The sequence below is a fragment of the Erithacus rubecula genome (genome assembly GCF_903797595.1).
Source record: "Erithacus rubecula genome assembly, chromosome: 15".
NCBI classification, from domain to species: Eukaryota; Metazoa; Chordata; class Aves; order Passeriformes; family Muscicapidae; genus Erithacus; species Erithacus rubecula.
The window spans coordinates 14,332,718-14,852,087 of NC_136667.1; the positions used below are offsets into that span (position 1 = coordinate 14,332,718).

At 41.0% G+C, this 519,370-nt stretch overlaps 4 protein-coding genes and 2 long non-coding RNA genes across 21 annotated transcripts; 3 read left to right on the forward strand and 3 right to left on the reverse strand.

Annotated features, from left to right (window-relative positions):
• Positions 1 to 164,671: 164,671 nt before the first annotated feature.
• LOC306808307 lies at positions 164,672 to 167,987 on the reverse strand. 3 transcript variants are annotated; one of them, XR_013775963.1, is made up of 4 exons: positions 167,687 to 167,987; positions 166,368 to 166,497; positions 165,538 to 165,648; positions 164,672 to 165,288 (listed from the first exon to the last, which is right to left on the reverse strand). It is a non-coding gene; the product is annotated as an uncharacterized lncRNA (long non-coding RNA). The 3 variants fall into 3 exon arrangements; XR_013775962.1 differs by lacking the exon at positions 166,368 to 166,497; XR_013775964.1 differs by lacking the exon at positions 167,687 to 167,987 and having other exon boundaries at positions 166,368 to 166,675.
• Positions 167,988 to 173,043: 5,056 nt separating this feature from the next.
• Positions 173,044 to 184,174, reverse strand: LOC306808589 (UAP56-interacting factor-like). 4 transcript variants are annotated; one of them, XM_079319298.1, is made up of 9 exons: positions 183,980 to 184,174; positions 181,554 to 181,697; positions 177,656 to 177,798; positions 176,307 to 176,431; positions 175,392 to 175,473; positions 174,912 to 174,952; positions 174,755 to 174,829; positions 173,989 to 174,100; positions 173,044 to 173,232 (listed from the first exon to the last, which is right to left on the reverse strand). In XM_079319298.1, exons 1-9 carry the CDS (start codon positions 184,059 to 184,061, stop codon positions 173,137 to 173,139), a joined length of 900 nt encoding a protein of 299 aa, XP_079175424.1. In that variant the 5' UTR covers positions 184,062 to 184,174; the 3' UTR covers positions 173,044 to 173,136. The 4 variants fall into 4 exon arrangements, with proteins under 4 accessions (XP_079175424.1, XP_079175422.1, XP_079175423.1 ...); XM_079319296.1 differs by having other exon boundaries at positions 174,912 to 174,955; positions 183,980 to 184,171; XM_079319297.1 differs by having other exon boundaries at positions 175,392 to 175,476; positions 183,980 to 184,171.
• An 8,589-nt stretch (positions 184,175 to 192,763) lies between these two features.
• On the forward strand, positions 192,764 to 233,965 carry LRCH2 (leucine rich repeats and calponin homology domain containing 2). Of its 3 annotated transcripts, XM_079319276.1 has the most exons (21): positions 192,765 to 193,136; positions 206,278 to 206,422; positions 208,464 to 208,590; positions 209,386 to 209,491; positions 209,590 to 209,726; positions 209,948 to 210,081; positions 210,209 to 210,296; positions 210,587 to 210,698; positions 211,001 to 211,098; positions 211,245 to 211,312; positions 211,545 to 211,649; positions 217,070 to 217,138; positions 218,497 to 218,545; positions 219,760 to 219,876; positions 221,772 to 221,816; positions 222,216 to 222,266; positions 223,283 to 223,340; positions 224,116 to 224,228; positions 225,389 to 225,526; positions 225,825 to 225,902; positions 226,976 to 233,965. In XM_079319276.1, the coding sequence occupies exons 1-21, from the start codon at positions 192,851 to 192,853 to the stop codon at positions 227,093 to 227,095; spliced, it is 2,244 nt and encodes a 747-aa protein (XP_079175402.1). In that variant the 5' UTR covers positions 192,765 to 192,850; the 3' UTR covers positions 227,096 to 233,965. The 3 variants fall into 3 exon arrangements, 2 of the variants coding, with proteins under 2 accessions (XP_079175402.1, XP_079175403.1); XM_079319277.1 differs by lacking the exon at positions 217,070 to 217,138; XR_013776071.1 differs by lacking the exons at positions 225,389 to 225,526; positions 225,825 to 225,902; positions 226,976 to 233,965 and having other exon boundaries at positions 192,764 to 193,136; positions 222,216 to 222,342; positions 224,116 to 224,206.
• A 7,370-nt stretch (positions 233,966 to 241,335) lies between these two features.
• LOC306808593 lies at positions 241,336 to 249,468 on the forward strand. The gene is made up of 3 exons (XR_013776075.1): positions 241,336 to 241,513; positions 248,557 to 248,739; positions 249,342 to 249,468. It is a non-coding gene; the product is annotated as an uncharacterized lncRNA (long non-coding RNA).
• Positions 249,469 to 250,462: 994 nt separating this feature from the next.
• IL13RA2 (interleukin 13 receptor subunit alpha 2) lies at positions 250,463 to 262,767 on the forward strand. The gene is made up of 9 exons (XM_079319294.1): positions 250,463 to 250,593; positions 253,319 to 253,470; positions 255,504 to 255,657; positions 256,184 to 256,304; positions 258,035 to 258,219; positions 259,324 to 259,481; positions 260,682 to 260,826; positions 261,427 to 261,529; positions 262,422 to 262,767. Exons 1-9 carry the CDS (start codon positions 250,515 to 250,517, stop codon positions 262,456 to 262,458), a joined length of 1,134 nt encoding a protein of 377 aa, XP_079175420.1. The 5' UTR covers positions 250,463 to 250,514; the 3' UTR covers positions 262,459 to 262,767.
• A 10,235-nt stretch (positions 262,768 to 273,002) lies between these two features.
• HTR2C (5-hydroxytryptamine receptor 2C) lies at positions 273,003 to 486,214 on the reverse strand. Of its 9 annotated transcripts, none has more exons than XM_079319289.1 (5): positions 485,284 to 486,214; positions 345,897 to 346,275; positions 313,265 to 313,907; positions 287,431 to 287,631; positions 273,003 to 276,661 (listed from the first exon to the last, which is right to left on the reverse strand). In XM_079319289.1, exons 3-5 carry the CDS (start codon positions 313,647 to 313,649, stop codon positions 275,829 to 275,831), a joined length of 1,419 nt encoding a protein of 472 aa, XP_079175415.1. In that variant the 5' UTR covers positions 313,650 to 313,907; positions 345,897 to 346,275; positions 485,284 to 486,214; the 3' UTR covers positions 273,003 to 275,828. The 9 variants fall into 9 exon arrangements, with proteins under 9 accessions (XP_079175415.1, XP_079175412.1, XP_079175411.1 ...); XM_079319286.1 differs by lacking the exon at positions 485,284 to 486,214 and adding an exon at positions 432,803 to 432,942; XM_079319285.1 differs by lacking the exon at positions 485,284 to 486,214 and adding an exon at positions 353,243 to 353,513.
• Between the last annotated feature and the right edge of the window lie 33,156 nt (positions 486,215 to 519,370).

Below are 519,370 nucleotides of genomic sequence, written 5' to 3' on the forward strand. Positions count from 1 at the left end.
AGGAAGTGCCAGTAATACTGGTTTAGTCAAGTCAACATGATTTGCAACAGGAGAACAGGCATCCTGCTTTGCAGGAAAGCAAAAGGTATTTTCAAAGGACAACAGAGATACAAAAATGATGTGCACTAGAAATGAAAGACTGGCACATTCTGAAAGTGCTTGTTGTCAGTCAAATATCCCAATGTGCACAGCAAGGACTTGTGCTCTAGACTGAGGTTCAGGAGCTGTGGGTCTGAACAGAACAAAAGCCCTTCACTGCAAGGCTGCTCAGGTGGGTTTCTGGCTGGTTTACCTTGTCAGGCAAATTCTGCAGTTCTTACACAGCACAGCAGGATTTTAACCCATGGAGTTTTGATTTCTCAGCCAGCCATAGCAGTGACACTTCTGAAATGGTGTTTGTTCTTGTCAGATCTCTGTGAGGTTTAACTAATCTCTCTGTTAGGCTTCTTTATACAGCTTCACAAAGGGCATAGTACACAGGGCCCTTAATCTTCATATCACATATATTAACCCTCCTACAGGCTGGGAGAAGCAGGCACTGGCATGCCAAGGTGTCCTAGAGCTGTTGAGCAGCTACTGCTGTGTCAGAACTTCACACCTGGATTCTATGAAAGCATTTCAAGGTACACTGACAACAAGGTAAGAAAACCAGATCTGGTTCATGACAAGTGGAACATCCAGAATCATCCAACCCTTCTGATCTAGTTTCAAAATTCTGATTCTTAAAACATCCTTATATTATTTTTACTTTGAATAATGCCCTAATACAAAAGATCACACTCTGTGTGGTAAAAACAACCACTTAATTAATCAATTTTTCCTCACGAAGGTCAAAGATTTTCAGATATGTCAATGATATAAAAGCAAAAACATCAAAAGTTCTCCCTCTGCTTCTCATTTTCTGTGTTTAGGACATCAGTTCAAACCCACATGGAGGGACCACTGCACCAACACACATATTAAATAAAAATAATTCCAACCAAGTGGCACAAAATTAATTTCATAAGGTGAATTACCAATATTACAGCATCTTTCCAAGCATTGTTGGAAGAGCCCATAGGAATCTCATATCACTGTTTTCCAAATACAGGAGTGTCCCACTACCACACACTGATCATCCCATCTTGTTCTCAGAGGGAGCTGTGACCTGTGCCATGACAGGGATTCAGGAATTCCTACAAATTCTGTAGGAATCTTGTACCCAACATGCAATTTTTCAAGGAAGAACCAAAAGAAGGAAAAGTTATGGTAGAATCACATGTCATATATAGACCTTGGAGCAAATACATGCAAAAAACTGATCTTTAAGCCCAAAGTAAAACTCAAATATGAGACTATGAGAAGATTATGAAACAAATTTGGTTTAAGGGAATTCAAGAGTGGATTGATCTTCAACAAAATTTGTGCCTGCACCCAACATTCATCTTTTTGAAGGCCATAGAATTATCTTGAGTAAAAAAATAGATTTATGAAACCAGAATAGCTTTAGAGGTCATTTCACTGCCAGTGCAGATTTTGTTTGGAATACATGGGAATACCACGCTGACAGGATGAAGCCTAAAGCTTAATGCAGACATGCAGAGATTTGATTCAAATCCACTGCTTTCTGTAAAGGTGCTTCTAAGGACCTCAATGGGATTTGGACCAAGTCCTTTACTTAATCCTTATCTTGACTTGTTTTTTTCACAGCAGATAAAAGTGAAAGTCCATGAGTTTTTACAAGCTTAGAGCCCTGATGTTTCTCTCTTTTTGCCAAGGGCTTCTTGTTTAAAATATTGTTAAGGAGAAGAAAGGAAAAAAGAAATCTTTAATTGCTAATTATCTGAATATGTATTTCAGAAATTTTCACTTACAACTATGAATGCAAAAGGATTTATTTATGAAGCAAAACAACATGCAATATGCAACAGTAGTTCATCAAAGCTACCTAATGTTTCACTTTCATTAAAGTTGAATAATTTCTTACTAAGTAGAGTCACTGTATATCTAATTTTCATGTAATGATGGTGAATTCTCAGTATAAAAAAAAATAGATCTTGGAATCAGATAACTGCTAAGATCAAAGTTACTCCTAGTAGCTATTACACCATTAAAAAGAGGTAACACTGGGAATAAATAAACAAATAAGCTCATAATTTATTTTTAAAAAGCAGATGAGTTCGTTTTCCAAGACAAGCTTTCAGACAGAATTTCTAAGATCTGAGTAATTCTAGTAATTCCTGGTAGTAGACTGGCTGGACCTTACTTAACCACATGAGGGTCAAGCAAGAAAAGTGTTGCTTTTCAGAGGCTTTCCAATGCTCTCACTGAAGTAGCTTACAACAGCTTCTATATCCAAGCAAATGTTTTGAGGAGCAAGGAACAGTAAGCTGCAGTGCCTCTCAAACTGGCAGATTTTATATCCTTACAGTACTGAAAAGAGGGGCACAACTTTCTTCATGTGATGAAACTCAAACACAGGAGCAACCTCCTCCTTATAAATTGCATCTAAGGCACTTTTGCAAAGCTTCATGCTTATTCCAATACCATATTTTTACATATTTAAATACATGAAGTTGCATTTTCAAAAGATGGGTTATTTCCAATTTCTGCTCAGATTTCAGGGATGAAACACTTCATGACATCAGAACAAGTGAATTTATTCCATTAATGCTTCAATATTAATTTATTTCACATCTTCAGGCACACAGTGTTTAACATACTGATCCAACAGGATTTGTGCCAGCTCAGCAATTTGCAATCTGTAGCATTTTTGTTTATTTAGTGTGAAACATTCATCAGTTTATTTATTCCCTAGCAGAAGGAAGGACCACAAGTATTATATTATAATCCCTCTGGATCTGTTAAATTTGCATGTATTAGAAGGAAAAAGCTTTGGGATCCACAGCACCAGTAAATCCAAGAAGGACTAGTTTCTCATTTACAGCATAAAACAAGCCTGGCGACAAAAAGATCCACAAATGCATATTAATATTGTAACTTGCCTGCCTGACCAGAGACCTGCAGGGGTAGCTGTGCTGGTAACCAAACAGCAAGAGGCTGATTGTTACATCTGCTCTGCAAAAACATTTGACCAGGAAAACAAAAACCTCCAGCTGCAACAACAAAAATCCCAGAATTTTCTAATTGTTTGCACAAGAGCCTGCTGTGTTCAACATCAGGCATCGTAGTGGGGAAAGGCAGGTTGCACTGTCTTCAGGTGAGAAAAAGCAGTAATACATGATTTTAGAAAATCAGAAACAATACTGTGCATTAACATAAAATGAACTCAACGAGGCACCAAACTCATGTTCAAATGATCACTGTGCAGCAAGTTTCATAAAAATAAGATTTAAATCTGAAATGTCAGTGCTTTGAAAGGAATGCTATTGCCCATCTAAACCAACTTCATTACCTTTTTTGGATGTGAGCTTATGGAAAGGCACTTAAAGAGAATGAATTAATACACCAAATAAATTTGAAATTCATTTTTCTAACTTTATGTTTACACAAACCAAGGTGCACTTAGTTCAAGGCAAAACACTCTATAGAAACCAAATGGAAACAAAATTTAGCAACTTCCATCACAGAATTAAATAACTGACTCTGCAGCCAATGTAGTAATGACACCTATCCACAACAAATACCCTGTAAAATTTCTTGTAAGACTAATTTAAAAGTAAATGTTTGGTTGTTAGTAATAAATGTTCATGTAAAAGCAAATAAAAAAAGATACATGTATCCTTAGGTCACAATTCTTAGATCCTTTGCAATTTTATTTCAGAGTCCCAAAATTAATAGTTGTCGAAATTGCTGCTGGTGTTTTGAATATCCAACCCCATTTGTTAGAAAACAAAATGGAATTAACCTATTAAATCAGAAATGAGCAAATGCAGCTTGGGCACTTTTGTACTTTGCCCACATATTAGAGGGCATTTGGAATTGCCTTTCATTAAATTTTTTCATGTGACTATTTTCTATGCTGTCTCATGCATTTGCCCACAACTCCTCTCAATTATGTTCTGTGCTATAATACACTGCTGAAGGAACAAAGTCCAGGGATTAAAGACATTATTGCTTAGTTATCATACTGTAAAAACAGTTAAAACCCAAAGGAGAAATCCTCAGATATGTTTGAATGCTTTGCTAGAGCCATTACCTCACAAACATCAGATGTGCAGTGCTGCAAGTTTCAGGAGTCTAAAATAGCCTTTATGGACCTTTTACCAACCACTCAGTGCTAAAAATATCAGAGATGGCTGTGAAACCATAAGGAAATGGGTTTTGTTAATGAAAGCCTCTGTAGATGCAACACATATGAAAGAAAATTGCCTATTGAGAGAACTGTTCTTAGTGTCTCCTCCCTGGGCTGTTACAGCCCATGGCTTGTTCTTTACCAAATGTGGGATCTGATTTCCCAGTGTTGTGATGTGGAAGCAATAAGCTGAATTTAATGACAGAACAGAAAACTGCAGGGGCAGCATGTTTCCTTTCAGTAATTTTGTGCAGTTTTGAGGAGGAATATTTCACTCTTCCACAGCTATTCCCTTCTCTCTTTAAGAAATCTTATAAAACAATGTTGGAATTGGTACAGCAGCACCATCTGTACTGCCCATGGCATGGCTGTGAGACCATGCTGGGGCCAGATTCAGGCATCAGCTGGATCTTCCTGGTTCCACACATCCAGGAGCAGGTCTGGAGCAGCTGAAACACCATGGCAAGGTTTTGGAGGTGGTGAGTGTCACCCTACACTTGTGGGCCTCCTCAGCTGTGTGGACAGGCAGCACACAGGACCCTGGAAGCATCTCAGCCACCTGCAGGGACCCCTTTTCTCTCCTTCCAATGCCTGAGGTGTCATTCTGCACTGCTGCAGCCCCAGCAAGGCTCAGCAAATAGCAGGTCTCACAAGCACCATCACCTCTGCTACAGCCTCTAGAAAAAGCAAAATGGTTCAAAGGCTGCATTTCTGTCAGCTGAGCAGCAGGCATGGGACATAAGGAGCAGCCAGGTACACCCCCAGACCCGGAGCTCTGTTTACTATTAATAAACACACATCTTCTCTTAAAGCACAGAGAGCAGAGTCCTTTAATCTTTTCTAAAGACTTTGAAGCAGAATCTCTTGAAACCCATTTCTCCTGAACATTCTTTTACTGCACTTCATTTTTTATAAAACAATTTACTGTTGACTGGGAACTTGGAGCACAGTGGTTTATTACACTAATCCAGCTCCTCCACATCCTCAGTCCTCTGGTCAAAAAATATGCAAATGGTTTTTAAGTCTGGAATATATCTGCACAGCTAAAATACTTTTGCTGAAGCCATGAAAAACAGTGCAGTCATTTTTGTCTTGCCTTTAACATATCTGAAATACCATATCCAGTGTCAAGGACAAGCCATCAGATTTTCATGTAATTTGTAAATTGCTCACCATAACATCAAAAACAACATTTGAGCAAGAAGGGAATGCAGCAAATCATATATTGTCAGAAACACAAATGCAACCAGAAGATCAATGTTTCCACATTGTTTTCAAATAAAAAAAAAATGTTGAAAACATGACCCTTCTAATAGAAATACCAAGGGATGCAGCTTGCAGCATCTGTAAGGTTTTGATGGAGTTTTTAAGCAAATCTTGCTCTTAAATCCTCTTAGATTTAGATTCCTTGTAGAAGTATAGTCCTCTTTAAAATAGCAAGAATTTACTTTTAGAAACCATTATTCTAAGCAGTGCAATGTAAAACAAGTAAAGCATTTGAATACATGTCAAGTTGGGAAAATTATTTTTAAAGTACATTCTAGAGTGAAGCTGCATTCAGAGAAATGTATAGTTCACTTTTACAATTTTAATCACCCTGAAATAGATTCTAGGGTGTAATGCAAATAAACACTGTGTTGAAAATATATTCAGGCTGCACAGCCCTGCAAAACATTGGGATGATTTACTGATTAAAGATAATAATCTGTTGAATAACTGGGGCTTTTAACATATGGCTGCATTAATAACTAGACACATATACATATACAAAATCTTCAATGCATAAACAACGTGGTTGTGATGAATTTGAGATTTCTACAGTATTTAGGAGCAAAATAGAATATGGAGGGAAACATTTTTGGTGATCAAAAGCAGTGAAAACTGTCACTTTCATATTGTATAAATTATTTGCAAAGCACACATTCCATCTCCAGCTGATATATTTTTTCTTACTCTGCATTGGCTTTGTAATAACAATAACTGTCACCATAAATTACTAAGAACATTATTCAATTTCAAGTAGCCCCATTTGTTTTCATGTTTCCAGCAAAACTATGACAATAGAAATAGATTATTGTAATTGCTTCTTCAAGCAAGGACTACAGGTGGTTTTATTTTTCCATGACTAATAACTCCCATTTTCCTATTCATTCAACCACTGAGATGTTCAGACTGTGGGCAGGAGGAGCTGATATGGACCTTATTGTGGCAAGAAAAAACAGAAAAAATGATTGAGCCTTAAAATTATCATTACATTATACACTGTGGTGATGCTGATGACAGATTGCTAAAGCTACTGCAATTTACATCAAGAGTATCTTTCATAAATAATAAAAAAATGAATATATGCAGTTTTTTCTTTTACTTATTCTGAAACAAGGCAGAGTGAAAATCTTATCACCAAACTACACATCTTATTACAAACATGGATGTACTACCAATTGCACTCTGATATTTTATCTCCTTTTTGCCTTTATGCACAAATAAAGTTGTTATTCTAAACTGACCAATGCAATTGTCACATATGACCTATAAAGGGTCTGCCTGTTTTGCTGTTCCCACTTTGCTCCATATTTCATTTATTCAAATACTTATTAACATATCTGACTTATTTAAATATTTTAGTACCAACTTTAAATACTTTGGGGCCGTACTATCTACAAACACAAGATGACTGCACACAAACACTTGTCTGAATTAAAGCCACTCTGTAGCTGAAAGATTGCCTGCAAAGGGACTTCCAGTATTTTAGGAGAGGCTGGTGAAATCTGGTTGGATTTATCCAAAACTGCCATGCAACTGCCAAATCAGGGGTTAAAGAGATGATTAGAACAAATTGAAAAGACAGAAACTGGCAAATTGGGAACAGTGCTGGAATTCCTCAGTCATGTTAAAGAACAGCAAATTCTGTTGCCATGCACAGAACTCCATTCTGCACTTGAATCCTTCCCATAAGAAAAAACAGATTATTTCTACCTGTTGCATTTCTGAACTTTTACTACCTAGAGGTGAAATTAATTTGTGTTTGACAATGGCACGAGCAAAGGAAGGTCAGCCACCAGGACACAAAGTACAATTGCCATGCTGTTAAATTTTTCATAAGGTTCCCAAATTTCACGTGATCAGAATTTTTAACTGCAGGACAAGCTAATTTTAAATTATTAAAACATTTCCAGGTTTTGCAAGTGATTTCATTTGAACAAGAGCCCAAATTCACATTATACCAGGGTTTTAAAACATAAGGTTTATAAGTGATTGCAAATTTACATATTTAATACAATAGAGTATGAACTTAGAGGACAAATCTGAGGAACTGATTGACCTCATGGTAAACCATAAAGAGGAATAAAAAGTATAATTATTCATCCCACTCCTAGAAAAATCAGGTTCACTCTACCAAGGCTAGCAACACAAACCAGTTTATGATGAATTATGGTTTCAGAAACTTTTATTAAAAGCAGCCAGCTTACTGCAGAAATTTAGAAAGAATGAGTAATATGTTTTCCTTTAAGTTCTGTAGCTTTTTTCCTCCACTTAGTTCATTTTCACCTTAAAGGAAATTTCTCTTCATCAACTATCAGGAGAGATTCTCCTCCAAGGGAAGAAAACTTGTACAATTTGCCTCATTCTTACAGTTTTGAGAAAATTTTCCATAATCAAGGTGCTGGTTTGGGTTAGATCACCCTGTAGAAGCCTCTGTGCTTGACTGCAGTTTCTTTTCTAGTAACTTCAGAATTATGAATGTCAGGAGGGTGACCAAACTACTGTTTGGGTGCCCACATTTCTTTGCTTCTTTAGGGCTCCCTCAAAGATGCTGACAGTCTGTCCATGAGGGAGCAGCCTTTAAGGCATAAATCCATTCCTGGCCTGGGATTAGAGGAATGCAAAGTTGCTTAAAACTGCTTTCATAGACATCAGATTATGTAAACACCCTCAGCAGGAGCTGGGAGTGACACAATCAATACTTGACACAGTAGGTGCTTTTTAATGCAGCCTCCCTCCAACAGAGAATTTCTTATATTGAGGAATGATTACCTGTGAGTTCCTCCTGTAATAAAAGGGTCACAGGCTTCCTGCACCCTCCACCTTCCTAAGAGGCAGAAAGTTAAATACCCAGCTCTCTGCACAATTTCTCTGAAGTCTGATCCCAGCACTGCCGATGGAAAGAGATGCTGCAGTGCAGGCAGCACAGCCAATCCATTGCAGTGGCATTTAAAATCCTCTGCAGCAGCAGAGCTCCTCATCCATGCATCCTGCACTGTGTATCTGCTCTATTACACCTCAGCTTGCTTGAAGGAGGAAGGGGATTGTAGCATTCTAGAGAATTCTTAGAGTCCCTAATATTTCTAATGTAATATTTACAGCAACCTATACCAAAGGAAAGGCTACCTTTTCTCAGGAAGCCTCAAGTTAATTTTTCTCTTCTGTCTCCTCTCGGTCTGCTTCTAGCAAGATACACTGGGGAGAAACCAAATGACATGCTAATGATATTTTTTGTTAAGCTTTTAAATTCACAAGTACTTGCTGTGTCAGTTTGCCTAATGTGGATATAATTTAGAATAAAAATCAAGCTTTGATTCCATTTTAATAAGAAATTTTGTGTGGTTTCACAAAAAGGCTGAAATAAAATAGAGATCTTGTGGATGCCAATTCAGAAGTTTTACACATATATAAAAAACTTTTAAGTGGGTATTCCATTTCCTGCGATTTCTGAGATTCATTTCATCTCAGAACTCTATTGAAAGAGAAGCCACATCTTTCCAGCCTGTTTATTATGAGCATCATAAAAATTGTTGCTTCTGAGAAATGACAATTTGTTTAGCCACATCTGTGCTGGAGTCAGATAAAAAGTTACCAAAATGCTGCAGTTTCCAAGATCAGGACCATAGCCTCTGTAGGAAGGGATTTCTACCACAGAGGGTGTCTGATCTAAAGTAGTCACTGTGGCCTTTATTAGTATTAATGTCTACATTCCATGAGCCATCAGGGAACCTCAGATCTGAGAGTGAATGTCATCCTTTGTGCATGTTCCAGCAAAACTAATTTACATCTAGAATAGTCTGAGTGTAATCTGTATCTCATGAAAAATACTTCTTTTAAATAGAAGGCAAAATATTAGCTACACTGATTTTCTGATACATATAATTGTACCAAATGATACTCAAATCATTGTTAGTGTAATAGTTGGCCCTTTGATACAAAGGATTCTTTCACATCAGCAACACTGACTACTAACCTTAAAGTCACAGCTCTTCACCTGCTAGATAAGTAACAGAAACCATAAATAATGTAAACAGTGTTATTTTTAGCTTGGACTCCCTTACTGATTTATTAGGTGGAACGTGTATATATTGCAAAGTGTATGTTAAATAAATAGTGTATTTTCCAACCTGGATCCAGTTAAACCTGGAGTATAGGATACTCAGTCCACTACTGCAGCACAGTACTAAAAGTCTCAGAAGTAGCTGAGATCAGTGTGAATGCTGTGAGTTTTCCATACCAGCTCAACCTCCGGTTTCCCACAGCTGAGTGCCAAACCTCAGTATCCTTAAAGCAATTTTTTCACAGTGCAGTAACACAGAACTGTCTCGAGGTGATGCCTCCAAGGAGGGTCCTTGAATCCTTGGGCTCTTACAGCCTCATAATCCAACCTCCCAGATAGTCTGGGCTTTAGACCCTCATAATCCAACCTCACAGGTAGTCTGAGCTCTTCCCACTGAGCCTCTGCTCCTGCCCTGGGTGACTGTCACTCACCTGGCCAGCACCACAGGTATCCTTTGCTCTGCAAAGTGCAGCAGTTCCCAGGCCCTGCCTGGGGCTCTGGTCCTTTCCCTCACCCCAGAGCTCCATCAAGAACTCTCCTTTCAGCTGCTCACCTGCACCAGGTGAGTATTCCTCAACAGTGCTACTCAGAGAGATATTCTCTTTTTTCCATTTCCACCGTGCCTATCAGCTGAGTTACCAGCCTTAAGCAACTGCAAAATGTGAAACTGTTACTTTGATTTACAGTAAATCTTTCATCTGATATATTTGTGGCTGTCAGGTCAACTGCCTGTGAGATTTACTGTCAGTCCTCAAACAGACACAGTGATCTGTAAATCCACACAGTAATCCATAGGTATGTAGGATTTTATCATGGCAGCTTAGCCCTACACAGCCATTCTCTCACTCCACCACCAGTGAGATGGGGGACAGAATTAAAAAGGGTAAAAGGAGAAAAACTTGAGATAAAGACAGTTTAATAGGTAAAGCAAACACCTTTCACTTAAGCAAAGTAAAATAAGCAATTAATTCATTACTGCCCATGGGCAGGCAGGTGTTCAGCAGGGCTCCATCACATGTAAGAGTTTATTAGGGAGACAAATACCATTACTGCAAACATCCCCCCCCCCCTTCCTTCTATTTCCCCCACCCTTTATATGCTGAGCATGATGCCATGAGATCTGGGGTATTCCCTTGGTCACTTGGGGTCAGCTGTCCTGGCTATTGTCATCTCTCAACTTTTATGCCCCCAGCCTCCTCAATGACTGTGCACTGTGAGAGGCAGAAAGGCTTTTTCCCTGCACAAGCACTGCTCAGCAGTAAATGAAACATCCCTGTATTATCAACACTGTTTTCAACATAAACCCAAAACAGCCCCATACCAAAAGTTAACTCCATCCCAGACAAAACCATCACAGCCTTTTGTACTTCTGGCTACCCCCAGGAACACCTAATTAATGTGTGTAATTAATGTCATTGGAATGATATGCTTGCACATATTTGCAGGTTTGGGGCAGAATTATTACACCATGTAACAAGTGATAAAGCCCCACAGAAGCTCTAGCTGGGAGGATGCTCAGCAGCCTCTCTGCTGTGCAACACAAGTCTGTGGTTTTGTGCTGTTCTGATTTTGCACCAGCCCCAATTGAAACAGGATTTTTCTCAGGACCTAGCCCTGAAGCCTTACAGAGTCTTTTTCCTATAAACACATGCCCTGCCACAACTAACTTCCACCAGCTCCACTTGAGCAGAGCCAAGCTCATCTAGACCAGGCTCAACATGGGCACCTGGGCTCTGAGCTTAATCTGGGGAAAGATCAACACACTCAAAGACCATCCAAAACAGGAGTGATGATCATAAAGAGGGACTACCATGTGGGGAAGCTAGGAACTTCTCAAATCCTTGCAGATTTACTATAGGATATTGCACAGTTAATTTAGCTTCAGCAATGAAGAGAAGCCCTAAGGAGAAACAAAACAGCTCTACGATAGGTAAGCAAGGAAAAAAACAAACTGAGTAACATTATCTAGGTCTCTCTGACTCAAAGAAATTCTGCAATAATTGAAGATCAAGGCCATCAGCATTTACTTTCAGAGACAGGGTTGAATTTACACATTAATTATCATGAGAGACACTTCATAAAGTACTCAAGCATCCCTGGACAAAGGTAATTCTGGTCCCACAGGAACACTAGTGGTAATCCCATTGTGTTTTCTGGGAAATCAGAGGAGGCTATTTATCTAGCCTTTTCAGATCTACTTGAAAAACTCAGTATCTACTTGTAGCCTTTGCTTCCCAAAAGCCTTTGAAAAACAACTCTCATGCCTAATTCTCCACCCCTTTCATCATGCAGGCAGTCCTTACAGGTGGTGAAATCATGGATTTTTATACTCCTGTCAAGACACTGCATGAGTTATGTGCCACAGGTGAGCACAGATGAATGCAATACTCATTTTGGAGCTGGTTTATGCCAGTCTGATGTATGTGCCTTCTGTTGTTGCAACGTACTACAAGGATAATCTATTACAAATAAAAGTTAATGAATATTAGATATTCAGTCTGAACCTGTTGTCCACACATTTTATCTCTGGACAAAAATGACTCACACATAAAGAGTGTGTGCTGCTCACTCTGCCACAACTCCACAGCAGCATATTCTTTTTATAATGCAGTACAGAAAACAAACACATGCCCAGTAAAACTCCAGCTGGGAGGAATAATGAAGCATTTAGCAAACCAGACAAAGACCACACGGCTGCATTCCCTCAACACAGCAGAACCTATTGCTGGATATAATAATTAATAAGTTAATGATGGGCTTTTAACCATCCAACAGGTTTTTATGAAAGATATAAATTATAAATTAATTATCTTTTCAGGGGTTAAATCAGTCAAATACCTAAGAACTTTAAATACTTTTGGTATATGCCAAATTCACGGCAACCCTGAAGCAGCAGAACTTGTACACAACCCCAGTACTTCTGCTGGTACAGCTACTTGGAGAAACATGAGAGCTGACCTAACTCCAGACACCTCCCTGATGCTGACTAAAACAAGACACTGAAACTCCTGCATGTGGTCAGCAGACAGGAATACAAGGTAACTGGGGGAAAAAAAGAGAAACCAGGATTTCATTTCTCTTATAGCAACACACCAGTTTCTCCCTCCATGGTGCCTGAGGCATGACAAAGATAGGAGAAAACAGACTAAATTAACAATGGGCAGATCTTCAGGGTTTTCTGCAGAGCTTCTGGAATCCCTTCTCCTTCCCAAGTCCTGTCCTTCATGTGTTTGCACTCCTATTTGTGACAAGCACCACAAGAACTTTGGTTTTCAGTCCTTTGAGAAGGGACCCACAGGTTGCAAACACAAAGCAAAGCCATCTTTGTAAATTAATGGTGGTTCTAGTTAAGGCTGAGAAGGGACTTCCAGCATTTAAAGGGAAAACAAAAAAACCAAAAAAAAAAAAAAAAAAAAAACCAAAAAAAAAAAAAACAAAAAAAAAAAAAAAAAAAAAAAAAAAAAAAAAAAACCCCAAAAAAAAAGAAAAAAAAGAAAAAAAAAAGCCAAAAAAGCCAAAAAGCCAACAAGTTCAGTCATTAGCCCACAAGTTATTTTTTCCTCCAGATCTACTCTGACCACTGCAAAATGCTGGCAGGAAATAAAGTCACATGTGTTTGAGGGCTTGGTACTGAAGGAATTGAATAATCCTTCATGGACTGAAAGTAAAAATATACACTCTGTAAGAAGCCATGACAAGAAACTTGCTGGTTTGTGATGAACCTTGAGAGAAGCTGTGATCACTCACTGAAGTGTAAGTGACAGGAAAGGGAGAAAAAGGTCTCTTTAAGCTTAAGGGCAATCTTTGCACCAGAACAAAAGGCAAATGAGCTCACCACGAGTAACTGTGTGCTGGAAATCAGTTTCTAACAGAAATGAGGTCTGGAAGTGTCTTCAGACAGGAGAGTGGAGAAGAATTTAATTCATTTTAAATTCTGAATAGATTTATATAAAGCAGATGCCTATCAGACAGAACTTTTGGATATTGCTTCCATTCTTCTACAACTCCCCTGGGCAGAACTACACAAATAAATAGTTATTTTGAAAGAAAGAATTAAAATACAAACCAGAGCATGAGGCAGAATGTGCAGATACATATTTTCAAGAAAAGACAAACTTCTTCTCCCCACTCTGCCATTGTCCCACCTTCAAAATACTCTCGACTAGTTTTCCATCTGTGAAAAAAACTACATTGTGGAGGATCTAATTCAGAGTGGGATGGTGTACCATTAATGTGCTGAGAGTTCAAAACACACAGCCCTATCAGTCTGCTCTTAGATTTTAGTAGACAATGTTATGTGATAAAGAACACATGACAAATTACTCTATTTTCCACTGTGAGACAATACATAGCAGCTAGGATTTTCAGACTTCATTACATTATTATCTATTAATAGCCTATGAATACCACAAAGTATGACCAAGTCACTGCACAAACACCAGATGAAATGCAAATAATGTCAAATGCTTTGGGCATCTAAATCCTCATTTCTGTAACAGATTTTGAGACATTTTTCCAGCCAACTCATATTCTCCTACTGTAACTTGTCAGGTCTCCCAATTTTGTCTCACTCTGTCCCAACTGATACAATTCTCATTCCAATAAGAACTTCCTTTGCCACAATTTATTTAATTGCTATAAATTCTTTCCTTGACCACAGAACACACAGAAAATATTAACTTGGAAGTACCCTACTTGTAGAGACAGGGAGCACTTCCTGCTGGGCACGTTATTCTTATCCTCACATTGTGGGGAGTTGATCGGGGCTGGACTGCAGGTGCCCACTAAGCCATTCTATCATTCCTCATCTGGACAGCTGAGAGAAAAGCATGAGGAAAGGCTCAAGGGTGGAGATAAGGTCAGGGAGAGCAATCACCAACTACTGTCATGAGAATCAACTTGGAAAAAAATTAATTTAATTTATTATCAATCTAATTACAGTAGGATAATAAGAAATGAAAACAAATCTTAATACACCTCCCCCTCACCCCTCCCTTCTTCCCAGGCTATATTTCATTCCCAGTTTTCTCTCACTCCCCTTCCTTAGTGGCACAGGGGACAGGGAATGGGGACTGGGATCAGCTTGTCACACACTGTTTCTGCTGCTCCTTCCTCTGCAGCAGGGACTCCTCACACTCCTCACATTCCTCCTGTGGCTCAGTATGGGATCACTCTGAAGGGAGACAGCTTCTCCAAATTCTTTCCAGGGGCTGCAGCTCTTCACAAACCTCACTTACCAAGTGCTGCAGCCTGTAGGACACAGGCTGCCTCAGCAGGGGTGTCCCACAGGTCACAGGTCCTGCCAGGACCTGCTCCAGCCTGGGCTCCTCTCTGCATGGCCCTGCCAGGACTCTGCTCCAGCCTGGGCTCCTCTCTGCATGGTCCTGCCAGGACCCTGCTCCAGCCTGAGCTCCTCTCTGCATGGTCCTGCCAGGACCCTGCTCCGGTGTGGGGTCCCCAGAGGGGCACAGCCTCCTTTGGGCACATCCCTGCTCCTGTCCAGGCTGCAGCTGGATCTCTGCTCCCCATGGCCCCATGTGCTGCAGGGGCACAGCTGCCTCTCCCTGGCAGCACCAGGGGCTGAGCAGAACCTCTGCTCCAGCACCTGCAGCACCTCTGCCCCTCCTTCTGCCTGACCTGGCTGTCTGCAGGGCTCTTCCTCTCACATATTCTCTCTTCCCTCTGCTGTGCTGCAATTGCTTTTGTGCAGTGGCTGTTCCTCCTTCCTAAACACTTTTTCCCAGAGGAGCTGTGAGCACTGCTGGGCTCAGCCTTGGCCAGGGCAGGTCCATCCTGGAGCTGGCTGCCACTGGCTCTGTCAGACAAGGGATTATCTCTGGCACCTTCTCACAGAAGCCACCCCAAGTAGCTCCCCAAAGTTACCAAAATATGCCCCCACAAACCCAGTAACATACATCAAGTTTCAGTGCTGTTTTAAATTACTACAATTACTGCTACACTGATGCAGCAATTGCAATATTTGCTGCAGTGGTTCTCCAGGTCTGCAGAAATTGAGTCTGACTTCTGATACATGAAGTGTTTGATACTGCAACATCTGCCTGATCAGCATATAGTGTTTTTCAACAGGGAGCTCTCATAGAAGTTTGTAAACAACATTTATAAAATACAGATGCTGTTGGTTGCAGATGCATTGAAGGAAGCTTAATAGCAGCTTGGATAAGTGGTTGTGAACTTCCAAGATGATTTATCACCAGTAAAAAACAACCCATTTTGTAAAACTTATATCCTATTAAAGAAGCATTAAATGAAAAGCAGAGCTAGAGAAATTGTCTTCTCTATAGTTCTGTGGGTATTCTGTCTTTCTTTCTTTGTCATTACCAGCAATTCAAACTTGGGCAACAAAATAGCTTTTTTTGATGATGAATTTCGTGTTTATTTTGAAAAGCAGCATGGATGGGTGAATAAATTCTTTAAAAAACTCCAAGACTTGAATTCATGGCTATGCAGAGTTAAAAAAAAAAAAAAAAAAAAAAAAGAAAAAAAGCAGAAGATTATTCTTTTAAGTCAGGAGGAATGCATAGATTTGTATTCCCTTCTGCACAATTGACTTCAAAATGTCAAGGATAAATATCCTTCAAATGGTTCTATTAAAACTGTGATAACCATAGTAACTGTATGTCATTTGCGTATACATTGTTTTTCTTTTTTTTTTTTTTTCTTTTTTGGTGTGTATTCTTTGCAACAATGCTGCGAGGTGAGGTAAAGAAAAGCAAGCTCTACCTGATTAATGATTTGAATGTGGGTGCTGATAGCCTTCCTATGGCATGAAATTTTGTTTGCTAATTTAAAGATCTGTTTGTGGATATGAAACCTGAACAGGCCATTACAAAAATATACTACCACCTGCTGCACTCATCAGTATAGAGAGGCTGTTATCTACTGTTTATTACTCCTTTTCCCCAAGTAATTACTTGCATCAAAAGAGGGAAGAGTAAGGTCCCATCCAGCTCTGGATATTCCATGATTCTATGCTTAAATTAAGTCAAAGATAATTAAGAGATCCAGCTACACAGCCTCCAATTACTATCAATACTAATGGATTTTATACAGCTAAATCCCACAGATATTTGGCAAAAAGTAAAAATAAAAAATCTCAGTGCTTAAACCAATGCAAAGTATTGTGGCAATATTGTTAATTACTAAGCAGAGAACATAAGTATTTAAGTATTTTTCAACAATACCAGGCACAATCCAAGGAAAAAGGCAGCTTTTCTAGGGAGTGCTGAGGACAGGACAGCAGCACTGTGGGTTACAGAACCATTTGCACAATACAGAGTCTGGACACAGCCTAATAACCTGACCCCTAAAGGGGCTCTTACTTCAACACAGTCCAATAATCCCACTTCTGTCGTCTATGGTTACAACTATATCCATCATTTCTATTGTGATGTTTCATTCAGCTCTAAGTTAACTATAAATTCTTCATTGGGATAATATGGCAAAATATACCCCCATTTCCCACCTCTCTTCTCATAAGAAGCAGCTCATGGTGCTCAGTGAACCTGCCAGCTGCACAATAAAATTCTGTGGTACAGCCTTCACTTGGTGGTTCTTACTGAAAGTTAAAAAGCTACTGATGAATTTGAGATCAAGTTCTAAAGTTGTCCTTCCAGACTGCTGATATTACAATACAATCCACAACTTCCAATTCCTTTACTCTGTGTGGCTAAAAATGAGGCAGTAGTCCAGTGGCTTTTGGATTTGGAATGGCTTTCAGTCCAAGATGTCTCTGCCCTCCAGTACCTGAAGTTCTAGAAACAGAATTTCCATGTATGCAACCAAAAGAAAATAATTTGGATTAAATAGCATCAAAATTACCTTATATCAACAATAGGGGTTAACTTATATCTGGGGCTAAATTTACTCATATCCTATAGTTTCTGTGAACCTATATATTGTGAATGCAAGATGGGCAAAATGGCATCTTTGGAAATGAATTCTTGCTTCATTCACTTGCAGCATTTCCATCACAAGAAAAATAAATGAATTTTTAAAAAAAATTAAAACTCTCAGTAAAGAAACTCAACCTGGATCAAAATTATCTTCCTGAGCCTGTGTCATAAGATGGTGAGCTTATATATTTTTCTACATATTCTGTTTTAAGGCACCATACTGGGATGTTATGGAGAGTTAATGATTTCAGGGAAGGATTAAGGGAATGGTCAGGAAAATTCATAAGCTGCTTTGGCACTGTCAAAAGGAAAAATGGCAATATTATCTGCTCAAGGGCTTTCCTGATTCATGTGACAGATTATCCTCAAAGGCTGAACAATGCTTTGCTGACTCCCTTCTTGAGTTTGCAACGTAAAATCTCCCAATTTGCAAGCTTTGGGAAACACAGTCAGTTAAATCAACTAAAAGCTTTTATACATATATCAATTCCTTTCATTCTACTGCAAAGCACTTGCAAATGGTGCACCATCCTTATCTAGCATTTAGTACCACGACCAGAAATAGAGATGTTATGGATATTTTACTCCTTTAAACATTATTCTTGTGGCTAATAATGCACTTCTCTCATTTACTGTCATAAAAAAATGAAGAAAGAATGACCCAACATCTCCATTTTTTAACAGCATTATGTGAACAAATTTTCATTGATTCCTGAGAAGGGACAATTTTTGCAGTAAATGCTCATGAAATGTTATCCACTTAGAAGACAGAATTGATATCTGTCATTAAAAAAAAAAAAAGTTGCTTTTACTTTCAATATTGAAGTGGAAAAGTTTTCCCATAGAAATATTTTTGGTAAATATTTACACATTGGTCTCACCATGTTTCTGATTTTTTTTTCAGCACATTAATTATAAATTTTAACCAATATGAATTTATAGAGTTTATTAACATCTTATGGCTCTAAATTAATGAGATTTTATTATGTCATTGGATTAATCATTCCATTGACTACCAAAATTGCTGTCACTTAAAATGTGGTTTGTTGGTTGTGGGGTTTTTTTACCAATTTTAATTTCTCTGAGTGTCCCTTGATGTCAGCTCTTCTTTGAACTTCTGTTTTCAAAGGATAATTTTCACTGACTATGAGGTTGGTGTTTTTTCAGTTTTGCCATCCTCACTTGTCATATTCAGCTCAGAATATAATAATGTCCCTATAATAAATATCTCAAGCAACTGGACTCCTCTTTCAATAAAGTTTGTTTAGTGAGGAGGGGTTTTTTTAAGCTTCCTTCCCCTCTGATTTTCAGATTAATTTTACATAATGTATAAAGGCCAATCAATGCTCTGTGAACTTTTCAAGGAATCTTCTACCACTCATGCTCTAACAGCATATTTGCAGGCATAAAAATTAATCAAATTTCCCTGTAATTAATTCAAGCAAACAAATTTCATTTTTTCCTATTACCAAGCTCTCTCTTCCTAAAGGTTCTAGGGTAGACTGGCACTTAAACACACATCACCTATAGAGAGGAACCTGGACATTTTTCCTGAGATTGACTGCAAGAGAGACAGGAGGGGCTGCAGGTCAGGTGCAAAACAGTAATTTAATTCCTGTGCTTTTTTAAGAGTTTGAGGGGATGAGCTCCTTATCTGAAGAAAAGAAATGAAAATTGTTTAGTGGTTGTTGCACTCTGTGCCTTTCAGCAGTTTCCTGCAGAGGCTGCACAGCAAGAGGTCCTGGATTCTTATGCCATGATGGTTAGCACACAGTGTTGAGAATTTTTAGTTAGTTTAATGCTTTACCTAATTTTAAGTTCCTGAATGATCACAGGAATCTCTCTTTATGCATACAGATCCTCTGTGGGCAAATCAGCTTTATTCCACCTATTTGTGACTCGGACTGACAATTCTGAGCCTAATCCACAGAGAAAACTGTCAGAGGCATTATAAATTAACAAGTGCATAGTCTTCCAAGCATATCATCCTAAAGGAAGGGTCTGGAGTTTTCAAATCAATATGCACCTTTAGTTACCAAAAATATCATTTTCCTAACAATTCTGTAAATATATCAGGCCACAGTGATTGCAATTACAAAACTTTTTGTTGCCTGAATGGGTCACGTGTACACACATCCATACAAAGGTGGGAGTTGAAGCCTGGATCTCTGACAAGGCGAAAGGCTGCCCTAAGGATACATGAAATATCCTCTGTTTAACAGAAAATAAAGAGAAGGAAGACCTAGGAAAACAGAGATCCCTTCTTATTAAATAGAAAACTCTGTTACCACAGCAATGTCAATTAGTGGGAAATAAGAGAGCTCCTTTAATGTAAGCATTTTAGCTCAAATTACTTCAGTACATTCCAAAATCAGCTTTAAGAGACCTTGGGAAAATATAAAGGCAGGTGGGTAAAACAAACTGTAGCTGCAATTTGGTACTTAGTATTTTGATGCATTTACACCTGGGTAGCTTTTGGCAGCCTATTTTATTTTGCAGACTTTCTGAGTCCATCTTTGTAGGAGTGGGTTCTAATGAGTCAGGCCATTAGCAACAAATCTCAGCAGCAAGAACACGACAGCAGCAGCATTTGTACTCATTGCTCAAACCCTTCTGGGTGTTACACTTAGAAGCAACAAAGACAGACAAGGTCAGATCTAAACATAAACCCTTTTGTGAAATGTTATTTGTGCACAGTAAATTTCTCATTAATCTATTTCAAATGCCTACCATAATCACATATTAATGCACCATCTCATGTATGTTGTCCAACCATTTTCTCCTTTTGTGCTGCTACAAAGCTAAGAAAGTAACAGCAGTGAGAAAAATTTTAGATTCATACATAAATCTTATCCCCCAAAGGAAATCAAAATGTATTTTGTTGATATACTAACAATATTTATTAATACATCAGTAAACTTTACCAATATTTCATTAACTATTCAGTACCCCCAGTAGTGACTCATAAGAACAGCACAAGGTCTTCCTTTCCCCTCCTGTTCTTCATTTACTCTCACAAAAATGTTTTTGCAGTATAAATCTCACACTTCTGTTGAACCTTTGTTGCCTTGTTTACATTTTCTAAAAACCTATCCTGAATCCTCCAAAACTGAAATAATAACTTTGATAAAAGAATATTCATTTATTCCATTTCTATGAAAATCCAAAAACTTACCACAGGAAGGGATGAGGAGAAGATTACAGCAGAAAATTCTAAGACACATGATTCCACCCACAGATACTCTAAAGCAAAAAGCTTCTCCTGGGTAAGATGACCTGTCAAACACAAAGATGTGAACTGCAAGCAACTTTTCTCCTATTGCCAGAGGAGTTATTTTCAATTGCTAGTTCCTCTATTTAAATTCTCCATATTTTTTCACCAGCAATTCTTTACTATTTCACACCTTTTTCAAACTCACATCTACAGACTTAAATAAAAAAAAAAAAAATCCAAACCACGTAAAAAATCCTCCATCTAGCTAAATCAAGATTTTGCCCCTGGTTTTTTGTTATTAACTATTGGGTTTCACCATGCAATATGCTTCAAGGTGTTAGTATATTTAGGACAACCATGTTTTGAAAGTATTTTCTTTTTTGTTTTTTAATTATTAGGAAAAGTTATGTAGTTACTGACATTTTATATATTAGCAATGGGAAGCTGCCAGACAAGGAATTACTAACCAGGGTCTCTGGATATCCTCCAAAATTCACCTTCACAAATCTCTCAGATGTCCAGGATCCTCCCCCACTTCCAAGATCCTTCCTCCAGTCCAGACCTTCACCTTCTTTCCCAATCTCTAAGCACCTGAATGTTCCAACCATTTCAAAAGCAGAAGCGCAAGAGATCAGCTCCCCAGCTGCCCCTTTTGTGTCAGCTCCTCATTACCTGGAGGTTTCAGGACATGGCACTTTTGTTTAGCCCAGGTGTTATCCAAACCTACACGTGGCTTTCACCAACTGCAGCTTGCAAGTAGCATCTGCTTGAAATTTCAAAAGCTCAGTTTCAGACATTCACCCACACAACACAATTATGTGCCACACAGTTTATTTCCACCTACATCATTCCTGAGGGGAGGTTTCCTCCTTGGTTCTTTCTATTCAGATTTTTAGCAGAATGAACTTTATTTAGTCCCAAAAAAAGTGCATTTCAAGTTGTTTGGATTTGTGAAAACTTAGGTTTTAGTTCACAAACTTCAGACAATATTTTAGAGTTTATGCACTTCAGCCATTGGTACTTTTGTCTTCCCATTCCAGTGCTTGCTCTGGCACTGGCCATTTGGAAGACTCTTTCTAGCCTTGACAACCCTTTTATGAGTGACTGTTTAAATCAGTGTTTAGAAGAATAAAGCAAACTAATATAATATATGTCTGCTCTACCTTGACCAGTTGTTGCACTGTTTATTTTTCAAAGAATAGGAAGTGTCTATCCTTACTGAAGAGCCACACTCTCTTCTAAGAAGTCTCAGTGTAAACCCTCAGCTTACCCTGACTGCACTCACTGAGGATATTAGCTGTTAATATCAATTACACTTTGGTTTATTGTGTTAAACTTGTTTAGACCCAAACCCTTCCTCCTCTATATGTCTGTGGAAAGTACCAGCACTGCCACCCATTCCTAACAAGCCCCTGGGCACGTTCCTATCACTCTCTACTCCTCCGTGGACATTACAACTGCTCAACCTCACATTCTGTAGAGCTGATGAGGAGTCTAATAAATGCTCCTTTTCTTCTGAGGACCATTAAGGAAAACTGAACATTTAGCTTGTGTCTTTTTAATCTCATTTTCATGAGTTGGACTCCTAAGTTAAAGAAACATATTTGGATTTTTTTTTTTTCATCCATTCCGAGTGTTGTTTTAACTGAATTTCTACCTTGGAGTACCCAGGATATTGAAACATCAATCTTCCTCCACTTCTAAATTAAATAATAAAAAAATTGTCCTTCCTGAAATTCTGGAACAGGGAGCAGATTGAGCCTGCAAGTCATTCCTCTTCTAATGTCAGCTCAAGCTTTACCTTGAGTTTCCCAGGACCTCCTTCCTGCTGGCTATGTCATCTCTCCACTTTGCTGACAGATTAACACATGCTAAAAAATCATACTTCAGATTTTAACAGTTTCTGCAATTAATCTTGAATGAATTCTCATGGGCTTCCCTTCTCCCTCTTTGCCAGTCCCAATCACATTTGGGTTTGTTTTTTTTTTTTTTACTTTCTCACTTTTCTTTCTCTTCTTTCACTGCATTTCATCTGAGCTTCTTTTCATCCTCCTTCATTTACATTTCTCAGTCTCATTCAGATCTCAAAAACTCTTCATATGGAGTTCTCACAGATGTCACTTTTATCAAGCTGAAAAGTGGTGAAGGTGAGTGAATTTCCACTTATATTCTCTCTACAGTGAGAAATTTTGTTCTGAGTAAATAAAAAACAAGCTCCTTCTATAAATCGTTAAACCTAAGTGAATATTGTGACTTTATTGCTATAATGCAAACACCATACACATTAAGCATTTGTCAGAAAAAAAGTTAAGCTGGGAGGAAATTTACTTGGCTTAGTTTTCAATCTAATAGTCCATTATGGGTAAGTAGCAGGAGCTGCCAAAACTCAGAGGCTGCCCATGTATTTTGAAAATATTATGGTTTGGGAGGTGACCAGACAGTAATAGACTATTTATTTTAGCCAAGAAATCACTCTTGTTAATAAACAGCTACTTTCTGCCTCAAAAGAAAGAACCAAAAGGAACTGCCATGTTAAGGCAAAATCCCTATCCAAAACCAGACAAGTTTTGCCTACTTGTATCAAATTAATTGGTGAAAAATAAATTTAACTACAAATAAAAAGTAACACATGCACAAAGAGGATTTAATTTTAATTATTTTAATCGGGAAATTGTAAAATAGATGCATAGAGAGAAGGTTGGAAAGGCATGGGCAAGACTGAGGCATTGGTAGAAAGGCAGAAGGAGAGGTGGAAGGACTGGACTTTAGACAACCTGTGTAATTAGCTATCTAGGAAGACAGAATTATCTGTAAGGTATTTTTATTTCTCTGTTATTCATGATAAAACACTTTTTCTGACATGCTTAAGGCTAAGACCTTAAAATCAACAAGGATGTGCTTAACCAACAGAAGAGTTTCCACAGAGAAGAAAAATGTAAAGGAATTGAGGGTCACCACAATTGCAGATAACATAAATGAGCAGAAAGGAATCACTATCTACTCCCAAAAAGGTACATTGAAATATTGGGCAGGTGGTGAAAAAAGAGAAGGGGGAAATACTTCTGGAGAAAATGAGAGCTCAGAAAATCAGGTCTCCCCACATGTGCTGTGTCAGACTTGTCATGGCAAAAAGAAGCCCATTAAAAAATGTGGTGAGAAAGTCAGCAATGAGAATAAGAGTGAAAAACAAGATATTAAAAGAGAGAGCAATTAATCTCAGTAAGCAAGCACAGGAGCACAGGAGCTGTGGCCAAAGGCAGAGCTGCTGGGAAGCTCAATAAGGCAGAGCAAACCTGAGACATGGCAGAGATAACAAAGTCTGGTGCAAAGGCAGAAAGGGTACAGAATGTTTTATGGTTTTTTATTATTTAGCACCCAAACAAGGAGAAATTTCGGAGAGAAAACTTTGCAACTTTCATTAATACTGTTGCTTCAAGTGAAGCTGTCAGGTGTTGCACAAACCGTTTGCAAAACAGTGGAAACATGAACAGAATCCCTAAAGCAGATATTCCAATATAAGTCACTTTATCTGCCATCTGTTGGGAACTGCAACTGCCAGTTCATTTAGTTTCTTTACAAGCTGACCCTAAAATAACTCACTGTAAAATTGTAATACTTTTCTCACTTCCTGTAAGGAAAAGGCATCTTAACTTCTTTGAACTAAGGCATGAAATGGATTGTAAAATATCAAGATGGTCTTAATAAGTATGCACTAGCTCATTCAACTGATGTGCCATGAAGCTGAAGGAACCTTTAGTATTCCATTAATTTCACTGTAAAAAGCACTTCTATGAACAGAAATAAGTTCCCAGACAATGAAGGCATCTTCAAGCTCATTATATTTTTTATTGAAGTAGACAGAGGCTTGACAAAAAACTACACTGCTTGCAGCTATGAGGATGAATTCACTGGACATTCAATGCAGCATCACACTAGGTACAAATATATACACTATCTGAGCTTCCAGTGGATTATATCACAGCAATAACCACATGTCAGGATAAATTAACATGCAACATCTGCATATTCATGTTGTTTAGACAAAAGTAAAAGAACAGAAAATTAATTACTAGTTACATCTTAAAGCAAGAAAAGGAAAATGGAAAAATAAATAAAATTTCAAATTCCATGGATATGCTTTCTATCTCCAAAAGTAAAAAAAATCTTTTGTTTCTGCAAAGAAAAGATATGCAAAGAAAAGATTCTGCAAAGAGAAGATATGCAAGGCTGTATTCACTTGCTCAAGCAATATCAGTGAAGAGAGAACAGAATGGTGAGGGAAGAGCTCAACAATGAGTTTTCAGATCTATTTACAGTATGCACAACTATTATTTGAGAAAAGTCCAGCCAACAGAAACACATTTACAGATTAGAGAAATGAGTGGCATCAGCAGACTGCCCTGGTGCTGCAGAGGGGCACCTTCCCTGACATGAACTCTGATAACAAACTGTGCCTATTTCCCATGGGGTGTTCACCTGAAAACCTGAATTACTTTCAGGAGAAAAGAGACTATATTCTCATTTTACTAGAGAAGGATCTATCCCAGAGATTTGCTCAAGGTTAGGAAGAAGAATGAGGACCCTGCTCCATAATAAAACTTTCATTTTATCATAGAAGTTGGAATTTAAGAGGAATTACACATATTTAAGAAAAAATTGAGCTTCAGCAAAAGGCATTGGAAAATACTTCCATAAGCAAAGTGAAATATTAAATATATATACAGTAAATAAAGTAATTTCCAATAAAAATATTGACTGGGAATCACTGGGAAGCCAAAGAGAAATTCACTTGAATTAAGATAATGTCTCTGGCTGCTAACAGCAAATGTTTTGGTTCTGTTTGTGTCAGCATCCAGGGCAGGTCAGATACATTGCCAGAACCATCAGTTATCCTTAAATACAGTTATCCTGAAATAATCTAGAAAACAGAACATCCTGTCTGTATAGACACAGGCTGCCTGGACAGGTATAATTGTGCACAATTGTGCATTTTAGTTATGCATCTTCAGTGACTGGAGACAAACCAAAAGTTTGGAAAAGATGCCAGGTTGTCTATCTTGTGACACTGGTTTTGCAGTAAGATGTTTAAAGCAGTTACACTGGTACAAAGCCAGTGAACTCATGTGTGTGGCCCAGTACTTAAAAACAGAGATAAGGGCATTTTTCACAGACTTAGACTTCCTCTCCATAAAGTGATTTCAGTTTTAGAAACACATAACAATTCTGGTTGGAAGACAGGTCAGTAAATCTAGGAGGTCTTTCTTCCACCAAAAAAAAAGTTGGCTGCCCACTGAGCCTCTCTAGTTTTCCTCAGCTGGATTGGGAGCAAATACAATTAAAGGTTCATGGGTTGAGATAACAGGGAGAGATCACTCAGCAATCACCACCATGAGTAAAACTGGCTTCTTTGGGGAAAATTAGTTTATTACCAATCAAATCAGAGCAGGACAATAAATAAAACTAAATGTTAAAACACCTTCTCTCCATTCCTTCTTTCTCCCCAGGCCAAGTCTAAGGAAACTTAGAAGCAGGAAGCAGTAATGGATGTTCTGGAAACAGCAGCAGATTATCCCCATGTCTGTGAGTGTGTGGCACTTGAGGGGTCTCTACAATAGCCAACACTGCTCCTGCATCTGGAGGCTCTTAACAAAGTGCTCCTGCAGCAGCAGTAACACAACCCCTTCTGCAGTGTGCTCCACCTCCCACTTGGCAGAGAGATATAATTTTCTTTTCACATTCAAAAGGAAGAAAGCAACTTTGAACACTGACTCTCTCTCCAGCTGTGACATGGGCATAGAGCTCTTCCCAGCTACCAGAAACTCAAACATAAAGACAGCAGATGTGAAAGAAAATGGAGTTCTTAAACACAGAAGCCATAACCCCAGCTGAAAGAGAAATCAAGTCCCCAACTCCCCAATGACGTAAGATGATGTTCTCTGTGTACGAAGATTTTGGACAAAAATTCAAACAAACAAAAGTACAAATATTTGCCATTTGCTTCTACATAGTGGTAACAAAGATATAACCCATAATGGTACAGAATACCCAGATAATTTATATTATACCTATCATGTCATATCTTATCACATTATATTGTCTATTTTGTTCCTAGGCTGGATTCACTAACACTGAGTTATTGCTCTGATGCCCTGCAGCACAAGAGTTGAAATTGTCCCAGGATTAAAATTTGTCTAATGCTTTTCTTTTTATTATCCTAGACAAATTTGCTTCTCTGTAAACCTATTTAGTCTTGTCACTACCTATATGAAGTGTGTCAATATTATTTATAAAACTGATTTAAGTCAAAGATGATTTTCTGATGCCCTTAGGCTCATTACTTTCCACTATGACTGTTCCTGTAGAGTTGTTTTAACTTTCAGAATCTGCCATTATTATTTTGCCATTATTTCTTTCCAGGTATATTATTTTTTATTGTGACAAGACAAATCCTATGCTTCTCCACTCAGTTTCTTCTCCCACTTGAGTTTTATTTTTGAGAATTTCCTTTGTTCCTGTTTTATTCATTATGTTAGTTACCTTTATATTTGTTTACCTGCACTGGCTTTGAAAAGAAAAATTACTGTGAAAATCCCTGCACCACTTTTTTTTTTCTTTTCTTTATTTTCTTTTTTTTTTATCTCAGCCTGGTTTGTATTGTTCATTTTCGTCTTTTAGGGAGTGTTTGGATTATGTTTCAGTGGAAATGCTTTTCATGGGAAGTGTCTCCCTTTGAAAATGAACCAGCAAGCACAAATTCATATGTCTTTACTCCTTAGGAGCAGATGTTAAGGGAATGTAGGTTAAGCTTTAGATCCAAACTAGTCTCTGCAGGACTATAACTTGCTGAGATAAACAGAAAGAAGGAAAGGCAAACCAACAGGGGCATCCCAGATTTAACATCCCTTCTGTTCTGGCTGAGATACATTTGACTCTGTCACTTGCAGATATGCTTCCCTGCCACAGTAATCAAAACCAACATGAAATCTCTCTTAATCACTACAACATTGTCACTCTTATCTAAAGCTATAAACATGCAGTTCACCAGAGACTGAAAACTGTAAACATTCCAGACAAATGTGCATTGTCCAACACTGTGGTTTTTCTTCTGTGAAACATATTTATAAAAGTACATGTTTATAAGAACATTTGAGGAACTCATAGATATCACACAAAGACAAAAATGCTGAAAATCTTGCATAAATGTTTCATGAAGACTAACAAAATCTTTAGTTACCAAGAGAATGCTGACAATTTTTTCATTGTCTGTGAAAATGGCCCCAAAAATTAATGGATTTGTTCTTACCTGCAGTCACTACTCAGGTGACTCCTGCTTGGTATCTCAGCAGTTTATGGAGTATGTTGGACTGGGGTCACCAGCCAGACTTGAAAATCTCTTTCATTCACTTGCATTTGTTTTAGGCCAATAAGCTATGATCATCATCATAATTAATGTAGTATGGATTAATTAGTTGATTTAGGCACCTGAGTGGCAGTGCTTCCTTTGACTGTGGCAGGATATGCACAGCATATCTCACCTCCAGAGACTTTTTGTATTTAATACTCATCTTGGTTTCTGTAAATTTTGACATCACTTCCAAGCAAAACAATCTTACCGGAAAAAGTCATTTGAGAGAAGCACTTGAGAACAAAGAGCATAAGCCTCCTTTTCAAAAGCAACCTGAGAAGAAATATGCAGAAAAGGAGGGCACCAACCTGTGCATTCTGCACCATTTTCCAATAAGACTTTGCAACAAGACACCCCAAAGCATATCTGGTAAGAGGAGAGAAACTGAAGCCTCTCTTGCCAGCTCATTCCAGTGTTCAACTTCCCTCACCATAAAAGAACTATTTTCTCAGATTCACCAAGATTTTTAATGTGTTTCAGTCTGTGCCCATTGCCTCTTGCCCTGTCAGGGCACATCTGAGAGGAACCTGAGCCTTTCTTCCTTACAGCCTCCATGAAACTGATATCAACTTTGATAACATCTGCACTAAGACTTCTCCAGGCCAAACAACCCCAGGTCTCAGCCCTATGCTGAGATGCTCTATGACCAAAACTATTTACAATTATTAAAATAAATTATCATCCTAATCAAGCCTATCCTTAAATACTTGTGAAGTAAGGCACAAGGACTCCTTAAATACAAACTGCTTTTAGAGAGCAGGGTGTTCTCAAAGAGGAAGCAAATAATCCTTTACCCAAAAAATGCCATTATCCATAAGAAAATATAAATCACAATGACAAATGATAAATATCCAAATCTATTTCAAGGAAATTCCGCTTCTAAGATTACTTTGTGATTGTTTCCCTCAGATTCAAAAGAAATACATTTTCCTTTGAAATGCCCTCCAGAAAGGAATGAGATTTTAGGAAGCACCAGAATACAGCCTCACTCCAAACCTCACATCAAGAGAGGCCAGGAGGTTCCACAGCAGCTGCTGGGAAAATTTACTTCACAGGTGTACCCTGCATCCAAACAAAGAAGTTAAAGCAGATGAACCAGCATTTATGAAGATATTTTTCTAACATATGAAGTGACACTGTGTGGTACAGACCTTCCTACCCTTTGCTTACTGCACTATCCTTGCTCAAAAAAAGAAATACCAAAGTAAATATCCTCAGTGTATCCTTTGTGTGTCTCCAGAATTAGGTGTAAAAAGAGGTTTATGTAGCACTGACAGAATGGTTCTTATAAATAAAAGAACATGGCAGCATACTTAAATAATTTATCACCCATAACCAAATACAGATGTTTCCATTTACCATGACTTCTTTTTTTTTTTTTTAAATTATACAAAAGTAATTCCATTTTGAAAATACAATTGTATCTTGACAGGAATTTGTGTAGTACTGTATTTAATCTCAGGCATATGCTACCTAGTAATTCCTTTGTAAATTTATGGCAATTATTCCTTAGCAACTTCTTTAACATTTAGAGTTTTTTCTTGACACGTGCAAAATAAATGCCATGTACTTTCTGCAAAGCATAAACAGCCATGGAATTACTTTGCAAAAAGACTGCAATTATCATTTAATCATGCTTAATTATATGGGTAATGTACCTCAAGCAAGTGTTAGAGAAACTGAGAAACAGATACTTGGTTACAGTTACAAAAATGGTATTCAATCTAACAGAATATTGTCTGTCACATAGCAGACATAGCACTGCACTGCCACCATACCCAGAGGCATCTGACTGATTTTAATAATTAGAAAGTAACTTGAGCTTTCTGGCCTTTACTTCTTCACACTCCTAGCTAGGACAAGGCTTGTTGTTTAAAAATCTACAAGAAAATGAAAACATGGGAGCTGTGTCATAAAAATGCAGTTTTTATCTTCTATTGTTTATCTACATATAGGCTTTCTTTTTTTGCATTTTTTAAAATTATGTACTAAATTAATAAAAAATCCTCATAGAAATATGCCCATTACTCTCTTAGGACCTACCATCTTCTTAATGATGTCATCAGCACCAAGTATGCTGTATAAGACAAAGAAAGGTTGATGATAGATCTGTTTTTTCCTGCAAGGGTTTTACAAACCAGATCTGGGCTGCTTTTTTGGAATATCTTCTCCACAGCACTCAGCTCTCTTCCCTAAGGGAAGAGATCTGCAATCTGAGAATCAAGGCTTGCATTTCACAGCAGTCAGGGTATGAACAGAGTTGATTTATGTCAGGCCAGTGCTCTGGGCAGGTCTGGCTATGTTAAACAGGAGAGCAGATTCATTTTCAAAAGCTTGCTGAAAACACGGTCTGATGTGATTTATAGGGGTCTTACCAATCACTAAATCACTTATTTGACTTTGTAGAATAAACATTAGTACACTTTTCCTTTACTTGCTTTTTTCTTCTCATCTATAATGTGCTAGCAAAACCCTAGGGCTAAAACACTATCAATATTTGTAAAACACTTGCTACATAAAAAGCAATTCCTGCAGTTGTTACCTAAGAAATCATCTGTATATTTTGATACTAAAATTGAGGAGCATCCTGTAGGTTATAGAAGGTGGACAATCTTCTGTTTTAGTGTGGGCAAATGGTGATTTATGTAAAGATCTTTGGCCTACTTAATACTGCCCATTTCAGATGTAAGCTGAAGAGCAAATGCAAAAAAAAAAAAAAAAACTTTAGACATTTCTATTTTTAAAAAATCACCACATATTACTGAAAAGAAGATGAAAAGCTGTTATTTTTCCAGCTGTAAACTAATATGAACTACTTTAAGTTTCCTCTTTATGAAGCCTGAGGAGAGATGACCAATGGCCAAGGTTTACTTAAACTTTTTTTGCACAGTCCTCTGCACTAGATTTTATCCATCCATCCAAAGGCAGCCCTGCCTACAAAAGGGGTCAAGGATTCCCCCAGCAGGGCATTAGGCACAGCTCCAGTTCCTGTGTTTGCCAGCTACAACATTAAGTGAGAGAGAAAGTCAGATAAAACAGCAGGTGTCAAGTAAAAATTGCTTTCCAGGTCTAAGAATAGACAAGTTGATGGTTCCACTGAAGTAAATCAAAGTTTTTTCACTAACCTCAGCACAAGTTCTGTTATTTACATCTTGCTCAGCCCAGGACAGCAGCCCCTTTGGCCTCAATATCACCAAAATAAATGGCAGGGTAATGCAAAACTAATCACATGAGAAGATCAAACACACATTTTTAATTAAATGCTGTTTAGTGTCCTATGGTTCAAGAAATAGGTTTTTTTTCTAATGATTTATTTAAATTCTGTTTGATACTGTGCTTCATCTGCTTTTGTTTGCTTTTTTTGATCTTAGGCTATTATTTACCTCACAAACATTTCATGCCTGTCTAGCATCCTCCAGAGCTGTGAATTACGTCGCTTTATCTTCCTCAGAGGCATTCATTCCTTCTTTTTTATTGATGTTCTACCTCCTCAGGGTACCTGATCTTTGTCCCTTTATTGATGCCTCATTGCATGCCTTTTTCTCCATAGTCAAACAGGTTTCTTGAAGATGATGCAACACAAAGTCAAAGCAAAACATCTAAAGAACACAGGGACAGACACAGGGTAAAGCATTGGAGTGCAGCTAAAAGGATGCTGGCCCTGCTGAGACAGAGTGGCTTGGCAGCCTGATTAGTGTGTCAAGGGGAAACAATGAAAAGCAAAGAAGAATCTTGTGTTGAGATTGAGTAAAAACGTACAGGAAGAAGAAAGAAAACCCCTGGCAAAGAGAAAGCTGCAGCAGAACCAAATATACAGATTAAAGGAGATATTAATGCCAGGTACTTACATGCCAAAAAATATTGTTTAACATTGCAGTGGACCAAATTCTGTTTAGCTGAGGCAACTTATAGCAACACATTAAAATCCATCTTCTTGAGTGAAAAGACACCAGTCCTTTGGCAGGAGGAAGCCTTTTATTGATAGCAGTCATTGGCCCATACATTGGGGCATCACCACGTCCCAGCCTCCTGCCACTTCTCTCCTGCATGACCCTCTGACCTTGATCAGGTATGAGCTTTAATTGCCAAGTAAAGTCTTGTGGGAGTGTGGAAACCAGGCAAAGGTGAGGGCCTGGGCACAAACCAATCTGTCAGATCTTTTGTCAGTGCAAAGCCTTATGAAGCTGTGGAGGACAAGACTCTTCTCTGACTAAGAGTAAATGTAAATATAGTTTTGAAACTATCAGTTGGATAGTTAAGTCCTCACAGTCAGATCTTAAAATATTTCAGCAAGAGTGTATACACATTGTGATAATTGATAAAAGATTCAAGTTAATCATAAAAGCACTGGAGTTTGTATAAACCAGAATACTAAGGTCTGAAGTGAAGCATGCATGCTAGATAGAGGAAAATATATTAATAAATCATTCTGTTTTAAATCCCCCTGCTATGAATATTATATTTTCTAAATAAGATGTATCTACTACCAGTTTGCAAAATCAGACTTTCTGATAGTCTGATAGATTTTGCAAAATCAGACTTCCTGCCTTTGTTTAATCAATGTTGCCTACCTATAAAGACCAGACTTCCCAATTTTCACCGTTTTTTATCTACCAAGACCAGATGGTTATCTATGAGACTATCACCCAGAGTCTTTATTTGACCACCACTGCTTACCTAGCAAAATTATGGCAACAAAAAAAAAAAAAAATTATTGATGACAATGAGAGACCATACTCTAAGAAGAAGTTGCAAACCAAAGTTTGATGGAGTGTGGAGTGAGCAGTGACCCCTCAGATTCCCCAGTGCTGTTTGTTCCATCTATTTAAAATAAAGCAATCTAAATTTTGCTGAATATCGATACTTTTTGTTTCTCATTTATAACAACATGATTCAAACACAGAGAGTCAAGAGATTTCTCCATTCACTTCAATGGGTTTGGGACTCTCCCCACAAGACCTGCCAGGGAGGCTGCATCAAATTCCTTCATTTGCAGGGTCCAAGACTTCCTACAGAGGAGCCCATCACAAAGCAGGGCTGAATGATGCTGGAGAGATTACAGAGAGGAGAAGGATCCTCGTGAGCACAGGGAGGTGGGAGCAGCTGCTGCAGCTCCTCAGGGACCAGGGCATGGGGTGGGACACTAGAATTCTAATAGGTTAAGGACTGGTGGTCCAAGTTTGTGTCTTAGCTAGTTGGGAAGTTTCTATATAAGAGCATGCACTGGGGAGAGCTGGTGCTTTTTGCTATTGCTTTGCTTTGCTCTCTCACCACCATCATCAATACCCAAGAAGAAGACAGGAGCTGTGCAGTAACATCATCTTCCTGGGACCTTTACAAGAGCAGCTTCTGCTTCTATTTAGGACTTGACACCAAAACTTAGCACAGACTTTCATGTCTGTGACTGTCCCTTTGAGACTGATGTGCTTCTGCAATAAATAACCTTTTAGCAACTATCAGCTGCTTTGCTCGTTTAAGAAAATAACCCGACAAAGTTGGTGCTAAGAGCAGCGAGGTCTGAACCTCAAAGCTGGAGCTGGAGAGAGCCAGAGCACAGCCTGAGAGGGATGCAGGGCATCAGTGCCCCAGAGAGGATGAGCAGCCTGCACGTGTGCCCTGCCTGCAGGGACTCGTGGGACATCACCTTTGAGGAGGGGAGCCCCATGGCCAAACTTCACCTTTCCCCTGCAGAGCTGGAACACTGGCTTTTCTAATGACAAACTCTGTCTGTGAGAAATAATTATGGAACCAGAACCTGACCAAATTTATTCTTGAAAACAAATGATACTCATGAGAAACTGCTTGCTCTGTAACTTCTTTGGGGGAGTGCTTGTGTTGGGTTTTGTGTTACGTTTTGTGTTTGGTATCATTGGAGGTTTTGGGTTTTTTTGTTGTTGCTCTTGTTGATTTTTTTTACCATTAAAAATTCAGATTTTATGGACACTGAGAGGAATATTTTGTAAATATTCTCTGCTGTTTGCTTGTCCCGTGGAAATAGCTATCACCACAGAAATAATAAATTTAAATATATTTTGTCTTTTTTTTTTTTTTTTTTTAAGGCTTGGAAAATTTGCCTAGATTCTTAGTTTAACTAATGTTGACAATTTTTCTTTAAAAATGGCATTTTGGTGAAATGTTAAGTTGTCCGTAAGAATTAATATATATCATCTGGAATATCAATTATATTTTTTTACTTATATGTATGGAGTACATATAATGAATAATATAATATAATATAAGTAAACAGCATGGAGTGAACACAAATGAGTTTTCAGGACTGTGTAACACTATGTACTCAAAAACTGAACATGTTCTTTTTACAAACTTATGAATCTAGAGAACCTTGAAATGGCAGGTTAGTTTTCAGATCTCATTATCAGCTCTGAATTTTAACTTCTGTTTTATAACAGCTGCTTTACCTTGTGGCTGATAGTTCTCTCACAAAAATAATCTTCATGGTATTTTTTTTTACTTAATCTAGTATAATTAGGGATCAAAATCAGAACTGCCACAGTTCCCTGAGATGGATTAACCTAGTATAAATTAGTTCAGTGTCATCTCATGTTACCCATTGCAAGGTATACACAGAGACTTGAACTGGCAGAAGTTTGAAAACAGATCTTTTTTCCCTGAATTAATTTTTGCTTACAAATGTGAAAGTAAACAAATATGCACACAGTCCCAGAAAAAAAAAAAATTCCTCAGATTGGAAAAACAGGGATGCTTGAAAAAAATCATAGGATATTACATTTCTCACACAGGGAACTAGAAGTAGACTAAGGATTACATTATTAGTGTTTTACTGATACTGGGTGAATCAGGACACTGGGAAATAAATTGACATAATTAATCACATTTGAATATTGAATATTGACCAACTGTTTTTATTTTTCCACAACTGAAAATCTGGCAAAAAAAAAAAAAAACCTACATGATTTCTTAAAAGTCTAGATAATGCATGAATAAATTTGGCTGTCTTCATCTGAAATGACATATAATGAAGACAAGACAACAGAAATTGCATTACTGACATGCACACCTTGAGCTTCAGGTAGCCAGTCCAGTGCTGGTCACATCAGGAGCCCTCTGGATCTCCCCTTTAAAATCTGTGATTGAAGCCTGGGCTGAGATCTCAGTGTGTCAGGAGAGCAGCTGTGAGATGGACAGCAATCCACCAGCTCTAGAGACACATGGAGAAGTTAAAAATTACCAGCTCTGGCTCATTCTGAAATACTTTATGTTACACACAGTATGAATTCAGTGTTATCTCCTTTCCACCCTTCCCACCTGACCTCCTTCCATGCAGGATGCACCTTGGTTTCAGCCCACTTGAGGCCTGATCACCTATTCAGGACAATGTTCCTGAAATTAGGGGATTTCTGAAAGGACACACTGATTTTGTTGGAATAAATGATCTTAGGATGGTTAGAAGGCCTTAACACAAAAAATGAGATTCATTTGAGCCCATGACAGCACTAGAAGCTGAATGCTCTGGCTCCCTGTCAGACCAGATTTGGTTTTGGTTGGATTTGAAAATGTACAAGCTTCAGAAGCAATGGCTGAATCAACAGCCCCAGAACAAGGAGCTGATCACATCAAGTTTCTGTATGAATGTAAGAAATCCCAAACTGACTCCCACTAGTTTCCAGATCTTCAGCAGAATCTAAATCATTGTGATCCCTGAACTATTGTCAGGTTTTAGAGTTTTTAGGGTAAACTGCTGTAAAGCCAGGATTTGTTAGAGAGCCCTCCTGTGTTCAGCTGGGAGACATTGTGCCCACCAGGACTAAGTCCACCAGCTTCAGAAGTCAGGATTCTCAGTTGTGAGACAGAAAACAACCTGGCAATCTTTTAATCTTCATTTAACTTTGGTTTTGGAAGTTCACCAGAATAAAAACATTTAGAGGAGAAAAATAGAAAAAAAAAAAAAAAAGATCAATTCTGGCAACTTCTCTGCAACAATTTACACATGTGACACCTCCAGATCAACTCTATTTCCACATGCAAGGTCACGGCTTCCAGACATAAGGCAGAAGAGAAACCTGGACCTCAGCCAGTAAGTTTGAACTCTTAAATGATGTCACCATCATCTCATTAAGTCTTTTCACTTTCTTTTCCCACCCTTTCTCTGCCAGAGTTTCGAAAGACACTTCTACAGGGACCATACCAATATGATGAAATCTCATTCAAATGGACATTGCAGGTTTTTAAAGAGATATTAAACACTCTCATAATGCTATTAGTAGCCAATAACAAGCCAACAATGATGGTTTTTTGACCCTTGATGGAATAGAAGTCAAAACATGTTATGGTACAATATATATTTATTAGTCAATGAAACTGAATGGCTTTAAAAGGGAAGCATCAATAAAACTGGGGGAAAAATGTCATGGGATAAGCCTCATGACAGTACCATGGTAACACTTCTTGCTGTACTGCAGCTAGGATTAATTTGCAAGGGAAATAGCTTTCATATTCAGACCATTCAATCAAATATTAAGTTATATGGTCATTATAGGCAACTGGGGAATATAAATAATAGGAAAGGCTTATTGTGCCTCTTCTGGTATCCTTAGTTATTAAGCTAGTGCTTCAACAGCAACAATAAGCAATATGTATGTTTTGGTTCCTGGGTAACTTGTTGGAAATTAGGTTTCACAGTAGTGTTTGTGTATTAGTCTGATCAAATGCTGCATTATCTTCTATGCTTCTTGGTGGTATTTATGTGTTAAGCTTCCTTTTATTAAGTTTCTCACTGAAATATGATGTATTAAGTAAAGGCTCCCCATAGTAAATTATGTCAGTTTCTTGGTATTATCACTGCATTACCCTGCTCTGAATGATCTTATGTGCCTCATTAGCATAACATGAATCACAATAGGGAGTTTAATCTCCAGTCCTACACTTCTTTATGCACATCTTTTTCTCCCCATAACTTTTCATTACCACAGGCTGGGAGTTTAGGCTGATAACCAAACAGGAACAGGAAAAAAATCGTGTTCCAGGATGAATGAATGCAGCAGCCTAAGGGAACAGGGAACAGTATCCGAGTGTTCTCTCAATGATGGCAGAAAGTAAGAGGAATGGAATGAAATTTCAAGGCATAGATGTATCACTTTTACTAACCCTGAATACCTAATGAAAGGAGAAATGAGCCAACAATTTGCCACAGCATCCTAGAAGAAAAGAGTGCAAAGACCCAGATTCTCCCTATGGGTTCTGTGCATCTCAGTACGTCCCTCGAGCCAGGAACATACTTTGTGCCTCAGGGGAGGGAAGCAGGCATTTAGAGGCAGCTATCTGGATCCCATTCAGAAACCACTAGAATAGAGATTTTTCTCACTGTGTTCCCTTCTACTGACACTTTTTAAGGATATTTTTTCCTATTTGTTCCTCGATATGGTAATTAATTGGGACCCTGGGCACCTATGTATAAAGGTTTTCAAAAACACAACATTCTAATGTTTCCTAGGGACAGAGAAAAGTACACTGAAAGAGATTTTGTATAAAAATATACAGCTATATACTGCTCTGCTTCAACAGAAGCCTTTATTTTTATGTTTTAAAATAAGTTTCAAATGAATGGCTCAGCCCAAATTTGGAGTAATGAGCAGAATTGTTAAATAAATAATGACTTAATTATGGACAGCTTTCATCTCCAACCTTAAGACTTTAGATCTAGACTTATACACCCACACTTCATGAAAAGCAGTTCCAGAAACTACTTTGAGAATCACAATCTACCTGAACAAGAGGAGACAGGATTCCATGTGTAACCAAAACAAGAAAAAAACTAGGTTTTATTTACCCTAAATATGAAATATGTGTTTAATATTACTTACTTCATATAGCCATGTTTTTAAAATTAATTATACTAAATTTATGCTATTTTATTAGTGACTTGAGTGATTAGAACTGAAGATTTCTTCATGCCTGAGCATAAAGAACAGAACACAGGAGAATAGAGTTGACCTGCCGCTCTGTAAAAGCATCATGTTTCTTGAATGTATCCCTATTTCAGAAATGTTTGACATTTCCATACTGAATGTTAAATATGAAGATATTAATATTTTGTTTCTGATCTCATGAAGGGTTAGTCTAAATACATGAAAAAATTCTGAGTGTTTGATTTAAGTATGACTTCCTAAAAATTCATATATCAATCTTTAAAACAGAATCTTCTGCATGAGGTGACTACAACCAGTATTTTACAGGAAAATGAAACTTCTGGTACTTTTTTATCATGTTATTGTGATTGCTGTAGTCACAGCATTTGACTGTGAGTCTCTTTAGGGTGATAATGTTTCTGGCTATAAATGTTTTTTATTTATCTAAACACTAGCACTGGAAAGGGAGCTGAGCCAGCACAGAATCTTCTCTTACTGCCCCTGTGGGCACCAGCCTCTGCCTTCTGGATGTCAGGCAATCTCTCTGAAAGAACTCCATGGATTTATGTATTTAAATGCTAAATTTTCTGAAGCAGTATATTCCAGAGAGTTTCAGATTCAACAGAATAAAATCAAAAAGGGACCTGTCCTCTCTTACCCTTTCTAAAAAAAAAAAAAAAAAAAAAAAAAAAAAAAACCAAAAAAAAAAAAAAATTATTTAAGCTATACCACAAACCTGAAATGTGTAACCTGTTTCAACTGCAAATTTATTCAAGTTTACATATAGGTGTTTGCAGTTACCCACAAATACATTTCAGCAAGACCTCATATTCCCCTTTGAAATTTACAACTTTCTTGTCCTTTTAAAAAACAATTTCAAATATTGCTCTTGAAAATTGAAGTTTACACTTCTTTGCAGTCTACAGAGGTTCTGTTATTGTTTTATTAACACTTAGTGTCTCATCCATCTTCCAATCACATGAAAAAAGTCAGCACTGTGGATGAAGCCCTGTCAGAGCCAGAGGGATCTGTACCAGACCTGCTTCTGTCATTTATGTTTGGATTGGCTATCATATCAAAATCAGGCTTCTGTCAGGAGCACATGAAATACAGACACAATTTAAATTTACTTCATTGGAATAACAACCATTTTCAACAGAGCTGAGTTAATTTCAACACCTCAGAATCCATAGGTTAATTCTAATTTAAGTACATGTAAACAAAAGCTGGTATTATAACATTTGCTTATCATCTGTATATTACAGCAAGTCAGAAGGGAGAAAAAATACTGAAAAGGAGAAGAAGAAAGTTTTCAGGGAAGTGGCAGAAACATTTATCAAGTCAGTGACACACGAACCCTTGTTGGATGACTTTGCAGCAGCAGTTGGACACTGTGCTAAGCAGACATTGCCTGGAATTCATCCACTGTGGGAACTTGCAAAGCATGACTGAAAAAGATCACTTGGAATGTCTGAATGGATTTGGAATAACCTAAGCAGTATATCAGGTCAGTCTGAAGCAGAAATACAGAAGCATAAAGCCATGAAAATATCACAGGAGATGGAAGGGAAGAGAAGCAGAAATGTGTGTGCAATTTCACTGATTGCTTCCTCTGGGAATAAAGAAATTCAGGTAAGAGTCTACATGAGCAATGTCAGATAAGCTTTTTTTTTAAGTGGGAGGCAGATACTGATGCAGGAAAGAGACAGCAAAATCTATCATCATTCAGGAGCACTCAACACTTTTTCATTTCTACATGCTAGAACTTCTGCTATTGGCTTTTGCTCCTTGGAATTATTATTATTCATGACCCAAAACATCTCTCATATTTCATTTAAAAGAAAAAATATGGTATCTTCATATATAGAAGTACTTTTGTGCAGGACTTGTCCTAGTTCTGGATAAAGTCTTTGATGCATCTGCTGGCTTTCTTTCAATAATATTAGCAATTAAAGTCAAGAAAAATACATCTTTTCACCACTTACACTTAGTATTACACTGTATGTCCTGCAATATTAAAAAACACGCTCTTCTCTGAGGAATTAATTCAAAATTATATTATTAAACTGCCTTATTCCCAACAAACTTTCCATTCTTTCTTATTTTTTTTAACAGCTGTAGCAGTGCTATTAAGATGTCTAGAGCCAGAAAAAAAAGTCATAAAGAAAAACATTTATGTTACAAACAACTCATGACAAACGCTAATGCACTGATACAAGAAAATCTATGACAGTGTCACTCCAGGGAACAGTAGATCTTCAGTGGAACCACAGAGGTAGAGAGGCTACAAACAAACCACAGGAAAAGAAACTGGAACACCTGGAACTTTGTGTCAGTCAGCCATAACTTAAGTCAGGTTTAAATAAACAACCACAGTTAAGGCTTGACAGCTCTTGTGCAGCATCCAGGGGAGAGATGTGTTTATCTCCCCTTTATTCCTCAGTTCACACATGCAGTTAGGGCCATTCCTACTTGGATCAGCCACAGCTGGGTTTTGCCATGTACCTAAAACAAGACAAATTCCTGCTGTGGTATCACCCTTGTCTTATTCTTGCTCTGATAAGCCATAACCAAAAGAATCTACAGTTGTTGTTGACATCAGGTTAAAAGCAAATGCAAATGCTTTGCTCTTCTGGTCTTAAAAAGTTACTCCACTGTCTGACAAAATGCTAAATAGAATTATAAACCCATCATTAAAGGAAAGAGAAAGTTATAGGCTAATAAATTTAATTCTTTTTCATTTAAATGGAAAAATTGGCATATTGAAAAATCCTTCTGCCAATTCAAGTCAACAGAACATTTGCTTTACAAATTATCCTTTTGATAGCAAACATAAACGAGATGAGAGACTATAAATTGAAAAGATCAAACGTCATTAAGTTGTGCACTCAACAGGGCAGCACCAGGAAGAGCAGTATGTATAGATGCCTTCATTCCAACACATAAACCACTCAAATTACACAATGATATGGGAACAGTTTCCCTCTTTTGGCACCTGCTCATTTTATGCACATTTATCTCCAAGCATGAACTGATCTGCACCATTAGATCCCTCATTTATGCATTGAAAGTCCCCAAATTTGGTAAAACCAAACCCATTACATTAAAGAAAAAGAATCTTGAAGATCAAAACAGTGTTTGGGGCAGGGATGTGGAGGACATTGGGATACACAACAAGGGTGATTATCTTCTGCCTTCATTAAATGTACTGAATAGCCTCCAAATATTAATTGGCATATTGTGATAAATGCTTCCACTGTTTGTTACTGCAACAATTACTTGAAATGTCAGCTCCTCCTATGCTACTGCAAACAGGCCGGAATAATAAAGGAACAGGCCTTTAAAATGCAAATTTTCTTGAAAATTGTTGCAGGCAGGAGCATTTATTCATTTCCAGAACACTTTGATTGCATTTATTATTATTATTATTTTGCTGCTATTATACCTGAAATCCCATGTGCTACTGATGGCAGTATTTGACAGGTCTATTGCTTATTTTAATCTTAATAAGTCAGATATCAAGTTTATGTATATAAAAAATTCTTCTGTATTTATCAACTTCTCCATTTGGTCAAGCTCAGTCAGTACCTCATGGTTTATCTAAAAATTCAATAAATAGAATACATAAAATAATTTATTTTTGTCAAAGCTGCATCAGAACAGTAAAGTCTACTGGTAAGACAGCAGGTCAAAAACCAGTACATTAGGCTTTCTTAGTAATTTTTTGTTCACTTTACAGCCCTGAGCAAGTTGCTTAATGTCTCTGTCCCTCTCTGCACTCATCGTGTATAGAGGCATGATAATAACTTCACAGCAACTCATTTTCAGCACACTGAGAGGGCACAGAGGGAAGTCACTATTCAATGCAAATCTTTGTTGTTGTTTTGCCATAAAATTTGCAAAACAAAGTGTTTTATGATATTAGGAATGCTCGTGAGAACTGAAATTGCCAGTCAAGCCACCTCTGAAAGCTGAGTTCCTTCATCCAGTCCACAGCTCCACCCCAATCCTATTTCTTGGGAAGTGCCCTGACATTGCAACCCAATGTCAAAACAGTTCATTCCAACACGATGGCCAGAGGGAATTTTTTAAGAAAAGGCAGAACATCTGTCAGTTCTCAAAGGGCAGATCAGCCCTTTTGATCTGAGCCATTGCTTTAGGAGAAGTTGATGGATTTGGATGGACCATACAACATGAATAATTAATACATGATAATTATAGTGCACAAACTGCACAGGGACCACAGCCATTCAACTCCTGTCCCAATTCTGCTCCGACACAAATATTAATCAAGACATCTTAAGTGCAACTTGATGTAAAAAAATTAAATAGTCTCATGTGTTTTATCAACTATTAAGTCAGTATTAACAACCACTTCTGTAATTATATCATTGATTTAAATTAAAGCCTTTTATTTACATTCTTGTCTCACATGTGAAGCCTTTGTGAATTCAATGAACAAAGCAACTAAAACTAGATTCTCAGTATTGTTATCCTAAATACCTTTGGTGCTTAGGTATGGCCCATGATAAAAACAAAAGAAACCAGCTATGAACCTGCCTCTGGCACAGCGATTCAGGTCGGGCTCATCTCTAGAAACTGCAGAGCCAAAACAGGGATTTAATTTTAAATATAATCAGCCCAATTAAAGAAATCCTTATTTTTGTCTTAAATCAGTAAAACTCAATGTAGTATCAAAAACTCAAGATATTTACATTTCTTTTTTTACATAAAAGGCACAGCATAATCTCAAAGTACACATGTGAGGAACATGCAAAATTAAGGCAACCTGTAAAAATGCACACAACCTGTTTCATCATGCCTTACTAATGAGAAATGGGACAGGAGGCACAGACCTCTCAATCTGACATGAAATTAGCACTAACTCTAAACAGCAGGACCAACTTAAATCAAAGAATTTTAAAATTCTTCCAGTTGCAGCACATCTTTGTCTTATACCACAGATTAGTATGTTCAGAGACACAGGAGCATAATAAAGGTAAACTATGAAATCTTAATACTCCACTGCATTAAGAATTCCCACTAGAAATGTTGTACAGGATCCAATTCTGAATTAACATCAATAATTCAGTGAAGCAGATGTGCCATTCTCCAGAGGCCACTGCACAAATCTTATCTTGCAATGATATTTACAGACATCAGCTCACTTCAGACAGTGCAATCTCCTCTCTGCCAGCTGTGACAGCAGCAAGGCCCAGAGTTTATGGTTCCACGTGATGCAAGAAAGAATTTGAGAGTCCTGCAGTTTCCATGTGAATGGGAAGTGTGGGTTAAGTCAATCCAATAAAATGAGAATCATCCTTTCTGAACATAAAAAATTTAGAAACACTGCCTTTTAAACCTCCATTTTATTAACCTTTATCAGCTGCTGCAAAACCAGCACATGATGAGATTTTTGAACTTTGCTGTCAGTAGCTAAAGGGTAATGCTTGTAGTGATTGCTGTTTTGCACAATTATAATTCTCATATCCAAAAGGTCTTCTAATGGATTTATTCTCCAACGATTACTGGGACAATGAGCACAGTTTGGTGGCTGCATCTCAGGGCTGTGTGGAGAGGCTGGCTACAATCACTGCCATCCCCTCCTGCCTCCAGAACCACAATCGGGTCAGCACAGTGCTGCAGGTGAGAGGGCTGTTCCCTCCCTGAGCTGTGGCAGTGTCCCAGCTGCAGCAGTGGGACTGTCTGCTCCCAGCAGCACAGGCATGGCCCTGCAAAGAGCTGATCAAAACAAAGACTTTGTGAAGTAATTAAATTTGCAGTTCCACAGAGACAGCTGATCAGCACTGGGCTGAGAGAGACAAAGACATATCTGCAGCTTAACCCTTCCATGCTCTTGCAAAGCTTTGTACAATCTGTCCCTTGGGCTATAGGGTACCCCAGTGGTCCCAGAGGAACAATACTTCATTAGTGTCATTTCAGAGGGATGAGTTAAGAAACCTCAAAGTTTCAGCAGGTGTAGACTGCAGGATGCCAGTGGGGACAGACAATGAATAGAATTATTAAGGCAAAATGCACTAACCATAACTTGTAACTTCAAGGAGTTTGCCTGTATTGAGGCATTCCTCTGAAGTCTTGAGATAAGAGAAGCTCCAAGGAAGGCATCCGAAAGAGAAAGTTATCCCAACTAGGATTCCTCAAAACAGACCCAAGACTGAGAGTGTTGGGCTGATGTTTGGCAGATAAATAAAGGCGAGAAGCAGAAAGGTCAGATGAAGTCAGGCTCACTGCTTGTTAATAAAAGATTAAAAAAGAGAGAAACTGCCTGAACAGCTCCTTATGGTTAAGACCAGGCAACTGAATGCTATCACAGACCAAAGAGGCCCCAGATGCAGGGTCAGAGATCCTTAAATAAACCTTGACCTTCAGCAAGAAGACCTGAGAACAGCAGCTGAAAGAGAATTTTCACTGGCAGGTTGACCACTGAGAGTTCCCTCCTGCTGCACTGACCTGTTTGAGAGAGACTGGTAAAAAAACTCATTTCACAGAGCAGATTCAAGTTTTCTAGCAGGCAAAAAGCTCAGGATATTCTTTTTTTTTTTCCATATACTTTTCTTCCTCAGAGAAATTCTGTATGTGGTCCTCAGACAGGAGCAGCCCAGGAAATGTGTGCTCACCTGTCTGCTGTTAAGAAAATACTCCAAAGTAGGTGGTGAGCAACCAGCTGGGTAAGAAGTGTGAAAGCAGGAAGCAGACTGTGGCAGAGACTCTCAACAAAAGGATTAGAACAGCCACGACATAGTCCTGAACATTTTCAGTCTGTCCTCCTGCGAGCCTCAGCTCTAGGAAGCAGAGTGAGATGGTGCCACACCCATGTGTGACGCTAAGAAGCAATAAAAGAGCAGTACCAGCCAAGCAGAAGTGAATGCCAGTCCCATCTCCCAGCACAGCAAGCCATAGAGAGAAATCATTCATTAATATGGATCCTAAAAATACTGAATCAATCTCGCAGTCACAGCATTAAAAGATGCTTTTTCCTTGATGTTTTACAAAGTGGAGACTCTTTCTTTGCACTGTGTATGTATATATGGCATAAATATGGCAAATATGTAAAACAGGCATTCTCTCTAAGAGGTGCTGAGAGTGGATGAGCTGCAACTCAGCCCATTACACCTATTTACAAATTCCAAATGTGTGGAGCTTCTATTTTTCCCTGAACAAACCAGCTTTCAGAGTCAGACCTACACGTAGACACTTATATTGTCTATAGTGTTCTTGATAGGGGAACACTGGAATGAAATTATGACTATGCAATGGTATCTACTGCAAAACAAAATCAAATACAGGTCCAGCATAAGCATTCCACATTGGAGCACACCTGGAGAAGAAAATGGGGTATAAGAAATCTTGCACTTTGTTCCTTGGTTGATCATTTAAACAAAAGTTTCAGGCCTAATCACTTTTTTCTGCCTTTGGTTACGATAACTTAGCTTCCCACCAAAGGACAATATAAAATAGCAGAAGTCCTCCTTACTTCTGTTAAAATAAAAAAATAAACTCAGAAAAAACTTTGAGAGCAGTTTTAAAGGTAGTTGTTTTACAGACAGGGTGTGAGAGGGCTGTGCTACAGTTAATATTGTAGTTAATATTAGAGAGAACTGAAACTTGCATCAATACTCTGGAGCTCAATATTATCTTTCCAGTCAGCAAAAATGGACACAGATGACTTCATCAGAATTACAAAAATGTCTATCATCCAGGCTCTTGAATGTTAACTCTTTTGGTTCTTTGGAATAGCAAATTCCTGTTTGCTCTCAGGCTATTCCTACAGTCTCTCCAATGCTTTATTTTCCTTATTGAGAGAAAAGAAGTGATCATTTTAAAACACCCTTAGGAAATGTTTTCAAATCTATGCCAGTGAAAATTATCATTGTTACAATCGCAATTCTTGTTCCCTTTAAAATGTTAAATACCTGTGTAAAACTGCTCAGTGCAGACTTTTCCACCACAGTACATAACAGACAGAAATGTAATTCCTATAGAAGTATCTGGATGACATTTGTGCACCTGTCTGGGAATTTTTCATCGCACAAACTGAATTTAAAAAGACACACTGCAGCAGCAAATGATCATCACAAGCAAATGAAGGAGGATTATTGGATCAGTTACAAAGATCTAAGCAGAAAGGGGGAGAATTTTTGTCTACCTGCACTTGTGTAAGAGAAACTCACTGTAGCCAAGGCTCAGCTGACTGTGCTCTCATCTCACAGCACAGTTTTAGAAAGGAGGCAGCCCCAGCTGCTCCCCATGACCACCAGCACAAGAAAGGTTAGGGGACAAGACACCTGTGGTAAATCTGAATAAATTAACAACTGATCTCTTTGATTTTCTACCATATGATTTTAAAGGCTCTTCTGGATCTCCTATGACCCTTTCACAGATCTCCATGCAGGGAGCAAGTGCAGCAAGTCAATACAAAGTTCCAATCTGCTGTGTACAATTGTGATCTCCCACCCCACCATTCTCATCACAGCTCGTAATTACTGCACAAAATAGGGCTCAACATGACAGTGTCATTTACCTTCCTCTGACCTAAGTCATCACTGTCACACAGCTGAATCACTTTCCACCTTTAATTTCCTTTTTAGGAACACCATATCTAGAAATTGCATATCTTGAAGTGTTTGAGGGCTATTATGAATAGTTCCCACACCAAATCATTTATCTTTCAGTTCCAAAAGTGTGTTTCTGCATGAAAATCACTCACATCATTGATCTGTCTTTTGGAAGTTTATCACCTTTACTTTTGCCAGCCTACAACAACCCCTTCTTCAGTAAGAGAGCCACAAGTACATCTAAAATAACTAGAAAACTTAACAAGAAATGAGAGAGAGGGGAAAAAAAAAAGACATATTTTAAATCCTATACAATAGCAAGTGTTCTCAAGCTCTCTCTTCAGTAAGAGCTCCTGAGACTTAAGAGAACTCAAGGGGAGAAACTAAATTCATTAAAATGGGCTTTGGATTTGATCCAGAGTGGCTTCCTTGCTTTGCTACTTTATTACACATGACACAGCTGGTTTGGGCTTTGGTTTGGTTTTGGGTATTCCTCATATAATGAAATCTTGTGGGAAGTCTTAAAAAAATATTCTTTAAATTATTTTTGTCAAAGTCACCAGAAATAAAATGGATGTGTGTGAAACAGCAGTTGATCTCTTCAGAGGTGAAAAGCAGCCACTCTGTTCAATTAGCATCCACTTTGTAGCCACTTTCATTCCTCTGCCAAGATATGAGATTAACCATAACCAAAATGAGATTTATTATTCAGGTTCAGCCCTGAAAAGCCACATGTCATTCTCCTCTCTGTACAACACCACCCTGGGATTTAGCAGATCAGCCATTTTTGCCATAATGTGACTGCATTTGTTGCACTGGAAGAACTTCTGCTTTAGACAAGTAAAGCAGAGAACAGAATAATTTCCAGTCATGTTCTGTCAAACTGGTATCTGACTGCAAGGGCAAGTTACTGTGATTTAAAAAAAAATATATTAAAAAAAATTTAAAAAAAAAAAAAAGGAAGACAAAAGGAAACAGCTGCAGCATCATTTTATACAGAGGAGTTGATAGAAAGTTCCTATCAATTGTAACTTGAACATCTCTACCTGGCTGCAAATGAAAAAGAGTAATCTATTAAAAACAAATTTTTTATCAAGTTCCCTTACTATTAAAAAAAAAGAAAATAAATAGATTCAATCTTCCCCAAGTCATATGGGGACCTGAAACCACAGCAGAAGTTCAGTACCAGCATCTACACACCCAGTCAGACTTCAGATTGATAGATTTTCACTCATCCTCTCAAAAATGCCTGTCTAGTCCATGCAACCCTTGCTCATCAAAAGCTTTCTCATAGAAGAAGAATATCATGGGTAAAATTTAAAACTTACAGGACTGATGTATAATTGCTCTTTATAACCATCATACCTTTGCATTCTGGAGGGGCAATGGTTGTTTGGACCTGCTGAAGTTGTCTCAGATTAGTTGTCCTTGATGTAAAGTAGACTTGGAACACTACAGGTGAAAAGTGCTACAAAAAAATACATGCAAAAAAAAAAAAAATACATGCAAAAAAACCCAACACCCCCCCCCCAAAAAAAAAAAACAAAACAAATAAAGGACAAGCAAGGCCCATAGTCTCAGTCCCCAAATCTCTTCAGCAGTAAAATCAAGTAACAAAAATACTGGTTAACTGCAGTACCATTTTCTAACTTTAAAGTATAATGCATTCCCCTTCAAAATGCGTCATGAGAACTTGTTGATTTTTATGACAGTTTCAGTGGGAAAGTCTACATGAAATCTTGGCTCTTGTTTCATTTGGAAATGTCAAAATGCATTGTTTCAAAAAGGTTAAAGCAATTTTTCAGTTCAGTTTTTTCAGGGTGATTCATCTCATTTAGGCATTTGTACTATGTTCTAGTACACTAGAAATATTGCATGAACACTTTGATTGTAGTTAACTATAAATTATTTGGGTATTCTAACCACATATTTTACTATACTTGGATATTTTGACACTGTACATAATTTTTGAACATAAAGAGCATTTGACACTTGAAAAAAATTTAAATTCCGATAAATTTACTGAATTATTTCATTGAACATAGAGTGAAGGAAATTTGAGACATTTCAGACTGAACTTTACACTCTCCACTTCAAAACATTATTTTAATTGAATAACAATAAAAGAGAGCAAAACAACCCCAAGATAAACCCTCTGCATATAGAACAAGGAGCTTCAGAGTGAGCTTAAATGTTCCTTTTTCTACAAAAGAACAGACAGCAAAAACAAGAATAAAACATATTTGCAGAATTTCCTCCTTAATCTACACTTCCATTTAATCTGCACTGCTTTCTTGCTCCACATTTTTATCCCCATCTCAGAGTTAAGCAACCTCTGACCAGATTATTTATCTGAATTATTTTCATTCCTTGTGCAGAACATTGACAAGCAACATGCATAGAGGATGCAGGCAATGTCTGAATAATAAAACACACTGCTCATGTTTCCTTATTGCTCCACACAATTTGATCAGGTTTAGTCAGCTAATTACCTGGAGGCAGGGCAGAAGAAGCCACTTCTGAAGAATAAGTGGGAGCTGTGCTGAAACCTGAGGGGTCATGCATTAAGTACCAAAGAAAATGAGAAAATTACTGTAAGAAAAATGAGAAATTAATTATTTTGTGTGGTATGAGGGAATAGAAAGTATCAGTCAAAGCAGAAGGAAAAGGAGGAAGAATCAATAACTGCTTCTTAACGAATCTGTCCCTATTTATACCTGGCATTTGTGACTTGTTCTGTCATACATCTGCTTTTTCCCCATTTCCTTCTCCCTATTTCTGTTTGCCAGTCTCTCTGGAATGACTGTGAAAAGGATGAATTATATTACCCAGGTGTTAGTTTATTGGGTCTGTGGGCTTTTCTTAGTGGATGCTCCCCAAACCACCCCTATTTCTATTTTGTGGTGGAATACCTGGTGAGATTCATCAGACCCTTTCACTGCACCAGTTTTCAGCCTGGGCTCCCCCACAGACAGAGCAATCACTGCTTTTAATCCTCCCATTCCACTGGCCATGGAAACTTTTCCCTATGTCATGTAGAGAACAGAAGACTAATGCAGGCACATTATGTGGCCATAATATGGTCTGCCAAAGCTGAAAAGGCTCATTTCCTTGGGAATTGTGTTCTATCACTTGAGGCTGATGAGCACTGGAGCCACTGACATCAGTCAGACTGCTCAGGTGAAGAAGGCCTTATCACAGGAGAAAGGGTTTATAGGATGTGGGTTAATACTCTGAGCCTTACCCTCTGTTTGAACTCAAACACTCAAAGTGCAATTTGATTAAATTTCAATCCAAAACAAAGTTCTTTAAAAATGAAGGGTTTAAAGCATTCTATTTTTGCATGTTGTAATTAGATCCTTCTTAGATGTGCTTTCATTTCAATATTCTCTCAGGCTGAAAATCATGGTTTTTAAGCTTTGCTTTTATTTTAAGGCACAATAAAATAGTGGCTGAAAATGTAAAAAATATAAAAGGTTACAAATAACTAAACTATTAAGCAATATATCAGAGAATGTTTCCTGAAAATTCAGCTATTGTGAGAAATTGAGTAATGGAATTAAGACAAATACAGTTAAGAAAGATTTAGTTACATATTTGCAATAGGAAAAAAAAAAGAGAGTATCACAGCATAATAATGAAATATAAATTGAACTTCTGTCCATTAAGTTGTGAATATAACAGCAATTATAAAACTGGCAAGTGCTCTTGAAATATCTGTATCTGTGTTTCCAATTCAAGCTCTTCCCAGGACAGGGTAATTTCAGCTCCACAGCAGATCCATTCCCAGTGGTGACACCCAAGGACTGAGTCAGGGACCCAGGGGAATGAGAGGCTGGAGAGCAGCTGCAGAAAGGGGCCTGGGAGTCCTGGTCAGTGGAAAGTCACAGCAGTGTCCTGGCAGCCAGGAGGGACATCCCTGTCCCGGGGGACACGGGGGACAGCATCAGCAAGGGAGGGACTGTCCAGCTCTGCTCCCACTGGGCAGCCTCACCTCGAGTCCTGGGGCCACAATAAAATGATATAAAGCTGTTAGAGAGCATCTAAAGGAGGTTACAAAGGTAGTGAGGGATCTCGAGGAAACCATATGAGCAAAGGTGAGGTGACTTGGCTTATTCAGCCTGGAGGAGACTGAGGACAAACCTCACCACAGGCTGCAGCTTCCTCACAAGGGGAATCAGGCACTGATCTCTTCTCTGTGGTGGCAAGGACAGGACCCAAGGGAAAGGCTGAAGTTTTGTCAAGGTGGTTGGGCACTAGAACAAGCTCCCCAGGGAAGAGATCATGGCACAAGCCACTTCCTTTTAAATTAAAATTCCTTTTTAAATTATGTGCTAAACACAAATAAGAGCATTATGGTGCCAATAAGGTTTTATGTTAGCTTCAGGTAAGTTGATCTGTTCATGAAAGTCAGTTAAACTTGCAGTTTTAATAAGAAGTCCTAAGAAATCTAACAATTAGGAAATCTAACCTGCAACAGAGTCTGCCATACAACTATATTAAAAACCCAGATCCCAAACACTCATAGGAGCACATTCATAGATCATACTTCAATTCTTTACCTTCTGACATCCCCCATCTTTCTTATGCAGGGAGTAGAAGGAAGCAGCAGAAATGCCCTTACTTTTTTGCTCACCAGCACACTGCAAAAATACAGAATCAATATAATTTTTGAACTCATTGGCTCAGTAAAAAGACCAAGCATGCATATATAGACACATTAGAAGAGATAAAGGAATGGAATGTAGGAGGTCCTGATCCCAGTCTTGTTCAACCATCATAATGTGCAAAGGAAGAAGTACTGGTAAGGCAGTCAGAAAATTAGATTCAGGGTAGCTCAATTTTATACTGAAACTTTACATTCTGCCCTATATTAACCAAAAAAAAAATACGCTTGGACTCCTCAAGATCATGTTCAGTCTATTAGAAAGTGTCTATTTTTTTTATTATCCTAGAAAAATCCTGTTACATTTCCTAAAAAGGAGAAGGGGACCTGGCACAGAAGCTTTATTTTCTCTTGAGGATCAGGCAAACTCTACAAAGCAACTGGGTGTAGAAATACTTTTGACTGCTTTTATCTTATGTGCAGTGGGAACACATTAAAGGTAAGAAAAAAACTTCAAAGTCCTTCCCTTTTTTTTCTGCAATTTTGTGGTTTTCTATGTGTTACATTATAATGATCAGCAATCCAAAGGATATGAAGTGAAATCTACCAAAATTGGCAGAATGTCAAAATACACAAAGAGCCATGAGAAAAAGGTGATTCCTGTAGTAAGATTAGAATCATTTCATAGGTAACAAAGCCACGGAAGGTGGAGTGCAGTGAGTGGCTGCAGGAATCTGGGGTGCCCCAGAAGCACAGTGCTCAGCAGGGTGCATTCACTGCTCAGTTTCACACTTTCACACCTGCAGACCTGTTTGGAGCACAACAGCACTGGCATTGAAATGGCTCTGAAATGCTTTTGCTGTTATTTACCAGCACTGCAAAGTGAGAATTACTGCTTTTGCTCTTTGTTCTGCAGATATTTGCTTTTGTAAACCGATATTTGTTTTTCCATAAAGTGCAGCAGCTAGCATAAGATGTGTAGGCACTGCCTCTATTTTGCTACCATTACATAATGCTCAGCATAGTGACAGGCTGGCTCTGGATAACAAACTTACAAATAGACTTGGCTGGTTTTGCATCTCTGTTAAAACACTAAATATCTGTTCAAAGTAAATTGTTTCAAAGCAAAAGATGCATAGTGCTGCTGGTTTTACCAACAAAATTACATCCTGCTCAGTGAGGTAGAAGGCTCACAGGTAGAAAAATTTCAGTGATGGTTAATAGCTTCTCTTAAATAGTTATAGAGGTTCAAGTGTATGTTAAGGTTTGGGGATGCAGTAGAGACAGTGTGTCCAAGTATGAAGAGCACTAAACCATTCCACAGACAGGGTAAGCTGTAATCACAACAATAACCCAAGTTTTGTCACCTACAATGTAGAGAGTTCAGAAAACTCTTCAGATCAACTATTCTCAAATTAGATTGCTGCAGGCTTTATTTTTTTTTTCTGAGGAAAAGTCATACTGCCTAAAAAATAAAAGGTCATGTAAAAGGGAAAAAAAAAGCCTAAAACTGCCTTCAAAAATGTTAAATCCACTGGTTATGCAATGATTTTGGCTAAAATCAGGTCTTAGATTAGGGTTTCATTCTTCTATTTCCCTCCAAACAAATGTAATGGAACTATTTAAGTCAGCATTGAACTTAGAATAAGGTTTACATAATTTTGCTGTTTAAATAAGTGTCCAAATTCCCAACTCATATATAAATTATGTTGGCTTATGAGCACTCAAACCTTTCTGTCCATCTCTGATCTCCTTTTGACTTCAGATTTTTTTATCCATAAGCATAGTTTATTTTTTTCTGCTCATAGGTGTGCAAGCTCTCAAGAGAGATCTAAGGGTGTTGGCTTTCAGAGAACATACCCTTAACATTTTTTACTTTTGCTGTGTTAAAAGCCCTTTCTTACATTAAGTAATTCTATGGTTTCCTTCTCTCCATTTCTTATTTCCTATCTGTTACTTTCAGTTCAAAGCAGAGGTGGAGGGGACAGCAGTGTTGCCTGACAAAGCATTACACATTTCTGCTGGGAGGTACTTTGAAACCCATAGACTGTGGTTTAGCTCTTAGTGACACCAAAGTTGAAATAAATGTAATCAAACTCCCTGGAAAAAGTTGCAGAAGACACTTTAAAAACTACCAGATGACATCACATCCAAATTTGTGTTGTTTATTTTTGTTTTCCTATATTCAGAATCTTTACATTTGTAGGCACAAGTAATTTTCTCACTGCTGCTGACAAGGTTTGATGATAATCCTATGACCATGATAATTTTTGTGCCCATGTGTCCAGCAGACATATTATTCTGTCCTTTCTCATCTTATTTAGTTACTCCCCACCTCAAGTTATCTCCCACACAGCCCTCCCTGCACACTAATAAGAGCATTCTTATACTTTTAAAGACTCTTAATACTGCAATACAAGCAAATCTACATGACATATACACGATTTATTAATTTGTGAATGCACCAGTCACCTGGGGATAAGATGCCCTGCAAGTAAGCTTTTATTTCAAAAGGATGCTTTGCTTTATTTGAGGTCAGCCAATAAGTGCTTACACAGGAAAAGCTCTAATGGAAACAGCCTCAAAGACTCAATCTTCAGTTGATTAGTTATTCACTCTGCATCAAGTCACTGCTTGCACAAGGTCCAGCTTCCAACACACAAATACTTTTCTTTCAAGTTTTGTTTTGTTACAACTCAATTGATTTTTCAGTTGCTGCTCCTGGATCCCTGTGAGCTGGAGTGAATTTCAACAAGTAATTCTTACCAACACGATTCTTACACAACTACTGCCCTAGGGCAGTGTCAGAAAGAACTGACAGTTATTGTTATTAATATTATTATTATTATAACATTAAAAATAATCTGAAATAAGGGTCTCATGAACAGAGACTTCCTAATATTCTGAGAGCTCAGAGGAAATTCTTAAAGCATGTTCATACCCATTCCACTGACTCAGAATCACAGAATCACTGGGACATGAGACATTTGAGTCTATGCAGGGTCAAAATCTGCAGCTCTGCAATCTGAATCAGACCCACAAGGAGCTACAGTCCTATAAAGTTTTGTTTGAACAAGTGTTTTGGGGATAACTAACATCCCTGAAACACACACAACCTATCCAAAAATCAAAGCCTTTACCCACTCATGCTCTATTAAAAAATTCCTTTAGTTCATCCTTGTGCTTAGAATTGCAGAACTTTGTTTACTGAGTATCATTTGACAATCCATTTTCCTCCCTGGCCACACCACATTGTTAGACAAAACTCCTTAAAAAACATTATTTGTACATTAGTAGTTACTTCAATTAGTCTTCTTCTATAGGATAAAAACCATGCATTTGTAATTATCATGTATGCATGCAGAGAAGAGAAAAATTTATTTCCTCAAAAGTAGGCTGTACCTTTAATATTATTGAGGTTATATTTTAAAGAACTGATGCATGCATGAATCTAATTTCTTTGAAATTTTAATCAGAAAGGAAATAATTTGTATTTTTAATATTTGGAGTTTGAATCTGTCCAGAAAAAGCCACCCCTCACCCTTAAAAAACAAAACAATAACCCAAAGCAAACAAACAAACAAAAGAAAAACAAACAAAAGATTCCAAATTAATCAAGAAGAATCAGGTTCTTCTATAGAAATTGTTAAAAGAAATTACAGTTTTTCTTAAATTTGTTAAGTGAATTTTTGTCCCTAGTTCTGCAATCAGAGACAATTCCAGGCCAGTAAGGAATGGAACTCCTTACAGATTCAGTTTTTCTTCAGATTCTGCCTATTGGTAAGAGGGAGAATTAAAATCTGTGTTGGTCCTTGTGTCATTCTGATGCACATTCCCTCCATTTTTGGCTATGAGAAGGTTCCCCCCTCCTTGGGCATCCTGGGGAAATTTTTGAGTGTTGCCAAAGCACAACACCTGGCCTGAAACAAGGAGAGTTTCAGTGCTTGCCTTGGCTTCTCATTGCCTTCTCTGATTAACTTTCTAACCAGAGGAACCTCATGAAAACCAGGCTACACACAGCTCTGGCTCCCACAGGACCAAAGGATTTTGGCTCTTTCCACAGCTGGAATTAATTAAAAAATACAGCACTGTCCAACACAAGTAACAGGCTCCATTTCTGCTCCTGTATTGGATGCTACAGTCCCAGACAGCACAACCCCATCTCAGCACCTCTCCAAGGAGCTGGGATGCATTCTTTTCCTGGAACAGCCAGTATCTCTCTCCTACACAGCAGATCAACAGCTCCCAGGTGTACAAGTCCCCTTCCCTGCCTGACCTGGAGGAATCTTTGCAGTTTTATGGTGTTTATTTGGAGACCCAGACTCTTGTGGCTCTGCTCCATCTCTCTAAAGGCTCTTTATTTCTTCTCTTCCCCAGTTTGAAATGGCCTGGCAGATTCCTCACAAAACAGTGACTCATCAAAAGCTCTCTGTTGGCACATCATTTCTTCTCATTTTCATTGGACTCCCTTGATGGACTCCCACCCAAAATAAGGAGGGTTTTCTTATTGCTTCTACTGGCCCTGCTGGTATTGGATAGCACAGACTCACTGCTACACAGAATATTTTACAGAAGCAGGCAGGATTTCTGCCACAAGGAATTTCCAGTGTGTACATTCACTTATGTTAAATGTGCACAAAGCTTTCCAGCTTGTCTGCAGTTAGACAAGGTGAAGAGCTGGGAGGAGATTCAAGCTGAAGCCTCCTCCAACATTACACTGCACTTCCTCTTAGGAGTCATTATTTGTTTTTCATAAAGTAAATCAGTCAAACTTACCCAGTCTCTCTTAAAAAAACCCTAAAAATTAAATGTGCCATGAGAATAATTGTATTTGTAATTGTATGCTGTTAAAATACATATTTTGCCTCAGATTTCACAAGGATTTCTTAGTCTTTCTTATGGATTTCTGCACATTCAGAAATCTTATTTTCAAACTATTTCTTGCAACCAAGGTGACATTGTTCCCGAAGCTACACTCTACTGAACAACACACATCATGAAATATATGATGTGCTTAATGCCCTTTAATTCCAGAATACATCTCAAAACTACATAATTGCTACTAGCAATCAGGAAAAAGTCTATCCCTGCCAAGAAAAAGTCTATCTTAAAGTCCAAGTTAAGTTAATCTCTTGGGAGAGGAAAAAAAAAAAAAAACAACAAACTATTCAACCAAAAAAATCTCACAATGAGACAGTATTTTAAAAGGAAATCTTGTATATTCAAAGCCCCTTGCACAAAATCTATTGAAAAGACTTTTCTTTAGTCAGAAAATATTTGGTTCTATAAACAGAGGCTTACATTTGAGTAATGCAGTGTATGTGGGGATTTTATACATAGTAACTACAGTAACAGCAATGAAATGTCCTTTCTAATGTCTTTAGGGGAATAATAATAAGCAACAACTTATATTCCAAGAGAACTTAAGGGGTAAATATCCATATTTGATTCTAACTTGTATTGAAACAGTTTACCCACATGAAAGCACACAGAAATTATCCAATCTTCCAAACAGTTTAAAGATATTGCTTTTGTCACCACAACAAAGATCAGAACACCAGAGTGTCCACAGCAACATTAAATTAACTCAGTATTAACAGACCTGAGACAGCTCAAGGGAATAAATGCTCTGTTATTTAGACCAATATGTCTGACCATGTCCTTTTCTCCACATCCATCCTCCAGCCCTCCCAGCAGCAGAGAAAGGCTGTGAGATAATACAAAAGAATCCAGGCTCTGGAAAGCATAAGTTCTGATTTGTTTAATCATTACATTAGTCTAACTCTCCTGTAAGCTATGTCAATTCTTTCCACACCTGTGTACTCTACAGCACATGGTAGAAGGTCACCCACCCAGCCTATGGATTCCATTTCTCTATTTAATTCTCTTTTCTTTCCTCATCACATCTTTAACCCAATTTTGTTAGAGCTTGATCTCTCCACTCCTAGTGTTATTTGCTTTATTAATTATCAGCTAAAGCTGACAGCTTCTCAGAGCCCCAAAGCCAACAGACTGATCTCTGTGCACTGACCACACCTGCACCCCAAAAATTTGCAGTTTAAAGTCAAGTGAAAGCAGTAAGCAGATAGAAACAGAAAGGAAAATGTGTTTAAAGAAAATGTGTAACAGCCATTCTGTAAAACAGTAAAGTATCTACAAGCCACAATATATCCACAACTTGAGTTCTCTTCAACAAGGTTTTAGATGAAAACATGAGATAACCATTACTATTTCTTAGTTACATGAAAGATGTTGAAAATACTGCAACCCACTACACAAGATTCAGTGCTTAAGTGCAGGCATATAGGGTGAACACAGGGTTCACAAAGAAATCTTTCACCACCTTTCATCCCACCTCAACTTTTCCACCCAGGAAAAGAGAGAAAGAAAACTCTTTTACCTCATTACTTCTGCAATGTACTTCTAGTAAGAAAAAAAAAAAAAAAAAAAAAAAAAAAACTGGTAGTATATTATATATCTCTTTCTTTAGCTGTGCATGTAGAATAAATAATTAGGTAAAAAGCTCTAAGTGATTCTACAAACATGTGATATGCACTAATCTCAAATACAACTCCAGAGAGAAGCCTACATCTGCTCTTCTGTTTACCTGCTGCTTTCAGTGTGTTATACAGAGACAGGTTTTCCTGGGAACAAAAGCAAAAATGTTTTTCTAGTAACCAGGTCAGACTGATCTTGGCACCTGGCTGTTAAATCTTGATAGGCAGAGAAAGGCTGCTCTCTCTTTGCTAAGGAAAAGGACTGAGCCATGTAGGAGCCTTGTTAACATTTGATTTGAGCCTGCAGCATAATGCCAGTTACTGGCCATAGCCTCATGTGACATTTGACAGCCATCCATCATGCAAGTTGGAAAACACAATAATAAAAATCTAAAAATTCTGAAGTTATGTTTAAAATACAGTAGGACTTCCTTTGGAAGGAGAAGAAAAAACATGTAATACTTTTATTCTCATAGCTGTGCTACATCCCAGGTGCTAGCTCTATAAAGATTTGCTTTCTTGTGTGGGTTTTGCTGCTTTAAGTTAAAAAGGTCACAGTTTCAATTTACAAATTCATAACATACAACGGATTTGAGACTCGTGAATTTATAATGCAAGAAGTTAAAAGAGGGACGTTGACACTGATGTGTCAGAATGTCTCTGAGAAGTTGATCTTCACACAGCTGGTTCTGTTGCATCCCCTGTATTGACTTATGAATCTCATTTGCATTTCACCAGGGAGGATTCTGAGGCATTTCCTAGTAAGTGCAGTGAATCTGGGCGAGTTTTTTTATGTTGTTCTCCCTAATGTAATTCTAAAAGTGGCTGAAATCCTTTCAAGCCCTTCTGATTTGCATATGTATTGCATATGAGAACCTACCAGATCATTTTATCACAGTATAAAATACAGGTTTCCCTCCTGTACTCCAGTAAAACTGCTAGTAATTCCACAGAAACAAAAAGTAAGCACCATGAAACAGAACAGCTGACTTATATACTTCCTAGGCTACCCAGTGAATAGATTTGAAAGAAGAGGTAACAATAGTTCAAGGGTAATTTGGGGGAGTGCTTGTTTTTAGGAATTTATGATTCTTCAAGTATATTCACGTGAAAAGAAACTATTGAATATTCATATTTCAATGAGTTTACGGTGCTTTAATTGCCTTTTTTACCCTTTAACAACACCCACCTAATGTTCAAGGAATTAATATTGTCCATTATCACTAACGGAAACATGCAATATTTAAAATCTCATTTTCACACTAGAGATCTGACCTAGATACTAAAAAAAATTATTTCTTATGCCTCTGGGCAAATAGTTAACACATAATATCATATGATAAGCAAAAATATCTATTTCTTTTTTTATGCTTAGCCATGCACTTCTTACCCCACCTTCTGAGTCCGGCATTGGGTCAGACAGTTTTAGCAGAGGACAGAGGTGCTGTAACCAGATCCTTAGAGCTTTCCAAAAGGACCATATTGCAATTATACAGCATGATCTCCAAGGGAAAAAAAAACAAATAGCATTCTCTAAGTCACTTTTTTAATGCATTCAGACCTGTAAGAACTCCTTCAGAGACTTTCAGGGCATTTTCAGCACATCTCCATCAGGGAAGAATTAGGTTTTATTTGCAGTCTCACTGGCACAGTAATAAATGAAGACACACTTGTCCTATATGCCATACTGCAATAAATGCCTGCTTGTAATTAATTTCACACCAGTATAAGCAGAAGTGACACACCAGTGAATATGGTCCAGAAGCTCCAAAGTGGGCTTATTTTAAAGACACGAGTTTGATATTCTGCTGTCACAGCACTTTGATGCAGCACAGTTTTAGTCAGCAGTTCAAGTCAACCAATACCAGATATAATTATTTTATTACTATGGCCTTAGTTTGAAATACTTCTTACTTTAGCCACTTCTCATACTCTCACAGCTCGCCCTGAGGCTTGCCTGCATATAAGGTTTCTTTAAAGAGAAAAATACATCTAAGGGTTACAGTGGCTCCCACATGGCCACAGTTTAACAGCTCTGCTGAACCTCTCCAGCACAAGCAAGTGAAGAAACACAGGCAGTGCATGTACAAAGAGATTTCAAAAAGCACATTCAGTTGCCCCACATACTTATTTAACTATAAAAACATAATTTGCAGCAGATATTACAAAAGGTTTTCAGAGAAGACCACAATTATTAGTCACTGGTGAAGTCTTTCCAGACTTGTTAGGTTCTATTCCATGCCCAAGGCTGACAGACTGTGCTGGAAGTTTTCAGCTTTCTCTTTTCTTCCTTTCCAGTCTCATCTCCACAGCACTTTGCCTAAGGCTACCATCGTTCTCTTTGCTAATTCTTCATCTTAAATCTGGGGAGAAGAGGCAGTGGGGAAAATAAGGAAGAAAGCTTCAACTTTTATGAATTTATTTATATATATTTTTATATGTTGCTGATGAATAATTCCACAAAAGGCAGTGTTGGAGGCTGTTCAGGTTCAGACCCAGACCTTACAGAGGGTCTGGAGACCCTGATGCTTTCCCAGTCTCATTTTGCAAATCACATATGGGCACGCTCATGATCTCAGCAGGATACTTGGAATGCTGAGAAGGAGGAAATGCAGGGGAAAAGAGAGGGCACTGTAACAAGAGGACTGCAGCTGTTGCAGGAGCAGCAAGGGATTAGATGAAGTGTCCTTGGGCTTACGATGTCTGAAGTCAGACAGCAGCAGACCAGCTGCCCTTCCCAGGCAGAGCCTCTCTACCTTCACAAGAGACACAAGATACTCCCAGAGTATAGTTGTGTCCTCCCAGCACCTCAGCTCCTGCAGCCTGCCAGTTCCTGCAGAGGGCCAAACCTAAATTTGGCCATTTAAAAGAAAAAATACATCTTCTTGTAGCAGAAATGTTTAGATTATGTGGCCAGATGTTTCAAAAGCAAGGAGCAAAATACAACTGTAGTTCTTCCCCCATCCTGCTGAAGGCTCATGCAGGTAAAACTGCCCATTTCCTGCAACTAAAACAGAATTTCCAGTGAGAGCTGAGGACAAGCTGTGCTTCCTCAAGAGGAAGGCATATATAGCACAGGTCAGGTTTCTGATTCCTCCTCTTTTAGCTGTAATCCCAGAGCTGCATGTTTGTTTACCCAGTCAGTGTCAGAGAAATAAGAGAATTTGTCCCTCCTGACAGTCCAAGGAGCTGCTGGGGGAAACAGGCATCTCTGGGACAGCAGGCAGCCTGTTCATACTCAGCCCATCTGGCAGAGGAGCTGCTGTGCTGCCTCTGTCACCTTGAGCATCACTGAAGCAGCAGACTGGACTACCCCAATGGGGCTCTGCACTGAAGGAATCCTCAGAAGGCTTAGCAGGCATATGTTTGATCCACATTTTTCACAAAGTTGGCAAAAAAATTGTATTTTGATGTTGTGGAGGCTCTCTTCCTCTATAATGAGCAATCCAGGATGCCAGTCAGCCCCAGGAGAACTCTCTATCCTACAGGCAGGAGGCTGTAGCAGCACTAAACCAGAGATTTCCAACAGGCTTTTTGCAAATGTTTTGCATCTGTTTCTAAGAATAGCAAGGACAACTCTCTAAGTGAACAGCCCAACCAGAACACACCTAAATATGGTTGAAAAAGAAAGCACACCATTTATTATTTAGTAGTAAATTATTCTCTTACTCAGTCTCCTTACTCTATAGATGAGGATATCCTCTTCTTTAAGCAAGTCAGTCAGCTTCTTTGAAGAAGAAGGGTCAGCAGAATAAAATATTTTAATTCTAGATTTTTATGTAGTCAGCCTAAATTCTCCTTTATCTCTGCACCTTCTTTGTGAGAGGTGAAACAAGACACTTAGGGAACAGCATTTCAGGAGAAGCTCATTTATTTGTTTGTTTTGCTTTTTGTCAAGTCCCGTAAGTCATAACAAAATCCTGAATGAAACTACAAGGAGGATTTAGCTAGCTCAGCTTTTTAGCTCAGAAGCGCTTGATCTGCAGAGAAAGCTCAGAGAAGAAAGCAGGCAGGCAAACCCAGGGAAGTAAAATTTGGCTAATTGAGTTATGCTGGGTTTAGAGCCAAGCCAATGTTACCAGTTAATAGCAGTGTGATCCTGACAGAAGGACCTCACTGATCAAACACTCAGCTGTGGTTTCAAGGGGTGCTAAACTCCCCAGTAGTTTCCCTGTTCTACAAGGAACTCTCAGCTTTCAGCAGCTTTGAAGACTGGCTCACAGCACTGTCTAGAAAGATAGCTGGGAGGAAAGTACAAATCAAAAATCCCCCAGGAATGCTCACAGAGTTAATTGCCATGTTCTAGTCCAGTGGGAAGGGCCTATAAAAACAAAACCAAAAAAAATTTGGGACTCAGGAGGGGAAAGAACCTGAAGTGAAGGAGGATTGGGAGAGGGGATCAGTAAGTGCTATTCTTGCTAAATTTTGTTAAATCTGTTATAGAGGCACAAAACTCTCTCTCAAAACAAATATGTACCTGCTGTAGATTACTTTGCTATTTAGGCAGCAGCCTTAGTTAAAACACTGCAACTCTCTTGAAGCCTGTGGATGCAGCTGGCAGCTCAAGAGAAATTATGTCAAAAGCTTTTATCATCTGTGTGTAGCAGGTTTTACTCTGTTGTCCTGAAGTCTTTAAACTTCTCCTCCCAAGCCATGCACAGGTGCTGCAGCTCAGTTTTGGGAATGCAGAAATGCACTCAAACTTTCAGAATTCAGACTGTCTGGTCTGGAATAAATTCGATATCTCAAAGGACAGTCTCAAAACTCAGAATCACTTTTCAGACACCTTGAAAGGTTTGAAAGGTTAAAAAAATCAGCAGAACCATGTGAATAAACCATTTATTATATCAAGAAGAGAGAAGAAAAAGAGCCAAGCATGTAATGCAGTATGAATAAACACATCAACTGAAATATTAATTCCAGTCTCTTCACAACTTTAATTTCTGTGGAAAAGAACAATAAGATATAAGCAAATTAGGAAGTTTCAAGAAGAAAATGAATCACCAAGTGCCTCACTGAAATGCTAATTATTCTGTCACTTTACCAAATAAAACTGATTTGAAGGCACCTGGGCTGAGCATGCCTTCGTTATTTTTGTAGAAACAAACAAGCAGAGCAAGGAGCCATCACATTTTAGCCACAACCTTGCTGCGCCCATTTGGGAGAACACCTCAAGCATGCCAGCTGCCCTCTGATGCAAGTGATAAGCTGGCAAAAGCTTTTGAACCTTACAGGGGGTGAGTGAAATGGATGGACCACTACAAAACCAAGGGGAAAACTTGACATTTATATTAAAAAGGAAAAAGGAAGACCACTGGAGATCATCGTTTCTCTCCTTTGTAAAACAGGTGCAAGAGCACCAGAAGACATCAGTATTCTCCATATATGACATCAGCTAAACCAAGTATTTCACAGAAGGAAATGCATTAGCAGGAGATGTGTGGGTGGTCAATTTTTCAATAAAATGAAGTCTGAAAGAAATAAAACTGAAAAGCATTCTTTTAAGAAAAAAACAGAATAATGTAAAGGTACAATCCCCACACTATCACAAACATTGCAGTGCCTCTCCTGCCACACCTGAAAGTGTGAGCTGTTACATGAATTACTCTTCAATTACACACAATAGGGATTAGGAATCAGCATAAATAGGTATTTGTTCCAAGATACAGTTCACATTCAAGTCCTCTTCTGTGTATCTGTTATGTGCAGATAGACTTGAAACCAGAAAGACAAAATAGAGAAAATAAGAGGAACAAAATCTTAGAATTAATGCACTAGTTTTTTTGGTTGGTTTGGGGGTTTTTTTGGTCTTTTTTGTTTTGGGTTTTTTGGGGTTTTTTTTTTTTTTTTTTTGTCTTATCTTTTGTGAATATGAAGTCATGGCCAAAATTAGTTCACTCTTTGCAGTTCCAACTAATAATTTATTTCTGCCTTTACACAGATAGAGAAGTACTAAAAGTGACTAGGACTGAATATTACCATGCTGTTCACAAAGATTACCCACACTTAAAAAAGACTTGATACTAAATTGTCAGTTCAACTTGTCTGGATGGAGTTTAAGGTACAATCCAAGTAGCTGCACTGTCAGAAAATTTTACTTTAGACAGGACTGAACCCAGGTTGGGTTTTTCTGTTAGCTATTATCTTATTAGGAAGTAGAAAATCATTGAAATAATGGCTTAAGTCTAACTTAGGGACTACAGCTATCCTTGGTAGGTGAAAAACATAATCCTCATAAAGCCATTTTTTCTCCTCTTGATTTCACTGAAATCACTTCAGCTTCGTTAACAAGTTGCCACCAAATCAACATATTTAAGTGAAGGAAAGCAGAAGCAGTTTAGCAGAGAAATAACTCAGATATATAGCAGAGAAATCAGATTGGAAGAATATTTTTTTTAAAAAACCAACAGATATTTCTGTCATATTTCTAACAGTGTTAATATCCAGAGAACCACTTTTTTTTAGTAAAAAAAGCATACATGGAAACAGACAAGACTCAATCTGGCTATGGAAATAAAGAATGGAGTATTCACCCCTAGGCAGTTTCTCTAATCTAAGCATTTGAAAATGTATTTAAATCTGTGACTAGAGACTCCCATGAAACAGGAATCCATTGTTCCATGGCTAAAGATAAGGAAGTACAACTGAAAACCTGTTTTTACCATATCCTGCAGATCAGCTGAGCACCATTTCTAAAATGTGGGAATTCTTGAGTCATTTGGGCAGCATCAATTCCATCTGACACCATGGATCTGCATTCTAATTTTGGTGGGGTTTTAATTGGTTTAACTGGTTAATAAAATAAACCTCAATAGAAAATAGTATTTGTCTCAGTTTCATAATATTCTGCAACAAGCAGATAATTAAAGCCACTAAAACATCTAGTTTTCTTTTTCTTTCAGGCTTCCATTTCAGCTATTTCTCTCCTCCCTTGAGTCCTGGATTGCTTTTTCTGTATATTTTTATGTCAGCCAGCATAAACCTGCAATTATAAACTCAGGGCTAAGTTTCTAAGAACAGCAAAACTTCTTCAGAAGCATATCAAGTTTGATTTTATTTTCAGATGTCGCATTCATATGCCATTTTTTGGGCCTGTGGAATATGGAATTTTTTTTTTTTTTTCCATGTATTTACCTTATTTCAGAATATCAGTATTGAAACAGTATTTGCTACCAGGAAAAGCAGAACCCTTGTTCTACAACTATTGCAAAAGTGGGGACTCAAAAAACTCTTAACAGAAGAAAAAGTTCCTATTTTCTTGCTTCTTATAAGCTCTAGTTCATAAGCCAAGGAATCTTAAGTTTAACAGGAAAAAAAATCAGGAATAATAACTATGCAAGTTTGAAAAGACCAAACAAATAAAGAAAAACTATTTTTAAAAAATCACAGAACTGTTCTCACTAAGTTTTTTTTTAATGTTTTCAGTATCAATAAGGTAGTTTGCCACTGTTTTGTTAGAGAAAATGAAAATTATGGTAATACTCTACATTTGTCTCCAGAATGGAATCAAGAATGTCAAAATTTTTGGTAAATCGGTTAAGTCAGATCAGTTTTGAGCAAGTGATTGGCCTCCAGACATCTATCTGTAACAAATAATTCCACAATTCTGTGAGCAGAAAATTATGATAGCAAAACATAGGGATCAGATCAAATGCAGGCATCTAGCTATTCAGTAGGAAAAAGTATGATAAAAACTTAAAAGTGACTTCAAAATTCAATATATTTCACGTACTTCATGTCTTTTTAGCCTACTTTTATTGTCTAATATTTATTTGCTTCTTGATCTAATCCTTAAACAGCCTCAAGCAGATCAAATTTAATGGAGTGACAAACAAAAAATCATCCTAAAATTCAATATGTTTAAAGCACAACCTCATAATTGTCTGCTGCAGTACTGCAGTGCCAAGGCTGCAGCTGTTTGCACTGGATATCATCACTCCTAAGGCATTCCACAAGGGGAAAGATCTGCTTGAATTCCCCTTCTCACTAATGCCAGGGAAATGTCACACCCCAGTGACTTCTAAACAGGGGTTATGGTGTACACTCATCCACATTCACCTAACAATTCCCAAAATAAAGGCTGTGACAATTATATTATCTCGAATCTCTGTTACTGTTTGGTGAAGTGTGAACTATCAAAATGCAGAATTAAGCGTGATGTACATGACTCATCTCCACTCTGCCTCTCTCCCTGCAGAATAGTAAAATCCCTTGAGAGTTTTCTTATTTGATATATTCCCTCTTGATATGATAAATCACACCAGACCAAAGAAATGATGGGCATCATCTTGCTGCTGACTGAAGAACCTCATTTACAGTACCTTACATTTGTTTATTTTTTTGGAGATAGCTGAATTTAAGAAACCATTTCTTTCTCAACCTGTTCATTTCATGATAATACTTTGAGGCAATTGAACAAGATGCTTGAATTGAAAGTCTCTGATGGCATCACAAACTCAGAATATTGTCTGTTTAAGGGCAAGAGGCAAACCTGGATAATCTGATAGGCACACAAATTTAATATACTCACCTCCTACCCTGCTTTTGAAATTACAACAGGCAGAAGCTGAAAAGGCACCTAGTGATACTGCACAGGGCATGTCCTGCTGTCAGCTAGTTTGAAGATAAAAACAGCTAACCTTGCCACAGAAAACCTATAGAAGAATGAATATTTCCAGCTCCACATGAGAAATCCTGAAGTCCCTCAGAAAAATATGGGCTGAAAAAAATTTGCAGAAAACCAATACTGTGAATTCTCTATATCAATCATTCATTATCTACCTGAAGTACATAAAAGGGATTTATTTGAGTTTTCAGATGAGGAGGATCTGCTGCAGTTGGTGCTGATGGGATTGCATTCTTAGGTTCATGCAAACTGTGCTGCCTCTCAGAGCCCCAGCACTGCCCATCACTGAGTGATGCAGCTTCAGGTCACCTCATGTCACAGACACCTGCTCTGGAAGGTCACTCCCAGAGGAATGGAGATGCTCACCAGCAAGCTGGGGATGTAAAAAGCCTATTAGCACCAGCAGATCCAAAAATGGGGAATAAATGGTGCAAATCAGCTGGTTCCACAAAACACACACGTGCAAATATCTGTATCATACAAGCATGTCACTGAAAATGTGCTCCCAGAAGAGAACAGAATACTCTGAATTCTCACAGAGCATTTGCAAATGAAAGGTCCTTGAAAAATTATGCATTCCAAATTTATAATTTATTTAGAAGAGTGACTTAAAGGTTTTTGAATAAAAACTACCTTATTTTATATTAATTCCAGATTTCTCAGCTTCAAAGGCACAGGTGTGTGCCTATTTGTAACTTTCACAAGTATCACCATGAACACTTAGGTTTTTTTTGTTTTTATCTTCAAAGTAATTTTTAAACTTTACTAAATACTAAATGTCCTATGGCATTAAAATATACAAAAAATTAATTACGACTTTTTCCTTTTATAATCTGTGCAGAAAATGCTTGGCAAGGGGGCCAGTAGAGAAAGCAGAACTCTGCATGTATGGTTTTTGTTTCTTCTTCTCCAATTTACTGTTGAAAGGTAATCATAGTAAAGGCAGTAAATCGTGATACTAAAAGTATACTATTCACTTATTTGTACTTATTTTATTTTCCAGCAACTTAGAGACTTAATAATTATAACTATAGTAATTAATTATAGTAAACTAATAGCCTAATAATTTTAATTATAATTATTAGAATAATTCAGTATCTATTTACATTGCAACACATCCTTTGTTTCCAAGTTCTTTAATGTCACCTTTTAATGTCCCTAGAAGGACAAATCAGGCCAATTTGTTAAAATTGGAATTAAGAATTGGTTGCAAACAATCACTTTTGTCATGGAATACAAAGGCAGTTTCTCCAAATACATTTTTATGCTGAGACCTCAGTGGATTCCTTTCAAATTGCATGTATAGCCAGATTCCACCTCGTCTGCTAAGCTACAAACAACTATAAATTGAAATTACTGTGCCTGAGACTAGTTAGATGTGAACCTTTCACTTTCAGGTGCTGAACAAAGATACCATGAAAGGCAGGCAGCATTGCTCTTATCTTCATTACAGCTTTTAATTGATTGATTTGTCCTTGCTCTTCAAAAGCTGCTTTTCAATATTTTTCTACTGTAGAACACTTCTACAGCACATATAAAAAATGACAATTGCAGAATGCCTGAAAAATGAGCTCTCCCTAGGAGTTCTCTTTCATGTCTTGCTGAGATGGTTGAGGAGGAAAACAACCATGTCCTATTGGGAATAACTCTGTCTCTGTTAACCCAGCATGGGTAACCTCAAGTTCATTCAGACAGCAGTTGTTTTGCTCTGGCTGCATTGCATTTGGCATGTGAAAAGGCTTTTTAGGGTTTTTCCCTAAAAGGGTTTTTCAGGAGGGTGACCAATTTCAGTTCAGTGTGGTCTTCCTTGTTTTCGTCCATTTTTAACATAAAATACCTTAAATTTTACTATTTAGTAGGGAACAAATTTCCTGAGCACTGGACCTAAAGAAGCATCATTTCCAGTAGATTCAAGTCTCTTGATTAACTGCCTTTTTTAACTGAATTATGCTATTTTTTTCCTGACACTTTCTATAGCACTTTCATGGAAACATACAAGCTGCCAAGCTCAGCTATATAAATAAGGTCACAGCATCAAAAATTATTATGGAAAAAGCCTGAAAACATTCATAGTGTGTCTCTCTGTCAAGTATGTTTGAAATAGATCATGGAATCAAGCAGTCCAGGTACTGCTTCTATTCATGCCAGACTCCTGAATTTTTAAAGCTTGCCTTTCTTGACAGCACTATAAGGAACATCACATATTTTTGCCAAGATACAGTACCCAGCTCCAAGCCAATCACCTCAGAATAGTCTGAGTCCTTGGAAAGGCTGAGAAAAACAACTACACCCTTAGGGGATTGTTACCTTTCCTACCTGGAGGAAAGCTCTTCCCTGCAGCCTGGGACCCTGGGGATATTATCAGCCAGCCTGCAATTCCAAAGGGATTCCTGAAAGTTTTGCAGGCTTCTCTAATCTCCAGTGGCTGCCACAATGAACTCTCAGCTGAGTTCCCCTGTAAACTTGGCTCAGCCACCCTGTCCTGCCTTGGATTTCCCTTCAGGTGCTCTGACCTGTGCAGGTTTCACCAGCTCTTCCAGAGGGCTCCACCACAGACTCAGCAGCACACGGGCTGCTACTGAGCTTAGGAGTCCTGAGATGTCAGGATCTGCTTCTTGGAGAACTACAGCACCCCTGGCTGCTTGTGCCTTTCATAAACTTTGTGTATCCCTCCTCTCTGGCCCCTTGCACACTGCTCTATTTTTTATTGTCCTTCCTCAGATTCAGTTTGTTAAATTACACTGCCTAAATAAACACCAAGATCAAATCACAGAAATTCTGCTGTGCTTCATCAGGCATATTACACTCCATATTATCAGTTATCCACAATGCCATCCCTTCTCCCAGCATTGAACTCCAATCTGGTTTTCCTATCACTACGCTCTTAATTCCTTCAAATTCCCTTAGATCTATCTAGCCTAGCTTCCAACTTCAGTCCATCCATCCTCCCACTGCTGTTTGTGTTTTCCATCAACAGTTCTTCACTACTGTATTTCTCTCTACTTCAGAGCACTTACCACAGGGGATTTATCAAAATAAAATGATAGGTGTCAGCTTGAAATACTTCATATTGCTCTTCACAAACATCTAGGGACAGGACTACAAAAATCTTGTGAAATAGTTTCCTTTTCATATAGATCATAAAGCTTCAGTATAAAGTCTCATTTGCATTTGAAAAATTCTTTAATCCTGTACAGATTTCAAAATACTCTCAAAATTGTCAGAGGTAATTCAGTCTCTGGTTCTGATGCCTCCTGGGGGGCACAGAAATGTGTGAGATCCTCTAGGCACAGGCTCACCTCAACTGCCCAGTAACCAAATAGCATTCAATCCTACAGAAAATAACTATATACCCTTGTGAGTATTATTTTGTGTTCTATTACATGGCTTTTGTCTCAGCCTGTCCATGGATAGCTGTTGCTGGGAGGTGAATACGTGGCACAGATTGCAAATGTAATGTAATTATTTGTTTTGACATGGTTTTCTTTTGATGTAGACATTATTCTGGACTAAGCTTGGAAATGACCAGGTAAAAGGCTATCTTCCAGATATGCAGAAAGTTCAACAACTATTTTTAAGAATTCTTAACATTCTTTAAGAATACCCCTTTTCTGGCTCACAATGCCTCTGTAGTGCTTTTAAGTGAAAAGGGATATGAAATTTTATTTTCTCTGATTCTACTCTGAGAGAAATCTTTGTCAACAGAAATTAATTTTCAGTCTGATACACAAGCAGAGGGCTTCTCCCACACAAGGTATGCACAAAAAGTCTCAGTCAATCTCTCCCTTCTTTTACCCCAAGCAACTGCACAATGACCTGCGCTGTATTGTGTGTCTTCAAGATACTCAGTTTTTAAAACAAAAAAAAAAAAACAAATACACTTGGTTTGAAACATTTCCTGGCAGTCTGGTTACTCTATTCACCTGTCATTTTCTCTGTTCCTCTAGACCTATTTTTAGCAATGTTTTGTCAAGACTTTATTTCTTCCATATTGCATCAAGCTGCTCAGCTGCTTGAATAAACCTGTGAAGAGACATAATGTACCAATCCCATCCCCAGGATTTCTATTTCCCCACACATAATACCCTGTCTCTGCTCTTTCTGGAGACCCTGATTCCTCTCTTTTTGTTTTTTTTTAAGGCCATCTGACATATGCTCATATGTTAAATCTTGACACAACCCTCACTGATTTACAATAGGAGAGAGCACTGCTTCAGCTGAGCAACTTGCATGACCTTTTTTGTATTTCATGTCTATCTGATTGATAAGACCTGCCATAGTGACTGTTTGCTTCGTATTTGCTGTGCAGTTAATACATCTTACAGGAAAAAGTATCATTTTACTAATTGCTGATATCTGATTGTACTTAGGTTCAAATTCTTACTGATAAATTCATCTTCTCAACTACACAATCCCCGTATGAAACAGAGTCCTCTTTTCTTAAAATCAAAGAACAAAAGTTCAAGACAAAAATAAATGGTTTAGGAAAAGTTGAGTCAAGCATGCCTTATTTTCTAAACCAAACATTATCATGCTTCTCCAAGGAGGACACAGGAAATATAAACGCCTGTATTTCAATGCTATAAGCAAAGAAACTACTAAAAGCACCTCAATGCATTTAGAAGCAATTGCTCATGGAGCAGAATGAGCTTGTGCAGTGGCAAAAATTGGTGTGGGAGGAAAAAGAGCACTTCTTTAGCTATTCTGACAAAATCTCATTACAAAACAGAAAACTACAAGAGTATATAAGATGAAAAGATATTTTGGAAATTACAATAAGTGTTAGGGTGCAAGTTCAGACCACAATAGATAAGTACCTGCCACTCATAAAGTCCTGAGGCAAACATAGAAAATAGATAAACTGCATTGCAGAGAAGATTTGAATTTTCTTTAATGTTAATGTGTAATTAATCAACTTTGCTCTATGCTTCACCAGAATGATAGTACAACCACAACCATATATTTGACATATGAAAATATTTTGCTGAATGTATGATCCACTACCTATAGGAGGCAGATCAAAGAAAAATAAAGAATTCTCTTCTTTGGCTTTAACATGAAAGAGGCTCCCTAGAAAAGCATGAATTTTTATTTCATTTTAGCCATGCACACAAAAACATCCTAGAAAGTGCACTGAATGTCAGAGATGCTCTGATGCTCCAACAGTTCTGCTGGTGCTCAGCAAAAGCAGCAGAGTAGATCCCTTTGAGGTACTGCTCTGAAGAAAATAGAAAAAACCTAAAATCCACATGCAGAAAAGAGAAATAAGGCACTAATTTCATATCCTAATCCCTACAATAAAGCAGAGCCAAAGAATGAAAAAAAAAAAAAAAAAAAAAAAAAAGAGGAAAGAGGTAGCCCTGATTCTAAGTTTTATAATGTAATACAGGAATCACAAAATATTTGAATCACTGGACAAATGGAATTATAGTACTTAGTTTTCTGCCTTGCTCCTCTGGAGAGGAATTTTAGAATTAAAAAAATATAGGATTTCTCCGAATTTTTTTTTTGTGATTTAACAAATTTTGGGTGCCTGCATTCTCACCGAGTTATGTTTCAATAAGGAGAAGGAAAATGAGAAAATAAAACATTCCTGTTTCTGAAGTTATCACCAGATCTGAGATGTAGGGCAGATTAATATTATCGCCAACTATGAGTTCAGGAGAAATGACATTCTAGATGTCTGGACTTTAATTCTTTCTCATTTCACCAGCAGTTCCTTCATTAAATGCTTCCAGAAATTGAAATGACTACATCAGCAGTTTCCCAGTGTGTGCTCTCATTCCCTGTGGACGTTACTACTTCCAGCTTGTGACTGAAACACTCAAGCTTGAACAGGACTGGTTTACTTAACATCTTAGAAAAATTTCTCCCAAAGTATCATATCACCTTGCAAGGAATTAAGGGTTCAGATTGTTTTTAATAAGAAAGTGCTGTTATCCCATTTTCTGTGCAGGCAAAGTAAATCACCAGGTTTAAGTACCTTTTATCTTTTTCCCCCAAGGCCTAGCAATAAATAAAAACCAAGGTATTCTCATTTCCAGTTATACATCTTGTCTACTGGAATCTCCCTGCTTCATTGTGGGTTGCCTGCCCTCTTTTACTGGTGCAGAAGAAGCAAACTAAAAAAGCATCATTCTCACAACAGTCCAAAAATTACTTCTCATGTCACACCTGCCACACTTCAACATAGATCACAGAAGACACTGCCCTTGCTCCTGTGAGTCAGCTCTGAGCCAGTGCTCCTGCCCAGTGCAGGAGATCAGTGCTGTGCCTGTCCTCAACCCAGTGTGACATCCACCAGTGTCCTCACTGCTGATCATTCAACCCCCACATAATATTTTTTAATTAATTCCAGTTTCCTTGTCAAGTCCCATTTAGGTGATTACATTCAGTCTGCCTAACATGCACCCTGTGTTTCCAGGTTGTTTCTCACTTTTCTGTCCAAAGATTTATGCAGCTGTCTTGTGCAAAACAGTATTTAAGGTTTTTAAAAGTGGAAGTCATTGCAGGTCAGACACAGACTTATTGCATTAGCTTCTCCTTTCTGTAGATTTACTTAGAAATTAAGACCATACTGACATCATTATATTTTTTATAATATAAAAAATAAAGCATTCTAAGCTTTTAACACTACTCATCTTTTTAAAAGTCAACATGGTAAGTGATGCAATTTCCTGATAAAGTAATAAAGATTGAGTACCAACACAAGACCTGAAAGGGACATAATTTTCTGCTAGAGCCTTCAGCTGCAACACCTCAGCAAAAACTCTGATCAGGAAGAGTAGCAAGAAAAGTTTTACTGAATTTTAGATTAGTATTGACCAAAATGTGGTCCACTCAAAAAGTGTCCTGAGGATGAACTGTGAGATATTTTATCAGAGCAAGCCCAAGCCAGTGTTATCACTAACTGAAACCTGAAAAACTGTACATTATTAAAGTGTTTTCAAGGTTCAGGTCCACTAGTCAGTCATGACATGGCTGCATCCCCTGCTGTCACACAGACACAAAAGCTAAAACTACACACACGTAGTGACCAGCTGCTTATGCACAGCTTGGCCACTCATCTCAGAAGGAAATTCTTCAGTCATTGCCAGTCACAGATTCCAGAACTTCAGGAAGTTGAACAGCTGACTTTGCTCCCACAACTTCAGTCACTGTTTCTGCTGATACAAAATAAAATTGGTAATGAATTCTTTCACACTCCAGCTCTGCATTGGAGGGGATTTTGCTGCTCCAGGCTGCTTCCAACTCCTTGGGTGGCTCTCTACATGTTTCCTCAGGCTTGGTCAGCTTAGTCCAGCAGTTTTCTTTTGCTTCCTGCATTGTGTCCACCAGTTTTGCCTTCTTCGGATCAGCAGGCTGATTACAGATTAGGGAGATGATCAGGACTTTCCCTAAGGTCATCTCTTAGTAAAGTACATGAACTTGACTTCATGCTGCATCAAATTCCCATCAAAATCAGAGTTAAACACATACAAATGTGCTTGGGTTAACAAACACAAAAAAAAAGTGATATAGGAAAAAAGATCACAGTTCACTTGAAACACTTTTCTTAAACTAAAGGAGACTACATGGAAAAAGGGACAAGTATCTTCACACCTTCAGCAGACTTCCATCAAATTGTATTTGAATAATTTCTTTTTCTGGTAGCCACTGTAACACAGCTGTATCTTGCTTGACTACCAAATGAGTCTCTCCTACTGAAGTGCTGTACTGTGAATGTGCACAGGTGTGATTTGCTCCCTCATTCTGTTTCAGGAGAATCCAGAAATTTGGGAGTTGTCATGCTGACTGTGGTAAAGTCCTGTATCCTCTTAGGATCGATAGGTTTCACTGTGCAAAGGTGTGACACTTCCACCTTGCCCTCACAGCAAACTTTAGTCTAAGGAGTCATCTTTTCACTCTGACATCCTCTGGGTTTGCACACATTTTCCTCAACTGTTGGTATGAAACAAGGCATAGCAAAATACAGCATTCCCTGGTAAGTTTATTACTTACTGGTAGTGTAATGTTTACAGCAGTTAAATAAATTTATCTTCTGATGGTCCTGTAATCAACTTGTGAACAACACTGAGATACGTGTTCTGGCCATGACAAGAAAATATCTCCACATGCCTCTGTTCAGCATCCTCAGCATCACATTCCTTACAGCTTCTGCAGCCTTTCTCCTCCTCTTCAGCCAGAATAGACACCAGAAACTCCTACTAAAATTCAACGTGCTTGCAAGAATCTAGCTCAGCACCATAAAGCCAAATAGCCACAAGCCCACACTGACCACAGGGGAAAACAAGCCCAGAGCACCAAGGGAGATTTTTTAAAAATCCATGATATCCTGACAGTCTAGTTTACAATATTCTGAGCAGTGGTAAGAAAGCAGACTTCCTCACTAACACAGGCTGCCCTGTGGAACTGCAGTCAAATCTGCAATGTGCAAGACAAGATTTGTTTCCTGCTGCTACCCCCAGAGGGGGCAAACAGGTTCTTTTGCAAATGACTGTGAACAAAAACTGCAGGATGAAACACAGAGCTGTGAATCAGAGGGATGTGCTTCCAGTGAGCTGCTCAGTTTCTCACAAACAATACTGCCTGACAGAGAAATTAGGCATGACAGGAGCATACTCTTAAAAACAGCATGGATGCATTTTTTTTTCCATTAGACTTAAACAACTCATGACTGTTTAACCTATGGCTTAACTGCCCTAAAGCCATACTTCTGTCATATGAAGTGTTGCCTCATTTAAAAGACAACAACTTGTTTTCTCTGATAAACACAACTCATGAGGTTCCTATATCAACAAATTGCTAAAAACACTCCCTTTACTTCATTTTCTTTGACTGCTCTCAGACTCTACTGACAGCTGGTAAGAGAAAGCATGATTTGTTCCTTGACAAATTGTGAGTCCTTTCAAAGCTACATTTCACAAAAATCATTACCAGCACAAATTGCTTTCAAGTCAATTACTCAGCATTTATTTCCCTTCATGAGTATCCAAAGAAATACATTGTGTTTGGACAAAAGATGCTGCATGTCAAGATCAATTTGCTATCTACATGCTTTCACATCTATTCTCCTGTGACTCTCCTTTAATTTAAGCACTGAATTTCTCTTGACTGACTGAACCAATCCCCTAAGATGCTCATTTGCAGAGGGGACTGCAAACTTTGCAGTCTTTTATTTAACACTCTTTATACTGCTACAGGAAACAGATGTAGCTCACTTCAGTCATAAGTAATTAAAAATATTAATCTAGGCATAATGTGTCCTTTTATTTCCCCCATGAAAACATTGAGTGAACAGTTCTGTAGCTGTGCCATCATATGTGTGGTACCTTCACAAGGATGTTTTGCAGCTTGGCTTATCTTCAGAGGACTACTGCATTTAATAACAAAGATTTATAACACCGGTGTCAATACACAAGAACATGGCTGCTCTGATCATTCTTATTATAATATCTGCTACAACTTTCTGTAACAAACCCACTAAAGTGACTTTTTCTCATTCCTTTCACATCTGGCAATGGTCTTTTCCACAACCAAGAGCTGATTTCTTTAGTGCTATCCAGATTAATTTTTTCAAAAGAGTGTCTCTATTCCCCACCCCAGCAGACAAGTGGTCTATGAACCAGATTGCAATCTAAGCACTTGAAGAAGCAAATTAAGGGAGTTCCCCTCCTTGAAGCTATTCTTGTGGAATTCCAATTAGGAGCTATTTCCCTTCTCCCCACTGGCAGTTCTGTCTAGAAATTGCTCTTAGAGCTGTGTTGAGAAGCAGATACCATTCTTCACAACAGTGGCTAACAGGTGCCATGCTGGGGTATTTTACTCAGGAATATGCATCCTGATAGTCTGTCTAGAATTCCTGTAAAGAGCTGAAGACACAAACACAGTTCTCATGGATATACAAATATGCATTACTGGGATACCAAATTTCCTTTGGCCTCTGCATTCAGCATTGTGGTTTCTGCTTCTTGTACACCTTATCCTCCTCAAAGCAGAATAGCAAAGCAATGCCATTACTGTTGAGTCAGTGACTCTTCTGCAACACTATTGTCACATAACACCTCCTAGAGCAGGTCTATAATAAATATTATCCGTAACAAATATCACCTGCTTAGGAAAATGAGATTCCACAAGTAGGAAAGTACTCAAAAGACAAAATAAGAATAATAATTCAAATGTCAGTTCTTTCAATAATAAGATTAAAAAATACCTCTTGATTTATATACTTTTTTTTTTCAGTTTCTGGAAGCAGACACAAATGTTTTCAGGTAGTCTTCAAATGGTCAGCTTGATATAAGAATACTAGCCTAAAGAATATTTTTTCCTCTGTGGAAGTTCTAGCAATGTCCTAGATTCAGGAGTGACCCTGAGGGAAGCAAATGGGCATGGTGTTAGGACATAAACCTGTTATCAGTCATGGGGAATCCCTAATGACTGTGTTTTTGTCTTTAGCCATAGTAGACAAATATGAGGTATAACTGAAAATTACAATATTCCACCTACAAGTACCTAGGGAATCTAAGATACCTACAGGACTAAACAAAAATTTTAAAATTAATTTTAAAAAAAGAGAAGGAAAATAACAACAATTACAGGGTGAAGGGGCAGCTTCTTGGGCCTATTCTTCATATATACAATACATAAAATACAATCTATAAAATACAGAAAAGAGTGAGCTTTAATAAGAACCCTGAGAAAAAACTGAGGGCAGGGTTAGAAGGGCTGGAAGGTCATCAGGCTCCAGGCATGGCTCATTAGATCTTCAATAACTTGTTAGTGCCATCAGAGGTTGGAAATCCACATAAAATTGCTGCAAAGTTGTAAGGTTGGTTCATTAAAGAAAGTACAAGTTTGTGAGAAACACACAGGAAATCTGCTTTGCTGCTGCATTAGAGAATATTAGCCAATTTTAAAAAGACTATGTATGTGGCAATAACCTTATTTTCTGCTAGATCTGGCCATTCATACCTTCCTGGCTTATAAGAACTGTACTCAGAGGAAACTGCACTGTTCAGTGCTTCAGTTTAGTGATACAGCATTTCAATGACTCTTCAAAGCACTCTCAAAATTCAAGCTGAGTTTCTTCAGATTGCCTAGGGGAAGTCTCAGTGGTGCCCTTCATTGACAGGCATCCTGATACAAATGCTTGGTTTTGTGAAGTTTTGGTTACTGCAAGAAGTCTTGAGGTCATTACTGATATCTACTATTCACACACGCTGCTTGTCAAGTCAAATGAAAAGCAGTAGCTACAGAACATTCTGTGGCTACCACTGAATGTGTTTGCCAAAAATTGCTATTCCATCAGTCAGACTATCCTCTTCCACATAAGAATCCTGTCTCCCTCAGTGAATTTTCAAGTTCTTTTTGGAAGGCTTCCCTTTCTCAGCAATTAGTATTTCTAGATTAGCTTAAGGTCTTGGAAAATGAAATTTTATCTGCTCAAAAGCTTCACACTTACATAGCTCCTCAAGAAAGAAAAGTCAAATGTGTAAGCCCTTTAATGTGATTACTGTTTAGAACCTTTCCTTTATTTTTAAGTGTTGACATGATTCCCAGATAGTTTTAGGGAAAATTTTGTTGAAAAACTCTATTGTGTTGTATTTAAAATTCCTACCAAAATATTCCAAAGTTCAGTTGAGTTCAGTGAATTCAGTTTTTCCTTATATTGCAGTAGCTCATCAAGAGGCAATAAAAAATTTTGCAGAAAAGTGAACTGTGTTTTCATGTTTTGAAATTGCTGTGGATATTTTTCAGCTGCTGACAGCATCACAGCTTCCTCTGTTCTCACTGTGTGTCAGAGCTCTCTGCTCTGGTTGAGAAATAAAACAGTCAAAGCAGCTAAGTAAAACTTCAGCACAACCTGAGATGGCTTTGTAAATATTAATAGGCTGCTAAAGAACTGTTATCTAACGTGTCTCATACAGAATATCTGATCCTGTCTATCACATTGCATGAAAACAGGAATACAACATTACCCTCTGAGCAGAGCTTCCAAATTTTTATAATTGATATTTTCCAGCTGTTGATGGAGTATGTTCAGATTCTGTTATTTGAGGCAGTCTCTACACGTACAGATTTTGTTAGAGATTTCTGTGTTACAGAATTTAGTTAGATTTTTTTCATGGCCTTTTACTCTTCACAGTCAATAGCATTTTAGACAACTGCAGTATGAAATCTAATCATGTATCTATCCACCTTTGGTTTAGCACATTGAGTACTTAATAAGCTCATTGCCATCAAGCTCTTACCACTCATGATGTATTCTAGCTTTCTGAACATACAAATTTCATATACAATAAATAGAGAAAATTCAGACCATGATGAAACTATATTTTTTTGCAGTTATAGCAACTTTAATGGCTAAAGACAACTGGTGATACAGCTGAATGCACCATAAACCAAATAGCTCCCTTTTACAGTTAACCAAACAGTCCTTCCTCCCCCTGCAGTAACTGAAGAACAAATTATCAATAATAGGCAGATGGCCATTAGCATAATCCATAAAACCAGAAGACATTACAGTACTTTGTATCTATCAACACTGATTAGCAGCATAACGTTTAATTAGCCCCTATGAAGAGAACAGTGAGTAACAGGGTAGGGATATGACAAAGGAAATGGTTTTAATAATATACTGGATGTTTTTCAAAGTGAAATAATTTCCAGCTCATAGGCTCTTCAGCAAAGGGTGTTTTAGCAAGGATGGGTTCAGAATGTGCACATTGATCAAAACATGGAAAATTACAAGTTTTCACTGACATAAATTTATCTAAAGTATTAGAATCTGAGCAGAAATAATCTTGTCTGAGCTGATCTGATTCTAGGTTGCTAATAAAGAAGCAAATAGATCAAGAGAGAGAGCAATTTTGTGACTGCAGGAAGAACAGGTATTAAAGCCTGGTAGAGTTTAAAATGTTTCCTTGGATTATGTCCAGCCAGCCTTTGACAATTCCACTTTCACTGGCCTTCATTAAACCAAATATGAATCTATATCTAACTATATAAATACCAACTCAAAGTCTAAAGACAAGAAAGCATAACAGCTTAAGACTCAAATATATATTAAGTAATACAGAAAAAAACCCCAGTGCTTTAGTCTTAGCAGTCTCGTTTCAAGTCTCTTTTAGTGACAAAAAAATAATAAATAATATAGCTAAGTTACTTTTCAGGTGAGTGAACTGAATGACTATATAAACGTTGAAGGATACGTGTTAGATTGCACAATATTTTCAAGATATCTTGTATGTTTGAGGGGGAAATCTGAGCCTTTTAGCACAAAGCACACAGAGAAGGCAACGACTATCATTACATCTCCAAATTCAACAGGGAGGGTCTGTGAATGAGAGAAGATAGAAGAGCATAATTTTCTTATATATGTATGTTTTTGTGCATCTTATTTAGTATTTCAGTGTATTGCCATTCTTCCATTAGAATCACTTCCCCTCTGGATATCTGAATGAGCAAACAAGCACCAGCAGCATTGCTGCTGATAGCAGAGGTGAAACTGTACCACAGACACGGGGGCAGGCTGGACATGTGTGCTGGGGACAGAGGCTTGGCACCAAGTAAAACTGCAAGCTCCTGCACTGCAGTTGATGTCAGTCTGCTGCCATTAGCTGTCCTGAGGACACAGCTGCAGAAAAATGTGCAGTTATACCAATGGCTGGGGGTCTGAGGAGTTTTCTTTCCTCCTCTGTTGAAGATTGTTATTAGCTCAGTGGAGAATGGAAGTAGCTGAAGAGCTGGGGCAAAACTGGCACTCAGAGACGTGGGCAGAATAAGAGCCAAAAGGAAGTTCCTGGAGCTGACAGTAACATTGACACTGAAAAGGAAAACCAGAGTGGTGTATTCCACCCTTTCATTCAAAACAGAAAGCTCCTGGTGTAGGCAGGAGATCATGGGAGAACAAGAAAATTTCCATCAGGAAACATCCACCTCAAGAATCCCTTTTCTATTGAGCATGCAGGTGAAGGAGATAAGCACCTGTACAGAAAAGCAAAGACAGAAACCACAGACACATCAGGGGACTGGAGCAAGGCAGGTCAAAGAAGAAGAGAGATACATTGTCAGGGCAGTCTCTGTACCTGCAGATGTCTCTCTGAACAGCATCACCTTCATCTGCTTAAAGAGATCCCCACCTGTCACTGGAGCAAAAGCACCTGGGGACAAGGTGCAATCTACTCCAACAAAAACATTTGGGAGAGAAATATTGCTAAAGTAGTTCAAAGAACAAATAGGGTTTCACATCCCTACCCCTTTTTCACAACAAGAAGAGTCTTTGGACAACTAATTTCAATGTTCCAGATGAGAAGTACAGGAGGACTTCCTTTTCTCCCTACTTAAAAAGAGCTTAGGAAAATTGCAAGTCATTGTATTTTTCAGCTTCATAAAGCTGTTTCATTAACTGTGCCCATCTCAGATGAGTCTCAGCTAAGCCTAAATTAGCAGCTTTACCAGATTAAAAATTGTGCTTCTCAAATGATCTCCTACTTTTCTACCCCTAGAGACCTCAGTGCAAAAGGAAGGGAAATGTGGCCTAGACACTGTAAGATCTTTTCTACCTGTCAGGTTTTTTTATTAAAACATTCTCTTTCTAGTGTCCCATTGCAGAAATCCAGGAATGGATGCAATTCAAATCCACTTTTTGGTGCAAAGAAAATGGCCTTGACTGTGCTGTTTGGTATACAAGGGTACATTTTTATTGTTCTTTTCTTTAGCACTGTATCATTTGAATACAGAAATAGATATGTTTAATGGATTTACCTATTTCTGGTCATGTCTTGCCCTTTCTCAGTTCATCCTTTCACTTTCTATGGTGATAAGTGTGGGCATCTCTCATCCCTAATTCAACCACTTTTCTCATTTTGATAGAGCAAAGTATACAAAGTAATGTAGAGTATGCTATCTCATACATCAATATTTTACGTTATTTCATTGGTTGGCAAAGCCACAGCTTATACTCTCATTTTGCATATTAATATGCAAATATGTCTTCCAATTAGTCACAGCAAATTAACTACCCTTCTCCTAGGCAAGGACAGTTCCATTGATCTCACTGTAGCATTCCATCTTGTGAATCCTTAGCTGAAAGTTAAGGTCTAATTAAGAGGATCTCTTCTTGCAGCGAACCATTTGGATGGAAAGGTGCTCACCCACAGGGTGCTTAGAGAAATCCTACTTCAAAAGATTCATTTCAGAGAAAACACAAGTAAATAAGGACATAAACTTCATCTACAAATCAAATCCTACTTTAATTCAGATATCCCAGAATGTTTTGCTGTTGCTGCACACAAGGCATTGATTTCATACAACATTCAATCATGACTCCAAGATCAATATATAGCACAATAACTGCCCATTCCAAGCTCAGCATGATTGCAAAGACTGCAGTGCTCTGATGGGTATAGAAACATCACAAAAATTTACAGTTACTCTGGTCAGGAAGATAGCTCATTTATTGTCACTGGAAATCACTGGACCTCTTGGAATGGAACTGGCATAGTATTTTCAGGTGGTTTTAGTAACCAAAAAGCCTGGAATGAGAATGACTTTCAACCTTTTATAAGGTCACCAAGACCTCTTGATGATCACAAAGTGACAGGAACTGTGCTGAACTACTTGTCCTCTCAATCATCTATTCAATGATCTGAGAAATTTGAGTCTATGTCAATTATTTAATCATGTCTTAGTCAAATTAAGTAGCAGTACCAACTCTTCATGTTGTCATATGAATCAAATCACATCTTTTCCTTAAACATGAGAGAAATTAATTCAGTTATTTCTTTTGCTTTAAATGTGCAATTAGCAGAGACATTTTTCTGCTGCTTAAATGACAACTTCAGTCCTCACATTTGACACAAAAGTTGACATATTTTTCGACAGTAGAATTCACTAGAACATTTCAAGTGTTTTTCAGTGTGGTAATTGCAGATCTGATGGTGGTGCAAAATCAAATACAGGAATAGTAAATGTTGTACCTAAATAATCTGAGGGAAACAATGTCTCATGTCTCTCTGCCTGTGCACTTTCAAACTAGTGCACGTCAGTAAAGCACCTGCCTTATTAAAATCTATGCTTGAATATATAGGCAGACTTAGCTTTAGGTTTCCTGTGGAAATTATGCATATGATAACAAGAGTTACAATGCCCTAGAATACCCTCTGCTCTTGGCATGTCAAGCAGTTGTTTTTCTCAGGTAGATTACTTTAGATTTGCCTTACCAAGGCCAAGAGAGATAAAGTAACTCTAAGGAGCTGGAAAGCAACCTTAGCATATTTTGTATTCCCTGTGTCACCCAGAGCCTGCGTAGATTTTTAAACAGTGTGTAACTCAGAGCAGATGAATCAGCTTTAAGATGGCAAGAGTTTGTCTGAAAGCACAGCAAGAGCTGCCTGATCTGGCCTCTTTATTTCACCATAATTATTTTTTGAAGCTGCACTTTCAGAGGAGAAGGAGGAGTAACTTGACAGTGACCATAATACAAATGTCAAAATCCTTCTACTGCATGCTCAGGATTATTACTGGACTGCAGAAAAAGCAGGGAAAGAGCAAGAAGCAGTGCTTATCAACATTCTTATCAATTTATTAATATGTTCTCCATTTCTTGCCATTTACTGTCTTTCAGCTATCCCAAGAACCACAATGCTCTACAGGCAAAATCTCATTTTAGGGGATTTGTTGATGCCTCTGTGTTAACAAATACATATCTTTCATATGAGCAATTTTTAACAAATGAGACTGTCAATACTCTTGTGCTGCAAGTCCTTAAATTACAGTTGTGTCAATCCCAGGAACAGCTGAGAGTTTCCAGCTTTGCTAAAATACACAAACAAATGCACTCTCATCTCTTTTAACCCAGCTGTGAGAAAATTAAAGGAGAAAATGAAACCCTTTTCTTTGAGTAAAGACAAAAGATGTTACTTTTATTAAGGAGAGAATTAGAATTCACTCTTCATCTAGAGATGTCTCAGATACAGAAACTATTAATTGGGCAAACAGTTCAGTAAAACTGAAAACTTAAAGGGAAAGCTTTCTTATACCCATGTTCAGTTTCTTTTAGCAAACTTTTTTTTTATTTTTAACATTTCAATCTTAGCTGGCCATCAAAGAGAAAAAAACAATATGGAATAGGAACCTTTGGAACAAGAAATGATATAGCTATTTACCAAAAAGTTATGCAGAATTACTTTTTAAAAAGGCAGATTAAAACCTGAGAACAACAAAATTAGAATTTTAATATAGACTAGAAACATATCTTTAAACTCAATGAAAGCAGCCAAAATGCAGTGTTGTTACAAGTTCAGTAAAACAATAATTCCTAAGCTTGGTTCCAGGAATAACTAATTTCAACAGAAGATAAAAACTGCATGAATTGATAACATACAAATCTTTAGTAGTGCATTTAATCTAGTTAAGACAAATTTACACCAAAAAAATGCAAGAAAGTAGCAAGCTGTTCAGTAATGACTGAATAATTTGCTTTATTCAAACTTAGGATAGCACAAATATATCCTCTTATATTCCATTACCCATTTTCAAGTGTAATCTTCCTGACCAAAGACAGGTTCTGAAAGAATATTCAGGATTAAAAGTGAATTTTTAAAAGCACTGCATTTACAAAATAAAATTATCATTGCTATGGAAGTAATGTCACCCCTCAATTGCTGATGAAGTTCCTGTTTGCTCATTTACTGTTGCTAATAAGCAGTGTAGTTTAACCAGCAGGATGCATAGCTCAATCTTTAAAGTATTACAGCAAACCAAAAGCTATGTTTTCCACAAACAAAATATGCAGAGCATAGAAAATTTTGTGTTTGGAGTGTAAAGCTATGCATTCAAGTGTGACAGTAAAGATTTGCAATAAAATCCTGGGCCCATACAGCTTTATCAACATACACCTGATGATTGTACAGCTAAGGAACTGGCTGCCCTAGGGAACAGCAAAGGTTTTAGCAAGTGTACAAGTTGTTCATATATACAAGGGTTGGGATTACTGCTTCCCTCTGTTCTCACCATTGCTTCTGTGTTCTTGTTTACAGCATTTGCAGGCAGACAGAGACCCCAATTCATCAGCAGCACCATTCCTGGTTAGAACAGCCTGGCCACTGATTTCTCAAACCCTATGCAGAAAACTCTCTGATGGCTGTTTTGCAGATGTGTCAATACATCAATCTTAATACACATACACCAAAAAAAGCCCCAGCTCCATTTATCATGTCCATTATACTATAGGGGGCATACTATAATTTACTATATAAATTTATATGATTTTTTTGTAAGTGAACTGGGTATTTCTTATTTCATAGCACTAGGCAAACCTTAAAGTATTATTTATTTTTCAGATAATGATATTCCACTCAAGTTTCTGCTCATGGAATTGTATTCAGGTTTGATTTTTCAACACACCATGCAGTCGGAGATTGCTCTGTTGGTGGAATTCAGGAATAAAGTCTTAAAGATTTTCTTTTCCAACTTAACTGGAAAGAACATAACAATGTGATATTGTAGGCCACAAGGAAGAGTGACTCATGAGTCACCTACAGATTTGAAAACTTCTGCATATTACTAGGTAAACTGTGGATTTCCTTGATGGATAAATACAGGAACTGAACCCTCTATTTTATACAGAGAGAAGAAACCTGCCAGAAGAAAATACAAATAGATAATCATGAACCATTATAAAAATCCGTCTATAATTTAAAAATGTAATTGTAAAGGTTTTTAATGAAATCATTGTTATATACTTCTATCATGGCTATACTATATTTTCTAGTGTGGTTGAAGAAACCATTTTTCTAAGTTTTCTTCCATGTTCTGAAATAAACACATTTGCACTGTGATGTATCTTATTATGATAGCTGGCCACAAATGAGAATTTTGCAAGAACACAAGAAAGAAAGAACAAAAACTGAATAAAACTTGATTGGCATTTTGTCTGAGTTTAACTTAAATAAGGGGTTCTTCATACAGTTCTGTTTATCATAATTTAGCATAACAAGCAAAATTTGCTCTTCAGGGTAAACAAAGTTTATATTTAACATGGTGTTGTATCACTCACTGAAAAGGACAATTCCAGTCAAAAAAACTGGTTCACTAAGAGTTCATTTTATTCAACCATTACTTAGAGGCCACAGTTCTGAATGTTCAGTAAAGGTCTTCAGCTCAGAAGGTGCCAGAAACTAATTACCACTTAAAATACTGCCTAATAGCAAGAAAGCACGTTTTTCAAAACAGGCTATCACTAAAACAGTCACCAAACCTGGCAGATGGTCAAGTAAGAAGTGCAACTAGCAATGAAATGGGAAACCTTTCCACCTGGCTTCCAAAACAGAGCTGATTAGACACCAACTAGGTAGAATTTCCATCAGCAAGGTGTGCATGCTGTGGCCTATTAACAGTGAGCACCTACAGGTATTTTCATTGTCACAGGATACAGTTAATGAGACAGTAATGACACAAGGAAAGAAAACTAAATTTTTCAACACATCCAACATTTAACACAATGGCAGACATGCTTTATGGTACTGAAAAAAAGGTGAAAAAGGTGATGCCAAGAAACAGGACAACAGGCAGAAAATTATGCACAGGAAATTCCATGTAATATGAGAAAGAATTTATTTACTGAACAGTGAACTAGCACTGGAAGAGATTGAACTAGCACTGGCAGAGAGAGTGTGGACTCTCCTTCCCTGGAGATAGTCAAGAACCATCTGCACACAATCCTGTGCCCTGTGCTCTGGGATGACCCAGCTGGAGCAGGGAGATGGCACCAGGTGCTTGTGGTCCCTTCCCACATCAACCAGCCTGTGATTCCTCAGCACTTATAAATAGCCTGTACAGGAGTAGATGGACATCCCAAAATATGCTTAGTCTTGCAAGAATCCAGCCAGCTGATGTCTCTCCCATGGAGCCTGGCAAGGGACAAGAAAAATTTCCAATTGAATTTTGGCAGCTTAGCTCTTTGGTAACTTAAATGTTACTTTCACTGGCCCTCAGCCAGAGCTCACTGGAGTCAGTGGGAATCTTTCCATTTGCTTCAGTGCCCTTTGGATCAGGTCCATATTAGCTTTCAGATTTGTTCACATGTTTCAGATGTATCTGGCACTTGTTTTCAAGGGCACAGTGTGTGAACAATATCCTGTTTGCTGACTGCAATTTCACATAATTTACTTTACCATGACAATAATTACAAAAATCTTTCCCTTCTTGGTGTATTGCTTATACTTGTGTTAATCAAACAGCAAACTAATTTGAGTTACTCATGTAATAAATTACTTGCCAAAGAAAAAGTAGCTGAATTCTTCATACATTCTTTTACTGGAACATTTAATTGGGAATGGTTTGGTTTTTTGGACATGAAGATGTGAGCTGAAAAACAGTGATTTTATAGAACTATAACATCCATTTACACATGCAGAGATTACATTAAATAGCTGTAAAGAGCACATAATATTTACTGTAATGATTTACTGCAACTGACTGTAATACTTCAGGAATGATCTGTCTTCCCTGTGTAGACTGCAACTGGAAATAATTTCTAGAACAGTGTAAATGTTCTAAAAATATGCTGTCACTATTTTATCATTTTACCCATAAGATTCACCCATGAATTTGTTTAGTGCTATTACCATGTGTAAACACTTCTTTAAATAACTGACTTGGTAACAACTGACAATATTGGATGGAAGAACATAAGATGATTTTACCATGTCAAATATTCCAGTGATCAAGAAATTAATATACTAAGCTAAAGGATCAATAAGTAAAACCAAAGCCACATTTAATGAAAAGATACATCTGTGCAGGAGGAGAGTAAAGCCAAGTGAAGCTAATTTTGAGCACTCAGCTCCAGTCCCTGCACGGGCAGGCAGCAAGATGGGACAGTGGATCCCAGAGCTTCTCGTGAGCTCTGCCAGGAATTCTGGAGTTACAGCTCCTCACCAGGGAAGGTGCAGATGGCAGGTTAGCTCACTTGGACTGCACCCCAGCCCTCCAGCTGAGCAGGCTCGTTCTAGTTTGCTGGAGTGTGTAAAACAGAAACCTCTCTGAGTTCCTCAGAGAGAGATTAGAATGCAGGGATTGAATTTTAAAATTTTAGAAAAATTAAAGTATACTAAGCCATACAGATAAGAAGTGTAAGCTTTAGTTTTAAATATGTAGAAATAGATATGAAATAGAAACGTAAGTCTAAGTTTTAAGTAAGAATATGCTTTAAAGTGCCTTAAGAGAGTAAAAAGCACTAGAAAAAAGTGTATAGTTTAGGCTTCAGTAAAAGCTCAAAAAGTTAGATCCAGGAATAATGAAAACATAATAAACAGATTGCTTACACTTTTTAGATAGAACAGATAGAACCATTTGTGTGAACAGATAGAGCTGTATGCATACATTATGGGTAAGAATTAACACCACCCTCATATTATAGAGCTAGAATTCTAATAGGTTTAGAAGGAATGTTTTAGGTTCATGTTTTTAGCTCATTGGATGATTTATGAATAAAAAACCCTGTACCAGGGTGAGAAAAAAACATCCTCTATCCTCCATCATCATCACTACCACCATGGAAGAAGGGGAAGAACAAGAAGACAAGAATAGAAGAAAAAACACCAGGGAGCTGCTGCTCCTGCTTCTACTCAGGACTCAATGCCAAACAGCTTTAGCATGGACTTTAATATTCTGCACTCTTGCCTTTGAGACTGATGTGCTTCTGCAATAAACTTTGCAGCAACCAAAAACTGCTCTTTGAAGACCTAAACCCATGAAAATCTCGACACTGGTTCATTTGGTAAAGGAAGGACTCCTAAAAACAAGCTGTAAAGAGCTGAAAACCTTTAGCTGGAGAAGGGTGATAAGCCATAGAGGTGAGCTTCTATGAATCAAAGAAAAATATTTTCATAAAGAAGAGGGCGGGGGGAAACAGGCAAAAGGAAAAAAACAACCCTAAACAAACCCAGTTCCCACTTCAACTACCTGATCCAGCCCTTATACCACTCATGCCTGTAACAAGGTGGGGGTGTTTATTTTAATTCAAATTAGCTCATTAGCCCTTTTTTCAGACAGACTTTGTCCTACTTTATCATGTACATCAAAATACATTCCAGATTTAAGAGCATAATATGATACAGCGGTTGTGCCAAGATAGACAAGGACTGAAGATCAGGGAAGAGGTAAAATTACTTGTCCAGAGTAACTCAGTGGCAGAGCTGACAAAGGAAGGCCTGTTTTTCTAAGTCCAGCTCTAGTGCCCCTTTATAGACTGAATACAGCAGCAACACTATTATTGCAAATATCTCAGAATGCCATTTGGCTTAGACAAAGCTGAGAATAAGAATGTATTACATTGTAAGACACAGTAGACAAGATAGATACATTCACTTACCCGCTGTTCAATTATTTATACAAAGCATCAGAAGTGGGTCACAAAAAGCTTGATAGTTGCTAAATTGCACTTCCTCTCCCTGTTTATAAGTGGGAGCAATGTTGGCAAAACTTTCATGTTAAGTAAAGCATCTCTACTTCAGAAAAAAAATAGTATGATAAAAATATCTGTTCCAGAGTATAGAAAAAATCTACTAGACACTCCTGCCTCTCCATAATTCACTTTTAGCCTAACTGCCACTTCTCACAACACCGCTATTAGATCATTATCAAGTTAATAAACCTTTGGAGTATGTTTCTTTAATGGTTGTATGCAGTCAGCCACAAGAAATATGTCATGGTCTATATGCTGATATATCCAACCATTCTGAAGTATTGAGTTTCATGACTCCAACATAATCTGCTACATCTGAAAATATTTTCTATTTTGAAAGTAAATATGATGGTATTAATTTGAATTAAAGTCCAATTCAAGCTAAAATACTGGGAAGTAGGTTGTGCAGAACAAAACAACCATTTAGAAACAGGTTTTGGATCCTTTCCAAATGAAACATATAACCTTTAGCACTATGAACATAAACTTTCTAAGCAATAACTTCGTATTTTGGAGAAACCATTGAAATAATAATATTAAAATGGCATTGGCACATTCAGAAGCCACTATTCTCCATGCTGCTCACATTTCACTGAGGACTTTACTTGAATAAAAATCAGCTTTGCTTTTTTGATAGATACACCCAGTACTCTGCCATGTTTCTGAAAGCTCAGTTTGATGAAGTCAAACACCGAGGAATGAACTTAGAAACATACAGAGAAAGAATAACCCAAGAAGTACAGCCTGACAACCATAAACACCTCACAACACACAAGCAGGAAGGAAAAGTCAATTTTCTTTCACTGGAAGTTCTGTGGTTCCATCTTTTATACTGATTTGTACCAAGTTGCACATCTGGGATTTAAAATTGTTTTCTGCCTTTCAGAAATTTAGCTGTTTCTCAAAAACTAATTAATTTGGTTTGAGCAAAATAGAAATTTTCTAATAGAATTTAAGTCTTTGAAAGAAAATCACAAAATGCATAATATTGTAATAAGAGATATTTAGCTAGGTCTCACTATTCCAAGTTCTTTCTGATAAAATTCTAGCAACATAAAACTCAAAGTTTGAGACTGTTTAATCATCAGCTCTCAAGGGTGTAAAGAACGTTATCCATGATATTATTGAAATGTCTCCCTGGGTATTTTCCTAAAGTTCACACTTCTGACAACTTTACACAATATCATACCCCTATGGCAAAACAGAGACTGACAAAAAACCTGTAATTTCTTCAGTTAATAATGATTTCCGACCTTTATTTAAAATAAAAGATCTTATCAAGTATTGTTACACACCCATCAGGCCCCTGTTCCTGCTAAGCCACATGACATTGGAGAACAGCAAAGTTAAGAACTGTGACTGATCTTCATCAAGGAGTGCCCAGAGCTGGCAGCAGCTCAGCACTCAGACCACAGTTCAATTTACAGTTTTGGCAACTGTTTCCAGGACATTCTCCAAATTATTGCTACTGTCTTTGAGACAAAGTGCCTCTTAGCAAAGAGTCAGTGAACCTGGACACTGGATTCCTTACTCCCTGAACAAAAACAAATCACGAACCACTTTCAGAACACCACTAATGGTCACTGAAAAACAGTTTTTTCAAGGTAATGTTTTCACAAACTTCATTGACTGCACTAAAGGTGTCACTGTCTTGCATAATCCTTTTTGATGAAAAGCACAGGGAACTATTGCTGTCAGTTAGCAGCCACTTTAATGCTCAATATGGAACACAGCAACCTTACAGGAACTTGTAGCCAGTTACTTGCTGACATCTTCAAAATATGTGGGATACTGTCCTTGACATTAAATCATCTAAGGCTTTTTTTTTCCTATGGTGTACAATTTTCTAGCTGTCAGGGATGTCTCAAAAAAAGTTGTTAAAAGTATTCAGCAATAACCTTGTTGATAAACTCACCACTCAAAAGAGAGTTTTATAGCACAGTGTAGAAACTGGAATTTTCTTCTGTCTCTTGGCTTCAGTCTGTGGACAACTTGTAGCCCAATAAAATATATTGCACAAGTGTCTTTAAGAGGCTTCTTTTTTAGTATCAAGCATAAACTAATCTAAATTTCCAAATGGAAGAATTCCAGTAGCAGTGAAAATTCTTTAAATGACAAGTTTATGATCACACACACTGCTCTGGAAGTATAAAATTCCAAGCTCAGCCCATTCTTCAGCTATCTATAAATATTTCCTCCATGAGGGGTTAATAGTCCCCCAGTCTGCTGGCATAGCCAAGAATGATCCCTCAAGTTATTCTTCCAAATATACCTGAATTATAATCAAAGCAACCAAACAATTTAAAGTAACCTGGATCATTTTCATAGAATCAGATTCATGTCTCAGTTATAAATACATTTCTGCCTTCAGAGCTGAAGATGGGAGGCACAATAGCCAGCACTCTTTAGCACCATGATCCATCTGTGGAGGTTTGTGTAAATTTCCTGAAATAGTTCCTGGTCAGGACCTGGATTGCTTCCTTTGGACCTGACAAGAACCAGTCAGTGTCTGATTTTTAGTACTGTCACAATGAGAAAGTTTATGCACCTTTGTGAACACACATGTAAAGACAAAAAACCCTGGGAATCTCTTTTGCTTCCAGCCTCTCAGAAGGTAACACTGGCCTGGGCCTGGCCGGGCAGTGTCATAATTATGTCGAGACAGACACGACTGCCATACCCACCACTCTTTTATTAGAAAACTTTGCATACCTTCTTTCATAGTACTTCTTTCCAACAACTCTGACTCCTTTTCTTACAGGCAGCTCCACACAGCTCTGACTCCTTCTCCTCTCTGCATAACTGGCTAAACCCAACCTGTCCCTTTCCCGGCCGCCTTATCCTGACTGTCCCTCACACAACATCCACTTACCTTATTGTCCCCTGCACGATTGCATGTCCCTTATCTCCCCACAGCACAGCCAGCAGACTCCAGCCCAAACTGCAGCAGACTCTAAAGTTCCAACTCCAACTGTGACTCGTGGCCAGTTAAACCACCCTTTTATAACACCCAAATTCACGGGGCAGGCACAGATGCTTCCACCCCTGAGTGGCACAGTCAGTAATTGGTACAGGTGTCATTTATCTGCCTTCTGGGCTATCCTGCACTATCAACCGATCCTCCCACAGGCCAGGGGGGGGCTGTGATGCCGGGCTCCCATAGAAAATGGGAGGGGAGGCCCGTGTGGCTGCTAAGATCCTGGTCCCCCCAGCCGGGTGTGGCCAGGGAGCGCACAGCTCGATAGAACATTTAACCAACATGAGAACCCTGCCCTGCCCTGCCACCGGCCCAGGCCGAGCCAGGGGCTCCGGGGAGATTGCCTCAGCGCCAGACCTGCCCCCCATGGCACACACAGCCTGGGTAACACGGCCAGACCTGCCCCCATGGCACACACAGCCTGGGGAAACACGGCCAGACCTGCCCCCATGGCACACACAGCCTGGGGAAACACGGCCAGACCTGTCCCTATGGCACACACAGCCTGGGGAAACACGGCCAGACCTGCCCCTATGGCACACACAGCCTGGGGAAACACGGCCAGGCCTGCCCCCCATGGCACACACAGCCTGGGGAAACACGGCCAGACCTGCCCCCCATGGCACACACAGCCTGGGGAAACACGGCCAGACCTGCCCCCATGGCACACACAGCCTGGGGAAACACAGCCAGACCTGCCCCCAGAGCACACACAGCCTGGGGAAACACGGCCAGACCTGCCCCTATGGCACACACAGCCTGGGCAAACACGGCCAGACCTGCCCCCCATGGCGCACACAGCCTGGGGAAACACAGCCAGACCTGCCCCCCATGGCACACACAGCCTGGGTAACACGGCCAGACCTGCCCCCCATGGCACACACAGCCTGGGGAAACACGGCCAGACCTGCCCCCATGGCACACACAGCCTGGGGAAACACGGCCAGGCCTGTCCCCATGGCACACACAGCCTGGGGAAACACGGCCAGACCTGCCCCCCATGGCACACACAGCCTGGGGAAACACGGCCAGACCTGCCCCTATGGCACACACAGCCTGGGGAAACACGGCCAGACCTGCCCCTATGGCACACACAGCCTGGGGAAACACGGCCAGACCTGCCCCCATGGCACACACAGCCTGGGGAAACACGGCCAGACCTGCCCCCATGGCACACACAGCCTGGGGAAACACGGCCAGACCTGCCCCCATGGCACACACAGCCTGGGGAAACACGGCCAGACCTGCCCCCCATGGCACACACAGCCTGGGGAAACACGGCTTGGCCAGCCCAGCAAAGCCCCCGGTCCTTGGGGAGGGAATTCCACAGCTGGAATTGACTGCAGCAAACACCAGAAAACAGTCACACATCCAGAGCAGCCACCCCCTTCCTCACTGGGCCCCTGCTGGCCTGGCCCGGCTCCCAGCACCCTCCACCCCAACTGCTCCAGCCACTGCCCGGACGATGTATTGACTCTTTCACAGCCCAGATTGAGAGAGACTCTCAGACACTTTTTTCTCCTTCCTGAGTGAAAAAAAAAAAAGGACCAAGGTACGCACAGAAAGAGCATGGAAACACTAAAGTCAAACAAAAGGAAGAAGTCAGGCCCTGGATGGAAGGGATTGATGGAGATGCCTCACTCTAGGACAGAAATATCTCTTTTTTTTAGCTGTGGAGAAGAGACTCTTGTTTCCCTATAACTCTTAGAAATGCATTATGGAGTGGATGAAATGTTCTAACTGTAGACATGAGCAGAGGCATTTGTGCTAAAGTAAGCAGATGTTAAAGTGGCTGCGATCTTATGAGAAATTTGAACAAAAAAGGAGAGAATAAGATCCCTGCTTCCCCCGAGGGAAGAGTAGAAGAAAGACCTCTGTTTTCAAAGACAAAGAGAGCTTTTGTTTGAACTGTTATAATCCTTAAAGTGTGCCCCATAAGTTGATGTGGTCCTCAATAATTCTTGTGTGGGGACTGTTAGTTGAGGAAGGGATTTCTACACAGTGATCAGGTTTCCATTCTCCCAAGCAGCTGATCACTGTGACATCCAGGCCATGAGAGACCTGCTTCTGAAGAGAAAAATCTCCTCTTCCAAGCAAATTGGTGAAAACCTATTTTAGAGATGGTATACTGAGTTGTTTCTGTACGCTGTTAGTGTGAAAGAAAAGAAGTTGTGAGGGGAGAAGTGTTCTGAAAGTTTTATTCTGATTCTCATTGTTTTTTCTTATAATTTCTAGTAATAAAGATTTTTTCTTTGTACCCTTTAAAGTTGAAACTGTTTTGCCTTCCTCCTAATCCTATCTCACAGCAGGAAATGAGTACATAATTCTAGTGGGTGCACTGGTGATTTGGCCAATGCCAGATCCATGACATAAATTGGTGTATTGGCCAGCAAATCTCAGATTGTTGAACCAAAACCACCATACTATCCCAGGCAGTATTTGTAACAATCTCAGGCAACAGGAATGTAATTTTAGTTGCAAGTGCAAATGTTGCTGGACTGGAGCATCAGATATCCATGTAAGAAGTAAATAGAGTGAAAAGCACAGAGCAAACATCCGAAGTTTATGGACAGCTCTAGTCCCTATCAAGGCAAGCCAGTCCACATTAAGAATCAATTTTACTTTCTTGTTTTCAGATGTTAGGAGGCATTTGAAAACTGCATGTTTGACAGTTCAAATGTATGTATATAAGCTACTAAGAAAAAAACTGAGGGGAAAAATCATGACACATTAATCACAATGGTACATTAAATGCTTCCAAATTAATAGAAACTTCATGAAAATCTGGAGTTTTGAAACAAATTCTAGCAAGTTATATGTTATATCACAATAAAAGAAACCAACAGTCTAGAGATGGCACGAAAACTAAATGTAAAATTTCTTTAAAGTACATTATTAGGTAACCTGTCAGCAGCTGTGCAGAAGAATCTGATGATCACAATATGAGACAAATGTTCATGAAAGCCACAGCCATGTTCACCATGGAGATCTGGGAGTTACTCATAGTGAGGAGGCTATTTCAGCAGAACACACTGGAGGATTTGCCTCAAATAGGAATATTAATGTGAAGAGTTTTCAGAACAAGTGAACAGTAACAAATTGCCACAACCAGATGGTATTTACCCAGCAATCCAAACTAAGTTAACAGAAAATAAATATTCTGTAACTACAGGGTGTAGTTACCACTTAAATCTGCCTCTGTAGCAGAGGGCTTGAGAATGGCTAATGTGGTGCAGCATTAAAAAAACACCACAGAGGGACAGGCAACCTTAAAAATAAAAATCTTCCAATCAAATACATTTAAGCCTGGAAAGGTTCTGCTGCACGATGCTGAGGAAGTTAAATGCTCTTTTGACTTCAAGAACCCACTGAGAAAATTCATAGAGGAATAATCCATGGTTTCTAGCTACACTCTTTCTGGGTCAGTCAGACCTGAGGCAAACACAGCAGCTGGAAAAGTGGTGTGGGAGAGCATCAGTACATACTTATACTTCTGCTTTTCCTGTGTATCACAGCACTGACAGTGCCCAGGGTAATCCTGGGTTATTTGAACATTCTACAGGGTCTGTGAAAATCACCCTTATTTATTTTAGTGAGGTTTTTCTCTAAACAGAGAAACAATATGGCATTGAAAAATCCATAGTAATCTTTTTTAGAAAAAGCATTTTCCCTATATTTGCTAATGAGACCTCCAAGCCACTTCACACATGCACAGAAAATATCTAGACACGCCCAGAGGACTCTAAATTTATGGAAATTTGTGCTGTATGTCATGGCTAAAGAGTTTAACACTGTGAGCCCAAGATTGTTGTGCCTTCACCTGCCTTCCAACCCTCTTCCTGGAGCAGGAAAAAGGAGATTAAGGTACTTTTCCCATCAGATAGTCCATCCCCAGGGTCTCAGCCCCTGCTGTTGTGTGGTGATTTAACCCATAATCTGTGACCAGGGGCCAAAAGAGACCAGGGCTCTCTGCAAGGAGGGCAGCAGCTGAGGGAGGGGCAGAGACAGTAATGAAAGTATTTTAAACCTCATGTAGGGATTCACCAGAAGCTGTCTGGCAGATGATTTCACTGTCATTATTGATTGGCAATTTTGACATGTTTATCTATACATCAATTTTTCTTTCATAGAAGTTTCCAACAAGTAAATATATTTTCCTGTTGAATCACTTTTGTTCTTTAACAAGCATATTAATAACATACATTTACATCATAGAAAACTTTTTCAAATTTTTTGTGACAATGGGAATTTAAAAAATTGAAGTGCTACCCAGAAGTTTCCATTTTGAATTCTTTGGTGGGCTTGCAACTGCCACTCGCAGTTATTGCCTTCAGTTAACCTGTTCCCTTAGATTCTTATATTTTTTTTCATAATTATACTTCACAGGGGGGGAAAAAACAGTTTCTGCCTTGCTATTCTTTCAACTGGGAGAATCTGGACACCAACTGAAGTATAGTTATAGGGGATAAAAAAGTGCTCTGGCAATGGGGTTCCAAATTTTCCTCCTTTGACTCATTTGGAATGTGAAAAATAAACAACAGGCATGTTTGAGCAGAAAAACTCAGGATTTCTTAAAACTTCAGCTGCACAGTTTCTGTTGATTTTAACAAAACTGTGTAAACTCTCTTGGCAGCACAGCAAGTTTTGTATCTGCAATGCTAATGGAATGGAGATGATGGGAATTGTATCATACTGCATATGGAATGAAAGGGTGTTTGCTGTATTTGCATACACCCATATGCTATTATTTATCATTACAGTTGGCAATTTTGCCTAACTACAAATTGCTAAGGATTTCTATAATAAGAACAAAAATGTGGAGTTTCAAAATGAGCCAGTAAGATTTCAAACGTTGTGCAGAGCAGTGAGCAAACTGTATTTTTCTACACGTTCTTGACTGCTGCCACAGATCCTGCATTACATTTATCAAACCTTTATATAACCTGAAGTAACACTGAGAAACAGCAAATAACTTTTGAATAAATTCACTATCTGGCCTAAAACAAAAACAGTGGGGTTTTTTAACCATGTCTCTACTACTATTGAAAAAACATAGAAAAAAAAGAGCAAGCATAGAAAGTCTTGCACTGGTATGACACCATCCTTGTAATTCATTTGTTTCTTAACTTGTGCTTTATTAATTTTCAGAAAAACCTGGCAGGACAGAAGAATATCAAAGTCATACAAAGCTTTCAAGTAAATATGCAAGAATGCCACTGCATTGTTAAAATGACCCATATCTGTTTTCTTTAAATTAAATTACTTTCATATTCTGGTGTCTAATCTGTATATAGCCCCAGGGAAGTTCCCTAGGTGGCAGGTATAGGTGTTATTGATCTATTGTTAAAGGTGAGTTAAAGCCAAGTTAAATACAAGTAGATTCTTGAAAAGTAGTTGAGCCTTTGTTTTAGCTCATAACCTCTAGGGAAAAAAAAAGTCATAGTCCACAGGATGATAAAAATGACTAAAGTGAACAGCTTAAGGGGGAAAAGATGTATGTACAGCTGAAAAACTTGAGAACACCTTCAATTAAATCAATAAATCTCCCAACAGCATGGGAGAGAACAAAAGTGCTCTAGTGGTCAGGAGTTAATCTAGAAAATCTGCCACCTAATCATTATGAAGCTGCAGTCTGAGAAGCAAATGCTGGTTTAAGCTGCAAAAAAATCGTTATGTGTGCTTTGCCATTTCCCAGACCTTCAAAAAGATCACATTTTCACCAGAAGGTGCTGGGGAATGGGCAAGAATTAAAGCCCTATTTGCATACCAAAGCTTCTAAGAAAACAAGGCATCATCCAGACAACTGATGCTGCAGAGGGAAAAATAGACTCATGATTTGAGGGGGAAAGCTGAGTAACACATATTTTGGAATTTCAGAGAACCACAGTGATGTGATGGTATCTGTAAAAAGAGGAATGGCATGCAGATAGAAGACATTTCAGTAGCAAAAAATATGCATTTTTCACATGCAAGCAGCAAAATGAGTTTGCTTACATAGATGGATGCCAGCAGATGCCCAGCTAGGCTGTCACTGGGCAGTTGTACAACCATATTAATATTAACAGTTTGGACAAAATGAGAAGCCTTGCTGGGAGCTTCAGAGCATAAGAACCAAAATAACTAATGAGTGGGCAAAATTTACATAATAAAAATAAAGGGAAACTAGGCATTAGGACATATAAAGCACTTCATTAAGGTCAACAGCTAATCTTCCATTACACTGTGCACTTTTCTAAGGTAGTCTGTGTGTTCTTCTCTGCTATGTAAATATTATCATTTGCCTTCTGGATGTGATTCTGGCAAAAATGACACAATTGGTTAGGTACAAACCAAACAACAATCATACTGTTTGCTATGTGATCATTCTTTCTCTTTTGACAGGAATTCTGGAGTTGGGAATATGTCCACCTGGGTTAGCAGATGTGTGGCATACTACAAAATATCTGCTGTTCAGATCATTTTTCTTTCTACCACCAACTTTACATTCCCACAGGCTCCTTTCTACAATATAAATTCCCTGACTGATACTTTCAGATGCAGCCAAAAATGAAAAATCAAACTTACCTCTTGTGGGCTTTCACTTCCAGCTGCAGAACACATCCTGATCAGACAGCCTCTCCCTGCAAGGACTACAAACACACCTGTGTGGTTCAGACCTGCTGTGACAAACATGGCAAGCAGCAACCACAGCTCAGCCTGGCTGTCCACTACACCTTCTTTCTAAGACTCACAGAAAAAAGAAGTAAAGCTGCAAATCTCAATGCAGATGATTCTCAAGCTGTGGTAGTATTCCCACATATTGCAGTGGGGAAGAAGGAAGTATATTCCTTTCACTATATCAAAATTAAATTAGCAATGTTTCTTAAAAATGTTCTGAACTAAACCCAAAATTATTGCCATTGGAACAGCTGACTGACTTTACTGGAAACTATTTTAATTTACTCTTACCTCAGATCCATGCAACAAACGAAACATTTTGGGGAAGGGAAAAGGACCTTGTATTTTTGCTACAAATTTGTTTTGTGTGTCTTTGTTAAAATTGCAACAGTCAAAACAGCAGTCAAGAGCACTTTATTTTGCCCCCAGACATCATGTGGCACTTTTACTGTTATTGGGGAAGGCTTAATTTCATCTTAATGAAAGGATTAGATTTATCAGTTATGGTATGAATAACACAGAGGTTATCCTTGATAAGTGGACTTGTAATTGAAGGCAACGATGGGCAATAGTCACAAATATCAAAAATAACTTGAGAACATGTAAGAGATATGTTTTTTAACATTTGCATTTCAAAAAGGATTGTGAAGTATACATTCTATGCTATTTCGTTTTTATCTGATAGCTTTGTTCTTTGTAATTTAGAGAAATGCTGCATCAAACAAGAGTCAATTACAGCCATGCATTGTTATTGAGCAAAAACAAGTCTTAATAAGGTTTGTACCCTATTTTATCACTGTGTCATAGTAATAGAGAAACTATTTAGTATTATTTAAAATAATACCTTATTTTAATTACAACTAGATACAGCATTACTTCTCTAAGCCAATTATGCCACATAAGACTAAAAATAAATAATTCAGACAGTTTCACTTCAAAGAAATCCATGAGGGTCTTGTTTGGGAATACTTTGATCCTGTATGTTTTATACTTAGCAAAATTAGCTGAGGAGAAATATTCTCTCCCAGATGCAGTAAATAAATGTGAACAGCTGCAGCCCCACTAGCCTGTGCTCAACCTCACCTATCATTTTAATTTAAGCTCTGGAAGGCTTGGTGTCTGGACAGTGGGAACCATGAAGGAAGACTGTGAATGCAAGAGCCATTCACATGCTAGTGGAAAACAGAAAGCCACAACCAGCAAGAGGTATCTTTAGAACAGAACCCTAAAAATTTACTTTCATATTACTAATAAAAATAATGAAGAAAAATAAAAAGGTGGACCAAATAGTTAACTAATTAAAAAAAAAAGGGAAAGAGATGTGCAGTGTTATTTGCCTCCCACCATGAAAGGACATGACAGTAATAATCATTTCTCATGCTGAATTACAGGAGGCACAAGATTGAAATTAATGCCCAAGTAAAGCATGACTACTTTGTTAACAGCTCAGGAATGTGCATTTTGTCAGAACCTCATCAAATTCTGCTGGTCTTTGCATTTGAAACAAAGGCTACCCAAATAGGACCTCACTAATGCTGAGCACATTCTGGGAAGTGTAATTAGTTCAGCTGCAGAGAAGGAGAGTCAGAACAGGAATTTGCTGATGAACTTGCAGAGAACTGCAGTGAAAATACAGGAGGTGCTTCACTATCTCCTGTTCCACACACATGGATTACCAGACCTTTTTTGGAGTATCTCTGTCCAACAGGCCAGCCCAGAATGGTTTCTCCTAACCATCTGGTAAATGGGATTATTTTCTCATGGTATTGCTCCTGCTCCCACTTTTTTTGGGGTTTTTTTGGTGGGTTTGTTTTTTTTTTGTTTTTTTTTTTTTTTTTTTTTCATTTCTTGATTGCACTAAGCCTCTGTTTGAGATTTCAAAGCTATTTCTCTGGCAACTCTTACAAATGTCTCATTAATTCTTCCTCTCCAACTCTGCACCATGCACAATGACATTCTCATTTTGGATTTATTTTCTTTAAATCAATAAGGAAAGCTTAGAAGAAAAAATACTGAAATCTTTATCAACATACACCTCCACTTATGTACAGCAAGTGAACTCCTCCTAAAATTTCATCAAGAAGTTAAAGAACCCCATAAAAATAAAGAGGAAGCAGGAAAATTTTAATGATAAAACAACATCTTCCAGGATTTGCTAGAGAAAGCTACAGCCACTATCCTTTTGCAGATAATAAACAGAGTCTGTGCAACTGGAGAGGCAGGGTGTGGATTAATAACACCTTCTGCAACAGTAATAATGTGCCTGTATTACTTGTTTTTCAGAAGAGCAATTTTCTTCACACTAATAAATCTATGTGCAGAAATATGGTTTATGTCACAAATGTGCATTGCAGCAGTGGACTTTATCACTGAGGTGAGAAATACCTTTTATGTTTATTAATACACTGTTTTTGAAACATATCTTAAAAATGTAAGCAGTGCCATTACACATATTCAGTGAAGGCAAGATGCATTATTCATGATAGCTGTGATAAGCCACTTGTCCTATAATGCTTTATCCACACTGTGGCTCCTCAGTGTTGACTTTCAAAGGTAGAGAAGCACAGAAGCACTAACAGCTCCAGCAGAACTCTCATTTCCTGCAAGTGGGATGCTGAACAGGATCACTGCAGCAGAAAATTCCCAACCTGAGACAGCCCTGTGTCTTTTCTGAGAGGGGCAATGGCTCCTCTGCATAGGGAAGGGGCCTTGAGTGCCCAAAAATCACACAGACACCATAAGGTTTTGAGTACCAAATCTGCTACAGGTATTTCATGTATTTGAGAATTATGTAATTTGTAGTGTTAGGACTTGCAGAGAAGGCAAAAGAGGATTTTTAGGGTTTTTAGAATAATTTGTGCCTGGGAAATTTCCAACCACATTTCCCACTCAGAGGTGGAACTTGTCAGGTTGGTGTGCTCTTGTTTCCGGTTCAGCAATGAACATAATTAAAACCCTCTGAGTAAGATCATTTGATCTCGTAAGAATTAAATGATTACATAGGTCCTGTGGTGCATATCAGACACTCCACTATGGCTATGCATTTATTCCATGGAAATGATTTCTGAGGGCAGTGACAAGCAGCACTTAACTCCTACTGACTTCAAAATGAGATACTCATTTGAGAGGGCTTTGACCCAATTCATGCCTGTAAATGGAAATTTTATTCATTCCATTGAAATATCCTTTAATAGATCAGGATAGATCCCAAGTTACTCTTTTGCAATGGGCAGAGACAAGAACTCTCTAATTGATTTTAGTCAAATTTCTATGAAGTCAAATTGTGGTGGGTTTAGCTGGGGCAGAATTAATTTTCTTCATAATAGCTGGTACAGGGCTGTGTTTTGGATTGTGTTAAACAGAGTTGACAATTCAGAGATGATTTTGTTGTTTCTGAGCAGGGATTAGAGAGTCAAGCCCTTTCCTGCTCCTCACCCAACACACCAGCAAGGAGGCTGGGGGTGCCCAAGGAGCTGGGAGGGGACACAGCCAGGACAGGTGACCCCAACTGACCCAGAGGGAATCCCAGATCAAATGGCACCATGCTCAGCACATAAAGCTTGGGGAGAAAAAGTGACTTTGAAATGATGATATTTGTCTTCCCAAGTGACACTACAAGTAATAGAGCCCAGATTTCCTGGGGATGTCTGAGCACCCCCTGCACATGGGAAGTGGTGAATCAATTCCTTGTTTTGCATTGCTTGTGTGAATGGCTTTTGCTTTACCTGTTAAACTGCATTTATCTCAACCCTCAAGTTTTCCAGCTTTTGCCACAGGGGTGGCAGGAGGTAGAGTCGGGTGGAGGGGAAAATGGTGAGCATCCCTGTGGGGCTTAGTTGCCAGATGAAGTTAAATCATGACTAAAGTTCAGAAAGATTACATCATAGTGGAATTACATTGGCATAAACCCAGAAATGCATCAGCCCCACTTTGGATGTGTTTCCCTTCCCTGAGGCTGGCAGGACACTGAGTACCAACATGCAATTCATTTGCTACCAGGAACTACATGGTTTATCATATGCATTTCTATTTCACTGTTCAGAAACACCTCTAAGAGCTTTCCAAACACCTCTGTTTACTTCTTAACCATCCCTAATGTGGTCACAGTCCTTTAGTAGTTTATCTTTGATAATAGTATTTTTTGTGAATATTTCTGGTGGGAGGGCAGGAGAGTATGTACACAGGAAAACACCAGAATTATTATTCTAACAGAAATTTAATACTTCATGAATAAATGAACTTAATGGAAAAAATATTCTGAAGAGATCAAATCTTTACACAGTCTCTCCACATGGATTCAACTGACATACTATAGCAATTCATAGAACAAGTTGGGAGAAAAATATAAAGTCTGGAGCTTTTTAATGATTCACAGTAAAACAATCTGACTTCTGCAGATGTTGACTATGCAGCATAGCAGCACACAGTCTAATACAGAACCTTTTCAACAATAACCTTAAATTCCTGCTGGCATTAAATGGAAAAATCTAACAACTTTAAAGAGAAAAAGACAAGTGCCACACAAAAGCTCACTGACAACACTACAATAGCAAAGTTGAAGGCAAGAGAGTTGGAAATCCCAGTCTCTGAAACTGCATTATTTCTGACATCAGCTAACATTCTGTTAAAACATCACTATATATGCATATAAACTATGGAATTAAGCATAGGAAAAGTACCTAGAAAGACTTTTGGTAAGACAGAATGCTTTACTGCTCTTTTATTCTGTTGTCCAAACAATTGCTGTGATATTCTATGATTTATTTGAAATGTTCCTCTAACTTGCATTTTTGTCCATTTTTTAATTTTTTTTTTTTTTAACTTTAGATGAGGGGGAGAATATAAAATGTTTTATAAGGCTATGGAGTTTTTTTGTTTGAGGTGTTTTTTGTTGTTGTTTGTGTTTTATTGGGGGAGGTTGCATTTTTTTTTAAAAGCAACTCATTCATAAAGGACTATCAGTGAAATTTCTTTGATTTTCCTCAACAAAACATTTTACCAACAGAAAAGATGTTGCCAGCACATATTTTATTTTTTATCAATTTTTAGCTCAGATAATCTAGAGAACACTTTGCCCTTAGTTACTTCACCATTGAATTCAGCCAAAGGGTAAACTCCACAGAAAAGTGCAGATGTTATTAGAACAGTAAAGGGAATGAGATGAAAAGGAGAGAAATTTTAGAAGGAAAGCAAAAATCCTGAAAGGTATAAAAATAAAAAAGAAAGATGGAAAACTATCCATATTTACAACTTACCTAATCCATCATTAAAAAATTTATCCAGAATCTGAATATTCAACTCTAGCAGTATCATGGTTTACAGATCTTTTGCTCTCCACGAGAATCTGCCTTCATGTTCAAGAATCCTCCCTCACCAGCAAGTGCAGCAATACTGCCAGTCTTAGACAGAGGAGCTGCTGTCCAGTGAAAAAGCACAAGAATCCACAGACACCTTTAGGGAGCTCCAGATGCCATTTAGTTTCAGACAGAAAAACCTCCATTCAGAAATGGGCTGAGAAGGACTCTCGAAAGGTAACCACACAAGGCACCTTCTTGTTATTGCTGAAACAAAACATTTCCCCCCTGGTTTTCTCACTAAAACCTTCTGTATCAGCATATGCAAAGGCAAAAAACTTGCACTTTATAGTTTTTCTCCAGTGAGGCAGGAAATGAGCCATGCAACTTCATCATCCAGTGGTTGCATAAGGCCTGGATGGATGAGCAGTAAGGTAGAAATTTTGCTGTTCCTTATTCTACTTAGAGACACGGGAACTGTGCTGCCATCACTGAGCCATCATATCTGAAAGGGCTGGTCCCCAAAGGTGCACTCTGGCAATATTGCAAACTACTCATCCAGAGGAAAGAATTTCTTAGTCTGGAAGTGTCATTACAGATAAACTGTTCCTAAACAAGCAGGTATTCTGAGAGTAATGTGTATTTACCACCTGGCTTATGCATGCAAAATTTGGACCATATTGGGTTTGCTTCCTCTGTTTCTCATCAAATGAAAAATAATTACATAAAAGAATATTTGTCTCTGAGCATCTCCATAAATTAAAAAGAAAAATTCTCAAAGTAATTGAGGCTGGAAGCCATAATTGAATTGAAAACATTTCTACCAATCTGTGATTCTTTACAAGACAAGTGATATTATCTCTTCAACACTTACTGGATTCAGCACTCTGCCTCTCTAGTGCATTACTACATTGGGAAAAGCAGCTGGTGATAAACATGCAGCACTTCTTCAGTTTAATAATAAGTGTATAGAACCTAATGATTTTGTCAAGCTTTTAACATTTTATTACTGGCAATGTGTTTGCAGTACTCATGTAACACAGCAATAACAAAGAAAACAAAACTGTCTGTTGCTCCAAATGTTTACAGAGTGCAGATGTACAAGCTCTTTGCATATCTGGTAGAGGTAGGGCATAAATCAAGCTCTTCCCCTTGCACTCCACAAAGTTTATCTTAAAAGCAAGTAATGAACTGAATATACTGTGGGAAAGATCTTTTCCACTAGGAAAAAAAAGTTTTACTGCCACACCAGACTCTCTTCCAAAGGGACTTATGAGTTCTCCAAGCTAATGGCATATAATTAGGAGATTCTCAGAGATCTTTGAAGCCTCACTCCAGTTGAAAGACTGGTGCTCTACTGTAAATGCACTGTGAGACTCAGATGTCAATGCCTCAGTGTCCTCAGGACTCTACTTCAGTTCCTTTCTTTAGGTTCATGGTGATTTCTCCCTGAGTTCAGATGCTGAAGACTGCACAGTGACAGGAGGGACAGCTGCTGAAAAGACCAGACTTACAGTTATTCCTAAAGGTTCAGTCTCTTTCTACTACACCATTAATGTGTAATAAAAATATTCCCCAGGAATGCAAAGGCACTGCTGGACATTAACAGCTTCACCATACAAAGATGTAAAGTTAGCAGAAACTGACACAGTATTTTAAAGTTTTCTAACTTGTGTTTAAACTTTTTGAGGCATGGCATGCCCCTGTATTATCAAATGATAAGTTTCTAATCATCAGTAAATTCTCTGAAACATTCTAAATGGAGAGATTGACTTTAACCAGAACATCACTCCATGTGGCTCATCACTGCTCTCCAGGGGCAAGGCCCAGGGGATTCTGAATGAAGGCACTGCAGGAGCCAAAGGGCAGTGTCAGGTAGGTGCATGTCCTACTGTTCACATCTCTTTGATCAGCAAAGGTATTTAGCTCTCTTATCTACATTTTCTACACTTTTCTTCAATCTTATATCAGAGAGAAGGACAGACACTGCAAAATCCACCTTAAATTCAAACAAAATTTTTGATAAATATCCCAGTAATGAATGTTTTCAGAGAAAGGTAAGGAGCTTGTAACTGTGCAGAGAATGGCAGTGGTTTGAAATAATTGTAATAGAGTATATTAAAGAAATATTCAAACTTTTGATATTGTATTCATGGCAAAAGAACAGGGAAGCAAACTAGTGGTTCAGTTTCTACAGAACAACTCACATTAAAAAGCAAGTCGTTCTGCTAAAGAAAAACAAAATATTTTATTTATATCTTTTTCTCCTAAGCAAATTCACTTGAATCATTAATAATTCTGACATTTTGTGATTTTTACACTTCTATTACATCCTTTCAAAATGGAAATAGAATGAGTATGAACCTTGTCTAGTTCACAACCAAGCAGAAAACAAAAATGAATTTGGGCACAGCTACATAAACCTTTCATGAAAATGTTGACTAGTTGAGAGTTTCTATGAGTTAAGTTACAAATTATACCAAAAATAATTGTTTTCTGTTATAATATTAGGATTCTGTTGCTTCTAGCAGTGTCTTTTCTTTCTCTTGCTTAACTCACTCTGTTGTTACTGCTGGTGAGACACATAGAAAAGAACAATGACAAAAGGGAAAAAAAAGCATCTCCTTGCTTAAAGAGACACAGGTGGCATCAGAAATGGGAGATTTCTGACATCCACACCCTGTCTGATCCTGAGAAGTTTTTTACCAAAGGTGGTGGTGTGGGATTTTTTTCAAAATAGGCATCAACTTTCCTCAGCAGGCACTGGCTCCATAATTGGATAAACATGAATATTCACAGATTCTTGCAGGAACTTCTGATGGCAAACAAACTTAAGTGTTAAAATATGTGGTCTTGGGATTCTTTTTTCCTATGAGCATTTAGTCTGGCAAAAGGCCAGTCAGTGCAAGAGAATTCAGAGAGTGACAAAGATGCCTGAAATAGGCACACTTAACATTCACATGAATATTTATGGAAGTGTTTTGCACTATTGACTGCACTTGTTACTAAATATAATCAATTTATGTTAATTAATAATTGTATACTTTTTGTGGACTGTGGAAGGTCAAAATATTGTTTTGTTATTATTGTTAATTAATAGTTTTCTACAGCTGCAAAGAGTAGCTAACTTGATTTTTATTTTAAATATAAGTTCTGGCCAAACACAGGGAGCAAAATTTTCCATTCTTAGGTCAAATTAGGAAAGTAAGATTATAGAAAAATTACCTTGTTGAAAAGCATCCCATATATTTATACATCCATTTATAGCATGCTTATTCCCTCAGTTAACATGTAGGGATAAGAGCAAAGAACTAGGGAAAAAAAAGTTCAGTTTATTGAACTCAGAGTTTTTCAGTATATTTACATAAGGCATAAATATCTTTTTATCCTCAGAATTTGATTTCTGTAACACCAGTAAATGCAGATACTTACTGTTTAAAAGAAAACAAAACCTCAAAGAGAATACAGACTTATTTTGCCTTCAGTTAGAACATTCCTGCTGAACACTGGGTCAGGCCATTTTAAAATTCAAGAGTTTAATTTTTCATTTGAAATAGGCACTAAAAAAACTGTATTTTGAATAGAGAATTATTTTAACTTTAGTTCAAATTTCATTGCCCATCTTAATACCCCTACAGTCAAATTTTCTCCAGGACACTTCAGAGAATAAGTGATTATGTAGTGGAAGCTCAGGATTCAATAGTACTCCTTCACTTATCATATAAAATGTCTAATAAAATACTATTGCAGATTAACAAAATTGCAGAAGTTCATAACCATGTCCAGCCAACCCATATGTCAATAATGGACAACAAAGGATTCTTCTCAGTGTTTGCCTGTCAATGATCAGCAACATGATCCAGCAGCCTTTTAAAAGTAAAAGCTTCTGTTAAAGCCCATGCAAAAGCAGCTTGCTTTGTTCCATTTTTCATCATGCCCCAAAATTACTCAGCTTTACTCATTATTTCTCTTTCAAATATAAGGAGGGAGAGCCTGAAGAAGCAAACAATGTTTGAAAGAGTAGTAGAATGCCAGAGAACTGAATTTAGCTGCAGAACCTTGCCCCTTGCTTTTGCCACTGCAAAAAAATTATAATAAAACACTTCTAAGAGATTTTTCAGGTAAATAATTGCCCTGATATCCGTGAATGTTCTCTAATTGAAGTGCTGATGTGCTCCAGCACTTTACTGAAGGAAGATCTGAGCTACCATATGAAATGTATAGATTAAACTCCTTAAACATGAATTGTAAGAAAACACACATTTGTGAAAAGCAATTGACATTTTACACCATTAGTAACTTCAAATTAATTTTTAGAAATCTTCCAAGCATTAAATTATATATTATCTAATTATTGTCCTTTATTATTTGCATAAATGAATTTTCATTTTCCTGAATACAATTGCTAAGATACTCAAGGTCAGTGATGTGTTTTGTGTTCTCTCATAGAATAATAAATAATTGCTGCACAGCCTGCAGTGTCTTGGTCTTCAGCAAAAATCTAATGTTCAGAAGCACACACAAAATTATAATTCCTATTAACCACAAATTCCCCGGCTTCCTTCCCTTTTCTTTTGTGTTCATAACTACACACTGTGAAAGTGGAAATGTGCTAAGGAGCTGATTTTACCAATTTTTTTTGCTTGGAACTCTCTTATCCCTAAGGAGGGCAAACACAACCACCTGTAATATTTAAGTGCAAGTATTGTTCCAACACATTGCTTGAAAACAAAGAGGTTTACAGGCTGAGAAACAGGAAGAGAATAGGACATAAAGGGAAAAAAACCAAACCAAACCAAACCAAACCACACCCTGGAGCTGAACAGACACATCCCTGCAGCTCTGGGAGCAGTGGGTGCTCCAGGGGAGTTTTTTGACTCCCATTTCACTGCCATAAAATGTGAATAATGACTGAACATACATGATGGAGAAGCATTGCCTACCTCTTTCTGGTTTTGCCTATAACACCTACATATTTGAAATAGTTTCAGTTAACTTCTCTAAAAGCTAGCAAATTCCCCTGAAAAGTTGTTGTGAGGTCTGTATGTGTGGATCTTGCAGGATTAGGCTTTAAATTCCTAAGGAGAAATTGCAGAATAGGTTCTGTCACAGATGACACTATTCTGCAAACACTGGACACCCTGCTCAGCTCCACGTCCCTACAGCACCCACCACATGGAACTCTCCTGTTATCCAGGTATTTAAAAGACACAGGATTTTAGCCTGAAAAGCAATTTAAAACTAAAAGAACAACATTTTGATTTTCATTTCTCACTGTCCTTTGGTCCTTACAGAATTTTTCTGCTTCAATTTTGAAAGTCATTGTCTTTTCTTGCTGTAATTCTCTGCTGTGTTATACCTATTTAAATCCACTGAATTTCATGCTAAATGTGTGCTCTAAAATACTGCTTTCTTAACAGACATATATTTTACAGAATAAGTTAAGCATTAATCATGGCCTAATCTTTTAATTCACTTCAAAGTTCAAATTTAGTCTCCAAAATATAATCGTTTTATTGAACACCTACAATTTCTACATATCAACCAACAACATAAGGTGGGAATTATTTGAAAATATTCATTTTTCCCAGTGCAATTTTCAAATTACATTAGCACTACCCAAGAAGGATTAGCAGTATTATACATATACATTCAGAAAAGAGAAAATGCAATCTAATGACTGTATTACTTCAGGCTTCATTCATCAGCCATTTCTGGCTATCATCATGGAGATCATTACCTTGGCTTTTTTTGGCCAAGGACAAGAGTGCTAATTCTATGTCATTTGACAGGCAGTGTCTGAAAAATAGAAAGCAATAATATCTCCTGGTAGACCTGCTGATAAAATATCTGACATAATTACATTTTTAACTGGGGGGAATCAAAATGTCTGGCATTCTAGGTCAGGATGATAGAATTTCACAAATAAGAGGAGACGAAAAAATTTCAATCTTAAATCTGCCAGAGATGATCACATTCCACATAAATCTCACAAAGACATGAGAGCTGTGACTTCATTCACCAAGGTGACCAGATCCTGAGCAGCTGCATCCCACAGCAAAGCAGAGGATGGCAGCACACAGGGGATGGCAGCACACAGGGGATTTCCTGAGCTGGAGAGAAACAGAGGAGCACAGGGATCCACTCAGCCCATGGCCAAGAGTGCACACAGAAGGGAGGGGGCCATGCTGGGAGAAATGGGCTGAAAGCAGGAGGCTGCTGAGGATTTTACAAGTGACCTTGCAGCTGGAGATCACCCTGGATAAATGTGTGAACCACCAGTGATCCTCAAGCATGGACCGGTTCCAATGGTGCCTTTGTCTCCACTCTGTTCCTCTGCCCAGGTGTTCCTTCAGGAATCTGCTGGTTAGTGGGATAAAGGAAATAAATTACCAACATTCCAAGGATGTCTTGTCTCTAAACTTAAACAGCAAAATACTGTTTTACATACATTTCTACTCAGAAATATGTGGGTAGAGAACAGCATGGTATTTTTGCTAAACCAAGTTAGGTATGGGAAGTATCATGACTGTGCCCTGTCATTCATCGCCTGTCGCTTCCAGCATTTGTTGATCATGAGCTGCAATTACTGAAGGATTGCTGTGAGCTATTCATACCAGAAGGATGCTGTTAACTCCTGCTTCAGTCATCTAACCTCTGACTGCAGCAGCTTTGAGCCAGTACTTGGACATGAATGACACTGAGAAGGCCTGAGCTTTCTCTTTTTATGTGCATGTACATTAAAATGTCAATAGTGTAAACAAACTGCTTATTAAAAACCCAGGCACATCCATCACAGTAAGGTCATTACAAAGCAGCAGTCAAATATATTGACCTGATATCTGAGCTCTCCAATATTCAACTCATAAAGTATGAACTTGGGGACAGAAATATTAATGGGACCACAGGACAGTTTGATCTGCATGGGTCACAAGGAGGCTATTAAGGTTTTGCATACTCATCAGCCTTCATCCTCTGTGGATGTGGAATATTTGACTTTGAGTTTGCCTATAGACACACATCTGCAAAATCACAGCCTAAAATAACCTCTGGGAGCTGCAAGGCTTTTCTTGCACTGAGACTCAGGGCAGGAGCAGGAGCTCAGTAGACACTGAGCAGCAGTGGCTGTGATAAGCAAAGGTGCTGTGTGCAATCTGTAAACATGCTCTGGTGTCAACCTCTTTTGTAAACACAAATGACTTCTCATCCCTGTAAGCTTTAACATTCCACAGCTTACTGATCATAAAACTTTCTTTGGGTAGGTAATTTGTGCCCCACGAATATAGAAAAAGAATAGGACAACTTTTATAAATAAGCAGATGTTGTTCATTTTTAATTTCTCTCCTGCCAAGAACTGATTTACTGTAAATTCCCTCCATCTGGCAGGAAGCTAATCTGAATATGAATCAATCTATTCAAAAATAACTTCAAAAATTTCAGGCATTCATAACAGGGCTTTTCCTGTACAATACTCTTTACCAGTCATTCTACTCAGACAAGCAAGCTTTTCAAAGCAAATCAAGCTGAAATATTTTCAGAGAAATTTTCAACTTGGATTTTTTATTCATTCTATCACCACAGCATGAATTTCTTTTTATTTTTCTGCTGTCCATAAACAAATATTTTCAAAAAAGTATTCAAAAAATTTGGAGTAGGAGGGAAGTGATAATTGTCTATATTCAGTGCATATAAAAATAATGTGCAATAAAACTGTCTTGAAATCAAATTTTAAACACTAGTTTTACAGTTCTAGTCCTTATTTTTCAAATGCTCTCTTCCATCCCTGAAAGAGACAGTTAAGTAAATATATATACACCCTTTCTTCAACAAAAGCAGTTCAGGAATAGCATCCAACATCAAAATAATGCTATAACTAAGGTTTAGCTGCCAGCTTTGTATAAGAATAAGTTACACTTGTACAAAGTCAGCAGAAAAATCTTGTCCACAGAACCAGAGGATGTTGAATAGATGCCTGTCTAATGAGAAAATGGAGAAGTGAAATAGCAAAACACCCTCCCCTAATTATCTGTAAAAGCACTGTATCGTTTTTCTAGTCAGTAACTGCAGTTAATTAGAGAAACAAGAACATGTTTCTTGTTGGGAAGAAATTCAAATCAGGATAAAATACCTATACTTAGGAAAGCACTTAAATACATATATATTATAAATATGTGCTCAATATTCACTAAAGTTTTAATTCAACTTATATTTTTATTGAGGCTTTTAGCCTTCCATTCAGGAAAAAGCTAAAAGTGCCATCCATTCTGAATTGGGAAAAGCATGTGTTAAAATGTTAATAATTTAACTTCTTATACTTAAATCTGAGCAGCTGCTTAAACACAATGAAGTTCTAAAGCAATCAACATCAAATTCTGAGCTTGGGGGAATAATGGAGAATAGAAAAGAAAAGTGTTCCTGAGGACTGAGAAGTGCATCCATTCTAAACAGAAGAAGCAATATAAAAGAGAACTTGAAAAGAAAAAAGAAGAAAAGAAAGGACTTTGAGGCAAGAAGTTGCAGGACCCAAATGGGCAACAAAAAGGAAATGCTGATGAAATGAACAGCACTCCTAGATAGCTTCAGTATTGTGTGGGAGGAATCTGCTCACAGCAGGAATAAAGAGACACCTGAATGAAAGTGGATTGACTGAGGGATGGGAGCATGGGAGGTGATTGCCCTTCCATTATCCCAAGCCAGTGACAGGAGCTCACATCACAGGGCTGAGCAAAAGCAGCACAGCTGCACCTTCCAGTGTGGGGAACAGAGGGACAAGGTGATCACAGAGCTGGAAAGCATCACAGAATGTTTCTACAGATTTAAAGTTTGGAAATCAATCATTCAGAGGACTCAGAAAGGACAGGGGTTAAAATAATTAGGTACAGAAAATAACCTCCTTGTTATGAAGACAGAGCTGCAGCAGTGGGCACAGGGATGGTTTTGTACCTGCTCCTGTCCAGCAGAAGAAATTCTACAAGCAGCTGAAAGATTCTACAGGTAATTAGGATGCTCCTGCTTTGAAAGGCACTTGAATTGTGTCTGTTTTAAGGACAGCACTGGCCAAAATGTTTTGTTCAGCTGCTTTTTTGCTCCAACTCAAAAAAGTAATTTTTACACATTTGGGAGAATATTTACTTAGTGCATCAAGAAACCAAAAGAAAAAAGACCAGAGTGTTCAGTCTCCTAGTTAGAAGATTTAAACCATCAGGGCTATAAAATCCATCCTGTGACAATCTCTCCATGACTCTTGTTTTTCTCATGCATTTTGTGACACATCTCAAAGGCCTCTGCATTCATTACTCCAGACCACATTCTCACTTGATGAGATAGTTTATCATTCTCAACCTGAAGAGAGGCATTTTAACCAGAGTGCCCCTCCCTGTGACAATCTCCCACTACCCAAGAAATGCAGCAGGGCAGGGGAGGTGAAATCACACAGCACAGCTCTGGCAGCTGTGAGCACAACCAGCCCTGAACAGGAGTTTAAAGTTTTGTGCTGGAATTTCCAAGCTAATAATTGGATTAGAGATAGGAATATTTGTATTTTCTTTATGTACAGGACAGTTGGCACCCTGAGCTGCTCCTGATTTCCATGAGAAACAGTTTGTACTTCCTCACTCCACAGTTTAATCAGCTATTCACCTCATCCTTAAGAGTTTTCAAGTATTTTGTTAATTAAAATCTAAGAAGAACATGCTTGCAGAATCTAAAACAAAAAATCTACCTATGAAAAATGGCAAAATGGAATCCCCTCTCCCATTAGTAACTGTATGCAGTGAAAAGAAGTACACTACAAAATCTCTGATGAAGTACATAAAGAAGATATTTTCATTTAATATTTCATTGGTGTAATAAAGGGTTTACTACCAGTACTTTACAAATTACTGCATTTCACCTAGAGGTTTTATGTGTGCAAAATGGATTAATTACTTAATAGCTTTTTGTATAATTGAAGACATTATATAACTTTAGAGGAAAATTAAGGGGTAAACTAATCTAAATTGCAAACCATATCGCTCAAGAAACTCCTTAAAATACAGCATAAATTCTGATTGTTCAAATGAAAGCACTGTATAAAGCCATGACCTTAACAGCCAGATTGTGTGTTTCTTTCATTATTTCATTGGCCTTACATGATACTCTGAAAAAAAAATGAAAAATCTACTTGGATTATAATGAGAGTAGTCTAGGTTAGGTAGCATTTTTCCCCAAAAAAATTAAAATAAGGAAAGTGTGAACAAAAACCAATTATTGTAGTGTTGTCTAGTTATACTAAGTTTCCATAAGTAAAATACAAATAATATTTTAATATAAACTTTATAGCAAAAGGATACTGTTGCTTTACAAGTCATAATAGTAATTTGGTAAAGTTATCCTAGTAATATCCCTAAAATTTTAAGCTGAAGAACAATTTTCTCTGTGAAATAGGACTGATACATTCAATCTGCTCATATACTTACCCAATTTAAAGATTGCTCTAGTCAGTTAAAAATAATATCAGGATTCTAAACATCTAGATGCAGCTGTGGCCACACTGAACCACAAACATCATGAAGCAGATGTGGGTTATTTATTCTGGAATGCAATTCAGCACAGTTACACTTACATGGTATAGCCCCCATATGGCACCATTGCTTTTCCCTGTACATTTCCTCTGCATTTTCCAACAGACAGCTCAACTGGCTTATCCTTGCTCCACTCTTAGTCCTTGAACACCTTCAATTTTCCCAGCACTGCAAGACCTCTGAGTCCCTGCCAACAATTTATGAAACAGTGGAATGCTAAATACTTGCTGATTTTAATTAAGTTCCTCGCTAGCAAGAGGAGCACAAACGTGGTAATCAAGTTCAAATATGCCATGTTTGGAAAACACCCATCACTCCAAGGCAACACCTCTTCCCAAAACAACTAAAAGAAGAGTTTGGCTGTGATAGTCAACACCTTCAAAAAGCAACAGCAACATACCAGGGTGGTGGGAGAGGCAGCTTTGCTTCTGTTCCAGTGGCTGCTGTGTAACCTGAATTACACTGCCCACTCCATCCATTCATCCCCTTCAGCTGGCAGAGCTGTTGGTATTATCAGAGGCACTCTCAAACTGTAACTCTTCTCCAAGACACAAGCTACAATGTCAAGATAAGCATTTTCAGTTTTTAGTACATTCGCATTTATATTAAAAATAAAGCTATTGAAAAGACTGTGAAATAGGGAGCTTTAATTAGTGCTTCAAAATTTTCCTTCCAAGCAGTAAATTATACCAGCACTTGCAGCAGCTAACATATCAATTGCCCTGTTGCTTTGCTGAACAGGAAAACTTGCACAACTTACATCTTCAGTCACATCAGAGTTTGTTGAATAGCGTATCATTTATTTGGATTCACTGCAGGCTCCTTCCTTCCTATTTAAATGAAGAATTTCTGGTTATTTCTCCCTCATCATTTCACAGGGGGCACACACAGCCCTTTCATATTTTACATTGACTGAATTATGCTAAAAAATCTAAATACAATTTCTGTTTCACTACCACCCCTCAGGAGTTTGGAAGTTAATTTAAGGTGAGATATTCAAGGGATAGAGTGATGAGCAAGTGGAGTGAGAGGCAAAGCACGTTAAAGGAGCAGGCTGCTACACAGACCAGCTGTGCATACAATAGAATATCAGTATTTTTAAAGACAAATTTAAACTAGGAACTTCTTGAAGTAATAAAATAAAAGCCTTAAGTTCTGGCACTGTACAATCAATTGCAAAATGTTTAATCTCCTACATTATTAATGATAATTGTACAGTTCTGTGTGCTCTGGAAGAATCACTGTCATTCAGACAATGCAATTGATTCTCCTTACCCAGGAAGTCATTTCTGTATTCCTAACAATGCACTAAAAGAGCATCACATTTTTTTTATGCCTCTCAGTCTCCATAACTAACTCTTCACCCAGCCCACTAAAATACAGGGGAGGAATTTGGGTCTCATCAATACCTAAATAATAGATGGAGCTGATTTTGAGTAATATTGTTCTGAGCATCTCAACAGTCAGGAACATAAGTGTGCACCCAGGAAGAGATTCACGAGTCCAGAAGCCTTTTCTGAAGTACTCCCTTATAAATTCTTCTGTAAGCAAGAAAATGTCTATAGCTCTGGAGAAAAATCTTTCCACAGCCTTTCTATGGCCAGGCAGGACTAAAGTGGCACAGGAAGGAGATCACAGAGCATGGGTGTCTGTGACAGAAAGAAAACAAGATGCCACAACTTTTTCCTCATTAGTAAGATACAAATAGAACGAGGGGAAACACAAATATGTTTTCCTTTAAGAATAGCTCTAATAGCTGGAACTATGGTTTATACATGTAGCAGTATGAGTTGCAAGAACTACTGTGACAAATCTATGAAATTCCTGATAGCTTTGCAAACAGACCTGCAAACATGACAGGTTTTCTTCAGCTTCATTATAAATTCATCTTTTAATGAGACTGGGTTTCTAGTGAAGTGGGCATAAGACACATCTAGAGTAGGAAAGTTAAAGATCAGGTTATTTAAATACTTATAGTCTTAATTTTGGATTTCATTAGCTAAGCAAGTCTTTTTGTGAAAACAAAAATAAATGCTGCACCACCAGGGAATGTAATACACTGGCCTTTTGTTTTGACAAATGGACAATTTCATAGCTAGAGATATTTTAAACATTGTTTTATCCTCTTGCAGAACTGCCACTGAAAGGCCTAAAGGAACATTTTACATAATTGAGAAAAAAAGGCAAAGTGAAAAGTGGATGCTCATGGAAAAGTGAAAGAACAAAAATAAAAAGCACTTCTTAACAATCAAGGCAAAGAAATCTTTCCATTTCAGTAATCTTCTGTGTTATTTTCAATAATGTTTGGTAAGCATATATCAGACCCAAGCCTAATTATAGGCTAAGTTCCTAAGTTCCAATTATCAGCATCATAAGTAACAAAATTTAGGAGGAAATGCTCTCTTATAGTGCCCAGAAACTACTAGTGGTGTCATTTATCTCTAGCTGTTTGGTAACTTTTCTATCTGGCTTTACTGAGGAAAACTCTTTGCATATATAATGGCACATTACCCATCAGAGCACCTCACATTTCACCATAGCTGTAGCACCAGTACTCCAATTAAAAATAAGTGGAATATCTTACAAATTGACTGTTTTCTTTGCAATCATGCCAAACCTGCTTTGCAATGCATTTAAACAGACTGCATTGCAGTTGCTCTTGAAAATACAAATGCTTCCAAATACAAACTATCACTGAAAAACATGCAAATAGGAAAAAAATATGATAAAAATAAAGACACAAAGAAAACAAGAATTTCTCTTGCAAATACATGAAGAGACAGGAAGTATTTTACATACAAACAGGATAACTTTACCTTGGACTGACTTTAAAAGATATAAGCAGACCAGTGAAAGTATAAGGGGAAAAACATACCTTAATTAGATTTAGCCTTCATGGAGGGTGACTGAATTTAGCCAAAGTCATGGAGAGCACACCATGAATATTCTTAATCCAAAATTACCTTTTCTTTCCTCATATGCATCCATAATATAGATTAAATCCTCTCAGGATTAAAATACCCTTCAGGCCTAAAGAACCAAATGTCACTTCAGGTGATTTCCCTAACCTGGGTGAGCTCCAGAAGTTTCTCCTTGCACAGAATTCTGGCTGTGTTTCTAAAGTGCTGCCTTTTTCTCAGAGAGGTCAGACAATGTGAACCAGTCATATTCAGAAAACTGAAAAAGTATTTTCTGTGTATCTACCTGTTATTTCTTCTATGCAATTGGTGTGTATATTCATTCCTATTGTGACTTTAATCCACCAGCATACAGCCCAGGTGAAATCTTGAACAGAATTCAAACAAAAATATTAGCATTATGTCCCAAACACTACTAAAAATATTACAGTTTCACAGCTCCAGGATGTCTGAGCAAGTCTGTTTTGATGGGGGCAGAAATCAAAAGCAAATTAATACTGAAATCTAAAATTGTTCACTATATGCAGGTATTTTAATTGGAAATATGTTTCATGAATAACAAGTGGTTTTCTTCCCCATCATAGATTGTCCAATCCTAGCATGGGAAGAGGATCTTATCACTTATAAGATCCTTAAATCTTCCAAATGAAGCAGTGCCCAATAACGTGTTTCCAGTCTGTCTGAAACATGGGTTAGAATAAAGAAATGCACATTTTTCAGAATTGCATTGAAACAGATTATCTAATGCTGAGTTTAGAGAGAAATTGCAGGCACAGATCTCAGGAGAATTAAGAAAATGACTGGACAGTGGAAGAGCAAAACTAATATTGAGCAACTTTACATATGTCTAGATCTAGCTGAAGATTTAATTTAAAGGTAGAGTTATTTCTCAAGTGAGGCAGAATTATGAACACTTTATTGTTTTGCTACATAAACCACCTCTGTGACTTTAATATTCATTGCTGAAATGCAGCATCAGTTAAGTGGCCCTTGGAGATAAAGAAACATATATCTGTCCCTTTCCCACCAGAGAGAGGACAGAACACACAGATAAAACAGGTAAATTTAATCACTAATAGGAACAGAGAAGGCTGTGGCTCCTCACCCAGGTAAAGGCTTTCAGGAGAAACATACAACCTCACAGAGACCATGGGATGAGCCAGGAAGGACAAATATCTCAACACTCTGTACACCATTGGCCTTGGGACCACTGCACATGGACATAAACTGCCCAAGAGATGCTTTAAGTTGCTAAAACCCATGAAATTGCCTCTGCTAAAAGAATGGATGAGCAACATCCTTTTTCTTCATGCAGATCCCAGAATGAGGGTACAAGGCCCAGGTGTATTCAGAGCAGCAGGCAAACCTGCTCCACACAGGGAAGAAAATCTGCACTGATCTTCCTGTGCCAGGCACACTGGGTTTACTGCCAGACTCTGCTGGCAGGAGAGGAGCAGATATTCTGGTAGCCTGGCAGGAACATAAAGCTCTGCCCATAGCACAGAAAATTGAGTAGCTTTGTAGGAAAGACACTGTTACATAGCTAATACCAGAAATGTGCTCCATGCAGACAGCTGGCATTGTTAATTTATACCCTTTTATGAGCTCTAGGAAAACAGGGTACCAGGGTGAATTCAGCAGTGAAATGGCTGCCATCCAGGCAATTTTCATGCTCACATTTCCATATAAACTCTTGTGCTTTGGCCACATCTTTTTTTTTTTTTTTTTTTTTTTTTTTTTTTTTTTTTTTTTTTTTTTTTTTTTTTAATCATTTTGATGTCATTTCTTCTAGAGCTCTATATTCCACACCAACTCAGGTTTGCTCCCTTGCCTGGCAGGGTGCTCAAGATGCAGGGATCTCTCTGCACAGATCATGCTAGGTATATTTCATGACTGTGAGGATACACAAGCTGGGTCAGCTCAGCCAACTCTACCATGAGCCTCATTGCAGAACTGGAGGCAGAACTGCCACACATGGGGTGTGCTGGACACACTGCACTGCTGCTGGGACCTGAGCCAGTGCCTCTGCAGGAAACTGGACATTGCTCCCTGGACCTGGCAAATATCCCAGGGCTATTTTAGGGATGAATCTGAGCAGGCACACAGTATAGAAATCCCCAAACTGATGGTGTGTCTATCACCATCAGAAAAGCTGTGCTCAATCTTGATGCTTGCTCCTACCAGCATTACCATAGGTGAGTTACGTGGCTGAAAAAACTCCTCAAAGTCAGAGAAACTCCCAGATAAAGTGACAAATTCTGGCCAGGCAGGTATGGTGGGTACAGTGTGCAACTAAATGTATAAAACTTCATGAACCTGGAAGTCTCCCTGATTTCAGACCCATTTTATTGAAATAAATTCTAGTTGTTGCAACACTTCTACACACAGCAAAACAGAACACGGGGTTTTGCTTTAAAGCCAGCACATAAAAGACTTGTAGATAAGAATGAAGATTTTTTTGCATAGATCCTCACTCATTTTAAAAGTGAATAGCTTGCATCAAAAGATAGTGAATGAATTAAGACTTTCCACTTCTTCACCATTCCTCTGCAAAGTTTATAAAAGTAGTTTGCTGCAGCCCACCCTTTGGTGCTTTGTGTACTTGCTTTATGACCTTGGCCTGCACAGTTGTTATACATGAATACTACTCTAATATTTTTCTCAACTAGTGCTGTTCCTAGTATTATTGCTGTAGGCTGCTTTTTTGGCTGGGTTTAGGGACAAATATAGTGATAGGTGAAATGATTCTCCACATTGACTTTACCATGGAAAGGATTATCTGTAGCAATTAATTTTTTCTTCCAATAATGCACAGATGTCCCAATGAGACAGGAAAAGTAGGTCAACTCATTATCCCAGCTGCACTGACTCAGCAGCACTCTAACCATTTTCCTAGAACTAAACCAGGCAGTGCACAGAGAAACACATACAAATTAGAGTAGAAATATCAACACTGCATAGGTCAGCAAAAGCATATGGTGTTTAATCTAAACACATGCATATTCAGAAATACTGGGATATTCAAGCTACATATAAAAACTCAGAGCACAGAACAGCTTTGAAATCCTTGCTTCCCTTTCTATACCCAAATCTCAGAGTCCACGAGCAGCTCTGTACTGACAGCTCTGGGCACCAAAGGATCCCAGCTGCAGGCAGTGGCAAATGCCTGATTTGGGAATACCACCTGTCTGGATCAGAAGGTATTTCAGTCTCCCTCATTAACCCACCAGTTCCTCAGCTGAAGCTGACAACAGAATACTGCAGGGGAGGCCTTTGAGATAACAGACAATGGCAAATGTAATCATTCAAATTGCCTTCGGCTGGATTTCACACAGATGTGAAAAATGGCCCAATGGAAAGGCACTAAAGAACAATGAAATTTGAAACCTCTAGAAACTCTTCTCTTATTGTCCTGATGACTCTCTAAATTATTTTCTATGGAGTGCTATATTGCCTCTTAAATTCCTCAATTTAAAACTGATTTTATTGTGGGGCTATCACTACTCACAATCTGAAAGGAAAGCTGCTACAGAGCCATAGAATCTTGGCATTCTTAGGGTTGGAAAAGACCTCTATGATCATCCAGTCCAACCACTAGCCCAGCAGCACTGTGTTCCCCACTAAACCATATCCCCAATGCCACATCCATGCAGCTTTTGAACACCTCCAGCCACAGTGATTCTACCACTGCCCTGGGCAGCTTGTTCCCATGACTGACCATCTTTCCAGAGAAGAAATTTTTCTTAAATTCCAATCTAAACCTCCCCTGTGTTAAGGAAATTTCTCTGTCCAAGTATCCAGGATCCACAGCAGCACTTGCTGAGCTGGGACTGAGGCCACCCTACACTCACACTAGGTTTCCTTTACAGCTTAAGATCTGGGTTGTTACAGCAGAGTCTCAGTCATCCAGAGCCTTAAAATGATTTAACCTTGGTGCAACAACTAAATAATAAAATAACAGCTCAAGCTGATCGTTCCAAGGAGGAATCCTAAATAGGAACCCCTGGGTTTTTATCTGCCCCCAGTCCAAGCACCAGGAGCATCACAGTCCCTTGAGCCACAGCTGCTCTTTGTTATCTTAAGGGAGGCAATTCCCAGCCTCTCCTCTGGAGCTCCCTTTCACCTCCTAAAATATAAAAATGTGGTTCTGGAAGGAATTCAAGTTTTGAATTTGAACTATTGTGATATGGTTACAAAGCTCTAGCATCAGGTATGTTGGAGCACTGGGATAGATTTTGGGAAGCATATGGCCCAGTTCTTAATGTTGAACTCTGAGTTACCTAAGCTTTCCAAAGGAGCTCAAAGCATAAGTACTAAATTCTTAAATTAGTGTAGAAGTCACACCTGAATTCCCAAAGGAATCTAATAATATGTTGTATAGACTACCAAATAACAGAAAAAGTAGCTACTGAGATGGGGGGAAAGTTTGATTGATATGGTGTCTCTGAATTGTGGGGGTGCTCCACTCTGCTCTGAAATTCCAGATGTAATTTCACTGTCTCAAATAAAAAAGAATGAGAAGCTGTAACTTTTCATTGCTACATAACCACATCACCCCTCAGAGCTGTTAAAAAAGACATTGTGTACTTCTAGCACTTTTAATTTCCATTTGTTACTTTTTACTTCTCCATTTCAGGACCTTTTAACTACACTGACTCACTTTGAGTTTCAGTGTGTGTTGATGAGCACACTACTGTAAAATTGTTTTGAAGACCAAGGAGCAGTTTTTCTTGTACAAATACCATTAACCACTGAATGCAAGAGATAAAAAAGTTGTTATTGAAAAAGCCACAGTGTAACAAATTAGCCCAGTGAGGGTAGCTGTGTGGTTTCAGTCAACAAGACCAAGACATAACATTTAGTAACCATATTGCTCATCTGAATAATGTATGATGACTTTTCAATCACACAGATGTTCTGATTTTCTTTAACACCTCTTCTTGAAAAGAAAATATTAGATTGGATAAACTGTGGAATGCACTGATACAGAAACTCCAGTATAGTTTATTCTTCCCTTTGATGTAGATTGCCTGGCACACAGCTGCTAATGATGTGTACTCACACAAAGCAATGTGGATGATATCTGCTGAGCACACAGCATCACACTGAGCAGCTGCTCACACTTTGGGAGTCCCAAGGAAAAAAAGCAGAGGCAGGGAAGCAGCTTGGAGGGTTTTCAGTAGGTATGAACTGACCTGCCCTAAGTAGCATAAAACCTCATAATCATCCCTGCATCTTTGAATCAGGATGTCAGGGGAAAGAGAGGCATCCTACAGCTCCTGGCATCAGCAGAATCAAGAAGAAATTGAACAAGACAACTCAGGATTTTCTGAGTTTCTGCAAAGAAACAGCAACTCACAAAGGATTGAACTATGAGTATTCACTGCAACAGAGAAAAAGAGTAGGGTCACAGCTGGGATCTACATCAATACACTGGACCAGTATTTTCCTGTTGGTTGAAGTCTGCCAGACCCTGAAATGTGGTTTACAGGAACAATCTGGGAGGAGTGCTTGATGAGCTGGTGACCTTGCGAAGCTGCAGCTAGAGGCTGACAAGAATCTCATGCTGAAACAAAGACAAATGCAATGTCCTGTGCTGGGGATGGAAAAATCCATCAGTACAGGCTGGGGGCAAACAGCTTTTGAGCAGTTATACAGAATCACAGAAGGTTTGAAGGGACCAGCCTCCACTTGTGGCTCCAATACCCCACCATGGGCAAGGACACCATTCACTAGACCAGGTTCTTCAAAGCCCCATTCAACCTGGTCTTAAACACTGCCAGGAATAGGGAGTCCACAACCTTTATGAGCAATATCTTCCAGTGCCTCACCACCTTTAGAGGAAAAAATTTTGTCCTAACATCTGATCTAAATCCTTCCTCCATCAGCTTAAGGCCATCTCCCTCCCATCCTTGTCAAAAGTCCCTCTCCAGCTCTGTTGTAGCCCCTTCAGGTCCTGGAAGGTGCTCTAAGACCTCCCCAGATCCTTCTCTTCTCCACACTGACACTCATCCTGTCTCACCACAGAGGGGCTTCAGCCCTCCAAGCATCTGAGTGGCTCCTCTGGATTCATTCCAGCAGGTTAATTTCCTGTATTCAGGTGTCCCAGACCTGGACATAAACTTCAGGGGCTCTAAAAAGTAACTATGTGATAGCTAAGAACTAAACATCCATAACATTCCATAAATAAACATATTTTAAGTAAAGCAAAACTGAACTTTTGAAGGGTCAAATTGTGGTACACTCATTGGTTTCAGCTACAGAAAATGGTTTGGATTCAAACTTTCCGCTTGGAAAGTTGCCTCTGTAAAAATGGCAGGGAAAAAAAAAACAATCTGTTCATACATTATAGGTGGCCTGTGAGCAGTGGATGCAGTACAAAGTAGGTCTGTTGCTTTGGAGAATTGTAATCCCACAAAGAATTCAGGAAAATGAAAGACTCTCTCTCTTTTTATGCTTGGGGAAAATAAGGGCCAGCAACACAAAGTGCAGTAACTTTACCAGGTGCTATTAGTGAAAATTCCCCACATCAAAAGAGAATTCCAGTTTCAAGCAAATTTCAGGCATGCTTTACCTAAGCACTCAGCCCACAGAAGCTCACCTTATTACAGGTTTTTATAAAAGCTCATGGGAACTTCAGGAATCATCTTCAGTGGGTTCTTTATCATTTTCCCTCTAGGGATATATCAGGATTAAAATGTTCAAAGCTGCTTTTTATATACCACTATACAAGGCATCTGCAAAATTGAACTTTGGGCAAATAATTCTTAAAAACAGCCACTCAGAAATAAACACTTGATTTTCTTTATCAATATCATATTTTAGTAGTTTGTGGTACAGAGCTTGCTGTTAAGTAGGGAAAAAAAAAGTGTTTCCTATTCTACTTTTATAGGAAGTCTAGTAAATAAAATTATTTTCCATGTTCTAGCTGGATGGGGTTTTTTTTGTAATAGGATTAACCACATATTAACACCAACAAAGAATTTCCAAGTTATTTATAGATTGACTGTATTCCCAGGAAAAAAGGGAATGCAAGAATTGCAGTATTAGATTGGCACATTTGGCAGGACTCTCTTCCTCCCAAGAGCCAGATGGTTGAAAGGAAAGTGCAAGAAGTTCTGCTGTGGGAGACAGGTCAAAGCTGCAAGTGAGGACTGAGATGAATGAGCAGCTCTGGGGTGTGAAAGTCAATCACCTCCTGCTTGTGCAGAACTGGGACTATGGATACTGACCTGAATCACAGCAAAAGAACTCAAGAAATCATTTTCCTGTGTTCTTAATGTCCATTATATGCATTTATTACATCTGAGTGTGCAGTTGTGATGGGGGGTTGAAAATTTATGTTAAAAAATTTTTCAGTGTCAGATAAACTAGAAGAGAAAATTATAATAAAATGAAAGTATGAAAAGAACACTCCAGTAGTTTGGAGGAGGGTTAATGTTTTGCTTTCCTTTTCTTCATGTTCTAATTACATCCTTCTCTGCTTTAAACATTGGTTAGCTCTACTGAATTTTTGATAATTTAATAATTTGTAGAGGCCTAAAAAATGTACATCAAAATATATTCTTCCTGGATTTAGTATTCTCCACAAAATAAAAATTAACATTTTGATATTTAAATATTCTTAACATTTTTTAAAATAAGGCTACCACTCTGGCCAATTTTTAAAAGCCACAAAGATGCCAAGTTTATGACTAAACTTTTAAAAATGGAAATATTTTCCCAAGAGCAGAACCTATCAGCTGAAGCAGCTATTTCAAATGCCAGTGTTGTACAAAGATTTATAATAAATATTAAGCCCCTGAAACAGAAGTTTATGGTGGAGGAGATGAAGAAACTCGGATTATTTTGTGACTGGTAAGAAAAATAAGAGTGAGAATAAATGTTCAGAAGCCTTAAAGCAGTTGCAGTGCCTTGTCTGAGCCAAGAACCCCAAGAAGAACAGCACAACCAGTCCAGGATGTGTCACCCATGCAGCCCCACCAGCAAAGGCAGCAAAAGGATCCAGCAGAATGATGGTTTCTCCTTTGCCCCACCATGCTGAACATCTGAGTAAACAGTTAATTAGTGATGCAATGAGCTCCCAGTCAAACAGACAAAAAGTCCAGCTCTGTGCACTGTGTCTGTAGGGATCCTTCTTTGCTATTTGGTAGGAAAGGAAGCTCCCCTTTGTGAATGCCAAAGGAACAATTCCACCTCTCTGAAGTTGTGCAGCACTGTAAAATTGCAGAATTCATGGCAAGTCCCTCCCATTGACATGCCAGTCCTGCTGTGCCTTTCAGATGTTTTATGTATCCTATTAACCAAGTCTTAGATGTTATTTATAAGGGATATGTGAGTATGAAATATTCATTTTTAACCTGAAAACATTTAAAATATGCAAGCATATATTCAATTTAGAATTTCAATTTTATGCTGATTTGCATAATTTATTGAAAGAGAAAGCTTAGTTTATTACAAAGCTTCAGGATAAATTTCTTGCCTACGGGTTGCTAAGTATATCCAGACCAGGTATGTGACCATTCAGAGCATGAAGTGAATGCTTGAGGTTATTTAATTTAAACTAAAGGACTACATGTCACCTTCTGACATCCTTCAATATTTAGATATGTGTCTTACCTGGCATTCAAATGCACCCATGTAAATTTCTTTACCTCTTTTCTTTTTTAAAAACAGTTCATATCAATTTCAAATCATAGAAATCCTTAATACCATTTTTCCCAACAAAAAGTTTTCAGGGACTGTTTCCCATGGCTGTTTCTGGGCTCCCCTTGGGCAGACTCACATTTATGGACAGTTCCACACACAGTCAGGCAGCTGCAGCCCTGCCATCCCAGTGTCACCAGAACATTAATGGACTTTAATTTCTGTGAACCACGACTCAAGGCAAGATGCTGACAGTGTCAAACTCACAATCACACATAACATTTGCCTATTTGCAGATGACACTGCCTTCTGTTACTGCAGGCGTGTCAGATCAGGAGCAAAACTGCATTTTTGTGCAGGCAGTGCATCACAAATACATTTGTAAAACTATTCTCAGCAGAACCAGTATGTTTACCCACTTGCACACCTATAATATGTTTTCTAAATTTGAAATGATGCTTCAACAATCCATTTGTACAAAGTCATATTTGCAAATAAATCCAAAGGTGCTCACTTCAGATTTCCCACAATCTTCACATTTTAACAGATATGATCCAGCACTTCTGGGAGAAAGTAGAGACCAAAGAAAAATATACAATGTCTAAAAATCAAATTAATTGTATTCCCAGGATGTATGCGGTCTTGTCTTCCAATATTCAGTACCCACATAGAAAAAACATTTCATCTTTATTCCAGTGAATCAAAATTAAAACAAGTGGTAGGTTTTAAGCTCAATTAAGGTATGACTGAGAAAAAAAATTGTCACCAAAAAAAAAAAAAAAAAAAAAAAAAAAGAAAAAATCTACCCTGCCTATGTAAATGTACCAAGCAACAGAACACTTTCTTACCTGGAAGTGCATGACTTTATCACTTTGCAATTTGAAACTATTATGCTGACAAATACAACCCAGTAGGGATCAGGCACCACTTGGAGATTAACATTTTTGAAACCTATATCTATCATAAAATAAAAAATCCACACTACCAAATACAGTGGAACAGATGGATCCTGATCAGGGACCAGGAGAGGCTGAATGCAGCAAGTACTGAAGATTGATACCTACTTACAAAGAAGCAATCTGGGCACAGTGAACAGCAGGTTGCTACAGACATTTGGCATATTTATTGAAGCATTAAGGGAGTTCCACAATTCCATTTACATATATACAGGACTATGTAAAAAACAGTATATTAGGCTTCCCACACACATAGAAATCTTGAGTTATAATCACTAGGCTACACATAAAACTTAGTGAAACCTGCTTAATGTGGGATAATCCATTGTCAGCACTGCAATTTAACAGTACTTCCATTTTCAAAATGCCAATGATATTTACAGCTCAAAATGCCTGGCCCAGTTTTTTTCCCAATAGCAAAATCAATTACAGTCTCCCATAAAGTTGGAGAGAAGCAAAATCAGGCACTGTTGTATCTATTAAAGCAAAGGTACAAAACTTCACCATAAATATTCCCAATTTAATTGCCCTTGTGCAGCACAAATAGCTGAGAGGCAAAACATCTCTGCTGCTTCTTTAGAAACTCTAATGTGTAACATGAAAACACATAATTGAAGAAAGTCTTGAGGTAAATTTGAAAAGTCAAGTAATAGTTGTTAGCAGAAAACCAGGGAAAAAAGCTTGTATTCATCATCAAGTGCATTGAAAAGATAAATTACAGTAGCCCTGCAGCCCACCCCCAAGGACACACATTTGCCCTTCTAATGCCAATGGTGTTTAAAAGAATTTATCTCACCAAATTGAGAAGCTGCTGTATCATTTTACTTCATCAACTCTTAGCTCTGAACTAATGTTTTTGGTCACAGCCTGACCTCGACTTTGCCTTTCTTCTTTATTCTGAGGATAATCTACTGTTCTAACTTGTAAGCAGAAAGGTTTGCTCAGGCTTTACTTCCTTTACTTTGACTTTTTTAATCTAGTTTGCTGTTGTACATACTAGGCTAAAACACCTGCCATGAGTCATGTTCTCTTTCTGTGGGAGGAGAACACTACACAAATTTAAGGTTTGAGCAGTAAGAAAAAAAAAATAAAAAGAAAACAAATATTGGAATAGTTATGCAACCTTTGAGAATCATTTGGATTTAGTGATTGTTTCCTGTGCTATAAAACTGCACTCTTTAACCAATCATTTCATCAGCAATGAAACACAAAAACTGATACATTCAGCTGAATTTTTAGCAACTGAACATGTGTCATCACCTAGGAAGCATGCAGAATTCACAGTCAATAAACCAGCTATCTCTAGAGCAAAGTAATCTCTGTTAGTCCTTCTGTGGCATCTTTGAGGTTGATTTTCCTCTTAAAAATGCAGATCACATTCCCTTGAGATACTCATCTTTTCCCGTGATGCACTTGAGTGACAGAACAACAAGCTTAGTGCAAAGAAATGCCACTGGGGTTGACAAGCAAATTCCATCAGTATGCAGCATTTGCACAGTACAGTTCAGTACCAGCAGTTCACACAGTCCGTTGCTTTGGAACAGAATTATAATTAAGCCTTAAATCTTCTGTTTTCTGATTAATTCTCATCACACAGGTCTCATACATTTTCCTGTGTGAGTCTGAAAATACGCTTGTCACTAAAGAAAACAGCATATAATGGTCAACCAGCTTTGAGATGTTGTGTGTAAGATGCCCAGGTACCATGTATCCAGGACAGGAATATCTAGCAATTTCCTCCTTAATTATGAGGTTGAAAAACGTTGTCAGAACATTGATGTTTTTCTGAAGTAACATTTCCCTCCTCTGACATGAAAACAATATAAGCGTGATAAGTGTCAGTTCAGTTTAGAAACATTCTCTGTGTTTTATGAAAAAGTATTTTCTAAACATTTGCAAGTTCACAGCAAACATAATGCAAATCCGAGAGCTGTATGGACCTACAAGCTTCTGAGGAATTACCTCAGAAAAGAAAAATCAGAGGCAAAATGCCAGCAAGATCCCTTTGAGGCTGCCACATTCAAGGACAGTGCCATTCTCTCACACCATTGCAGCATCTTATCTAGCTCAGAGCAACACCATTATATTGCCCTTTTCCCCTCTGAGCAGCCAAGCCAGGAGATCACTTGGAAGAATTTTTCCCAAGTAGTCCCAGGCAAGGGCAGATGTATGGGCTGAACATGGAGAAGGATCCAAATCTTTCTCCTCAGACTTCTTCCCTGTCTGTATGGGAAATAATCTCCTGTCTCTCCTTCATGTCAGCAAAATAATTAACATTTTTTAAAGACTCCACAGCAGGCTGGGAGGAAAATCACCATATAAATCAGAACCCTTTACTGAACTCACTGTTTCTCCAACTCCAAAACATAAGTTCAGAATAACATGAGTATATTATGAGTTAAAAGTCTCATGTTGCTTTACAACACAAGATACATTACAGCACTAACTCTGATCTGCAGCAATTAATTTGAGAGTTTTTTTCAGTGACATATACAGATCTTCCAAATGTGTGTGCATATTTTGCATAAAATGTAAATTACACTTACTGCATACCAAGTAAATATATGAGACCTGATATTTGAAAAGAAATAAACACTTTGGTAACCCTCTTTTATGTTAAAAAAAAAAATCTGATTTAACACATATTTACTTTTCATGAATTATTCTCTCAATTGTTATATTAAGATAATATATTAACAGTATCATAGTGGTTTGGGTTGGAAGGAATTTTTAAAGCCTATAGTTCAAAACCTCTTCAGTTCAGTCTCTTTGCCACAGACAGGAACATCTTTCATTATTTCAGGTTGCTCAAAGCCCCTTTAACCTGGTCTTGAACATTTCCAATGATGGGGCTGCTGTAGCTTCTTTGAGCAACCTGTGCCTATGTCTTCCCACCTTCAACATATATAAATTTCATCCAAATCAATCTACCCTCTTTCACCCCATTTTCCTGTCAGGCCCTGGTAAAATGCTTTTTTTTCTTACAAGCCCCTTTTCTAAAATAAAAGGCCACAATAAGGTTTCCCCAAAGCCCTCTCTTCTTCAGATTGAACAGAAAAAACTGCATGGCCAAGGGGATTATGTTTACTCTGAGATCCAGTTTATAAAGAATGACTGGTACCAGCTGAAAATTACCAACTAGGGAATAAAATAGGAAAAGGTCCCAGATACAATCAGTGGTCAGGATATACAGCAGATCCTACAATGAGAAAACCTGATTTAGCAGGGTCTGTAGGGGTAGATCCTGGACAAGCAATTCAGCAATACTAATCTGCAGATGCTGAATCCTAGAGGCTCCTGGGGGTTTTGGTACAGATGATGGTGAAAAGGGAATGTCACACAAAGGAAAGGGATGAGGGTATCAAAGTGGACAATAACTTCAATGACAGGTACAAAGTAATAATAAAACACCACTAAAACATTGACCAAAAAAACACTGCAATAAAAACAATTTTCAATTTGGGAAGACAGTTCTCAGTAAGTGAGAACTGGAAACAAGCTGTCCCAGGATACTGGCAGCTATTTAAAGAAACATTTTTAAAGGCCAAGTACAAACAATTCAATTACAGAGTAAGAGACCATCTTGGCTATGCTGTAAACTCTTCTCTGATCCTTGTACAAGAAAGCATTCTGGAGATGAAAATAAGATCAGATTATTAAAGAATTCAAAGCTTTTTTCTAGTTCCCCATATGAACTTGTAGGGAGAAATACAGTCAGTAAAATTAAATAAAATTACAAGAAGAAGTAATTCAAACACATTGTGCCCTATGAAAATGTGATAGTTACTTATTCAGTCCTGCACTCAAGATGTGATCAAAGGGAATATAAGTCTAAACACTTTGCCCATCAGCATCTCAATCAAAACTGAGTCAAAATATCATTTTATTTTGATCAGCATTTTTAGAAAAGCATTATTGAAAGGAAAAAAAAAAAAGAGAGAGAGAGAGAGAGAGAAGAAAACATAATAATAGTGAAATATAAGTTTTTTTCCCTCCAAAATGAGTAGGGAAGGCATTGCTGCGGAGCGCAGAGCGGCTCTGCAGCTGGCGGAGGCTGTGCCGGGATCGCTGCCGCTGCCCGGCCGCGCCCGTCGCGGGATCCTCGGGGCATCTCCAGCCTCCGCCGAGCTGCCAGTGCCCCCCTGCGGCAACGGACTGGCAACCAGCAAAAATATGTTAAAACCACCTGCTTTCTTTTTAAATCGACCGGCTACACCGCCGGCATTTCGAACTCGGCATCACTCCGGGGCAGTGAGACCGAACTGACAGCGCAGTGATGCCTGAAATAGGCGGTGTAAGGGTTAGGGTTAAAAACATCACTTCCCTGACTCCCTGCATCCACAGCTGCAACCGTGGGGGTTTAAGTGATTTTCTTAGACAACCACTAAGGATAAAGTTCTCTTGGAGATTTTCCTCTTTAATAAGCAAGAAGAGAAGCAAGCAGTATAAAAATACCTTGTGACCATGAGTGCCGCCTGCCCGAGGCACACGGAAGGTGTTTCCTGGCTGACACTGGCTGATCTCCTGTGCTGCCTTACCTGTGACAGCCCCAGCCTCAGGTACCCTGATGAACAAGTTTTAGCTACCCCCAGATCTTTGTTTCCTGCACGGGATTGCTGCCAAATTCTCCACCTCTATGAGAACTCCTGTAAATGGTTTTAACTCACTCTCACAGTCTCACAGCACATATTTTAGATGTTCTGGACTTTTTTAAAGCATAGGAAATTAAGCTGTTACACAGTGGATTATTCGATCAACCCAAAATGAACTAAATATGGCATGTTTGAAATTGTCCCTCTTTACCCCCTGCACAATTCTTTACTCTTAGCTCTGAGTGTCTAGGTTTGATTTATGTTTCAGCCATGTGTTGACATTTTGTGAACAGGTCACTGGCAAGTTAAACAGCTTGGTTGGGCCCAGGCTGAACAGTTAGGCAGGACAACTTACATCTATATCCTCATTATGCAAATGACATATGCAGATAATTGCATGTTTCATCTTATTGTTTTGATGTCTTGGAGCAGATGGCAGAAAATGAACCACACTGGAAGCAACCAAGTGAAATTTTTGCAAACCATTACTTTCAGTGACTTCCTGCCATTGCTCACATTAGGTGTTGACATTCAGTCTGTCCTCCCTCTATCAGATGCCCGTGCTGCCAGGCTGCTCTTATCACCAGCCAGCAGAAACTCCACTCTGGCCTCAATAAACTGCCAGTTCTATTTGCAGCCAGATTTTAAAGAAGCAACTCAAAGCCCCATAATTCATGGAAACAGATGAGTTTCTCTTCCTAAATCAAGATGCACAAAACTGCTGTTCCTAAAGAATGCATTAAACCCACATCTCTTTGTTTGTCAGTGCAGGAGACTGTGCTGTAATAAGCTCTGTCTCTAAAACTTATAACAGACAAATAATGATAGCAATCTTTAAATAAAGTAAGTGTGCAATAACATTTCTGTTGGTCCTTTCATTTTGAGGGATTTTCTGCTGAATCTGGTTTGCTATTATGATTACTATTGTTCAAATACTGTATGCTTTATTTTTACACCATACAAAGATCTTTGTGAGAATATAAAGTTTTCAGCTTAAAGAGTTTCAGACCTACATTGCATCCTAAGGTTTGGGGATGTGGCTCCTAAAAATGCATTGCTTTTAAAGAATCTCCAACAAATCTGATCAGTTCATATGCAGAGCTCTGTTTATTTTATTCCATAAGGAAATGCATTTAGAGAAGAATATGTATTTAGAGAATAATTTGCACCAGCCATATTCCACCAACACTTAGTAGGCCAATTCCCATTTAATAGTCCCAGCTACAAGCCAGCCATGTGAATATCAAGTTGTTCTCCAAAGGATGTTATTTTACATGCAGAAAACCAAACTAGTAACACCACCTTACTATTGTTTGTGGACTTTCTGAAGTTGACACACTGCTAACAGGTTTCATTTGAATTTTCATTTATCTCCCTGACACCTAATGTCTTAGAATATGAAATATTTACTTTGCTGCCTCTAGTTTCAACGCTTAGTTATCTCCCCACTAGAAAAACCAGGCAACATTTCAGCCTATATCTCTGAAATAGGTTTCATTACTTTTTGTTCACCCAAGGAGTGCATTTGTCAACTTCTTAAAAACACATAAATAAAATTTTACAATCACTACGTGGGTAAACTTGGCAAAAAAAGATTGCAGATTTTTTTCTCTTGCTTGAATGCTAATTTTCCTGTCTGTACCTTCACAAAGGCACATATACTTATAAAGGTCATTGCCTTAAAAGGCATATTTGTTAACATAAAATATAAATCTTGAATGAACAAAACAGGTGCCATTCCACAGCTAAAGGGTTGATCACAGTCCACATTACCTCACTGGGATCTATGAACAAGACAACAAGGTAGAAGCTGCTGCAAACTATTTCTATGGCCAGAGTTACCAAACAAGAGCATGCTGAAGCAGTGGGTCACTCTAAACTTCATTATATTTCCTTAAAGCAAGAAAAGTACAAGGTGAGTTGCACAGGGTTAGGATTCAGAGAGAGCATCATAAATTACCTACTACCTTGGCACAGCTTACCACAGAATCACAAAATTCACGTATTTTAAAACCAATTCTGGCTGCATTAGGTAAAACAGCTGCTGGGAGTGGCAGGTTTGTCATCCTGGCACTGGGAAGGCTGTGCAGGTACTTATAAACTCTCTGTTTAAGCTTCTCAGCCTGTCATTGCATAAAGGAGAAGACAAATGTACACAGAAAAATACTTCCAGGAAGATACAGACTTCTTCATGAGCATGTCATGTGTTTTTAATAAAATGCCAAGTTTAATGCTAATGGCTGTTAATCAGAGCCTTCTTCAACATAATTTAAATATATTTCATTTCCTAATTTAAAGTTTGGTACTACACAGTCTTTTAGACTCAGAACCCATGTTCATCTTGGTATGAAATATTCATTCTGTTAACAGCATTAATAGCAAATTTCAGGGCTCCCTTGAAATATTATTAAGCTTGGGAAAGAGGCAGGATCTGATAGAAAGAGGCAGTTTCCCCTTGGAGCCTGGGAAGGCATCAGGTGAGTAAAAACTACACTTAATAGTCCTGACACAAGCAGAAATCAAGAGGCAGCACAACTAAGATTGCCCAAAGTCTGGTTTAGCATCTCATAAATGCATATGGAACAACAAGGAGGTGACAGGGATGCTTCAGGAAACAAAACTTTTTCCAGACAGATGTGAAATCCCTGCCTTGAAATCAACCGAGTCAGAAACACTCACTGAAATGTTTGTCTATATATTAGCAAATTTAATCCAAACACTTAAAATCTCTCCATGAAACCTCCATTCTGGAGTTCTCACAAGGACTGCCAACACACTTCCTGCACTTCATGCTGCACATTATGGAGGAGGAAAACAAAAAGAAATAATGCTGCTGGAAAAAAAACAGAGAGGGGATTTGTTGTTGTTTTGATTTTTCTCACAATACCAATGCCAGACAAGCTGCACTTATAACCTGACACAGTAGGAGTAATTGAAGAAGATTATGGGATTCAAAAGGTGATGCTGAAGTCAGGTATCAGTCAAGTCTATTTCCTGTAGCAGTGCAAGAAGGCTACTTGAAACAACAGAGACAAGGTTTTATTAAAAACACCTCCCTGAAACACTAAAATAAGCTAAAGAGCCATGGCTTAAAACACAAACTGATCTGCTATCTTTTAATTTTTTCTATATTCTCATAGCTCATGAAACAGTTCCACAGTTTGGGGTTTTTTTTATCATTGTATCCAAGTTTGGTTTTTTTTAAATCATTGTATCCAACTTTTTAGCTTTCCAGCAAAATACCAACATGTAGAACTTTTAGTCAAATAAAAAAAAAAAAAAGCAGCATATGACAAGCAGGGCAACTGCTTTGTGTGGTGCATTTAAATCTAGAGGAGCACCTGAGTACCCAGGCAGGTGGTTCCTTTTCTAGAGAAATCCTTAAGGGGTATGTTCATGCTGTTGTTCAGACATACACATAACACACACAGTTTTTTTAACCTGAAATTTGGTATATTTAATATTTAAATTTATTTTTCAGCAAGTCCTGTCCAAAGAGCATGTTACTATTCAAAACAATACTGTAGCCTGAATTTCATCTTTAGCCCTACCAACAAAGGACTCTTACCATGACCTGCAGGTGCATACACACATTGTACCACAGAGAGCACCTGAAAACATATTTGCCTAAAAACTCAGGTTCTCCTTGTGCCACAGGTTTCATGCTTGATGCCTGGTTGCTTAAATTAAAAGTTTTGTTTCTAATAGATGTGTGTAGTCATAGTTATTTTCTCAGTCACAGGCAAAGGAATGCCACAATTAAAGAAATGCACAATTTCTGCAGAATAATATGGCAAATACTAGTACAAGTTAACACTTAGAAAGTTCCTTCCTGACTTGTCAAAAAACCCAAACAAAACAGAACAAACTGCAAAATAAAGCAGCCACGAGGAAGAGAATGCTCTTTGTCTGTAATTAAAAGGCAGAAAACAAGGAGAATTCTGCAGGGAAAAGGTTTTCAATGCCATTTGATGTAGTCACAGCACTTCCACCCCCAGCCTGTGACTCAAAAGTACCACAGTGTATCAGCAGAATCAGTCTGGCTGTAAGGAAGCCATCCCTCTACAGTCTGCATAACCTGTTATGTCAAAACCTTATAGAAAATAATTTCTCCATATTGTTTCCTTTCACAGATATGATTACAAAATAATTAGCAGCAACCATTCTTAGACTAACAATATTTAGATGATGTTAAAATAAACACAGACGTGCCTAATGCTGGTGTTGGATTTATTTATCCACATCATTTCACTGGTAAATAAGATTAATTGGTTTACATCACTTATACACTCCTATGAGACATTTCTGGAAACAGCTCGGAACAGCAGCAAATCCCAGTGTCTCCATGTCCTCAGAACCAGCCATCAGCCACATCAAAGTGCTTCAACAGCCAGGCTTTTTCCCCAGCAGTGATCAGATAATTAATCATTTCACCAAGGAGCCTCACAATCACCCTCAGCCACAGCTGCTCCCAGCCAGCCCTCAGCTCATTTTCTGGGACTGATCCTTCCCTCCATTCAGGGCAGCTGTGAGCCCTCTGCTCACACCCCCAGCTGCCTCCACTCTTCCTCAGCTTCCCAGGCTCCTCACCTCATCCAGCCCAGGAGCACAAAACCGACAGCAAAACATCTAATAAAAAATTATAGTACAACAATTATCAGAATAAATAGTAAAGTAGTGTTGTTGTTATTATCGGAGATGTGGCTTGGTTGGGGAGTGAGGGATAATATTCTAAGGTTTAATTGTGTTCTACTCAGGTGATTTTCTGAAATACTGAGATTAAGAACACCTCTTTCAGAAGCAGCTCTGATAGCATTGCTATTACCCCTGGATAACCTGTTGCTTTCACTCACTTTAAAGTTAGAGGCCAAAATCAGATCATTAAGTAATCTTCTGAAGGCTTTTAAATATTGTATTTTTGGATTTTGGAATATGTGTACCTCTACATTTTCTGGAATCTGTGTATGCTTTTGAAACAGCTACATTTAATATTGCAATAAATAGTGTACCTTAGGCTATTTCATTTGTCATTCCTACTTAGACCTTAGAAAATACTGTATAAAATAATTGCCCATAAAATGCATAGACACAGACTGGTTGTGCTAAATTTCTATTTGTTTGCATTTGGTGACTATTTGAAGTATTGAGCTTCATTAGTACAAATGCTTTGGAAAGTGAATTTTCAGCTTATAAAAGCAACCATTTGCAAAAGCAGAACTTAAATTTATAAATGTAAACATTTATCCTGGAAGCATTTCTGTGTATAATTGGCTTAAACCAACAATGTACATTGTCTGACTCATAAAATGAAGCAAGAAACCTACATTTTCAAAAGGTCCTTGGCAACAGATGGAGCTTCAAACTGATGTTTGTACAGGAAATGCAACTATTACAGACAGAAATAAACCTGCTTCTGCATTTGTGACAATTAAGATAGAAGCCACATTTCAAAGTGTTCCTGGTGTGTGATTCACTCACATTCCTCTGTTAGCTTAACCTTGAGGGGTTTTTATTGTGTTCTAGGGAAATTATTCCTGTGCTCTCTACAAACACGTTAGGGCTTGGAAATGTTGCTGCTCCTGCTTCATCTCTGAACTCTTCACTGACATTTCCATTTAAAGAGAATCTGTAACATATTCAGGAGCACATTCACACTTATTTTACACAGAGCCAAAACAGCAGAGTTTCCACATTAATATGAGAACCACAGCCTTTGTACTTGCTGTGAGTTTCTCTTTTTGAAGCCAGTAAAAATTGAAATTTAGAAAGCAGTCTCACGCACTGTGCCTTGAATAAAGTTAAACTGTATTTTTAAACTAATTCATTAAAGTGTCTCTATTTTATGTTCTATTCACTTTGACCCTCCACCCACATTTTAATTCCAAGACAAGCCTTCTGTGCATTGCATTATACATCACATAGGCAGGAGGTTTTCCATCTTAAACAGCTTCATGCAGCTGCTGCTTTTACTTTACAAACCAGGGCAAACATGTAGGAGAATGATTTGCTCTTTTAATTTAAAGAGGAATTGCTCTTTTAATTCCTACTCAGCTAATATCAACTTTAGTTAAGGGGCAGCATTTTGGCATATGGATTAGATCCCTTTGTAGAGTCCCATTACAGTCACTCCATGAAACAGGGTAAATTTGAGTTTGGCAGGCTGCTGGCACATTCACTGCAATTTTTTTTTTTCCTGTCAAAAAATGTTTCCAGTAACAGAACAGATACCACCTCTGAAATATTTTGGCTTCAGCTGAAACACATATTCCAACAGCCTTTCCTTTTTCTTTAATGTGTCCCAATCAGTTCTAGTCTTAAGTGTTTATGAAATGATTGGTTTATTTCATTGTGCAACTAATTTAATGGATTGCTTTAAATTTGTTTAGTAAAAAACCTTTTCAGCACCATGCAGCAAAAACACAAGACAGGTTTATAAAGACAGATTCTGTTCTTGTGTTCTTCAGTAAATCCCCACAACTGTTACTGAGGACAAATATCCCCATCAGTTAGAATTCTTGTAACAGCAATATCATTGATGCATAGGAATAATTCTGAAATGTGTCTTCTTTACATCAAACAGAAACAGTGTAGTATTCTGCTATTATGATATCAGTGATTAACATTTTAGAAGTTACAATACAGGATATGAGTTGTGAGTCTTAATTTGTTCCTACCCAGTTGTAGGGGTTTGTACAAATTTCCTGAATTAGCTCTCTGCCAGGACCTGGGCAGCCAAGGACCAATCTGTGTCTCATATTTAATACTGACACATTGTTACACCACTGAGAAAGTTTATGCATCTTTGTTGAAACACACCTGTGTTATAAATTACTTACCACAATCAGCTAGGTCAGTCAATAAGGCAATTTATGCTTTGCCTTTCTCCTAATCATATCTCACAGCAGGAAATGAGTAAATAATTCTAGTGGGTGCACTGGTGATTTGGCCAATGCCAGATCCACGACATAAACTGGTGTATTGACCAGGAAATCTCAGATTGTTGAACCAAAACCACTACACTAAATTGGTGTTTCTGCCTGGTTGAACCAAAACTGTAACACCAGCCTATAGCTGGAATGAACTCTGTGAAATATCCTGTATTAATTTATTGCTACTGTTTAAGCAGCAGGTGAGTTACAGCTGAACATTACCAGAAAATTACTGATCTAATCTGAGATGCTGTGTAAATTCCAATCACTCATGATGAGTAATAATGAATAAAGGATGAAACAGAGTTTGTGAGATTTTCAGCAGTAACAAAACTGTCCTGTCTTAAAAAGGAGGAAAAAAACTTGGTTTGTTTTGGCAAAGGACATAGTAATTCTTTAAGGGTAGAGGGGAATGTAAGAGAATTTAGAGAAAAATGCTGGCCCAAAATTTGATAAGTGTGAACTGCCTAGAAATTAGAAGTCTGCACATCAGAACTGAGATTGACTGCAGGGCAGTGTTCCACCTGTTCTAAAGAAGGCTTGCTTAAAGTGTTGCTGCCTGTGACTGTCTATGACACAGCAAAACATCATTCAACTGAATACAGAATCACATTTGAAATCCTAGCAGCGTTTCACAGTGAGTGTTGACACAATATTTATGAGTAGGGTATTTGAAACAGACCAAGGCAAGTTCTGGCTCCTCTGAATGAATTGCTGAACACTACTTGACCCTCTTGTACTCCCATTAATATACTGCTTGTTCTAATAGGGAAATGTTGGAAAGGCTGCAACTGGTACAACAAACTAATTAAAAGTAACAGCAGATGAGCTGAAATCTGTCCTGTTCATGGACCAGAATGTCACAGGTTGCTCGGTGCTGACAGGAACTGCAGCAGAAATGGTGTTTTTCCTGTCTGGGGAAAAGGGCAGCACAACTGGGATGAGTGTGATTGCAATGGCTCAGGGTTACATTGTTAATTTAACTCCTGGATCCCTTTGCCTGCGATAACACAGTCCCTTTATGGAACCTGGAAGTTCCCTTTCCACTCACAGAGTTGCCCACATTTCTAATTTAGCCACCTTATGATGAGCTTTGTGTTGTTCTGAGAAGAGCAGTAATGTGATGTGCCTAAAGCTGTGCTGCTTTATTTAATTGGTTATTATGAGGCTGCTTATGAAAAAAACTGGAGGCACTTTCTTCTAAAAAGCCCTGCTTTACAAGAGAAATGCCTTTCCACACAGAACAGTGTGCAGAGCAGCAGCAAGGTCACTTAGAACAAGTCCAGGTGGCCTTTTCTCTCCTGCTGTTAAATCTTGGGTGAAATGTATGCTGTCAGCCCCTGAGATTAATAGTCCATTTGCTGTTCAGTATATTTGAGAAACTCCTACTATTAATGCAATTTGGGAAGAACTTAAAAGTTCTCAAGGCCTTTTTAGAGTCTGTATGTGTGCTGGTAAGGTTCTTTCTAACATCTTATAAAAGGCAACATAACATGGCAAATTTATCCCCGTATAATTGCGCTCAGAAATATCTGACTGGCATATTTCTCATTCAATAATTATCCCTTATAGCTCTATCTGCTCTCACTTTACTTGCTTTAATTAAAAATAATTATCTGGAGATCAGAGATGTATTAAGTCTTGCTTTGGAATTTCTAATATATTCCCATTATTCTGGATGAGTCATATATTATTTTCTTCATTAAGCAGAAACATGATTTTTTGTCACTAGTAGTTTTAAAGCAGTGTATACCTTGCCTTTGGGTGTTCTGGTAGAGATTGTACAACTGTAAGATCAGCAAAATTTCTCATGTCTCCTTCTAATGGAACAATGTCTAGATCAGTTAGTAGAGTTATTACTTCAAGCAGTAGGCATGGATACTAAAATCAAAACTATTTACATCCCCTTGTTAAGTTGGTGTAACAGGCAATTGCATTATACTTCAAAAACTGTACCTTAGACTCCTGATCACTGTGAACACAAGGTAATATTTTAGTTGCTATTTTAGTGAATTCCTTTAGCTTTGTAATAAATGCATTATTCTAAGGTGGGCTGTAAGATTAAAATCTCATTAACTACATTTCTGTATGTGCTTATATTTTTCAGTAACCTATATACAGCAGGTAACAAGGGGAGCTTGGATTTTCTTTACATGTAACCTGAATACATTCCTGCATTCATCTGACACCTGTGGTTTGCTGAGTTCTCTCACCAGTTGCCTCATTAGTCTGGGGTGGATCCCCTGAGTGTCCAACTGGGAGAGCACATCAATAACCACCCAATGACAGGGGCTTCACTCACCTCCCCATCCCCACGTTCCATCTCTGGGGGCTGGGTATCCTCAGGACAACATTAAACACTGAGGCAAGGAATGCATTAATGAATTTTGTTCCTCCCTTGAACTGCCTTCCCTTGCCTAACCCTTCCTTGGTTTCCTCCCCTGTCCCTTCCCTGCATTCCCCTCTCATTGCTTTCCTGCACCTGCTTGCCTTGCCTAGCCTATCCTTCTCAACAACGCCTCCCTTCTTTTGTTTTCTGCTTCCCTTGTCTACCTATTATTTATCCCAGCCCCACAATAATTCCAGCTCCACTCCACAAACTTTATTTCACTGCCAGCTCCGCTGTTTCAGCTCCAGCTCTGCATTTTCCAACACTGTCAGATGAAGCTATTCCAGGTTGTCAGGACAGGATTCTCAGTTTGACTCCAGAAGTTCTGTTGGTTCCATTGCTACAGTTGAAATCTCAGCTCCAGACTCACTATCCCAATCCCACAATCTCTATCCCAGTCCCACAGTGATTCCAGCTCCAGTCCACAAGCTTTATTTCAACATCAACTCTGTGACATTTCAGGTCCAGCCCCATTTGTTAACCCAGCCCTACAATTCCAGTTTCAGAGTCTATCCTAGCACAATTTCAGCTCCAGCCCTTCTGCCCATATTCCTGCCCCACACTCACTACTCAAGTCCCACAGTTCTTATCCCAGTGCCACAGTGATCTCAGCTCCAGCCCCCCAAGTTTTATTTCACTACTAGCTCTGCTGTTTCCACTCCAGATCTGCATCTTCCCAACACTGCCAGTCCAAGCTGCTCCAGGTTCTCAGGGCAAGATCTTCATTTTGGCTCCAGCTCCATGATGTTTCAGCTCCATCCCTACATCCCAGATCCAGACACTATCCCAATTCTATGGAGATTTCAGCTTCAGCCCTTCTGCCCCTATTCCCACACCACAGTCATTATCCCAGTCTCACAGTCACTATCCCACAGTGATTTCAGCTCCAGCCCTTCTGTCCCTAATTCTGCCCCACAGTCACTATCCAAGTTCCAAAGTTGCTATCCCAGCCCCAGCAATTCCAGCTTCACTCCCACAAGTTTTATTTTAATTCCAGCTCTGCCATTTCAGCACCAGCTCTGCATTATCCCTCCACTGCCAGTTGAAGCTGCACCAGGTTCAGGGCAGGATCCTCATGTTGGCTCCAGCAGCACTGGGATGCTTCAGCTCCATCCCTACAGCAGCTATGCCAGATCCAGTCACCATCCCAGTCCCCACAAGCTTTATTTCAATGCCAGCTCTGCTGTTTTAGCTCCAGCACCACATTGTCCAACACTGTCAGGTAAGCTACTCCTGGCTGCCATAGCAGGTTTTTCATTATGCCTCCACCTCTGCTGTTACAGCTCCAGCTCCACATTTGCTCTCCCAGCCTCAGCTCCAGTCTTTATCCCAGCACCAGTGATTCCAGCTCCAGCCCCTCTGTCCATATTGCTGCCCCACAGTTACTATCCCAGTCCCACAGTCCCAGCCCCCCACTGATTTCAGCTCCAGCCCCACAAGCTTTATTTCACTGCCAGTTCAGCTGTTTCAGCTGAGAATATTCCCACCACTGGAAGGAAAGCTGTGCCTGGTTCTCAGGGCAGGATCTTCATTATGTCTCCAGCCCCACAGCTGCCCTCTCAGCTCTACAGAATTTCAACTCCAGCCCCACAACCCTATCCCAACCCTTGAGTGATTTCACATTCAGCAGCAGTCCTTATCCCAGCTCTACAGCGATTTCAGCCTCAGCCCCACCAGCTTTACTTTACTGCCAGCTCTGATGTTCCAGCTTCAGCTCCACATCTTCCCACCAGCACCACCAGGTGAAAAGGTGCCTGGCTGCCAGTGAATGATCTTCTTTATGGTTCCAGACCAGCAACATTGCAGTTCCCACCCCACCATCTTTACCCCAGCCCTATGCTCCCTATCCCAGTCCTACAATAGTTTTGTCCCCAGCCCTACCATCTTCATTTTTCTGCCAGCTCTGCTACCTGAGCTCCAGCTCCTCAGCTTCCTGCTACAAGCTGCTCCTGGCTCTCACTGCACCTCAGGGCTGTAGACAAGACCATAAATCAGCCACTGTCATCACTTAAACATCTCTACAAGCTGTTACACCATCCCCAAGGGGGCCCCTGCTTTGATGGCAAATGAGACAAAGCCCCAACACACCCTGGGCTTCATCCTTGCACCTTGCCACAGTCCCTGCGGCACCAGCTCCTGGCTCTCAACCCAGAAGGGACCCTGGGCTGGTTCTGAACAGATCTGCACTCCTGGCATGTGCTCAGTGCCACTCTGGGGGCTGGAGACCCCAAAGCACCTCCTGCAGCTCCTTCCCCGTGGGATTCATTTCAGCTCCACATCACTTTAGGGCTGTCCCAGCCCCAGGGGCTGCATGTTGGCAAACACAACTGGTGTTTCAGCCTTACCACCTTTATTTAATAGGCACTGTGTATCAAGTAACAGAAAAAAAAAGTACTAAAAACACAGTAATGCCATAGTATAACACATTAATAGAATAATAACTAGAACACTAAAATAATATGATAGGATGGTAGAAGTAGAAAATAGTAATAATAAAATGAAACAGGTTTCTTGCCCTTATTTTTGATACTACTTTAACCTCCCGGCCCTCTCAGTCAGTGAGCCCCCTCCCCACGGCAGGGGCCGGTTCCCCCGTCACCCCCGAATGCCCCGCACCAGACTCAGGCGCCGCCGCAAGGCGCAGCAAGCGGGTCACGGTCACTCCGGGGGCCGCCTCGGGCCAGACCAGGCCAGGCAGCACCACCGCTCCGGGACAGCGCCCGCCCGAGGCTCCGGCTCTGCCTCACCAGCGCTCGCAGATTCCAGAGCGGCACCACCACACACCAGCACAACCCCACAGCCGCACTAATAGCGGTGCCTACCCGCGCATGCATTTATAGCCCACGGCACGCCCCGCCCCGCCGGCTCAGCCAATCGCAGCCCGAGGCCGAGCCGGCCCCGCCAATCGCGGCCCGCCGCTCCCGTCTCCCGTGTCCCCTCAGGCCCCGCTCGGCCCCGCGCGCTCCTTCCCCGCAGCGCTCCGGGCCCGCCCGGCCCTTCCCTTTTAGCTAAAATCTCTGCTTTATGGAAAGAGAGGTTTGTGCAGTGCTGGGAAAAGCAATATAATTCCAGAAATATGCGGCTAATTTTCAGCTTTGTTGCCCTACTGTTTCATGTAATGGAAGAAATTTTGAGAAGTATATTGACATTAAATAGTCAGTCTCTGAATTTATGCTTAAAAGATTTGCTTATGCTTGAGAGCTCAGACTGTAGCCTAGAGCCACATTTCTTGTGCAGCCTTTGTACAACCTTCCATTATTCTGCTTACGAAAAAATTTATTCAAGAATAAAGTGTCATGGCAACAGCAATATTGTAGATTATTTCCAATTAATTAATCGCAAATTTCTCTTGTTTATTCACTGTACTGTGATAGCAGTTATCATTCCCACTTCTGCAACTCACGTCTTTCAAAAATTTGCAAAATTCCCATTCTTCAAATCTACTTTTCACATTCCATTTGTGTTTTCTGGGGTAAAGTCAATTGAGAAGAATTTTAGTTGACAGTTTGGGTTGTTTTTTTTTTAGTAAAATCTAAACTTACATTACTGGTTAATGAGAATATTTGTAGTAGAGAAGAAGAAATATTAACAAGAAGGCATTTGAGCATAGATTTTAAAATAGATCAATTTCCTCCTCTGTTTGAGGCAATGAGAAGAATTGATTTTAAATAAGGATATTTAAGATGGGAAGTTTTTCACCAGAAGACACAGCATGTAGTTGGAACAATAATTGTAATATTTGCCTTAAAATCCAATTATAAAACTAATCCAAACATCAGCATTTTATTTTGTTACTTTCATTAGGAACTTAGTTCATTTTACTGAAATATTTATTTTTTTTAAAAATCTATTATGACTTGTTCATTTCCACATTGAGTTTTTATATTTATTTGCATAATATCACCAATTCTAGCAATATATATAACACTCCAATATGATAAAATTGGATATTAAAGAAAAATACAGCACTTTTATAAAGCATTAATTCAGTTTTGTTGTGGGTAGACCTCATTAAAGTCTGTGATAGTGGCATGCTAATGTTTGCAAAATGCCATGTATCAGCTGTAGGAATCTCTGGATCCTTGTTAATATAAGTAGTTCTACTTTCCCAAAAAAAAAACCCTCTTGAATTCAGTGAATTTTTTATTTGAATAACTAATTCTGCATCGAATAACTCGTGCACATTGCTGGTAGTTTACTTAGCTGCTCATTCTTTTCTTAAGAATATGCAGTCTAAAAAGATTAAAATCCCTGGATTTTTTTCCAAAGTTATATTGATGGTTTACCTTTTGAAAAACAGAAATTACATTGCAGCACATTCAAAAAAAAAAACCCTATAGTTCTGGAAATACTTTTCTTTTAAATGCAGTCTGCTGAAGTGTAATTTTAAAACCCCGTGGAGTTGGAACTTGCAATTTCACTAACAGCTGTAATTTTAATTGTAATTTGCAGACAGTCTGAGGTAAGAAACACATCTCAGTCTTTTAAAGTCTAAGGGACTTCAAGACAATGAAAGCAGTTCAACAGCCACAATATTATTGAAAAAATAATTTGGACACAGCAGATTCTTCCAGTGGCAGCCCAAGAGCCAAGGAGCATCCTACAAGTCTGGACCAAATAAAGCCAGTATGAGGGGCTGCTCTGTTCAGTGCAGCCAAGAAACAGCAAGAAGGATGATTTTGGTAGAAGAGGGTAGAACTAAAATCACTCCAGGTGTGGACTGTCTGAAATGAAAACCAGCATTGTAAAGATTTTGTGTTCTAGTCTGTCCACCGCTCCTAATTTAAAAAAACAATAATCAAAAAAACCTCAACCAACTAAAAAACAAAACACAGAAAACCCACATACTTTATTGCCTTTAATTTGTTACTCAACTTTTTTAATGGATTTGGAAAGCCATGGAATTGGCTTTCTCAAATAAGTAGCTGGGAGCTCTGCACATTAATGGATACACATGTACATCCCCTTGGGTAACTGATATAAGGAAACAGTGTAAGCAACAAAATTAGCTGGGGAGCAGGTTGGCACAAATATTCTGCAATGCTGCAAATATTCAGAGTAAAATTCTTTTTTTTTTTTTTCCCCAATATATTAGCCAGACTAAAAATTAGTTTTCTTTTTCCTGGGCTAGGTGAGCTGCTTAAAAGTTCTTTAGCTGTGGGAGAGGCTTTGGAATTGGGAATGTGGCCATATCCAACTATGCCAGAAAGAGAGTTCCACCTTTTGAATTAGTAAAGTCTTGGAATATTCACCCTGAAAATCAAGAACCCACATTTTTTCCACAGCAAACTTTGAGTTGGCTTCAAGTTGGTAATTGGAATAATTTTGACTGTTCTGGCCCTCAACCTTCTCTTCTGTCCATGTGCTTTGTCTGATTGCTCAGTCCTAGTCAGAGAGTTTGAGCATTTTAGTGCTCCTGGTTTGCTCAGTACTCAGTGTTGAGCCAGTGAGGCTTCATGGGGCCCTTCAAACTATTCTGTAAATGAAGAGTAAGAGCAACAGAGTCTGTTAATAGTATGATTTTGCTTCCTTCCCTCTGAGCTGAGCAGGACAGAAAAGTTTATCACTCAGGTTTTGATGTATTTACTGTCTTACACAAATGGCCATTAGTGTTGATCAGAGGCACTTTTTTCTGGTTTTGTTCGATTTCTTTTTAAAATGTTGTCATTTACCAAGAGATAAGTAGTCTGTGAATGTAAATCCATACTTTTTTTACAGTTCTTACATAAACAACTAAGGCTTCTCAAATCACTGCAGGTCATTAAAATTTAATGCTAAAGTTCAGTGATCAATGTATCCATTTAGTAAACACCACTTTGTACAAGCTTTTAGCCCTCACCTTGTACTAGCATTCAGGTGGGATCATTACTGAAGTATTCTAAATATATATTTTAAATGAAGCTTTTAAAAGCTTCCTCTTGCTTTTAAGTTTATACCCTTCAAATTAATAAAACATCTTGCCTTATGTGATGTCATGTTTTGCGATGTTTGTTTATAAAATGTTTTTCTTTCCTTATATTTTTATCTTTTGATGCAGTTAAAAATAAGAATTGTTAAAGCTGCTTCTAAAACGGAAAGCTTTCTTTTGTTTGGTCACAGTACAAAGGGGAGACTTATGAAGAACAACTCAAATCCTTATATTGCTTACATATTCTTAAAATTTCAGTCTAATTAAGCTTATTTTTTGCACAGCAGTGTTTCCATTAGTTCTGTGTCTTGCTCCAGCTAGACCAATCTACCTTTATACCCTGCTGTGATACCCAGGGCCTTGTTAAACCTTGCTACATATGCAGTCTTCAGCTTTCCTCATAAAGAGATTATCAGGGTTTTCCAGCCTGATGGATAGGTAGTCTGAGATAGGTAGATATTTTCTTCAATAGAGAATTATAGCATAATATTGGGGATGGAAATAATACATAACTGTCCATTTAAGTCTATCTTATTCCTTTTTATTTCTTTTTTCTTTTTTAATTTAAGCTGAAATAATATTTTTTCTCTAGGGTCAGCTTTTAAAAGGGATTTTATGAGCAAGTCATTCCACCTTACTGGATTCTGCAGAACTGAGATATCTCTTCATTGCAGATTTGTTACTAAGAATGTACTTATTTCAGAATTTGCTCACCCATAGTTTTGACACTACTAAATCAAATGCTGTTCCAGAATCCTCCTGTGAACTTAAAACAAGTAACCATTACCTAGACAAGCAGTGATTTGTTTTCTCACTTGTCCATGCATCTAAAAAACTAGTTTTACCTGTAATGCTTACAGCTATCCCTTTATCATTACCTGTCTTGATCTGGATGGAGATCTCAATTTGAACCTTAATAGGGGAGATTAAATAGAAGAAATTAAACCCCAAAACCAGCCTTGGCAGACACATAACTGAAGGTGCATATCAAATTTTATGTGTATTAACACCACTGCACAAGAGTGTATGTAAACATAATAAACATTCAGGGTTAAATGTTTCAGCTCCTCATCATGTCTCCAGTTCTGACCATAAGAAATGGGTAGAATTTGGCAATTTGTCTTCAAAGTATAATCACTCAATCATATTCACCATATTTGATAATGAATGTTAAACTGAAGGTGAAAATTAGAAGCAAATACTCAACATTTGGTCTTGAATTACTGTGATTTATCTCCTGTTTTAAACTGACTTTTTTCCTTTTTAATTAAAAAAATCAAACTAGGTGTCACCATTTGAAAAAGCCAATAGGAATGTGGGTTTTAGCACTGGGATGAAATGACCCTTTTCTTCTACTCAGCCATGTTCCTCTGTTTACAATGAGTTAAGCCTTTTTTTAGCCTGTCTCACAAACTTGCAGATGCACTTGCAGTTCTAATCCCTTATGAGAAATAAGCTGCTCAGATCCATCTGAGTTCCAATAATAGATGTTTTCAGACAGCAGGCTTGGGAAGTCAGTTTGGCTAATTATGGCTATCTGGTCTGTCTACAAGAGAGAATAATCACTATTTCTTGCTACACCTGAATGCTACATGGTCAAGACTGTTTCTCAGCCAAAAGGATAAAAACAAAGTGCAGTTTTGTCATCCTCTACATGAACTATGTACTGATGTCATGGAGATACAGAAAAACAGCTTAACACAAATAACAAACTTGGACAGACTCTAACTCACAACCAAATTCTATGGCCAAAACTGACAAAAAGGATGCATCCACAGTGATGCTCCAGTGAACTCCCAGGTTCCTGGTTCGCTGTGCCCAGGATACAGTTACTGCATGGAGAGGATCTACAGCCCAAAGCTCCTCTCACACACACATGGACACCTCCCACTGAGAGCAGCCAGCACATCAGGCTGTTCAGCCAAAGGGCCAGAGAATCTCTCAGGGGTGTCTGTCAGAAAAACAATAATCACCCACCAGAGGCACAGAGGGGGGTGAGGGCCCTCGCTCCAGGCAGTCCCTGTGGCTGCTCCCCCACTCCCCAGGGGACATTTCCCTTTACAGCCCCACTGCTCCAGGGAAAATCACACTACTGGTGCTCCTACACAGCTGACTCTGGGCAGTGTTACCTTCCCCTGGGCAGAACAATCTGCTGCTTGGCTTCCATCAGATTCTCTGCTCAGAAGGTTAAGCTCTGTCCAAGGTTAAGGCATCTCAGCCCTGGTGGTTGGACTCAGGCTGTTATAAGCTACATGATTCATCCTATCATGTGTTACTACCATGCTCTGTGGAGAAGATGTGCCAAGAATTTGCATGCTGGCTGTTCACAGCCAGTGCACAGTGAGCTTTAGGAGTCCCTCTGCCATCTTGCATCCTACAGGACCATGCACTACACAGCAACTGAGACTGAGCATCCTCTTGGGGTATGTCTTGCTAAGTCACTGCAAAATGATCTGTCATGTTAGTAACACTTGCTTTAATCTGTGCCCAGACTGCTGCAGGCATTTGTTTATTCTTTCTTCTTCTCCATCTGATTTTTGTTTTAAAGTCTGCTTCTACTGAGATCACATATTCTCTCAGTTGGGTTTTGTTTAGCAGCTCAAAATAGCAGGGCCAGCAATGCCTGGAGTTACCTGAGAGCAAGATGTTTCCTTCTAAGCTTTAGAAATAAGCAGTACCTGTATTCTATCCATTCACTTTCTTACACTGTTTTCTAGATCAAAATCTCTGCGTCTAAAGGTCACTGAATTACTTGATGTGTGAATGTGCAGTTGTTTCACTTTGCTGCTGTTCTTACTAAAAAGAACACTCTTTCTTTGCCTGAATTTTAGAATCCACATTACAGCCTTTTCAACGTGACCAGAACTGGATTCCCTCAGGTACAGCTTCACAGAGGCTGGGCTGGAATCCCTCATCCAGTTCACCTAGTGCAGCTGTATTCCATCAGTGGGAAGTGCATGAGGAATCTCATTCCCCTGTCTGGTTTTGTTATTATTACCTGTCTTGGTTTGAAAAGACAGGGGTCTGCTAAGGAAGGCAGGAGCCTGTCCTGAAATGGAAAATCTAAATCCCCTCCCTCCAAATTATTATAACTTTGATATTAAGGGGCTCTCAGGGAAAGATATGGAAATGTGTGTAACAGTGCTTTACCAGGAAAAATTAAAATTAAAATACAGCATTAAAAAAAACCAACCCAAAAAACCCCAAAACACTGACAGAGTCAGAATCCAATCTGGCACCCTGTCAGTCAATCAGTGTGTTGGGACCAGTTCCATTCAATGGTGGCTGCATCCTCCTGCAGTAACAAATGTGGTTCTGATGAAGCAGTGCTCCTGGAGAAGGTGCAGTTTTCCTGTGAAGGTCCAGGGATGATGTAGAAAAATCCAGTTTTCCTGTGGAATCCAGTGGAAAAAAGGCAGCTTTGGTGTTGCAAATCTGTTTTTTATCTAGGTAGGAAATGCTTGTCTCCTCCCCCTGGGTGGGGCATCTCACAATGGGATGGTGTAATTTTATCAGTCATGCACTGGGACTCAATTACCCATTAACAGAAGATATCTCTCTGGACAGAGGATGGGTTGAGGAAGTGCCCCACCTGGTTTTAACAGATGGCCCATTAACAGAGGATATTCTCCACCCCACCCCTCCCTGAAGTTATGAGGGATGGGTCATGGAGGAGATGAGTAACAGTGCTCTGCCTGGTTGTAACAGATGATGATAGGATACATTCTGCTGGTTCCATCTTGCATTGTAACCTAACACATTACCCATCTCCCTGGGTCTTGCATCACAGATAGAACCTTGCACTTACAGAAAAAGAGGAATTTATCTTTTTCTAGAGTAACTGATGTACAGCCCACACCTCAAAGAATCAGTTTTGTACAAAACAACCTCATTCTGAGGTATTTCATGCCAGAGGCTACTTCGTGCTTCTAAATAAGTGCCTGAAGAGCTGTTTAGCTGCACTTCTGGGGGAAGCAACAAGGAGAGGGAGAACTCAAGGGAGATGTGACATCTTGTAAAAATTCTATTTTTACACATCATTCTCTGATCAGAACATTGTTGCACCATCAGAGCACACCCTCATGTTCCTGTGAAGGCTCCTGTGTGATAGGTATGAACACGCTGAGACATTAACATTGGAAGTTAGCATTAGGATAGTTTTCAATGAAAAACAATATTTTTTCTATCATTATGTAAAATAACTCTAGCAAGTAATAATTTGGATTTTGTTGGATATACTGTTACTCTTGAAGTAGCCAAAGAGACTTTGTGGTACAAATGTTTTCTTCCGAGTCCTGTGTTGCTTTTAGGGCTGGTATGAAAACTGCCACTCATGATCTGTACAATAACATTTATCATCAGCTCCAAATAAGTTTTGGCTGATTTTCTGGTTCATCTATCAAGAATATATTAGTGTAATCAGAGCAGGGGGCTTAATATAGTAGAAGTTTTCCAAGATGGATATAGGACTGTCTATAAAATAAAAGTGTAAGTACAAATGAATAGAAATGTTCAAAACTTGATGAATTTTATCAGTTCTCTTATATTCAGTATCCAGCTCCATAAGAACTGTCCTGAAAACACTGCTCCATGAGCTGCTTATCCCTGGGTGGTTTTCAGCATTTTCCCTCAAACTTTTTAATAGTATTTTATAGACTTGGGAACCTGTTAGTAGTTAGTTTGATTTGGGCTTACCTCTGTTTTCATTGAATTAATACCTAAAAAAGTGAAGATCCTGTACACACTTCAAGCAGCAACCCATAAAGGAAATGGAAGGAAAATTCAAACAGTTTTATGCAGCTTATTATATCTGATAGTCCTTGGAGGGGACTGAATACCTAATAGTAGACTGAATCACTTTGTAAACTACATTCAAGAAACTTTAAAATGATGAAATAAATCTCATTCTCTCAGAGTTGATGGTTTGTTTTTCCTTCTTGCCCTTGCAGAGGATGCAAGTCATTTGCTAAGTACAGCAATAGAGTTATTCTGCAGATTACTTTGCCCAAAACAAACAAGCTTTGTTCCAGCCTTTCAAGTCTGGAGTCTGGTAGGGTGGGTGTGCATGACAGATTCTTGATAAATAAATGCATAATAAAATGTGGCTAGACTTTATTTTTTCCCCAATGTATTGTAATATCAAAAAGAGCTTGGCAGATACTTTACCTTTTCTGTGGCAGGTATGCACATAATTATTCCTCATCCTTGCAAATGTGAACAAAAAAAGCAAAAACAAAAACAAAACCACTTTGTTGCTGGCCAGGATTAAAATTGAAGCTTGCCTTTTGGTGGTGACATGAAGAAAGGAATTAACTTTTGTGATATGAATTCCATTGCCTAGCTGTTCTACACATTTCATTCACTGGAATTCTTCAACTGTTTTGAAAATAAAATGCAGGGAGGCAGGATTGTTTTGAAGCTTCCATAGCTCTCATTACTTTCTAGTGACCTTTCACTGAAGAACTGTATCCCACTCTTTTTCTTACTTCTGTTTCTGTAATGGGGACTGTCAAACACAGTTTTATTTAGAATTGTGCATAACTAAAATTTAAATATGTATTTCAAGAACTGAACAGATTGTTAAAAACAGGAAAGTGTGAGATGGGAATTTCAAAGCCACTGGGTAAATTGGAGTTGAAATTATTGGGTGAGGAAGTTACCCAAAAAAGAAAGGCAGGAGGACAGAAAGGAGAAATGATGATAGGGGAAGTGGTCAAATAATGGAGAGGAAAAAATCACAGCAGAGCCTCTACTGACACAACTGCTGCATGAATGGGTAAATCTTTAGTGAGCAGCAGCCTTGAGCAGGGTTAAGAATCAGGTGTAAATTAGCAGGAAAATATCTTGTGGTCTCTATGACTTGCTGCACTATTAGTTCAATTCAGGTTACTTCACTTTTCTTTGTCCTTCATTTTATAATTCCCCATTTTACTCCCAGTTTCTCTTTAACCAGATGCTTTTCTTTCTGATCTTGCTTTACCCCAACACTTTCACTGACTCACCTAGAATCCCCTTGTCTGTACTGTTTTGGTTTGGTTTTTTAACTCTAAAAAAAGCCTGGTGCTATTTTCCCAATGATTTCACTTCGATATTTCAGGGGGCTTTTCTTTCTTTCTATTGCAGAAATAATTATCTTTCTTCCAGTAATAGTGAGAATAATTTGACTTTGTATAAATCAAAGCAGGCCTATAATATAATAGAGTAATCCAGAAAAGGCTGTTAGCAAATATGAAAATCCAGAGTTTAAACTGTAAGTAGTTTTTTATGGTCAATAGTGAAACCCTTAACTTTTCATAAATGAAAGCCATCCTCTCTAATGCAAGTGTCCTTTTCATAAGCAAATTACTACTGATATGCAGTTAATCTATTAAATGTTTTGCTTTAGTTCAGAGACTTCATCTTTTATAGCAAATTATTTTTCTAAGAGACCAAAGATACTTAATTAGCTGCCCAAAATATGAGGCAATTATTAATTAGATACATCTTTTTTTTCCTTACCAATAAATAATCTAATGCACGTTTGGTTGCAGCAGTCTCAGCTATGCAGTAAAATCTTCTAGCCTTGATTTCAGAAATTAGTTTTCTGTACAGAAAAGCATTCCTGGGAACTACTGAGCAATTGAGACCTCTGCTGGAAGCCTTAAAATTACTTCTGAGAGATGGCAACCACTGGAAATCATCATTGCTGTTACTTTAGTCACTACTCTGCAGCATGCTGGGCACCGTTCAGATGGATTAAGAGATTGCACCTAGTCTGAGGAGTTTAGAGGATAAATAGAAAAGGAACATACAACATAAATAGACAATAAAAATCAAATCAAAGAGGTCATCAGTGGCAGTGGCTCTTAAAATGCATGTGCTTCCTTTGAAATAATATAAGATACTAATGAATATTCACCATGCTTATGGACGTGGCTGTAAGTATCCTGATAAGCCAAATACTCCAAATTCTTACTTTGAAACAATCATCATTATTTTTAAATACAACAGTAAAACAGGGCTAATTTTTTGTTTAAGAAGAAATTCAGTAAAATCTGGAAAAAAAATATGACATTCACACATGTATGACAGAGGGAGCCTTTAGTGGAAGTACAAAGAATCGTATATTCATTGATCTGGAATTGCCTCAAGCCACCATTCATGATTCTAGCCCAGAATAAATCTCAAGGTGCTCATAACCCCAGTGCTTTAAGTGATGCAATGCTGTGCATCAGCATGAAATGTACAATAAAACACAAATTCCATTTGTATTCTTTGAAAGAGACGTTTACATTTGAAATTTTATAGTGAAGAATGAACTGATTGTGGAGTTTTGAAAAATGCAAATGGATTTATGGCTTTTCTTAGAGTGGAGCATTTACCATCCTGAACATATGGTTCATAAAGGCTTCAGCAACTGTTTACTGTGGTTAAAAACAGGGTTGTGGGAATTGTAAAAAGCAATGCAGTGGGATTGGAGCTCTTTGATGTCAGAAGGCCCTGAAGCCAAGGATGTCTTGCTCTTCCTCATGCATCCCTGCCTTCTGTGATGATCTGTACAATATGATTATCATTTAAAAAATATCTTTATATTGTGATTGTGTCAAAATACAGGCACATCCATAAGAACCTCTTAGGTCCAAGTGTCATGTAGTGAAAAATTGATGCATGAGACTTGGTGAGGATTAAGATTAGTGTAGTACAAAGAGTAGCCCATTTACAGGATGGTCAAACCTGAAGGAGCCAGTTTGCCATCCCAGTTAAACCTCTAGGCATTCTTTGGATAAATGGGAAAACTTCCATTGCTTTTGGTCAAGTGATGAGTTTAGCCATAAATATATATTATATATATATATATATAATATAGCTCTTGAAGAGAAGGGGAAAAGATTCAGGGAATAGCTGAGAGATACTATTTTCATCCAGAATAGGGAAAGAGCACTATGAACCCTCTGCCTATTCCTTATCCTTTCTAACAAAGCAACTGGGAAGGGTGTTGTCATTTCTTAAAATTTCCAGAGAGGAGGAATATTCAGACAAGACTTGAAAGACTATTTACTGAGGACAGAAACAAACTTGGAATGTTTCTCTTTTCCTCAAGAGAATAAGTCTTCAGGCAGACCTTTTGATGAACTTAAATATAACTGAAATATAAATCACATACCAAATTAACCACATTCTTTATTTCCTATGGATTTTAACTTTTTATATGTCCCTATTTATTTCAATATGTCTGTTTAATCTTTCTTGGCTTTTGCAGGGACCTTCAAGGTGCTTTTCTGTCATAGCTTAGTTATCAGGTTTCAAAAATATGCTTTGAATTATTCCAGACCCTTTCAGTGCAGGTGCAGAGCTAATATAAATCAGGTGATGAAACTGTGAATCAAGAGGAATTTTAGTTGGTATTCTTGTTTTTTTCTTCGAGATTCTAGATTATTATTTTGTTTTTCAAATACTCTTAGATTTTCCTGGAGGGCTGCACTGGGGAATATCCTTGAAGTCCTGGTGGAACAGCTGGAGCAGAATTCAGAGGAAAATAAGGGTTTTTTTCTTTATATTTTCTTTGCTTTTAAACCAAGGAAAGTGTTTCATGCATTAGTGTCTTACAAGGAGGAAGAAAGGAGTTTTATACCTTTTGAGATTGCAGTGAAGAACCAGCAACTAATTTAAAAAATGCATAGCAAAAAGAACAATGTAATTTCAAAGCACATGTTAAGGTAAAATACTGATCCTTTTGAAATTGCATAAGCATTCTGCTAGGGAATGAACAGAGAGGATATTACTCCTCATTTCCTCATTGCCAAACAAACAAATAGAACAACATTGGCCCAGTATGATGAGATACCTGAAATGGAAGACTGATCATGTCAGGCTCCCTTTGGAATTATTAGGGAGAAAAAAACCAATTCTGACAGTCTTTGGAGAAGCTCCTCTGTCACTGAGCCTAATGTGACTTCATACCCACCCAGAGACCATTTAACAGGCATGATTGAATTAGAGGGAATCTGACTCAAAGACCCTAGACAGAGGATTTCCTGGAGATTTCAAGGCAGGACAGTGCCTATATTTTATTGGGACTGTGAATAATTAAAATGCTTGAAAATGTTTCTGTCATATTTCTGATAACTGTAGGGTGCAGAGTCCAAAAGGGGTCATAGGTTAGATTTTGCCACAAGCTGTAAAAGTAAGACTGCAGATGAGCAACTGAAAATATGATTATTCTTTAAAGATGCACTCTCACATTGTGAACAGCTGCAGTCATTTCTATCTGAGAAACTGCAAAATCTGTATAAAGTCTTTGTGAAGACCTAAATATTCAAAGTATATACTGTGCACTTAGGTATCATTCTGAAATGGGGGGAGTGAAATATTCATAATTGAGAAAGCTTTGCCAAATATGAAAGGATGAGAAATTATGGCTGTCAATAACACAACTGGTATTTAAATCCTTAGCAGGTGAGAATGCAAGGTGGAAGGAAATGCATTTCTCAGCTTGTGGGGGCCTTGCTTGAAGCTGAGTGTTGTAGGCAGTAAGTACAGACTTACCTCAGTAATATTTTATACATGATACTGCTATCCCTAGTTCCCATAACCTCTTGATTACATTAGTATTCTAAGTCCTCTGCACTTCCTTTGTGAAGGAGGTCCTAACTTTGGCAACTGCACTTTACCAGCTCTGAAACTAATGAAAAGGGAGTGCAAGTGGAAAACCTTTCGTTTGTTGTGTTTCTGCTGCTGAAGAGCCAGCAGAGGGAGCTTAAGTAACAAACCCACTTCCCAGGGCTTATTAATAATGCAAAGGTACATAAACAAATAAAAAAAAAAGCCTGCCATGATAGCCTATTCCCTGTAGAAAATTGGGAAAAAAAGAAAATCAGTAGCTCTTGAATGGAAAATGGTAAAATCGGTAGGGAAAGGAAACTTTCCCAGTAAACAAGAATGCACTAAAATTAACATTAAAAAAAAAAATCAGTGTTTTAAAATCTATAAATCTGTCAGATTTACAGAGAATACATGGTATTGCTATGTTCTTAAACTTTTATCCATATCCCAGAAATTTATTGTGACTCTTGTTTACTTTTGCTTTTCTATGATGCTTGGAGTTTTAAAAAGCAATATCTTGACTTTTTCCTTTGCCATTATCTTACAAGTGCTGTGACTTTAGAAAAAATAGTTGGGATAGATTTGCATTGTGCTTTCTAACACAGTAGAATAATGTCCAAGAAATTCCCAAGTTCTTTTATCTCTTTACCTATCTCAGCAGGACAATCAAGTTGGTAGGAAGTAAGTGATAAACAAACAGGAAAATAATCTTTTTTTTCTAGGAGCTACATAAGATACCTCAGCTGGCTTTTTGAACTTAGGCAAGCTCCAGGATGTTGTGTCAGAGCAGTGACAGGGAACTCTAGTTCCTGCTCAGCTGAGGAGCTTGGGGCACTTTGTCAGAATTTCATGAGCACCTTATTTCAAGTGTATAAATTTTGCCTATGCTGGCATCTTTGAGGAACATAATTTTGGGAAATTATATAAAAGTCTGGAGAAGATGTTAAGAAGAATCACAAGTGTGTTTTCAGGTGGTTTTTATTTCCTTGTTTTGAAGGGAAATATGTATATTTTGGTGTTTAGTATTTATGTCACTATTAGTTATAGAAGGGTTTGGATTTTAATGAAATTATATCAAAAATTTCCTAAGAATTGGTGGCTGGAAAGATTGGTTAGTATTGAATAAGAATTTTCTAATAACAACTTTGCTGTTAGAACCCAATATTGATTGTGTAGCTTGTGGCAGAGCTGTCCACAGGGCACAGTGTAAAATTATATCCTCTCACTTAAATTCTTTCACTTGTGGCATATTAGAGAACAGCTGCTGAAACAAGTGTCAGTGATCTATAGACTTGCTGAATGTACAGTTGATTTCCAGCTACACACACATTTATTTCACATTGCCATTTCTTAGTGCCAAATTTGGTGGTGCTCTCCTTGAAAATTCAAGACTTCAAGTTATGCACACTGCTCTGATTTGCTTTTCCTCTCCATAAATAAAACTGGTTTATGGCTTTGACAACAGGAAAGCAGACCCCTTAATAAAAAATGTTTGAGTTCCTTTCTTCTTCTTGTGGGTCAATACAGCACTTGGCTGCCAGCCTCTTTGCAGCCAAGCAATCAATCCCCTTCAGAAAAGACCTAGACCAATTTCACACTTGCTGTGTACTTCATAATTGGCCCAGTTCATTCCAGTGTCAAAATTATTTATTTTGCCATGATGATAATCTCTTTTCAGTAGTCCTAAAGTGTCACCTTGTGGCTTGTACTGGTTATGATTTTATATCTTCCAGAGAAAACATACCTAAGCATCAAATACAGAAAATCTGTATGTTCCTCTCCAGGTATTGATAAAATTAATTTGGGGAGTCAAGATTATTTTATTTTAACTGAGATTGCATTATTGGGGTTTACTTTTGAAATGATTGGTGATAGGTAAGAGCAAAAATCTACTAAGTAGTTTGTAATCTACTTGGAAGCTACTGATTGATTTTTCTACGGTTAAATGCATTCAAATTACTTTAGGATGCATAAAAAACCAAAATTTAACAAATGATTAGATATTTAAAATGCTGATTGCTGAGTAATGAACCAAATTTTCACACTAAAATGAAACAAACAGAAATGTTTATTTTGAGTGGAATATGTATGTGTTCCCTGACTGTTGTGCTGGTGGGTAGGGTCAGAGACAGAGACACAGACACCAACTTTGCCATGATGGAAAACTGCAAAGAATCACAAAAGGATAAGCTAAGCAATGCACCTAACCATGAACAAAGAATTACAGAGGGATAAGCTAAGCAAGGCTAATCATTGCTGAGAAAGAATGCCTGCAGGGATTAAGAAAGACACACCACCAGTTACCCCCATGAAGGTACATCATCCAAGTCTAAGAGACATCAGCTGTGGGGTGAAGCTGTCACAGCCAAGGACTGGAGAACCACTCCAGTAACAGGAATTCCTGCAGTGCCTCCACTTTTGCAGGCCACGAGGCTCCTCCAATTTGCTGTGACAGTAGTCCAGCTTTTACATGACTAAACAAACAAGTTGACTTAATTTCTAATTTCATTTTCCTGCCAGCTTTCTCCCAAAGCCTGGCCAGGGCTCAAGGAGGATCCAAGGGAGTTGTTTTTGATCGTACACCCCCATATGTGGCATTATCCTGTTTCTAGATCTAGGAAGGTGAACACATTTTGCCAGTAAATGAACAGATGTAACAGTACTTTGTCAATGAGCAACTGTATCTATATAACATTTAGTTGGAAGGTTCATCTAGAGGTCAGCTTTGGCTTGGGCCTGGGTACCTCACTGATCCAGAGCACACAGGATCTACATTCATTTGCACAAAGGGCAGTGGAATCAATGCATAGACAAAATGATCTTTCTGAGATGAGAGTTGCAAATGAAAAATATTCCTGTTGTTTCAAGCTCATTTGTGTGTAGTATTTTATACTGCATAATATGTCTTTAAAATAGATTTTTAAGTTACAAGTTGTGAACGAGCTAGCACAAATATCCACTCTAATGATAACTTCCAATGCTTTTGAGTACTGCTAAGGTAAATTAGATATTGATTTCTGACAAAATGGAAGATTTGTCTCATTGCTGAATTTTGAACCTTACATATTAAATAAGAACTTTAGAGCTGATACTAAAACTTATTGTTCTGTTTAATATATCCAGAGTCCTAAACTGAAAGATGCCACTGCACACATGCTCAGTCTAAAAACAAATAAACAAAAACAACAACAGCAAACTGTTTTGCCAGTCAGCTCAGCTCTGCTGGAACCTTGAGTGATGAGTGTGAAGTGTTTCCTTTTTGCCAAATCCTTTTCTTGGGGTGTCAGGTTATTTCTGCTAGGAGCAGTGAATTAATGACAGCTGTGACTGGCACTGTCTGTGTTCACACACACAGGTGGATTCTTCAGTGGCTGACATTGTTCATTTGCTGCCTGGCTGTGGCTGAGAGCAGCATATTGAGTTCATTATTACTGGATATCTGTTAGCTGCAAATCTCATGTGTTAAACCAGGCTTGCTGATAGAGATATTTCAGAACCAAGAACTTGAAGAAAACAATTACTGACAGTTCAGCACGAACAATTTAAAAATTAAATTTGTAGCAAAAAATGTATCTTCACCCTTTAGTATTTAACTTCTCTTTCAACATTAAAGTTATAAACCCTGTGTCAGAATATGTGATGAGATTCTCCTGAAAGTCACTAGCAATGGTATAACAATACTAAAATTATTTATGTCAAGCTACATAAATGAGCTAGACCTTGGGTTCAAAGAGATGATGAGGTTTTATGTAAATTAAAACAGATTTTTACTGGCCACTAATCAAGTGTTTACCTGTTTCCATTAAAACTACATTGAGTTTAATCAGTATGCCTTCTAATACATACATTTTCCCTAAATAAGGAGCATATTTGTCATGAATATTTAAATTGGATTTTAAGTCCATGAAAGTTTAATTTAAATAAGTGAGGTGGTTTTCTCAGGGTTAAAAGTTAGCATACTCAGATCCTATTCAAAAGTTGTAAACAAATTTTCAAATTAATGGTCTCCAAAGACTTCTTAGCATTGGGATTAAATATTTTTGATTGCAAAAGGCTTAAATGTAACTACAGTTAATGGAATGCTTTCTGTACATAAAGGTTTTGTTTCTTGTAACTAAAGAGAACTATTACTGAATAATTTAGAAATGGGCAGATTACAGAGTATGTTAAATATAAAACATGTAGATATAACTGCACCTTATTCAAATCTCTGGGGGAATAAAGGCCTGTGTGTGTTGATTTCTATGAATATATTGTGTGTACACAAACAGAAGTGAAGCCTTTCATACTGTAAAGAGAAAACAGAGTACAAGGAAGCAGGGAGTTGAAAAATAATGAACAAGTAAATAATTTTATGTTCTCTAGCAATTTAGAGCCTCTCCTAATTTGTCCTGTCCTTTCACAGGAACCAAGACAGATCACCAGCAGCTCAACTCCCTGCGGGTAGTTGATGCTTGATGACATTTGAAGTTAAGCCCTTAATAAAACCTTGGTTCTGTTGACATTGATTTGACACTTATCATGGACTGGAATAAAGGCTGACAGACACCCCTGTTATTCCAAAAACAGAGCTGCATTTTCTTTGACCTTCAAGGTTTATCTGAGCTGAGCCAGCAGCAATGGAGCTGCAGTGCAGGTGCAGTATTGCTCATGGTGCTCTTGAGACAAGCCCAAAGTCCCTGTGAGAGGGGCTGCCACAGCCTGGTTATCACTGCTCCTCACTGTCACAGGGGCTGGCAGGGCTGTTCAGTCACTGAGTTAAGTGTTGCTGAAAGATGAAGGGCTGGATATAAATGATGTAAATGTTTGTGAATGGATGCACTGTACTGTGATACTGGCTGTCACTCAGATTCACACAGTGTAGAAAATGTTTTTCCTTGCTGGAGGAGCTTGGTCTCAGCACTTGGAGGGGATTTCTGTTGTATGGAATGAATCCTAACAGACAAGCCAAACTGCAAAGATATTACCTGAGGAGAAATAGCAAATATAGGCAGGGGATAAATGTTAACAGAGGTCATTCACACTACATGCAAGTGAGATCTGGAAAGCCATGGAAATGAAGGCAGAATTCCCTGAGGCTTTAATATAACCAGGGTTTTGCTCTTGATTCCTAAGCTGGACACTTGCTATTTCCAAGTTTTTACATGTATTCTCCCCTGCCTTGCCTTTCAGCAGTTTTGGTTTGATAAACAGCCTTGACATTGTTAAACTAACTTCAAGTGTTTTGATCAAGACTTGGCTTAACAAGGTGTAGAATGTAGCCCCCTTTGTGTTGAAATGTTAGCTCTATAAGATGTGTAATAATTGCTTTTATTCAGTAATTATATTAGCTCACATTTTGATAGGTAATTTCTCTCTAAAAGAATTTTACCTGTGAGTAATCATTGGCCAAAACTGATTTCCTCCACTGGCAAGAATGATGGTGGAAGAATCAGACAGGGAATAGCAATGGAGAGGTAGGAATGTTCTTGTGTTCCTACTCTTGAATACAATCAAGTTGGTTTCCAACTTTTGACTTGTGTGTCTCCCACAAAAAGAAACAAACATAGGTTCATTACTTTTTACTTTAACAAGTAGCTCCCAAAATACTTAGCATATATTTAAGAAAAAGAATCTCAATTTTTGTCACAACTGTCTCAATTTTTATTTTCATCTTTTAAAACAAACAAACCAGAAGCTACTGTAGAATATAGCCCTTGTGTGTCAGTGAACTCTAGCAAATTAAAAGGCAGAAAGAAGGAATAGATTCAAAACTATCTTTAATCTTGAGAAAAAGAACATTAGATTTCATTAAATGCTTCTTGTAAACGTTCCTTCCCCATCCTGGTGATGGTAGTTTGGTTTTTCCTGGTGACTGCCTCGCTGGAGCTGAGAGGTGCCCAATGCAGTCGTAACTTGCCATCTCGTGGCATGTTTGTGCATTACCACGGTTGAAATTCTTCCAATCAGTTAAGGATTTTTACATCCAAGAAAGTGTAAATCAGCGAGTGTAGGCTCACATAAAGGCAACTAACGTAGCCTCTCATTAGATAGTTAAAAACCTAATGGAGGCAGGTATCCATTGTTGATTTATCAGTCACGGCATCTTTAATTAGGCTCAAATGATGCATAAATTAGGCACGGATGAGCCTGGTGGGTCCCCCCCAGTTCAGTGGCCCCGCGTGGCTGGTGCTGCCCCCGGGGCTCAGCCGTGGGGAACGGACACACAGACTGACAGACACACAGACTGAGAACGGACACACGGACTGACACACACACAGACTGAGAACGGACACACGGACTGACAGACACACAGACTGAGAACGGACACACGGACTGACAGACACACAGACTGAGAACGGACACACGGACTGACAGACACACAGACTGAGAAGGGACACACGGACTGACAGACACACAGACTGAGAACGGACACACGGACTGACAGACACACAGACTGAGAAGGGACACACGGACTGACAGACACACAGACTGAGAAGGGACACACGGACTGACACACACACAGACTGAGAAGGGACACACGGACTGACACACACACAGACTGAGAAGGGACACACGGACTGACAGACACACAGACTGAGAACGGACACACGGACTGACAGACACACAGACTGAGAACGGACACACGGACTGACAGACACACAGACTGAGAAGGGACACACGGACTGACACACACACAGACTGAGAACGGACACACGGACTGACACACACACAGACTGAGAACGGACACACGGACTGACAGACACACAGACTGAGAACGGACACACGGACTGACACACACACAGACTGAGAAGGGACACACGGACTGACACACACACAGACTGAGAAGGGACACACGGACTGACACACACACAGACTGAGAAGGGACACACGGACTGACAGACACACAGACTGAGAACGGACACACGGACTGACAGACACACAGACTGAGAACGGACACACGGACTGACAGACACACAGACTGAGAAGGGACACACGGACTAACAACAGGCCCATGGACAAATGCACTAACAGACATATGGACTAAAAGACAAATAGACTAACGGACAAACGCAGTAACAGACACACGGGCAAACAGTGGACAGATGGACAAATGGACACACGGACTAACAGACAAACGGCCCTGGCACTCTGGCAGCTCCACGGTGACGGCAGCAGCCCCCCCGTCTGTGTGCCAGGGTCCGTGTGCCACCGCCGCTCCCCCCCCGCCGCGGTCCCGCCTCCGCCGGGCTCTGGCCGCTCTGACAGACACGTCTCGCCCGCTGGGAAGGCGAAGGCGGCCCTGCAGCAGCGGAACGGGGGGTTCCCCACTGGGGAGCAGCGGCTGCGGCAGCACCTGCTCCCCGCGCAGTGTCAGGGACGAGGAGGGCAGAGGACGAGGCGGGCAGTGAGCTCAGACCGATGCTTCTCTTGGCTCACAGGTGGCCACCAAATGTGTGTCCTGGGGTCGCATCTCCCTGCCAACAGCTTCCAGCACCCACCGTGCCGGGATGGGTCCGGGCTGCTGGGAGCCAGCACGTGGGGCCAGCAGAGCCCGGGGCTCAGCACCGCGCAAAGGACGCTGTGGTTTGCAGGGACAAAGCGACCCGAGCTCCTCCCCTGCCCTTGTCTGACCTGCCTTATGCTTCAAGTTTTTGGCCGAACTGGGAGGGGATAAAGACATGCGTTTTCTCAGCCACAGGCTGCTTTTCCCTTAGATGGAACAGCTGGGTCTTCCCCGGGCCCTTTCTGCCCTCTTCCAGCACCACGGGCATTTTCCACCACCAAAAGTTTGTAAACAAGAGTCAAATGAACTCGAGAAGGCTACAAGGGCCTCCTTCCAGCCTGGCTCTGCACATGCTGAAGCTGCTCTGTCCCTGGCTGGGCCCACTCTCCTCTCACATTGCTCTGGTCAGCTGAATCACAGGGTGAGATAAGGAAGGGATACTTCAAAGGAGCTGAGGTTTAACAGAGTTTTTATTCAAAAAACAAGTGCAAAGATGTAATTGTCCTAGCTAGCATAAAAACTGATGTATAACAAACTGGCTGTGCTAACTAGCATAACAATCTAGTTGTCCTAGTTAGCATAAAAATCTAGCTGTCATAGGACAGTTAGTTAACAAACTGTCTTAGCTAGCATAACAAACTAGTTGCCCTAGCTGGCATAAAAACTAGTTGTCCTAACTAATTAGCTTTCTTAGCTAGCATAAAAAACTAGCTGTCCTACCATATCAAACTAATTATCCTAACTAGCATAACAAAAAGCTGTCTTCCAGTGCTTCATCTGCCACTCCCTCAACTGCATTGCTGCAGTGATCAGAGGTGTCAGGCTGGAGACAGGCTTGGCTAAGGATAAAAACAGATGCTGCCCTAAGAATAAAAACTAAAGAAATTAAGCATTACTTTTCAAGCTCCTTACAGGCTCTGTTGCAATAGGACAAGGGAGAGTGGTTTTAAACTCAGGGGAGGGTCAGCAGATTCAGATATAAAGAAAGACATAAGGAAAATTTTTTTACAAGGAGAGTGCCCAGATATGTGGAAGGTGCCCCACTCCTGCAATCATTCAAGGTCAGGTCAGGCAGGGTTGTGAGCAACCTGATCTGCTTGAACATGGCCCTGCTCATTGTGGGGCACCTGGTCCAGATGACCTCAAAAGGCCCCTGCCAAACCAAAGCAGTCTTAAGATTCTGCTTGCTCTCCATTTGAAAAGCACCAAGACTTCACATTACAGGACAGAGGCAATTTGCAACTGGCCACTTAAAGATAGTCTTAGATTTCAGGCAGTGGCTTTTATTTATTCACCTGAAGCTTTAGATTCTAATGTACTTCCCTCTGGAAGGGACATACACAAAGCCCCTCTTGACACTCTGCTCCTCTGCAGAGCTCCCTGCACACTGCAGCTGCTCTCAGCTGGCAGCAGGGTCTGGGCACTCCCACCACCAGTTCTGGGGAAATGGCTGTCACTGGGAAGCAGCCCCACACTCACATCCCAGGAACACTCACCAAGGATAACCTAACCAAGGATACCTGCCCTTGACAGTGGTCAGACCACTTGATAGTGCTGTCCATTCCCAGAAGGATGGTGGAGCTTTTCAGATCTCTGTGAATCAGCTGGTTCAAATGAAGGAAATCCAGGGCTTGCAGATACTGATAGAGAACAAGAAACATGAGAGTAAAAATTAACAATCTGAATACACTATGGAAGAGTACTAGAAGAGAGCAGAAGTGCAGGGATACTAACAGATGGTTCCTTTAACATTCATGTTCATATGCCCTCTCTCTTCACCAGGGCATAAAAACAACACAGAACAAAGCTCTGAATATGAAGTCACTCCTTTGGAAGGACCATCATGTCCAAGCCATAGGCAGCACAAGCAGCCCTTCATGAGCCCTTACCTCACAGATGATGGCTGCCATCCCTCCTTCAGCCAGATGTGTCTAACAACATCCAGTGTTCTTCCATCCATGTACTCAATCACCAACCAGAGATCTTCAGCAACAAAGTAGCTGAAAGAAGACAGTGGTATGGAGATGAATGTGCACAGCTAAATTACCTCATGGAAAAGACTCCAGGAGTGTTTTGCTTCCAGATCACTTGTAAGTGAACAGAGAGTAATATGAAGAGACAGTCCTGTATGCTACACTATCCTTGGAATCTACAGAGTCTAAATGAGAAGGAGACATCTGTGAGAAAGAGATGCCTTGCATAGAAAGCACGTGAAAAATGCACTTTAGGAACACCCAAGATCAGTCTGGAACCACAACACTTGCCACCAGCTGGTTCACCACCTTAACTCAGCAATTCCACCAGTAACTCCACAACTCTCAGAGTTATCCATGGGAGGAGGCCATGCACCACCTAGTACTAACGTGGTCAACTGTCTGGGAAACCTAGACTGAACCTTCAGAAACAGGCAAGGCAATTGAAAAATGGGCAAAATAGGTGTTTCTGGAAATAAGAACATCTTCCTGGCATCTCCACAGCAAGGGAAAATACTAGGGGCTTCAGCCAAGGGAAATAATTTCTACCATGCTTTATCAGCACTTCTCACAAAGCATGCAAAATAGGGTCAACTTCAACAAAAAAACTAAACCAAAGCAACAGAACAACAGGGACATAGTGAACTCAGAGGTTGTTGTTTTAGAAGATGTGGCCAAGTCAGGCTTTTTCTAAACAATCTACAAACTACATCTGATTAATTCAGGACCAGAGCACAGGACAATACCTGAAGCACTCACAGGTCCAAACAGCTGACAATGTTGGGATGCACCTTGTCCCTGAGGACCAGGATTTCATTCAGAGCTCATTCCCACTTCTGCTGTTGTCACATGCCAATGTGGGGAACAGTAGGAATTCTTTTAAAAATAGACAGTTGGGAACAGAATTAAGCCAAATGAGACAAACATTGTATCTGAGAACTGTTTATTGGTAACAAAAATGAGAAGAAAATGGAGGTGCCCAGACGAAAGAGGGCTAGAAGAGACAGAAAAGAAGGAAGGAAAATGGAAAAGGACTGAGGGAGAAGGAAGACCAAGTGAGGTGTTGCCAGGCCCAGTCTCCCTAGAGAGAGGCTTTCCCCATCTTCTCCCAGCTCCCTCCTGGACATCCACATGTGCAACCCTTCCCCCCACGTGCCTCTGACAACCATTGTTGAGGCACAGCAAAACTGAATTTGCTTCTCACAGCTGTTCACCATTTATTTTCTTTATGGCCACCTAAAAGGACATTGAAGACTATTAACTGGAGAAGGCTGTGGCATGAGACCACAACAAACATGCAGCCAGTCTTTTTGGAGTGATGGAACCAGGCTGTGCCAAACTGCCTTGGGGTGGCACACCAGAGCTCAGTCAGTGACACTACCCCCTCAGGGGCTGCTTACAGGATACACGGCCAGAAACATTTGGCCTTGGAAACTCTGGAGAAATGGTCTCTCATCCACAAAGTTCATTCTCTGCATCTACATTCTCAAATGGCCTTAGTTTATCACCACTATTACTAATATTCACACACATTTTGCAAGCAGAAACCAATTCTGGTCCTGTGAAAGTAGAGCAAAACAGCTGGGAAGGGGTTAGGTCATTTTTTCAAGTGCCACTGCTGTTGTTTGGGATTGCATAACAGAGCAAACATGCAGCATATATCACTAATATGATCACTGCTATGGGCTGTCACTGACACCAGACCTAAACACAACTGTAGGGTTTAGGAGAGAGTTTTGCTCTTGATTTCTCATTTATCTCTCCCTATGAATTTGCAGCAGGAGGACTAAAACCCAAAACTGGCCCAAGCAAGATCTCTCCTTATTTAGGTCTTGTAGTATCTTTTGAAGATGAAATGCAGGATGGAAAAAATGGTAAACAGTGTTACTCTCCTAACCTGGGACTAAGATAAATTTGGCCTCAATAACGTTAATCTCCAACAGCTGATGCATTACCATTTTTAGAGATTTTGACCACGTCATCATGTCCTAATCTGAAAGATATCACTGCCCTCCAGCAAAACACCTGGCCCTGGCTTGTGTAGAAGTCACTGACTTGAACTTACCCTTCGCCAACTGGCTCAGCTTCAGGGTGTTTCTTGGCAGGCACCGCATGCTCACAGTGTTCCCTGAAAGACACAACAGGAAAGGCAGTCACTCCAAGATGGAGATCCCTCCTTCCACAGAGCCAAAATGCAGCCCCACTCTCTGGGGCTCTAAGCCCCTTGTACCCAGGTGGGCAAGAGCAATTAACTACTCTGTGACATTCAGCTGCAGAGGAACACTGAGTGCAGCTGATGCACAGACACACACACCACACCCTGCTCTGCCAGACAAGACAGAGAGCAGATGTACTCAGCTGCATCAGGCACCCCCACTGCCCCCACACAGCGGGCTCCCCGCCCCTCACCAACAGCGGCCGCTCCCGTGTCACCCCCTCGGCTGCCCCCTCAGCCCTCCCCTGCCCCCGCGGGGACCCTCCCGCTGCATCCCCGCACCAGGGCCCCGCACCCGCCACCGCCCGGCCCCGGCCGCCACCACGGCGGGTCCGCGCCCCCCGCCCTCAGCGCCGGGCCCGCAGCGGCCCCGCAGGACGCCCGCAGCCCCCGCCCGGCACCGCCAGGGCCCCTCACCTGCTTGCGTCGTGTCGCTCAGGTCGCAGCCGCTGCCGGGGAAGTCGCGCAGCTTCCTCCCGCTCAGGCACAGGATGCCCGAGCTGCCCGCCTCCTCCAGGGCCCGTTCCAGGCTGCGCACCGTGTGCGACTGCGGCAGAGCTGCCGCGCCCCAGTGCGGCCCCGACGAGAAGGAGAGAGTGAGGTGCGCGGGGATGCCGAGCCCCGCCGCTCCGCTGCCGGGCGCCGGCCCGCTCCCGCTGCCCGCGCCGTTGTTGCCGCCGCCGCCCCCCTGCCCGGCCGCCATCTTGACCGGCCCCTCCACAACAACGGCCGGGGCCGCTGCGCAGGCGCCGCGGGACCCGCAGGGGGCGCCCCGCGATGGGGCGGGGCTTCGCCTTGTGCCTCGGCCGCGCCAACCAATCAGCGGCGGAGAGGGGGCGGGGCTTCGCGGGGAGGCGCGCGGCTGTGTGCCCGGGGCTCGTTTGCCGCTAGGGGGCGCTGCCGGGGATGAGGGAGCGGGATCGGGATCGGGATCGGGATCGGGATCGGGATCGGGATCGGGATCGGGATCGGGATCGGGATCGGGATGCTCTTGGCAACGGGGGCATCCCGGCAGGGATGGTCCCGCAACCGGGACAGCGCGGCCCTGCTGAGAGGCTTCGGAGCCGAAGGAACACGGGGAACATCGACTCCCGCTCAGCTCTGCCCGCTGCCCTCGGGCTCCTCTCGCTCTCCCGCTGCCCTCGGGCTCCTCTCGCTCTCCCCGCTGCCCTCGGGCTCCTCTCGCTCTCCCCGTTGCCCTCGGGCTCCTCTCTCTCTCCCCGCTGCCCTCAGGCTCCTCTCGCTCTCCCCGCTGCCCTCGGGCTCCTCTCGCTCTCCCGCTGCCCTCGGGCTCCTCTCGCTCTCCCCGTTGCCCTCGGGCTCCTCTCGCTCTCCCCGTTGCCCTCGGGCTCCTCTCGCTCTCCCCGCTGCCCTCGGGCTCCGCTCCCCCTCCGCTCGCCCCTGCCCCGGCCCTGCTCCGCACCGGCCGCTCCTCAGGCCCGGAGCTCTCCTGCCCGGGAGCATCGGAGCCTCCGTGGCCTCTGCTCGCAAACCCGGCCAGCGGCAGAGCCGGACACGGGCTGCAATCCCCGCGGGTGGCAGCGAGAAAAATCACCCGGCAATCGTCCGTGGAACAACAACGGGAACACGAGCCAGCGGCTCACCCTGAAATGACTGATGGAACACTCGCAAAAACCCCACAAAACCAATGCCCCTGGCTCAGAATGGGACAGGGCACTGAGGACACAGAAATCACAAGCCCATTGCAAGGTCCAGGGCCCAGTTACCTCAACAAAATGCTACAGAACTGCTGGGATACTGGATGCATGGATGGATGGATGGATGGATGGATGGATGGATGGATGGATGGATGGATGGATGGATGGATGGATGGATGGATGGATGGATGGATAATTGCCTCCCCTGCCATGTAATCAGGCCTTGTTAGGTGATGCATACTTATCTCCCAAAAATTGCTCTGGAGCTGTGATCAGAAAATGCTAAAGAAAGCCCCATGGACCCACATTTTTATGCAATTGCTGTGTGTTTGATAAGCAGAATCTGCTTTGAAGCCTTAAACCTCCTGAAGACCCTTGTATTGTTGAATTGGTTTGGATTGGTGTTTTGTTTATTTTTGCATGCATATGTCATGCCTAATTCGGGGATCCAAGGGAAATTCCCTCTACAGGGGGTATGGAAGAGCCTGGCCTTCAGCCAGCAACACATCACTGACACACAGCTGAGCCATTATTGATCACAAAGGGACCAGACCTGAAATATCATGTGGGTGATGTCTGGGTGAAATTCAGTAGAGCCAATGAGCCAGGATCAGAGTGAAGGGTTCAGTCCTGCTCTGCAGCACCGTGTGGATTTGGGAATCCCCCTGTCCTGGCACACAGATTGCCTTTCCAGCAAAGAGCTCTGGGTGCAAAATGCAGCTGTGGGGAGAAAAGGGGTCCCATTGTCACCTGCAAATAGTGTGGCTGTCTGCTTCCTCTGGCCTTAGATGGGGGTACTTGTGGGGGCTGTGGGATGCAAGCTTGCAGATGAATATCTGTGTCAGTCTGGCTGGGCCTGAGCTTCTGCTCTTGCCCTGAAAAAGCCAATCATTCCCTGGATTCACAACAAGACAATACTTTATAAACACTGCTGGCTGCTGCCCTCGGTTGAGGTTCCAGCCAGAGAGGGTGGAGGGTGAATAAACTCAGACTGGTGTTGGGCCAAGTGTGTAGGATGATTTTGCTGCACGGAGCAGGAGGCACGGTGGCTCTGCTGCTGGCAAGAGTGAAGCAGAGCAGGGCCCCTTTAGAATCACAAATAGCAAGGAACAAGCAGTACTGGAAGAGTCTCCACCAAGTGCTGTGAAATACAGTGATACAAGTTGTTAAGACACAGGTCAGTGCTACAGTGCAGTGACCAAGCAGGACCACAGACCTATGCTGGTGTCCCCCCTGTGCTGTGATGTGCTGTGGTGACTCTATTCTAACCCTGTGCAATTGCTTCTACAGTTTCAAACTTCTCAGACACCATCAGAAATGTTACTCTGGAGGTGGTGTTTCCTGGCCTTAAACAGAGTAGAAGTTTTCCAGGTCACAGAGCTGCCCCTTCACAGTGGCCCCAGCCTGTGTGCAGCCACCCTGGCTGGGAGTTTGGCTGAAGCCAGCTGCTGCCACTCCCCAGGCAGCAGGTGGGAAACTGCTGGGCCACCTGTACAGCCCAGGACAGAGCACAGGAGCTGTCAGACCCTTGGTGAGCACAGGCCACGTGTGCCCCTGGCGATGGCTCAGGAAGCAGCTGAACTGTGTCACACAATACCCTCCCCAAAGGACAGGCAAGCCCCATGCAGCAATTCCCCCCGTGCACAACAGCAGGGATAATTCTGTTAGAGACAATCATTCTGTGGCTTAGTACTGTGATGCAAAAGGGGCTTTGTGCCTGTGGGGCTGAGCTCACACTGTTCCCTCTCCCAGTATGTTTTTAGCATGATGGTTACGTATTTTGGCTACTTGTGAATTCAGTGCTAAGTCTGTTTTATCTCCTGCTACATAAAAAGTCACCCATTACTGCAAGGGAATCAAGCTAGGAAAAAAACCCAGTTTTTATCACCTAAGCCCTCAATATTAATTTAGGGATCAGGATTAAAAAATATTGTAAGGTACAGACTGCTAAAAACCATTTCTTTGGAGAGTAGAATCCGGGTGTGATCTGAACAGCAGGAGGATGTTTCCCACTTGGCTGTTCTTCCAGGACTGCATGGCTCCATCCCTTTCCAACCTGGTTGAAGAAGTGCTCAGGTTTTCCTAGTGAGTCTGTCATCTTCTGTCCATATTTATAGTCAGGAAGCAATTGAAATCAGGGATACTGCCATTTGTGACAGTGTTTCTTGTTCAACTTTTCAACTCCCATGACATACAGACAATCTGAATGAAGGCGTGATGTCTCCTCCAGAGTTCACTAACCTGGGCATTGGGGTGCATTTGTTTAATTTTGAACATACTCAGAGCCAGGACTACTCTGATAATTTTCCCAATAACATTCAAGGTGTAAGAGATCACAGCAAAGATTTTACCAAATACCTATTGAATACACACTGCTTTGGAGCCAGCTTTTAAAGCAGTAAACTGCCGGCAGGTGGGCACCAATGGGGACTATTTTTTTCCAAAGCACCAGCCCATGCAGTGTCAAACTGAGAAGCTGAACTTGCACTAAAGAGATGTTGAAGGAAAGGAAATAAACACAGGTGACATTTGACAAGTTAAGTTTTTTATTCAGTGCACTGGACTCATACATCACTGCTTCGTCAACAACATTTCACACATTCCTATAAAACCAATTCCAAGTCCAGTCTCTTGTTGAAGATGCTCGGTGTAAAATGTAAAGCAGTCTATCAAATATTTCCTGTTAAAAGTACAGCTTAGAGCCCAGTAACAGGCTGTGTCCAGCATGTTCAGTGATGGGTTCCAGCAGTGGATGGAGAATGGAGCAGTTACTCAGAGGTGATGCAGGGCTTCATTAACAAATGTCTAAACCCAGCTCATTAACATCTCAGCCAATGTTTATCAGAGTGTTGCTGCTGGTTTGATTATGCTGCTGCTTTGAGCATGGGTGGAACTGCAACTACAAAAACCCTAATGCAGAACTACTCAGCACTGGAAAACGTGATCTGGGCTGGGGCAGCCTGTCTGTGCTCCGAGCTGAGGACAGTGACTCCAGCAGCACAGCACGGCACGTCTCACCCCATCCCTGCAGCAATAGTCAGAACAGCACAGCAATCCACAGAGAAATGCAAGGTGCTCAGGCCTGACTGTCAGGGCAAAGCAACAGATTTTCAGGGTGGAGGGGTCTTACACTGCACACCTCTGGGCAGGGATGCCTGCAAGCACAAGCTGGGCAATCAGGTGGATGCTGGGGATTGTGGGTAGCTAGAGCACCCCCACTTCCCTCTGTCTCCCATGTGGGCAGGCACAGCATCCTCAAACCCTGCCTCACCCACCAGACATGCAGGGAAGGCTCTGTGGTATACCCTCCCAGTATCAGCCATCACCCTGGTCTGCACTGGGTGCCCTGGCAGGGGGACAGGACTGGTGCCAGCCCTACAGCTTCCCAGCAGAGCTCTCCCAGAAAATCCATCTCTGCCCATCCCCTCCACCACCCTGCCCATATCCCACCTGTCCTTGTGCTCTGGCCCAAACTCTCATCCTGCTTCATCCCTGCCCTCAATCACTCATTCACTCAGTGTGTAAGGAAGGAGACAGCACATTGCCAAATCAGCTATCTCAAAGGGAATCTAGCAACTTTTATTGAGCCCTTGTCATGGAGCCTGGACTGTCACAGGCAGTCCCTGTGACGAGCACGGGGTCCTAGGGCATGGTGACCGTCCGTCCGGCGCTCCTGGCCGCTGTAAAGCGCCTCTTATTCCTCAGACCAGAGAACCTCTCATCCAGCGTCAGGCTGGTCTGCAGGGGAAAGCGAGAGCCAGTCAGTCCCTTGTCTCGTGGCAAAGCACAGCCAAACTTGTAGCGGGGTATTTATTAGAGCCCATCAGTCAGGCTGATGTTTCACAGCTGGTTAGTCAATTAAACCACTCAGCACACAGAGACAGGGAGCTCGACAAACTGTGTGCAGCTGCAAAACCTCCAAGCAGCTCCCAGCCCCAAGACACAGGGAATCCTCGGCAAGAACAGGAGCAAGCAGATGGCATTTGAGCACAAGGCATCAGGTAAAACCAAACCGTCCAGACAAGAAACGCCGGCAATGAAGAAAGTAGAGCAGGATTTCTCAGCTGCCCCAGGGCTCCTGGACCAAACTTCAGTGTAAAATGTGACACCAAGAAGGGCACCAAAGCAAAGAGCGAGCAAAGCCCAGAAGTGCCACGTGTCTCTGAGGAATGGGAAGCACTGACAGTGAAACAGTCCCCTCGGGCCAGGACTACTCATCAGCAGGATCTCCCTGCTCCAAGCAAGCACATGGACAGGCCAAGACAGGCCATCAGGGTGGGGAAAACAGGGCTGAGTCTGTAGTTGCTGAACAGTCTTCTCAAGTGCCTTCCGAATTGTGAGCAACCTGGCCAACAGAGCTACGGGACTTTCCTCACAGGTTGTGTTAGACAAACCCAGCTGGCAGCCCCAGAAACCTGAGTGTGACGTTAAGAGCTCAGTGGCAGGGCTGCTGCAGGGAGCCAGGTGCCTCCTGTCCCGTCGACAATCCTCTACCTGGTTGGCCATGGCGCGGAAGTTGAATCTCAGCAGCACCCCCTTGGGCTGGGGCTTGGTCACCCGTGCTGGGGGTCTCTGGCTTCGCAGGAATGGGCGCTTGGATCCAGGCCTGGGGAAAGCACAGGGCTGCAGTCACTCAGGACGCTAAGGCAGCTCACTTCCCATCCTCTGCAAACCAGCTGGGAGTAAAGGACACACCCACACACTCCACACATCCCATGACTCCCAGCAAAGTCGAAAGCCAGCCAGGAGAGCAGCTGTGCAGCCAGAGTTCCAGCACTGGGGACTGTCACATCCAGGCTATTGAGAGGTGCTCTCTGCACCCAGAACATGCACAGGGCCCTCACTCACCCTTCTCTCTGCCCCCAGCTGGGTGCTGGGTCCTGCAGCTGCCCCTTTTCAGCCTCTGAGCTCCTCTTACACAGTGAGCACAAGGTGTCCCTTAGGGGCACACTGTTTCCCCAACACCCCACAACCAGCACAACCAGCCTGCCACCTCTTCCCACAATGGTGCTTCCATTTCTCCTCACTCTGCATAACAAATGAGGGCACCATAATTACAGATTACCATGTAATTACAGATAAATACAGGAGATTTTTATCTCCTTCTGATATGCTGGGAAAGGAACCAGACATCATTTGCTAACCATTTTGGGTCTGAACCATTCAGTGCACATTCATTAGAGAAGCTGCAATACTGCTAAAGGGATTTGCAATGGCTTTTGTAGGGCTCCCACCCTAACAAATCACCTCATTTACTTACACGCTGCTCTGGCCCGCCTGGGGATTAAGCACTGAAACTGTCAGGATTGCTCCAGGGCTGGGTTTCACTTGCCACCTGCCGAGACAGGGAGATTCATCCAGCTTCAATCCTGAAACAGCACCGTCCTATTTGCATTGTGCCTTTGTTCACCAATTACCTTCTCATCCTTGGCGGTTTCCCTTCTCCTTGAAATTCCATCTGCTGAAAAATATATTTAAAAACAATTGCTTTAAAGAATTAACATTCAAAAACTGTGATTCCTTTCCCAGGATTTTGTTTGGTGCATCTGATGAGCTCCTTCCTTGCGAGTTGTCAAGGAACGTGCTAATTTGGGGTTTCCTACTGGCATAGTGATGTGTATGGGGTGGCTTTACCTTGCCCTGCTTGTGCTACTCTATAAACTGTATGGTTTATTTTTATCACCCTCCCAGCATTGACTTTCCAGATGCCAGAATACCAAGCTGCATTAAAAATTGCCTGCAAATACTTTCCTACCAATACATGCAACATCCAGGTCATCCACCTCTCTCCCACAAAGCTTATAACTTACAACAAAGCTACAACTGGGCAAAGGCTGGTAAAATGAGAAGGTTTGTCCCTACCAGCAGAGTGCAGAGGAAATGTGTCAAATACTGACCCCTCTCTGGAAGCGGGCTTTGGAGAGCCACGGCTGCATCCGCTTCTGCTGGAACGCTGGTCCCCTGTTCAGCAGGAAAGGCCTGCTGCCAAAGGAGAGAGGAAGAGCTAAGGATGATACCAGGTCTCTCTAATGTTTAATGCCAAAATACCTAACCCAAGCTGATCTTAAAAAGCGATGTAGGAAGCAAATGAGGCTGTGTGCTACCGAGTTCAGCCCAACAGGCTTTTCTTCCAGCAAACAATTTCAGAGGAACTGCATTTTCTGCTCAAATGAGGCAATAATTTGTGTGTTCTGAGCCTTGCTCATTAAAAACAAAAAACATGGGAGGAAGATCGTAGAAAAAAATCAGGTCAGAAAGGACCTCTCGATGTTATTCAGTCCCTGCTCTGCTTAGAGCAGAGAAAGGATTGCAAGGAGCTTCCTTTTGAGCTTAGAGAACATAATGACCTCGATGAGACAGTCACCAAGACAGTGCCCAGCACCTGGCACACTGCCTTCCTCCCAGCTCCTGGGACACAGTCTGCTCCTGCAGCCCCTCACTGGGACAGACTCCCTGTCTCTGCCCATCCCTTATGGCTGGAATCCCTATTTCCTGCCTGTATGAAAATAAATGCTATTTCACCCTTCAAAAGTGTTTCCCATAGCAACAAAGTTTAATAAAAATATGAAAGTCACATTTTCTGTGCTTCCTGAAATAAAATGATAGATTAATACCAGCATAATTAGATATAACCATGAGATTGTTTGCTTTCCAGGTGCCTTCCTAACATACCCAGAGATATTTTTCTGGTGCTGCACAAGCACATGGCTGTAGCCACGCTCAGTTGGCACATGCAGAGAGAAGAATCCCATGAGCTGCACAGGTAAAAACCACTGAAAACCAAAATTACCCAGAGTTACCATAGATTTTACCTTCTCCCTGGGGTACGGATGCTGCCAGCATCTGCTCTGAATCTCCTGGGGCCTGGAGATGGCTGTGGCTGCTCCTCCTGCTGCCCACTGCTGCTTTTGGCAAAAGCATTACTCTTCTTGTTGCCCTGAAAGAGCAGTGAGACCTCAGCAGTTGTCACCTGCAGCACAATCTTGGTACAAGGAGACGGGGTGGGGGCAAAGGACAGCACACGTGGTCCTGCTCTGCTGTCAACAATCAGTCAGGGGCTGTGCCTCACTTCCTGGACATGGAACTACAAGTGCCAGGGAGAATATTTTGTTCTTCTAAAAAAGAAACACTCCATACAGAGCAAACCTCATAGAAGCTGTGCATTATATCCCTGCTAAGGTTTCCTTTCTTGTCTGGACAGGAACATTGCCTGGACCACACCCTGATGCATGAAACACACCACAAGACCCCTCAGCAGTGTCTGTCCTGCAGTTTCAACACAAACTGCCCCAGGCTCCAGCCTGTTTATTTCTGTGGGACAACTACCATCACTGTTAGTACCTACTAACTGAGGTGTTATTTCCGTATTTTCCCCCTTGGTTTATTCCTGCAAAGTGGAAGCTACTGTAGAATTCTGCCTCCTAGCAACTGCTTATTACTTTCTGTAAATACCAGTCACGCTCAGTATCTGAGTGTGTTTCTTTTCAGGAATAACCTCAGTCCTTGCACATGCATGCTCAGTTTAGGGCTTTCTTATTTACACCCCTACAACACATACACTAAATGTGCCATCGTGTTCAGCACTTGCTTTTTAAAAAGCTTACTGAACATCTATGACCTCTTAACTGGGTGGATTTTCATCAGTGCAGGAAAACCCAGCTGCCTCTCACACTGTCTGCCACAGTACTGGGAATCAGTGTCTCTGGTGGAGAGTATGTCTCTGAGCCAGAGTCACCTGACAAGTCACCAAGTCTGTCCTTTGAATTCACAGGAACAGGGAAAATGCTCTGGGTGGAGAACAAATAACAAAGAATCTCAGCACACCTCCTCTAAATGATAACAGTAAGATGAAATGCCATGGAATTAATTTTTATGGAAATATTTTTAAACCTTTTAAGACCAATTTTTAAAAATTCCTTTTTTTGCAAAACCCATGGATCAGTAAAATTATGCTAAGTCAGAAGCTTTATAAAATCAAGTGGAAAATCGCTATTCCATATGCATGTATGTCTGTACTCACCTACGCATACAAATGCTGTGCACAGGCATTAAAAGATGGTGTTTTTTATGTAGATTGTTCTTTGGGGTGACCCAGGATCATAAAACCAAGCAGATTTCTACATGGCATTTGGGAAAAGCCACAGCTCCCTTACTGCCCTACCTCCTGAGCCGATGCCTGGCGATTCAAAGGGCTCACTCCATCGAATGCAGCAGCTGCTCTTCTCTTGCGACCAGGCAAAGTGTTCCTGAACTGTCTCCGATTGAATTGTTGCTGTCCAAACCCTCTTCTGAAACGATTAGGTCCTAAAAACAGAGACCTCTCACTTTAGCAAGCTTCAAAATTCGATTTATGACTACAGTTCTGTAAATAAGGTTAATTTAACAAGGTTAAATTAATGTGTTACAGGAATATCCACACAAGTAGTGGTGCAAAAGTCAAGCTCATTCACATTAAATAATTAATTTTTCCAATGTCTCTGTAGCATTCTTATTGTATATAGGACTGCCATACACATTATTTGATGTGAAAGAACACAGAAGAGAAAAGCCTTTCACAATTCTGATTCCTCATAAAGGCAGGAACACCCACATCAGGAGACCTGTCAATCTATTGTCAGAGCTCACACTGCTTGAAATGAATTAACTATGAAACAGAAAAAGCCTTTAGATACAAATATACATGACTTGAGCATCCCCAAGCCAACTCCACAGCAGCCTGAAATAGCTGTGAGGGCCCACATGATAGTATAATTTTTTTATATATATATACACATATACTTTTCCTTTAGCTTGACACACCATTACTTCTCATATTGGAGGGGACACCTCCTGCTGCTGTGTATGTATCTCCATGATACACAGACACTCTGTCCATCTTGTATTTAAGCTTTTCCCCTAAGTCTGCTGATGATTTTGAAAAGTGCTGAAGTGCTGAGTGAGAGGAAAGCCCTGTCAGACTGAGGCACAGTGCTTCCAAACCTAATTACTCCACATAATAAAATTCTGTAACCATAATGAGACAGCAAGCTTCTGAGTCACTGTGTGAGCTGACACAGGCACAACAACAACAATCACAAACTCACAGCTGGAACGCCAAGACGGAATTTATTTCTGTTACCTCACAAACTAGCAGAGTCCTGAAGCAACACTTAAACAGAACCACTTGGGCACAGTCACCAGCACCATTAAGTTTGGACCAGTGCTGGAAAATCACCAATTCTGAAAAACACCAATTGTGTGCTGCCTTTCACACCAGTTTATCAAGAGTCTGCCTGCAGAGTCACCACCATGCTGTGTTCTGATCTCTGTACCAAGGCAGGGACCTCAAGCATGTCCAGAAGGGTGCCCCCAAGTCTACCAAACACCTCCATTATCTATAACCAGATGATCTACTTCTCAATGCACACAGAAGGTAAACAGGAGTAGGCATGTGTTTTCCTTCACTGCTACTTCAGACTCTGCTATCTGCAGCTGCAAGGTCACTTATGCACACAGCCCCTGTGTTTTAGCAGTGAGATGTGCCCACACCTTGGGGGTGTACAAATGAGGCACAGAGCTGTGCATGGCAGAGGGCAGTGAGAGCACATTCCAGCCCTACATCTCACAGCAGAACCTCACTGACACAAACCACAGAGCAGTGAGGTGCGTGTATTGATCTGACACCATCAACTGCTACCTGACAGCAACTGATACTGACTTGGAGCAACTGCACATGAAGTGTTCTGAGGCAGCAGTGGAATTGCTGTGAAGAGCCACCACTGCCAGTGAATGAAATCTCCAGCCTCAGGTGTAACACCAGCCAGCACCAGCCTGAGCTGCTTACACTGGAACATGCTTGAAGATGATTTGAGCTGCTCTGGCTCTAAAACAAAAGGGCACCAGGACAGGTCCTTGGGAAGGAGATCCCAAACATAGGGCAAAAAAAACTGGAGTGCTTAGTGCCCCATGGCCAGAGGTGCTGGCTGGGAACGTGCACAAAACCACAACACAGTTCACAGGTTCTGGGGCTAGCTGTTATTTCCTTTGCAGACAATGACTTCTCATTGCAGAAGTGCAGGTGTGTGAATGTTCTTCTCATGACAAACATTCAATTTTGGTAAATTGTTTCTTGTTGATCAGATATGGACTTGCTGTAGTCAATGACCCTTTGATTTTTTCTCCCACTTCTATTCCCCCAGTCTGGTTTTGCTCTGTCTTGTTTCTCTTTAACACCCACCCTAGGCCTGTCCCTATCTCTTGCCTATTTACTGGGCTGCTCTCCTGCTGGCCACCAAGCCTTGCTGCACAGCTCTCCTACACCCTGGAGAGGACAAGAGACTGAGCTCAGCTCTCTTTCCTGGATACTCCATCAGAGCAGTGGGAAGGACTGCTGCAAAAGGCAGCCCTGACTAGAAAATCGTGCCCCTGTCAGTCTGTTCCTATTAGAGAGCCTGTGCTCAGCAGTGCACTCAGGCACAGCTCACCCAACACAAATAACACATGACAGAGCCATCAGCCTCCAAGGGGGACCCAGTGCTCCAGCTGGGGACCAAGGCCTTGCTCTGTCATCTGTGTCCTGAAGTGGGACACATGGGAGGCTTCATGTCTGCAGAAGGCCTGGCAGATATTTAATAATGTAAGAACATTTCAATAAAACCCCACAGCGTCAGGAGCTGGGGAAGAACCCCCCCACACACATTCCATATTTGGGGTTGTGCTCAGAGCCTGGTTCTGAGCACACCTGGGATGGCCAAAAGGCATTTCTGCTCAGCCAGTCCAGTCTGGGCACAAGTTCCCATGTCTGACAGACTCTTTTTTTTCCAAGGAGATTTGAAATTCAAATTTCACATCATTAAAAATCATCTTTCCCCCACTAGGGAGAAGGTTTAAGCCGTATTCCAAGAGGGATTAACAGCACTTTGCCTGCTGGTTTAATCAGCATAATACCCTTCCCCCTCCTCTGTCATTACAGTGCTGGGCTCCTCAGATCATTTTGATAATAGTTATCACATCTCAGCCCAGAAGGGACTGCATTTCAGCAGGGACCAAAGTGAACTGAGCCCCTGATGAATTATGGGCTAAATTCCCAGTCATGCTGGGCTTCCCCAAACTGCTACTGAAAATCAGCACCACACAGCATGGCAGGTCTCTGCACTTGGCAAGGCTGAATTCAGGCTCACTGAAAACCTTTGAAATACTAAACCTAGCAGAAATAATTCCATAAATTAATAGAAAAGTTCTCCCATCTAAAGAATAGGGAAAAATATTTTATTGGATTTGCCTCTAGTTGCAGTAATTGCTTGAGTGCAGGAGAATATCAAAGCCTGTGGGTTTTGACAGAAAAATCAATTTGCTAAGGGAATTTATCATCATTATGTTTTGAACTGGAACAGTCCTCAGTAAGGCAGTGTGTGGTGGACACCAAGAACATAAAGATGGGAGGCAGAGCAGAGACAAGCAGGATTGCTCCCAGTCCTGATGTGTGATTGGCACTCCAATATAAGACTGCAAAGATATTTCTGCAATTTATCACTAAAATCTTCAGGGAGTGACTTAGCAGTAATTTAAAAAAAAGTGTATAGAGATGGCATTTCATGCAGCAGATAACTTTGGTTTGTAGGTAAAACCCAGTGGAACAAAACAAAGGTGTGATCACTCAGTATTATAAAAAAACCTCAGCATAAAAATAGCATGCTTGGCAAAAGTAACAATTTAGCTTCAATAACTGAGCTATCAAATACAGTTACTGAGGGGTAATTTGGATAATTTAAGTCTGCTCTGGGAAAATGAGGATTAGGAAGACGGATAATTAAAATATGCAAAGCCAAGGGGAATAGAGAATAGATATTAAGTCACTTTAAATTAGTAATTCATGAGAGAGTGGAAGGAAGAGAAATGGATGAATTATGCTCTGAAAAGGCCCTGATATTCCATTGTTACAGGGAGAAAAGCTAATCAGAGACTGAGTGCATCACACAGAAATTGGATAGGAAAAGGATTTAAGAGCTGGATTTTGCTAAAAAAAAAAAAAAAGCATTTTTCAGCCTGGCCAGCCTCTGCTGCCTCGAGTGCCCATCTACCTTGCAAATTCCTCTGCTTCCAGGCGCCGTACCGGGGCCGCCCATGGCCGGGGGCTGAGCTCCTGCTCTTGACCTGCTGCCTTCTGCTGTCGCCCGCGGCGCTGGCATCTGTCTGCTCCTTCCTGTGGAGCTTTATGATGTCATCTACAATGAAATGAGGAGAAATCCATGGAAACTGCACTTTCCACCAACAGCGATTCCCTCTTTGGGTGCTCGGAATTGTCCGCAGTAAACACGGAGCTTGCTGTTCTGTGAGCTATGCTGGACAGACAATGAAAGATTAAGCTTAGCTTAGAAAGTATAGGATCAATTTACTAGGCTCCTGTGGGCTGGAGATTAGAGTGCAGCAAATGATTTGCAAATGTGCCACCATCCAGCACGTCCCACGGGCAGGACAGAGATGTCAGACCCCGTCCTGATCCTGCAGGATTCCCACAAGCCTAAGGGAAGATGTTTGTGCAGGGGCACCAGCAGCTCAGTGCTGGCAGAGAACGTTTTTGAGAAGGTCTGACTTGAGTGGCTGTAGGAAAGGTGGCCAAAGAGGGGAGGATGTAACAGCTGTTGAGCTACTTGGCTCATGCACAAAGTACTGTCAGATACAGAGCTCTATCAAGAAACAAGCTCAGGCCCTTCCATTCTCAATCAGCTGGTCTGAAATCAACGGGATCTTCTTAATTCAAGCTGTTCTGATGACAAAGAATGGCAAAGGGATGTCTCTTCATTAATTCCTATTTTCCAAAATTTTCTTCCTTTAACCTCAAATCTTCCAGAAAATCCTTTGCAAATAATAAAGGTGCATCTGTGAAGCTACAGGCAGAATGTTTTAACTTGAACAAATTAGTAAGAAATGAAGTGTCCAAAACAGGCCCTTTCCCAGGCAGTGGCTGCTCTAGCTCCTTAACGTGTCACTGGAGTCAAAGGAGAAAAGTACCATCAGCTTTCAGTGGGTGCTTCCCAGGAATTACCATACCTCCAGCACTGGCTCCTTGTCATTTCCTATCAAGAAACTCCTGTGTCCAAATGAATAAAAAGCCCAAGGAAAATAAATGAGAGCAGATGTAATAGGCTGCTTTTGTGATTTCTCTTTCAAGTCTGCCAAGAAAATAATAGGCTGGGAGATGCTGGACCATGTACTTGGGATGAATTTGCTAATAGCCTCTGCTAAATGTGCCTTTGGGACATGTGTGATTTGGAGCACAGGATGCTTTGAAGAGTTTTGAAAGCATCTCTGCATGCTCTTCAGGGAGGTGACCACACTCATCCAAGGGTTGGCTGCCCACAGCATGAGGAAATGAAAGGGGCTGAATGCTCAGGTCCCTGATTTGTCACCTTTCAGTGTCTTTTTTGTTTGGGTATGAGTTGTTACCCTGCCTTTTGTGCCCATAAACATGATAGATTAACAGAGCAATGTAATGGACTACTACACAAGGCTGCAAGGGGATCCTGAGAGGTCATTTATGGTACATCTATGCCCTCGAGGCAGAATTAGATCCACCAGGGCAGCTTTAAGGCAACTCCTGCAGTTTGTTGGGTTTTTTTTTTTGTGACTGCTAATTCATGTAAGGCACAAATGTATCTGAAAGCACAGAAAAAACACATGATGGAAAAAGTTCTTCACCAGGGGCGTCTTGTTTTCCCATTCTCTCTTCTACCCTGAGTAAGGTGTATTCTGGATGGAATATGGAGCTGGAGCACAGGAGATCTGACAGAGCAGCACGAAGGGAGAGCAAAAGCAAAGGGAGCATCACATATCAGCAAATATTAAAAGGACGTACAACACTAATGGGAGGAAAAAAAAAATCTAAAATGAGGGATCCACCGTTGTTATAGCCCCTCACAGACACAATAAAATAAGGGTGCATAAACTGAGGGATCAGTTTGAGTTTGCACTGGAAAATATTTGCTGTTCCTGACAAATGGCTCTTCACTGGGAAGAAATGGCACAAGGTATTAGTTAGGAAGCTGACCAGCAATAAAAGGTGCTGGTGGACGTTCACAGTAGAGGCGCCAGCACGATAATCCACCAAGATGTTTTGTCCGTGCGTCAGAATGCAGGCGCGGGGAGTTCATGACAGGGCGGTTGTTGGTTGTTTATGCACAGTCCACGTTCCCCGTGCCAAAGGAATGGCGAGCATCGCTGCAAGCTGCTATAAATAGCAGCACGGCGAGGCCATGGCTCCCCTTCCCGTGTCACAGGGGCTGCTCTCCGTGAGCCCCCCGGGCCCTTCTGCCCTGAGCTCCGCGCTGCTGCCGGCCCAGCGCCGGGCCGGGCCCCGCACACACCCGGACAGGGCACCGGCTCGGCGGGGCAGCGCACGGCCCGGCCCGGCCCGCACACAGCCAGCCCGGCTCCCCGCCCGCACCGAGCCCCCGGGGCCCGGCCCGGCCCGGCCCGGCCCCGCCGCCCGGCAGCGCCCCGCACCTACCCAGGGACATGTCGATCTCCTCGGCCCCCGGCTGCGGCCCCGCCGCGGGGCCCGGCGCGGGCTGCGGCTCCGCCGCCGCCATGGGCCCGGCGCTGTGCGCTCACTGCGCCTGCCCGGAATGTGCCGGCCCCGCAGCGGCCGCCGCCCGCCCCGGCTCTCCCTGCCCCGGCCCCCGCCCCGGCTGTCCCTGCCCCGGCCCTCCCTGCCCCGGCTGTCCCCGCCCCGGCTGTCCCTGCCCCGTCCCTCCCTGCCCCGGCTGTCCCCGCCCCGGCTGTCCCTGCCCCGGCTCTCCCGGCTGTCCCTGCCCCGTCCCTCCCCGCCCCGGCTGTCCCTGCCCCGGCCCTCCCGGCCCCCGCCCCGGCTGTCCCCGCCCCGGCTGTCCCTGCCCCGGCCCCCGCCCCGGCTGTCCCTGCCCCGGCTCTCCCGGCCCCCGCCCCGGCTGTCCCTGCCCCGGCTGTCCCTGCCCCGGCTGTCCCTGCCCCGGCTGTCCCTGCGTCGCCTGCAGCCATCGCTGCTCCCCCGCCTGCGCTCAGCCCTGCCCGGCGCTCCTGTCCCTCAGCACCTCCTCTCTGTCTCTCTCTGCCTTAAGCACCGTGCCTCAGACTCTGAGTTGACACTCTTCTCTCTCCGAATCCTCCTCCTCCGCGGTTAAGATGCATCTTAATAACCCGGCAGTCAATTCTGAGGCATGTGAAGCACGGAATGACCTTTCTTCGTTCTGAAGACCAGAAAAACAAGGCAAGTCTATAAACAGAGATCCTCGTGGTTCGTGTTCGTGCCGGAGGTCTGTTCTCGTATTTATGAACACTTGGAGGAGGAAGCGCCCATTTGGGACTGGTCTTGGGGCAACATCCCCAAATCACTCACAGAACTCAGATCCTTCAGGGGATCTTTCAGTCTCTGACACATTGGTTATGGCAAAGCTATCCTACAGTTTGAATACAAAATGTGAGCTAAACCATCTTCCTCTACTTTTAAAGACAGGTGAAAAAATAAAAAAGAGGTAGGAGAAACAACATCTTCCAAAGGGCTGCCATACATCAAGTGAAGAGCTTACTTTTCTCAGAGGTTTCCATATGATAAATGCTGTGAAATGAACTTCCTCACCACTTACATAATAGGGGCTGCATAAATAATGAACAATGTCTGCATGTTTTGCGTTTTCAAACAGTTTCTTTTTTCCACCTTGCACTTCAAATGGGAGAGAAATTTCTACACGCAGATCAACCAGGGCAAGAATTTCCTCCTGGTATGTGTACAGCTCTTAGAAAGATCAAGTGCTTCTGAAAGTGTTGGTTTAGGGAGTTGTTCTTTCACCAAAAAAAAACAAAAAAAAAAAAAAAAAAAAAAAAAAAACAAACAAAAAAAAAACCTATAAAATTGTACTGAGTGAGCAACAAATAACCTTTGCTGCATTTTGCAGTGATGCTGCAGAATGGCCATGGAAGCAGATTGATGTGAGATGTGAGGAACTGGGGTCATGATACCTTGTTTGCAATGTTCTGTGGCACACGAGGTGTGCTGGGGCTTTGCTGTTCACTGGGACCTGGCTCTAATGCTGCCCTAATCCTAGAGCTTTCCTCCAAAGAGAATCCTTGAGATTTCCCAGCAATTTGGCCAGAGTATCCACAGAAGTTGTGGCTGCTGGGGAAGGGCTGGAAGTATCCATATAAGCCCAGATTTTAGTAATACATACTAAATACATATTGGGAGAGGAGGTTTACAGCAGTATCATTTTCTAGCACCTAAGGAGGGTGCCAGAGCAGGGCTCTGGGCAGTGTCCTGCAAAGCATCAGCTGTCCAGTGGCATAAGGAAAAGGTTGTAGCAGGGCCTGAAGTTTCTTTGGGTACAGACCAGCTGTGAGCTGAATGACCCAGGTTTCCACACCGGGCAGAAGCTGGAGTTGGTCACTCTATGAGGTCAGTGAAAGCTCTCCTGGCTTTCTGTATAATCTTGCACACTTTTATCTTCAAAAACTTGGAAGCAACAGCTGAGAGATTTCCAGCAGTGTTTCTGTTTGATCACATTTAGTGAAACAAACATTTGAGACCAAAGAAGACAAAAGCAGAGTTTAGAAATGGCAATTTCTAAAATATTCAAAGGACATTTTTTTCATGGAACTACAATACAGCTTTTGCAGCAAATTCCACTTCACCAGCTGAGAGGCTTAATTAGCTGCTTTCCTTCAAGTGCATAGCATTAAGGGCAATGATAAAACCTTTCCAAGCTGTATTTCTTCATCTGGGAAGTATGAGCTGATATGAGCCCTTATCTCTCAACTGCCAGTCTGTGACCTCTTAACATCTTGGCAAGTGTCCCATTTGCTTAGTCTGTCTAGGCACTGCCATCATCTCAGTCCTGAGTAATTTCTCACATCAACAGTGTAGGTGACACATTCTGGAGTTGGTGAAAAGGCCTGAAGAGCCAGAACCTCCTCTAAAGCACAGTGTCCCTGCACTGGAGAGGACTGCAGGTGTCTGGCAGACAGACTTGACCCTTCATCCTAAAAAAAGGAATGTCAGGAATGTGACTTTCACAACTAAAAAGTGAGATTAATAAACGAACAATGAAAAAAGAAACAAGAAAGGGCAGAGCGGGGGAAAGTATTTATGCTGTGCTTTCCTCTAGAAGTGTTTTGTGTTGACTCACTGATACTGTGGCAACAAAAGCACCAAGCTGAGCCCTCAAAGAGCACTGGAGCACCTCTGCCAAGGGCACCAGGCATTCCTCCTCCTTGTTAGGCACAACAGGACCAGCTTGTTCCAAAAGAGCAAGTGTTACCTTGGGCACTGCACCTTTCGGTTTATCAGATGATCTTGTCATATAATGAAACCCCAAGGAACCCTAGAAGGCTTTTAAATAAAAATAAACTCAGTGGGAGAAAGGAACACATGCCAGCAGTCAAACACTTGTATCATCTGAAATGTTTTCTTGGTCTCTAAGTAGATTTTAATGAATCTTCTGCATGTTAAATTACTTGTCATGATTTATTGTTGTAACTAATCTTACACTGTCATCTTAAAATTAACACTGGTCACTTTGTCTTCTATTCCCTGGGGTACTTCATATCACAGTTATTTAATACAAAATTGCAAAATACGTGACTGCTCACTTTCAGTGAAATGGACCCAAAACTACATGACTCAATTGGTAATAAATGTTTTAGTCTTTTTTTTGGGAACCAAGCCTGGGTATCTAGCTGTAGGAATATATGTCAAGGAAAAGCTTGGAATCTGCATTTTTTATCTGAGGGTATGGAGGCTTTTCCAGAATTGCTCAAAGCATAAAAAATCACTTATTTCAATGAGCCAAAACTCTGATCACTTTTGTGACACTGTATTTTGCCCACAAGGGGGATGTTTAGACCTTTTAACTTATGAGAACCCCAGGACCATCATTCTCACCTCTTCATGAGGAACACTGGTAGCAGCACAGCTACAATAGCTTGCTCCAAAATTGGTGAACCACCACTAGAAAAAGCTTATATTTTATTGTTAGATGCTGAATATGGCCTTTCAACCATATGTTGCCACTTAAAATCATCGTCTTAGAAGATGGAAGAAAAAACCCCCACTTCTTTAGGCTCTTTGAAGAAAATTCTAGTTGCACCAATATTTCTTTATTCTAGCCATTTCCAGAATGAATTACTTTGATGATGATAATTCAGTTTTTATGCAGAAGGTTGCTGTGTATTTCTCAGCCACTGTATGCTGAGGTACACACATCACTGAGCTCCGCTCAGGGAAAACAAAATCAACCATGGATAATGACAAAACCCTTGCTTTGCTTCTTACAAATTTAGCAGATACAGTCTACATAGAGCAAAACTGAGTTTTTTAGAGAGGAGCTGTTGGCTTTTTCTGCCTCTTTCTCTCTCTTACTGTGTATTAAAATTATCATCTCAGCCTGGCACATGCAAAAACACTGCTACAACACCGATAGGCTGTACCTCTGGAATATGCAGTGTCCCACTGTCATCCCATAAAAAACGTACAGGGTGACAGGGGGCTGAAAGCTTCAGTGCAATCTGCAACCAGCCAAGCCACATTCCAGTAAAGGGAGATCCACAGGTACTCCACCCGTGGCTGTGCTGCTTGTTGTCATGTAGGAGTAGTTTCCCTTCATGCTGCTTTTAGGGGTCTCTCAATGTTAAAGTAAACCTTCATTGAAAGGGCTACACTTCTAATCTCTCCAAGAAACAAGCAAGGCAAGTACGCTACTGCACAGCAAACAAGTTATTCAAAATAGAATAAAAGGACAAATCCTATTTGAAATCACACCAGAATGATCAGCAAAGGACAAAAGCCTCTGCAGCAGCACGAGAAGGTATTTCCAGTGCATGTAGCTGGAATAGGTGAGGATTGAAATGACACCTTTAAGGAGAGATGCTTCCCTCCCACTGCCTTCAGAACTGTTTCCTCATGCTCAATGAAGCATTGCTAGCTGTGCAATGAATCAGATGCTCCCAATGGGAAAGGTATTGGGAATATTCTCATTAATGGATCTGCTCTCTTATTGTGGTCTGTACAAAAAGACGTAAAGAACAGATGTTGCTCGCCAAGGCAGCTAGGCAGAATCCTGCTTGCTTCCTTTCTATTCAAGCATCAGATGCTGGAGTATTCTGAGCTATTTCTAGCTCTTTAAAATGGTGTTTCAGATAAATGACTGCCCTTTAGCAGAGATAAAGTGGCATTTGCCTTTTGATCTAAGAAGGAATACATGTATAATTTGCTTGCTTCACTTTCAAAACGGGCCAGATTTAGTATGAATCTTGAATCCAGGTATTTGGAGATTATTTTAACTGTCTGCAGGAAGCTGTGCACATCTGCAGGTCTCAAAGAAGAAAAGCAATATCCATGACACATAGAGCATGTGCTGATAAGCAAAGTAAACACAAAGGATTTGAAGAGGTATCAAGGAGATGGCACCAGGATCACGGGAGTGTTGAAGGAACAGTGACTGCATTTCCTCAGTGTCTCACCTATGGAGGGGTACTGAGTGTACTTACAAAGAAGCACATTAAGAACAGTAGGAAAGCTCTTGTTTAATTGCTTAAAGCAAAAGGATGTCTCTAAAGGATGCTAAAAAGGTCAGTGGTGACATTTCAGGAGGATTTAATTTCTCTAAGCAAATGACAAAGCCCTGCTCTGCGTTCACCTCAAGTACTTAACTCAGGAACACTGAAAGCTTCAGGGGTGTCCTGTTGACAATCCCTGTTGCTTGGCCAGAGGTGCCCAGAGCTTGTGAGGCCTGGCAGCACTGTGGAGGTGTCGAGGGAGCATCACTGCACAGTGCCCTGGGCAGCACCTGGCCTTTGTCACTGTGCTTTGATGTCCTCACCACAGACCTGCTCTGCCCCGGGACACAGCCGGCAGCACACGCTGCAGAGTGACAAAGGTGACGAAGGACTCCTCTCTTGCTGTCCCTGCTGTCATAATCAATTTCACACCAAGGTTACAGATAATCCCGTTGGCTCTCTGCAGAAAGCAGTGCCCTGGGGAGCTCCGGGTGTGAGCGATGATGCTGAGCAGGGCTGAGAGGAGGTGCAGCAGCAGAGCAGCAGCACGGGCACACAGCTCGCACTCCCCTGTTCTGAGCACAGCTTGGGCCAGCTGTGCCAAGGGCTGCAGCACTGCAAGAGCTCTGACTAAACACTTCTTGCATTCCAACTTGAAAGTTAGATCAAAGCCTGATCTAGATCTCATTGCTTGAGGCATTAACATGAAATTTGTTGAAATTATATTTTTATGAGTTTTCATCTCATCTGGAGCAGATGTGGGTAACCACAAAGACTTTCAAAGTGGAAGCTCTTCATGGAAGTGTGGGATTTTCAGAAATTTTCAAACTCCTGAAACTTGATTCTGTCTGGCATGGCTGCAAAATATGCTTCTCTTGTGCAGTCTCCTGACAACATCTGAGCATTTCCACCTCTTCCTGTACTCAACTTCCATAATAAATGAGAAAATGCAATAATCTCTGTTTTATAGGAGAAATTGAGGGATGGCACAGCAAGCCATAGGGCTTACTGCTCGTTGTGCCAGGAAGGTTGGTTTGGGGAGCCTTCTGCCACTAGACTAGTAACCCGGGTTTTTCTTGTGAGATGACAAAGATAGGAGGGCATGGAGAAAAAGAATTGTTGAAAGGCTGTGAAAGCCTTTATAAATAAAAGTAATTATACTTTAGCATTCCAGACATCTGTTCTGGTTCTGCAGCTACTGGAGGTGATAAATGACCCCCACAGGTAAATCTGCTCTACCAAAGGAAGTGCAATCAGCTTTCAAGCTTTTGCCTGAGTAAGCAGCAATTTGCTCAAGACAGTTTGCAGATTGGGAATTTTTGGTTAGGAAAAGCCCCAGACATAGCTTGCAGCCTACTGTATGGGAAACTTCAGTTCCTTTGAAGATATGAGAGTGTGTCTGAGCCAACTGAGCAAGCTTGGCTTGCTTTTTGTAGGAGCACCTGCAGGTACAGTGAGTATTTGGTTAAAGGGCCACGGATATGTGAGAACTCTGGTGGCAAAAAGTGTTCTAACCCTTTGGCAATTTGTCAAGCCTATTTCATACAAAGAGAGCTTAAACTCTTTATCTGACTTGGGCTCTAAACAGTGAAAGGCTGAGTGATGAGGCTGAAAGGGAGGACAAGCAATCTGCATCTCTGGACTGGCCCTGTGCTGAGCCACACACTTTGGAAACTCAGAGCAACTGTCTCTTAACGTTTAGTAGAATTTGTGTGCTGGAGCTGGTCCTGGCTCCTGCTCTGCTTCACTCTTGCCAGCTGCAGAGCCACCGTGCCTCCTGCTCCGTGCAGCAAAATCATCCTACACACTTGGCCCAACACCAGTCTGAGTTTATTCACCCTCCACCCTCTCTGGCTGGAACCTCAACCGAGGGCAGCAGCCAGCAGTGTTTATAAAGTATTGTCTTGTTGTGAATCCAGGGAATGATTGGCTTTTTCAGGGCAAGAGCAGAAGCTCAGGCCCAGCCAGACTGACACAGATATTCATCTGCAAGCTTGCATCCCACAGCCCCCACAAGTACCCCCAGCTAAGGCCAGAGGAAGCAGACAGCCACACTATTTGCAGGTGACAATGGGACCCCTTTTCTCCCCACAGCTGCATTTTGCACCCAGAGCTCTTTGCTGGAAAGGCAATCTGTGTGCCAGGACAGGGGGATTCCCAAATCCACACGGTGCTGCAGAGCAGGACTGAACCCTTCACTCTGATCCTGGCTCATTGGCTCTACTGAATTTCACCCAGACATCACCCACATGATATTTCAGGTCTGGTCCCTTTGTGATCAATAATGGCTCAGCTGTGTGTCAGTGATGTCTTGCTGGCTGAAGGCCAGGCTCTTCCATACCCCCTGTAGAGGGAATTTCCCTTGGATCCCCAAATTAGGCATGACATATGCATGCAAAAATAAACAAAACACCAATCCAAACCAATTCAACAATACAAGGGTCTTCAGGAGGTTTAAGGCTTCAAAGCAGATTCTGCTTATCAAACACACAGCAATTGCATAAAACTGTGGGTCCATGGGGCTTTCTTTAGCATTTCCTGATCACAGCTCCAGAGCAATTTTTGGGAGATAAATATGCATCACCTAACAAGGCCTGATTACATGGCAGGGGAGGCAATTATCCATCCATCCATGCATCCATGCATCCAGTATCCCAGCAGTTCTGTAGCATTTTGTTGAGGTAACTGGACCCTGGACCTTGCAAGGGGCTTGTGATTTCTGTGTCCTCAGTGCCCTGTCCCATTCTGAGCCAGGGGCATTGGTTCTGTGGGGTTTTTGCGAGTGTTCCATCAGTCATTTCAGGGTGAGCCGCTGGCTCGTGTTCCCTTTGTTGTTCCACGGACGATTGCCGGGTGATTTTTCTCGCTGCCACCCGCGGGGATTGCAGCCCGTGTCCGGCTCTGCCGCTGGCCGGGTTTGCGAGCAGAGGCCACGGAGGCTCCGATGCTCCCGGGCAGGAGAGCTCCGGGCCTGAGGAGCGGCCGGTGCTGAGCAGGGCCGGGGCAGGGGCGAGCGGAGGGGGAGCGGAGCCCGAGGGCAGCGGGGAGAGCGAGAGGAGCCCGAGGGCAGCGGGAGAGCGAGAGGAGCCCGAGGGCAGCGGGAGAGCGAGAGGAGCCTGAGGGCAGCGGGGAGAGCGAGAGGAGCCCGAGGGCAGCGGGGAGAGCGAGAGGAACCCGAGGGCAGCGGGGAGAGCGAGAGGAGCCCGAGGGCAACGGGGAGAGCGAGAGGAGCCCGAGGGCAGCGGGGAGAGCGAGAGGAGCCCGAGGGCAGCGGGAGAGCGAGAGGAGCCCGAGGGCAGCGGGAGAGCGAGAGGAGCCTGAGGGCAGCGGGGAGAGCGAGGGGAGCCCGAGGGCAGCGGGGAGAGCGAGAGGAACCCGAGGGCAGCGGGGAGAGCGAGAGGAGCCCGAGGGCAGCGGGGAGAGCGAGAGGAGCCCGAGGGCAGCGGGGAGAGCGAGAGGAGCCCGAGGGCAGCGGGCAGAGCTGAGCGGGAGTCGATGTTCCCCGTGTTCCTTCGGCTCCGAAGCCTCTCAGCAGGGCCGCGCTGTCCCGGTTGCGGGACCATCCCTGCCGGGATGCCCCCGTTGCCAAGAGGATCCCGATCCCGACCCCGATCCCGATCCCGATCCCGATCCCGATCCCGATCCCTCAGCCCCGGCAGCGCCCCCTAGCGGCACACGAGCCCCGGGCACACAGCCGCGCGCCTCCTCGCGAAGCCCCGCCCCCTCACCGCCGCTGATTGGTTGGCGCGGCCGAGGCACAAGGCGAAGCCCCGCCCCATCGCGGGGCGCCCCCTGCGGGTCCCGCGGCGCCTGCGCAGCGGCCCCGGCCGTTGTTGTGGAGGGGCCGGTCAAGATGGCGGCCGGGCAGGGGGGCGGCGGCGGCAACAACGGCGCGGGCAGCGGGAGCGGGCCGGCGCCCGGCAGCGGAGCGGCGGGGCTCGGCATCCCCGCGCACCTCACTCTCTCCTTCTCGTCGGGGCCGCACTGGGGCGCGGCAGCTCTGCCGCAGTCGCACACGGTGCGCAGCCTGGAACGGGCCCTGGAGGAGGCGGGCAGCTCGGGCATCCTGTGCCTGAGCGGGAGGAAGCTGCGCGACTTCCCCGGCAGCGGCTGCGACCTGAGCGACACGACGCAAGCAGGTGAGGGGCCCTGGCGGTGCCGGGCGGGGGCTGCGGGCGTCCTGCGGGGCCGCTGCGGGCCCGGCGCTGAGGGCGGGGGCGCGGACCCGCCGTGGTGGCGGCCGGGGCCGGGCGGTGGCGGGTGCGGGGCCCTGGTGCGGGGATGCAGCGGGAGGGTCCCCGCGGGGGCAGGGGAGGGCTGAGGGGGCAGCCGAGGGGGTGACACGGGAGCGGCCGCTGTTGGTGAGGGGCGGGGAGCCCGCTGTGTGGGGGCAGTGGGGGCCAGTGGGGAGGCTCCGCGTTTGGGTCTGTCCGTGCGGACACCGGGACGGGGTCTGGAGGCTGTGGGGCTGCGGTGTCGGGGCTGCCCCGCTGGGCTCAATGGGGCCGGTTCTGCCGTGTGAGTGTGGGGCGAGTCGTGCAGGTGCGGGCTGTGAGCGGGGCACGCTGAGCCCGCTGTGTGCGAGCGGAGCGGGGCAGCCGCAGGTGCCCGGGGAGGTGGAGGGGAGCGGCTCCGTGTGAGCGTGTGCGAAAGCAGCGGGGTGTGTGTGAGTGTGGAAGGGCGCAGGGCTCGGGGTGTGTGTGTGTCTGTGGGTGCACAGGGCAGAGGGGCTCCCTTCACTGCCCGGCCGGGCGTGTCCGAGCTCTCCGCGGTGCTCGGTGTTCCGGCGGTGGAATCGCTTCCCCCGGGCTGCTGGGAGCGGAGCCGGCGCGCTCGGTGTGCCTGGGCTGCCGGCTCCGGGGCCGTGCCGGGAGAACCGCTCCATGCGCGGCGGGGGAAAGGTGCTGCGCTCTGTGTGCCTGCAGGGAAGAGAGGCGGTCTCAGGGAATCGGGCATTTGTCCTCTGTGTCCGTCTGTACGTGCCTTAAGGATGGGGAATTGCAGCTGGTGTGCCCGCAGCGGGGTGTGCAGGCTGATGGGAGCGCTTGAGTTCGCACTCTGGGGAATGAGAGCTCCGTGTTGTGGCTGGGCTGCACCTTCCAGGGTGTCGGATCCCTTGCAATAAAAGCTCTATCATCTGGGGTATCGCGGTCCCGGCTCGGCAGGAAGATGGTTCCAAGTGCGGGTGCGAGGGATGTGTGAGCATCCAGCAGTGAGTGGAGAGCTTGGTGTATTGGTTAATGCTTGGGTATCGTGAGTGTGGGCCTGGATTTACCCAGGCTTCTAGGTGCAGTGAACATGGAGGCACTTTTCTGTACGGCTCCTAGAAAACAAAGCTACGTTTACTACGGAGGTTCCCTCATATTGTGGCTCATCTCCATTTCCCTGTGGCTTTTTTTGCTGCTGGGGTAGTTGCTGAAAATGGATAATTTTAAATAATGTGCTCGACGAAAATATTGCTGAGAGGCCCAGGATCTTTTGTTCACAAATAGTAGTGGCTTTTGAAAATGTTGTTTGAGTGAATTAATGCTGTGGGGGGGGGTTTGTTTTGTTTCGTTTTGGGGATTTTCTTTCTCTGTTATGAATAGTTTGCATATTGTTTGGAATAGGAGACTGTCCATGGTGGTGCCTGGAAATAAAAAGAGATTCCATGAAATAATGGGAGCTGGAGTTTTCCTGGTAGTAGCATCAAAATGTATTTAGCAATCGTCAGTCACTGCTTTCTGTAGATATTCAATAACCAAAGCACTCAGAAAGAAGCATTGTAGGCAGATAGGCAGTCTATTATTAAAATTACTTTCTGTATCTTGAAGCTGGTCCATCAAGAATCTGTACTTTTTGTTTGCTTCTAATTATTGCTGTGCTTTTTGGTAGGTTTTTTGGTCCATTTATTATGCATGTCAGAGCTGTCTGCAATGATCTTTGGTTTTTTTTTTCTGTTTTAGGATGTAGTAAAACCTAGTCATTCCCATCAGAATTGAATTGTTATTGTGAATGGTGGTGTGAAAATGTTGTAAGGGCTGTCTCTTGCAGAAAAAGCTTTATTCCTTGCTGCTCTCAAATCCTTTACTGAAATAGTTCATCTGAGTCTATGCAACTACCATCTCGGGAGAATCCTGATGTAATGTAGTCCTGGTTTATGAATGAATCCTGATGAAATACAGATTTTAGATGTCTTTCAAAAGATGCTTGTGAACAAAAGACCTGTAGTCTGTATTTTGTCTTGATCTGTAGAAATTTCTGTCAAGTGTGTAAGCAGTGTTGTGCTGGTGAATCATGGACATCCTTGGCAGTGTCAGTGTGGCCTGGAGCTCAGTGGGGAATTGGCAGCTGCCTCAGAGGCAACAGTCCCGCAGTTATTGGTATTTCTGTAACAGTTATCCCTGTTTCACATGCAGATATCCCCGTGAACAATTCCAGGCTGAGGCACAGGAGATGGGGGCTTGGGTCACAAATCTGTGCAGAGTTTCACTTTTTGTTTTAAATCAGTGACTCTGAAATTCAATTCTGTGGTACTTGAAACAAATATTTAAAAAACCACAGCTTCTGGCCAGTGTGGATATAAACAATTTCTTTCCTGTATCACCAACCCTTAGGCAGTAAGATCTGCAGTGTTACTGTAAACCCAGAATATTCTATCTTTATATCAGTGAATTCAGCAAGAGCTATGTTGAAGCACAACTTCTGTTGATTTATCAAAAATAGCTTGGGATTTTATTTTGCATCTAACTTACATAATGCCTTGCCAATACTTAATTTGCAAATACCACGGCATAGTTTTTTTTTAATTTTAAAGTATGTATTTCTCAAGCATAGTGACTATTTCTGCCTGTTTATCTCTTTTTGTTTGTTTTTAACTGTGAATTGTCCTTGCAGCACTTTGGCCAGGAAATCCTTATTTTACTATTTATCTGGAAAATATCCTTATTTTATTATTTATGGCTGCCCAAACAGATCTTATGTTGCTTTTAAAGAACTTTTGAAGACAAAATAAAACCATAGTTATTGAGAAATCAAGAGATACCTTGAATATTCTAGTAATTTTATGTGTGATTTTGCTTCTGTATGAGCAGCATTAGGCCCCCTGGCAGTTAAGTAATTGAGTCTATCACATCAGTGTAATCACAGTCTGCTTAGCTGAAGAGTTGTGTGTTTGCTGTTTTATTTTTTTAAGGATAGTTCAGTCTGACAGTATAGCACAGGAACCTAAGCCAACCTGTGCCTTTAGCAATTTGCCCACTTTTTAGTGAGCATGTTTTAAAAATGAATTTAATAAATACGAAAGGTGTGTGAGCAACAGCTCCAGTGGTGCCATCAGGCTTATTTGTTTATGGTTTTGTCACAACAGTTTCAAATTTTTTAATTCTGAGGGAACTCCCAGGCAGTTTTAAGTAGGTGAATGATTGCCTGTAAATAGATGAATGTTGAAATTTCTCCTTTCTCACCCCTGCTTCCTCTTCATAGCATGGAGGAGTAATATCAGTGTATTCCAGTATGACTTGAGAGTGAGCCCTCCTGTCGTGGCCGGTACCAGTCTTGGCATGGTGTTGTTACAGAGATTGTTGTCACTGTTACTTGCATGTCTGTCACTTTTTTTACATCCGATTTATGCCCCTTCTAAGGCATATTGTCATTCACGTGATTACAGATTAAGCCCCCAAGGCTTAATATTGAGTGTGAAATGCATAAGAATTTTAATTTATAATGCAGTTCTGCCTCTACAGTATGCACTTCTAAACCAATTATACTTTCCTTTCTGAATAAAATTATTTCTGGTGGAGCCAATGTTGAGTAAATTGAGGATGGCAGTAACTGAAGAGCAAAAACAAATCCAGTATTCAGCTAAAAAAATTTAGCATTCATATATGATATATATCCTAAATCTCAATTACATTCTGGAAATCAAGCACACTGCTAAATGTGGTTCTTCAGCAGCATTTCCTTCAGATTTGAAGGAAAAGAGGAACTCAGGTTCTATGGTTTTTGGGGGAGAGGGGCCAGTGTTTGTGCTCTGAAATACATCTGATGCAAAATCTGGAAGTGACGCAGTTTGTACACAATTAGGGAAGTTTTAGCAGTGTTCTCACAGTCTGTCTGCTATTTGGGCAAAGCAGAAATGAGCTGGGTGTGCTTGAGGCTTTCTTGCTGAAGGGCTCTGTGAAGGAACTTGTTAAGGATACTTGGTGTGATGGGCAAGTTCAGTTCAATGACTTGAAGTTAAAGGAAATTATTATACTATTTGTCTGTCTGAAAGGGTACCACTTATATCTTAGTATTTTAAAAATCCAATAAATTTAGTGTTACAACCTTATCTGAAATACTGACCTACAAAAATCATGCATTGTGTAATTTTTTGAAATTTTTTGACTTTTTACCATCTTCATCCATCAAAATTAGGTTTACCATTGCATTGTAATTGTATTTGCAATATCCAGCATCTAACATCTAGAGTATTTCTGTGTTTGCTCAACTCAGGAACTTCTTTTGATATGTGTTTCTACTTGCTACTGATTATTTGCAGAGGAGGCAAATAATTTAGATTGTGAATTGTATTGCAAAACCTTGTGCAATAAAGAAAAATGGAGTAGCTTTTGCTCTTTGAGATACTCTTTTGGGTAAAGTGTGTTTTCCCATTTAAGTTGTGCTGCTTGGTTGGAGCTGATTCAAAAGTACATACTCATATTCTCAGCCAGGCTGGCATTTAATGCTGAAATCTGTCCTTAGCAAAAAGGTAACTAAATCAGGGCTGAAGGCTGGAGTTCCTGAAGGCTGGAATTCCTAAATGTGAATTTATTTGATACATTTTGTGTTAAAAGAGTGGAATGGCAATGGAAGGAGACTACTGAGTTCTCTGCTTTTCTGTGGCTGTCCAACAGTCTGATCTTGTTCGTTCTTCCAGTCTGGGATTGTTTGTCACTTGCTCGGAGAATGTGCTGACCGGTCTAGAGGAGGTCACGCACTTCAGGTGGAAATAAAAAATTAACTCTTATTCTCTGGTATAGAACTAAAATATTTTTGTTGCTTGTCAGACATGATTATCACAAATGTGTTTCCAAGTGTCAAAGTATGACTTCTGAAGTGAGGTTGTGTAGTTAAAAGGCTTGAAGGAGCCCTGAGCCAGCTCTGTGGCAGCTGAGCAGCAGGTGTAAGTGCAGCGGCAGCAAATCCCCGACCATCTGGGTATTAAACCAAGCACTGCTGCCACTTGTCACTTGAGCACCGTCCCCGTAGGTGAAAGCAGGGTGTCATCATGAGAATTTCTTCTGTTGAAGACTGACCTAGAACTAAAAGGTTTCTGAGAGTGCTTCAAGCTGGTACATGCAGTAATGAGAGATACTATAGAATCATTTTTTAAGCTAATAGAAGAGGCTGTGGCCATTCTTAAATGCTGCTGTGAGGTCTGGCATGAGTAGGACAGAGTCAGCAGGAAGCACCAGCCAGTAAGGAAGATGCTGAAGTTGCTACAGCAGGGTCCTTCAGGTCTCAGGAGAACATGCTGAATTGTTGCTAGACCCTGTTCACTCAGTGCTCATGGGCTGCTGGTTTACCCAGTTTCTTCAGGTTTTTTCCTGCTTTCATTTTAATGCAGTTGCCTTGTTCCCCAGTGTTCTTTGTCTTCCAGCAGTTTAGCTTGCTTAAAAAGTGTTACTGCTTAGCTTATCCAGTGACAAGCCATTTTATCTGCCCAAAAGATAAGTCATGTAGTAAACACTGATTACTGCAGGTTGATTGTAGCTTGTCTCGTGTCTATTTAGATTGTAAGCTCGTCAGGACAAAGGCTTGGATGTGTGTTACCGAGCATACAGAGGCTGGTGTAAGTCTTGGGAATTTTGTGTATATTTGAGGTATTCCTTAACAAACCCAGGCTTTGCTTCATTGCCAGATGAGGATTACTTTCCCTTATATTACTTGTCTGTGAAACAAAAATTTGCAATTAAAAATTTTTGAAGCCAAAAAAGAAATTTTCAGAATTAAACCAGTAAGTGATGGAGAGTTGAAGTGGGAGATGCATTGTCTGTAATATGTCAGCTTAAGAAGTCTTGCTGACTTGTCAAGAAAATGCATTTCAATTTTTCTGGTAGTAAAGCATTTTAATAATTATACTCCAGACTAAATACAGAAGTGCCCAAAACAAAAAAGGCTTCCTGTGGGATTTTCTGCTTACCAGTTCAAACTCTGAAAGATTTGCAGAGCCAAGGCACCTTCAGTAATGAAGAGGAGATAATCCTTGACATGAAGTAATGGATTATGTCCTTTTGACATGGTATGGAATTTACACCTTCATGTGCCAGGCTGAGGAGTGATCCTGGTGGTGTGTTCTTTATTTTCTATTTAAATCATGCTGTGCTGAAATAGCTGAACACACTCCAGAGTTGGAGCACTGTGTTATGTTGGAAATGTCTATATCTTTCTAATGTTGGAATATGATGAAGGATTCCTTGACTTAATCTGTTGAGTTCATCCTCATGTTGCAAAATGTGGAATATGTAAAATTTTCTTGAGAAAGGATGTTCTTCACTCTCTGTGTACTTTCAAGCCTGCTTGGCAAGGAGGGAAATTTAATCTGTGAAATAGCAACTAACAGGTAAGCCCTAAGTGATGTCCAGGTGTTAAAAAAAAAAAAGAAACAAAACACAAAAAAAACCCCCAACAAATTACTGTCTTAAAAATTGTCTTGTGAAGATTTAGAGCTTGTCTGGCTTCAGTGAACTCAGATGTGGGGGGTGGTTAACAAGGCTTGGGAAGAAGGATTAACACTGATAGTGGGCACAGGGAGTGCAGAATTTATGGGCCACAAAGACAGTTGGCAGAACTCCTGAGATAAGAGTGAAGCCTGTAAAGCCATCTCAGCATCTCTGCTGAATCACTTCTGAGAGGATAAAAGAGAATTCTGGCAGGAGGAGATCACAACTGGTGGAGCACCAACCCAGGAAACCCACTGACCCAAGGAAGAGAGACTGAGCGCATGGATTAATTAGAGGGAGAAGCAGGAGAGGTCGTTAGCTGATATAAGATGGAATATTGATTATTAAGAGAACTGTGTAACTTGTAGCAAATGAACACTAATTCCTTTCTTTGGTAAAAGGTATCAATAGTAAGAAGTTTTGATAATTGGTGTGCTTGACTTTCAGAATACCCCATAGCACCCAGGCTTGCACAAGTCTGAAAAAAATAATCAGTACCTCTCTCAAGTGTGTAATTATTGGCTCGTTGCAACTCAAGTAACAAATCTCATTTGTATGGACAACACTGGTATTGCTGTGCAGCAGATCAGCACCAGCATGACCCCCTGTTGTTCCAGCCTTTAGATCAGAGCTTCTGGCCTAGTTTTCTACTAGTAGAGATTTCAAGAAAAACCTCAAATACTTGAACCAACATGTGATGAGCAGAGGCAGCTTACATGAAAAACAAGAATTGCTTGAATCAAACTGCCAATCTAGACACGTTCAGTGTAGGTGCACCAAGTGTAGACTGGGAGACTAGGCTTAGTGAGAGTGGGCTGGAATAGTGGGTTCCTTAAGGCTGCTTTGATTTCAGAGCCAGTGTGCTGGATCTCAGTTTTTTTCTCCCTGGTAGCAGAAGTGTGAGAGACAACCATTGGTCTATTCCAGTTACAGAAACATTTATTTCATGTGGAAGAGCTATAGTTCAGTCTGACAGAATGTTTTATTGAAGTCGCTAAAGTAGTATAAGTGTATTTTTAAAAAGGATTTTATTTTTCTTCAGAAGTGCTAAGAAGTATGAAAACCCAAGAACTCAGAACCTGTCAAATGGAATTTCTGGCTGCCTGTGCAACCCTTGATGAGAAACCTCAATTATGTGGTTGTGTAGTTTCTTTGTTTCTCCTTTTAATTGCAGATCAAGTCTGTTACTAAACTTAGGAGTGGGGATCACCATAAAGCAGGTATTTCCTATATCTTCAGTTGTTGGATTTAGAATCCAAATACCACATTGATATCTGTTTGTAATACCTTTTCACAAAACCAGAAGCTATTCCATGCTCTTAAAAGCCCAGTTGAAAAAACGTAAAAACTGCTTGTAGCCACCTCTAGTCCTGAGAGTGTTTTTTATTTTAAACGGAAGGCAGACTGCTTCTATTTGACTTGAGTATACACAATAGATAAAAATCAAGTTAAATATTACTACATAAGCTTTTAAGAACAGACTTCAAATGTACATAGCCTCCATTGACAATTTGTGGTCAGTTTAGTTTCCTGAGAGCTAAAGGGTTTTGTCAGGTATTCTCAGCTTCCTGACTGTGCATGAGAGCTGATGGGTGCTCAGTTTTTTCTGTGTTGTCCTTCTCTGTTGCTCTTCATGTTGGAGAGCAAATGTTAATTTGTATGTGAAATTTGCAGTTACGTGGATTTATGGTGCTGTAGTTATTGAACATTCTCTGACAATAAGTTCAACATTGTTTGTCTCCTTTGCAACTGAAATGGTTGCTGTTTATATCAGTATGAGAAATCATTCTACATCTGGATGTATTTTAATTGTTCAGTACTTCATTTTGCAACATAAGTAAGTCTGAAGAATTCTGATATTTATTATTTAATTATCCAGGTTTGTTTTTCCTTTGAAGGGAATATTTTTAAACATTTTTTGTTTTTGTTTAACAACACAACTCATGCTTTAAGATTGGAACTGCAAAACTGCAAGTAGATTTTAGAGTTTGAGGGACATCCCATTTGAGGTGAGCTTGGGAAGCTTTTGAGTTCCTTCCTCCTGAGGCTCCTCAAATTTGCTGAGAAACTAATCAGGGCAGGAAGAGATGTGTCTGACTAACCACAGAAATTGCACTTAGCATGGACAAACCAATTTCATTGTTCATGTAGCATAACTTTCTTCAGTCGGTGGTTTATGGACATTGACAGCTTGTGCCTCCTGGAGATACCATGTGTAGTGTTTGAGCTACTTTTTTCTTCTCCAGAATCATCTTGCATCTGACAGACAAATGAGTTTTACGCATGTTCTGCGTTGTGATCTCAGATTTGTGTTTAGATCGATTAAAAGAGTATCTTTGGGATCAGGTCTGAACACTTGTTTTAAGGCATCTGTTGTCTTCTGTAGGACTAATTTTAGAACTACTACTGTTCTTATTCTCTGGCTGGCTTAGGCTAAAGCATCACTAGAAAAGCTGGCTAGGAAAATTTATCAGTGGTGAGTTAGGAGAGCAGGTCTGGGTTATGTGGGGTTTTTAGGATTTAGTTTCTTAATACCATTTTGGAGCAAACAAAAGCCTAACGCCAATATCCTGGATGAGCAATGTATTTTTATGAAAAATATAATACCAAGATGAGGTTCAGTGTAAATTTCTTAGCTGAGCCTTGTATTTCAAGTTCAACATGTAGTGTATGTAATATGTGAATATAAAATTATTGTATTGGTTTACATAAAAGGCCAGTCTGTTGTGTCATCATGTTCCTGATGGTAAGCAGTGTTGCTTAGGGAAAAGTGCAAAATCAAGGCAAACATGATGTTAATACTACTAAAATACCTGGCTGCACAGTGCTGTAATCTGACAGTTTGAGCTTTTTGTTTTTCCTCTTAATCATGGTTTAAATTTATACAAGATAACTTCTCACTTCTTACAGCTTCCTTTCCAGACTGCTTTCCTAAAATTCTTTCCGTTTGATCTTTCTCTATATTATTTTTTTACATCATGGTCTTAAAGGAAATAAAGACTTTACTTTTTCTGTCAAAAAAACTAAAAGGCAACTGACTTCTTCATATTTTTCTAGTTCCTCTCTCAAATTTAACCTTAGCAATTGTATACTTCTCACTTTCATTGTTCCTGCAGATGTGGTGTATTGAAAAGCCCTGTGATTTGTGAGCAGGCATGGATAATGTCTTCTGTTTAGTCCTCACATAACACTCCCACTGAGAGTTTTCCAGTCTGAACTGGTTAAAGAAAGGATTCCTATATTCTCACTTCTAGAGGAGTTGTCAACCTAAATCATCTGTGGTTCTGCATTTAGCAGCTTTTCTTGCTTCTCCAGTCTATTAACCATTACAAAGCCATTCTCAAGTGCAAGCAGCCTGCTTTCATTTCAAGTGAGATAGAAGCTGTCTTGTTTATGGAGGAGCACTGTGTTCCTTTTTTCAGACTGTATTTTCTTGGTCAACTGTTGTATCATTGGTCTTCAAAAAGTACCTAAATTATGCAAGTTTCACATCTACATTTTATTTACCGGAATAGGCAATACTGTCTCATAAACTTCTTGCTTGTTATAAAAATGTTTTGGAGTAGAAATCATTCTTTAGTTTGGATAAAAAATAGTTTGCTTGATTTTAAAAAGCTGCAAGTACATTCGGTATGAGAAAATTATGGAAAACTATAGATGCTCTGATCTTTCTCTATATAAAAGTCGGAACCAATCCCTGGAGCTGCTCTAATGCTGTTTTGCAATGATGGAATGGAAAATTGCTTGGAATAGAAGTTTTGCTATCTCCTACCTCTTTATATATCTTTTTTATTTTACTGTTGAAAGATAGTGGGTGTCATTTCCTATTCTAACAGGATTTCTGGCTTTCATAATAAAAAGGTGTAATCCTTGCCCTGCAGTGTCTTCACAGGCATTGTCTCCAGAGAACTGTTTTCTACAGTAATACACAAATAAAGTGACCTTGGTATGTATTTTGATGTGCAGCTATATGAGTTCTGTATGAGGGCACACTGAAGGGCTCCAGCCAGACTGTGCTGATGTGATTTGTGCCAGGCCAGGCTGGAAACCACAGCTGCTTTATGTTCCCTGTGGAGTTTTACACCTTTGGTCCACTCGTCCAGGGCAGAGGGTTGGTGCATCCTCTGCTTGTTGTCTGGCTTGCCTCTAGATTTTATTTCTGCAGAAAAAATACCACAGCTGGTTTTTAAACCTTAAACTTTCCAAGATGCGTGGCTGAGATGTGGCTGGAAGCAAATACAGCAGCAAAATTTTCATGGTGTCCTTGAGCCTTCTCCTTCAGGTCTAACCTACAGTGCTGTTCCTGGGACCAGTGGCTGTAGGGTGGGATTTTGTCATTTGTTTTGTTGACTTGATCTTTATACCAGCCTTCAGTCATCTTTTCAGCTGCTGATAAAACCAGATCAGGAAGAGGTTTAAAGCTGGGGGTCTTTCTCAGAATGGAGTTGTGTCCAAGCATGTGATAGAGGTTGTAGAACTGGGCCAGCAATGAAACTGTGGACATCTCTTTTGCATGCAGGTGTTGCACTGCTGAACATTAGAACAAGAGAGCATTTGTCTAAGAAGGGTTTTGCAGAGAACTTTCATCTGAAAGCTGTCATTTTTCTGTAATACTTTGAAAACTGATGTAGTGGGAAATAGAAAATTAACTTTACTGGTTGGGAAAACTTTCTCAAGCATGCTAATTTTTTTAATAAGCTTTTTAGGTTTTGCTGAGATGTTCACTTTTAGTTAACTTTATTCCATTTTTCTCACAGTTCATTAGGAATGCCATTCCTTCAACCTGGGAATGTATTTTTCTGCCTCTTGCAGGTAGTTTGCAGAATTCTGCATCAGCAGTGGATACCCTGATTAATAGGAAGAGTTTGTGATACTTGAACTTGAGAATATTTTTTTTGTTTGTTTGTTTGTTTTAGAAATAATGGAATAGCAGCCAGATAGCACACAAAATTTCACATATTCTAGACTTCAAGAAGTAAAGTTAAAGGTACTGCCAAAAATAACTCCACAGGAAGATGGTGTTTCATTGTACCAGTCAGTTTTGTTTGCTGGTCACCTGCAGAGCACTGTGGAGGCCATTCCCTCTGCTCAGCACCCTGGTGTCCTGCATTCAGTGGTTGTGTGGCAGCATCCAGGGTGTTCTCTGCCCAGCTTTCCTGCATCCTCCTGTCCTGCAGCTCATGCTGGTGTGAGCAGGGATCTGCCACAGGTGGGCCTTTATTCAAGCTGGGTGTCTGCCAGGTGAGGGCCTGGCTCCATCCCATTCCAGCAGCTGGGTGCTGGTGTGCACTTCCTGAAGGCACATTCTGTGCTGTTTGCAGGATGGTGATGAAGAAGCTAAGCAATATTGATTCCACTGTTGGCCCTGAGAAATGCTGCTTGTAGCTGGTTTGCCAGTTAAGCTTCAGGTTGTTGAGCTCTCTTTGAATCTGACAATGACTTGGAACTAATTTTCCAACCCTTTTCTAGACTTTTTGCAGAACTGTTTGTTCCAGTGATAATATGATGGGAGCTAAGCAGAAACAGTTATTCCATGTGAGTGTTAAAAACTGAGAACTAAAGCCTGAAATAGCAAGGGATCTGTATTACTTCTCTGTTAAAAGAGTTTGTTCAGCATTTCTGAGAAACCACATCCTTTTCAAATGTCTTGGGGTTGGCAGCCAGAGTTCCTTTCAGAAGACTATGCAGTTGTTCTCAAGTAAATATCTCTTTCTTTGAAGGTATTTTGGTGGACTTTTGATGGCACAGGTTTTGGTAGTTTAGCTGGTAATTTCCAGAATTCTCAGGTCACATTTCATTTGTATTTTCTGGTTCCTTTCCATGTTTCATATAGTCAGAGGTGCTGTGCATTTTGGTAATGCTCCATTTTGTCATAACTCCTGCATGCAGATTTGCATAATGCAGTCATGCATTGTCACAATAACTCTAGCTCAAAATTTGTGTTTCCATGGTCAAAGATATTTCCTATTTCTGCTTTAGGCCAGGCTAAATTACATCTTGACTTTTATAGATAAATACCTGCAGCATTGCTTTTTGCAACTTTATCCTCTTTTTAGTTAAGTTACAAATGTGTAGCTGGAGAATGGAGTTACTGTGTAAAGGTGTTTTGGGAATTTGGCTTTAGCATTTAGCATTGCAGATCCATTGTACAGTGTCATTGGATTCTATTGTAGCCATCAAACAGGAGAAATAGCTTTGGGGTTGTACCTTGATTTACTGTTGTGCCTAGAGTTGGAGGGGAAGAAACCCAAGAATTGCACAGAACAAAGACTTGATAGAGGAGGGACAATCATAATTGATATTCAGTGTCATTGTAATTGTAACTATGTAGTAGGAAATGTATTTTTGAATTCCTGTCACTCTTCTACTTTCTCTTGTAATTGCATATTGAACAATAATCTTTAGTATTTTAAGACATTTTTGTGTATTAATTATATGCAGTAGCATCTGGTAAAACTGAATTATTTTGCACTTCTTGCAACACCTAAATTTTTAGGAGCATGACAAGAATAACAGTGGGTACTTTTATCTTCTCTTACTGCAGCAAAAGTCTTGCCTAAAAAAGGAATTTTTTTTTTCTTCTATTTGCTTCTAGATCTTTCAAAGAACAGATTTACTGAAATTCCTCCTGATGTCTGGCTGTTTGCACCTCTGGAAACTTTAAATTTGTATCACAATTGCATCAAATCCATTCCAGAATCTATTAAAAACCTACAAATGCTTACCTACCTTAACATTAGGTGAGTACTGGTGGTTGATTTTTGGTCTTTATATAACTTATCTCCTTAGAGGGTTGGTGTTTGGCTTCATCAGGTTATTGTGTTTGCAGAGTTTTCTTTGTTATGTAGACAGACAATGCTCAGAAACTACAGCTATAAAAATTTGCTGCTATCAAGAGGCTAAATTACTGTGGCCAGAAAGTCCTGCTTATTTTGCACATTACTACATCACTACTTTACTGCTCTTTTTAAACTTGGAAAACATATGGTTGGATTTTCTCACTAGAACAGAAGATGGATATGAGCTGTGGAAGGAGAGGGAATCTAGAAAACTCTCCTGACCCTGTTTTTCACAATACTCCTTGTTTGTGATATTGGCTGCATCAAATCCAAAACAGTTTTCTCAGTTGAGAGCTATTTAAATCCCCAAAACCTACTGTGTCTCAAAATTGGCAAATATCAGTTCTTATAGTGCTAAATCATAAGTGTTGTGCTCTGTCACAATTTTAAAGAGGATTAATGAGATAAAAAACTGCAGTATTTTCTGAAAGAAATACAGCCTTTCTTCAGCAGCCCATTTCCCTTTTGATGGTGTAGCTCTTCCTTCAAGAGTCAGCTCTCCTGATGATGCTTTTCCAAACTCTGCTTTGTCCTCATTTCTGTGCATCTGTCCATGGGCTGATCTTGCAGGGCAGGAGTGTGTGGGCTGTAGCATTGGAGAACAGGCTAAAATCCTTCCCTCCTAGCCCAGGTGCTTTGTTACAAGAGAAAACTACATACTCACATTCTAACTGGGGCTTCAGATGGTGGAAGAAACATATTGTGCATATCATAGTAGAGCAGGCAGCTCCTTAAACCCAAAACCTGAAAAAACAGAGGAAATCTATGTAAGCAACATGAGCGACTGCTTTATTGCCACATTTTTATAGTCAGTTCAAAATAAGTTTATTTGCATATTATATTTTTGCTTCTCATGTCTTCAACCAGAAAAGCCTGGCTTATCTGCCTGAAATGCAGCATAAAAAGAGACTTAATTTATTTATATAGGCATGCATTATCTGTATTATTTGTTTAGAATTTAATGGAAAGAATATATAGCTTTTTTTACAGGTACTGTTAGAAATTTTCATTTTATGATGTAATGTTGCATTGCTACAAACTATAATAATGGAGAAAGCATTAAAAAGAACCCAAATTTTTTAGGTTATGAAAACAATATTCTGAATGCATATCAATTAAGCACTAAAACTTCTGGTATTTTTCTTAATATAGTATGAACCCAAGTGTCAGCACTTAGAAGTGATGTTTTTTTGTCAAAAATGGAGCTAGCTCTGCCTAAATCCATAGCAATTACTGATTTTTGTTTTTTTACTTTTATAAATGAAAGGTATTGCTTTTATATCACATCTGAACAAGATGTTTTCCAATGACTTTTTAAAATATACCTTATTGGAAACATTTTATGCGGTTCTGGCAGTGGAAGTCCATCAACATCCAAAGTCCATTACGTGGGTAATTTTTTCAATATTGATTTAAATCCAGTAACAGTGTATTTCATGTCTACAAAGCAGGTATACATGGATGCACCTGGAAAATTATGTACACAGAAGAAATACATTTTAATTAAGGCTTACTTTCTAGCCTATTGCTCAGCAAAACAGTTAAATGTTCAGGGCTTTTTGTGATGGCTCAGGAGGGACACAAAAACATTGCATGAGAAGCAATGGCCCTACATAAAGTTCTGGCTTGGCAGACTCTCAGATCAGGTGGTGCTTCTGGAGGTTCTTCTATCAGCAGGATCAAGCAAATGAAAACAAAATAAACATTATTTCTTTTAACAGATTTCTCTGTACATTTTGGTATTAGATGCTATCCTGTGAAATGGGAATCTTAAATTCACGTACCCGAAAACAGTCTGTATGTACAAGGAATTTGTGACAGACATGGTAGACAAAATTGTCAGAGGTGGAGAAAGTCATCTGGGATGGGAGAAAATTTGTACAACATTCATAAAAAAGATATTATAACCCAGCCATGCTTGTCCCTTTTTCTTGCTTTCAAGTCGAAATCTTTTGTCAACATTGCCAAAATACCTGTTTGATCTTCCTCTGAAAGTTCTGGTTGTCAGTAATAACAAGCTGGTCTCCATTCCAGAAGAAATTGGAAAGTTGAGAGATCTAATGGAGTTGGTAAGTTCAACTATGAATCTTTGTAGTAAGTACACTTGCAAGCACTATATAAATTCAGTATAGTAAATCAGTAGTACTCTTTAAAATATAGAATATGGAATTTAAATTATGTTTCTGTGTTTTATTGATATTTTTGGTTTATTTTTCAAGATTGTCAAACCCACAACACATGCTTGATGATGATTAAGGACATAGTAGAGAGAGTTTCATTCCAGTACCTGTCATATACCTGTTTAGAATATAAGTAGGCTAGAAAAACTCTATGTGATTGTTCAATCACTCTAGTCTACATAAATGAATTTTAAATTAGTGTCAGAAATAGCTGTAGTCTCTGTTCACTTGATGCAGCTTTGTCACCCTCTAGTGCTTGTATCCAAAAAGCTGGTGAGCTTGCTATTGCTGTCTGTACATTACTGTTTATTGCTGTCTTTTTTAGTTTTATGGGTTGCTTCAAGGTTTATTAAGGAAAAAGAATTTTTAGAAGAGGAGCAGCATGCCAGTCAATTGCTAGCAATAGCACAAGAAGTTTTTGACAGATCTGGGAGATACACCAGGAACTCCTGATTCCTAGGCTACAGTATTCATTGATTTAACTTCTTGAATTGAATTTCTGGAATCACTAAATACTCGAAAAACCAGCAAGATATGTTATGGTATATCTTCTCCATGGAAAAACCAAAATAGTTGAATTTCTTTTCTTTTAATAGTATGCTTTATGATAGTTTTGATCACAGTGTTCCTCTGTATAATTTCATTTAAGATGTTCAGTTGATTTATTAATTATATCTTTCCTAGGATATTAGCTGTAATGAACTTCAAGTTCTTCCCCAGCAAATAGGAAAATTGCAGTCACTTAGAGAATTGAACATAAGAAGAAATAATCTCCATATGTTGCCAGATGGTGAGCTACTCATCTTATTTCCATTGATGTAGGCAAATTAGGTAAAGTGTTAAGAAGATAACTGATTCTTTATTTGTTTGCTTTTTTCCTGAATGCAGAATTAGGAGACCTTCCCTTGGTAAAGCTGGATTTTTCTTGTAATAAAATTACGGAAATTCCCATTTGTTACAGAAAGTTACGTCACTTACAAGTTATAGTTTTGGATAACAATCCAATGCAGATACCACCAGCACAGGTTAGTATTAAAGCACACAAGGTCAGAAATTTGCATTAGGATCTTACAGGAAGCTGTTCTGAGTTATACCAAGTTTTCTTTTCTTTTAGCTGTGTTTGCATATTTCTCTTTTTGGCATGTTCTGGCTGTAAATTCAGTGCAGCAGGTATTTCTTGGGGTATATTCTCAGCAGACATTGCTGTGTAATTAAGACCTCTTTTTGTTCCTGTGTTTCCCTACAGATATGCTTAAAGGGCAAAGTACATATATTTAAATTCCTCAGTATTCAGGCGTGTCTCAGAATAGATAAAAAACCGGATTCTTTAGATCTGCCATCATTAGGTAAACGAATCCCCTCCCAGCCACTCACAGACAGGTGAGTAGTGGGGTTTTTGAGGATAGAGAATGGATTCTGCAAAGGATGTTCATTTTCTTATGGAAGGTGAAACTACTGTTTCTTTCATTCTTGTGCGGGTTTTTTTTTTGTGTTTTTCTTAATATAGCATGGAGGACTTCTATCCCAATAAAAACCATGGACCAGACTCTGGCATTGGAAGTGATAATGGGGATAAAAGGTTGTCCACTACAGAAGTGAGTATTTTTTCACTGTTGAATTTGTAATTTCTGATTTTTTAGAACTTTTTCCTTTGTATTTTTTGTAATTTGAGAAATACCTCAGTAAGTTGCATTTAATATTCTTTCAGGATGTGTACAGTTGAGTTTAAACCCTTAGACTGCCATATCAGACACAAATTATTTTTGTATTTCTTTAACTTTTCTGGTTAAGGTTGATTCTAATTAGTATGATATGGGAATATAAGAAATCATATAGAAATACTATTTCCATATCAGTTCTGTAGTAAATATGAGTTTCTTTGCAGCCATCTGATGATGATACAATCAGCCTTCACTCCCAGGTATCAGAGTCAACAAGGGAACAGACATTAAGGAATGACAATCACGTAATGGGAAATAAACTCGATCCACAGAAAGGTAGTACCAGTTGTGCATTTGTCATTTTCAGATACTTTGCTTAGGTAATCTAATGTAAGAAAATAGTACAAAATTACAGGATCATGTGTTGGTGTTGCATTTTCATCAGTTCAGAAAACAATGTTGTAATCACAAGCAGAAAAGGCTTGAGAGAAAGGAAAAAAAAGATTATTTCTTAAGAAGGCACAATTTTATGTTATCTTTATTTGGCATTTTACATAAGTACTTTTTTCTCTCAGGAATAACATTTGGTCAAGAGAGCTGTTTTAATATCTTTCCTGTTCTTCATAAATCCTCCCTAGACCAGGAGGCGTTTGACTACATTGATCCCCACACAGAGGAGGGAGCTCTTCCTGAGCAGGGAGATGCACAGATTGGACCCCTGCTCTCCTATGTCAAGGTACTAGAGACTGGCAAAAGAGAAACTGTTCAGTGGCCTTGTGGTTTTGGTTTTTTTTTTTTTTTTTCCTTTTTTTTTTCACCCCTTAATTCAACTCTAACCTTTTTTTTCTTTTTTTTTTTTTTTTTTTTTCAATTTTCTTGAAGGAACGGGGAAAACATCCTGAAAAATCCCAGAAAATAGAACAAAATGAGGACTGGGGAGATGAAAAAAGGTAAAATCATCTTCATCATTTTTGAGTAGGTTTTACTAATAGTGGCAGGGGTCATAATGGGGTTTTTTTAAGCCCCTTGCATATGGAGGAAAGAATTCTCATAATGATCAGAGTGTTCCTCTTGGACAGAGAATAAGCTTATAGGATGCACTGCTTAGTTACTGCCATAGTGAGCCATTTCTGTGTCTTGCTTCACTGAAGTCAGGCAGATCACTAATGTTTAATTTTTCAGACTTCAGAAAGAACAACTGCTGGCTGAAGATGATGATGAACTCAAAGAAGTGACTGACTTGAGAAAAATAGCAGCTCAGTTGTTGCAGCAAGAACAAAAACACAGGTATAACAATATTAGTTAAAATAACTTCTGTTACAATTAATTTATTCTTTAACTTCTCTTATATCCAAAAGCTTTTGACACCTTATTTTGAGAACAGTTTTGTCCAGCTGCCAAAGAGTGAAGTGACAGACTCTGTCAAGATATGTGTACTGTATTTCTTGTGTGAATTACACAACCTCCCTACAGTTTGTTTGTGACTGGTTATTTTTATTGCAATACAAGCCAATTTAGGTGACACTTCTTCTGTCAATATCTTCTGGACTGAAAGGGAAATTTGTTTGAACATTATCCTGTCAAATGACAATATCTGTGTATAAAAATAAATAATTTCAACCACCTGACTTTCTCTGCTTCATTGTGGGCATCTCAACAGAGCAATTCTTGAAAAGGAGCCATCAAACAAGCAGCAGATTAAAGGAATAAAACAAATTAGCAACTATGTCAAATGAGGAACAGGAAGGAATAGCTGGAGTCACATGGAAATGGCCAGACTGGCATAGGAACAGTTTATGTACTGTTGCTTTGCCAAGCAGGCAAATGCTGCAAAGTCCTTGGAGAGTAAGCTCCTCTGAGAGGTGAAAGTTATATTTAATAGTAGTTCATTAACTAAAATAGTCCATAACATTCAGTATCCCACAGTAATGGATGTAAGTTCATACCAACTTAAATACTATTTTCTTTTCTTTCAAGTTCCTGTGTAATTATGAGACTCTGCTGCTTTGCTTTTAAGATGGTTGAAATACACATGAAGCCCTCAAAGAAACTGAGATCCCAATACTATGAATTGCAGGGTCTTAAAAGTCACTAGCAAATTATATTAGGTAAATATAGTAACAGTAGTGTGCATATGTGAAAGATAAAATAGGTTTTGCTTAGAAATCCAAGCCCTGCTTTCAAGAATTGGGTGTTGTTCACGGGGAGGGGAAAAATAAGATGAAATCTTAGTGCTAGTGTGTTCTCAGTACCTGCAAATAAGGCCAAGAATGCCTAATTTTCTCCTATTAAGGAAGAGAGAATGAGGGTGTTTTTCTTATATTGCATTTTTTATGGTGGTTATTTGTGTTGCATGAGGCTGTTGTTTGATTATTTATTTCCCAGTTGCTAATAATTTGCAATGCCAAGCCACTCCTCTTCTGAAGTACTGCAGCTTGAATTTTACCTGTCATATGTTGTTGTGCCTTAATGTGGTGGTCTTGCTAATTGTTCTGCTTTGTCTTGACTTATGCAGATGTGCAATCTTAATAGTTTTACTTCTTAGTTTAGCATTTATATTTTAAAGTTTGCATATGTATTTTTAGGTACATGAGCTCAAAATGCCCTCTAATGGAAAATTTAGCCCTGATTTTGAGCCCATGAGGTTTTCCAACAAGCAATAAGAATATTATTTAGTATTTAGTGAAGATATTTCTATGCTTATTTGTGGAAAATATGGTCAATCAGTGAACAGAATCCTCAGGAAAGTTAAGCATCACAAAATAATTCCTTACTAATCACGTTTCTGTTTGTTCAGTGTATGTTCTTGTAATATTATGCAGTCTTCTTTCCTTTTGCTTGCTATGCTAATGACTTCCCTGTCCTCTCCCATCAACCTATCCTGCTTCCTCCTTCCGTCTCTGGCTTTGGTGTGCATGAAATGTGAATACAGACGAAGGCCACTAAGCTATAGAACTTCATTCAGTGAAAAACTCTTCCAGAGGACCAGGGCAGCAGGACGTGCATCAAGGTATAAAGAGTTAAAATGTGGACAAAAGAAATGCTCTTGGCCATTTCTTGAACAAAAACTGAGTTTAAAGGGATTGGCTGAGTTAGCCTAAGATGGTTTGTTATTACAAACAGTTTGCAATATATTCTTTGTTCTTTAGGATAAAATATTATTAGGCAATTCTCTAAAGGATACTTTGAGTCCAAACCTAGAAGCTTTTATTTTTCTTTAAGTATACAATCTCAGATAGAGTACCTCAGGCAAAGTGGTGCTTTTAGTTTTTTGGGGTTTTGTTTATTTGGTGTTTTTGTGTTGTTTGCTTGATACTTTGGTTTTAAAGTGATAATTTTCAAGTTAACATGACTAGAGATAATTTGTTTTGCATTTGACCCATGGTGGAAGTATTTGTAATATGCAAACCTCACCAGTAACATAAAACTGGAGTGTAATGTAGACTATACTCAAACATGTAGGTATTGAATGAAGTGATTTCAGACCTTGTTGCCTTATAAATTGAAGCTCTGTAACTTAGTCTATATACTCCTTGTCTTTTTCAAAAGACAGTAGGGTAATTTAGATTAAATAATTTTCATTGGTTCCTAATGAGCCTGTTTGAATCTGCATCAAAATTAAGTCTGGGTTCTTACCTGGCAGCAGTAATTTCCTAAAACTGTCTAAATCCAGAAGAGCACAGCTTCAATCACTAAGCAGAGCCAGATGTGAAGTCAGGGGGCTGCTCTGGAATGAGTTGAAAATAAATAATCTTTGTCTCACTGCAAAGGATTTCTAGTATCTTTTTAGACTTCAGAGATTCAAGGTGTAGTACTTGCTTGCCTAAACTTGAAGATAGTGAACCTTAAATAACACTGCCATTGTTCACTTCATTTGTGTCTGTTAATCATTGCTATGTTTGTACAAAATCTGAAAGTATAAGTGGCTGAGAAGAGATTCCACTCTTTAAATCCTGAAACTTGAGAAAATATTTTCCAGTATCATTGTTGATCGTGCCATTGACTTTTTCTGTCACCTGTTCAAGCACTCTGGAGTTGTAGTAGTTGCTATAATTTTTTTAAAATAGTTTTTTATCAAAATCTGGGCATCCTCTTTTGGACCTAATAAAGACTAATTAAGGTTTGATTTTTATATTGACACATTATTATATTAATAAAGAAGTTTATGGTTTTGTGAAACACACATTAAAAAATTAAAAATGTAGCTAACACCAAATCCACAACATAATTAGTACATTAACAAAAAAACTCAAATTAGCAAACAAATCCTCTACTTGAGTAGATGCTGTGCTTGCATAATATAGAAGTAGAATATATAAATATGTGGTGTTGAGTAGTGTAGATTTTTAAAACCTGTGTGAGTTTTAGAACCCTTTCAGAGGATTAGTTTGTGTGCTACCTCTGTAACAGCAGAATTGGTGTGATTTGTAGGAATTGTAAGTGTGAAATTAATGGCAGTTCTAGCACAGGTGTCCTATGCAAGTTCTTAGTTCATATATCAGATTATCAGTATTTGGCCCAATAATTGACCTGTGCAATAAAAGGTTTGGATTTAATGAGTGGTAGAATAAATGGCAACAGTTGCTGAACTTGTTGGTTTATCAACACCACATTTGAGTGTAACTTCTGAACTTGAATTATTTCTATTTTCATCTTGCATACGCTGCTTTGCATTGTATTTCCTGGAAGACAGTAATTAACATACCTGCAGTGATTCCCCCTGACCCCCTTCCAGCTGAATATATTATTTTGCCAATTGTCTGCAATTTAGTAAATTTGGATTAATTTTCTTCACTATTTTCTTTAGTTAAAAGCTTTCAAATTCATTATTCCACAGGAAATTAAGATGTCTGTAACAGGGCTTGCAACATGTCAGATACTGAACTTGCTGTTACTTCCCCATCAATATTCTTCAGTTTTTAAACAGGAACTTTCAAAAATTACTGTTGTTTTGTTTTGGTTTTTTTTTTTTTGTAGAAAGTATAAGAACATACTTTGTTTAAATAATTTCAGTTCATTATGAACTCAGTCATTAATTATATACATGTTACACAGAAATGGTGAAAAGTAGCTGAAAAATGTATGTATATATATGTTAGAATTAGCTTGAATAGTTTTTCCTTGCATTTCATATAAAAAGTTTAAAAAAAGAATAGCTTGTGTTATATACAATCATTGCATTTACACTACAGTGTCCATTTTGGTGCAAGTGTTGCATCAAACTTATTCTAATTTTTTTTTTTTTTTTTTTTTGCTTGTAATTGTTGCTTGATACAAAGTCTCACTGAATTTCTCATTGCTTTCAGTTGTAGACAAAGCTGGTTTAAATAGGGGTTTTCTGTAAAGCATAACTTTAAAATAGCATGCTTATATTCTGGATTGATGACCCGGGCTCTGATTATTTTTTTTATTACACTTTTTTCAAGGTGTAGTATAAGTTAATTCTGGAATACCCCCTCAAAATTTAGTTTCTGAACACAAAATATATGAAGCAGATGCTGCAGACTGAGTGTAGCAGACATTTACAAGCTTAACTTTTACAGGCTTTAACTTTTACAGACATTTGCAGGTTTACAGGCTTAACTTCTCATAATCCCATAAAGCTGAGGGTCACACAATGAGAGGTTTATACTGCAAATGAGATTTCTGAGCTCAAAGTTACCACAGTAATCAGAGAAGTTTGATTGAAAAATCATCAATCATTTAAAGTTAATGGCTGTGCTGCACTACATAATGGTAAAAAAAATATAAAATGGGGCCTACTGGTTTACTTTCTTCCACTGAATAGTTGGTTGTGTTTTGATTCTTAGTACATTCTAGCTCTCAATGTAATTCTGTATAAATACATTTCCATTGTACTTCATGCATTAAGTCAGTGTTGAAGTGTAATATTGCTACTTTCAAGAGTTCAGAATTTGTCACTTAAGTTCAAGGTGGTGTTTATTGGAAGCACTCAGTTTTAAGTGTAACTGATAGTTTTGTTATTTTAACACTTAAAACATCCATAGTAATTTGTATCATTTTCCTGTGCACACACACACACACACACACACACACATGCAGTATGTGTTTGCTCCGGATGAAAACATCAAACTTTTTAAGTTTACTCTTTCCTGGCTCTTTACCCTTTAGAAAAATGGAATTTCCGTTACATTTTCCATTAAATTTTCCATTTAATTCTTAGCCTATGTTTCTCAATTTTCCATCTTACCTTTTTGCCTGCATTTCCTTTGTACTTGCAATGTTTCTTCCTCAGTCACCTTCTCATCTGCCCCTCCTGACTGACTTTTTGTGCTCAGTCTGTCTCTGTACTTTCTGGTCTGCTTTTGGTTGACTATCTTTCATGTTCTAATTTTAGAGAACAGTGGGGCCTTTTGTGTTGAGAGCAGCATGACTTTTTACAAAAGTGTGAGATCAGTTGAAATTGTATCTATTTAGGCAGAAAAATAAGAGGAGACTTCATTTTGGTTTGAATTATCACCAATTTTGCTTCCTAAAAATACAGAACTTGAAATATGTCAAGAACTGGAAATTATAGTCTTAATTTAAATAGAAGCAGTAATGGGCTTGGATTTCATGTGTGTACACATATATTTTAGTATTATGGAAAATGCCACTTAACAAAACTTTTCTTTATTTACAGAAAATGTGATGCAGTGAAAGTAACATTCTAAGAAAATTGTTTTAAATACTTTTTTTTTTCCTAGGCTTCTTAATCATTCAGTTTCAGTAAACACAAGGAACAGGCCAAAGCAACCAATGGAATCTGAAAAATGGTATTGATATACTTAAATGTATAACAGCTTTCAATCTTTTATTAGTTTAATTTTTGTTTGTTTGTGACTGCCATCTTCTGTCATAATGCTTTTGGCTCATGATGAAATTCAAGCTACAAAAGTAATCTATTCTTGAGCTGCTTTCCTTCAGATTAAAACTAAAAATCTGTTTTTCTGTGCATTTAGAAAAGTTGATGTCATCCAGAAACAAATTTGTAGGTCTGATTATAGCAGCAGTTAATTTATGTTTTGGACCTCCAATTCCAGTGTGGAAGGTTGTACCTCCCATAGGTGATGGTGCTGTGGAGATGCTTTATCCTGTGTTACACAAGGTGGCACTGGAGCTGTGCTTAGGCATCTGATACTTCCTCCTTGGCACTCCTTTTGTGCTCTTAAGAGCTGTTGGAAAAGCATTGCTGGGAGTTCAGCCTACAGCATGCACCTTGTATTGTTTGTGGAGGGTGTGTTACTGAGGAATCCACTGTCTGCACCAGCTCTACTTAGGATTTTTCTTTGAATTAAGAAACAAAAAGAAGCACAACACCCACACACAAAACAAAGTGGGGGGGGGGAGAAGAAAACAAGCAAAAACCAAACAAGCCAGAAACCATCAATGATCAAAACTACCTAAAGCCTTGTCTTTAGGGAAATGGGGAATGTCTAGACCCAAGTTTGGGGAGAAAAAAACTATAACTGCTGGTGGTGCTGGATAGCAGTGGGGTGGGAAGGGCTCTCTGCAGTTCAGCTATACCTCAGGGGAGCATCTTAACCCAGAACAGCTCCTTCAGTGTGACATATCCTATTTTGGCTGTCTCCTCTCTTAGTGGTACCTGTGGTTTTGCAGAGCTGGCTGCACATGTGTCCTGTGGTTGTGTGACTCATGCTGCAGCTGTTACTTGGAACCTTCCAGGCCTTGCTTGCTTACCACAGGTTCTCTATGAGTTGCTGCCACCTATTCAAGTGCACCTCTGTTAGGCTTCTTTATTATAGGGTGATCCAGGAAGAATTAAATTTGACTTTTGCTTTTTTGTTAATGAAACAGACTGTTCTGAGACTTAAAACCAAAACAAACTAAAAAAATAAAAAGAAGCTTTATCCGAATAAAGTACTTTAGTGTGGAAGACCCATTGACAAGTTATGTTAAAGGAGAGTGAAATATGAATTCAGATTTTAGTTAAGTTGTCATTCTTTTAAGCCACATTGTGACATCTTATACAGAGGGCCAAAAAATATTGTAGTGCTGTGGAAAAGCCACTTTTTAAGGGTTCACTTTTTTTTTTTTAATATTTTCAAGTAACTTGCTTTAAAGTACACAGAGAAGTAGTGTGTTTCATGATGTCTTTTATCTTACTTTTTAGTGTCTCAACAAATGAAGTGAATTCCTCAGTGTCTCCATACAGCTGGCAGGTAATTATTCAAATGTAAATATGGTGGCTTTATGTTTGAGTGATTTTGTTATTGTTGTTTCCTTGATTTTGTCTCTGTGGCAGGAAAATTGTATGCATTTGTATGGTTGCTTATACACATAGTTCTTGAAGGTGTCTTAATTATGGTGGAAAATAAAAACCCTTTGGAGATCTTATGCCTCCATTTGACTTGTTTGTAATGGAGGCCTTTTGTTTTAAAAGCAAGTGGTACCAGCTTTAAAGTCTTGAAACTAATGAGGCATAAATTTTACTTCCTTGTATATCTTATTTACTTCCTAGTATATCTTTCCATATAAAGGTATTTGTATGGAACAATAACATATTATTATACAATAATAATACCACATATTACATAATATATATAATTTCTATTATGTACATCATGATATACCATAGTGTAGAGTTTGGTTTTAAGCTGCAACTGCTAGATGGGTTGAAGTATGTAGACCTTTCATTTCCCTTACCTCAATGAAAAGCTTGCATGATATGACAAAATTACAGTTAAACTGTAGAGAGTACCTTATTACTTCAATCTGTTAATTATCTACAATTGCTTTAAGTGCCCTCATTCTTGTAAGAAGAAACAGAAATATTGTGGTACCCTCAGGAAACAGTGATTCAGATTGTCTACTTTCAGTTTTCATCAAGTAGGCAGTCATATATATTTATTATTATTTGAGAATCAGTCTACTTTAGCTGTCTTCTCAGTATGTATTGCTTAAAACAATAGTTTGAAAGAGAGATTTCTCTTCCAGCTTGTTGGGGTGTTTAATCTTTCAGATAGGAACAGCCAATGAAAACTCAAACTGTCTTGTTGTAGCCATCCTTTCTCTGTGTGATGAGTATTCACAGTGAGAAATTAGATTTGCTAGTGGCTAACCACACTTGAAACTGTAGTATTTCTGGCAGTCTTTGGTGGTTTCTTAACCTACCTAAAAAATTAGTCTCAATGCTGAAAAGTGCTATCTTCTGAAGAATTATTTAATAGATTCTTTTTCTTCTGTGAAATATATTTTAGAATTTGAAAAGAAATAATGATTTCTGTCAGAATCACCATAAAGACTGTTAAACTTTCAGGTGGTCAAAAAGCTAGATTGAGGCAGGCAAACACCTAGGAATTGTAGTTCATAGTATTTTGTGCTGATACATGAGGTATTTTTATATTTTACATGAATGTATTTCTGACTGTTACAGCCACTGGAAAACCAGAAGGATTCAGTGGATGAGCAGCATTGGCCAGAAACACAGCCAGTAATTTGGCAGAATGAAGAAAGAAGGAGAAGTAAACAAATTAGAAAAGAGTATTTCAAGGTAATGGAGGGAGTGAGGGAGGGTGACACTTTTTTCTTTATTTTTTTTTTTTTTTAAATAAGAGTAGAAGAAACTGTGAAACTAAGTAAAGGTAAATCCTCAAAGGTTGTGATGCTTTTAAATTTGCATGTAGTATATAATATATATATATATTTAGGATAATTTGAGCATACAGGAAAATCAAGAGGAAAAAAGTTGATCAAAGATTTTGTTTATCCTTTAAATAAAATAAAGTAATTCATTGTTGTTTTCTGGCAAAACAAAAAACTATTCTTGTCATAGGTCCTTCACCATCTATTTAGAGGAAGTTTTGTTTAGCTATTTATGTACTTACTTTCAGTGCAAAGAAAATATACTGCCTTTTATTTTGCAGCATGTTTCTAGGAATGATTTCTGCCTTTTGGGTCTAATGGCATTAGTTTGCTTTTCAGAAGGAAAATTTTCCATGTTCTCTTGCTGCTGTAGTGAGCACCCTCAGTCAGCAGGTGCCAGTGTCTGCTTTCTGCAGAACAGAGGGGGAGTTCTAGCAGCATTGGGTAACATTTGTTTTGGGCTATGTAGAGAAATAGCAGAGTTCTGAGCAGTGCTAGGCTGACTTAAAATTGAATTTTTAACTTATGAAATTAGTTTCTTGGGTCTTTGCCATCAAACATCTTTGTGAAATGCCAAGGAACTTCAAAGAAATTGAATTCTTGGCAAAGCAGAGCATGCCATACAGTTCAGATACATTGTTGTAATTAGAGATTATGGAGTTGTATCCTCTTTCCAGAGTTTTCATCCTAAAATTAATTTTATGCTGTAGCATTGGAGGAGAAAGAGGGGAAACTTCTAAGTAAAACAGAATTCAGTGTTTGCCTGGTTAAAGAGCTGTGCCACTAATATAGAAGTAGCTCCTCAAATGGACCAGTCAGTTGTGAGCTCTGTGATGGAGGCAGATGCCTGAAATCACCTTACATACAGCTCTAGATGGGTCTCCTGAGTGAATTGAACAGCCTGTACCAGCAAAACAGTTTCATAGTTTCATTTGCAAAACCAAGGCAATAATCCACTGGAACAGAGCCTGTCTGCCATGGCAAACTGGGGAAAAGAAAAGGTGTCAGTTGTTGTGAGATACCAGTGGCAGTAGAGTTGTTTCTTAGCCTGCCTTAGTAAGGAGGAGTACCCTGGCCACATACACCCCACAAATTTGGACTTTTGTAGTGAGGATCTTTTAAATTCTATCTGCATGGGGCTTTTCCTACTTTCTAGTACACTTGATTGGTAGACAATGAAATATTTTTTTTTTTTTCTAAATACCACTTTTGTAATTTTTTTCCTTCAATTACTCCTTAATTTCCTCCAATTTAGCATAATCAGGGAATTAGGACAATGGTGAAGGCAATTCACAAATCAGACAGACCTGTGGGAAAGGCATTGTCTTAAATACATAAAAGGGTGTAATCAGACTTTGAAGTTTTAAATGCAACCTTAATCTTTTTTAATTAATTTTTTACAGTGTCCAGTCAGTCTCCTTAAGTATAAGCAATCTTAGTCACATAAAATGTATTACAAAAGCAGCTTTCACAGGTTGCATAATTTTTTCTAAGAAGTAATGTTTCATGTTAGCAGTTAAGATCTTTTCACTTGGATCAGCTGTCACATGCAGAGTTCACATTATAAAAGTGTTTAGTTTTAAAATGCACTTACCTCTTCAACTATGAAGGTCTTGCCTCACCTAGAAATGTTGTGTTCTTTTCTGGTTTGTTTATTTTTTGCTCCTTTGTTTTTGTAACATGGCTTTTTTTCTCAGCAACTTCATCAGTAATGAGTATCATCTGAGTGAAAGCAAGCTAACTTTTAGTTCAAATGAAAAAACATGCTTTCATTTTAAAATAATAATTGTGTATGTTTTGCAGTATAAGTCTTCCAGAAAGAGTTCAAGTGGAAATGAAAATGATGAGGTAAGATGCAGTAATTGTGCAAAATATTAAAAAATAAATTTATTCTCTTGTCATTTTTAAACAAATTAACTTTGCATTCCAAAGCCATAGCAGAAATAACTATTATATTCCTTTATTTGAAGAAAATGATCATGATTGCCTGCTGGGGAACAGTAGGACATTTGCTTGCTTTGGTAATAGCAAAATTAATTCACCTATCAAGCAGAGGTGATGTAAAACTAATATTTGATGCAAACAGTGAAGAGTGGTTCCTTGCCCTTACATATTTTGAAATTTTGATGCTGACAGTTTGTAGCATACTTAACAAATGTTACATGTCTCATGTGCTTCATAAATTCATGGTTCTTGTTAAATCATCATTTTCATTTTTATAATTTCATCTCTTTGATTTCTTTTTAGCAAGACAGTGATAATACTAATGTGTCCCCACAGTCTCCTGTGTCGTCTGAGGTACAAGTTTGTGGGTTTGTTTTTCATTCAACAAACATTTCTTTGTGTTCATTGCTGTCATCAGGTTTTCATGCAGGTACAAAACTGTTAGTTTCCTTTGAAATTACGATTAGAAGTATTTAATTATCATAAAAATTCAAAAAGAGATATTGCAACTTGTTTTACCTTTGCAACTCTGATCTCCCCTTCTTTTTGGCTGATATGAGAAGAGGTGCATTGCTTTGCCTCCATTGTCTTTTCTGATGAAAATACTAATGAAACAAATGCCAGATTTGCTATATTTGATAGGCCTTCCTAAGGAAGACTGTTCTTCAGGGCACATTGTCACTGTGAGGATTTGAAGTTTATGGTTTAGTACTTTATACATCACCAGGAACCCAAAGGTTCTCAAGGAACTCAAACTTCTCAAGGAAGTGTCCTCCTTTTCAATCCTGGGTGCCACCTTTGTGGTGCAGCCTTCATTCAGGGGTGGCAGTGCATGGAATCTCACTGTGAGAGCACTGCACTGCTTAGCTCAAAATAAAGCAAATATTGTTAACATTTCCACCTCATGTCAGTAAGGAGCCTGAAAGAGCAGAATTAAAACATCTCCCAGAATGCACTGAATGAAACAAGGGTATCTCATGTACATACCAAGATATTGAGTGTATTCCTTTTTTCAGATGATGAGAAATGAGAAAAACCTTCATAGTTGGAAGTAGATATTTCTTAAGAAATATTTTGATTCTAAACATTATGAGAATATTTGCATCTGCTTACAGTTGGCTTAAACTCTGTTCATAGAATGATTTGCAGTAGTTGGAAATATTTTGCAATAGATTTTAGATAATCTGGTGCTGCTTTTCTTTCTCATTATGACAGTTTTATCTGTATGTGGTATTGTCCTCTTCAAAGGACTTTTACAGTTAAGCAGAAGGACTCTCTTTAGGCAAGAATAATTTAAACAGTATCTTGATGGGAACAAAAGTTATTTCTTTTAATGAGTGGAAGAAAACTGACTTCATCTCTTTTAACAGGATTATGAAAGGACAGATAGTAACACTCATGGTCCATTTGGTCTCAAACCAAGGTCAGGTAAGCTGCTGCTCCCTAACACTGTGTTTATTTCCAAGGCTGCAAGAGGCAGTAAGCATAGCAGATGTCACAGTACAGCAGTTCACTCAATTTACTTATCACTGCATAGTACTGGGAAAGGCACAGCCAGCTGCTTTGGCAAACAAATAATTGGAACCTCCTCAACTTGAAGTGATATGTTTGGGGATTTTTTGGGGGGAGTTGTTTTTTTTTAAAGTTTTTCCCCCCCACTCCTTTATTTTCTGTGTACTTAGTCACTGTCAAAGAACGAGGATTAAAATTGTTCTTGAGTTTTGATGCCTTAAAGGCTTGATTGGTAGACAATGAAATTTTTTTTTTTTTTTTAAGTACCATTTTTGTAATTTTTTCCTTCAATTCCTCCTTAATTTCCTCCAATTTAGCATAATCAGGGAAATGGGACATTAAAAATAAAACACAGTGGACATATTAAAAATAAAACACAGTGCTAATACTTTGAAAGCTAGATTGAGATTCCTGAAGAAATGCAGATGGAATTCCATGTCCCATACTGATACTTCAATATTGAAGTCAGTTCAGTCTCCATATTTTCTAATTATCCATTTACACTTAATAAAGTAAGATGATGTCTGCATTTTGTTTGAAGATATTTCATAGGCAGCATCTTTTCTAGCAGGATGCTTAAATATATTTGTTCTTAAAAATGCCTTTCTGTTTTTATCCTCAGTTAGAGATCTTTAGTTTGTGAATGTTTTCAATCTGAGTTCTGCTGACTGACTTCCCTCATGTTTGATAGCTTTCAGCCGTGCCTCACGCCAGGACTATGGTGCAGTGGATCCTGGGTTTACTATGAGGAGGAAAATGGAACATTTAAGGGAAGAAAGGGAGCAAATCAGACAGCTCCGCAGTGTAGGTACCACCATCCACTGGCTGGGTGCAGTGCCTTTGGTCTGCTCTGTACCACTATTGAAACCTTCATTTTCAAATTGATGCAAATTGTTGCACTTGTACAAGGGTATCCCTGTACAACTGTATTTCTTCCTAAGGAATTTCATGTAGCAGGCTACACCAGTACTTGTTTGGGTACAAACATTTTGGTTTGGGTCAAACCAAAATAGCAACTGGGAATTAGTTGGGGTTGTTTTCTTTCTAAAAAAACAAAGTGAAATGATTTTTTTTTTTTTTCTGAGGTTTTAAATTTTCTTAGGGAGACAATAAATCTGTTTGTGTTTTGCTAGAGTTTGACATGAGATCTGAAGAAAAATTATTATTGTTTTGTAAATGGCCAAATGCTTTTTGAGTGTAGAAATTTTTTACAAATTTCATAGTTCTGAATGGGATCTACATTTCAGATTTCCAGTAAGTTTTTTTGCTGTAGTTCTGTTGTCAAGGCATTTAGCATGAGCTAAGTCATAGCTGCTCTGCTTTTCAGTGTAGTGCTGATTTGTGGTGTGACTTCTGTGAAGGATGTTTGTATTGTCTGATTCACTTCCTGAGCTGTAAAATCTTGTTATTGGGGTGGGAAAAATAATTGTTTGCCTTCTCTGTTTTGCAACAGAAGAATGGGGCCTTGGCCAGCTTAACTTACATCTGTAAAAATGAAGTAGCCTTTCCCACAGTTGTGTTTCCTTTTTTTCTTTTCCTCTTTCTCATAAATCCTTTGTGGTTTCAAATCTCAGATTCTGCCCACTAAGCACTGATGACATATTCAGCATAACACTTATGTCCTTGAGTTGTGTGCTTTCCTGTTATGAGCACTGAGTTTGTTGTATGGGCTTGAGAGCTGTGTATTCTGGTCATTGTTGGCAGAATGTCTTTCTCAATGTATGTTGTTGTCATTTAGGAAAACCCCACAAAATAACATAAAACAACAGAATAATACAAACAGGAACACAAGGCCTGTAAGGAGAAAAGGATGTTCATACTGACTAAAGTGTAAATTTATTCTGCTTATTTCACTTTAGTATTAAAATGTTCCTTTTAAACATCTCCATGCTTTAAAATACCCTGGATTGAAAATGAAAAATTGCCTAATGTTGAGAGTAACTCATTTATGGCCTTTTTCCTAGAATCTTGAATCCAGGTTGAAGGTAATTTTGCCAGATGACATTGGAGCAGCGTTGATGGATGGGGTGGTTCTTTGCCATTTAGCCAATCACATAAGGCCGCGTTCTGTCGCCAGCATTCATGTCCCATCGCCAGCAGTGGTGAGGCATAAATAATTTATCTCTTCTTTGGGTACATCTTACATGAAAGCAAGCCTTTGAATTTCAGTTATAAAACATTGTGACTCATGTTTACCACATTAATTTGCTACATTACTCATTTCAGTTTTTCTGGAAGAAGCATTAACTGAGGCTCAGAAGTTTAGTTTAAGAGCTATTTTTCTCTTACTGAGTCTTCATAGAATGTGTCTTGTGTTTTAGTAACTGTAAATGAATTTGCATCAGAAATATACACTCCTTCATGAATGTCTGATGAAAATCTACTACCCTGTCTTCACAGCCTAAACTCAGCATGGCAAAGTGCCGAAGAAATGTTGAAAACTTTCTTGATGCTTGCAAAAAATTGGGCGTTCCACAGGTACACTAATTGTTTATTGATTTATTAATAAACACAGAAAACATCAGCAAATGTTTGGGGGGTTAGGGGAACTTTATTTAGGGAGCAATAGTCATTACAACACTGACCAGAGAATTTACTAATTCCAGACTTATGGGGTGAATTTGAGGAAGTTATGGGTTTCTAGTCAGTTTTTAATAGTAAAAATAACACTGACATCATTGTAAAATATGTTGTCATCTAAACAAAGAAATGGACTTGAGAGGGTGAAGTTTTGTTACTGGAAAGTCTTGAGTTTAGCAGCTCACTTGGCAGGAGTTCAGTCTGCCTAGGAAATGTCCTGCACTTACAGAAGTCTGTAGGCTGAATGATTGGCTGTAGTTGCAGCCCATTTACTTGTGCTTCTGTTCCCCAAGTTTATCCTCTTACCTCCTTTTATGTGGGGGAAAAAAACTAAAATTCAATCATTCCTGTGTGTTATGAGACAAAAAAATTTCCTTGATCTTCAGTGCAAGAATAAAATCAGTTCATAGATTTAGAAGCTGGTTTACTGCTCTGCCATAGTTTCTGTCTCATGTGGAGCCACAGGTCATTCAGAAATTAGAGGTGCTGAGATTTGCCTCATTAATTGCTTGTAACACCAGCTGGCTGTTGGGAAGATTGCCAACTTGTGCTGAATTTTGAGAGTGAATGATGATTTTCTTGGAGAATGGTTCATTATTGAGTCTATCAGGACTTCTAAGTTATCCCAAGGGAAAGATTGGAAATAAGTCTGCAAAACAGGGGAAGGGGGAAGAAGGCCACTGAGCCAACAGCATCCACCAGCTTGTTTTCTTACTCTGCTTATGAAAAGAAAGTCCTTTACTTTATGAATTTAGCAGTCTTTTATGTATCTTCTGGTACTGGCGTAGTTTAACACTTTAAACAGATTGTAATTATAGCAGGTTTCTGCCCATGCTGTTGTAGAGAGCCACATGTGACTTTTATGGCCAAAGGTGTTTTCTCTGACATGTGCATGACTTCAGAAAATGTCTCTGTTACTCACCCAGGGACAAAGGCATGGAACTAGTTAAATGTCCTGTGTTCTTTTTCAGGAGAGACTTTGCTTGCCTCATCACATTCTGGAGGAAAGGGGTCTGGTGAAGGTTGGCCTCACAGTTCAAGCTCTGCTTGAGTTGCCTGCGTTGAAAGTATCTCAGCTTTCTTCCATGTGACACAGCTTCTTGGCAGCTAGACAACTTCCCATTTGCTCTGTTGATATGGATTTCTCTGAGGCACTTCAGCCTCCTACACGGGAACACCTAAGCCATCAAAAACTAAAACCTGTCCAGATGCTGTAGAGAGCCTTACTTTGGAGCTGTGTGTGAAAACCTTTGAGTCAGTTCACAGTTAAAAGAACATAACTTTTTTTTTTTTCTTTTGGATGTACAAAGAGAACATGGTAGCATCAGGTTCTCTTTCTGGTCAAGTTAAAAGCTGCCATTTAACACCTCAGTGTTAGAGTTAAATGCTGAATTTCTTTTTTTACATTGAAAATGTTGTTTGAATTACTTTTGAAAGTACAAAGCACACCCCCTGTCACTTTAATTTTTCGAGTCAATCATTTAATTTAAAGATAAGACAAAAATGTAGCGATGGTATGATGGTAAAAATGTGAGCAACTGATCACTTGTAATCCCCTTTCACTCTCTGAAAGTTTAATATTTGCGTTTTGTTTTTTGCACTCCTGATTGTAACTTACGCACTTCTAGCATTGCCAGTATTGAGTCTGAGAGTCTGGTGATTACACAGAACAGGATACAATGAGAAAAGGACACAGTTTGAGTTTTTCCTGTCTTCTAGGTTGGTGCCAAATATTTTTTTTCAGTTGTACTGTAGATTGTTTACCTGTGAAGTGCCTGTGTAATTGATAACTCTTAATAGTCTTAAACAATTTTGAAATTTCTTTGTTTAAAATAGATAAAATGGAAATTTTTTAATATTTTAATAGTTTTTTTTGTAAAATCAGTATGTGAAGATTTAAGTAATACTTCACATTTTTGATGTTGGGTGTTTTAAGTTTGTTGCACAATTTAATTGCTTATTTGTTGTCTAATAATTAGAAAATACTGTAAATACTTTTTATTTATGATATTTAATTTGATAATACCTAATTACTTATGCTTTAATGTATTGTTGGACAAATACCAAGTTGTCTACTTTTCTTTGTTTGAGACAAGCAAATACACATGATGATTAAGACATGAGGACTAGGAATTCATACAGACTAATTTAGGACATTTTGATAAAACTGCCAAAATCTCAGGTTTACGCTGTGATGTTCAGGATTTCGTGCAATTGCTCCTGATCTCACATTACATTTTTACAACAGGTATATCCATAATTTAGCTGGGAAGCATCAGTGTTTATCTTCTTAGTGTTTGCAGGGTTTATTGTGTAATTTACATGTGGCATTAGCACACAGGTCAGTTTGTACACACGTCTCTGTGCTCAGACATTAGATCAATTGATAAATGTGAAAACAGCATTTCCACTATGGTGTTTTTTTTTGAAACTTCTGAGTTTATGTATTTGTTTGCTTCTGCACAAATTCTTGCTGTTTTGAGAACATTTTGAAACCATACACAGTCAAGTTCTTCTCTAAACATGTTACGAATAATTTCATAATTTTGATTGTAGATCTGTGTGCATTGGTTTGTTCTTCATTAATAGGTAGCTCAATTCAAAAAGTGTTTTGACTGCCACAGATTTCCTATTTCAGGCCAAGTTCTTTTCAGTTGAGAGATATATTTGCTAAGCATTTGATAAGATTTGATTCTGTTCTTTCCAATTCATCAAGACCCCGTGTAAGATAATTCATAAAAGAGTGAGGGAGGAGTATTGTCTCTTCTTTCTACTGTAGTTCTTATAGGCAATAGCTACAAGAAAAATAACCTTTTTCTTATGATAAGTTTAAAAATGCTGCTTATTTTTAAATCCACTGAAACAAGTTAGTGTACTTGTTATAGTTAAAATCCATTATTGTTCATATAGTGTTGTCTTAAAACACAGCTTATGGAGAGGCTGGTGTATAAATTAATTTGCCAAGTCCTAGATATAAATCTTGGGTTAGATAAATATGTGTTTAAGGAAACTGGATTGTTCTGACATTTGAAATAGCATATTTCAAATCTATCTCTAATTGGTTCTTCTATCTCTTCTTAATGATTATTTTAACAACTTCAGTCTTGATTTTTATTGAAGGCACTATCTGAAAAGTCATGCAAAAACAAATGAAAAATTTGTAATTCACTAAGCAAAATGCTTGCCTGCTACATTTAAAAAAAACCAGCCACTCAAAGAGTAAGTCCTTATCTTTCATTTTACTTTTGTTGCTATTACCAGAGCAAAATTCTAGTTCAGTGTTAGCCATGAAAGTGCTAACTATAAATTGTCACTTTTATTTTACCTCAAAACTGATCTCCACTACTATTTCATTGTCATATTTAAAAACATTTTCATTTTCTGATCTCAAGGTAGCATTTTTCCTTCTTTAGCTAATTTTATTAAGCTACATCACAATGTAAACATTAGGAATTCCCTTGATGGAGCATGGCAGCTGCTGACTGCTTAGGGGTTTTTCAAACTCCTTAGGAAGTTGAAAACTGGATATGAAACTTCGGTACTCATTTTAAATTGAAAACAATGAAAAACCTTTTTTTTTTTTTTCTTCTTCCCCACAGACTTCTTAGCAGCAGTCTTGCTTTGCCATTCCTTGGAAACTGTTATGGCTGCCTTCTTGCTTATTGGGAAGAATAATTGTGATTCTTCCAAGGCTTCCCTTTTAGCATGGCAAAGGTTAAAGCCTTCAAGTACCCTTAGGAGCAGTCTGAGAAAAGATCCACTGTGCTTGGATGAATCTTTTTCTCATCTCTAACTGCTTTTACAAGTAATAATAATAATCTAAAGTCTTGCTAACATTGGATTGTGCCCATTGTGATTTCTTTAAGAGCAATTTCAAAAATTATGCTAAAAAGATTTGAATTTTTTGTTTCATTTAGGTAGACTATGGAAATAGTTGTGTCTTCTCTCTACAAAAATTTGCATGCTCTACTCCTTTCTACCTTTCCTTTTGATTCCCAGCATCTTACTTATTTTTGTTCATTCTCAGCTCTAGTGCATTCATGTTGTTGGTTACTCTGGACCACTTTTCTCTTTCCTCTTTAATTTTTTAAGAAATTGTTCCAGTGGCACCTGTGAACTATTGTGATTGCAGAATCCCTGTTCCAAACATTTCCAGTCTTTGAGATGCCCATTTTCCATTTGATGCCATTACTTAGTATTTGACACAGCTGATGGGGTAGTTAAAAACAGAGGCCTGCTCAGTTCCTCTTGCACTTGTTCCATTTTCACTTAGGACATGAAGAAAAGTCAACATTAAAAGCTTTAGGAGGGTGCATTAGTTTTCCTAATAAACTTTGCAATAATGTGGCACAAACTGTAAATTGCAGAGTGAATCAGCATAGTAACAGGGCTTCTGGCCTTGTGTATTTTTTCTGTGTTTTATGTCACTGGATGTAGTATGTCACACGTGACTGATCTTTCACTTGAGCAATAATGTCCCAGATATGGTGAGGTCATAAAGCAGTGACAGTAAAATAATTGTGAAGTGTGTCTTCCCAGAAAGTATCTCAGAAATGCTTTACATCTGTTCTCCAGCACTGCTAATCCAGTGTGCTCACTGGGGCACTGCTGGGAATCAGAAACCATCCAGACCCCTGCATCTGGAGGCCTTCCAAACTCTAACCAAGAACTAGGAGCATAAAATAGGGAGGAATGGATTTGAAACAACTGACATGAATCATAAGTAGGTTTGATTTTCTTTTTTTTTTTTAATCCTAGCATTTACTTAAGTCAAAGCAAGCTTTATTCTTTACTTCAGCAGATTCTTGCCTTTTTGATTTGTGGAACACCTGAACTGCAGACTATAGCAAACGTGGCTTAAACTTGCCTGATACTAGCAAACTTTAGTGTCAGATTCTTGATTAGAATAGTGACCTCTGGTAAGTCAAATGAAGTTGTAAAATGTTATGTGGATTCATTTAATAAAAATTTTCTGATAAGCCAAACATTATTTAGATGGTAGGAAAAATTACATTGAAGTGAGTTAGGAGGTGTGTGCATCAATAAAGTTGTAGGTGAGGACAACTGTTAGGTTTTTTCTGCACTGAAATCTTTATTTCAAATATCATATTTAGTGGTAGTCTCCTCAGATTTTGACATAAATCTGTAGCCAAATCCAAACAAAAATGAAGACATCTTTAGTTTTCACTAAAATGGAACTTTCATGTGTCTGATGGTACTGAAGAGAAGGATGAAGGTTGGGCACTTATTCCTTTTGCTGATTCCTTTACTGTTTATTTGAAATGCTGATTCTGCTGATTTCCACTGAAAGCAACCTGTGGGAGTTTTTAGCACTTCTGCAGATAGGAGATGTGGTTTGGTATTGGCAAATCAAATGCCACTAAAGGCTAATGTCTTGGTTTCTGTTAAAGGACCTCTACTTGACAAGCAAAAGCAAACACACACCAACATGCACAAACTGGGAATTCAAAAATGTCATTAAGACCAGCAGTGGGAAAAGCAAAGTAGAGTTGTCCAAGCAGAAAAGTGCTCTGAGTTGATTTCACTTCACCAGGAAAAGCCTTCACTCCTAGTACAGGACATGCTTTGTAGCTGAGGTGTAAGGATCCTTGAGCACATGGAGCTTTCAGCAGAGCTTAGAACAACAAGGAATTTGCCACCTTTGTGTTCCAGAGCCCCTTTGGTTTGGACAGCTGTGCCCCAGTGCTGCAGGAAGCGTGGCTGATGGTGCAGGAGCACTGCCTGTGCCAGTGTGATCCCCTGCCCTTGTGCCAGTGAGCCTGTGCAGGACAGCTGTGACAGAAACACCTCCTTGCACTCAGAGAGATGCTGCAACCTGACCAAAAACAAGTGGTAATTGGAGACTAATCAATAATAGGTATTCACCAATATTTCACTTCCACCAGCAGTGGGTGATGGAGTGAGGCAGAGGAGGCTTTTGCTCTGGGAACCTCAGACCTTTTCTGACTGAAAATTGTACTGTGGCTCTGAACCAGTTAATGTGGCCCTGGTGCACTTTGTAAGGGAATGCACAGAGTATTGCTGAGTTTGTTCCATATGCAGCACATTGGGTCATGTGTAATTAATTTACAGACAGAGGGAAAGATGAACTGTCTGTTCTTAATGAGCAGTGTTATGGTACAGGTTTGCTTTGTAAAATAAGAAGATAAATTTCTCTTTTCCTGAAGAAAAATTCTACTGATCTTCACTGCTTAAATAGAGAATATACATGATTAATTTAATTTTAGTTTAGACTTGCCATTGCCCAGGAGCAGTTATGGCTCCTGTGTTCGTTACATAATGAAATGCCCTTTACTTTATTTGTCTTTAGGTATTTCACATAGTACAGTTTTGGCAACATATTATCTTAATTATGATTATATGAAGTGTTTGTTTCCTCTTTGGGTTTGACCATTATTTTTTCAGCATGAGAGGCAAAGGGCAGCAAAATTGCTGCAAGCTACTTGGTCAGTTTCTCGGGAAGGATCACCAGTTATCATAAAATGACATCTAATCAATCATTTTTAGTTCAAATTATATTTAGCAAATTGCATTTTCAAAAAAATAATTTTTAGAGTGTTTTTTAGATTTTAGAATCCTAATCTTAAGCAAAACCAAAAAAAAAATTTACATGGCTCTAGTATCTTAGGAAATTCTAAAGGAGAAGAATAGCTCAGACTGACAGCAAATTTAATTGTTTTAGAAAAATTTTCATTTTGGCAGTGTTAAATTTGTAGTTGAACTTGATCCATTTAAAGTCTTTTCTAGTCTAAATAAGTCTATGATTGCAAGGCTTCAATTAGACCAGAGTTTCTCTCCCAAGTTTCGTAATCCAGTGACTCCGTGTGGTCAGTCATTTAAAGTCAATTCTTGGCACTAAGGAGAGTTTCCTCACTTCATTCAAAGTTATGTGAAATAAGGCAAACGTAACTTTTTCCATCATAGTTTTATGAAACCAGGTTGTAAAACAGAGAATATTTGGAAATTCCACAAGGATATGTTTTTGCTTTGTTTCATTTTAAAATGAGTGAACCAATGAAATATTTCCAGAATGACTGTATTTGTGTAGGGTTGGTTGTGCCATAGCTGGCACGGGAACTTGCAGTAACTGTTCAGTGTTAATGCATGTTCTGGAGCTGTGCAGGACTGTGCTCTTCACATGCAGCTGTTGATGCAGTTGTGTTTGTTTACTGAAGAGATGTGATGCCTGAAGCATTCCTGCAGCCCTGGGAGTTCCTTGGCTGTGGCACAGCAAGGCAAGGCTGAGATTCCCAGGAGGAGCACACACAGTGTAGTGAAAAAGGGTGGGTTGGTGGAATACATTGGGAGTAATGTGAATACTTTTTACTATTATGGAATGTCTAGAACAATGAAAATGTGATTGTTTTACAATTCAGTTGGTATTCAATTATTTTATTTTGTAACTTGTAGTTATAAAACTCAGAAGATGCAATGTAACCAAATGGTCAACTTGTAAATGTGTGCAGGATGTGGCAAAAGTAGTTCTGAGGGCACAGCAGGAGAGTGATCATTAAAAATAGATGCTCAAATTGTATATATACTTAAAAATTTTTGATAGTGCATTTCAATTGATTTTGCATTTCATGTTCTTGTAAAGTGCATCTTTCATACTTTCGAAGATTGTCTACTTGTACTATACTGTATTAAGCCTTTTTTCAGGATTTCCATTATTGCTGGAGCTTCCAACATACATGTTCTTCTGAAAAATGTTCTGACTGTTTTGGGTTTCTTTTTCCTTTTTTTTTTTTTTTTTTTTTGTAAATAGTGTTTTGTATTAAATTTGCATGGATAAAACCACATTTCCAAAACCAGTGTACATACGCTGTGTATAAAATACAAACTGTTTCATAATTTTCATGTAGTCGAGTTATTAAATTTTATTTCATTTGAGTTTATATATTTGTAGTAAACAATGAGAATTTGTTGTATGTTCTTGCAAATGTCTGTGTTGTCATTTTGAGAGATAAGCGACCTGCCTCACTGTGTCAGGAAATACATGCTCTGACAAACAAAGGAATAGGACACATCCACATATGAAGTGTGTTGGGGTTTCAGTTTTGACCACCAGTGGTGAGAATATATGAGGATCAAGATGTCCTCACTTGTAGCAATCTTTATACATTTACACACTTTACTGTGTAAATTTTCACTTTACTGTGGAAATCACCCAGTGTCTTCTTGCATTTTAGACTTGGAACAATGTAGATTTTTGAGTCTTGGTAATGTTAACCTTAAACCAGCACAGAGATTGCTCCCCAGCAGAGGTGATCTGCTTCCCTTCTGTTCCCTGGGCTGGCTCTGGCAATAGTACAGATAATCTGTGTCATTTGCAGTTATCAGTTGCTTGATCCAGCAGTAGAGAAACACAACTGTCAGGTTTTGGAGCTGTAGTTAAGTTGGGTTATTCAAATGTAGGTTAGCAGAGTCTTTTATGACCAGATTTATTTTACCTTAATTTCTTTTAGATTATTTAAAGATGTAGACAATTTTAGTTTTAGACCTGAATATTTGAAAATCAGTACCCTCTTCTGAGAGATGTTTTGCCCTGTGAGACCTTGTTGTGCACCTGCACACACCCAGCTGCTCTTTGTTTTCTGATGAGTCACACTTGGGGACTGTAAAGCAGAAATTGAGGAACAGCATTCTAAAGAAAGGGAACACCATTCCTTGACAAAAACATCTCAGCAGCTGGACCTTTTGTTTTGCAGTTACCAATGAGGAATTTATAGCTGAAATATTCTGTGAGTCTGTTCAGTTTTCAGCTCTGAAGAAAACCTTCCTGTTAAGAAAAGACTTTTTTGGATGTCAAGAGCAGTGATGGCACGTTCAGAAGCCTCTGTTCCAAGGTGAACTTCATGGAGCCAGGTGGGAGTCAGTCTCTTCTCCAGATAACAAGTGACAAGACAAGAAGAAAAGACCTCTGGCTGTGCCAGGGGAGGGTTAGATGGAATATTAGGAAAAATATCTGAAAGGGTGGTCAAGCATTGACTGCCCTGGGCAGTGGTGTAGTCATCATACCTGGAAGTGGGCAAAAGCTGTGTGAATGTGGTACTGGAAAAGGGTTTAATGGTGAGCTCAGTGGTGCTGTGCTAATGGTTGAACTCAGTCTCAGGAGTCTTTTCCAACCTTAACGGTTATACGATTTTAAGTTGAAAATTAACTCTGTCCCTGTTCAAACCAAGACAATGACATATTACTATTTTTATCTTCCATGAAACTGCCAAACTCTTCATCTTCAGTAATCCAAAGATGTTTGTTGCTTTCTCTCCTAATGCATTTTCAGATATTTTTCTTCACAGTTAGTGGAGGCTGAAATATTTTTGCAGCTTGAGTGAGAAATACTGATCTCTTCAGTGAACAAGTTAATTTTTGTTAATGAGAATATGATATTCCAGATAGGTATAAATTCATGAGCTGATGCTGTCTTATCCATTTCATCCACTCCCTTTTGATCTCCAAAATCTCCAGCTCTCAGAAAGTGAAGGCAGCAAAGCAACAGCCAACACTGAATTTCCTAGCAGAAGCTTCCAAGTGCATGAACTTCTGAAGAATACTTAATAAGACAAACCATCCCACACTCCCTGTATTCTCCAGGCCCTAAGTAACAGAAGCAAAAGAAAGCAGGATTATCTCTGAAAACTCTCAGGGGTATAATTTAGAAATAGATAAGTAGTACTGAATTCAGTTCCAAAGAATGTTTATGTGAAAGCTCTTCTCCACAAACCATTGGGTGATGTGTCTAGCTTGCACTTTTCTCTGTGTACTGAAATAGTAAGTGCATTCTGTTCTTTCTCCAGTAAGGACAGTGATCATTTTGTAATTTTTGGCTCAAGCAACATAAACTTCTATTTCCCAGGAATAATAGTTGGGTTTTCTTGTTGTGGGTTTTTTTCTGGTGAAATGATAGGGAAGTTCCCAAAGTTTTCTTCCTCCTATATATGCAAACAGGATTACAAAAAGAAGTAGCAGATAGATTCCCCCAGTCAATGAACCATGATTTATTACTAGTGTTATTGCCCTTCAGTGAGCAGTGCCATGCTGCTCTGATAATCAGGTTTTGTGTATTGCCTGTGTATGGCATCACTGAGCCTTACTTGTGTATTTGGACCTTTGAAATTCCCATTCCCAGTTTTTACTTTTGCTGCTGGCTTAGAAACAGCTTTTGCACACAGACTGCTTCTGATGTCTGCTCTTTTTGATAACATGCTAGGTATGTTTTTGATAACTTGCTTGGTATGTTTGATAACATTTTATTCAAAGTGCTTTCATTGCAAATTCAGGAGTTTGATGCATAAAACTGAAATGACAAACATTTTGGAAAAATACTTGATCCTTTCAGGATTTATGTGCCTGCAAAATTGGGTACTTTTTTTTTTGTTGGTTTTTTTTGTTTTTTTGTTTTTTTGGGTTTTTTTTTGTTTGTTTGGTTCAATTATTTGGCCTTGCAGATATCAACAAATTTCATGGAGTTCTGTTTTGACTGAAAGCAAACTCAGAATTGCTATAAAGTACTTAGAAGGCATCTATAAAACAGATCTTATCACTTCTGTTCCCACAGGTACAGATGGGGAAATAAACCTTACCACCATCTGGCTTTTCTCACTTGGACTTTCACATAAACCAAGAAATCCTTATGCACAGAAGGATAAATTTAGTTTCTGTAAATACAAATTTTAAAAAGTAAATTTATTTAAAATTTAGTTTTTTAAAAAACCATAACAAATTCATGTCTAAATTGACAGTTTACTCAACAGTGGTAGAAACATGAGTTATTTTTCACTTTCTGACAGATTGCATCTGCTTGACAACATTACAACTTGAATTAATCCTGTGTTCCTTTGTGAGTGCATATCGAGCTCTGCCTGCAGACAGTGAAGCCCCTTTATTTTGGCCAGAGAACTGCTCCTGCACTCTGATCTCCAGATCTACAGAGCATTTCTGCTCTTTGCCACTTTTGCAGTTTGTTTATACAAATAAACACTTGATGCCACTGAAGCTGTTACCCTTCCAAGCTCCTTAACACGAAAAATCCAAGCAAAGGATGTGGCAGTTAAAAATGCACATCTGGCTGGTGCTCAGGGCTGCCTGAAGGAGTTTCAGCTCTCTATTAGCTTCCAGCACGGCCACTGAGCCCTGGCATCCCTCCACCCCCTCACCAAATCACCTACCTCCCCTACTCAAACCTGTGGGTTTTAAACAGGGCTAAAACATGCTCTGCTTAGATTTTAAACCAGCTGCCCACCTGTTGGTGTGTTTGACCCATCTCTGCCAGGAGGGTGGAATAGACAGTCTCGTGCAGTCCCTTCCAGCCTCAGCTCTGATTTCAGTGTCCTGTCCTTCCTTCTGGCTCTGGGCTCCCCAGGGTGGTGCCTCAGGCAGTCCTTGTTGGTCAGCAGTTTTACACAGCTGTAGATGCTGGTTTGTGACAAATGCCACCATTTTTTTAGCAAAACAGCTGGGGAGCACACAGGTACTCCTGTCAGCTGGCACAACAGAGACTGGGATGTTTCTTTACAAGGAAGAGCATCACATGTTCTGTTATTTTCAAAATTAACAGCTGGATTGATGTGAAATGTATCTCAATTGCTGGTTAATTTGTCAGGAATGCTGTGATTCTGATGGACTAAAGGAGGAATCCAAAGGCATTTTTACCCTGCCCCACACTACACCCTTTAGTTGGGTTCACAGTTTTGAGTGGACAGTTCCTGCACTCTGGTGCCATGAAAAGCAGCCACAAAAAGTGCTACTTCCAACCAGAAATTTTTTAGACAGTGTAGGAGACAAACTGCAAGTCAAAATAAGGCATTTAAAATCATGCTGTTAAAAGTGATTAAGGCTGAGTTTATTTACTTGCCTCTAACCCAGCAGGAAGAAGACATTAGTTAACTTGTGTCTGTAAACTGTTGTGTCCCTTCTCACAGGGGATATATTTCTGACCTCTGATGAATTTTTGCTGTGCCAGACATTCACAGAAATAAAATCTACAAGTACAGGAATATTTGTTTCATGCTTGATATTCCCAGACTGGGGAATAGGAAACCAATGAGGACACGCTGTGGACTGGAAGATAAGTCAAGGCTGTGGTTCATTAGCTTCAACTGGAGCAATGTTCCCTTTTGTTCTGGGACAAGCAGTGTCTCTCCTCTCCCTTGTCCTCTCCTTTCCTCAGCAGCCTCACAGCCAGCACAGCATCCCCAGTGCTCACCCTGGGCCCAGGGCAGGGCAGGGTGGGCACCAGGCTGAGCTGGCAGTTCTTGCCCCAGCAGGTCCAACTCTCTTTTGCAATCACAGCCTGTGGAATTAAAGGTGAAGCCCTGGAGCAGCAAAGCCATAACCCATTCAATGGCTGAATGTCTGTGGGGACTTTCCCTGCTTATCCTTTTCCTGACATTATATGGGTTTAATTAATTACATTTTGGTTTGTAATGAGCCATATTATTTGTTTTGGGCTGAGCCAATGCATGGAGCAAGGGAGCTCAGGCCTTCAGGGATTTAGTGTACTGTAGGACTCCACACAGAAAGCATCACATCTGTTCCCATGGCATCTTCCCAGGGGCTCTGCAGAGACAGGTGGTGCAGGATGGGAGATGCTTCACAAGAAGGCAACTCATCAAGTTTCAGGGCTGGTAGTTGGATTTAAAAAGTCACTGTTCTGTCACCTTGTGGGGAATTAAGGAGAGCACAACTCAATTTTAGAAAAGTGCAGATTGCTGCACACACAGGGTTAAGGAATGTTTTTCACAGAGCAGACAAAACTACTGAGATCTTTTCATTAAAATAAATATTTTTCTTTGCTCTATTATGACAAATCTTCCCCTGTCAGCTAAAATCCATCTGTAAGTGGCAGTTGATTAATACATTGGTGAAGGATTTATTGGTATATTTCTTAAAGCCTGTTGAAATATTTGTTTTTTCTGTTGTAAATCTTTTGAGTAGTGTCACTGAAATCCACAAAGTCATCCTTAATGCAGGGCAAACCCCAAGAACAGAACATAACTCCAGTGAAAGTCAGAATAGGGAACAACTAGGAAATAACAGGATGATCTTTGGATTTAATCCTGCACACCCACAAGAGCCTGTACCTGTGGGACCTCTGTATTTCTCAAGCATTACATGTCAGATATTAGGTGTTAGCCAATATTTTTGTTTGTAAAAGCAGTCTTTAAGCTGTTTGAGCCCTGCCTTCAAGGTGAAACTGGAGGACTCTTTCTTTCTTACCAGCAGCTGATCTGCAGTTAAACCATCCCAGCTTGAGTTTGTTTTGTAAGTATTGATTCACAGCAGAGATGTAAAATCCTTAAATTCCTTTAGCCCAAGATAAAGTGCAGTGGTTAGGTGCAAATGCTGCTTGGTGAACTTTTCCAAAAGAAAAACCCAACACAGCCTCTATTGAAAAGGATCCTCAGGACACTCACATGGAAATGGCCCTCTCAGGGCTCTGGCTTTGGAGTTTTGCTGTGCTTTTGTAGAGGTTTGAACAGTCAGGTCTGGTCACATTGACTCAAGGTTCTATCAGTACTATAAATTGTCGGTAAATTATCTGGCAAAAACATCTGGCCCCAACATTCCAGGAACAGCTCTGGCCAGAGCTGGTCTCTCCCACTACCCAAGTTTAGCTTGCCTTTCCAAGCACAGCTGAGTGGGATTAGCCAGACCACCCCTCAAGAGAGTCTGGGTGTTCCACCCTCAACCCCCTGCACACCACAGCCCTGGAGCAGCTGCTGGACCAAGGCATGCTGCCAGCAGTGCCTTCCAGAGGGCAGAGCTGCACAGCAGCTCATCCATCCTCCCTGGATTGCTTCTCTGCTTCCCTTTTCACTGTTCCCTGATGTGTGCATGCTCCTGTGCAGTGCTACTGTACAGGGGATCTCAGTGCTACCAGAAGTGGCTGGTGTACCCTTTTCCCCTAATCCTATTTCCTGCTGCAGAATAAACCTTTGTAAGAGCATCCACAAACCTGGTGAGATCAAACCTCTTCCTGATTTCACTGCCAGTGAGTGCTGGGAAGACCACCCAGCTGTGCCTTGGAGAGCACATTCTGCAGCACAATGACTTATAGCTGGAGAGCCAGCATCTTCCTCAGGATGTGAAGTCTGAGCTCTTAATGAATCAGCTGGATCCCACCAGTGCCACACCTTCCTGAAACTGCTTGAGGCAGTTTTTTCCATCTGCTGAGTTGCTGTCTGAAATCTGCAGTTGTCTGGTCAGGACCTTGGTCAAAGCATATCCCACAGGAAATAACAATGGAGCAGGATTTTTTGATGAAGGAGCCCCATCCAACTTGAAGGGACTCAGTGGAAAGCAAGAGCAAAATTTCTGATTTGATAAAAAATATTTTACTTTCTGACACTTGAATTTATTTTTTGGGGGGTTTTTCCCCATAAATGAAGTCCAGCAGTCATCTGCCTGTGGACACATGTGCCCAGCTGAGATGCTGATGTTAGCCCTGGATGTGCAGAGCTGCAGAAGGCACATTGTAGGAGATGGGAGCTGGGACACCTGTGACCTCTGAGACCAGCCAGGATTGCCAAGGTTTTCCATCTGCTGGACACAGAGCCCAGAGCCCAGCTGCAGGAGCCCCTCCCTGCTGGGGCCTGCCTGTGGCACTGTCCCTGTGCTCTCCTGTGGTGTCCCACAGCCAGGCAGGGCTCTTCAGGTGACATCAGCAAGGTTTTCCCATTCAAATTGCATCCTGTTCAGAGGATGGATTGTTCTTTACAAACAAACTGTGGGTCTGCTGGCAGATAAAACCAGCACTGAGAGAGAAAAGAAACAATGGGAAGGATTCCACTGATTGATGAATGAAAAAAGATATTTGCCTTTACAAACAAGCTGTAGGTTTGCTGATACATGAAATTGGATGCTGAAAGATGAAAGAAACAATGGGGGAAAACCATGAATTCTATAAGAATTAAAAATTCAAAGGAAGGGTTATACATTAGAGAGGAATTTCAGGTATCAGGTGTTCTGGGAAGTGTGTACCTCTCAAGTACCTCAGCCAGTGGGGAAAGAGAGAGGGAAATGCAGCCAGGAAATGGGGATAAAAGGAGGCTGTGTCCTCCAAAAATTTGAGACATACCAGAGGAATTCCCCATGGCCTCTCCCTTTATTCAAATAAAGTAAAAGGGCTCCTCTGTCTTCTTTTTACTTGCTGTTGTTTGTGGCTTAATTTTCCTAACACAGTGACAGGAAAGTCCCTCAAACATCATGTTGAGGGGCTGTTTTTTACAACACACACGTGCAGTGGGCTGTGCTGCCTGGGAGGGTGACTCGGTGCCTGCCCTATTTCTTCATGTGCATCCTACACACAGAACACTTCCAGGCTGCCTGGTCAGATGAGCTGATCAAAGCTCACTCTCTAGAAACAGGAACATAGGCAGGACTTTTTTTTTTTTTTTTTTCAGTCTTCCAGTTTTCTTCTTTTAAGAGCTAATAAGTATTTTGCCTAATAAGTTACCTGACTTAAAGGAAAATCCCAAAGTGTGATGGTGAGTTATAATTACTTTTTACCATGATTTAATTTTTTATGTGTCTGTTTGAAACTCTCTGTCCAGTTGTAGTGCAGAATATAGATTTATGCATATCCTAGTTTGTTTTAAAGTGTTTTCCAGCACCTCCATGTTTTTAAGTGGCACCAATGTTTGTGTTCTTGAAATAATTTTGGTTGCATCTGCTCAGAGCACAGGGTGATATTTGAATTGTAGATTTTCAGACAGTTGTGTATGTATGTGTGTGTTTACACCATTGTTGCACCAATATGTGTCTCATCCCTTTCAAGCCATATTCTGGCTATTGTGAAATCCCTCCAGTGATTATTCCCTAAGTATCTTCCCAGATTTTTTCTTTTATGGGAAGATTTAAGCAGCTTTTCATATAATTAACCATCTTTAGGCTTGTCCTAATCCAGCATTGGCTTGCTGATAAGAGCTGTCAGCAGATACCATGAAAGGACTGTCTGTCCTGGCCAAGCAGTTATTCTGGGCTATCATTTCTCTCCTGGGGGAGGTGTCAAAGATCTGCCTCTGAAAAGAACAGATCCAATCAGCATTTTTTGACTGTTCTTTTTCTTTTCTTTTCTTTTCTTTTCTTTTCTTTTCTTTTCTTTTCTTTTCTTTTCTTTTCTTTTCTTTTCTTTTCTTTTCTTTTCTTTTCTTTTCTTTTCTTTTCTTTTCTTTTCTTTTCTTTTCCTTTTTCATTTTCATTTTCTTTTTTTTTCTTTTTTCTTCTTTTTTTCTTCTTTTTTTTCTTTTCTCTTTTTCTTTCTCTTTTTCTTTCTTTTTCTCTTTAGAATTTCTTCTCAGTTTGTCCAGTATCAGGCCAAACCGTACTTCTAACATCTCACAAAGCAGCTTTCAACACCAGTCAGTTGTTGATGTGAGCAATAAAGGCTTGGGCTGCTGTTTGTACTGGTGATCCCTGGGACTGGGAAGACACAGCAGAGGAGCCCAGCACTGCTGCCCCCTCAGACTCCAGGAAAACCACCTGTCCCAGGAAAAATCCTGATTTTTGTTGCCAGGGTTGCAGCTCAGGATTCGAGGGCCAGTCTGTGAGGATGAGCCTTTCTCCTGCATGTGCTGCCAGGGCTCCCTGGCTGACCCTTCTCCCAGCCAGCTCCTGGGGTGCCTGGCTGTCCCGTGTCCCTGAGGATGTCCTTTTCCTGCATGTGGCCCCAGCTGTGCCTGTGGGGGTTGGTATCTGCTCAGCCCCTGGCAGATCCTACCCTGCCCATGGCACCAGCAGTGCTCCATCCCCACTGGAGACAAAGACAGGAAGCCAAAATGAAGAGATTGGGAATTGCCAGCTCCCCTGGCAGCCCAGGCCAGGGTCTTCAACTGTACAGAATATCTGTTTTTTCACTTGCTAGTCCCAATGCATGGTGATTGCACCAGAACACTTCTGCCAACATCTCCATAAACTCTCTGGTTTCAGATGGAGTTTGAAAGAGAAGGAAAAGAAAATTTATTTTGCTTACCCCAAGGGCTTGGAGGCTTGTGGGGGACAAACCAGTTTTAAAAGACAAGGCAGAGAAGAAACCAGGAGACTGTTCTCACTTTAAGATGGCCTGAATGGAGCATCAGCTCCCTTTGCTGCTTGTGCCAAGGTCAGCTGAGCCCTGCCTGCCAGGATCCCTGCTGTGCCCATCACATTGCCTTCCCCATCCACACTCTTGGGCAGCCTGCAGCACTGCCCTGCTGCCAGCCTTGTTCTCATAGTTACTGGGACAGCCCTTCATGGGAAATGTTTCTGCCTTAATAACCACTCAACCTGATTTCTGCATGTCTGTCTAATTCTGGAGCAATCTGAAAACAAGATTGGAAGTGCTCAATATGAAAGTATTTACTTTTGGGGGAAAATGCTGCTGGGATAAAATTGGTGCATGGGAGGGCAGGTGGCCAGTGGAGATGGTGATTTTCTGCCAGCAGGATGTGCTGGGAGGAGGCTGGGCTGAGACCTGGGCATTCATCACAGGGAAAAGGCTGAGCATGGTCATGGCAGGAGAGTCCCAGAGTGCTGCCAGCCCCTCCCAGGGTTTAGCACTGGAGAGACTGAACCGCTGGCTGTCATCTCTGATGTCACTCTGGTGACAAAACTGCTCTCATGGAAAGGCACCAGGCTCTTGGCACAGTGCTGCACTCAGATTTTCAGCAGCAGGATGGCAGCCAGCCTGGGAGATTGCTCAGTGCAGCTCAGACTGGGTTCAGCATTGACCAGGATTTAAGAATTTTGCCTTTCTGGGTAAACTGAGTCTTGAAGCTGGGCTCAAAGCCGTGTGGTGGGAAGATTTTAGTCTTTCCTAAGGCACCCTCTGGACCAGGTGAGGGACCAGTTGTATTCACCTGCCCCCTCAGCCAGCTGGTGGATTTGGTGGCAGGAAGAAGCTGGAGGTGTTTTCTAACTCCTGATGACCTACACAGTCAGAGCGTGGCTGGCTCCTGCTCAACCTGCAGGGTAGGAGAAGAGGTGGGTGAAAGATTTATCTTTGGATGTCTTCATTTTCTCTGCTCCAGCAGGGCTCAGTCTATTGGATACAGGTGTTATTTGTGCCTGCTCTTGCCTGAAGAGCAGAAAGTGTTCCTGGAGCAGCCCTGGGCTGCTGCCCTCCGAGCAGCTCCGAGTCTGCAGGCAGGGGAACAGGAGCACCAGGGGAAATGGCACCTTTCTTGGAACAGGGATACACAGATCTTCCCTGTAAGCCCCACATCCCCTGGCAGAGCCCCTGCAGCCAGGCAGGAGCCTTGGCAGGACCCCATTGCCCCAGTGCTGAGGTGCTGGGACTGGCCAGGTGTGCCAAGAGCAGCCACATGGCAGAGCTGTCTGCACAAACAGGTACAGGGGCTCTTTGTCTCCCCCACTCCTTCTGGGAGCTGTGGCAGAGCCTTTCTGTTCTGGAGATATTTTTTACCTTCTTTCACATGTCCCTCTGGATGTATTCATGGCCTGTTGCAGTTGTTGCTCTGCTAGCTTTGTGTCTTCAGTTCTTTCTTTGATGCCCTGGTGCATTTAGTGGCAGAGTTTGGGCCCTGGCATTCCAGGCTGTGCTCCTATTCCCCTTGCAGCATCTCCCCAGCCTACCCTGCCCATCCCCAGCCCCTGGAGCCCTTTTTTCCTGCAGGCTGATTCCTAGGCACTGCTGCACACTTTGGTCAGTGCTGTCTAATTCCTCAGCCTGCTTTGTAATTCTTTTCTACAGAAGTTTTATGTGCACTGCTGTTTCAGGGCAGAGTCACCAAGTTCTTTATTAAACCTGACACTGTGCCATGACATGAACTAGATTTTTCTCATGGTCTCTGCTAAACCTAAGCCCAGCTGCATCAGAGGCAGAGTCAGAGCAAGTCCTTGTGCAGGCAAAGGGTACGTGCAGGCTGTGGAAGGAATTGCTCCAGGAGCAAAAGATGACTCAGTGAGAAGACAGGAGCCAGCAGGTTGTGGATACTTCAGTCAGGGTGTGCTCCCAAGGTAGCAGAACAGAACACGGAATCCATTTAATCAGGAATTGCAGGAAACTGATGATGGATTTGGGTAAGGAGTTCCCCAAGTGGCTGCCACAGAGTCATCTGAAAGGGAGTGTGAGACATTTGACTTTGGCTGGGTCTTTCTGGGAGCAACACTGATTACAGAAAACAAAGATTTCAGTGGAGTCAGCTCCATGACAGCTGCCTTGATGGCTCACATGATACAGGCACGATCAAACAGCTGCTTCCCTTCATAAGATGCCATCTAAGCCAGGATAGTAGCCATCAGCAAAGAAATATGGAAAACTGAGGACTCCACTCTCAGAAAAACAAATATTGACACTGGGCATTGCTAGAGAGTCTGGATTCTTTCCATCATTTCCTGAAATCCCTTAACAGCCATAAGTGTTTAATTTATGAATGCAAAGAAGGGATTTTTCTTGCAGCACTTGGTCTGTCTCCAGTTCCTGTGCTCCTTGTCCTAGCATTTGTCCTTGTGGTGATGTCCCCTCTCCAGTGGAATCCATAACACTGTGCTGGAGGCCACAGGTCTGCTTGCAATGACTGAGCCCTTCATCCTGGTGCCTTGGAAAGAGCTTGTTTAATGCAAGTTCTGTAAAAGAGACTGATTTCCCTGAAACACAAGGCAGTTAAGAGGCTTTTATAAATCATCCATTTTCCATGCCACTGGCAATTTCAAAACTATCCTTCTGGACCAAATGAAACATGCTGTTTTATACCAAATGGTCTGTTCATAGCTGGAGCCTTTCTGTTTTTATTTAGGTGATTAGGAAGCTGCTTCTAAACATGGAGGTTGCAAAGTAGAAAGCTTTTATTTTGAGCTATTGCTGCCCAATATTTTAACCTAGGTTTACAATGGATTGCTTGACAGAACCAATTTAGCACAAATGGGATGAATATATGAAATATATTTCAACCAAAAAGGATTTGTCCCATTTTTCATATTTAGCTCCATTAATGATCTTTGCCAACATCTTTGCCAGTTGCAATAAAGTATTTCAGCAATGATGCTGATGTTCTTTTATTTCCTCAAACAGAAGCAGATTTTTACAGAAGGGCTTTTTAATTTCTGCATGCAACTGCATATCTGCCATAGTCCAAAACCCTAGCTCGGGATTCTCAGCTTTTTGAAATCTTTTCCTCAGCCTGGTGGCAGCTTTACAGGCTTGCATTCCCTCAGCTGTAGTGCATTTATTGAACAGCTGTGAGTCTCTGGGAGCTGACCAGGCTGCAGGAGGAGAGGGAGCCCCTGTGAGGTGTTCCTGAGTACACAGTGACTCCAGGAGTCAGTCACCCTGCTGACAAATCCTAAAAAATCTTATTCATGAGCAAACCAGAGGAGTCAGCTTCCAAATACTGTTGCAACAGGGAAGGCAGACAATGAAAAGGGAAGCAATCCCTGTGGCTTTCTCATTGCTGGGCTCAGGGGAGTCTGGCTGCTGATAGCAGCGGCCTCCAAGGAAAGGGGGATGCAGGGAGGGGCTGAGCCCCTCCAGCAGTGAAACCACCAGGCTTGGCTCCTTGCACAGAGCTTTGGCAGGGCTTGCTGGTGAGCCAGAGCTGGTCTGGTTTCATTTATGTCTTCTTCCATGAGTTTGTCATTATCACCTTATGATGGATTCTTTTTTTTTTTTTTTTCACTTAATCCCATTTACAGAACAGCTGATCAGATCAAATTGCCTGCCTGTCCCTGCCCTGACCTCGGGGCCCTGAGGCTCTGGTCCAGCACACACAGGGATTGTCCCTGCCTGTCCTGGGAAATGCTCACAGCCACATCCAGCGAGGTTGGTACCAACCAAGCTCTGTGCAGAGCTGTGCCCTGGGCCACTCTGTCTGTCCCACCCGTGGGCAGTGTCTCCCCTTGGATTTGCTGGAATGGGGAATGGATCCCTCCAGGAGCAGCCTGGCTGCTGCACCAACACTGGAGGAGCAGAGCAGGAAGAGCAGGTGCCAGCACAATGGCACAGGACAGGAAGGGAAAAGCACCTGTAGCTCACCAAGGGAGTTGTTTTTGAGCAGGATGTGGCTGGAGCAGCTGGACCAGCAGGAGCTGCTCAGCACAGACCTGCACTCTCTGCTCCTTCCCGGGAGCTCCAGTGCTGCTGCTTGTGTGCTGGAGCCCTATTGTTGTGAATCCCAACTATGCATTTTTTTTCCAACCCAATTTTCTCAAGAATTGACCCAGCATTCAGGAACTGGCATTCACTCTGCTGGCAAATGTTTCTTATTTGTTCCAAACAGTGTGTCCAGTGTGACCATTTCTGCTTAAATAGCTTACACAATGGGAATACATGAATGTTAAATTTTAATCTTGCATAACTCTGAAAGCAGGGCCATACATTTACCAGCAGTAAGGGACTTTTCCCCCCCATCCTTTGCAGGAAGTAAGAAGGAAAAGTCAGCAGTGTGCAATTTCAATGAAGGGACAACTCACCCATAACCGTTCCCCCAAAATCCACAGGGCTCCCAAGGCGACAGTGTCAGCACTGCACATTTCTGCATGTCTACCCACACACACATAGAGAAATGGAGAGGACACCTGGCAGCTGGAAAGGGACCTGATCCTGTCTTTGCTGCACCAAAACATTCCCATTGATGACAACTGGGAAGTGACAACACATTCATCCGGGCAGCAAATCAAACAGTGATACTGAAAGTCTTGTACAGGTGCTTGGAGGACACTTTTCTTGCTAACAAGGAGCACCCCTTCAGTTCCTGATGCCATTTCCCATGCTGTTTGTATGCCTGAACTCTTTCTCAATACACCTAAACTTGGCCATGGGAAGAGTCAGCCTGAAGCCACAGCCCATTGCTTGTCAGGGCATGTGCACCACAGCTCTGCTGTTCCCAAAACATCCCCACTGTCCCTCCTGGAGGGCACTTAGTGCAGCCCAGCTCCTTCAGCTCACATGAGGCAACACGGCCTTGACTGACTCATCTGTGTCTGGCCATGACCTTGAACAATCCTTAGCACATCAGCAAGAGCCTTCAGATGCTTTTTCAGCAAGGTGTGTTTGGCAATAGTTTCTCACCTGGGGTGAGCCAGGTGTGCTGTGGAGCACCTGCTCCTTGCAGAGCTCTCCAGGCTGGGGCAAGGGAGGGCTTGCAGGAGAGGAGGGATGAAGCAAATGGTGACAGGCACAGCTGTACAAATCTCATGGCAGAATGCCTGGCCCCAGCAGAGGAGTGAGGAGAGGGACAATTCACTGCATTTCCTGCAGAGCCCCAGCAGCCAGGAGAGGCTGGATTTGTCCCAGAGCCAGAAGCTGATGGGAAGGCTCTGCGGTGGGTCACGCTGGGGGTGGTCCCGGGGACCCCCTGGTGGAGCTGAGGCAACGTGGGGGCTGCAGGGAGCTGTGGGGCTGTGGCTGCCAGCTGCTGGGACAGCTGTGTGTCACCACCTCCAGCACACAGCCTGCACTGATCCTGCCATTTGGTTTTCATCTTAATGAATCACTTCAATATTTCAAACATACCTTTGACCCGCTCGAGCACATAACAGCGACAATTAACACCAGCACCTCATAAATCCCAGCAATGCTCCCTCTGGTGCTTAGCAGAGCCTCTGACCGTGTGGCCAGTGCCATTACATCCCAATACAACATCTGATCCCTGGGGAGAACAGAGAGGAGTCTTTAAAATACCAGGATTTCTGTGAAATGCAGAGCTTTGAGCCATGAAGCTGCTGAGGAGCCCCACACTCCAGAGATAGATGAGCTCCCCTGCAGTTAGAGGTTCAGGTAAGAGCACTTTGATGGCTTTAAACCTCTCTGTGAAAGCATTTGCCTATTTTTACTTGCCTTGTGAAATCATATGAATATATTCAAATATGCTGGAAATGAAAAGAAGCTTTCTGTGCTAACATGCACACACAGCCCTTGGATGCTGCTGCTCACCAGCTCCAAGTTAGAGCAGCTGCTTCTCCAGCTCTGTAGAGCAGCTTTCCTTGTCACTGCATCCTCAGACCTTCCTGAAGCACAGATTCACTGCCTACAGCCAGGTTTGTACCGACATTGGTTTTTTCCTGTGTCTAATAGGTTAAAGAAGTAATTCTCATAATTTCTTCTGCCTACATGTTCTCGCTTCACAGTGAAACAGAAAAATTACTGGTATTGCTGTAATAATAATACTTATGAAATAACTATACTTATGATAACTTATGATATTATGATAACATCACTTATGTGATGGATTTATGTGATCTAATAGTTAAATTATGTGATGGACTGGGGAGATTTGATAGAAATTTAAATTGAAAATTTGCTGTTGAAGTTGTTGTATATTTTTAGTTGCTGCTGTGTGTTGCCAGCTTGAATTTCTGATTCATTTTAAACATATACAGATACCATGGCCAGCACCACCTGCCTCATCCTCCTCTGGCTCCCCTGAGCCACTTTCAGTGATGGGGGCTTTTTGTTGGCTCCAGTCCTCAGATTCCTATAGATCCCTCTGACCTGAACTTCTGTCATTCAGCAGAGCCTCAGTTTCACATTGCTGCATGGTAGATGAGGGTGCTGAGGAGGAAGCTGTGTCAGTCTGACCTGGGATTTCACCTGCTTAAGCCAGGCTTGTGTGGGCAATATAAACTGAGTTTGTTTTCCGAATAGATCTCAGTGATAAATTGTGTGCTTACACTGAGGTTGCCAAGTTCTTACTCAAGTGGAGTTCCAGCAGTGGCCTCAAGGTTCCAGGAAGATTAATGCCTATATCTATAACTATTTATATACCTAGGTCTGTGTCTATATCTAATCTATATCTCTGTCTTGTCCTCCCTCTCAATCTAATTTATACCCACACCTGTATCTATATGAAAAAAATGAAACTCTTTCAGAATCCATGTGCTTTCTGGCAGAGGGAAGCATGCTGAGCTGGGGTGCCTGTGGGCAGCAATTTCTACCCACCTTTAGCCTGAAATCTGAAGGAAGGAGTAGTCCCCTTCCTGGAAACTTTATCCTCTCCCTCTCAGTCCCCGTCCTCCCTCCAGCAGATTTCCACAGGAATAGGAATTTGTCCCCTTCAAATATTGCCATGACACTAAGAACTCTCACAAGCATCCCTATCATTCCTACTAAGACTTTCCAAGAAGCAGCAAAGGTAAAAGGTGGGGATAGTTGCATGATGTGTCTGTTTATTGGATAAGGCAAGGCTCAGGCATTCTGTTTTCATTTTTTAAAATTAAAGTATCATTTGTCCAAGGCACTTCCTGTGGCAGTGGGTTGAATCACTTTCCAGAGAAGACGTGAGACAGAGGGCTGGTGATTGAATACTGACACACTTCTGGCAAGTGTGCTTAGCTGGCCACAAACTATCAGAATGAAGCCACGTTTGGCCAAGAGAAATCCTCTGGGAAATGATTAATCGGCTTTGGTAAACAAGTGAAGCCATGCTGAGCCTGCAGAGGGAATGCCAGGGCCCCAGGGAAGTGCTGAAGCCTTTGAACTGTGCTGTGTCTCCACAGCCCCATCCCAGCTGCTGCAGGACTGCTCTCCTGACCTGCCTGTCCCTGGAACCCCCGATGGCTCCCTGGAGGCTCCCCCTGCTCCCCGTGGCTCTGCTCTGGGGCTGGGTGCTGGCCTCCTCCTCCCCCAGCACAGGTAAAGCACAAAGTGCTGCTGTGTCACTGCTTGGTGCTCACTTGTCCTTCTTCTCAGTATGTGCCTTGCTGTGTGAGTGGCTGGTTTATAAACTTGTAATCCACCCTCTAAATATGTTATGTGTTTAGTGGCTGTGTTTCTGAGTGAATTTGTGAGGAGAAGAGACTGCCTTTGGTGCACAGCAAATATATCTGAGAGAGAGTTATCAGACATAAACACTGCTATAAATGCTCCTGAGCATGGTCCCAGACAGACAGATTGTGCTAGGTGTGAGAAACACAAGGCTTATTTGTGCTTGGAGAGCAATGCTTCTGAGAGAATGCTGCTCTGCAAGCTCTCATCCATGGCCATGGCACTGCAAGCACCCTTTGCATCAAACCCTCGAGCACCTCTTGCTGCACTGCACCTGCTGCTCCTCTGGCACTGGCACTGAGCACTGATGGTTAGCAGCCCTGGCCTCCCCTGATGGAAGCAGTGCCTGCTGCAGAGGTGACAGCATGCCCAGGAGCCCACTGAGAGCTGCCTGTCCAGCCAGCACTCACAGAAAGCTGCCAGCACCCCCCTGCTGCCCCTGAGCAGAGCGTGCTGCCCTTGAAATGCACCCCAGAAAATGTAAGTATCCCCTGCACCTCTCTGAGCAGCACAGGGAAATGCAGACACAGGGAGGAGATGTATGGGGGGACACCTGGCAGGCTGCTGGTTTTCCACTGGCAAAATAGATGGAAAATTGCAAAGCCCAGCTGCTGCTGGCAGCACCTCCGAGGGTGTGGTGGGGCAGAGGGGGTGGGGGCAGCTGGGGACAGGCTGGGGTTTGTGACCAAAGCAGTGATGGTGGTGGCAGTGTACCCAGCAGCCAGGAGGGGTGGCTGTGAGAGCTGTGCCTGTCTCACAGCCAGCTCAGCATTATTGACTCACCACCACAAACATCAGGGGGAGATGCTCTTTGTTCAGTTTTTTTTCCCAAGAAACATCCAGGAGCAGCTTTCCTTCAAGAGTGTATGATGAATAGAGCATTTCTCATGTTCTGTATGAGTGATGTGAGTGAGACTTGGTAATGTATTATTGTGAAAATGAGAAAATGCAACAGGCAGTGCTGACATTTAAAAAACAATCAAATCCCAGAATGCAAGAAACATAACAAAGAGAAGCTCTTCTGTTCCCTCTGAAATCCAGTCAAAATTTATTTTGCAAGAATTGCTGTTTACAATTACAATTGTTTTGAAAAAATACTGCTGTTTTGCTCAAGCTCACAATGTAAATAAATTTTAGAGCATTCTCCTATCTAGTCAGAAATTCCAATTCTGACCAATCTTGACAGCTTACCATGACAAAGGCTAGCAGCTTTTTGCATCCTTGTTTGCACTGCTGTGAGGCTCAGCATTTATACACTCAGGAGGAGCTCCCAAGCACTTGGTCAAGTATCATCCTAAATACATCTCCTACTTCACCATCCAATGTAGTAACAAATCTCCCATGGAGCTTCATGTACTGGGAAAAGTGGGATTTTCAAACTGCTGCCTGGAGTGTGTTTCATTTGGGAAAATTTCTTGAGAAGAAACAAATCCTCCAGTAATGTACCCTGCAAATTTTCCAGGCAGCACATTAAAGCTGGATTTATGTCACCATCTTCCACTGAAAAATATCCTTTTGGTTCTGCTTTCACAATGGATTCATTAAAATAATAAAAGAAAAAAATTGTGTAAATCCTGATGAAGACATGAAAAAGGTGTTAGAAAAACCAGTGATTTGGAGGCCAGATTCAAAGGGAGAATGGTGGTAATGCTGGACTGATGCTGCCAGGAGAGGGGCTCCAAATACCTGTCAAATAAAGTGTACCATGCAATGAATATGAAGAAACCAAAAGAATAATATCACCTCTAGATAGTGGGGAAAAATTACCTTAGAGGTTAACAAAAACTTGCTTTGTTTCAGGTAATAAAACTGAGCAGCCAAACAGTTCTTGTCATGTGAATGACAACTCCATATAGAGCTGGATCTTTAGAGCATGTCTTACTATGGAATTCATCCATACTTCCTTATTTATTGACATATAGTTGCACCTTAAAACATCTTTATAAAACCCGATTAACTGTGAAGGCACATTTTTGTACAGCTGATAGATGTCCAAAATAAGAATTATTCTAATTCTCAGCTTTTTTCCTTTTTTTTTTTTCCCTGTATGTTTGGGGTTTTTTCCCCCAATAATCTTTAATATACGTGAAAGGAATATTTAAAGCAATGTGGGTGATTTGTATCTATTATGGTAAAGGAATAAAAATCCCCCTGACAGCATGCTTTGATCTGTCATCCTGTGTTGGTGTATGTGCTGAACATGTTTGCAGAGATAAGGGTCCTGAAGGCTCGTAAATATCAGGGGTTGAAGGTAAGCAAATATAGGACATGACAGGTCATCCCAGGGCAGCAATTTTGCTTAAAACATCTTGAAAAAGAGTGTCAAAAAGTGGCATTCTGTGTGCCTTTTCAAAGATCCTTGAGTGCTTTCTCTGAGCACCAGGAAACTGGTTTTTGGGGGTTGGGCAGGAGCAGATCTTATTGAGAAGAGGGTTTTAAACAGCCAGGGCTGCAGCCAGCAGCATTTCCCTCCACATCCAGCAGCTGCATTTCAACAAACCAGATCAACATGCCAACAAGTTCCATGGCTGCTTTGGGTTTGCTTTCCTCACTTTGACTCTCTGTTTTACCCTCTGCTTTGTTTTGAATGCAGTTGCTCCCCCAGGAGACCTCCAGATCACTGACCCTGGGCTCCTGGGCTCTCTTGATGTGCAGTGGAAGCCTCCACCCCACGTACAAACCTTCAACGAGTGCTCAGTGAAATACAAGTTGGAGTATCGCAGCTCTGGGGACAGAGACTGGAAGGTAGGGGAAGGCAGGAATTGATCCTCCCACACCAGGGCTATTGTTCTGCCTCTACATCCTGCACAGGTGTATGTTTGCATTTCAAGGAGTGGAACTAAAGCCATTCCAGTTTTCCATGGAAAACCAGGGGTTTTCAGTGGTTTGAATGGGAATGTGTTTTGAAATGTAGCAGCAGCAGCAGCAGCAGCAGCCAGGGAAGGGGTTCCATCTGTCACAGGGCTGAGTGTTTGCTGCCCAAAATAATTCAATAACATTCCTCTCTGCAAAACAAAAAATATTTTCACTTTTCTGAAGAATCTTTGCAGGGCTTGAACTGAAACAACAGATACTTAGGGTTGCAGAGTGGTGGACAAATAAAAGTTATGTTTCATTAATTATTCTAATGCTCTAAAATCCCCTCTATCCAGAAGTGTGTTCCTAATTACCATTTGCTTCTCTCTTTTAGATGTGGCTTACTCTAACTCAGCTCTTTGATAAAAGTCACCTCTCATTGATGTGTAGCAGGCACAGCACAGGAAAGGATGTTGGAATGTATTTTGTGAGTGCTTAGAAGATGAAAGCTACTGCAGGGTTAGGAAGGTAAATGGAATGGGGAGAGGAGAAACCCAGCAGTGGGAGCTGTTTGGTTGGCACAAAGTACTGAGGAACACATAAAAATATGTTGAGCATCTCACTCAACAACCTAAAATACAGATTGAAATCCTGAAAGAAAAAGGGAATTTTTGCACAATCCTAAGGTAGGAGAGCTAGAGGTCTTGGCAGCTCAAGAGACCAGGGAGAGAGAAGGAGAAATCAATCAGTCTGGCAGTGCTGTGGAGCCCACAGCTGGGGCAGGAGGAGGAAGGAAGGCTGAGGCAGCAAAGCCAAGGCTGCCAGGCTGTGCTCAGCCCCACAGAAATGGGGTCAGGCCAAGTCTGCAGAGGGGAAAACTCCAGTGTCAGCTAAAGATTGCAATTGCAAGGGCATGGAAAGGGGTTCTGATGTTGGTCATGATGCATCTCACTCCTAGCTGTGCAGATTCTTCCAGGATGATTTTAACTGCAATCTCAAAGAAAAACATATGCAGTTTCAAAAAAAAAAAAACCAAAAAACAAAAAAACAAAACCTAAAAAAACCCAACAGAATTCCTGAAATCATGAGTAATAAAAGTTTCTTATATGAGGCAGATCTACAGACTAGAGCAAAATCATCTCTGGCACCTTGCCAAAACCTCAGTTAAGGTAATGAAGAACAGTCAGACTGAAGAAAGTCCACTAGACATCAGCAGAAGCAAAAATCATTTATATCAGTTAGAAATACATGGCTCAACACAGCTCTCACACTGGGGAGTGCTGAGGACAGCCTGGCTGTGGCTGGGCCATTGCTGCTCCCACTGCTGCACATTTTATGGCACAGATGCATTTTATGGAATGTTACCTCTGTCCTACGTGGACTAATGCAACACTTTGTCTCATAATTTGTTGTAAACCTGGTCAACTTCATTATCCTTGCATAAAGTGAAGGAAGGGGAAAAAAATAGAAAAACCTCCAAAGGGGTTGCTCAGAAAGTCCCACAAAAGGCAAAGCTGGGTGGTTCAAGTGGAGGGTGAGATTGTCCTTCACTGCCTGGCTGCTGGTCCACCCTTTCAGGGGTGGTTGTGCTTCCCACAGGAACAGCCTTACAAGACTCAATGTTCCTTCTGTTTCTGATTATTTCACACCATAAGCAAATGTTTTTTATGTGGATTTGGGGTGGTATCCTCCTCAGGTTGTCTGCAGTGCTCCTTGCTGCTGGGGATCCCATTAATCAGCCTGCTCTGCCTTGTCCTTGCTGTGTCCTGTGGGGTGAAGGGACTCACAGCCAGCAGGGCTGGGCACAGCAGGCAGAAATTAATGCTGGAGGAGCACTGGGCAAGTGAGGCAGGACAGAAATATCAAGAGACTGTAAAGCACACAAATGAGACTATTTGCAGCTGGAGCAATAGCAAGGGTACCTAATTCTGCAACCCACTTAGTGACAGAAGAGGTGCTTAAAAACTCTGTCTTTCAACCAGGTTATTTTTACTAGGAAGCTAAAATTCAGAGTTGGATTTGACCTCAGCAGGACTGCTGAAGTGAGGGTGCAGACCCTGCTGGAAGGAAAGTGCACGGGTGACGTGGAGGTGCAGAGTGACTGGATTTATGCAACCTTCCAGGTTGCACCACAAGGTTAGGAGCAGCCTGTGGCACCTGGTACAGTTCTGTGCTTTGCATGAGCCTGTTGCATGAGTCAGTGCTGGCTTGAGGGTTCCTGGATGATGAATTCTTGCAGGGCTTGCTGATGTTTAAGACAGAAGAACAGCTCTGCTACCAAAGGCTGTGGTTGTGGTTACTGCATCCCTGGGGCTTGTTTCCCTCTGCCCATGCCAAAGCTCTGCTCAGCTGCCCTGCAAGAGCTCCAATGATGAATGGAAAGGTCACTTAAGCATTTTTCTGCTCTAAGATGGACTGGCTTTTATGAGAAACAGAGCACTTGGCAGTAAAACTAATGATGCTGACTGGCCACCTTTTCCTTTATTTCCTTTCTTTTCCTTTACTTTCTTTTCCTTTCTTTTCCTTTCTTTTTTCCTTTATTTTCTTTTCATTTTCTGTCTTTCAACTGCAGCACATGGTTGTTCAAAGGCATAAAACCGTATTTTTGCTGCATCTGACTGGTACATTGGTAAATAGTGGTTATTTCCTTCTCATTTGACAGGAAAACTTGAATCAGAGGTCCAGAATTTCCACTGCATCTATCATGACTGGGAATACCTGAAGTGCACCTGGCAGCCAGGACTCCTCACACCTCGTGGTGTACATTATGAGCTATATTATTGGTATGTAACAACAAAATAGGAAAACATTCAGGCAGCAGTCAAGTGAACTACTCAGAGTACAATATGCTTTTATAGCTGGCAGTGCTATTGCCCAATTCACCCAGAATAAGCCAAAATAATGTCCCAAGCAACACATGGCTTCTGGCAAGAAAACACCTAATCCTTTCTTACTTTCTTAGAATCAGGTCTTTGTTGATCTTTGCCAGGAAATATCTTCTCACTTCCTCCTTTCCTTTTATTCATCCCTGGGAGGTGTTTTCTGCATGTTGTCCACCACAAAGACTTGTGCTTTCTCTTTGCTGAACACACCTGGATGGTTCTGGCTGCACATTTCCCAGGATCACAGTGCATATATCTCAACTGGACAGGATTTAGCACCAGGCTACCAAGCTCAGTGAGCCCTAGACACAGAATGGAGTTTCTCAGCAACTTAGAGTTCTAGTGTTCAAATATATTTTCATAGCCTCAGCACATCTCATGCAAGCAAACATGCTGCCACAGGGTAATAATAATACATGTTTCTCAGCTGTTTCTTTTAAACTGGTGCCTGAATTCTGGTCTGCAGAAAAAATGTAGCTAAAATTAGTGGTTTGGGACAAAGTAAATACTGTATTTGTGCTTAAGCTCCTATGATAATATGGAAAGGATGACTTAGGCTGGGCTTTGTGTCACTGGGCTGTGTGGAGAAAAGCATAGCTGCATTTTAAAGAGGTTCCATTAAGTTCTTGGAAATAGTCTTCAAAGCAGAACCACCAGTTCAAAACCATTTTGCTCACTGCAAGGATCTGCTTGAAGGAAACCATGAAAATGCATGATTCATGCCTAAAGGGGAAAAAACACTAAAAAAACCCCAACCTTGATTCAATTGCCTGCAATAAAACCAGGCATTTGGATCTGGATCCCATTTTATCATAAGACTGGGTGGACACCATGGCATCCTTTGATCCCTGTGAGCAAATTTTTATAGTACTAGAACATGAATTTTTTCCCCCAAACATAATGTGCTGTGGAGGGAGACTTTAATTAGATCTGGATTACAGGGACCAAATTCAGCCCTGCCCTGAGGGCACAAAGCAGCAGGAGTTATAAAAGGTAACACAAAACATCAGTGTTTCCAGGATGCAACAGGCAGCTGTGCTTTGGGGAGTGGCTCCAAAGGCAGAAGGGACAGGGCTGTGGTTGCACATTAACAAAGAGCAAACCCCTTCTTGGCTCCCACCCTGAGTTTCCATGTGCCATGGGGATCCATAGGAACTCCCTGCAGCCAGCCAGAGCAGCTCAGCAGCACTTAGTACATTCATGGCATATCACCTTCCTAAAAACACTTCATTTTGGCTTGGGAGGGGAGCTTTCTGCAGCTCCAGAGTCTGTGGCTGATGGTGCAGGAAGGGCCCAGGGGAGCAGGACTGTCCCCATGAGTAGAGGCAGATCCTTGCCCAGCTCCAGTCACACAGTGGCACCTCTTGTGCTCCAGGAATGACCTTGGGGAGAGCCTGGCACAGTCTAGAAATCAACCTGAGAAGCTGTCTGTGCATGTTAATTTGGGTTTTTTCTCTTCTCCACACTTTTGCCATAGTAGGAGTCCAGGTGACTGATCCCCAGCACTGTGCTTTGGACAAAGGCTGGGATATGGGCAATACCTGAGCCTTAGGTCCAATCTTATTTAAAAATGTCTTACTAAGTAGTAACTTGCTTTGGTGACTGTTTTCTGTTTCCCCACACACTGCTAGGTATGAGGGGCTGGACCACACGGTGCAGTGTGATCGCTACATCCAGGAGCACGGGATCAACGTGGGCTGTGTGCTGCAGAACCTGAGCCGGGCGGAGTACCGGGATCTCAGCGTCTGTGTCAATGGCTCGGCAGCGGCCACTCTGCTGCGGCCGCTGTACAGCACCCTCCGCCTTCACAACCTCGGTACTGGGGGCAGGGCAGCGGCAGGGGGTCCTCACGGCCACACACCCCAGGCCATTGCCTTAGGGCTCCAATTCCATGCGTGCTTTTGTGGGTGGGTGGGTGGAATGTGTGCATTCCCCCCACGGAAGGGGCCGTGGCGTGTGCCAAGCAGTGCTTCAGTTTCCAGGAGTGTTTGCAGGCAAGCACCACCCTGGAGTGCCAGTGTGTGCCTCCAAGTGCTGCATTTGGCAGCTGGACAGCTCGGGACATGAATGGCCTGCTGGGCATGTGGCAGAGCAGCTATGGGGGTTTGGGCTCTAGCAGCACCAGTCACAGAGATATCTTCATTTGCTCCTGCTGCAATTGAAACGACTGCTGCACTCCTTGCAAGCACAGGAGAGATTTTTGGGCTTTGCTGTTTAAACCAAGCTAAGGTCTGGGGTGATGGGGTCTGTCAGAGCAGAGATGGATTCAAACCCATGAGAGACAGAGAAGGGGAGCAAAGCACGGCATGATGTGCAAACATTACCTGTACTCGGTGTTTATTATGGGCACTCACCGCGCTGGTGCAATTGCCTGCATGCCACAAGGAGAAATAGACAATCCCCAGCTAAGCCACTGGGCTAATGAGCAGGATTCTTAATTCAACAAGTGCTGCCACGTGCTTCGTGTGCGGCTCTGGGCATGGGACACAAACCGAGCCTTTCGGGATGCAGAGAGTGCGGGGCCGGCTCTGGGCATGGGACACAAACCGAGCCTTTTCAGGGATGCAAAGTGCGGGGCCGGCAGAGCTGTGCAGTCACCGCTGGCCCGGGCACGGCGCTCACACCCCGAGCTTCAAACCCTGCACCGCAGCCCCGAGGACGGACCCGCTTATAGCCTGACCTGCGTGTCAGGTTATAATAAATAAATAAAGAAATGAATGAATGAATAAATAAATAAATAAATAAGCCATCCTCCGGGCGCGGGGACGTCCTGCTGCTCCAGCATCGCGGCTGAAAGCCAGGAGCGCTCAGAAATCCCATCCGCGGGGAAAGGGGCAGAGGCTGATGATTATCAGAAGCCTTCGCACCAGGAGATGTCCGTGTGCACTCTTGACCTTCTGTGTTTCTTTTCTCCCCCCAGCAAAGCCCTCAGCCCCGGAGCAGCTGGCGCTTTCCCTGTCTGCGGCCGGGGAGCTCCTGGTGGCCTGGAGCCCCCCGGGCGGGCGAGTGCCGCAGCACTGCCTGGAGTACGAGGTGCAGGTGGCAGAAGATGCGGGGGAAGCCGCGGCTGCCTGGGCGGTAAGGACAGCACCGGGTGCCCCGGGGAGGGGAAGGAGCCGGGATGGGGGCACGGGCTGCAGCAGGGTGTGAGTAATCCTGGGGCAGGGGGTGAGTTATCCTAGGGCAGGCTGCAGCAGGGTGTGAGTTATCCCGGGGCAGGGTGTGAGTTATCCTAGGGCAGGCTGCAGCAGGGTGTGGGTTATCCCAGGCACAGGGTGTGAGTTATCCTAGGGCAGGCTGCAGCAGGGTGTGGGTTATCCCAGGCACAGGGTGTGGGTTATCCCGGGGCAGACTGTAGCAGGGTGTGGGTTATCCCGGGGCAGAATGTGAGTTATCCCGGGGCAGGCTGCAGCAGGATGTAGGTTATCCAGGTTATCCCAGGCACAGGGTGTGGGTTATCCCAGGCACAGAGTGTGAGTTATCCCGGGGCAGGCTGCAGCAGGATGTGGGTTATCCAGGTTATCCCAGAGCACAGGGTTATCCCATGCACAGGGTGTGGGTTATCCCAGCACAGGCTGTCAGTTACCCTGGCCCAGGCTGTGCACTGCCAGCAGACATCCCTGGCCAGCTTCTGCACCGCACATGTTCCTCCTTAACCCCCTGACCTCCAGCTGCAGCTGTGCTTTAGCAGCAACAGATCCCAGCAGGAGGCTCCAAGTGAGCATTGCCTCAGATCTCCTGCCTGTTGTCTCAGAAACCTGCCATCGAGGAAATTTAAAGGTTGTTATGGTTTGTTTCCCTGAATAGGCTGGCATAATTTGGGCCAGTGAAACTATGATTCTAATCTCTCAAAAGGAGTGGCTTGGGACAGAACACATCATTTATGCATGGTGCTTTTTTCCTTCTGTATTATCCAGGTGCAGTTTGAAGGCAAAACTTAAAAGGACTAATTAATCATAGAGGATATTTCTTTTTAAATTGCCATATTCCCCTCGAGTCTTCTTAGGTAATTAAAAGAAAGATTCCAACAATTAACAGTCATAAATGGCAACATACATGATGACACTTCCAGAAAGTATTTTCAGTAGATTTGTCTTCATAGTCATATTATTTGCATTAGCTTGTACAAAAGTATTGTGAAATCATTTAAAACTGCCAAAAGATAATCTGAAGGTTTACAGAGCCTGGACAGCGTTCAGGAACATCAGGCCACACCAGACACATCCTGGTGGTGGCACATAATTCCTTGATATTTCTTCTTTCTGTTTTATTTCTCAGTTTGTGTCGACCCAAATGGAAACTGCTTTAACGATTTCCAGAGCAAATCAAAGCCACGTTTCATGTGTTCGTGTCAGGGGGAGAACAAACATTTTTTGTGCTGACCAGGGCTTTTGGAGTGAATGGACACAGAGTTGTTTCTCTGGTATGGAACTCAAAGTAAATGGTGTTTCTTTATATCCTTTATAAAACTTGTTTGGGTGCAAGTGTTGATGGCTGCCTGGGGATCTGCTGGTGTCCAGCACTGGAGGGGGGTGCTGGCTTAGTTACACCTTCAACCTGCTCCAGCACAGCCATTCCTGCAGCCTTTCATCTCCAGTGCACCCAGCAGGCAAGGCCCAATATTTTATATTAGTGCTTCTGCAGCAGCAGCTTTCCCTGCTGCATGGGGACAGCTGGGATGGAGGAGTGACTGCTGAGCAAGGGAGGGCATGGGGTACTTGCAGTGTGTCCACAGGGCATCCTCCTGGCTGTCCTGCACCACAGATCAGCTCCTTGGAACCCTGTAGGCTCTCTTGGGCTGGGGAGAGGCACAGATCAGGGACTGCTTCTATGTGCTGGAGATACCCATCCCTGGAGGAGGATGTGACTCCACCCAATAACATACACCTTAACAAACAAATAAATAAATAAATACAAACGTGCAGGGTAATGTGGGCAAGATGAATTTGCATCTGAGCCCAAGCTTTGTAGGAGGTAATATAACCCATTTTAACATGTTATTTCCTGTCATTTATCTTTGCAGTGTCCAGAAAAGAGGACAAGCAGCTATTTATCCTCATTCCAGTCATCCTCAGTTTGTCAATTAGCCTCATAATATTTATGTTGATTGGCCAGTGCAAGAAAAGGTAAGCACCAAGGTAGCCTGTCCAACCAATGTACTTTTTTGTTGGTATCTGTAACTATTTATACCTACAATTGTAAATGAAACATAACATTAAATGTCTAAGGGCCAAACATTAATAGATGCTCTAAGACTGGACACCAAACAAGAGTTCATTTTCAGTAAACAACCTTCCTGAGTGTGTCTCTTTCTGATATGAAATGCCCCTACAGCAATCTATAAACTCACTGCAGAGACTCAAATACTGCTCATAAGAGCTCAGATAGCTTATGTTAAAGGCAGCAGTTCCTTGCATGCACAGCAGCATAAATAAAGCTATTATCATTCCCCAAACCACTCAAGAGCAGAGATTTGTCCTAGCTGTGTTAAAGCAATGCCATTTTAATGGGCTAAATCCTCATTCTTTTGGCACTTGCATCCCAGCTGTTTACATTCATGTCAGTGATGGCACGAGGGGAAAGCAGACGAGTGGGTGAATTTGTCTGTTTTTACTGAAGATAATTTATTCAGGTCTGAGGGTCACTTGGAGAAAACTGATCCTCCAGTCCTGATGGCTATGTAGCATAAGCAAGCAGGAAGCTTTTCTAATATGCCTTTTAAGGCATCACTGAGGGAGAAGTGGCTCTAGAAATACCCTTGTGTGGCCCCCAGAGATGAACTGACACCTATTTGGCAGTCAAATGCATGGAGTCCCAAACTCCTTCATCTTTGCTTTGCATCCACCTTCCAAAGGTTTTGGTTTGTGAAATTTGAACGAAGTGTAGATGCTAGTGAGAAATGTGTGGAAAGCAAATGCTTCCTGCATTGCCACTGGGATGTGTCAATGTCTGACAGGGATGCTGGAGCATGTCCTCAGCTCTCTTGGTGTTTGGAATAACAGCCTGTGTCCCTTTCAGATCCCCAGCAGGAAAGCAGATACCTGTGGGACACTAACTCTGCCTGTGCCTGCTGTACTTCTTGTGTTTGGTGGGCTGCTCGTGGAACACCATCCCAAGGACAGCCCAGGAGCCCTGAGCTTTCTGCAGCCCAGATGGGTCTTCCCTGCCTGCTGCCACTTGGGAAGGCAGCTGTTGCAATCCCAGCCCTTAAAGGGCCCAGGAGAACTGGAGGGGCTTAAAATGACTGCAGGAAATCTGGAAGAGATCTAAACTGACTCTGAAGCAAGGTGTTTCTGATAACAGGACAAGAGAGAAAAAAGAGGCAGTGGAAACTGCCATGAATAAACATAACACATTCTGTGGGCTTGTTTGGTTTTTTTTCTTTTATAAGGACTCCAGAAATCTGTCAGCAGGACTCACACACAATGCCACACATATGCAAACATCTGCATCCAGCCCCACCTTGCTCTCAGCAGCTCTTCCCTGTTCCCAAATACTCAGCCTGCTGAGAGCATCTAAATGCTGAACAGGAGCTACCTGAGCTATTTATTTTATTATTTTATATGCCTTATTATGCTGATATGTCTGCTGAAAAGCTCAGGTGGAGAGGCTTTGAGAGAAACTTTTGCTATAAGGAGGCTTGACCACAGCTACTGCTAAGGACAGATGATTCAGAGGAGAAATGATGGTCACTGCAGCAAATATGGGAATTTCTCTGGGAAGTGGACATTGGCACCAGAATTCAATGAAGCACACCTGATATTTCTCAAGGCCATGCAGTCAGGTGAGGAAATTGCAGACTGATTTTCTAGGAATCATTCCCTACGGTGATGATAGAAAAAAAATTTTAAAAGCATCACTGGATGAGATATCCTTTTCCAAGCCCATTCTGGCTTTTTTTTTTGCTTGAAGAACTAACCAAGGCAAACACAGGAGTTTAATGTGGTTTCATTTCATTGGAACAACCCTGAAAATGTATTTTCTTGAAGGAACATTTATTCAAAGTGGGAATTTCTAATGAACAGTGGAAGCTTAAAGAGAAAACCAAGTTTGTGTCAATCAGCTATGTAAAGAGCCATACCAATCCAATCAGAAACAAAACAACTGCTGTCTTACACATGCAACTGCAAAATTATTCATTCATTATCAGCTGCTTCCACTGCTAAACGGGCAACAGCCCAATGTAATTCGGGGAACAACCCAAGAAAGAAAGAACCAGGGGAAAAATGGTCAATGCACAGACTGAAGCAGAAATGAAGTTTCATGGCTGCTGTAATTCTGCTGAGACGTGACCTCTGCCTCTACTGTCTCCTGAGCAGCCACCATGGGATGGCTTTACTTTGAAGAACACCCGTGAGCATGCACTGGGCATGGATTTTCAGAGCTGCCATCAGGCCTCTGATGTTCTGTGAGACTCTTAAACAGTTAAAATGTCTGCTAAAAACACATGAGTGCATTGTGAATGTCCACAAGGGAAAAAGTAGGGCCAAGCCCAGCCTGTTGCCCTGGGTACATCTGGTGTAATCTCACCTACTTTACCAGGTAGGAATGCTGGGCACATTTGGATTGGGACAAATACTGCAACAGCCCCAACCTGCTGGATGGGTTTAAACTGAGCTAAAGCCTCTAGTCTAATTTTACCTGAAAAAAAGGAAGAAGAGTTAAAGTGCATGGATGCAAGTAGGAGAGAGCAAAGGAAAAGCAGTTGTACCTCCACAGCTAGAACTCACCCCAAAAAAGATCAGAGCTATTTCAGTAACCACAAAATATAAAAGTTAGGCTGAAGCCTGCCTAGAAACCTGCCTAGTAACAGAGTGATAAATTAAGTACATCTACTTATGGTATCTGTATGCTGCAGCTTTATAGGAGCATTTAGGTGAGGAAAGCTGGGCTTGGCCCCAGTGCAGGGTTCTCTGCTCCCCAAACTCATCCCTGCAGAGGGTCCTCACTGCAGCAGCAGCAGCAAAACACCTCCCACCTGCTTTCCCACAGTACCACATCTGCAGCATTTGCATAATTCAGCCTAATAGATGGCCACTCGCCTTGCTAACATCCTGAACCTCACTAGGTTTTCATTAGGTTTTTTTATCTTGTGTTTATAGAATTACACAAATATATTTCTTTCACACAGTAGTCTTGTTAGAGTGGTTTAATTCATTTGCATGTAGTCCATTATTAATATTTTTTAGTAAAGCACTTTTAAAATCCCTCCTTTGGCAAGCTCTGCTCTTATTGTTTCCAGCTCATGTCTGGTTTCCCAACTAAGCTCCACATGTTTGGTGAGACATGTCTTTGTCTTTGCATACCCATGAGTTTAGAATCTTCTTTCTGTCTTTGACTGATAAAGTCTTAGAGCCATTTGTTGAAGAATAAAAGCGACTTTTCCTACACAGCTTTTTCTCCCTAGAGAATGTCAGTACTTGTCACACATACAAAAGCATGATCCTGTGCATGCTGCAGGGAAATGCAAAATCCATTTAGACTGTCATATTCTACCTGCTTTTGGGAAGTAGCAAAACAGGGAAGATTAACACCAAGGTCTCTGAACTCAAAAATGGTCCTTCTTCTGTCACTGAAGTGTATTTTCAAGCTGCCAGTAAGAGAATAATTTGAAAATCAGTTTACATTCTGTTTCCTCATATCCATCCTCATATTTTTTAATTTTCTGGCCTCTCAATACAAGTGTTTCAACCACTATAACTTGCCAATGTCTGTAAGACACAAAGCAAGGCTGGCATCTTGGAACACAGGAATTTCCACCTGAACGTGAGGAGGAACTTCTTTACTGTGAGGGTGACAGAGCACTGGAACAGGATGCCCAGAGAGGCTGTGGAGCCTCCTCTGGAGATACTCAAAAGTTGTCTGGACACAATCCTGACTGAGTGTTTGGAGACCCTGCTTGAGAGGGGTTTGAACAAGATGAGCTCCAGTGTTCCCTTCCAGACTTACCCATTCTGGGATCTCTCAGGAACTCTTCACTCCTCCTGCGCTTGAGGAAATGAAAAGGTGGGTGTTGTATCTCACTGGCTGAGGCATCTCTGCTGAAATTTTCCATCTTGTTCAGGAGCTAGAAATCCCATGGCCACTGGGTGTCAGCATCTGTGCTTGGATGCAGAGGACATGGAAAGCAGGTGCAGCATCGGCGCCGCCAGAATTTGGTATTTAGTGCATGAAAATTAAATAGAGGGGATAATGTCTCTGTGACCATAGGAAAGAGGAGTCGTGTTTTTTTCTGTACTGTGAAGCAGAGAGGTGTCACAGCTTTGCTCCATCATTCAGCTCTGGTGTGACTGAGGGGTAACATCACCTTGTGCCTCGTGGCACCACGGCCCAGTGACCACATCTGTGTCCCCAGGGCATGTGCCAGCCAGAACCAGCCCCTGCCACTGCCCTCCCCCGTGCTCGTGCCACCGGGCACCCACAGAAAGGTGCCATCAGCCCACACTGGGGGTTTGGCTGTGCCCTGCTGTGTCCCTGCCTCACTCTGGCCCCAGCTCCTGCACCCCTGAGCCCTGCAGATCTCAGCACCCATCCCTGAGCCCTGCAGCTCCAGGCAGTGTCTGGATCTTGGAAGGACAGCACAGCCCTTCGGGCTGCAGCATCTGGATGTCAAGGCTTTGGGACTGCAGCAGCTCATGATAAAATCTGAAATCTAAAGAGCTTCACAGGCCATGGCAGGTTTGCAACTCACAGCCTTGTGTGGCATTTGTACATTTGAGAACATTGTCAACCTCTTTTACTTCTATGTAGAAGCTAAATTTTCTCAGAAGGGTCTCTGATTTTCACAACTTCAAGGCAAGCAAATACAGCTGATGCATGTACTTGACAGAACAATTTGAGGCAACATATTGTAGCTGAGCTGTCTGAACAGCTGAAATGGCTCTGCAAACTGTCTGTGTCAAGATACCCTTCCCAGAGTACAGAGAGATAAAACAACCAGCTGAAAAATGACAGACAACACCAGGCTTAGCCCAAAATCAAGGATTCATGCCCCTGCCATCCTGGGCTGCTTGCCTCCTATGTGGATCTGCATCCAGACACAACACGGGACTGTTACATTCAGGAAATAAAATGCCATTTCAGTAAGTCTTACACCATCAGACATATTAAAGAAAAAAAAAAGTGGGGGGGAAACTAATTTAAAAATATTAAACATGGCTTCAATATTTCTTTTCTTGATAGGTCTGCCCAGGAAACAATCTCTGTGTTTCAGGGGTCTCAGTCTAGGGACAGCTGAGGTGGTTCTTCCTTAGGCTAGGAGGCTGGATGGGCATGGTGGCAGCACTGCTGTGGTGCATGCCCTCATCTCTGGTGGCAAGGACAGCCTGCACAGCACCTCTGACTTCTCTGAGATGACAAATGAGGTTGCACTGCCTTGCCTTTGATGGAAGATGTGAAAGGTTCCTGCAGCTGCAGTGAGGGGATTTGAGCCAAGGCCATCAGCCATCATCCACAAACGATGGGTTTTGTTTCCTTGCTTGGCAAGGTGTGAATGGAGGTGACAGAGCCATGTCACACCTTTGGTGTGCCTGGATGTCCCACCTGCCAAAGCACCTTGAAAGAGCTAATTTCATTTGGGAAAAAAAGTACTTAATATCAGGGGTTTTTTTACAAACCAGGGAACAACTTCCTTTAGCATTGTCCAGATATTGTGACTTAAAAACAAGCAAAGAGTGGCAGAATTCTCTGCACTCGTGCATAGCAAGCAAACATGCAGAGCCTGATCTCCCCAGGGATTAGAGCCTCCTTCCAAAGCTGCACCTGGCCGTGTCACCCACCCCAAGCGCCCTCCCTGCCTGGCCATGGCACACAAGGAACACCAAACTGATGCCAACAGTCTGTTAAACCACCCAGAGCAACAGCTGTCCTGCAGGAGACACAAACTTCAGCAGCACACACAGGTGTGAAGCTGCTCTAATTTTAATAAATGCATCCGGGCAGTGGGCTAACACGTAGGTGAGTGTAACATGACAAGGCTACAGAACATTTACACAGGAGAAGGAAACAGAAACAGCAGACACAGGATCCCATCCTGTCTCTAGGTACCCAAACATTCTTTGTACCATCTCAGTGTCTTTCTGCAGCCTGAAAGAGTCATTGTGCCACCAAGAGGTCCCCACCTGATGCATGAAGAGATCAGTCCTTGCCTTTTATCTGATGATGTTCCAGCTCTTTACTGTTGAAATGGAAATATGTCCCAACCTTTGGGACTCTCAAATTGATCTTGGCTTGTAGCTTCCCAGAACTTTGTGCCTGTGAAGCCAATTTGTTTAGAAACACACTGAGAAAACAATAAGCTTGTTGCCTGCCAGGTTCAGCAAAGTTCACTTTTAACTACAGAGAGCTTAAAAGGCCAACAGTACCATTTACTTAACTGAAAAAAAGAGCACCAAGTTCCTGGCTACAGCAACAAAGAAGAGTGTTTTTAAAAAGTCAGGCAGTGCAAACACAAAGCAGGCTCAGCCCTGAAAGCTTCTCACCACAGTTTGCTCCACCACAGCAGCTGAAGCCAGCCCAAAAGGACATTACCTCAGTGCTGCTGCTCTCCTGAGCACAGACCATCCAGTAACACTGAGTGTCCGTGAAAATGCTGTTGTATAAAACCAAACACGTGACAAGCAGCCGGGCTTGGGCTAGCCAAGCTGGTTGATTCTGGATGCTTCTGAGAATGCAAGTGGAATATTGCTTCAGAGGATTTGGGGCTGGCCCAGGGCTGGGAACACTGAGCCTCTGCCATGCTGACCTCACGCTGGCCTGCGTGTGGGACATGCTCTGACTTGGCATGGCTCCTCCTGCCTTCCTCCAAACTTGGAGCATTTTCCATGCCTTTGCTAGCACTTGGAAGGACCATAGCCCCAAAATAGTGTTCTGTCCTCACGCTGTTTTGTTCCTCCCACACTCTGGGATGTGCAGATGGCGGGCCTGGCCCTGGGCATGGCCCAACCAGAGCAGGACAAATGGGCCGACCTGGGCCCTCCTGCTGTGCTATGGGATAAATTCCTGTGGGAATGCAAGAGCTGAGCCCTCAATGAGCATTTCAGCTGCTGCTACTGCTGCCTCACAAGGAAATGCAGTCCCAGACCAGGAATAACCCACTTGTTGGAAGCTTCTAATTCCTACTTTATTTCTACCCTTTCTGCATATCAATGCCTTCCTCTAGCCTAAAGAGCTCATCTCTCTCCTTAGTCAGAACAAGCACTCCCTGATATCCTGGTGGAGAGCTTTTTTCACCCATCTTTGGCTGCCAGGAGGAAAAGCCAAGGTTTCTGCTGTCTTCTCATGAGAGTCCCTGCCAGGTCTTGTGTCCCCACCTCAACATGGCCCCATCCATTCCCTAAAACAAAAGTGTCACCTACCTACAGAACACCAGGGAACCATGTCCATTTACCCTGTCCTGCAAAGGAAATGCACCAGTCCTGGCCATGCTCTGTTGCCTCACTGTGTTCATCCCTGAACTCTGCCAAACACCATCTCTTGTTGGGAAGGAGAAGGGTTTCACAGGAAAGCCTCACAGATATGTATGTATAACAAAAAAGATCTTTGAATGTAGAATTTGAAGAAAGTATAGAAATGATAGCAAGCTTTGATGTAGAAGAAAAGAATTACTGAGTAAGTTTTACTGGATAACTAAGAAAGCAAAGAGCAAATGAGTTGGAAGGGGCTTTTATGACTTAGAGCAAAGGATAAATCCACCTCAAACAAAAGATGTTTTTACCGAGCAAAAAAAAATTTTCCCAGACAAACAAAAATGTCATGTTGCAAGTAAAGATCTCAGAATTTTCCACTGCAAGAAAACTGAAAAACAACTTCTAGCTTAAATTGTAACGTACTAACCTTTAGTGACTGAAAAATAGTAACATGAATATGGTAATGTTAGTAAGTATAATAATCTATAAGTAATAGTAAAAGTGTTAATTAGTTGTCATGTTTTAAAATGCCCTGTAATAAAAAATATATAATGCATTGTAACCAGAACTAAAATAAGCTTTCAAATGAACCTGACCCGTAAATTTCATCATTTAAATACAATAAACAGCATTTTAAAGAGCCCCCTAAAGTTCCCCATCCCCCATTTTAAGCTCCTACAATCACTGTTGCAGGATCCAGGAGTCTTCTCTTCAGTCACCTAGAAGAAGTACAAGAGAGAACTAATGCTCACTTGAGGAGTGTCTCACCCCTGCTCCAGCCTTGTGGCTGTGCTGCAAAAAGAAAAGGTGAGGAGTACTTAGCTGAGGGGCCAGACCTTGCCATGGCTTCAGGGGATCTTCTCTGGAGACATTGTGGGACATGAGCTGTAGGGGAGGAACCCCCAGCCCAGCTGAGATCTCTGCTGGGCTATTGCACTCACCTTTGCTTTGAGCAGTGCCATGATCTTTGGGAAGTGCAGGCTCCATGGGAGAGGCACTGAAATCTTCCTCCCCCAGTGCCACCAAGAGCTGCTCTAGCTGCCAGGCAGGGAAAAGCACCCTGATTAAAATTTAAGTGTCTTTGATAAGCATCCATCACTGGCACCCACTCACCTGTCCTTCTGCAGGAGGAGACAACATCAGCAGCAGCACACACAGATGGAAAGCTGCTCTAAATTTTAACAAATGTAACCAGGCAGTGGTCTAGCAAGCACTAGTTTACAGAATTTTTTTGGGGCGTGTATCAGAAATTTAGATCACTCAAAATGTCACAATTAGATCCTATTAAAAATATGTGTTGGATAATCTAGCTGTATTGTAATTAACCATTAATTTATCCAATTTATCTAATTTAAGCACAGGAAAATTCAGAACAGTGGATTTAGCATGCCCCTGTGTAGTGCTGCAATGATTCATTTTTCAAGTCACCTTAGTGTTGGTACCCTCTAGAGCCACAAAGCAGCTACCATTGTCCCAGGAAACTGCTGGGGAAATTGTATTTATCTGCTAGGAGATCCTTTGGTTTTGGGGAAGCAGAGCATAACAGAACATTAATGAGATATGTAATATGGAAGAAGGATTGCTCCAGTGTCTCGATTTTCCACAATAATTTGTCACCCACTGCCTGCTGTGAGCAGTCTGTGTAATTCTCTTGTCACCACCCCAGAGCCACCAGAGTTATTTGGCTTTGTGTCCACAAGACACCCACTTGCCAGGCTCCTCCACAGACCCTTGGAGCTGTGGCCCAGGAAGGGCTCGTGCAAAAGCTTCTGAGTGAATCCCATGGAAGTGTGCTGGGATGCTGTGCTGGGTCCTGAGACAAGCATCCTCTTGGAGGGACCACGAGAGATCTGCCTGGAGTAAAAGCCCTGCTGCTGCCACACTCCCTCCACATGTACCCACACACCCTCCTGCTGTCAGCAAAACCTGGGATTTAGGTCTGTCTTAAGCAAAATTTTTGTGTGTAGTTCATTAACTTGACTGTTCATTAAAGACATTCTGGTGTAGTCCTTTAATCAGCAAATGTGCCTTCTTGCATTGATTGTCTGTCTTGTATAGATATAAAATCTCTCACCTGAAACCTCTCCATCTCCATGGTGTTATGGGGCTGCAGCATCCCTGCACAGCTGAGAGGGAATGGCACATCACATGGATGTTTTCTGTCAGCTTCAGAGCACAGGTTTCAGTGTGTGTAAGAGCAAACAAGCAGAAGACCTGAGACTTACAGAAAAATGAGGGAGAGATAAAACAGATAATAATTTCATAGTTAAAAATGAAAAAAACCAAAGAATTTTTTCTGGATGCATGCACCCCCACAAACGACATTATCACTGGAAGAGCCCCCATCTGACAATAACACCAGCAATTTTATTTGATCTCCCCATCACAAGTTTCCTCCCTAGCTTTTCAGATACTCCAATTTTTTTTGAAGGAAGAATAAAGTGTGATGACATCTGTGGCTCTCTGGGGTCTCTGGGGTGTGTGTGTTCATGTGCACAGATGTGTGCACACATCTGTCTCTGTCCTTCTGCTTTACCTGCACAAAGGCTTGGCTCTCCTTTGTGTGTGCCTTTTCCTAGGAAAAAAACTCTGACGCCTTTTCTGCCCCTGAAACGGAGACAAAGCCAAGTGCAGTTCTTGGCATGCAGCTATCCTAATGATACCGTGACACAGGGAGGAGAGCCATCCAAGAGACATCTGCTCCTTTATCACATGACAGGCTCTGCTTTTGGAATGCACAATTTGTCTGCCACGGTTCAGACACCCTTCAGCAGCTCAAAGTTAAACGGTATTTCTGAAGGGCTGATTGCGGTTTGCTTTTCTTCCTTAAAAGATGATTCTTCTTTGGAATCTGCGTCTCCCCAGGGCTCTCATGGCTCCAACACCTTGGATGCTGACTGGGAAGAGCACAGGAACCCTCCACACCAGTGAGAAAACTCTTCTCAAGGCTCTCCAGAAGAAAGGCTCTAAGGATTGACATGAGTGTCTCTGCAGAGAAAACAGCAAGAAGCACACTATTCACAGTGCTTACTCACACATCTAACATTTACATCTTTAAATTATCACTCAGGTGAAAACTATTGCAGACTCACAGTTATTCAGACAATAAAGAGCCATGCTAAGGTGGGATGCCTTGAGGCTGCTCAGCATTGGCTCTGAGCTGTGTCACTTCCCAAATGCCATATCCTCTGGGTAGCTGCTCTTATCTTCATCAAGCACAGGATGGGGGGAACTGATCTTCCCTCAAAGCACAGCTTGTGAGGCACCACGGGTCCCCAAAGCCACCCCAGCTGATCCCATGGATGCTGCACCCCAAACCTGGCTGTGTGGGCCAGCATGGAACAGATGCAGTCTGGAAACCAGGCTGCCCAGCCCCAGGGGTTTGTGCCTGACCACCACGGCCAGCCTTGCTCCTGGCCTCGGGCAGGGAAGACTGCAAGCCCCTACAGCTCAGGAAGATGCCACCTCTGACCAGATTCCCCAGTTGGGGAATGGGGTGGTCTGTGTGCTGGGGCAGAGCCTCTGCGTGTGTGCTGTCCCATGGGCAGCCTGCCTGCACAGCTCCATCTGGTTTGGGAAGCAAAGCAGCCAGCACATCTCAGCCTCCAACCATTTCCAAGGAATTATCTACCCTTCTTCAGTCCAAATCAAAGCAAAACACTACCACACACACTATTTGTAAAACAAAACCATACCTGAGCTGGGATTTGAGGACTCACACAAAGCTTGCAGCAGGTATTCCCACAAGACAGCCCAGGCAGGGCTTCTGGAGGCACCACCACAGTTCATGGTTACATCTCAGGAAAAGCAAAGGAGCTGTGGGGACAACCTGCTTTGGTTAAGTTTCAGAGAACTAAATTGGTTCTTCAAATTCACATGGCCTAAAAATTGTAAATTTTAACAGTTGTTCCTGGAGGGATCAATTTGAAGAGAGAGAAATGTCCATCACTGCTTTCACATTTAACAAGTTTTGGGGTTGGGAGTGTTGGGACATCTGCTGACACTAATCCCTGGGATTAGGCAGCTGTGGGCCATACTTCAAGTTGAGGCCTTTATCCTCATTTTTTGTTGTTGGTTTGTTTTTTTTGGCCAGGACACATTTTAACTAGGGACAGATGAAAGAAAGAGAGGGCATGTTCACTTATTTATTTTCTGACAGACCATGAAAAAAAAAATAAATAATGAAAAATGATTAAACCAACAAACTTTCTTTAATAAATTAATAGCAGCATCACAAAACCCTGATGTGAATGACCCAAAGAAAGTTGGGTACATGACAGTATTTAACCATTCAGAGAAATGTTCTCCCCTGCTGGCTGGGAGGAACACAGGTGCTGTAAGGCAGTCCCCTTGGCTCTTCATCCAAACGAGAGATGGACATCAGAACAGGTCCAGCTGAGGTTGGCATATTTACAGTTCTGGCGCTGAATTTGTTTTTTTAAAAACACTTATAAAAATTCTGAAAATTCTCTGTTCAATTCTCATTATTTACATCCAAATATAGCAGGTTCCCTTTTTGCCCCTACAACAGAACTGGCAAGGGTGAGACATGAAGGCTCCTATGAAAGACAATGCCTGTGTGAACACTTACACTGAGCTCGAGGATGCTGTGGAAAATGAGCTATTCACAAGACTTACCCATGTGCTAGAAGCTACTTAATTCAACTTATTGCTAAATGCTTTCAAAGTCTGTGGTTGGTTCTTAAAGATATACATATGTGTGTATATATATAAGTACAAACTCACATGCAGATGTATATATACACACACACACATATATACATGTTTGAAAGAGATGTGCTAAAAATTCACCCAAAAGGGAAAAAAATTAAAATGTACTGTGATTTTTCTGTACTGTTTGAGATAATAAAATCTGATTCAGGGTAAAGGGCACTCACTGAAGGTGCAAGTTTGTGTCTGTGGCCAGTGATTTTCCTACTGATTACCTGATCTTTCTGGAGAGGCAAGTGGATTCCCAAGGATCCAAGGCCATGGTGGTATCTGCAGGCTGGCACACGGAGCAGCTCAACTGCACTCTGCACTGGGACACCTCACCTGCCTGCAGGGAAGTACTATGGACTTATCCCAGGAGGGGATGAGGGAGGAAAGATTATCAACTTCAGTGCATCAGTCTGGGATCAACCCAGCAGCAGACACAGCCCAAATGTGTTTTAGTTGTGGTCTCAGCAAGTCTGTAGCTGCACAGAGTGGTGCAACAGCACAACACCACCTCAAGCACTGGCAGAATTTTCCAGTTCTTCTACAAGTTAATTTTAATGGAATAAACACAGCAAGCTGAGTGTACAAGCAAATCATGTAAATAAAATGTGATTTATCCATACCTAGTGCAAGCTCCTCTGTTCTGACAATTATCTTAGCCAGAGGCTGTCAGTGATGCTAAATGCATCCATGTTAGATGGGCACTGGAGCATCTGTATAGTAGTTAATGAAGATATAAAAACCTTATGGGTGATATCTGGCTTTAGACAATACTCCACATAAGGAAATCTGCATGAGAGGCATCACCCCAGAGGCACAGTGCCAGAAAGACACAGTGCCTTGGAGGGTTTGTGTACACAGGAATGCAGAGGAAAATTAATTCAAATTATACATGGTGTGTATTAAAAGCAGATTACTTAAAATGCATTCAATCCCAATGTGGATGCTTTCATTAAAGATGTAAGTGGTGTTAATATGATATACTCTAATTTACTTTAGGAGTAAAATGGAATAAATCAAATTTAAAAGTTATTCCAGATTAATACTCCATGCAGACTAGCTCCTTGCTGTCCCTGGTCACCATTTGCTTTAAACCATGTCTGCAGCAAATGATTCCAATCACATGCTCTGTTCAGCTCTGCCCACCCCTCCTGAGACAGGAGCAGGGACCCTCATGCCTCTCTCCAGCATTCCCAGGGAATTCCCCAGGGAGGCACGTCCTGCTCCTCACAGCTCGACTCTGGCCAGCACCACACACACAGAACCTTCTGCTCTGCCCCCAGAGCACCATGCTGGAAAATAAAAACAAATGCTAAACCAGCTAAAGAGTAACTAGATGTGAGGAGTGAGAAGAGCAGAGATTTGGGCTCTTCCAAAGCCAGAGTGCTCCTCCTCAGGAAAACCAAAGCCCCTGATCCTCCAGCAATCTGTGGGGCAGGGCTGGCCACCCTGAGCACAGCTGGCTCCATCCCAGAGCTCAGGGGTGTCTGCAGGAACAAAGGAGGGCTTTCCATGAATCCTAGGCATTCCATTTACTGAATGTTGGAAATGGATCACTGGGGATCACTATTTCTCACGCTTCTTCTCCTAGTCTGAAAGTGACCCCAGCCAGGACTGCAGAACTGCATTCCCTACCTTTCTTAGGGGAGCCAGAACCTCCTGAGGAATGGAAAGAAAACAGCAGGAATGGAGAAGGAGCCAGAATCTAACAAAGGTCCCTTGAAGTGCAAGATTGACCCAGCATGGCAGAATCCAGTACACATAACAGGACATGTCTGGCCAGGTGCCTGCATGGCCACTACACTGTCGTGATGTCTCTCTGCCAGGCTTCTGTGAAGTCTTTACACGGCACAAATAGGGGTGAGGATTTAAAGTATATATTTACTGTCAACTTGAAAAAGAAAGTTATACTGACCAAGTCTAATAGCATGTATTTGATATATAACTATTAACGTGCCATTCTGGACTCCAGCAAATTCCACCTGAGATAAATATTCAGCATTTTTGTTCATGCACTGGAAGAAGAATTCAAACATTTTGTCCATGACATATGCAAAATAACTAATAGTTCTGATCTAGTATTAACAGTAAATATAGAACCTTAAACTTCACTGCAGTATATTAATATATATTATTTTAAGTACTGGACCGGAAAGACAACTCTTTTTTCTCTTAAAAAAAAAAAAAAAAGGAAGCTTTGTTCAGAATGCAATATTTACATCGTCCTTTGACCGACACATTTTTACACAATATATTTTGGCTACAGATACACCGTAGCAAAGGTCTGTGATAGTCACTTTTACACACAGCTCACTCGTTCACTTACAACATTACAGCTGTTTATGGAGAGCTCTGAAGTCCCTGGCTGCATCTCAAGGCCCTCCTCAGCTTCATCTAGTTCCATGCTATTGAATTCATTGCCGTTTCTATAACTAGTTAAAGTCAGGTCTTTCCCATATAAAGCTGTTGAAGCCACATTCAGACACTGGTTCTGCCTCAGTGCTGATTTTTTACCGGGCTTGTACTGGCAGCGGATGTAATTGGAGAAAGCCCTGCGGTAGGTTTTGTTGAAGAGAGTGTACACCAGGGGATTCACCCCCGAGCACACGTAGCCCACCCAAACAAACACGTCCAGCAGCTCACTCAACAGGTCTTTATCGCAGGCTTCCTTGCAGAGCACAGACATGACATTAGTGATGAAAAACGGGCACCACATGATGAGGAACAAGAAGAAGACGATGCCCAGGACCTTGGAGGCTCTGCGCTCGTTGTTGATGGACTGCATGGTTCCTTTCCGGAACAGCACCGCCTCCTTGTTCACAGGGGAGTTCAAGTGGGATGCCCCCTCGTGATTGTGCAGCATCGAAATGTTCTCTGTGTTGTTCTCCTTCTTGAGGCAGTTCACGCTGCTCCTCCTCTGCTTGGGCACCTCTCCACACATGAACACCGTGGCCTGTCTCTGCAGCACCTGGACAGTCAGGCAATACGTGATCACCATGATGATGAGAGGGATGAAGAAAGCCATGAAGGACCCAATGAGGACGAAGTTCTCGTCGTTGAGGACGCAGGTCCCGTTTACAAACACCCGGGAGTCATCCTGCAAACCAATGACCGGAATAGGCATAGATATCCCTGGAAAAATGGAACCAGACAGGAGATGGTTACCTGGGCAGACCGGGCTCCCAAGAGGCAGCAGAGACGATGCAGGTCCTGCATGCATTCAGCACACTGCCTAAAGCTGCTTGGAAGAGAAGTTACTGCTTCCAGGTGAGAGGGGAAATATTCACCAACACTCCTGGGAGCACAGCTCCAGGATATTCCTCCTCCAGGAACAGCAGCAGCTTTGCTGTGTCCACAGCTCACCCAGTGAATGCAGCCTAACTCCTGTTTCTCTAGCATTAATTACAATTTGGGGGTGTAGGAAAGGCAGTCACCACTCTGCTGTGTTCCAACTGACCACTCTATACCTGCCAGTTTGAGTGAGAGGGATTGAGATCACTGAGATAAGGTAGAAAAGAGCAAATTTAAAAGAGAAAAATTACTAAAAATTGAAAGTATTACAGTTATGAAGATTCAAAAGCAAGATTCTTGCAGTAATTAAAATAATCCTGACAGAAAAATAGCCACTTTGCCATGGCATCACAGACTCATGGAAGCAAAGTTCTGGATCTCATGGCCATTGTAGACAATCCCAGTGCAAACAGAAAGTGGCCTCTGCAATATGTCACTCAAATATTTTTCACACACACTAAGATCCAAACTTCATCTCTTGATCTGTGAAGCTCAGTCCCACATCAGGACAGACCCAAAACTTTTATGAAGCAGCAACATATTTTGGAATACCATAACCTGCATGTACAGGAAAACACCTGGTGGGTCAGATTTGTTATAGTATCATGGTTCATCTAGTCCTGTCTCGTATTTTTGGCAAGTACCAGAAATTTAGGGTCATGGTACAAGATGGGTACAAAATGGGACAGCTGTAAGCATTATACCTTAGAAAATTCCAAAGCAAGAATTTGCATCCAGACCTCATTTTTAATATAACCTTTGAGAGATCTATCTTCATAATGAATCTTATGAATCCTTGATCTCATTTCTAACTCCACAATACTCAGTAGCATTCAGTTCCTCAACCTATCTGTTTTTCATCTGAACAAAGTGTTTCTTGCTCATTTAAATTTGCTGCCTGATAATTTTCTTAGGCTCTCCTCAGTTCACCTACTGTGGGAAACAGTGAATAATCACAATCTGGTCACCTTCTCCACCTTCTTAGTGATTTTATAGACCTGTTATCATCTGTCTGTCTGACATCTCTTTTGGAGCTGAAGAATGCCATTCTGTTCACTCCCTCTCCTTATGTCAAACTCATTTGATGCCTTTGATTATCCTTCTTTATTTCTAGTTCCTTTCTGCCCTTTTAAATAAACAAAGACCTCCTGCACATCCAAGCAGCTAGAGAGCAATAGAATGAATTCTGTGCTCTTCTCTGGGCACCTGGCACTCATGGAGCATCACTCAGACACATCTGTGGCTGGCCATGCCCTCCTTGAGCTCCTCCACCCAAGAAACAACAAACACAGAGGCCACCGTGTGCCTGAATTGCTTTTTTTGAGTTGTTGTGAACATCACAGGTCGTAAAGCTAATCCTGTGGGACTTTGAATTTCTAAACAGGAAAAATTACATGCTAAAGAGATTAACAAGGGCATCTTTCCCACTCCAGCTAAGTGTTTCAAGATTCTGGGGAATTCATCTGCAATTTGTCATTACCAGAAAATTACCATTTGGCAGTAATCAAGTGACGAAATTTCTTCTGAAAATTAACAATTATAAATGCCTTCTGTGACTGCAGCATGTGTTTTCTCAGCTCAAGTACTAGTTCCAGGATTTGCTCTTCCTTCCCTCTCCATGTCAATGCTCATTAGTTCACCTTTGGCAAGGCAACTGCCTCCTTTCTGATATCTTACCTTTTATCTTGCTTGTGCCAATTCCCTGCCATTGCAATAAACTTCACCTCATCATTAAAGACATCATCCTAATGCCTTGGCTCCATCAAATCACAGACATTTGGGAAATGGTGGAAGACTGAGCACTCTTTACACGAAGAAGAAATCTGAATTAGGTCAATGGCATTACACCTGGACTGTATTTGCATGTATTTTATGCTTTAGTGCCCTCTGTAACACATACCCTTTGAAACAAAACTCCAAAATGAATCAAAGTTCACTCATGAAGTCATCATCCTTTAAGTTGGTGTTATTGCTTTAGCCAAGGGAAATGAGGTTTTGGAATATCTTCACACATAAACTGACATTTATGTGACACATGTAAAGTACATTTGGGAAGAATAACCTAGTTCTGTAATGTGATGGATATACAAATCAAGAGCAGTGATGGCAGCCTAAAACTCTGCATGAGCATGAGATAGCTCAGCACCAATGACAGGGAATGAGGGGGTAGCTGCTGTCTTGGAAAAGTTGCCCTCACCTCTCACATAACAAAGTGAGATTTCAAACTGAGAATGCACAGAAGAAAGACAGCACTAAGTTTTTATTTGCACTTTCTTCCAGTCTGGGAAAATCCCATCATTAAGAGCAGTAGGAAGATGCCCTCAGACAAGCTGGCAGCAGCTTTGATTCAGCTGCCAGCTGGATTCAGCAGGGCTCAGGGGGTGGCACTACCCTCATCTCAAATGCCTTCCTTCACCCCACACCTCTCCTTTGAAACTCACTCTTTAATACATGATTTATCACCAATCCACTGCACAATTGAGTCACAATTGAAAAGGAACTAATTCTGCACATACCTTGGGCAACAGGGACTGACTCACAGTGAGACGTGTGAGAGGTCTCAGACACCTCAGAGGGGCTTCCTTCATGGGGGATTACTGCAAAATCACTGCTGCCACAATCCCAAATGCACTGATGCCTGCTGCAGAGACAGATACAGCCTGGTCCTTCCTGCAGGGATGCCTTGATCACCCCTAAGCATTCCCAAAGCTCCTGGATCTGGATGGACATAGATGCCTGCCTGCCTGAGTTCTGCTGTTTGAACCAGCACAGGGAAGGCATTCAGCTCCACTTGACTCAAGCAGTCCACAGCACTAACAATGCAGTTTTAACTGTCCATAATTTAAGAACTGAGGTGAGTTGGTCAGAGAATATCAAACTCCCCACAGCAGTGCAAGGAGGCTGAGTGTCAAACCAGGCCAGGGGTTCTGAAGCTGACTGCTGTCCACAGCCTTTCATCAGAGCAGCTCCCTGAGCCCCAGCACAGCATTTCCTGAGCTTCTCCCTGACACACTCTTCATCAACAAACATCAGGCTGACTTAGTGAGCTGAAGTCTCCAGCCTCAGAGGCTTTTTCCAGTTGTGTCAAATAACCCTTTCTATCTAAGGTGGCAGAAAATTCCCCAAAAGAGGCAGTGCTGCTCCAAAAACTTGCAAGGTTGAAGTGTTGCATATCACAGTGCTCTTCAGAGCGAGCTTGGTCCTCTGGTTTGAAATCTGAGCAGAGCCTGGCACAGCTGGTTTTGCCCCAGCAGGAAGAGACAACCAGCCACTACCAGTGAGTTACTGCCAGACTCAGCACTGGCAGCTCTGGGCACCCTTCTGCCAGGCAGCAGCTTGAGCAGGACAGCCCTTCACACCACAGCACAGAAGGTAAATATGATTTTTTTTCCTCCTCTAGCCTCCTTTAACTTCTGTTTGACAAGCAGCAGGAAACCATGGAGAGAGGGATCCTCTGGATTACAAATCCAATTACAAGTGTTGTCCTAACTGCTGCCTGTCAGCTTTAAAGATGTCCTTAAGCCAGCAGCAATATTCACTAAATGGAGCTGAGATGATAATGTGGACACAGAGCAACAGATGCTCTTCACAGATTCTAAATTAATAAAACAAAACCCAAATGACTACAAATACAGATTAATAAAATATTTACTAGAGAAAAAGTTGGCTAAAAAGTCCAAATTGACATTCACAGATACTTAGATTTAAATAAAAAACAATATCTTTTTTGTGTTCAATACCTTGTTTTCTTCAGTGAAAACCCAGGACACTGACAGAGATTAGAGAGATTACTGAATAGCTGTGTCTTTGATGGTTATTTCCACTAACAAAGGGACTAATTTCCACTCTTCTAGGAGAACACATTTTCTTCAAGGACAACTACCTGAACTAAAGAAAACAGAGGCTTGCATATGGGTTTACTCTGTTTTTCCACATGTGGAGTTCTCAGGGCTGAATACAAAGGGGGTCACATTTTGCTGCAGCTGCCTGATCTTGGGAAGGCCAGGGATCACCTCTCCTGGTGTCAGCACTGAATTCAGTCTGCTGTGTCCATGGGAAGAGCTCTGCTGCTGCAGGTGCTTTGGACCTCACTGCCACTCTCCTGACACTTGAAGACAATTGAAAAGAAAAAGGCAAAGAGAAAGCTGTGTGCCAAACAAGCCTGTGGTGCCAAAAATACACCATTGTAAAAGCAAGAACACTGCTGAACACTACCTGTTCAAATCCATATCTTCAACCTCATATTTAAACAAACATAAGCAAAAATAAACCTCATATTTAAACTAAAACAAATCTGTTTGGTTTCTTAACTGAAATGTCTCGAAGTTCCTGCACATTTCTCTAATTCAGAGAGTGAGAAGCAAACTCCAACAGCCAGCAGCCTCCTGACTTGCAGTGTGCAAGAAAAGGCACTGGGTTCAGAAACCAAAGCTCTTCAGAGAAAAATTGAACAATGTTGCTTCTGAAGTGTTCAAAATCACTAAAGTTCCATATTGACCCCATATTTCAGCAGACTAACTGCAGTGCCTTTCACATACTAACATTGCAACAATGCCCCTTCAGGGCTGGATTAAGTCTAGTTTTATCTGACCATTCCAATAAAACAACTGTGCCAGCCTTGTATTGGTTTAAAGCCACAGATAAAAGGAGGATGAACTTTGAAGGGTCCCCCTGCCCACAGCAAGCACAACTGAACAGATGAGAGACATCACTGACAGTGCCTGGACAAGCTGCTGACCCTTACTCAGACCTTGGGAGAGCACTGAGCAACCTGAACTCAGATGGAACACCAGTAAACAACAGTATAAGTCTGAAGAAATAATTTATTTTCCCACCTGCGCTTCTATTTTGCTAAATTACTGCTGTTGGTTTGGCCAGCGTTTTCAGTTGTGCATTTGGTGGGGCTCCTGCTCACACCAGAGCTGCTGCCAGGGCTGGGCTTCCCCAGGCAGTGCAGCAGAGATGGCTGGGCTGATCTCAGGAGCAGAACAAACATCAGCACCTCCCTTGCTCATGGGAACTCATCTGGTTGGATGGTCAGTCTAATTTCTGTCAAAATTCTTCACACACAGTCACCATCTGCTGCTGTCCCAGGCAAAACCTTTCACTGACATCTAATGACAAGATCAAACCAATCCAAGCACCCTGAAATCACCTGAAATACCAGGGGAGTTTCCTTGCTGTGAATTCAGCTCATTATCAGCCAACATGCTCTTCCTCACCTTGATAACTCTTGATATTGTGCTAGGGACATCAATGACCCTCTTGGGAATCATGGAACAAACACTCCATCAAAAAAATGTCTTTAGATAAAATAACTTTATAGACAACTCAAACAAGTGGGAAACAGGCAGATGACGCCTTAGTGTTTTGATCTAGGTCATAAAGCAAATATTTCTGTCTCACCACCAGCTCTGAAAAAGTTTTATGAGCAGAAGTCAGCTCTACTGCTCCAGCAGAGGCAACTTGCAGCCCAGCTTGCAATGCTAATGCCACCTCTGCCCTCTGGTGAGGCAAAAAAATGTTATCAGATCACCACCACCACAGCACCTCTGCGTACAGTCCAATCAACTGTGACCCTCATGCTCACAAGAGAAGAATTTTAGTCAAACACACACTGTCAGACATTTAGTGTCAAATATAAAAAGGCAAAAAAATAATTCAAAATTAATTAATTAATACAGTATATTTTAAATCTCCCAAATCTGGAGAGATATCAAGCTCCCTTAGGCTTTACCAGTATGCGACCACATTTCTCAGCAATATGTATTGTTCCTATCCTTCTGCCAAGGCAGTGCTGGTAGTCGGGAATCTGAATGATTTTCTGGGTGCCTGTCTAACCTTTTGGCAGTAACAGTTGTTTTAGCACTGCTTCTTTTTGTCCAAGTGATGAGCCACAGAGCCAGCATGCTTAGTGGGAAAGGCTGGAGCAAAATCCCAGGAACACATTTTGACCTTCCATGTGCTGTCTTCTTCATTAGCAGTGTTTTTGCCTTTTCCCCATGACACATATCCAAAGGTTTGTGTGCTAACCTGAAGCCTGCAAAGAAATTTGGTCTTATCCAGAGCATAATCTCCCAGGAGCAGCTACAGCCCAGCCCAGAACTAAGGGCTCCAGGAGCAAACACATCTCACCAGCACATGAGCCATGGAAATGCCTTGCTGAGAAAGCCCCTGATCCCAGAGACACACTGATGGGCAGAAATGCAAACCAGAATCCTAAATGTGAAACTCTGACAGGAGGCTATGAGAGCTATTCCAGGTCCTCTTTGTCTCCATTCACAACCTGCCCTCAGCATATCCCCCTGCCCTAGAACACAATTCCTTTTGGATCAGTGGTGCCACTCCAGGCACATTGCTCAGACTGAGGAGCGTCTCCAGGGAGAGAGGGAAAGGCTTAGCTGGTACCTGGAGACTCTTGAAGGGCATAATTAGAACAGCTTGCAAGAATGAGACTGCTTGAGTGAGAGACAAACACCCAGGGCAGAAACAAATAGATGTTAGATGTAAGTTCACTTAGTCTGAGATGAGTGTTTACTGCTCCTGGCAGCACACATTTATACTTTTCATACTCTTTCCTATTTCTACAAATAGATCTCAATAAAATAACCAAGTATTATGAAAGTTAAATGGGGATTTAAGTTTAATTTTTAAACCTGAATTGTTTATTGTATACATAGACCTCAGGTTCATAGCTGAAATTGAAATGATATTATCATTAGTGAGTCAGAGAAAGAATGAAAATGTTTTCAAACACACACACACACAGACACAGACACACAATTTATGGCATCTGCCTATGGCACTGACACACAGAGCAAAATTTAAGGGGTGGCCTTATTTCAGTCACTTATGAACTAAACTGAATTTACACTGCTTCTGAGGACGTTAAACTGTGAGCTGGAAAATTGGTAGCATGTGTGATTTCAGCACTCTTTAGTAAATGACCAAACCTTGAGCACGCTGGGAAGTGGAGGAAAAGCCCTTCCAGGCACATATTTGGGTCAAAAGGAACTTTAGAAATAAAATGTTTCAGTTATTTTCATATCAGAAGCAGTGTGTGTGTGTGTACCTCCACATCAGTGAAGTGCTTTCATTCAGATTTTCAAAGGGATATTTTGCTTATTTTAATATTAGCCAGTGATCACTTTCTCCTGTATGCCCCAGTGTGCACCCAGGGTTTGACTGGTTTCTGAGCACTGCCTGGTGACCTCCACTCACTGCCAGGGTGGCCCAAGGGCACCTTCCTCACAGCAGGGCAGAGGGAGTCTGGGGAGATGCTCAAGTCCCCAAATCACTGGTGTAAACTTTGAAACTACACAAAGTCTGAAATCTTGAACCAATACCAAGATTCTGCCAGCAGGCTCACACCTAAATTTGATTTTCATTTGCAATTGTGAAGATATTTCTGTTGCTTGTGTTTGTATTTCCAGCCTCAGCACAGTGCTATCCATCACAAAACTAATTTTTACAAGCCCAGCCCTTCACAGCAGCCACTTTTTCTCTAACTGAAGAGTCTTGCTCAAGTTTTGCTTGCTAAAGCACAGGACAACTGTCTGTGATGTACTTTAATCTGGGACAAAGAGGACTTTGGAAAAGACCTATTCACAAAGAAATTGTCAAGAGACAGGAGGAGTCTGTTATGCTCCCCTACTTTAAAAACTAATCATAGGTGTAGGCTTGTGCAACTTGACAAATTTGTAGCTCAATGGGCACAGAATCTCTTTTATATTTTGCTGTCAGCATTAACATTTCAGAAAAATGGAATGAAAAAGCTACTGAATCATGATAAATTACATGCTTTTTACTTCTTATTCTGAATTCTGATTCAGAGACTCAGGACTCTTTGCATGGAATACAAAGAGATGAAGTCTCTTCATCTGAAGCAGGATTTAGGAAATGCAAACTGACCAGCCTGCACTTAAGGTTTGCTTTGAATTTGATACTTAATCACAAACAGAAATGCACAAGTTATTTTGTGATACTTAACACCAAAGTAAGGATGAATTCATTTAACCTATTTCATCCTCTTGAAATTGGCACAGGATTTCACCAGGCCTTCCCAAGTGCCAGGTAAGGCAGTTAAGAGCTGGAAAACAGCAACAATACACTTTGAGTGATTCTCTTTCATTCCACGCTCAGTTTATTCCTGTGCTGGCCACATTTCTAAATTCATTTATGAAATACAAATAGTTATGCTGAAACGAGCTAGATATGTACCAAGAGTACTTTCCTTTCTCCATTTAACATAACATACTGCAGAAAGCCTGAGTAAAAGGGTAAGCCCTAATATATGCACTGGGGAGGATGGAAATCCAGCAGCATTTCAGTGCCCTGAACAGACTGTCTGGGGAGTATTGATCCTGCCTGTATCTTCAAAAAAAAAGGAATGCAAGCAAAGACTCTCCTGGGCCAGCAGTAGCTACATCAAAGAGAGCAAACAGATCATAAACAAAGTCCCAACATACTGCACAGGATCCCAGCTGTGATCCCAACACAGGAGGGCACACAGGTACAGCTGCACCCCGTGTCCCTTCCAGCCTGGGGAGGGAAGTGCTGCCCAGGACAGTCCCCCAGAGCACTGTGCACTGCACACAGCCCACAGAGCAACTGCTCACAGCTTCTTCCTGAAGAGTTTGGGATGCTAGGGAGCAGCTGCAACACCCATTGCTTTATTAATATTAATAATATTTATTAATATTGCCTTCTTAATAAGGCTGACAAACCATGTGCCTTGTGGAAAGTACTGCTCCATCTCCTTTCCAAGCTGTCTTGTAAGCTTCATTTCACCTATCCTATCATAAATGCAGTGTGGTCAAACATGTCCTGGGGAAGCTGGGTAGGGCTGAGGTGTTTGCCCTGTAAGGCAGCACAGTCACCTCACCTATTCTGGCTCAGGTACCTTTTCCCTTGGGGTACAGCAGAGGTCACAATGTGCCCATTTTCCATCATCATGAGCCCAATCCTCACCAAACTGCTCCATGAAGAGACAGGCTTGTGCCTTTACACCTGTTGGGTCAGGCACCAGAATTTCCTACCATTCTGCTGAATCAGTGAACCATGCATGAAGAACTTTGGACCCAGAATCCAAACCACAGCTTGGTCCTCAAGGCACTAGTGCAGAGAGCCACCTTCACCACTAGCCAAATTTCTAAGGATATATCTGCAACTTCTAAGGCAGCACAGGCAGAAATCTGCAAGTTAGCTCCAAAAATGGAAGCAGAATAGTTTTATTGCACAGGTTTTGCAATGTGATTGATACATCTCAGCTGGGGGGGAGTGTCTATCATTCTTCCTCTGCATTCCAGTGCAATGTGGAGCACAAATTTTGTGCTGATTCTGAGCTGCCTGTGCAAATTGAGCCCATGTGAACTTGTCCTCATGTGACTGCTTATGTACTGAACTCAGCAGCTTTCTTTCCCATGTCAAACAGAGAGCTAAAAATAATAGCAACAATAATTTTAAAAAATCTTGAATGAATTGATTAAACCCAGTCCAATTTCACTGTGTATTGTATTACCTATGGAAAATGTAGCAGGCCTGTGACACAAGAAAATTTGCTTCTAATAGATATTCTTATTATATTCATGAGGAGAGGAAGTATATTTTCCCTAATTTATCTTTTTTTGTGTTTTCCCATAGCCTTTTTCCAAGGTAAGCTTCTTCAGATTCAGTCCCTGCAGCACCCAGACATCCAGAATTATATTCCACTTCTAAAGCAGGCAAAAACTCAAGAAAAATTCAAATACCTGGAACATGCTTTTCCTTGCAGTACAGCACTGAAAGCAAAAACCACTTTATAAAATAGAAATTAAACATTAAATCTCTGTAAGACTGCATTTTAATCAAGCACAAAAGGCAATACAACAGATGGAAGTGGACATACAATTCTGCCCCTGCCTCAAATGTCTCTTTTTAAAGCACATTTAAAGAGTGCTAAAAAAAAAAAGAAAATTCTTCACATAATTCTCACTATTCCATAGTCACCTTGCTATCATTTTGTGGTTTCCCCCCTATTTTACTGCTGCTTTATTTATTGTATTTTATCACAGTAATGCAAACATGTTTTCTATTTTGCCCACTCCTCATTTACTAAGACTTCAAACTCGTTAGCTCAGTCCTAGCAGCAATCCAGCTGTGGCAGAATGGTGCAGGCTATAAAGCCAGAGCAGGAGCAGTAAATACCTCACTGAGAGCCTGTGATAAAACTGTGCTGCTCCACTTAAACCAGCAGCAGGACTTGGGAGAGTTGAGCTGCAGTGACCATGGGCAGCCTTGTGGTTTGTGCTGGGCTCTGCTGCTGCTCTCTGCTTTGTTTACACAGCATTTCTACAGCACCACGTGTCCTGTTACTGCTTATAGGCATATTGACAGGGACACAGCAGCAGTGCTCTGCCGTGGAGAGGGGTGGTGCTCTGAAAAATGACTGCTCACCCTGGTCTCCAACCAGTGCAAGGAAAGGCTTCCATTTCCAGTCATCCCGCTCAGCCATGCGGGCCAGGTAAATTAATCTGAGTATCCTCTTAAAGAAATAAAACACCCTAAATGGAAATTGGAGCAACACTATTATTCATTCAGACACAGTCAAGAGCGTGAGGCACGTTGCTTACCTATGGATATGGTCCAAACTGCAGCAATTTTCATAATGGCCTTGGTGCGGGAATTGAAGCGGCTGTGCTCAATGGGATTGCGAATTGCTACGTACCGGTCAAGAGAGATGGCACAGAGATGCATGATAGATGCAGTTGAAAAGAGCACATCTAGGGAAATCCATATAGGGCACAACTGCTTAGGCAAAGGCCAAGCATAATCTGAAACATAGAGAGAAAAGAAATGAAAGGAAAAAGAGGAAAGGAAATAATTTGGGAAGCTAGGCCACCATTTCTGAGGAACCGTTGGGATATTTGAGCTCTGTGACACCAGTAAGGGGCACGTGCATGAGAAGTGGATAGGAAACCTCCCATGAGAATTCTCTGGGGGCAGTTCCTGGCTCTGGACACTCCACAAACCCATAGCCAGTTCCCAACATCTGGTTTCTGTGACCAGTAACTAAAGGGCAGTGCCTGCATGTGACCATTTCAGCCCTGTTTCCCACTCCTAACCTTTCTTCTGTATCTTTACAAAATGAAATATTATATAACTTTATAACTTGTTCATCACATTGTTTTCCCAGATTGCAAAGCATTTTGTGACATTAACTCAGATCCTTTCTAAAACTCCCTTGACATGTCCATCTCAGTTTCTGTCTGCTGAGGAGAAAAGCAGCAGACAGTTTTTGTGCACAGTCTAACACATAGCTAAATAACACTACTTCACCTTTTCTCCCCAGGCAGCCTGCCTTGATATCAAAGGAATACTTGCCTCCTTACAGAGCTGCTGGGATTGAGTGGCTGAAATTCAAAGACTGTTTGAGGATAGACAGAGTGGGGTGTTATTCTTTACAGAAAATATGTTAGCAAACAGAACACACTCAACAGCCACATCTGACAGCAGCTCATTTGGGTGTCTGCACTTATTAAACTGTTTACTCAGTGCTGAAGAACAGCTTGAGAATAAAAGTGACCCAGAAAGATGCTCAAGGGCCATTGATACTTAAATCAAAGCTCAGAGGAAAATGATTTGTGAATGGTACCCCCACATCAGTGTCCAGAACGGATTGTGTGAGATCAATAGCACATCCTGCCAAACTCTGGGCTTCTTATCAAAACAAATCAAGAGTATCTACAGCAGCTGAAAATGTGAGAGACTTCATAATAGTTGAATAATGAGATATTCTTGTGTCTTCATGCAGAACATGGATATCTAAAGCAATCTTGAAGTTTACCCCAAAGATCAGAATCATCACTCTGCAGAATCAATGTTATATTAAGAATGGTGCAGCTCCATCCTACTGATCTCAAATGGAAAGGATGAAACATTAGTTTCAGAAATCATCATTTGAAACAAATTACCCAGCCAAGAGAGACCCAGGATATCTTCATGCAGAAACCTGAGATTAACTGAAGCAGAGTAAATTATTATGAAATGTCCCAGAGAAGCCCAGGAACCTTTCACAAAGAGCACAGCAGAACGAGATGGACACATTAGTTCATTTTACCAGTGGGAAACGAGCAGATGAAGTGCTAAGTACTCACCAAAGCCACACAGCCAGACCTCAGCCCTGGGGAGAGATAAGCCACTCATTTCAGGGAGTTTGTACCACATCTATTAAATGGACTGAAATCCACAGCAGCAAGCATTTAAGAGGTCCCTGTCAAAGGGAACTGAGTAAAGCACTTTGTGGCTGGAGCATCTTTACTTTAAGAGACACCTCTGCTGTACAAATCAACCGAGCTTGATTAAATATGACTCAGCCCCTTTGTAACACTACGATCAAATTCTGCCTCCTGCTCACCTTCACACTTTGAAATAGCTGAGGACATCATTGCCATCAATCTGAAATTGAGCTCAGAGCTGCAGCTAACCATACCTTGATGTTTAATTACGCCTCAGTGAATGCTCTGGGACAGAACAAGTCAGAAATCCTACAAGTGGTAGCTGTACCCCCTGTACAGCCCCAGTACTGTGCTGTGCCCCTGTACTGCCCACCCACGCTAAAGCACATTCAGCACACTTTCTCCCTCACCACTTCTCCTCTGAGTGGCCAGAGCCAGCTTTGTGCTGCAGGCTGAGATGCACCAAGAGCACAAAGGCTGTGAGCAGTCCCTGGGTGCAGCATGACCATGACTGTGCAGCAGCCTCTGCAGAGGGAACAGTGACACTGATGGCTACTCCCCACATCAGGCAGATGGCCAGGAAACCTCCAGTGTCTCCAGAAAAAGACAGGCAGCCTCCAGGCTTCCTGTGTGTGGGAGCCTCTCCAGCCTGATCCGTGGTGCTGCAGTGGGTACAGCCTGATGCCTGACATTTGCCAGACCTGGAAGAGGTTTCTACAGCAACCACCTTTTCAGCATTATTGAATGAGGAATAACCTCTCTTACTTCTTCCTTCAAGCTAACCAAACACTTCAGTGACTGATTCCCCCTGGAACAACTTCTGCTATTGAACTAGCACAGCATCACAACTAAAAACCTACCAGCAGCAAAAGGAGAGGAGAATCACCTGCTGCCAGCCCTGGCACTGCAGGAACCACAGACACCAACAGACCCAACCATGCTGCCCAGAACTACTGCCCAGGCAAGTCAGGATGTTCTGGAAGACAAAGGTGAGATGAGAGTTCTCCTAATGCCAATCCTGTTAGTCTTTCCTGTCCCAGAGCACTGCATTGCACTTCTAGCTGAATAGCCTGTTGTGCAAGTAGACATTTTACTTTCTCAGGAAGTTCCCTAAAATGATCTGCAATAACAAAATGTCACTCTGGAAATTTGTAGAATGGCAGCTTGTAACACATTCTGTAGCTCAATAAGAAGGGCATAATATATATTCTATCTCAAAATGTAATTATTTTTAAGTAGGCATGGTGAGTGCCTTTGAAAAACACCTACACAGCCTACAAAGCCAGTAATTTGTAAAAAAAGAAAAACAGCTTTATTCTAATTCTGTTTTGAATAAATGTACAAAACATAGGAAATGTGCCCTGTGACTGTGCCAAGATGCAAACAAGGATTTTAAAAAAAAATCTGTTAATGGTGTTACACCTTTATAACAATTTTATCCTCAGGAACACTCTAATTACAGAGGGTAACATTTCTCTAATTTGTTCTTTTTTCTCTTTTTTCGTTTACAAAGAGTAGCAATTACCCTATATTTAGAAGAGCAGATGACTGAGTGAAATGAATTCTTGGACCCCAGCACCTCTAAGATGTAGTAATTGCATTTCCAATGGAAAACATTCATCTCAGTCCTAATTTGGCTCCAAGAATGAAACAGTGCTAAACACCTGCATAAGCAAAAAACCAAATTTTTTGTGAGAAACACTGATTTTTGTACCTTGAATTAATCAGAACCCCTAAAATCATACATTTGATGATGGCAGGTAGATCAGATAGGAGAGTGCTGAAGGGAATTAGATGAATGCAGCAGATCAGAACAAAAGTATTTCTTTACCTAGCATGTAATCAAACCATGGATTTTTTTTTTCCTTCAGATATTTTGTGGGTGGTAGAAATTTACAGTGGCCAAATTTACAGAGAAAAGTGTACAGAAGACAATTGCAGTGATATTTGAGATCAGTGCTAGCTTCTGGTTCCAGTCAGAATAAAACCAACACGTAAAAAATCCTTGCAGGAAGGAAACTTCTGCAGAATTTTGCTTCAGCCTCTAGGACTGAATGGCATCTCATGGCATCTGTGGTTGATGTGGTTCCTCAGAGGCCACATGGGACAAACACTCATATTTAACCAGGAGTCATGGTCCCCAGGTGGGATTTCATCTCCTGCCTCAGGATGAAGAAGCAAACCACAATTCCTGTGTGTCACTGAACAGCTGAGATGAGCACAAACTGTTGGCAGAAAAGGAAAGAAACTCAAAGGCCTTTTGGCAAAGTCACAGACCATCTCTGTGTGTAGTTAATTTGCTGTCAGATAAGAGTTCCTTACATTTTTTGTGTTTTTCATCAAGAAAGATGGCAGCTATGAAACTGAGTCACTTTTGTCAGATTCTTTATGTGTATGGATAAAAAATGTTGCTTAGCACTGTTGTGGGCATTGTACTGTTCAGTGCATGAGAACCAGAATTACCAGCTACTGTAGAAGGAGGTGATGGAATAATCCAAAACAGAGCAAATGGAAGCAAAATTAAGTATGTCAAATAGTAAAATAGAATTACTCCAGATTGTAGGAGAATGGTTGTTAAAAAAAAAAAAGAAATCTGTTTCGTGTTCATATTCACTACTTCTACAGTGCAATCTACTCCAGGATATCTCCTGGGAAACTCTGGTATAACTCCTAGGACAAATCTGGAATAACAGCAACAAAATACCTTCTTACACAACAATAAAGTGAAGAATTATGAAAATTCATCTCTGTATCTTCAAGAATTTTTCATGAGAAAGTCACAGCAATTGGCATCAGTCATTCATTTTCCAGCCATGAAGAGGAATTTGGAAAAGGCTTCAGGACATATTTGTTGTGTTTAGCCAGTGCCTTGTATCTATTAGGATGGATAAAAGTTGATAAAAACCATCCTTCAAAATGACAGGAAGAAAAAAGATATATTTTATCTCATTATGGCATTTGACATATATATACATATATGCACACTATATATATTATTTCTAGAAAAGAAACAGAGCTAACAGGTACAAAATAAGTACTAAAGATGCCTATGTGTTCCAAAGCCTCTTAACATTTTCATGGGTTGGCTAAAAACTTAAATATGTGTAATATTTCTCATTTTAGGCTTCTGATATTTACTGTATTTACAATTCACTTTTAACTACTTTAATGAATTGAATGAATAAAAAGTAGGAGTTTTAATAAATCCTGGTACAAAGCACAATTTCCCAGCAGTTAAAATGGCAACACTGTGTGTGCTTGAAGCACATTTTGATCAATCTGTGGATCAGTTTCAGGCCACACCCTGACCCAGTGCCCTGTGTAGTGCTCTGACTCATGGAAAGATCAGCAGCAAAGATTCAGGAGATACCTCAGATAATTCCCTGGGAATTCCAAAAGGAGCAGAGTGCCCTGTGCAATTGCAGTGCTCACTTGGGTTTCCTTGCTGTGGCCAAGAGCAGCAGCAGACAATGCAAACATCAACCCAGAACATACCCCAGATCTGCCACCTTCTGGTGGGCTTTGCTGCTTTTGAAGATTCTTTCACACATTCCAGGGAAACCCACTGTTGTGGTTTGTAGAATAAAGCCTAACCCCCACTGCACCATTGATGCAAATGAAGAGTTTTGTACAAACCAGAATTTCCAATGTTCACTTTAAAGTTTCATATCTGCCACAGGCTTTGCAAAAATAGAAAGCAATTACATACAGTTTTAACATTATTGCATTGCATTATTCCCAAGGGAATGAAGGAATTGAAATTATTCTCTTCTCTCTCTTTTATCTAGGAAGCAAAGCATTTCTAAGTCTGAAATGCCACATCAGGAAGTGTAAAGCTACGTTATCTCTTCTCTGCTGGTTTGTTTTCCTCAGATTTACATAGACAAATGACTCAGAGACATCCATATCACTCTGAGAGTCACACACCCCAGGGTGCTGAAAATCTCCATCGTGCCCAAGTACAGAATGTCTTATTTGATCCCCCACAGTCACCAGTGTTTACCAGCATGTCCACAGAGGGGCTCAGGGACAGGCAGCTGATCTTGAGGGCAGCACTGCCAATCCTTTTGATTTTATCATCAATAGAGTGGAATTTAATGTTTTTTCCAATATATTGAACTGCTGGGCACCCAGTTACATCAGAAATTATGCTTACCTTTAAGTTTCTAGTCTGCATTTTTCTAGAGGGAAAAAAGGCTGTCCTAAGGCTATCTGGATGCCTTAAATAGCACATGTTCTACCTCAGCCAAGCACAGGGACATAATCTACACACAGAACGATGGTGACTTAGGAGGAGGACTGTGCTCTTCAGTGCTTCAATTCAAAAAGGCTTGAGCATCCCAAGAGGTGCTGAGCAGAGGATGTGATGGCCAAGGGGATGAAGGAGGCCACCAAGCAAGAAAAGCAGGTGGCCCTGTGCTGGCATCCTACACTGGAACATCTGTGAGTACAAGACCTGCTTTGCCACAGTGCAACACCACACTAGAAGGGTTTATTTGGATCTGTGCCACTGACCACATCCAGCTGGGCTGTGACACTGTTCCTGAGCTTCAGTTTCCTCTGAGCTTTTTGTTTTTCAACTCCTGAAGCTGCCAGAATGGCACAAGTGGCCCTTGGGCAGGGAGCAGCAGGGAATGGGCATGGACCAGCGTGGTCTCCTTTGGAAACCCCCCACCACTGAGGGGAACTCCAGAGAAGCTGAATGTGTCTCCAAAGATATTTTGGTTCTTGTCTCACAAGTTATAGCAATTAATTGATGTGACTGTATTTTATTGCAAATTAAACAATTGCACTCACTCTGCTGTTATAAGAATTTTAACTAACTGTTAGATTTTCCTTTCTATCCAGTATTGCAATGACTTCCAGTCTTGACAGAACATATAAGAAGGAAGGAAAATTAAAGCTAGAACAGATATAATTATCTGAGCTAGGGAACAGTTGCTTGAATACCATTTAAGTAGTATTTTAAATTCAAAGAGCCAGCTTTCCACACATTATACTTAAAACAAATCTGTTAATAAAATGGGATGTTTGCTAAGAAGAAAACCTAGTGAAAGTTGTTTACATCCCAATGTCAGAATCTCTTCTCTTATGGAAACATAAATTATTCTGGTGTGATTTGTCATTCCATAGATCCATGTGTTATATTGATTTTTTCATTTATTGGCAGAGAGTAAAATTATGCTTGAAGCCAGAGGATAAATTTCTAGGCTCAATGCTGTTCTCTGCTTGCAGTTTAAGCATCTGTAGTTGCATCTGGAATTTTTGCATTGAGTGATAGGGACAGTTAATGGAGCAATGATACAATTAATTGAATTGTTTCAGCAAGTTCATATAAAGGATTCCTTCCAGCATTTTAACTCCAAGAGAGCTATATGTTCTTCATAATAATTTATCTAAATGAAACGACTGCCTAATAAAATATTCATAGCAGTAAACATTTTCTATTTAGTAATGTTCTGTATGTCAGCACAGCATCAGGACAGCATCCTCTCCTTCAATTTCCTTCATGCAGGCCAGAGATCAGCTTCACCTGTTATTTAAACAACTAATAAAGCAACAGTTGAACGAACACCACACTGGAAAGTAAGCCCACAAGCAAACACAGAGATCACACAAATACCTTCTGAACATGAGAATGCAAATATTTTCAAATAATCTGTCTTGTAACAAAGTGCACGAACACGTGTCAGCAACAGGTGGCTTTTCCTCAGTTTTGATGAAATTGAGAAAGGTCCATTATCACAAGAAATATCTGCCAAAGCCAGATCATTTGAGGAAACTAAAATTCAGAACTGCAAATGAATGTGGCATTATTCAATTACAGCTGACTGGGGAGAAGAAGCCATCTGCTTGAACTCTGAGTTCCTAATGCCAAATCAAGTCTAGACTCTGCCTCGATCCTAGGACTGGCTCTAGGGCTAGTGAGAGGACACAAAATCATAAAGAGGAGTTTTTTTAGGTATTTGGTTTTATTTCAGCATAACTGAGTGGCAATTCAGATGTCTGACAGCTCTGCTGACAGCTGCCTAGGAGCCTACATGGGATTAATCCTCTTTCTCAGCTCGGGCTCCCTCCTGACAATGCAGCTGGACAAATTGGTCTCCAAATCGTGGTAAAATACCTGATATCAGCAAGAGATAAAGTATTCTTGAGATGTAAAGGGTTCCTTATTCAGAGAACAGATCTGTCATCTTTAACTAGCCAACAGTTTTACTAAATCTTCCAGGAAGATGACAAGATGATAAGAATTTACATACTCACTGTAAACCATGCTCTGCAAACCAGCAGTGTTGGCTTTGAGCATACAGATGCAGATGTTTGGTCTGCTGTATCTGGCATGTCCACCCAGTATTTTTTCCCTATGGCTTGGGATATAGAGCATGAAGTGAGGTCTGCTGTTTGAAAAGTCAGTGATTTTGCCTCCCTCTTCCTGCAGGCTGCTTGATGTGCCCAGGATGTGATTCTTTTTGGCCCCTATTCAGTGCAGCCCTGCACTTGTACCAGTCCTGTGCCAAAGCAGAGTGTAACCCACACTCAAGAGCTTCAGGGAATGTAGGGATATTGGAGTTCAGTGAATGAGCTTTCTCATTAGTGGATTAATGCTCTGGATGCACTTCCTGACAGTGTGAGACACAGTTTGTTGTCTGATGAGGTCAAAAGCCATTACAAGCAGTTGGTGAGACTGATACTGGCAAGAAACTACTTCAGCCAAAGGAGAGAAGCCATATTTTGGTCATGCTAACAGATATTTCCAAGGATCAGCAAAACACATTCTACATTTAGCTTCCTCCAAGGCGATGGGCATCTCTGTTTCTACGTGATTATACAGGCAGGAATGCCAGTGTGAGAGTGCTCCACAGCAGCCACTGCCAAAAGCAATTATTTAGAGGGTGCTGAGAAGCCTGGAAATTCTGGTCCTCATCCTTAGTGCCATCTACTGGCCTGCTGTCATTGCATACCTTGGGTGCACACCTCCAGCTTGCAAAGCATTTCTGCTCCTGTGCCCAGACCTCTCCTGACTGAGAACACACACTTTTCATTACAGTGGAAATGTCAGAGTTCAGAACACTGGAAGCAGCACCTTCAGGGGCTCTCTCAAGGGAGTAATTTGTTAATGAGCATGGACACTGCTGAAGGCTCGTGGAAAAATTCAGCCTGGATTTTTCCCAAGCTGTTGTCTTTCACAGCTTCAGACCAGACCCTTCCCAGTGTGGGGATCTTTCTCTGAGACAAAACAAAGGAAGGAAGAACAACACAGATAAACATCTGGTGTTGACCACTGAGTGTCTCATGGTATTTTACAGAAAGCATGTTTTCAGAGAGGTGTTGCCTTCTTTGACCGATGAGTCTTTTCTACTTTGTTTTTCATGATCTATCCTATATATATGCCATGGCTTTTCAATAAATCATCCCTTCTTGCTGCTTGGAAGAGGAGTTGTGTGTCACTGCATTATTTGCTGTTCCTGATCATCAAATGAGCACTGTTCCATGTGCAGCAACCCCAAGAAAGTGTGGGAGCATGTGAGCAAGTGTCACTGATCTAGGTGTTTGTTGATCACCATTTACCAGCTCAGCACAGAAACCTGTGCTTGTGCAGCCTGCCCCAATTAAAAGGCAGCACAATGATGGACCACAGTCACTCCCTGAAACAGGAGGGGAGGACAATTCATCCTGTGTGTAAACAAGAGACAGACATTTAAATAAAGAACTGTACAGCAACCTAGAAAATGCATATATTGCTGATTAGTTCTTTACTCTGTAGGAATAATGTGGTGAACCATGCAAGTGTGTAAAATACACCCAGTTTGCACCCAAAATGCAGTTATCCACCGGGATTCTTCATGTGTGGAGTGAGCCAGACAAAAACTTAAGGAGTTTTGCTGATAACTGTCTTTTAACTGAAGAATAAGATGTAGAAATGAGAGGAAGAAAACAAGTGCCACTAAAATAGATTGAGTTATTTAACTACTTGATCTCTTCTCAAACCCTGAACAATACTTGAAAAATATTATTTCATTGGCCTTTATCTTCCAGCACAATGTTTCAAAGTCTGAAGTTAATGTCAGTTACCTAACAGTCCTTCTCCACTTCTTCCCTGTTTTCCCAGAATTCTTAGATGTTTTCTCATTTTGCCCCGCTATGGAAACCCTGGAGGCTCCTTTCACAGGACTGGAAAATAATTTTCCAAGAGAAGACTAGGTCTGAAAGCTTTATTGGCTGACAAGCCTGCCAGGGAGCTCATTTCATTCAGCAGCACAGGAGGCTTTCCTAGACAGCTCAGACCCCCAGAGGACATGGGGGTGTGAGCAGAGAGCCCCTGCTGCAACCCACCCCACTTCTGTGGCAGCAAAAAATACCAACATTAAAGGCTTGTGTTTAATCCAATGTAGGGATTGTGGGCAGAATCATGGTCTGGGGATGTCCCTGCATCAAGCCTTGGAGGGAAGAAGGCCTGCAGCTTTCACCTTGTGTGAGCATTTCCCTTTGCACCTGCCAAGGCCAGCAGGGTAAATCCATCTCCAGCTCAGGAGCAGCCAGATGAGATGAGGTGCTACAGATGAGAGAGGGCTCAGCTGCTGGCCCTCCTGCAGGATTTCCCATTCAGACTAGCTGGGAATCAGCCTCCCACCTGGATATGATGCTCAGAGAAAGCTGGCTTGTCCCCTTGCTGTGAACAGGGCAGGTCATCCTGTCACAATCACCTGAGCATCCAAAGCACCCCAGGGAAAGCAGGGGTCTGGGAAGGCTGGCTGGGAATGGGGCTGCAGTGCTCATCCTGGCTAGAACAGGGCTCCTGCAACCCTGCCCACTGCACACCCTCCAAGAAGAGTTGTTACACCCCAACCAACCTAATGAAACGTGATTTTAAATCATCCCTTTACTCCAAGCAACAGATTGGTAATTTGATGTCACAACCCAACTTGTAAAACCACATAATATGATGTTAAGGATTTCCAGTATTGTAAGCATTTTGTGCACATCCTGATAATAATTAAAATTGCTCACTTCTCTGAATCCACTATAAAAGACTTGAAGTTGGAATGTGATTTAACCTGAGATTATGGTGTTTTCCTAGTGCAGTGCTTACAGTCTATAAAATGCCCAATTGTCAAACTGTAGGATGAGGATATGTAAGAGTCAACTCAGCATGTTTTTTTACAGATCCAAAGGACTGGAAAACTAACACAAGTACCTCCATCCTCACATCCTGAAATTCAGGTGACTTTTCTCAGCCAACATAACAATGTTTTGGCATGTAAACCCTATTCCTGGTAGGTAACACCAGAGAAAGTGAAACTTAGCATGTGACCACCCTCTGGGTACAGTTGCACTCCTCTGAGTTTTGCAGAAATTGTAGGCCTATTGTAAGTTCCATTAACATGAAGTAGAAGTTTAATTTAACATGGATAAATGAAGCGTGGGCGTACTGATATATTAGGAAGAAAACTATTACCCAGAAAATTATAGTGGTCTCATGAGGTAGTAAGGGAAACTAAAGAAATTTTATTTAGTTAAGTTATACCATTGGGGGTTTTGATAGGCTTGTTTTTGCTTTGTAATCAAGTGCAACATTATTTTATTATCGTGGTTATACTATTATTACAGTGTAATCTTGCACTTGATTACAAATCAAACCCAGTGATAACTACAATAATAAAATTATGTGTTAACATAGTAATCTAGCAAACATAATAAAATAGGTGCTGTTCATCAGGCACAGCATCACCAGCCCGTCAAGGGAGGGGATTGTCCCACTCTGCTCTCACTGGGGTGGCCTCACCTTGAGTGCTGGGGACAGTTTTGGGTGCCACAAGAAGAGGAGACTGAGGACAGACCCCACTGAGGTCTGCAGCTTCCCCATGGGGGGAGGAGGGGGCAGACACTGATCTCTTCTCTGGTGACCAGTGAAGGACCCAAGGAATGGCCTGAAGCCAGGTCAGGGCAGGGTTAGGTTGGATATTAGGAGAAAATTCTTCTTCCATAGGGTGGCTGGGCATTGGAAGGGGCTGCCCAGGGAGGTGAACACAGCCCCAATCCTGAGAGAGCTCAAGGAGCATTTGGACAATACTCTCAGGCATGTAGGGGGATTTTTGGGGTTTCCCATGCAAGGCCAGGAGTTGGACACAATCATCCTTGAGGGCCCTTTCCAACTCATACGTTATTCTAGATTCTAAAATTCTAATTGCTGTCTAAAGTTTCACAAATGCAAATGAATAATATGAGTGCTGTGCATAATTAGTTATTCCCGAGGTGCAAGAGGCACCTATCCCAAAATGGACTAGAAAATCTTGAATAAATCATTATGGAAAGGAGATAAACTAAGGTGTCAAAGGTATATTTAAAGGACTTCATCTTAAAAGTTGTTTTTCCTGTATTCATGCTTGTGAACATCCACTTGCTGTGTTCTGTCAATCAATTAATCTTGTTCTGCTGCTGGGCATCTTGGATGGACACAGCCAGCTAGATTTGAACAAGAAAGTTGATTCATTGCTCTTGGCTTCTCCTGTGTTAAAATGCAACCTCCCTTTCTGCTGATTTCAAACTGACTGATCAGAAGAAATCAACAAAACTCCAACCGAAAAATTCAAAATTTTACCCAACAAATCCAAAATTTAAATAGAGGAGTGAGGAGTTATTCCCATTCAGAACAAATGCACAGGCAGGAGGGCAGAGCTCTGCTGCCTCCCAGAACCAGCCATCAATATTCATGGGTGTCAGACAGGCATTTACAGTCTCCTGCATCCCAGTGGGTGCCAAATAGGTATGGTAAAAGCCTGTCACAATTTCCATATCTCAGCAACACCAAGACCTTCCCATACAGCTGCTGCCTCTGATTGAGGACAGAAATAGACATTTAGAAAAACAAGCAAACCACCCAAATCTTACCAAAAATAAACACATTGAAAAACAAATTATACATCAGAAGGTGGAGAGATATTGGTCAGAACAGCAACTGGTCTGTCCTGATAACTGCAGCTCTGCTGGAGAGCTGAGGCTCCCACCAATATGACAGCAGGAATGGGAATCAAACCACCCAAAAAAACAACCATGAATCAACAGAGCCTTATCAACCACCCTGCCTTGCCCATCAAATCTCACACCCAAGAGCTGCTAGAGGAACACTTCATGTTTGTATATTACTCATTGAACTTTCTAGTCCTGGACCTTTTTCATCTAGGAAGCAAGACAACATCTTGGATGAGAGATTCACTCACTGAACCCACTGCTGTCACTGGGCTTATCAGGCTGCCGGCAGGAGTAGCAAACTTTTCCAACAAGAAAACTTGTTACAACCAGAAAACACAGAGTCTGGAAAAATGGAGTATGTCTTTGAAACTAATGCATAAAACCAAATTTTTGATGTAGCACGTATTTTTAATCACAGCCTAGGCTCCATGACAGGCTCATGCACAAATTCCCCTCATGTAATTAGCATCTTCAATGACAATTTTGGCAGAATAGCCAGTAAGGATCTATTCAGTTCCTCTTGTAAATTGTCCATTCATGAAAAGATTGTATTTTGTCAATGAGGCAGTGTGAAAATAGTGCAAGGCAGAGCAATTGGCATGTGGTCCCCCTTCCATCTATGTAATTTTCATTTAATTTCCATGCAAGCAGATGAATCACATACAGCCTGTTTCCCAGTATGTGCTGATAAAACACAAAGTGGGAACTTGCTGCTAATCTTACTGTTAGGCCTCAAGGAAGTGAACTCACTTATGAGGGTATTTTAATGAATAATAGACAACTCTAGAACCAGAATTTCAAGGAAGATGTCATATGAATTGGATAGATACAGTAAAATAATAATTTGCTGAGTAGAATTTAATGATATCAATTCAACTGATGGATGGGAAAGGAAGTAGAATGAAAAAGTTGAGTTAATTCTGAGTTAATTGACCCAACCATGGAAACATGCATAATTTAAACTAATATATTACACTGGGATATTTGTCTTACAGCATATTCAAGGGAGTGGTAGAGATTTCACTCACTTCTCTGTATTTCTTTGCATGTTGTGTAAAGCAGCTGTCTATAAATGTATTTGCCTTCCCAATGCAGTGATTTTACCCATATTTTTTAACACAAAGGCTGAGGTGGCCCACAACATCCATCCCTTCTAAAAATACAGCACTCTATTGATCAGGTCTTGGCATTTCACCAGCATTCAGGTTAAGCCCTTAAAGCAAAAAATTATGATATTATTGTATTGATCACATAAAGGTACCAAACACTAAAAAAAAAATCTTACTTCTTTTCACACAGTGCTTCCCATAACATAATACAGTAAAAGCACCAAATGTGTTAGGATGTACACAAATACACCAAACAGCAAAATGCAGATGAGGCATCCACCTGCATCAAACAGCAAATTCCCTGAGTGATGAGAGGAAATGGCCTCAGGTTGTGCTGTAGGAAGTTTAGATTGCATATTACCAAAAAATTCTTCATTGAAAGGGTAGTCAAACATTGCAAAAGGCTGCCCAGGGAAGTGATGGAGTCACTGTCCCTGTCAGAGTTCAGAAGGTACAAGGATGTGGTGCTCAGTGACATGGTCTGGTGGTGTCTCTGACAGCATCAGATTCATGGTTTGATTCGATGATCCCTGAGGTCTTCCCCAGCCTGAATGATTCCATGAACACAGAACACAGACTGAACAAGGATGAAAGAGCTTTTCCATGTTAAATCCAGGCAGAGAACAGAAATACAGCTGACCAGCCTTGGAGTTCTGGGTTTCCCTTCAGTCCTCTGCTATCTGCAGCTGCAGCCAGGGAAATGAAGCCATGTGTTAATCTTTACAGCAAACTGCAATAGGAACATTCCTGGAAATTGTGGCAGCTCCTTGACAAGTGTGGAGAAACACATTCTACTGACTATTTCCTCAGCCCAATTTCACTCTGCTGAGGTTAGCAAGAGAGAGCAAGTTCTCAGCATGAGATAATACGTGCCAGATATTTGGTGCATGGAAGTGTAGCTGGATTTAGCTGCAGTCACCTTCTAGGAAGGAAAAAAAGGAACTTGTGGGTAAGACAAAACATAAGTAAAAGCAATAACTGGTATGGGGTGTTCAGGATGGACAGAGTGGCTGAGGCCATTGAGATGCACTCCTCTGTCAGCTCACCCATGGACACAGCTGTGTCTTAAATGCTGGGTCACACATATGATGCTTCTAAGTGGAGAATATTTTATTTCTCACTTAACTAATGTTAGGGTAAAGATTAAGAGGAGTTGCTGTTTTTTCAGTCAGGTGCAGGCTGCTCCCTTGCTCACCAGGCTCTGTGCTGTGGCTGGGGAGGCAGTGAACATTTTAACTGGGTTTTTCTCCAGATGAGGAACAGACAGGAACATAATGAGGAACATAAATCTGTATGGACAATGACACAGACTAAAATTAACTCAGTCTTGGTAAAGTGCTTGCAATTCTAGTTAAATCCTTTCTCTTGGTTTTATAATTTTAAGAATGGGGATGAAACAAACCCAAGGAGGACTCTGGGTGTCTGTGTCTCACATGGCTCCAGTACCTGGAGCTGGTGATGTTCTTCCTTTCAGATGAGGCTGAATCATAACCTCTCTTCATTTTATTTGGTATCTCTATGATCTGCCTGGTGCCTTTATGAAGCACCAAATTTACTGCTGGAACAGTTTATCATCATCAGAGGGTCTTTCTTCTTACACATAACAATTCTGGTTTTCCCATTATCTTGTATCAATTTCTGGTTTGCTACAAAGCATGTGAGTTTGTATTTCTTTTCAACTAAACTCATAAAAGTTAATTACAATAAGGCAATGCACTTACAAAACTCCTACTGGATCCAACAGGCTATTGTCATAAAAAGTAAATAAAGGTTCATGCATTTTAAAGCACATTTAGCTTCACTGATCTTGAAGCAAATTGGGCATGAGAATATTGCACTGACAGCATTAAAACTGCTGCTGTATATAAATTGACATCAGTAAAACAGAGATCTATAAAGCAGAAATGTAACTTACACACTACAGATTTGGGGGGCTTTACATTCCTTTAAAATTTAAAACATGTTGCATCTTCCAAAAATTTTGAGAAAAGAATGAAATAAAAAACATAATTGGATCTAAAACTTTATTTGCATTAAATAAAAACATTTAAATGAGTGCCATTCAAAATTATTCTAATGAGTCATTCTTGCACAGAAAATATTTATTTTGGTTGGGCAATTCTCAATTTCACCAAGCAAACAAGACAGACCCATCCAATTTGATGTGTAAAATATGAAAAACAGCTCCCTGATTGGATGAACATATGAGCTGTGGGTAAACTGGAAAAACATAAGGCCATGTGTTCAATTCTAGTTGAATATAATAGGATTTACTCCACTGGAATCATCTAAAGCATTTTAACATTTCCCTTCACCTTTCAGGAACAGGCAGGTCCTGAGTGGACTCTGCCAGTTTCTTCTCCATATTTGTGGAAGCAGCATCCAAGGACACATCCTGAGATGCCTGCGTGGCTTGTGCTTACCTAGAATTGCTTCCATGGTGTGTTTTGTCATCTCCAGTTGAGCTGTGAGCTGGCAGTGCTAAAAACATCTCACCTCACTTCAGCAAGGGCACACTGGGGCTGCCACTGCCACAGCTCCTGGCTCTGTTTGAGAGCCCAGCCTCACAGTGATGGGCACAGCTGCCCCTGGGATGGATTCTCCAGCCCTGGCAGAGCCACAAGAGAGGAAATTCTGGTAACAGGTTGCACTGGGTAAATCTCAAAAGGGAAAGCAGCTCAGTTTATCAGCTTTTGAAGGAAAGTTTCAAAGCACATTTCCCTCAGAAAGTATGAAGGTGAGTGGAGGCTCTGTTTTTTCACACGGCAGTGTTAGGATTTTCTATTTAAAAACTGCTTCTTGCAAGAAAGTTAAGGGGTTTGATTTCATAATAAGTCACTCAGAGATTTGTCCTGGCTTTCTGTTGCTCCACACTGAAACCCACAGATTTTGTCCTCAACAACCCAAAAGAAGGCAGCTGGAAGGAAAGAGGCTCTGGAAAATGGAAGATATGACTGCAGCAGCTCAGTGTCTCAATGATACTTGGTAGCAAACAACAGGATACAAGAAGTCAGAAAGTTCTTTTCAGTCCTGCATTCCTGTGGGATCAGGAAACTCCCCTTGCGATCTTTGTGATTTCACTCATTTGAGTTATGAAGCTCAGCACAATGTTTTCCTAAGGTGAGTTTGCTTCCTTTGTCTTTTAAATATTTTTGGTTTTTAATCAAAACAAATGAAATTCACAAAAACCCTCAGCAGTCTCAGCCAAGCCAGAAGAGAGGAGTTCACTCATTTTGCAGTAGGAAAAGCAAAGCACAAGTACCTTAGGGAGAGCCAGCCCCACCAAGCCAATGCAAAGGCAATCACAAGAAACTTTTCATGCCAAACCACATTAAACAAATGGATGCCCACAGCAACACACTTTAGAATCAGGCCCTGCACAGGTCAGGAGCACAGTTCAGCACTGAGCTGAATGTTCCACACTGTGCAACTCTGGGTCACCTTACCTGGGCAAATGCCAGCTCACTTCTCTCACCTGTAAATTCCATACAGCTCTAACAGGAGACTGGCTCATGCTTTGGATGGTGGTGCTGAAACCTAATGAACAGCAGTGGCATGAAAGGAGCTGCATTGCAGTGGCAGAAGAGATTTCCTCAGACTCAGGGGAGAGCAGCAAAACATCTCAGACCCATCTCAGCTGAAGGATGCTGCTGCAGTCATGCCAAGAGCTGCAGTCATGACCGGCCAGGAAGAGAGTAAAGAGGCTGGAGGAGACAGAAAATTGCCCTGGCAGAAGTCCTAGCCTCTCTGCATGTCCTGTCAATGCTCCCACTGACTTCAGCACAGTCAGAATGTCCCCTCATGGATTTTGTAGGAAGCCATTCCCCAGGTCCTCCTATGCTTACTGTTATTTACCTTTAGCCTGCTGCCACTGAACAAAACAAAGGAGCAATACATCTAAAAAATAAAACCTAAGGTGCTCTGTAGCATTCCTGGTTTTCATTTTTCCACATGTAAAGGGAAAAAAGGTAAGTACTGGATGTGTCACTTTAAATCTCAGAAACAAGGTCTCATGCTTTCATGCAGGTTGGAATAACTGGTTTTGTTCAGGCCTTCCTGCAAGAACTTCTGTCTGCACAAAAGCCTGTCAGACCCCTGGGGCAAACAGTGAATCTCTGCAGTATCCCTTGGCAATCTGGGCCACAAGCACATTTTCCTGGAAAAGGGCAGGATTAGCTCCCAGTGTGGCAGTGCTGCCACGTGCCCAGGCTGTGGCTCACACACACCTGCCCTGTCCCAGGCTGGGATGCTGGCACAGACCCCCCATTCCCTGATGGGCACCCTGCTCTGGAGGGCACACCTGGGAGCTTTGGGATCCTCTGCACCTGTCTGGAGGGCAGCTGTTCATCTAAATCTAACAATCTGACTCACAGGGTGTGCAATGTATAAATTTTATTGCAGCCAACAGAGAGCAGCCACAGAACCTCCTCCACGACCTTCCTGAGGATGGAAACTGCCAGAACAGAGGCTGCTGGAAGGGTTTGTGCTCTGCTGGACTGAGCAGCCTGAGCTCCATGGGCAGCAGCCTCATCCTTGGCAGATCACAGGCTCAAAGCCCCATTAACCCACAGCAGGAAAAGGGGCTGGTTGCTTAACAGCAAGGGGTTTGGAGGAGCAAAAAAAGCATGTTTACAAATGTGGAATGTTTATTGTTCTCTCATGTTTTCTCCTCATGGTGGCGGGTTGATAAGATCCTCTTGTCAAAAGGAACAAATACAGAGAGGACAGTGAAGAATATCTCTGCCTATTCCAAGAATCCAGCCAAAGTCAGAGCTGGATGATATACAGGTGGCACAGGGTGAAGAAATAACAAGAAAGAGGCAGGTGGTAAAAAAATTAAATAGCAACTGTTCTGCCTTTTTATCTGACAGCAGAATTTGGTCTTCAGAGTCCTATAAACTAATGCTCCAAAATGTGGATAATAGCTGAGCTCAAATGAGTCACAAGGACCTGGCACAAAACTGCCAGGCCCTACCCACAGCAGTAAGCAAGGTGCCATTGAAACTCTGTCTGAAGCTGGCACTGATTTATTCTGGTGACAATTATCTTTGCACCACAAACCCTCTGCTGCATCATCCAGAGCTCAGCAGCAGAGGAAGCAAGATCAAACACCCCTAAGGCAAGGGGTCCTCTGCTTTCCTCCTGGAAATAAGAAAAGGCTTGCCACATGCAAACGACCCTGAGCAATGGGCAGGAAGTTGTAGGGACAGCTCCTGTGTGAGATGGGACACCCTGTGCAAGAAGTGAGTTATATTAAAAATACATATTTTTGAGACAGAAATTCTAGTTTATGGCTTAAAATACAGTCTGAAACACCCAGATGATCGTTGTGCTACTAGCTAAATTTTAAATTTTTAGCAACAGGTCACCATAAAGCTGGCAGAATGGGGACTTAGGCTCCACATGCTGCCAAGTACCTCACCAGCAATGGAATAACCCCATCCCTCTCCCAGCTTCCCAGGAGAAGTGCTGCAGACATGGATACACTTCCACAGTCTCAGTCAAAAGTGCAATTAGACAAAAGCACTCTGAACAGTTTGTTTGCCATGACATGCTCCTCAGGATGCCTCCAGAGCAGTGGCCAGAGAGAGCCCCTTATTTCCCACAGGACATCAGGTGGTGCATGGCAGAGCAGAGCCCAGGCTGCAGGAGCTGCAGCAGAGCAGCAGGGACACTGAGCAAAGCAGATAATGAGCAATAACAGCACCCACTTCCAGGAGGAAAGTGCAGAGCAGAACACCTTGTGGAATGTGACCTGCTGTCCACAGCTGGGCAGGACAGGACATAGCAAAGCTTTGCTGAGAGGCCAGGAGGGACATGTGCAGTTTCTACAGCCAGTTATTAACCCCAGGTCACTCAGCTAACACACAGCAGGGCAGGTAAGAATCCCAAAATATCCCAGAGGCCAGGAGATAATTGCAGCTGGCTGCACCCAGGAACTGCAGCTCCAAACACTTGCTCTGACTTTGGCTCCTACACCCTGGACACAGCAAAGAGCCTGGCCTGGGTCATGGTTTGGGGTGGCTTTCCTCTCAAACCATGCTGCCAGACAAACCTGGGGAACTGCTGACACAGGTCCTTGCTGTCCTGGTGGGGCACAGGGCTCTGAGGAGGCCATTCAGGGGGCACTTGGCAGGCACTGCCAGCTCCTCTCAGATTCTGGCTGTCACATCCTGCTTACCATCAAAACACTGCAAATTTACCAGTAGCACATAGGTCTGCTAAGGGAAGGACAGACTTGTCCTCAGAGAGAGGAAAGAGCATCCATACCATCCATACAGAAGACTTCCCATGGAATTTTTTAGGAGGAATTTACAATGCAAGCCAAGGTTTTGCTAAAATCTGAATTTTTATGGGCTGGTTCTTATTATATTAAAAGTGACAAGCTTTCTAAATCTGTCTGTAGAGGTGCAGCATAAGGAGAAAAAACAGCTCAGCTGCCAATAAGTACATGACCATCTGGCCAAAGAAGTGATGGCAGGTCAAGTGCTGAACACTGTTATAATTTAATCCACCAGAAGACAGACAGATCTAACACCTGCAGGTGTTAGAAATGAGGAAAAACTGCTTTCCAGAAGATCCAAGTGCACTCTGTAACTTTTCTTGCTCTACCCAAATTTAGATTGAGACACTGTTCAAAAGACAAATACAAATCCATTTAATACTTTAAAATAATTAAAATAAACCTCCAAATTGACAACAGTCTGTTTGCAGACAGCAGAGACTTCTCTGACTTGCTTTTCTGAATTTATTTATGGATTTTTATGGAAATTATTTATGGATTGCCCCATTGCTTGCAAGTCCTGTAACCAAAATCCATTCCCAAAAGGAGGAATTCAGCAGAAAGCAAGCCAAGATATAAGCTTGAGCAGAAAAATTCCCAATGTCCCCTTCCCAGAGCAGATCCTCATCATCAGTGCTGTGTGAAAGGTGTGTATGAGGAAGTCACTTCAGCTAAATGAGCATTCCCAGACAAGAGGAACAATCAGTACAAATGTTACTGGTGACATTTTATTCATTGGAAATAAGAACTGCCTTAAGGACTGTGTCTGTATCGTGGGGTACCTGTGCCCACATAAGCAGCTGAACTGCATCCATGGTTTTACAGCATTTCCTCTCCATTCCTGGCCAGCCCTCAACACACCATCAGGGCTAACAAGCTGATTTTGGGGTTCTTAGCATAACTGCCTTAAAACTACAACATGCCTCTAGAAGAGTGTCTGGAAGATTTTTTTCTATGAATTTAATTCATAGAAAAAGGAAAGACATGGGAAGGAATAGAAAGCATTCATGTTTGTTAATTTCATATGAAGTATTTATCCCAGTGGAGAATATTGAACTATACACACCCTGCCTGTTGAGAAATAGGGATGGGGCTGCTGCATGGATGAACAAGTGAAATTTCATCAGTTAGGAAAGAAAAAAATCTATAAAGTCCAAGTGAATCCATCTTATATTAGTGCCATTCCACAGATATCAAATTCTATTTCTCGTCTCCCATAACAGAAGCATATAAAATCTTGAGGAGATTTTCAGACAAGACATCACTAAAAACACACATCAAAATAATGAGAAAGAATAACAAAAGGCTACAATAAGTTAAATTGCTATGACAATTTTTAAAAAGTCTAGGGAGAAGATTACTTTAAATGGAGCACCGTGGTCTTTCCTTCAAAGTGCTTTGCATTCCTCAGATAATGGCACTTTCCTCACTCATCTGGCTTCCAGTCTTTATTGTCCAACATTAAAATATAGCAAAAAAAAAAAAAATTAAAAATTAAAACAAACCAGACATAAAGTATGGATAATCTCAGACAAAATCAGAAATGAAATTAGTAGGAAATTTATGTGTGTAGAGCAAATCCAGCTTTCAATATGACAATTAAAAATTCTGACTCAAATGTTTTTGAAGAGAGTGATGCAAATGCAAGTTTAATAGATTTAATCACTGCTGCGAAAGGGTGTGGAAGGAGCATCACTCCTTCCTCTTTACAAGTATCATTACCCTCTCCAGTCCTGAGCTCTTGTTCCCATTTCAGCTCCTCAGCCTTTGACTCTCACCTGCCCAGAAGGAACCAGTTTTCCACCAATGCAAGCCAAAGCTGTGTGGGCTCCTAATGCTGTTTCCAAATGTGATCAAGCAGAGAATCATCATAGGGTACCACATTTTCACTGGCTCTGAAAAATCCTGCAAGTTAACATTTAGCTGCCTCAAGATATTTTACAACCATTTTACATCTCATGTTCAATGAGATACAGAGAGGATCTCTTTAGTATTCCTCCCCTCCTCTCACTCTAAGCACAATTTAAACCTTGCTAGCAGACAAGAAGCAGTTCTATGGATTCAGGGCACATCACACAGAGCTTTCTTTCCCAACAGCAACACAGATACGTCACAACTTAATCCCATTTGTCACATCAGGTAAAAAGGCAGTTGTTCATGTGGAGAAAATTCAGTAGCAGGACTATTTCAAATAAAGTTTCCTATGTATCTAATAATCTGGAAAGAGGGCAAATAATGATGCAGTAGGTTTTCAGATTTCACAGAATTATTTATGTTACCTGAGGTTACAAGAAAGCTTAGGGGCTTGGAAAGAGAATAAATGCTGCTGGGTGAGCACACAGGGTGGCAGTCTATGGATCCTACTGATGCCAAAAGATAAACTAACACTTCCTGTTGGATATAAATTTAACTGCACACACCCTAGGTACAAGGTGTCATTGGAGAGAAAAAAAGTAATCCCATGTCTGAATTTATGACAGAGATAGCGGAAGCAGTGTAGGAGTTTCCATTCACTCTCACCCTAGTAGAAGAATAAAATGTAGTGGTTAATACACACAAACAGAAACATTGTGAATTTAAAAACTAACAGGAATAACTAATAATTTTGAAAGTAATGCAACTGTCAGCTGGAACTTGGTGTAGTCAGGATGCATTTAAGGCCATGACTTGATATGGTCTTTAAATGCCTGATCATTTCTAGATGCCTGAATGTCACATCAAAGTGCTGAAGTGCACTGCTTCCCCCTCTGCAGGGAAACCAGCATCAAAGTCTGCCCAAGTGCTCAGCACATCTCTGTCACCACAATAACGATGGTAGTTATCAATAATAACAATAATGTGGGTGTAAATCTGCTCTGGCAGCTGGGGCTGGTGAAAACTGCATCCCACACCAGCCCCCAACAGCACAAAGGTTAGAGAGAGCCTGCACTGGGAGGCACAGAGGGCTCTGCTGGCTGCTCCTTGGCCACACTCTGGCAACTGGCTGGCAGCTGTGAGCCTCCTGCAAGAACCAGGAAAGCTTAATATGCTCTGCAACCTCCACTCACATCAGCTGCTGAGATTCTTGCATTCCTTCACCAGCCCTCTCTTGCTCATGAACACACAGCACGATGTAAACCCACTGCTGCTTGTCCCTAAAGTGCTCAGAGGTGGGGATACAACCTCCACTTGTGTAGGATACCTGATGCTCTATCAGTATTTTTACAAAAATACCAGTGTTTTTAATTATTCAGGCATTTCTCCATTGAGATGAAACACTGTGTACATTTCCCATTTACTCTCCCCAACACATGCTTATTAATTAGCATACTAATTTGCTTAGTTCTTTAGTAACTGCATGCCAGGGAAAATGTTCTCAGTTGTCAAATGTAACTCATAGATTACTGTAAGACACTTAAGGAATAATTGATAAATATATCTGAGCCCTGATTAATTGGTGAAAAATCCATCATGCTGCATCCTGCTGTCCCTTCCATTATAATAACACTCTTGAATTAACCTACAACTTGATTTTTCCTTCTTTTAATTAAGAAAACCACCAAAAGCCAGAAGTATTTGTGGAGGGAGTCTATTCAATTTTCTGGTTATACTTGAAGTGAAATCTACTTCATTTACCTTATTAGCCCAAAAGTAAGGAAAGGAGCCTACTCTGAAATGAGTTACTTTGTCAACTAGAATTCACCTTTGGGGCTGGGAGAGCTGATGTGGAAACTAGAAAGTAATTTCTTCACTCTTCTATCTGTCATACGTGTTTTTTAAAGTTCCTTTCTGATTACATAAATTAAAAATTACTTCTACAAATCTGGAAGAGATGTGCATACACTTCCCAGAGCAGCACATGGCAGCCTTTGAAACAGCCCAGTGTAAGATTATGTGGACTGTATAGAATAAACAAGGTAAAATACAGAGTAAAAATGACTGAACACTCACAATGATGTTTCCAAGCAGTAACACTCTCCCTGCTCAGTCCATGGCCACGCACCCCTGTTACTCTCACAAGAATTCTGCTAATGTAAGAACATTTTCCCTCTCCTTACTTCCACAACTTGTAGCTTAAATACTATTAAAAATAATTTCACTGTGGTCCTAGAGAGATCAATCCATAAGATCCTCTGAGGGTTGTTTTCCCCCGAATGGAACTTTTCCTCCCCTCACCATGCCTGCTCTGGTCCAGCACCCAGCACTGCCCCAGCAGCTCCTCAATTCTCAAACTATTTCCACAAATCTTCCATGGGTGTCCTGAAATTAAGATTTTGCCAAAAAATCTACATAGTACTGTTTGTCTGTGAAGAAATGTTCTGGCTATCAACAGCCAATACTGGTTCTTGGCAAAAAAAGGGGGATAATTACAATGCCTCTTCAAATCAGTGATATTTCCTTGCTGCTAGAAGGGTGGCATGCTTTACACCTTTAAACTACCTTAAGTAATCATTTTCTTGGCAGAACAGAAAATCCATTTCTATTAGTTTCCAAAGACCTTGAAAGTATGGATGTAGGAAGACCACTCCCATAAATTCACCTTTTTAGAGTCACTGGCTAACACAGAATTTATGCAAGTGCAGGTCAGTCACATAATTCAGTATTTATATACTCCCCTTCAAGCTCCAGGGAGCTGGAGTAAAATGCTAAAAATAAAATACACATGTTGTAATACACACAAGATTTAGAGATGGAACTATCCTGACAGCTCAAAATAAAAGATCTTTGTGCCTAAGTTCTCTGTAGCTAGGCCTGTACCTAAATCACATATTGATTTAACTCACTGTAGACAAGTTATATAAGCTTTGGAATGATGTATGCTTGATCAATGTGTTTTAGAAATTAATCTCTGCCAGACTTACTCATTTAGGCAAGTGAAGAAGTCAGATAAATACATCTACATTTTATTTTATAGGACAGTAAACCAATTTCTAATCAAATTTGTAAGTAAACAGCATTATTTGTTTCCAAGAAATATCAATATTAAAATACCTTTCTAAGAAAATCTGAAAACAGACTTCAAAAATTAGTAAGTTTTATCTATGAAACACACAGATTATAGAATTGATACATGGGTACACAACCACAAGGATCAGAGATACAGAGGAGAGCAAAATACCCCTTTGAAATATCCAGGGATGGAGGCTCCTAGCACTCTGAACAAAGGGATTTTGAGTCTCAGCCAGATGAAAGTTAGATGCATTTGATATTTTACTTCTTTGAAGTGCTAACAGTGATTCCACACTTGAGTGCAGGAGTGATGCCCCACTCCACTGCAAACACACTGACCCTAATACGGGGAGCAATGAATGTTCACACCTATACAGGCAAGCCCCTGGGTGCTTTAAAACAGAGCATATTCCCAGAGATGGGAAACTGAGGCACAGAAAGGGAAAATGACCCCCTGCAAGGCACAAGTCCAGCTGAGATACAAATTCCAGGAGAAGGCTTTTATCTGAATGACAAATCTACTAGTGCAAACCTCCTTTCTTATCCACATTTTTGCTCAAATCCCACTGATTGCAGCAGTGGGAGCTCAAGGACAGATCCTGACCCTCCTTAGAGCTGGGTAGGTCATGAACAATGAACACTAAGCTTTTCCATGAGCTTTTGTGTCCTAGCTCAGCTTTGGGGCAATCCAACCAGAAGGTAAAAGCTGGCTTGCTGTCCCAGATGCTGATAAGAGCCCCCAGTCTGACATTATTGCCAGGTCATTCCGGCAGCATGAACACAAACTCTGCTCCCAGCAGAGAATAAACCTCAGCACAGACCCATGACCAAGCACACATTGATGCTCCCCAAGCTACCAGCACAGGGAAAATCGGGCACAGCAGGCACAGGGACTCCCTGAAAAGCAAATATTCAAACTAGGAGGGAAGGCACTTACCGTACAGGATTGCAATGAGCGACACGGGCATGACCAGGATACCCACCAGCATGTCTGCCACTGCCAGCGACATCAGGAAGAAGTTTGTGGCATTCTGCAACTTCTTCTCCAGGGACACAGCCATAATTACCAGTATGTTCCCCCCAATGGTCAGCAGGATGACTACCAAGATGAGGAGGGCTGGCCAATTCTTCTCCCTCACGGACATCCGAGAGGCTTCGCCCTTCTCAGAGGTGTTGAGAGGATCGGATGTAGGCAGACTCTGGTTCAGAGTCAAATTGCTGCTTAAGGACCAAGCCATCAGACCACCATGCAAACTAAAATCCAGTGTAACAGACACTGTTGTTAAGCTGAGTAATATTCCAGTGCTACTTAAAGTGCTCATTGTCTGGGGCTGGTTGCTCTGTCTCTTATCCGTGCCTCAGAGACGATCCCTTTTCCAAATTCCAGGTCCAAGGCAGGTGCCGAACATCACAACACCTGAGCCAGAAAATAATTTGATCTTCCATAGTGAAGCAGATCTTACAGGAGTTAGCATGGAGCTCTTCTGGTTTCCTTGGGTATGGTAGATGATGACCACTGACCACCAACCTCAAGGGAAAGGAGACTTTGCAACCTCCAGCGGGTTTCTGAGTTCACCATTCTGAAAAAAACAAAAAGGAAAAAGGAAAAGTAAAGGAAAAGGATATTCTTCACTAAAACCACAGTATGCACAACACCTTCTTTACTCCCCATGCAGTTGATATCCTTATTCTTCCCCCCTTCTGCTGGCTAGGACATTCTCCAGACTGCAATAAATTTATCTGAAGGGTACAGACTATGCCTAAAATCATGGGGGAGAGAGGCAGAGAATCACATCAGTGTGCTCTGGCTGGTTAAAAGCTGATTATCACTAATTAAATGTTTTGTGAAACCTGCAAAAGCAAGTCTGAAGAGCAAAATATGTTTCAATTGATATCCACTTCAGTGTGCTGCTGTGTAAAATAGTAATTGCACAAAATTCCAACCAATCCAGACAGCACAGCCAAGCACAGAGTAATCCATCACCTTAAATGGAAGGGTTTGGATATATTTTACATATTCTGAGGTAAAATGAAGGTGTTGTAAAAACTCTCAGATCTTAATGATCAATTCTCCTACAATAACAAATATTGTAGTTTGGTTTCTATTGGAAAATGAATGGTGGATAAGATGCAATATCTATTAGGTAACATTGTATGGTGAACAAACAGACAACAAAGAGTGAAGAGAAAAGAAAGGACAAATTTCATAAAAGCTGAGCACTTATTTCTACTTTTCATCTGGTTTTGTGCCACTGCTTCCTGCTGATCATGAGCACCTGGCCAGGCCAGTAAGCCTTATCCCAGCAGTCTGCTTCTCAGAACTCTGTCCCAGCACCCTCATCCCATACACAGAGGGGAGACAGATTTCCTCACAGCATCTCACATGATTTCTGCTACTTCAAAAGTAGCTGACAGTGAGGGTGAGTCTGATTATGAACCCTGACTGCCCATGAAACATAGGCTAGAGAACATCACACTTCTGCTCCTGAAGTCCTTTAGCTCATGCACTGAGCTAATTTGGTAAATTAAATGTATTCTTGACTTCAGGCATGTGCCTGCACCCACTAAAGCTAAGGGCATGTATTCCCAGTCCTGGTTAAATCATATCCTTGGCAACTCAATAATTTTGACTGCCAATGCTGCACAACTGATGAAAAACAGCAGCTTTGCTTTGCACTTCCTCTGAATTGGAGTTAAGCTCTTAACAACCGCACAGGGCTGAAAGCAGAGAGGGAAAGCACTTAGTCAAGCAGTGGTAGGGAAGTGGACCAGTAAGCAGAATAAAATCAATGGCAAGTAACTTCTTTCGAGCATATCCTCAAGTCTTTGTGCAGCACACAGGAAAAGAGCTGTTCTATCACTCTTAAATAAATAACAAAATAAAAGCCAGATTTTAGCTGTTGAATACACTGTGGCTCACATCTGACACAGCAATTTGCTATCCAGGTATCAAAAGCTAGATGTAATTAATAAGATTACATTTGATTTCATCTAAATAGGAAGTGCTCAGAATCCTATAATAAAATGTTTAACATTCATGGAGCTAATGGGCTTTGTGCACAAAAATATTTCTTAAATGAGCAGCTCATACAATGAACCCAGATTTGCTTCTGCATTGTAGTTAATTACTCCCATAGGGTCTCTAAACCTCATATTTAGGAAGAAGTTTTGCACTATGGGCACAGAAAATAATTTTGCAGCTGCACATGCAGATGAATGAACAAGTGGTCACTGGACCGTTAATTTTTTCCAACTTAGCTGGTCTCAAAAACAAAAAAAAAAGTCTCTAGAAAGTTTCTAAATACTTCAGATTTAATTTTACAAAACACAGCTTTTAATTCAATGCTGTGATGACTTTTTTTTCCAAATCACCTTTCCACAGTGAAGGAGACACCATGCAGCCAAAGGATCATAGACAGGACATGACTTAACTCTAGATCATGAAAACAAAGAAACAATCCCCAAAAACACCACACCACACCAAACAACTCCAAGATAAGGCTTCTGAACTAAAAGTGTCTATTTTTACAACTGCTTAAGTCTGTTTACTGAAATGTGAGCAGTCATTCTCTCTTGCATTTTGCATATTCAGTTTGAAAAATCATGTGGGAATTTGACTACAGGAATGTTCAACTGGGCTCCACCTTCAGAATTAACTCTTCTATTGCTTTGCTAATACTCATGTTATTATTTTACACAGATCCTGGCTTGAAGTCATCAGTTTTCCTTTTCACTGCATCCCTCAGTCTCCTCAAGGTAAATCTTTATGACTAATTCCTTCAGCTACAGTCTTCTAAGCACACCACTGTACCAGAAACATAATTCACAATTTATTCATGGATTCTGCATTTATTTAAGAACCATCTCCATAATTTTAAATTGAAACATGGGCCCATCACAGATTTCTTTTTTCCAAAAGCTAACATCAAAGTACACATACTGAATTTTGTGGTCAATCATCGATTCCAGTTCAATCTACTACTGACAGTCCTTAAAATTATAATTTAAACATTCAGCAAACCAAGTTCTTTTCTATGCCACTCCTACTTTTTGATAAAGTAAAGTAGCAATTTCTTTTGGCACATTCTTTACCTTCAGTCTTTAAGTCCAGCTTAAAATAAACTGAATGTAGAAAACCATTTTTGTCTACCAAGAAACATATGAATTATTTAAAGCAGAGGTTGGTATGCTGGAGTTTTTGGATATTCCAGAAAGGTAAATTGGAAGGAAACAGAAGCTACAGTGGTTAATAAGTCTGTACTGGGGCACTGGGGGGGGGGGGGGGTCACATGCCTTTGGGAGTATTTACCACCATTACACTTGCTAAAGGGGAAAAAAACCAAACCTTTCTTGGAACAAACACAATTAATTTTTTCCTTTGTATTAAATGCATTCATCTTTACTTGTTTCACTCTTCAAAGCTCAGAGCATTTTTTCCTGGAGAGAGACAGCTGCCTGCTGAGAACCTGAGATGTTCCCCAGCCCCAGCCAGGATTCTGCCTCTCCTGGGCAGACTGCAGAGCTCCTGAGCTCTGAGGATCATTGAGGAACCTCTGGGACTCGCACCCTGGATGTTAACAACGTGCATTTGGAATTGGGTGAGATGACTTTCATCACAAGAAAAACAAGAAGCATCCAATGGCTACAAAGGCCATATGCAAGAGAGATTTTTGTCCTCCCAAACTCTTGGCAGTGTCCAGTTCTCCAAGTCACATTCACATCTCCCCAATAACCAGATGAAAGCCAACAAGCTCCTAAAGAACAAACATTTTTAAATACAAAGCTTTTCCTTCAGCCTTGACTTTGATGGTAGACCTACATTAGGGAAAAATTAAATCTGAAGTCAACTAAACTGAACTGCAAGTATTGCAATTTTTGACAGGAAAACAGTTGCAGATAGTTCACAAGTATCTGAGCCAGATAGTCAGATGACATAAATTTTTATAGCTCCATGAAGCCCTTTTCAAAATGGCAAATAATTTAAAATTATATAATAGAACATGCAATTTATGTTCAAGAAGGAAGATTTAAGGCTTCATTTTTCAGTGTAAACCCTGCATTTCTTGCTATTTGGATCTTTACTATATTTTTTTAATCCATTGCCAAATTAATTTTCACTTTTTTTTGGAACAGAAGGTTGCTTTAAAACACAGATTTTCATGGCAAACTTGCAAAGGCCACTTTCCTTTTAGTGATTCCATAAAGTCATGTTATTATATTAAGAGAATTCTATATTTTGGGCAGTTGGAACTCATCTTTCTCCTTTTTCTAGCAGCACTAGGAAACATCCCTATTTCTGTGCAGTTCTATTTTTAAGCAGCATGTGAGAATGCTGCAAGTCCAATGGAGATGACCAGGGGGAGGAAGCACAAAAAGCTTTGAACAGGGATGTATTTGCTGCCTACATCTACCTGCTGGTGCTTACAGAGGAAACAGGGAGACTCTTCCAAAAGCTGGGCAGCAAAGCAAGAAGCACTTGTGACAGTGACAGAAAAGTCAAACCCCAATGTTTATTCTGTAGATACCCACTGCAAAGTTAACTGCAGTTGCAGTCCAGAGAAGTGGTTATGCCTAATTTGTCTGTTTTCCTGAGCTACTCTTGAACTTGGGAATAAATTATTAGCACTTTGTTTAGAGATTTTCTTTCCAAGGAAGAATTTGATACTTCCTCTTCTATTTTGCAAGAAATTCAGGATTTTTTCCCAGCAGGTATTGGACATAAATCACTGAAAAAAACCACTTATTAAAACCTTAGGGAAACCTCCCAAAACACAGCTTTACACCAGTCTTTTTTTTTTTTTTAATTCAGACACATAAAATAACTATTTAATTACTTGTAAACTAAAAAAAAAAAAAAAAAAAAAAAAAAAAAAGGAAAAAATAGTATTTCATTTTTTCACAGCAAGAGAAAAATGGATTTTCTCAGATACAAGCTCAAGCAATGATATTTTGTAGGGTCATAATAATGAATCACTACCATTCTGTCCAAAAGCAAATAGCATCAATTTCCCTCTCTGTATCTTCCCTCATACTGAGTCAGAAAGGCATTAATTTATTTTCCAGACATTTCAAGGCAATACAAACACACAGAGAGATCTTAATCTGCCTTCTGGCAGTAAGACCTGCATCCTTTTTATTTTCCCTTTGTGGAAGGGCACCTGGGAACCTCACAAGAAGATGTAGAAACTCTGCCACTCTCTGCAATGATAAACTTACTCAGACATGCAGAAATACTACAAGAGAATATCTGAATCTCATCACACACTGTCCTAACTTCTTGGAATGATTATACCCTAGTTGTTCATATTTTCTATGGGTAGATATCATTCCAACCTGCCTCTCTGTTTTTTGTTTTTATTTTTTTTTAATACACAAGTCCCCAGTGACTGAAATTCAAAGCACATATTAACTCTCTGCAGTTAGTGCATTTATCATGGCACTCCTGACCCTGCTTTCCTCTTCCTTCAATAAATCACATTATTCATCAATCTGGATCATGCAAAGTCCTATTGAATGCAATCAAACCCACATTCCTGAACTGGAAATTTCACTATTTGCACAGCTGTGCTCCTCAAAGTCCTTACTGAGCTTGACCAGCCCCATACTCTGAATTGGCTATAACCTGAATTTGAGCCCTGCCTCTAATTTCTGAGGACCAGCAGGAACACAAGGGACATTTATCTTCTGCCAAACTTTTATACCCTAAATGCAACAGCACTGTGGGTGTTTGTTCCCTGGCACATGGAGGTTTGAGAGTCCACAGGATTTCCAAGGCAGCTCTTGTGGTTGTAAGGACCTGGCTTCTGCCTGCACTGCAGTGACATTCCCTCTGTCCCTTTTTAATTCAGCTGCACAATGAGTTAAACACCAAGTGTGACATTGGTGGAAAAATCTTGTATACTTTTTTACACTTAATTTTTCAGGGTTCTTGTAGTAAACTGTTAAATTTTTTTTTACTCTTTCTAAACTTTCTTTCTCTCTAGAACACCAATTTTTCTTCTTCTCTCAAATGTTTTGCATGGCAGCTCTTTGTTTACATCATTAAAGTCTTGAAGTGAGCACTTAGCCAAAATTAAACATAATAAACCAAAGCAACAAAAACACTTGCTTAACTTTCTTTAGCTAACTTTTTTGCACATTTTAAAGCCAGGCCTATTTGAAAATGAGAAGACTCCACAATTTTCAGTAGTTTTTAATGCACAGTGCTCCATCCTGTGTGTGGTTAAATAATTTCATAACTCTAAGTGCAACCACAGCAAAACACAGCTAAATACATGTCTTGAAATAAAAAATAATCAATTTTATTTCTATTCAATTCATGGTTTAGGGGAAATACCACACCAGTATCAATGAGCCTGGCACTCTTCAGTGGTGGTGCAGAGCTTGCAGGAGCAGCAGAGGCAGCACAGTGTGGACAGGAGAAGGGGAGCACTGAGAGCTGAGTCTGAGCACACACAGCTCACACACCCTGCTGACTCACTCATTGCTCAACAACTCACATTTCTTAATCAAACAAGGAATCTCTTGATGTTTCTCTCTGAGTCTTCTCTTCATTCCAGCTCCCTGTGCCTTCTGAAACCACGCCACGGGATCCCTGGTTTTCCAGAGAAGACACCAATTTCTGCTGCAGTGACGTGCACCTCATCCCACACAGGATCCAGGGGGAAATCTCCCCTTTTCTTTGTGAGAGGAATGATGGATTTGTCTCTACAAACAAGCTGTGGGTCTGCTGGTAGATAAAACTAGCACCAAGAGATAAAAGAAACAATGGGAAGGATTTCACTGATTAATGAATGAAAAAAAAATATATATATTATATATATTTGCTTTGCAAACAAGCTGTAGGTTGCTGCTAAATGAAATTGGATATTAAAAGATGAGAAGCAATGGGGAAGAATCACGAATTCTGTAAGAATTAAAAATTAAAAGGGAAGGTTATACATTAGAGGGGTATCAGGTGTTCTGGGGAATCTGTGCCTCTCCAGTACCTCAGCCCAAGGGGAAAGAGAGGGAAATGCAGATGGGAAATTGGGATAAAAGGAGGCTGTGTCCTCCAAAAATTCCAGAGAGCCCAGGGGAATGCACCATGGCCTCTCCCTTTATTCAAATAAAGTTAAAAGGACTTGTCTGTCTCCTTTTTGGACATAAACCTCTGGTGTTTGTGGATTAATTTTCCTGACATTTGCCTGTGGGTGCCCAGTCTGAGCCCTGGTGCCCTTGCACAGCCTGTAACATCACCAGCATGAGGCTGCTCACTGTGCAGTTCACACAGCTGAAACAGCTTCTCCCCCAAATCTGTTTCCCCTGTGAGCACCTCAACCTGCAGAACTCTCTAATCCAAGGCTCAGGGAGCTGTTTTTCAATAGAGATCTCCTCCCTACTGTGGTGGTAACACTTCTAATATAGGTTACATATTTATAGGTTAATATAGGTCTCCTGTTGTCATTGGTGTCCAACTGTCTTTACAAGAATAAATTACTGCATCAAATAAGCCAAATACAAGTAAAATAAAGCTCAAAATGTAATAAAAAGTGTGCCTAATGAACTGACAAATGGCTCAGGGCTTTTACTGTAATGGCTTAATTAAATATGTGTTTTCACATACCTATGCAGTGTCAGAGAAACATTGAAACATTCATAAATTAATTGACTTATCTTTATATCATGCATAGCAACAGCTGATACAATAATTACATAGAAAATGTAGCTACTCAAAGGGGGTTTTCCTTTCAATTTCCTTTTTGTTTTCTCTGTTGGAAAACTGACCCATATGGATCCAAAAGGGGATGGCTGACAGTATAAATTCAAAAAGCCAACATTTTTCTGTTGTAAGCATTTTATAACTGGATATTTTGTTAAATCTTTACTAAGGGAAACCCCAATGATAAAAGTAGGTAGAAAATAAAACTCTTAAAAACTGTATTATAAAAAAAAACAGGAAAAGGACAAAGAAGATAAGACTGAAACAGTTAAAGCAACTGCTCTAGGTGATGCCTTCATTTAAAGTTAGAAAATGATCTACACAATTATAAACCTCTTAGTTTGACCTTAACCAGGCATAAATTCAGAACAGATTTAAAGGGAAAATTTGAGACACAAAGATGGGTGGAAAGTGATGTGAAAGGCAACATGAGTTTCCCAGATGTGCATTGTAAGGCTTGACTTTGTTTCTCGGGGTTTTGTTATCTGTTCTGTAACACCTCATCCTTTAGGAAAATAAAATTTAAAAAAAAAATAAAAAAAAGAAAAAAAAAGAAAAAGACAGTGTCTCTAACTCACACTTCATCAAACCATTTGATATGGTGTCACCAGGGAAGTTATAGTGTAAACTCCAGAGAATGAGATGAACTGAGCAAGTGTGAAGCTGCCACAGTATTGGCTGCAAAGGAGATGAAAATGGATTAGATGCAAAAAACAACCCTGGTTTGGAAGAAAGGATTCTGTTGAGGTTGGCAAGGTTTGATCTTGATGGTAAAATGGGGGGTTTTGTTTGTTTGTTTGTTTGTTTGTTTGTTTGTCTTTCTGATGTTGCCTAAGCAAAACATTTACTTTGGGAATTAAACACATTGATAATTCTAAACCAGGATTCAACACTCACATCAGTAAAGGCTGGAATGCAACACAGGAAAATCAGAATGACTGAGGACTGAAAGAATCAAATTATCATGAAATATGATAACACAAGCCATGAACAACTGAAATAACTTGGCTGTAAACTATGAGTTAAGATAATTACTTCAGCATCTGAAACATATGTAGGCACAAGTGGGACATGAAAGAGACAAATATAATCCAAGCTATAGGATATAGGAAACAAGGGATTTCTGTACACTCTATCACTCCAAAAACAAACAAATACCTGCCCCTACCCCCATCACACATTTCATGCCATAAGAGGCCACTTTATTCTGGATGCCTTATTTCAGATTAATTCTGCATTGTGATGCTTCTCTCAGACCAAACTAGGGGACATATCTGAGCTGTTACACTATAGTAAATCCCAAGTATTTTCAATTAAATGACAATGCCCAGGGGGCCAGACAGAGCTCCGTATAGTCACTCTTGATTTGCACTAGAAAACAGGCCAATTGTGTTGAAACATCTTCAATGTGATTAGAAGGAGGCTCTTTATTTAGGGAAATAATTTAATTTTCAAAGCATTTGACAATTTTAATAGACATCATCTATGAATAAGTCAGGGTGCGTAATATGCCTGGAGCAGGAAGAAAAAGGCTCATTAGCTTTGAGAGAATAGACAGATGGGCAGTGTTGGGGTGGTGCTCTGACAGCTCCCAAATTATGTAAGCAGGGGAGTGAGGAGGGGGCATGTGCACAGAGCATTTCCATGGGAGCAAATTGCACTGACACAAACTGTCATCTCTGACATCAATACATGAGTCAGGGAAAATGGAATGAAGGAGACCAAACACAATGGAAAGTACTTCATTTTCCAGCACAACATGGAAGGCAAAGGAGGTCTGTAAAAGCTGATGTAATTTGGATTAAACTGCTTCTCTTTATGAGTGTACCCAGAGAATAAGGACTTTGTACAATCTGGATTCTATCCCAGCTGAGGTGTGCTGAACCTGCAGCAGAGGGAACAGTCCTGAGGTGCTGAAAAGAGCAGGCAGGTGCTTGGCTGCATTTAAAAAAATGGTAAAGGCCACTGAGAAGAACATGGAAATAGGAGAGAAGCTGAAAACAAAATCAGCAACGTAACAATGGAGAAAATACGAAGGCTAAAAGCTAACAAAGAAATGTAAAAGACAACCTGTAGTCTCAGTGACAGTCTAAGAAGGAAAACTTGCATTTAGAAATTCAAACAGGATGCAAAGCAGCCAATTCCTTTCTAAAAGGAGTATTTGCCCTACATTTACCTAAAATGTGGGTGAAATCTCTCAAGTGCATCAGCAGTGTTTTCCAGACAGGCTGTGGATGCTGCTGTGAGTGGTCAGAGACCCAAATGGAGCTGTCCCCATGTAAACAGGGGTGTCAGGGGACCAGGCTCTCCTTCCAGGGCCCACACCAGCATGATATATCAAAGGGAGGGCACCAAATACACTTTTATTCAACCCTACTGAGGAAAAATAATGAAACTATCATAGAAATTCATATATGAATCAGGTAGTGTCTGCATTTTAATGGCTGAAACAAAGACAGCTGAACTATAATGGTGTCGATTTTCTCTTGCAAGTGATTATTAAATTGCTTCCACTTTGTCAGCAATGTAATATCTCTGTGAACAGCTCAGATTTAAGGAAGTGACAAACCACCAATTGTCAAGTGGAGAAAAACAACACACATCCACATACCCTGAAAGTATCTTTGAAAGAGAAACACTTCTGTTCCTCTGGTAGCAACAAGCCTTTAACACAAGGGAAATACTCCATCAGAAACAAAAGGGCAAGTCCATCATTCCTGGCTTCTGATCTCCAACAACTTTAGTATCACAAACCAAAATAATTTGGGTGCTGGCACTATTGATTATAAGTGAATGAGAGTTTTGCTGTGTGCAGGGAGTCCAGCAAAAGTGTGTTTGGAGGCAACATCAGAAGTCTTTGAGCAAGGAGCGTGTCCCTTTCTTGCCAAAGGTCAAACACTGGAACAGTTTGAGACAGAAATTGCTTTAGTTCATAACTACAACTACAGCACACAGCAAGGACTGCTCAGAGAGACAGCAAATGAGGTTGGGGAGCCAGGGAATCAGCAGCAGAGAAATCTCTCTGGAGACTGAGCCCATTAATTACTTCTCTGTTCAGTGCAGGGATGAGGAGAACACCTCCACAGCCAGGCTGTGTCTGGGAACCAGCTCTGCTGGGCTGCATCAGAGGATGCACACACACCTTGTGACAAACAGACACAACTCCTCTGCAGGCTGGATTCATTAATTATGCTGACCTGTTGATCATTAATTATGCTGACCTGTTGACCCAGTAGCAAACAGGAAAGCCAAGAAGCAAAAGCCCAAATTCCTGATTCCTGTATTACTACAATTTTTTTTCCCATTTTGCACATAACAGATAAAGGGGGGTCTTGTGCCCTGTATCAGCCAACTTGGAGCAGCTGCAGAAATAGAGCCTGGGTATATTTGTGCAATAAGACAAACACCTCTTGAGTTCTGGAACAGTAAATTGTATCTTACATTTTCATTTTCCAAAACTACTACCAATACAAACAAATGATCATGGGAATATCTAAAGGCAAGTAACAATATTTTAAGCAACTTTACACTAGGTAGTGTAACCATTACATTCTCTGATAAATAGTAGTAGTCTAAAATTGAAACAATTATGTTACTTCCATGAATTAACGGGCAATAAAATACTTCCCTGTGCAGGTGACGTAACAAATACTATAATGTAATTTAAAAATTACACTGGCAAAGTATTTTATGTTGCTATGTCGTGGTCATCACACTGCTCTTCTTTTATTTCTGCCACTATTGCTCTGATATCAGAGAACCCTAAAAAGTATTATCAGGGACAACCCTCAACCCCAATAACAGTATCTCACTCAAGCACTTTATTCTGCAAGCCTGAGCTGTCAGAAAACCAAGGATTCAGTACAAATACTGGCACAAAACAGGATGATGTTCTGTGATGGGAAACCCCTTTGGGCAAGAACATCATCAAGTGTGGATAGCAGAAACTGCTGGTGGTGATGTGCTACTGCACAACACTTCACAAGAGCTTCAAAGAAAGCAAGAAGATCTGGAAAAACAGACAGCTGAAAATTATTCCAGAGCAGTACCAATGGTGGGAGAACCCACCATGGCATGAGAAAGGAGGACTGGATGAAGACACACATATTCACCAAAGTGGGGAGCATCACATAAGCTGTTACAAACCTCAGGGGTGGATCAGGCAACCAGCAGTCACTAAACAGTGGGTAGAAATATCAGTTTACAGCTTCTGAGCAAAACTGAGTCTTTCAAACCTAGCTGCAGTCTCAGTGTGGTGTGAGATCTGTTGAGATGGAAAATGTTAGAAACCAAGTATCTCTGAAACACTGGAGAAAGTCACCTATGCACAGCTGAAGGAAACCAAGAAATCCTCTTGCAGCAGTTCAATCAAAAATAAGCATGGGACACAAGAGGATCCTGTTTGAGCTGATGGCAAGCACAAATTAAGATGTGTTACCTTAAACCTCTCTCATTACTGCCAAGTTGTGAGACTTTACATTTGCTAAAGACCAAGGGATGATGCAAGTATTATTAGCATTATTATTACCATTGCATACACTGACCTAAGGCACAGAAATTTCACCAAATGCAGGGACCTGAGCCCAACCTGCAGACAACTCTGTCCTGGGCAGAGCAGAACTCTGAAAATAAAGAAACATTAACTTAATCCTGCTTTCACTTCCCCAGCAAAACTGTGTGGGAGGACAGACATTGTTCAAGCACAGAACCAAGGATGAAAGCCAAAAAATCCAACTACCAAAACCTAGAGATTGTAACTTCATTGAGAATTCATAAGGCATAACAATACAAAACAAAAGTTTTTCTCTTTGATGCTTCTATAGCATTAAACTCATTTAGAAAACTGAAGCAGATTATACTTTGTGCTTTCCAGATAAAAGCACAATTGTAGTCATTTGGATGCAGAAGGGCTCAATTCTGCCAAAAATATAGTCCTGGTGCTGCAGAGCAGAAGCCCTGAAACAGGAGAGGCAGCTCTGGGTGAGAGCACAGGGCTCATTCAGAGCCCAGGGGCTGCTCCAGCCCCAGGAACAGCAGAGAGGGATCTGCTGTGGAGGGGACAGCACCACCCTGCCCAGCAGCCCCTGGACACCCAGGACAGCTGGAGGGCAGGCTAGAAAAAGCTGGAAAAACAAGGCTTAGTTCTTGAGAACTAGAGCTATTTTGTTGGCCTACTTGTTAAATTAATACACTTCTTTAAAAACATATGAATAAAGACCAAGGAAATGCAAGAGCTTATATCAAAGCCAAATGCTCCATTCTGCTTGCCCCCAGGATAGATAGTCCCTCACAGATCTGAGTCTTAACACATTACAGGAAAAACACAGGTTTTTTTTTTTACAGGAATGACTGAAATACAGGACAAGGCTAAGTTTCAATAATAAATTTATTTTTTAAAAATTATAAAGAATTCTTGTAAACAACTTGAAATACTTCTTTCTCCTACTAGCTACTATTTAACACCAAATGAATTCATTTTACTTCCTTTCTTTTAAGCTTCAAAAGCACAGACCAACTATGAGAAGTAATGGCAGTGTGACTTATTTCATTCCTGCTTTCATATTACTCTGGGAAAAATGAAACTTGTCCACTACTGCAAACTGCCATAGGTTTTCTTTGCAAGTCTTTCAGTGTCTTGTGTCTTGGGTTTTTAAAGTCCAGTCCTTTGAGACAGAAGGTCTCAGGGCTGCAGACAAAACAAGAAAAATACACATCTTAAAGGCTTGAGAAACAGAAAGAAAAAAAAAAATAAAAGGAAGGTGCACTATCTTCTGAATTGTCTGATCTTGGGCACTTGACTCATGTTTCTAAAAGGTATCTGAAGGCCAGTGACTTTGCACTCAACAACTTCAAGGAGAAATTTTTTAAAAGCTCCACATCTAGAACACCTTTTTCTTTTTATATATATTTACAGAGCATAACAGAAACTTTATATGAGCCACAGAGTCCATAGAGCCTGAGTACAATCACAGGTTATGCCTCCTAAAAGGGGAGTGTGTTTGACTTTCACCAGCCTTTTGCCTACAGATGTGTCAGCATCAGCTGAACATGTTTCCTGACTGAGATCACCTCAGATTAGAACCATTTTGGAGAGTAAATTAATCTCTGCTGTCAGCATCACAGCAGAACTTGAAGAAGCCAAAATAAAAGTTAGAGACACAGAGGAAAAAAAGGCAAACACCCCCACCCCCAGTCCTAACCTGTCCCTTAGGACCACCAATGCTGCCCTGCCAAATACCAGCACTGCAATATTTTACCCCAAGAGACACCTCCCTGATCACATTTTACCAGTGGTGAACTCCTGATTGCATGATTATTTTTCTGACATTCTTTGTGAAGTCAGAAAATAGGATGCCCTCAATGATACAAACTGTACACAAAGAATACATGAGCAAAGTTATAATCCTAAACAATTCTGGACAAGACAAGGACTTGAAAGAATTGAAAGAATTTAATAAATATTTTCTTAAATAAATATTATTTAGAAAAATCTCTTTATCAATAAAGTTAAAAAGAAGCAAATTTGCTGTGGTACACTTCACACAGAGTCATCAAAAGCAAAGCTACACATACCCCTGTGTGCCTGGTGTGCTGATTTTTATGAGATTTAGCCTGAGTTTTGAGTAACAACTGCTGTGCACTTAACCATCTTCCTCTCTTCCTGCCATGCTCCAGCATGCCTCAATTGCAGAGATGATACAAACAAACCATCAGGGAATTCCTGAATTATTCCATTCCTCCTGCCAGGATATCCATTATTTTATGAGTTGGTTTGTTGGTTGGGGTTTTTTCCCCTTTGGCATTTTTGAGGTTTTTTTACAGAATTTTTTACAGAATACCAAGCTCTGCACTGTTTTTTTGTGATCTAAGAATAGAGCCTGCCTGCCCTACCAGAACACTTTGCCATGTCAAACTAAGATTTCTTCACAATTTATCACCATCCAGCTCAGGCTGGAAGGTAGTAAGTTTTCTGTACATATATGTAAGTGTATTTGCACATATATATATAATCCATGCATGATTTTGATCTGAACCCACTTATCATTAATAAATAACTCAGTAATAATTTATTTTTCTAAAAAAAAATCTTATGGACAAAAGAAGAAAAAAAAGGAATGAGAATGAGAGTAGACTTCTGAGTTTCAGGCATTTTCTTTATCATCATCTCTGCCTCATCTGATCCCTGTTATTTGTGCAAGGACATTTCCACTTGGAAGAGGGTTTGGGAAGAATTCAAGGCTGACCACAATTTTCCTATGTGGCTTTAAAAAAGTAACTTCCACCCTTCCTTTTTCCAGTGACAGCTGTATCCTGGGGTAACACCAGGTTCTTTCCAAAACAAATGTGGCACAGCTGCTATCATTTATCTTCACAGCTCATAGCTTAGAGTTACAGACAGAAAATACACTTAACAAGGAAATATTTCCACTGTGTGCTCCTGCATGCTAGGAAAGTTTCCTCAGTTGCAGGGAGGAAATTGCCTGAAAAGGTTGGAGCAGCACTACAAGTGACTAAACCCACATTATGTTTCTCTACAAAATTTGGAGGGCTATACATAGTTTTGGTGAGTTCCCCAGCTTCTGCAGCAGGAAGAGTTTATTTTTGCCCCAGGCAGAGAAAAAGCCTTCTGTAAGTGCAAATAAACCAACTGAGAGTTGCAAGAAGGTTTGGCTCGGCCTTTTAAAGAAATTACCTCATAAAATCCCTGCAGTATATGTCCCAGGTTCAGAAGATTTCATAAAACAAGAGTCAGAAAAGGAGCAGCTCTTGCACATAACTTTCCTCTGGGCCCTGGCACAGGCTCTTTTAGGGGTGCCAGCACCACTCCAGCATCTCACTCACAGATTTTCTCACCACATTTGCTTGCAAATGCTAAGACGCAAAGAAGGAAATAATTATTACTCTAGCTGCTTGGGAATAGTTCCACAAATTTATTTCTAGTTGAGATTTCTAGTTGAGATTTCTAGTTGAGATTTCTAGTTTACATAAGCCTTCAAACATTTTTACACATTCTGAGATTTAACTGACGGGAAAAAAAGATGGACTCCTGAAAAACAGCTGTGGGCTAGAATAGCTGTTTCCATCTAGCACTGGTTGAGTTATTAGGCTAGCAGTGAAAGAGAGAGAGACACCATGTTACTCTCAGGATCCAACAGCTTCTTCTATCACACTAAGATAAAAACGTGTGAACATCAACCACATGGAACACAAGTTCTTTGTTTTTCTTCCCCTAATGAACTCTGCAAAGAACGCAACATAATTATGCCTCCAAAAGAAACTACTATGCTATCAGAGATACTAAAAAAGCTCTGTTCTTTGGCTGGCTCCCATCTCTGTAAATGCTGTCACAACAGACTCCAAACTGTCACTTCAGCAACTGCCCCTCACGGGAAAAACATATTTCTTCTAATTAGGCAGAATTCTAACTCCGCATCTGAAGAGTATAATTTGATCTTTTCTCTAGAAACTCATTAACCACTTGAGTTCAATTATTAACATTTGCATTAATAACTCACTGAATTAACTACCCATTGTGTGTGTGCAGCTCCTGCTTTGGCTGGATGATGCTCTGAGGACATTCCACTGGGGAGGTGGTGTGGGCCATTGTCCTAGGTTACAATGTAAAGATGTGCCCAAAAGTCTGTATTCTATCACCATCTGCTGAAACCAGGTGGAGCAGTGATCCTTATCTCTGGGTGAGATATCGTCTGCTAATGGGCCAGCTGCTAAAAACCAGATGGGGCAATGTTCTTTTTCTTTCCCCCCCTACCCTTCCTCCAGGAGATATCTCCTGTTAATGGCCAGTGAGTCCCAGTGCATGACTGATAAAATTCCATCATCCCACTGGGAGATGCTCCACCCAGGGTGAGGAGCCAAATATTTCCTACCTAGATAAAATCTGAGATTTGGAACACCAAGGCAGCCCTTACCCACTGGTTTCCAGAGGCCAGGAGCTACCAAACCTTTCTACAGGATCACTGCTTCTACAAGACCACTTCATCTGGACTGCAACAACCACCCTGACTAGCAGGGTGTGAGGTTGTATTCTGACTCTGTCAGTGGTTTTTCTTTTGCATTATTGCATGGGGGTTTTTTTCTCTTTTTTGTTTTTTTCCCTATTAAATTGTACTTCCAACCTGGAGTCTCTCACTGGTCTTGATTTTAAACCATTACAGCCACGTCTACCCCAGAAACTCCTCTGAATGTTGCAGAGATGTAGTTCCAGTGTCTGCCAACAGCTCACTGGATGGCTTTAGGCAGGTTATCCTCTTTTCCTTTCTACATCTCTTTAAGACAATCAAGCCATGAGTAAGAGACTTCTCTTCATTCTTTTTCTTCACTCTCTCTAGGATGAACAAAGTGCCCAATACAAGGATACCAAGGTAATAATTGCAATAATAACTTCTGACAGGGTGGAAGGTATCAGCACTCAGCTCCTGATGCTGGGTCTGGTAACATGAAGCTCCCAATATGAGAAAAAATAAATAAAAAACGTCATGCCTAGGTAGTGTTTAATGCCACAATTATTCACGCTGGGTCACCTGCAGAGCCCGGAGCATCTAGAAACCTGCTGAAAGCCCTAGGGGTTCTAAGATAAACCCAAACTACACTGATTCCTTGATGGAGGCCTTTCATAGTAATAGGAACCCATGATTTATTCACTAAGGTTTTCAAGCAGTGTTGTAAACACTGAACACACAGACACAGGCTTGCACCTGCCTCAGTTATAGAATGAGATGACTTCCAAATCCAGGGCACAGTGGGGTGATGCACAGCACAGTCTTTCAAATGCAGAAATGTGTCTTCAGAAAGCTATTTTCTCATGAAAGCTCCATGATTTGAATTTAGAAGGGGAAGGGGCAAAGGGGAAAAGGGGAGCACAATAAGCACACACACACACTAACAACTTCTACTTTTGATTTAAATCACGTGAGTATATACATTCATCACTTTTCTCAAAAGTAAAAGATTCTTCCACACCACAGGTCTGCCAGGTTATTTCCCACAACATTTATGGGTGAGTACCTCCATGTCAAGGATTTCCTGAATCCTTTTAAATTCTCCAGCTGGTATTTGCTACAGTGTTTTGGATATGCAGTAAAGTGTGAACATGCACAGGAAGCTTAAGGGCTCCAGCACTAGCTCTTTGCTATTTCTCTGACTTTTTTTGCTTTACAGTAAAGTTACTTTTTGTTATGAGATTTGACACACTTAAGCAGCCTTAAAAAAACCAAAAAAAACCCAAACAAAACCAACAAACAATCAGTGCTATAAAGGGGCTAGCTGGAAAAATAAACCTTTCCAAATTCTCAGTACCATAAGATACTTTCAGATGAATAAAGGCATAAACTTATGCAAGAGCTTCTACATAAACTGTAATATCGGTCTGCATGAGACTGGTGCTTTTGTTATTTCTGCAGTTGGTAAATTCAGGCAGAACAATTTCTGAAGTCCTTTGGCTTTTACAAACAGGTGTGATTGACAGCCTCTAAATGCTCTGCTTTTCATAACAACCATGATTGACAGCCCTTTGGTGCATAGCCCAATCAACCTAACAGTGTTATTGTTCTCTAATAATTACCTGATAATTTTTTTTTCAATGTGTTTCTGTTAGTTATGGTTCAACTAAGTCCTCTGAACTTCCCTAAAGTTTATGTAACTTGCACAGATTTGGGGCTGCCTTTCTGGGAGCCTCATTCTGTGATGGCACTGGGATTACACACACTGGCTCCCAAGGTGCACAGGCTGTCACTCTGCCTGTAAGCGATGCTTTCCCTGGCAAACAGAACGCACCAGAGCCCCAAAAATGTGACAATCCGTGTGTCATTTCGGAATACATCACTCACAAAGTTTTTGTACAATGAGAAATGTTTCTTAACTTAATAGTCCCTGGAGCATAAAGAACACAGCTCAGTTTGCATTCATGCAGGGCCAGAGCCTCGCGTGGGATGCGAGCTCCGTTCAGAACAGTTTACTATCTCCAAGCTGCTGAGATGGCAACGTGCATAACCTCTGCTTAAAGCAAGAGCTGAGATTCTTCTGCTACACAGAACATCCTCAAGAACACTCAGCCAGGGAAGCTGACTTGCGTGAGTCACATGAAGGAAATCATGACCTGGTAAGGTCCCTTTTCTGGTATCTACAAAATAAATTTTTGAAATTGGAAAATGGGGGTTTTTTTGATCTCTCTCTTGATTTTCATATAGGGTGGGAGCAGAAAGGAAGCAGCAAAATTAAAACCTACGTTGATTCAGATTTCTGAACCCTTGGGAATATTTTTTATTGATTATGTTGAAAAACATGATAAAGGCCACCTACATTGCAAGAAGGGCAAAAGAAAGATTTCTGTCTTTGGGCTGTTGAAAGTATATTATTCCTCTTAAAAGGACCAATTAAAAAAAGGAAAAGCCTTAAAGGAGGAAGTAGGCCCAGTCTGAGTTTTGCCAAACATTTCCAGTTTTTCAACAAGGGTACTGAAAAAGCAGATAGAAGGAGAGAGCTGGGACTTTGCTTCTCAAAACCACAAGTGTGAAACTTGAGCACAGCTTTGCATTTTGTCTGTTGGGTCACCTTTTCAAGAGCTAGTCTAAAGTCTGGCCTGCATACCAAGCTACACTGTGCATCACCAAACAGCCCAGGGCATGGATTTGTGCATATAATGCTGTAATATAGAGGGTTTGTGCATATTTACTGCAAGTGGAAACAAGTACACAATGCACAGACTGTGCCCCCAAATGGGCTAATTCTGCTCATAAACATTTGTTCACAGAGATTGAGGGGCTACACTGGAGCAAATTGAATAGACAGACCATTACTATTTGTTAATTTACTTTTCAGTACTTCTGAATTTTACCCACATATTTACAGAACTGGCCATTTCCATAATATATTACCCATGACCACAATCTCTAATTATCTACAGGGCTCATTTCTTTATGGAGTATTTTTTCCACCCTGTAAACATACTGGGCATTTTCTTAAAGTTGGGTTTGGGTGGGCAAATCATGTAGAGAACAATAGTGAGGTGATGAATCATTGCAATGACAGCACTGTCTCACTACAGGCTGAGGAAACTACTCATTGCATACTAGGTACAAAGCAGAGGACAAAAATCAGCCATCTGTAGCTTATGCCAACATCATAAGGAAGAGCTAAAAGCTGCTTCCCACAGATCTTAAGTCAATGGCATCTCTGACATCTCTTTTCAAGGATTTTCAGGATGCATTACTGAGTTCTCACCTCAGCACCCTGCAATCCCTCGCCTCCAGCTTGGGCTCAGAGACTCCAGTGCACTCATCTCAGCTTGTCCAAAGTCTGTTTTGGCAATTAAAGCTCAGTTCTTCCACATGCACACAACCTCTGCTTGCTCACCAAAATGCAGCTCAGAGAACAGAACAGTCACTGTGCAGATAAAACCTTTTAGGGGTGCTGAGAGGGTGGGGAGGACCATGTGAAATACCTGGGCACCTACCCCACTGCCAGGAATGAGAGTAAAGTTTCCAAAAAGATGAGAGCAACATCCTTCTCTACTGTCTAAGGCACAGCAATGTGTGGGAGAGAGGCACTGTAGAAACAGAAGAGGTGCTGGTTTGCAGGGAGTGTCTTGCAGATCCAACACTTTTAAAAAATTATTATTGCAATGGGATTTCATCCCGTGTTTTTGTAGCACAAACTGACCCCTGCCAGGCACACAATGTCATGGATCCTGTCATTCTGCACTTCACAGATCAAGCTGTAGTGGGCTGGCCCTGGCTGGGTGCCAAACTCCCTCCAGAGCATCTCTCTCTCTCTCCCTGGACAGGGGAAAGAAAATAAAACAAATGGTTCATGAGTTAAGGACAGAGAGAGCTCTTAGCCTTGAGGTAATTCTGCTGCACATAAAAATTGAGAGGAAGGAAGTACTTCATACATTTTCAGGATTAAAAATGAGGATCAGAAGCCACATCACCAGCTGATCCTTCACAACCAGCTGCCCACGAACAAGCTGAAGAAAACCCTGCTTGTAGAAGAAGTGTGGCAGCATCTAACAACAGCTCACACCAAGCAGCTACACAACCACAGCGTGGGTTGTGCTTGAGATACCAAAGTAAAAGAAATTAATGCTGGTATGAAGTTTCTTTCCGGCAGTGGGTGGGACAAGCTTTTCCTTCAGTTTTTGCTGTATTTCAATTAATTTGCCTCATCTTGCTTTCACGAGTTCTATAATACAATCCCCAAAATCCCAGATGAAAATCCAGAGAATAATCAATAAATGTATTTTTTCTTATTCAGTACAAGCTACTGATTCATCTAAGCTTATTCAGTATTTTTTCAGTCTTCAGAGGAGTTTTGATGACCCCCACTTTCATTCTATAACAACAGAAATTTTTCCCTAGCACTGTTTTACTGTAGGAAAAAAATTGAATACTGTCATCTAAGGCCATCTTAAATCTTGAATAAGTTATTTTACCCTCTCTAATTATTACTTATCAACAGATACACTTCCAGCATCCTCTTCCCATTCATATTTTCCTACATTCACAATCTAAAACCAGATGCTAATGAATCAGCGTTTATCTGATTTCCAATTTCACTAATTATTTATGAGATCAGCTAAATCAGTTTCATTTAGAATTACGGACTTAGTTGCTCAAGGCAGAATTTTCTCACAATTAAGAATTTTAAGCTGCCTAAAAGTAAATAATACAATAAAATTTAACCTCTGTTCACAGTCCAAATACATTATTAATAAGTGATTTTAAACTGGCAAGAACATACTTAATTCTAGAAGCATCTTTTAAATCCAAAATGAATTAAACAATAATGGAAAAATAAAAATGCATTATTGAGTATAAAAGACCCTGAAAAATCACATAAATGCATTTTTATATTCCAGAAATAACACTGAAACCAGCCTGGTTTTGTATCTTCAAAAATGCTGCGAAATATGAACATATTCATCCTGCCAATAAATTAGACAAAATTTAAAATAATGAAAGATGCACAGACCTTCAACTCCAGAGATGAGAATGTCACAGCTTTGGCATTGGAGCCCAGCAGGTGACATTGCACCACAGGTCACACCAGCTCCAGGAAGGGCTCTGCCCCGCTGCTGATTGCACAAGCTTTCTTAATTAGATCCTGAGAACTTGTTTAAAAACTTTTAAAAAGCAAGTTTGGATCATTGAAAGTAAATTATTTTCTTCTCTGACAAATAATAACCTCTGCTGTCCACAGGTGCAGTCCCAGCCTTGAAGCACTAGTTTCCCAAACTGCTCCTGCTGCATTTGTCACCTGCCCTTAACTTTTCCTCTCTTCCACACATGCAGACCAAATAACCTGAAACCACATCTTTGAAGTTGCACCTTCCTTGAAGCACAGCTTCCTAAGCCAGGAGGTTCTGGGGGCAGTGATGGGGAGTGAAGCTCCTTGGCACGAGCAGGAGCTGCTGGTTCCAGAGTCCCCAGCCCTGCATCCCTCACATCCCATCACCATTTCCTCCCGAGGCAAAAATCACACCACTTGCTCTTCACAGATTAGCACTTGACTGTTCAATCCATATTTGTCTGCATCAGTTCACCAAGGAAAGCCAAGTACTTAGGGTTTTTCAGTCACCCTAAATCCCATCATTACTGACAACAAAACCACATTGCTGAGGTTTTTTTGGACTGTTTCTCTAGCCCGAGGATTTTGGCTAGAAAAATTTTCAGCAAAGTGAAAGAGAATAGAGCAATGATATTACTTTTGTCCCATTTCCAGGCAGAGTGGCAGAGAGCCAGTTCTCAGAATTTTTCTCAGAAGCCAATTGATTCATGTTTGTCTCAAGTCCCAGTATCCTTGTGAGAAGCTGTCAGAGGGCAGCCAAAATTGCTTCACCTACAGATAAAAGGCCACTCTCTTTCAATCATACGTAAAACCAGGGAAGTGCCAAAGATCAAACAGCTTTGCCCAAAATTCAGATTGCACCCAGAAGTTCACCAACCATTAGTCACTGCTGTAAATCAGCATGACTAATCAGCTCAGCTCCACATCTTAATGACACTGATGGATTTTCACCAGCCCCAGGACCTATCCAACAGGGCCAGGGCTACTCTGGTGAACTGCACAGTGGGTGCAGGGTCATGGTGAAGAAGCCTCCCCACAAAATCCTCAGCAAGTCTTGCTTTAAGCCAGGCTTTGAAGGTGTCCTGTGACTAACACAGCCAATTTTCTACTTTCATACCTGGCCAGTGGCAGGAGCCATGCAATCTGTCAAAATGGGTGGGAAAGAAAGAGCAAAATGGAGAACACCACAACCTGGGTTTCTTTTGGCTTTGCATCTTAGAAATTGACTTGTGTTAGATACAGAAAGAAATAGGACTACATTTTAGACATGTTCTTTGTTTAAGTGAATAAATTCACCTGACTACATTTCAAAGTATCTTTATAACACCAATATATGGGTATATTCACAGGAAAACTACAGAAAGCTAATTCAGCAGGATTCCTTCATTACAAGTTCTTACACAACTTCTCTATTATCTCAGGCTCTTGAACAGCTTTTCAGACACACATATAAACATACTTATGTCCAATTTACAAGCAGATAAATCAAGACCTGATATCTTGGAAATAAACCTGGGAGAAGCAATGGAGCAGACACAATTCCCCCAGATGGGTTCAACCCTGGATTCTCACCAGAAACCCTGGACTGCACACTCGAGGTCCTCAAGCTTTTAGTTCAGCCATGAGAGAAAAACACATCCTTCTATCAAACTGGAACTCTTTGATAACCACTCTGCTTGTCAGACCAGAAACAGTAACAGAAAGACACAGGGAGATGTAAAATTGAGACAGTCATGACTATTTAACAGGACTTTCATGCTTCGGTGCTGTTCCATCAGACACCCAAGGGAAAACATGATCTTGGTGGTTTTGGACTGGCTACTCATCACGCCTGAAATTCAACACTTTGGAATGAGCTGTATTAGATCACTAGCCCTGGGGTTTGTTTTTTCCCACTTTTTTTTCGTCTTTATTTTATTGTTTTTTCTCAGTTGGGAAATATCCCAGCTAATTAATAAGTGGAAATAGTCACTAATGGATTCAGTGAAGGCAAAAACTAATGCAAGAGAAGTGCTGGGAGCCATGAGTGAAGGCAAAGCAGGACCCTTTTAAAAGCAGCTAAATGCTCAGCAGTTAATTGAGCAGAGGAGCTCAAGCCATGTTATTCAACTACAATGTAACTTGAATATCTCTGCTGTCCTATGCAATACTCTACAGCTGCCTGGCACAGTCTAAGCTAGATGCCTGAATTTCAGCATTCACTGTGAATGTCTGAAAACAGTCTGATGGCTCATGGACCACTTCTGTTGTGAATTCAAAGTAATTGTAATGTCTGAGAGTTTCTTCAATGTCCATAACTGAATTAAAATTAAAAGCAACAACCAAGAGACATGAGCCTAAGTATCTCTGCCTGAGGCAGAAGAACTGATATATTAACTGAAGGATAAGGTGGAACAAATTGTACCTCAGGAGATGCATTTGCTCCAAAACACATTAAGAATGTCAACAATTTGGCTTGGATGTTCACAGCATGGAACACCAAAAAAAAAAAAAAAAAAAAGAACAAGTCATTATTGTGCCATAGTATGCAATAAAACCAGGCTTCAACACAGACAGCCATGCTCTAGAGAGAAAAAATACATGGCCAGCAAATCAAAGAAAAAGGTTCCCAGGTTGGAATTATAAGGGATTAAATTTTGTAGTTTATTTGATGTGAAATACTACAATTTGATCCCAAGATTTCTTGTGGCATGTGAAATCACTGTTTAACCCTGCTGCCCTTAATCTATGATCACTGCTCTTCATTTCTGCATCACCCCTGCAGACACACAGCACTTGTGGATCAATCCTGGCCTCCTGCACACCTGCCCATCCCAGGGAGTCCTTCCACCAGCCAAGGCAGAGCTGCCTGCAGAGCTCCACATGAACTGGATGAGGAACAGAACAAGAGCTCTGCTGTAAGGGCAGTCCTGTGCTTTGGCAATCAAATATTGTACTACAAACTGGGACTTTGCTCTGTCTTTTCATTAACAAACATCTATAGTAAATAATTATTGAGTGTTCCACGACTTGCTTGTTCTACTTATATCAACATTAAAGAAAGAAAATTCTAGGCCTAGACAAAAATGCAGTGCATTTTCTACACAGGAGAATAAAATTTGCTGCTTGGTCACAAAAAGACAGAGTGGCTAGTGTTGGAAGGGACCTCTAGAGACCATCTGGTCCACCCCCCTTGCTCAGGCTGGCTCACATAGGACAGGGTGCACAGGAGGGCATCCAGGCAGGTTTGAATCTCCCAGAAGGAGAATCCACCATCTCTCTGAGCAGTCTGCTCCAGAGCTCTGTCACTCTCACAGTACAGAGCTTTTCCCTTCTATTCTGATGGATGTTCCTGTGTTCCAGATTGTGCCCTTTGCCTTTGCCCTGTCACTGGACACTGAAAGGAGCCTGATTTGGTTCTTGCACACAGAGCCTAATGAAGTCAATGGAAAATGGATGGTTGCTGCTGAGGGACAGAGTTTACCACAGATGAGAACAGAAACAACTTTGGATATTTAAATGACACCTTTTTGCCATTGTATCTAACCTATTATGTTAAAAAATCCACCAAGAATTGGTAAATTTTCTTTTTACCTGCAGAAGATGATAATTTGGGAGATAAGTGGAGTGTTTTCTGTAGAGGTTTTAAAGAACCTAAAAAAACTCATTGAAGCCAAACTAAATCAGTGCCATCAACTATAAAAATAATTTCTTCCCCTCCTTCAAGCCAAATAGTTTGTTAAGAAGAAAAAGTCCAAATTCTCAGTCTAAAAGTATCAAATACTGCTTGGGACCACAAGCTGAAGTTCAAGCAGCACTGGAAATTTGCTGTGACCAGTGCCCTGTGGAACCACTGAGTCTGTTCTCTACATGGTTTGATTCCCTTACTGTGAGCTGGAAGCAGAACAATCTGGTGGGTGTGATGTTTTTCACTTCTCTACAGTTCCACTCCTTGGAAGACTACCTTTGCTTTTACCTACTCCTTTAGTGACCTTGGAATATAGAGATAGAGATCATACAAGCAGAATCCTGAAAGGAGTATAGCTTTTATTATCTTACTATTGGGAAGCTGATTAAAAGTACATATCCTTTCACAGACTACTCTGTCCATTAGCACTTTCAGCTCTCTTAAAAAGGTCACTGAGCAGGATTTTAAACACAGCCTTAAGTATTAAGCACTCTTTACTTTCAGTACAGGAGTTGCCATGGCAAATGTTGTAAGAAGTTGTCAGTCCCTAGCTCAGGACTCCTATCTTAATTCCTACTACAACACAGCAATGGCAACAAGGATTTTGATAAGAAAACCTTGCTGGCAAAGAATTGTGGTGGGTGATGGATAGTTACTGCTATTTTGTCTGCACAATTTCAAACAAATCTCTGCTCTGTGATGGTCCCTGAGGCACTGGCCAGGCCACAGTGACAATATGCTTGACCATGTTTGTGGCCATCAGCATTTCTCTGCTGAGTGGCAGTACAGAGCCAAATTCACTGTGTGAAAATCACTGCAGATATCACCTCATACTCTACATTGCCAACCCAAGAATATTTTACAAGGTCTGAAGATAGGGCCTTTACTACTTTCCCATTATAATAGCAAGCTGCTTTCTAATGTAATTCTCTTGAAGCTATCAGCTGCTTTGGCATCAAGTAGGATCTCCCAATGTCTCCTCCTACCATGGAGAATGGCAAGGCATGAACCCTGAAGACAATCAGAGTCTCTTAAACCCAGGAAGAGGTTAGACAGGGAGAGCATGCTCTCAGCCTCTCTAGGCTGTTCAAAGTACCAGTTATAAAACCAGTGTATTTAAGAATAGGTTTCAGCAGTCATCTCCATAAGCACCCCAGTCCTTTTGTGTGGTCACACACCTTCTTTAATACAGTAGTTTTTATTCCATACCTGGTTTGAGCAGGAACAGATCTGCTAGAACACCAGGGCACTGTGGTGTTTGAGGAAGAGAGCAGATTGCCAATGGACAGAAATAACTCACAGGAGCAGAAGCTTTTTCTTTTTTGGATGACATTAATACATTGCTGCTTTTAGGGAAGAATCCCCCACAAGTTTACAGAGCACTGTGAGTCAGCCCCATCCCTCTGGATAAATCCGGGCGAGGGTCGGCTGCTCAGCTTGGATCAGCCCAGGGAAGGGAGGGAGTCCTGCTTGCTGACAGCTGTTATGCAGGGCACATAACCCATCTTCTGCAGTCATTTGTGGGTGTCAGGAGAAGCTAAGAATAAACCAGGAAAAGCCTCTGGAAAGGTCTGCTAAGCAGTGAGCTGAAAGAAACCTCTCTCAAGGTACAGCGAGCACACCCTGCTTCAGCTCAAACCAGCCTCAGGTGACCTCTGCTATCTGACCACAGGTGAGAATCACACACTGCACTTGAAATTACTGATTTACTTGCCCATGAAGTGCTTAAATCAGCACAGAAAAGTAGACATTAGAAAAAATACTTACATTCCTGTCCATATGGGATATGTTAGAGCTGCTAAGCTTAAGAAAATAGGTAGGTGCCCCCTCCTGCTCATTAAAGGGAGTTGTGAAGCAAATTGCAGCATTTAAGATGCTGCTTACCCACAACCCAGATAAATTAGAATTTTTTTCTTTCTTTTTCTTTTTTTAACAGCTTGTCTCAAACGAGCTACAATAATAAGTATCTCCAGCAGAGAAAGCAGGTCAGCACTGACTGCCATTCAGAAAGAGAGATGCTCAATTAAAAGAAATAAGCCAATTAAGAGGCAATTGGGCATTCCTAGTCCAGAAGATAGTAGGGAGAAAACAAAGGAGATAAGGAACAAAACTGTCTGAGAGAACCCAGTCTCCCCAGCAGAGGCTGGGGCAAATCTGGTGTTGTAGATGAGATACATTTCATGTCCTTGCCTGCAAAATGAGGAAGCCTGCCATGATCAGACCCTAGAAATGAAAAAAAAAAATCAAAAAGCCAAGCAACTACACTGCATTTTTGTCAGCTTTAAGCTTCTTGTTTTCCTTGTTAACAAGACCAAGAAATTTCTTTGCCAGAAAAAGCTCTAAAAATTTTGTAAACTTACAAAAGTTTGTGAAAGACAGGATTACTGATTAACTCCTGATTGATGCTGAAGTTTAAGGGCAGTCTAGCAGCTAAATTAATACTTAAATTGTACATGCAGGATTCAAAACTAACTCTCTTGAGACATGCAAAGCAAGCTTGCTCTCAAGGTCTTCAGAATAAGTATAATAGTCCTGGGTTTGGTCCCATGCACTCTAACAAAACTGCAGCCATATAAAACCATGGAGAACAAGGTTAGAAGGAAGCCCAAGTAATAAAAGGTCATGTCACATGAAAAGCTGACCTCCACTTCGTTGCAACTTGAATTTTTGCAAAAAGGAAAAAGTGCAATGCCTTTAGAAAGAGAGTGTAAGATTTAACCTAAGTCACATCCACTCTCAAATTAAAGGTCAATAATGATAAATGTACCTTGTTATATTGCCCAAAAGCCTGAATATACTGGATCTGTTGAAGTGTCAAATACCAGCTAGAATCAAGAACTGCAGAAGATAAATTTGGATGAAAATTTTTCCTGGAATGTACCAGATAAGGTTCCTTGCAATATCATAAAAAACATACGGAGAAGACACCTTTAATTCAACCAGCATTAAAAATTTTCAATTAATTCCAAAGGAGAAACAAAACAAACAAAAAAAAAAAAAAAATCACGTTTTTGCTCAGCATAAAAATCAGTTGTCTTTAATGGAGCAGAAGGATGAACACTTTTCTCTCTTTTTAAGAAAATAAGTTCTGTAAAATTGGGTGTACTACCAGTCAACCTTCTCGATGCTCTGAATGATTTGGTCAAATAACAGCAAAGTCACTGCCCTGCTCAGACAAGGTACACAGCCTGATTAGGCTTGGCTTCAGAGGAAATCAGGAACAGGACATGGGCTGTTGCATCATAGGCATGTTTGGAATTTAAGGAAATCACCTTTTAATTTGAATTTCAGAAATTATCATCCTACATCTGTATTTTAATCCACAAATGGTTCCTAATTGAACAATATGTTGATTAAGTCATCGAACAAAACACTGGGAGCAGCAAGGCACCTGCTGTTTCTGAGAGCAACTGTGCCAAGTGCAAAAGCTGACAAGTTTTGAGTTAACATCTAGCTACCTGACCATGTTGTCCTTTCAGCAGCAAGAGGACAGAGGCACAGCTCACTTGGTCAGAACCTGGTGCTAAAAGCACCAAGGGCAGGGTTTGATCCCTGCATGGCCATTCACTGAAGGGCTGGACTCCAGGGTCCTTGTATGTCCCTTCCAAATCAGGATATTCTGTGACTCAAATGTGGAGTCAGCAGGAATGTTGCTACCCAAAGTGCACAGAAGAAAAGGAACCTCTGCCTTTCAATTAATTATTTAAATTACTTGATGCAACCCTTATGTTCACAATCTGCAGCTACACTGAGAAACATAAGCAATCCAAAACCTCTAAGGACCTTAATCATAACAGAATATGCAGGGGAAACTTGTTGACAACCGCAGCAGTAATTTAAATCTGCTGGCACTTTTGGAAACAAATAGCTCTGCATAAAATCCAGCTGGAGCTGGCTTCCCCTTCTCTTGGACTCTGAACACTGACAGCACCCACCAGGTGAGCAGCAGAGCAGGCAGTGAATCCTGTGGATGATCATGTGGAGCACATGGGTGTTTTCTCTCCTGAGAAAAGCACAAAGCAATTCTTCTGCAGCTGTCACTGAGAAATGCTTCCCCCAGAAACAGCCTGTGTGGTTCTTCACAGTGTTTTTACTGCTGGACAGCAACCATGGATTTTTGTGGAAATATAGTTACCCTGTCCAAAAGAACAATTCTTCACTGTTAAAATCCGCAAGCAATAATGAGTTGGTGATGATAAAGCTTTTCTGTCTCCCCACCAGAAAGTTATTTTATCATTAATTTTTGGTCAAATCCCAACAAACATTCCCACCCATCAGAGTGCTGCAGCAGTCTGAGACTTCACAGGTCTCCAGTCATCAGTGAGAGATACCTGGAATCCTGACCTTGTGTCCAGACCTTGCCTTTCTGCTGAAGTGCTGCTCAAAACACCCTTCAAGATCCATAACTACTGATTTTATAGTATGTAAACTTCAAAACACTTCTCTGAATTTTAAGGGACGATGATAGTACAACAAAAATCAAGAGGCTGAAAGAGAAGACGATGCAAAGGAGATAAACCATTTTGCTTTATTTTTTTAGATTAAGTGTACAGAGAATTTATGAAGCTACTGAAAATCTTCTAGATGAGCATTTAGAGCACATCAATTTAGAATTATTTTCTTTCTATTCCCTCCTCCCTAACATTTCTCAAAAACAATGCTGAAAATAATGCCAGCAATGGAATTGAGCCTGTGAAAGGCACCATAAAGGCTTCTGTGCCTCAAGGCATATCACTTCTGCTCCTCCTTTTATTTTTCCATGTATTTAATTGAACCTGGCAGTAACCTTTACCACATGAAACCAAGATGGCAAAACAGTAGATTTGATCTGTGTGCTGAGTCTGGCCTGCCTGGTTGTGAACTGCTGGGGGAAGTTGTGCTTGGAGATCCCCTGGGTTTGAAATAGGACAGCCCATGTTACCTGTCCCCCTGCTCCCACTTGGTGGGAGGTTCTGCCCCACATCTTTTCCATGTAGCAGCCCACAGCAAAAAAAGTCAGGATAGCAAACCTCTGCAGAAATTTTCCCTAAATGACATACAACTGTTGATAGGGAACAGTGAGCCTCTCACTAGCACAAGTACAGAAACCCAGTCCTTTACCCTAATCCTTATGCTTACAAAATATTGTAAACCATGGCCAATCAAAACTAAAGCAAAACTAAAAACCATACAGCCAAAACCTTGCATGAACATAATATCTACAGACCAGCCTCCACTTTATTTTATGCTGTGTTTCACCCCAAACTTTATGCTTGCCAGAAAGATTTTTCAAAATGGAAAGCAGTATCTTTGGTGTTTGGCTGACATCCAGCACTGCAGGACATCCTTCCTGGTTTGTAGGTACAGAAACAACACTGCTAAATGTGTTCAGGACCACAAGTATCTTCTCATTTGAAGAGAGAATAAGGAAAAACTCTAAGATAAGGGCCTGAAGTCTGAGATTAGATAAAAGTTCTAGGACTTTCCACACATATCTAATTATCAGAACACAGTGTACAAGACAGTGATAACCTTCTGTGTCTGGGTGAGAATGCCGTGAATTGGCACACCTGGAGGGCAGGGTAGGAGACCAGTGCCATTCTGTTGGCACTGGTGTGTTCCCAGAGACCCCTGAAGCCTGGGATGCAATGGTTTTGAAATCAAAACCAGTGAGAGACTCCAAGTGAGAAGTACAGTTTAATAGGAAAAAAAAGAGAAAAAATAAAAACATGCAGTAATACAAAAGAAAAACTACTGACAGAGTCAGAATACAACCTGACACCCCCCTAGTTAGGATGGTGGTAGCAGCCCAGATGAAGTGGTCTTCTCAAAGCAGTGATCCTGGCAGCTCCTGGCCTCTGGAAACCAGCGGGTAAGGGCTGCCTTAGTGTTCTAAATCTCAGATTTTTATCTAGGTAGGAAATGTTTGGCTCCTCCCCCTGGTGGAGCATCTTCCAATGGGATGATGTAATTTTATCAGTGATGCAGTGGGACTCAGTGGCCATTAACAGAAGATATCTCCCTGGAGGAAGGGTGGGTCGTGGAAAAGATCAAGAACATTGTCCTATCTGGTTTTTAACAGCTGGCCCATGAGCAGAGGATATCTCCCACAGAGATAAGAATCACTGCCCCACCTGGTTTCAGCAGAGGGTGGTAGAATACACACTTTGGGGCACATCTTTACATTGTACCCTAGGACATGGGGTGTGCTGTGGATTCTGTGGGCTGGCAGGCAGGGGGTGCAGGCAAGTGCACCCTTAAGTGGCCCCTTTTTTTTCCCCTTTGTATGAGAGAGCAGAGCCCAGGGCCCTTCCCTGCTCCTGGGGGAGGATGGACAGAGCTGGGGAGGCAGCAGGGTCTTCCTCAGTTCCCAATGGCTTCACCTGCACTGCTCAGCAGCTCAATGTCCAGCTCTGCAGCACCAATCTCAAATTGCAAAGCATTTCTAATGCACAGGATCATAGAAGTTGATGCAAAGTCAACTCAGTCCTGAAGTTGCAGAGAAGAAATTCTGGCAATAATGGAAGGACATAATCAGCATTATTGTCATAAAATGTCTGTAGTTACTACACTGGCAATTTTTCCAAATGGGTTGGCTTAGAGACTGGCCTCTTTCACTGATTACTAAATTATTTTCTTTACAAAGGTCTAAGTGGCTCTGCTTTCCAGATGAATAGCCTGAAGCCACTTGGTTCAGAGCTTCACTCCCCTGAGATTCATCTTGGACAGTAAAGAAATGAGACAGATGAACACTAAACTACTCTGTGTACAAACTCAGCAGTGGCTTGGCTGATGAGAACACTTTGTGTAAAGTACCACTGAATTTAAAATAAAGACAGAGGTGTATTGAAGCTCGTTAAAAGTTAGAAGTCAGAAGCAGTGTTTGATAACAAAGCATTTTAAACCAACTAAAGCTTCCTGAAGAGAATTTTGGCTTCACCACATCTCACTTCATCTGGGAGAGCTGCCTTGCCAGGCAAATTAAGAGCACTGTGCTGGAAATGGCACTTTCCCAACTCAGGCACTGCCAGAATTCTGGAGTGCCCTGTCCCCCTTTGCCTGCCCCCAAGGAGCAGCAGTTTCTTTATTGGAATATGCAGTTATACATTTGCCCAGCACTTGTTGAGCATCACTTACTTTTTTCTTGAAACAGAGCACCTGTGCTGAGGGAGGGGAGCTCTCTGCAGCCACTTGCACATCTGGTGGGTGGGGATGCAGCTCTGCTGGCAGGGACAGGAGCAGGGACAGGATCTCACCCAGAGCCACGGAGTCGCGGATTTCCACCAGCCCTTGCTGGCATGGAACAGGATCTGGGCAGCACAGCAGGAAACTGGGAAGTTCAGCCCCTCTGGCAGCTGCTCCAAAGGAGATTTGAGGCCTGATGAGCTGGGCAGCTTTGCTGTGCCTGTGGCTCAGCAGGAATTCAGTGAGTTCTTCCCAAAGCACTCTGAACCTGTGGATGGCTCTGGGCTGAACTGCTCACTGGGGAGGAGACTCAAACACGCCAGGGAGACCTCTGGGGAAGAGAGATGGAGAGAAAAAGATGAATGAAAAACAATGTTTATCCTTGAAATTTAAATGTCTGTGGCTTTTCGAGAGTATGTTTGAAATGTCCCAATTAAATTAGTTCATTAGAAAATATCCTATTAATTGGACAGCTTGGTCAGCTGTGGCTTACTCAGAATTTGTTCTGTTTTAGTGTTTTATCATTAAACATAGTTCTGAGTAATTCAAACCTCACAACACCAAGGAAAAATTGCCCCTAATTAACATCTTCAAGAGCAAGCTGTTTTCATCCCACAAACACCAGCAAGAGCTCATACCACTCTCCTCTACCCCACTTGTTTATTTAGTCAGGTCTGAATTTCTTCTCTGGCTTCCACTGATGCAAACTTGCACTGGTTTGAACAGCTCCTCTGCAAACACCACAAACCAGCTGCATACAGGAAGGTTTAATCTGTCACTAGAGCTGTTCAGCAATCAGATCCCTAAGCATTAGCTTTGTTAATTAAAGCAGCGCATCTGAAAAATTAGCAGAAGGGAATACATTGGCATATTTCTATGCAGCAGGGAGAATTTATACCTTCAGCAGTCACCAGTGGACTGAAAAAAGCCAGTATAGCATGACATATGGTGTTGCAGCATCCTTGGGCTAGAAAGGCAAGTGATATGAGTCATTAAAAAACCAGAAACATTCAAAAGGTCATTAAAAAGCTACTAAACCTCACCAAATCAAATAAATACATTAATCAATTAAGACCTCTAGGAAGCATCCTAATTGAATTTTGCTGTAGTAGTGTCACATGGCCGTGGAAACTGCACTTCAGCAATCCAACCAAAAATTGGCATGTTCCCATCCCCACTTATTCTCCCTGATTAGTGAAAAATCAGAAGGAAATAAGAAAACAAGCTGGAGGGATTCAGGAAAAATAAATATTAGCATTTAAATTTTATTGTGTTCTTCTCATTCATGAATCTTAAACTCATTTGTCCAAGACAGTGGATGAAATTCTTCTGCAAGAGTGAAGTGTGGCCATGAACCACTACACATATCACAGGCAAGGGGAGTCATCCAACACGGGAGCCCAGGTCAGTGAAAAGCCTGAAACTCTGAGGAGCAGAGAATCTCTTACTCCAAAACATCTCTACTGCACAGGCCAAGAAAACATATGTCAAAAGTCCCCAGGACAGCCTCACACAGACCCCAGAGCCTGGAGCAGCACCAGGAATCCTCCATGCAGAGGCTGTGCAGGAATCCAAGAAACTCAAAATCTCTTCTCACAAGCCTCCTGTGATATCTAGCACAGCACACAAGTGCTAAATGAGAGGGGGAAGGAGCAGGAGAAGCAGCAGCACAAGGAAGGGCATGAGCATCAGTGTCTGCCCCACCAAACCAGCCCCAAAGAGGGTCAGCAGAGGAACAAGAGCTTAGGGGAGGCACTGCCATCTGTAAGCATGGAAAACGGGAAAATTACTGATGTAACTGATCTCAGCTAACCCACAGACCTACAGTCATACACACACCAAATATCAGCCTGTCAGTGCTCTTCAAAGGGGAGAGGAAGTAAAGCAGGAGGCACAGAAGATTTGCACAACATGTTTGTGTATAAGGGGATCCTGTGATGAACCATCCAGTGCAGGTTCTTGGCTCTGCATCACTGCCTGTGTTCAAGTACACAAAATTTCTGTCTATAAAAAATCCTTGTTGCAACAGAAGTGGTAACTCTGGTAACTCTGCTTTACCCAATATGATGCAATTTATAGTGCACAAAAATGACAAACCCCAGTGAAGACTTTGCCATGCTACAGTCTGAGCCCAAGGCACTCAGATTGGTGACCCTCTCAGCAGGTGACAGTCACTGAGATGAGCCCATGAGCAGAGGACAGACTGCAGCAGCTGCTCTGAGACTTGGAAGAGTGAGAAACCCCCAGCCTTACACACTGCACAATGCCTCCTCCTTTATCTTGTGTAAAATGACCTCTCAGGAAAGCAATTTCCAAAGTGACTAGTGTTGCTGGTGACACAGAGCTAGGGGAAATAGAGAATTTACAGTGATTAGAATAGATCAGATTTATGGGCTAACAGGACAGGCGATGCGTGAAGCAGGGAATGAAATGTAATGAGGCCAAGAAAAAATTAAACACATGCTCTATTCCAACCTAAACAGCAGTGTACAATGAGACAGGAAACACAATCTAAAACAATTCACATAATGTTTCATAGCAATATAAAGAAAAAGCAGGAAAGATCTTGCAGCTCTTAGAGACTTCACAATACAGAGAGCAAACCAAGGGAAGACTGTAAGGCTGGTTGAAACATCCCTATGAAATGCACAAAGAGCCTTTCAATCTCAGGAGCATTTTTTGCCACACTGAAAAATGTGAGACACTGCCAAACAGGCTTCCAGAAGGTTCAGACTCAGTCCTGAAAGATTTCATAGATACTGTGATATTTAGGCAACATGAGCATTTTTGCAAAATTAAACCTACAAGTTACATTAAATCATCCTAAAGCTTGCAGGATCTGACATGTGGCAGATAAATGCAACAGAGAAGCTGTTTCTCAAAATGAAAGCAAGGAATAAAAGTGGCTTAGAGGAGAGAAGGAATGAGAAGCCAAGGGTTTGAACTGGTCTTTGAAAAAGTCTTGGACTGGTATTAGGACTGAGCCACATTGGAGAAAATACTGTGCCAAAGGATGTTCTGGACTACCAAATACTGCTGGGGGGAATATTTTAATGCAAATAACTTATTCACAGATAGGGATACACTTAAAACTGTGAAAATTTTCTTTGTGCAAGATTTCAATTTCTGCTCGGATAACATTTACCTACATGCTTAACTTTATGTGTGTTGACTAGTTAAATCAACTGGGATATTCATGGCCTCCAATTTAACAAGTTAAGCACTATAAAAAGCAAGGGGATTAGCAGGTTGGTATGTTTTTATCTGTCTTTGGTTCCCTGCATATTTTTTGCAGTTGTACTTGGGGCAGCAGGAAGAAGTGCAACTCTCACAAAGCAAAGAAAAAATGCAAGATTTTAAAATACTATCAGATGCAACAAAATTTTTCTTTACTGGAGACCAATCAATTTTAAAGGTCTTCTGTACATAGTTTATTAAAGCATTTCCTCCAACACAGCAATTTCTTAGCTGTATTCCTGACTAGCTTCTTGATTGGGCTCAGAAGTAAAATTATCATTCAGATATTAGCAGTTCTGCTGTTCAAAGTCAAATCTATTTTGAAAGCTTAAACAAAGTCAATAAATATTTAAATTAAATGTAATCTGCAATTGCTTAGTGATTTTAATTAAGAATTAAGTTGCTGTTCCCTTGAAAAATGTGTTTAAAGCCAGTGCAATAGGAGAATAATGTTAGGGCATTTAAGACCCTGTACCATTATTAATACATTTTTCACTCCATTGCAAGCTGAGTTTAGCATTGTAGTCGATTCTGCTACTACTCAGAATTATCTTTAAAAAAATACAAAGAATTTGAAAACTTAACTAAATTTTTAACTGCTGTGACAGAGGCACAGAAGAGTGTTTTACCAATTTTTTTATCCATTTTTATTTCTATTTTGAGTTTAGTTCCTTCAGGATTCCCTCCCTGAGCCCATTGGGTGTGACAAAGGAGACTCATGGAGATTTATATGGCTTTAGGAAGAAAAGTCACTGTGCTGCCTTCACACAATTCCTTCCAAACAAGAGTGTTACAATCCTATTTAAGACAAAGAATTATTCCTTGCATGAGAGTTACAAAAGCTGAATCCCATCCATGGGCTCCCCTCATACTAAATAAATCCAAGACCACAGGGCATCCCGCCCACCCCAGAGCACATCCCCAGCACAGGGAACCTCTACAAGCTACAAATCTCACAGTCAGTTGCAAGTTTTTTCTCTTGTAGTCCACAAACAAGTAAAAATATTTGGTTTTTTATTTGTTCCAATCTCTGAAAGTATGCCTGCATAGACTGTTGTTGAATTTTTACCACAACATGGACACTGTATTGGACAAATTTTTCTTTGGTTTAAGGGACAGAGTGAGAGGTGGGGGGACAGTCTGTGTCTGCCCCTTACCCCAGAACTGGGAACCAAGATATTAACAAAAGAAAACCCAAAAAAACCCCAAACAAATAAACAAACAAACAAAAAACAAAAAACAAAAACCAACCAAACCAACCCCCCCCTCCCAAAAAACAAAACAAAACAAAACAAAACAACTCAACCAAACCACAAAAAAAACCCCCAAACAACCAAACAAACTCAGAAGAAAAGAAACATTTAAACCCAGTTTTGGTAATTTTGAATGCTACTAACAAAAGCAAGAGAAAATTTATATTTTGCAGAGAATGGCTTCCAGTTTCCCTTTGAATGGCTCTGTGGCATGTAAAAAGATGATAAGATAACTCTATGTCTCTGGAGGCTTGATTTCAAAAGTCTCTAATTCAGAACCAACAGCCACTTTCTGACCTTGAAATAAAAACCCCACTACAAAACCCCCACTCAGCACCCCACAGAAGAGCAACACACAGAGAGAAAGAGGGCAGAAGATCAACTCTCATTTTCATTTTTTGATGAGAAAGAGCACGGTTTCAACACAAAACTGCATTTTCTCCAGTGGACACCAAACAACTCAGAGCAGTACAGTCCAAGAGAGGGTCTTCAAAACTGCCATCCAACTTTAATCTGTTCTCCCAATCCAGCTGGTGACATCCAAAGCCCCAAGGCATGAGCACTTTGCTCTTTTCCTGCTAAAGAGTCAGCATAGACAATATAGGATATATAAGTATTTTAGAACACTCTTGGGAAAGAAAATGAAACAGAGCAAATCCCAGCTAGAAAAAAAATAGCAATAATATTTTCCACCACAGCAGAATTTTCATTTCATAGAAGTTTGGCACTGGGTGCCTAGGAGCAGAGGTAGGGTACAACAAACACCTAAAACCACAGAAATTCTTCATGGCTTCAGCTTTGCCCTCTTATTCTGTTTCCTGCAGTCCTTTGCACAGAGAATGAGACATATGCCAGTGTCACCTTTTGCTCTGTCCCTCAGACACCTCTCTTCTGGCTTAATTTCCAATTAACATTCCTGTTTTATATCCAGTATATCACTCATAATAATTTTAGTGCAGTCAAACAGTTCCTCCCCAAATGAGAGGAAGGTTAATGACATTTCCTGTTACTGTCACTATATGCTTTGCATAACAAAGGGAGTGGATTTTAAATAACAGAGGCAACCTCTCCTGCAATGCCTCAGAGCAGAAGATGTCCCTTCTTCACCACTGACCTTCAGCTGGACTGCCCAGGTTTAACACCGCCTGGAGGTGCTTTCTGCCCTGACACTTTTGTACCCTGAGGCCAACAGAGAAGGGGCCCAAATATCTCAAACCTAATCCCTGCCTGTGACAGAGCAAAAAATGTGTCTTGAAAATGGAGCCAAATGCACCAGAAACAAAGGTGCTGGCATTGATGCTCTGCTGGGATGTCCTCTCCCTTCTAGACCAGATACTCATGAACACACCAGCCAGCCCTGGGACTGGGTGGGCACAGGGAAGGGGCTGGAGCCAGGAAAGGTGACAGCAGTGTCACCCTGCATCACCTCCAAAACAATGCACGTGAAACCCACGTGTTCAAAGAGCAGGAAACACAATGGGAACACAATGCAAACCAGAGGGATAATGTAAGTAGGAGTCTGACCATGGTAGCATGGTCCTTTTTTGTTTTGGTTTGGTTTTTTGCATTTCTTATTGTTTCGATAATTAATTTTACCTCCAACTTATGTCAAACTTCTTTGGAATCAAAGTTGGAATTCAATTCACAATTAAGAAAAAACAGTATTTTAATAGGTGCAGTGGCTGCAAAAGAAAGCATTGAGTTTGCATTTAAAAAGGAGTCAGCACATGAAGAAAATTATCTGCATAATTAGTGACTTGAGGCAATTGTGGCTAATCACATTATGATCAAAAGATTAGAAAATACCTCAACTTATGTTTACCTAAGAAAGGATTGATGATAGCTGCTGTTTTTATGAACTACAGTAGTTTGCAATTATAATTCATGTGTTTGGCCAGAGAATTTCCTTTATTTACATGTTAATAGGAAACGTCTTAGGTTTAAATATTTGGTTTAAGTGAACTTGAGATATTATGATGATGGGTTTAAATCTTAATATAGAAATTATGCAATGTCGTTTTCATTCTGAAGGGGTATACTTCAAACATTTATATTTTAAATAGACATACAAGGTTCAAGTGAAAGTGATAAACCCAACCCAAACAAGCCTTCCCCCTCCCCCAGGACTTCACATTCCCTGGAGATGGAATTGATTTGAATGATATCATCAACAAGAAAGGGCAGCTTCAAAACTTAATTCCCATCAGAAGCAAAGCAGATGGGGCAGGAAATGTAGTCCAGCACCCCCACATAACCAGTTCACAGGAGCAAAGGGGTCTTATCCAAAATAGGAGACAGTGCCAGGGCTGAGCAGGATGTCAGGTACATCATCTCAGCTCATCACAAGGCTCAGACACCTACTCCTTCAGTCTCTGTTTTTCACTGGATCCCAGTGACCCCCTTGCCAAACTGGGAACACTCTCTGAGTGCTGTTTGTGATGGTGAATGTATCACATCAGTTTTACTCAGCATCACAAACAGGAGCCATGCTTGTCCCAAGATGCTCAGAAGATCCATCACCACACCAGGTTGTCTTTCCACCCAGGAGAGCCCAGCCCCTGCTCAGGGCTGAGCTGGCCAAGCACCCCACACCCCCTTTGGGAGGCTCCCCCTGTGCCCAGCTCAGCCCAGACCTCAGTGCCACAGCCATGGGGCAGGCAGCTGCAGGTCTGCAAAGCCTGGCTTAAGCTCTGGCTTTACTTCAAACAGGAATCAATTCAGGGAAGCCCTAAATGATCCCTTTTGCCTTTAGGAACACTTACAGCACAAATCACTGTGTTTTGTCTTGGTGCCAGGCTTTGTACTTACTTTGTGTTACTGTGAACAGCTGCCAAAAGGGAAGGGAGAGGAGCTGGGGTCCATTAGCCAGACTCAGTTTTTCATGATCTTCCCAGAAGTTGCTGCCCATGCTGCTCTGATGCATCTGTGCACTTCTCATCCAAGTCACTGAAAGCCCACACTGCAGCCCTGGGGTATCTGCAGCTTTTCATCCTGGGTGACAGCAGCACAGGCAGCAAAAAGAGAGCTGATCCTCCACTGGGAAGAATGAATTCTGTCAACTCACTGTCTCTAAGGAATGACAGGGACTGGCCAAGCTGCAGACATCATGCAAGGTGCTGGTTCTGAATATATGCAAAGTGAAGGAAGTGGCATTTCTATCAGCAGGAAACATTTGGGTCGAAGTTAAGACAACTGTTTAGGAATGACCAAGTGCTCTTACCCAAGAGGTCACAGTAAGTGAATTTTGTCACCTAAAATTTAATGAGCCATTCCTACCAAAAGGGCTGTGCTTTTTTCTGTCCCTTCAGGGGCACTCACAAAAATAATCTGCTTAGTGCTCACAAGGAAGTGAAGAAACACACACCAGGGCCTCTGTTACAGCCACTGCCTTCACAAAAAGCCTGTTTAATGTTTAACAGCTGTGAGGTCATGCTTTGCACTGTCAGCTTTAAGACCTAGCCTACCTAGGATGGGAAAAGTGCAGCTTATTTAAATTAGTTATTTGTCTTTCAAAAAAGACTCAGGGAAGGTTCTTTAAGAACACCAAGCAATAACAATTAATAATATCTGAGTCACTGGGCTGGCTTAGTTTTAGACATCAAGGGGTTCTCTGTGGATTTTCCCATTTATTAGTATTTTAAATTTTTTAGATTAGAACATTATTTTTATAACTGAAGCTGGGAAATAAATATCTTTAAGAGGGTTTTTCCCTTTTAATGCAGGGTTACAAAGTGATTTACAGAGAAAATTATGAAGACTTAATATTTGAGTTTCCTCTGGAACAGAATGTTCCTGCAAGGTCAGTATCATGGAATAGTATTTAAAACTCATGGAAATACATGTCTTGTGGGGCAGCCAAAATGCTGCAGTCCCTAATGATCTGTGCCACAGGACTAAGAGCCAAGCAGCTGCAATTGCCAGCAAAGTTTTGATCACCTATTTGGGAATTAAAAGCCCTCCTAAACTGATTATAGCCAAGATTTGCAGGGACAGCACAAAGGGCATCTCTTTACCTGACATGAGTCATTACTTCCCATATGATTTGCTTTCTATGTTTTAAGATTCCCCAAACACTTTTGCATTAATTGCATTAATGCAAGTAAGCGATAAATGCAATAAGAACAAAAAAAAAAAACCAACACAGGACTCAATTACTTTTCCCAGTCATTTTCTAATGAATAATTTTACATGCAGACAGAGCCCATTCTGTAGAACAGGCCCCTCAAAGAAGGGTTTTAACAACCACAACCCAGCTCTATAAAAAGTGAGCACACCAGTCCCCATGCCTGCATTCAGCCAAAAATACCATATTTATTTAAAGGTTTGCATCATTTCAGAAGGCTGCACAATGTCTTACAGATAAGCAGTACTGCAGAGGAAACAAAGGCAGGGAAAGGGCAGGCACTGGGGACAAGGACTGACTCCACAAGACATCCATCATGGCATAACAAGCACTGCATTCTTGGCAGGTTTATCACTGCAAAAAAAAAAAGGAATTAAGAGCAGCCTGAAGAGCCACAGCACATGGGAGCTGCCTGATGCTCGAATTTCACATCTGGATTTACTGATGTTATAAATGCCCACATCATGAGTCTCACAAAACTCATATCCTGTAATCAAACAGCCAAGTGAAAATTTAAATGTTTGTAATATTGGAGGCAGGACAAGGGGATTATTCCCCATGGCTGAGAACCAATAACTGACAATAGTGTGATGCTAAATGAGTAAAACTTACAGACATAGTTAAAAAATCATGAAATCCCTCAATGCAAAGGTGCTGAGTCAAGTTTTTTTGAGTGTGTGCCAAGACTGCACTGCTCAGAAAACAGATGAACTCTTCAGAAAAGATCTATCATAACTCTTCTGAAAATAATTTTCATTTCAATTCACTTGACAAACTTCCCAGTAGGGAGAGTTGGGAATCACACATCCAGTGCCACACTGTGGAGCTGTATACCTGATGCCTGATCCAAATCCCTAATGGACATCAATTATTATATAAGATGAATTAAACATGAAGATTATTTATTTCCATAGCACATTTTAAGTATGTACTTGTATGTGATGAAAATTTTATTGTTTATGCTTGGGAAATAAAAGAGGCAGGATGCCTAGTGTTAAAACGAATTTTCTAATTGAACTTTAATGAGCCTTGTCAAACCTCTTGATGCAGCTTTCTTGCTTCTAAGGATCACTTGGTCCTTATCTAAAGAATGAGCCTGCAAGAGCATTTAAAGGCAGCCAGGCTGTGCATGTGGCACCTTAGCTTTAACCTGAGGCAAAATATTGTTCTTTTAAAAATTAGCCAAATTAAATTAACTAATGGAATTATTTTACATTATTTTTGATAATGTATGGAATTTATTTACATTATTTCATTTATGAGGGAAAGCACTAAGGAAAAAGAAGAAATGAAAAAAAAAAAAAAACCCAACCAAAACTCTGCTGGTTGCAAATTCCACATTTCAGAAGTAAGTTTTCCCTAAAGTTTCCCCTTGAAAACAAGAAAATTGTTTTGTCTTTTCAAAAGAGATCACATTTTGATCACTTTGCTATGACCAAGGTCATGACAAATGCCTTAAAAACAACAGTACATTTATGCTGTTCACACTGCCAGGAACCTGTTACCTAATTTTGTAATTTTCTTTTAAAATGCGAATATGACCATAGCAAAGAAACATTTTGTGTGATTCAAGTAGAAAGCAGCTCTGGATAATGTGAATCACAGTGGACAGTGTGGCTGTGCTGCTCAGGATCTCTCTGGGCTCCAGCAGGTCCCTAAGCACCACAGAGGGGCTCCCAAAATAGACCAAATTTTTAACAATAAAACATACTAGGCTTCCAAATTTCACAGACCTCTTGGAAACATTTTCTTTCTCTCCATGTCAACCTTTTCCTCTTACACAGAGCTCTTCCTTTTGCCTCAATGAGGCTTTTACAGCCACTGCATCTGGTACTGGAGATCTGAAATGCCAGATCCAGCTACAACAGGGCAATGAATTATTCCTGCCAGTCCATATCACAGACTCAGGAACTCAGATTGCTGCCACTGGCAGTAGTGCTAAAATTCATGAATATAGTTTATGAGTAACCCTTAGTTCAATTTAATTACCTTACACCAAAAGAACTAGCAAAAACCATGGCTTCCATCCAGAAAACAGAGTATTATCCATCAAAGCCTAGGAGCACTCCTAATCTGAGGTTGGGCAACCATTTACTCTCATGCATTTGTGGTATCAAAGGCTTCTGTCACTGAAAAGACATTTTCAATTATGATGTATTCCTATTCTTTTAAAAGAGGCACCCCAAAGAAATATAAAATCCTCATTTAATTACATCCCTACCCTTACACGCCCATTGCTGCTTTGTAAGACTAATAAGTCCCTAAATATTAAATAGGAATATCATTCCAAAGGAAAAATAATGTCAAAGATAAAACTTTGTTCCTGAAGAAAACTAGAACTTCACTTAGTATTTTAAAGACTTCATTAACAAAACCTTCTGTGGGTATCTACAAATGTTAAATTAAGATCAAGACCTTAAACAGTTTGTCAAACAGATGAGCACATCAAAGTATTCCAAAAAGGAAGAACCTGAGACTTGAAAAGCTGTCAAGAGAGCAGAAGTGAGAAGAAATAAAGGCTAATGAAGTAACTGCAATGCCTGAAGAAATGTCTGGAATAGGTTTTCCTCAACATTATCATTTTAGAGCACTAAAAATGAGGTTGAATTCATTTTATGAGGCCGAATTAATTTAATCACATTCAATACTTTATTACATAGAGATGCATATATCTATAAAGACCCATTCCCTCCTTTCTTAATCTCTTTATAACTGAGAGATCTCTTTGCTGTTATTTCGAATTTATTTGTCATGTTGGGAAATAGAGGAGAAAATATTGCATCCATTCCTGTACAGCTGATGGAAGATGCCACAGTCCTGGTGCAATCCCTGGGCCAGAGATAGGGGAAAATAGTTCATTTACTGTGGGTAATTCAATTTATGTCAATAAATCTTTACAAAGATCCAGAACAAATAAACCAAACTTTTCTTCATCTATAACCTAAAGCTCAAAGGAAACCCACAACACCCTCATGGTGCAAGATCTTCAGGACTGAAGGCTCCAATTTGGGGAAAAAAGCACCTGTTCTGACTTTCAGCATGATACAACTCTGTATGTGCACCTCATACCCAGCAAAGGTAGGTGTAGGGAAAAGTTCATTTATTGGCTATATGCTGATGATAGTAAAGAACTTTTTGTTAGAAGGAAGCCAAGTTAACAACTGACCCCAACTCTAAAACTGCAGAGCTGTTTAGTCATCTTTGTATCTCCTCTATGAGCTCATAAACAAATGGGTATAAACTGTTAAACCACTTCTCTTAAGTTTTCAAAATAATATTTTTTGTACACATCATGATTTTTAAAGAAAGTCCATTTTTATCTTGTGTATTACACACTAAGTCTGCATGCTAATTATTTCAGAGCCACAAGGCTTGCATCCTACATGGAAAGAGCTAAATCTTCTGTGAGAGTTGAGATTAATCCTTCTGACGTGGAAAAATCTGTTCTCAATCCTGTCTCTTTGTATTCATTGCTGTGTTGTCCCCCAGCACAGCCTGAATTTTAAACATATTTGCTATGAGGCTACTGGAAGATAATGTTTCAGTTGCCTATTTTATTGAGTGCAACACTTCCCAAAATATGATGTCTTTTGATGGATGATTATTTGAAAGCCCTGCCTGTAAGATAAAAGCTAACTCAACAAAACAATGAATTTACTTCCATTTGGGAATGCTGCTGGAGATGCACCTGCAAGGGCTCATTTGTAGAGACACGTGTGTGACTGCAGCAGGGGAATGGCCACAGGCAGACCAGGGGCTCCTCTCAGCAAAAATGGAGCAGAGCTGGGCTGCAAACCCAAAAGGAATCCTCAGGGACACCACCACAATTTCCCTGCTGGATTTATCAGTCTGTGACCCCAGGAAGGAAAGTCCCTGCACCCCAGAAGAGAGACATGTCCCAAATCCAGTTCTTCATGTTCTGGAGCTTCTCCCTTGTGAGAACAGAGAATGTGGTGCTCACTTTTTAAGCTCATTTGATATGGGACAAGAAATACTGTGCAGGATGAAGACAATTCCTTTGCCACCAATGTAATTCATCATCACAGAGCCATGCACAGCAGCTGCACAGTCACTTCCCCACTCCCATCTCCCACTACAAGGTGTTCACAAAGACACCCACACCTGTTTTCAGGGGCATATTGATAGATAAGATGCCCCTGACATTATCTTCCCTCCAGAGGAAGGAAGCAGGGAAGGGCTCCCAATTACCATAAAGTGTATTTTTTATCTTAATGTTTAGCAAAGCATAAAGCAAACACACACTATCAGAAGCAAAAATACAACCACAGACCAGTGCTGATGCCTCTTGGAAATTATGTGATAAGATGCCTGCAAGCTCATTATAGCCCAGCTTCCAAAATAAATTAGAAATTTTCAAAGCCAGAAAGATCAATAATCAAGGAATTTTTAAAATGTCATTTATTGAGGAAAATAGCATTATAAAACAATCTGTGCTGCTGCTACAAACTGACTTTAGCCACAGAATTTATTAATCACTGATAAATGTCAATCACAATTTTCTTCCCCTTCTTTGTTTGTTCCCCAAACAAAGAAAATATTTTTGAGTTCATCCTAGGCCCCATAGCTGGCTCACTAATGTTCTGCTTAGTGCTAGGATAAAAAGAATAATGGGATCCAAAATACAGCACTGTTCCTAAATCTTAAAAGGAAAGTCAGTGAGTGCAAACCTGAGTAATTACTTGTGCTCAGAAGAAAATTACTCAGGCAGTTCCTCAGTTTAAAGCACTTGGAGGAAAAAAAAAAAAAGTTATGCTTGTGATTGTTTTTATAATTGAGCTGTTTTTGAGTGCATGACTAAATAAACAACTTCTTCTAACAAGAAAACAGGACCATGTTGCATGCATGCAACTACTACTTATTGCTTTCAACAGTATTTTACTGTATTTTGGTCAATATTTCAATTTTTATTTTAGAATTATATCTTTCACTAGAGGTACCAGAAAGCTTTTCAGCTACTAGTTTGCAGAGTTTCATTGAGGTTAACAATTAAAAAAAATCTCTCCCACAGTACCTCCAGGAAAGAAACTTCTTAGTAAGAAGCCCCAGATAGCAGTAAGTAAATTATTTGTTAAAAATTACACAATATTGCCATTGGTGAGAAACAGTAGGTGAGTAAAACTTCTGGAGAAGAGACACAGGAATGTCACCTTGTCTTTTTATTGAAGTTGGAATTCTACCAATAGACATATTGAATATTGCCTTTGGGGACAAGTCCCCGTGGCTGGGTAAGAGCTGTGATCACTTCCCCCAGGAATTTAAGTGTTTTCATGGGCTGATTATCCCCACCTCAGGGAAGGACAATTCCAACAGAGCACAGATTTGAGATGGATCAGGGTATCCTGGCTGTGGGTCACAGTGTCTGTGACATTAAACCAGTTTCCAGGTATTTCTCCACGACTGACTTACCTAGAGGATCAGCAGGTTTATTTGGAAAATAAAATGTTGCAGATGGGGGCATTTCTGCATCATCTGCAGGAGCTCAGCATTTCTTTACACACACAACTAATAATGACATGTCCAGAGCCACAGCTGGAGGTATTTGGTGTTACTTCACAAGCAAGGGCCATCTCCAGCTGCACAGTTCTGCTGCCTGCTCTCATGGGAGAAAATTCTCTCATTTTTTCCTTTCAGCCTTTCTGCTTCACTCCTTTGGTCATTTTTCTCTTTTCCCAGCCTCACCCAGCAAGATGAATCAGACACCCTACTAGATGCATCTTACAATGCCACAAAGACAGCCCAAAATGTTTGAGCTCAGTTTGCCTATCTCAGGACAGGCCAATCTCAGCTATCCCAGAACCACTAAAACAACCCTGACCCCAAAAACCTCTTGGGTGCTACTACAGGGCTCATGTTAAATGCTCTGTGACCTCTGAGGAAATCCATCCAGCTTCTCTGGTTTGAGGGATGGTTCAAACTGCAGACATGCAAGAATCACCAAGAGTTTGTGATCAAAGAGCCCCAAAACCTGTTTATAGCATAGACAGCCACTGCAGAAAAACTGAGTGATAGCACCCACATATTTACAGTTTAAGGGAGAAAGAGATCTTCCCTGCAAACCAGAGCCAGGGGGAATTCTGCAGAACATGTCAAGCTCCACTGATGGAGATGGGTCAGGCACAGATGAAGTAAGTGATAAAGCAAATAGCTACAAAATGGATGTGAAGGACCCATACACCCACATATGAAATATCACCCTGCAAATGAGGCATTTTATTATCTCCCAGAATGCTCAAGGAAGTCTACATGGAAACACAAATTATTTTAAACCACAACAACCAAAAGAGCTCTCACAAAAGCGAAAATATTCATGATTTTAAGCAAATCTACTCCAGTACTTGTGAACAGTGAAAAATTAAATAAGTTCCAAAGTCACATTGCATGTGAACCAGGACATTCAGACACCTTAACAAAATCTGCTCTTTAGTGCTCTGCATTACCTTTTGTCTCTGCTGTGAATTTGACAGGCTGGCACATGAATGCCCCCCTTGATCTCAGATTTTGTCAGATTCCTACCTCCTTATTGCTATTTGTCCTACTACTAGAGTTTCTTTCACCAGCACACTGCCAACTACACTCAACAGCTCCCAAAACAAAGGACTTCTGAGTTACAGGTGAGGAGAGAAAATGTCCTTTTGCAATCAGAGTCTTTCTCTGAAATCTCTGCAAGTTATTCTGTTGATTTCTATGGCACCAAAGCAAACATCAGATCCTGAGATCTTCTTACTGTTCTTGGAGAGATGACAGCAGTCTGTTATCTATTTTTGTTTTCTATTTATTCATATTTTTCAAAGTTAAGGGTTGTGTTTTAACACAGGTACATTGCCACTAGGAAGTCTCTGTTATGAATGACTTAATATTTATATTTTCTCAGACCTGGTATGCAGAAATCAGTCATTAGCTATTCCTCCTCAGTGCATTTATAATATTCTGAATTCATAATGGTTGATAGTACCCTAACTTCTACATAAACAGGCAGTTTTTAAATTTTCTACTGATGTAACATGAGTCATGCCAAATTTTTTGCTATACCTACTTCAGGTCAGGGTTCCAGAGCACCAGTGTGGTGAGACCAAGAGCATTGCATGTGAAGAGTACAGTGCTCCCAGAGCATCCTGCTGGCAGCTCTGCACTGCCCTGGAGGGCTCAGGCCTCTTACAGCTGCCTGCACTGCACTCTGAAGCTGCTTTTAGTACTGCTGCATTATAGAGCATCAAACAAACACATCATAGCAAGTCCTAGACCCAAACCCAATGATTTTTTCAGCTGACCACCCAAACTATCAAATTGATTTTCAGTGCATCTGAGGCTCAGGAAGATGGGCACCAGCTAGGGGTTTACATGAGGAAAGAGCAGGAGGGTTTCATCCACCCCTCAGCACTGCCCAGGGAGATCAGACTCCATGGTTTGTGACCCATTTCCTACTGCACAGGAAATTCAGATCATGGGCTGTGCCAAAAGACCTTTTGGACCCAACACAGAGTCCTACAAGCTCCAGTCTTCCAAAACTTCTGTCTAATCCTTCCATGGGCTCTCCTGCAAAGGAATCTGAACCAGCCAACATTAACATATCTGCATTCTCAAAATCTTCTGCCAGCAATGGAAATTTACTTCAGAGTCACAGGGGAGGAAACAAGAGCCCAGAAAAAAATTAAATATCCAGCTCAGTATTGCACTAGCCTCAGAGAGTGGGACAAACTGCAAAGGAGATGCAGCTTCAGCTGAACCAAGGTGCCAAACAACCTAACAAAGACAGGGTCTGTAGATAATGAAACTACCACCTAATTGAAAAGTTTTCCATGAGTCAGCTGTTAAGGTCCACCAAATCCCATCAAGTTGGGTGCCACATTACCAGATGATTTTTTGATTATCAGGTCTACAAGAATTTATGTTTTAGGGTATTACAAGAAAGATTTTAAGGTCAGGTCTGCAATGCTTCAATTAAGCAAAAAGCTCACAGAAATGTTCTTCAATAATACTTGCTAGGATGCACAGTTCCAGAAAGTTACAACTCTTTGGACAAAATGCAGTGCAAGTTACAAAGGGAACATTCTTCAAGCCCTTCCAAACCTTTACAAACTATGTAATGATGCACCCTTATAAGGGTAATAGTAAAGATTCTTTTCTGTTAGGAAAATGTCCCAAACTCTTGTTTAAAAATGTATGTTTATAAAAATACATGTCTACTGTAAGGAAAGTATTAAAAATACATTTTGTTTCGATGGTTAGGAAAAGAGGATAAAGGAAGCCCCAGGTTTCCCTCTTACTTGTGAATGGCTTTTGGTGCCCAAGTGTGTCATCTAAAACCTGTTGTTCTCCTTCACATCTACCCAGTCCCTGAGTACCAACCTCATTCTTCAGGTGAAAAATCTTGATTAAAAAACATCTTCTACCCAGAAAGAAAATTAAAAAGGCCAGTGCCAGGACTAGAAAGGAGGAAATAGAAGTCCTTCTCTCTGGGCTATAACCTTGGTTTTGTCCCCATGGCAGTGGGAGCCCTCAGTAAATCATCTTCCAGTCAAGCAATTCATGATCACTTGGTGCCCTACACAGGCCTTGACCAGGTCAGCAGCTCTGTTCACCAGGGTACAGCCCTGAGGCACTAAAATGACTCTTACTTGGGCAGCTTCCCATATAAATGTGCTACTTAATAATCAAATCCTGCCCAAGTTATTTTGATGTTAGTGTAAAATCCCATTCAGTGACTTTCACAATTGGGGAAGGGAAGATTCTTTAATAAGACAATATAAAAATGAAAACAGGAAGTATGAGATTCTCTAGCCTTGGCCATAATCCAAAATTCAGCTGATCAGGCCTTGAGAGAGTTCAGCTAGTCCTGCTCTGCTTTCAGCATGGGGCTGTACCAGAGATCTGCAGAGATCCTGGCTGGTGTAAGCTGCTTCATGAGTGTCTATGGCTCCAAGAGCTTGGACTTTATTGATTCTGGGTGTAAATCCAAGTATGCTCTAAACTTGCTTGGGGTAGAGCAAAGCAGAACTTTCCTACCTATAATCCATGCAGAGTCTTCCTCTCCTCTCTGCAAAGCAGCTCCTGTGCCAGCCCATCCAGTCTGGCTGCACCACCTGCTTCCTACCCCAGAGCACAGAAGCTGGAGAGTTAAGACGACCACCTATCCCTAGTTTATGAATTATCAGAGCCTTCAGTGAGAGAAAAATAAAATTACATCACTTCAAACTTTATTTTTTCCAAAGTTGTAAAGAAAGAAAAAAAACATCATTGACAGAGAATAACAACAAAAAAATTTCTCCTCCAGTCCTAAAGCAGCTAGCTCATTTCCCTCTCTCTCTGTGGGTAAGTGAAAGCTCTGCCACTGAGGTAGAATAGATTTCTTTGTGCAGGTGCCAGTGCTCTCAGCCCAAGCCTGGAGGCTTAGCAGAGCTCCCTCCTCCCCGTGGCTGGCACTGCAGCACCTGCCCTGGCTCAGCACACAGCAGCCTGCTTGCCCTCCTGCACATATATTTACATATTGCTGGCTGGTTAACTCAATCTCTCCTTCAAATCACCTGTTTCTGCTGCAGCCTCCCAAAGACAACAGGTAAAATCTATGGATCATGTACAAAATATGAAGTGTATAATCACCTCATTAGGTTCTTCATTATATTTTGCCAGAAGTGTGACACAAAGCTAGATGATGATCTGGTGATGCTGACAAGTGAAGACTCTGTGTGGCAGCACCTCCCTTTCCCAGCCTTGGCTCTACAGATTCTTCCTGGGAACCCTTCCCAAATGCACTGAAGCCACAGCAGCCCAGCATCCTGAAGCTCACCAGGGCTGAGCATTGGCAGCTGTTTGGCCTGAGTTTGGCCTGCAGGGGAGTGAAAAAATAGTTAAAGTTACATTTAAAAAACAGCAACATTACCAGAGGCTAAGGGCTCATATACCATTACCATAGCTCAGGTGATCTGTAAAACTAATCATGAACCTGAAACCTTATCTATTTACATTGCAGTGATGATACCCATCTATCCAAAGTCCCCTGGAATCAATGCAAACTCACTCTGCATTCAGTGCCTTATGTTTCCTGCTACAGCCACATTATTTACTTTGATTAATGATCACTTTGTGTACTATTAGCTGAGCAAGCAAAGAGTGATGCTGAGCATCTGAAATAAGACCAGGGAGATATTAAAGCCCTATAGCACAATCAAATGGCCTTGCAGCTCCCTGCCCTCTCCTTTCCAGATCCTTTTTAACCAGCTATGAAGTACATGATTTATTTCCTAAGAACTGTCCAAAATATCCCATTTTACTATTGATTGAAATAAAAATATTTAGAGCTCTACTGAGTTGTTATGAATAGCCTTCTCTAGATTTTCACTTTCTCCCAGGTTAGAAAGTTAGCAGCACTGGAGCAGTTAGCCAAAATGAACATTTAGTTTACTGAACAGAGTACTGTAGGTAAATTGTCTATTGTTTGGGGAGCCTCAAAAGCAAATAGGGAACTAAATGTTCCCATGGTACCAAAAAGAAACAGCCTAAAAATAATAATAATAATAAAGAAAAAGCAGAAATTTTAATACTACCTACATATATTTAGTTTCATTCACAGATATAATAGTTTGGTCTGATGATTCATGAAACCTTCATGGTCAGTGCCCTGTGGTCATTGCAATAACTTGGTAGAGTCTTAAACACTCAGTGAAGATTCTCAATGAACTTGTTTGTCTCCTCTCAGTTTATTTAAATATCATATGCAGTGATTATTCCCTTCTTCCCCTATGCAAAAAACTACCAGGAAGCATCTTTATGTAGAAGAGTTTTCATCAGAAAGTTTGTTAGCAAAAAGTGTTTAAGAATATGTCTCCTCAAAATCAGCAGATCAGATAAATGCAATGGATATTTATGAAATATGTCAGAGAAATCATCAATCAGGGTTTTCTTTCTAGAGGAAAAAATAATCATGCAATGAAAATTTTGTCTTTATTCAGAACCAGGAGTGCACTTGCAGCTGTCCTTGGTCCCAGTCTTTTTCCATCCCTGCACACACTGGATGACTTTGCCCAATGAAACTTTCTCGTGGCATGGAGCTTTAGGCAAATTCCCCAATTATTTCTTACTAAAGCATTTACAGATAAAAGAGGTTAAACTGCCCTTTTGCTACCAAGGGAAGGAGAGGCCTTGTAGGGTTCAAGATTTTCAACCTCTATCAAGAAAACCTGCCAAAATCATGCTGCAGATCACAGCAGCTTCCTGGCTCCTGCTATTGGCACCATATGAAGTGCTGAGAGAAAAAAAAAAACAAACAAAACAAAATAAAGCAAACAACACAAACACATGAACAAAACTACTTGGAAAAGTTTTAGCAGTTCTCTGAAACCCAGGAACTTGGCTGTGTGTGACTCAAGATCTGATCTGGTCTCTCTCATTAACCACAGGGGTGGGTTTTACAGGTCTCCAGCAGCTCTCCCTGTCACCTCTGGCTCCCTTTCCCTTTTCCCTTTTTCCTTTCCCCTTTTCCCTGCACTCTCAGAACTCTGCAGACACAGTCACAGAACAGAGAGAGCCAGGAGTGGTCCAGACACTGATGCAGAACCCACCTGCACTGATGCATCACTGGCTACAATGCAGAGACAAGGTGCTCATTTATCACTCCCAATATTTTGCTGCAGTTTCAGGTCCCTTAAAGGTCGGGGTCACAAGCAAATGCTTTCCAAAGCCACCTTTGAGAGGAAAACACAGAGGCTGCAGCTTTGATTTACAGCTACTTTGAATCAGTTCTAAAAGTTTCTCTATAAAAAACCCCAACAATTTCGTATTTTGGAGATGGATCTCAGCTTTTAAGGTATCAGGATGATTTGAAGGACTACCAAAATGCAGAGACTACAGACAAGTACTTTGTTCAGAACTGCTAAACCTGGCTCACAGTTTGGACAAGAATAACCCTATTTTAGAAACTGCCAGAATATATGGATCAGAAATCTTTCAGTTTTTAGAAACCTAGCATTTTGTTAAGGTGAAGAACTCTCAATGTTCTATTTTAAGTTTCAAGAAAAGCAAGCTCTGGAATTCTTCATAAATATCATCCTTTGATTCACAAGGGAAGTATTCTCCTTTTATCTCCTTGTAATTCAGAAAAAGGAAGGCATTTAGAATATTTTCCTCCAAAATAGCATTCCCCTGGTTATCTAGATCAGAGGTCTGCCTACAAAAGTGATAATGAAACTGCAGAACTATTTCAGTAGAAGTTCAGCTCCAATAAATTACGTGACTACTTTAAATAGATGTTATGCATCAAACTAAAGTTCTCTATCTTATTTTAGCATAACACCATATTCCTAGAATATTTTATCTCCTACTTATATATTAAACTTGCAGTTTAAATCAATATACAAAGGAAAACTATTGCAGGACTTACTCTTGTACAAAGCAAAATGCAGAAGATGAAGTTCCTAGAAAGCCAAATGCTGATAAGAAAGCTAAGAAGAGGGGACATTTTGCTGAATTATTTTGAAATCTGGGTTTGACTTTTTTGCTTTTCATCCCTTGAGTACCCTCACATGTAAATTGTTCTGAGTGCTCTTCCCATCCTGAGGCAAAATTTTGGCCCTTGGGAAGAGGATGTGTGCTGGTTTCTCCAGTTCTTCACCTTGCAAACATGAGCAGATTTCAAGGGGAGGTATTGCTGGGTCTCCTTCTTTTCCAAGAACATATTACAAGGAATTCTAGATATGAGGAGCAAATCCTCATGCATGAGATCAAAGCTGAACAATTGCCTTTGAAGCACATTTTGAAAATTGTCTGAAAGGTCAGAGTGGCAGGGCAGTGCAAGCTGTGAAAGAGCAAACCACAAGTCAGGCATGAACAGGGCAGAGCTGAACACCAAATTTCCAAATGCAAAACCAGAAAACACAAAGCCAAAAAAACATTCAATGAAATGTGAAAGAGAGTGTTTCTCAGTGAGCTTCACAAATCAGCAGGCAGCAGGGAGGTGATATTCACATCCAGAGCATATGGGGGTGGCAGGGGGTGGCTTTGTTTTGAGAATTGTCATATTTCTTCTGGCAGCGGTCACACTGCACAGGGCTCAGAGCTCTGATGCTTCTCTTTGCCATAAAGGCTTCAGCACTGCCTCCTGCCTTCCCTCCTCACAGAACAGCCCTGTGGAACCTGCTACCACCTTTCCTGAACCTCTTCTACACCACATATTCATGATCTGTGCACGCTTCTCAAAACTTCATGGAAATATGCTAAAAACAGTAGCTTAAGGCATGCATTGAGGGCTTTTAAAAATAATTTATTCAAAGCTAATCACCAGAGAAAATCTAAGGTCAAAGAGGTTTAAGTAGCAATTAGCAATGAATATTTTGTTACTGAATTTAGATTTTTTTTTCCTGCTGGCAAAATATGTAGGAGTAGAATAAAAAGGTGTCATATTCAGCATTACTTACTGATTTCTATGCAAAATATTTGATAGGATGGTACTTTCAAACCTCAGGTGAAAATATGCAGCATACAAACTTTTGAGATGCATTCCTGTCATGATTTTGTTACCAATGAAATGCAATACCAATCAGCACAATATAAGATTCCTTCCCAGCTATAATTAAATATATGCTGAGTTCACATTCACAATACATGAATATTGGAAATTAAGTTGATTTAACATAAATGTGCCTGCTACAAAAAATACATATCTCCAGGCAGCAAATTTTAAAATTGTTTTTCCTTTAATATTCCAAAAGAAATGGCAGTACTTTAGACTTGTATTGTCAATATACATATCAAAAGCTTGTGCTTGCTGAGTGCTTGAGAGTAGTAGTTTTCAAAACAGACAGATTATAATTACCAGACTGCTGATTTGCTTCATCTAGCAAAAGTCAGTGGGAAAAGACACTGTTCTGCTTCCAGAGTTTGCCCCTGGAGAACATGGGCAGTGCAGTTTCAGCTTCTGGAGGCTCTGGCAGGGCTCCCCCAGTGCCTCAGATGGGGAAACACAGACACCCCTTTGCCATGGCTCCTGCACAGGCAGCAGCCAAAGAAATCCTGTGTGTGTGAACTGGAGAGCCACAGCTTTACCCAGCTCATGGTGTCTGTGGTGGGGTTCAGACAATCTTAAAAGTGACCAGGGAGGAGACAGGTGGAGGAGCTCCTCATGGCATTAAACAACTTGTGCTCCACATATCCCATCTTTCCTCTGCTGACATCCTCTAAACTGGCAAAGTCAGTGCATAGAACTTACTCAAGGTCTGTGAATTGGGCTTCCTTGAACAAGTTTCCTAAGCAATTCCAACTCTTGGAAGTTTTTTAAAAATAGGGTTCAATCTGATTCAGACCAAAACCCAGGAAAAAGAAATCAAACAGGGGAACAAATGAATCCCCCCAAAACCCAATTAAAAAACCCCTACAACCCACATTACTGTTATTTACCCTACTTCATGCTTATGCTTAAATTGAGTATCTAAGAAATTCATATTCGACCCACATTTAAACAACACCAGTATTTTTAAAATATCTTCCCTGCACAGGCAATAATGTTCAGTTGTTTGAAAGGCACTTGGATCTCAAAGTGCATTTGCTGGTTCTGTTCAGACTCACTTTATTTAGCTTTGTGCACAGCACTGGGCCTCTCCCCAGATGCAAGAGCGTGTGACCACTATTCCTGTTCTCTGTCACCACCCTGTGAGCTCCAAGCAGGAGCACACATCCCCTTGACAGGAGTTATCATTCTGAGCTGACCTGGAAATGCCCCTCATGATGCTTTATGGCTACATGAAAACAAACATTCTGAGCACATAAACCCACAACTGTCCTTCTCTCAAAGCAGCAGAATTGCATGGATTCTGGCTCAGAGCTCTGCTCCAGGATGTTGGCCTTCAATTGCACTGGCAAAACTAACATTATGTATGTTATATACATGTGTACATGCTCATTCTGAAAAAGCTTTTTTTCAAGCCCTATAATTATCATACTTTTGATAAGGTATCAGAAAAAGTCATCAGAGCCTCTATGTCCTCTGACAGCACAGAATCCAATTTCCCTCCTAAAACATCACTTTACTTTTGTTTTATTCCTTGTCATAGTGCTGGTCATTAAAAAACTTCTGAACATTGGCTCAGAGAAACTCTCTAAAATACATTTATTTTGTCACAAAAGGAGGTTATTAAAAAAAAAACCTAAAACAAACAAACAAACAAACAAAAAATTAACCCAACAACGAAACCAAAAAAAAAAAAAAAAGAAAAAAAGAAAACAAACAAAACCCCCTCCCCCCTTCTCATCCTCTTCCCAAGCAGTAACTGTACCAAAACTTCAGACCTTCAAAGTTTTCAAATTTGCCCAGGGCATTTCTGACTTCCCTTACCCCAGTGTTGTGACATGGATGGCACATGTGGACCTGGTCATGGGAGGCATCCTGCTGCAGACTGCCCATCCTGAAGAATAAAACACTTCAACTTTCTCCATCCAGACCTCTAGAAACTTCTGCACTAGTTCTAGCTAGCTTCACCATCACACCTTGGCTGTTGCAAACAATTTAATTTGATGTGTTCTGACATTGCTTTGTGCTTTTTTCTGCTCTGACTTGCTACAAAGGATTTAAAAGGGTGTCTGATAAAGCATTAATACAGTCATCTGTTTTTATGCAAAGAGAAACAGCAAACTTCCTTTTTCATGCACTGGAATTAAAGTCAACGTGATCATAAGAATATGTTAACATAGTAAAATCTCTGATGAATAATTCAGGCTCTTAGGAGTGAAACACTGAAGGAGACAGTTTCAGATGACTGTGTTGACAGGCTCTGATGTCCAATATGTTCAGTGCAATAGAGAATGAGTTGGAAAGCCCATGAATGTAATTTTTCTAGTTCATTTACTTCTCAGTAATAATAAAGGGCATCATGTTTTCATTTGAATTCCATACTGGAGAGACTGGAACACTCATGCTAGAAATGAAAAGTGCATCACAATGACGTCAATACCCAGATGCAGGAATGAGTCAGTTGTGTGCTTCTAACTGAGACAGCATTGAGAGGAGTTAAGAGAAAATATCCCAATATGACCACAATATTTACAAAAGGAAGTCACATGTGAGTTAATACCATGTGATTTTTCTCCTCTGCTGGCAAGTTCAGGTTGGTTTGGGATGTTTTCTCTAATGCCTTTAAGGTACATGCTGGGCTCTGGCCAGGCTGCCCATTCATCTGTAAACTCCAGTAAATAACTCCTGAATTCGTTTACATGCAGCCTTTTATCCCTCCCAGGCTAAGATTGCACAAAGTCAAAACAGCTTGCCTGGACCTCAAAGATTTGAAGTGTTGGCCCACTGACTGATTTTACAAAGAGAGACCAAGGGGAATGCAGTACAAACATGAACAGCAAAGCATTCAAGTTAAGCTTTTTTGTGCCAAACAAACCATTAAAAGTTTTCCTTCCTCCCACAAGATGCTCAGTAGTCAAGCTCATGGAATCACAAGCATCATTTTAAATAATTTATAATTTATATAATCATGCACAGGTCTATTGAGCACAATTAACCTCTACTGCTAAATCTCTCAGGAAAAAAAACCCCAACAAACCTTTCACTATCGCACTTCTAATTAGTAAATAGCAGATTTCTCTAATTGCTAGAGAAACAAAGCTCACCCGTCACAGCAACAACCCTGCAGGTCGACAGCACAAGGGAAAACAGGCAGAACAACAGCACTGCACAGACCTGAAAGAGCTGTTTTCACCAAGTGGACACATCACACATCCCTTCATCACCTGCCTCAAAGCTGTTCCTTAGATGGGGACATCTCACAAGCTGCTGAAAGCTCAGACCTGTCAGCTCCCTTCTTTTCTCCAAGTTTCCTGGCCTTTCCCTGCAGTACACAAGCAAAGCAAGGCAGAGCTATAAAACAAAGGGTGTTGCCCAACTGCCTCCAGTGCCCATCAGTGGCTGGAGAGAACAAACCTGTTCCCTCTGCAGATCCAGTCAGAGATTTCCACTGGGCTGCCCAGGGCTCGAGGACCATCATATTGGGATGGTGTCACCCATCACAGCAAATAACCCTTTTTGGGGAGCAAACCAAGCTCCTTGACCCCTTCTTAACACTGTGAACTTCTCCCAGTCAATTCACACTCATTTTGGTAACTTCTGACACTCTGTATATAAACTCTGAGGCTGAGCCAGGGCTGGCTGGTAACATGAGAGCTGGTTTGCAAAGTTCCAGCTCTCCTTTGGCTCCAAGTCAAATGCATACAGAAAACGTTTCACAAATCCCAAAGCTGAAGCACAGAGCAGTGGTTATAGATCGGTGTGAGATGGAAGTCCCAACAGACTAGATTTTTAAAGGCATTTTCCCAATCAATGCAATATTAAGAAGTAGATATTTGTACCTGCAAGCCCTGGGAGGATCTGAAGGTCAGGCTTGGCAACTGTCCATATCAGTACCCCATGAGAAATATTCTTAACTTAGCCTCTCATACTTAGAGCTGTCTCTCCAATACTGCAAAATTGAACTGCATCACAGCTGTAGGATAAAACTAATTAATGTTTTGACCATAAAGCCATAACTCTGACTAAGATATAAGATTTAAAATTACCTTTTGTATGATTTCAACAGGAGCTTATTATCAAAATGTCAGGTGCAATCAATAACATTACCTTTTGGTATATCCCAGTGTACATGATTTATTTGCACTGATGCTCCATAATTACAACTAATACAAAACGACTCATCAAATTCACAATCTGACACTAGCTCATCACAGATAACAAATCTATATGCAACTTCCACCCTGTTGGCTATTTAACATATTTTTTAAAGCAGTTCCATGACCCTTAAACAAGCCAGTGAATCATGGTCCTTGATGCAGATTCTTATTTGTGTGTGTATATACAGAGAACTGACCGATGCTTTCTGCCCATTAAAATGCTTTGCAAACTTGAAAACTTCTTGTCAGGTGAAACACTTGAATATTTGGCAAGTGACAGCAAATAAGCCAGCTTCTACTTCCTTTCAGTGTGGTTTATTTTATTGGATTGCAGTTATTAGGAGCTGGGGGAGGGAGGTGGGCAGGAGAGGGGGATTAGGTTTCGTTGTTCAGCCGACAATGTAACTTACTCATCTTGGCACGTACTGCAAAACCTATTTTTACTCAGCCCATCACTCCACTCTCCCCAAGATGTGCCTGCACCCACACACCACTTGTGCACTGTACCAGTCACACTCCTTATGCAATGGTTTTGGGTTGGGTGCCAGAGCAGGAGGAAGGGGAGCAGGACTGAAGGAAGGAACCAGCTGGAGGCTGGAGAAGCAGGTTGGGAGGCTCCCAGCATGAGAAGTCCTCAACAAAGGCAAGGATGAAAAGAATGAGCATGGCCAACACAACCTTGAAAGCACAGATCAAAACCAGGCAGTCTGGTTTTGATTTACAGCATGAAAGTCGTTTTCACATCATTCAAAATGGCCAGTGGAGTTTAAAATTTTTAAAATTTTTTTCTCCTTTTTATAAATACCTCTGTGACAATAACATACCATGGTATTAGCAATATATTGCTATACTTATATGCTTTGGAATCACCAATTTGTGCTCCCTACACATAAAAATAAAGTTTAAAATTAAAGGGAATCTCTCTTTTTTCCTATAATTTAAAAGCTATAATTATAAAGCAGATATTTCAAACTTCAGTCAGTCACATGTCTTGCTCCCTCACATTATCTAAAAAAGGATCCGTTTAGAAGAGAAATGGAAACTGAAGTCAAACCAGTCAAATGAGAGGTTTTGGTAAAATTATATGCTGCTATTTGCTCATGTGAAAATCCTAATAAGAAGTTAAAACTAGCTTAACAAATCATTTTCCATGATGAAACTATGTTATTGAGTATATGTATATATTTCATATAACCCCTTAAAATTTATTTTTCCTTTCTTGCACATCGATTAACAACACAATTACATCTGTCTTTAGAAATTTGCATCAATTGCATTCTAGAGATCTTAAACAGTTCATACACTAACTACAAAATAATAAAATTACCTGTTTTGTCCTGATGCATTACTGATATAAGAAACAAGGGTGAGGGGGAAACCTGTACACCAATATAGAAAAATACAGAAATATGTTAACCAACCAACTTAGATATCTTAATAAAGGACAGAGAGCAGTAGAACAGATAAAACTCAGGACTTCAAAGGGAGTAGGATGACTCTTATCCCTGTTCCCTTGCTGGCTGCTCAGCAGCTCAACACCAACTTCTGCACAAGCCCATTGCAGGACTTACAAAGGATTTATACAGAGCAGATGAGATGCATAATCATGTTGTCCACAATTACTTTGCAAATTACTTCTAACCAGATTCAGCACTGAATAAACTTCAGAGGAAGGTCAGTTAAACATGCTGAAATATTGCTATTAAATGATATAGTAATTGAGATGACAAGCACAACAGACAAGCTTTCAAGATTCCCCACAAGGAAACCAGCAGGCTTTGCTGTGCTATCTAGGGAGACAAATACATACAAATAGCTAATAATAGTAAACCAGAGTCATTGACTAATTCAAAAGATATAGTGGTTTTCCTTCCTACAGAGATTAAAATTATACAACAAAAATAAGATACTAACAGGCTAATTCCATCATCATCATTATTATTAGCCTGTACAGTTTATGCAAATGTTAACAAGGGTTGTCAAGACAGTTCCATGATAAAGCATATGCAGCAGACAGATTGGTTCAGTTTAGCATCTGAATTTACATTTGAGCTAAACAGAACAGTTTAAATATTAATTTAATTTGAATTAAAATATACAAAAGAATTTTCATAAGCTGACTTTTTCCCCCTACAGATCTACACAGTTATTTCAGCAGATTTCTTTCTAAAAAGACACGAGATGGGTGATAGGAAAGTGAAAGTCTGGCAAAGAAAATCTTTCTTTTCATGCTTCCCCAGGGTCATGGACAGACTGTGAGCATGGCAGGACTCTAGAAACAACCCACAGCCCAGTGGGGGCCTGCAGACTACAAAAATATCTTATTTTCATAGTTCTTTACTTAACAACTATAAATTGAAATAATGTCTGAGGGTTTTTTTCAGCCCTGTGAAGCAGCACCAATATCCTCTAGGTCTTTTTTCTATTTCTGAAGAAATCACAATATCTTCTATGAAGTCTAGGCACAATTTTCACAATGTAAGCTCTAATTAGACACCAATATTGTTTCTGGAACAGGCATCTGTTGCCAACAAAGCAACACTGTGCATTTGGAACAATTTAATATATTCTTTGAATAGGACTTAGTTTTAGATAAATAAAAACTTAAGTTCAATTCTACAGATACAAACTTAAGTCCAGTGCTATGGATATAGAAAATCTCTCTGCCTCAGACAAACAGAAATGCTGAAATGTTTTGTCATTTCATTAGAACTCCCTTGGAATAATACTAGTTTTCCCTCCATACACAAAGCACATTGCAGAATAAGATTGGAAGGCAGGCAGTGAAAATGACAAAATACTACCTCAAAATGAAATCAATGACTTCAGCACTGATGGTTATGATGACTTGGAAAGACATCATTCAGTCAGCCAGAAGAAAAGATTGATTGGAAGAAAAAAAAGTCTATTAACTGTGGCAATACTCAAAATGGAAACACAGCCATAAATGCAATGAATTTTCATGGCACCTTAGGAAATCAACAGATATCTGCTCAGGTTGTGCTTCAGGACCTGTGAATTCCAGTGGCACATTCCCAAAGGGCTCCTCTGCAGCAGCACAATGCTACAGCCACGTGCAATTGCTGCTGCACTGAAGTTTCTCTTTTCCATAAGGTGACTACAGCTGTTTTCCTACCATTCATTGCAAGGCTTCATAGTGTGAATGACATCACAGCATTAAATCTTTTTTCTTACTCTAACTGCATAAAGGAATAAAATTGGGATTATGCATGCTGGCACACACACACTGCATCTACAGGTCATAAAAGCAACAAATCCAGTAAATTGCTGTCACTGTTTTTGCCAAGCAAAAACGAAACACATCATCACCTCCATAAAAAACAAACCTACTAAGTCTTGAAAGTCAGTGTTGTATTTATATAAAAAGTGATCTAAGTATTAATCTTCACAGACAGAATGAACTTGAGAAAAAGGATTATGAATTTAAATTCTTATGCTACTGATACTTAGCAGAAGTTTAAAAGTATTCTGTACATTTGCTTAATGTTTTTACACTATTGCAAAAGAAATGTTGTACTACAGCTCATTACTGTATCCTGAGCTCAAACTTTCACACAGCTGCCCCATTCCAAATATTAATTTGTTTGGCTGGCATTTTAGTAACAACAGGAGCAAGGAAAAAAAGTGCAAATAAACAAGAAATGTCCTACTGTGCATTTCAGAGGGAATAAGGGAAAAGTGATCTTAAACAAGAATTGTGATCTGTTGGAAACAAGGATTATTCATACATGGATGTCCAGTGGGGAGCTGGGACCATATTGTAGGCATGGAGACCCAGGCAAGGAGTGAGAATTGAACTGAACTGAAAATAGCAGCAGAGAAATCAAAATCAATGGGGAGATGGGAAGAAAAAATACCAAAACAGAAAACAATCCATACACAGCACACAGGATAAGAAGAAAGACTGGGAAAGCATCATTTAGGAGGGCACCAGGAGCACAGAGAAACCCTTCTTAGGGTAAGGAAAACCTGGCACTGAAGTTTGGTTATGGTTCCATGGAGACACCTACAGTGATTTTATAATGAATAATTCAGATGGGAAAGAAGAAGACAGTTAAAAAACAAAACCAAATCACCAAACTCAAGGTGTTGATCTGGAAAAAGGACATCCTAAATGTCTGTCCCCACCACTCAGTCAGGACAGTTCAATTTGGTGACTACAAAGGCACAGACATTGTAAGACAAGAAGAGAGGTTCTGAATTTGAGCTTTTTTCCTCCAGAATGCAAAGTTTTCCTGTGACGACAGATGCTTGCTAAGATTATTGTTTTTTAGCTGCACTAATCTTCTCTGAGATTTGCATTCACATTGTTATTTGTGGAAGAAAGAAAAATGACATCTTTAAGAATAGAAAAACAAAACAAATTCATGGAATTTATTATCATGGTCTATTAACATCGATATCTCAAGAGCAAAGCAAGAAGAAGGCCTAAGGGAGGCACTTCACCATTTGAATTTTCAGGCTCAGTTTCCATTTGCAGGAGTTTGTTTGGAAAAGCTTTTTGGAAAAAAAATTCAGAATGAGACAGAGAGGAAGATTTGCTCATTAGCAATTCCTGCTGAAGCTGCATAAACCATAGATTTATAATGGCAATGTTTTCTGCTTCCACACATATGACAAATATATAGCTTGTAATTATAAAAATGAGATATAACTAATCACACAGTTGAGTTTTAGATAATGAGATGGTATCTTGGAAAGCATAATTACAGGATCAAGGGTGAATTTGAGGCCATTTCAGTGCCACTGCTTTTCTAATGTCTCCCAGATTTCCATTCATCGATATAATAAAAACATTTGAGTTAAGACCCACTAAAAATTCAAGTTGAGCTTTCTTCACATTTCTACAAATCTTTCTCCATAGGCCTGACTAAGGAACAAGGGTGCAGTGCCAGTAAGAGAAGTGAGTAGCCAAAAGGGCAGTGCCTGCCAAGGTGGAGAATTGACAGAGCAAAACCAAGGGAAAGCAAGGGGATGAGACCTGCAACACAGCACTACCAAATCCACCTCATTTTCCAGCCCTACTGAGGGGCACTGGCACAGGAGCCCAAAGATGTTCATCTGAGGGCAGGGCTGAAATCTTGCCATATTCAACAGCTAAAATAACTTTAGTGGTGCAAGTCCAAAATGCTCATTAATTGTTGCTGAAAAACAAGGGCAGCAAAGGCCAACCCTTGTTGAAAGCTTATGGCAAGCTTGAATGATGACTGCACAGTAAAGAGGAACAACTGCAAAACAGAAACTGAGATTACAAAGCATCTTCCTGGCTGCCTCTATAAACTCTAAACTCTCAGTGACGTTGGTCTGGGGGAAGTCCATCAGGACCACTCTGCACTCTGCATTGCACCATTCCTACAAAGGCAGGTCTATTATTTTTCATAAGTAAAAATTATTTTTCCTCTTGGCTGGTGGGATGACTGCATATGGCAATTTATCTTCATCTGTAGAAACACCTCCTGACACTGCTTCATGACGTGTCCTTTAAATGATGGTACTTTCCACTCTTCCATTATCTCTTTCAGTGCACATCAGTGCTGCTCCACAGGGCTCTCCTCCTGCTGTTCTTACTCAGGCAGGACTCCAGCAATGCCTCCAGGAGTCCCATATGAGCACACTCACTGCACACAGGAGACATTTTATTCCTTTATTATTGAAAAACTGAGATGGAAACAGTCTTCCCTTTCCCACTTTAATGCATTGCATTCAAAAGCCACAAATATAATTAAGTGTTGGCTTCAAAGGCCTTCCTTTTAGTTCCAGCCTCTCTCACACTGTTTCTCTGGTACAGTGGAGGATTATTTTATTAATTTTCTATATCAGGGACATTTTTACTACAAGGAACTGGACTAAATCATCACCTAAGTAAAGCAGAGAGCCTAGTCACAAAGCTGAGCTGCCCAGGGCAAGGGGTCTCTGTGCACAGTACTGAGCAAGGGAGCCCTGCTGGGAGGGAAATGGGTCTGAAAGCAAACCTGGGCTTCAGACAGAGGGAGCCACTTGCCCAGGACAAGGCAGAACACGCCAGGACTGTGCAAAGGGCACAGTGTTTTTCAGGTGTGTGAATATGAGTAGATGAAGCTACTAATGATACCCAATTAGCTATTCCCTCTTGGAGCACCCAGCCTGGCTCACTGCCAGTTTATTCCTTTCTGTCATTTTGCATTCTGCTCTCTCTCCTTACACAGACCCACTTTAACTCATAAGCTGGCTAAAGACAAGTGGGACAAGTTTCAGGAACTACAGCTTTAATGCTTGTGCCAAGCTCTCCTCCCCAGTTTCCTCTTTGTAGTTTGAACAAATAGTTTCCAAATAGTCAAATAGTTTTGGTTTTATTTCATAAACATTCAATAAAAGTTTAATTAACTGATGAAAAGGAACAGGAGTGGGAGACTTATGAAATAGAAATATTTTCTGTGAAGCACAGCTTCTATTTGAAGAGCCTTATAAAAACAGTCACTTCCTAGAATCAAGATTTCTGCAGAACAGCTCCTTTGTGACCCATTGAGAGAGCACAAATCTAGAAAATATATTATAGTCCTCTTGCATGTGGTTCATTTCCCTGAGTTTTCAAGCATAAATTAATCCATAAGGGGCAAAAAGCAACCAACCTCACTAAAAAAATCTAGAGCTACTTTTGACAGATTATTTTCTGTATTACTGACATTTACATAAAGTTTTGGAACAGCACAGAAGGTTTGCTGAAGGAAAACAAAGGAATAACCTGTCTGCATTTTCCCTGCAGTTTGTCAATTTTATCACTTTGACTACACCATATTCTAAACCAGTCTCAGCATCATCAGCAACTTTTGGAGTACATCTCATTTTTTTGCAGGAGGCCTTTTGAACTCATGGAAAAGTATCCACTGTTAACTGCACAGTCCCAACTATGACTCACTATCATTTCTAGAGATGCATTTTTTGACATCATCACAACAGTGATGTTGTACCTATAAAATAGATTAATGGCTGGATATGCTGATTAACATCCCAGTGTGAGTCCTTACACAAAAATAAACAGTCCAGAGGAGCTGGAACATCTACAAAACTGGAACCAACACTGTTTTTGCTTATTCATATTTAACCCATTCAACCCAATCTTTTATTGCACAACATTTTTTGCCCATATTTAGCCATTATAGCTGTTACTATCATTTTGTGTTCTTGCCATATCAATGCTAAACATGTCCTTTAACTCTTGTTCTCCATTGTGTCTGTTGAGAGAACCATCTCACAGACCAGAGTCACTTAATCCCAGTGTTCAGGCTTTCCTCTGGCATCACCATCCACTCAGTTGATGTGTGATTTAATTTCTTGTCTCACTCAGTCTTTATTTCCTAACAATCTCAAGCACCTTCCAAGCAGTTCCCTATTCTTTAAAGATTATTATTTTGACTAGTCTAGGAGCAGATCCCACCACAGATTCCATATGCTAACCTTGAGTATTCATGATACACACATGTATATAATAAATATATTTATATTATATGGACATATTTACTAATAGACATATATGTATATATGTATATATTAACCTGCCTATTTCCACAAATGTGCCTACACTTCTACAACAATTACCCCCAGAAATTCTGAAGTACCATCCTTGGAAGAGGTCTGTGAGACATCAGTCTCAGAAACAGGTGACATCACACAACTTGATAGATCACTTAGGGAGCAAATGATTCATTTTGTCTGAAATTTGCCCCTTCATCAAGAAAAAATCCACTGCAGAAGAATGAGTAGTCACATCAGTCAGGAAAGTCTCAGCTTCCCTGCAAAGACCTGCAAGTTTACAGAAACTTTTCAATATCAGACATATGCAAACAGGAACTGAAAGAACACTGAAAGCTCTTAAGAATTCTCCACAGTTAAATGACACCAGTCACGAGTGCTACAGGAGAGAAGGATGAATAAGAAGGGGCACTTCTGTGTTTTAAAGTGAAGTCAGCTGGCACACAGCACATTACAAGATCAGTGTGTTTGGAAATCTGAAAGGCCAGCCCTGGAAATCATAAAAGAGCACTGCAGAGCAGACAGCCTGTGAGTCAGGGGAAAGGTAAACAACTGCTGTGTGCATTTGGGGAACTCCATAGTGAGGGACAGCTGTTCTAGGGGCTGGGAAATTAGATGTCTCCCTAAAAGATGTCACAGCCAGAGCACAAGGGAAAGGGAGATACCACAGCACAAGGAATGCTGTGAGACTTGCAACCTGGAGCAATTGAGCTCCCACAGTTCCTTTCTGAAGGAGTTACCAAAGGTCTGAACCTTCCTTTGGATTTTGGAAAAACAGTTCCCGTGTTCAGGATGGGAGCACAGATCCAGACACAGCTGCCTGATGTGTCCACAGAGAGAAGGGGCACAGCTGGGCTATGTCTTCTGTCATGAGTAATCCCCCACAAAGGAAAAGGATGATGGAGATCCTTAAGATATTTTTCCAGTTAGAGATGGGGAGCACATCACACACAATCTGGTGGCAGCTGTGCTCCATAACCTGATAACCAACTCTTGCTCTGACTTCTGAGGATGAAACCCACAGCAGCAAGGAAGAGCATCTTTAAAAACAGGAGTGGAAGCCTCCAGCACAACAAACAGGGAATCATTTCTTTAAATGCATTGCATTTGTTACAGCCTAAACATGCCAGAGGCACAACAAACCTCTCCCCAGCTGGAGACAGATGAGCCCCAGGGATGTCTCTGCCAGGAGCAGAAATCCAGCAGTGTAGAGGTGCTGGGCAAATTCCAGCAGTGTGCAGGTTCCAGGGTAGCAGAGGATAGAGAAAAGTAAGAGCAGATAAATAAGGTAGATAAGTTAGCCAATGCTTAGATCCAAGAATCAAGCCCAAATTTCCTCCAGTTTGATGAAAGCTCATTAAAAATACTCCTGAATTTCCCTTCCAGCCAATACACATTATTAAAAACAGTATTCTGAGAGCTACCCCCAACACAGAGCTGAGCTGTGGGGAATGGAGACCTGGAGGAGGATTCATCACCTGTAACTTCCAGCTCAGCCTAAAAGAGGACCCAGCCCATTCATAAACACTCAGAACAGCAGCTGGGCCCAGCACATGGATTATGTTGAAGGGTGAGAACCATTGATGGGAGTAAAAGAACAGGCCAAACCAACCTTTCAAGTATATTATCAGTCACTAAAGTGCTGCCCAGCACAGACACCAGCTACAGCAGGTGGCTGCCATCACTTCAGTTTGATTTGAAAACTAACACCCTGCCAGAAATTATCCAGAATTTCACTTCAATGGCTTGAATTAAAACAACAAAATAGCCCAAGCACCTACAAAACCAAAACACTGTGACCAATCCCACTGGCCCCAGAGGACTCCTCACCATTTCTGTCCTCTCAGCAGAGTTTATCCCTGACCAGAAAACTGAGAATTAACATACTTGCATACCACTATGCAGGAAAGACAGGAGCTGAGGAAAAATCTGCATGGTCCAATGCATCCCAAGCTGCAGGCACTGCTGATGGCTGCAGTTTAACAGAGTATTTAACAGAATATTTAAATATTCTCCTCTTTCTCCCATGCACTGGACTCCTGCTCCAGCCCTCAGCTCAACCCAACTGTGCCAACACAGCCCTCACCAGAGCCACACTGCAAATCAGGTATGGTCCAGCCTGCAAATAACTTCCAGTTTCCTAATCCCAGCCAAACTCAAACCCCTCAGCAGCACTAACAGGATAAACACACCTCTCATCTGAGGAATCAACACATCATGGCTCTTGGGGGGAGCTTATCCAAGGATTTATGTGAGATTTGAACTGACTGGAAGATCATTGGTTATTTTTAATTCTAGTACTTATAATGGGTTTTTTTTCAATTTTAGTACAGATATTATTTTATTTGTTATTTGATGTTGGACTTGAAACAAAATATAGGTTTGGAAACCCAATGAATCCATGCTACAAAATCCATTTTCAGCTGTGCTGCACTGCTAGAATTGCCAAGGTCCCTTCTTCTGTCACACACTGAGAACTATTCATTCCCCACACAATCATTCAATTTCCACTTTGATTTTATTATACTCAGATATGATGCAACCGGTATTTAACAATGCATTACCATTTTCAAGGGCAAATATTTTTCTGTAATCCCAGCTATGTCATTATTCTCTTTCTATTACACATACTTTAAATGTCAAAATCCATCTCCTAGAACTAATCAAATATAAAACAAACCCAGCAGGAGAAAGTGAGATTGAAAGGGGTATTCCAGATGAAATAAAACCTTACATGTCCTTTTTAAAAAAGGCACTTTGCCTATTATTTAATTGATTTTTTCAGGTTTTGAAAAGTGTCCCAGGGACAACATTTGGAAGACCAGGTTTATGCCTGTCACAGCTGTGTTGAAATTACCCCCAATTTGGGGCAGTACATGCTACATTCCTAAACAGTGAAGAAGAATTAACCTGGGTGTTAGAAAAGAGATGGGGAAGAAAGAAATTGTCACCATCTCTGATATTAGCTTTTCACTCCAAACAGGCCATCAGGAAAAGTAAAAGTACAAAGAAAATGTTAATGCATGGAATAACTATTTTATGAAAAGACAAATGTCAACATCAGATGTTTAAGCTGGAGAGTTACATTTTCATAAATTCCTTTCTCTATGCAGTTTGCCAGAAGTACTTTACTCTCCCAATAGTGTTTTACTGGTGGTATAATTGGAGGCCTGACACTGGGATTGTATTAATCTTACATAATGCACAAATAATTGAGTATCTTTAAATGTGGCTGTTAAATTTTATATGGTGCTGCAATACACAACTAATTTTACATTTATAGAAAAAAATAATCTTTTTGGGCTTTGGTTTGTTTTCCTTACAAGAAGTCCTAAAGTAAAGCCTCTCCTCATGTTGATATAATTATCTTTCAAGTGCTCAGTGATTTAAATTGCTTCTTCTGTTTGGAAGTTTTAAAACTGTAAACAAGTTCAATGCATAACTTTTTCAGGACTTTTAATCAGTTCAGAAAATATTTCCCACTGGGACATGGCTCAGCTTCTGACAAAGGTGGACCAACACCACAGTTCCTTTCCTGGCTTAGCACAGACAGTGTCTGGACTGGATAAAATGAGCAATCTCCTCTGGGATTCCAAAATTTTCATAAAATTCAACACAGTGAAATGTTCATCTCTTTTTAGGATCTAGATCCTTCAGTAAGTATGGAAACACATGGAGACTTAAGATACCTGGAGTCAACTTCTAGGCTACAGCTGGAATTTCTTCCACTCCCAACTTGATCTGCCAATTTACATTTCCAGTGAGGTCCTGTTCATTGGTATCCAAATGTTGATTAACACCAGCCAGTATGTTTCTGCCCAATTTATCTCTTCTTTGTTCAGATAAGAAATTTGATATGTACTTGTTAAGGTCTTCATACTTAAACTATTTTGAACATTCATTGACAAAAAGTAGATTTATTTTTGTAGGACATCACTGACAAGACTACAGCTGTCTTGTTTGCAGAATGGCATTTTATCCTGTGTTCACTACCAAGTTTAACACTGACTTGCTTTTCTGGAGCAGCATTGGTGTCATGTTTGGGTGCTCTCACACAGGTGGGCAAGAAAATGATACCCTCTGTAGTGTTAATTAAATCTACAGCAGCCCTGTAAATATCTGTTCCTCATCTTAACATGCAGGTGGAGATGAGTTGAAAAAGCTGACAATGACTTCAAGTGGCTGTTTCCTTTTTCCCTATTCTGAGGCAGGATAAAAAGAATGTATTATCTGCCTTTACTATATGTCATCCAACTGGGCTTTAACTCACAGTGAATTAATCAGTGAAGCACATTCCATGACTTCCACAAGCAACCAGCTCTAATGTTTCACAGTCCCTGTAGTTTGAGAGTATTTCCTAAGTCAAAATTCATTATTCACTTTTCTTTTTTTTCGGCAACAGCTGGAAAATAATTCAGGAAAATTTTCTTCAAAACAAATCTTTATATATTGCAAAGTCACAGGAGCCCTTTCTAGTCTAAAAACCCTCAGTTCACTCAGCCTGTCTTCACCAGTTACAAATCGTCTCTCTCTTTCCACCCTTTGAACCCTTCTATTTTTCTGCAGATTCCCAAAAGATGAAGCATGTGTCAAAAGATGAAGAATCTACCTCTTTAGGATAACACCCAAACCTTTGTCATCATCACTCCAAGCCTTTTAATGACAACACAAGGCAGTTTATTTACATCTGCATACCATTCACAGTGCCAATGGACCTAAAAACAAAGGGGTTTTCTCTCTAATCAGTAAAGTCTCTGCTTAGGGGAGCCCCATGCTGGGCAGTCAATACTTTTGCCATTGGCAGATTCCCCACTGTGAGCTCCTGCTGCATTCACAGCTCCTTTTAATACACACGAAATTTCCATGGCACTCCAAACCTTGTGTGCTATAATAGAGATCTTTATACATGTTCCCCTAAGGTGCAGTGAATCCAATTATATCACTGCACCTTCTTCCTCAATAAATTTTAAGGTACAGATTTGTAAGACCATCTACAGTACCACAAAATAATTATATATATATATATATATATATATATATATATATATATATATATACCAGAGCTCTGTTAAAAGTAGTCTTCCTCTTCAACCTGCAGACATAGCCTCAAGTGCCCATTTGCCACAGCTGTTTCCAAATGCTGTTTCCACACATTCCTCAACTGAATGAAGTTAAAGAATTTTAGGCAAAAATAAAAAGGTGTCCCATACTTTACATTTTTTAAATACAACTTCAGTAAATGAAGAAGTGTTGGCTGACAAACAGCTTCATTTGCTTCCCTGGAAAAGGTGTTTTCACGGTATAAAATCCTAGCACCAATTATACAGAGATCCAGGTGAAACAATGGTTCCCTTTTCACATAATATAAAGCTTCATTTGCTGGTTTACACACAAAATTTGCACATAGTATCCAAAGGAATGGGAAGCCCTGGTAAAAAGCACACATTCCCAGGATAGAGAAAGATGAACCTGTGTCACTTTAAAACAAGTTAGACTTATTTTTCAGCTGCAAATCAGGCAATTTCAGGGGGGGAAAAAAGTAACTGACATGCTAAACAAATTAATAGCAACAGTTTGCACACTTGGGAAGATGTCTTTTTATCTGAGGTTTCAACAAGTGAGTTTTGTGAAGCTCTTATTTATGGAAAGAGAATATTTTTTAAACAAGAAAATTAGGCAGGGTCACCTGGCTTTCACACCAGGGATTCCACAATCTGGAATTGAACAGCACACTTGAGCATTTCTCAGATTACATTTGGCAGCTATGAAATATACACAGATCGCACCACCCATGCATGTACAGCAAAATCACACCTGAAAACATGCCAGGGACAAAGCAGAAGCACAGGACAAGGCAAAGGAAGAAGGCAGCCAACAAGGACTAGAAAAATAAGCAAGCTGAACATAGTGGTGTTCAGAGCTACCTGTCCTTAGTCGACACTAGGTAACTTCTATTTGTAATCATCTTCTCCCTCTTAAACCTGTACTTAAAACATCGTGCCAAGTTTTGACACCTGCAGAAAAAACACTGAAATTTCAGTGAAAATTGGTCTGTCCTCCAAGTCATCTCAGTTTTCAGCCAGCTCTCCTCCAAGCACACCTCCTGGATTTAGAAAAGGCCAAATTTCTGCAGAGCAGTTTTGGAGCTTCTCAGGGACCCAGCACTGCTCATGCTGCAGAGATTTAGGTCCCCTCATTGCTCACCAAGGGTGCAATATATGCTCAGAGTTATCAGTGCAAGAGAGAAAATTATAGAGAAACTGATGAGAGACTTGTTGATGAACATAAATAAAAGAAAAGGCTCTTAATCTGCCAACTCTGTCTCTTAGAACAAGGCGAAGTAAAAGGTGGCATGTCGAAAAATATAATTACTTACCTTCCAGCTGAAATAAATTATAAGCTCTTAAGCTTAGCTGACAGTTCTGAGGCCTGTGGAGCAGGAAGTAAATGAAAAGTAGCTGCTCTGCTAGCTAGATAGTTTTTAGATCCCACCTCATTTTTTTCTACCCTTCTTAAAGTTACAAAAGGGACTAGATGGTCTTGAAAATCATAACAACATAAAGTACAGGGAGCCCAGCAAGAAGAGTGCTCTGACACATTTTTACATCTCTTTTGGACCTATTATTCCTTCAACTGAAGCATGTGATTAATAATTTGGGGAGATGATTGGATTGAAATGCTCTTCCTTCTCTGCAGCCCTGAGTCAGTACCCAGACATCAGAGTAAAGTCAGTTACACCCTGGCTGAGGGCAGCTCATCATCCTCAGCCTCATCCATGGGCAGTGGGCAGAGAAAAGCCAACTTTCACTCAGAGCTGTAAAGAACGTCTCAGGGAGCCTAAAAGGAGCTTTACCTTCCAAATTGAGCAAATAAGCAAAGGATAATTATTGTACCTGAACCCCAGCAGCATGCAAGAAAAAACAACCCAGTGGGGCTCATGGATTTATGGTGCCTGAGGAACCATGGTCATAATGTATATCCTGGCAATGAAAATACCTATTTCTTGTTTCACTGAGTTGTGTTTTGAATTGCCATTTGTACTTTAATTTCTGCAAATTCCTTGATGTGTCAGCTATTCCCCAATGGGACTGAAAAGCAGAAGAGAGGAAATCAAATGGTGTTGAGATGCAAAAATGAAATGGTTGAAGAACAGACATAAACCTGGGGAAATGAATTACAAAAGTGTCATCAAAAATATCATGGAGGATAGTCACATACTCTTTTGCTAAAGGACTAGTACTGAATCAAGAGAAGGAAAAAGCAGCTTTCAACATTTCACATGAGGTGGAAGCTAATCAAAATGCAGCCATGAAGATGGTATTTCTTTCAAATGAGTTTCCCTTCAGCTTGTCAAAATGGTGATAATTTTTAACAGATTGTATTTTGCAGTTTGAGTACTACTGGGTTTTGCTTTGCTCTTTGGTGCTCTTTAAGTGTAGGTATTAGATTAGGCATCCTTCTTCTCCTAAGACTTAAAATGCATTAGAAGTATTAACAAAAACTTTTGAAAAGCCTAAAATTAGTGCACATAGCAAAACTTCTAAATAAAGAGTATGAGTGAATATTTCAACATTTAATATATAAAAACACAAATTAGGTTCATCATTCCAATAGATGCCTAGGCTTGGAACCACAAGATCTGTAATGGTCTGAAAGCAAAACCAATGAGACACTTTAAGTCAGAAATACAATTTAATCAGAAAAAAGAGAAAAATGAAATACATGCAACAGTACAAAAGAAGAACCATTGACAGAATCAGAATACAATCTGACACCCCACTCATCAGGGTGGTGGTAGCAATCCAGATGAAGTGATCTTGTTGAAGTAGTGATCCTGTACAAAGGTCTGGTAGCTCTTGTCCTCTGGAAACCAGTGGGTAAGGGCTGCCTTGGTGTTCCAAATCTCAGTTTTTATCTAGGTAAGAAATGTTTGGCTCGTCCCCCCCTGGCTGGAGCATCTCCCAGTGGGATGATGTAATTTTATCAGTCATGCAGTGGGACTCAATGGCCATTAACAGGAGATATCTCCTGGAGGCAGGGTGGGTAGTGGAAAAGATAAAGATGACTGCCTCACTTGGTTTTTAACAGCTGGCCCATTAGCAGAGGATATCTCCCACAGAAATAAGAATCACTGTCCCACCTGGTTTCAGCAGATGGTGATAGAATACAGACTTTTGGGCACATCTTTACACTGTAACCTAGAACAAGGTCACAGACCCCTTTCTCTTCCACATGCTATGAGTTAAAGACATCAGTGTTCATTATCTGCTGAGTAAAACTTCAAGGAGCTGTTTAGAAAAAAAAAAAAATGTGGGTCTGAGCTCGATCTCACACAAGACCACCAAAGACAGAAGCCCAGCATCCATCTGAACTCCTGAAGGGGAGCCCCAGGGGACTGAGAAGAAGTCAGAAAATAATAAAAAGTCAGGGAATATGCACTGTTTGTGTAACCTGTGAAGAGTAGGAGTATAAAAGTCATGTTATGGGAAACAATGCCAAGCCTTGTCTTAGAGTAAATCCAACTTCTTTTTTTTTTTTTTAATTCTCTTCATTGGAACAGAGTCAGTGTATTATATCAGATTATAACTTCTCCAGGAATCAGGTAAGTGAAATAAGGGACAGGTGAAGTTGTGTACCTGCTTTGTGCTTAGCCAGCTCAGACTGAGGCTCCAGGGTTTGCTCATAAGCACCCACATCCTGCTGTTAAAAGAGGACCTGAGGGAATGGCCTGAAGTTGTGTCAGAGGAGGTTTAGATTGGATATGAGGAACAATTCTTCCCCCAGAGGGTGGCTGGGCACTGGAACAGCATCCCCAGGGCAGTGGTCACAGCACCAGCCTGACAGAGTTCAGGAATTTGGACAATGCTCTCAGGCACACGGTGGGATTCCTGGGGCTGTCCCACGCCTTTGATGATCCCTATGGGTTCCTTCCAGTTCAGGATATTATATTCTATTCTACTCTATTCTCTTCCAACATTGTATTTTCCAAAGTATGTACTTTGAAAAGGAGGATAATAATACAGGGTTACCACTCATTAGCAGCCATCTCTGAGGACATAAAAGAAATAAAAAGCAATGACCTATGGAGAGGAGAGAGAGATATTATCAGAGTTGTCACCAAATGGTCTGACTGACAGGAAGGTGACTTCCAGTGCAAGTTCAGGTCCATCTTTAGGACCAAAAGAGATTACAGCTGAATCTGAACACCCATAAAAATGACTCGTTGCTATGGCTATGAAAAGGAAAGAGCTCGCTTTCCTCAAAAGCATACTCGAACAAGAGGACAAGCTACCATGATTACAAGCAATACAGAAATACAAAGGTTTAGATTTTAAAAATGCTTTTTAGTGTCTAAATCAGACACCTTTCTCCATCTCACCCTGCACCAGTAAAATCAGCAGTTTTGGGCTCCTCTAAAGAGGAGAAATAGGAGAGCTACAACATGTATTTTTTGACAGAGCTCATCATCTCTTGTCTGCCATTCTCCATTAGCTAATTTCAAAGCAATTTACAAAAAAGAAGGTCCACATCAACAACATACTGATGGCTCAGAGAAGGAAGGGTCTTGTCTGTCATGAGGATGTAAAACAAGGGGAAATTCAAGAATGCAGGGCTGCCTACTTTAGTATTTTTTTCCTTGTGTGTGCCTGGCAAATCTTAGTTAGGATTTTTAGTTTTAATGCACAAATTCGGCCTGTCTCTTCTGGGATTTGCTTTCAGCTGCAATCCTTAATTTCATGAGATGATTGTAGAGGTATACACGGATTAGAAGTTATCATAGTATTTTCCAAATATTCCAAGCTGTTTGTATGAGGAGAAAATCAAGCCACAGCAGTTTTTCACACAAAGAGAAGCCACAGCAGTTTAGTGCTTATGTACAGTCCCAGGTATCTATGGAAACAGCAAATTCTATCCATTGCCACAGCACTCACACTTGTTCCTTCCTTTCCTTTTATGTGATACACTGGCTGGGACTGAAGAGTCCCATGAGAGCATCCAGTCAATACCTCTCCCAAATGACAATTAAAATGGAGTATCCTATCATGCAGCATATTTTCCTGAGCTCAGTATTGAGGCAGGGAACACTTGCCCTTATGCCTCCTGAAAGGATTTCCAAATGTTAGAATGCATTCTGGTAAGTAGCTCATTTTTTACTGACTTTTATTCCATATATAGTTTTTACCTCCTCTAACCTGACTTTTCCTCTCTGTTGAAGGGACATCCCTTGGCTCTGCCTTTATCTGAGTACACCCACACCTACCAACACCAGAAATACCTTTGTCCCAGAGTAATCACAACTCCTCTTAACCCCGATACCTCCCCTAGTACTTTTCTAATATTGAATGAAATTGCTATTCCAGATCCTTGCTATCACAGACAGCAGTGGATTCTGCCTTTTTCTTCCAGGACTCAGCACTGACACATTATTATAGTTGTCATTTCTGCTGCTTCATCATGTCACACAGTCATGCCTATTTGTCAGTCCTTTATTACCCTTACATTTCCCAGAGCTTTACTAGCCTTCCCCCTCTCAGCTCTGATTTATTTATCTTGGATTACAAGCCCTAAATTCATTAGCTTGTCCTTTCATGGATTGAATCTCAGAGGAGTTTTTTGGCTGCACTTGGAATGTCTCTAGATACCTTTGAATTTTTTTTCCTTGGCATTTAGAGAGTCATCTAATTTACTATAATCTGTCACTTTTGATGCAGCACTGTTTGTTCACTCTTTTAGATCAAGGGACATATCAGCATCAGGGAAAAAAAAAAAAGAGATTATGTTATTGGAACTTCCTTCAAATCACCTTACAAGTGAACAGAACATCCTCTTTTCCACACAGCTCAAGTTGCTGAAGCATTTTATGGATATTAATCCAGAGGAGGCCACAGCCAGTGCTAGCTACAGGTATGCTCACAGACTCCACAGCAGTTGACCAGAAATCCTCCCAGAGAATTCAGACATATGATTTTGCATTTGATTACCCTGATCCAGAAAATTACTAACAGAAAAACACAGTAAAAAAAAAGAGTGTAAACTCGGGATTGAAAACGGCAACTCCATATTGAATATATTTCAATTTCAGTTATCAAAGCATGGTCCTGCAATTCACAAGAGGGAATTTTCTTAAACATACAGGAGCAGAAATAAGTCATTAACTCTGTACATATCAGTGAAGTTTAGAATTCTTTAGGAATAATTGAGGAATTCTTCAGGGCTTGCCATTTCACCAGTTATGAGTTACTGCAGTGGGATGCACACCCTACAAGATGCTGTTCAAAGTGCAGTAGTTCTTATGTGCTGTGCATTTTGAAATTACTCTCCAGGAGATGGCAAAAAACACATATTTTCAGAGATAACTGAAGAAATTCCAAGACAAAAATATCTTGCAACTCTAAACAATATATAAATTAAAACCTAAGCCAAGAAGGCGTCCAAGATAATTGACAGAACAGAACAATTCTTTCTGAATATTAGAATGACAAGATAATAAATTATTTTCAGTGATAGACCGAGGCAGGAGCAAACACACACAAAAATCTTAAAGTAATCTAGGATAATTGACAGTGGCTCAAAAATACTTTAAAAATGTTCATTGTTCACCTGGTCAGAATGGTGATTACCAGATTACGAAACTGCATCCAAATGTTGCCAAGCTGCAAGTTCAGATCCCCCAAACTACTGCAGAAACCAGATTTGTGCAAACTAAATGCAAAGGAATTTTCATGTTCTTTCCTCAAAACTGGAGAAGAGACTAAACACAAAATCTCACAACTGGTGACAAGCCAGGCAAGAGCTAAACACCTCTGCCAGCAGACAAGGTATCAGGAATAGCAGAGTGCATGGTTCACCTTCCATCTTTTACAAGAGCAGCTGTCAAAAAGCCATTTCCCCCAGATTTTCTACATAATATTTTGGATTTCAGTTCTGTTGAATAGCAAACTATTCTTTTAATCATAATCCCAACTGACAGGCACTACACAGTACTGATGTGGACTTCATTTCTCCTCATTACTGGCCACCTTAAAATCCTTACCCTTTCCTCAGTATTATTTATGCAGCCTGTTACTTTCCCACCAATCAGAGCAGAGACACAATTCTTCAAAAGCCTGTTTAACTAATAGGTTAAAATGTTATTTACTGACTGCTTGTACCAAGCCTGGCAGTCTGTAAACCAGAGCAGACACAGCTCTTAGCCCACTTTGCCTAAGCGTGCTTGACACCGACAATAAGGAGCAAAATAGCATTTCAGTAAAAATAGACATGAGAATGCAACTGCCATGGCTTTCATGAGTTTGGAGAGTCCAAGCTGTCAAGTGCCAGTAGGGTGCAAGGCAATAAACATCTAGAAAAATCAAGCTTCTGCCTACCCAGTTCATTTGCTGCTCAAGTACTTCCCCTGCAGCACACTGTGTAAGTGGGACATTAAGTCAGGGGAAAAAAAGAAGAGACATGACAAAGAGCAGGCAGAAGAACAGCAAAGAGAACAAGTTGTTATTTCACTACAGATTTTTTTTATTCAGCTTTTCTTCCAAGGAAGTCTAAAAGTAACATTTATCTCTGTAAAGTCACACTGCTGTTCTGTGAAGATATTCCTAAAACCCAGCAGTGTTGCAGAATTTGGCAAAAACAACATAAAAAAAACAACAAAACAAAAACAAAAAGTCCTCACCAATATGGCCTTGCTCTCATTTTGTGTTTAACAGTGTTCTGTTACCCACCAATTCAACCTAACCCACATGATCTATGTATTAAAAAAATTCATAAAATTCAGAATTAGATGGTTCTATAATAAATAGTGGGTACCAGCCATATCACAGTCTGATCCATCTTTTCTGGAATGGTATACACCACCTCCATGAACAGCTCTTTTAAATAGATATATAGATATATCTACCTCACCTAGAATAAGACTTCCTTACATACTGAAGGAAAAACAATGACAGTGTTTCTTCATTCAGTTTTAGCCAAGAGTTTGAAACCCTTGGCTGGGACTTTAACTAAATGTACCCTTTCTGAAAGTGAAGTGCAGAGAGGCAGGGGTAAAGCTGCACAGGAACACCCAGGCACAGTTTTTGGCTGACAAGGTACTGAGGTATTGCCCAGTGCTGGCAAACTGGTGGAAGCAGCTTGGAGAGCTGCAAGAGTTTCAGTCCTTGAATTAAAAATCAGAAAAAGTGCATGTAAAGCCACAAGACTGCATATTCTGCATTTCAGATCAGCCAGAAAAGCAAATTCTTATGAGGTCTCACCTCCTCATTTACCCAACATGAACTCTGCACTCAACTCTAAACATTGGATACAGTGCACAGGCATTAAACACTAAAGAGAACACATAGCAAACTCTGGAAAATCTGTGGTCTTCTAAATTAATATATGCCATTTATTGAACCATTTGAAAACTTGGTTCAAAGGACACAGACATGGTGGAAAATTCCTACACAGCTTGCCTTCCAAAAGCATGTTCCCTTCTATGATTTCTGATAACCTAATGTGCCTGGCAAAGATCATTCCCAGGCACAGCACTCACACACCATATTTATTGTGCCCAGAAACACAAGTCATTCTCAGTCATGGAGAGCATTTAATTCCAGAGCCATTCCAGGGCCATTTCAGGGTCAGGAAGGAATTTCTGGAGAATGACCAACCTGGCTAAGGAGGCAGGATTGAAAAAGAACATAATTTTGTCTCTATCTAAGGAAGACACGAATGAGAACAAAAATTTTCCATTGTTGCAAGATTAATATGTTAGACATCAAAACTAATTAATCAAATTAAAAGCTTTTTAGTCCTGCTAAGGGCCAACCTGTGAATGGAAGTATCTGGCTGCAGGTAAGAGTGCCTCAAATAAAGTGAGTGAAGTCTTGAATATCCAGAGATCAGATCTGTCCTTGAGGAATTCTCCAGGGATAGATGTTAAGGGAGCACTGGATACATACTGGCATAATAAATACATATTTATATATGGGAGGCAAAATATATCTCACATATTTAAATAAAATACATATACACATATGGATGGATGGAGATATATTTTAAAAATCTACAGAAGTTTTTGATTGAATATTTTAGTTCAATATCAATTTCAATATCATCCTTTACCTGTAGTGGAGCCAAACACAAAACATTTAAACCAAGTGGTGTTTAACTATTCAGCTCTTATATTCCCCCAGTGGCAGCAGTACATAACAGATTTTTTGTGATTACAGACTTAATAAATCATATTTTATATCAGTGCTACATTGCAAACCCTCATTGGATTTATTGATTTGTTCTTTTTTCCTTAGGTCAAGTTAAAACTTTCTTGTGCAGATAAATATAGATTCAGAGCCAAAAAATGACCTGAAGCACATACAATTTGAGGTTCTTTTCTCCATACTGCGTTGTAGGTTATGCTACCACATGGCCAAAATTGAGAAGCCAAAATCCATCTTCAGAGATAATTAAAAAAATTCAACTGTGAAATGAAACTATCAGCATGCCACCTTTTAACTAACAAGATTACAGCTACAAAAGCTGTGAGCTTATGCAGGCCTCACCAGTGTAAGTCCCTGTGGAACTGAAAGCTTTATAAAGGATTTCAATACAAACCCACAATATCTGAGCCTGCCTAAAATACACAGAAGCAAGTTATTTTATTTTATTGAGGCATCATAGCAGGAGACACCACCAGATGGTCCAGCATGAGGAAAAATAAAGTCTTGTGGGAACAAGGACTTTAAAGATTGCCATTGCATCTGCAGCACACCCCTGTAACCTCATTTTGTCCCTTATTCCTTGCTCTCAGTGGGCTCAGTGATACAGTGAAATAAAAAGCAGAAAACAGGGTTTTTCCATATCCCACTTGGTCCAAACAGAACTTACTCAGCTCTTGTACACAAAAAGCATTATGGAAATAAATGTTAAAGCAGTGCTGAATCACTTTATCAATTACCACTGGTGCCTTAGCCAGGCTTCTCACCTTACTCATGGGAATCCAAACACTTTACTTCTGCACAAGGGCTCACTGGATCCATCCCAAAATTCTGAAAATTGAATTTTCATCTTTGATTTTAAAAAGTAAAATCTAATTCTTCTACCCAGTGGATACATTAGAAGGAAGATTTCTATTAATAACAATCTTTAGCTTGCAAAGCACTTTTTTAATGATAGAGATTCTGGAGCTCCTGGAGGGTCTGATCTGAGTAGTGATGGTGCTGCTTGAGTGTCACAAGAGGTTGTGGGCCCTTGGTTTGCTTGGTCCAGAAGGAAGAATGAATCTTGATGGGACATGAACTCACTTGTAACACTGCCAGCTAGAGGGGATCCACTGCCAAAAAGTTGTAATTTGGGTGTAGTTCAACACATGCAGCCCTCAGCACTCACTCCTGTAGTGGACTGGGATAAGCAGTCCTATTGCAATCCTAATGGGGCAGAATTTCCTCTCTGGGATCTCACTGCACTGCTGCAGTTCCAGAAATCACCTCTGGTGCTCTGAGGTTTAGGGCAGAGATGTGAGAAGCCCACTAATACCAATGCCTGAGGCAAGAGTAGTGGAGCTAAACAACAAAGATCAGCAGCTAGAAATGACTATTGAAGGGAAAACAAAACTGGGATCACTCAGAAAATCTTTACCACCTCATAGAAAATCCCTCTTATAAAGGACTGTAGCTCTCCAGGAGCTCCTTCCAGCCCTTCCTGGAGGTGGGCATCAGAGCTGCTCACTGCCAGCCCAGGGGCACCTTCAGCTGCTCTGAGGATGGAGACTGGCTCAGAGAGCTCTTCCAGCAGTGCATCCATCCAGCCCCAGGTGCCTGTGCAGGGTAAGGGGTGCAGGAGGTCGCTGACCCCTCAGACTGTGGGGGATTCATTCTGCTTCCCATCTCTGTCTTCCCACCTGGGGCTGGACACCCACAGAGCAGCTATCAAAGACTGAGGCAAAGAGGGCATTGAGTATCTCAGCTTCTTCCTCATCCTTTGTCACTTGTCCTCTTGCATCCAGTAAAGGTGCAGATTGTCCATAGCCATCCTTTTGTCACTGATATAATCACAGAACCATTTCTTATTGCTTGTTACAGCAACAGCTCCAGATTAGGTTCTAGTTGGGTTTTGGCCCATTTTTCCTCCCTGCATGAACTCATGACATCCTTGCAGTCCCCTGATTTGCACACATTTTCAAAACTCATACACTCTTTTCATCCTCTTTGCTTCCTTTTCATTCCCAGCACCACCTCCACCCACCTTCTGGCAGGCCTGGAACATTATGGCAGAAAGCAAAAAACCCCACTGAATCAATGGGCCTCCCCCATACAGTCACACTCATTACACATCCCCATGAAAAATGGGATTCTCCAAGCAAGCAACATCTCCAGAAGAATTTGAAACACATCTCTTACAGCTCAGAAACAATTACCATGGCTAATTAAACAATCCACACACACACACACACACACACCAAAAAAAAAAAAAAAAAAAAAAAAAAGTTATGACACGCACATGGAAAGTGTGAGTGCTCAATACCACATTTGGTGATAAAGAATAAACAGTTTGCACATTCTGTAATTTTAATCTTGGAATTCAGAGCAGTCAATGGGCAAAGTTAACTGGTTAACTTCACAGGGAAAGCAGGAAAGCAAACTGCTGAAAAGTCTGCTAGCCCAGGCAAGCACCCTCCAGCAAAAACAACACACATAGAAGTGGGAGCAACAGGCTGCCCTGAACATCAGAAGTTTAGTTTTGCTGAAGAAAAAACCAAAAAGTATCCTCAATAATTTAGATACCATCTGATACCATGAACTTTAATTCTAGGTTGCTAAGTCAGAGCTGTGAACAAACAGGGTTTCTTGAAGCTATTTTGTGACTTTTATGGTTCTAATTTTGGCCCAAGTTGGCAAGGTGAACTGGGGAAAAAAAAGCAAAGAAAATATCTATGCGTCCATGTGATCTTATTTTTGCTAAATAAAAATTAGTTCCCACACATCAAGTCAGATTCTGAAGTGCCAGATTCATTTTTTTGCTCCTATCAACTGTTACATAGATCTTGTCCAGACACAGAGCAGAATTTTTATAAGCATTTCTACAAAAATACTCTTTTGTCTGTTTCAGTTCAGAATTGCATAATATGAAGAAAAATAAGATTTCTCAGAGACATCCACCTATGAAAATGTGACGTTTCATTGAAAACATGCCTGTGATGGCAAATTTTGTACAGCTTCACTCAGCTCCAAAACTGAGTACTAAAAATAATATTTGCTTTGCTTTCTTAAGGAACCATGAAGATTTCATGTGTTCAAAAGGGACTGAAGGCCCAGGATCTTGGGCACAACCCTTTACAGGCTCTCTCCTCTACAAGCAGCTCAGCAGGACATACTTTTTCACCCTTTACATTTGTATCCCCCAGCCTTTGCTTTTATCATGTGTAATATTCTGAAATCACACTTCTAATCAGACATTTCCCAATTCCCCTCGTGCTCCACCCCACCCCCTCAAACAATCAAAAATAGAAAGATTGGGAGAGGAAGAAATGAAGCCAAAAACAAACCTTCTCAGGCACAAATTTTGGCTCTAGTTCTTTCCACCCTCACTGTCCTGAGGGTGACAGGACAGCTCTGGGATCTCCTCTGTGCACCCATCAGCCCTGGGCAGCACCAGGAACCTTTGGCCAGCAGGTCAAAGAAGAGGCCAGGAAAAAAAAGTAAATCATGTGTCTGAAGCAGAAGCATAAACTCATTCTTAGACATGAGATGATGATGTGAAGTGCCCAGCTTCACCTTAATGGTATGAATCACACATTTGGCCCTCAGACAAAGTTCTTGTCTGTCTTTGCTGTTCAGTGGGAAAGCACTTCCACTGAGAAATCTGCACACAGCAAGGTCATGCTTCTCTGAAAACTTTCACAACTTCCAAAAAAATACTCAGTAGCTCTGCTGAGCTAACACACATAACCTTTGTGAGGGAAATAATGCAGCACAGCTAAGATACTTTGAAATACCTGGCGTTTCTCCCCAGATGAAACAGTAAGAAGATTTCTGAGGCTAACTCAGTATCACAACAGAGTCACACAAAGCAGAGCAATACCAGCTCTGGAGCTTTACATTAACACCAAACTACCCTAAAAGCAGATGGTATTAAAAAAAAAAGCAAGAAGTGTCATGATCTGTGAACTTACATAATAAGTGGGTTAAAAGAACACATGGATAAGTCTTTCCACAATCAGTGATGGGAGAATAAATTAGCAATGACATTTCAAAGGTCACGCTTAAACGACTCGAGTCTTCACTCCATTTACAAAAATGACAATTAGCAAAGAGAGACAGGAATCAGAACCACCTGTAGGAAGAGAATGGTGAATGTGGCAGCTCGTGGCAGCCCCAGATGAGCTTTAAGAGGGCAAATATCAGGTAATAACAGTGACAGAGTGCAACAGGAGCTGCCTGATCCCCTGGGCTGGTGTTATTGCCTGCTCTGGTTGTCTTCACAGGGTGGGTGACTCTGCTGCCCTGCTCAAGACATGAGCAAGCCTAATGTAGGTTTTATTTGCCATAGACATACTTCTGTGTCTATCCTGTGAAAATGTTCTCTCATGCTGTCAGTGTTAGGACCTGGCAACACAATCTCTTCCCATAAACAAGTCAGGCTGTGATGAGCTAAATAAATTCCAACCAAAACACAGGACACATGCCTCTGTGAAAGCTTTTTTCTCAAAAGTTCCTAAGAATGGATAACTGGAATGGAAAGGAAGACAGGAAGGGAGAGAAAGGAGACATAAATAGGGAATGATAGCATTTCACAGTAGGAAATGCAATAGAGATGGGACTGAATGAGCCTACAACACATGCTGAACCTGCTAAAGCTCTACAGAAAATACCAAAATATGTGACAGACACAAAGGATACAGTACATTCCCCTCAATTGCATGGCATTTTGGTGGCAATCAAAAACAGAATAAAAATTTAAAACTCACTTCTTCCATAGACTAGACTTCCAATAAAGCCAGGCCCTTAGGTTTGTCAGAGTTACAAGTGCTGGCACTCCTGAGCCAGAGAAACAGGGAGACATTTCCAGCCTGCCAGCATCATGCTGGCTCTTTCATGGCTGCCTTTTCCCAGCACAGCTGGGGAGAGCTGCACACTGAACTGGCAGAGTTTGTCATGAATGGGGAGGGGGATGCCTGGCCAGGAGCTGCTTGCAGGCACAGAGCTGGACAAACTGCCTGCAGGACAGACCCTACACACAGCCAACACACCAGCCCTGCAACAGAGCCCTCAGGGCAGCAACAGCCCCTGAGAAAACCTTCACAATCCCACAGAAACAGCTCTTCCCTCTAGAACACCTTTAGAGATGACAAACTCAACACCCCTCCAATGCCTGGCACTCCCTTTGATCAGGGCTTATTCATGGTTTCTAATTCCCAGCCACCCTGATGATTTCATTTGGAGACCCAGGTTGATTTCCAGATTAGCAAAAGGAGACAGAAGTGAGGCTGGAACTTCTGGCAGTATCCATCCCCAAGGAGGTCTCTAGGGGCTTTTCCTACACTATTCCTGGGGAAATCCACATGGATAGGGTTTCTGGATGGACTGGTCTCCCCCTGAACTGCTATTACTTTGTTCCTCTCTCCCAAAATACCTGCTGAAGCCCAAGCATGATGCTCTCAGCCTTTTGTAATCCTAGCTTGCATCTACAGATGTCAATGTATTCCCTCCTACCTCTTCTCCACAGAATGATGCATATGCACAAGCCCTTACTTTTTTTTTTCCTCCCTCAAATTTCCACCTCTTTCCTTCTATCAAAGTACTTCTGGTCCTCTCACCACCTCCAGCACAGAACAGCACTACATTTTTAGCATGCAGCATTTAACCTCACTATTTATGCCTTTCTTTTTTGTTTGGTCTGTTACATCCAGGGACAAAACATTTCCATTAATGTACATGGTGTCAATTCAGAGTCACAAAATGTTAGATTTTGCAGCTGCCTCAGCTAGAGCCTTCTGACCACAGTCCCACAGCCAGCTTCACTCAAGGGTAGTTTGAGCACTGCTTTGGCTCAGGACAGGCTGTGACTGTGGCAGGGCAGGCCACAGGGAAGCTGGTGCAGGAATCCCAGGCACTCCCAGAGCTATGCCAGTGGAGGAACAAGCAGTAACCAGGATTTCAGCCTCCCCAAGCTGCAGGAGGCTGCTAGCACAGACAAATCTGCTTCCCCCTTTACACCTCCTCACTCACAGCTCCAAAGCTTTCTGGTGGGCACAGGGCACTACCCCTGGCTGTGAGCAGCCCTACTAAGACAGTATTCCCATACTGTCACTGTCTGATTAGGAACAGCAAATAACCCAGCAACACACATGACTTCTTCAAAGCAGCAAGAAGAAGTGATTTATTGAAAAGCCATGGCATTTATATGACAGATCATGCAAAACAAAGTAGAAAAGATTCATTGGTCCAAGAAGGCAGCACCTCTTTGAAAACATGCTTTCTGCAAAATATCACGAGGCACTCACAGGGCTCTGTGGTCAACAGCAGGTGTTAATCTGTGTTATTCATTCTTCCTTCTCTTGTTTGTCTCTGAGAAAAGTCCCCAGTCCGAGCTGGAGCTGAGAAACCCAACAGCCTGGGAAAAATCTGAGTTGGATTTTTCCACAAGCCTTCAGCAGTGTCCACACTATACCCAGTGGGCATTCTTCCCTTGCAGGGGCTGGCAGTCAGCAGGAGACAGAACAGCATTGCCCAGGAGCACAGGAGGGAGGGAAGGATGAGGAGTGCTGAGCTCAACCTGTCCCCTCCTCACTCTGCCCATGCACACCCCCACGACAGGCAGGGGGGCAAACAGAGAAGGGGCCTGGGAGGGATAATAACAGAGCACATCCACACTCCAGTCACTGTTGGGATGCTCAACAGCAAGGAAAACAAGAATCAGCTCTGTTCAAGACACATGTTTCCTCATATCTATAAATTCTTTAGCAAATCTGACATAGAAGAACCAAACCAACTGAGCAGTTCTGTAAATACTGTGCAGATATCTCAAACTCCCCCCCCCACACACAATTTATACTACAGTGAATACTGCTTTACTCGTGTTTTCTGCACACTTTTTCACATAGACCTTGAGTGCTGTGTTTCCAGCAATATACATTGATTTTAATATCTTCTGAATATGGAAAGTAGCAAGATAATGGGCATTTTTTTAAATATGTCAAAGGAATGAGGCAAGATGCTGACTGGTTAGTGCAATCCTTGAAAACTCAAGTATTCCTTTAAAGACATAGATAAAATTACTAGTTAATACAATTATTGCATTAAGATAAAAAGCATTAAAGATAAAATTTATTTAGGGCAGAAGCTCCACAAACACCAAAATCCTTGGACAAAGCATAAATTACAGGTGGCTACAGTCCTTACAGAGCATTTTCTCTGTTTCCCTTTTTCTGCTGGGGCCTATAAACTCTAAAAACTTTCCATCAAAACACATTTGCTGACCATTCCACACAGAAACTGTAGTCCCCATGCCCTGGCAGTGTCCAGACAAAGGGGGGATGCACAGGCAGGCCAGGTCCAGTGCCTGCTCTTGCTGCTCATTTCTTGTGTTAACAGCAATGTTCTCACTCTTCCAAATGAAGGCAGGAGTGAAAATTATCATGTCATCTTCAAAATTTGAAAAAGCGCCTGGCTAAAATTCAATTATGATAAACTCTTCTAATCTTGTTACAGTTTTGATATGAACTTTAAAGGAGAAAGAGTTAAATTCTTACACACTGCACCACTGAACATCTGGTTAAAGGCAGCTCCTCATTCAGTTATTTTAATTTTTATTTTGAAAATAGAAGCCATTCTCCATGCATATTCTAATCACACTACCTCTGGATTCCCTGGACAGGGTGTGGACAGCAGCAGCAAGAGAAATTTAAACAAGAAAATAATTTTCACAGGGGCTGTGAGAAGTCGGAATAGCTGTACCATAATGAAAACGTGTTGGAATGAATTCATTGCCATCTGTCTTTATTTTGCTAACCAGCTCAATCAGACACCACAAATATACTCAAACATGAGAAAAATATTTAAATTATTTGTGTTCTGTCCTTTTTCAACTCGCAACTCTCGATGTCAGTGTTTTTGTCAGTTTGAATGCTCATCAATAGCAGTGAATTCATTTGTGCACAGCCTTTGGGGATATACCTATGCAACTTCAAATCCACGTTATCAGCATCATGCAAAAAAAGCCCACAGTGAAAGTTAGAATATTGCAATTTTAAAGTTGTTCAAGGAAGCATGACAAAAAAATACAAAGGAAACTTTGTTCCTCATTGTCAGAGTAATTAAAAAGCCCTACAGCTTTTCTAATTGATGGATAGAAAAAAAAGCTCAAAACAAAAATATCTTGTAGTTCTACCACAACATTTCTCATTCCAAGCATAATCCTATAGAGTGAGAAAGAAATTATGGAAAAGGGGGGAAAGAGAGGAAAGAAGATGGACCATAAAAAAAAATACAGAAAATAATGACAAACTATCTGAGAACAATTAATCAACAAGAATGAAACAAATGCAGAGCTCTGCCCTCCACAGAGCTGCAGCAATGTGCCCTGAAGCCACCTTGTCCCTGGACCCTGTCCCTCAGCCTTCACAAGCAGCCCCAGTCTCTCCCAGACCACAAGGGCAGGAGCAGGGCCAGCAAGGACTGCTTTGAGGAGACACCACATTGCCCAGAGACATTCCTGGCCAGATGAGAATTTCTAGACAAGGTCAGCCTCAGCAGCTGCCCAAAGACAGCTCATTTCTTTCCACCCTTCATACTAAAAGCCAGCTCCAACCCTTCCAGCCTGCAGTCCAAAGAGGCAGAACTACAGCCAGAGCCAATTCCCTGGGCACATCCTGGAGCTGCAGATGTTGCATTTGCTGCAGACAGGACTCAGCAGCTGAGCATGGCTCTGCAGTACCTGGGGTAGGAGTTATTGCTCAGGAAGTGGTGCAGAATGAAGGTTTACAGCACACAGGTGCACTCATTGATCATAAGGTGGATTTCCACCCTAAATGTTTCTATGGTTCTGTGTCTACTCCAGAGCTTGGCTTTGCCAAAAAAGAGGCCCATCATTATAAAGGTGAAAGGTGTCCCCTCCTCTCAGCACACCAGCACACCACTCCACTGCTGTTCTCTCACACAGCAACAGGACAGGAACCAGCACCACACAAGCACCAAACTCTTCTCACACAAACCCACCTTCCTCTGCTCAGCACTCCCCCCCAGCTGATCTCCAGCAGGAGAGCACAATTAGAAGGTGCAGAATGAAGGACTCCCAACACCAGGGCACACTCACAAACCCCTCAGCACAGCAAACTGGGCAGGTTTCAGCAGCCCCCCTCTGCAGAGGGTTTGCATTGCAGCAGGGCACTGCACAAAGTGAGCCCTTCCTGCCGTGCCCCAGCACATCTCACTCCCTGCAAAAAGTGATTTATGCAGACAAAGGTGCTTGGGAATTCAGATTCCTGCTCCACACCCAGTTTTAGGGAAGGGAAGCAGAACATGTGCAAGGTAGAGATTTGCAGTGCTGTTCTTTACTGGTTATTTAGGGTAACAGGCAAAGGTTCAAGTTCTCCCTGTATTACAGGCTTCAGACCACATCACTCATTTCCCTCCACCAGCCCTGCACATGTGAAAGGCTCCTGCTCCCAAAAACAAGGCTGCTGACAGCAAGAAACAAATTTCACACTGTACCCAGCAGAGCTGCAAGTGTGTTAGCAGCCGAAAAATCAGCACTTCACTGAGGTTCAAGACTTCTACAGTGGAAACATATGAAGGAACACTCTGCTGAATCTTTGCATTTCTCTTTTTTTAGCGTTTTTTTTCCCCGAGTTTGTATTTTTCCACCACATGCAGACAATACTAAATTTGGAATTCCTCAGCTGTGCACAGCAGTAAAAACATGTAGTCCTTTAATGCTGCCTCTTATGAAATCTCTTTTTCTGGCACAGCATCTTTCTTGCTAGAACAGACTAGAGATACAGAGAATTCCTCAGCACAATCTAGAGACTAAATTTATTTTATGTAAATAAACATTTTGAAATAACTTGGACTAGCAGCTGGTGCTGCCATCAGGCACCCCAGAATTTAGCCACCACTGCCAGGCTGAACACGAGCAGCCAAACCCCAGAGCACAGAGCAAGAGAAAGTGGAGACAAGGGAGTCAGCACCTCAGCACCTGCCTGGGACACCAGCACCACTGCAGAGAGAACAGAGAGCTTCCCTAAATCAGACTGAGAAGAAAGTCAGCATTGCTTCTGACACCCCAAAAAAATGAAGCACGAGCCACACGGGGCCACTTAGAGGAGAACAAAGATCACAAATATGCCATTAGTGAAAGGAAAGATCAAAATATCTCCATGAAAAGGAACTGGGAAAGCAAATCAAGGAAGGAGAAAAAAAGAAAAACCATCAAAAAACATACCTAAACCAGAAAGGAACATCAGAAAGAGCTTTCTTCATTGAAAACCCTCTGTAAGCTCAGAAGCTGATAAATGGACATTTGGGAGGTAATTTGTTTCCATCCCTTTTGCAGTTTAGCACTGATGCTCTAAATGATTCCTTTCACTGCTTCAGATGCAAAGCTCATTTACCATCAGAGGGCCAAACGCCACAGACTGTCAGGTGAAGGATGTTTGAGTCTTGAGTGTGGAGCTGAGCACAGTCTAGGTGGAGGAGATTCTGAATAATGCAGTTTGAGAGTCACTCGGGTCCATAATTTTTCATCTAAATCCTCCATCAGAGAATAAGTCTTTCAGCATCCTTTCCTTCACAGAAAACTCATTTAATTCCAAACTGAGACAAAATGAAACACCTCCCATTTGAAGAAAACAAAGGTCAAAGAAAGTTTCAATCTTTGCATCAAAAATAATAGGTAACTCTAGCCCCTCGATTTAATTATAAAAAGGCAATTAAAAAGTGTTCTATTCAAAGAGTTACAAAGCAGGCTTGCAAACTGAATACCAAGACAATTGCATGCCTGAAAGTTGGGCACATGGCATGAATAATGGGATGGCTGAGAGCTGTTCCAGTTTGCCATTTTCCTTTATCCAGACAGGGGTTTGATGGAAACTACAAACGCAGAGAGGATATTTGATAAGGGAGTATTCATTATGAAAAGATGGATTAAGATGCAGATGTTGAAGACTAGAATATGCCTCAATCCTCTTACAGAGGTGATTCCCACAGCCCTTGTGCCCTGAACAGTCTGTCACAAACTTCTTGCTTTCACAATACTGCAAGATTAGCTCTAAAAAAAGAGTTTTCCTGAAATGTGAAAAAGCCAGGATGCCCACGAAGCGTGTGAGAGGCAGGCTGCTGTGGATAGCTTATGGTGCACACAGATGAGAGGCAAACACAAGCAGAAGTTATCTGCAATAAAATATTCAGTAACCAGGCCATTATCAGGCACTTTCATCATGATAACAGCCTCCCAGCTGAGATTGGGGTATTAATATTGGTAGGTTGATACCTTCCTCTAATAACTTTGGCCTAAAAACATAAGCGGCTTTTACATTTTTAATTACGACAGGATTTTATTCTGAGGCTATAATCCTTTTCCAGCAATTGGATTAATGAAAATAGTGATTTATAGGGAGGAATAAAAAAATAATCCAGTGAGAGCAAAACTACCCAGGCAGAGGAGAGTCCAAGCTCTCAAGGAGTCCTTCACTACAGTGGGACACAGAGGGAGGTCAGGGGAGCTCCATCAGCTCCCACCAGCCACAGCCCACACCTGCAGGACTGAGCTTTGAGGGCTCACATCCCAGCTCCTCTTGGAAAATACCTGGAAGCAAAGCACGGCTTTTGCACTCTCTGCACTGGGTACACTCTTTTAAAACATCAGAAACTAATTTTCATCATCTCATGCCAGGTCTTCATTTGCATTCATGTAGGCTCAGGACAGGCAGTGGCATGAGGATGCTGAGATGATAATCCTACAATGCAGTTCCCCCAACAGAGTTGTTTGTTGGCACATCCTCAGTGTCTGAAAATGTGTCCCATGCCACCACACACCCCTCCTTTCTAAATTTATCTCAGCACAGTGAAAAGAGCACAGCAATTCCTGTTCTTCAACAGGACTCCAGCTCTCTGAAGCAGATTTTGGCCCACTAGACATTCAAGCTATACCAGCTGAAAATGGACTTTCAGTTTTGCAGATTCCACAAGTCACTTCGGGTGAAATATTTTGTCCCTGCAATAATTTCCACTTTTAAATATCTAATTCATTGTATTTTAGCACTTATTGGGGGTAACTGCTATTCACACAAATGTTCAGTTTGTCAAAGTCACCTAGTGATAAAAAAACATAATTTAAAAGTGTTAAGTTACAGCAGAGAAAACATGGAATGGGGCTCTGTGTTCGCTAGTGTAGATGAGTAGAACTGCCTGAAAAAAAGAACAACATTAAAATCTTCTCATGGAATAGCATTGTAAAGAGCTAGGATACAAATGAGAGGGTTTGGGGTTTTTGTTATTTAAGACAAATCAGAAGATTTTGTTTTGCTTTGCTCTTTTATTTTTTTAAAAAAACAACCAAACAAAAATAGAAACAACAACAAAACCCCCCAAACTTAAATGTTAGTACAAGATTTGCACAACATTTTATTGTTACATGAGAAATGCTTTTTTTCCCCAAATTCTCTGTGATAGTTCAAAGTACAGAACAAAACCAAACCAAAACAAAACAAAACAAAAAGAAGAAGAAAAAAAAAAAATAAACACCACAAAATAGCACTAATAGAATACATGTACCCAAAGTGAATCACCTCACTACTAGGAGCCAAAATTAGATCCCTGCTATTATTTAAGTCCTGCAGAAAGATTTCTTGTGTGGAGATCTGGAAAGCTGCAATGACCTTGCGAGGTCTAAAGCTTTATTTTGCTGTATCTGCAACACAATCTCCAGACCCCAACTCATACACAAGAACAGCATAGATGCAACACCAAGGGAGCTGAAAAATCCTCTGACAACAACAACAACAACAACAAATCCCAAGTTTTCCTGCAGGTGTTTTTTCTGTTTCCAGGTGGCCATTGAGCTCCATTATGTCCACATTGCATGCGCTGTGTATGTGACAAATACACACAGCATGTACAATGAGGACACCATGGAGACACAGTGGAGAGGTCACAAGTTGCTTCAGAGAGGAAAAATCAGCTTCTGGTGCAGCCTTGCAGCAGCACTGGGAGAAGGTCTCTACTGAAAAAAAGAGGTGGTGCAGCCAACTGGAATGCCCAAGAGTCATTTGTAGAAAGGAGGAAACTACTTCAGAGCTAGTGAGCTTAAGAAAAGGGAGTACATCAAAAGGCACTGTAAGAAGAAAGCGTACGGGAAATAATTTAAGTTTAATTGCAATTATCAATATTTCAGTCTAATGGCACTGCAGTGTTAGTGGAAGCCAACAGATTTCTCAGTGCTTTAGCAGAAGTTTCAGAAACAGCTGCACTTGCACTTTTCCAGCACTTGTACTATTACCTGGATCTTTAAAAAACACATTATTGACAACTGCTAGGAGTGTTGCAAAATAGGAAAAAAAATTCCTCATCCCCTCAACCACAAGTATTTAGTGCTGCTTTTCAAAAGCTTTCCAAAAGTATACTTTCAGAACTCTCTGCTTCAGGCAAATAAGTTCATAACAAATAAAACTTTATTAAAGCCCACAGATGTTTTTTTATGGATATTGCAGCTAGGTATTTATAAAGTCACAGCAGAAAAGATGGTCTGGAGGCATGTTAGCAATCTCTGACAAAAGATCAAACTACAATAGATACATTAATAAAGTTTAAAATAAGAAAGATCAGCAAAAATAAGATTAAAAATAAAGCAATACCACAACACATTTCCTTCTCCCATCTTTCACTTTGTCACTGACAACACAAGAAAGATGAGATTTTTCCACATGACCTGAGAGCTCACAGAATTATTCTTCCTGGCATTAGGGTAAAGGGGATGTTTTCCAAATGAAATGATCCCAATAAATATTTTCCAGAAATTTCTTCCCATTAACATGCCATAGGAAGTCTTCTTTTTTATCCTAATGAAGAGTTGTTTCATACAGAAAGCAATATAGAATTCCTGACCTCACAATATTTTCAAAATCATCCTCTGTATTCTCCATTATTAAGTGGAAACCAAATCATTCATTAGAGTCTTTGCCAATATTACATTTTTGCTATTTTCTCACCTTTCAGAAAACTCCTTTTTCATTGAATTTTTTATTTTATCTGTCATTATATAGAAATAAATAAACATAAGGATCTTTGCTTCACAAAAGGGGAATGTAAGGTAGAGAATTTAGTTTTTCTTACCATTCCTCACAACCTTTTAAAATATTCTTCAAGACAGCTTTGAGCACAGTCAGCAGCCTAAATATATGTTCACAAATCTGACTTGCCATACAGTGCCACAACACAGCTATTCTCATACTCTTCAGCATAAAATAAACTGTTTCTCTCAGTCAAGTCTGGTTCTCAAGAATCAAGGATACTCCTTTACCTGAAATGAGGTCAAAACCTCATGAGAGAAAGCAGAACCTTGGTGTTATGCAAACACAATTTGTTCAATATTTGGCTTAATTCAGGTTTTCTAATAACTGGAGATTTCTAACTCATTGCCCTCATATGTTGCTATGGGAGCATAAGATATCTTATAGCAGTTCCTATGAATGCAGTCAGTTTCCAAATTGCAATTCTTCTTTCCAGTGTCAATGCATAGAATGAGAAATAAAGTCTGATTAAAATTCTTCTTTTCACACCAAACACAGTTTCCTATTCTTGACCTGAAGAAACTGCTTGGCCATTGTCAAAATGAAGTTTACAGGAGTTTCAGCCAATCTCAAACATACTATGAGCTCAGCAAAACTGCTCCCTTCCCTGGTATCCTTCACCAGCTCAGTGAACCGTGCTTGCTCCTGGCTCAGAGGCTGGGGGTGCAGAAAATAGAAAACCCAAACAGAGCCTCCCTTCAGCAGCTCCTGGTCCTTACAGTGCCTGGTCAGCACTGAGAGAGACCCAGATCTCTGCAGAGACAGCACTCAGCACTGCTCAGCTTTTACACCAGGGAGCACCTGTCCTGCACTGTGCCAAAGTCCCACACAGCCTGTAGGAAACAGCATCCAAATTTTTATATTGGATCAGTTAAGCAGGTGAAATATATACCCTTAAAATTTAAAAAACTATAAAGAATATGTTATTATCAACGTCATCCATTTCTGTGTCCATTTCAGAAAAACATTCAGATGCTTATGATAAACTGAGGTTGCAATCTCTGCAAGTCAATAAAATACAGAAGATGATTCAAAGAGCACAGAAAGGTTTGCTGAAGTAGAGAACTGACATCCTGATTTGTGCACCAGGGAGGTGGATCCTTATTTCGCCCACAAACCTCTTTTTCATTAATTCAAAAATTCTGAATTGAATCTTCATAAAATGTGAAAAAATGGTGTTGTTTTTTACCAGACCTCTTGGCAGAAAAAGATTTAAATTGATATCAAGTGTAGGCATATGTAATTACCAAGTATATTTTCTGTATCAAGTTGATAATAGGTGCTATTGGATATCTATTACATTTGAATGTACAAGTACAACCACTGAATGCCAGAAGTACATTCAGAATATTTAAAATTTCATATAGTGAAGCCATTGACAATTTCTGAAATAATGAATTATGAATCCTTATACACTGCTGGCTCAGGGAACAGAAAACTATGATCAACTACATAGGTTACAAGCTAATTTCAAAGGTCATTTGAAAACTTTTAATATGCTTCCATAAACTACCAAAAGGACAGAAAGGAGAACAATCAAAGCCTTCAATATATATTAATCCATTGTGTTCCCATATACAGTATTCACTCCTCAGTTATATAATGCCTGTGCACATTCATGTTCTAATTTTAAAAAAGAGGCAGGTCTTATTATATCTAAAAAGCATATTTATCTACGGGGCAGATTAACCATTTGGTTACTCTCAGACCTGTTCATCAATCACAGACTGACAGACACTGATCAGACTGACAACAGCATTTGGCACTGGCACAATTTCTTTCTCTGGACAGCTGCAGCAACAGTACAAGGACACTGATCAGTTTTTCAATAGAATAAAGGAAATCCTGGAAGCTTTCCAGCCCTCTGCCTGTCAACACATGCCCATACATACCTGTTATATGACCAGAGACTTCCCAGCGAAAAACTGGAGGTGGGGCACATTGTCAGGGTCCTGTGTTCAGAATCCAAATGGCAGGGAGTGACTGTACCCAGGGCAACTGGGGAGGGGTTCTTGGGCTGCAGACAGGTCCAAAGTGCCATCTCAGTTCCACACCTCAACATTGAGCTGAAAATCAAAGCTCCAGCAGTTCTAAAAAGGTGGTAGTGTCAGGGTTCAAAAAGCCAGGAAAAGGCTGAGCTTCCACTGTGATGAAAGAGGAGATGCAGGGATATATTGGGTTGCAATGTGCCCAGCAATGTGTATTCTGTCACCATCTGCTGCAGCCAGGTGGGGCAGTGACCCTGATCTCCTGGCACATATTATCTGCTAATGGGCCATCTTTAAACCAGCTGGGCAATCATCTTTATCTTTCCACAGCCCATCCTCCCTCCAGCAGATATCTCCTGTTCATGGCCAGTGAGTCCCAGTGCATGACTGATAAAATTCCATCATCCCACTGGGAGATGCTCCAGCCAGGGGAGGAGCCAAGCCTTTCCTACCCAGATAAAAATTGAGATTTTGGACACCAAGGCACCTTCTTTCCACTGGATTCCAGAGGAAAGCCAGACCCTTCCACATCATCCCTGGACCTTCAGAGGAAACTGCACCTTCTCCAGGAGCACTGCTCCAGCTGAACCACATCTGCCACTGCAGGAGGATGCAGCCACCATTGAATAGGACTGTGCCACCACCCTGACTGACTGATGGGTGTCAGCTTGGATTCTGACTCTGGCAGGGTTTGGGATTGTTCTTTGTAATACTGTATTTCTATTTTAATTTTCCTAGTAAAGAACTGTTATTCCTAATCCCCATATATTTGCCTTAGAACCCCTTAATTTCAAAATGATAGTAATTTGGAGGGAGGGGGTTTACATTCTCCATTTCAAAGACAAGCTCCTGCCCTTCTTGGCAGACACCTGTCCTTCAAACCAGGACAAGGGAGAAAGATGTTAAAGTGTGCTAACATCACAGCTGGTGATGGCCACTGTGAGGTGGATGCTGGAGTGCAATGTTTAGAAACCCATCAAGAGCTGATCTTTGATCCTCTGCCTGATGCAGTGATGACAGTGACATGGGCTCCCCACGGGTTTCCAAACCCTCCCTGTCTGCTGTCCCTGCCAGACCCAGCACCTCCACCAGAGCTGGTCAGGTGTGCCCAAAGGACTCCTGCCTTATAGCACTGGCCTTCAGAGTGGCCCATCTGCCCAAAGCTGTTTATACCTCCTGGGCTGAAGCATTATTTTAGGAGAAGGGGAATTACTAACGAAAACTGGAAAACTAACATAAAACTCATTTGTCTTCAAGGGCATGAATCCAAACTCTGATAGTTAATGTTTCCAAGCACCACTTGAAGTCAGCTCAAATTTTACTAATTAATGAGCAGCAATGCTCCTTACCCTTTAAAGGATGTTGGCAACAGAAATCCCCAAATCCAAACCTTTGAGGAGGAGGCCATGCCCAGCCTGTCACTCACTCCAATGGACACACTCCCCAAAGCTTAGGGGAGCATCTTTTTCCTCTTTGAAATAGTGCAAGACTTGGAGGGCATCTGCTTTGGGACAGAGTGCAAGTCAGCTGCCCCCCTAAGAGAGGGTTTCAGCATGTCCTGGAGCTGCACTGTGTCCTTCCACCCCACAGTGCTCCATCCCTCACCTGGGAGTGGGCATGAAGGCACACCTGCACTCTCTTCTCCTTTTGCACTCTCTTACCTGCCCATACTCCTACCAGGTTTCCCTGTTCTCCTAGAGATGGGATGGCTCAGAGTAGTCCAACACTGGCTTTTATGAAAGCATGTCATTTCACACAAAAAATAATGTCATATTAAAAAGAAAGAAAACTGATTATTCTGAGATCAATCTAATTTCATTTCTGCAAACAAACATTAAAAAAAACCCAAGGACTGGGAATGCTAAAGCAATTCTCATTTCTGAAATGGAATTTGAACAGACTAGTATGAGTAAACAGGATTTCAGATAACTTTTTTTTTCTCCCTAAACTCCTGTGTTATCAAGTCTTGTTAGAAATTCTATAGAAGCTAAGTCCCTAATAGTTTTTGGCTTCTTACTGGGATTTTATCAGACCAAAACCAAAGTAACCTTTGGATAAATAATTTATCATACTACAAAGCATCTCTTTGAGTTCACTTTTAAAAATAAATAAGCATTTAAAACACTCAAATACCAGGTCTATCCAGCCTCCCAGCAATTCTATTACCATTATAAAGCCTCACAAAATCACCAAGCAAATACAAGCTGCCACTCCTTCCAATAACAGCACCTTCTTCACACTCTGATTTCATTTTCTTCAACCACATTTCTGATTCTAAAATAACACCAAGAACTTCTTGCAAAAAGTGACTACAAACATGCCCACAATAAAACATTTCTCCCAGCTTCACAACCATGCACAAGAACAGAACCAGAACATGCTTAACCCTCTCTGAATTTGTCTTGTGACTCTGCCAGACATTACCCCTCTCAAAAAAATATAAATGGGATGGTTTCAGCACAGCTTGTAGACCACAGGTGTTGATGAGGGAAATAAAAAGATCCAGAATATTCAACACTGTCCATTTTTAGCACAGGAGACAAAGTTTTAACAGATCAGAAGCAGAAAAAGAAAATTCTATCTTTTTCAAGAACACCTAGGTGCCATCAGGTGGAAGACAGTCAAATATCAAATGGGCAAAGCAAAACAGCAGAAAAGCTAAAAGAGAGCTTCATATGCACAATTACCATTATTTCAGAAAACACTTTAGAGAACATGACTATTCTGACAACTAGTTACTACCAAGGTGTGCTGTATTTGAAAGTTACTACCTGAGCATCTAGGGGCAGGATATCTGCAGGGTGAGAGACCATGGCTGTGAGATTTTGCTGAAAAGATACTGAAAGCACTGGAGAAGTGCACAGTCTTTAAAATAGTTTATTCCTGCACAGCAAGAGAGCTCAAGGATGTGTTTTCACTGAACAATACAAAAATGCAGTAAGCAATGCACAGAGAAGTCCATCAAAAATTAATCTCTTTAGGGCACAAAGCCCCAACCAGGGATGAAGGTTTGAATGCTCAGTGCCTTTCCCAACATCACAAGGGCTGGAGCAAGAGTCAAAAACTCCCCTGCAACACTGGCCACGTTTGGGTTTCTTATTCTGCCTCCTCACTGGCAGTGTGTATTTGCCTCCACATCACAGCCACAGCAACGTGGAGCTGGGACACATCAGCTGGAGAGGTGGAGCAGGTCAAGGAAGAAGGGATGGGCAGGGGGCTTTGGCTGCAGTGCATGGAGCTGCACCTGGTGCAGTCACACCTTTGCCTGCAGCACAGGCACACCCTGAGAGCCTGACATTTGATGGACATCACCTCCAATGCAACATGGCAATCTTTGCATTCCTGAAACACAGCTTAGCATCTCACATTTGTGCTGGCAAGGAAGCAATGCTCCAAAAGGAAGGTCATAATTTTGATGGCAGAGCAGATATTGATTAAACACTGAAACCATCTTAGAGATGGTCATAAATACAACAGCTGCTTCACAAATACACCTTTGGCAAAATGCTAGCCAGGCTCAGACCTAGCAGTTCAGTATTTATAGGCACCCCACACTATACACTCTCTAGCAACAATAAAGCACCTGAAATGCTTTATTGCTTGATTTAATGCTTCCTGAAGAAGAAAACTGCTTTGCATAATCTTCTGTGAACTACATTTTATAAAATCTCCTTATAAACCCATATTTTCTCAGATTACACCATGTTTGGTAGGCTGTATCTTTCAATGCTTTTTAATTTCATTAAATTGCAAACAACAGTGAGATAATGGGAAAGCCAAGGAAATCAGTGGTGATGTACTACTCCAATTAATTAGAAATATCTCCAAGTCATCATTGTGGAATAAACCATTTTAAATATGCAAGGTTTGCAAGTTTCAGCCATTTGTGTAAAACTATCAAAGATTTTCTTGCTATGAAGCTTTAATTCCCATCTCAGAAAACTTGGAAGCCTAACCTACTTTTTTCATTATTAGGTCAGGAAACACATCATATAAATTATCCTGGATGAATGTGCCAGTATTTCCATATTAATAGGTTGCATCCACAATGCATATCATCCACTGGATAATAAGAAGCTTTGTTATTATTTTTCAATGCACTGGGTGAATACATACACCTAGTAGCCCATTAAAATGGCAATTAATTATACTTTAATAGAATAAACCGAGATGCTGGCTCTGAGCTACAATACATATTTGAGTTAGGTTACATGGTATTACAGTACTTGGAAGGGATAATTTTCTCACAATTCAGCTACTCACAAAACCATCTGGATGTCACTTGGTGCTTCTGGAGATGAGGGTGAAGACTGGGGAGTAGGGAAGGAAAGGATGAGCACATTTTATTTTGAACACTTTCTGTTCTGCTTCAGTTGCACAGTAGAAACTGAATCAGTCTCTTCACACCAGCAAGTTAAGCCAGCCTCGAGTCCAGCTCAGCAGTGGCAGCATCCAGGAGGGATTTCATGCAGAGTGGTACTGCCACTGCAGCAGTTGCAGCACTGAGGAACTCTTGGTGGCTGCAGACAAGAGGGAAGATGTGTCTGGAAATGAAGAGGGACGTGGGATTACAAGGCTAGGCTCAGCAGCAGCCCTGCCCCATGAGCAGACACCCCGGTGAGCCCAGCAGCTCCTGGCTGAGCACCGAGAGCCTCCACAGGCACATGGAGGGATTGTCCTGGTGACTGCAGGGTCCCCTGCTCTGCTGAGCTCCCTGAGCAGAGGGAGGCTCCAGCCCAGCAGCCAGCAGCTTTGGCAGCCACACTTGGAAGGGCTCAGCAGGATCAGTCCATCCCAGACCCACCAGAGCTCCCAGTGCAGGCTCTCCCTGCTCTGCAGTGCCAGTACAGCACACTGCACAACTGTCCCCTGTCACCATGTGCAGCTGCCACCAGTAATGTCACCAGAACCCTCCCACATCACCCACTGCATCTCTCAGGAGCCCTGTGGGTACCATCCACATGAGGAAGGAATTATTGGCACACTGGCCACAGGGAAAAGAAACACAGAGTTGTCCAAAATAACAAGATAACTGTGAGCTACTAATTGCATTCTTCGTGGGTATGGTAAAAGCATTTTTACTGAGTCAACAACACAAAGTATCAGAGTGATACTTTATAATGCCAGAGAAATTGTGAAGTTCTATATCACACTCAGTACTGATCAAACGAGATGTCTTCAAAATCAGCCAAATCTAAGAACATAGAATTTCTCTCCATTATAGTATTCATATAATTTTTTGCCTTTCAGTCTACTACTGCATTATAATTTTCTCGAAAATTATTTCTAAGTCACAGCTTCCAATTTGAACATTCTCCAAATTTATTTTACCACGTAGGTTAACTGGAAATATGCACTTTTAGAAATAACTTCATTCCTGTATGGTTCTGTGATTTCCCCAGTGGTTGCACAATATGCAAACGTATTTTATGACAAAACAAAATGCACTCAAGCAGAGTAAGACTAAAAGAGCCACCAAGTGCAATTACATCACGTACAGTACCCAGTAAATTCAAAGTGCTTTGCAGATGAGTATCCCTACTGAACAGGGATGGTCATTCCATCCAAAGACACCAAGCACATTATCTCATAAATGCCCTTTTTGGAAATACAAGCATTTACTCAGTGGATTGGGAAGGACAGAAAAGAAAGGGACATTTCCAGGATTACCAAAGAATTGTTGCTGGGCTTGTTATGTACCAGAACTCTCAATGCAGATATCAAATCAAAAAGGTTATCTGGGGCAAAAGAGGCTTTCAGATATTCACTGGAGAGCAATTCATCCCAACATCTTTGAAGTAAATCACCATTCAGTTTGGAAATTTAGAAGTACATCAACATGATATGAGAGCTGAAAGCAGCAGATGAACTCATAATAGGTTAATAGAGAATGAATGTAAATCAATAATTCAGAGTCACACTGGAAATGGTTAGCTGGGAATACAGGCTCTTCCAGCCATTGCAATGTCCCTTTTGATATAAATAGTGTCAACTGGTACACAGATGGCTCCACACTGGGTACGTTTTCACACAACAAATTATGCAGTTTGTACATCGTTGTCTGGAATGTTAACTAACAAGGTAGAACAAAGGGCTATAATTTAAATGATGTTTTATTTTCACAATTTTTTTTCTTTTCTGATTTTACCCACCAGAGAATTAACAAGCAATCTACAGGCTGCTACATGTCTACACTACTGGAAACATTAAACAGTTTCCGTCAACTCAGTCTGTGGAGAAACACATTCCCATTGTAAGCAAAAGAAACTTATCAAAGACTTGCTTACTAAGCACTAATAAAACCCAGAACTACATGGAGATTATCTTGAAAGTCACCACACTAAAAAGCTGTACAAAATAAAGGGTCTTTTTGAAACTGTGGTGGCAAGCATTTTTTACAGAAGAAGGTGTCAGGTGAAAGCACCAGGGCTAATAATGTATCCCTGATAACTGGAGCATGCCTTATTTACCTTATAAAGTACCCTCAACATGAGCTGAGTGCTTGAAATAAGACACAAAAGTTAATCCTGCACTTCACAGGGAGATGGCTGATAAATGAGATTAGCAAACCAAGCAGGAGAGGAGATGGAGGCACAGAGTGGGACAGAGATGGAGCTGGGCAAACAGCATTTCTGACTCTGTTCCCAGAGCTCATCTGCTGGGAAAGATGTCAGCAGGAGCAGCACACACCTCACACACAGCCAGGTTTTCATCCTCTCTCATGTTCAAACCTCCTCTGGAGCCTGCCCACTTGTGGGGAGATAGGCTGATGTTGCATTTCAGGCTATAGGAGAGCGGAGAAAAGGATAATGCAACAAAGTTCCTCGTGTAATGGAGAGGCAAAAGAAAAAGAGAGAGCTTTATTTAAAGAAACACTAAAATTATATAGGGTAGTATGTGCAAAACAGAATAGAAAAGACTCATTGCTCCAAGAAGGCAACACCTCTTTGAAAACATGCTTTCTGCAAAATATCACAAGGCACTGACACGTCTCTCACGCAACCCTACAGGTGTGTAATCATTGTTATGATTTCTTATCCTTGGGAAGACTGAGAAAGGCAAGGTTTCAAGGCTGCTTTTTCCCTGGTTCCCAGCAGCATCCAACAACAGGTTGAAAGGACAGTATAGAAAGCAATCTCTCCACAAATTACAGCTGTACTGATAACCAAGGAGTGGAAGCATCTGTGTCTGCCCAATATGTGGGGGATATAAAAGAGTGGGTTAGCTAGAACAGCTACTTGCAGTTGGAGCTTGAGATCTGGACTGTGCTGCAGCTTGGGCTGGAGGCTGCTGGCTGTGCTGGGAAGAGGAAGGGACATGTGGTCATGCAAGGGACAGAGCAGGTGAGAAGATGTTGTGTGAGGAACAACAGAGTAAGGCAGCTGGGAAAGGAACAGCTTGGGTTTAGCCAGTCATGCAGAGATAAAAGAAGTCAGAGCTGTGTGGAGCTGCTGTGAGAGAAGGAATCAGTGCTGTGTGAAGCTGCCTATAAAAGAAGGAGTCAGAGCTGCATGAGAGAGAGGTCTGTGGAAAGAAGGCATGTAGAGCTTGCTAATAAATGACTGGTGGGAATGCCAAGTAAAGGGCTGGTGGTGATACCAGCTGTGTCTGTCCTGAGATATTGACTGCAGCACCCACCTCCAGTGCTGCCCATGGCCAGGCAGGGACACAGTGCCAGTGTCACCTGCCCAGCATCCCCCAGCCCCTGCAGCTGCACTGGGATATCAAGGTGAGGGTCACTCACTCAGAAACCAGCAGCATGTGAGTGTTAAACTGCAGCCCTGTGTGTACCTGCAGTACCAAAAATACAATCCTTCACCATGCCAATCAAAGCAGTATTTATAGAGGCTGTAAGAAAGCAGCATACCTAAGGTGGATTGAGGTGATAACCCTGTTCCACCCCTCCTTCCCAAAGATGGGGTGCTTTAGTGCAAGGCCTGGTGCTGTTAGCATGCTCCATGCCAGCCTGATAGACTGCCCTTTCCACTCAGAAAACAGGCCAGGAGAATTAAAAATTGATAAATAAATATCAAACACCAGCCAAAGAACCCTAGTATTAAAATACTATACAGGGAGAAAAAAGTAAGATAAATCAGAGTACACCTACTGCTCATGGTTGTTCTGATGGCAAGTGGACTGCTCTCCTCCAAGGGAAAAAAAAAACAACCAAACCTGTAAATAACAATCTTACTATCATTTCCAGCCTGCCAAAGGGAAGCATGACATGCCATAATATGAAAGCTAGATGACTCTGCAGCCTTTCTAGTCCATCTAATGAGGGTATATGGGATGGTAGGACCAGCTTTATAGTCATAGAGGGAGCACTTTGGATCTGCTAAAAGCATGAAGCTCAATTTCATTTATATTTATTAAGTTTGTTTCTTAGCAATAGACCAAAAATGGATGCCTGAAAATACCTGGTGTGTTTTAAAACTGCAGAAATGCCCCACTTTAGTTTTAAAGAGATCTTTCTACAACATAGAAGACTGCACAAGGAGCTGAGCTATCACTGTTTTAACCCTCCCAGCTTCACACTCTGTGTCATGGGGTATGGAAGCACTGACCAGCTACACTGCATTAATACTTATTGTACAATAAAGCTGTGAAAACCAGCAGATGGCTATTATTTATTACTAATAAGAAAATTCAATTAACAACCCATCATAAATAACAGGAAATAACCAGATTGCAAGTGCAGGCAGACCACATTAGACCATTTATTAACAGCATGTCCCCAGAGGGGATTATTCACACCCTGGGGTACCTGGGAGAGATTTCCACAGCAGAGTCTTCCCCTACCATTCAGATTTCTGCATTGCCTCTGCAAAGATGTGCATAAAAGATTCAGTGGCAGATCATTGTGTGCTGTTTTGAAGACATTCAACAGTATTTATAATTTTATATGTATAATATACATCAATATATTTTTCTCATGCTGTTTGTTTTTTAAATATTATCTAAACAACCTTATCTGAATGAACACCAGAGGCTGTTGTGACTCAAGAACTCCCAGGACCACTGCAGCCTCAGACCATCAGCAGAGTTTGTAGCTGCATTGAAACAAATGCTGGTGCAACAAGACAAATGGGAAAGGATGAGGAATATTGTGACATGGAAAACTATGCACTGCAGCAAGTGCCTCTGATCACAAACAGCCCCTTACAGGTTCTCTTATGAGAACAAAAGTGCTTAAAACAAGAGGATGTGGCTTTCCACTGGTCACCACACATCACTGGGCATGTCTGGAAAAACCCTGAAGCACTCTGACACTCAGCAATCAATTGCTGACCTTACAAAAATATTTGCCAAGCAAAAGGTGTGTTTAATCCTTTTAATTTTAGGTATAGAAATAAAAGTCGTGAAGGAAAGTGATGTGGAGAGGTTTTGTTATAATCAGTATATAAAAGTTCCTCTGCATACTGATAATAATATTCTTCACTCTGAAGTTTTCTCACAGTGGAACTTAAAAGCTGATGAATAATAAGGAAAGCAATGATAAAAAAACTGAAGTTTAAATCTGTGAAGAGTCTTTGAAATATTTATGAAACAGGGTGTTTTAAATCTAGCTATTCAGGCTCATTGTTCTATTATAAAATATTGCCCACCATGTTTTTGTTCTGCTCCCCTTTTGAATAGCAGAAAAGACTGATATCCTTAAAGAGAGGTGCAAGGTAATTTTAACACCAACCTCTAGTGCTTGCTTTTTCTGCTACTCGGAAAAAAAATAAAAAATAAAAGTGATCACAAGGCAGTTCTCTCCCCTTTACTGAAAGTAGTTGCATTTGACTTTCATAAAATAAAAAATGAAAATATAGATAAAGAAATATGAGAGAGCACCATCAATATCAGATGAGATATTCTTTCCCCAGATCACAAACCAACCAAAGTAGAATTTCCCTGGCATTTTACATTGGTCAAAGTAATTTTTTTGCAGTCACAGAGTAATGTTTTGAACATTTCAAATCTGAAGCTGAATATATTACTGCTTTGAGAAATTTCATTTAATCCCCTCATTACTTAAGAATAATTCTTTCTATTCACTCTCTAGAGAAGTTTGGCTGTCAAAAAGAATAATGATTTCCAGTCTTTTCACTAGAAAATACCAATATTGCTGCAAAATCTGTCTGTATGGATTTTGAGTGGTTACACTTGTACCACATTACAAAAACAGAGGGTGGGTAAAAAGCACAACAGAAGTCAAAGAACCCCAAAAGTGGCTCAGGATGTGCAGCAACAGTCCTTGTCCATGGACAAGAGCACATAGGGCACAGTCCTGCCCTCCCCATGGGTTTGCAAGGCCAAATCCATCACCTGGGTTTGGGACCCCCAGAGCTCTGGGAAGGAGCTAAGGTGTCCAAATTTGCTCCTTCAGCTCCCAGGCACACCAGGGCAGCTCACACCCCACTCCCCCCTTGCTGCTCTCTGCCTTTCTGCTTGTTTCTCCCCAAGCAACAGCTCTGTTCAACTGGATTTTAAAAATGTTTGGTAACGTTTTCCCAAAGACACCAACTGATGGAACATACTGATCCCCTGCCTTCTGCAGCAGCTTTCATCCTTCTACAATCTGTCCCAGTTTAGTGGCCAGAGCTTTTATCATCCCTGTTTTCCAGATGGGAAATGAGCTACCAGGTGACTCAGCCTCTTGTTCAAGGTCATGAACATAGGTGTTCACAAAAAAAAGGAGGCTGCCCAGGCATCCAAACCTCTCTGCATCTGGTCCCTTCCAGGGAAGAGCCAATTCCCAGATCACTGGATCAGGATATCCTCTGATACACTGAGACAGGAGGCTTTGCAAATGTGTCTTGTGCTTTTTGTGAATTCATCAATTAAAGTGGGACCAAATGTAAAAAGCCAGTGTTAAAAAACTCTGCAATTCTGCCTTTTTTTTTTTTTAATGTGTAAACTTATAGAAATCTGAATTTTATTGAAACTTTAGTGATCAAACTATTTTTTTTCTGTTAAAGCCTTAATGGGATTTCATTCCATATTCAAAGATCTGAAGTTACTCTAGAATTCATTGTGAATTGTAGAAAGTATAGAAGTAATTGTATCAAAGGCAAAAGAAGCAGACCCTTTCTGTCTTAACCTGCATATCAGTGTATTTAAAAATAAATCATAACTGTGATTCACACTTAAGAAGGATTTTGTAGGGCAGTGAACACTTCCTTTCTGCCTGCAGGCACTGAAAAAAAAAATAAAATAGTGTAACCAGAAAATCCTAGCTGTTCACCTTAATAGCCTGGAAATTTAACCTGAAAGATTAAGATTCAATAGCTATCCCTTTCCAGTGTATTCTCACAAATACTTAGTTCAACTAAAACCCAGAACAAGAGGTGAAAAGATAAATATTATCCCATGTATCTGTGCTTTGTGCATCACACTGGCATTGACAGTAGTGGCAGGACAATTTCTGAGACCAGGAAAGCATATTGTGGCACCCATCTGCTGGGACTCTGAGAACCTACAAATCACCTTTCCCTGTTTTGCCTAAACAAATAAATAAATAAATAAATAAATTAAAAAAAAAAAAAAAAAAAAGAAAAAAAAAAAAAAGAAAAAAAAAGAAAAAAAAGCCCTAATATAGAAGCATTGTCAATAAGAATAAATTCAATATCAGCAGGTCTGCCAAGGGACCTGGTGCTTTATTGGCAGCTGAGAAACCCCTCAGAGACACTCCCCCAGCCCATCCTCTGGGGAGACACACAGGGCTGGGAGCAGGGTAAAGGCAGGCAAAGACCCTCTCCAGAGGAGACACGGCTGCATCCCTCATTTGCTTGCAAATTATTCTGGAAAGTTTCCCAGGCTACAGTTCTGCTCCTCTAGTTTGCAGGGCCATGTGTAAGTATGGAAAGGAAATCTGAATTGCTGTCACTGAGGTTTGCAGGAGCCCTCTTTGTTATTGTGTTATTTTAGGTCCCAGTTGGATATTTTTTCTTCCAGTTGTCTCACACTGTGCAATGTACAACAGAATCTACAAAACGACCATGTCCTGCTGCAAGATTATGAGATTCAAAGCAGTAGAGTTTCTTCTTGAAAAGCTAATTCATTTACCACCAGTTAGTTTAGCACCATCATTTTTCTCTTGCTAAAAATAAATAAATAATGGTGGAACAAGCAAATGAAAAAAAAATAAAATCCATCAACCCAAAAGAAACCAAGAAACATTTAAGAGGTTGCATTTATCTTTCCAGCTGGCAATAAAGACAAGCACTTCTGACAGTCACTTTTTTAAAGCCCTAGAGTGGATAATTGCAACATAAAGCTCACCACAACTGCTGTGTTTTAACCTTCCTGGAGCACTTGTGTTGCTTCAGGGTTCAGTGAAAGGAGCTGCCCACAACTCAGACATTTAAAAATTACAAGGGAAGGTAAATACATCCCTTTACACTTCTCAGAAAAGCAACATTAACTGTTTATTTATGTGGCTCAAATCGTGGGTGAAAAAAAAAAATAAAATTAGTTTTTGTTAATCCCTTTTTCTCAGAGAGAGATTGTGGTCATCCAAAACTGATCCTTGAAAACACCTGGGACAGCACTTGGCATCACACACTCCACCTTCCTCCAGGAGGCATCTTTCCTCCTGCTGAATCTCAGACCAGTTGGAAAATTAAAACATTTCTGCAGCAGATAAGAGCACTACCAGCAAGACCCAGGGCAAGTGCAGGTAGTGAAGAGGAAATCCCACTGGTGTGTGCTGTCTCCTCAGGTCAGCTTCTTGTGAGCACAGAGCAGCATCCAGGCTCCCAGCCCTGCCTGAGCCATCCCAGGGGATGGAGAGCAGGGAGAGAGGGAGGGATGGCAGAGCTCAACTCAGCCCAGAAATGCCACTGCTCTGATGGATCCAGGGAGGGAGGGCAGCAACCCTCAGGAAGCTAAAATGCAAGGGCAAGACTTTGAAACGTACTTTAAAAATTAAATAAATGAAAAAAGAATTATTTTATTAAAAATGTAATGCAAGAAAAAGAACAAAAATAACCCAGTAGCAATTCAAAGTTCTTTGTAATTAAATAACAGTGTTTGGGGTTTTTTTGCTTTTAACATTTATGCAGCACATGCAAGCTCATGACTGGTGTTTGATTTTCTTTTTATATCTACTTTTCAAGCACTAGACCTCAGGTCTGGAAACATCAGCTACAGGCTGGTGGCTCTTGGAAAATCCAGCTGGCCAACAGCAAGCCACTGTAATTTTTCATCTGGCGTGCTGTTCCAGATTGATTTGAGAAGTTCTGTCAGCACATGAGCCCTGTGCTGAGAGCAGTGCTCCCTTGGAATGGTCACACCATTGCTGGGCACTCCATTCCTGACACTTCATCCTCTGCAACCAGAGCCAGAAGCACCTGCAGATGCTTCCCTGAGGATCCTGCCCCCTGCTCCAGGTTTGCCTGCCAGGTAGGAAAAGGTGAGGCTGAAGGAGAAATGCAGCCACAGTTTGGCAAAAATTTAAAGTTGTTGTAATGAAAAATGATTTGCAGTGCTTTTGTTTCTTCCAACAAAACAAACTGCTATACATATAAAACCAAACACATGTCATTTAAACTCTGTGCAATAGCTCAACAAAATGCTGAGGTTCCACAGAGGAGGGCAAAATTACACAAGCATCTAAATCACCAGGACTTCCCCAGACATTCACATTAAGCTAAAAATCTAATGTTAAACACAATTTAAGAAGAAAGAAAAAAGCACCAAACACAAAACCCCAATCAGAAATCTGGTAAGAGGGTGAAGGGATAATTCATAAAGACAACTACTAATTTTTCCTATGATTCATTCAGTGAGTAACCCCCACAGCTGCTGTTCTCCAAGCAGCAAGGAAAAGTTGATTAGGGTGCAAAATAGCTGCATGATTAAAGCTTTTTAACACTGTGGGATCTACAAACACAGAAGCCTGGGGCAAGGAAGGTCCATCACTAAACATGACAGGTCAGGGGATGCCCCATTTCTGCAGCAGATTCTGATGGAGCTGCTCCCTGTTGTGCCTGCAGGAGCAGCACCTCACACCAAAACTTCTTGCCCAGGGTTTGCTGCAAAGATGCAAATTTGCTTTTCTGTATTTTGCTGTTCCCTGCTGTGCTGCCACCTTAATACTCATGTAAATTCCTCACCTGAGAAGGTACCAAAACTTTTAACTAGCATTCCTGTCAAGCCTCTCCAATAACATGCTTTTCTAATCTTAGCACTATTCCAACTCCTTATGCCCTAAACTTTTTGAATTCACTGTGGGACATAGAGTTAGCTCATTTAGGATGCATGGTCTCAAAAAGTAATAGCGACACAGACAAAAAACAAACAAACAAACAAACAAACAAAAGATGATTTTGCAGCAGAAAACCATTTACACAGGAGCCCAGTGCAGAGCTGGACTCAGCCAGAACTGAGCTTTTTCAGAACTGCTCATAGAGTGTCTGCCCAATGCTGGAGCAGCAGCAGAAACTGCAGTTAACATTACTAACCCATGTTACACACCCAAAATCTCTTCCTCCCCCAGCCCTCAACATTAAACTCTAACAGATATTCAAGGATGCACACATGCAATAAAATATCCTTTTAGTGGTCCATTATTTTGGCTGCTGGGTATGTCACTGCAAGCTTCTTCTTCCCAAATTGCCTGCTGCTGACAATTCCTTATACCCAAAGCACTCTGAACCAGAGGATGTCTTTGTTAGTTTTTCAGCCTTAGGGTCCTACCCCTCTCACACACTGGTGGCATTTCCAGCACGAGTGCAGCTGGTTTGAGTGGATCAAAACCCACAGCCAATACAAGTTACCTGCCCAAACACCTCCCAAGGGATTTACACCTGAGCACCCTCAGTAACAAGACTGAGCTGCTAACAGGACAGCCAGATACGAGCAGCAGCTCAAGCAACCCATAGGAGATGCAGTCTGGTAAAGCAGGAAGAAAATAATTTTGGGGGGATTTTAAGTTGAAACAGTAATCCTTTAGCATTCTTCCTGCAGAGGGCCTCCTGTGTGCCTGCATGATGAGGGAGGCAGACAAGTGAGAGGCACAAAGCTGTTCAGACACAAATACACAGCAAAACCTTCAGTACAGGAGCCAGCCCTTACCATGATTTGAAATCAGGACATGGAAGAGGGGACCAGAGATGCTGCTCTGCCTTGGCCTGAAGGCAAGGGGAGGGTGGTGGGAGGAGTAGTGTGAAAAGAAATGGTGAAAAAGCTGAGCTACGAAGCAGCACAGATCAAAAACTGGTGCCTGTGATCCTATTAAATATATATAAGCACAGCCTGTGCCACAGGTATGGCCCCTGCACCACTTAGAGTGGCACACAGGATGAGCCACTCCTGGGAGAAAACAGCAGCAGCTCTCCCATGGCAGAGATCACAGTGTCACAACAACACTCCATCCCATCCATCCTCTGGAGAGCTACAGCTGGCTCACATCCAGGCTCATTTTGTGGCAAGTTTTTAGAATCTAAAAATGATTCAGAGTTTTCCTGTATCTTTTTTAAAGGATGTGGTAAGGTCATTCAATTTTTTAAGCTGCAATTCAAAGCAGATGGAAGGATTCCACCCCAGGCTAGGGGGCTGCTGGGGAAACATCTCCAACAGCTGAGCAGGGATAGGAAAGAAAGGGAGCTGGCTACCAAAATTCAAGGGGAGAAAGAGCTACCATGGTGAGGAAGGAGCTTCCCATGAGGCTGGGAGAGGCATGCAAGAGGTGACTGTGAGCCATCCCAGCCAGAACAGGAGAAAACAGAAATTACCAAGACACCCTTCTTGGAGCTGTAAACCACCTACCCTGTGCTGAGTGGGCACAGGGGGAATGCTGGGTTCCCCTTCCTTCTCCTCAGCTCCCTGCATACCTGCAAGGCAGTAACTATTTAGCTCAAAACTGCAGAAATAAGCTGGGAGAGGTAGAAACATCCTTTTACTCACCTTCTGTCTGCACTGTGACAGAACATTAGTGCTTTTACTGAACAATTTACCAGTATCAATAGTGGAAGGGAAGAAGCAAGTCTGAGTGGAAGGAAGAACTGAAAATAGAGCCAGCTGGAAAAAGATTTCCACAAATCTAATTTTTAGCCAAAGCCCTCTTTTCCTCCTCCATGTACAGCTCTGTAAGAGATTTCAAATCATGATTACTCTAATGAATTAGTCCATGGGAGAAAAAGCAAACATACACTTCAATACTTGGCCAGTTCTAGCTGATACACTCTCTAGAATAATAATATTTAGGATTTTACACAAATGGTTTGCATCCAGTGACTAATTAACCCTCTACACAGAGGCATGAGATTTTTTTTTTTTACTTAATATTTAAAAAACCCCAGAAGTGCACCATGCCCTGCTGATTTTCAATTACTAAGCATTCACTTCTTTACCAGAGAACAGGATTGCTGCTTTGGAACCTGATGCTACAGATCTGCTCCAGCCCCACACTTCCTATGGAGACAGTATTCCGTGGAAACTAGGGCACCATTGCTAACCACAGTCAAGCACCCAAAGGGACAGACATTCCATGAGAAATCAGAGAAATTCAGAGAAACTGGTTACCTAGCCTAGTGTCTCATTAGGGATGATGATGCTTATTTCCCCACAAGGCCTAGATTAAATTCAAGCACATTTGAATACACAGCAGCATCTATCACAGACATTTTTCAGCCAAGCACATTTACAGTCACACTGCCATAAAATATTGCTGCTTGCCTATCAGGAGGAGACCAACTCCACCCCTGGGGCAGAATATTCTCTGAGGGCTGATACAGCTGTGTCTCCAAAAAGCTCTTTACACAGACTACTCCAAGCAGGCTGGAGAGCTTTGAGAGGCTCTTGCCCATGGCCTGGGCATGATAAAATTGATCTTTGCCTGAAGCAGAGCAGACCTGTGTGGAGCAAGCAGAGGGGACAGATTCAGATGCTGTTTCCAGGGCAATAATTGGCCCAGAGTGGGTCATCCCAAGAACTGCTCCCTCATTAAATATCACACACACCCCACTTTTGGCTCTCACAGCAATCAAGCTGGTCCACTCTGCTCCTTACACCCAGATCAGTGTTCAAGGAGGGCCATCAGAGGTGGGTTACAAACCATAAAAATACAGCAGCTTGGGGCTACATGTTGATGTGCTCCTGAGCAAAGATGCCAAGAAGCCTGCAGGGGATCACACACAATTCCTGTGTGGCCACCATGGCAGTTAAATGATTTTTGTTCCCATGGTCCGAGAGCATGTTTTGGGGCTCTACATTTCTGATGCAGCAATTGTTCAAATATAAAAGCACAGACCATATGGAACTTCCTAGAACACAATTCACTTTCTGTGCAAAGCTGCTGTGAATTTAGGTAAATTTTCATGAATATGTAAAAAGGTAATTTTCAAAGATTCACAGACTCATTTCATAAGAAATATTCTTCTTAGCCAGACCAGGCATTGACCATCAGGCAATGACTCACATCCTGCACACTCAGGTTGACATGAATTGCTTTCAGCTCTCCCAATGCAAAGTGAATCAGCATAAAACTTGTCACATTGCACAAAACTCTAATGCAAGTCACACTCAGAGTTACAACCTCAGACAGGGAATATTAGCTCTGTTCCTTCCTTGGTAAAATACTGTTATCATCATAAGTTTATTATGCAAACAGCTAACATCTTCAGAAAATTTCCCTGAGGTTGAAAACTAAACAGGTACAACACATTTCAAGTGTTAATGTGTTTAATATCTCAAAATCTTCATTATAAAACCATAATGGTGAACATAATGCATTGTAAACCATCATCCAACAGAGACACAGCAGCTCTCCCAAGAAGATGTGAGTGCAAAGGCACAAGGAGAGAAATCACAGGACAGCACCTCAGCTCTCAGAGCTTTGAGGGGAGGGAATAAGTGCAAATATGCTGGGATCCAGGCAAGGAGGCTGAGAGAGGATTGGGATCTGACCTCTGACACACTCTCTGAGCCTGGCCAGCTGTGGACAGAGGAGCAGAAATGCTAGAGATGAAAAGTAAAAGAGGATGAGGAGTAAAAATTTGGCCAAAAATAAATAAAAATCACAGCACTCATATTTGAGGAGCCTAACTCACTGCTGTCCTTGAGCAAGATTCAAAGGGATGAAGGAACTCAGCATGAGAGGCAGAAAGGGCATCAAAGAACAATGAGATAGACAGAAGGGTTGAAGAGCAGGGCAACTGCCAGTAAATCAGATTACAGGGAGCACAAATCCTGCCACAGGACAAGCAGAGGTCTTGGTTTGTCTGGAGAAGGGGGATTCAAGGAATCCTCTTTTCTGAGGGCTGGTTCAGGAGCTGCTGGAGGCAGCAGCCTGGCAGAGGTGTGGGCAGGAGGCAGGAGGGCTGCCTTGGCCACAGGGACAGGGCATGGCTGCTGGGGTCAGAGGAGAGGAGACACAGAACAGAAACACCTCCAGAAGCTGCAGGTGGGAATGAAAGTGGAAGGTGAACCACCAAAATGGACAGCCTCTCAAAGAACAAACAAACAAACAAGGAAAACCTATACAAAGGAACAAAATGAAACAAACAAACAAACAAATCAAATTAAAAGGGTGAAAATTAGCCTATAAAATTATAAAGCCACTCCAACACTCACTAGGGATCATTGTACTCAAAATTCTGAGACCATTGAAGCTGCATCATTTAAAGTTGGTTTGCAAATATATAACAAAAAGTTGCACACAGTTACTGACTGAGGACAGCTTATATTTTCAAATGACTGTTTGAGTACACAATCACTTCAATGATTTCACTTTGCAGTTTTCCAACAACTACAAACCTTTTAGTCCCAAATTGTAAAATTAAGACAAAGAACACTGATACTCTCACAAGTAAGGCCCCATGTACACAGAGGAGAGGGACAGTTTAAGAGATACAGTCAGAAAAGTATCTGCAATGATGGTGAGGATTATTCTGGGACCTCCTGAAAGGGAGAGAAATTAGAACCATGGTTCCAGATGGAAGAGGAAGGTACAGCTCTGATTTAGAGGGAGGAAAGCACTCCAAACCCAATTCTGTACCACAGAGAGAGTCAATGTTAGCTGGAGTGATCCAACAGTCTGACCAAGAGGTGCACTCTTTCTTTGCTCATGAACTGCAAAGATTTTATTTCATGCACAAAAGAGTTTTGGCTTTTTTAGGAGCAGCAGAGAGTCCTGTTCCAAATGAACTACCTTGCTGCCTGTTCTATGAAAGAAATGCAACATCTTTTGCCAGCAGATGAAGAGGTCATCGTCTGAAGTCGACCTGCATTCTTGGACTGCTTTAATTCAAACAAGACCAATGTATTTTGTATTTTTTTGAGCATCTTACTGAAGCTGGTATCAAAGAGGAAACTAAAGACAGGCAAACATTTGGCTTTGCTCACAACTTTTCATCAGCAGATTTCAGTGGTGATCATGGTGATTTCATTCAAAGCAGTCCCTCAGCTGGCCTGGGCTGATAAACAGCCCCCATGTACTGGATTCCTAAATCATAGCAACGTTTGACAGGGCTTCAAAGTCACTTCTTATGCTGTTCTAGAAAGTTTGAATTAATTTCTTCCTCCACTGCATAAGGAGAAGTACTAATTCTTATAACAGATCCAAAGAACTAACACAGGATGAATCACCTAATGAATTACTCAAGTATGTGATTCTCTCACTTTCTACAGCAGCTCCCTACATGCTGTTCTATTTCTTTCCCCTTGTGGCTTATGCAGTACTATAAGCCAAAGCATGAGTCTTTCTATTCCAAAACAACATCACAGAAACCTCAGACAAACACTGCACTTCACCCTGGAGATGGCTTCCACAGCAGACTGTGCCCTGTAGTAACCTCTAGGATACTGCTGAAACACTCCCACATAAAGTTAAACCAAGCCTAGCCATGTAAAGTTCAGCCAGCCATACAGAGCTGCATTATGAAGTATTTTGGTCATAGCCCACACAGTTCTGACACACTTGCAGGCAGCCATGCAAACCCAGCTGAAATCCAAGAAAGAAACCTATTTCAGTGGCAGCTCTGAAAAGAGTGGCTGTACCCATTGCCTGCCCCAGGTTTACACCTGCAGGTTTAACTAAAATTGCTTTACTGTATTCACCTTCAGCTGTGCACATTCAGCAGCATCTTCTCATTCAACACAGAAACAAAAGCAGGTTCCCTTGTTCAGGAGGAATAACCATCACCCAGCAGCATGAGCAGACTCTTAGCTCCTTCCACAAGCCAGCATAAAATCAGTGAAATCACTTCAATGGGCTTCAAGAAATATTTACTCTGAGTCCCCATGGAGTTGTATTCCCCCAGAGGTACTACAGCTTGATTTTTCCTGCAACCACATGGACTGATGTAGATATTTATACTGCAACTACAACATATCATGCAAAATTAAAGTGACTACTCTCAAGGAGCATTAACAAAAACAATTAAATTAATGTCATGAGGGTATATGGCTAACAAGGGGCTTCTGCTTAAAAGTGCAATACAAGAAAAAGACTCAAATCCCTGTAGGAGCTCCAGAATTGCATCCAGGACTGAGTGCCACCCACCACTGTGATAAAGAGCAATCCCAACAGCAGCAGGACTGCTGCTAGCAGGGTGGACACAGAAAGGCAGCCAATAATCCAGTTTCTCTGATGGTATTGGACTGTTCTTTCCCACCTGGAGCTGTAGCCCAGTTCTGCCTCAACAGCTTGTCACCATATCTCCCACTAGATTATATAATCACCAGATTATATTCCTCTCCATGCATTTGAGGTGTTTATATGAATAGCTCCTAAACTGCCCCACCAAAAATGAGCCTGCTCAGCTCTGATAATTTCCTTCTTATTAACTGAGCTCACACAGTGCTTCTTTACCCATTCCAACACAAACTGCCCAGGAGGAGATGAGTGCAGGCAGCCCTTGTCACCTGCCAGAGCTGTCAATGCAGAGGCTGCAGCCCTGATGTAGCACTGGCATGTCTCATGACACATAACTTTACAAGTAACAATATTTCAGATTTTTTTTAATAAAGGAAGACTTATTAATATGAAAACTAATTAATCTATTTTATATCTCCACTATGCCAAGCTTGTTGCCTGTCTCTAGACCTCTGTAAGCATTTGCAGGCCTCAGTTGTCCTCTGCAAACCAAGGGAAGCAGCACTGCTGTCTGTGGTCTTTGCTAATCAACCCTCCCTCCCTGTCACAAAAGGGTTTGTTAACAACAGTACACATTTATTTTGTTTTCTGCTGTAGGGCTGCATCCAGACACCTTGGACAGTTTTCTAGTTTTGCTTCAGCTTTTCCTCTGACAGATACTTTACCTCAAAACTGACAGCCTTTCCCCAAGGTGCAGAGCACAGCCATGCCTTTACACTTCTGAGTGGATTTCTCTCCACCCTGAGTTTTACAGATGCAGCCCCACAGCTCTTTGCCACAGCACCTCTTTTCTTTAGCCCACACCTCATGACAAACCAAAAAGGGAGGCAGAATATGTGCAGATGCCACCCGTGCAAGGGCCCAATCCATGAGAAACTTATCGTGCATCTTTCCACTTTTCCCCACCCCTCCCACCTTCACATTTACTCCCCTTGATAGATCCTCAGGAAACTTTTCACCCTGCATGACTCAATCATGTTTGGGCTTTGCCCCAAAGCCCAGTAACTCCCACTGTCTCCAGAACAAAACAGGAAATTAATCCCTCCCTGTCACACAAAACCAGCCAAAATTGGTATAGTTATCAATAATAAGCAGGCAAAGTGCTAATATGTTTGCCTATAAGTGTATTTTACATTCAGAACTGTAAATGAGGCATTATTATTATTATTATTATTATTATTATTATTATTATTATTATTATTATTCCAAAGAGCTGTAATTATATTCTCCTGTTTCACCAGGCAACAGTACCAGTGCCTGGCAAAAGGCCACTGGCATACATATTATAAAAGGTAGAAAGAATAATGTTGAGTATGCAGCAAGGAGAGGACAGGACAGACTGTGGGAATTATCAGCATTTCAGCAAAGAGGGAAATGCTGGAAGATATACAGTCAAATTAATAACTTCAATGGCATCAGCTGAGCACAACAACCATCAGAAATGCACCTGAATGAAATGATACAGAACAACTGAAAGAAGATTATGAAGTGAAAATACATTTCAGTAAGCAATGACTGACCTTAAAGAGAACAAAAACTCAACACACTGTAAGGAAATAGATCTTTTGAAGGAGAAGTGTAGCCCTCAAATAGTTACATTAAGAGCACAGTCTTCCACAGTGAATTTGTTTCATGGGTTTATTGTAATTTAGAAGGAAGCAGAGCTGATGCTGCTGCTACAGACTGTGGCTGCAATGTGCCACCCCATGAGCCCAGTGACACTCAGGGCTCTCACAGCACTGTGAGGCTGTAAAACCACAGCCTGCAGGAGCAGGGGATGAAGACACAGAAACTGAGCTTCTGCAGGGAGCAGAATTCAGGATGGTGTCATTATTGCACACATCTCTTCAACCTGGGTAATCCTTGTGCTGGGTTACACATCAAAATGGAAAACCTCACAGACCAGAGTGACAGACATAAAACCTGTAGCAGAGAAAAATTACTAAAAGAGCTGTGTCAATCTAGTCATTCCTAATCCAAGCCTGGTCCACAGAAGTCCCAGAGGAGTCAGTAGCCACAGAGCAATTGTTGCCCATGTTAAAACAGTGCAGGCACAGGCAGAGAGCCAGCACCCCGACTGATTTATACCCTGGGCAGGTGATTGCTACACTCTGCACCACACTAACCTGTGCTTTGCCTCCTCTTTCAGCCAACTCCCACCTCAAGACATCTTTCCAGCCACCTTGGACAGAGGGAAAACCTCATCCCTTACCTGGTGACGTGCTGGGAGCAGGAGCAGGGACAGACACGGCGCAGCTCTCTGAGCACAGGAGCCAGCCCACTCATCCTCTTGTGCTCACAAATTCTCTTCTTATCTGGCCTCACTCACAGATAAAACTAAGCCACTACACAGAGACAAATCCTAAATATTGACAGCTCGTAAAAGGCTTAGTGCTGACGACTGCTATGAAGTATTATTTCATGGCATAATTTGCTTTCCAGAGCAAGCTGTGTTTCACCACCAGAGGAGAAGCTCTCAGAGATTCAGAGAAGCTTCTGAATCACAGCTGGGGAGGCAGGCACAGCACAGGGCACTGGGTACCAACACTGCTGGCAAGCACCAGGCATCTGCCAAACACCTAAGAAAAATGATGTACACCTGCACAGGAAAGCACAACACCAACAGCAACCTCAAAACACTCAGCATTATGCACCAAGTGTGTGAGGTTCATTCTGAGCCTTAGGAGTAGCTAAAACCAACCAAGCCCCCAATGGGAAAAAAAGTTACTTCTGATTTCAAACAGCTTGTCAATTCAGATTGCTGCCTGTGTGAGCACGCAGAATGGAGTAGTGAAAACTTAAGAATATCAAGATTTTATTTCAGCATCAGAGCAGACTCAAAGCCTGCAGCTGACTTTACAGACACTCCTTGATTTACTTTCATAATATTCATAGCAGTGTTTTATGATTTAGCCTTTTTTTTTTTACCAAATGCTAACACCTAATTTCCAGAAACAGATCCTTTGCAAAATGGATTTTACTAAGCTGATTATTTAATATGTCAACTTTGTTCTTTTAATGATACTAAATATTTGCTGCCTTCACATTTCATGGAAAGCCCAGACCATTCATGACTGCTTCACTGATTGACATTCCCTTCCCAGCAGCTCATCACATCCTCAGGCACATCTGAATAGCCCTCTGTGTCCAGAGGGAGGGGATATTTAGCAACAACAGATACTTTTGGAACCATGTGTTTCAGAAATTTCCCACCAATTTGACAAATAAATTATAAAGTACCTCCCTAGTTTCAGCAAAGTATTTCTGATTTGCATTTCTGTAGATAAAAATAGGATTCAGGGGAAAAGTCCAAGACAGGCCCTGCTTGATTCAATTCCTTATTTATTCCCAGTGCTGAATGAGTCACTAATAAAAAGCTTATGGTACAGCCAGCATCACTGGCCTTTTCTTAAAAATCCTCCTGGAAACAGAGGTGCTACCACAAGCATTTGAATCCTGATCTTCCCAGCTCACATCAGTTCTAGACAGAAAAAATTCCAAACATCAGAGGCTGGACCAGGCTCACACCAATGCAGTGGTTTGGGAAGTTTTCCTGAGGCAGCTCAGGTGCCAGGTTTCCATTCTGCTCCTCAGCTCAGTTTCATGCTCAGCTTATTCCTATCTGCACAAGCTGTCCATCTCATTTTTGACACTTTTATGTCAGAAATTATAGCAATAAAAACACAAAAGTGGCAAGGAACCTCCTAAGTCATAAATGTCTAGGCTTGTCCTTCTTGTGCTGTGAAATGAGAGAACAGACACAGGGATGAAGAGCCAGCAATTTAAAATGGGACATAAAATGTCAGCTAATCCACTGCCAAACTTTGTGCCAAACACAAGGGGTTGAGGCTGAAGCAGGAGTTAAAAGAGGATGGAGCACTGATATCACCTGATAAGAACATTTAGGTTTCAGTACAATGAACAAAACCCTCCAGTGGCTGCAAACCCCTGATTTCCTTGCAGGGGACCATTAGCTCAGCCTCAGGCCTGTTTCATCCTTCCCTGTAGCAAGATTCTTGCTGTTCCCCTTGAAGCAAAGGTCCCTGAGACCAAGCAGGACCAGGCTCATTCTGAGCAGAGATCTGAACCAGCTCAGCAGCTCCCATGCCCCAAAAGGGCACCCCTCTGTCCCAGAGCTCTCATGTCAACCCTTGGTCCCAAACTAGGATTACACACAATCCCCTGACTCAGAAAACCCCTTCACTGCTGCTATTCCTGGGCTCTGTGAGTTCCTCCTCCTGAATACTTGCAGTCTTCCCTTGGCTTCCCCTTGGGGGCTGGGGGCTGTTCCCAGGCTGCAGGGGCTGTTGGTGTCCCCAGGGTGTCCCCTGCTCACAGATCCACTGCTCTGCATCCACCTCCCATCCTCTGCACTCTCCAGCTGGAAACAGGAGGGAAACAAAGACAGCAAGTGGGAAAAAAAGACTGAAACAACTCAGGCAAGAGACCCTCCATTTCTCTGATTCCCATCTCTATGAAATAACTGTGCTTCCCAAACCAAACCAAACCAAACCAAACCAAACCAAACCAAACCAAACCAAACCAAATTATAGCAGCAGCAACAGCAGCAAAAGCTGCACGTGTTCAGGAACTTTTTACTTGGTCCTTTTCTCCAGTGGGACCCCAGGGAATTTTGTCTTCTCCCAGTTCCTGGAGAAGCTATCCTGCATCTCATCTCCCAGTCTGTGCCCAACCTACATGCCAGTCCCTTGGCCACAGTGTGTCAGTCTCTGCTTCTGCCACTGCTCAACTTCACTTTTTGAGTTGTTCCCAAAAGACTCCCAGCTGACATTTCTCGGCCCACAGCAGTGCACAGCCCCCAGGCATCACTGCCCATTGTGCCTGTACAAGGCACAAACAGCTTTTAAAGAAACCTGGTCCATTCAAGCCAATGCTTTTCTACATGCAGATCTCTCCTGAAGCTCAGATTATCCCCACTTCTCCTACTGATGCACGGTATAGCCTTGCTGCAGCTATTCTTTCACTGCCTTTTAAAACTGAAACCAGTAAAATTAACTTCATTAGATTTGCAAGATATGTAAGGGACACTTTATTTTCTTTTATTATCTTAATCTGCAATTTTCTGATTGTTCCCTCATGAAAAAAACATAGTTACTACAGTTTAGACTGCATTTGTCTTTATTAAAAAAAAAAAAATAGAAGAAAGCCTAAAATAAGCTGAGACTGCAACAAAGTGTAGTGGATGCTGGCTCACCCTTTGAAAGGACTGAAGCATTTTTGTCAGCTGACTGAATTCATGAAAAAAGCTCAAAGGTGGCTGCAGGAGGTTGTCAATTGAAAGCTCTTCCTCTCCCCAGGGCTCACTGAATAGATTAAATACTCAGCTTAAAACAGTAGAGGAATGCTTTTTTATACTTTAAGAAAGTATTATCCTTCTCACTACCCCCTTTTTAATATGAAAATAGTCAAGAAAGAGCTCTGAAGTGCTTGCTATGTGTTCTGTAACTAGACAGGACTGATGGCCCAGCTCATTGCAGGGCAGCTGGACAGGATGATCTTTAAAGGTCCCTTTCAACCTAAACTATTCTATGATTCCACATTCTGCATTGCTGTTAAAGCAATGTGTCCCTCTTTCTGGAGATAAAAATGTACTTCAGAAAAAGAATGCAGAGAAAATGGAGTCAAGTCACCTTTATTTTTGGCTTCACTGCCCAAAACCAAACTGCTCCACTTACATCCAAATCAGACAAGAGAGAAAATTTGAAAGTAACCCAGAATTAGGCCCTTGGCATTCAGACTGTGAACAGAGGCAGAGCTGGATTGTTTGCAAATAAAAAGCTTGAGGATAACAACAGCAGACAGCCATCATGAGCTTACTTGGATACCCAGTGCACACTGTGCATTGAATCAGGGCAGCCTGGTTGGGTGTTCCTGAATTTTGGTGACCCAAATCTACCTAAAACTGTAGCATGAGGTTGTACATTCAACCCTAAGGAAAATAAGATCGATTTCAACCCTTAAGTTTCATTTTTTTCCATGGCTCAAAGCCTCTCAGGGACTTAGCAAGAGACAAGTAGTTACACGGGATAACATCCTCAGAGGAGCTGCTCTAGCAAGGTGAGATCCTTTAGAAAACTGACATGAGCATTACCAAGATCTAAAGGCAGTGAGATGTTACAAAGGTTTTACATTTTGGGCCTTCTGCATGTAAGGATTCCAACAGAAATTGAGCCCTGACCTCTTCCTCCCACCAGCTGAGCCAGATCACAAGGCAGTACTTCCACAAGAAAGGAAATGTAATAACAATTAGCTATTATTCACATCAGGAATTTCTGGCTTTTAACAGTTCTGTTTCTGGAGGATTCCTACTTGCTCTTTGTAGGTGGTGCACAGATAGCTGTGATTTCCTCGAGCTGCAGGCACAGCCAGGTCAAAGCCCTGTGCAGCAGATTCCTCTGAGCCAGACCTCAGCAGCCCTGAGAACACTGGCCTTTCACTCTGCTGTGGATTTAGAGCATCCCACCAAGGGATCTCTGAACCAGTCAGCCCTGTCTGCTCAAGTCCTGGAGCACATGGTATTAGAAATCCAGCCAAAAAAAGCTGAGTTTCCCTGTAAGGAAGGAGCAAACCCAGTCTGGAGACAACCACCAAGCCCTTCAGGCACCTCAGTTGTTAAGCATTTTTTGCATTCTACTTGTTAAAATACTGCTTTAAAAATATCTGGCATGTCTGGAAGCTAGGAGCATAATCTTATTCCTTCCCTCCATCATTAATTCATACAATTATATCTTCCCCTGGTTCTCAATAAAGGTTTTGCCCTGGTACCTCAATGTCAATTGTGCTATTAGTACAGCAGCTGGGAACCAGGGCCCTTCTGTGGCATTAACTCCATGTCTGAGTGCAGGGAAAGGAAAAAAGGCAGGACCTGCTGCAGGGTTTAAAGCAGAGCAAACAGCAGGTGGGAAGACAGAGGAAAGAGATAATAAAAATAAAGACATGCATAATTCTTCGTCAATCAGAAATAGCAATCACAGCTCACCACCTGCTCTTAATGCTCTTTTTCAGTGGACCAAGTCATCAGAGCAGTTTGCAGATAAACACAATTAGTTGTTTAGTTTAGGCATCCATAGAGATTACAGGGCTGTAGAGATTATTGTGCAAAGAGAGCAGAACACACACATGTGAACACAGCAGTCATGCAGTGGATGCTAAATGTTTTAAGGGGATTGCAGAAAGGAATTAGAAGAGATGAAAAAAATGGAGAAAATTAATCAAAGAAGAATAGAGAGATGAATGTCAGGCAAGCTACAGGGGTTTATCTCTTCCCATTCCTGGAAAAGCCACTCAATGGAAATTATTAAATCATCTCCCTAATCAGAAAAAGAAAAAACCCACTGACATACAGATATGCCTTTTATGCAGCAGGAGAAAGACCAAAAGGTCTTTTCTCATCTCCAGTTTTAATGACAAATACAAATTACATAAATTATTTAGCACCTGAACATTTATGCTATAAGAAGCAGGAGCACAATCCCAACAGATAAATTGAAATCCTGTGCAAGAATCAAGTGGAACTGGCCTGGTGTCCCTGTACACAAAGCCATGGCCCTTCCTTGTATATCCTCTGCTTGAGAGCAAACATGCCTCCTCCTTTTAAGCCATTGAGTTTTTATTTTCATTTTTCCTGTTTAGGAAGAGGGAACCATGTTGCTAAGGTAGTTTTCTTTGAAGATTAAAACATAGAAAGATGCTTTTTTGGACTCAATAAGTTTTCCAGAAACATTCCCTTTACTTTCACTGGAAAACTACCACCACATCAACCTTGATTTATTCATTCACAAACATATTGCTAAGCTATTATTCACATGCTGGGAAATATTTTGCTAGATGGCAAGTCTGTCAAACAACAGTAATAATTCTTCTTTGCAATAGCTAGGACACATGAACCATAATCCCAAATAAAAACTGTTTATAGGGTTTTCTGTCCTGCTCTTGTCAATTTCTACATACCAGACTGGTTAGAGCTTTGACTTGTTTTTGTTTTCCTTTGAATGTTTTCACTCTCTTAAGCCTGTTTCCACAAACACAGTTGACATTGTTTTGAGATCACCTCTTTATATTTTCCTCATGGTTTTGCAGAAATGTCTCAAGCAGAACTGCAGGTTGCTGCCATCATTCAAACCCCTCCTCTGGTCTGCAACAGATTCAGTGCATGATATTGCCTTGGCCATAATCTAACCTCTTAGTGGCATTTTTCCTTCAAATAACTGTGGATGCTTTTATCTCTTCCTTCTTCAAATCCATCACCTCTGAGGTAAGGGGATGAGGTCAGGCCAGGGTGGGACATCAGCCCATGAGTGGTTGGGAGGGTCAGGACCAGGATTTCTCTTGCCCTTTTCCACTCCTTGCTGGACCCTGCTGCATGCACTTTACTGAGGAAATATCCCAGAGACTTCTGCCCTCTCACAGAAGTTGTGCCACACCCTCCCCACCTATCTCATCATTAGCACTGTCTCCCAGCACTTGAACACAATCCCACAGGGCACAGAAATGCTCCCACCACGAAGGGAAACATTGCTGCAGACGGATCTGGCACACACACAGTCCCCAGCCATGCATGTGCTGCTGAGCTCAACGACATGGCATTATTAAAGGGTGAGCAGCTTTTGTTTGAGCTCATCTAGGATTAATCAAGATGTAGGCATCACTTGTGTACAAACCCCCTTTTCCTGAAGCCATCTGCACAATGACATTAAGAATGGCAAGTGAGCTACTGACAAACCATCTGATTTGCATTTGTGGTTACAGCAGACAAGAAAATGTTGGGCTACAAGTGAGATCCAGAGCTGCTTTTTCTCTCTAGTGTCAGCTCAAGAGAAAAACCTACCAACAACATCCAGCAAGGAAGTATTGGAGATCTATACAGGATAAAAGAAACTAAACCTGAATGCTGAAGTAATTCAGATACACAAATAGTTTACAGAGCACACTCCAGTCATCCCTAAGTACTTAAATTGTGTATTAGGTCAGACCTTAAAAGGGGAAGGAGGGGGAGGGGGGAAGAGCAAATACTAATAGATTCATTTGAGATGACATACACCAACAAAAGGGTATCACCAGTGCAGCCCTGATTTCTGCCAGCCAGCAGTCCCAGGATTTCCTGCCCCAGCAGGCTGCTGGCACTTCCCTCTCCCACCCAGCTCTCTGGAAAGGTGATGTGTGGCAGAGTGCAAGGCCTTCACGTGATGGGAAGCAAAGTGGCTGCTGGTATTTCATTTTATGTGGCTCATCTAAATTCTATAAAATCCTGATTCCAGAATGACCATAGATAGCTGCCTTCATTGCAGCTTTCAGCTTTCCCTGTTAGGACAATATCAAACTGGGCTGCCATTAACAAAAAGCCGAAACCACTGGCATTGTTACCCAAGGAAGCCTTTCTCTCTATAACATTTAAATGTTCTGTTTGTACATGATACCATGCACTCCTTTTCATTATTTCTTTTATCAAGCATCTATCATACAATTATTTGAACGAGCATTTAATGCATATGGTAACCATGCACAAAAATTCAAATTGTGATTTTGGTTCATGGTATGTGTTTTTTAACATTATATTTATCTCCCTGTGTATCCTCCTCCATATAGTATCACTGGTGCCTGGTGGAGACTGCAATCAGTTTACAGACTTGCAGATATTCCACTCAGTAATATCTAATATTTTAACCTGTCTGCTATGGCATGTAACCACACAGGTACAAATTTGGATTTATGTTTCTTCACGCCTTTGCAGCTGTGCTTTATCCCACATTACAGTAGTAGGTGACACAGCCTACAAGAGACAATCATTCAATTAATTAGGGAAGATCACTACCTACCACTTCAGGCACTCACAACTTGTCTGCTTTTGTGCACTCACTTGAACACTTACAGCCCTGCTCTCATTACATTTGAAGTTACAGAAGCAGTAACTCTGTGCTTGTCAGTGGAATCACATCACCACGAGAGCAGAATCTGCCTTTGACCACATACACAGAAACACAACTGTGATAATTTTCTTTTAAATACATAAAATACTGATGGTTTAAACTTTAAAGCTAACTACAGTTGACACCAGGACAGATTTAAGCTTCATTTCAACACTGCAACACCCATGTTTGGCACAGAAAGGACTTTTCAAATGTAAAAAAACCAAACACACAGCAGTCTTATACATGTTCAGGGTCACATTTCTGCTTTATGGTTTTGCTGCTTTATGGTCACAATAACTTAAGTTAGTCCAACCTCGGGAAAAATGTTAACATTGAATGAATGAGACCCTTGGGAATTTTTATCTGTTTGCCCAAAATATGCTGCAGGTCATGTGAGCCTGCATGGCTCCTCTTGCCTCAAAGAGGAGATATTTCCTGGGAATTTCTCAGAGCAGAGCTGGCAGCTTGCTGCCATTACAGAGACAGGGGAGCACTGGGAGCACTGGGCTGGATTAATACCCACCAGTGTCAGCCTCACTCCACTGACTGATTACTGCCTTTGGTGGGGGCTTCCCACAAAGCTGGGCAGGATTTTGAAGTGTGGTTATGGGCTCTGGGGATGCTGAGTTTGCACTAAGGAGTGCCCCACAGCCTCAGCAGCACCAGCAGCTGCAGGAGCTGTCCAGGCACAGATGCTGCCATCACACTTTCAGAAATAACACTCCATCATGCCTGGGGTGATCCATATGGATCCCTGACCTGCACAACATCGTCCAAAATGTTGTGGCAGCCCAGTGAGTGGGGAGGAAGCACAAAACCTCTGCAGCTGCACATGGAGCTTCCTTTGGAGAGCACAGGGAGAGGCAGAGAGTGTGGGTACCCAGAACTGGCTGCAGGACAAGCTGCAGGATGCACATGGGCATATCCAGGAAACTCTAAGCAGCACATGATTCACAGCTCCCATGCCTCTATCTGGGAAGATGCACAGGACTCACCTCTCCTGCCTAATAAAATGAAATAAGCAGTGTAGGATGGGATAAATCAGCTGTTCAAATAATTACAGTGGTAGGGGAGAACACAAACAGCAAAAGAAATGGGTTAGAGGGTCTGATTCAGGGTCTGAGAAGAGTTTTGATTTTTTCTGTCCTGGTTAAAAAAACCACATCATTACACTTGTGAGTGGGTGGGTGAGTTGGTTGGCTGGTTTGTGGCATTTTCTAAGATACCTTTCAAGCTGAAGAATTTTCAGTTCTGATGCTTCCTGTGGGCACTGAAATAACTCCACAATGTGGTGAAACAATGAGGCTCCCAGCACAGGGAGAACAGGCAGATCTGAAGGCCAGGAGGAAGAAGTCCCTTGGTGTACTTACAAGCACAAGAAGGTCATCCCAATGTCACTGATTACTCAGATGCATTTTTGCCATTTCAGACACTAAGGGAGATCAGACTCAGATACAAATCATCCAGTGTCAGAAAACTGCCAAAAAAACCCCCTTGGCAAACACCGAACTCTCTGTGCTATGTGCAAACTGGCAGACACTCCAGGTTCCTGCCAACTCATATAATTAGTCTTTAAAATTTTTTTATTTTTATTTTTATTGGCCTAATTTTTCCATTTCTTAAGACAAGAAACCTACTAGATGCTGTCTTTCTTTCAGAGAGCTTGGTGGCATAGGTCAGACAGAGATACCCTGAAGTAGGTGCATTTTTTTTTTTTTGCTGTTTTTCTCCCTCAAGAACCAATTCCTTTTTCATATTCCCAAGGTACAGCCTGCTCCAGAGTGTGAAGATTTGGGGCACAAGATCAGCCCTGAGCTGAGATGTGCATCTCCTCAAGCTGCTGAAGGTCTACACGATGAATGATTCACAGCTGTCCTCACCATCGCCTACTCTCTGTCTTCAGAGAAATGAAATCTTCCCTTGGCAAAAAAGAAAAGCAACTGCATTTCTACCTCCTCTTTCAATATTTTTAAACTTTTCTTTTATTCCTGTTGGAAATTAGATGTTTTAAGAATAGGCTTAAAAACAAGGTTAAAAAAAGAGCATGCAAATACATTTGCACATCATGAGCAATTGCTGAGGTACTTCCATGCCTTTTTTTTTCTTTTTTGTTTATTCCCATATAGGAAACATACTGAAAAAAGTTTTTAAAATGAAAAACAATGAAGCCACACTGAGGTTTTTAATGGTTTCCCATTAGGGGATAAAAACACATGGAAGAATTTTGTCAGTATTTAGAAAAATGCAGTATCTCTCTGGAAACTTTGGACACAGTAGCACCTGGAGCTATGAGAGGTTCCATGAGAGGAGCTCAACAAAGCCCCTCAGTCACTCAGAGAAGACTGGCTGCCACCAATGTCATCTACCTGTTTAAGTGAAAGGACACAAGCAGGAAAGAAAGGCTTAGAAAAGGAACAAAACAAGTGGAAAAAAATCTATATACTCCACCATTTTCTAAATTCTCCAACAGTCCTGACTGATCCTCAATCAGAAATAGGCTTCTAACTGAAGATAATTTTTCTATCCAACCAAAACACAAATAACACCTGAATTGAGTTGGTCTGAAAAACAGAAACACCAAGGATTGCAATATTAGCAACAGCTTAACTCAGAAGAGGAAAAGTTCCTCACACTCCAATGGAATTTTGTATGCCCCAGGTGCCCTGTGGGTGAGATCACAGCTCTGCACTTTGTGACTCCACAAGGTGGAGTGGCAAAGCTTCCTCACACATTTCAGCATCTTCATGCTTAGGGCACTTATTTTGCTGCACAATTGAATCAGTAAATAGGTTAAATGGGTAAAATTCCCTAGAGTGATGGTGGTGTTTTTCCTTCTTGTAAATTATGCTTTAAATATCACTACTTATTCAAGGACTCCCTTTAACCAAGGAGTTACTAAAAGACATAACCAAACACTCATCCAAGAACATTTAAAGTGTCATAGGAAATGCTGTTATATTGCCATAATTAGTCATAATCATGAACTCCCACATTCATCATGTTTCTCAGTATGTTTCTATACTATCTCAGCACCTCCAAGTCACCAGCATGTACTGGTGCAGCTCTAAGCACTTCATAAACACAAACCACAGTGACTGTCCTCATTCCCTTTACAGGTCACTAAATCACAAGCTCCTTCTCTTGCAAGCTTTGTCCCTTTGGCACAGCTCCTCAAGCCAAGCATTTCTGACTCTGACCCCAGAGTAAGGTGCCATCACTTATTCAGACTCTCACCCTCACCATCCCCTTGGGGTAGGAGGAGACTCTGCAACCTGTGGCAGGAGGTTCCTTGAAAATTCATAGGGCAATTCATTGTTTTTAGATACTACTGGGAACCAGGGAAAAAGCAGCCTTGAAGCTTTGCCTTTCTCAGCCTGCTCAAGGACAAGAAATTATAACAATGATTATATATATATATATAACAATGATTATAGACCTGCAGGGTGCATGAGACCCGTGTGTCTCATGATATTTTGCATAAAGCATGTTTTCAAAGAGGTGTTGCCTTCTTGGACCAATGAGTCTTTTCTAATCTGTTTTGCATAAACCACCCTATATATAAGTGTAGTGCTTCTTTGAGTAAAGCTCTCTTTTGTTTCTCCATTACAGGAGGAACTATGTTGCATTATCCTCTTTGCCTCTCTCCTATAGCATAAAATGCAACACATAGCTCACCATTTTCACTGCAAAAGGATTGCTCTGCAGTTATAGCTGTGTTTGAGGGTGCTGCTAGCACAATCTTCCTTCACAGAACTACTTGACATAACTCCTGCATTTATTTCTATGGGAGATACTTTTCAAGACGGCACCCATTTTTAATACAAGTATTTAAACAAACAAAAAATCATCTGGAGGCAAGTTTCACATGCAGGAAATTAAATATTTTAACAGCACTGAAAGCAGCACTTGAAATACAAATATTCTGCAATTTGTATCTTTTCCGTGTTACTGGAACCAGCAAAGCCTCAGAACCTCAGATGAAACCCACAATTGAATTTCTGGCCTCTTGGGTTTTCCCATAGCCAGAAACTAGAGTTATGTTATCAGAAGATGCTAAATTACTCAAGCCATAAAAAGTAAGTCTGTAAAGCCATTCATGGCCAACCACTCTCTAAATAATTTCTCAACTGCTATTTTCTTATTTAGATTGTGTATGGTGCACATTTTAGCATTTGGCTGGATTATGCAGATGAGAAATAAAGGAAATATATGATGGTAGACAGAACAAATCAAGCTCAGCTGAATTTGATGATTTGGTCTGCCCTTCATTTACAGCAAAAGTAGCTGTTGCTATCTATTAATTTCACACAATAAAGTATTTACACTTATTTTCTTAGTTTACACTAATTAGAATGATGAAAAATAGGGGCCCCATATGGCAAATAACTTTAATAAGTCTTTGATACTAGAGCATAGCATGGTATGGCAAAATTTTCAGTGCCATTTATGTAATGGCCTAAGACATAATTCCTTCTTCTAAAAAGTTTTTCACCATAATGAAGGAGACATCAAATCCACAACACAGCTTGTCTCAGCTTTGCTGAGATGCATTTCATGTACTTCCTTCTTGTCACTAGAGTTTCTGCACACCCATATCTGCCAGGGAAGCTGCTGCAGGATTTGGGGGCAGGCTCTTGCTCATAAGGAGCTATTCACATAATTACTAAGGTCAGATTAATTTACAACATCACAGAAGCTCTGTGCTGCAAGGTCTCTTAACACCCCAGGAGTATCCAGAGTGTCCCATCTGCACACAGGATGGACCCACCTCACAGCCCTTCCCACCACAGCTGCACTCTCCATGCACCTCAGCTGTCCTGCATCTCTGGCAAAGGCCATTCAGCTTTTCTCTTGGCTGCCTATTCCCAAACAGCAGGGACACAATAGCTGTGTTATTGCCACAGGTGTTTGTTCAGTATGTCTGCTGCATGATTCATAGACATGCACACACACAACAGCCCTTGCAGAAGGGTAATTTTTTTGGTGGAGCACTCCCAGAAAGCAGGAAGGCAATGAGCAGCTTGCCACTTACAATGTTATCTTACTGCAAGTGCAGGTAGTTGTTGGTAGTCCAGCTGGTTAATTTTTCCTTCAGGTATAATTGTATTGAAATTAAACTAAAGCAAGGAAAAACAGCAAAGAGACAAAAAATTAAAAAGAAAAAAAAAAAGAAAACCAAGAGTACCAAAGAACCAAAATACTGAACACACACCAAAATAAAATATGGTCACTTGTTTTAATTAGATTTTTTTTTTTTTTTTCATTTGTGCCAGTATTTGGAGTGACCACTTCTATTCAAATAAGAGATGAGTAAAAAACACCTGTTACATTCAATTATCAAGGTATCTGTACTGAGATAGAAGCATTTGCTTTGTTGGCATTCTCATGTTCCAATCACCAGAAATGAGACAGGAGCCCATGAAAGGTGTAGCTGGAATTTAAAGGCAATGCAGAGGGGAATTTCAACTGACCACATTAGTCATTTTGCCAGTCCCTCAGACTAACAGGAACATTTCTAGAACATCCCCTAGGAAACAGCAGGATCACAGCAGTCACCCCCAGCCACACAGATGTGGTTTGGAGAAGTTTTTAGCAGAAAATACATATGACATTATATTGTGGCAGAATATTATATGCATTATAATAGATGCAGAGAAGTTCTGTCCCTTCAAATGAGCTCTCATTTTCATTCCCAACCTTTCACACTGCCAAATCCAGTTTTTGTGCTGTGCACTGTTCAGTGGTGTGGACCATCACGAGAAATCTCTCTCTAATGTATAGGTTTGACATTTCCAGATTTATTCAGACATATTACCCATAAAATGGCTCTAACACAATAAAGGACATAATCAGAATTGTCTGTTCCCAGGATGTTTGGCACTTCATAACTCAGATGCATTTAACTCCCCAATAACTCTTGTACATTTAGATAATTTGCTGTAGTAATGCATAATCTTGCCTAGAGGATTCATACCTTAAGAAATTTAATAAATTCAATAGGAACCTGCATAACCCACAGTTACCAGTCATCATTCCATTTAAAAAGCCCATCCCAGAGTGTCAGCACCACATGATCTCATTGTCTTTCTGCAAGGCAGTGATGATCAGACAGCATTTTACTCCAGATTTCACCAAACCAGAGGTGAAAGTAGTGGTTCATCCATTCCCTTCCATTGTTTCCAGGCCAGTCCAGGCAAGAGAGAGCAGAGGTCACTTTAGGCTCACAACTCAAGGTAAAAGGCACATTCCAAACTCTCCCCACACCAGTCAGAGAAGGAGGCCAGAGGCAGACAGGGAAAGAATTAAATACCTGCTCACTAGACACACTAGATAGTGCCAAAACACAGCAACCAAACAGGAAGGGAAAGAAATACCTGTCAGTGCTACCTCCTCTGTGAATTCAGGACTTCCATTTTCAAGGCAATCTCCTTGGCACCACTCTCAAGGGGTGCAATTCCCATCTCTGGAAGTGTTCCAAAGTGTGTGGGTGAAGACAGGGTTTAGTGGTGGACATGGGTGTGCTACACCAACAATGGGACTTGATGATCTTAGAGGTCTTTTCCAGCCTTAAGGATTTTTGGAATCTGTGAATTCCTGAGCCAGTAGCAGGGCATCAGTGCAGTCTCTGCCTGTGCAGGCAGATATCACCTCCAAATTAGCCTAGGGGACACCCCAACTTTTTAACAGTGCTTCACATCCACTGCTTCAAACAACAAAACCTGCTCCCTGCAGAGACATCATGGAATCTCTGAGCTGAGGAATGTGCTGTACAAAAAATTCAGTGGTCCAGATCCCACAAAGGCTCAAAGTGGACCAAAGTCCCCACCAAATGTCTTCCCATGCCTATCAAAATCCAGCTTGCAACTTCATAATTCAAGTTCTTGCCTGTTGTTAAAATAAATAAATACCTAAAAGTAGAAACCCTCAGAACCACAGAGTTACAGCATGGTTTGGGTTGGCAGGGACCTTGAAAATCATCTTGTTCCCACTTCCCTGCTGTGGGCAGGGATGCCTTCTAGGAGACCAGGCTGTTCCAAGCTCATCCAGCCTGCCCTTAAACATTTCCAGAGGTGGGACATCCACATTTTCTTTGTCAGCCTGCTCCTGTGCTTACCACCCTCACAGTGAGGAGGTTTTTTCCTAATACCTGATCTAAACCTGCTCTCTTTCAGTTTAAAGCCATTTCCCCTTGTCCTGTCACTGTGTGCCCTTGTCAAAAGCTCCTCTCCTGTTCTCTCAAAGCCCAGCTGGGCACTGGAAGGGGCTCTAAGGTCTCCCTGGTGCCTTCCCTTCTCCAGGATGAACATCCCAACTCTCTCAGCCTGTCCTCAAGGAGAGGGGCTCCAGCCCTCTTGAACAGCTTTGTGGGCTGCTCTGGACCCACCCCAACAGGAATCTGCTCAGAGGGGTCAGGCTCCAGCCACAGCTGCAGCTGCCCAGCTGGGACACTCCTCAGCAGCTTTTGCCCTTAGAAGGATCACTGTGTCCCTGACATCTTGCACAGGAATGCTAAACTCCTCCTGTATAAGAGTTTCAATCTAAAAGGAACATGATCCCACAAAGAGAGCCAAAAATTCAGGTCCCGTCAGTGCTTTAATTACACTGGGTGATTTGCCTTCTTTGCAGCTTTACAATATGAGATAATTACACTTATAGGAAAACACTTATGATCAGAAATACTAACAGGAACAGAATCTCTAATATCAAAATCCACCTAGAGAGTGCTATTTTATTTCATTTCTCATCTATTAAGCACTTCTGCAAGAAAACTCCAGTGCAGACAGCATGGGACCTTCCTCTCTGAGCCTTTCCCAGCACAGTGGTGACCCAGACAGTTCCCATCATCTCTGGGCACAGGATTCCTCCCATCAGTGCCAGACTGGGTGGCAACCTGAGGCCACCAGTGCTGGCCAAGGCACCATGCAGAGCCCTTGGCACCTGCCCCACCTCTCACAGAAAGAGAACTGCAGCAGGGGCTCGCTGCTGTGGGGACCTAAATGATGTGGAGAACTGTTGAAAAAACCCAATATTATCCTTGAAGAACCATACAAATGTTATAAACTCCACAGTCACCTAGCAAAGCCGGTGGGAAAAGCACTTGCATATCCAAAAACAGGGCTAGAAGAGTTCCTTATGTCTAAGCCCTACATCAGATAATTCACAGCTTTTCAAAAAATACAGGGCTAGACAAAGTAGTCTATTGTAGACTTATTTGTTTCATGAACCACTTGTTCATTTATTATGAAGTAGATATAAAAGAGTCTTCCCTAGAAAAGTATTTTCCTTATGATGTTTTTGATAAATTATTAAGCTTCTGAAGAGCTCTGGAAGCATTCACTGATCACTAAGCTCTTTTTTAGTATTTCCTCAAGTATCCACCACTTTTCTTACTGTGATTTTTATTTTGAAGATATAAGAGATGATGCTTTTAGGGTCAGCAGGCACACCAATAACTCATTTAGAAGTATGCTTCACTCATTCTTCTGCATCTTAGCACAGAAAGCCATGGACTTTTGTTTTCTTTAGGTATTAATGATAATATATGTAAACAGCAACACAGCTAGAAGTCTCTGAGCATGGTGTAATTGTATTTGTAAACAGCACCAAAGCTAACAGTAGAAATCACTGAGCACGAGGCCATCTGCTGCAATGAATTTTCAGACCATCAGAGGAGGTAAAGTGTTGCTTTGTCATAAATTTCCCTGAATTTTCTTACAGCACAACCTTATGTTTCTGTCCAGCATCTCTTTAGAGGAGAAGAATCCCTATTCATCTCACATGCCAGTCAAATGATATTCCTCAAGAGAGGTGGAATACTGAGAGTTTGCTACCAGATCTCATGCCACAGAATAAAATAGGGTAAAAAATGCAGAATAAAACTACATCAATGGGAAGGTAGCTAAGAGGAATATAATTAAACAGGTTTGAATTCAGCAAAAGTACTCATATAAGCATGTTACTAGCAGGGTTTAACTTACAGCTTGATTAACACCATCAGAGAATATCACAAAAGCTGTGGTAACTACCCAGTGCTGGGGTCTCAGCTTTTGGTGCCCTGCCCCCAGTGGGACATCACTGTGCCAGGGGACCCTTTGCTGCTTCCCCCAAACCATGGGATCAACAAGGCACCAGCTCCATCCCCCTCCAGCCTTCCCCAAAGCCTCGTTTTTCAGTCCAAGGCTGCAGCCAGGATGTGCCAGGTCTCTGCAAGGAGACTCATTCTCCTGCTGGGTGTCACACAGCACACTGAAACAACTGTGTCATTCAGGGAGAGGAAATGGGCATCACCTGCTGTGACAGACTACAAGAGATTGACCCAATATGTGCATTAATACAGTACCTGTTCACTTCTAAAAGAGCTAGTTTAGATTCATCGCTCCTGCAGCATATTCCAATCTCAAATATAATTCATTCCATGGTTTTAAGTGCAACAGCTAAAGACATTCAAAAATCAAATCTGAAAAACTTATTTTTGATTCTATAGCAACAAGCTGTTCCCTTCATAGTAAACATCTCACAAGAAAATTACCTCTTTTTTCCTTAAGACTTCAATGCAGAGAATTGCTTTCTGACTTGAATTTTGCATGACAAGTTTCAGATGTATTTGAATTTATAAGGCCAAACAAACAACTCCTGAAAACAGTGATTTAAAGTTTAAACACCAGCCTTATGAAATAGATTATGTGGTTAGATTAGTTCTCCAGAAGTTATAATACATAATGCATTCAGTTTAAAATGTCTTAAAGTGTGACATGTGGACAAATATCTGCCTTCCTGGAAGGTGATACAGTTGGCTTGTTCTCACTAGCTTAAACACACTAAGAATTTAGTTTACTATTACTCAAAATTGTAATTTTTGATTTTAATTAAAATTAAATTGTAAATTTTAATTAATGCAGCAAAAAATAATTGCAGCAACTAAACAGCAACAATGAAAGTCTCAGCAGGTGCAAGCCTTACCCAGTGCCTGCCTCCAGCTTCCCACAGTGTCCTTTTCCCTACACCCAGTGCCCAGGAGGAGCAGGGCTCTGGGCCCAGTCACTGCATGCTGGGTGGCCACAGCACCTGCTCAACATATCAAAAATGTTCAAATTACCATCCAGGTAATTCTGTTATGAAAAATACCCAACATTCAATAACGCACTCATGCTTGATACTCCCTGAGTTTCCTGTTTGAGTTCTGGAGACACAACCAGCAATCCTGTGAGATGGCAGATGCTGTGGAGCAGCACTCAAGTTTCTTCCCCTTAGAACTACTCTGTATTTCCTAATTCAAGAGATTTTTCTCTTCCAGGACAAACAGAAGAGAAGTTTCCTTACTATTTACAGTAAAATACATGCCATATGCAAAATACTGTGAGTTTATTTGCTACTAACCAGCTGCTGTATGAAGTATGAGATTTAAACACCATTTTCTTCTAGGGAAGCACAAAGAACAAAGCATTGCTTGATTGGCATAAAAAAAGCTTCCTGGGAAGGAGGAATTTCCCTTGAGCTTCCAGTGCTGTACTCAGGAGGAAGGAATGTGAGCAAGCCCCCGAGTCAGGCAGGATCCTTAAATGACAGCATCAAATCTCCAGTGCCACGGGGCACAGCTGCCCCTGGGGTGGGCTGGATATTATCCACTCTTACTGCCTAAAAAGTGAAGTGTCCTAATACAAAGTATCTGGGGATTGTATGATCCAGGGAAGTTTGCAGGTTTGATTCTAGCTTTTCTTATTAGAGGCAACTAATTAAAAAAGAAAAAAAAAAAGCTACAGAACTTTGAGAAGACTCCAGAAGGCCGATGTACAAGTCCCTGTTTTCAAACTGGGAAGCAACCTGCCCAGTAACACACAATGAAGAAGAGACCAGCAATGGGGAGGACATAACATTCCGAGCTTGCCTTGTAGGCTGGGTCACCACAAACTGCATTTCTTCTGTGCCCAGAGCACAAATCAGCAAGCACGGTAAATCAGTGCAACAAAAAGAAGCTGCAGATTTACACCACGTTAGCTGCTCATTGCAGCTGAGTCCTGAGCCCTGAGAGTCAGCATTGAGCAGCTACCAGGGGCAGCATCACCCTGCACCTCCATGTCCTGCATTCCCTGCACGTCCTGCATTCCCTGCACATCCATGTCCTGCATTCCCTGCACCTCCATGTCCTGCATTCCCTGCACATGTCCTGCATTCCCTGCACCTCCATGTCCTGCATTCCCTGCACCTCCATGTCCTGCATTCCCTACACATCCATGTCCTGCATTCCCTGCACATCCATATTCTGCATTCCCTGCACATGTCCTGCATTCCCCACATATCCATGTCCTGCATTCCCTGCACTCTGCTCACAGAGCCCACCACAGTGTCTGCAGCAGTCACAGTAAGAGCAGTTATCCTCTGCATCCATAACTCAAGCTTTTGGAAAAGCAAGCAAGTCTGAGAATCATTGTAAAAATCTCAGCTGAGCTCAGTAATCAATAAAGTGTAAATCTCAGCCTTTTGTTCCTCAGATGATGTTTACTTGATTTTTTTTAATATTCTTGTTAATAGGTGGGTTTAATTGTTATACAAGCATTGCAGCTATTGCACTTTGCAAGCTTTATCCATCAGTTCTGTGGACTTGCATTCATGTTTATCTGTTATCTGAAATTTAGTCAGGATCACAAGACAGGTTCTGATGAACAATCATCATTCTTATCAAATGTAAATTGCACAGAGAGTGGTTGACTCAAGAAATGCATTGTAACTAATTACTATGATCATTGTTATTTTAAAATTAATTTTGACAAGATCCATTATTGGTAAGCACCATTAATTTGTTCTATTCTCCTGACTTTTTAGGGGACACTGAAATTACATATGTCATAAAAATTGTTCATTTTAAAGTATTATTAAAACTTAATACAATGACAGTAAAATTATCCATACTATAGGACATGTTAATTGTTATGAAAAACTGATAAATTGCTAAATAAATAACAGGCTCAGTGAAAAGGAAAGCAAATTCATACTGCATAGGAATTGATCTATTCTACATGTTACTTCTCCTAAGAAACAGAAACGAGGGATACAGTATATTAAAGTTACAAATTTTTGCAGGTACACAGAAGCTCATATTGGAAATTTCTATTTTGTGCTAATATTTTCTCCAGAAGTTCCATAAACAGACAATGATCTTGTGATGAGGCAGTAACAACACATCTGGGGAGATATCTGGACTATTTTCATGTATCTTCCTTAGAATAAACCAAACTGGGAATTCTCCTGGTTGCAGATGATGAATCAGAGCTGGATTATTTGCCTGCCCCTGGGAATGGTGGCTGTGCATTCTCATTTGTACATGCACAGGGTGCAAATGAACACATTTGCACCACTCCTTTGTTCCAACATAAAGCCCAGGATCAGGCACAGCTCAGTCACCTCCCTAAACTAAGGAAAGGCAATTGCCTGTTGACAAAGCATTCAGAGGTGATTCTACCAAATACAAGCAGTGCTAGGGGAATACATCTCCCAGCACTCAAGACATGAGTATATTCAAGAACTACTGTAAAACTTACTCCAGGTATCTGCAGGGGATATTATTCAAAGAATAAGCAAAGGCCCTGTGTCAGAAAATGTGCATTATTCATATAAACTAGCACTAAACTAGGAGGGGTGGAATGTATTGGGTTTGTGTGGTCAGTTTTGGTAGCAGGAGGTGGTAGGGAGCAGGAGGAGACTGTAGATTTGGCTCTCTGAAGAGCTGCCAGAAGCTTCCCCCACATCCAACAGAGCCAACACCAGCCCACTCCAAGAGACCAAGGCAGAACCCATCAACAACATCAGGGAGAGAGAGAGAAAATGGGAATGAAGTGAGGAAGGGAGAGGTTGTGGGGGCAGCTGTTGTAACATTTGGTTTTATTTCTCCTTACTCCGGTCAGATTTGATTGGTAATAAACTAAACTAATGTCTCCAAGTTGAGTGTTTTGCCCATGACAGCAACTGCTAAATGATTTCTCTGTCCTTACCTCCACCCACAAGCCTTTTGTTGCATTTTCTCTCCCCTGTGTGTCTGAGAAGTGACAGAGCAGCTTTAGTGGGCACCTGGCCCCAGCCAGCACCAAATCACTCTGGCCCCAGTACAAAAACCATAATGGTATCAGATCTTTGCTGGTGAGAAAGTAGGAAAAGAAGTTTTATGGAAATATATCAACTATATATCAATATTATATATATATATATATATATGTATCTCAACACAAAGCAGTACATGCCCAAACTCATAACATCAGTCTCTCAATATCTGTTTACTTTTTTGGCAATTGTCCCTTTTATTTGTATTTAACCAGGTCTTCCACATCAATACAGGATTTAGGTCCCTCTAAAGAATTTCTTTGCCTTCACAAACAAGATGCTGCATTAATATATTTTCCCATCTTTCATTTTATTTTTAATAAACTATGGAGAGGAACCTTGGGTATACTCCAGGAAGCACTGGGGCTATTTATTCCACTAGATAAACTGATTCCTAAGGATCCAGCTTCAAATAAGCCACAGGAACACTCACACTTCTCCAGATACTGGCACATTACCTTGTTTCTTTCTCAACAGAGCTCTAAGGCTGCTCTAGAGCTACTCTGTGAAGATGAGCAAGTTGATTTCACATAGGGATGCTACAACTTGTTAAACTGAAGTTACTGATGCTACCACACCTATGCATAGCATCTATTTCAGTAAATAATCTCAAGATACAGTGAGGAAAGCCTTCTATGAAGAATTACTGTGTCCCACACTGTTCCCTGCAGAGTGGAGATCCCATGTCCACTGGCACCACCAGTGGCTCTTACTTGGGTCTGAAGCTGAATTTTGCACAGTCAACACCTAAACACATCAGAAACATCAGAAGGAAATTTAGCAGCAAATAAAGGAACCTTAGATATTGAGGATATCTAATGAGCCCTAAACTCAGAGCTTTGAGGTCTAGATGGAAATAGAAACTCCAGACGATTTAGGGAAAAACAAAAAATACAAAATACAAATCCTTCTGTGCTAACATTATCCCTCAAAAATGGAGTAAAGACGACAAATTGAAAGTGAACACTTTCTATGTTTCTCTGAGGAAGTCCTATGTGGTTTTATAAAACTTGTTTTCAGCCCAAATAAAGACATTTTCAGCTCTCAAAGAATATCTGATTAGCACATTTCAGCTGTTCTATTTTCCAGTTGAACACAATAAGTAAAGACAAGAAAAAAATCAGTTTAATTAAATAGAAAAGAGTTATTGCTGAGCAATCTGAAATGAATATAATTTTTCTAGTAAACAAGATGCACAACAACAAAACAAAATGCTAATAAGTTATAGGTCATGCCAATATATCCCTCATTAGCAATGAAAAAAACCCTCAAACTTAATAATTATTTAAGAGTTATTGCATCATTTCAAAGATCTCATCAGCTCCTCAGCTAACATTTTTTGCTGTGCATAGCCATACAGCTCAGCATCACTTTAACTTGACAGAATTTCCCCAAAATGTAGATTTTGTACAAGCAAAGCCAAGCACTTTTGTAGCAGACTAGAAATAAAGATATAAGCAGCTAAAAATCAGTATTTGATAAACTGTTAACTTTCTTCCCCAAGTTCTTTTTGCAGAATGAGATGGAAAGAGATTCCTCAGCATACCACAGAAAGGGACACATTCTAAACAGAGAAAAGATAAAGCATTTCAAGAATTTATGACCTCTCTAAAGGTGGCTTACTGTTTTATTTTTCACCTAAAAAACAGCATTCTTATGATCAGGATGCATTGGGCGCAGTGCTGGATGCAGTTGCTTATATTCATTGGATTTTTCAATGTATTACAATGTTGGGAAAGAAGGAGAACCTTGGGAAAGAAAGGAGGAGTAAAATACAATTTAACATAGATAGCAGACATTCTAAGGTGAGGGTTTTTTTCTTTATTACTGTACTAATTTACATTAATATCAAAAAGAGGAAACTCCTCACCAAGGAATTTAATAAGAAGGTAATGATCTGAAAAATAAGAGAACAAAATACATACAGATTCTGTACTGTACTTTCTGATGGTTGGAGTGCCACCAGTCATGGAACAAAAACCATTCAAAACTCTGCAGCCCCAGATTATCAGGGATTTTCATTATTTCACTCAGATCAATCACAGGGGAGCCATGCTGCCAGAACATCCACATGAAGCAGAAAGAGTCAGCAGTGTGGCACAGTGCAGCTCCTAAAGCAAAAGCAAAAGGTGTCCTAATGTGCTGAAGGCAGGATACTGCCTGTAGCTGCAGGAAACCTGAAACTACCTGCTCATACTCTAAACCACACTGCAGTTCCTTCTGCTGTGAATGGGGAGCAAGTATTCCCCAAAGACTGGCAGGCCACTCACAGTATCTGAACAAAGAAAAGGGAAGGATGGAAAGGGGATGCCAATAAAATCCAGGTCCCATAACCATTGCAAAGACTTCCTCTTATACATCCTGCTTTCTGGAATCTGTTTCTTTCAATTCTCCACACTCAGATTTCAATTATGGAGCAAAAGTGCAAGGACTATCAGAACAAAACAAATTCTGGTAGAAGTATATGCAAAGAATGGCACAGTTATACCACAGACATTTAAGGAGGGAAAACATTCAACATGATATGCTGAGAATGAAACCTTTGAGTTACAAAAATGAACTGGAATCAGCAGTCTCTTCAGTTCACCATGTTTGGGGTCTGATGTTGTCTGAAATCTGCTGGCTGGAGCCACAGTGGGACAAAGGCTCCATTCCCTGACTCCAGTGCTTCCAGGCTCTTCTTTCTCACGCCCAGCTGGTCCTGCAGCTGTGCAGATTTGTTGGCTATCCATAACTGGAAATGTAGATTTGACACAGACCTGGTTTTCCACATATGCTGTAGAAGAGCCCTGTTCTGTTTTTCCATGTGCCTGTGATTATTTCCTCATGTCTATTTTTTGGCCCAAGCCCATCTCATTTCATTGCTGTTGGGGAGTCCAAGCCTGGCTCAAGTACATGGATTTAAACATGCACCTCCAGCCTGGTGGGATTCCCTCCCACACAAATCTGATAACCCGTCACTGAAACCAATTCCCAAACAGGCACCAAATTCTCTTAATGCTGACATTTCCAAATACAAGGATTCCTGCCTCAAAGACAGAACACCTCCAATACTCTAAAAAACCAAACAAATAGAGAGCCTTATAGGCTGATTGCTAAATGTTCATTTTACTCTGGTAGTTGATCCTATGGGTCTGCAAGCTTGTGTTATGCTGCTGCTACCAATTCAGAGCAGCTTTCATGGGAAATGAATGTACTTTGCAGAATAGCTTGAACAAATTTGAGATAGCATTTAAAGTGGATATTATGAATGCATCAGTTATATCAGGCTTATATGCTTTTATAGTTTAACCTTAGATAAGAGAATGAACTTCATACAAGAACATGCCAGTATTTATTACATACTAATTTTTTAAAAGGCTTAAATAATTTATCAAGGCTTCTTCCCTAAAGAGATGTGTAATTTCATTTTCAAACATGGTCATCACAAAGAATCCAAACACACATTCTCACAGACATTATCAAAGCATTCTACATAAAAATATCTTGCAGGAGGATATATAAATGTTTATCTTCTGTAAGTATGGGAAAATAAAGGATTTCAGTGCTGGAGGCATGGACATATTCTTAGGCATATAAACATTTTTGTGCTGAAAGGATTAGGGCTTAAATGGAAACAGCAACAGATGAACTGCACTGATACATATTGGATGTGATTATTTCCCTTCTTAAAAACATAACTCTGACTAAAAATCAGTTTCAATGTAGATTGATTATAATCTCATTTTTAATGGATAAATGAATTCTGGAGTGGATAAAACTTCATGCTTAGAGCTCAACTCCTCCGTACCCAGCCCTGGGCCAGGCAGCACTGCAGTGCCCAGCACTGGCACTCCAGATAAATATAGTCATCAGTGGGAGAAGTCCTAGCAAGTTTTACCACTCTGTCATGAAGATAGCTTCTATTATGGGTTTTTAGCTGAGTTTTTTATTGCTCCAGCAGTTATAAAAGATTGGCTTATACAGGCTTATGTCCACAGCATTAAAGAAGTTATTTTGGAGTCTTGCTTGTACCAAATTAGTTTGGGGACTGAGGGTGAAGGATATTTCAAAAATTAGTATAATTGTTTTTGTGGAAGTTGCATTACCCCTAATTAGGGGACAGCTTTACCTTACACAGCTATCAAAAGTGAAAGCACAAAAAGAACAGTTATCTTGGAAATGACAATACATTTTAAACAGTTACAATGTATTTCATTTTTAAGAGATACCACCTACCTCAAAATTTAAAGGTTTGGTTGTATTGTTCACAGGGAATAGTTAAGCCACACACATGGGATCTACACAGCCCAAAAGTTTCAAAATGAGGAGGGAAGACCCAGGATCAAATGTTTGCACACCAACAACAGGACTCCACTGACAGCTACAAATATTTACTCTGTGCTTCTTCCTTTGAAGCACACGAAGCTTTAGTGGGTTGAGCAGCTGTCTCTCCTGTACATACAGAGCACAGAAGAATTTTACTTCAAAATGAACAAAGGGTTACAGGATTTGGTTTTTTCTCTTTTTCTTTTTTTTTTAAGTTACTTTTATTACAGAACCAAAAAGTCTATAGGCTGCTCTTCAGCTGATGCTGGATGTACAGATGTGTACCAGAATTATTACTACTGGGATTCTGCAGCAGATTGCATTTCCTTATCTAAATGAAATTAAAAAGTAGTGGATAATACTCACAAAGAAGGATTGTATCTTAATTCCCATAGTAAGATGCCTGGGGGTTTTATGCCATTTGCAATAAACCTTGGAGATGCAAAACTTGTACTCAGTCTTTTATGTTGAGTATGTCCTGGTTTCCAAAAGTAACCAAACAGATTGAGGAACTGATTGCTTTGAAACCAGCAAATCGTGATTTTATTAAAAAAATTTACGGAGAACTTCAAATATATCTCTACAGACATTTCATACACCTCCGCCATGAATGAAAAATATGATAATGCATTACTGCCTGTATAATTCAGCATCATCTGCCTGCTTTGCTTCTTCCCACTGACAGCCAAAAACCACAGATATCTGAGTAACAGCAAGGCTGTGTAAGGGACAAGCCTTTATTTCAACCTCTCAGCTGTATACTTAAATATCACTCTCTCCCAGTCAAGCCCAGGAGAATTCAAGATGCTTATCAAACCTACCTCCAGGAATTAATTTCCATGCATCTCCTTCTGGAACCAGCTAATACCAAGCTAGCAGCAGTCTTTTCAATGATCCTCCACCACCTTCCCACTCCATCCTACTCTGCTCACAGACTGGAGGACAAGACAAGCCACCTTAGCAATGCTGGCACCAAAACTTAACTTCCCTTGGCTTTCACCACACCCTGACAATATGTTCAGGATCACAGTTCTTAAAATTATGATGCCTGGTGGGATTTGGTGGTCCAGGGCCATCTCTACAGCCCCAGCTGAGCTGTCCCTCAGCCCACAGCACTGGGCCTGCAGAGCCTGCACCAGCACATTTCCCAGGGAGAGGAGGGTGTGTTTAGCCACCTTTGTCACCTCCCTGCCTGCTCAATCTACATGACAAATATTGATGAAGCACTCTTTCCACCAAAAGGAGGGGCTTCCTGCAAATAGATGGAGAATATAAAACAGAAACCCAGAATACCACCAATACAGGCTGCAATGACTGCATTGAACAAAAACCAAAGGTACACGCAAATAAAGGAGGATTCTGAATAGGACCTGAGGGACGAGCAAGCAGGACAGGCATCTGCAAAGGAAGGATAAAAGTCAGCCTCAGGGAGAGCATGGGAAAGCCTCCAAACAGCTTCCTGGCAGGTCCTGCCTCTCCTGGGAGGAATGCTGGCCAGGAGCAGCTGAATCCAACAAACCTGGGAGGGAAGCGGAGAAGAAAACTGTGGGTTCGTGAGATATTTCTTTTTTTCAGGAAACTGGACCCGGATCCCTCAGCTTAGTGACTTCTAAAACAGAATTGAGGAAATAACATTCTAAAGGGGCAGCTTTCAGTGTGTGGTTAAAAGAGAAATGATCTTACAGATGAGGGACCATTAACTCCAAAACGTTTTTTATCTGCTGTAGAGATGTTCCCTTAGGATACAAAAAGAAATGCAAAAGCAGTTGGGCTCAGAAACAAATGCCTGCCTGTAATTTACTGTCTGTCAAGATTATCAGCTACCTTTTTATTCTTTTGTCAATAAAAACTCAGAGTGAGGCCACATCCACAGAACATTTACATGTACTTGGTTTTCACTGTCCTTCACACTTATTCTTACTTACCAGCAAGACAAATAAAAATTTTCATAAGACTTTTAAGCACATAGTAAGTCAAATAAGTCTAATAATGAATGAATGAATTACGTGCAGGCATGTCATATATTTGGCAGCATTATGATGACGAGATGACAGCCCTACCCCTCAAAAGAGTATTTGGCAATAGCTTTGCCCTCCTGCTGCATTGTGGGGTCAGAACATCTTTAGGGGCTCCAGCTCAGAGCCACAGGCCAGGCCATAAATGCAGTGCTTTGATATCTGTCTCACAATTAGCTATGCACAGTTCTCCCAGCTCCCCAGACATGTATTTCATAAAGACTAAACTGCAGTTTTAATAAAAACTCAGGATCAAGACTACTTTGAGCAGAAAATTCACCCATTTTTAGAGTTGCTAGCTTAAAATTAACACCTTCCCAAAGAAACCAGCTAATTCCAAGGAAAGCAGCAAACACAAAAGTCAGCAGCGAATTCAAAACTCAGTTTTGTCACATTTTCCATGCAGAAATAGCTGTTTTGTCAATGTCATGAGAATTTGACATTGATGAGTGAGATTTTGACAGGACACATTTCATGCAATTTTTGCCTTTAAAGAGCACTTCCCCCCCCCCCCCCCCCCCCCCAGTTATAAATAGACTCAAAACCTCAGAAATCATTTCCATTACTCCATGTCCTTGCAAGTTGTTGCCAGAGCCTGGGCCCAGTGAGTGTCCAGCTCCAGGGTGGCCACCACACCCCCTGTGCCCCAGCCTTGCTGCCAGGGGACAGCCAGAAATTCAGCTACTCACAAGGAGGTGGGGTTTATGTTGTTTAAAGGCAAAACAAAAAACAAGTAGCAGTATTACACATTGATTATCCAGCAATTAAGTCCCACAATAGCAGAGATTTGCTCAAATCAATAGCAGGAATCATTTGAGATATTATCAGTTGAAGTACATCTCAATAAGAATAAAACTGAGTGCCAGCAAGACAGTAATGGTTTGGGAAATCACATTTTTCTTCACTTTGCAAGGATTTGAGGTTAAGGCCCAGAGTGTACTGCACAGGACAGACCCCTTCAGATGTATTTTATTTGTAATTAAAGGAAATGGCCATTTGAACATTGACTCTCATCCTCTTCCAAAAAATTAGAAACCCACAAGTCAACAGTATGGTACCCAGTATGATGATAACAATGCCACACACAATAGATTTATCATCTGAAAAACTTCTATTTCTAAGGAAAAGATTTTCAAATATCCCTATATCTTTAATTATTAACATTCATAATCAAGAAGCTTTTCTTTCCTCAATTGCAAATACACTGCCTGAAGTCAAAGGACATTCAGCACAGCAAATTTCACCCCACAGTGACAACTCCAATTGCTGTATTCTTTACTTCCAGGAACAAGGCAAACTATATCAGTGACTGAGGGCAGGAAGACCTTATTTTTTAACAGTAGAAATTCACTTTGTCTTACAGCTCCTTGGACAAAACAGCAGGAGAAGAACAGCAGCTGCACAAAGTCTGCAGGCTAAGAAATGCCCCATTCTTTGGTAAAAACAAAACATGAAGGACAAAGTAAAGCTGTGGACTCAGTAAGAACAGAATACACAGAATAATGGAAACATTGCACAAATCCTCACACTTCTCTCTCCTGCAGCAAAGACTTCACACAGATGCTTTGATTACAAGATGTGCACAAAAATTTCAGCAAAAGAACAATGTACACATTAGCACTGAACTAAATAAATGTTTGCATAGTGTCTGCAATACAGATAACCCTAGAGATTCAGCACCCTACAGGGGCACCCCATATCAAAAGGATTTCTGTTTGAAGTGGAGCTGAAATTTGCTAGGAATCACATATTATCAATTCTAGGCACACAAACATTACCTTCCCAGAAGGCTGTCAGCTTTGCAAAGTAGAAAAAGACAGAATTTTGTGAAGGAAAAAGCCACCAAAATTCTCTATTTTAGATGCTTCAAATGTTAAGTAATAAAAACCTTGGAAAAGTCAGATTTCAAACACAGCCTGATAAATGGCAGTTGGTATTTGCAAAAGCTACCATTACCTCCTGAAATCTCAGGGGAAAAACAGCTCCCAAGATTTTAGCACAGGCAAGCATTAGAAAGCTATAAGGTATCAGAAGAATTCCCAAACACCACAACCCCTGAAGTGCACCTGCAACAAATACTTGAACAAGAACAGCATGGGTGATAACCACTACGAGACACATAAGGAACAAACCTTGGTCAAGGAAAGAACAGGTTTAATCCAAACACAGCAAAAAGGTTTAGGGCTGGAAACTGGAAAGGGAAATAGCCAAAGACCCTTAACAGAAGTGCAGCAAGTTCTGCTCTCTGGTTCATTCAGTCCCAGCTTTGGTGCTCCCAGGGATCACTCTGCTGCAGGGACATCCCACATAACCCATGGCTCCATTTCAGATTGCCATTGTATGGTGTGCAGCTTCATCAGCACCCTCACCTGCTCACATTTAATTCTGCTTCTCATATTCTTTTAAATGCACAGGCTCCTTTATTCCCACCTACCTTTACTTCTTGCATCTGCTTCATTCTCTGGAAGCATCTCTGGGGCAGTTTCTCTGCCAGGACTGGTGCAGTTGATTGCACATTGTGCTTTTGTTATCTGATCACCAGCTTTGCCTCTTCATTACTTCTCATTTCTGGCTTGTTTGGTTCTTTTTCCCCAGCAGGAGGGGGGACACTGAGCCAGTTTAGTTAAATTTATATTATTCTTACTCCTATAGTATCCATATGCTGCACTTCAAGAGACATTGTTAAAAGCACTGGTCTTCAACATTAATAGGATCAGCCACACAATGGCATCCCAAGGCTTTATTTAGGCAAATGAAACATTTTAAAGCAGATCAAGCAGGGTAGAATACTGTTATTATTATTTTCCAGAAGCACAATTCTGTTTGGCATTAAAATATCATCCATTTGGATTTTCTTACACTGCTGAACTGACCCAGACCCATTACTTCTGCTGAAGCTTAAGTATTTTAGTGAATTTAAAAATCTCCAAGGCAAGAATTCAGCCTACCCATTGTGAGTATTGTCTGCCTTGTGAGTATTGTATTTCAAAAACCAAAATCACTTTCTGCTTTCCAAAGCATATAATTTACAAGCAATTAAGGAAGATGCAGGATACAAACTGATGCCACATGGTCATGGATAGAAATGTGTCTGTGAGGAGCTGGGATGAGATCCCACATGGGTGCTGCTTTCAGCTAAGGGTGGTATTGACAGAACTCAGAAATGGGGAGTGCTTCTCAAAGGACATTGATGCACAGGACATTTATTTATTTTTGCCTTAATAAATGCCGTGTAAGAAAACCCCAAAGAAGCTGTAATCTCAAAACTGTGATCTTAGTATAAAATCCTAATTGCCACACACTCAGTGTACTGTAAATCTGATGACAGCTGTTTAAAGGTGAGTAAAATCTGGGAAAAAGAAACCCTCTTTGTTATTTTATACCTATTAAATCTGTAAGCAATATCTAAGATAGCTACAACTGAGACCTGCAAATGAAAAAATTCATTGATTCTTCCTTTCTTCACTTACTTAATATGTACATTTCAAAGGGTTTCTTTAAAGACAGTTTCATTACTTGCCCAGAATATTTAGCTACAGATTTTGCTCCTGGGATGAAACATTCATAGGCACCAGTGACATAATTTTATATACAGTTAAAAACATTACATCTAAAAGCCTCTCCAGCAAAAATATATGCTAAGAAATATCAGTTTAAAGTTATTTTCAAAAATAATAAATCAGACCAGCAAATAATTTATTTTTTTTTTAATCATTGGATCCTGGAGCAATCCTGGCCAGTGGATTCTGGTTCCTTATGGATATTATCATCTAACAGTGTGATGAGCCCTCTGCAGTCATCCAATCCAACCATAAAGCAAACATTGCTAAGCCCGCCACTGAACCACAGCCCCAGGTGCCATATCTAAGCACTGCCAGTGATTCTGCCACTTCCCCAGACATTCTTTTCAAGAGCTTGACAGCTCTTTCTGGGAAGAGATTTTTTCCTAATATTCAATCTGAAACTTTGGAAGGATTTTCTCCAAAGCTCCCTCACATCAGTGACTGCCAAGTACTTAGGTTTTAAGGCCAAGAGTAGGGAGTCTAAATATTTAATGAGGTCTTACACATAGTAAAACCCAGAAATCTTTAATCAGAGTCTCCTGCAGCTACCCTGGAAGTCAGTAATATGCTGACCTTCAAAATGGATATATTCCTAAGGACTTCTAGTGATAAAGACCCACTCTGTTCTTAGGTAGGATTTTTTTTTGAGGTTACACTTCTTCCAACATGTATTAGCTTAATTTTAGTTTCCATCCACTGATTTATACAGTTCCACTTTTGCCTGTTAGTTTAAAAAGCCTCCTGCAACCATAAATCTCCTGCCGCAGTGTTTATACAGTTCCGATAAGTATCCTCTTAACCTTATTTTAACTAGACTGAGCCTCTCGTTAAAAATGAATGTTTTACAGACACCCAGCCATTTTTGCAGGACTTTCCTGAGCCCTTTACGAATTTCTATAATCCTTATTTAAAAAGTGTTGACATCAGAGAGGGGCTGAATGTCTAAGCAGTTGTGTCATCAGCAGGGTGAATGTGAGCAACAATCCCTCCCCCACAGGTACAGCCAAGGGCCACATTCAGCCACACAAAGCTGGAGCTCACACGTGGCTGGGTTTCAGCCTGACATCCAAGACCCTTTCAAACATCATGGCACTCTAAGATTGAATCCTCCCACCCTGCAGATGCAAGCAATTTTCTTCATTCCTAAATGCATGACCATTGATTTGGCTGCATTAGAATGCATAGGACACTACACCAATTACAATGGGCTTTGAATCAGACTTCAAAAGAAAATGTGCTGTGAAAAATGGGGCTTTTAGAGGACCAGAAGACAGGCATGTTCAGAGCTTATTCCAGCAGCATTCTGCAGCAAGAGATCCTTATGGAGGTCAGAATGATATCCAAATGCTGGTGTGCACCAGGAGGCAGCAGGAGCATTCACACCCAGCCATGAGAGAGGCAGTGAGGAATGGTGAGCTGACACCTTGGTGCTGACAAGGAGTATCTGCACCTGTGAGTACAGCCCTGTGGAGGACTGCCAGTTCAGGCAGTGCTCATGCAAAAAGTACATCCTATCTCATCTATTTTAATCATTGCAATAAGCTCATGAGAAACAAAAAGCCAGCAGAGCTGATCTACGCTGCTGAATGGAAAGATTCCATCCCTTTATGGAACGAGGGGGCACAGATAGTTTTACAGTGTAGAAAATGGAAAGCAGCTTTACTTGCTATGTGAAACCCATTCTAAGATGCAGAGCTGTGGGCATTTTCAATAGTTGCAGAAAAGATTACTATTCTTGCATCATATAAGTGGAAAATCATCAAATCCATGGCCTGATCACCCCACTCCACACTGCAGAAACTCCTGCTGCTCCCCCCGTCCAGGCTGCAGGCTTTGGAGAGCCAGTTCTGCCATTTGAACATGATACAAGATACAAAGAATGATGAGGCCCCTTCCTTGAGCTCAGGGGGCTCTGTGGCAGTCCTCAGGCTATGGCTGTGTGATTGACAATGTAAAAAGCAGTTTCTGAGCACCAAAATGTTGTGCTCCTAAACCAGAGAAGCCGCAGATTTATGTGAAAGAACTTCCTGACACTGATCTCTCCAAACTGATTATTTTCTTTTTAGGGTTTTTCAAATGTAAAGTAACAGCCATTAAAAAAAAAAAAATTAAAAAAATAAAAAAAAAAAAAATTAAAAAAAAAAAGTGCTCTGCATCTCTGCCCTCTTCCTTCTTCCATCTTCTGGTTTTCACTGGATGGAGAAATTCTCTCATCTCTGCTAAGACAAGGTTTTCCCCTTTCTCTGAACATCTTAGCTTCCATCAGAGACCCAAACAAGATGAACACACAGCCTTCTCCACCTTGACAGTTCTTGAATTCTTATACTGTTTGCCAGCAAACAAGTAAACTTCAGCTTTTTAAATAGCAATAAATTCTTCACTTCTCCCTGTCCTCTAAAATACCATGTACATTCACATCTCTCTCAAAGCAGTAATTGTGCAAGCTAGTAATTCTTAATAATTACAATGAAGATGCCTAGACTATTCCTGGCTACCAAAATTGAAGTTCTTATAGAGATGCAAATATATTATTTTTAGAGATGCAGAGCCACAGTTTATCTCACAGTCTAATGGCTCTTTCTTAAAGGGTTGCAAATTTTCTTGTGCACTGTGTTTTGTCCTGCTAATGTGGCACTTTGAAAATGGGGTTTCCAATATAACAGCATCTGTAAAATGTCACAGGGGAAAGGAGAAACTATTATTTTAGGTACAGTACTTTTGCCTCCACAAAAGTAAGCTTTTTTTCTCATATCAACATTCTTCAATGAAAACAGTAGGGATGGGGCTGAAGGAAGAAAGATATTGCCATGAGCAGATTCCAGGGTACAAACAGAATTAAAAATATTGATGCTAATCATCCACTCTTATTCATCACAGCACAAAAAAATTGCTTCACATACTTCCATGCTCAGTGATAGAAGACAGCTCTTCACTCCAAGGTACAGTTTGTAGTTAATCTGATTTTCCTGGAAGCAACATATTTTCTATTTAACTTCTTTTGATGCTGTTGTAAATCTATTCTTTTCAATATGAATTTTGCAGACAGGCTTTTACACACAGCCCAAGCTAATTCTTTTGAAAATGGCAAAATATTCCTCCTTTCCTCTGAATAGAACTGCTGTGGGCACAACAGCTTTAAGGAACACCAGCCAAAGGAAACTCCTCTCCAGGGGTGCAACAGCAAGCTTCACCAGCTCTTCCAAAGCCTTCAGGCTCCCATCAAGTTCTGGTGACCACGTAGCCTCTCCTGACACTACACTGACTGTCTAGAAGGACACATGATGAGCAAACATCCAGAGCTGAGGATGCTCCTTAATGACAGCATTGTTCATGCACCTGACAGTATTATAACTTGAGTTAGGCTGAGGAGTTTCCATGGAAACAAAACATGACACTAAGAAATAAAGCAGAAAACAGATTTGGAAAGAGGGTCCCAGGCCCACTGACAGTCTGGAGGAACTCCAGTGCTTGTCACAGCATTGAGAGAGGAAAATAGGAATAAAATAATTCCTCATAAAATGGTTCCATCCCACCACATTTCAGAGCTATTTTACTGGTGATGAGCAGTTTGGACAGAAGCAGGACAACCTGTACCAGTGCCTAAGCATCAGCTCCATGCCTGCAATATCAAAGGAGGCAGCAGTGCTCAGAGCTCAGCCACAGTCAGAGACACTCAGCCCTCCTGGGTCAAAATCAAACACCTTGGAAACAGGTTCAAATGCTGCTAGCTCCACCTTCCCCTGTTCTGTGTGGTACAGGAGCTGTGCTCTCAGATGACCTGCTGGCAGCCTGTTGAGAAGCTGAGTTTGCTGAGGCTGAGTGTCCCAGAGCAGCAAGCACAGTAACCCTGGGTGTGGAACACCCAGCCCCTTTCCACCAGCCATCACTTTGAGGCACAGGTGCAAGGTGACTGATGACCACTGTCACCACTGCCATCATCTGCTATGTCACCACAGAGCCACAACTTTCATTTGACCCAAACACTTCACCCAGACAGAGGAAAAGGTTCACTGAAAGGCAGCAGTTAAGAGAGAAATGTTGAGATCCAAATGCCTCCATTACAGCCAAAAGCAAGTGAAGAACCATCATCTTTCTTTTCAAACACCCTCTCCACCTAAAAGCTATTTCCAGGAGGAGCTGCATGTTGTTAGGATTTAACCTCATTGCAGTCTGGGTAGAAAAATGGGAGCTCTAGCCCATTTTTTCTAGAAACCCTATGCATAAGGCATCAGGCACAGTGAGCCAGCGTGCAGGGAAATTGCATCTCCCCCAGCCTTTAGCAATGCCAGGCTGGGACAGAGCTGAACAGCCTCCTCCTGCTCCCCAGCTCAACACAGACATCACACTGGCACAGTACAACTCTGTGGTGCATTACCAGCCTCTAAGTTAGCTGCAAAAAAGCTGTTTTCAAACCAGCACAGCTCATGTTTGCCTGGGGTTTGCAGATTCACTCCTGAAAGCTGCATGGCCATGGAGTTCTTGACAGTCTTCTGCATCCTGAACAGACACATCAACCCTTATCCAGACAGCAATGCAGAACTCAACAAGTCAGCATGAGATTTTTCTTAGAAGCCTGATAAAGGACAAAAAGTTCAAAAAGGGAAGAAATTCTTAAGACTCATTCCACCTACAGTAAAACTTTCACTTGAATGGTTTTATGTACTGTTTCCTTGCACTTGTCTGACAAGTTACTTCTCTTTGTACAACAAATTCTTACTCGAAAATAACACTGCCAAGAGTTTCTAAGAAATATCTGCACAAGACAATAAACCCTTAATTTTTGAGCTCTTTGTAACTTCTTATTCAACTCTTGTTGAGACATGAGCATGGCTCAAGTGGCACAAGTCTGAAGGAGGAAAGTCCTTGCAGTAAAAGCCTGAATTGCTACAGAGAGAACTCAGTGATTTCTTAGCTCTATGTCATGTGTCTCAGTGCCGTGCATGCCTCAGTTCTGCAGTGGCAACAGGAGATCAAAGACAGCCAATGTTACCAGCAGACCTCCCTGAGGCATGGCAAGATGACAGACCCCTGGGGATAGCCTTGCTTGCACTCATCCTTAGCATTTCTCATCCTCTTTGGTTGTAAAACCTTCTATTTGTACATGGCATTTAGCACAACAAGGGATGTCACAGTGTGTGACACGTCAGGAAAAAAAACAATGCAGTCAAAGACATACCTCCAAAAAAAAAAATCACATCCCATTAGGTTTCTTCATAAATATAAATTAATACATCCTACAATAATCACTGGATTTTCAGTTCTGTCCTGAACTGGACAATCCAGTCCAGTTTAACTTTCACTTTTGCTAATGCCACCTGAACCTTCATGCATCAGCTTCCTCCCCACCCCTCCACCTGGACCACCAGTTTTGGTCCAGTCAGCACTGAGAGTCATATGCTGGGGATGATTTAACTCTTTGCATCATCCAAACTGCACTGAAGGGCACTCACTACATCCTTGGCTAACAGTTTCCTCCTTCTCAGGAAAAGCAACAGTTGTGGGGAGGGTAAAGAGGTTTGGGAGCACCACACTCAGGGTGTTCAGATCCAAGAGCTTTGCACATCTGTAAGGTCTAGGCCCAGCACTGAGCATGTCCCTGACCATCCTATAGTAGCTCACAATTTAATACCCTCAGATTATAGTTGAACAACAAGTACCACATCCCTGTTTAAGAGAGGCATGAATTATTGATGATGTTCAGGAGCCCTATTAAACTGTCTAGTGGGCCAGCAAGAACATTCAGTAGTTCAGACGCATCAAAATGAATAATAAAGCTTTCTATTTTGAAGTTTGGCCGTTAGAGAAAAGAACCCTGGCAAATATATAATTTTGTGTAATTTCACTTGGATGCTCACTGTAATAGCCGTAGTATTTATGACACCATGAGTCATAACCATACACTCCTCAGATAGCAAAGACACCATTATCCACACTATTTAAAATCAGAGTCCTTATGCAGGAAAATATTCTACTAAAGGCAAGGCCTGCTTATTTGCCTTAAACTATAGGTTTAGTCTATAAATATGTACTATTTCTCTACGTACATCTGTGTCAGCCATGTGATACGTGTAAATATGTGTTATAAAAGGAGAGTTGTAAACATTAGGAGAAACACCTTCCAGTAATTCTTTAGATCCTGCATGTAAAACAGAAAATCCAATTAAATTGCCTTCTTCAGACAAACCCTTGTCACGCAATAATTAAATCATAAAATAAAGCCTCTCAGAAAAAGAATACTGCACATTCAGAACATGATGCCCACTCGCATTCTGGCAGCATTTGTGTGTTTCACTAAGTGCAATGAGAAGACTGAAAACAAAGTTATCATCTTTCTTTTCAATGAAGGGCAGTGTGGGCTAAAGCTGTTGTGAGGGACATTTTCAGTAAATCTTCCAGGGAGACAAAGGAGATTTTCCTCCATTCAGTTCTGGCAGATATTCAGCAGCAAGCCTGAGAAGTTCCTGCACTGAGGGTCAGCACCTCTCTTTCCTTCCTCCTCTTCACATAATGTGTAGGAGACTGTGGCTCCTGAGGATGTAACCCCTTGCTGATTGCCAGCAGAGTTTTTACAGCTGCCAGAGACCTTCCTGGGTATGAAACTGCACACAGCTTCTGGGATTTCACACATTTATTCAGTGCTTTTCATAATCATAATCACTTGGTTTAAACCTGAGCAGTAAAATATTTATTCTGAAAGACCCAATGTCTTGATTTTAAGGAACTTTCTGGTATTTTGAGACTTAAAGTCCACCTCGACCACTGCAGTTACAGTGAAACAGTAATTGGTATTTGGAGACATGTTGTTACATGATATTCGAAGGCATTTAACAGGATGTAGCTGCTATGTAAATATGTTTTTATTTGCAATATCCTCATAAAGCTTCTCTTTTTAATATCCTTCCCTGTTTGCTTACAATCACTATCCGCATAAAAGTCGCTAACTTGGGAAAATGTTTAATCTAGAACTGTTATATTCTGTGTCAAGCCTCAGAGGTTGCACAGACATATCACCCCAAAAGTCAACCCTTTGCCTAGGCAGAACTCCGCCCTGAGCAGTAACTGCCCCAAACTCCAGAAAACAGATCACTGAATCTGGAAACAGAGTCCTCTCAGAAGCTTCCTGATAGTGAAGCAATTGTTAACAAACAGGTAATTTCCCTTAGAAGACACTAAAACCTGAATGCATTTTTAGAACTACATGCACCCTAACACTGCCATTGCAACACATTTTTATAAAGCAGTGCAGCACAGCTATTATAAACTATGGCATCAACTGCCCCAGGCAATATTTTGTCTTTGGATCTTCATCTTTTCTGGAGTCAGCATCCACATTTGTGCAAAAAAAGAAAAAGATAACAGGGTCTGTTGTACAAAAACAGCTACCTGTTCCTATCATCCTCACAAAATAAACCCCTCATTTCTTATATTTTGTCTCCAATCAAAAATCTGTCATCCTGACAAAACTGAACTATCTTAGAAAATTGTATCAAGATCTTCAAGCTTGACCTCTTAGCTACCCATCATCAAAGAAACTACTGCCATTATGACATACATCCAAGCCCCTTAGGATGCTTTTCATACTATTAGGAAGTCTAGTGTTCAATTTCAGCATTTTCTCATTTTTCCTCTACCAGCCAGAAGCAAAAATGAAGTCCCTGAGAGACACAGAGCAAAAGAGAAAATTCTATCTCAGTATCCATTTTTCTCACAGAAATCTCAAAAATAAATCAGAGGTGAATATAGCTCTATAATTATTATTCACAGTGTTTCCAGTGAGCTTTTTCCTCATCTCTGGGAGATGCAGTGTTCTGCATCAATGTTAGACAACATGGCAAACTCACTTGTAAACTCCATAAAGGGTTGTGAATTCATCATTGCTTGGGGCAGTGATGTGGCTGGTAGTCATTTCCTGATCAAAATAATCTTCTGGAATAGCCCAGGACATAGAATACACAAAAAAACACTGATGCAGCTGTAGAGCAACACTTCTTAGAGACTAAGAAGAGACTGGGAATTGTTTCTTTCCTTGTTTATGACAGATATAATGAGAGTCTTTCATTTAGAGCCTGGAGTTAGTTCTTCCTTCAACTACAGCTAATAGACAAATGACAAACAAAGCATTAAAGCTATATGACTAGGCAAGATTGTAAAGTTTCAAAAAGAGATCCATTGGAAAGCATTCCAGAAAAATTTAAGTATTTGTTTGTCTTACAAAGTAACATCATTTCTTTTGGCTTCATCCCCATTGGGGGAGCTCAGGAAAGTGAAATCCAGAAACATGAAACAGGCTCAGATGCCAGCTCAGTTCTCCATCATGCTGTTTTAATGTGCCAATGCTACAGCCAAGGGAAGCTTCTGATGGATCTCACTGGTTTTACAGGTCAGGAAAGTTCATTCAACAAGAAATGTGCCCACGTGCCATCCAACAGGCAGCAGAGCTGAAGGAAATACAGAGAATCCCCAAGACCTGCCAGCAGAATAATGAGCTTTGCTGCATAGCATGAGACACAGGTCTTTCTTTTTCCCTACAAAATGTCAGTACTGGAAGCAGGAAACACCCTGTGAGACTAATGCAATCATTTTACACTGCTTTGCAAGTCACTACAAAAGTCAGATGTCAATGTTGAGCTTTGTATTGACTAGTGAAATATGAGCTTTCCAAATATTTTGTAAAAACAGTGTATTAAAAAAAAAAAAAAAAAGTGAAAATATTTGTAGAGATTTGTATTTGGAAATTTAATAAAATCTAGGGAGTTAATGACTGCTTAACATTGCCACTCTTCCTCAAATTCTGTGTCCAGCTCTGGGCCCCTCATGACAAGAAAGACACTGAGGGGCTGGAGCATGTCCAGAGAAGGGAACAGAGCTGGGAAGGGTCTGGGGCACAAGGCAGATGAGGAGCAGCTGAGGGAGCTGTGTTGGACAGAAGGACACTCAGGGTAACCTTCTCACCCTCTACCTCTCCCTGAAAGTTGCAGCCAGGTGAAGTTCAGCCTCTTCTCCCAGGCCACCAGCAGCAGGACAAGAACTGACCACAAGCTGTGTCAGGGGATGTTCAGGTTGGACATCAGGAAGAATTCCTTCATGGAAGGGGTTGTTGGAAGTGGCTGCCCAGGGGGGTGGTGGAGTCACCATCCCTGGATGTGTTCAGGAAATGACTGGACCTGGCACTTAGTTGACAAAGTGGTGATTGGTCCAAGACTGGACTTGATGATTTGGGACTTAAAATGGCCAAAAAATGCCTAAAATCGCATTAGAAACGGCCCAAAACCTCCTGAAATCCGTCCTAAAACACCTAAACTCTGCCAAAATTCCAAGGATTGCTGGGAAAAGCATCAGGAAAAATTCAGCCCAACAAACTAGAAAAATCCCCCAGAATTCGCACTTAGAGATGCAAAAATTCCTGAAAAATTGCACTAAAAATGGCTCCAAAAAGTCCTAAAATCACACTAAAACAGCCAAAATTGTCCCAAAACCCAGCCAAAATCCAGGGATTTATGAGGAAAAACTGGGAAAATAGGCAGGCAAAATATCTGGAGGAAATGCCAACTTAAACTGGCCCAAAAACTTCTAAAATCGCATGAAAAATGGCCCAAAAACTCTTGAAATCTGCATTGAAGCAACCCAAAATTGGCCAGAATTCCAGAGATTATAGGAAAAACATCAGGAAAAACCCAGGAAAAATTCAGTCTAAAGACTCAGAAAAATGCCTAAAAATTCGCACTAAGAAATGCAAAATTCCCCCAGAAATTGCACAAAAAAATGGCCAGAAATAGTCTTAAAAACTGCACCAAAAAACAAAAAAAAAAAAAGGCCCAGCTAGATTCCAGGGATTTCAGAGGGAAAAACTGGGAAAATGGGTGAGCAAAATATCTGGAGGTAATGCGACTTTAAACGGCCCAAAAACCCCTAAAATTGCATGGAAAAAGGCCCAAAAACTCCTAAATGATTCTGTGGTTCTGTGATCATATGCATTTACTGAAGAGTTTGCATGACAGGACTAGAAAACAATCGCTGTAAGTCATCTTCTCCTACTAAGATAAACATTTTTTAAAACTGTGAATTTTAAAACCATAATTCCTGAGCTGTGAGGACAGACAGAAAAGGAGTCACATGAGCCCAGACAGCCCAAACCATAACAGAAGAGACCCCTGTAAGCACACAGTGCTTACTGCTTCAGCAGGAGGGAGAAAATGGGCCCTCCTGGGTATCTCTAATCCCAAATTAGCATCATTAACAAAGTATTCACACCTTCTGTTTCCCAACCCACAGGAGATTTCACTCAAGTGCTGCAGGCAGATATAATATTTGCCCTGCCACAGATGAAAGAGCCAGGGCAAAGCCACAACTTATCCATTGCAGCTTTTCAGAAAATTAGTTGGAAGTCCAAGTCTCTCCAGCCTACTTTGACAGACTAAAGCAACACAAACATACAACACGGATTGGAGAAATAAAAAGAGAACTATCATAAAACCTGCAGCCAGCAGCAGACAGGGACAAAGTTTAAATCTCCAGTTAATAGCATCTAGTATTATTTTCAGGGCACACCACAAACTAGAGAATTTCATCTCACTTTGATAAAAGACACTGTTCCTCAGGCTGAGGACTTCATGGAGCACTCCCATGGCCTGATGAAGTCAGGGCCTGTGTGACCCTCCAGATGCCACTCCTGGGGTCACACTGGCACCACCCAGACTGTCCCTGCTGGCATGAAAGCCCCTTTGCAGTGGCAGCTCCAGTCACCCACCAGGTTTCTCTGCACACCGCAAACACACAGACAGGTTTCCCTCACTGGCTCAACCCCAGGTGTCCTATAAAAGAGACCCCAAATACCTGGTTCTTTTAAATCACTTCATCGTGGTGCAGGACATGATCACAGCTGGAACTGGTGCCTCCAGGGAGGGAGCCCAGCAAAGGAATCCCTGGGCTTTTGTGCCCTCACACTCTGCACCCATTCCAATGTGCTGTTTAGTTTGGGGTCTTGGTGCTGCTCAGCAGCTCCTGCAGAGCCTCAGAGTGCCAGGCCAGCCCCAGCCACCCCCAGCCCCGTGTGCTTTGTCAGGTGCAGGGTCAGTGCTGGTTCCCAGCCCCTTGCCTGGGGCTCTGGCCATTTCCCCCAGCCAGGGCACAGCCTGGAGCTCTCACTGCAGCTGCACAGGGAGTGCTCCTCAACATTAACATGACAACTGTGTTGGGTTGCAATACAGGATATGACCAGAAATATGTATTCTATCACCATCTGTTGGAGTGGGTGGGACAGTGACCCTTATCTCTGTGGCACATATTATCTGCTAATGGGCCATCTTTAAACCAGATGGGCAATCATCTTTATCTTCCCACAGCCCATCCTCCCTCCAGCAGATATCTCCTGTTCATGGCCAGTGAGTCCCAGGGCATGACTGATAAAATTCCATCATCCCACTGGGAGATGCTCCAGCCAGGGTAGGAGCCAAGCCTTTCCTACCCAGAGAAAAACTGAGATTTTGGACACCAACGTACCTTCTTTCCACTGGATTCCAGAGGAAAGCCAGACCTTTCCACATCCTCCCTGGACCTTCAGAGGAAAACTGCACCTTCTCCAGGAGCACTGCTCCAGCTGAACCACATCTCCCACTGCAGGAGGATGCAGCCACCATGGAATGGGACTGCTGCCACCACCCTGACTGACTGACGGGTGTCAGCTTGGATTCTGACTCTGGCAGGGTTGGGATTGTTCTTTGTAATCCTGCATTTCTATTTTAATTTTCCTAGTAAAGAACTGTTATTCCTATTTCCCATATCTTTGCCTGAGAGCCCCTTAATTTCAAAATTATAATAATTTGGAGGGAGGGTGTTTACATTCTCCATTTCAAAGAGAGGCTCCTGCCTTTCTTAGCACACACCTGTCCTTCAAACCAGGACAACAACCTATCATAACCATGCTCCAACCCAAATTCCAATCACCTAACATTAAAAAATGCACACCTATCTTTTAATATTAATAAATTAGAAGTTCAAGATAATAAGACTTGTTTGTTCTAATTTTTACACCACAACTAGAAAGCATCTGCACTGTGAGATAGCAGCAATAACTCAAAGCTAACGAAATTTTGTTTGCAAGTAGCACAAGGTTATCACTTCTGCAAAGGATTTTACATAATAATGCCTCCACTGTGAATATCTCCAGAGAAATAAAGAGTGGGAGAAATAAACACCTCCTAGGTAAAATGTCTATTACCTTTAGCATATTTATAATTTGGCTTAATATAGAATTTGGAGGGTTTTTTGCAATATTTCTTTTTATTCAGCTTTTACAAAAACTCACATTCTTTTTCTATGCACCCTATCTGCATTAAAAATCATTAAAGTAATACCTGCTTAACATGCCCTTGCTCATCAGCCTAACTTGAAGCATGGTCTGACTTGGCAGTGTGATGAGCAGCCCTTCTCTGTGCATTCCATCATGTTTGGGGGTATAGGCTGCTGGGCTGCATTTGCATACATTAGATACCTACTGCTAAGATGCTAATAAAACATTATTTTAAAAACAGAATGAATAAAGTCAACCTAAAAAGGAGTCTAAAACATTCTTAAATAATCATGGCATCTTCATGGCATCTTTTCTTTTTGAAAAAAAAAATAAATAAATTAAAAATACCTCACAACTTTTAAGCATCCATGGCTTAAATATTATTAGGATTTCTAGGAGAAATATTCTTCAGCCCCAAAAGAGCCCATGTTTTATTTAAATTAGCATTACACCTAAGAGCTTTAGCACATATTTTCTTCTCAGGCATTTCTTATTACTTTGTGACTGTTTCGTATCACCCCTAAATAAGAGTGTCACCAGCTAAATGAATAGAGTGAGCTATACTTACTGATGATTTATACAGAACTAAAACATGTATCAGGAGGCATATTTCCACCCTGAGTCTCTGGATACAGCTCCCTGTGGCAGCAAAGGAGCCCTGTGCCTTTCTGCCCTGAATTTCTAATGAAATAATTTGCATTGCACACACTCCTGAGCTCTGGCGTGCACAACTTTGCACAAAGTTGGAAACCTCCATCTGGGAAAGGCACACGGTGTGCCTCACCCTGTTCTGAACATCCTCTACAGCCACTGCAGGCATCACTTGGCACAGCTCACTGGAGCCTCTCCTCTGCTTCTGCAAGGAGAGGGGAGAAAATAGACTGGAAGAATCATTCCCAATCTTATCCAGCAATCACATGGCAAGCATTGGGGCAGTGAGAGCTGTAGGGACTGATGGACTCTCCTACATGAACAGAAGAACCCTTCTCCTTACTGGTGAGGTCAAACAGGGAAGAGCTGGGTGCTGATGACCAGTCATGTGAACAAAGTCTTCCCTTTGGTCCACTATGTGTTATCCTAAAGAAGTTCCAGGGACTCCAAACATTTTGTGGATAATGTAATATAGTAATACAAGTAATAACCCCAAAAGAATATATGTGAAGAAAATAAGACTCTGAAAACAGTTCTCAAAAAATCAGTCACACTGGCCATCAGGTGAGTATAAATTTAACTATGGTGCTGGATGCTGGAGCAGTGATGGTAACAGAGGAAGCATCAGATTAAGGAGTAAGAGATAAAGGTCTAACACCTGCAGCATCACTCATCTTATTTAGCTGCTCAGTACCCTGGATAATATATTCTACATACTAACAGAAGTATTTTTAAATGCAACTTCAAACCTAGCATTTATAAAACCAAGTACATTTTTCTACCTCCTTCACACAGTTCAGACCGTGTTTCAGATTTTAAGGCATACTGGAGAAAGAAAATAATCTGTAAACAAAGAATGAAATCCAAAGCAACCATGAAGATGCAGAGAGAAAAGTCCCCCAAACCCTCCACATAACTTCTCCTGCTGCTTTGGGTCTCTCCCTTCCCTATGTGGCCACAATTTCCATAGATTTGCAGCATCACACTTATCAGATTGTATTGCAACCAGTCAGAGCTTGAACACTGTCAAGCAGCACAATCATATAAGGGCTTATACCCAAACACAAGGACTTTTCATCTTGCCACACTGCAACCATCTCAAGGAGACAGAAGGGAGAGAACACAAGCTCCTACTTGACCAGGTACAAGGAGTCCTGTGAATAAGCATCAAGACTGGCTCAGAAACAAGCAAGTGGCTCTTTGTGCTAAGCTAAGCAAAGCAGTGGCACAAGGAAAGGCCAGCACTTTTGGAAAGAGGCAGTTACACAAGAAAATTTGCCATCTTGTAGAATTGTCCCTTCCTCACCCACATGGTGTTAGGCACAGCCCCTACTGGGCTGTGCTTAAACACATTCACAGCAGTCAGGCAGACATGACGTTGATCACTGCTGCCAGGATATATTAGGATTATTATATTCTCACCCTGCTTTTTACATTATTCTCTAAGCATCTGCTATTTGCCACTGTTGGAGACAGGATACCAGTCTGTCAGTAATTGTTAGTGTCAAGGAAACAAATGGACTGCACAAGAATAAACTGTGGAAAAAAATGAAAGTGGCAAAAAGAGAGAGGAAGAAGTAATCAAGGTGCAATCATAGAGTCTCAGAGATGAGGTCAAGGGGTGCTAAATAAATAATAAATACCAGGGTGAGCACTGAGGGGATAAGAAATAGAAAACAACACCTCAGTGATTGGAAGGAGAAAGATTTTACTTCGTATTTCTGCTAGAAGGGAAGTACCTCAATGGCAGAACAGTGGAAAAAGATGATCAAGCTAAGGAAAAAGCATAGATGAGGCTGGACAGGAGCATTTTGGATGAGCCACAAATATTAGTCCAGCAATTGTAAGTTGTCAGACTCAAAGCAGCATCACAGATATTTAAACACCAGCAGAAAACTCAGAACCAACAAAAAGTATGGGGAACAAGAGTGCTGAAAAACTGATTTTGTAATTTGCTTTATCTTTGTAGTGGATTTTAGGAATACCTCAACAGCAACCTGTTCAGTCTCTCCTGGGAAACATCACCCAGTGGCCACCAGGAAGCTGAACCTGCAAGCAACAGAAATCATTTGGCCTCCTGTACCTGCACATGATGGGAAACTCAATCAGCCTTTGGAATAATCCCAAAATTTTTTAATCTGCTTAATAAAGGGAGAGGAGGGAGGGGGGAATAGCAGCTGGGCCAGCACTGCAAACTTGTTTTTTGCAAACAGCTCAGTGACACACCACACATTGAGTGTAAGAATATCATCACCTGAAATTACTACAGCATGCTTTAAAAACCACTGATAATTGACAAGATGTAATTTTAATGAGGAACCATCAGTGGATGGAAGTGCTTTTAACTGTGCCTACAGAGACAACTTTTGCAGCCCAATGCAACTCAGAACTGGTGTAAGTGATAAATATTGCCAAACTTAGACAAGCACAGTGAGACAATTCAGTCTTCTCCATGTGCCCAGCCTTATCAGAGATCAGACTCTGCTACAGAGGAAAACACAAATCTACTTGTCTGGGACCAAAGAATGCAGTGGGGAAGAATCTACTCCACTTACAGAAGGGGGAACTGTTACATTGAAAGTTGGAGAATTAAAAAATATATATGGGAGTCAGAGCAGATAAATGGAACACAAGGTCCCAGGGCCATGTTGGAGCTACAGGATCTAATGACACATTTAGATGTTTGAAGAGAGGCAAGGTTAGAAAAGTCATGTTGTTTCTGTGTATGGTGCTAGTGAGAATATTAGTAAAATCTGGCATTCTGCTGTCCCAGAGAAGCCACCTCTAATGTTCACAGCCCAAAAAGATGCTGAAAACCACAGAGAAATGCACAGAATTTAAGTGCCTGAAAACAGATTGTGTGGAAAGGGTTTAAATTATATCTTCAGCAAAAAGAAGGCTGAATAATGATTTGTCCACATCATGGGAAATGATTTGAATTACCAGCAGGCTCCTTAATTAAGCAGACAAAGGACGAAGATGATTCAACTTATGGAATAAGAAAATAAACAGATTGGATTTATTATTTTATAAATCACCAGAAATAATTACTCACCAAAACAACCACCCTGAGGATGCCTTTGAGATCCAGTTATCTACACTCTTAAATAAGCCTGAATATTCTTCTGAAAGGCAGGGAGAAGTTGCTGGGTGAAATTTTCTACAGCCTCTGTCATCAGGATGATCCCAAGGATCATGAATGCATTGCAGAACTGAGGAGAGAATATTTTCCATATTCACACTACAGTGCTCAGACTTACTTGCTTACATGAGGTTTTACATTTGCACACAGTTTTAGAAAAGAGAGAATGAGATTATTAACATTTAAAAGCAGCTGAGTTACCAAGACAAGAGAGCTGTTTGGTACATTTATTTCAGCATTCAGCTATTTTATTGTTGTAACCAAGTACATAGCACTGGGTACCATAAAATATAAAAATACTGGCTTTTTCAAAGGGAGTGTATATTAAATTTAATCCATAACTGTGAGAGTTTCAGTAGACATACAATAGCCCCCATTAGGAACATTAGCATTCCAGATAACAATGTCCACAATAACTGTGTGCAAACCATTATATATATTAAAGTGTGGATAATTAACATGCTTCTGCATTTTATTATTTTTTACCTTTGCAAGCAATAGCTGTTCTAAAATCATAAATGCCTGCCCAGAACTTCCTGAATGTCACATATGCTGAAAAAGAAAAGTTGTGGTCAAACACGGCAACTCTTGGCATGAAAACACACTCAAAATTCCACATTTTGGCCAAAACAAGCTGGGTAAATCGCAAATACAAAATTCTTTATGGCACAAATCTCACTCTGCTGGTCTTCTCTCTGCAGCAGTAACTGCCTGCATCCAAGCAAGGTGTTGGGAAATGGCCAGGAGCAGAAGATCCACAACACCCACTGACACAAACATAAATTATCCACATCAGTCTGTAACTGACACAGATTTTCCCTCTTTTCACCATAAACCCTGGAACATACAAGTCTGGCAGATAAAACTGCTGTTGAACAGGAGGGGGGAAACATGACTAGCAGGGCCAATCAAAGAGATGGTTTCTAGAATCAAGCAGTAGTATCAGGTCCCAGTGAGCAGAAACACAATGGCACCTGCTGTTGGGATGCTCAGAAGCAAACAGCAGCACATGCTGCACAGGGACTGACAAAAGCACTCAATTCAGCAAGGCAGAGTCAAACCTGCAGGGCCAGATCCTCCACCAAACCCTTCAAAGGAGCCTGGAGCAGCCCAGGTGGGGCTGGTGGTTTGCTGAATGTGGGCTGAGACCAGCTGCTGTTGTGGGGTGGGTTCATCTCACCCCACACCCAGCCCTGAGCCAGTCACACAGGCTCCATCCATGGGACTGGAGAGGACTGGGCATTTCCAGCCTGCAATTCATCTCATCTTGTAAGGATAATGCTTCCCTCAGAGTGCTTTTTTTCTCTGCTGCGAAGAAAATCTAAACATGAAGCTCCAACACAGTGTCAAATTAATGCCCTTCTGTCTGTCAGAGCCAGGTAATTACACCTATAATGACCAGTGAGATCTTCCATACTGTCACACCTAACAAATAAAGCTGGGACAGAGCAAGGAGACCACCTTTGCCACTGCTTGAGTTGGAATCAGAATTTATTACTTGTTACCTAATATCTGTGGAGGAAAAAGCAATTCAAAATACAGAAATTGGTCATAAAGGAACCAAGTTACCAGAACATGTCCTGCTGTCCAGAAGACCAAAGTGATGATCAGATTGTGTCCTGGCTGTAGAGCAAATTAGCTGAAGTAGTTACTGTGCAACTTGAATCCATGGACCGTGGCCCAAGGATGGAAGAATCTTGCTTGGCAGTGGGACTAACCTTTAACATGTCCTGGCTCACCAATAAAGTGCAGCTTTGCTGTGGAACAACCTCCCACTTCTATTTTCCCCTTTACTGATTGTGCAGAAACCACAGAATTCATACAATATTTATAGCACAGAAGGAGTATTATCGTGATGGGGGGGGTTGATGCCATTTCTCTAATGTTTGTTGACTTATGGCTAGAGTGTGCAATTCAACAGCTGAGGAACATATCATTTCTATTCATGCTGCACTGCTCAGAAGTGCACACATTTCAGTCTGTGTCAGCTGAACAAAGGTAGCCAGATCCTTGGACACTTGCCACTGCAGCTATAGTAGAATTATGGTGCCTTGAACATTTTATGATCTCTGATGATAGCAGCATTTACACTGGGCTGATGGTTCAAATTAATCTGATTTTCAGAAGTTACAGCATTTAATTAGGATTGGTAATAAAAATTACAGCATTGAAGAAGCATTATGACAGCATCTGTCCTGATCCGGGGGTGGGGGGAATCAGTCAAGGTTTTTTTAAAAAAAGCAATAAATTATTAAATTTGGTTAGTCACAACCAAAGAAAATGACCTTCTGGAACAATAAACTATTGTTTAGTTTGATAGCAGCTGTCTCACCTTTGGGGTGGAAAGTCACCTGATAATTTTGCACCTCAAAACATTTCTTTGATGCGGTGTAAAACCCTCTCTACAATGCAGGTCCCTTTCTGTACATTTTCTAAGCAACTAAATCCTAGCACTCCATTTTTACTTTTATTGCCTTCCAGACTGGTGAGAGCAATATAATGATTCATCATTAAAGTACTCCTTAAGCAGCTTTGCTCCTATTTGTTGCTATATATATTAAATAGAAATTGCTCTTTGAATTCACCTCTAAAGTCAGATTCAGTTTTTTATCTAACAAGAACGGTATCTCCAGTCATCATCTGAATCCAGCAAAGTGAGAAAACCTTTTGCATAATATAAATATCTGCATTCACTAAGAGGAGACTGATGCCACCACCTACCGTGAATGCATTTTATAAGTGGTACAAAGCCAGATAGATTTCAAATGCAGTAGCACAGACTCTTAAAGACACTCCAGGCACTCTCAGAAAGGAACAGTTTTATCTCCAACTCAACAGTTTCTGGACCACAGGCTTTACTCACCTGTAGCTGGTTTACAAGCAGCATACAAACCATAAAAATGCAATGGTTGCTGAAAGAGTGCAGGCACCTAAAGACAGGCTGTTGCTTAAATCCCTATAGAAACCAGGGGAATCACTCCCCAGCAAATAGTCCTTTCTTTGCTCTTTGTTACCAATCTCCTGCACCACCTGTGACTGAGGAGCAGCAAATGACTCACCAGCTATGCCAGCGTGGCTGGGCAGGCATGGGACCTAATGGAAAAGGGCAGGCATTGTCTCCAAAAGGGCAAACCTGCAAAGATCCCAGCATCTCTGCTGCCAGGTCTTCACTGGGCCCATAAGAATGCCAAGTTTAACCCCTTGTTGCAGAGGGGCACAGCAGGGAGTCGCTGCCCTCAGTCTCCAGGTGACTGCCAGGCAGAGGAAGGTGACCAGAGAGTATGACACAGAATGCTGGCCAGTGCCCATTTAATAAATTACAACTTTAGAAATGACTATTATTAATGCCAACAAATAGCTCTCAACTTCCACATGGTTAGAGTTTAAAGCAGAACTTTATTGCTGACCAGAAAAGCTGCTCAGAAATAATCAGTGGTTCAAATATACTAGTTTGATTTCCTGAGTAGATACAAGTAAGGCTGTAAGGAAGGATATTCCCATATACTTCTTCAGAGCACAACACATGGAAATACACCCCAACATTTTGCTGTTCTTGTAGAAGCACCTTTTGAAAAAGACACTTGCTGGAATAGAGGCACAAAGATGACCAAAATAGTTGCTGGCCAACAAGTGCCCTAACCAATTATGAATTATGAAATCTTGTTTAAGAACCATTTTGCTTTGATTCAGCCAGTTCTAATCACCATTCTGTCTGTGTGCAAACAGCAGTAAATGGGATGACTAATATATCTTCTTTTCTAGTGTTTCCTGCACAGGCAATGGTGTTACTTAATGCTCACCACCTTTTATAAGTGCTGCTCTAGAAAGAAGTCATTCAGACGACCTTTTATCAATTCTACACTGTGAGACTCCACTGAATGTTCGTACATTTGTGTTTTCACCATTTCAGATGAATTCAGGAGATTTTCTCCTCTTTGTGGGAGAAATAAGTGTTGCTATGGAGCACTGGATATCACCTCGTGTGTGGATCCACTTTCTCAGGACAGAGAGAGCAGCTGCTTCCCAGGTATCATCACAGCCTCCATCCCTGGCAGGGATTGTGGCTTCTTGATTCATGCACAACAAATCCACCACACCACTTCTGCTTCTCCAGCTCCAACACAGAGGTCTTGCAAAGCAGAAGAGATCTTCTCTACAGCATCCCAGAAGAGGACACACAAGTGTCCTGTTCTTGCAAAGAGAGAAGGAAATGTTCTTGACTGCATTGGGCCCAAATTACAGAAACAAACAAACAAATAAATGAACAAAAAAAGGGAGAGAGATTCTACTCCAGACTTCTCTATGAGATATGTCAGTGCTGAGTGAAACACAGCACAACAGCCCTGGGGAAACTGAGGAGGCAACTACAAATGCTCTGACAAAAATGCTCACGTTCCAGTTGAGAATGTGTTGCTACCTGAGCAAAGAAAATAAAAGTGAGTAAAGAGATTTACAGTGGAGATGACAGTGCTGCTCTTTTTCCTGAAGAGTGCAGTCATGAATGACACATTTGTTCTGCCAGGATGCCACAGAAACACTTCTGAAACTGTTACACAGCAATGGCACTGTTGGCTGTGCTGTATCAATAGCTCTGCAATGCCAGAAACAAACACAAACCACTCTCCATATGATGCAGGTGCATAATCCAGGCAGCACCTCCCTCTTCTGCACAGCCAGGTTTCCTTGGCAGGGTCTGCACTCAGGAGCCAACAGGCAAACCTACATATGTGAGTCAACCAGGCCAACAAAATAAAATATCCACATTTGATATCCAAAGCCCAACACTCCGCTTTTCCAGAAAACTGGAAACTTTCAGCTTAATCTTTACAGAATAAAGCTCCCACTGGAGGTCTCAAGACAAACCAAAAACACATGCCCTGATGGTGAGAAGATAACAGTATTAGGTGCTGTTGATTTTATTAGGGATTTCTCAAGAAGACAACTTTCAAAACAAGCCTAAGTAAATTTGATGGCACTGAAAGATTTATTTTTTTTCCTCCCAGATAATGGTGCAAAAAAATCCTCAAGCAAAGATTCTGGGTGGTAAAGTAGTTTGAGTTGAACAGAAGTCTCCACAGAGCTGGGAAAGCAAAACACAAACCCCAGACACTGCTGCTTCTCAAACAAATTTCCTTCTCTACTTGAAGACACCAAGATCAACCCTTAAGCACCTCAACATTGCTTCTTCCTCAGGGAAGAAGATCACCTCTTTTCTTCCTCTTAGTATAATTTCACTCCTCAAGAAAACACCAGCTCCCTGCCAGCAGCATTTTCCCTCTATGCATGGGTGCTCTCTGTCCTCCCCACGACACAGGAGCAGAACGGAGGGACCTGTAGAGTGCACTGTGTCCCAGTTTCTGAACCGAAGCACAGCCCAGCACACTGCAGGAACCCCATCGAAAGGTCATACAGCAGGAACAGGTAAAAGCTCTCAGGTGCATTTCGCTGAGACGGAGGGTAGTTTGTCTCAATTAAGTGCAAGAACTTTATTGCCAATCAGAAAAGATATCACTCAGGTATCTTTGCCCTCTCCTCCCTGCTGCATACAAAGAAATCACACACATATTTTCTGTCTGGTATTATAAATTGCAAATTAAGCCCTGTTCCCATGGAAAATTTTTAGAAATGTTATACCCCAAACTGAGGAGAGGACTGTATCTCCTCGGCAAAGATCGTGGCATATTGAACAGGCAGCAGCACCTACCTCCGTGAGCCGACAGAGCCAGCAAGCCAACATAATTCCTCTCGGATGGAGACATTTACCCCAGCTCAGACAGCCGGGGCTCTGCTGCCATGCCTGGAGCTTCGGACACACCAGGGAAGCATCTTCTGTGAGCAGCGCGGCTCCTCTCACAGCCCGACCTGCAGCGGCGGCAGCCTGCGAGAGCAGCAGCAGTTGAATTGCTGCACATGTATCTCTGCAGATTATTTCCTGCTCAAACACTTGGCGTAAAAGCAGATGCTCTTAACCCTCTGGAGGCCTCTGCCTTTGTCCCCCCTCGGCAGAAGAAAGCTGGCAACTCCAAATATTCTGCGGTGAGGCCGGAGAGGAATGACCGGAGACACGCAGGGCATCTTCCGAGAAGTAGTCCCAACCTCGTGCTAGTTGCAGTCACTTTGTGCTCAGGGAGAGCCAGGCAATCCCACGGCAGCCCACGGCATCCCCAGGCAGGCAGCACACGGCTCCCACTGCATCGCCCACTGCAGATCCCCAGATCCAGCGAGGCACCGCTCGCAGCTCACGCAGGAGCCCCGGCGAGGGTGCGGTGGCCAAAGGTCTGACCCTGCGGCTGGAGGCCACGGCCGGGCAGGCGAGGGACACGAGAGCAGCACAAGTGATGTGGGGAGCCCAGCAGGGTGCCCCGAGCTCAGGCTGGCCGGGCTGCTGCTCCCGGCGCGGCGCTGTGCGGTGCCGGGCGCTGCCCCATCACCTGCGGGCACACCGGGCGGGCACAGCCTCTCCGGGCTGGCGAGCGGCAGCGCTGCTCCCTCTCACAGCCTGCGAATGTGACTGGAAAGCATGGCTGAAAACATGCTACAATTAACAGGAGGGAGGGAGATACTATTGCTCTCCTGCTAGTCTTAAAGGCACATTGCTCGCGTGTGCTCGTGGGGGATGCAAACGCCCGCAGCTTCAGTCGGCTCTCAGCCATGTGCAGGCAGCCCGGGCAGGAGCGCAGTCCGGGTACAGGGAGCACCCGGGAGGCAGGAAGGGAAGGGGAGCTAGCAGGAGAACCTACATCAGGGACTGGGAGTGAGGCCTGACACGCCTTCACCACTGTCCTGGGGGGAGTCCAGCCAAGCCCCTGCCACCCAGCCCGACTGCTGACCCCTGTCCCTGTCCCCAGCATCCCAGCCAGACATGGTCGTACTGGGCACTGCCCCACCGAATCCCACAGGGCACCAGCCATTGTATCCAGCAGGCAAGGAGGGCCTGCACACCCCAGGAGCACGGTGTCCCTCTCTGGTCTTGGCAGGAGAGTCGGGTTAGTGGCACTGTTCCCACTGGGGACACTGGCCAGGATCACAGCAGCAACAGGTGCAGTTTTGCACCCTGGTGTTACACAGCAAGGATATTCCTTCACAGCCAGAAGGTGAGGCACTGAAACCCAGTGTGTCACACATCCTAAAGCTGTGATGAGTTCAGCAGGTCTTAGACTGGCTGTAGCATCTGGGGCCATAGCCACGCTCCTCCTGCCCCAGGGCTGGGGCCAGCAGGCTCTGCACCAGCTGAATGCCACTTGTCCTCTCTTGGCTTCTCCTCATCCCCTCTTCTGAGTGCCTTGGGATACTCTGGTTTGCCCTCCATCATGTCACAGCACAGACAAAACAATAACAATGCCAGTAACTCCAGACCACATCAAGCTTTTCCCTCCCTTGCCCCCCTAACAGCTGGCATCTGAAACTCAGAAGTCTGCAAAACAGGTGATTTACCCTATTGAAAATCTTCACTTTTTTTCTCAGCAGCAGTTGTTGCCATAGATAATATGTTTTTTTGAGCAGGATGAACTAGTGTGAAGCCCTGAACCTTGTTAAGCGCTTTGCGTCACACAGCAACCCGTTAGCACCTTTGATTCTCCAAGGCCGTGGAGACACCAAAATTAACCTGATCAATACCTGCCTCCATCACCGTGAGGGAAGCTATTAGCAGTGTGGATATTTCAGCCCGGGCACACAAAGCCAAAACAAATTGCTATGGTGAAAAGTAAGTTAAGCATCCTGTAACTTCAGGCTTTCCTGAAAAATGGTCTGAAAGGGAAGGTACCATTAACACAAAGCCAGCAAATACTTACTGCTGATGGAAGAATGCATCACAGCAAAACAAATACTTTCTTTCCTGTAGTGCTAGTACAGAGGGGCTATTAAAACATGATCCCCTGATGAAACTAGTGCAATGCATGTTTCACTGCTTCCAGGCCATGCAGCTTTGTGCAAAAATACCACAGTGGATTAGCTCAAAATCGTCTTTATTAAGTATTGCATATCTTAAAGAAAGTCTTTTTAACACCAGACCAACAAAACATGTATAAGTAGTTATCAAAATGCTAGGCAGAGACACTTAAGGCTTCATACTCCTGAAGTCTTTCCCCTGAGTATCCAAGATCAAATTTGTTCTCCAGAAGATAGCTGAGCATTTCTCGAGTTTAATGCTTCCTGAGCTCATTGATTAGTATGCAAACACAGCACAGTGACTGCCAGCACATCACTACAAGTATCTGTCCTGAAAAAAGGCAGTCCTCTGCAACACACTCAATAGAAATATTCTGTGAACAGGCACTGTTACTCTTTTAAACTGGAACATTTGATGGACCAACCAACTTTAAATTCAGGGGAAGTGACTGCCTATTAAATTCATAAGACCAAATGCTCATTTGAGGTATTCTATCCTTTACAACAGAGTGTTTTGGCATGAGAAACTCAGGTCAGCAGGGTCATATCTTTCTGACAGACACCAGACCTGTCACTAAAAATTATGCACATGTTTGCAAGGGTAGAATGTTTTGATTTAGTGTAATATGAGACTTCATTCTAAAAAATATTTGAGTCTAAGGAAGCCATCGTATTGTGAAATATCATACTACAGAAAGCTGAATCATTCAAAATGTCTGCAAACAACTGCAAGACCCAAAATTCACATCACAATTGTATTAAACTGCATATTCCACCAAAAATATGTATTCTAATTAGACTACACTGCAAAACAACCTTTCTCAAAGACTGCAAATGCATAATAAATAAATGTAAACCCTAAGAAACACAGTCATCATTAGAGTGGGGGTTTATTTAAAAAAAAAGAAAGAAAAAAAAAAAGAAAAATAACTTTGGAAGTTAGAAACCTCACTATAACTATTCCAAACTTTCAGAAACATGTTTTCAAGTGTATTGCTATGTGATACCTGAGGAATGACAGCTCTAAAACCTTTTGAAACTTGGAACTCTCAAGTGGTGGATGTGTCCATGTACACAAAACAAGCAACAAGAGACAGTAGGCACATTCAAGAGCATCCAGCATGTTGACCCTACTGGGACTTAAAAAATAACAGCACAGTTTAAATCACTACTTTGGAAAAAAAAATAAAACCAAGCAGGAACAAGAGAGATGAAGGCATGGCAGGATGAAACTGTACCCACTTGCATGGGTTCTGTAAATATTGTTGCTATCTCTGCTCAGAAATCCCAGAATACTGACCTCAGCCTTCATGTTAAAAAATTCTCATGCTCTACTCCTGACATTCAACATCTGACCTCTCTTTATAATTATTCTTTTACTGCATTCATGTAGTGCATGAAGACTAAGCCATCTTCCAAGAAACGCTTTGTCTCCTGCTGTTACCAAGTTGCAAAAGATCAGGGTTGGTTTGTAGCAGGTAAACAATTCGTCCATCACATAAACCATTCATACATCTATTGTCAGCTCATCCTTCAGGTCACATTTGGAAACCCTTACAAGTGGGGGAAAGGGCTTCCTAAAGTGTGAAAAGCAATGTCAGCACAATCATTGCAGCCTTCTGGAGAGGGGTGGGAGTGGCTGGAGTTTCCCTTGTGCACTTCATGCACTGAAGCACTGCACTGCCCAACCCATACAACCTGAACCCCTGCAGATAACAATGGCAAGAGCAGCACTGGAAGAAGCCAGGAAACTGTGGGTAAGCAACAGGCAGGGAGACTGTCCCTCCCAATCCTTGCATCCACTTTTCTTGCATGCAGTAAGAGCCATATTCAGTCCAGTGAACAGCTCCTCTGCAGACCATGAACTGAAAATTTTGACCAAGAAAAAAAAAATCTGGCAAATGGTGAAAGCTTCTCTTAGAAGCTCCAATTCTGGACTCTCTACAGGCTCTTGCTGCAAATAAATTATAGAGCCTCTGTCATATGCCAAGCCTTCCACCCAGGGCTGCCCTGAGCTTGTTCTCCAAGCTGCCTAACAGCAGCTCCCAACAGTTTGTATCACCACCCTTCATTTTTTTCTTATAAGCCCCTACCAATATTCAGCTACTGAGCACCTGCCATGACCCCATGGATGTCTGCATTGAGAACCACTGGGTTCTGAATAGTGAGGGGCTCCAGCCAGGAAGAGAGGTGCAATAGCAAATTCCTGAGTATGGAGTTTGGGAAGCAACAGCACTGAGCTTTAATATCCAGCTTGCTCAGGAAGTACTTCTCAGCCACACTAACAAAAGGAGCAACTAAAGCATTTACAGTTTTGAACTCTCACACACACATTAGCCTGGTGAGCCAACAGTCCCAAGGTTTATTTATATTGGAAAAACTTCAGAAGTTCAAAAAAGGCATCAGCATCCAAGCAAGGCACACTGAGGCTGCAGCACCTCACTGGGAAACATCACAGGACCAGTCAGCAGTGCTTCCCCCAAGGAGATGCACAGGGAGTTCACTGCAGGGAAAAGCCAGGGACATCAGAGACCTAAACATCCTTTCAAACACCCCCATCTGCAAGACAAAAACCAACTCTTTTGACTTGGTCTATTTAGAAGCAGATATTAATGATTATGAATCTTTGAGGTATCTGCATTGTATTGTGGTTTTCAGTGAGGTTTTCTTTGGTTTTAAATCAGTAATTATGTTGTGCTTGAAAATATTCTATTGTATTCAGACATTAGAATCCCACAGCCCTCCTTATAGCTGTGATTTAGAAATGAAAGTATTTGCACTCTGAGTAAGGTTTGCAGAATTCAATGAATGTGTTGGCAAAGAGTCAAAAGAGCATGTTTGGACAGCCTGGGGATTATAAGGTCCCCTCAGCTGCCTTTTACAAGCGAGCTGGTTTTACCTTTATCAAGGCTTCCTACTTGAACTACTTTTGAGAACTCAGCCCTGATTTCTCCGAAATTTTCAAATGTATTTGAGAAATTAGACATTAGAATAGGACCACAGGAATAGTTCATCAGACAATAATCTTATATCTATTGAATGTCCTTTGTAGTCAGAGACATCTGGGCCAAGCCCTATATATAGCCAAAACCAACTCTGATATCTAAAAATACGAATCAATCTATTCAAAATGAAGCTCTCAAAGAAGACAAATCATCATTCAGAAACAGGGGGCTATGGCTCTGACTGGTGGTGCTTCTTTCTGATTCAATAACAAAAGAAAGGTAGCAGCTATGAATAAAAAAATCTGAAGATGCCAAAGAGAAAACAGACTGTAGCAAAGTGACCACCTGCATGTTTGAAGACAAACTCTCCTGAGATTCAAATGCAGCAAGAATGATTAAACATGGATACAGAGCCAAACTCCAGGAAGTAGATCCTCTGTTTCTTGGTGCAGGCAAAGTGAAGTTTAGAATTATTTTAGGAAGGTGAGCACTGGTAATAGCTTTACTGTAGGACAACTAGGTTAAATTGAGCTGGGATAAAAAGGAGTGAGACTGAATTATTTAAGCTTCCTTTCTGGCCATATGTGCTGTGAACAGCTGATAAGTTGTAGGAAGAACATGCTACTTTTAAATCTCTTGACTTTCCTGCGCCAGGGTCCTTGTCTCTCTGCTGAGTGAACAGGGAACTAATGCCTATTGCAACTGGGAGCCTGGGAAACATGGGTTCTCCCTCTTCCTCTGGTGCTGGCTGATGAGCTATTTTGGGCTAACCAAGCTCATAACCCAGTCTATAAAATGACCCCAAGATTCCATACATATTTGGGAGGTGCTTTGAAAAATACCAATGCAGCTTAGTCCCCATCAACTTCTGCCTGCAACAACAAAGATTCCAAAAACAGAAGATCTGTCCAGGCTACCAAGCTCTGTGTTCAACTGGGATACACAAACACCAGGGAAATATTGTGAGAAGAGGTCTTGAAGCCCTCTGTACTAGTTAGAGTCAGATGAGGAGCTCATGTGCCATCAGCTTCAGACCAGAGCTGCACTGCTCAGGATGCAGAAAGGCAGGGGAGCACCCCAGCACCCAGTGGCACAGGGAGACACACCAAAGTCACTGGACACCCTCCCCACCTCATCTTCCTTCTGGGGATTTTCTTTATAATTAAATTCTTCCTTTCATCAAAAATTTCAACAAAACTTTATAGCCAAGTTCAATTTTCTATTTATATATGCTTTACTTTCATACAGTTTTGTAAGAATTCTAAAAGGATGCTACCCCATACATTTGCCAGAATTTGATAAATATTGCTTGTGTCCAAAAGTCCACAGGAAGCAACACAGAACAAACTTATCAAGTCCATGCTGGGACCAGCAGATTCACACCTCCAACTTCCTGTTCCACTTCTGGAGACCACAACTCTGATATGCACCCAAAGGACAATTTCCCTCCTTTCCTTTGCCTTGCTGTTGCCTGCCCTGCTGCTTCCAGATGCAGCTTCTCTTCCCTGGGACTCCACTGGCCTAAATACCAGTTACAAAACCTCTCCATATGCAGGGTATAACATATTAGCACTGAAGACCTTATCAAATGGGAACCAATATCAGCACCAAAATGCAGTTAGCAGACTGTGGAAGCAGTGAGCCTTCTCTTCACACAAAACTGCATTGGGATCCTGCATGCTGGGGATGTCCCTCTGACTCTCAGCTGCAGAATGAGCTTGTCCATGCTTTGGGCAGCACCTGATGGAGTCAGAGCACAAAGAGTCAGTTATTTAAACCTGCAAGATCCAAAAGCCCCAGCTGAGAAAGTGAGAGAGGAGTGAGATATCACAACTGACACACCACAGCAGAGAAGGGAGACCTGCTCATGCTGGGCTGAAGAGGAGGTTTCTCATACAGCAGCTGTCAAAAACCTTGTTCTGAAACGGCTCAGCAAGCTTCACTTCAGCCTTGTCCTGGCCTGGACAGCTGGGGACAGCTCTGCACACTCTTCAGTTTCCCCAGGAATTCCAAGAGCTCCTGTGCCCCCAGGGATCATCCTGTGGATGATGACACCATCCTCTTCTGCACCCATGACAAATTGTGAGGCCCCTGTCCTCCCTTGTGCTGCCTTTCACACTCTCTCAGCCAGTGGAGGTGGGGAAACACTGCAGAGGAGCCCAGTGGTCAGTGCACTGCTGCCATGGTGTCCTGAGCTCTCTGCCCCAGCACTGACCCCTGTCCTGGGCTGCTGTTCCAGGGTGGGCTGAGGGGTCAGTCCAGCACCTCCCAGCTGGCCAGAGCAGCACTGTGTGTCCCAGCCCCTCTGCAGGATACTCACTGGTGTATTGTGATTGCTCAGCCTGGACACATCAACCCAGGAGCTCTAAAAAGGTTTATCTGAACCAGGGCTAAAAAGAAAATTACAAAGAAGCTTTGGCAGAAGGGTGAAACCTATCATTAATTTTAGTAGTGGATGATCTAAAATATATAAACACATTGTCCTTTTATAGCAGGCCTGGGTTTCTCTATTGCTGCCTTAAAAATGTCATGCTAGCTCCACCTAGCACATGGAAAGCTTGTACTAGCACTGGGGAATTATTCAGGATTAAGCATGGCCACTTCTTTTCAGTTTGATCAACTGGTTATTTTTTACAATTCAGACTAATGCTTCCATTTAATTCCTTTCACCATCTCCCACAGGAAAAATATGGGCTTTAGCTAATCTCTCAAGGGTACATTTACTAAGAATGCAAAAGATTTTACAAATAAATGAGGGGGAAGGTAGCACTTTGCTATGCATCACATATATTTTAAAAGTCCATTAGAATCCTCCAGATTTATCATGCTACCAGAACTCAGATGGGTATTTAATACAAGTAAAATTTTATAGGCTGATGCAGAAATCTAAATGACTGATCCAAAATTGCAGGGACAATATAAATGTTCAGGCCACCCCTTGCAAATTCTGCCTAACAACTCATACCTTCCAAGGCCTGCTGGTCCCAACTGGAGCAGTGTTATCTTATTAAAAGCTTCTGCTTAATCACTAAGCAGTACAAACACTAAAACAGGATTTCTGGAATATTAATTCCAAAGGAAGACAATCAAACATAATGAAACTACTTCATCACCCCTAATTTTTTGTGATTGACTCTCCACTAAATTTGACAAAAGAAATTGGCAATCAACAAACAATATTTTTGACAATAGACAAAATACAAAGGTTTTGGAGAAGGGGCAATCATGAAGTAAGACATGCAGGAGGGATTACTGGGCCATCCTTCTGAACAACGTGATTAAACAAAAAATAAATCATTCAAGGGATATTTTCCAGTGTTTGGGTCACAAGTTTAATGAGCAATTTTACTGCTGTTCAAATGGCTGGTCCTGGACAGACTGTGCTGTCTGGGCCATATTCTTATTTGGCTTCTCCCTGAAGTCAGAAAAGGCTGGGAAGATTTGAGGGGGTCACATGAAATTTAAGGTTTGCACACCCCTTCAATAGATTCAGGACTCTCATTCCCGTGATTTGTAGTTCAAGTCCATGGGCTTTCTCTTCAGTGAATGACAAACACACTCACAGCTGGGCACTTCAGATGGGGCTGGAATGGCCTTTACACGAGACAGAGCAGGGGCATTCACAGAACACCAAGTCTCCAAACACTTCTGGTTAGAAGCCATTCTGAGGCTCTAGGAACACAAAATTTGTTGAGAAAGACAAAGGGAGAGTGATGGGCACAAGTTACTTGGATTTATGAAAAAAAGAACTTAAAGCAGATTGCCTTTTGCAAATACACAGCCACAGGGAGACAGCACAGCAACAAAGACATGGCAGAAACACAACAAAAGCCATCACACATCCTCAGTATAGTGTATTACCCACAGGAAGCAGGCTCCTCTCTATATACACTAGCAATTTGACTTTTAATACTTTCATTTTCAAAGAAAACTAACAAAACAGAAAAAGCATTTTGAAGATTAGGCCTTCTGCAGAGATAAGAAAAAGAGCTGATATAGACCTTAGTCACAGCACAGAATAACAGCAAAAAGAGTCAGGGAAACACAGATCAGAGCATACTCCACCCACGGGGATTCAAAAGGTGAATCCAACCTCTCCCACGTGGGAATCCTGCTCCTGTTGTACAAATCTCCATCCCTGCTGCACACACAGAGCAGCCCGAGCCCACCTGTCTGGGTGGCTTTGGGCTCACCCCAAACGTGCCAGTGGCACCAGGGCACTGATGGGGAGTGACTGTGTGTGATGAAATGGGTGCAGCTCCTTGGCACAGGCTGCTGGGCTGATGGGGCTGTCCCACGGGGGTGGCAGATGCTGCTAACACCTGTTGATGAGTACAGCACACTCTTTGAAAGCAGCCAGCCATGGGAGGCAGGGAAGCATGGGCCTTGTAGGCACTCAAGGGACAGGAGCAGATGATTGCTTTCCAGGTGCCAGCAGGCAGGAGACAAAGGGAAAGCTGTGCTGCAAGGTTACAGAGTCTGGCAGGACACAAAGGAATTTGCGTCAAACAACAGCACAAGTCTTCAAGGAAAAGAAGCACCAGCCTGAAGCTGCAGGACCCAGAGCCATGGACTTCATTGCTTCCTGTAGAGCAGCAGCAGAGCAGAAAACATAAACCCTGTACAGTTTGCTGGTTTAGCACAGAGACCAGACTAGTAAGATTCATTCAAAGAATTTTAGCTCTTCCTTTTCCACATCACGTTCTTGAATATACCCTCTGCTTGCTCTGCTTTAGAAACTCAATCTTTACTAGTTTTCCTAAACTGTTCATTCAAGTGAGATACTGAATAAAGTATTGAGGTAGAAGGGGAACTGTGGCTTCCAGACTAGAAAGCTTTCTCTCCAGAGGCAGTGCCAAAAAGAAGCTACAGACCTGGGCTGTGGCTGCACAGAACCCTTGCACCAAACAGGAGATGTAGCTGGCCAGTCTACTTTGTGTGTTAGGGCAGTCAGGAGCCAGTTTGCACTGGACAAAATAAAGCTTGAAACAAATTTGTGTTAGGGTGCCCTCACTGTACACCTCATTTCCTTGCTTCTTGCTGCAATCATGTTAATATACTCTTCCTCCATTGCCAGTTTCTTTTTAAATACCCCCTTGGAACTGCTGTGATAAGGGGTGTTTTCATTACAGATTCTCAATTATCCCTAAATTACTAAAACATCCAGATTTCAAATAAGCACTTTTTTCTTTTCCTTCAATATTCTATCTAATAGTCCCCCAGTTAATTATTGTCTTGTGACTGAGTTTCAAAACTCAGCTTGTTTGATGCCACAAAAGCATGAATCCCAAGGAAAAAAAAAAATCTCTGGAAATGCAGTCCTCTGCTTCTTTTATTTTAAATTGGTTTTGTGCCATCAATGAAATCATCCTGTGGAAAAAAAAATAATTAAATTCCAGCCTTTGGGGAGAGGCTGAACAGAAAAACTTTGAATATGCAAAGTTCAAAAGGCAACAACAGAAAAGAGGTTTTTGGAAGGAGCACCTCTGGCTGGCCCTAACAATAGCTTTTGTCAGTCCCCCAGGCTCCAGCAGCACAGTCGGCCAGCTGGCTGCATAATTTAACATGTCATATCTTATGCATCTTGATCTGATCAGAACACTTTACAGAGGCTAATGGAAATGGTAGAATAGACTTTGGAGACCTTCTACAGCATTTTCTTTAAACTGCCCAGGTTTACACAGCATCCAGTCAATTACCTCATCCCATCTACAGACATCTACTGTCAAATGAAGCACAAAGTAAAAGGTATTTAATCAAAGGATGGAAAGGAGATCAGCTGACCATGAACAGCATACGACTGTTCAGTCATTCATACAGTGATTTATTTAATACCCTCAGAGTTCATATTTCAGAACTCTTTTTTTTTTTCCCCAGGCTTGCTCCTTCTTCTAAGGCTTGCTATTGTAAAGATGACAGCACATTTTACTAGCAAATAACTGTAAAATACATTCTATTTCAAAAGTTTACTACAGAAAAAGTTCTTGTATTTTGCCATAACTAACAAAGAACAGAAAAGTGCCATTTGCTTGTCTTTGGCTTTTATCTGTTAAAACCAGACAGAAAGAAGTGAAGGCACTGAAAATAAAGCATTCATACTGCATACAAGCAGTGCTGGAATTACATATTTTCATGGCTGCTTTTTTGACTCAAGCAGCAGTCTGGCAGGGCAGACATCATGCCCAGAAAGTTGTTTTTCCCAGAGTGAGAACAAACCCTTACACTCTAGCTGTTCTGACCTTGCAGCTTTCCCACACACACGGAAGTTGACTGCATGATTTGTGGAACATCTCAAGTTAGATTTTTTTTCCACCCAAAGTTAATCCCTGCAAGAAAAATAGATCAATGTGAATCAGCTGAATCTAGGAAAACAGAGAAAACAGGTCTGTTGCTAAGCACAGTAACTTCAAGAAAACTGCACTCATTGTAACACCATAATTATCACCACAGCTGTGCAAAAGATAATTATTTCCACTAAGATGTGGCAACCTTTTGCAAAGATAAGACAAGCAGCTTCAATCACCCAATGCAATATCTGCATTTATGTCAAGATATTAGACAGAGGACAGGTAAAAATAACTCGATTAACTTTTTGCATTCTTTTTATATGACTTATGTCCTTTTCTGCATCTTGGCTTCCATATATGCCATAAATCAGCAAAAGGAGAGAGCAATAAAAATAGAAGGACACAAAAAAGATTAAGAACTAATATTCAAATCCTCCCACAGAAGGCAGACAAACCTCCAAGGAAATGTGGGCAGATTTTTGTTGGGAGGAGAAGAATGAGAACATGAAAAATATCAGGCAACCAAAATAATGGAAAAAAGCAAAAACATACATACATATGGATGGCCCTGGGAAACTGGCAGGGACCTCTCTGCAGGAGTAGTATCTGGGGAACAAGATGTCTCAGGGCTTTTAAGTCAGACCATCCAGCCAGGAGGTACCACAGCCTGTCAACATCCAAAGTTAGCACAATGATTATAAAAGGGAAAGAGGAACTAGGACACACTGATAAAAGCACTAAAATTGCCTTGAAAACACAAGAGTTGGGAGATTAGCAAGCTAAACAATACTTTTTCCTCCACGTTGTCATGGTTGATTGTTTAAAGCTTGTCAAAAGCTCCTCTGGGGAAACCTTCATAGATACACTGAGAGCAGTGGGAGAGTAGGGAATCAGTCAATATTTAATAACTTTATTACTCAGACAGTGGCACACAAAATTAATTGAAAATTACAACGGCATTTGGGGGAAAAGTGCTTTTCTTTTGCAATGCTTGCAGCATTTTGAAAGGGTTTTTTCTTTTTAATATTTGAAAGAGGCACACACCTTTGCTAAAGCTGTAGCAGAATCTTGAGCCTACCTCAACTACCAGAGAATTTCCAGCAGTAACTTCTGTCACCAATGCTGAAAGTTTTCTTTTTGCCATCTTACTTTCTTTCCAAATCATGAGCAAATATGAGACTGCACTGAAATCATTAGCACCACCCACCAGGCAGATCTGCTTGTCACTGCACATTGCCTCTCTCCAAGACAGACAGCTGGAGGCTGGATCTGGACACCAGGAAAGAGGCTGGCAGAGCACTTACAGCTTCAAATTCATGGGCTGCCTCAAGTTCCTTTCCCAAGGAAAAAGACAACTTCCAAAGGAAGCCCATGAACACATTCAGCTCCTACATCACACTGGTGGAACTACTTTTGGAATGCTGAACACGTCTTAGAAGTTCACTATGCTAAAAGAAAGATAGAACAGTGAAAAAAAAAAGAAAAAAACAACATGGAAGCAGCCAAAAAGCATTTGGGAGGTAGACACTGTGCTGCACAGCAAGACACCCAAAGGAAAACTTACAGAAAATGAATACCAAGCAGTGACATGTAGAAGTGCATGAACAAGTGTCTTGGAAAATATGCATGTGCCTAATTACTGATACAGGAAGCTTCTGTAACTCAGTAGAGAAAAAAAAGGGGGGAAAACCCTCAGCACTATATAGTAAAAATTACTGAATCTGGTATTAAAGTCTACCAATCAATATGTTCACAGTACTCTCAAATACCATAACTCCCGAAAGTGGGAACACATCTTTCATTGCTCTTCTGTCTTCTCCACCAACAGCCTGAAGAAAATAATTTTACACTTTCTCTCCTCAGGCACCAAACTCTGAATTACAATATAAATTTAGGTCTCCCTCAGAGCTGGTAACTCACCTGCCTCTGCTTGTCCCCATCATTTTCCAAGGAGAAAAGCAGAGCAGTGGCACTCTCACAAGTTCATTTGATTGGCAAGTGCCTGAGGTTTTCTACTGATCTTTAAATGCACTATGAATCTAATAAACCCCTCAATATCAGTACTGGAATATTTCATACACTGCAGTTTTATTTCATTTCTTGTTTATCTGACTACTGCCAAACAAGAGGATATTCTATGAAAGCTAATACAGCCCCAAATGAGATATGAACCATTCTCAAAATACCCTGTGTGTATTTCCTTGCACACATGTGAGTCCAGAAATCCTACTGCACATTCTTAATGAAGATGTTTGGTTTGTTTTAAATAATCTGACTGGAGACATTCTGCTTCAGAAATACCTCTATAAATACACCCAGGAGGAAATTTGACATATACAGTATAATTGCTTTGCTATCTAGACTTAATCCTGCATAGAAACCATCTGCCACATTAAGAAAAAAAAAAAAGGAAAAATCCCCACAAACACAAAAGCCAAATCAGATTCTTTTTGTACACTGCTTACTATTTCTGACATTTGTATTGTATACTGTGCATGTATAGACCACAAGATCATCACAAAGTAGTGTTACAATACTGCTTTTAAAAACCCCAGAAAAGCATGTCAAGGAGTACAGAGAAACCAGGTGTGCAGAGCAATCCTTTCATTCAGCTCTGCTCAGGAAAGAACCAGAACCAATGGAAAAAAATTCAGAGGAAACAGTCAGAAACATAAAATATTTATCTTACTAGGAAGAATGAAAATCATGGGTTGCTGCATTGGGAGAGAAGAAAACTGGGAACAGGAGGTGCTAAAACAGCCTTGTTTGATACAGAGAGCACACAATATTCTGGCTGGAAGGCACTGCTCAGAAGGTCAAGGGCTGCTCCCTTCCCCAGTAATCCTTTGCCTTTCCAGAGGTGTTTAACTTGACCTTCACCAGTGAATGCTCTAAATTTCCCTGGGCAATAAATTCTAATGCTTTACTACTTTTTCTTAGCTCCACCTAGCATCCAAACTCTATCTTCTTTGTCACAAGGAATATTTAAGTTCCATTAGGCACCCTGTGTAACCTCCCCTCCCTTAGGCTAGCAAAACTTCTGTCTGAAAGAATATAATCACATGTGACCCTGCTCAGGGGCTGAGAGCCTTTTGGACTTACCTGGGGGGGTGTGAAAACCAGGAATCTTGTTCCATTCACACATTCCTGCTGGTGTGTCTGTGACAGGGCGCTGTACCCAACTGTGACAGCAAACACTCCAAGCACCAACAGAGCTTCAGGGAGCTTGGGGATGAGCAGGAGTCCTGGCTTCCATGCCCTAAAGGACCCCCAGCTTCCTCTGAAAGGCACATTAGCTCCCAGAGAGTGGGCAGTGGGGGAGTGAGGAGTTGGGTGCTGTTCCCAGGGAACACTCAACATCTCTGCAGATACAGAGCCCTTGTGCTTCCCCATCACCCAAGGACTTGCTCCCCACTCTTTACCCTGCTCTTCCTCATCCAGGTCTCAACCACAATTTAGCTTCTCTTCCTAGAATCCCCTCATTCCTACAGATTGATGGGTTTTATCTTGATCCCTAATCTCTCCAGACTTGTACCCTATCTTCCAAACGAAGGCTCATGCTTCACTCGTAATGCAGGGCTCCATATATTAACAACTTACAAAAGCCATACAAAAACCTTTAGCCTGCTGGAAGCTATAAGCTATTGATTTAACATTTTGCTCACTACTACCAACTAATAAAAGGATGAAAGGAAGGCACTATATCATAAATTGTCACCAGCAGCTCAGAACAAATTGGGTCCTTTTTGGATCAACAGAAGCATGAAGACTAGCACAAGCTGAAATCACATCTCTTTGTCAGCTTTCAGCCCCATTCCACTGCCATCACCTGCATGTGACCAAGAGCTCTCAGAACAGGACTAATGGCAGATGGCATAATTAAAAGGCTTTGAGTCATACATCCATGAGTGTCTGAGTACTAGGCTATGTCAATTAGCATACTTACAAACAGAAGGTTTTGAAACACAATCTAAATTACAGCACATGATCTCCAAATTCAGCTCTGAGGTTCCAAAATAGTTTTCCTGTCATCCCCAGATACCAAACAGTCATGCCCAAAGCTGGATGTATGATCCCTCTTTCATCAACATATCTCTGCTCCTGCCTAATGGATGAGTTACCTTGAGTTGTCACATCTGATTACACACAGGACATAGGACGACATGAATAATGTATCCCCCCTTTGATGTGAACAAATTTGTTGGTTTAGCTTTGGGGAAGAACAGGAAAACACAAATGTACTGAGTAGCAGTTTACTTGAATCATTGTTGCATTATTATTATTATCATTATTATTATTATTATTACTGTTACTACTATTATGATGATGTTTATGTTTACTTCCCCTCTCACCAAAGTGTAGCAGAAAAAGCCTAAGTTCAAAAGAAAATTATTTCCTCACAATAAGTATTTGGGAAAGCTTCCATAGATCTTTATTTCTAAATTCTACAAAAATTAAATGGATCACTTCAGCATTGGTTGGCATTGAACATCAGTTACCACATGCTTTTCACATTTCTTTTCAGAAATGAAGGATATGAGGAAGAAGAGATCTTCTTTGCTGCTTGGTTTTTGACTAAGCAGACTTTTCCCCTCTATTGTTTTATAAACTGGATGTACACAGATACCGGAATATTAAATCAAAGACCCAAAAGGTTAATTAAATCCCTTGTTAATTAAAATCTGAGCTAGTGATCTTCCTGCTTACTCATGAGGAGGAGTAAGAACAGCACCTGGAGAATCACAGCTTCCTGAAGACTGTTCATCATGGCCAGCAATCTCCCAGGGCCAGGAGACATGAGAGTGGGGTGCATTCATCTCTCTTTCTGAGCACATGCATGTTCCCTCACTCTTCCAGGAGTAAAAGTTACACAAATTCTCTTGTAGATCTCTGGGTTGTGCTTCACACTCATTTCCATTTCCTGCATTCCCACCAGGGTTCGTGGCACCACAGGCAGCTCAGCCAAGGAAGGAATCCAGCCCTCTGCTTTTATTTTTACCCATTGTGCTTTCATCATAGCTGGGTGAGTGAGAAACCATCTGCTTCCTTGGGATGAAAAGGCAAGAGAGGGAGCTACAGTTTCCAGAGGAGTGTATCTTTCAAGATACAGCATCTGTCCTTTCTGTTCCTTCTGATTTATAGGGATTTTGGTTTGGGCCAAATTCACAGCTACATTAGGAATGAGAATAGCCTAATATGACACTGTACCCAGAATGAATTTGGCTCAGTGACTTCAGCTCATTCATTCTCAGGGATGATATTTCAGAGCACTTGATCCATGATGCATAGTAGGCAAATTTACACTGATGCAGTAGGCGACTTTCTAATTTCATTTATGCTCAGACCATCCTGTTGCCTGGTATTAAAGAACAGGTTTTAGCTGAAGCTATTTAGTTTGAAGGATTAGATGACAAGGATATGTAACTTTCCTACTCAGAAATATGTTGTGTTAAGAATTTGTACATGAACTTTTGCAGTGCAGCACAGAATGGCTGGACATCCAATCTGATAATCCTTCACATTTGAAGACAACAGGAGCTACAACACCTAATTCAGAGACAAATATCGACAGAAAGAATGATGTGAGGAAGCAGTCAGAACTAAAAATCTAATCTTTCTGGCACATGAATTTCAAGGATTTTTCATCTTGAAAAATGATAGCGGGATTCCAGACACATGGATAAGACTGAAAGATTTTCAGTATCACAAATATAGTCACTGCAAAAGCAGTTCAAATAACAGCCCTGATTTCTAACTTTCTAGATAGTTGCTAAAATTTGAAACCATATTTCCCAAGTTTCTTGGAGATCTTCCCTAACTTTCTTACTGAAAATGATCTGACAAAGCTTAATGAACAAATGAACCAACTTGCTATTTTCCTTTCAGTTATTTCTATGGTAATCAATTTCCAGATTTATTCATAATTGTAGTTCACATAAATTTTTCCCTTTGCAGAGGACAGCATATTATCTTCAACCCTGATCTGCCCAGATTTTCAATCCTACATTCTTCCTGAAATGTTGCCAGGAAAGCTGTGAACAGTAAACTTGTTTGGGGCCAGAGAGCTGGGTGATGGAGGAGACAGCTAAGGTTGTCCACTTGCTGCTGGGCAGGTGGCACTGATGCTCCCTGACCCTGCCTCCCTTGCAGTCAGGTCTGCAAGATTCTGGGCAGGAAAGTGCTAGTCCTGTACTAGCTAATATAAAAAAGATATTTCGACTTAATTATTACTTATTCTGTTTTAAAATACCCACAATTACAACAAAAAAGGCACCACAAATCTTAAGAGACACAGTGCAGAGAAATAGCAACTGGAGATTAGCAGCAGGGAGATTTGTTGTGAGAGAGGCAGAATGTGGGCAGCTTGGAGCAGATTTCAGACTCTGGCAGTATCATCTAGACACAGGATTAACCCAAGTGTATTAGTAAGAATCTCAATCCAGGCCCCTTTAGTAGGTTGATACCAGCTAATCTGTGCCACTAACAGCTTCCAGAGCTAAGGCAGAGAACCCACCAGCTCTAGCAACATGATTCATGTGCTTGGATCAAACTGTGGGCAGCATTCAAATATCAGCTCTTTCCAGTGCTGGGAAACACCTCCTGTATTATTCAAAAACCTCTGCATAGGGCTTGCAGGAAACAAGACCTCTCAAAGACCTGCAGCCACCCAAAGAGCAGCTGGAAGCCAGGACACGTGCCAGGAATGAAAGCCATGGGAGCCCTGAGCTGAACATCTGGTCATCTTCCTCCAGAGCTACCAGAACTTTTAGAAAAGTGTTTTGCCAACACAACTTTCTATGCATATTTTTAAAACTGCTTAGCAGGTGTTGTATCTTGTTATGTCCTGAAGCATTAGTGTCCACAATTAACCCTCCTGGCCTGGATGTGCTCTGGGGTCAAGTCCTTGCCGTGCTCTTTATCACCTCATTACTTAACTCCCTTTATTGCCAAGGGGACAAGTACTGACTTTGTGAGGAGTGATGGAGGAAGTACAGATCTGCAGCTGCCAAGAGAGGCTGCTGAGGTACTTTTATTGGCAGGACATACAGGCATAAGTCTTGCATGAGTACTGCAGGGATGGCAGTATAGAGCACTCCTTACAGCTTTAGGACACAGCAACCTAGAAACTACAAAACTGGGCTCCAAATCATATTTGTGATGCAGTGGCAGTTGGACTTTGCAGAACTACTTCATTAAAAAAAAAAACACTAGAAGAATTCTCAGCAAGTAAGGAATGAAGGAATATTACTTATTCCTGTCATTCATTAATATACCTGCTGGCTAAGAATGACAAGGGACTTCCAGCATGGCACATAAGTTCTTAGGTATGGAAGAATCAAGAGTTGCTATATTCACTTTTGAAAGGTCTTGTCTGTATGGTTGGAGCACAGCTGTCTGTGTTCCTTACTCTCTGGTAATTAATATCACTGAGAAGAAATATTAATCCCACATACTGACAGAAAGCAAAGAGTGCCATTTATGTCCTTCTCTGCTTTAAGGGGGAAGCTTTGAGTCTGACTTGATTCAAGAGGGCTGAGATAATAACAGGACTTGGGAAGGTGATTCTCTCATGTCTGAGCTAAGAAATGAGAAATAAAATTCCAAAGTGGAACCACAGCAAAAACATTAGATTTGACCATTCTCAGAAATGGTAAGGAAGGCAGTCTGGCACCTACATATGGCTGTGCACTGCTTATTGGTTCTGAGATATGTTCCTCCTAAACAGATGTGTCTGAAATAAAGAGAAGTGCTTTCCCAGGACAGGTTTTTCCCCACCTGACTGCATCCTTGCCTCTAGAGGGGGAGCACAGCCACCCTCCCAGAGAGGGTTGCAATGAACACCACAAGTCCCCAGCTGAAAGCACAGGATGGAAAGTGCTACTGAAGACTCTACCCAGAGAAAACTGGGTGATCAGAGAGCAGCACTTCAGGGAGAGGCTGTGAGAAGGTCAAAGCAACAGGGAAGTACAGCATCCTCAGCCAGAAACACTGCCAGCCTTCCTCAGAACCACCAAACCTCCCTTACCTAAAGGCATGCAAGAAATGGAGAGTACTTTCAGTCCTTCTGTAAGCCAGCAGTCTTTCAGTGCAGGTGAAAACACTGCTTATTAATGATTAGTAATTAGTTAGTTTTAGAAACAATAAGCACTTAGGATAATTTTGCACTAAAGCCATTTCAAATCTCATCTCCCAAAGATCCCCCAGGTTGCTTGGGTTCCCCCAAAGCAATGCTGTTTGTCATGCACGGTAAGTTTCATTTTCAACCCCCCCTGCAAGCATCAGCTTGAAAATAACTGTGGGGAAACCCTCTGCAGTTCTGATTTTGGAAGTTTTAACTCCACAAAAGCAAACATTGCCCCCACGTAGGTGTGGACCCACTTGCCAAGTGTGAGCTCAGCAGGTGTCAGACCCACTTGCTCTCTCTGGAGCTGATCAAAACCCAAGGAGCTGCTGTATGATCTCATTCCATATTTATCTGCAATAAAGGCACTCACCTTGTTGCCATCAGTTACTCAGCAGGTCACAGCATGAAGGAAAGTCACGAGATGAATTTGCTAATCTAAACATAGTGATGCTTCTTGAGAGTTTCCAGCAACAGGCTTGCAAAAACAAAGGGTTGATCTTAGTCCTAAGGCAATGCTCTGTGTCACCAAGGGGTTTCTCAGAGAGCAGCTCTACCCCAAGTGGCTCCCTGTGCATTGTTCAAATTTGACACACACAGAGTTGATTCTCCATGCCTGGAAATGAACTATTAGGCAGATGCACTACAGCTTTCCATCTCTGTCCCCTCAGTGCCTTATGTCAGATGGCCCACAAATTCTTACCTCTTCAGACACCAGCTAAGAAATAAGCTTTTCCATTCTATTGACTTCTAAATTGTATTAAAAAGTACACATTTGAAAACCTTCCATGTCCAGTAGTGATTACAAAAGACATACACTGCCCTACAGCTGTCCTTCAATTCTGAATTGGCCCTCCAGAGACCTCCATGTGGTTTTGCATTCACAGTCAGGAAACAATAATATATCCAGCCAAAAGATAAAGCTAAGAGAAAGATTTGACCTCACTACTTATAGATAGTCAGAATGCAAATCACCATGGAAATCTCAGCAGCTCATTATGAAGGGTGCTAGCTGAGGGGATGCAGAACAGCCAAGAGTGATAAATAGATTCCACTGAAGCTCATGTGATTTGTACATTATGAGTTTTTGTTGATACAGCTGTAGATGATACTGTAAGAGCTTTTTAAAACCTCATTCCCTACAGTCATCTCTGGTTTTCAGTATGAAAGCAAGTAAGAAATTCTGGAAGATCTCATTTTCAGAAACTAGCCAGGTCCCAGGAAAGCAGACTGGTGTTCAAGACAAACATCCAGCTGCCTTTAAAGAGGATGTGTCACTGGCCAGAGGATTTGCCATATAATAATCTTGGATTCAATAAGGAGAAGAGCAATTTGTGTTAATCTTTTACTCCAGTTCAAGTTAGGCACACTGAGGCTCCTCTCCAGGAGAGCAGAATCAGCACTGATGTCCCATCCAGCTGAATGTATTTGCTTTGTGAATCCAGCACTATTTAAGGTACATAAAATCAGAATTTCTCTAGCTCTAGAAGTGGATACCTAAATATAAACGACCAAGAAATTTTAAATAAATTCTTGGGCTGTTCCCAGTGTAAAAGGAACTGAAAGTGCAGAGAAAGAATTGTCTATCTCCACCAGTCAGTGTTCTTTCATTCAGGCTTTCAGGAGTGATACCAAACACCTCAATGAAAAGGCTACAAGGATAAATTGCTACTTTATGCAATGAAATGCTGCCATGATTTAAAAAATCCCAGCTTCCTCAGCAGACACAGTCTGGAAGTGCAGTTCAGCTCTTAAGGATTTTTTTTATTTTTTTTTTTAATCTACTCAGGATGGTTCACAATCTGGGAAATAAAATATTTTTAAAGGATTCTCTTACAGCTCAGATTGGCAGGTGGGAATGTCACCAGAGGACAGGTTTTCAGAACAAATTTTTCAAGGTTCTGTTCAAAATCTAAGCCATCCCTAACCCCCAAAGCAGGTACAGCACATTGAATCACTTTTTTCATAAAATGCACATGTAATTCTGGAAAATGAAGAGTACAATAAACCTTCATTCTTAATGATACTCTGCTGTGAACAGGTATATTTTTATACATATCAAACTGACTTAAGTGTTCTTAGATCTCTTCCCAAAAATGCCTCTGACAAATTTTCTTTTTTCCAACTCTTGATATTAATAAATTGAGAACTGTCTTAAGACTATGGCTGAGAAAGAAAAGAAAAAAAAAAACCAACAAAACAAAAACAAAAAAAGAAAACAAAACAAACCTTGATATTTCCTATATTTATTTATTAGGTTATTAACATTTGAAAAGCTTGTTCATCCTCTACCAAATGACAGTGATGGGGGTCAAAACTTTTTATTTTAATGACCTATGGGTCAAACCCAACCATGGGATCACTGTGAAGTGAGCAGAACTACATCAAACATCCCAGCTTGGTCTGAGACTGGGAAGTTGAGAGTACAGTGGATATCATTCACAACTGGAGCAAAACAATTTCATATCTCCTGAATTCTTTCAAAGTTACTATAAACAAATTGATACCTATTTCAGAGAGGCAACAAGTGCTGAGAAAAAACACCTCTGATGACTACAAATCACTGTCTCTTTCCCAGATCTGTCATTATATGGACAACAACCACAAGCCAATATTTCCTTTTCTTCAATTCTCAAAGGTCAATGGTTGCAAGCTAAGTCACTTTATTTCATGCAAATATATAACAGGTCTGCCTTTTTTTTTTTCTTTTTTCAGAGACTCCCCAAAGCTAGATTAAATAAAAAGGCAGGGGTTTTTTTAAGGATACAGTGCAGTTTAAGGAACATTTCTTCCATGAATTCCAGAAGAGGTATGAAACTGACTCAACAATAAAAAGACTTCATCCATTTCCTTTGCCTTTTGCCCATACTTAGGAGAAAAAAAAATAAAAAGCAGCTGACAATTTTGTTTCAGTTATAGAGACAACTAAAACTTCTGACCCTCTCTGGTGCTATTTATATGAGACTTATTTCAGTGTAAAATGGCATTTCTATCAGAAGTTACTTCCAGGACCAGGAACTCTTGCCATCAAAACACACTCTTCTAGAACACTTCATTTTAGAGTGCCCTTTAACAGCATATATAAACCCACCCCTCACAGGAACCAAATGAGAAGTACTTCAAGAAATGGAAAATATATTATTATTAGCTAATCTACATTAATTTCATGCAAGTACTGGGATACTTATTAGCAATTGGTCAAAGTACACTGCTGTACAGATCCTAATTGCAACTTCCCAAGGCATGCATTCCTTCACAAGTATATCATTGTACATAATGAAGATCACTTAATTTGCATGCCTTAATAGCTCAGTAATTAGGTAACAGGAAGCACACATGACTGGACAGAAAGTTACATCCTTCTGTTTTAAATTTTGTAGTATATTTCCTTTTCCCTTGCAGGTAAAGGGTCTGATATCTGCTATTTTGCCCAGTTAATAAACTGTTTTTCTACTCTGAACTCTGGCAGCCCTAAGTCTAACATTCACCTTATTAAGAGCAAAAAAAGCTTAATCAGTTACAGACATGGGATTCACCTAGGAATTGCTGAGACACTTCTGGAAAAGGAGCCTTCTTATCACAAAGCCAAAAAGGCAGCAAGCCTGGGTCTGTATTCAGCATTCTCCACTCAGCACATGCTCTTCCATGATGAGTGCTGCATGGAGGAGCTGCCCTCCTTTTACCCTTTGAACAGAATTCTCCCATTAATCTATTTTTACTGATCATCATGAAAAGCAAATCGTCTTTCCTGAAACATTTAGCTGGGTAGCAGCAGCAGCCCAAGGTAACAGGATATGGATTGTTCATACAAAATACTCTTGTAATTATTGCCTCTGATAGTCAGCAGTGAATACAAGAGCTGTTCTCATTTTAAACTAATTAACCGTGAAAAAATGTCCGGCTCTTGTTATCAATCTCAATCACTCAGCAGGAGCAATACTTACAGATAAGGTCAGAATTTACTTCCACTGTCAGAAGACAATGTCAAAGGCATAGCATGCTATGGCATGGACCAGAGGAGACATCTTGGCAGAACTAATTTCCAAATTCAGCTTCTTTGAATGTCCTTGCTGGCAAAAAAAAAAAAAAAAAAAAAAAAAAAAAAAAAAAAAAAAAAAATAGCACTGGCAGCAGCCACTCTGGCTCCATGAAGTTTCACGTGCTGGCAAAAAACTGAAACTTTCTGGGATATTCATGTAGATTTTCAAATAACCTACAGCTCATACCAAGTTTGAAAACCCCCTATCTGAAGGAAAACTAGGATGCTCCTCCCTTGGAGACCAGCAAGTGGTGAAATCACATAATTTCAGTTCTGACACAGGCAGGGGAGTTCTGCCTGTTCTGCAGCACTCCCAAGTATCTGTATTTGTGTGTCTGATGAGCCATGGATTAGCTTTAAGCACAGGCATAAGATGTTTGAGCTTATTTGTGGGCTGTGGCTAGTCTGAATTCTGAGCATCTCAGAGTCACAGATTACTTAGAACCCCATACACCCAAAATCCAACATGTGGAAGTCTGAGAAAAGACAAAACCAAGACTCACAGGTCACAGGCACCAAAGAGAGCAGTCATCATGCCAAGAGCTTTTCATGGCACATTATAAAGACAAGCCAGCACAGCAGTGGGCTGAAAAATTAAAGGTTGGGTTCCCATGCAGTGGTATAACTGAGCACTGCCAGGTCTCCTTAGACAGATTCTGCCTCTGGTTTTTCTGGATGTGGGCCTTTGCTGCCTACAAACTTTTCAAAAAGTCGTACAGGGTTATTTGCACATGCAACAAGACATTTCTGTGCTGCTCAAAATTATTTTCACTGCTGTCCCCAAGCACAACTGGTACTCTTCTGGTTTCAGTAGAAGTGTAAGAATATTAACAAGCTGTAATATTTACTCTGGTTTGTAAGTTAAATAAAATATCATACCCAGTGGGTATGTATCTAAAACCCAAAAGAGCCTCTTAACATATTTGTAATTTCCGTTTGAGCTGATTTTTTAAAAAACTTCTCCAAGATATATTAAATATCTCTGTCTTTCCACAACCAGAAATAAATGATCATTGAACGCTTATTCTGTGCCACAATGAAATGTCAGAGAAAGCATGTGAAGTTTACTTACTTACTTATCATTACTTGGGTGGTTATTAAAACAAAATGCTCTGTGGAGAACTCTTTAATGGAAAAGGCCAAGTACACTGAACAGTTTTGTTAGATGTCCTGCAGATCCCATGCATCTCACAGTTTGGATCCCTTGGTACAAACAGTTTAAAAGGACTAAGTTTCTTTTATTACAGGGCCTGGTGGTAAAGTGACCTACAATTCACTGCATTTCAAGGACTAATTTGCTATGCAATTCCCTCCCTCTCTTGCAATCTTGTTCTCAGGGTAGAGCAGTAACTGGAACTCACCCAAAGCAAACACTATAGATATTTTTTGGCAGTTTTTATAGCACAAGTTTTATATGGAGGCTACATGCTAGATGCTGATGCAAGCATTCTGCAGTACATGCAGTCTCCAAGACCTTCAGTTCTTGCAGACACTTATGCACACACATAAACGAAAGTAATTTCATTAAAAGCGGATGTTCTGTTCTGATGAAGAATACTCTGTCCCCAACCACTGCAAGATTTGCAAACCTACCATCCTGTGAAAATCTGGGTCAGACCTCAGGAACCAAATGACCTTCATTTAATTCATGAAAAGAAACCGTGCTGTCTAGGGCAGCCCCCCTTAAGTTCTAACTTCCACTGTTAATCAAGGAGAAATTCTCATGACCCCTAGAAAATCTCAGAGCTGTTTAATGGCCATGCTGGCTAGACCTGCCTGGGCTAATAGCACCATTAATGAGCACTGCTGATAACTTGTTCTCCTCAGCTGCTGAAGATGCTGGAGCACTCAGTGAGGCCAAGCTCAGCAGTATGAGCTGGTTATCAGGAAGGCTGGGGCAGGGGCAGACCCTCTACTGACATGGGGCTGGAGGCTGCATGCTCCCAAATTTTGGAAATCAGCTGTCAGAGAGCCACCTCAGCATGTCCTGTGACAGGCCAGGTCCCTGGGGATGGGCAGGGAATGCAGGAGCAGTAGTATCTGTCAGTGAAAACAAATGCCCTTGGTTGCAACATCCTTTGCATCTGCCAATGGGATTGCCACTCAGCAAGACACTGGACCATGCTAGCAAAGGGTTTTTACCAAGGGTCAGGCTTTGGGGAGAGGTGTGGCAGCATCCTCCTGCAGTCAGACCCATTTGGTCACTCTCTACTAGGATACTTCTCAGGAAATGAAATCCTCACACATAAGGAAGCTAAATATTAATAACACCCAGGCAGCAGGCAGGTATTACCACAGTACCACTCACATTTCAATGCTGAGGATGCAGGTGGTTGCCTCTGAATCCCCCAAGACATATGTTATGTCTGAAAGAGGGAATCTCTGCTAGCACTTACCCTGTGAACATAAAGCAGGCTGTCCCTGCTGCCAGCAATGCCAGGTTGGGCATTCTGCTAAAGCACAGGAGAAAGCTTTGGTGCCTCATGCCTTAGAAATGGTTTCTGTCCTAATCTCTGGGGCACCAAGGTTAAGAAATCAGACAAGCTGCTTCTGGTCTCCACACCAGCTGCTTTCCACAAGGACAAGCTGGTGCTCACCTGAAATTTCCACTAATTTCCACAGGTCCCACCTGAAGATTTTGGTGCCTCTTGCAAGCAGCCTTATAGGAGTTGGCTATCAGAGCTCAGCTGTGGTACAGACACCACTGCAAACTTCTAATGCTACAAGACATGACTGCAGCACTGGAAGCTGTCAGAGCAACCAAAATGAGAATCTGTTTCAAAGAGAGTCCACAGAAAGGCAGAAACATTTGTAAAATGCACATGCTAGCAGTTACGACAAGATTACTTCATTCCTGTCCTTCAAGGATGTGGTGAGAAGTTAATTACAAAAATTCAGTTTAAAAAGCTGAAAATGTAGCTACTGAATTCTTTATGTGATTTCAGTCTCATAAATTTCAGTAGACTTTGGTAAATAACATATGTTTACCAGGCAAGAAGATGTAATAATTTATTGTCCTGCACTACACAATGAACATTAAATAAGCACAGTATCTGCAAACTCAAAAGGTCAAACAATCAGAGAATTTGCCTGCAATTAAATTATTTCAACTCTGTAGAATACATTTTTCTATAGTAGCAGCAAGCTTTTACTCACAATGAAGAATTAATCACAGAATCATTTAGGTTTGGAGAAACCTTGAGGCCATGAAGTCCAACTGAAAACCTTGCACTGACAGGGATATTATTAAAGTTAAGAAGTGGGCAAGTGTTGAATGCAAATCACTGAAAGACATATAATTTTAGCACTGGAAACTACATATATTGGAACCAGAACACTGGAAATGACAAAATGAGTGACAGAAGACACAACACATTAACAATCACAGAAAACAATGTGATTCTAAATAAAGCTGTAGACATGAGAATAAAATAAGAGACAGACAACATTAAAATTTAGGATAACAGTTTAAGAAATTCACTAAACTAGTGGCAGAAACATATTTTCAGCATCTAAGCTAAAGGTGCCAGTAGACCATGATTAAAAAGAAACTGTAAAGTCTGTACTTCTAGCTGTGAGTTACTGAGCTCTGGAAAAGTAATTCCCAGGAAGAGAGACAATCACTCATTTCTGCCATTTTGATACCAATCGTGAAATGTTGAAATATTATTTTACATATTTGAGAAATTTAATCCAAAGGGAACAGTAATCTAATTTTTTAATACTTAGAAAAATAATTTTCTGGCAAATTTGCATCATTTCTACAGACCTTCTAACAACTGTGGAGTGTCTTGTTCTCAGTCAAGGTGAGTTAAGAAATCTCAGTGCTGATGGTTATTATTAATGAGTTTTCAGCCTAGAGGACGAAAAAAAAAGGACAATTCTATTTATTTGAAAAATAGGGTAGAGTTCTTGTAATGCTTCAGTTCTATTGAAGTAGGAAATATATATTAAACAGCCAAAAGCCTGTATGGCATCCATTTATTTTACTGGAAATATGTACACACTTGAGACTCCCAAAGGCCAGAACAAAGTAATGAGGCTTCTTACTGCCACTGGACTGAACTCCATCTGGAATGATTTACATGACATTTACATTTTTCCCCCAGGATATTGATAATCCAATGCTAAAGACACAATAGCTGCTGGTGAGTCCCACCTGCCCTCCTCAAGGATGGGAGCATCACCAGAAGTCCACTTCTGAATAAATGGAAACACAAACATCAGCTCCATTCACTTCAGTAGAAACTTAATTCTTGCATAAATACTTCTTAACATAGATGTCATGGGGTACAAAGACTTACTTTTCTGCTGAAGTTCCACCTATCTAATTACAAGATCTGACAGCTACATCTTATCTGATATTTGCCTCAGAAATGCAGAGCCCATCAAGGCTCCTTTTTCCTAAATTATGCAATTCTTTAGCTCTGAACAGACTAAATACCCCACAGAAAAAGAAAAAAAAAAGTTCAGTGGAGGGGATAGGAATAGATAAATCCATTGCAAAATACCCCTGATCATCTTGCCATACAAATTCCACAGTGCCACTACACATTAGAGAAGCTACATGAAATGCTACTTTTCCCCTTAATGGGCTAGATATAAAGCTAAAATTCATATTTAAGTTATGAGATACATCACTAGAAATGACAGCAGAACACCCATGTGTTCTGGTATGGGATCAGTAATGTGTTTTTCTGGATTTATTCACTCATGAAATGAGGGGTTTGGTACACACAAGAGCAGCCCAAAGGGATGTATTTCAGTCTGTCCTGTATTTTTGAAAATCCAGTACTTCAAATTAACTCTTACCCATCCCAAATGATCTTTGTGGAAAGATCAGTGTGAGAAAAAAAACAGCTTTTACAAAGCAGCTAAGAAAGTACATCTTTTCTTAATGTCACATTGTAAACAAAGTCATTAGAAAAGACTCTGTGAGTGGGGAAAAATGATTGATTTCTTCTCTAAAGTTTTAATGCAGTGAATCCAATCCTCAGAAAAACAAAATCAATATAAACACAATCATGTTTGGAACTTTCTACTTATGTAATGACATTAAGTACTCTGGAATTTACATTGTATTAATTTTGAATGTGGTGACAACTTCAGATAAAAGAAAAATTTCAGATGTATATGAAATACATTTTTAAAATTATGTATCTTTAACACTTGAATGCATACTCTCTGAATTAAAGCCTTGCTGCAAAATGGATGTCCATATTTCAAACTAGATTCTTCTGTTAACAGGTCTGAGTTTCAAATTTTGTATAACAGGTATGTAGAAATTTCAGCCCTGAGAACCAAATATCTCCAGCTGTCCTTTAAGCATTAGATATGCAAACAGTTCACATCATAGTAATAGAAATTATAACCAAATAATGGATATGTGTTTTTCACTGGAAACAGCTGTGACAGAAAAGACTTTTCTCTAGCTAGACAACAATAACAAAAAGAAAACAATATTCTAATTCCCTACACCAACACAATACATTTAGGTTTTCTCCTGTCACAGGAGATTTACTAGCAGAAATAGGGAATAAAGGTTACAGCCATTATTTCAACAATTCTATCAGGCAAAGGAGAGAGCAGGTGACTGTATAAACTAACAGCTGTGTCATTTCAGCATCCTGATGCAAGTAGGGGGATTTTCCTCTGAGCAATAGGTCTGCATTACATTTTTATAAGCTTATTTTATGCTAGTCAGAAATGACAATGCACAATTCTACACAGCTACAGGTCTTCCAGACATGAATGCAGCCATTATTATTGACAACAGGATTTTTGAATTGCTACAGAAATTCAGCATTTTATTGTAATATTATATTATTACTGGTCATCAGTAATCACTGATGGTGGCAGGCTAAGAGAAAGGAATAAAAATATGTGCACAGATTTGATCAGACAATGAGAAGCAACTTTTGTGAGGACTGTGGAAGAAACACCACAAAGTACTTTTCTGGTTTATTTATGACATTCCACAGCATTATGGCACATGTGCATGCACAGTGAAAACGTGGGGTTAAATAGCACAGGCACGGGGTATTGGGTGGAATTGCTGCTCAGAATAAAACTATTCAAAACCCTCCCTTTTCCTCTGTAATTCCACAGTCACTGGTGCCTTCCCAGTTCAACAGCAGAGAGCCAGGATCAGCAGCCCAGGTCAGCCCCAGATGAAGTCACTCACTCCTGAGCAAGGAGGAGGACACTGCCACAGCAGGGGACCACTCCACACCAGCTGTATCCTAATGCACATGCACAAGGGGGAGGCATTGGCCAAATTTTATGTGCTGGAATTAGGAACCTTAAGGCTGGTGCTGCACGGTGGTGCTTTGGGTGCAGCACATGGGGGTTCCCGTGGCTCAGGAGCTGTGCCAAGTCCCTGCAGTGACTGAGCCCCAGCCCTGGGGACAGCCGGGGGGTGGCACAGCAGGATCTGCTGTGGCACTGACTGAGCCCATCCTGGTGGCAGCACAGGTGAGAAGCTCAGCTCAGGGATCCCTCCCATCCACCCCAGTGCTGCCCTGCACTCACAGGGCACACACCCAACAGAAAGCACCCAGCTCCTGGCCTCTGCTGCTGCAATAAAGAGCATCTTGTCTTCTGAACAAACTCCCTCAAGAGCCAGACTGTTTCAGAAAGGTACATACAAGAGAGAATCCATCCTAGACCCCCATAACAAAAATTCATTTTCTCTCTTATTCTGTAGAGCTCCTAGCCACATTAGAGTTTGGCAGGGGGGAGGGAGGGTTTGCAGTAAAGCTGCTTTAAGGGTCCCCTCAGTGACTGCAGACTGTGACAGTTTTAGAACTGCATTTCTAAAGCTGTGTGAACCCTTGTGCTCAGGCAGGTGTCAGCTCTCTGTATCTTCAGGCAGTCACACACCACAGCAATGACAATAAACTGGTTTCTGGATATGTGTGCTCTTGATTTATATAATTTTTAGGAAAAAAAAATGCATAGATTGAGGTAACACAATTGTTAATTAGGTGGAAATAAATGGCCTGTCAAGCTTTCTGAAGGAAGTTTCAGATCTCATGGGGCTCACGTTACAGATATCAACCCCCCCAAAAAAATAAATAAATAAAAACATTCACTTTATGCAGGCAGGTTAGGAGCAAAGCACACGACAATGGTAACTTCATAGGAAATTCTCTTCCCCCACCTGCTTGATATCTATGTTGCCACCATGGCTTATTTTAAAATAATCACCCTGAGAGAAAGAATCTCAGCATCATAAGTTTGCTATTACTCCATGAGACCATGTTCACTTCAAACTACAAAAATAATTTGGATTAAGTTCAACCCATTCTTCTATACTATACCACATTCATACTTCAGAAGAGAAGGGAATAAAAACTCCTCACAGGCAGTGTAAAATCTAGAAAATAATCAAACTCAAGCGTGCTAATAGCTATTTGACATTAAAAAAAATCACCAAAAAACCACCCCATAACTAATTGTCATAAAAATCTCCCCATGTTTATGGCATGTTAAAATGATCAAGAGAGTAAGAAATTTATATCTATGGTTTTGGGGTTTTTTTGTTCTTTCACAATAGTTACCTATCTGCAAAAGGGAAAGAACCAGAATCAGAAGTCAGGATAACTATGATTAACATAATTACTTAATAAAACCCCAAAAAGGAGAGAAACCTAGAACCAGATACTTTCATGCACAGAAGCCTTTTGTCTTCAAAACTGTGCAGAGTGTAAATTAAGGGATTATAAATTGAAAGAGAACACCTTCCACTTTCATACTTTTTTTTTTTTTTTTTTTTTTGCCTTTGGCACAGGGACATGAAAACAGTGATCAGGCTGGTAAAAGACAAGTTTAAAAAAAAAAACAAAGCAGAAATAAAACGTTTCAACTTCCCACTCTGATTTTACACAGGAGCTGTAATTCCACTGCTTCCGGAAGAGTCAAGATCAATTGATGCTGTTGAAGCAAGGGACAGGTACTGGATGCTGGAAGATGCTTTAATATTTTATCCCAGAGGAACCATTGTATTGGCATCAGTCAAAATAATCAGAAGAATTCTGATGTTGGCTAAAGCATAATTTCAAACAAAGGAAATTTTCCTAAATAGCACTTCAGGAGGTGACTAATTCCTGCATCTATGGAAACTTGCCCTCCCAACTTCTAGATGACCTTAACCAATATAAAGCATTTTTGGACTTCTATCTTCTGTTTCTCACATCTCAAGTCTCAAGAAAAATGTGACATTCCCTCAAAGTGAATTATTAACTTGATAAACAAAAATCCAGCTTTACACAGTGCAATGAAATTGTGCAACTCATTATCACAAGATAGCACTTAGATGAGAAGCTTAAAAATAAATAGAGATACAGGACACTGCAAGGATCTGGAACAGCAAGATTTAAAACAGCAAATGTTGATAAATTCAGGAAAATACCATCTCACAGGGTTCAAAGCCTCTTTGTCTACAGTTCTTCTAGAAAGAGACACTCTTATGAGGTGAATTACAGGAGATAGGGTCTGATGCTACCTACAATTTACCTTTTGGGACTCTGCCTTCTCAAAAGAAAAGACAATATTAAGATGTAGCTGTCTCCAGCACAGCAAAGATTGCCTTTACCCAACAAGAACCACACCACTAAAGTAATGGTATGCACATGAATGTTTCTGGAACCTCTTTGCAAAGATTTAATCATTAAGCACAATTCTACAAAAGGCTTCATTTTGTTTCTGTGGCAGCAAAGAGCATAATCTTAATCTTATACCATTATATATTTCACAAATGAAGAAAACGATGGCTTCTGATAATTTCATACCTATTGTCAAGGAAACACGAATCAGATCAGCAGAACTGCAATCCCAGCTCCACAGAGCATCGTCAAAGCTCCCCCTTTTCCAAGCAGTTGGTTTGTCAAAGCAGCTGTCTCAGGCTGAAATACAAGACCAAAGTCTATATTCTGTCACCATCTGCTGAAACCAGGTGGGGCAATGATCCTGATCTCTGTGGGACATATCCTCTGCTAATGGGCCATCTTTAAAATCAGGTGGGGCATTCACCTTTATCTTTTCCACAAAAAAGATATCATCCTCCCTCCAGGCAGATATCATCTGCTGCTGGCCCATTGAGTCCCAGTGCATGACTGATAAAATTCCATCATCCCACTGGGAGATGCTCCAGCCAGGGCAGGAGCCAAGCCTTTCCTACCCAGATAAAAACTGAGATTTGGAACATCAAACAGCCTTTTTCCACTGGATTCTATAGGGCAAATGGACCTGTCCACATCATCACTGAACCTTTGGAGGAAAACTTCCCTTCTACACCATTCTCCAGGAGCACTGCTCCAGCTGAACCACATCTGCCACTGCAGGAGGATGCAGCCACCATGGAATGGGACTGCTGCCACCACCCTGACTGACTGATGGGTGTCAGCTTGGATTCTGACTCTGGCAGGGTTGGGATTGTTCTTTGTAATACTGTATTTCTATTTTAATTTTCCTAGTAAAGAACTGTTATTCCTAATTCCCATATCTTTGCCTGAGAGCCCCTTAATTTCAAAATTATAATAATTTGGAGGTGGGGGTTTACATTCTCCATTTTAAAGAGAGGCTCCTGCCTTTCTTAGCAGACACCTGTCCTTCAAACCAGGACAGCAGCCCAGCAGTGAGCTGTGCACACTGTGCCCAGAAATGCACCCTGACACTCTGGGCTCTGCTCCACTCCCTGCTATATGAACAATTTGCAGTTTTATCAAGAAACTTGTTTCTAGGACTGGTACATGCATTTACAATCCTCAGGCATTATCTGCTGTTCTGCCAGCGAGGTCAGGCATCCTAATTACAGGAACTAATTTATTTTTAACGTGTCCTTACTGGGACCCAGCTGAAGGCAGCTCAATGGGGATGGGAGCAGTCACAGAAATATAACAAGACTTGCTTCAAACACCAGCACTGAAACCACAAAGTACAGGTTCCTCCTTTCTACTACCCAGTATCTGCCAGACAAAAAGGATCTTTGCTGCTGTATCAGAAATGTAATTGTACAGACACTTCAAAGATCTTTAAATTGCAGTGGCCTCACTGCCCAAGTTTCACTGAAGTGCTCTGGAAAAGCATGGGTGCTAGAGGATGCTGGTTTGGGGCAGTGTGGAATAAAAACACAAGTGGATTTATCTCATTAGGAGAGAGAGAAAGAAAGGAAAAAGAATGAGATATAACAAGAGGGGAAAAATTATAAGGACTAATAAGATTGATTTTTTTCAATAATCAAGCTATAATCAGTATCACAGATAGGCGTGGACACAATTGGCTCTCCTGGCTGCCACAGCACACTGATCCTACATTTTACCATAATAATACAGAAAAAATGGTGTAAAAGAAGTAGCTGGTCTAGAAATACAAATCTTAAATCAATTTCCAAACTAGTTTGGTTTGTTTTCCTTCAAATAGTTATGGCAACAAGAAAATATGAGTTGCAGAACTAATAGTTCTGGTAGGTTTGTGACTCCAAAATGTGTAACACATTGCTGGCACTA

Excerpts from the sequence above, each read along its gene's own strand:
- LRCH2 (XM_079319276.1), top strand. The coding sequence starts at position 192,851 with ATGGCGGCCGGGCAGGGGGGCGGCGGCGGCAACAACGGCGCGGGCAGC. Across the intron at positions 210,699-211,000 it reads TAAACTCGATCCACAGAAAG|ACCAGGAGGCGTTTGACTAC; the intron begins GTAGTACCAGTT and ends AATCCTCCCTAG. Across the intron at positions 211,650-217,069 it reads CAGCAAGAACAAAAACACAG|GCTTCTTAATCATTCAGTTT; the intron begins GTATAACAATAT and ends TTTTTTTCCTAG.
- HTR2C (XM_079319289.1), bottom strand. The coding sequence starts at position 313,649 with ATGAGCACTTTAAGTAGCACTGGAATATTACTCAGCTTAACAACAGTG. Across the intron at positions 287,632-313,264 it reads GCTCATTGCAATCCTGTACG|ATTATGCTTGGCCTTTGCCT; the intron begins GTAAGTGCCTTC and ends TCTATGTTTCAG. Across the intron at positions 276,662-287,430 it reads AGTTTGGACCATATCCATAG|GGATATCTATGCCTATTCCG; the intron begins GTAAGCAACGTG and ends CCATTTTTCCAG.
- LOC306808589 (XM_079319295.1), bottom strand. The coding sequence starts at position 184,061 with ATGGCGGCGGCGGAGCCGCAGCCCGCGCCGGGCCCCGCGGCGGGGCCG. Across the intron at positions 174,956-175,391 it reads AAGCCCGCTTCCAGAGAGGG|CAGATGGAATTTCAAGGAGA; the intron begins GTCAGTATTTGA and ends TATATTTTTCAG. Across the intron at positions 174,101-174,754 it reads CAGGCGGGCCAGAGCAGCGT|GCCTGGATCCAAGCGCCCAT; the intron begins GTAAGTAAATGA and ends TGCTTTCCCCAG.
- IL13RA2 (XM_079319294.1), top strand. The coding sequence starts at position 250,515 with ATGGCTCCCTGGAGGCTCCCCCTGCTCCCCGTGGCTCTGCTCTGGGGC. Across the intron at positions 255,658-256,183 it reads CTTCCAGGTTGCACCACAAG|GAAAACTTGAATCAGAGGTC; the intron begins GTTAGGAGCAGC and ends CTCATTTGACAG. Across the intron at positions 256,305-258,034 it reads CATTATGAGCTATATTATTG|GTATGAGGGGCTGGACCACA; the intron begins GTATGTAACAAC and ends ACACACTGCTAG.